This window comes from Phoxinus phoxinus (assembly GCF_949152265.1).
Source record: "Phoxinus phoxinus genome assembly, chromosome: 11".
Taxonomy (NCBI): Eukaryota; Metazoa; Chordata; class Actinopteri; order Cypriniformes; family Leuciscidae; genus Phoxinus; species Phoxinus phoxinus.
Genome location: NC_136886.1, coordinates 13,084,788 through 13,552,326, shown reverse-complemented (window position 1 = coordinate 13,552,326; position 467,539 = coordinate 13,084,788). Strand labels below are relative to the sequence as shown.

Below are 467,539 nucleotides of genomic sequence, written 5' to 3'. Positions count from 1 at the left end.
TAAAGAGGACAAAAATGGATAATTTTTAAACCCATAAAATAACTAATTTTACATTCTGGCATTTATGTGCTGTTGACTTCCGCCTTGTTCACATTCTTGCACATGGGGATTCAAAAGAGACATTTTTTTCCCTTTTTAATTTAGGTAGCCTATGATAGAACTGTTGCAATATTTATTTTGACAACTAATATGCAGTGTTAACTTTTTCAGTTGCAACTTTTTTTTTTTGACAAACTGGTTGGTTGAAGAATTCAATGATTATATAAAATTCACTGAAGGTTGATTAATCATTGAGCTACAGTAGTTATCTGCATGTCTCATTCATGAAGGTGCAACAATGTAGAACAAGCTATTGGGGGTTTTGAGAACCAGAAGCAAGCTAACTGAGCAAGTTGAACTTAGTATGTGCCCCTTTATTAATATGCCTGAGGTGGTGAATAATAATAATAAAAAAGATAAAAATTCACTCAGTATTCCATGATTCCTAATTCACTACTATCTCAATTACAAGTATAAGTATAAATTAACTGTATTCAGTAGTGTAGGCACTAAAACAGTCCAATGCTTATAGTTAAACTCATTTTGAAATTAAAATAATAAAAATTTCTGTACCACCCTCAGTGGCGCCACCAGGGGGTGGCCAGGGGTGGCCGTGGCCACCCCTGGCCGACTCCTGGCCACCCCACTGGCCACCCCACTGGCCAGTATAAATTTTAGTAGCATCAGTTATGCATTTCATCCCTAATGCACAGCCAGGCAGGCAAGCTGATCTAGACTTTCGATCGCACACAGTAGCCCGCACCTCCCCCGCCCCTCCGTACATGCCGCTGTTGCGCGCTCAGACAGCAACAGGTCAGCGCGTGCCCGTCGGTCAACAATTTTAAAAGAAGTTAAGAAAGAAGACGAAGACTACCGGTAAGTAAATAAGTAAAAAATATTCTTTAGTAAAAGAAGACGGGGAATTATGTGTCGTGACTTGCTTTTTAAGTGCCAAATGGTTACAGTATACTGTTACAACAGCTTTTTAATACGTCTTTGACATGTTTTGACAAGAGTTACCTAGCTAACGTCGTTAGCTGGTGCATGTATATGTGTAACAGAGTTTAAATAATGCTGTTAAATTCATGCATTAATTGGGAAAACTCGACATTGGCTGTTGCATCACTCGAATTTGTGTGCGTGATATTGCGGGCGGAGCTACGTCACCACCAGCAGAGTCTTACATCTCTCGCTGCTGGTAAGTCGCATCAATAAGAGTTGCGCCATAAAAACAGAGTTTAGATTGTTTTCAAGTGCAAGGTTGGACTTTATAAACTACACACAAGTTTAATTCATGTGTCTGTTAGTTCCTAGTTTTGTCAGTCGAGTCATATGTGTTATTTGCAATGATGAAATGGAGTGTGTGTATTATTATTAACCTGCTTGTGAACACTGTCCGTTGAATATAACACAATAATAAACCAAAGTAACGTTATATCAGTAGGAGTTTCCTTAAGTCTTTCTGATAGTTTTCTTCAGGCCGGTTTATCCCATACGGAAATGTAATATATGTACATAGCCTAGGTATATGAAATATACATATATGAAATATATCCACAAATAAAAAATATATATACCCATATATATGCCCATATATAAAACCTATTAGAAAATGGAACAATTGACATAAAACCAGCCCATATATTTGATGTATGTATAATAGTGTTTTTTTACATACATGTCACATAGGCCTATATAGTTATCAGTTTTCAAATAGAATTTGTGTAGTATTTGTTTTGTTTTTATGAGCTGGTCAAGAAGAGGTATAATAATAATAAATAATAAATTTTATTTATAAAAGATTCGAAAATGAGATAGAAATTGAAATGAAATGTGGATATGTAGACTTGATCTGTAGACTTGAAATAAATAGTAAATAGTTTGGCATATATAAATTAAACATATCGGTGACATATATGGTCAAAACATACAGTATTATATAAATAATAATCATATACATCATATTAATATATGTCAATATACTCATTTAATATGGCAAATTTATATATGTTAAAAACCTATATCAACATGTATATGTCAACCTATGTCAACATATGTAGAGATATGTGTATATGTGATAGCAATATATTGTCTTATATTTAACATATATGACGGCGTCACTAGCGATATAGGGATATGTCATATATTACATTTCCGTATGGGAATTACTACAACAGTTCTGAAAATTCTGAAATTATGGTTTATAGTTTTGGTGTGCCACCCCAAGATTTTAAGTGGCCCCATCTGGCCACCCCTATGAAAAATTTCTGGAGGCGCCACTGACCACCCTAGACTGGTTGCTGGCCCTTGCCTGGCCACCCCCATGAAAAAATCCTGGCTCCGCCACTGGCTTCACCCAAAGGTTCATATTACTCGAAGCTTCATTCAGCATTGCTTACTAGTGACACCTAGCTACTGTGCAAAGAAATAGCAGACAAATTAAATAATTCTGAACCAATGACCTGAGCAGACTTATGATGTCTGTGTATACCCGAAACCGTTCTGTTTCATTTATTTATTTATTTATTTTCTTCTCACTGTTAATGTCTGTAGTCTTTCATTTGCAATAATAAAAGTACATGAGAAGACATTTATCCATTGCCTGGGTATAAAATAAAATATGTCTTTCTTTGTCTGAATTTACTTGTGCAGAAACAACTGTCACACACACAATTAATTAGTGACAGTATGAACAACAAAAGTGACACTGTTGAGTGCAGTGCTTTTGTTTTGAGGGAGTGTAACTAAATAAACTGCAACATAATAGTCTGGGGTGGGAAAAGTTAATAATTGTTTCTTTTGTGCAGTGAATGGTTACTAGTTTTAGTGCAGTGTTGTGCTTATGGGACAGGGGATGTAGAGGAGCAAACTGCAACACAGTTTGGTGTGGGTGAAGGAATGATTACAATAGATTTTTATTGAGAAATAGAAAAGTGTGTTGGGGTTTAGACGATTCCTCTTCTTGGACAAAACCTCTCCAGCCTTGGAAAATATCCTTTCACAAGGATCAGAGGATTCGGGGGAACATAAAAATGCCAGTGCCCGCTGGTATAAATGAGGAAAGTGATGCTTCTGTTGAGCCCAGACAGGGGAGGATTTCCTCTTTCTTGCTGGCTCCATTACCAGGTCAGTAACAACAAGCAAACGCATCAAAAAGGGCAATCCAAATCAAAAAGCAGTCCAGTCCAGATCCAAAAATCCAATCCAAATAATCTTATTTAATTAATATAACAAGACTATAGCTAATTAATAATAACAATAGGCCTATACTATAACTATTCTAACCTGATATAATGTAATAATATACAGCCCTAGCAGCACATATATGACACAATAATGACAATGAGAGCTAACTCTCTTACTCTCTGACACTACTACACATGTTCCTACTACTGACAACACCCACAAGGTGGCGCGAGTGCCTTTATCTGGAAGCGACACTCAGAAGCATAGACAGCAATGAGTTCACGATTCTTTCTGCATGTCGGGCTGCAGCAGAGAAGTTGTTTTATCAACATTTATTCACGAGATCTTATCATGGTTTATGTATTTATTTTAATGTTATTATTTCGGTCTTATTGCCAGGAAAGCTGGATTGCTTTGCTGTTTATTGATCATGTGCACTTGATCGAATGAAAATCCGATCGAAATTATTTGTAATAGAGCTGACACTTTGAGTTTTTAATGGGTTATGTTATAGCCCTACATGGTTCTTAATGTTTTATAAAATATCTGTAGTGACTGCATGATCATATCATATCACCGTATTATTTACCACCATGCGAGCCACAAATTAAAGCTTGGCGAGCCTCGCAATCAGTAACACTGGTTTGAATGAATGAATGACTCGCTTATTAAGACGGCCACTTGCCGCCACCTATTGGCGGTTTAGTTTCATGTTTAAAAGTAAGTATCATTGCATTTTTTTTCTTGTATATTCAAACATTTATTTAAAACATTAATCTCATAACATTAGGCTATTTATAGCAGTTGCAATTTTGCAGTGTATAGGCTAAATTATTTAATTTGATTGGTAACAGCCCAGTTTTATTATTATAGGCTAACTGAATTTATTGATCAAACATAAGAATTTGACATAACACATGATGTATAGCCTACATTTAATAAGGTACCTTTATAAAGGTAAATAACGCCCTGTAGTAAATATCACAAATATGCAGATTTAAGTATGTAACAGCTGATACACTGAGAATATTGCTTCAGATCAGAATAAATGAAAACATAAATACAATTTAAAATTATATTTATACCCCAAAATCATCACAGAATAAAATATGGTTATTTTACATTCAATATCTGTATGTGAATACTAGACCTACCTGGAAATCGTATGTGTTTATTTAATCGGTTTCATTTAATCTGTTTCATCTTTATTCTATTAAATTTGTTTTGGCCATTGCTTAATTATAACCAGGATATAACTATAACATTTGAACTTTATAGTTGACTATAGTTAAGTCCTTGATTATAGTAGTGTTGCTGTGGTATCGAAAATGTCACTGGTAGGCCTTGTCTGTAGCTTATTTAATTGAATAATGGGTCAAAACTACAAAAATCATTCATTTTATTGTTAAAATACACATTTGGGGGTTCATTTAAAAACAGTCACAAGGCTGACCGAAGTGGTGTACAAGCATAAGCTAAAAATCAAGGGGAAAACAGCTAAGAAACTACATGTACAGATTTAAAACAGAAAACAGTGAAGTCAAATAGACAAAATCAAATAGTAAAACATACAGAGTAGTGACATTAACAAGATTTAAAAGCTAAGAAAAAATGGGTTTTCAGCAGAGATTTAAAAATTGATAGAGAAGGAGCTACTCTAAGTTGTGCCGGTGTTCTGTCGATGTAGCATACTTTGTCAGAACCGGAAGTTGAGTTTTATAGCGGGTTCTGTCAATTTAGCCTACTTTATCAAAAAAGCATAGCAGTGTTTGTGAAGGGCATGCTGTTTTGATAGCCCCTGGTTTAATAAAAATACAGTTTATAAAGGGGTATGCTGTTTTAAAGCCCCTGGTTTAATAAAAATAGAGTTTCTACAGGGGTATGCTGTTTTGATACCCCTGTAGAAACTGTATTTTTATTAAACAAGGGGCTATCAACATAGCATACCCCTTTATTAACTGTATTTTTATTAAACCAGGGGCTATCAAAACAGCATACCCTTCAATTAGGTAATGTGTATATATTATGCGATATGACCTGTCACTTCATGAGTTTTTTTTCTGATCGGCTATAGCCTAGAATAGATGGAAATAGGGGTCCAAGTGACGTGCACCCCCCGGCTTTTTTTATGCCACTTGATTTTTTTATTTATTCCTAAAGTGTCTATTTTCAGAATGCCAGGTACCAAGCTGAAAAAATGTCCAAAAAAGGCTTCATTTTTAACCCTTTGCTGCACCCGACCGGAACCCGAAAAAAAAAAAAAAATAGCCTAGTACAATAACACTTATACAAGTAATATACAAGTGTCATGAACTGCTCGAGGACGCAGACAGTGGTGATCCAAATGCAGGCTTTAATGAGAGGAGAATCCAGAGACAGGTACAAGGAAACAGGCAGGGGTCAAAACCAGGTAAGCAGTCCAATATCAGAAGTACAATGCAGGGAGAAGGCAAACGGGAAAACCAGATACAGGCAGGGAATCCAGGAACCGTGAAACTAGAAAATACAAAGGAACTCGGAAAACGCTGGGTAATGCAGTCAGACATCAACAATACTGAGCACTGGTGCAACGGGCCACTCAGGCTTAAGACAGGTGCGCTAAACAAGATAATAAAACACAGGTGCATAAAATCAACATTAATCAGTCCAGAGTAAAACATAATAATGAGTGAAACAGAGAAGGAGTGCCCCCCAGTGGCTCACGCGGGCACTCCAGCCGCTGATTGTCACAACAAGATTTAAGATTTTAAGATTTACTTGTAGATTTAAAGACAAGGCACTCACATTTAGGGCTGTAAACGATTAATCGCGATTAATTGCATCCAAAATAAAAGTTTGTGTTTACATATGTGTGTGTATTGTGTATAATTATTTTGTATATATACACACACATGCATGTATATTTTTGAGAAATATTTGCATTTATATACTGCCTATATATTTTTCTATAATTTATATTATATATAAATAGAACTATTTTATATATAAATAACACATTTTTCTTAAATATGTACATGCATGTGTGTGTATATATACAAAATAATTATACACAATACACACACATATATCATGTAAACACAAACTTTTATTTTGGATGCAATTAATCGCGATTAATCGTTTACAGCCCTACTCATTGATGAAATCATTTGAATTAAAGCAATGGAACTGCTAATGCTGATTTAATTCTTGGAAATAACAAACAAAAAGTTTTAGGACTTCCTTCAATAAACTTTTACAGAATTGACACATTTCAGTTTAGTATTTTTTCTTATATATATTCAGAAATTAACCTATAGATTGATAAATGCAGACCAAAGACGTCAGCTGGATTTACCCTGACACACTGGCTTATATCCAGTAAATAATTTTAAACTCATTTTAGGTTTAGAGTTAGGTTTTGCATCAGGGTATATGCTGCCCTGCCTAAGTATTTGACTCCATATTAACACATTTATCGCGACAAAAAAAGGAAAGGCACAATTTCATTAAAGTCAATCATTTATAGCCCACATTTGAGATCGCCCATTAGTTATTTTAAACAGGTCTCCATTTTCTAGTTTAAAGAAGCAGGTGCTGACTGATTTTCTGAAAAACTAATTGAGGTCAAAAAACCACATTTAGTGCACGCTTGATGTTTTTATGTTACAAAATGAGGACATAGATATGATTAAGTTGCTTTTTAAACTCTTTCCTGACTTCTTCTCGGCATTATTTTTTTAAATGTGATATTTGATCAATCATCCATCATTATAGGTTATGAATCTTTCTCCCCACTTCAAAAGATCTTAAAGTAGTCTAACAGTGGGCTTTTGAAGATATATGACTCCTGAGATAAAATCATTACATCAGCAATTGTGCAGGTTTTGAAGAAAAAGAGGTTTTGTCGCCAAATCTCTGAGTAACAAAAGTAAATGTATAAAGTTTAACATAAAAATAATTAGTTATCTTAATATTTCTTTCTTTTCTTCCTCCTCACTTTATTTAAGACTTGTGGTCTTTCCTGTGGTTTAGATAGTTTCATACGGATTGTAATTGTGGGTCTGGCACTAACAACATTGTTTTTCTTTTGTTTTTTAATTTTCCACACCTTTAAAGTAAACAACATGCCAGTCGTTCCCATCGTTTATGTGGAGTCTATTATTTTGATTGTGTATTATTATAAACACCTCTGCTTATTTATATACGGTTATTTCGTGCATTCTTTGAATTACTCTGTAGGCCTATCTCAGATTCTCCTTATTTATGTCAGTGGGTTTTCCCCAGAAACACTTTGAAGTTGAAGATGGAAAGAGAAAAAGAGATCAAATAATCTAGGGCAGACAGGAAGGTTGTTCTGTGGTGTTGTTTTCACACGCTAAGCACATGTGAGGGCAACATGGCTTATTCTCCCTTTTTTGGATGTTGAAGTGCCTCATATTTCTGTCTGTAGTACGTCCAAGTATATTTTAGATATCAACAGAGCTAAGTTTGTATGTAAAATACAAGTTTAAAGATAGACATCATAGGTCTTCGTGAGAAGGATTTGCTGAATTAATATGTGTTCTCATTTTTCTAATGGAACTTGACGTTATGTAAAGCTGTCAGCCCTTTTGAGGCAGCTAATATACATTTATGATGGCAACAGCAGAGGAGCCCAAATGGAGAAATCACTGTTCTGAGTGCATTAGGAAAGGTTTGTAAAGGTCTTTTTCTACTATATACCCCTTCTTCTGCCTTTTGATGTATCATATCTTTCTTTCAATTACATATTTTTTCAACAGTATTCTGTAATTTGTGACTTTAAAGGTAAAGTTAATGTAATATCTGCATATTTTAGTCTACGTTTGCTGTACAGTAGAGTCTGACTGTTTGATAGCAGTTAATAAATAAACGGTGCTGACTAAAAAGGTGGTATAATAAGTAGGATGCCTAACTGTTGAAACAGACGCTCGGAGTTTCAGAACAGGCAAAAAATACCACAGATCTAGGTCATTGGCCCTTAAAAGAGCAAGGGAAGTCTGAGAAAACTAGGTTGACATAAAAAAGATTACGCTTGTAACATTAAGTAGCCTATCGCTCATGAGAATGCTGACTGCAAACATATCGCAAGCGTATCATTGGTAACATTCTACTTTGGTGGTTTTTTTTATTTACGCCTTTGATATTTATCATGTGCGCAGATATGACCCCTTTTATGTGACATCTTCATGCAAGGTAACCTCATTTCTTTCTGACAACATGCTGGTTTGTTTCAGAGAAGGCAGGAGAAGAAACTTAAGGACTAGGCATGAAGTGTAGGAAAAAACATTTGATTCAATATTCACTAATAATCACAGAGACCCAGGAAGGCATGACATGGATTTTGTCTGGCAGTTGGTCTTTTTACTCCTCTTCTGCAGGAAATTCTGTGGTGAGTTAAGTTATTGTGATTGTGATGCTGGTTTAAACAAGTTCCATGAACAAGTTTATATATTAATAGTGTTTTCTCTCTCTCTGCTTAGACTTCTACAGTATCAGATGTGTTGGAAAGTTGATAGTAGACTCAGATGTCATCCCCATGGGCTCCAACTTGACTGTGGTTTGCCAATCATCAGACGCTAAGCACTGTGGCAGACTCTTTGCCATAGATTACAACAGACAGACTATTTTCCAAGCAATGAATTGCTCTGTAATAAAAACACAAATAGTCATCCATGAGCCCAAATTTGCACTACTCTGCAAGGTGAAGGAGGGAGACACATGGCACAGTGTTTGCGGCAGAGATCTCCAAGCTGGCTGTAAGTTCATATGTTATTCAGTATTCACACGCTCTGCACTATAGACGCTGACACCTTTATTATTACATTAACATCTCCATTAACTCATTTTATTCAAGTCAAAAAATTTATTGAATCAACCTGACTAAATCTAAATGATTTTTAAGGGTTAAAAAATACTGCACATTTGTTAGCGCCCCCTAAGTTAATAACTGATCGTTGCGAGAAAGTGAATCAATCAAAATAGCTGGACAATTACTTTATTCTGCTGCTGTAAAACCCAAACAATCTCTGTTACTTGAATTCCCTATTATCACTGTAAAACTGCTTTGAAACAATCTATATTGTTAAAAGCGCTATATATAAGAAGGTGACTTGACTTGACTTAAAGATCATGTTTATATAAACATATAAGAAAATATATGAATTGAAGTTCTGTGACATTTCTAATGATTTAAATATGTGTGAAAGTATAATGTAATAATGCTGTTTTGATGCTAATAGTAATTGCCTTATTTGTTTTTCTTTTGTTCAAAATGATAGATAGTTGTGAACATGACAATTAACAGTTTTTGGTTAATAATATCCAGCTATTAATTAATTTTCTGCTTTAGACCCTCCAGGTAAACCGAATATCAGCTGCGTCACATACCAAAATTCGGAGTTTGTTAACTGCTCTCTGACGGTCACAACCAAAACACATATATCCACAACCTTCAGAGTGACATTTCAGTAAGTAGCCTATGTCCTATTTGGACAGTTTGATAACATCAAGGCGGTCTTGTACATTTTATATAGAATGCGACTTTGTCTTTTCTCAAACATATTAAAGATCGAAACAGCCTTTCTTCTGGTTTATCGTTCTTCAATGTCTTTCTCTTTTTGCAAAGCAACAGTACATCTCAGTTTCTCCTGTATAAGATGGACAAGGGCTCTCATTTCTCTATCCCACGATCGCTGTTTGATGAGAACATGAATTACACAGTCCATGTAAGAGGTCAAAATGCATTAGGAGAGTCGCACTATAATTTCACCTTCTCGATTAGGGACATTGGTAAGAGATAAACTACACACACTTACTCATTTCAGAAGCACTTTCTCATTTTGATCATATCATGATCTCTTTTTCTTCTGCTCAGTAAAAGTGTAATAATGTTTTGTGCATAGATTTGTCTAGCCTGAACCATATGTTGATCTTACGACATTGTTTTTGTTCAGTGATTCCAAGCACTCCAGAGATAACACAAGTTGTGTTTGAAAATGGTGTTCTTTCTCCTACAATATACTGGAATGGCTCAGAAGATGTACTGAAACCAAGTATGAGGTTCAGAAGAGCACATAATGACCAGGACTGGGTGAGAGGATTTGTGAAAAATGTGCACTGGTTTAAAGCAAGTTGTCCATTAGGCAAGTTGTCGAGATTTTTGCTCTTGTATTTGATCAGGACCTGGGAAGAGTAACAGAGCTCCAAGCTGGATGCATTTTGATGCAGGAAAATTTAAAGCCGCTGATGCTCTATCAGTTTGAGCTGAGAGTGTGTGTTACTTCAACAAACTGCAGCATGTGGAGTCATCCCTTCAATATAACCAGCCCTGGAATAGGTAATTGCTTAACATTTCTTTTTACATTTCAATAGTCAGATGAAGGTAGTTTGAATGTGTTTTATGGCAAAAAAAATCTGTTTTGATTTTTAAAAAAAAAACTGTTTTAAAATGCTCTAGCACCCTCACACAAACTTGATGTGTGGAGAGTCATCAACAGGACCAGTACAAATGGACTTCAGAATGTCACAGTCTTGTGGAAGGTAACAGCACCACCTACTGGACAGAGAAATCACAACAATATACACGTTCAACAGTTTGGGGTTGATAACGGTTTTATCAAACAAATGCATTTATTTGATAAAAAATATATAAATTTTTTTTTTTTATTCCTGTGATGACAAAGCTGGATTTTCAGAATCATTACTCTAGTCTTCAGCATGATCCTTCAGAAATCATTCTAATATGCCAATTTGCTGCTCAAGAAACATTATTTTCATATAAAAATAGTTGGAAATGATTGTGAAAGCTTATTATTTATACCTTGAAAGTTCAAAAGAACAACATTTATTTAATGCATGCTTCATTTCTTTAAAGAAATATCTTACTGGCCCCAAACTTTTGAATGGTGTAAATTAAGTTACTTATTTAAATTTAGCACCTTAAATATTGCCGTTTTATATATATATTGACCTTATGTACAAAGTATTGTACGTTGTCACATATATTTTCTTAGTGATTAGTGACCTAGAAACCTTAATTCTTATTTATTTTAATTTTTTGAAATTCCTGTTGTTTTTATTTTTTAAATTCCTGAAATTTGGTTTATTTACAGTTTAAATTAGATTGTGAATCCCAGATTTGCAATGACATTTGGACGCCACTTTATATTTTTAACTCAAATAATAATTGACAGATTATTCAGAGCCATTCTCAGAAGTAGCTTTAAAGAAGTAGTAGCGTTCAAGAATCTGTCGAATATGTAACATTGTAATTCTTTGAAGAGCTGAATAGATTGTTGACTTCATTTGTTGACTAATAACAATGACTGTTAAAATATTTTATTATTTCTTTTGACCTCATTTTGAGTTTTTTACTATTGGCTTGACATTACTAGTGATTGATTAGTTGCAAAGCTTCAAATAATTTAATAACCTTCTCTATATTCTTGATTAAACTATTGAGTCTATTGAACTATTGACTTTATTTATTCTTCTATATATTTTTTCTTGGGTCAGCAGCCCATAATGCTTTATTGTACAGGTGTATTGTCCTCCAAGTAATTGTGATGAAAATGATAAAATTTGTGATGAAACATGATAAAAAATATAATGTTGTTCCAAACCCAAATAACTTAGACACCCAGCTAACACAAATATGTTCTAAGAACGTTTTGTGGTAAAACTTTATTGTACAGTGTCCTTGTTACATATGTAACTTCTTACCATAGTAATTACAGTAAGTTATGCAAAATTACATGTAACTAACCCTCAACCAAACCCTAATTCTACCCTAACCCTATAGTAAGTTTATGTTCTTAATTAATATTACTCGGTATTTAAATATATAATTACACTGTAAAAATGACACTTTCAAATAAAGTTTAACATGTTTTGCTAATATTCCTTTTAAGTTATAAAAAATGTATTTCTGAATGTTCTCTTAACGTTTACAATGTCCAGTTTTTTTAATGTTTTAAAAACGTTTTTTCTTGTCTTGATTGTAAATGTTAAGTGAACATTTTATTTTAGCATTTCTCAAATGTTAATTTTGAATGTTCTCTGAACATTCTGAAACAAGTAGTAACAGTTAAAAAAATGTTAGATGAACATCCAACTAATACGTTTCAGAAAAGAAAAAAATTCTATGAACAATGTATAAATTATGTTTTTGTGCTAACTTTTTGAGACCAGATAACTTTTTTTTTGAAAATTTTATTTAGATTTTTTTTTTTCAAATATAACAATAATAACAACGAACACCAGACAAAAACACACATACACAAACAAAAAGGAAAAATGTAGATGGATACAATATTAAATAGTTAGGAAATAAACTCTATCAAATCAAATTATGTGGCACAATTTTTATATAATCCAAAAAGGGTTTCCAAATCTGTATAAAATAATTCACTCCTGCCCCTCATTGAATATGTGATCTTCTCTAAGAACTGACTAAAAAAAAATGATTTGTAATGTCATATAGGAAGAAGAAGAAAACATTATCACAGCCCTTTGCCCTCAACATGAACTCACTTTTGACTATTTATTTCTCCTGCATCTTCCAGCACTATAAACCAGAAAATTACAGTGGAGATTTGTTATATTACAAGTTATCTTATATAGAAGAAGGCAAGATCCATGAACTGAACAGCTCAGCTCATGTCACCCATCAGACACTACAGCTGAGCGTAGCAGAGGTTAACGTCAGTGCTGTGACATCAGCTGGGTCCTCCCCACCCACACCTGTGAGCTTGATATGGACAGGTGAGAAACAGTTGAATTGTTTGTTGAGTTTTGTAGGACACAGACAGTGTAGCAACCTTAACCTCATCTGTGAGGCATCTACGCAATCTTCGTCTCGTCTGAAAGAAAGTCCCACATTTCTCTCTTTGTGTTTGTGTCACAGATAAACCAGCTCCCATGATAACATATTCAGTTCCAGCAGCAGGGGGCAGTGTGCTTCTATCATGGGACATGTCTCTTTACATTGAGGAAGTGGGTGGCATTCTGGGTTTTGTTGTTCAGTGGCAACAAAGCCCAGTGCACTTAGAATGGAGGAGATTAGGAAAAGACTATAATTTTACATTGCTACAAGGTAAGAAATATTTATTTGTCAAAATCCAGTTCTATTGATCTTAAAATCTAAGGGTTAAAATAATAAAAAATGGTTTGAATAACCCAGTAGCCTATACTATGTTATGTAGATTGATGTAGTCAATATAATGATGTCCATTATTTAAGTTTCATTATAAAGTCCTTAAACAATTCTGAACTCTCAGGTATGCAAGCCGGTGTCCTGTATAACATTTCATTATATGCTGAAGAAGCCAGTGGAGTTTCAAATCCTGCATTTGTTCAGGTTTATGCCAGGGAAACGGGTAAGTTCATGTTTACTTTTATATTTGCAGTTTTAAAAAATTACAATTCAAAATAAAAACTTTTTTATTGTAATATATTTAAAAATGTAATTTATTCTTGTGATGGCAAAGGAGAATGTTTAGCATCATTACTCCAGTTTTTCTTCAGTGTCACATCATGATCCTTCAGAAATCATCCTATTATGCTGATTTATTGCTCAAGATTCAATGTTAAAAAAACAGTTTTGTTTAGTTTTTTGGTTAATAGAAAGTTTGAAACAATTTTTTGTTTCGTTGTAAATTTCGATCATTTACTGATGCATCCTTGTTGAACAAAAGTATTAATTTTGTTTCTTTTTTTAAACTGACTAACTTTTGAACGGTAGTGCTACTAGTGCACATAAACATTGTACATAACATGTACATGTTACCAGGGCCGTAGCTAGAGGATCCGGGGCCCCCTGAAAAAATATTGATGTGGGCCCCCCACCACCCTCCACCAATATATTTTCTGCATGCATACTCATATATTGTTGGCGTACTGTACAATATGCATGGAGGCCCACATGTAACTAGGGTTTTCTTGCAAAATAACAAAGCAGATAACAAATAAATGTAAATCAAGATTTTAATGAACATCGGCAAAAGCAAAATAAACAAATATAACATTAAATATAAAAAGAAAATAGGCCTAAATAGAAAAATGAAATTTCTTTCAAAAATGAACATTGAAATAACTAATAAAATTAAAAAGTATCTTAAAATTCTATAAAATTACAACTAATAAAAATTAACAAAAAGCTTGAAGTGGAGTGAAGTGAGGTGTAAAGTCATCAAAGGTTAGGCCTATCAATCAAAAAATTTTAAATAATAAGAAAAACTATTTTTTAAAAAGGAACGGTAAAAGAATGTTTTTATGGGTTGTAACACAGTCTCATCTCAAAACGTCACATACTGACGTGGTTTGACCATACGGCAACATACGACGAAAAGGGTACCCTATAACGTCAATATGAGACGGTTCAGGTTATGGTTAGGTTTAGGTATGCGTTAGGGTACCGTTAGGGGGCGCTGCTGGTGCGCTTATGTCTCCGTCTCATATTGACGTTATGGGGTACCCTTTTCGTCGTATGTTGCCGTATGGTCAAACCACGTAAGTAACAGTCTTAAGAATGTAGTCAAAGTTTTAAAAAAGATTGATCTTATTATGTATTTTAATAGAGATAATATGGAACTGGTAAAATAATATTTAAATAAAGCTCATACATTTATTCATCCAGCAGGTCATATTATGCATAATGCAATGCGTCGTGTCCCGTGTCAAGTTATTTACAATAGTGAAAAGGACAGGGATTTTAATCGCGTAATCATTCAGTCGGTTGTAGTGCCGCTCGCGCCCGTTAATGAAAAGTGAAAGAAGACGGTAGTTTTCTGATTCTCAGCGAAATAACAATACAATACACTAACCTGCGTTAAAGAAGGTTTTAAATGACTGGGATCCAACAACTCTCCTGGCCTCCCTCTCCTTCTTTTCGTGGCGTTTCTGATAACCAGATTTGTATTTTCTTTTTCCCGACATTTTTCCAGTGAGTCAGTTCCACCAGATTAACGTCTTCAGGCAATGCCGCCTCAACTCTGATTGGTTCTCTTCACGAGCTGAGGCGGGGTATTTATTAATAACTAATAAATAGATCGGACTAAACCATTTTTAGGGAGGTAAGAGAAGCAGCTATTTGGAAAAAATATTTAACCAAGTTGCATGTTTTTTTGTGGTTTTCATTTTAAATCTCAGGCATACAACTAATAAATATTATAATTATTCATGCAATAGTGTCCCTATAGTATAACTGCTGGATTTTGTGGGGCCCCCTGGGCAGCGGGGGCCCCTATAATTGTCACCACCTTTCACCCCACCCAGCCAGCAAAAAGTCGTCTATTAGACGTTGAATAGACGTAATTTTTACGGTCTAATTACGGTCCACTGAAGGTTGAAAATGAAAATTGAAAAGACGTCAAATTTGTCCGACTTTTCAACGTTTAAATTTTTTTTATAACTTTGACGGAATATGTAAAACTCTTTAAATTTATTTGAGATAATAATGAACATGGTTTGGTAGTTTGTTTTCTCTGTTGTTTTAGCATGTATAACAGACTTATCCTAGCTGTCTTAGATTATCAGTTGAAAACATTTTAGATGATCAGTTGAAAACACGTAGTCAAACAGTCCGGCCAAAACTACTTAGTTGAAATCACGTCGTAAACCAGTCCAAGGCGGACCGACATATTTTCAACCATATTTCAACGTTGAAAGACGGTAATTGTTTACTGGGCACCAGCGACGGCCCTGCATGTTACACCTCATATAAGTGTGGATGAGGGGTCTATTTTAAAATTGTTTCTTTTTTCATATTTATATTAAAGCCTATAACTAGTAGTTTAATTATATCTGACTCTATTAAGTTATAAATTTGATTAACAATATTACAATTACTTAATTTAGTAATATAAGTAGTATTTCCTAATGTGTTTTTAAAACATTAGGCTAAACAATTCTTGCAAAAGAACAATAAAAACCAAAAAGTTTAGCAGTAATCCCTTCTTTCCCTCGAAATTGCCACAAGAGGGCAGTAACAGATAATTTGCCAAAAGTTAGTCAGTTTATGTGTAGGTGCTAAACGCAAATAGTTAAAGAGTTTATATCAATTGTTTAACATTTTGCTACTCAGTGATTGAAGATGCACTTAATGCACTTCTTCTGTTTTATATTTTAGAGCCTCTATCCGGTCCAGATGTATCAATTACGATTGTAGGGGGAAAGCAGATTTTGATCCAATGGGACGAGCTCGCTCAAGAAAAACAAAAGGGATTTATCACAAACTACACGATTTATTTCCAGAGCCATAGAGACAAGAGACTTATTCAGAACCGTAAGTAAAAACAGTTGTTTGTGAGTGGTGTTAACTTGGGCTGTGGTTTATGTCTGAATGTGGCTGAGGGGAGGAGTCACGTGGTTTGTACACAGAGAATCAGAACTTTTGTTAACACTTTCTCTACATAAAAGCAATGTGTTTTTCTTTTTCTTTTTCAAAACACCTCTCAGGTGTCTTTAACCTCACCCCACAAGTGATGCAGTGCACCTTCATGCATTTAGCACAGTGGAAAGACTCTACCTGTCTTTGGTTTGAGACTCATCACTGTCACACCCACAGCTTGGCAGCAGGGTTTTCCACCATTTACTGAAAAAGTTCACATCCTCTTCCAGTAAACCCACTCCCCTACACTTCTACATTACAGTTCTAAAACAGATGTTCAGAGTGTATTCTGAGCTAATGCTGCAAAACATTTAGTGTAAATAAGTGTACAATTAATTTTGGAAGCATCTAACATGGGGACCACTTTTAAAAGGGTTCGGTTTTATATCTTGTTGTTGTTGTCATTGGTGAATTCTTCTTAAACAATATTCTTTAAAAAAATATATAGCCTAATCATAAACTGATGGTTTTCGCTGGTCTCCCAGCCTGGATGAGCTAGTGTTTAGCCAGCTGATCTACTAGCCTCACCAGCTAAAAAGTGCCCCAAAACCCTTCACCAAGAGACCAGCTGGACCAGGCTGTTTAAGATTTTCTTTCCGAGATATTATTTACTGATATTAAATCATACACTAATGCAACAACATCTGAAGCTGAAGACCAGCTTAGCCAGGCTGGGTGAGAAGCATAAACCAGCAAAAAATCAGCTAAGACCAGCAAACCAGCTTAGACTGGTATACACCAGTCTTTTTCAGCAGGGATATGCACTACTGTTTAAAAATTTGGGGTCGTAACATTATTTTTTTGAACAAAATGCACCAAGGCTGCATTTATTTGATAAAAAATACAGATATAATTAATATTAAATCACTGTTTTATATTTTAATATTTTAAAATGTAATTTATTCCTGTGATGGCAAAGCTGATGTTTCAGCATCATTACTCTAGTCTTCAGTGTCACATGATCCTTCAGAAATCATTCTGATATGCTGATTTGCTGCTCAAGAAACATTATATTTATATTATAAATGTTGAAAATGTTGGGCTGCTTTTTGTGGAAATCATGATGCATTTTTTCAGAATAAATCTTTTTAAAGAATAATAGCTATAACAGTAGTGTAGTTCCACCAGTGCTTATGACCATGGCAGATGACTTTCAGTTTCTACTTTTATAAAAAAACAATAAAAAAAACTTCTGGTGAACAAAATGATTAGAGAGACAATTGTGGTTAACATTATTAGAGAGAAAATTGCGGTTTATGGGCTTTCATCCCTGCTGTTCATCATTGTAGATACATATTCACTAGAGTGAACTTCACTAGAGTGAACCTCTTCCTGTCTTCTATGTCATTTCTGTGCCTTCTACAGCTCGGCTAGATCGAATGAGACCTAGCAGCAGCTATTCTTAACATGTGGCTTTTGGCATGACAGGAAGGAGAGGCAACAGCGGAAAGCATGTGGCTATGTACAAATGTTTCTGTCTCCAACTTAGCTTCTCTAACCAAGCTGTTAAACAGACATCAGTATCTAAAACATGTCTGTTATGATTCTGTGGTGTAACAATGTCAAAAAATGCAGAAGAGACAAAAAAGTACATAACGTCTTTCTCTGTGTGTTAAATATCCCCACCCTGCTGAACAGTTCAATTTCATGTTTCATTCTACAGAGTTACTCTTAGGCCTTTGACCCTGAATCATGAAACTGTTTAAAGAGAAACTGTCAGCTATCTAGTCTTTGGTAAAACAAACTAAGCAGAGAGTGATGCAAATTAATGTTTAATATTATTTTCTGCTGAAAAAAACATCCAGGAAGAAACAGTCATCATCTCCTCATGTTTTGTGTGTGCTCTGCTTGCAGAAAATGTGCCTTACACATTTCCTAGACGCTTGAGTTGGAAGCTGCAGGGTCCACAGGAATGTTTCGATATTCTGGTCTCTGCATGGAATTCTGCGGGTGAAGGGCCCAAAGGAAAGCCTGCCACCTGCTGTTATCCCAGCCAACTATCAAATCAACCCAGTTCAGACAAGACAACAGGTGCATTCTCTAATGAAATAGACGAGAAAGGTAAAGGATCTTTAAAACCAAGCATTGTAGCGTAGCCCAAGTACTTTGGCTAACTTAGCACCTTTGCTAATATTCTGGCAAGGTTCTCTCATTGTTATGAACAGACATTCTTCCAGTAACGTTAATAAAATGTTTGTTAGCTGGGGGATTAACTGTGTGGAGAAACTTTAGTTCACTACAGAATTCTAATTTCCTAATTATTTACTCACCCCCATGTCATTCAAGATGTTCATGTCTTTCTTTCTACAGTGAAAAAGAAATTAAAGTTTTTGAGGAAAACATTCCAGGATTTTTCTCCATATAGCCTAGTGGACTTCAATGGGGTACAACGGTTTGAAGGTCCAAATTGCAGTTTCAATGCAGCTTTAAAGGGCTCTACACCATCCTAGCCGGTGAATAAGGGTCTTATCTAGCGAAACGATCGATCATTTTCAAAAAATAAATAAAAATATATACTTATTAACCACAAATGATCGTCTTGCACTAGCTTTGCGATGTGCCACGCATTACTCATCACGTTGAAAGGTCACACGTGACATAGGCGGAAGTACCGATAGTGCTTACAAAGTGAATGTGCAAAGACTAAGAAAATAAATAAATAAAAGGTAAAACAATGATGACGGATGATTTTGAAGTTGGCTGAGAAAATGAGATTGAGTTTTTTGACCTAAAATACCTTTTTGAACCGGAACACGTACAACCTTTCAACGTGATTACGTAATGCGTGGTGCATCGCAGAGACGAGCATTTGTGATCAAAAAGTACATAAATGTTTTTTTTCTTTTAAATGACGGATCGTTTCGCTAGATAAGACCCTTATTTACCGGCTGGGATCATGTAGAGCCCTTTGAAGTTGCACTGAAACTGCAATTTGGACCTTCAAACCGTTGTACCCCATTGAAGTCCACTATATGGAGAAAAATCCTGGAATGTTTTCCTCTAAAACCTTAATTTCTTTTCGACTGAAGAAAGAAAGACATAAACATCTTGGATGACGGGGGGGTGAATAAATTATCAGGAAATTTTAACTGTGAAGTGAACTAATCCTTTAAATCACATTACCATAGTTTGACCACAATTACAAGCATATATTTACAGAAATGTTCTGTAGAGGTGTTTTTTAAATACAGTATTTGACAAAAAGATGTGAAGAGTGTTGCTATATTGAAATATTAAAATTCTGTCATCATTGTTTACTCATATTCATGGCGTTCCCCAGTACTGCTTTCTTTTGTCTGTGGAACACAACATATTTTGTATTAAGATATTTTGTTTTTGTCTAGTCAAAGTCATTGAGATCCAAATCAACACTGGACCCCATTGACTTTCATTGGATGAACAAAAAACCCTGAGACATTTAAAACAAAAACAAAAAAAACATTGTGTTCCAGCGACGAAACAAAAAGTCATACTATCGCTTTAAGAGAATCAGTATGAGGTTCAGTGCACGTTTTGACTACAATATTACTCATTGTGTATAGGGTATGGGTTAGGGCTGCATACCATGCATACACAAGACACTGAATAATATTCATGCATTTTTCACAAAGTATGCACTTGTAAAGTTATTTTTTTTAATGCAGAATTGTTCCAACAATACCATTTCATGTTAATGTGTACTCCCCAGGTGGAATGATAGCTGGAATTTGCTTGGCTGCTGCTGTTCCTGTAGTGATCCTGGCCAACCTGATGTACCTGAAATGTGTGCGGCAAAGGTGACATGCTGAATTAGGGGGTTTTGATGTTACTAAGATGTTTGCACTTTCATTTGTGCAAGTAGTTTCACAATGTGGTTCATGCTTGCAGTCTTTCATAATGTTACAGTCACAGTCAGTGTGAAGTGGAGAGTTTAGAGCAAATTGTTGTGATAAAACAATGGCCATTTTATTTAAAATAAGCTTAATATAATATATGTTAGGTGAAGTTAGGTGAGTGTTTGTTTGTGTATAACTTCCTTTTATTTCTTAAAAAAATCTTTTTACAGAATGATGAAAATGTGCATGTCCATGGGAGTCTCTTGGATTTTTGAAAATTTACCGAAATTCGATAACAGCAATGCTATAAAACTACTAAAGGTAATTGTTTATTTATACAATGTCATTTTAGATCAATGAGATGTCAATGAGATCTTGTGAGGTGGGTTTGATCAGTATCTCACAAGGCTGGAGGGATTACATTACCGTAATTCAGATAGGTCAGATACATTGTCATCAAATGGGAAAAACGGCATTTTCACACTTCTGAAGCTGTCATCCTTCTCCAATAGAAAAACATACTGAACTTCAGAAGGTCACTGAACCTTAACATAACAGCTAACATAATAGGCATTTATTGTATTGACAAAAACAAAAACACACACACACACACACTCACACTCACACACAAAACAGCATTCACAAATCAACTGGACGACCATAATGAGGAGGTGTCCAGTTTGGTATGGGTACAGAATATCAGTTAAAAAAAAAACATTATGAGGCACAGTAGCAGAAATTACCGGTACATGGTTATGGATGTCCTCAGAATCTGTCAACATTGAATTTTGATTGTACAATATTGTAACATGAGATTGCCGATATTCACATTTAACACAATAACAGGAGTCAAAAGCCTTCTATGGCTAAAGTAAAACAAATATAAAATTCTATAGAGGCCTTATCCATGTTCATGCCTGTATTATAGCTCACTGATGACTATGCAACATGCTGTTTTTAATTAAGTTTAGAAAAGAGTGTAAAAAGCAGACCACACTGTCTAAAACTATCATTGACATTACGCAGTTTTGTAAAGGTAAACATCGAAATACCTCCAACATACTTGATTATACTCAAAGTGCATTACAGTTATGATATGAAAATGCACCTGTTGTTGCAACTATTATTAGACAGTGTCTTCATACTGCATCTCCATACTTACCAATACCTTTTTTTTTGCTCTTAGGATGACAGCTATGGCCCCTGGGGACCTCTTTCTGGAGACAACGATCCTCCCTTAACTCCCATTGAGGAAGTCGATCCGTCTTGGGAGAGGCAAGACTCTTATCCAACTGTTCTACACGTCACAGAAACGTCCACGACGGACCCGATTTGGATTGATTCTCCTTATAAACCTCAGTTATTGACCGCTTCACAGAGAAATGAAGACGTCTCTGAGACTACAGAGGAAGAACTAAAGGAGGAGGACCATTTCCCTTTGTTGGTGTCTCCATCACATAATGACTTCAGTTGGGATTTAACCTGTATTCCCGTGATACATGGGCGTCTTAATAGCTTCTTAGCCATGGATGGAGCACTCGGATCCTTGGGTGTTTTTGAAGGCCTCCTCTCTCCCCCTCAGATAGCTTCCAAGAAGGATGGTAGAGTGGAAGAGAATGAGAGGACTGTGGGAACAGGAGATGTAGGGCAGAGCACTTTCACTAGTCAAACTGTACTACCCATTGACCTGGAGAGCTGCCTCAGACACCCTGTCTTCAATTCCAGCCCATACTCCCCACAAGGGCTTTGCCGTAGTTTTTCAATTCCAGAAGAGGGTTAGACGATCTATTGAACACCATTTTAAGAAATATCTTGCTGGCGAGAGTACTGCTGAACTGAATATCGGCATGGATGTGATTCTGTGGTAAAACACAACCATATTCAAGCACTTGTATGAGACCATCTTGTACATAAGCATTAAGGTTTTTAATGATTTTACAGTGATGATACTCTATTTTCTGTATATTGCATACAAGTATATGTTGTATGTTACTTTTTATTAGTAAGTTCTTCCTCTTGAATACTGTTTTGATACAAATGAAAAGACACACAGCTCTCAAATTGCACCTTTTTTTTTTTGCCTAAATAATCTTTTATATATATATATATATATATATATATATATATATATATATATAAAATATGATATCAATTTGATATCACTTCATATCCATACATATGTCACAAAACATCAAGAAACCTTGGAAAAAGAAGTGCGCTTAACTGTATTGAATATCCACTTGTATTGTACTTTTTTTAACTACTTGCAGATAATATAATATTGAAATAAAAGGCCACTCTAGTGTATTTAAAGAGAGTACACTTTAATGATTGTTTAAAAGTGCACTTGTAATAAAGTTAAAAGGTTGATGTACTTAAAGGGTTAGTTCACTATAAAATTGAATAAATATGTCATTAATTACTTACCCTCGTGTCGTTCCAAACCCTTAAGACTTTTGTTCATCTTCGGAACACAAATGAAGATCTTTTTGAGGAAATCTGAGAGCTTTCTGTCCCTCCATAGACAGCTACGCAACTTTCACTTTGACGCTTCAAAAAGATCCCTTTATATGATAAATAGATTGAATTTAGGCTTTTATTCACATATAAACATTTATCAACTCATACATCAGTTGTGGTAAACAGTAGCTCAAACCCATGTTCGCTTGACGTGCAAGAACCAATGAGGTTCATTATCATGTTACTTAGAACTTTTGAGCTTCCTCAAGAACCAATGAGGTTCATTCTCGTGTGTTACGCAGCACGTTTGAGCTTCCACAAGAACCAATGAGGTTCATTCTCGTGTGTTACGCAGCACGTTCGAGCTTCTTCAAGAACCAATGAGGTTAATTCTTGTGTTACAGCACGTTTGAGCTTCAGCAAGAACCAATGAGGTTAATTCTTGTGTTACAGCACGTTTGAGCTTCAGCAAGAACCAATGAGGGTTGTTTTTGCGCGCCAAGCCGGTTCGTTTGAGCTTCTGTTTATGTCCGCTGATCAATGTTTAAATGTGAATAATAGCCTGAATTGGACTAAACCAACAATCTCTTTATGAACTTTTTGAAGTGTTAAAGTGGTAGTTGCGTAGCTGTCAATGGATTGATATAGCTCTCAGATTTCATCAAAAAGATCTTCATTTGTGTACCGAAAATAGATGAAAATCTTGGAACGACATGAGAGTGAGTAATTAATGACAGAACTTTCATTTTTGGGTGAACTATCACTTTTAAGTCCTACTTAAGTGGGCCAATGAATCACTTTAAAGTTCAGATAATTGCATTAAATATAAATTTACATTTGTAATACAGTTTTATTTAATTGAAATTAACATGCAATTAAGTGTCCAGAAATATTACATTCAGTTCAAAGTTAAGAATATTATTTTACAGTAAATGATTTCCATAATGTTAAAAGTATGCAATAAAGGTTTACTTTTTTAGGGTAATTCAGATGAAAGGTCTTTAGATCAAATATTAACCCTTTAAGAGAAGTGATTTATTCAACAAATCTTTGAAAATGCGAAAGGAATATATAATCATCTAAAGCAATCAAAAGGATGAGCGACTACAGCAAACACAAGACAAGCTGTCTCCAAAAAGTTATGGTGATTAAGTTGTTTTTTAGGCTATGTGACATTCAGCTCACGTTGAGCTCACAAAGAACTGCCGGATTCTCTGTAGGCCCTCTAAATCTACGAAAAAAAAGTTTGCATGATAGGCTATATAGAGGAACTAATGAAATTCTTGCAACACAACTGCAGATGTTTCAACGCTCATTGAGCAGGAGACACACCTTTATATTTCTGTGCTAGTTTACAGGAATCATGTTAAGTTTGTGGTTTATTTACACGTTGTTCTCCAGAGGTGTGATTTATTTACTTGTTTAAAAAGACAAATCGCCATTAATGTCCAGAGGAATTACAAAGCTTTTTAATCAATGGATATTATACCCAATAAATTATTTAAATCTAAAGCATATGCATTATTGTGTTGGAAATGTCACTTATATAATCTTTATCACAATCAGATGGGAGGTAGAATGTTTTAAAAACCTGTTAAGCAGCGTTTGACTTGTAAAACCTTGTTAACCTGATATGCTATTTATACCAGCCAGTGGTTCTCAAGAGGTTAATTTTGGTTCTGTTACACTATAACCATCATGCTTTGCAGAGACATCTGCACCGCAAAGCTGTTTTTAAAACTTCCTGAGAAAGTTATCGTGTCACCCTTAAGAATACAGTTCAACATCTCACACGTGAGGAGACGTGATCGACTCATTCACAGCACATCTCTGTACAAATATTCCCCTATTGTGACACTGTGTGACACCTTTCAATATGATATATGGGGACTTTAAGGGTGGGTGGGCACAATCTTGCCTATTTTGTCCCTTTATGATTATGATCATGCATGTAGTGTGAATTAATGTGAAGCATATGCTGCCATATATTGCGCTTGAGCAGAAAATGCTTGAGATCAGAGACAACAAGGAATATCTTAACCAATCTTCAAATGACTCTTTGTTACAAAATGTCATATTGACAGGTTTCCTATATCAATACTATGTTGAAAACATATAGGCCTATTCATTATGTGAGTATATAAATTATTTTCAGGTATAGCTTATTGTTAGAATGCTGTTCTATACTCTCTCTAAAAAGTATTGAATTATTATTATCATCCATATCAATCTCGACAAGGATATACAAGAAACTGCTTTTTTAATTATTTTAAACAAGTAATAATATAAAATTATTCATAACCTGACCAACGTACTTAAAGGTAAAAGGTTACATTAAAGACATACATTTTATCATTAGACTTTAAATGTTGATGTTAAATTCACTGTTTGTGTAAATCCAGTATTTAATGCAATTACGCAGGATGATAGATACATTAAGAGTAATCCCCTTTCTTTTTCAAAGGGAAAAGTCAAATAAATTACAGTAATAATTATAGTTATTAATAATGCATTACACCCAACACATTTTATTCAACCTCGTTTTGAAGCAAGGGGAGTCCGATGACCTGTTTTGTGTTTTATGTTTATTCTAGATTGCAAGGCTTTGATTTTAAGCGTCACTAGTCATTCCTGTTGTGCAGGAACAAGTCCCCATCATATATGCCCTATAGATATATTAAACTTAAAAAATAAAAAATAAAAATAAAAATGTATATGGAAATCTATCTCCTTTGGTTTTTTAAATTTCGCAATTAAGTGAACATAGGCAAACTACATAGCCTAATTGAACAACTTTATAGATTGGGTATTCTTGTTGGCATGAACAACTGGTTATTTATGAATACATATTCTAGGGGTTTCTTCATTTTTTCTTGAAATGTTTCAACCCAAAATATGTTTTAATTTATAATCCATCTAATAAATAGCCTATTCTAAAAGGTTAAAATAATTTGTTAAATAAAATGTATTTCCAACCTATTAGAATTTAGGAACCATGCTGTTAATTGTCTCACAATTGTGTAAATGAGTTAAAGGCTAATTAAAAAGTTTAAGTGGAGCATCATAAGAAATATAGTTTTTACAGCCCACAAAATGCACTTTATAACAGACCGTTATGTTTACTGTGTCATTATATCCTACTTCAAAATGCAGACATGAATAAAAACATTCCTGACTAATAGTAACCTAATCCTACAGTAGCCTATACAGGAGGTTACTGATGTCACGAGCGCTCATTACTCATTCGAGCTCACGCAAATCAAGCAAGACATCGCGCGCTCTCAGTTCTTCAAGAGGAGAGAGAGAGGAGATGCGCTTGACGGCTCTACTGCCCCATTGAAACCACAATCAGCTCAAATGGCCAGACCGAATTTTTTTGTCAGGGGTAAGTATACAGTCATGTTATATACCACCAAATCTTTAAAAGTATTCTGGTCTTCATCTTTAAAAATTACACGATAATGACGCGACGCGACAAACGCTCTGCCATTAGGCTATAGGCTACTTCTTTTTTATGCACTGCTGAACTGCAGATCTTCGTTTGTTGTAGAAAGAAGTACTTTTCCACACGTCTATATGATTCTAGAGTGAGAATTTCTCAATAAGGAAGTAAAATGGCAAGGCACTGCTTATAATCTCATGAATGGTTGTCCGCAGAGGGTCTTGTGAGTTTGTGATACTCAAGCTCGATGAGCATCGACCGAGCTCGATGTCTTCTGAATGTACGTGTTCGCTCCTCGTCATGTTGTGCTTCATCTTGGCTGCAGGTGCACATGGAGGTATGAGTATGACATAATTATTTTGAATTTAACATTTTCTTCATCTTCGAGCAATTTTATTTTGATTTTTATTCAAACAAAGTTTTATCCGTTATTTAAAAGTCTTGGATACTTTTTTCATGTCATTTATTTTTGCTACTTTTCAAAAAGCATGACAACTTTTAATTGGTATATTGAATGCTATTACAGCCACTGTAAGACTAAACCATTTTATTGCAAAAAATAAATAAAATTATTCATTGTTGTCTCTACCATAAATGCTGTTAAACAAAACGCAGGCTACATAATTTGATGATGTGGTGGAAATGTTCATGACTTTCAGAGGAAATTGGCAGAATTCTGTGGTGATGGATATTACTGTTATATATTTACTGTTGGATATTAGTCCACAGGGCCAAAACTGCCTATAATTAAAAAAAACACCCATACATCATGAAATTATATTTGATTTAAATATCAAAATGTAATATTTAGAAGAGCATCGTTAATAAGAATGTGATGTTTTAAGAATTAAGACATGCTAAATTTGTATTTTATTTTGCTTCTGCATTCAAATTAGTTTTCTTTTCTTTTAGTATTCCTTATTTTTAATTATTCTGTATCTTAGTTTTTAGGAATTGTTCTGCATTACACTAAACCTAATGATGTAAACAAAGTTTAATAATTTAAGAATTAACCACCAATAAACCCATAACTAATCTGAATATTGGCTGGTAAGGAGGAATGTCTGGTTATGACCCTGGTGCAAACATTATCCTTGTTTTTCTGCATCTTACAGGAACTGTGTGCACCGTAAGGTCAAGCACAGGCAAAGAAGTCCTTTTAGGTTCCAATTTCACAATCTCCTGCGTCTTTAAAAAGGAATGCACCAAACTAATGTTTCGGGATGAACAAATTTATAAACAATTCCCCAATTCAAATGAGGTGTCTGTGTATGTCGAGAATTTGACAAAGTTGAGCATCTTCACCTGCAAGTGTATGGAGGACCCAGAGCCATGTGGAATTGACATCACTCCAGGATGTAAGCTTCTAACTTTCTATAACATGTCTTTATTTCAGGGTTCCCACACATAGAAAGTCTAGATGCATTTTCCAAGTTACTCTGAGCTCTGAAATCAGCTAGAAGCTGCTCTTTGTGAATGCGCGATTTTATCTTAATCTCAAAAGTCTGGGAGGTTCATTGGTCCAAAAGTGTATTGTAACCGTTTTACATAATAACACATTACATTACATCACATCGCTTGAAATATGTCCTTTAGAGATGCAAAATAAAAACAGAGAAATTATAGCCAGAGTTTAAATTAATCATTGAAACCAAATTAGTTATAAAAGTGCAGTAATGCATGACTTTTTTTCATGTGCTTCTTTTTCAGACCCTCCAGATATTCCACAAAATCTGACCTGCATTCGAAAAACGAAATTTGGCAATGTCAGTTGCACTTGGACAACAGGAAGGGATACTAAAATCACGACCACATGTCAGTTACGGTTAGTAAAGAGTCAAATAATCTTTTCAAGAAGGATCTTTGAGTATATAGATCATATGACACAACCCAAAGCAGAGACACAAGTAAAAGTCTCATTAATTATGTCACATGATGTTTTACCTGTGCTTTTTCAGGGTTCAAGGTGACCCGTACCTCGGCTATAAGAGTTTTATGAACTCTACGGGATTTTGTTGGTCCACATTCCCCATCAAAAGCTCAAAAATGTCACAGCTTATCGTGTCACTCAATGTCTCTAATAGCCTGGGTTCAAAAACATCGGGACCACACACCTTCACCCTCAGCAATATAGGTAAAGATATTCCCATCATTTCAAATATCAAAACAGTGAAATCGTTAAATTGCATTTAGGATGAGTTATGCTTAATATAGGTGACTGATCTGATAACTTATTCATTTCTGCATAGAAAAATTACTTTTTTTATCCTTAAAAATCATTAAATGACAAGCCGTTTTCTGTCCACAATGAAGGCATGAATGCTACGCGATGCAAAAAATCACAGGCAGTCATTCAGTGTGTGGAGGAGTTTTCTGTTTGCATACTTTATTAAAGGAGAACTCCAGCGCAAAATGAACCTTTGGTCTAATTACACATTGTTACCTAGTCAACCGTTATCTGAGATTTGTTTTCATGATTATCGAATGTAAATAGTTTTATCTCTAAAAACAGTTTAGCCTATAACGCTAGTATAATGCTAGTTATATGGGGCGTAGAGTAATGACAAATAAAAATCGCTTGTTAATACCACTAACAAGGCTCAAAATAGCCCCACACTAACACGGTAGCATAATGAGGGTCCCTACCTTCAAACCGAAGCATTGAGAACTTTGACAGTGTTCAGACAGTTTAATAAGAAGATATTTTATACATACAGTCAACTTCACATATACAAGCAGAAGCCATCTTAGAAAAACAGACTCGATCAGTCGATCAACGAAACGCCGATCTAAATGCGCTGGACCATATGAGATTCTACACAGTTCAGCGCATTTGGATCGGCGTTTCGTTGATCGACTGATCGAGTCTGTTTTTCTAAGATGGCTTCTGCTTGTATATGTGAAGTTGACTGTATGTATAAAATATCTTCTTATTAAACTGTCTGAACACTGTCAAAGTTCTCAATGCTTCGGTTTGAAGGTAGGGACCCTCATTATGCTACCGTGTTAGTGTGGGGCTATTTTGAGCCTTGTTAGTGGTATTAACAAGCGATTTTTATTTGTCATTACTCTACGCCCCATATACTAGCGTTATACTAGCGTTATAGGCTAAACTGTTTTTAGAGATAAAACTATTTACATTCGATAATCATGAAAACAAATCTCAGATAACGGTTGACTAGGTAACAATGTGTAATTAGACCAAAGGTTCATTTTGCGCTGGAGTTCTCCTTTAAAGCAGTGGTTCCCAAGCATTTTGACTCCAATACCCCCTTTGTACACAACAATAAGGCCTGGATGTTTACAAATATTTTTTACTTACAATTTTTACCTGATAAATTATTTGATATATGGTATATAACTTATTCATTTAAATTAAATGGCCATGTTTCTACGATTTTATTTTTTAAGTCTAGATCACACTTTTAAAATGATTCTCCTTTGGATTTTCATCCAACATTTCATCCAAGTTCGGAAATATGGGACTGAGGGGCTGAATTAAAATAAGAAATTAGTTTTTAAAGAAATTTAAGTCATCTTGAGACCCCCTTGTAAGTTTTCTGAGGCCCCCTCGTGGGCCCCGTCCCCCTGGCTGAGAACCACTGTACTAAAGAATGTAAAACTATGGAACAAATATTTGTATTTTCTCAATTTCTGTGAAGCTTCTCCAGACTTTTCATGGTTTTACTTGTGAAATTTGCATCACATAAAATCAGATGTTTCTCAACTTGCACATTTAAAAACCTGTCCATGTCGTAGAAGAAGAAGAAAACCTAAGGATAGACAAACTGTTAGCTATTTATGACTATAAACTCAGATTAACATGGAAGACATTTTTTATTTTTCATTTTACAGTTTTGTGGGTTGGGGGATTCCAAAGAATCAAAATTGGGTCAGTTTTACAAAGTTGGCTGAGTTTTTACACAACCCACTGGTTGACGTCCATATTACAAACGAATGCAGCAAAAGATCTTATCCTGACTTTTATTTAAAAACATAAAGAATTGTTCTGCATTTCAGCTGTAGAGTTCTGTAGACTGAAAAAGATGCATTGATTCTCTGTTTATGTACAGTAAAACCCTCAGTGCCTGAAATCATTCATGTGAACTGCTCCTCCCAATGGTGCCACCTACACACAGACCATCACAGCATGGACTTGGTTGAAGTCCGATACAGAGCGGAGAATGGGAACTGGGAAAATCTCCAGGTAAAACGTCTGATTCTAAAATGTGGGGATTTTCTTGTTCAAAATCTTAGGTTATGATCTAACCGAAGTGGTATTCAGAATCAAGCCACTTCTGCTCTTCTATCTTGGCAAAGCTGATAAAGAAAAATGCAGAGTTGCAAAGAGTCGATTGATGACACAGACAAAACCCACAAAACCTCACAAATTAGTTTGGTCGCTAAACCACAAGCCCTCCTTGATGACTCAAAACTGGAATCTAAAATGTCAAGAAAGTTTTTTTTTTCAATCCTTATCGTTCGGAAACTGAACCGCTGACTGTTGCTCTTCCCACAATGTATATCTTGATGTATCTTTATCAATGAAATGATTTCAGTATTATTAAATACAGTACAGTACAGCCAGTTTGGGAAGAATACAAAACAATTTCCTTATACTCTTGGTTGATTCTAAACCTAAAGATGCTTCCCACAAGTGAAAGTGCTTCTGCCATTTGAGCGCTTAAATGGATTTTTTATCTTTATTCTGAATTATTGTATGAATATATTATGAATATATATATTTCATGAATATATATATTATATATATATATATATATTTTTTTTTTTTTAAGAATACATATATACTGTAGGCTATATATATTGAGGCGAGGTCGAGGGACGTGAGAGGACGCCGCAAGACCACTGGCGTGATTAATTATGAACATTTATGAATATATATATTCATAAAGTTATCCAGAAAAAAATTACGTTTTCCACAAAAAGTATTAAGCAGCACAACTGTTTTAAACTTTAAAACTCCATCTACTTACATTTTTATGGAAAACAGAAGCTCACATTTTTTTATTCTCCTTTTGTGTTTCATGAAAGTAGGTAAAAAAAGTAAATAATGACAAAACTGTTTTGGGATGACCTTTTCCTTTAAATACAATAAATGTCTAAAAAGCATTCAAACATTCTTAGAAAAATTCAAAACTACTGAGTTTTAAAACTAAACTACATCGATCTTCATAATTAAGATATCACAACATCATATTTTTTGGCATATGAATGGGACGAGAAATAACATTCGTGGTATAGATACGCACTTTCATGAGATTGTGCTGCATTATGCTGTCTCCGCAGACTAATGCCAGGAGGAATTTAAACATATCCAAACTGCAGCCAGATGTCATGTACAAGTTCCATATCAGGAGGAAAATAAACCATACAGTAGGTTTTTGGAGTGACTGGAGTAAAGAAAATGAAGCAAAAACCAAAGAGGAAGGTAAGTCATTACATACATTTCTTGTAAAGACCTTCTTCGGTCATGTTTTTGTAATTATTTGATTCGAAGGTAGTAGTTAATTTGTGCAGTATTGTGTAGTTATATCTTTTAAAGTCAACAGAAGGGGATTAAATGAATGTAGATAGTTACGTGTGTTCTGGAAAGAGTGCTTGATGGTGTTAGATAAGTTCACTAACTGACGTATATGATAGTCACACTTCTTTGTCAGCAGACCTCAGGTGTTCAAAATAATAGGGGTAAAATAGATGAAGCAAACCTGAGTGGTGACAGATTAAAGTACATTTTGATAACCTTTCAGTGTTACTGGATGTACAGGAGAAGTGATTACAGAAAAGAGTTTCAATTTTGACGGGAAGTACTGACTTCTGTTTAAACTGTTATTTGTATTTTTTTCTTGTGGAGATTATTTTACAATTTACATGCGCAGTGAAAGAAAAAAGCATGGCGGGATTGTAAACTAACTTTTTTTGTTTGTTTTGTTTATTCTTATTCTTATTCTTATTCTCTCTCTCTCTCTCTCTCTCTCTCTCTCTCTCTCTCTCTCTCTCTCTCTCTCTCTCTCTCTCTCTCTCTCTCTCTCTCTCTCTCTCTCTCTCTCTCTCTCTCTCTCTCTCTCTCTCTCTCTCTCTCTCTCTCTCTCTCTCTCTCTCTCTCTCGTTCTCTCGTTCTCTCGTTCTAGCTCCTGACAAGGAGCTTGACGTCTGGTACCTCCAAGAACCGAACCCCCCACAATCTGAAAACAAGTGTTTCCGCATATTTTGGAAGGTATGTACCCCTCATCTACCAGCAATACAATTTTCTTTTTGTATTTTCTTTTCATGTTTTATTTAGCGGACAGGTCATTACGCAACCCCCTCCCCCTGCACTTTACTTTTCACACAGGCCCTTAAAGGTCAAACCACCACTAAGTGATGGCTTCCTTAGTGTGAATTGCACCTTCCCAAACACATTGTTACTCTGAAACCAAAAGTTAGTCGACTGTCAGTTTCAGTTTACAAAAAGGGTAGAGGCTTAAAGGAAATGATGGATTTGAGAATTCTCTCTTTTAGAGTCATATTTGTGCTATATGTGACTCAGTCACATATACAAAATAAAATAAAAACGTATTTATTTGTTTTAGGAACTGAATATATCAGATGCCAAGGGGAAGATTCTAAAGTATGATATAAGTGTTCTGGAGCAGAACAGGAAGAATAGCTCAAATGCATTTCCTCCCAGCAGAAATAAGAGAATTTGCTGCTTCAACTGTTCAGTGTCAGTGTCTGCAGTTAACTCAAAGGGTCAATCTCCTGGCAAATTTATTGAGCTGCGTTCTCCAGGTAAGCCTTTTTTTTAACAAAGCTAATGTGAGAGAAATAATTGTGGTTTTGTTGGCTCACATTATCAATACTGAGCCAAATAACTGGTTTCACTCAAACTCATGAGTAAAATATGCTAAACATGTGGTCAATATAGCAAAGTTAAGCCATGTTTACTGTGTTCACAGTCCATTTGGGTTTCCTGCGACAGCCACACAAACTATTGAATAATCATAGCGTTGCCCTCTCCTGGCAGCGAGCTGCCATTACAGGCCATATAACTGAGTATGTAGTGCATTGGTATCCAGTTGGAGACATTGAGGGGGTTCAGTGGATTCGAGTGCTGGATACCACAGCTAACATTACAGGCAAGTTTGATTGGATGATTTGAGTTAAGACTAGTCAAAATTAGCTGGTTGGTTTCAAGAGAAATAAAAAAAATTTCTCTCCTTGTACTTTTCTGCTATCTGTCCAGGTCTACAGCCCCGAGAATGCTATCAGGGTGCAGTTACCGCTCTGAGCTCATCTGGTCCCAAAATGGCATCCATCAAAGGCATCTTTACATGGCAGTCAGGTTAGAGGCTTAATGCTTATTTTCCAATCCGGAAATCTTCATCAAAAAGGTTTAAGTCCGTATTCAGGCCCGGCTCCAGGACACACAAACCAGGGGGTGGAAGGTTTGGAGGGGTCTTGGTTGAAATAACAGTGGGAGGTGGGGGGTTGGGGGAGTTGAAATAGAGGTCCAGCGGGTGAGGGGTTATTCCTCTTCGGTCTGGAACACAGGGATGTCCATGGGGTCCCCCTTTTGTGGGGTCAGTAAGACTTTTTTCTGAAAATTAATACTTTTTATTCAGCAAGTATTGCATTAAATACTTGGCAGTAATTACATTTATAATATTACAAAAGATCTGTATTTAAATGCTGTTCTTTTGAACATACTATTCATCGAAAAATCCTGAAAATAATTGGTTGCCACAAAAATAATAAGCAGCAATGTTTTCAACATTGATAATAATCATGTTTCTAAAACAACAAATCAGCATATTCGAATGATTTCTAATGTGCTGCAAAATGGCTTCTTAACATTTAGCTTTGCCACCATATGAATAAATAACATTTTAAAAATATATTAAAATATAAAGCAGTAATTTTAAATTGTAATAATATTTCACAATATTTAGAGGGTTTTTAATTAAATAATTGCAGCCTTGGTTAGCATAAGAGACTTCTTTCAAAACATTAAAAAATACTTCACCATATATATAGTGTGTAGAGATGGATGGATGGATGGATGATATAGAGATACTCTCCTGATTCTAATCACTGTATCTTGTATTTCACAGCTCCAGAACAGGGTCCAGTTCCTCAACTCGACTGGAAGAAGAGTAACAGCATGCAGGTGAAATGGTCTGAAATCCCTCACGAGAAGACACGAGGCTGTTTGAGAAAATACACCGTCTACTTGATGGACAAGTTGAAGGAAGATATTAAGAATTACAGTAAGTAATTACAGTTAACTTACCAGTCTAGATATTTACTGTTGCCTCTCAGATGCTTATTTTTACATTTCTTTTACAAACCAACACACTATAAGACTGCTAATTTCTTGGGATGTTTAGTGCTTTTTAATATGAGCTTTCTAATGCCTAACTTTGATTGTAGATGTGGACTATCCAAAGAGACAGAATATTATTAGTGATCTGTCACCAGGACAGTGTTACAATCTGTGGGTCACTGCCTGGACAGATGCTGGGGAGGGACCCAGAGGAAGTGATCTCCCTTTCTGCACACTATCAGACGGTATGCACTTGTTCATGTTATAGCACTGAAAACATAAGCTAAATAAAAACACTAGACACAGAACACACAACTCGCTTTTGTGAAAAAATATGTCTTTCAGCCATTTTGATAAGTGACCTGTCTCATCCTCTTTCAGCCGAGGAACTACTGTCCCGTGTGATCTTGGCTGGTGGAGCAGTACTTTTGGCCTGTCTAATCATCCTCTGCATCTGTCAGTTCTCCTCTGTGCAGAGAAGGTAAGAAACAGCAGAATGCTTTAAATCCACAGAGAAAAGAGTGTTATTTAAAACACTGCCATGTCTGTTCTGCTCGATAGATTCTTAAGTTGTTGCCAGTGTCTGCGGCCTACATCTATTCCAGATCCAGCAAACAGCAATTGTGCAAAGACGTACACTGATGACCAGGTAAATGTATGGAGATGCCCACTCAGGCTGTATTTTCAAAACTAGTGAGCTAGCTTATTGGAAAGCATTTATGGGCATAGTATTTCACCTAAAAATGAAATTCATGATTCATCATTTACAGGGCTTACCTAAATAAATGCGTCAGCCGTACCCCTTTCAAGTTAATATTTCAATAATTTAACCTATTGCATGTTCATGGTTCTCTCATGTTGGTTAATGGTCGCATGATGTGACCATTACCTGACATCAGAGAACCATGAACGACTTACATGACATGCAAGTAAACAGAACGAGAAACAAAAATTATTCAATATTTTTTTCTATGTAAACAGTGCTTAGTAATCCATCATCTTCGTCAGAACGTTATGATTGGCTGAAAGCAGACTTCTTGAGTCCGCTCACATGCTCATACCAGTAATATGCTTTGTTCACACTTAGCATCAAAATGCTAATTTACTGCTATTGTGGCTTTGGATCCTAACCGTCCCTTAGTTACGGAACAAAAATATATGAAAATATACTGCAAAATATAATGCGATATATTACATAATACATTTCCATAAATGGGAAACTAGTATACTGCAATATATGCATTGACCATTAATGGCTATATTAATACATATATCTATATCTATATCTATATATATATATATATAGATATATATAGATATATATATATATAAATATATATATATATATATATATATAAATTAAGACAAAAATAGCATTACATGTAATATTCACACATTTTTATCCTTTATTGTGTACATATTGCACATACATGTTCCCATGTAATAAATGTGAATGTATGTTCACACATGCACACACACTCACGGAATGAGTTACAACAGATTTCTAGTTCCCAGCAGGCTTTGCTTCTGACTGTTAAAAGAAAAGCAAATGTTAAAATGAAGTGTTATTTGATGTGTTTTGCTCAATATAAAAATAGGGGGGAAATCGGTTGGTGTTTAATGTTCTATAATTTTGGAATTTAAAAGGGTTTCTGGTGTCTGAGTTTTTGGGGCTAACATTGTGCTGAAGAGTAGAGCCTGTGGTGAGGTTGATGATTGGCCAAACACCATTAAGACTATAATTACTGGTACTATATTTTAGTTTGAAAATATGGAACATTTATAGCGTAAATAATAATAAAAAAAGAAAAAATATATTACATTAAATATTTCTCTATATATGTTTATTTATGCTGTATGAGTAATTACATATCTGCAATATATTACACATGCGGCACCATATCTGATCACATATACATTATGATATATTAGTAAATATATTGTCACATATCTTTCAATATATGAAAAGTGTCAATTCCTTATGTATTATTTAATATATTGTAATATATTAAGACAACATATTTGTCTGTATATTTTCAAATATACTGTTATACCATTACATATATTGATCATTCACATATAGGGAAATATATTTTCTTTTCATAAGGGGTCCTGGGTCACTATATGGTTTATGTATAGAAAAGCATTCTCCTTTTGTGTTTCAGGGAAGAATGAAAGCTTTGTAATGACTTAAAGATGAATCCATTGTGATCTAATTTTCCCAAACATATTGCAGTAGTGTGATGTTTAAAAATGGAATTGTTGAATGGTGTGAATCAGAACTACAAATGTAATTCATTAATCAATCCCCATCTGTTCCTCTTCCCCTCTCCACATAGGGTGAAACTAAATTATATCTTCACCCCCAATTTGACTCCAGCTCGAGTGAGGAGCCCGAAAATGTAGAGGTGGAGGAAGTTCCCAACCACAGCTTCACCTGCATCTACATCAAAAGCTTATCTCAGGAGTCCAGCTCCTCTGACGCCACCCAGATCACCAGGACCACAGATTACACCGAGGAATACATCTCCACTCACGGCGCAATAAGTGGAGGAGAGGAGGAAGAGGACGAGGAAGAAGAGGCACGTTTCAACGAATTTGAATTCTTCCCAAGCACTCACAGCCCTTTCCTGGAACCGCTGGTTTTAACTGGAGGAAAGTTGACACTGGATGTAGTGAAAATAGACTGCAGTGAATTTCTGGATTGCACGTGATCTTCCACAGGCGTTCAAATTTGACCTGACTGCGACTGTAATATGGATGCAAAATAACCATGGACATCCCAAAGATGATTTGTCAGTCAAAAGACAAACTTTTATCTTTAAACATCTTACTCTGAATCCCAGCCACGACCGCGAGGAGCTCAAGCTGTAATGGAAGTAGCAAGAGATATTTTCTTCCATATTGTAACATACATCCGAGTGAAACTGATGAAAGAAAAAAGGGGAACTTGGTTCTATCTCTCTGTTGTTGATTGGATGGAGGGAGAGAAGGGGTTTAAACAGACCATATGATTGGATTAGTCTGGTATACGTTACAAGAGAGAAGTTTGACGTTTCACCAGATGATCGAGTGATATTTGAATTGAAAATGTATGTAGAAAAATGGACGAATCGTTCACAATACGATCAATAACATGCATTAAAAAAGCTTGATTATATGGTTGTGTTTGAGGGATGTGGCAATAGGCTTCATGGAACGTGACAGAAGGTTGAAACAAAAGCAAGGTTGACTGCATATTCTTCTCAGCACACATGGCTTGCCTCAGGTACTTGTCTCTGAAATGCAATGATCTAACAGACTGGTATCAGCCTATCAAGAGTAAGGATACATAATAAATGTTAGTTGAAAAGTTTTTTTTAGGAGATATTCTAGACTCATTCTTTCCACCATAACACTCAGCAGCTGTCCAACACTAAACCTTCACTTTAACTGTTTCACAATACAGTCATCAAGAAAATATTGCACAAACATCAATATTGTGGCAGACAGTACTTGTATCTACAACTTATCTACTCTAATGCGAGATGTTTGACCAATCACACAAATACATTTGTCATCATCAGTTTTTCATCAGCTCAACTGAATACTGTTCTAATGTAATGTTTTTAATTGCATGTGAACCTTTAAAGTTAAATCATTGAGGACAAAATAAATATATTTTTTAAAAGCTTGTGTGGTTTCCTGTCATGTCAACTTTAAAATGAAATGGTAAATAGGTTTGTGGAGAGATGGACATGAAAACTTTGGTCTATAGATGGAGTGGACCTTTCACCAGTCAACCATAAAAAAAATCGTTCCTGTGTACTGTGAAACTAAACCTAATAAACTAGATGTCAACATTTTCTAGAGTGGAACCAGAGGTGGACAAAGTACACAACTTCCTTACTTGAGTTAAAGTACATACTACTGGTCAAATATTACTCCGTTACAAGTAAGAGTTGTAAAGACTGATTTTTACTTAAGTAAAAGTACAGAAGTACTCATTTTTAAAAGTAAAGTATAAAAGTAAATGTCAATGCATTGTTTTATTATTGTTGCATGTAAACTTACAATACCTTATGCCTCTGAATCTCTGCCTGCCTACCCTCATATCAATATCACATTTATTTCTAACACAGTTCCAGTAGTGGGATTGAATAAGTCACTCAATAACGTCCACGATGGTTTCGGACACACAAATGGCTGTTCCCAGTTTTTTGGCTTTTAGTATGAATATGTTAGCCTTGTTATCTATAAGCTACTGTAGTGTGCTCCAAAACAATGACAAAATTCACATTTAGAAGACCAAACCCAACGTTGAAAATGAAAATCAGGTTGATGTCAGAATCCAATGTCAGATTGACGTTAATCTCCAACGTTGGACAGACGTTGTATTCGGTTGACGTCAGAAACCAACATCAGTCGAGTTCTGACGTCAACCAGACTTTCATTTCCGACCAAAATGCAACCCCTGCAACCGAAATCATCCCTGACATTACTACTTTCTACTCAAGGACCTTGACAGAAATGTAGTGGAGTAAAAAGTACGATATTTGTCTTTCAAATGTAGTGAAGTTAAAGAAAAAGTTTCCAGAAAAAATATTACTCAAGTAGCCTAAAGTACAGATACTCAAAAAGTGTACTTAAGTACACTACTCAAGTAAATGTACTTTGTTACGGTCCACCGTGGAACTTTGCACATCTCCTCCTCCACAAGCCCAACAATTTAATGCATCATTTCTATGAAACAAGCATGAGCAATAGAAATACTGCTAGTTGCCTAATGCTTTTGCAAAATCAACACTTGCAAGTTAAAACCCACTCAAAAAGAAAATTAACCAAAGAAAGGAATCATTAAACAAGTGTCTGGTTTTTATAGTAACCATTTACAACACGACCTCAGCCATTGACCTCCATGTTAGCTAATGCATTAACTAATATTAACAAATAGTAGTTTCTGTAGTTTTATTGTCATTTCTATGCCCAAATCAATCTGAAACCACTTTAACAAACACTATAGCATCAAAGACCCTATGCAGCTAATAACAGGACCAGTATCAATATTTCTGTCAAAAGAAGTTTAGACCATCATAAGACCAACCTGGATGAGAACCAACGTATCAGACAAGTAGTCAGAATCAACTTCATCTTTGAAGTTAAAGGCCACACAACAACACTGTATGAATCGACCATCTTTTAATTATTGACAGAGGTCTAATAGCAGGGTAGGAATTCACACATCATCATAGCACTCAGCTGTTCCACACTGAACAGGAAGGTGTTTCTTTCAGATCAATTATGCAGTAGAGCTGTTGTAAAAGCAATGGGGCAGAAAGAAAATGTCATTTCTAAAAGGATTTATCCATAACCTGGCTCACATTTTTCAGTAAACAGGAGTGCGGTGTAAACTTGCTTGTATTTATACTAGAACTTTGCGTAATGAGTATGATACTATCCTGAGTCACCAGAATCAATGGTATCAAAAGATACTATTATTTACTTTACAGTGGTCATTCGATAAAAGACACTTTTTGTGGCGAGTGCAACTGGATCGTCTGAATTATATATTGGCAGCAAGGTGTCAGTCATTAATTGTACATTTAATCAAAATGATAGCAGATTCTGTTTTAAGGCCCGCTTCCAGGGAATAGGTGTTTAATAACAATGACCAGAACCAAAATACTCTGTAATTTCCCATAGAAGTGCAGTAACCTTAAGACTAACAGGTAGATCTGATCACTGAAAAGGGCTGCTCTGTTTCGAGGCAGTTGTGTAAAAAGCAAGCAAGCTACGGGACACCTTATGATAAACTGGTGCTTTCTTCACACCTATTTTTGGAAATACATTTTCAAGCAGCAGTACAAAAAGTATCCATGAACAAGGCATAATTGCTGAAGAAGAAAAACAACAACAAAAGAAACACTGTATGAAAACTTCCCTGCTACCTTATTTCTAAATACAAAACCTCAACCAATAATTTGCTTCAGAATAGCAAGAAGTCCGTCCTTTGTTTTGTTTTTTTGTTGTTTTTTTATTTTTTCATCTTTTTTTCTAAAACAGGTAAAATTCAGTCCTCAGGGGTGAATGGCATGGATGAGTCTTCCATCATTTCATCTGCTGAAGGATCCATTAGCATGCAAGCCTCAGACAAGGACCCGTGGAGGAGTGTTCCTCCTGGGCGAGCCGAGTGGCATCTGGTCAGCTTAAGCCAGGGCTGGGAAAGCCTCTGGGTCGTCCACGTTAGGGACAGACACTCCACCAGCCTAAAAAGCAGATACAGGAAAAACAGGCCATTTGCGTCCAAATTCAGGTTATGATTAATCTCTGAGGTCATCTAGCAATACCAGCCATATATGTTACAGCCAGTCATTTGTTTGCCATCAGGCCAGCTTCTTAATGTTTTGCAATCCTAATAAACATCTGTTTTATGTTCCGATTGGTCCTTTAAATCAAGTCACCAACAGATTTCTCATGATCCTTTAGGAATCATTTTAATCTGTTGATTTAGTACTCAAGAAACCTTTGTTGTGCTAAATATCACAGTAAAAACTGATCTTTGTGAAGACCACGATATACTCGTCAGGAATTTTGAACGAACATTTACTTGAAATATATATTTTTAACAAAGTAAATATCTTTCCTGTCACTTTTGGTCAATTTTAATTCATCCTTGCTGAATGAAATAAATTTCTTAAAAAACAAAACACTTTTGAAGGATTCTATATTAAGACCAATATATTAAAGACCAATCTGCAATCATAATCAAATTAGGTGTACATTATAACTAAGGTGATTTCAACATTAATTTATGGATGGATGTGTGAACTTGAACTCCTAAGTGGTACATGCGCACATGCAGATACTCAAATGCATGAAGACTATACCTTGTCTGGCCTGCGTTCACGAGGTGGTCTGGCAGCAGGGGCCCCACGGGCTCCTCTGCCACCTCGGGGTCCCCCCCCACGACCACGCCCTGGGCGGCCTAGGTCCCCAAAGTTAATCTCCAGCTGGGATGTAATGTCATTAGCTGGCCTGCGGAAGTGGTGATCCTCAGCGGAATCATCACCAGAGGCCTGAAGAAAGGAAGTGAACATGTACACTAAATAAAACCGCCTTTTTCCATTAAACTGAGATTATAGTCCAACAAACTATTAGTTTTAAATTTCTTAATTTGGTTAAAAAGGACTAAAGCAACAAAAGACAATTAATGTGATTAAATATCTTTATATCTTTGTGATTAAAATACACAGCCTGAATTACTCATATCCGCAGGTTTCACGCTCACACCAAAAGCATGGGCACCACTGATCTATATAAGTGGCTGGCACACACACAAAGCAGCGAGAGAACAAAATGTAGTTTTTCATGGCTTATTGCGCTTAACCGACAGTTACACACAAAGTTAAATCCAAATGCCCGTCTTGGTTAGTATTCAGGTAAACAGTCCGTTTTAGAACGTAAATAGTAATAATAGACATGTTTTTTTTCTATAGTTGAAAAAGAAAACGCATGCTGTGTAGCAGTATATTGGATCCGTGCAAATGCTCAAGTAACGGCAGCTTCATAAAACGTGCTGCTATCTGTAATGTTAATCAAAGACAAGGAGAAAATCACTTGCTGCTCTTGACTTAATTACCGGTACTTTTGTAACTGTATTGGTAAGCAATTTTACAATGAAGATAATCCAGTGTTATTTTACTATTTAATTCTCCATTTAATTTCTGTAGTATTTCTTACCCAAACACTACTGTTAGACCCGACCTGAAAACTTTAAAGCCATGTTAACTTAATTTGTCTATTTGTTCTATTGTTTTTATGAGTGCAATCGTTTGCAATTTGTTTATTAGTTATTTTATTAATGACTGCTCACTTGTCTTATTTGTAAATTTAGGTCAAAGTTTCAAATAAAGCCACCCTGTGCTGTGTCAGATATTGAAACAAAATTACCCAATCAATTTAAAAAACTCCGATAATAAAAAATTAAAAAATCTATACAGCATCACATATGGCATCGTATCGGAGTTTTAAATTCCAGAAGCCAACACTACACAGTGAAGGGAAAATAATTAGGTTTCTCATCAACACTTCCAGGCTACTTAAAAGCATCATTAAAAAATATTAAATAAATAAAAAGTCAGCGAATGGTTGGTAGCAAAAACTTACATAACTCATGAAACAGAAACAATGGAACAGAAAAGGTTCTAACACTGTCGTTTTACTTACATCCTCAGCCTTGGACTTGTGCAGAACATATCCTTTCTTCCAATCGGTTCCCTCGTTGGCTTTACGAATGTTGAATTCCACTTTGGCTCTCTCTTTGTCCTGTTGGGCTTTATATTCATCCAGAGTCATTTCCTTAGGGCCTTCTTCTTTAACCTCCTCAGCCTCATTCTCCCTGTGAAAACATCACATCAAAATTGAGTTAAAGATTCTGCACCCATTTAGTCCATGAATCTCAATTAATCAAATAAGTAGTACTTTGTTCCTTTAGTAACGGTTTAAGACTGTAAACATATGTTATGCTTTTAAAAAAAGAGACAATGTTCTTAAATCAATACTTATGTTGCATTCCACTTTTTTTTTAATTACAGGCGACAACATATGCTAATAGTGCTGGTAGCAAATACAAAGCAATGACTCTGCAATGTCGTGTTAATTCAGAGCTAAAATGTTCTCTGTGTGTTCTACACACTTGTTCTCAGAGTCAGCAGGTGGATGCTCCTCTCCTTCAGGGGTGTCCTCGGTGACATTTGATTGGTCAAGCTCACTGTAAAGGGAAACAGAAATGTATCCAATTTCACAAATCTAAAATAATGAAGCAAAACACCCTCACTGACCAGTCTGTGAATCAAATTCATCTGCGTTTTCAATCTTGGCAGATAAAGCGTCTGTTGCTCCACTGACCTCAACTCATCCTTAACGGTGCCCCAGTTATGAGATCCACCCCCTCCGCGTTTTTCTTCTCCTTTCAGGCTGCTGAAACAAAAATTAACACTTAGCTTTGAAAAGTCACACACGGGCGTCATTATCATTGGAGCCAATATTCGGATGCAAATAACTTACGATCGGTCGCTGCCGCTGTGTCTGTCAAACTCTCGTTTGCCGCGCGAGTCAAAGCCGTCAGTCCTGCCGACGCCTCTGCCCCGGCCTCCACGTCCTCCTCTGACACCTCCACGTCCCCGGAACGACCTGTCACTGACAGACCTGAGGAGGAGAGATAATGTAGCTGTTAGATTTGTCTTGTTTGCTAAAATGATTACATTTTTTGGATTCTGCTACTCAATGAATGGATCTTTATGCAGAGGAAAAGAATCTAAAACAAGACGTGATGAAACAGAAGTAGAACAACAAAGCTGTTCTTACATATTGTGGTGTACATCCAAATGTAATGGATAAAAAATAAAAAAATTGTTTCATGCACTGGTTGTTGATTAGATGTTGAGATGTGTACAGAAAAGTGGAGGAAGATGAATGAGCACTTGCAGAGGCAGAGTTTAAACATACTAAATGATTAGAGAAGCCTTGCATACATCATTAGTCCGTCATGTTCACCGAAAGACTGAGATGACATTTTGCATAAAGAATTTATGGCAAAAAAAATGAAAAAAAATTTAAACTGTAATTGTTCACAATAAGTTTGATAACATGCATTTTTTTAATTTATGACATGCCGACTTTATCAGAGATAAAAAAAAACATCAACATGAAAACATACATAAAAAAAAAAAAAAAGTATACTTCTGCTGGCAAAATAAATGTTTTCAATACAAAACTTTGTTAAGGATTTACAACACAAAAAGAGTCAATTGACTCACTTCTCCACGGAGAATTCTCCACCCTCAGCAGGTTTTTCATCAGCGGGTTTGTCAAAGCGTCGTTCACGTGGTGGCCTCCTGTCAGGCCGCCTGTCAGCTGGTGGACGACCCTCCCCCTGACCTCCCTGCTGCTGGGGTCCTGGCTGTCCTGGTTGTCCCGGCTGTTCCGGTCGGCGGCCCATTTTTTTCATGCCTTCAAAACAGAAACAACACAGATTCAACCAAACACCAATACCAACAACTATCACAGAAAACAATTAATAAAATGGTCTTCTGCAGGAATAAAGAAGAAGAAAAAACAATTAGACAAAAAGGTGTTCCCTTAATGTGAATCATTTTAGGCAAGGCGAGGCAAAATTGCACTTTACTGTGTACAGGTAAAAACACTTAAAGGATACTTCCCCCAAAAGTTGAATTTGTCATTAACTTATTACCATTAGGTTATTTCAAACCCGTGTTACTCTTCTTTAGAGTAACTCAAAAAAGCATAAAAACATATTTTGTATTTCAAGATTTGATTTTTGTTTTTAAACAACATGAGGTATGAGTAAATGATAAATGCAACTTAATTTATGGCCAATACCAAAACACTCAGAAACAATGTAAATACAAATGATTATGGTATTTCTTTGTATCTTATTTAATTAGGGGAAGTCAGTTTATCAATAGTTATTTTATTACATAAGCATAGCAATAAACTAATAGTGGTCTGTCTCCAAAATAATGGTTAGCGCCTCTTGTAATCGGACTGATCCCACCCTCCACCTACCGAAATAGACGCTCGCGCTCAGCCCCAACAGCTGATCACGCGCCCGCCCGCGCGCGCACCTGTTCACGAGCCCGCTGCCTCCTCATCCAGATCAAACAAGGCCACTGACACCCGGAAAAAATACGTTGACAACCCTACCTTTAAAATTGCCCAGTCTGACGCAAGTTTTAAGCACGTAATGAAGGCAAAAACGGCTTTAGGCAAATAAAAATAGGAGGGTTTTCAATGGGGAGTGTCATGTCTGAGAGGACGGGCTATGTTGCCTCAAACACGAGGTTGGAGCTGCAACGCTCGAACGCTGATTAAAAGCCACGTGACTGTGCATTCAGAGACTGTCAATACATTTTTTTTACTAATGCATGGGAGAGTTATACTTTAGTCTGTTGAGTAAAAAGCACAAATATAGCCGACATTAAACAAAACAGGCTGATGGTTATCATTTAGGCCTGCACTTCATGAAGGATCTAGAAAATAATTACGTTAAGTAGCAACAGGTTCTACTACATGCGTCACTTAGAAATAATGTATAGAGCTCAAATCAATTTTACTGAAAGAGCTGGAAGTTTTTGAGGTGTCGGGCAGTTTCATAAACAATAGAGTTGTGCGCGACCTCATGGGCTTAGTAGTGCCTTTTGCAGACTGCTCACTTGAGAAGAGTGACCAAATAACTACTTTAATACAAGCGATATTTACCATCTTTCTTGAGAGGAACGGGAGCTTGTGTCTCTTCTTTCTTGTCGAGAACCGGGATTTTCCTGTCTTTCTGTGTCTCCTTTTTGAGCTGCTTTGCAGCCTGCGCGGCGGTCTTGGCGGCACCAGGAGCGGTCGCCTCCTTCTTCTTCTTTTCTGCCAGCTTTAACGCCTCAAACGGATCATCTTCATCATCAAATAGCTGGGCGAACCGATTGGTTACGACACAGCCAAAGCCTTCTTGCAGTTGTCCGGGCATGATGGCCCCCTTTCAGCAGGATTCTCCTCCGATTCTACGGGGCTTATGCGAGCGCTTCGCTGCTAGATGCCACAAGATGGCTGGAAAAGACTCATGCTTCTCTTCCGGTGTGAAAGACATCCGGGACTCTGACCGCACAGCAGTATGGGACATGTAGTCTCATAATTTACCCCAGAAAAAAATAATGCATGATTTCTAATTTCAACATTTTTCAATGCCATTAAAATATGTTTCACAAATACATTTTACACAATTAATGTTGTTCCAAAACACTGTGTTATTGTGTTATATAGTGTTTTTATATTGAGTATTTCATGTATTTATTACAGACTATTTGTTTATTTTATTTCTTACTGTCAAAACTTTGTGACAGTAAGGGCCCCTGAGGGACACTGAGGCAGGTCATGGCCCCGCGACGGGAGAACAAGTCTTCTAAACAGAGAACAAGTCTTCTAAACAGTTCAAAATAGTTTTGGACAACTGGAGTAACCCCATCAAAGCAACCATTCAGCTGTCTTTGTGACAAAAAAGTTAATTATTGTCTGGAAAGCTTGAATTCTCTTGCCAGTTTATTTATAGACTATAGACCTAGAATAATGGCTGAATAAAGTTTGAAGAGGTCAGTGATATTTGTTTACCTATTTATGAAGGTCACATCTTCTTCTGTGTGCTTTCATCATTTATTTACTTTTTTTTTTACACAAGTCATGTTTTGGACAACATGAGGGTAAATGATGTAAATGATGACATGGTGAATTACATTCAAACTGGAAGTCCATTAGAAAAGTATTATATTTTCCCCCCCAAAAAAGACAATTGAGGCATTATATCCATTATAACAATTATGTAATTAACAATGTACACAGCTGATGTAAAGAAGAAAAATCAAGGTAGAAATCACTTGACAGAATGCTAGAGCGTCATTTTCAATGAAGTTTGAGATTTTTTAATTGTGTGCATTCACTTTAGCTATAACAAGACAAATAAGAAATCAGCAACTTTTTTTAACTAAAAATGTCCAATCACCATTATTTCCACAATACATTATTTGAAACTCATAGGCTTGGTTTCACAGACAGGAATTAGATTAAGCCTGTATTAAACTTTAGTTCAATTAGGACATTTAAGTAGCTTTTATAAACGTTTTTGTTTCGTGTTTTAGAAAGAAAAGAAAAAACATTACTGATGTGCATCTTGCGTCACAAAACAATGGCACTGATGACATATTTTAAGATACGCCAGTGCAAGTTGCTTTCAGTTAAAACAGCTCAAATATGCATTTTAGTCTGGGACTTTGTCTGTGAAACCGGAGTAAATGGTCATCTCTTCTGGGTTGGCAGTGATGTAGGCTATGTCAAATGTTAGGCATTGTTTGTGGATAAATTCAATACTTTGAGAAGTGTGTTTTTAAAATAACTTTTTTTATTTATTATTGTAATTGGCTCTACAGGACAAAACAAATCCACATCAAATGAGTTAAATGGAAATATGACTTTCTTCTGGTCCCAATTAAATTATTATCAATATAGCCTATATTTGTCAGAATATTGATTACAATCTTTATTGCAAAGTGCGAAACACTGCATGAACTCACTGTCATAAGGCAGAAGCAGCTGTGATGATACACTGGGCTGAAGGCGACTGTGATTCATAGACATTCAGCTAAATTTCCTCTAAGTTTTTTTCCCTTACTGTTTATGTATTTGAAGAAACCATTCTTCCGCGCACAACAAGGATGCCGAATGTGGTGACGGAAGCGATTATTGAGTCTTATGTGCTCATGTTTTTGGTGATGTCAGCGTTTTTTGTGTACTTTTGTGGCATGGTCTGGGCATTCTGCAACCCTAAACTCAGTGGCTTCGCTGAAGAAACAGAGTGCGACACGAGCAGTTTTTCACAAGTCCCTCTGCAACAAATATTTGCAGATCCTGAGGATGTGGAAACACATCCCACGCACTACATTTGACCAACTCCGAATGTCTGTCTGGATCACTCGAGTTACATCGCTTCGTGCTATATTGTGGATTCATATTTTGAATTTTATAGAAAACATCACACAATTTGCTACAGTATCTTAAGTTTATTTACCTGAACATCTGCACGCGTACTGTTACCAGAAAACTCCAGCTTCAACACAGAGGTAAGATTGACGAGCCAGTACTGTCGTATTGTTTGGGATAAAAAAAAAAAATCTCTAAACAAATTTATTGGCAAAACACTGAAAGCTAAGTTGGTTATTCTTTGTTAACACAGGGAAGTGCTTCTCTGATCTTCATCGCCATGGCAACCCATCAATACCTGCAACCCCCATACATTGCTAACTAATCTGGAGAATTACAGAATTCACACAAACTCTTGTACACACACACGCACACCACTGAAAGTACATATACCATTTTTTCTCATGTTTTTCCACACTTGTTCAATACAGAATTTGTTCATTTTTATTTTTTATGCTCATATAAATGCTTTGGCAATACAATGTACAATTTGTCATGCCTATAAAGATCATTTGAATTTGAATTACAATCATTAGTTTCTGATATGTATGTTTATTTAATGCTGTGTAGTTGAATGAGTTGTTACAACTGCACTTCAACTATTACCTTGTTGTGTTTGCTTTATACTTTGAGTGTGAACAGAAAAAAAATAACATTGTACAAGTCTCACTTGCACATATCAGTGTATCAGCTGAGTGAGAAGAACCCATTTTTTGTTTAAAGAGGATTAGATCTCTCAAAGTGAAGTTGAACTGAAATCTCAAGACACATTAAACAGTTAATACTTTGCCAAGCAATTTATTAATCATAAAAATTTACACAGTCACACACACACACAGTTATTAACTGGAAAGAGATGACAGAGACTAGCCATATATATATATATATATATATTATTAAATCAAATCATTTTGGAAGAAGGACCTTTGGGTGACAAATTACAAATGGAATAGATAAAAATACATGTCAGATTTGTGATCCCATTTCTGTCAGAGACTGCTGACTGTTCAAAGTACTCACAATGGTAAAAAAACATTCACCTTGGAATACACTGCAACAAAACTAATGTAAATATCACAATAATTAGCCATTCATAATAAGTAATAAGTAGCTCAAAAAGTAGAGCATAGTGCTAGCAACCCCAAGTTCATGGGTTCGACTCCCAAGGAAAGCAATAACTGATAAAATGTGTGCCTTGAATGTTACTTTGGAATTAATGCAAGTACTTGTTTGTAAATTTACAAGTAAAAAAAAAAAGTGAAGAACATGATAGTTGCAATGCTGGACTAACACAATAATTTCATATAAAGTGTTTCGATCTTCATGAAAAACAAATTAAGGAATTCCTTAAAGATTTCTTTGTGGGGATAGAATGCATGATAGTTTTGACTCCATATTTTACATTAGATTTTTGCTTCGATATCTAGATCCTCGTCTCTCAGTTTCTTACGCACTGTATCCTCAAGTTGCAATAACTTCACATACAGGGCCTCTGAAATAGTTTCATCAATGTCCATCTAAAAAAAAAAAAAAAAAAGACATTATTGTCAAATTATGTAGATATGAGTAATGAATGATATGAACAGGATCAACAGCTGAGATACATAAAAGTTCAACCATTTCTTAGCAGAACCAACCAAATCACAAAGAATATTAACCCTATAGACTAAAATTTCCTATATAAAACTACATTTTAAAATAATTACAATTCTCTGGCTAAAATGGGCATACAAATAGATGAGTGAGGAATCCGCGTGTCAGGTCTGACCTTGCGTGGTTGGGTGTAATTGTTTCCAAGCCCAGAGGTCAAACTGTGGTATTTGGCCATTGGGTCCAGTGACTCAGGTTTCTGCATGAACAGCCAAAACTGTGTAATAAAAAAACAATAGATGAAAACTGAGACCAGGTGAAATGTATGAGGCCAAGTCATTCCTCCAACTGACTTGCAACACTAAGCTTCAAAAACTATTTGTCAAAGTGGTTTCACTTATTTATTTATTTTCCATTCCATGTACTATGAAACATCTATTTTTTCCCAGTCAAAGATTTCAGAAGAAAAAAAATAAAAAACAAAATGAAAATAATTTTTAAAAAAAATGTAGCATACACTCACCGGCCACTTTATTAGGTATACCTTGCTAGTACTGGGTTGGTTGGACCCACTTTTTACCTTCCGAACTGCCTTAATTATTCGTGCCACAGATTCAGCTAGGTGCTGGAAATATTCATCAGAGATTTTAGTCCATATTGAAATGATAGCATCACGCAGTTGCTGCAGATTTGTCGGCTGCACATTGATGATGCGAATCTCCCTTTTCACCACCCAAAAGTGCTCTATTGGATTGAGATCTGGTGACTGTTGAGGCCATGTGAGTAAAGTGAACTGACTGTCATGTTCAAGAAACCAGTTTTAAATGATTTGAGCATTGTGACATGGAGCGGTATCCTGCTGGAAGTAGCCATCAGAAGGTAATAAAGGGAAGGACATGGTCAGCAACCATACTCAGGTAGGCTTTGGTATTTAAACAATGCTCATTTGGTACTAAGAGGTCCAAAGTGTAGCAAGAAAATATCCTCCACACCATTACACCGCCACCAGCCTGAACCATTGACTACAAGGCAGGATGGACCCATGGCTTTTTACACCAAACCCTGACCCAAGCATCTGAATGTTACCGTAGAAATCGAGATTCATCAGAACAGGATCTTCTACTGGGGTGAGCCTGTGTGAATAGTAGCCTCAGTTTCCTGTTCTTAACTGACAGGAGTGGCACCGGCTGTGGTCTTCTGCTGCTGTAGCTCATCTGCTTCAAGGTTTGACGTGTGGTGAGTTCAGAGATGCTCTTCTGCAAACCTCAGTTGTAACGAGTGGTTATGAGTAACTGTTGCCTTTCTATCAGCTCAAACTAGTCTGGCCATTCTCCTATGACATCAACAAAGCATTTTCTCCCACAGAACTACCACTCACTGGATTTTTTTCTCTTTTTCAGACCAATCTTGTAAACCCTAGAGATGGTTGTGCATTAAATGAATCCCAGTAGATCCGCAGTTTCTGAAATACTCAGACCAGCCCGTCATGGCACCAACAAACATGCCACATTCAGTCACTTAAATCACCTTTCTTCCCCATTCTGATGCTCATTTTGAACTTCAGCAGATCTTCTTTCTTGACCATGGTTACATGCCTAAATGCATTGTGTTGCTGCCATGTGATTGGCTGATTAGATGTTTTTGCATTAACGAGCAGTTGAACAGGTGTACCTAATAAAGTGGCTGGTGAGTGTAATGAAATAATTATTCAACTTGATGATGCCTGAACCATTTGGGGTGATGCTAGTACATACCAAAGCCTCCGCTCCATTGTAAGGTGAGAGGGTAAAGGTGTTGGTGAAGACTCTTATCTGATGAGACAGGACAGGACATTAGAACATTATCACAGTGTTAAATTTGTGAGTGACATTCCAATTATCGTGTTGATAAACAAGAAGTAAAGTAAATTGGGGACCTACAAGCCACATTATTGGCATGATGAAGGTCCAGAAGAAAGATGGTAGAATGCCATAGGTGAGGTTAGTCATGACCAGACCAGGACAGATCACTGAGGAATACAAACCCTGAGAACGATTCAGTAGTATTGATTAATAATTCACAAATAATAAAATAATAATGGTATATTATGATACTTTATATAATGTCATGCAAATATTTGGGAGTGTGGTTATCAAGTTGTGCAGGGAACTGGGAACTTACCCGGCTGTTGTAGTGGCGGTTTAGGGCAAAGCTTAGTAGATCAGACGCATATTTCGAGGAGCTGTACGGCTCATGGCCTTTCTGATGCTGCATGTCATCTACACTAAAGGCCGATCGCTGGGCATTACTGGAAGATGTCCAGATCATTAGAGAATTGTGGTCCGTCTGACACAATAAGGGCTCCAGTTCCCTCACCTGTCACAGGAGAAAAAAAAGACAGTTGGATTAGGGAATGTACTGCTTAATTTCTGCATACTAAACAGAATTACAAAAACACTGATTGTTTTTGTCTTCCATTGTATGGCCATACTGGTAATGCTGCCCCAAACTATCACCTTTAGGCGAGCCAAAAGTTGACATGTCTGGACACTCAAAAAGCCACATACTTTGTCTTAAAGGCACACTATGCAAGATTTGTACCTTAATATAACAGCTTTGAAGTAGGGCTGCAACGATTCCTCGATTAATGTTGAGTATTCGATTTAAAAAAATCCTCACTTGCAAATTACTAACCGGCAAAATACCGGAAGTGGCGCATTCCACAGACGAGAATCCACGAACCGCATTATTACATCGTTTTCTAAGGCTACGCGATCTATTTAAAACCATTTACAATCATAATATGGCATAGTGCTATCATGAAATCAATAAGCCTGTGATATGTGCAAAAAATATTTTAAAAATATGCGCTGGGAGGTTTTTTATTCCCCACAGAGAAGACGCTTTAATGCGTGCAGATTGTGTTAAAAGTACCTCAGCTCCGTTGACCGTAAGCGCTGCTCCACACACACACACACACACACACACACACACACACTCACTCAGTCTCTGCATGTGCTGTTAGTTTAGGTTTCCAATAATGTGCATTTGGGAACGCAAAACCTCGGACGCGTGTTTCATAGTTGCACTTCATGTCTTCATTTATATGCGTGTCAGGGTCTCGGGTTTCTCCAACTCCTCTGCGTGCTGTCAGTTTGTGTGGCTTATAACAGTCATCTGCACGCCGTTTCACAAGATTAGTAACGCAACTCATTTATAAATATACGCTAACACAGGAGAATACATAAATATCTTTCTGAAATATCTGCTAATTGTTGTCCATCACGATTTCAAAATAAAAGTTTAACCCTTGCACTGAGTTTGCATGTTTTGACGTGCACGGTGCACATGCTATTTTTCAAGAAATTAGAGCAGCTGTTGCATCCCTATCATACAGAAGAGACAAAATATTAAAGATTAAGTTGACATTTGAATTTAATTTAGTTTGGCCAATATTAAACAAGGATTTGATCATGCCTTAGTAGTGTAACCAGGACGTTTGCGCACTCTGCAGGCATTTATTTTTACGTAATGTACATGTTGTACAGTTATGTTTATATAATTTATTTTACATGGTGTATTTTAACAGCGTAGTTCAATAAAACCCATATGATTAATTTGATACTTTATTTGAACAAATATTTATTGTTATTATATTTAGGTAACACTTTACAATAAGGTTCATTAGTTAATGTATTAACCAACATGAACTAACAATGAACAATACATTTGTAACTGTATTTATACATTTTTGTTAATGTTATTTTCATTGTTTGTTCATGTTAGTTCACAGTACATTAATGTTAACAAATACAACATTTGATTAATGTATCAGTAAATGATGAAATTAATATTAACTAGGATTAATAAATGCTGTAGAAGTATTGTTCATAACTAAGGTAGTTAACTAATGAACCATATTGTAAAGTGTTACCTATTTGTATTTAAAGGCTGTTGTTCACATGGATCTATTTTTATTACCACAATTTTTTATCCGATTACTCGATTAATTGATGGAATAATCAGTAGAATACTCGATTACTAAAAGAATCGATAGCTGCAGCCCTACTTTGAAGTAATTTCAATGGTAAACGAACTCGTAGTAGGGCGAATCTTCCCGATAGCGGCGAGGGGGGAGGAGATGAACTCTGCTGGGAAAACCAGCAATGCAGGTTTGAGAGGTGGCACCCCGCCCAATCTCCAGAGAATCACAACTTGCTTTACGGCACGACGTCACATACATCAACAACATATGAAGCAGCCTCTATGGAAGACACTAGCACGCATTTCAGACGTGAATCATGAAGTAAATCATTTCAGTCGACGAAGAAAACGTGGTCGGAAGAGTCAAGTGAGTTCAGAGACGTCTCTGCGTGAGTGGTATTTACGACAGTAACGTTAATACAAGTACTTCACAGCGACTCTAGGGGCCGCTGTTTGACAAAAGCGGAAACTGCATAGTATGCGTTTAAACAACACAGTGAGGAACAACATCCTGAGAACAAAATGGCTGAAACATGGTTATAAATAAATTATAAATGTCCATTAGAAAGTTCAATTTATTTGAAATCGAAATCTTTAAAAAAAATTATAAATGTACTGTCACTTTAGATTAATTTAATGCACCCTCCTTTCTAAATAAAAGTTTTTTAAAAATCTTACAGACCCAAACTTTTGAATGGTACTGTATATTTTAGTTTTTTTTGTTTATATGTATTTGTTATTTATTTTTATTTTAAATAACCAAAACAAGAATATAAGTGTGAGAGTAAGAGAAGCAGAGGGCAACTTGACTAGAAACACAAAGCCTCATTTGATCCCCCTCGCTCTGTGCCGTCTCAGCAGAAAATCGATATGTCTTGTCTAGCCTTCGAGGACACAGAGTGTCATATCTACTGCAACTTTAATGTCTGAGCCACTTGAGTCACAATAACGCCACTGTAGAGAAGCAAGAGGAGTGAACTCTGCTGCCCTGAATTCTCGCGCTGATGACCAGATGCCTCAGTGCAAATGAATGAGCTCTTCAATTAACATCAGCAACATTTCACAAGGAAGCACAGGGCTGCAATTTGAGGACTCAAAATAACTTTAGCACTAGAGACATTCGGATGAATTATTGATCGGGCAGCTGCCAGGGAACAGGTTGTTGACAAGAGTGAAATGAATGCTGTGGCATCCATGGATGAAATATTGTTCTTGGTGATCTTTTTGAGGCAGATTATTGATTTGATAGTGTTGCACGGAAAATACAGAAATACTGTTCTACCACAGACAAATTATGCTCCCATAGAAATAGTGGTGAAAAAAACATTAGTTTTGTCTCTGTTTGTTATTATGTTCAGTTTATTTTTATGTGTGGTCATTGAAACACACTCGCTAGTTCTTATGCATCAACTTACCAGAAGGAAATGACCAAAAAGATTAGTGGCGAACACCTCCTGCAAACCAATGGGTGTGACCTTATCTTCCTGGGTCAGAATACCCTCCGCCGTGGCAAACATGTGAACCACATTTCTGATGGGTAGATAAAATGAATTATAATCAAAGACTCCTACTATAGTCAACGTAATATACTATAATATAACAGCACACTGTCTATGGCATAAGTATATAATATAACCTGCATACTAACTTTAAAAGGAGTATACAACAAAGTACCAGTACTAAGTACGTAACAATCAATGTTTTAAAATGTGTATTACTGAATCCCTGGCTGATGGATGCATTAACAAGCTATTTTTTTGTTAATTTAGAATTACATGCATAAAAGAAATTTGCATGGTATGCACAGTTTGTACACTGTTTTATATTCTTTTCAAGTGTATTACATCACAATATAACTGTTTTACTGTATTTTTGATCAAATAAATGCAGCCTGATGTTACCGACCCCACACTTTTGAACAGTGGTGTATACATATACCACAGAAAATTTCTAAAATGTTTGTGCCCCAACATTACTTCCCTCAACTCTAAATCTGATATTGTTGTCATATTATTGTGACACATTAATAATAACAGTTTTCTATTTTAATATATTTTAAAATGTAATTTATTCTGCAATGGCAAAGCTGCAGCCATTACTCCAGTCTTCAGTGTCACATGATCCTTCAGAAATCATTCTAATTATGCAGAAGTGACAGTTCTTATTATTAATGTTTAAAACAGTTGTGCTGCTTTATTATTTTTGTGGAAACCATGATGATACATTTTTTCCAGGATTTTCTTTGATGAATAAAGTTCAAAAGAACAGCATTTATCTGAAATAGTAAAAAAAAATTAAAGTCTTTACTTTGACTTTTGATCAATTTACTGAATCCTTGTTGAATAAAAGTATTAATTTCTTTAAAAAAATCTTACTGAGCCCAAACCCTTTGAACGGGAGTGTAAATAGAAAAAAATACTGTACCTAGAAAACAAGCCTTTATAAAAGGCTTTGAGATCTACCCTGGGATTAGGCATGATTCCAGCATTGAGATACAGATAGTCCAATCTGTTGTACCTGTTAAAAAAAAAAAGGTATAAAATATTAAAGTTTTAATATTTTAAATATTAAAATATTTTTTATCCACGTTAATCAAACTGGGGGCTTCAAATGTGCTTCACTGGTCATATAATACCAACTATTGATGGACTAATCTGATTAACTTTGTATGAATTCTTGCAATGGCTCCAATGGGTTTAAAAAGTACTCAAACTTTTCATTACATATAAGAGCATTTTATTTAGTTGGTTTATGGCATGGATACTAGAGTACTGAAAGTTTTTTGCATCGGTCAACAGGGAACAATCTCACAACTTTGGCTAACATTATGGGAAGGTTAATGTTAATAGAATATTTGTTATCCGTCTTTATTAAGTTGATCAAACCATTGGGACAGAGGTCTTCATTCCTGCTCCTGGAGGCCCACGATGCATCAGAGATAGAATCCTTCTCTACTATATAGTATGCGAAAAACAGTATGCCAAAAGGGTAGTATGAAATGTATGTTTTTTTAACGGTTAAGTATATTCAAATGTAGTACCTACTTATACAGTAGGTATGCGATTTTGGATGCACCGCCACTGCCCTGCAAAGTTTATTTCCAACCTACTTCAGCACACCTGCCTGTGATGTTGAAGCAGTCCCGAAGAGCTCGATTAGCTGGTTCAGGTGTGTTTGAATGGTTGGAGCTAAACTCTGCAGGACAGTGGCTGAAGACCTCTGCATTAGCTAAACATTTTTTGTACATCATTCATGGAACATTTTTCAAAACATGAAACAGTTTTTTAAACGTTACTATCTGCTACTTTTTTCAGATAATTCTGATTATAAATTATGAAATAGACAAAACATTCCCCTAATGTTTTCACTAACATTCACATAATCAAGGGGGAAAAAAAGTTACAACATTTAAAGGTATGATTGGTAATTTTCAGAGAGGCCATCAATAGCGAGCTAGCTTTGAAAGCATACGATCCCACCCTCCCTCAAGAGCGCTCTACAAAGCCATGCCTCCTTCAAATTACATGAACGTGCAAAGTAAGGAGTGAACAAAAGCGTCACGAAAGACTGTGTTAAAGTACATGTCTCAACATAACTGTAAGAGCCAAATGCTGCTTTGTATTCAGGTTGTAATTCCTTTTGTCTAACACTGGGTGGCGCATGTCTGTAAATTGGCCTCAGGTATAAAGGTAGCAAATACAATGTTGTTGGCAGGTGTTTGACCCGGAAGGGCAAAGGGTCTTTGACCGCTTGCGCGCAGTGCCTTGTATTGTTACACTGATGAGAACTGCTGTGGGCAACGTGCTGTATTGGAATAAATGGACCACTTTGGATTTCAACGACAACATTTGTCTACATGCGTTTTTTTAGCACAGGGCAATCAAGTGAGCGTAGCACTCGTAACATCTAGCATGTCAGCCAGGCCTTCCCCGGGTTCAGGCACCTCAGTAGTTTGGCATTAAACCGAACTCCTTAAAGGAACCGTATGTAAGAAATGTATTTCAAATAATCATAACATGGCCCTGATATGTCAGTAGAGAAGAAAAAATCATGTTCATTTCAAATACTTATATCACTGACAACAACAGTAGTCCGGCCAGGATATTGTCATTTAAAAGTGAAGTTGCAGCCCTCAACTGATGTTGATGTTGTCATGTTGTGTTTTGCCTGATGAGCCACTCTCCACCTATCTACCAATCACAAAGTCAGTAGTGTTTCGGCATCTGGGTCAAGTCTTGCCATTGGAAGCTCCTTGTAGCAGCCTACGTTGCAGCTGGATCCTGCATCCTATCTGGCAACCTCGAGTCAGGGGGGAGGGGATACACCGCTCTACAGTAATTTGAAAGTGATTGCAGTAGCAGTTTTGGCCACAATCTTACATACGGTTCCTTTAAATAATAACGTTACAATAATAATGAACATAAACAACTTAAAGAGCTCTGACCTTTACCACCTGACTGCTGCAGATTAATTTAGTCCTTAATAGCGTTGTCAAAGAAACGCATACATTCGAGTCCCTAACCGCTCCGAGTATAATTTCACGGGTTTCCATATCATCCAAATTACAGTAGTTATGGTGTGAATGCAGCTTTAGCTTGTTGTTTTGGTTCAGGAGGAACTATGGCTGCTGTTCTGGTGGCTCATAGCATGAAACTCATATAGCAATTTAAAACACGTTTATGACGTGTGAGGTCTGCATGAGCAGGGTGTGCGGATGTAAGGAAATCCATAGGCTTACTGCTAGTACATTCGGACCTATGATTGGAAGAACATTTTATGGTCCAATGCCTTCCACAGACGAGATATACATATAAATACATTTAGACCACTTAACTTAGTGATTCTATCAGGATGTGAAGAGACTTTCAACCAGCATAACAAAAAATGTTTCTGGAACAAATCACCTAAATAGAAATTTCAGTCTGTTCCTCACACAAAACTATAAAATAGCTTCAAAAGACTTGGAATATAGTCATATAGATTACTTTTATGATGCTTTTTAGAGCTTAACAGCCCCTGTCACTATATGCTTAAACTAAAAGAATTCAGTATAAGCATAACAGCATGAAGTCCATCAAAAATGACAGTGTATTTTGGTAAACAGGGACTGGGATGTCTTACTTTTGCTTGAACTCCTCAGCAGCCCTGAGTACTGAGCTCATGTTGCCCACATCTAAGTGCAGCAGAGAAACTTGAGCTCGAGGGTGAGACACTAGAAGAGCCTGTCGGGCAGCTTCAGCTCTCTGCATGTTCCTGCAGGCCAGACAGAGCTGCAGCTGGGCATCCTGGCTTAGTAGACGCTCACACAGGGCAAGGCCAATTCCACTGAACACATGACAGCAAACAGGGTTATATGCAGAACATTACTTACAGAGTAAAGAGATGCATTGTGCAACATGTCAACTACTGGCTATATGAGAACACATACAGAACAATACAATTAATTATTAGGTATTTCTTTCAAAAATGTCTTTTGGTTATTTAAAACATAAAGATAATAGAAAAAGAACCAAAAGTTTTCATCACTATGATAATGACAACAGAATGAAGTTTAAAACTGATGTGAAACTATAAAGAAAACAATTAAATGCACACAGTTTCGTTACCTGTTCGCACCGGTTACCAACACTACTTTCTTCATCCTATCTTTACATTCATACAATATATGATATGCTACCTGTGATATTGTATTGTACTTTCCCTTCGCAACAGTTTCTAGTGTGGTATTTCGCCAGTTTGTGTACGCATGGCACGGATGGAGTTTGCACAGCCGCCATGGTGTGATTGGAGGTCATACTTCTACCGGCCAATCAGCTGTTTCCTTTCTGTGACGGGACATCTACTCTGACCAATCAAGACTTAGCTACTGGCTCTGGCTACTGTCAGACCAGGCTAACCAATCGTCGGAAACCTAAGTAATGTGATGGATAATGATAATGATAATAGATAATGTGATAAAATAAAACTGAAACTCAGTTTTAAAATTAGATTTATTAAAATTAGGGGGGAATATGAACTTTTAAAAAGCAAATAACGAGTACAGACAACGTACAAATTAAGCTGCACACAAACGTCAAATTCACATACAAATACACATTTTATTACTGTGAAAGTATGAAATCTGCTTTTATAATTATAAAATATCTAGACAACATGTTTAGAGATTCATCAATTTATTATATCTTATGTACAATTTTCTAACACATAGGCCTACATGTACAAAAGGTTATTAGTGGAAAAAAAACTGCTATTAAAAGAATACAGCACTTAAACTTAGGGATACGAATAGAGCATCACACGATTAAAGGATAAAAGAAAGAAAATGCAGTATATTTTTCATATTGATAAAAAATAATCCAGTTTCCCCTTAAGTGTGATAAGATATTGTCAATGTAGAGAATATATATAAAAAAGTTTTTCCTCTCCTCACAAAGACGTGTTTTATAAAGTGATAATGTTGAATATTTCCAGGTTTTTGTAAACAAACTCAAAGTCTCAAAAAGGACTATAGCCTACTGTTTTGTGTTTATAGTATGAAAGAAGAAACTTTAATAGACTTGCTGAGAAAACCAGCTGATAAAACATTTAAACAGTGCAGAATTAGAATTTAAAGCATATCTATAATGCAACTTAATCAGTCATGTCAAGAATGTTAAAATTAATCTATACATGTAGATAGAGACTTTCAAATCCACAACACTTATATAATGGCAGATATCTCAACTGACCCCAAAAGGTGCACACATTTTCAATATTATAGTCATATACAATGACCACACAAAAATGATTTACAAGTATACAAGTTAATTACAAAAGTGTCCCATTTGCAGCACTTTTCACATGCAAAAACACATCACAACTTACTGTAAACCATCATAGTGCATCTGTTCAATACAAATCCAGTATTTATCCAACAGTTTATCAATTCAGCACCATCTAGAATATACTCTAAAATAAAAGAAAGACTGCAGCTTTAAAATAAGCTTAATTTCATCTTTGATCAATGAAACTGGTGATAATAAATGTACTTACAGCCCCATTCGGGCCTACTTTGAGAATAGATGAACACACAGGACAAATGTAATGATTTTTTTTACAATTACTATTAAGTCATTTTACTATATCAGATTGTATCCAACTTCATGCAAATATTGTAACAGATTTCTGTAAAAGGATTATGGCTATTTATAGCTCATTATGCTGACATTACTGTTTCTTGATACAAACGTTGTTTTGAGCAAAGAAAAATAATGAAATGGACTTAAATACCGTAATCACCATTTTCACCATAACAAGCAAAACACTTATGTAAAGCAGCACACTTAAATATAAACACATATATAGGTAGTTGCAGGATAACTATACATTTTACATTTACAATTTTAATTTAATCTTTTCTGGTTTTTAATTTTAAATTCTGTGGCAACCAAATAATCTTTCTGTTACTCCACTTGGTTGAAAGTGGTCTTTGCAGTTTACTACAGAGAAACAAAGAAAATATGCAAAATAACAAAATACTTTAGCATTTTCAATAAATGAGATGAACATGTACACAAACGTCAAGTGACATCAAGATAAAAACCAAAGGTGAATCTAAATGTCAATTAATGATTCTTATTTACATTCAAGCTGTCTTCGGCCTCAAAATACTGAAAACAACATTAAATTGGAAATAATAAAAGGCCCATTAGTAGCCAATACCATGTTTTAAAGCCTCTTTCTATTCAGAAAAAGATATTTTATAGATATATCGGTTAGTATAAAGTTATTTGAAGAAAACAAACAGTATGTAAAATCCAATTCTTCTGTGTTAAAGGTGCATAAATTCATTGCTACATTTTCTTTAGCCTAGGTGCTGCTCAGGTATTGTATGCCAACCGCAGGCACTTAGTTAGGGGGCGTATAGTTCAATCATATATATATATATATATATACATACAATATATATACATATATATATATCAGTTTGCCTTTGCACACTCACAGTGAAAATAGCTACAGAAAAAATTATAGATTCTGATCGAACTTCCTATATATGGGAATGTATAAGTGCGTGTTGCGGTGTGTAGTTGACTGGAGTCCTGTGGGCGAACTGAAATGTCTCGGTGAGTGCCAAGGTTGGCACATTAGTGGCCACTACGGCTTGCACTCCAGTAGTGTGTGATGAATCTCCTGGAAAGATGGACGCTCTTTGGTGTTCCTGTGCCAGCAGCTCAACATGAGCTTGTAGACGGGGTCTGGACACATTGGCGGCTGGGGCAGGTATATCTGAGGATAAGAAAATACTCAGAACTATTAGATGTGGTTTAGATTAATAGGATCAGTTTAATCTCATACATCTCTCTATAATACCAATTAAACAGTTAATTCACACAAAATAAAAATGATGTAATAATTTACTCATCCTCATGTCCTTATAAACCTATAAGACTTTGGTTACTCTTCAAAATACAAATTAAGATATTTTTAATGAAACATGAGAGGTTCCTGTTCCTTCACTGAAAGGTCTAGGTAACAAAAATTCGGGCATTCATTGTAAAACAAATCCATATGAAACGAGTGGAATGAATATTATTCATCAATGTTTTTAAAAACAGTGGAGTAACATGACATTTTATAGATGAACATGTTCTAATCCATACTGCTGTACAGTCTGATTTAATGTGTATGTGGAGTATTTTTCAGCTATGCATATATTAATACGTTTAATTGTTGAATGTTTGGTTTTGTATGCAAGCATAGTTTAGTATGCTATTTATTCAGTATATTCCAGTTGAACTATATGAGTAAAAAATAAGGGGGTGTCTTGTTGGGGTTAGACTTGGGCATTAAAATCATGGGATGAAAATGTGCCCCACTCCGGCCCTGGACAGAAACCTCTCATGCTTTATTAAAAATATCCTATTATTTGTTTAAAAGCTAAACCAAAGTCTTATGAGTTTGGAACTAGACCTGTCACAATCACAAATTTTGTTGTGATGATTAATCGTCATACAGATAATTGAAATTCATGATTTAATTCTGTTTTGTTCATGTCACTTACAGTGTAATCCTAATACATTGTTGTTTTACTTGGAATCATCTATAATAATAAAAAAATTAATAAAATAGGCCCATGTGTTTACTTGAATGTTATGAAAATTAATATTTGTTTAACATAATATAGTAATTATTAGGTTTATGGTTTTACTTTCTTGTTTTCCGTGTGCCTTTGTTTCCTATGTTCCCTATGTTCCCGCTTCTTATATGTTGTCATAGTTACCCATTGTGTGATTGATTAGCCCCACCTCTCTCTTGTTTTCTCCCTCAGTCAACTTGTGTGTATATATAGTCCTCTGTTTGAGTTATTCTTTGTCCGTTCTCGTCGCTGTACAGTGTGGTTGTGTTTCTCCTGTGTTTGTTATTTTTTGTTTATTGTTAAAGTTGGCGAAATGAAAGAGGAGGACATTACCACTCAGCCGTAGCCTCCCTAGCCCACATCCACATCCTGCCATCATCATTCCTCGTTTCAGTCTCCTTGATTTATTGTTAATTAAAGTTAACTGCAGTATCTAGATCCTGCCTCAACTCATGTTTGCTGCAACCACCAATGCTGACTGTCATATAATATAATGCATTCTGATTAAAGATTCTTACTTTATAACAGTTTTTTCAATATTATTTGGCAAAATGTGAAAAAAAAACCACACACGATCAGAGGATTAATCAAAAATGCTGCAGGCCTATTTGGAACGACATGAAGATGAGTAAATGATGACAGAATTTACATTTTTGGGTAAACTATCACTTTAAGCATCCTTTTACCTGTCTTCTCTGATCCCGAAAGAACTCCCCTGTGTTTTCAATGACCTGCTCGTCTGAAAGCTGTGAGTAGGGCTGCTCTTTGCAAAAGGTAAGCATCTCCCAAAGTGTCACGCCAAAAGCCCACACATCACTGGATGTGGTGAATTTCCCCTGTAAAGGACAAAAATCATCCCGTGTCAGACTTTTAAAGACATAGAAGCATGAATGAAAAATACAGAAAATACAACACTTATTTCCTTTGTCAAGTTTATGTGTGTGTCTGACCAGAAGAATGCTCTCCCAGGACATCCAGCGGATGGGCAGCACAGCTCTTCCCTGGATACGGTAGTAGTCTCCACTATACAGGTTCCTACTCATTCCGAAGTCTGCAATCTTGATGGTGAAGTTCTTCCCTACAAGGCAGTTGCGGGTGGCCAAGTCCCGATGGACAAAGTTTAGTGAAGATAGATACTTCATGCCTGAAGCGATCTGTGTGGTCATGTGGTGCAGGTTACTATAGCTGAGACAGTAAAAACATTTGAGTCATAACCTGGTTAAGATCACTCCTTAAAATTTAATCTAGCAATGAAAAGTCGCTTGTTGACTCTATTTATGCAATTCCGTACATTTCCTTTGTAATAATGTGTTTATTTTTATTTTAGGTTCAAGTCCAGGTCCACCAGTGTAATTGCACTTCCAATTGCCATTTCTATACTTAAATGTAAATGTTTAAAAAGATTTGGTATCAACCTGACTGTTGGAGCGTTGCTGAGGAGAGCGATCATGCCTTCAGGCTCATGGCGGGACAGGAACTGATTAAGGTCTCCGTTCTCCATGTATTCGGTGATCATACACAGAGGGTCAGAGCTCATACACACTGCCAGCAGCCTGATGATGTTGGGGTCTTTCAATCGTGACATGATCTTTATCTCCTTCAAGAAATCATTCCTGTAAGGTATTTGGGAAAATATGTCAATTTGGAAGGGGTGTGTTTATTTTAGATGTTACAGATGGAGTGATGGATCAATGAAAATTCAAGGACCAGTTAACCCAAAAATGAAAACTATTTTTTCATCCGTGGAACAAAAACAATAAATATTTTCTGTCATAAAACTAATAACAGCACATGGATGTGAAACAACGACAGAATTGTCATTTTTGTGTGTAGTATTTCTTTGTGTAAGCACTATTACGGCTTTTGTATTTTGTTTTTTGCATGCATTTGATGTTCATTAGGATGTAGCGTCAGTGTTTTGCTTTAATTTATGGGAGTCATGATTGTGACATTTGGGCATGCAAACCTAGCGTTTTTATTGGCATCCGCTCGAAGCATCTTAACAGCTACAAGCACTGTTTGGTTTTCAATGACATCGAAGGAGAAGTCCTCATCCATGAAATCTTGCATGCCTTCTGCTTCACACAAATGCACCTGGCAACACAACAGCAAAAACAACCATTTAGTATATTCATATATCATTTAATGATTTTACGATAAAAAATAAATAAAAAACTTTTATTTAGAAAGCACACATAAAAAAAGAAAGTAAAGACATTAATGTTACGAAATATTTCTATTTCAAATAAATGCTGTTCTTTTTAACTTTCTATTAATCAAAGAATCCTGAAAACCTGGAACCCCCCGCCAGAATTCGTAACATTTAAAAACATTTGAACCGTAATGTACCATAAAACACATGATAAAGCATAGAACAGGAAATTCTTTCAAATGAGTATTATCATTCTTTCGTAAATATACAGAACTTGCCTCTCCAAACTGCCCCTCTCCCAGCTTTTCTTTAAAGGTAAGCAGTTTCCGAGGAAATTCCTCCACAGCGACATCTTTCCCTGACAGCAGGTCCATGGTGAGGGCGGGCACAGCGTAGGTGTTTCCCCCAGTCACACCCTGCAGGTTGACTATGTCTGCCTCAGCATAATGTGGAACACCCTCTTGCACGCTCACTGGAGGAGACTTGGAAGCTGTACTTGTTGATGCTGCAGAAAAATACAAACATCCTGTATATGTATATGTGCAATTGCCCTCCTTATATATTCCAAATTTTGCTTCTGGAACTCACCGGTATCCTCGGATGTTTGGGAAAACTCCGGCAGTTTGCGGACCAGACGGGAGGGCTCTTGGTAGTCGGGTCCCAGAGGGAAGATGCGCTCATAGGTGGAGTTGGACTCCTGCTCGCTGGACCCTGAGGAGGGGCTGTTGTTGTTGTTGTTGTTATAGGTGAAGGTCTCACTCTGTATTGACAGACTAGCAGTTAGTTCATCGTCCAGCATCCTCCGAGACACCTGGAATGAAGGATGTTTAGTGAAGAATGCTAAAAAAAAGTCTCAAATATTTACTAGTCTTTTGATGCATTATGCACCTATGAAATCATATTCACAATCAACTTACGCATGCCTTTTTTTTCATTCATATAAACACTGGAAAATAGCATCACTGTTTCAGAGGCCATGCAGTATGACTACGATAACAGTTTGTCATAATCATCATCCTTGTTTATTAAATTAAGGTCTGGTGCAGAATGGAAGTTTTTTATGCAAGATCAAAGTTATAGTGGGAATATTTTGAGACAAAGACATCATTTAAAATCAGAATTGTACACATAATTACACATAATTGGACACTCACACACTACTGCTCAAAAGTTTGGGCTCAGAAAAGTTTTTAAAGTCTTTTGCTCACTAAGGCTGCATTTATTTGATCAAAAATACAGTAAAGCAATGATATTGTGAAATATTATTACTATATACTAATACTAATTTCTATATAGATCTATTTTCTACTTGAATATATTTTAAAATATAAGTTAATAGTGTGATGACAAAGCTAAATTTTAAGCAGCCATTCGGTGTCACACGATCCTTCAGAAATCATTGAAATATGCTGATCAGTGATAAAGAAATATAGAATTTTAATATAATCAATTATGTTTTTTGTGAAAACTGTGGTTCTTTTTTTCTGGATTATTTTGATGAATAGAAAGCTTAAAATCAGCATTTAAACAGCATTTATTTGAAAAATAAATATATTGTGTGTTCATTCAATGACTCTAAACTTTTAAAAGGTAGTGTAGATCATAGAAGTCTATTTAATCACATTTTAAAGCTATGTAAACTTCTAGCAGTCATAAATACATAAAATAATCTACATGGTTTAAATATTACATTTATTTAATTCCATCTCACCTTCTCAAGCATCTTTTGCCACACTTGTCTCCATAGTATGATAACAATAATGGCGACCAAGATGAAGATGATGGCGACCAAGCAGCCAATCAGGATCCGGGTGTTGCTGTCATCTACTTTGTGGGTGGGGTCATCCTCTAAGAAAGAGGAAAAGAGAAAATAACCTGCAAAGTGTCCTTGAGCTATGGAATGGTGCTATATAAATTATAATATAAATTAAATATTATTATTGATGATGAAAAGATGAATGAAGTTCATTCAAATGGCACAGAACTCAGGGACGTGCACAGGAGGGAGGCCCGCTGGCTAGATACCACTGTCCCACTGCCCTCATCGGCTGAGGTGCCCCTCTTGACTGGATGAACCCCCAAATCACCAGGTAAACATGATTTCGACAGAGCGATCTTCCCTCAGTGCCCTTTTTTGGTTTGGGCCAGTGCCTCTAAAAATGTCTGTGCATGTCCCTGATAGAAACTGCTGGTGCTCAATATATGACTCAACATCAGTGGAAATCTGACCTGGTTGATTACTGGTGGGAGTACCGGGCTTCGGGGGAGCCAGAGTTGTGTTGTACATGGCTGTATCTGAAATCAGGGAGTTAAAACAGTCATTTATCCAATGACTAATGATTTTGAACAGGGTCGATGTCTTTGCATGGTCATTTACTAACCTGACTGGAAGGTGATTTCACTGAACATCATCCAGATGTCAGAAAAGTAGTACTGGCACTTAATAGCACTGGCCATGTGATTGTAGAGTGAGACGGTGACGAAGCGGGCACTGGGATTGACATCATCCATCACAGGGCTGAATGATATAGGTGTGGCCTCCCAGTCCGACTCTGAGCGGAAATAACACACCACCTTCTGAAAGGTCTTTACCCTTTGGGAGAACATGTTGTTACAGTGCACCTGAATCAATTAGGATTAAAAGGGAGACAGAATGAATACAAAAGCATTAATATGGGAGTAATTTAGGAAGAGTTGGGTAATTTAAACCTTTAATCTTTACAATAAGCTTAATTATAGTTAAGTTTCAGCAATTACACAGATTGCACCTTTAATAACACCCTCTTATGCTTGCTTTCCTAGAAAATTCATATGGCAGAAGAGGAAAGAATTGGCGGGTTACATGACATACTTAATACCTTCATGGTGGTGAAGTTGCGGGTGCGGTCAAACTCAAACATGATCTCAACATAACCATTGGGAAAGCTCTCGTTGGTCCAGCCGACATAGTCATAACCAGGCCATACGTTGTACACGTGACTGTGTGTGAAGTCATCGAGACCACACATGCCATCCGTCAGTTGCCCAAGTCCTTCTGTCATACTACAGGGGAGAATAAACACAGAATTTATGTTTTTGTGTGTATATATAAGATATTGTGATGTTATTTCCATCAAGAGGTGCATACATTTTTGGTCAGATCTTGAACTGACGATGCAAGAGTCAAGCACTATAAGTCTATTCCAGCACATCCCAAAGACTTTCAATGAATTTAAGACTGGACTTAGAGGTACCAATTCATGTGTGAAAATTATTCTTTATGCTCCCTCCCAACCATTGAGCCTGATGAATATGGCCATGATGTGTCTTCCTACATGGTTGTTTGTTTAAGAAATGAAAAGCTACACACTACATCAATAGGGTTAGAAGAACTATTAACATGCTAGAAACACAATAATCACTGCAATAATAATCCAATCACAGACTCTTAAGCATTTGCCTATTTAAATCCAAAAAGCGACAGCAACACCGATATATATATATATATCGCTTTTTGGATTTAAATAGGCAAATGCTTAAGAGTCTGTGATTGGATTATTATATATATAATACTACTGCTCAAAAGTTTGAGGTCAGTAAGTCATTCAAAAATATTACTTTTTTATTTAACAGGGATGCATTAAATTGATCAAAATTGACAGTGAAGACTTTCACATTCACTTTACAACTTACACACAAAAAATTATATTAGTTTCAAATAAATTCTGCTTTGCCATCGCAGGAATAAATTACATTTGAAAATATATAAAAAGCACAGCTGCACTACTTCCTGAACAAAAAATTAACTGGATTAATCAGTTTGTCCAATAATGGCAGACAGGAAACAAAGGAGCTGGCTAAAGTTCAGGGAGTAGTGCAGCTGTGCATAAAGCCCATTGTGTGCTAAAAATGCAGTTTATATAATTTCACCACTAGAAGGCGGCATTGTATAAGACTTTATCTTAATTTTTCCCAGCATTTGACACTTGTCGCTCTTGTGATAGTTTAATGACTATGAATGTGTGGATTTCTACTTTGCGGTTTTCTGCCAGCTCTGTCATACGCACACAAGAAGGTAAAAAGACTTTGCACTGTGTCATGGAAGGTATTGTTCAGGGAGAAATGAGTCAATTTCTCCTGTGAACATTGTGAAACCACTGTGACACAAGGCACTGTGACAGCAAGGCGTCCTGGGCCTGGAGCCTTGCTGTCGTCATGGCAACCAAGCAATAACAGGCCAGTTGTAGTTAGCCTGTGTAAGTTAACTGATTCGGGATCAAATTTTCCATGTGGCAGCTGGCATCAGGTAAACCGGTCAGTTCAAACCATACTGATACTGAATTAGTCATCAGCGGAGATCAATTGTCATTTAGTTGTAGGTTTAACTTTCTTACATCATATATTGTATGTTAAATCTCCATGTCAAAGCTAACTTTACACTCAAACTTCTCTAAAGGACAATGTGTTTAGGAGTATCCAGTATCTTCCTCATTTATTCTCAAGCTTGTGAAAAGTGTACTGACCTGTAACTCATGGCTCCATCATACACAGAGTCATTGAGATAAATATATTGTCCATTGTAAGTCATCTGCTGGCCAAGTGGAGAATTATATGAAACCAAGCCATCTAGAAACAGCCACAGGAGAACATTGTCAACTCATTTTTCTTTTGTCAGGTGTCCTATATTGGAAACGTTCAAGGAGGTTCTGTGCTATGATTATAATGCTGATTCCTCCCGCTGAAGGACATTAAAGTTGTCATTGCAAAATTATAAAAATCTCATCTGCATTAATAATTGCCATAACAGTATTTAACAAATCACTGCAAAACTAATTTCAGAGAGGGAGAGAGAGAGAGAGAGAGAGAGAGAGAGAGAGAGAGAGAGAGAGAGAGAGAGAGAGATTGTGAAGAACCTCATCAATATCATATACATTCTTAAAAATATAGGTTACACAATTGGGCGTCCACAGTGATACCACAGAAGAACCATTCACCTTTCAGTGAAATTTTTTTTTTCTTGATGTGAAGAACATTTTAGTAATCTAAAGAACATGTGTGACATGTATAAATGTAAATGTGTTAGCTTTGAGGCCATCTGTATGCTATTGTACTCATAAATGTTGCCTAAATTCATTTGAACAGATTTAGTATGTGAAATTTACAGTCGTTCCCTTCCAAAAAAAAATGATGACTTAGGCTATATGTTGCACGACCCAAACTTCCAGTTTGGTTAGGATATACAGCAACACAGGACAGAAAACCGCATCACGCTATTTTATGGGGCTTTAATTAAACTGCGTCCTCAAAAAGTACAGTAAGCGATTCCTGAGAAATCAGACAGAGCACCACAACACACTTGTAGCCAATCAGCAGTAGGGGGCATGTCCACTCATGATGAGAGAGTGAGCAAGAGGGAGATTCATTTTTTGTTCTTCCCCAGACAGCAACATAGCGTCGGCCCAGATCCGGCCCACATCTGGTACATGTGGAATCCAGATCTGGGCCAACACTATGTTGCTGTCTTAGTCCTTGTCGTTCTTTCATAATCTTCGCATTATTTTGCTTCAGCTAATGATAAAGAGACGTCCACTCCACAGAGAGGGGTGTGTTTGTTTGGGTTGTTTTAAATATCAACAGTGTTTCTCAGAAATCGCTTAATACACCTTTAAAGGGATATTTCACCCAAAAATGAACCGTTATGACTTATTTTCTACCGTGAAACAAACAAACAAAAAAATATTTTGAAGAGCATTGGTAGCCAAACAACGCAAGACCCCACTGACTTTCATTGGATGAAAAAGAAAAAAAGTCATGCAGGTTTGAAATGACATGAGGGTGAGTAAACTTTCCCTTTAAACATTAGTTGATTTTTTTTTTTGACTAACCTTTAGACAAAACCAAAATACTTTGAAGCATTTAACTCACTTTAAGTTCAACACTTGTCAGACTTACCCAGCCACTCACAGCCATACAGTTCCACACGCATGCAAACGTTCATTGAGTGATCGATGACAGGCATGAAGCGGACAAAACGTGCAATGATGGGCGGCTCCATGTCCTTCAGCACAATGTCATATGCATTCCTGTTCCCCTCAATAACCTTCACAACAGAAAAACTCACATTTAGATTTTCCAGTGACATACAGTACACATGGCCAAAATGTGGACGAAAGCAAGTTTCTTGTTCAACATTTCATTCAATAATCATGAGCATTAATAGGGAGCTGGTCCTTGCACTTTTGGGACAGCTTTGCTCTCATTCAGACACAAATGTATCAGTGAGGTCAGGCACAGATGTTAGGCGACAGGGCCTGGTTCACAGCTGACGCTCCAATCAATCCCACAAGTGTTTCATTTGGTATAGGTCTCCACACTAGATACAGAAAACCTTTACTTTATGGACTTCACTGAGTACAGTGGTATTGGAACAGGAAAGTTACATCCCATCCTGAAAAGGGGTCTACTGAGATTTCATGTACAGGACGCTTGATTTTACGCACATGTTAGTCAAGTCAAGTCAGTGTGAGTGGTGCACATACTTTTAGCCATGTTGTTTTTGACAGCAACATTGCAATATCTACTGACATATTACATCACATTCAGATGTGACTTATGAGTTATGAATTTTTTAAATAATATAACATTATAATAATATAATATAATACTAGTAATTGCTATTACACCAGTCTTTAGTGTCACACGATCCTTCAGAAATTATTGTAATGTGCTGATCTGGTGCACAAGAAAATGAATATAAAAATCAATGTTAAGAGCAGAGCCATGATTTCTTTTTTACATTGACGAATAGGAAGTTAAAAACAACAGCATTCATATTAAAATATATTAATAAAAGATAGAAATATTAATAATTTATGTTATAATATAATAATTTATTAATAGTAATATGTAATAAGCTGAATAATGCAGAGGACACACTTAGGTCTTTCTTTGTACACTGAGTCACAAGGTTCTTGCAACCTGAGTCCGAAATTCGTGTACGAAATTTTCGCACGTTAAAAAATAAATACGACCTCATGTTATGTCAATCACGTTTGCACACTGCCTGCAAAACTTTCGTCCGACATCATTTTTTGGGGATTTTGACAATTCAGAGCCACCGAATCACGAATACGAAAAAACGAATGAGAAAATTTCGGACTCAGTGTGCAAGGACCTTAAGACTGAACTAAACACTCCGACGACTGCAGCAGATTTTGAAACACCGACCAGTGTATCAGTACGTACCTCTTTGCCCTGCCTGTTGCGCCAGGAGATCCAGCGGCTGCCGTCGCGGCTGTATTTGATCTTGTATGTCTGGGCAAACTCATTACCAATGCCCCCTGCGTGACGTCCCTGAGTGCCCACCAGAGTGATGAAGTGCAGAGAACGGAGGTCAATCTGCAGGAACTCGTTCATATTCTCAGGGTCTCCTGCTATCTCAGGGCACCATGCGCCATCTCCTTCCTCACAGTCCAGCCTGAGACAGACAAATACACTTAAACATCGGTTTCATTTACAGCAATCTCTTTGAGTCTTTCATTGGTCTCAGGACTGCATCATAAATCAGTCTAAAATGGTTCATTTTGGGCAAAGGGGAATGTGTTGGGAACACTTAAAATCAGTGAAACTGCAGAAGCAATATATGGAGGAAGCATAATTACATAATTTTAGTGAGGCTAAGAGGAGGCCACCCACAGTTCCCCAGATGTGGTTTGCTCCCACCAAGATAACCTGCACTAGAACTCATGGAAAACACTGTGTGTGTGTGTGTGTGTGTGTGTGTGTGTGTGTGTGTGTGTGTGTGTGTGTGTGTGTGTGTGTGTTCATACCTGCCATATTTTGCTGCTGTGGAGTCAGACCACTGACTGGAAGCTGAGATGTCTTCATCTAAGATCTGGCCTCTGGACATTCCTAACGGGGACCGACACACACCTGTAAAAATGTAGTTAGTGTTTATTTGCCCATCAACTTTTATATGCAAATACTGTAAAGTCACACCCATCTTGCAGATATGAATCTACACAACTCATAATCATGCAGACAATACTTACTGCAATAAATTTTATATAGCATTTTTTTTATTCCAATTTCCTATGCGTTTCAGTGGCTTCCCCTTATTCGCATACAACATGAACAGTATAGAGAATGATAGTTACTCAAATTTAAAAAAAATTAGCACCCGAATTTTATGAATATTTTTTCATATTACAGATTGGTTCACTCCATGAGAGAAATAGACATAAATGCAAAGGGTTTGGTTGAGATAATGACGTTTTAGTAACAAAATATGTACAGAAAAAGGCTTTTTATTACAATATATCGTCATTATAAATGATAAAAAGATTTTTTTTTTTAAATCACACAATCACATAATACTGCAGATCAAGAAAGGATATAAATCTTAATCTCTCATAATATCTCTCTGAGTGTCAGTGTGAAGATCCGGACATGTAAAAAATTAAGTGTACAAGGACACTCCTATTTCAAGTGGCCCCTCCATCTCAACAAAATAGGCTTTGTGATCCTGCCAGCAATAGCAAGGATAGTGGTGAAGGACTTTTTGTCTCTCTTTTCATTTTTTTTTCTTCTGTCTCTCCTCCAAATGTTTGCTTAAAAGTCAAGATGGGGGAAACCTCAGAGGCTTGGTTTTGGCAATGACAAGCTGATATAATCCAAAACGAGCTGAATCCCCCAACAAAAAGCTCTTCCAGATGTAACAGAACGGCATCCTCCTCCCCCATCACTCTCTCTCTCTCTCTCTCTCTCTCTCTCTCTCTCTCTCTCTCTCTCTCTCTCTCTCTCTCTCTTCTTTAACACACATGCACTCATGCTCAAAAACAGGCATATATTATACTTTAACATGCTAAGACTGGGCAATATAGAGAATACTAACAATGTATTGATTTTTTCAGGGAATATCAAATTAAGCAATATTGCAATAAATGTAATTTTTAATGTATTCAAATGTTTGTTAAATGTTTATTAAAAATATATGTAGGTCATTTCTCATATTTACATATATATATATTATATGTTATATATATACATTTAAATTATATATATTATTTGGAAACATTGACTGATGGTTTAAACTCTCTGATTGAAAATACTTTTTTATTTATTTAAAATAATATTAAAGAAATATATTTGATTATTTGATCATATTATGTTATATTATTTTTTATATTATCTCACACACACACACACACACACACACACACACACACACACACACACACACACACACACACACACACACACACACACACACACACACACACACACAGTTTTTATATATTATAAAACATATATAATAGAAATATATATATTTTTTAATGATCATACATTTAATAATTTTAGCTGTATCACTCAGCTAAAATATGCACACACAAAAAGAGAAAGAGAATGTGCTTTTGTAATTCAGGGCAGAGTTTTCATCATAGCTTTGTGAACGCAGGCAAAGCAGTGTTAGACGATTGACACAAGAGTGCCACATAGATCAAATATCTTTCAAATGCTGTACTGTGTTCGGCTGCAGACTCAGGGCTAGCGATGTGTTAACAGATGATCTCACAAGGTCACAATAAGAAAAGGCATAGAGCAAGGTAGTAAAATAATACGCAAATTAAATATATGAACATAAGACAGTGTATTCTCACTTATGTAATTAACAAAAAGATTCATGGATTAATAAAATAAGATTTGTAAAGAAAGTTTGTTCATACATTCACAACACTGTACGGTTATAGCCTCAGTATCAGATGGAGTAAACATTCAGTCTAAAAATATTCCTCACTTCAGAAAGGTGGAAAAATACTCATGTTGTGTGAAGAAACTGTGGCTTTTGGTCTTTCCTCTCTCTCTTTCTCTCATGGGCCACTCTGGTCTTGCGCAGTAATTCATTGGTCCGAGTGGCGCTTATTTCCCCCTCCTGCCAACCGTTTTTTTTCCATCTTTAATCCTTGTGAATGGCACATTTGTTCCACCATGTTTGCTGTCTAACTGCACGGTCCAAAGCCTTGCGCGCGCGCCCACATACACACACACACACACACACACACACACACACACACACACACACACACACACACACACACACACACACACACACACACACACACACACACACACACACACACACACACACACACAAGCACGCACGTGTATAGTAACACACACACACACACACACACACACAATTTTAATCACATGTAAACTGCTGGAGGAGGTACTTACATTTTTCTTTTCTTTCTTTTTTTTTTACAGTTGAAAAAAGTAAGAGTCTATAACTCAAAGTGGAAAAAAGCAGAGAGTAGGATGGTATAACTACAGTCTTTGGGAATTTTAAACAGAGGAAAGTTGGCAGAGGAGATCTCATAGCTACTGAGTTCAGCAACACACTTTTCCAGAAGTAGGAAAAAATGCGGCTTTATTTCCAGCGGAAATATGAAGGAGCAAAACTGATATTTAAAGAGGTTACAGCATCTCTCTCCTGGAAAGAATGAAAAGCAACAATTTATACAATTTATCTGAAACACTGTCATTAACTTCTGTCACTAACACTAAGGTCAGCTGAATACCAAAACGATCAAACTGTAAATGTGACTTATAAGCTGCAGAAACAAATATCTGAAAAACACACAAAGCCTTGGAGCAAAAAAGAAAAAGTAAGAAATAGAAGCTGTTTCGATATTCTTTCCTGTTGTCAAAATGTCTGGTATGTACAAGCCACAGACTCCAGTCTGATTGTTGAATCCATTGTAAAGAATCAAACTTGCGCTCCTGCTACATTCAATAATAAACTCAAAGCAAGGTCACATCCACACACAGAGCTCACGCGCAGTTCAATGAGGTTTGAGTGATGGACCCTATCCCGTTACATTTCACCACTCCTTTAGCATGGTGTTCTTTCCTTTCTAACCACCAGCCTTCAAAACTGAAGATTTTTTAAGTGTCTGCGATGAAAAGTAATAATATTAGGCTACAATTATGGGATACTATGATATATCGCTAGACAGTGTTTCAAAGCACAGTAATGTAGCCTATTGATCCAAACTGTAAAGCACATCGCAAAAAAACTAAACAAAACAACAACATGCAAATGGTGAGCAGGAGGTACCCTTCATTAATGAATGAATCTAATGAAAATGTCACGTCATGTCAAATAGATATACAAGAGAGATATTTTGCATTGTGACATTTTCATATCAATAAAAGCAAAAAAAGAAGAAGAAAAAATTCCATCATTAGATGGAAATGAATGGTGAGCATAATTATTTCCACCATGTCATTGTACATTTATGATATATTTCAGTGTACAGTATGTACAGTATATATTTCCATTTTTTTGTGCCTATTTTAGGACCATTAGTTATTTTACACAGGAACTCTAATGAACTCTAAGTAAGGAAGGAAGGAAGGAAGGAAGGAAGGAAGGAAGGAAGGAAGGAAGGAAGGAAGGAAGGAAGGAAGGAAGGAAGGAAGGAAGGAAGGAAGGAAGGAAGGAAGGATAGAGGGAATGAATTAATGAATTAATGAATGAATAATAAAAAAATGGAGCAAGAAAATTATACAACATCTGTAATTCATTGCATGCAGGTGTTGTACTTTAGTTTAGTTTTCATTTATGTTTAATTATTTTCAGTGATGATTTTTCTAGGATTATGTCTTAAGTACTTAAATAATTTATGTAAATTATTGAAATATTGTATAGTTTTATTATTTCCCATTGCATTAGAATGAGATTAATTTTTTACTTTAATTGTCATGAAAATAATGTCACAAATTAAAATCTTAATGTTCCCAATAATAAGCATTAATTTCAGTTTCCTCATGCAAAACATAATTTCTCTCCTCATTTCTTTCTTTTGATTCTGGGGTGAAAATGCTTGGCAGGGCTACTCATGACTCCTCCACCCACTTCTCTCTGACACTTTCAAACCGGAAAGAAACAATCCAGAGCGTTCGGTCAGCAACAGAACAGCTGAGTGTAATTCTGTTATTTTTGCATGTACCACAAGGCTTTTAAACAATTTAGACTCCCTTTACATAAACCACACAGAAGGAGTTTTAACAAACCATTTTACATAGGCTATTCCATGTTTACTTTGAAACAAGCCAAACATTACTTTGTAGTTCGACCAAGCAAAGCGACAATTAAACAATCTGGATGGACTGGTATCCTCCTCTACGATACATTAAAGCACAACATGGCTTAAAATAAACCATTGAAGAACATTATGCATTTCTTGCCTTATTGGCATTGGCGTGTGTCAATGTTAGGCTTTAATGTCATGCCTGCCTTAATTAAAAAAAAATATGGAACAGCAACTGACACAAGATCAGAGGAAGGAAGCAATGTTACCTTGGTTAATCAAACTCATCTGCTTCATAAAGGAACACAGCCCAATATAGTACAAGAGCACAGTGTGGTTTTCATCCTGGGGGATCCCAGAAGAAACTGTATCAAGCCATGGTGGTATTAGCTGCTTTCCAGACTTATGCTTTAGTCTCTACTGTACGGCTGCTCGCCATGAGCTGGCTTCTGGTTTCCTTGTAAAATATAATTGAACCTCACATTGACATCACACTTTCCTCCCCACAAACCACCCATGCTAGAAAGAGAAAGCTAGAGTTGAAAGACACAGACAAAGGAGAAGAAGCCATGAGAACCAGAATGGAACCTGGGCATCTTCCAAACCTTATTCAGACCTCAATCTTAGACTGATCGCCACTACAGTACAAGGCTGCTAGTTTCAAAACTAGTCAAAAATAGCACTGCAATTTGTAGCAAACTGACTTTCAGAAAAACTTAACATTCATGGACAATAAAATCGGAGATTCTGACCACATGCTGTTAGTGATACCACAACAACTGATTTCCATAGCGACTTGTCTCATAAATTTTCAGAGTTTAACCCCATAGCAAATTTATGTCACCAAATGTTGTTCAATTCATATAATATTGTAGACTACTAGTTAAGATTTGGGCTTGAGTTCCTTCAAACTCTGAAATTCATGAGTTATCATCATTGTCCTGTTGAGTTAGCCATTCAATTCCAAGTCGTTTTGGATAAAATGATCAGCTGAATGACTTTAAATTGTACAGTTTACAGCTTGAGTCTTTTAATCTAATTTTATACAATGAAAAAACAAAAAAAACATAACTACCTGGATTTACTTGAGACTTGACAGCTCCTGATAGGTAAAGGAGAATAAGGAGCGGAAAGAGCATCTTCCAAAGTTGCTTCATCTCAGGCGGAGATGGGACTATCATTCCTGGAGAATAAGACACACGGTTAGAAAAAACTCATGACTTCATTTCACCATAGATATCCAGGAACTGCTCTAACATGATTTCTCTTAAATAAAACTCAACTAAGAGAGGAATCAGCTTAACCTTATCAACCCTTGAGCAAATTTCATATTTGAAATTTCGAATCACATACTTGAGCACCCTCATATTTATGACGTTGCATACTCGTATGACTTTATTTATACAGTGTAACATAAAAGAAGATATTTTGCAGAATGTCTCAGTGTTTTTTTTTTCCGTACAATGAAAGCCAAAGCCAAAACTTTCTTTAAAATATATCTTCTTGTGTGTTACACCTTTGAAAGAAAGTAATTTGAGTTTGAAACGGCAATAGAGTGCTTTTCAACACATTATGCTGCCTAAATGCTCAATGTCAATGGCTGGTCTTCATCCTTCCTTCAGTTGTTATTCTTTCATTACAAAAAGGCACTGAGCCATGACACAAGTTTAATGGGAAAACAGGTTGTTGTTATTTTGAGGCAATGGTTTTAATTTGGTCAATAAAGATGCAATAATTGCCTGCAGAGCATAATGGAATTTCCATATATTCATTATAATGACACGAGAACAGCAACAACTGTTGGGAAAACTTCACAAGGCATTGTGGCTGGAGTTGATTTTTTTTTTTTACAAAGTCTCTGAGTTCAAAGAGAAAATACTTGCTCTCTGGGTTTACTTCAAGTGCTGCTGACCATCACAACTTTTATGAAGGTCTGCTTTGTACATACAATTTTGAGCAAACACAGACACACAATAAAACTAGCCAGCACATCTTAACATTCATATTTACATAAATTCAGTATGCAGATGCTTCTGTTAATCTGCTTAAATTATGCTATAATTTTTTTTAGAACAAAAACAGAACCCTATTCTTATTTTGTAAAGTGATATGATATTGCAAAGTCCATAATATTGTGACATATGAGATGTATGCTCAGATAGTACTAATAAACATAAGTTCAAAACAAAGTGAATTACCTTTTTGAATAAGTAAATGTGCACTTGTATTTTAAAAGTATTATTAAGAAATTATGAAATGACATATACGTTCTATTTAAGTGCGCAAGAACACTATAGTTCAAGTAATTGCATTTAATATAAATCTTATTTAATAATAACACATTTTCATTTAATAGCAATTACATGCAATTCAGTGTCCAACAACATTACATTCAGTTTTTTTTTAAAGTATTGTTTCCTTAATAAGTACTCTTTGTATGGTAAAGTGTACTTCTTTTTCACAAGGGTTCTTTAATAGTTCACATATATATATTTTACAGGTTGCTCTGTAGATAATCCACAGAGATAGATCCACAATGCAGGAAGACAATTAAAAATATGTGTAACTAACAACAGGAACATAAACTCTACTCATAAAACATAATGTTAACACTGAACAAGGAACTAAGGAAAACTCAAGGCTTAAAAACACAAGGCAAGATAGTCAACAGAACAGTGAACAGGTGCACAGGTGTGTAACTCAAGAAACCATGGAAACAAACAAGAAAATAGAACTCAGGTAAACAGGAACAGTGAAAACACTGCGGTCAGTCGCATGATTGTCTGCTGTAAATAAAATGTCATATGTTTGGATTAATGAGAATAAATTCATATTTAACTATTTAAATCTCCTGTTTAAAAATAGGATGCTAGACACCACACGCTATATTTGAAAAGGTTTTCTGTGTTGAATTATGGATGTCATTTAAAAAATATGGAAAATAACGGAAATAAGTTAATGCAGCCTCTTATTTATACATGAGGTAAACATAAAGCTGCTTGGTTTATATTTTTAATGTATAGGTCCATAATTGTAATACATATTTTAAAATAAAAACATTTATATAACATTGCTTGCACAATAACGGCCCATTTCAAATGTTTACATGCTTCCGTCCCCGTGAGAAACAATTACCGTCCAAATAGGGCTTTAGGGTACGTTTACATGACAACATTGTACTAAAAACAGAAACCTTTTTCCTTTGCGTTTTTCGCGTGCAGCCGACAAAATTGTCGAAACGATCCTAGTTCGCACGGATCCACGAAAACGATTAAAATCACTGTATTATGCATGCCAGGCCAGTAGTTGGCGATATCACTTTGTAAAGAAAAACTACACACCAATACTGAACACGTAATCAAATGTGATTGTGCATGACGTCACTATTTTCACAAATTTCCGTTTTTTGTAGCGAAGACAATATCGGTATCGCTTTCAAAACCTTGCATTTTTCAAAAGCTTATGTTTTCAGGCCCCCAAAACACCAATGTCATTTAAATGAACGGACAAAACGCATAAAAAGTTTTCTGTTTTGAGTTAATGGTAAAACACAAATGAATGTAAACACTTACTTGATCATGCATCATTTCTTTCTTAAATTACATTCTCAGAATTAAACATTGGCCGCAAACATGCTTAAAGCGATCAACCTGAATAATGACACAGAAATTTGATCTGAATGTAACTTTATCGCGTCTTGAGTAGTTTTAAGATAGCTCATTTGCAGTGCATTGGCTGAGCATTCATGTATGCACGTATCTACTTGCAGAGTATGTTTCTGGCCTGACATTGCAAATGTGAAAACTGACCAGGGGATGTGGACTGTCTGACTGTGGGTCAGACGTTACCTCAGAGAGTGTGTTAGTGCCAGTATGAATGACCAAAATGTCACTTCCCCCTTAACTGATCATACAATGAAATATTGCTGGCTGATTATTACACAACATGTATGTTCTCAAACACCAGCGAACAACTGAAATGCTTATGACAAATGATTAGGAGAATGATCAAGTCTCAGGATATATTCTACAAAACATGACTGTTTCCATCATTCAGTCAACTATATTTATTTTTCTAAAGACAGATGCAGCAGACTAAAATGAAGCTTACGTATACTGGAGAAAATTAAATGTACATGCTGGATTGTAAACAAGCGCAGGATTACTCACTGGTTTTGACTGTGCATGACTGTCCTGGTTCTTTGAAAGGTCTCAACACATGATTCATGATGTGATACGTAACACGAAGAGACACAAAGACAATTGTACCATCAATTTACCCTCATTTCATTAGAAACCCACTTGAAACCCATTTGTTTATTTCAAATACACAATATCTAGTAAACGGTACGATCAATGTAATTGAAACAGCAGCATGCATATTTATCAAAGTTATATAAGTTCATCTTAAAGTTTTTAAGGCTGGAACAAAAGTGACTTTGGATCTCTGCTGGATGCCTTAAGAAGCCAAGAAAAGTCTTCATCATCAGCCAAACAAAACGCTCCTCACAGGATTGGAGCAGGAGTGCCCTATATACGAACATGTGTGATCTTCTGCCTCATTTAAGGTTGAGCATTTTTAAGAAGTTTTAAAAGATCGTCAAAGGCCTCATAGACTCAATGTACAAAACACCCTTTAAACATTCACTAAGGTGAGAAGGCATGCTAATCAGAGGAACTCCATAAGGTTATGAACGATTAAGATTAACGTGCCTTTAGTATCATGACTAGGGCAATTATCATTTGCCCTTTATTTAAATTACAAAGTGGCTCCAAAGTATTTGAACATACGTGCCACACCAAGAGTGCCTGAATTTAATTGCATTTCATAAAATATCCTTAAAGGGATAGTTCACCAACAATTTTTAATTAGCCCATGATTTACTCACCCTGAAGTCATCCTAGGTTTATATGACATTCTTCTTTCAGACGAATACAATCGGATTTATATTTAAAAAATTCCTGGCTCGTCCAAGCTTTATAATGGGAGACAATGGGTATATTGTTCTGGAAGTCCATCAAAGCCGACCATCCATGATAAAAATGCTCGAAACGGCTTCTGAAGTGAAGCTATGCGTTCGTGTAAGAAAAATATCAATATTTACATATAAGAATGTCATATACTAGGATGGCTTCAGGGTGAGTAAATCAAGGGCTAAATTTAATTTTTGGGTGAATTACCCCTCTAATTATGATTGGCTAAGCCGCATTCAGAGCCAATGTAAAATACTATATAAACACACACTTGTGTGACCGCAATTCATCAGAATTAAGGCCTGTTTACACAGAGGACAATAACTATAACGATAAAGGTATAGTTCTAAAAAGCCAATCAGAATCCATTCTGCTTTAAGAGCTTGAGCATGAAGTGGCAGGCGACATAACTATTACCTAGTTCTGACATAAAACTCTAGATGGCACAGGAACACTCGGTATTTGTTTGAATGTCGAGCTGCAACTCATTGGCCGCTGATACAACAGCAACCAATCAGCTGTGCTATGTAGATAATGATTTGATCGCTACCAAATGAGTTTACCAAAAAAGACCTATCAGCCTGTTAGCAGTCTGCAGCGTTCTTTCAGAAACCCTCCACCCTCCCCTCCACCTGTATAGATCTGGTACAGGGGGTTACATGCATGTTACATGTGTAGAAGCATGTCTTACATCCTCACAGCAATGTCTGTGAATCTATTGGCAGTAGTAGCCTAATTCTCTGTACTTGCTCTGCAGCAGCGTAGCAGATCTATTCCACCAAGACCAAATACATTAACATTGATATATACATTACCATGCTGATCTCTATTACCATACCAATCTCTCTGAGAGTTGTCATGACAGAATTATAGTTATCTGTATAGTTAGCATTCTTGGTGTGATCGGGCCTTTACTGTGCTAATGCTGTGTGTTGTTGAGTATTTGTGTTGCTTCATAAGCATGATAAATGTTGCATAAGGACCACATTGCTTGGTGGAAGAATTATTATTTGTCAACTAAATTATTGCAGTTTGTTTATTTTATGAAATCTTGCTAGGTATATGTAGGCCCTGCATTGTGCCTAACCACATTTACAATGAGGTCACTAATAAACTACGACTTCTTGGGGGCTTATTGCTTTCACAGAACAAAATATCTAGTGGCCTAAAAAACACACCAACCCCCCCGAAGAACCCTGGTGTAGTTCTTCTACAATAATGAGAAACAACAAACTCACTTCTTCCTTTTTATGGTGTCTCTTATAAATATGCTTTGTCTCCCCAGGGACAACTCTATTTGGTTAACACGTGTGACTCTGCAAACCTCTCTGTGAACTCCCAAGCAGAGGGGATACCACACAGGGTAAAGCGCAGTCATGACCTGGGTTACAAGGACCCTCAATTACTCGCTGCAGTGCATACCGGGGTTACGACGCAGTGGGGAGAGGATTCTTTGGTGTGTTATTCTGCCAGCATTTCCCAAAGTCACTTTCCCAAGTTCAAAACACTTTTAACACTTCGTTAACAATCAACTTCAGAGATATCTTTTAAGATCGTAAGTTAATGCAACTGCAAATACAATTTAATGTCGTATATTATATTGTATTTATTATTAAATAGCATTATGTATCATATGTGTGAATAAAAATTGGTAAAAATAGAAATTGGTGCTGAATTTCAAGTTCTAGTTCAAATTGATTAATAAACGCATGTTCAATCTAGTAAAGCTGGTAAATATTTGATAATGGATGACACAAGGTGTCAGACTTAATAGTCTGTGTACAGTAAATCCCACAATCATTTTTCATTCTCTCAGCAGTGTATGTTGGGAGTTTTTTAATCTCAGAGGCACTTCACATATTTCAGGCAGAGTGTGAACAGAGATGATCTAGGTCACAGTAAGACTGTAGTAAACATATGGAATTACTGGACTGTTGCCTCTGAAGCATTCATATTTGCTCCACACATTTACAGCATAATATATGATTACAGAGCCTGTGGTGTTTGAAATTGGTACCAGCCCTACGAGGCCATTCCTCAAATTTCACGTGTCATGGTGTTCACACAGTGATTCTGCAAGGAGGCAGATGAGAATAATAGAAGGGGACACGGGTAGACAGGGCACAACGGGGGAAGTAACAAGAGAATTGTCTCTTAAACCAGTCGGTGTGTGTACGCTAGTGGTATACTGCATTATGAAGCTGTCATGACCTAATCACATAAATTGAGAAGACAAAGTACCCAACCACTTCAGAATATAGATGCTTTTTAAATTTTCAGACATTGCAGACTGTCAGACAGACTGACACATTATATTTAGCAACTTTTAAAGTTTCTCATTTGTGGCACCCACGTACATTGGAATGTTTCAAATCACTTTAGCAGCGACTCTCAGGAATTGTAAAATAAATCTCCAGCTGTAGCTTTCTAAATCACCTGCCATGCTTCATACTTCATGCTTCAAAGAAGACATTATTACTTAGCCTATACAGTCTGCATTAAAAAGTAAGTAGGGCCTACTTAAATCACACAACTGTTTAGGGTACATTTGGGGTATAATATTTTTTTTTAAAGAAATTAAAAATTAAGTTTATTCCGCAAGGATGCAATAAAATGTTAAAAAAGGAAAGTAAAGTCTATTACATTGTTTAAAAAAAATCTATTTTCAAATTTCTGTTCTTTTCACAGACAAGCCCTGAAAAAAAGAGCAAGCTTTCCACAAGAACATTAAGCAGCACAATTGCTTTCAACATGGATAATAATAATAATACATTTTATTTGTTTGACGCCTTTCTGGGCACTCAAGGTCGCCTATAAGATAGGTTTCTTGAGCACCAACTCAGCATTATGATTAGAAGGATCAGGTGACACTGACTGGAGTAATGGCTGCTGAAAATACAACTTTGCCATCACAGGAATAAATTACATTTAAAATAGAAAAGTGTTGTAACAATAATTAAATTGTAATGGTATTTCCTTGTATTTGTAATCAAATAAATGCAGCCCCGGTGAGCATAAGAGACTTCTTTCAAAAACATTAACAAATCTTACCGACCAAACCTTTGAAGGGTAGGTTAAATACTGTACACTTGTGACGATTTCCCTGAAGAGGTTTGGACCAATAAATGTCTAGCAATGAGTTTCAGCCACTATCATTAGAAAAGGGGAATGGAATCAGGACACAACATTGGGCAGTTTCAAATCTGTGTCTCCCACATGTGCACATATGTCTCTCTGGGAAATCAAATCTGCCACATCAACGTAAAGAAGATCCATCATAATATTTTTCCATATTTTATTTGTTTAAGTATATTAATGCGGGTAAAATTCCACATTACAACATGGAATTTTTGAGAAAAAAACCTTTTGCCATCTTAGATAAAATGATGATTCTACTAACACTCAAATGGAGATCCACTTTCAGTGTATTAAAGGAACCTTTACGTTCTGTTTGATTTAGACTAAGATGCTTGCATTAAAAATAATTAATTCTCCAAGCTTATATTTATTACATTACATTAGCATGGTGCTAGGAAATGACAAGGTCATAGGTCAATTCCAGGGTATGGACTCTGTCTGCCATACGAATAAGTGTAAATGAATAATAGTCAACCTAAATGTCACCTGAAATTTCACTAGTAATGGTGGATAAGGAAAAATTATTTGTAAGTAAAATATCAAAAGCTTGAAAAAGGTTTATGCATTATGCTTCAAATAAATTAAAAGTTGAGTATTTAAATAGTCTCACAAGAACTTTGCATTAGTTTTTAACAAGATATACTCAAAGAACAAATATGAAATAAGAATGAAACATTTCGGTGGGCTAAAGTTTGCAAAGAGCAGCGAGCGTAGCCATTAAATATATTTAAAAAAAATATGATTAAAGGGCCGTTCACACCAAGAACGATAACTATAAATAACTGACGGTAACTATATTTATTCTCTCTTTGTCCACTTAAAAGCTTGAGCTCTTCAAAGCGGAATAGATTCTGATTGGCTGTCGATGTTTTTATTGTTAATCAGCTGGAAAAAATAATTCTAAAAGTAATTCCAATGATATCGTTTCTCTGTGCCGTTATCGTAATAGTTGTGATGTGGACTCTGCTGTTTTTTATATTTAGAACTTTATAGTTATCTTTAATGTTATCGTCCTTGGACTGGCCTTAATTCTGAAGATTATTATGCTCAACTGCTCAGAAAAATATTTCTTATTATATAAGTAGTTAATAGCTTTTTTCATATTTTCAAAGTATAAATAGGAAGCAGTCATATAATTAGTATAAAGAAAAGCTTAAACTAAGAAGGGAATAAATAAATATGTTTTGTCCATTTAACAGAAGTTTTGTGGTGAGAAACACATTTTCCCAAGAGCAACAATCCCAGAGATTCTAACCATAAACAGACTCCCAGTAACACGCTAGAATACCAATTCCAGAAAATCACTCTAAACAAACACCTTTTTATCTGATAACAGTATTTAAAGAGAAACCATCAGTAATTTGAAGGAACTTCAAACATAAACACCTCACAGCACAGAGCGTCAATAGTGCACAAAAAGGCCGTGCCCCTCGCGAGACCTCTTAGTGTAAATATAGTTGGATTTAGCTGATTCCAAACCACAATACTGGCTCTTCAGTGCAACCTGGCAAAACCAGTCAATTACACGTTACACGGCGTCTTCAAGGCACTTTAGTCAACATGATTCACATGCGATAGGTGAAGATCACTTTTAAAGTAAAACGTGGCCTCGCACAGAGCCTGGTTGCCTCATAAACAGCATGAGGCCCATATCAGGAAAAAGGAAATGAAAGTCAAAAATAGTGTCAGTGATTTTGCAATGAGAACACAGTGTGCTCTTTGAATTTAAATGCACAGTGGGGCTCACAGCAAGGTATCGCAACAAGTATCTAAGCAAAAGCTAGTCCATTTTTACAGCAAGTTCTATTTTATTTTACAGGTAAGTGCTCTGAAAACCACAGCAATTAAGAGTAAATCGCATTTTATATGCAAAGCTTTTATCTTTATGCACTTTTTTCTGTGCCACATTGAGGATATTGAGTCATAAATTGTAATAATGTTATAATAATGTAGAGCAAGTCAAGAACTTTTTGGTGGATATAACCGAAAATGAGTATCATATAAATGTAATAACATATATGATGCTTACATTACATTGTCTTTAACATTATTAATATATATAACTATTATAGTATATTAAATATTTTTGTGTCACACGTATGTTTCCCCACAAAAAAATATAAATTTTGAAAAATAATTTACAATATAATAGTTTATGCAGGTTTAATAGTCTCCATAAGCTTTGTTCTGGACATAATTCCTAGATTATCAGTCTTTCATTATTGAATATAGCAGAGAAGCTAATGACAGCTTCACATAGATTGGAGTCATACATTATCTAAAGGCCTCAATTAAATATCATCACACATCAGTGTCAAAATCTGGCTTCAATTTGTGGCCCTGTAAGCGAGAGCTTTCCAAGATCTGGGATCGGCACTTAACCAACCAAATAACCAGAAAATGACAGTGAAGGGCTGTTCAAACGGCACCTATCAAGACGACCATATGCACTTTCGGTTACGCTTTAGAGCCTCACTAACTTTCAGGATTTTAAGCATACAGTATACTGTAAAAATGATGGCAGTGCTCATAATGATGTATTTAAATATTCTGTGGAGTTTAAGCATTCGCGCCACTTCAGGACTGTCACGGCTGGTTGCAGGCAAACAGACAAATATGAAGAGTAGAGTTCCAACAAGAAGTTTAATGGCAAAAGGCAGAGCAAAACGCACTAAACGTAAGCGTGACCGAACACTGAAAGCCTGAAGGAAGTGACTCAAACAAGATAATTAAATGACGTGCACCTGAACAGAATAAACTATAACAGTAACCATAGTGTGTGGAGTGGCGGGAAAATCAAACAAAGGAACGCATGAGATGAATGAAAACAAACTAAAAGTCCATGATAACTGTTTACACAACACTGTTTTCAGGTAAAAACGTAAAAAAAAAGTATGCGTTTTGGTCATTCATTTACATGACAACGGCGTTTTGATTGCCTGAAAACGCGAACTTTAGAAAAAGGTACATTTTTGAAAACGGTATCCGTGTAAACAACAAAACCGCGTATCTGTGAAACCGATGATGTCATGCACATGCGTATAACGTAGTGTTTCATCGCCATAACGGCTTGGCAGCAGAATGCTTTTTCAGTCGTGTGAATGGGGATTGTTTTGACAATGTTGTCGTCTGTAGGCCTATGCAGAAAACTCTCAGTTTTCAGTTTTAAGCATATCGTTGCCGTGTAAACGTACGCTAAGATTAAATTAAATTAAATTTCTAAATACAATCTACTTAAACTGATTAAAAAAATTGTTGAAACTTGTAAAAAAAGTTGAAAGTTGCTTAACTTATTTTGACGAGTTGTCATGCTAACACATGTTAGCATAACTTATTCATCAGATAATTTTTCAGAGTGTAAAATTTTATTTGGCATTCAACGTTAATGGATCTTATTTGCCAGGCTGATATTCACACGCCTGTAAACTTAGGTATGAAGAGACCATGTGTTTTTCATTTGAAACCTCTTTCATTCCTCCCTAAAGCAATGGCCATAGCATTGCAGATATTTTACTTTCATGGAAATACATAAATCCAAATTTAAATGGCAGTTCCAGCAGAATTAGAGCCAGGTGATAGCAAAAACAGATGCAAGTGCAACGACACATGTTACAGAATCATGAGGTTTTGTGATAAGCAAATGTTTTTAATCTAATCTAAAAGCACAGGTGACTGAAAATGTAATCCTGACAAAGGTGTCAAATATTGTACAGTCAGCATAACTGTATAGTGATGCTATTAGCTAATTAAAGAATCAAAGGCCACAAACAGTATAAGACAAAGTCTGCTAATATTAGATGGTGAGAAAATGCTTTGAAAAAAGAAATAGCTATTTGTTATGAAAAAGGTTTTTGAAAGGGTCTTTGTGATACAACAGAGCATTGGGGCTTTGCACAATCATATGCAATTTAAAATGATTTAAAATGAAATAAGCACTCAGCTGTTAAATTTCTTAAGTTAGAGTTGAAGATCACGTTCAGACTTTTAGAGTGCTATTTACCATGTAAAGCTAGCTGGTCCAATGGGTCATAGTTTGAAATGGTGAACTTCAGCTGTGCACCTGCACAAAACACACTGGAATGTAACATACACCCTCTCCTGAGCTTTCAGACTTAAATTACACCTAACAACTCCGCCAGTGGAAAAATCCTTTTCTATTTCCTTTTTGAAAAGCAACAGTCAGTTTATGAAGTGTTGCATGAATCATACAAGGCTCAAAGCAAGCATTGGGCACTCTCTTACTGAAAAGGTCAATGTACATATATTTCCAAAAGAGCAGATTTGCACATATACATTAATGAGGGAACAATTTAACTTGCCATGATCACTCTCATCAAAAACCATAACTGCAACTTTTATATATATCTATATATGTGATAAATATAAATATACATTTAAATATAAATATATATATATGTTTGTTGTCTGTTGACGTAATACAAAATATAAATCAGCTGCTAAATATGGGTGCCATTCCACAAAAGTGTCTTTATAGTGAAAAAAAGGTTCTTAGATTTTTTAAATGTTCTTCACACTAAGAAAAAAGGTAGCACTTTATTTTACAGTCCTGTTCCATGAACATACTATGTACTTATTATAGTAATTGCAATAACTGATTAATAACTAAGTACTAATCCTGAACCTAAACCTAAACCCTGTAGTTACCTTATATTACCCAGTACTTTCTTAAGTACACTCTAAGTAAACGTACTGTAAAATAAAGTGCAACCAAAAAAGAAGGTTATTTTATGTTAAATGTTTTTATTTGGTATTTTAGGAGAAGATAATTTGTAACTCATAAAATAAAATAAAATGCAAACAAACAAAACTTACATCCTAACAAATATGCATGAAAAAAGGTGAAATAAAGGTAATGATAATTAGACAGAAAAATGTAAAAACCAAACAGAAAATACATCCAACCCCCACCCAAAAACTCAACCCCAAAGTGCTATCCAGTGGTAAAAGCAGGCAATGAAGTCATGTTTAACATACTAATCACAAGCCTGCAGAAAGGAAAGGAAATACAGTAAAAGGGGACTAAACTTTTTGAAATAAGTTGAAAGCTTTGTAATATTGGACACATATGGCAATGAGACAGGATAGCATCTAAAATTTGACATTTGTCACATAATGGACACTTCTAGAAATATTTTGTTCAATACACTTGGAATAATGAACCCTATGATGCACTTTAAACTGAATAAGACAACGTCTTGCATTAATGGAACACCTGTGGACAAGTTCAAGTCTTCGTTCCCATATTTCCACCGCAAGTTCCTCTTCCCAGGCAGATTTAATTTTCTCCATAGAAGGAATTTTCACCTGTTCTAAAGCCTTGTATAGAAAGGAGATGGTTCTACCATCTCAATGATGTCTTTCCAAAAACTCATCCACATACATACTGACATTGGTAATGTAAAACTTCACAAAGTCTCTAACTTAAAGGTACCTAGATAAATTATTAGAAGGGATATTATATTTCTCACACAGCTGTTGAAAGGAAGCAAATTTTCCATTCACATACAAATCCCTTTATTTCATAACCCTACATTTTTTTCACATCTCAAATGCACTGTCTAACATAGAAGGGAAAAATGAAGGGTTAGCTGAGATAGAGAGCAAAAACGACAACATACGTCCTTAACGGTTTCCAAATATGAATAGACTTATGAATAACAGGGTTGTGATTATAAAGTGAACTAGCTATACCTGTGGGTGACAAAAGTATTGCATTGACATTCCTCCTGTTCCAACAGCAGCCAAAAATGGTTCTTTTAAGAACTGTTCACTGAAAGGTCCTTCGGGGAACCAACAATTATTCTTCTATGGCATCACTGCAAAAACTCACTTTATTTTTTAAGAGTTTATGTAAGGTATATGGACACTAACAAACACATTATCTCCTGTTATCCAACCGAGATCTTGAATCAATCTAACAGTGAGAAAAGTGAGATAGTTTCTGATTTTACAGTAATACATCGATCTGGGAAGTGGTATCACGAGCTGGGATTTCTAGTACAGTGGGACTAATGCAATTTATTGACTTCCCATGAATTGGACAGGTTAATGCCAATTGAACTAAACTTGTCCCAGTCAGCTACGATAACAAAATGTCTGCCTCTGTTTAGGAACAAAAATAAATACACTGCCAAAAAATTATTTTCTTTCTTAGTATTTTGCCTGGTTTTCCAGTACAAATATCTAAACATTCTCAAATCAAGATTACATTTACTCAAGAACCAAGATGACTTAATATCGTAAGTCTTATTAAGTATGTAAGTACTTGTCAAATGTAAATTTAAAAGGATAGTTCACCCAAAAATTAAGTTGTCAAAACTCTCAAGTTGTTCCAAACCTGTATCTTTGTTCTGCTGAACACAAAGGAATATATTTTGAAGAATGTTTGTAACCAAGCAGTTGTGGGCCACCATTGTAATGGAGTAATTTTTTTTAACTGTTTGGTTACCCATATTCTTCAAAATATCTTCTTTTGTGTTCAGCAGAAGATAGAAACTCATACAGTGTTGAAACAATTTGAGGGTGAGTAAATGATGACAGAATTGTATTTTTTTACTATCCCTGTAAGGTGAACTTCAGCTAATGGGTTCATTGTTCCAAGTAAATAGTCAAATGTAATGTACAAGTATATGACTTAAGAAGTATTATTTATAATAGCTTTGCAATGCAAGCATCATAAAAAAATATGTATTACTATAGGCCTGGCTTAAATACAATATGTAGCAGGGGGTCTCAGATAAAGGGGGTCTTTATCCACTAAGTGGCCTTCATTATAGCCTTTTTGTTATCAGAACAAAACATTACAAATATAGCAAACACAAGCTTTGGTTGCAAACAAAGCTCTAGCGTCTTCGTACATTTAAGAGTGTTTATAAGAGTGTTTATAAACTGACTATTCGTAGTTCAGATAAATCATGTGTTGAGGTCTTGGAAAGGTCATCACTGTGCAATGCCGGTAGTGATTTCATGAACCACGTCCTACGCGAAACAGGTTGATTTGCACAGTGGGAGGATATACAGTGTTCCCAAAAGTGTTTGGACAGTAAATCACACTTAAAAATGTAAAAACAAAGGATATTTTCTCATGATTAACCAAGTTGGCTTCAAAGTCATTTTTAGAGGATGTATTAAAGTCCAAAAGTTGTTTTAGCAAAGTAACCACAAGTGTAATTGATAATTGATAACTGATACTAATGAATAGTATGTTTTATAATTTAAAAGCTCAAAATATCAAAAAAAGCTATTTACACATTGAAGTGTACATACATTTAAGATTAACTCAACTGTCCAATTACGTTTTAGGGGTACTGTGCTTTATTTATACCTCACCTTAACTTAAATAGTTTTAATAATACAAATATTGTATTCTTAATGACAAAAGGGCTACATTTATAACTTTACAAAGCTGTATGAGAAAGAAAGTCCTGAGGGACAACAGGTGAAACTAATACCGTACAATATGTATGCGTTTCAAGCAGAATCAAATACTTAAAGTACACTAATATAAAATTTAATAAGCTAGAACATGTATGATGGCTTGTTAAAAAAGTAAATTCAGAACAGCTGGTTTGCAAAAGTTCACTGGATCAAGTTGCTCTGGTATCCGCTATTTTAGTCTGCCATGCAAACAGTGACTGTCCAATGCAAGTCTCAACACAAAGACAACGGCACAGCACTGATACACATTAAATCATCTTAAAACCATCACAATCAATCAAATACACATTCTCATTAATCAAACAGAGGTAATTACCAAACTTCTTTAAATTGAATAAAAATAAAACAATAAAACAAAACAAAAACAAAGAAAACTTACTGATTGGGTTGCTTTTTCAAACCATTTGTCCAAGGCTTTTCTAATTCCAAGTACTGTATGAGTAATATGAGGATAAAAACTAGGATTTTTCTTTCTCTCCGAAGTTCTCTCAGTTCTCACATTCAGACACAGTAAGCTGATGTAAGACACCGCTGGATGAAGGAAAAAAGAGAGCGAGAGAGAGAGAGCGAGAGAGAGAGAGAGAGAGAGAGAGAGTAAAAAACTAACATTCTGAGGATTCTTGGGAAAATGCCAAAGTCCCAGAATTCTTTCTGCCATGCAGAAGGTTTCAATTAAGTCAGACTCCTGTGACCAATCAGAGAAGATTTTCTTGAATATTCTTTCTTTTTTTAATAGTCCATCAGCATTTACAAAAAACAAAAACAAAAATCAGAAGTGACAAGTGACAAGAACAGTTAGTATTAAGGCTGAATCCCAATTCTCTGTCTTACCCCTTCCCCTTTACACCTTCACCTTAGTTTTGCAAGTTTATGTCATGTTAATGATCAGTTATTTTCCACAGCCATACGTTGGCGCTCACTAATGTTGGTAGGAGGAGGTAATCATTAAAAATGTATTGAAAAGCAGTGAATTCATGTGCGTTTGTTTGCATTTATCTTACAAACTGTTATTATAACAAACCGTATTATAAAAACTAATTTTAAAATGATTTGAGAACTATGGGTATATATGCAGGCTACCTCAGTTAGTTCTGGTTGTAACTCTGGATTTTTTTATCAATTAAGCTTCACATAGTAAGAGTGATTTAAAATACCCTTATCTTTTTTTCAACTATTAAAAAAAAGGGGATTGTTAGGTAGACATTGAATTTCGTTTGCCTTCCCCTTTAAATTTCTCCTCCATCTCTAGTGGAAAATCAATCTGCAAGATAATGAGAAAAGCAGTCCCAACTTTTTTTCTTCACCATTAGCTTTGGCTAGGGACAGGATACTCAATAATAATTTATAGATGGAAAACTGATACAGAACTACTGTTATAAAAGAAAATGTGTGCAATAAGAATTCAAAACTTCTCCACTGATCTAAAGAAACAGTTCTATATACTGACATGGCCTCATATGGTTACCACTAAAAAGCAAACATTTTACCATAATTAAAAGCCTAAAGAATGGCCTCGGAGTTACTTGTCATTATCTAAAGCCAGCTACAGTGCACTAACCTTCTGCATGGGGTGATGTTCTTCCTCAAGGGCACAAAAGTGACAGAATACGAAGAGGATATTCCAAGTCACAGATCGCCAAACCCATCAACATCACAAATGTTGATCCCAATTCCCAAACCATCAACATTTGTGCGAGCGGCCTAGATTTAAATCTGAAAGGCCTTTCATTTTAAAACATCCCCTTGATTCCAACACTGCACATTCATTTGCAAGGACTTCTCCATCTTCCCAGTCTTTGTGAGGTTTATAAACATCTAGGTCAAGGCATATTTCTAATAATTTTCTACCACGCATGATTAGCATAAACAGATACGTTTCAAGATATGTTTTTAATTTCTCTATTGAGCTTTTTTGTATTAGTGTACAAAGAAATAATCCCAGAATTCACGGAGAACCAAATGAAGCGGCACAACCGGATACTTTCATTGCCAATATGCAAATCCAAGAATTCCTACAAAATATTTTCAATATACTCGTCGAATTGGGGGTGGAGAATCATGTTCAAGAGATTCTGAAATATGCGTTTATAGCCTACTAATCACATGCTTCAATCTAAGAAGCATTTGTCTCGGCGAAAGTCAATGCGAAAATTGTAGCAATGTGGACATTTCCATTTTCTCAAATGTAAAATGATACACTATGCAACTCTCCTATTTCCAATGGTTACCGAGAAAAGCAATGAGTATGCAGAAAATAAAGTAAACAAACAAATGAATCTTTCAACATGATAAATTATTTAATACATGGATATGCACAATTAAACTAACATAGATGATGCAGACAATGGCTAATCGGGAAGTGCTAAAGACTGCAAGTGAGATAGAAAGAGTGTAAGAGAGAGGAGGAGGAGTTGGTGTCTCAGTGAGAGCACACTTTCTAAAGCAGAAAGAGACTCCAACCAATCAGAACATCTCCCATAAACCCAGTGCTGGAAAGTCTGACGCAATGTCACATTCTCACTAACTTTTTCTGGATGAAAAACATACCTGCTAAAAACAGACATTCACTTTGTTTTGTGTAGTTTTTCCATGTATCTATATTTAGTAAAATAATTTTAGCGGTGTCCATTCATGCAACCTGCAGTACAGTATATACCAATGTGTATCATTTGATGTAAGGTTGTACATCAATTTATAAATTAAACAGCTAAATTCATGTTCCAATTCAAGAAAAAAAGCACTGCGCATTGATATAAAAATAAGTCTTCGCAAAATAAATAGTTTGATCATAAAATGGTTTGATTGTGATTAGCATTCTGCCCCCGTTCCTTCAATTTATTGTACAAGAATTTCACAGTTTCCTCCACCCTGGTAGAAAGTGAGATGAAGATGATAAAGAGATCAAGAGTCTTCATTTTGGTTTTAAGTGCAGCAGCCAGCTGTATGTTCACAGGCCATTCTTCACAAGTTCATGGACGCCTGTCTCATCGATGACCAGAGTGGACTGGAAAGCTTGCCCGTTCACAAGATGCTCCAACCCCTTTGGAATCATGAGAGATTATTAATTCCTCATTTTTTGAAATAGAAACTATTGGTTAGAAAATATATGGCTTAGAATGTTTTTTTCACCTTGCACCTTAACCATATATATCCGGTAAAGTTACTCTGGGATTATTACTCTTACCTCACCACCATAGGACACAAGAGGAGAGATCTCACATTTGATTGGCAGGTCTGTTCCATCCTTTAGGCTGTGATAGGCAGAGCACCAAAATGAGTTATAGATTTTTATTTTTATTAATGACTATGCCAGATCAAGCATTAATCACATCATATATGATATATAATTATTTTAGATTTGAGACACTTCATATCAATAAAAAAAATATTTTTTTTTAAAAAAAAATTCCCATTACAAATGATTCACCCATTAAAACCAATTTAGACGGCCAGAATCACTTTATGCAAAATGCAACCATTTCTAATGCATTTAAATATTCATAATACAAAATTCAAGAAAACTTGATTATAAGCACCTACACCAGATTATTTGTTATATTGACGAGCAGCCTTGTTCTGTTCAGCATGCCTGATGCCCATTTCCCAACATGCATATTATTCTGCCTGTTAGTAGCTGCCTTTTGGGACAGAGCCAGTTAAAAGATGCCAACCTTTACTACGGCTTGTCTGGGATTGGACATCTTCTCCCACTGAGCTCTAACAGCTACACGGAATCTACTAAGAGCGAAGCCCCATCACCATGCATTACATACGACTGTGAGAATAGTTACTTCTGGCTGACTTCAGGAGTGACTGTCCCTGCTGGTCCATGTCTAGAAATGTTACACAGGAAATATAGTGTGGTTACACTATAACTGCAGATAAATGGGAGTTAAACTGAACACAGGTGGAAAGGAAATGTTTGAAAGAATAAAAGAGCTGACTGGAAACAATCTAGAGGATTCTGAGGATTCTTCAGAAAAACTCATTTTGCGTTCCATGGGGAAAAAATGACACCATAGAGTTTAAGAACAACACAAAGGTGGGTAAATACTGACAGAATTTTCATTCCTGAGTGTTTGTCTCACCTGGGTATCGCAGGTATGCGGGTTCCATTCTCATCCACGAAATGCCCTCCTGCATTTAAGATCCAGCGGTGGTGCAGGGACATGAGAGCGTGACAGGCTGTAGTGGGGTTGTCCTTCCCATCCTGACTGTCTGCATTCTTCAATGGAGAAAACTCATCTTCTCGTAGAACTTCATATACCATAAACTTTCTGTCATACACACAAAAAAGTTGAAATAATTTATAACTAATTGAACATGCCTGAAGCAATATGCATGTCAAATAAAACAATGTTTTTTTTTTTTTTAAAGATAGGCAATTTCCAATCATTTATAGCTTTCACGTGACGTCACACCCTCAGTAATGCCCGTGACCTGCAGGGACTTTCCTCCATAGAGTGGTGCAGGGATGACATCAAAACATGGAAGACTAATTCTTCACTAGTTCCCTTGAGTCGCGCACACGCGCACACATACACACACACCTTATCTATTTACTTATTAGAAACATACATTTAAAAAAAATAAACATAACTGCTTCAAAATTAAAAAATTTAGTATGGGTGTGTGTAATTTATGTTGTAGAACAAAACGTCAAAGTATCATCAAGTTAAGTATATCACTAACAGGCTTTCTTTTTCTCATAAAAAAAAAAAAAAAAAAAAAACTTCATAAAACCCCACAGGAAAATCGAAGGTACCAGTGGCAAATTAGACTTCCGGGTTTTGACGTCATCCCTGAATCACTTTTAAAAAAAGGTTAGTTAAGAAACATATATATATACGGTAATTTGAAAGCGTTTGAAATTTTATTTTGACCATTTTAAACCAGTTCACTAGATATAATTTTAACCGAAAATATGCCATAAATAACACTTATTTTGTATATGATTAGCTTTAATTATAGTCTTTAAGAGATTTTGGAAGCTCTCTGGATCTTCATATCTCATAATAGTGTGAGCCAGAGCAGGGGTGTTGTTAAAAAGAGCCGTTTTGACAGCTACTTTTGTGTTTCAAAGGGCGAAGAAAAAAAAAAACTGTACCATCTACACTGTGCATATATACATATATATTTTTAATATTATATTTATTGTAGTATTTTCAGATTTTCAACACTGTGCACATTGTGTAAACCTTGTAGAATCTATTTGAACTCCGTCAGTTCACTGAAACGTGGGTAAATGAGGACCATTCCACTCAACAGCACACATACTGAAAACAGGAATGAACAAAAAAGTCCTGACACTAACTTGGCAAACTGGAATATGTCGAAGACAAATTTTTCCATCTTAATCCCATTGGGTTTGTCAGGTTTGATTAGCTGCCCTTGTGTGTTCACGTAGGGAATTTTCTTCTGTGCCACATGATGCTGCAACTGTGGCTCGTGAGTCCTAAAAGAAAGATAGAGAGGTATAAAGACAGAGGGATGGACGAGCAGACAGCAACAGACAAAAAAGTGATGTTCTTTCAGTGAAAACTGAATAAAAATGACAATAAGAGAACACGTCTGGCAAAGTCATCTGTGTTTTAAAATACCAGACACTCAAAAACTGCAGATGTTCCTCTTCTGACTCTACCTCATTCTCTGCGTACATTAAAGTCAGATCCATCCTGTCTAGTATTTACAAGATGGCAAAGCTCATTGGAAATAGCTCATAGAAATAGCTGTGCTGTTTAATATGTTACGGAGATCATTGCCTAGCGACAAAATATCATCAATTGGCTCCAAAAGCGGAGATTCAAAGATGAATAATAAAAAATTGGCCAATTTTTTTTATTAAGAATATAAATTAATTAAATTACAGTATAATTAATAGTGTACTCGTATGATGCATGAGGCACTCTCTGAGCACTGACTAACCTCACAATCTCTTTGAGGAATGTGAGGGTGAAGAAGTGATTCGCGATGTTGCCAGCATTGAACACAAGTCGACCATCGGTGCTTCGCTTCTGTGCCGTTGCCAAGGTAATCTCGCTGTACTCCACTACTTGATAAAGCCCATCCACCTTACAGACCACGCCTACCGCCTCTGTTGGATTGGTCTTCTCCACAACCTGCCAATCAGAAGTAAGTGCATGTGTGACCACAGTACGACATAAAGGCACTTCAATTTTTTTCAATGTCAATGTATTCAATACTTTCCTGCACAGGCAATACCTGCAACGTTAGTTTGCCTTCAAAATCATTTAGGTCATGTCCTGTTTTTTAGATCATCTAGCACTCACTTAAAGTGAATCTTTAGAAACACTAACACTTTAGTAACACTAATAATTGAATTACTGTTCAATGTAATATAAATGCACATCCAGTTTTATAATGTTTTGGTGCTTACATTTTTAGTGTTTTTAATTTTTTAATAGTGTACAATTTTATTATCAGCCATAACATGGATATCTAAATAACCTACACTAATGTTCAAAAGATTGGCGTCAGTAAGATTTTCCTTTTTAAAATACCTTCATATTGAACAAAGGTGGCAGTAAAGAATTTTACATTGTAACAAAAATATATATATATTTGAAATAAATGCTGCTCTTTTGAACTTTCTATAAATCAAAGAATCCTGAACAGAAGTATGATGGTTTTTACAAAAACATTAAACGGCTCAACTTATTTTTTAAATGTGATTATAAATAGAAATGTTACTTGAAGACCAAATCTGCATATCAGAATTATTTCTGAAGAATCATGTGATGCTGAGAAATGGCTGCTGAAAATACAGCTTTGCCATCACAGGAATAAATTACACTTAAAAATGAAAGAATTATAATAAATAAATATATATATATTTTTTTCATTTTTTAAGTGTAATTTATATATATATTTATATAACCAATTCTTTAAAAAACAAAACAAAAAGGTAACCTTTACCAACCCCAAACTTTTGAAAGGTAATGTACATTTTAATGTTTTGATGCCTAAATTCACTTAGAGTTTTAATATTGGCCATTTATCATCATCGGCAGTAACACAAATGTATAAATGATCATCCCCCCCCTCCCTATATATGGCAACAGTTAAATCAGTTATGGGAAATACAAAAAGACCAAAAAACTATTTACTGTAACAAACTCTGTAAACTCTTGTTAATGATTACATTTGGTTTAGTTTGCGTTTATAAGCGGTCATAAAGATTTTACCAGGTCAACTGATACCAATTTGTCATAACTTGTCAAATAATAAAAGCCAAGTCTAAAACAGTTTGTTTAAGATGCCTTTTTAACATTTAAATGAATTTAAGTTGAAAAGACAGATTTATCAACACTGAGTTGTCAAGTACTAAACTAGCTGCAGAGTTTGAACAGCCCACACACTCCCTGTGTGCTGTGTTTGCCTGAGGTCTGTGTTAAATTACAGCAGAGGCAAAAGCAGAAAACCCTTTCCATTCATCCGAGTAACAAATTACAAACTTCTCATTTGATGAAGGGTTAGCATTGAGGAGAGGCTTCGAGCTAAAGCCACTTTAAGTGCATGCTTCAGAAATTATGAGGGGTGGGTGGGTCCAGATTTTCTTACCATCGTTCCCCTGTCACGCGGGAACCGTTTAATTACAAGCAGCTTCGGAAAGCTCAGTATTCAAAACCATCTGTTGAGTATTTATGTCTGAACCAAATATCACATGCAAATACTTTCATGAATCACATTTCGTACGCCAATGATTCAGTTTGAGGCGGGATCAAAGGCAGCATTTTGTTCACACTGTGAAATACAAAACCGATTCTTCACTTTCAAATAACAACCAATACAAATATCCAAAGTCAGAGAGAACAGAGAAAAATAATCAAAATCAGAGCAGAATAAATACAAGAAGATATATTTGTTCAGACGTAACAAAACAAGCACTTCCAGACTACATGAAATTCTATGGTCATTATATGACTAACTGGTCACACAAGTAAAACATGGTGAGTTTGATTCTTGTGTTAATGCATTCAGGAACACACCTACTGTCAAGTGTCAATCATTTCATATGTATGAACATATTAATTTCCTGATAATTTAAATGAAAAGTGTACAAAAAATAAAAAGTTAACACTAAACATGTATAATAAAAATGCCTGCTAGCAGGTTCAACTTAGCAATTTGGTGTTCATTGCATCATAATAACCACTACAATACGTCAAAGACTGTGAGGTTACACTGAGAATAATGGCTAAATTAATTGGGATCCTGCATCACCAGGCTGGTTATATAAGAGTTTTAAAGGCAATTAAGCTCCTGACTGGAGACCATTTAAAATGTCCAGAATAACCACTGTTCCTTGTAAAAGTATTTTCCCCTTCTTGCTGTTGTGTACGCAGACTGCAAAAGCACATGTGAACGTGTTACCTGAAACTACATTCTAAGGAACCACACTTCATTGCTATAGGATGTGCGGCTAAGCCCAGGGTCCCATCAACACATTCCTAACGTATAAACATCATTAAACAACAAGGTTAACAATTAGATGAGAATAGTTTGCTACTTTAGAATTCTCTAAAAAATTAATTAAGAATAAAATGAGAATATATCAGTACTGAATAAAATTCTTATGTCCTGTTTTTCACCACTATTTTGTTCAAAAAGCCCTCAAAAATACAAACTGACTGAAAAGTCAAATAAAGATCACTAAACCATACAAAGTCATTCCAATGTGTAAAAAAATTACTACTGTTAAAAAAGGTTTGGGGCCAGTAAGATTTTTTTAGTGTGTGATTTTTGATTTGATTCAAAACGGTAAAAATAGCAATTTTAATATTATTACAAGTTACAAACAGTTTTATTTTTTAATATCTAGTTTTAATAATGGCAAAGCTGAATTTTCAGCACTATTATTCCAGTCTTCAGTGTCACATGATCCTACAGAAATTATTCTAATATGCGTGTTGCACAATGATACTTTCTTTCAAGATTCAAAAGAAAAGCATTTGTTAATAATTATCTTTTGTAATATTATAAATGTTCACAGTCACTTTTGCTCAATTTAACATGTTCTTGCTGAATAAAAGTATTCTCCAAACTGGTAGTGTAAATTCCTGTACATCTTGTTTTTTTTCTAGGCAGCGGCTCCATCTAGTGGACTAGCGAAACATGTTTTGTTTTTAAATGTGACATTGCACTTTTACATTCATTAAAAAAAGAAAACATTAGAAAATAACCAGATTAAGGAATAATAGACCACAAATACAGATTAAAAAAAAGTGCACAAGCTTAATGACAATACACCAAGTACACATTCGTAATAGAACTGTATTTGCATGTTTTCTCCTGCATTATGCATATTATAATAAGCGCAGGTCTAGGTATGTTAAAGACTGACCTTTGCACCACAGTCTGCTCCTTTAAGTGTACAGAAGCCAATGAAAGCAGGGTCGGCCACTTTCACAAGAATGTTGTCTACGCAGTAGACGTGGATGTAGGAGATTCCTCTCGTCTCCATGTCCTTCACAATGTTCTGTGTCCCCAGAGCCCTGTACAGGCCCCCGTTTCCATCTGAATATGGAGATTCAGAGAAAACATACAAGTGCTGAATATTCACAGTAGTTCTAATTATTCTGAGACTAAGCAAGCTGTTTGATCATGATATCACTTGGAAACTGTAAGGATAATTAACCTGTAGTTCCTTTGGGAAATTTCAAATAGGTTTTTAGAAAAGCGTTTTTGATTTTTGAGCAAAACAAGTTCTGTGGTTAAGATTACTTAGAGACTATGACGTTTTGTTCGACAACATGCTGTAAACTATTTACAGTCATACATCGTTTGTGAATTTTAAAATAAAAAAATCAAAGTTGCTCATAGTTGTCAACAAGAAATGCTAATCTTGCTTTTAAAGACTCACCTGGTGCCATTGCCAGTTTGCCTTTTCCCTCTAGAATAATTTTCCCATTAAAGTCTACAGCGGGAAGCATGCCTTGCTGAAAGAAAAACACATTCTCTTCCTTCAGGCCGAAGTAGTTGCGTTGTTTGAAGAAGTTTTTGGTCATGTCCATTGTTCTGCCACTTGTCATAATGTACCTGATGCATCAAAACATTGACCGTGTCATTGCTTAAAGTATGAAAACACTACTGTCCAAAAGTTTGTTTTTGAAAGAAGTCTCTTATGCTCACCAAGGCTGCATGTATTTGATCAAAAACAAAACAGTACAGTAGAAACAGTAATATTGCAAAATAATTACAAACTAACTTTTCAATTTTAAAGTACCCCTATTAGGCAAAAACACTGAATTTACTGTTTATACAATGCAGTGTTTCCGTGACGTCCAAAGCACGTAAATGTAAGAACGTGATTGGCTGTCTGTTGTTAAGCATCTAGCTGTAACATTCGAACACCGCATAATTGCAGTGCAGGGTTAACATGGAAAAACTCCGCTTCTAAGGGTACGTTTACAAGACAACGATGTACTAAAATGGGAAAGTTTTTCCTTCGCAGTTTTCACGTACAGACAACACCATTGTCAAAGCAATCCCCGTTCACATGGATTTGCGGAAACGGCTAAAAACGCTGTACCAAGCCACTGCATTGTTGATTGTAAACTTTGTTGTAAAGAAACACTATGCGCCTATTGACTGAACACGAAACACACGTGCATGACATCACAGTTTTCACAAATTCGCATTTTTGGAGTTTAAACAGAGACGATCAAAATAAAATTTTCAGGCCCCCAAACCTCCATTGTTGTGTAAAACGCATACAAAGCTTTACGGTTTTAGTTGAAAACAGTGTCTTGTAAACGGCCCCTAAATTACAATTGTGAAACGTTCATTTAACCAGGGTTAAAAGCAGTGTTTAGCACGACGATAACCTGGGGTTATGTGCAGTGTGAAAAGCCCTCATGAAAGGTAACATTCATAAAAGCATAATAATCGTCCGGAATGCAGATAATAATCGTCCGGAATGCAGATTCGTCCGGAATGCAGATAATAATCGTCCGGAATGCAGATTCCCTAACTACATTCAAAAGACAACTGAAAACTCATCTCTTCCGTGAGCACTTAACATAAATAAATAATAAAAAAACTCTTCCTTTAATCCTCTCTTGTTTGGCTTATGCTACTCTGAGCAATGCCTGAACTTTGTATTTTGAGCACTTCTTGCGTTATTTTTGCCTCTTCACGATGACTCGCTTCTTGTTAGTCCTCAGCTGTAAGTCGCTTTGGATAAAAGCGTCTGCTAAATGACTAAACGTAAAATGTAAATGTAAATAAGGTCACTTTAATACATTTAAAATGTTATTTATTCATGCGATGGCACAGCTGAATATTCAGCAGCCATTACTCCAGTATTCAGTGTCACATGATCCTTCACAAATCATTTTAATATGTTGATTTGCTGCTCAAGTAATAAATGGTCACAATTGAAAATTGTTGTGCTGTCAATTTTTTTGTAGAAACCATGACATTTTTATGTTCATGATTCTTTGATGAAAAGGATGAACAGCATTTATTTGAAATAGACATTTTTTTGTAAAAATGTAGAAGTTTTTACATCAACATACACACCTGCCAAATGTCCATATATTGTATATAATAATTGCTTTAAAACGCTCATTGTTTCTGCCTAAAATTAAAGCTGCCGTCAGCAACATTTTTTTGATCAAATTCAGTGAAATTGACACTATAATCCGACAGAACAACATAAATAAGGTGGTTTTAGAAAAAAACCCGAGCTTCTAACTCCACCTGGAGCGTGTTATTTTGTTTTGCAAAAATCCACCGTCCCGGATCATCGGGTCTAATCAGCGCAGGGGGTGTGAGATCTGACTGTCAATCACAGGTCATGCACAAATCACAGATCCCCCTCTCTCGCGCAGACGCGGACGTTACAATATCACATACACACGACACGTCTGAAGTTCGCCTGAAGATTGTACGAAGCGTGATGGCAGAGAGAAAATCTAATAACAAGCTTCCAATTCCTCGGTTATTGCTATCTATGGATAGATTAGCCAGGGCAGCCTACCTCCGAGTTTATGGTGTTGATCGATGCTGAAGAGACGGACGCGTTCACAGAAAATCAGGTACGCACTGACGATGGGCGGGTGCTCGTTGGTAGTGGGGGAGGGGCATGAGAGTTGTAAACATTCAAACTTTTGTCTAAGTCCACTCAATCTGCCAGACTTGCCGACGGCAGCTTTAATACATGATGTTAGCTAATTGGATGCTTTTTATTTTCTTGGACTGTACATTTCTGAAATATGGACATCACTAGGACACAGTCACCTTTAATTTTCTGTAAAGCTGCTTTGAAACGATATGTATAGTGAAAAGCACTATAAAAAAAATGCTAACATTTCAGAGCAGAGGTGGAAAGTCCAGGGGTCAGAAAGTAAAAGTCCTGCCATATGTTTATTCCACCCATGAACTCAGTCAGCTGATTTCACTAATTAGTTCTATCTCCTGGCTGAAAAACTGTGCTAATTAGCAAATCCAGGTGATTGGACCAAAATACTGAGGAGGACTTTTACTTTCTGAACCTGGACCTTCCACCTCTGATTTTTTTAGCACCTAATTATCAAGGAGAGCATGGTGAGTACTCTGATTGGAAAATCAAATCTATGACCTTATGGTAATTTTTTTTAAAGTATGATGGGATTAGATTTTTTGGTACATAATCATATGTTATGATTAGATAACATATGGTACATTTTGGATACTAAAATAATGGTAACACTATGGCGTTCTTTAAAGTACATCGGCATAAGACTATGGTGTTCTTTAAATTACATTGGCATAATACTATGGTGATCATACATATTATAGTGATATAGTATTATAAAAATGAGTTGAAGTTAGAGCTGATCATTAGGGCCTCATGTGTATGAGTTGTGTGTCAGAGGTCAATTCTGTTGGGTAGAGACTGGCTCTAAAATTATTTTTCTCGTGAAGTCTGAGCTCATGTCAGCCCAATTTCACACTGACTAAACCATGCACTGGCATTCATAGTGGGGAGGTCACTTTCATTACGGTAAAAGGAGGGAAACTTCCTCAAGATCAAAACAAGTCTGCTAATCCAAGTAATTGGATTCAACAATTGTTAACTCAAATTCCTTTCCAGTGAGATTGAAAATGACAGTTTTTTTTTATTATCCACCGCTTTTACTGTAAGTGCACTGTAACTGAATGAGCTTTAATTGTGTTTAATGATCATCTTACCATGGAATGCAGCACTTCCTTGAGTGCTGTTTTTCAGCGAGCTGTTCCAGTCTTTGGATGTGTTCTGCCTGGATCTGAAAGAGGGTTTTGTGGGAAGGGAGGCCAACGTCATACATGCCTTTTGGATATGAGACACCCAACCGTGTCCCTTGACCTCCAGCCAACAGAAGAACCGCCACTTTGTTCTCTGATATACAGCGCAGGCCTGCGTGGAATTTAGCAAATAGGTGTTAATAAATATTATGTTATACTATTCAAGGTATAAACAAAAATAGGTCATTGTTGCCATTACATGAGTCCTTAATGTAAAATATAATGCATTCATTAGGCTACTTTTACAAAAATAAAATATCCAAACTAAGCAGAGAATAGAGATGGAGGTTGTATAAAATATCTGGCTTCTTAAGCAACAGTTTGCTTTTTAATAATTGCAGATAACAGCGGCGATTATCCAAGACTTTTATGAGGCCCAGTTTATCTCACATAAATTACTTTTATGATTGATATTACTTCCCCCACACACAGCCTTGAACATGATCAAATTTAACTTTCATTTGTGAATTATTCAAAACAAAATGATTGAATTAAATGAAAAAAAAAAAAAAATGAATGGGACAAACACAGAAGGAACAAAGAAGGTTTTGGGTACCAGATAATGTGGTCAGATTTAAGATGATGTAATTCTGAATGAGCTCAACATGACTTCAGCAAAGAAAATACGTCAGATCTAACCAGAACCAGATGTTTTCAACCCCTTTTGGAGCATCTTCCCAAAAATGGAGTACAGGGACAAAACAGTGTTTATTCAAATCTAAGAACTTGTTGTTACAGATTGGCTTGACACTGGAGAGATCTCTCAGGGGTCTTGATTTCTTAGGGGTCCAATTTGGCATTGAAGTGTTTCTGCTCAACAAAGACTAACAAAAGTGACTATGACATTAATGTTATAATAAATGAAACATATCCTGCTTCGATTTTGTAAATGGCCTCCTGTATAAATTTCTGCTGGAAAAAAAAGTTATCTGGTCTCCCAGCCTGACAAAGTTGGTCTGTTTTGCTCAGGTTTGGGGCATTTGTCACCGGGGGTCCGTTCTTCGTACGTCGCTAACTCACTTAGCTGGATTTGATTGTTGGCAATTTGGCATGATCTTGGATTGTTTGGTTCTTCGACGATCATCCTGGACTTGCTGTCATAGCAACAGGTGCGCAATCTTAAACCTGCTCGCGAGCAGGCTTATTTCATGTTAACAGGATTAGATCCCGGCTTTATAAGCGGAGGTGATCCGGGAAGTCCGATAGCGTACTTTTAGAGTGATATAGTTTTTCTCGTGACTCGTGAGTGTCATTTGTATCATTAATTTGTTGAACAACACTATTTAATGTCGGAGTCGGGCTTTAACAACAGCACAAACTGTGTCCATTTCCCTGAGATTCTTTGCGAGTGATACGGTGAACTTGGTGAAAAGTGCTGCCCGTCGTGCCATTCACAAAGTTTACCTCGCGCTCAAGCTTTTTTTTAGGGGTTTTTCCAGACCCAAGGTTGTAAAGCAGATTTTTTTTTTTTTGGCCAATGCTTGCAGGTACATATTTTTTTTTATGAAGATCATGCAATCATGACTTAGCCAATAAGTATGATTTACAGTAGCCTTTGTGTCAGGCTTCACTAACGTGATTCACTAACGAGACTGTACACACGTTCCCATCAAGGCCTCAATGAAGAGGATTTTGTGAACAGTGTAAATGTGCAGGTAAGTTACTATTACAATTCTAAATATATCATATTAGTAATATTATTATATGAAAAAAAAAAGAAAAAAGGAATGGAATCAAAAAGTATGCAGTACTTTACCTATACCATATCAGTCACATAGTCACATGTAGCACATTATTTGAACATGGAAACGGAAAATATAAATATCAAGCACACTGTATTCTGAGCCTAACATAACTATATTTTTTTCATTATGTAGGTGATTACAACATGCTTGGAGACACAGGGGCTATACCTGCAGGCAGTATTTTATGACCCCATTCCCTGACCCACAACCCGGACAATGGAGCTCTACACTGTTAGAAATTTCTTGTAATTTTTACAGGAAATTCCTGGCTAATAGTTGCCGTGAATTTACTGTAAACAGTATACAGGACTGTTATTGTAAAATAATTACAACAAGGTACTGAATTTCCTGTAATTTCACAGGATAGAATACTGTAAATATTACAGCAAAATTTTATATTTACGGCAACTCAGTAGCCAGGAATTTCCTGTAATTTTAGAGATTTCCTGTAAATTCACAGGACAGAATATTGTAAATATTACAATTAAATGTTGTAACTTGGATAAATGTCCTCTTTCAGACTTCTGCAAAGAAAAACAAAACACTTAGTATTTTTTTAAATATTTTTTTATTTTCTCTTAAAACTGACGAGAAAACAAACAATCCATTACTGTACAGTACAGTAAAACTTGAATGCCTCGTTTTTCTCTGCCTTGCTGCCCGTCTGGGGATTTATGCCGCAAAAGGCTCTGAAAACAGGGGAAAAAACACACTTATCAGGTAACATTTAAGACTTGATATGACATGGTCATAACCATGACATGAAACATTAAGGGATCTTTATGAATGAATGAGTGCTTGTGTGTGTGTGTGTGTGTGTGTGTGTGTGTGTGTGTGTGTGTGTGTGTGTGTGTGTGTGTGTGTGTGTGTGTGAGACTGAGAGTCATCGTGGGCTATATGAGTATGTGTGTGTCTGTGGCTTGGCACGATCGATGCAAGGGTCTGCGATGCGAGTGCAAGATTCAAGCAATCACTGTTCAGTAAAACCTTTCAGTAAAATCTGATCACTCAAAATGCGAAGTAGGTAATATGTTTCTGTATTAAGTGGGCCGAGGTGACTTACTGACATCCCTAACTCTAACAAAAAATGTCAATTACAGAAAAGTTATAAACATTGATTAAGATCCCTTAATATATCAAGTCATTGCTTATGGAGGTATATTTGATTCAAATCAACTGAACACCTGTGACAGTGCGATTTGTAGTTGTAGAGAATAGCCACACATGTGTATCAGTAAATTTGAAGTCACAGAGAGAAATTATTTAATGAGTTGCAAACTTGTAGACTTTTTTTTCTCTCCCACAAACACAACACAGTTACACCTTCTCAAATTCTTCATTGCAGGTTCACAAATCCTATTCTACGAATCACAAATTAAGAAACTCGTACGCTCACATTTTTAATACAATCGCTGTAGTGAATATGGTGCAAAACGCATTCACACACCCGCATCAAGAAATGTGAAGTCGTGGAGAAATTTTGCACATCCACAAATCAGTATGTGAACTCATCCAATGAGAGTTGCACACTTGAAGAATATTTCTTGTATGACTTGTATATGTTTCTAGCACAAACACAAGTACATAACTACAGCTGCTTGAATCTGCTGCAACGAATCTCAAACACTGTTACAAAAGGTAAAAATAGTTTCAGCGCGAACTTGATATACAATTGTGCATCATTTAATTTCATAAAAGTATATGAGCTTTATGAAATGATGCACAATTGTATTTTAAGTTCGCGCTGAAACTATATTTACCTTTTTTGAAATAATCCATTAATAAACCTGCTGAGAAACGATCGCGTGAACTAAAATGAGCAGTTAGACATGCGCATGCTCTGGAAACTCATGAATATTAATGTAGGCTCCGCCAAGTGCCTCTACAGATGCACAACACACTTTTGAACCAAATATCATGGTGCAAAATGGAGAGCGCGCAAAACTTGTCACTTGAAAGCGAAAAACAGTGTTTGAGATTCGTTGCAGCAGATTCAAGCAGCTGTAGTTATGTACTTGTGTTTGTGCTAGAAACATACAAGAAATATTCTTCTAGTGTGCAACTCATTGGATGAGTTCACATTCTGATTTGTGGATGTGCAAAATTTCTCCACGACTTCACATTTCTTGATGCGGGTGTGTGAATGCGTTTTGCACCATATTCACTGCAGCAATTGTATTAAAAATGTGAGCGTACGAGTTTCTTAATTTGTGATTTGTAGAATAGGATTTGTGAACCTGCAATGAAGAATTTGAGAAGGTGTAACTGTGTTGTGTTTGTGGGAGAGAAAAAAAAGTCTACAAGTTTGCAACTCATTAAATAATTTCTCTCTATGACTTCAAATTTACTGATACACATGTGTGGCTATTCTCTACAACTACAAATCACACTGTCACAGGCGTTCAGTTGATTTGAATCAAATATACCTCCATAATTGCTATGATCGTTTTCATGACAGTGCCATGTTTAAACTCACCTCTGAATTCAAGTGTGCTTGCGGCTTCTGTTGTGGGCCCCCCATCACACCATGCTCCTTCCATGGACATAATCCACGTCTGCGCCGCGCAGTATCTCTCCTGAAACCCATTAACAATATGATAACTAAAAGCTGCACAACACACTATTGCCACCTAACATGAATTAATTAATGTTCAAGTGGAGAAAGACTCGCACACCTCCACTTGAACATTATTATCTCCTTAAACCCCCGCACCCTCCATCAACAACTCAAATAAAGACATTTTTAAACCGAAAAATTGCTCAAAAATGACGTTCGAATATTCCCTCTAAAAAACAATCAAACATATATTCGAACATTTGGTTGGGCATTTTGTCAATGACGCGCATTACGTCAATAACAGGACAAATTAATACAAAGAGACATAACTACTTGTATAGGTAGTTTATTTAAGTTTAAACCTATTTGACAACGTATTACCTACACTAAAACAAGCAAATCAACTATGGCTAAGACCGCAGAGCATCTCACTCTCGCTCGCTGGCACTCTCTCGCCCTCACCGCTCTCTGTGCATAGCAGCTAACGTTAACGGTTTAAACTAACAACAACAACAATAAACAAATGTTGAATGCTGATCAAGAGTTTTGTGCAAGCAATTTAAGGGCGCGACTCTTGTCCCAAATATAGCAGGCTTCATTCAGTGATTGAAACAAATATTATTAACATTAATTGAAGTTTTACAGTATATAGAACCGACATTGAACGCTCCGAGCGAGCTGTGCTGTGCTAACTTAACGTTAAACATGAAACTTTTCCTTGACGTGAAACGGTAACGTTAAATAATCAAACCAGTGGGAGCCTGCAGTGCATGAAAGTGCTGTATCTAACCTAAGTTACCTTATTCATGCAATATCCCAGGCAGCGCGCCCATTCGGAAAGCAGACAGCCGCGCCTCTGCTAAGTTACCACGGCGTGTTTTTCCACATTCGAATATTAATTTTCATCTTCGAAATTCTGTTTTTAAAACTATTCGAATTTAGAATATTCGTTGACAGCCCTAAATGACAGTCGAGCTAGCTAGCCAATCCATCCAAACAGTGAAAGAACCACGTTGACGTTACTTCAGGCAGATTAAAAATAGCATTCATTTGTGATGAACAAGATAAGTTAACGCTAACGTTAGCAACTACCAGTAACGTAACGTTACATACCTGATTTCAATGGACTGATGGAGGAAGAGACGCGTTAATAACGTTAGCTAACTTATCATAAAAGCACCTATTTCTGCCCATGCCCTATTTCAGCTGTTTTCAGCCTAACGTATAACTTACAGCTGACTTTATGTTAGCTAATCAAAGCAGACAAAACCGTCACCATCCACTCAGATATGCAGAACTAATAACGTTATATGATATAAAAATACATAGGGTAACAGTAACGTGAAGTTAACTTACCTTCGTCCCAGAATGTTTGCTGCTGCTTTTTTCGTCTTCTTGAATGATGGCTTAGTCCCAGAATGTTCGTTTAGAACTAACCGCCTAAAAATTCAAAATTCAGTCCGCGGTGAACCCATGATGCAACGCGGTGGCTGTAAAATCATTGTAAAACTCCGCGTGTACAGTGTAGTTACAATAAAAATACAGGACTGTCCAATAATTTCCCATGATGCATTGCCGTTTACAGTAAAAACACAAATACAATACATTGTTGTAATATTTACTGTAGAAATTACATCAATTGCTAACAGTGTAGCCAGGACAAGGGCACAGTTTTAAATTGAGCATGGGCAACTAAAGGGAAAATTTCAGTGTCTGAAAAGGCTGAGGGTTGCACCTGACAGGGACTGTGACATTATTGTTACATGTGCCGTATTACACATCATTACATATCAGAAAGGAGAGGATCCCTGTGGAGGTGCAGCCTGATGATGACCTCCAGCCTGATGATCTCCAGCCTGATGATGACCTCCACCAGTGCACTTGGACAGACCTAGTAGCAAAGTGGCACGGGACAGAATTGTGGGACACCATTTTTAAAATTCACTAAATGTTTAATAAAAGACAAGACAAATATGCTTAGTTCCTTTTTTATTTCAATTATTCTTTGTAAAGAAAAGCCAGTGATCAAGCCATCTTTTGCCTGCAATAAGAGATATTATGCAAGGTCAGCAATAGTACTCTGTGTGTTCTTTTAGAGAGAGATTTTTACATTATGCAGTGTTCACTTTCATAAAGTAAAGCAATTCAGGCTTTAGACCAGCCATTTGGATAATAGGCCTACTTAATTTAATGCAGCAACAAATTATTTTACAGTGTACTAAGATAATTAAAAGCTCATTTACCAGTAATGAAGCTGTTGCTGCTACTGGTCCCTGCCGTGGGTCTAAGGAAGAGATGCCCTCCACAATAGGGTCAATTCACATTCAACCCAAGGGCCAGCCCTTCTGTCGGGGAGTAAGTGACCACCACCTGTTTTTTATTAATTTTTATAGCCTTTTTCTAGGTTGCTGCACATGAACAACACATGCGCATCATTTAACGGTGTATTTTTAAAAGAGACCAAGAACAGTATAAGTAGCTTAGTAAAGATTACCATTTTCACTTTTACTTGTTCCAATGTTCTAGTGGGTGGTGGCTCTGACATTACAATGAACAAAGTAATTATGAAATTAAATTAAAATACAAAAATGTATATACTGTAACAAGTGATGGAAACATTTAACATGGTCCCCACTATTGAATTTAATTTGTTTGCTACTATTTGCCAGCCCCATCTCCTGGCTTTTACAGACTTTGATGTGTTCCCTAGCGTTTTCATTAAACATTAAAATTCCGCATTAACTTCGACTACTAGCTTTTGCTCTGCTGCGGAGAAAAACTGTGCGTGCTCTTTGGCCACGGTGAGCAGCCAATAGCAGCGTTGCTGATCAATGTTTCTACTATCGATACATATCCCCTTTTAAACCAGCGCATGCACGCGCAATTATCTCAGATGACTCAATCCAGCTATACTAATCATAACCGGCAGGTGTGTTCGAAGAACCCAATTAGCCAGATCATGATTAGGCCGATTATATCATCTTGGATGTCTCGTTACATCTCGGATGTTTTAAGCAACGTACGAAGAACGGACCCCTGGCCAGGTTGACCTGCTAAACCCCAGTTAGGCCAGGTTGAGAGAGCAGTTAAACCCACGTAAACCAGCAAAGGACCTCAGGGCTCTTATATGTTTGAGATGAAGTCCTGTGAAAAATTACAAAATCTGAACTCACCCTCTTCTTCCCATTGTTTAAGACATTCACGATCACGTGTTACACTCCCCAAATGTTCCCGGGGCACCGGTTCCATCCTGGTGTCCACTTTCTCCTGGGAGCTCTGCCCAGATGTCTTCATGGCAGTTTTAAAGAAGCTATTGATCTCCATGAAGTTCATGCTTTCCAGATCGACACTAATCTCAGCTTGATCCTCAGGGTTCAGCTGATCCCAAAACTGGAGGACATGAGACTGCCCGGCTTCAGCGAGTCTCTCAGCCAGTTTGCTGATGTCCATGGTCTCTCTGTTAGATCTGGACGAGTCAGTGGTGGAAGAGAGGCAGAAGAAAAGTGACTGTAGCCGCGTTTCCATTACAGATTTGCGCAAATGTTTTGCGCTTTTATCTAAATATCGATACAAAACTATTGCGAAATGACGGCGTTTCCATTAACCGATGTTATGCGACTAAAACGTCCTTTTTTTCTCTCGCGATAAAGTCATTCTAAAAATCACGGCAGCGGACGTTGGTTTATATAATCTCACAGCCACGGAGCCACCGCATTTGACATTATTATTATTAATGGAAGGAGACGTACGTGTTATCCAAGCATTAATGGCAGGGAAAGACCCTTATATTCCAAACTAAATATAAGGAGTTTCTGGGTGTTTCACCCTCATTTCTGCGCTGAGGTTTTGATTGTGGCATTTCTTTGAAGTTTAGAATCCAGTATTCCTATAGGCTAATTATTGTTTCTTTTATGAATTTAATAAAGAACTCTGTCTCCTATTCCAAACGATCCATGTAGGCTACTTTTGTGTCCATTCGTTTTTTCCTTTTTAAACCCGTAATTGAAAAACGAAAAATAAACGGTTGTCTTTTTAAAACGCAAAGTTGAACACCACAATTTTAATTTAAACTGGCTACACCAACTGCTGCGCAAAAAAGTAAATATCGACGAATTTTCAGATGTTTGTTTAATGACTTTTTTCCCCTTTATTAAACATGTAAAATATTCACAAATTAATATGGAAAACTTGTCGATTTTACTGGTTTTCTAAGGCCAAATTAGAACCTGGAATTGACATTTTCCCGCAGTGCTGAATAAGAAGAGCCATTAATATTATTAAACTATTGTTTTCTAACTCGGCTAAAAACATCTCCATCTCCGCTGTTAAGCAGATGCTCTTTTAGAGAGAAATGCACCTTTCATACGGATTACTTAATCAGAACAAAATGTATTAGCTTTCGATTCGAATTTGTTCGTTTTAAAGTGGACATTTCAAGCTTTAGCCTACATAGGTTATATTTTGTTTCAGTTCTCGCGCTCCAGTTCAGGGAGATCATGAAAACGCGCCTGATTGTTTTATTTTATTTTACAAAAGCACAACATTTTCTTGTTATTGTTTACACAAATAAAAGTAGTTACAAATAATGTATTATTATTTTCTGTATGACCAGAAATTATAGAGTAGGCTATAGGCTATATTAAGTTGTTTCACTGTTAATAGGAAAATGCAAGTGTTCACGCCCGCGCCTCCGTGCCATAGTGCGCGCTCCACACTCCACACATACCCTTAGATATGCGTCAAAATATTGTGTTTATTTGTGATAATCTCAGCTCTGTATTATTATTGTCTAACCCGTATTATGAATGACATTTGACGAATTGCTTTGTTCCTTTTTTGGATAAAAGCGTCATCTAAATATGTAGCCTAGTAAATGTTATAATAATGATGATAATTATTGCGTACATGGACCCCAAACACACCGCGTCTTCTAAGTCAGGTGACTGTAAATGCGCAAAAACTGTTTCCATTGCAGTTTTGCGAAATATTCCTTTTTCGAATTGGCTGAAAAACCTCCTCATGCGAGCGTAAAAACTTTTTTGCGATAAACGAGAGTTTTTGCGAAATTGACGTGTTTCCATTGTGCGTATTTTCAATTCGCAATTTCAATTTGCGCAATTTGAAGGGTAATGGAAACGCGGCTACTGATTATCTAAGGATCTCTATAACTCCAGGCAGATCCACCCGTTTTATTACACCCATAAATTGATAACGACTCTGTCTACTAGGGGTGTGCATTGGCACTGCCCTCACAATTCGATTCGATTACGATTCACCAGGTAACGATTCGATTCAATTCGATTCTACGATGCATTGCGATGCATCAAAATTCTACTGCACACAACAAGGCAAATTTTTCATCAGTCATGAGGCAATACAAGCAGTCATATATTGAACAACAGATTTTATTGGCTGCTGTGTATTATCACTACCATTATCACTGCTGTATCTTTGACATAAATGTCATTAAACAAAATAAAATTGAATGGTACAGGGTATTGTATATGGCATTTCAAACCTGAAAAAGAAAACATAAATCACTGCTTTCTAGGGCTGTAATCTCCCAATTGATTAGTCGATCGATTGTTGGTCGATACGTTCTGGCTTGACCAAAATTCTGATTGGTCGATTTTTTGCCGCGTTCATTTCATCAGTTTTGCCGCGTTCATTTCATTCGGTTTGCGCGTTCATTTCATCAGTTTTGCCGCGTTCATTTCGTCAGGTGGAAAGCACTAATTGCTAATGGGGGTGTTTTCAGAGCACCGCTGTTTCACAGGTAACAGTCTGTCTTCAGAACACCCCCCTTGTTTTCACTTCTTTTGGATTATCCCAACCCACTGGAGGAGAGAGACAGATTGAAGAAAGTAGGCTACTAAGGTTTGCTGAATATTATTTATTTAATTGAGAGACCGTTTAATTAATAGTCAGTCCTCTTCTACCATGTCAACAAAGACATCGGCAGCATTTTTTTTTAGAAGACGGGAACATATTATTGGAGCCCAATGCGCGCACTCGCGCAGTGCCACTGTTTGTATTAGTTTTGAGCCTATGCTTTATTTTTCAGTTATGCACTTTATTTCGTTTTTGCTCTTGATCTGGTTTGTTTAATAAATATCATTTTTTTATTAAAATGGACGTGCCTTTTGTGTTTAAGAGTAGGCTAAAGCTTTAAGTTAATAATAGTCTATTCGTGTCTCAGCCGCGAAGCTGCGCTCCTGTGTTCAGCCTCGTCTTGTTAAGTTTCCCATTAACTTCGTAGAATCGAAATGTGCCCAGATATCCGCTTTTCCAAGCTTTGGGTGCGTTTTTAATTACCCGTCTATCGCGGTCATCTCCCTCCGCCTCAGCCGTCTTGATTGTTGTTGTTGTTATGCCCACGGAAGTAATAAACTTCACAACTTTATTGTCCAACTCAAGGCCAGAAAATAAACAGTGACGTAATCGATTATGGCACTTTGCCGCATCGATGCTGAATCGTGCATATCCCGCATTGCGATGCATCGCCGAATCGATTATTGTTGACACCACTACTGTCTACGTGCTCAATCAAATAAACTCAAGGTAGGCCAAGTCTAAGGTCAGGTGTGATCTTTACCTTTACTCAAAGATCAACATAACCTATCATCCTAGTCAGAGCCATAGAGAGAAATTTCTCTCTATGGCTCTGATCCTAGTTTGATAGATAATCACGTTTGATTAAAGATTGACACAATCCCCTATTCCTGATTTAAGAACACACCTGCTCCAAAAATTCCTATTCCAATTTGCTTAAGGTATCAACATTTGCCATAGTCGTTTATAAAAAGAAACATAACGTTAGTATTCAGATGTAATAGCCTATAAGAATTACCCATATCCGGCCCATTTGTGCCCTCAAACAAATCGATAGACTGGTAAAGTAGTGTTTGATAAAGAGTTGCGAGGATTGCCACTGCCACTTGGACCGCCTCCTTGACAACAGTTAATCTCTCTGCCGAGCCAGGCCTTGCTAAAAATGTTTTATGACAGTAAATTTAACAACATCATAATATTCTTACCTTTGGAGCAGCTGCTGATCATTCAATACTTCCCTCTCACTTCAGTAGTAGGACTAAAGACACGGCTACATCTCCTGAGAGCGCCTCCTTCCTACACTACCCGGGATGAGATCCTCCTCCGAAATCCGTCAGACTGACGTGGCAGGACACACACGGAAACACCAAATAGTCAAATGAAACCCTCTACTTTTCCAAACCCACATTCCATATTCCTGGCTGTGAATAGACAGGCGAGTTGTCATTCATATCATCGTAGCCAATAGTGAGACAGAGATCAGGTCAAGGGTGGGACTTACAACGCAACGGATTTTTTTTTTAAAGTCTTTATTCATTTAATCGATTAATATATTATTTGCCCAAAGTCCCAGATGTAATAATGAGTTGACCTACGTTTTTTATTAGATTTGTCATTTTGAAGGCACATTGTGGAGAGCCAAATTTAACTATTATAAATGAATTATTTATTGAATTTATTAATTTTAATATCATACAAATTTACTACTTTAATTCATATAATTAGGGGGAATTTTTAAATATCGATAACAACAATACTATAAAATCATTCCGAAAGAGAAACAAACAAAGGATTAATAATATTGAAATTGACTACATTGTCCATTAATTTAATAGACTGTATTAAAGAGACAAGCGCTTTACAAAAATCACTATATTATATGGATTTAAATGCTCTACATTTTAAATATAGAATTTAACGTTTCAAATTTAGCATTTGCTCGACCGAAGAAAACACGGCTTTTAATAACAATGTCATCATTTCCGGTATCATGGCCACCAAAACAGTGGCAAGAATTGATCAACTCGGTCCAGAACTGGGTTTCATGGATTCGCTGAATCTCTAAGAGGCCACCTCGGCTTTTCGGGTCTTTAAGATGCGACTACTATGGTGCGGCAGATCCCACCAATTTATGCGTTTGCATTAAAATAGTGTATTTAAGTCCTTGTTCGTAATTCGTTGATAGTTAACGTTACCTCAGCTGTAAACTTTGGCTTTCAGAGAAGCACAATGCAAAGATAATTTTAGGAAAAAGTTTCTGCAAAGGGCAACTAATGAAGCAAACACTACTTATTATGAACCTGATAGTATTTAACTCACATTATCATTGATATTACTTATGGCTAGCAGTTCTGACTCCACTGCAAAAATGTCCAGTCCAAGTGTCAGCACACCGGGGACGACGGTGAGCCCGGGGCCCGTGGATCAGTTGACGAGCCCGGCGTTATTTGAGATTTACGGAAAGAACTGGAACGTGCAGGCTCGTTTGGGTCAGGGCGTCTCGGCCTCGGTGTACCGGGTGAGCTCCGGCAGGGCGAGTTCCGCAGTGAAGGAGTTTCAGGCGGACGCGCAGGGTGGAGATTACGGGTACCTGAAGGAAAGCTCTGTGCTGGAGAAGATTCAGGGACATAAAAATATCGGTAACCACATAACTTACAGGGATCAAGACAAGCTAAAAACTGATTTAAACCAGTGGTTATCAACCAGGAGGGCGGGGGCCACTCTGCAGACTTCCAGGCGGCCCCATCTAGTGATTTTATCATTAGCATGAGTTATTATTAACATAATCTTAATTAAAAAACAAAAATAGAGATGTAAAACCTAAAACTGACATCATATTTTTGAGTTTTTATTACTTATTTTTATATTATTAATTTGATTACAACAGCCGTACGTACCATAAGTACATCAGCATGATCAGCATAGATATGAGGGCCTTTCGAATATTGTCTTGGACAAAGGGTGAAGTGAAGTCAGAAAGGTTGAGAACCACTGGTATAAACAGCTCTATATATCACTATATTGGTATTAAAAATCATGCATAATGACATCATTTTGACTTATGTTCAGTTCTTTGAAGTAAACTACTGTGTGATTTCCCTCCATTACACAAAAGTAAAAACTTTCAAAAATTGTGACATTATTTGGGCCCTTTTAACACCATCATTGTTGCACAAATTGTAGTATTAACCACATTCATCCTGCTCATCCATATCTAAATAATTGTAAGAGCAAAAAGATCAAACAAATATTTAACAGCACATGCATTTTAGTTCGGGACTAGGCTTAAGCCTTGTCTGTGAAACCAGGGGTCAAAGTTTAATTTCCTTGGTTGTGTAATTTTATAGTTAATATGGTCATGACTCATTTATGTATCAATAATTCTGAAGAGGAGCACACTGGCATTTAAAACTTGAATGTAAAATTGTGACATAATTTACTGTAGTGATCATGACTCCTGGATAGGGCTGTACAAAATAAAAGTTTGTGTTTATATAATATATGTGTGTGTGTATATATTTATATTATTTTATTTATATATATTATATGTGTGTGTTTATATATATATTATATTTATTTATTATATATATATGCATACATATGTGTGTTATATATTATATAAACATAAACTTTTTATGTTAGATTTTACAGCCCTACTCCTGGAGATCCAAAAGCTGTTATTTTCCAGCATTAATCCCAAGTTTAACATTGGTATTTTCTCTGTTGTGTCTCTAGTGGCGCTCTATGGAATGTTCACCAATCACAACCCATTCGGCGTGGCCACCCATTGCCTGTTGTTGGAGCTTTTGGACGTGAGTGTGTCAGATTTGCTGGTCAGGGCCAGTAATCAGGGACACTCCATGTGGTTGATTCAGCACTGTGCCCGTGATGTTTTGGAGGCCCTTAGCTTCCTGCACGGAGAAGGCTATGTACATGCTGACCTCAAGCCCCGCAACATTCTCTGGAGCGCTGATGACGAGTGCTTTAAGCTCATTGACTTCGGCCTTAGCTTCAAAGAGGGACACCAGGTGAGGAGTCGAAATGGTTGGCATGAGACACCTCATCATTTGCTGTCAGAATTTATTCACATGCACAAACAAACACTAAAGTTCAAAAGTTTGGGATCTTTAAATATTTCTGCTCACAAAGGCTTTATTCATTACAAATACAGTAAAGCAGTAATATTGTGAAATATTATTACAATTTAAAATACCGGTAATTGTTTATTATTACTGACACAAAAGCCACAATATGTGTCTCATCCAAAATGTTTGTCAAAACCACTCTGGAGATGTTTATTTACTGTAGTTTTAGAATTTCAAACTTTTATATAATATGTATTGTAAAATATAATTAAAAATGTCAAAGCTGAATTTTCTGCAGCCATTACCCCAGTATTCAGTGTCACATGATCTTTCTGATATCATTATAAAATTCTGATTTTGGTGCTCAAGAAAACATGTTGAAAACAGTCTTATATTTTTTGGAAACTGTGATACATTTTTATGTATTTTTATAATTTTTAAAATTTTGAATTTTTTTTTCAGGATTATTTGATTAAAGGTAGGGTAGGCAATTTCAGAGAGGCTAGCAATAGCAATCTAGCTTTGAAAGCATAAGATCCCACTCTCCCTCCAGAGCGTCTCCAAAGCCACGCCTCCTCCAAAACACATGAACAAGCACAGCCAGAGCAGATTCTGCAGTGTCACAAGAGACAGCGTTAAATTACCTCAAAGCACGTAACATTACAATAATACTGACCGTAAACAACTTACAGAGCTCTGACTTGTACCACCTGACTGCTGCACATTCATTTCAGCATTGATAGTGTTGCCATAGAAACACATCAATACGAGTCTGAGGATGAGAATTTCACGGGTTGCCATCTCGTAATTACGGGTACGACATAGCGACCGAATGCAAAGATTAGGCAAATATTTTTTGGTCCAGAAGATAAATGTACATTTTGTAATATTTAGGCCACTTCTATTATTTATTGCTATCAGGGTGTAAAGAGAGTTTCAACCAGTATAACAAGTGGTTATGAAAAACACTGCCTACCCTACCTTTAATAGTAAGCTCTAAAGAACAGTATTGCATTTTTAATTCAATGCAAGCATTTATTTCTTTAAAAAAGAACAAACTTTTGAATGGTAGTTAATGTGTCTTATTTTTAGATATAGGTTTGCTGTGAGCCTTATGGTTTCTTGTCTGTTCCGCACAGGATGTGAAGTACATCCAGACAGATGGATACCGGGCACCTGAAGCCGAGCTGCAGAACTCACTGGCCCAGGCAGGTCTGCAGAGCGACTCTGGCTGCACAACTGCTGTGGACATGTGGAGCCTGGGCATCGTTCTTCTGGAGATGTTCTCAGGAATCAAACTGAAAGAAACTGTGAAGTCTCAGGAATGGAAGGTCAGCAAATACCCCAGCAGCTGTGAATCTGAACTCTACCTTGAATATGATCTTGAATGTTATTTATTTGAATAACAATTTGCTTTCAAAATCTCGGTGTAATGTAATTTGAACGTAATGTTGTTCTTTTGCTAAAATATGATTGTGTTGTGTCTCTACAGGATAACAGTTCTGCAATAGTAGACCATATCTTTTCAAGCAATGCTTTGGTTTACCCGGCTATCCCTGTCTATCATTTGAGGGATCTGATCAAAAGGTAGGAAGTAAACTAAGCAGTGCAGTTGTGTGTTCTTTAGACATGACTAGAGTAAGTAATATGTATATTTACATTCCCAGTATGCTTCACAATGACCCGAAACTCAGAAGCACAGCCGAGGCAGCACTGATCAACCCTTTCTTCAGCATTCCCTTTGGTTTGTATCACTCAGCATCTAAAAGCATTGTCTGCATTGCTTGGTGTTTGTGTGAGTGAGAGATGCTTTGGGTTTCAGCACCTCATATTGAAGATTTGGTTCTTCTGCCTACATCTGTCCTGAGACTTCTAAACGTAATAGATGACAGTCACCTGTATAATGAGGACGAGTATGAAGGTGAGTCTTTGTCTCTACATTTTCTTTACAGCAAATATACGTTTTTTTTTTTTTAGCAGATCTCAGTCACATTTACTTCTTGTTTTTCTTAGATATAATAGAGGACATGAAAGAGGAATGTCAGAAGTATGGCACGGTGGTATCCTTATTGATCCCAAAAGAGAATCCTGGAAAGGGACAGGTGAGGAAATATAAAATAGTCTAGATATTTTCTTTACCTAATAAATTGATTGTCTCTAAAAAATGACACTGGTCACTCTGTGTGTACAATAGTGGCCAAAATTGATGTCCAGAGTGGGTGTTTGTTTTCAAACTCAATATATAAGCTCAATTAATTCATCAAAATATGAGGAAAATATTTGTATTGGTCTAAGAAATCTAATTAGAAATAAGTTATTGATTGAATTTGAAGCAGGAAGATTTACATATTATTACAATAATGATGTTAGCAAAAAAAATTATACAATGTATTTGAAGACTCATCATTCATCTTGTCGTGGCAGGTGTTTGTGGAGTATGCAAATGCTGGAGACTCCAAAGAAGCCCAAAGACTGCTGACAGGCCGAACGTTCGATGGCAAGTTTGTGGTGGCTACGTTTTATCCACTCAGTGCCTATAAGAGAGGCTACTTATACCAAACCGTGCAGTAAGGCTGCACACACACATCTCCACACAAAAAGTGTAAATTACCTTACAAACATGTGACTGCTTTTAAGATCATGTTGTGTGTATTAATCTATTGTGCTACCTTTAATACGTACTTGTGTCACTAAGATCAAAATTGTTGTGAATATAGGCACATTATCTTGGACAAAACAAGGGGAAAAGTTTTAGTGCCTGCTTCCTACTTTTTTACTAAAATATCAAACCACAATAAGACAATTATATTTGCCGTACCGTGTGATAGCTGGTTGCCAGACATTCAATACTTATGCTTCCATACGTTGTCATTTTGATTATTTGATTTTTTTTGCAGTGGTATTGATGCACTGCTTTGGTTTACACTGCCTTCTAAACAACATATCACTTTAGACAGAGACTAGGTTTACATGCTCTTTGAATGTCTACAATTCCAAAATTTGCCTGTTTTCTTGGGAATTTCCAGTAATTATGCACATATTTATAAACTACTGGCGATATACACTGGCCTGCGTGCACTGTGCCGTGGTTAACATTTATGTTCGACTTTGACCATGAAAGCTGTTTAACTGCATTTAAAGCAAAGACGGAAATCCATCAGCATCTGCCGAAAGAGCACAAATACGACAGAGTGGGTAGACTTTTCTTTGCTTATTCAGGGTTGACTGGAATGAGACATGTTTAACACAAAAGCCACAATATGTGTCTCTACCAAAATGTTTGTCAAAATCTCTGGAGATCTTTATTGAACCATATACTGTTGTTTTACAATTTCCATCTTGAATTCCAAAGTATAATATTCGTTGTGTCGACTTCTTGACTTCTTCTGAAACTACTCAAGTCTTAAAATGTGTGATATGGTATATCATACTTGCATAGCACATTTGTGAAGATTCAGGAACAAATGATCTACTGGACTGCCCTAACACATGGATTAGTAATTCTGTTATTGTAATACTATTATTGTAAAACATACAACTGCGTTACCTTACTATCTAATACGCAGTAACACAAATTGTGTAGCACACCTTTTAATATTAGTTCAGAAAGGCTCTTGTTGGCTTCTTGTTAAAGCTGAAATGCCTTCTACAGACATGTTAAAGCCAATTGTATCAGCTATTTGAATAGATTTGACTATACAACAATAGTGAGTGACATTAAAGTCATTATTTAACAAACATTATTTAACGTTTTCCGGTTGTTGTGATAGGTATAGTGTTCCTGGTATCATTGTGCTTTTCAGTCAGTTTGTCTGTGATTGCATGACATGTGGAGTCTTTACTAGTACTTCAGGGCTGACACATGAGCAGTTGTTTGTAAGCGCGTTCTCATTTATGAATATTGTCTTAAGGGTGATTTATTTTTTCTTCTACCGTCCAAACTGCAATACTACGGCATGAGAAAAAAAGAAATATATTTTAATCATGCATTAACAATTCGTTCCCACGACTTACTAATATGTCCGCACGTAGGTTATAATTTGTTCCCTCTTTTTACCAAATTGGTGTTCATTCAACGTGGCCACAATTTAATAAAGCGAGGGAACGAATTCTTAATTTGTGGCCTATATATATATATAGTCTAGACACATAAAATTAACTTCCACAGCTGTAAGCTCTAATATTATAAGTGCACAAGACAGTGTGAGGAAAGAACAGGCTGTTTTTCAATATTCAGATGTTAAACAATTTGAAGTTTAAACTTAAAACATTTTCCAATTTTTTTCTTCTACTAACTTTCTAGATGAGGTGTGGATTAGATGGCATTGTGGCCAGTAGTTTTTGTTTTCGTTCATGTTTTTTTTCTTCTTCTTTTTGATGGCATTGTTTTAGTGTTCATGTAGGAAAAGTGCACTTTGGTTGAACTGATGCATGAGTGTGTGTCATTCCAGATCTGTGCAATTTACTGAAATTCTGACTGACTCTGAGCATTGAAGAAATTGTGAGTGATCTCGATTTTATACACTCTATATCTCTCTCTCGCTGACTCTTTCACTTTAACGGGATGACATTTGAGAGAATAATGGAGATGGCAAGCAAGAGATATTTTAGTATCCTGCTCATATGAATCTGGATTTCTGCCACTGGAAAAAAGTGGCTCTTGTTTACAAAGATTCAGTTACTAAGCATTTGAGCTTGTCTGTGTGGAAACGCTCTTTGGGATATTAATTATATGTGTTACATGTTTGGATAAACTTCCCCAAAAACAAAGAGAGCCAGTATATATGAACTAAATGAAATAGCCATGGCTACTGATTTACAATAAGGAGACTGTTTCCTTGTCTTGCTTTATTCCTCTTCCCGTTTAAGCCAGAGAACCCCTACAGTGAGCAAATAATTGACTTTTAAGACGTTGAATAATTCTTTCTAGTTATTGTTTGTTACTCAGTTACTCAGAAACAAGCATTTATAATACTAATTATGGTACAATGCCAAATTTATATTATGGTGAATCTAAAAAGTTGGTTATGAAACAGATTGGAAGTTATTTTTTTGTATGCGAATACTATGTAGGTCTAATGGAAAATTTCTCGCATGCATCAGACCATTAATGAGAAACCGACTTGTCATTTTAATAGATGTGAAAATATAAGTGTGAAAAGGAAGATTCCAGTTTTACAATCCAGATTGATGTTGATACAAAGTCTTGAATGGATTTCAAAGTCAATTTATAGATCAGTGAATTTGACAGATGCGAGAATAGCAATAGTTCAAGTCTATTTTGTAGTTATGAGCCATCTAAATTTTTTATTCAGCCCGGTGATCCAAAATTAAATTTATGACACCAGGATGAAGGCCTATACTTTTTCCTCCAGCGATATCATCAAAGCTACTCAAATAGAGCCTCGGGGTCCCTTCTAACTCTTTCAGAAAGCACAGAGATTTCTTTCCATAACTAACTACTGCATAGAAGAGATGGGCGTCTGTCAGGGATCATTTCATGCTGCCTTAATTTTTTTGTATGCTGTAATAATGTCACAGTCAGTGAACGCTAGACTGTGAGAAAAGTGCCAAAATTGTTTCGAAGCCGCCTTTTCTCTCCCCCACCAGCAACCCTGGAGAAATACTTAACTCTGCAGGGAAGCCATATGTTGAAATGCATTGTAAATGCCTTTAGATGTGTCCAGAAACGTGTTCCAGTTGGATGCCAGAGATCACATGAACAGTAAAGCACAGTGCTGGCTAGCTTTTGTGTTTGTGTAGTGAGTAATGGACCTCCCAAGAGAAAACACTGCAGGGTGTAACCACAGATAGACATGGGAGTGAAACGCTCTTTGGGTCTTGATAACTCCAGAAAGGTTGGAGAACTAAATGGCCGCTTGAATGGTGAGAGAGATATCGGATTGGATCAGGAATGGAGAAAATGCTCATCTACCTTCATATATATGAAGATGATTTCCTTTGTAACCCTCTCTAAAAATATATTGGATATATATATTGAATCTGCTGCTTTATTGGTTTCTATATTGAAGTCATACATATCACATATATCTCATAGCTTGCACATGACCTTTGACGTAAAAGAGCAAGGCAACTCACCTGACATGTAATGAGGAAGTGTGAACTTGGGCCATAGGTTGACATGAATCATGTATAGATAGATATTAAGATATATGGGTTATAGTTCAGAGAGTGGATATGTGGCTTTGCTAAGGTGAAAAACAATCAAGAAAGATGTATTATGGAGATTGGGCAGCTTTTTTTTGTACTGCATTGGGCTTTGTTGCAGGATCAGAGGTATAGATGACGCCGTGTAAACACAACAGGACTGAGTTTGAGTTTCATGTGGAATCTACTGTTTGTTGTGAAGTCACGGTAAACATGCTTACAATGAAAAGGAGTATAATCGCGTATAGTAACATGGTCGAAAAGTTTGCAAAAAATAGTGTTTACAGTACATTTGTGGTACAATACAGAGGGAAACGTGCAGGGTTTATAGCGTGAACGCAGTAAGGAGAATGATGTGAATTCCGATGAAATGTCTCTGAATGTTTTAAATGCCGATTCCATGTGCAACGCTTCTCTTTAAAATGCGCTTTTCAAATTGAAGCTTTGCCGATGCTTTCTTTGTTACTGAAAATATGGATTTTCAACAGTGAAAATTCCCTCCGAAGCATTTAAAAAAGATATTATTTGATAAATTAATTATGGATGCAATTGCAGATCAGTTAAGTATATAATGAAAGTCTAAAGTCGTCGTAACATGAGATTAATTTCATAACATGAGATTAAAATTAATTGCAGATAAATAATAATAATTATACATCAGAGGTGTGGTGCTGGAGGCCTGTGTTACCATTTTCTTGCTCCATGTTAAGACAATCCTTGTGTATCCTTGTATAACCATCCTCATTTCCCTGGTCTTCTTATGCCTGAGGCAGAGATGTGATTGGGGGAAACTTAACATAAGATAATTATTTGTGAAGCTCTGCCTTAAAGTCCACATAATATGTAGCAGGGAAAACAAACCTAAACTTGAATTTGAACGTTACAAAGTAGAAATAATATCTTGAATTAGCATCGAGTGCAAGGATGAGTGTGTTATGTATTAGGTAGAATGAGTAGAAAGATGCTGTTGATGTTTTTCGTCAAATGTATTTGAGCAGATGATCGTCCGCCAAGGATCACGGGAGACCGTGACGTAAAAGCTCTGGAGGGAATGAATAATTTTCATGTTTCTCACAATAAAATGTTAATATCCGTCTCATGATCTTGTGTGTTTATTTCCTGATTAGTAGATGCTCCAAACTTCATGAAAGAATCAAATCCTTGAAGAAATTGTTACTGGCCACTAGATGGCAGCACTTCCTTTCAGACTGTGAAAAGTGTATTGCATTAAGGTCATTGTTGTGGAATCGGATATCATTACTGAGGCATTAGAAAGTTTGCCTCTGGATTTATGCACATCATACCTGTAAAAAAAAAAGATATATATGAGAAACATATATTAGAGCTGTTCTTTTGAAGGTTTTATTTTTGTGTTTTATTTTTTATTTTTTTATAGACAAAAGTATTGGATTTTAACATCAGACATTGTTGACAATAACATGGAGATTTAGGAATCTACACTGATGTTCAAAAGTTTGTGGTCAGCAAGATTTTAACTTTTTTTAAATAAATACTTATATTTAGCAAGGATGCATCAAATTGAACAAAATTGACTAAATACTTATTCATTAAATAATCCTGAAAAAAAGTATCAGTTTCCACTTCAATATTAAGCGGCAAAACTGTTTTACATTTACATTTACATTTAGTCATTTAGCAGACGCTTTTATCCAAAGCGACTTACAACTGAGGACTACAGCAAGCGAGTCATCGTGAAGAGGCAAAAATAACGCAAGAAGTGCTCAAAATACAAAGTTCAGGCATTGCTCAGAGTAGCATAAGCCAAACAAGGGAGGATAAAAGTCCTTTTATTATTATCAATGTTTTCAACATTGATAATAATTAGAAATGTTACATTTTAAAATAAACAGTTATTTTAAATGTTAATAATATGGTGAGCATAAGATATTTCTTTCAAAGACATTCAAAAATATTAACAAGCTTGAACTTTTAAACGGTAGATTCCAACGACCCCCATCTGTATTGTCGGTTTCCTGCAGTTCTCTATCCCTGCCAGTATAAAGGTTCAGCAATTTACTGCCGTTTAATAAAAGAGGCCCTGGACAGGGCTCTCATTGAGCTAGGCAGTTTCCCAACACTGTCGAATGAATGAATTACAAAAGAGGAGCCGTTTTAATGAGGCGTTATTAATTAGTGCAGGAGAGCTTGCTCACATCCGGGCGAAGTGAAAGATATGTGGTGTGGAAAGCGAATGTTAACCTGTGTTGCAGTCTTTCCCACTTGAATTTGCAAAACACCCATGCATGGCTGCACAATCTTGTTTCAGAGTATGTATGGCAGAATGACAGAGGAATCCAGGATGTTATGGTTCAGGCACACTGCCTTTCTGATACCCAAGCGTTTGTCTTCATACTGAAGATATGCACATGCATCTACACAGCACCTGTGACTTTTTGCACAGTTAGCATGTTCCCTAAAAGCAAACATGCTTACGCCAACATACTGTTCTATCCTCAAGAATTAAAGCCTGTTTCCCGTCAACAAGCTTTGCCTGAAACGTAGAAGGAAAAAAAGCTGTACAACACAAGGCTGTATTTCGCTCAATGGATTTTGGGTTATTTTGAGAGAAGGAATATCCCATTTAAAAATCATAGCATAGTGCAGCATTTCTCAATCCTGCGCCTAGAGTCCAAGCCAATACAGTTTTAGTCGATATTTCTAAAGCTCTTACTTGTGGTTCAAGATTTCAATAAACCCCTTAACCTTTGTATTATCTTCAGCACACACATACCGCATCATTTCTGCCACAGATATAAATGAAACCTCAAATGATGCGGTTTCTTGAGAAAAGTTGAACTATTTGTTTTGCATATTTTTATTTCATTTATTTTGTTAATATAGAAAATATGATAATATATAATGTGGTATATATATATATATATATATATATATACTTTTATGAAACTTTATGGAGATTTTTGGGTCTGTGTACTGTTTTAGTACTTCTGAATAGTTTTGCCTACACATTTAATTATATATATTCACGATTCAAACTCCCACGTGAATTCCTAAATGATAACGATTCGGCTATGTCTATTAAACCTTTGACAAGTACGATCACAGCGGAACTTTTAAATCTGCGTTTGCGCTGCGGCCGACCCAGAGAGAGCAGTTGTCATGTATAGGATACATGTAGGTGGTGACAAGTGATTATTAAATATGCATTTGTCACTTAATCATTAATTCCAGAGATTTGTTCAAAAAAAGCTGATTCATCCATCGATGAAACAAGTGAAGTCTTTATGAGTAAGTCATTGAATCATTCATTCAACAACGTATGCATGCACAGATATGTGACCCTGGATCACAAAACCAGTCACAAGTCGCACGGTATAATTGTGGCAATAGCCAAATAGTCAAAATTATAGATTTTTCTTTTATGCCAAAAATCATTAGGATATTTAGTAAATTTCCTACCGTAAATATATAAAACATTTATTTTTGTGAGTGAATGCAGCACAATCGCGAACATAAATGGACAATTTTAAAGGCGATTTTCTCAATGTTTCGATTTTTTGCTCCCAGATCCCAGATTTTCAAATATCTCGGCCAACTTACAAACATAACAAACCATACGTCAATGGAAAGCTTATGTATTCAGCTTTCAGGTGATGTATAAATCTGCAAAAAAAAAATCACAACCATGTGACTGGTTTTGTCATCCAGGGTCACACATATATATATAGCCTACTGTACATTGAATGAATTCGATGTATGCATGCAATATATATATACACATATACCACTTTTATGAAACTTGATGGTGCTTTTGTGTCTTTTCTTCAGACTAAGTTTTCCATAGTTTTATATTATATTACAAAATGCAGAAAATAAAGAGTACAGAAAAAAATGTGTATTCAAAAATATATTTATACTTGTACAGAAACCTGTACAGAACAAATAAAACAATAGCTTAGTGCTTTTTTTGTAAGCACCACAACATCTATGTCCTATCTTACATCGTAGACCTGGACCCAAGCCTGAATGAAATTTTGGAGCTTCATGCCTTACCACACTTGACTGAACAGCAAAAATGTAAAACATTGCCTTTGGTTATAGTGGGTGGAAGCGTAAGCTGCTGGGACTACAGAGCACAGGTCTGAGGCAGCCAGAAGAGTGGATTTACTTTGCTGCTGTATTACCCTGGCCATTCCTTACTAATGCCAGCTATTTTCATTGTACTGACGATTTTGAATAGGTTAAAAATAGAGCAGACACCCTCTCTCTCTTCCTTCGACTCTTTCACCCTCTCACTCAGACGTAGCCTAACCATGCAAGCCCAGAGGAATGCTATGTTCCCCGTGAGATAAAAACACGAACCTACTGGAGAAAAAGCTCTTTACTAAACATTGCTCCTTATCTGAAACAAACACACACACACACACACACATGTGCTGTACTGTGACGATCAATAAGACAGATAAATGATAACTCAGTGGGTTGAAGCTGAGTCATGCAGTCTCATTGTGTTCTCTTTACCACTCGGAGGTCAGGATATCACTGATGGGAATCTGTGTGAGACCCAAACATCAATGGTTGTTGTGATTACAGGGAAAGATGGCCATACCCACATGGTCAGGAGTCTTATAGCACACTGCATTCAATGACGGCTGATTGTTATCGACGTCGCTGTCTCCAGATCTCAGGTACATTTATCTAACTGTCCATCAGTTCCCAGTCCATTCTTCCCTATTTCTAGTAAGAAGTTCCAGTACGTGATCTGGACTGTGTGTTTTAAGTTTAAAAGGATACCCAATATTGAATATTGTCATTCTGTCATTTACACTCTCTCATGTTGTTACCGCACGACTTTCTTTCTGCAATAGAGCACAAAAACTGAAATTCTGAAGAAATGCATTTGTAATCATTCCATACAAGCCTGAAAAAGACGCAAGAGCTTCATAAAAGTATCATAAAGTGGTCCATATGACTCAAGTCTTCTGAAGCCTTTGACAACGTTGTGTGAGAAATTTAAGTCATTCTTCACTGACATTCCCCTTCAGTGAGCTGCTAACTTCTGCAATTGGGTTATTAATACACTGATTTAAATTATTTCAATGTTTATTACACAAAGCTATTACACTGTAAAAAAAAGTTGCTGCCTTAAAGTCAACTTGGATGTTTATGTCAACTTAAATTACATTAAACGGACTTAAAAAAATTAGTTGAATCTACAACTCATAAAAAAGTTGAAAATTGCTTTAATGAGTTGAAGAGGCAATGTAAAAACATGTTGCCAACTTATTTGACATAATCTTTTACAGTGTATATGGTTTTAGATGACTACAAATATACTGCACAAGTCATATGGACCACTTTTATGATGCATGTGTGTCCTTTTTGAAGTTTCAATCTTGAGTCTTGTATAATATAGTTATTAAATCTAGACTTATAGCGCATGAGTCATATGTCATCATTCAATGACTTGTGGAATTGTGGTTTTCCATAGGCTACTTTTTGGATTTGAAAAGCTCCTCAATTGTATACAAAAAACCATTACCAATAGAATCTCTCCTTAGGCATCGTTTTTCATTGGATGATTCTTGTCGAAACAAACATGCTAAATTAATGCAAGACGGTAATTTTTGATTTTCAAAAATGCCAGAGCTTTTGCTCAGTATGGCCGCAGAAAGGCACAGCAGTGACTGTGTCACCATAGCAACACAATAACAAACCGAACTCTGTTCTTCAGGATTGTGCCTGCAGAGTCTCTTTACACAAACAGTGTTCTGGGTCTTCTCTTGGCAGACAGATGAACGGGAGCTGGAATGTAAACAGGAGGCAGGATTTGTGAATACGCAGCATGTCATCTTTGTTTAGCACCCTGCCGGTGACATGATTATTTTTCTACATTGCACAGTAATAACCCTCATGGTTACATGCTGGACATCTAGCTGAGTATTGTTATTGAATAAAGAGTCATGCAGGCTGAAGACTCTGTAGGGCGTCTGGGGAAATGAGCCGGGGCTACAACAAATACTACAGTGTGATTGGAAGTACTTTGAAATTTCTAGTTTAAAAAAAACAGAAATGTTGAAAAGAATAAGCCAGGGGTGACTAAACTTTTTTAAAGGGGGCCAGATTTGTGTTGTGTTGGACACACCTGGGGGCCGGACAGTGTGGTTTCTAGAATTACATTATGGTAATTAGTCTATAAACTAATTATATTTAGTATAAATACAAATAGGCCTAAATACAGAACTGCTAGCATATAACAAAAATGTCTGTAATTTGGCCTATATTTCATTACTGCTTTAATACATGTCTGCATTAATAATCAAATTAATATCAAACATTTATGCCATACGACGGTTACAGTTAGTGTAATTAATAATGGCAGATGCAAAGTCTTTTAATCTAAATTCAAACCTTTATTTTATTTTATTTCAGTAGGCTATTTTACGATTCACTTTGCAGTTGTAGAAATGATCTGCTCTTTTCCCCATGCAAGGAAACCCTGTTAAATACTGCTTATGTTTAACAATTCATATTATTTATAGTGTTATTGAGCACCTGTATAGATTCTCAAGTTGATTGCTGCTTTTAAAAAAAAATTATATTATTATTTATGACATATTCTAGTAAACGCTGGGTTGTTTCAACCCATGTTTGGGTCAATATGGACAAATACATTTACATTTTTTAAATTACATTTTTAAACCCAACGGTTGGGTTTGTCCATATTTGACCCGAACATGAAACATTTTTAGTGTATTTCAAATTAAACTATTCCTAATTGTGTGTTTTTAGAAACAAGCCCAGATAGCATAATTATTATTCAACGTAACTTTCCCGGATCTGTTACTTGGATGCTGTTCATTAAAAACATCATTCATACATAATGAAGATCCTTTACCTTCAGCATGAAAATGAAAGCCATCTCATCTAGGAAAGACGGATCTTTACATGATGTTTAATCAGCTTTAGATTAGAAAATTGAGCTGTCTGAATACCAAATATTCATTCACTTCAGTGCACGACAGACTCTAGAATTAGAATGTTCATTAAGGGTTTAAGTATGATCAGATATACTCAAATTATTTATCTTAGGGCTCACTTTTAGAAAATTGTGTCTGTTGTACAGTAAATCAGCCTCATAATTCATAATTTCACTGTTCTAGATGCTTGTATATGTTGTATAAAGTGTTTATGAGTGCAAAACTTGAAAGAACAAGAACAAGAAAAACAAAACACTTGTCCCAAAATGTTACTGCAATACACTCACGAACTAATAATGTAATTGATGATATTGATCATGAAATTATTTTGGTAAGGACTCTGAACAGTTTTTTCAATTTTCATATTTCCTTGTGCATTATCTTGAAAACAGTTTACTTTGACTGAGAAGTTTGTTTGAAAAGAGAGAGGGATGCTAGAGAAATTTACATGAACAAATACAGTATTCATTGCTCATGTCTGTGGACATGCATGATATGAAATTAAGTTTCAAGGTTATTATGACATACTACCTGTGTTTTTAGAATGAAATTAATAAGGGAGAAGATTTGAAAACCAGTTTTTGTGTTTTTCTTTAAGCGCAAACTAGTTGCAGATTTCACCTAAAAACAAAAAATATTTCATCATGCACTCAGTCGTGTTGTTTTAAACTTATATGCATTTTATTTTAATCAACAGAACACAAAAAAATAGGTATTCTGAAGAATGTTGGGGTCCAATAAAACCCAGACTTTAAAAAAAAAACTTCTTTTGTGTTCCACAGAAGAATGAAGGTCACACAGCTTTGAAATTAGTGAATAAATGATGAGAATTTTAACTGTCTTATCACAAGCTTGAATTGTGAATTTGGCTAGATCTGGGTGTCCCAAGGTGCAGGTAAAGAGAATGAATGAAATAAGGTAAAGTAATAGTGGAAAGAAAGGGATCTGCGGCAGGTCATAAGCACACTTCATTTAACCTGATTAAACAAATGAGTCTTCAGTGTGTAGAATAAATTAAAATGGTGCTTCTGCATTTGTGTGAGAATATTGGACTGATAAGATCATATTTCTGGATTTAGTTGATCTCTGGTACTGCATTTTGAGCAGGCTACATCTTATTTATGGAAATACTGGGGCATCCAGCCAAAAGTACATTACAATAATCAAGTCTTGAACTTTTCTGCATCTCAAATAGAAAGACATTTTGTAACCATATGTATGAGATGGGGAAATACTGTTATGAATTAGGACCGAAAAGTGGCCTTCGAATGCTAATGACATGCTTGCTAATATCACATGTACAAGGAAAACAACAAAGAGCCTATAATGTGGCAGTTAGTGCCAATCCATACCATCACAATTCTCAAACCATCAAGAAAAAAGAAGTGCTGCTTCAAATGATCTTAAATATGAAATAATACATGACAGATGAAGAATATGCAGAGGTTATCCTCATGTAAATGAAATGACCTTTGTTAACAATATTCATTGATTCATGATTCATGTATACATTCAACTGTTTAAAGTAACACCAAGTAACATTTCCTCTGCGGTCGCCCTACTGGTTGGAAGCTGAATTGTCCATTAGCGCTGTCGTAAATAATTTAGCCTACCGCAGCCTGGCTGTCGCACACGCACGCGCACGCTCGCTGTTGATCTCCAGCACCGGCTTTGGAATCAACAATGGCCACATACAAGGTAGAGTATTGTAATAGTCACCTATTCTGCTTTCATGTACAGATTTTTTGAGGTGATGGTAAACATGCTTTGTGGTATTGTTTTTCCTTCACATGTAAAGAAAAAAAGAATTAACTGTTGTGTCAAATGCCTATGATGTAAGCACGGATTGTTATAAGGACTTTTTCTTTGTTTTTTATTATTTTTTGCCACCGGATAACTTTCAAAAAGGAGAATAGGGAAGTGACGTGGAGGAGGGTACTCTGGAGTGCAATCGGGGAAGCGGTCTGAGTTTAGCGGGCTCTGTGTAAAGGTGGCCTGAGGAATTCAACTGACTTTTTGTGGATTATACGCGGGCTTTTATGGACTACTACAGCATCCCGGCGGCTAAACAGACTGTGGCGAGGTTGCGTGAGTTCATGGAGGAAATGTGTTGACTGCGGCGTCTCGCCACGCTTCGCCCGGTATATTTTTGTTTTGTTTTGTTTTTCCCTTCTCTGCGCGGAGGACATCTAGTTCAGTCCGGACAATTTATGTTTGATTGACTGAGTATTTGATCTGCTGGGACATTGGGTTTCTGGGGTTTAAATGTGCGTGGAATTGAGTTGCAATGTTTGTTTGATGTATATCGGAGCGCGGCCGCGCCTCCAGCGCTGAATAACTCTGTGTTGCCCGACGTGTATAAACCTTATATATCTGTCAATACACGTTGTTGAACCTGAGTATTGTGAACTTTTCGTTAATGTACAATTATTTTAAGTTTATACATGTATGATTGCTTGTTTATTTTGTTGATTTAAGGGGTTTCTTAACCAAAAGTAAGCTGGTTGCTGTCTGTAATTACCCCAGGTATCAGATCCACCCGTTTATGTTTTGCGTGATGTACTTTTCCCTTACTCTTTTAGTGTAAGGTAAATTGTTACAGTATGATGCATGATTTACGCTTACAAAAGCGTCCGAATTTGAGGAAGTGGTGGGGGGAGTGACGTATGCCGTAAAGCACTCGAATTTTGTAGTTCTTTTTGTGCACGGGTTCCGACCCGAAACCCGAAGTTACATAGTGCCAGTAAAAGCGATACAGACCATGTCAGGCTATGGCAGACGTGTCATTTAACTTATTTTAAGTCGATGTACCATCACAAGGGTCTTGGAAATATATTATGAAGGTTGAAAAGATACTTAGTGTTACTTTAAATGATTGTGGGTCACAGATTTCATTTTGAATTAATATTCAACACTATTAAGAATAAATCATTCATTTATTGCAATTATGCTTATCAAAGTAGGCCAACATGAGGTTTTAGGCCACCTTATCAGGAAGGTCATTGTCATGCAAATTCAGAACTAGCATATTAGCACATTAGCATACACAGACGGCAGACTATTGCTTTAAAGTCACCATGAAATCAAAATGGACCATTCTTTTTTTTTATGGAATATTGGAGTGTTTATTATAAATTATTTATCTGTGCCTCAAAATAACTTCTGTCCCTCTTGCAGTGAAATCTCTTCGCTTCTCTGAAAAATGTTTTAGGGTGGGACAGTCTGTCACTCATATGACATCACAGCAATAGCAAACCACAAACATCCAATCAGCTCCTATTGGACAAAATTAAGTCCCGCCCTAATTTTTTTCTTGTTCGAGAAGCCGATATATTTCTGCATCCCAATTCAGAGGCTGGATCTTTCGAAGGCCGCATTCGAAGGTCGATTGCGTCACCGCAAGCGCGACAAAGACTGTCCCAACTCGAAGGCTCCAAATGCGTCATTCGTTTCCCGTGAAATGAAGGATACAGCAGATGGATCCTTCGCGGCCTTGCCTACCCCTGAATTAATTCTGCGAAGGTGACGACAGGATTTTTGAGAGAAATTGCCAAATTACAGTTTTAAACGCAAGTATCTAATGATACGTAAAAAAACAACAACTGTAAAACGGTTCAAATGTTGATTTAGCTTACTAAGATGCGATTATATATAGTTTATACTCTTTATTATGTACAGAAATGGACCATAGTGACCATATTTAGACAGTTTGTGAACCCTGTTTTGTTTTTAGTTTAATATAATTTTCAAAAAAGTCCAGTCCAAACGTCAGTGTCACTCATCAACTGCTGCTGACCTGCATGTTGCAAGATGCAAATGATGCAAGAATTTGGTTCATAATCATGAATCTGATATGTTTGTTAGATGACATCAGTCAAGACATTAGAGTCTTTTCTTTGCATTGCCAAAAGCAAGTGTGGTAAGTGTGCAACAGGAAGCACTCGATTTGGATGGAAGGATGGAAGTGAAGCAATGCTTCCAGAGAACTGCCAGAAGTTCCAGGTGAGTGACGTATTAATGATCTCACCTGATCTGAGAGTTTCACTGTTGAAAAACTTTCTCACACCTTACATAATTTGCTCTTTTAGCCAACATAGCAATTCATTGTTTTCTCATTCACTGGGACCCTGTTGAGTGGTACTGGGAAACTTTGTTACATCTCTGTGTTTGTGTATCCATGAACATGACCATGAGTGTTTATAATAAACTATCTTAAACTGGATACTGGAAAAATAGTAGTAAATTATTAGTAGTAACTTTGTAGTAGTAGTAATATTGTATAAGGGATCATTCAGGCCTGTTTCATATTTTTTTGGGATACAGAAAGTTAAATACTCAAGGGTAAATAGGACTGTAAAAGAGACAAGTCTCTGCAGAGAGATGTACAAGGACACCAAATGAATTCTGACAATGCATTCTTCACCTCCTGCAAGAAATCCAGCACTAAATTAAAGTATCCCTTCTTCCTCCTCCTGCGACATGATACATCCAATCTGAAAAATGTCTCATTTGATCTAAAATCTCAACATCAGCAATTCTTTGTAGAGACATTTTGTCCAAAAGAACTTTATATATAACTGTTCAAAAGTCTGGGGTCGGTAAGGTTTTTGTTTTGTTTTTGAAAGACATCTCTAATACTTGACAAGACTGCATCAAAAAATACAGTTAAAAAGATTTATTCCTGTCATGTTAAATCTGAATTTTCAGCTTCATTACTGCAATCACATGATCCTTCAGAAATCATTCTAATATGCTGGTTTGGTGCTCAAGAAATATTTTGAAAACAGTAGCAGTGCTTCACCTTTTATTTTTGTGAAAACTGTTTTTTTCCCCCCTCAGGATTCTGCAAAATAATGTGTCCTTGCTTGAATAAAATTATTAATTTGTTAAAAAAAAGAACAATCATACTGACCCCAAACTTTTGAACGGTAGTGTATATATCAGAAATATAGTGTAGTATACAAATAAATCAAATGCAATTTAATGCATTTTACCTGAATCATATTTAATTTCATTATGTGAATCACAAACACCAGTAATAATGGCAATGATGAACAGATCAAATTGCACAGAAAAGTTTGGAGCAAAGCAACATATCTGGGCTGATGCAACTGGATCAATTCCACACCAACCCCATAAATATATAATGACAAATAATGAAATTCCAAAACTGATTTCAATACTCCATTGTCATTCATTATTCTATATGCAAAACCTTTTCTTCAGCTTAAAAGCTACCTTCATGCTTAAAGTAGTCAGTCTAAACAGGATGTCTGGCTGGCACTGATCAAAAGGTTATGTTTTAGGAAAAGAAGCCGTAAAACACTGGAATAGACAGTGAAACTAGGATAGAGAGACCTACATGCTCACTGGCCCAAATTCTCTCACTGACACTCTTAAGATAATCCCCCTTTTTGAAATAAAACTTTTAAGTGTTTGTTGAGTTGGGGAACTGGAAAAAAGAGAGAAAAGAAATAGTAGGCCTAAATAGGCAAAATTGTGGTCTAAATAATTGTTTTATTCAACTGTAAATTAAAAAAGTAAAACCAGGAAGTTGACAACTAATAATAAAAAAAGATTTTTTTTTAAGTTCACATGATATTGTGGTGATCTGAAAATGCTCTGCAGTGTCCATGTGCATGAATCTACAAAATAGTTCTCGAGTTGGAAACAGAACCGAAGCTACGGGTGGGGTTGCATTGTGGCCCACCCAATCAGAGAGTCGGTCATTTTACAAATAGATAATTAAATAATATAATAAACAATAATTGATTATTATTTACTCATCACATAATAATATTTTATATTTAGTAAAAATAATGATTATTGCATTGGTCAATTACAGGCAGTTTCCTTGTTTTCCCTCTTCCTATACGCAGGCCATACGCTTGTCAAAATTAAGAGTTAAATATGAATTGATATTAACTTAGATCAACTACAAAATTACACTGCTATTGGGGGACATGCATTAAAATGCAGTAGATCGTATCTATCAGGCCTTTACCATTTTGTCTATTTAAACAGGGAAAAATCTAAGATAAGGTAATTATGGAGTGCCAGAAGGATCTGTATTAGGCCCTCTGGCTTTTTCAATATACATGCTGCCACTTGGTAAGAAAACATGGAATTAGTTTCCCCTGTTATGTCGATGACACTCAGTTATACATTTCATGACGACCAAATAAAATCTCTAAAGTTGCAAGAAATCTCTCCAAGTTGACGGTGTAAAACATCGGATGACCAGTAATGACCGCTCGGATAAGACTGAGGTATTACTTATTGGGCCAAAAACCTGTACACACAATCTCTTAGAATACATTTAGCATCTAGAAGGATTTACTGTTACTTCATCCTCTACAGTTATAGACCTGGGTGTTACAGTATATTAGACAGCAACTTGATCTTCGAAAATCATATTTCATGCGTTACAAAAACAACCTTCTTCCACCTCAGAAACATTGGATGCAGAAAAGCTAGTTCATGCATTGCAAGGTGGATTTAGGGTGATGGCAGCTTCATGGTTAAGAATCAGTTCTGTTAAACAAAAGCTTGCAGGTTTAGTGGCACGTCTCAGAGAAACTGCAATCATCATAGTCCTGCTTTATTGCGGTTACATTTATTACAGACCCTGTAAATAGTCTTGAATGAAAAATAAGTTGCATGAAATCCATTTCCTGAAAATAACGGCATCCCAAAACCCGAAATGTGTCATGAACATACAATTTGTATAATGGGAAATCACTTTAATATCCAGCTTCTCAAAATACATTTCAGTGCACTGAAAACCTTCATATACATGCGTTTTTCCTTCAACATTCTTTTTCCTTCATTCAAACAAACTGTGACAATGCGACCACTTTGATTGAAATTAAAATACATAAATCACAGAAAAATTTGTAATAACATTCCCGCCACGTTAAGTTTCCATCAATAATCTTCTCAACTCTAAACACCATCTAAAAAGCTAAAACAATAAGATAAATATCTTTTTATTTCATTCATTCATCACCTGTTGTTTTGCAACTTATACTCAGAAGTTATAAAGGCATTTCATAAACTACTTTGACTTCATATTTGACGATCCATTAACACAGTACAAGTGGTCCATATTCATTCATCAACTCATCACCTGCAAATGTACACTGAATTATTATCGTAGTGTTCAAACTTTTAAATGCATGATTGCACATAGTATGACAATGGTAGTGTAACCAAAACATGTGGTACGGAAAGACATTCATAAAGCACATAGAGATTAATTAATGCTATATTGGCAAAACATACATGACAAATCAAAACTTTCGTTCAGTCATCTTTCATAATGCATAAAAGCTATTTTATGCCAAGACTTGCAGCTTTGAATTGCAATCGACATCTCAGTACATCCGTACATATATGCAGGCTGACAGTGTATCTCTATAAATAATGGGAGCGTAAATAGCGGCATTGTTAGCAACGGAAAAGCCCGAAATCTCTCCAGAGGAGCCATTGTGTGTGATAAAGAACAGGCCTGAGAGCATGTCACTGGAGTCGGGCTGTCTACACAAACAAGAGGACGAGGATCGAGATTAGTGTCGAGTTATGGCATTCCAGGGAAATTCAGAACCCTTCTGCATACCTTCATGTTGACTGAGCCTCATTACTGACATACCTCAAGCCATCAGCACCTTGACGATTATCGCTAAGGTAGGATCATAGACTCTCTCTCTGTTTATCTAGAGGTCAGTGTCAAAAACAACACGGAAGCAGTACATACTGTACATACGGCTACCGTTAGGTGCATACTGCTTCATGGACTGACCCAAGGCCATGTGATTATGACATTGAGCACAAGGTCAAAGATGTGGTCATAAAACACATCACTAGCATCTATAAAGTCAAGCTTGTAAAATTTGAAACAAAACAAAGACATGAAATTCTGCCCAATTTTAAAACAGTAAAGACAGCTTCAGAGGTATTACAGTAACACTGCAGAAAAAATATATAATTAATGAGTATTTTTGTCTAATTTTCCAGTAAAAAAAAATCCTTCAAAGAAGATAAATGTACATACTTTACTTTTTTTAGAAACAAATTTTACAACACTGCATAAAGACTTATTTTAAAAAATGTACACTAACATTCAAAAGTTTGCAGTTGGTAAATTTTTTTGAAAGAAGTCTTATGCTCACCAAGACTGCATTTACTTGAAATATTAAGTAATAAAAAAAGATAATTATTTTTTAAATGCAATTTAGTCTTGTGATGGCAAAGCTCAATTTTCCAGCATCATTACTTCAGTCTTATGTGTCATTATAGTGAATCTATAAAAATAATTCGAATATTTGGTGCTCAAGAAACATTTATCATTATCAATGTAGCTGCTTAAAATATTTAATACGATTCTTTGATGAACCGAAAGTGGAAAAGAACAGCATTTATATGAAATAGAAATATTTTGTAACATTATAAATATTTTGTTGATACCGTTTATACTTAAATCTGTCAATCTGTCATGTTGCAGAGAGAAATACAAAATACACTAATATTCAAGATATAACGAGAAGTTGTCGTAATATCTTATGCAGTGTTGCTTTTCAAGTAAATTAATTCATCTGTAAATTCTACTAGAATATTTGACTGGAAAAAAGTCAAAAAATACTTTAAAAAACTTTTTTTGCAGTGTAGAATTGACTTTGGTTTCTGTTAATTGATTCATCATGTTTTTTTTTTAAATTACAAGTCCACAAATACTTTAAAATACAATCTTTTAAAGAATCATGCTGCTATGATTACAAAAAAACTGTGATTTTCATCATTTGAATAATTATATCTATGAAATAACTAAATACAATCAGTGGTACTTTGCTATAAAGGCAAAATATAAAATGCAGAATGAAAGCAGTCAAAGTGACTGATTCAAGCCACTCTTTCGTCATTGTGGAAGCCTGTTATTCAAATGACAGCAGGTCAGGGTGGGATTCCTCGTTCTCCAAGTTGAGGGCTCGGTAATCCACAGTGCCGTTCCCCAACAGTTCCTCCTCAGTGACGCTGATGCGGCAGCCCACTTTCCCTGGACACGGGGTGGAAGCCATTCTAGTTTCCGAGTTGGACAGTTTCTTTGGGTCCAGATTGTCTTTGTGAATGAGATCTGGAACAGAAAGCAGCAGCTGTGACTGATCGACAGCCTCAGATTCTTTCTCATCCGCCACCACAGCCGCGGGCTCGTTTTTCAGTTCTAACCCGGGCCTTTTCTCCATCTGGCTGTCGACACGGTCGCCGGGTTCTGAAGGGTTCTCAAGGCCGGACTCTTCAAGGCTCGGTTCAGACCGAAGCTCAGCTTTATCTTTGGCGATCTTGTCAGGCGAGGAGACGAAGGAGGATTCTGGGGAGGCCACCACGGGGTCTGAGGATATCATCATGTCCTGGGTGGTCTTCAGGGCACGCGGGAGACGCTTTTTACCGGTGGGAGGTGGCGGATCAAGCCGAGGGAAGGAGTCAAGGGACATGTGACTGTGTGAGAGAAGAAGAAAAAAGCAAAGACAATGTGATCATGCAAAACAGAATGACAATGAAAGATCAGAGCAAATATGTGGTTTGAATTTCTTCAGTTCGCTTGCATGGTGGTCCAAAATGATACTACTAAAAAAAGATTTGTAAGACTACATCATCTCTCTCTGTAATATAAGAGTACACTTCATTTGAACAAATCTTATTAAAGGTACATTTAATAGCACAGATCAAGCCTACAGGGGTAAGGAGGAAAGCAAGCAGCAAAACGCTCTTACTGTTGAATTCAGAAGATCATTTTTGGCCAGGATAAAAAGATGAGGAGATTTTGCCTTCTTTACTTAGAATACTTTTGGAAAGTTGACAGTTAACATTATACTCCATGTAAAAGTTTTAATTGCAGTTGACTAATTATTTTATAATAATTATACATGACCTTTTTAATAAAATTTATAAAAAAATAGAAGGTAAAAAACAGTGACAAATACATTAATATTTTTTTGTCTGAAAGAAATAATACTGTTCAAGGATGCATTAAATTAATCAAAAGTTACATCAAATAAATGCTGTTCTTTTTAACTTTCTATTCTTCAAAGAATCTTGAAAAATAAAAATATCACAGTTTCCAAAAATATATTAAACAGCACAACTGTTTTCAACATTGATTATAAGAAATGTTTCTGGAGTAACGGCTGCTGATAATTTAGCTTTTGCCTTCACATAAATAATTTACATTTTTAAAAAACTTTTAAATGGTAGAGTATAATATATGTTGATATATTATACAATTATGTTAAAAAAAAGGTCCATGGACAAGAACATTAGATGCAATAATGTCATGGTCTTCTCAAGTCACATGAGATGCTCACAGTCATTTATTCAAATTATTGTCTACATAATAGTGAACTACATAAGTCTCCCATGATAACTGCACAATTCCCTCAATAATGTCACATGCTATGTAATAATAGCCTTTCTAGAGATAATAAGAAGTTGGTTTCTTGTAAATGCATACCGGTAATTTCATTTATTACTTTATGATAGTGGAATTTGCACTTGATCTGTTGAAGATATGAAAGTTTATATTTTTCCCTTTAGCGTATATATCCGTTTAAACATATCATTCATCCCTGTGGCACGAATGGTGAAGGATGGCTAACATAAAAGTAGGCATTTGTTTAAAGCGCTAACTCCAAGTATGAGACCTAGTAATGTCTTTCAATGATTGTCTTAATCATAAATGCATTATTTCCATAAAATTTACAAGCAGATATAATAAAAAAGGCTGGAAGGAATGCGTATATTAGATGTTGCACAACTGGTAAGATTCCAGCCAATTAAACCCTACCCTTGACCAGTCAAAGTTTGCGTGATGCAACACATACACACTGACTCATAGACACATGTACATTCTCTTGAAGGCTGCTGATAATGATGGTGGATACAGTTGCCTGCATGAAAATACTTTTTCTCTCTCTCAGAGATGTCAATCAAATCTCAGCAGTAACCCATGGGGTTCTCATATAATAACAGTGTTCAAAGACATTTCTCCTGTTTTCACATTCACTGCTGAAAGATGTGAACTGCAACAGAAAAATATGATCGGCCATCTGCCACGATGAATAACGGTCTGTAAGGACTGAATGAACTGATCAATATATTAGTGCCATCAATCCATTTAACTAACTAATTAAATCGCAGATTTTTCTGTATTATAAGATTTTTGTTCTCAATTTCTGGAAGAAATTACTAATTATAGCCATTCAACATAACAGTATAATCATTATTAACATTTAATCGGCTTTAAAACATGTAACTTTTAATTTAAGTGAACTTGAAGGATAGGGCTTTGATGCTGCATTAAATATTTGAACATGTTAAACTGAACATATTAATAATCGCAGATACTAAGACGTTATTTTTGTCAGCCATAATATGTACTGTATACAGCATATGTATTATATATATATATATATATATATATATATACATATACCAAGGATGCCAATACTTCTGACCAGGACTGCATATATACAGACTTTATATACGGTACACACTTTGGATGGAATAAATTCATTCAACATTAGTGGATGAAAGTGTACTGGAACCAGATCAACAATCAACCCATGTTTAGAGGAATATTTTGTATACTTCCTTTTTTATTTGACATTTGTTAGACGGGACATTGAAAAGGGAGAATCAGATTGGGACAGCCTTGAATCCGCCTCTGTAGAAGCACTATGGTCATTAAAATGTCACAAAGTGCTACGGCTGACAACTTCCTAGCAATTTTATTCTTAGCATGAAGTCAATTGAATATAATGAGCGTGTTGAGGTCATTGCCGTTTGCAGCTGTGAGTGTGAAATCTTTACCTGTTTTTTGCTGTACTGTGGCCCATCTCAGTCAGGTTGGACCACACTGGCTCCACGTTCTTATTCACCTCTGTGACTCCAATGTCTCCAAAGCTGTTGGGATCTTTTCGGCGGAGCAAGTCGTTTACCTTGGCACCCATGGCTTTGCCCAAGTTCAGGGCGTTTTTTAGGTGCTGGCTGCCACCCGTCCTGGATCCTGCCAGGGCTGACGTGTCTGTGGAGCCCGCTGGACGAAAGTTCAGCTTCGGCTGTTCCGCGGCATTGCAGTTCTCAAACATGCTTTGGTCCACTAAAAAACAAAACAGCAAAAAGGGTTTCAGACAAAGCGAGGCACTGGGGAACTTTACTGAACATTTAAAAGTGAGCTGTGTCTTCAGTAGCTTTTGTACTGACTTAAATGCATGACTGTTTAACACTGAAAGCACAACACTGCTAGACTGTTCATTCAACCAATTTGTTCAACATAAACCCAACATTGCTACATTTAACCTTGTTTAATCCATCAGATTAAATGTAGGGATGCACTTTTTATTATTATTATTATCATCATTTAGAATTATTATTAATTATCTTATGGCTGATAACCGATAAATAATGATTATTCAATTTCTAACCTATTTCACAGATCAATTTAACATAAAACACATAAATTATTCTAAATGCTACAAGTGGATTTAGGCATAACCAAAAAGGCTCATTTTGAGGTTGGCAAAAAATTACAGTGTTATTAAATTATAAATGAGCATTAGGTAATGGCAAATGGAATATAAATGTAAAAACATGCACACTTAAATATCCAATATATCATCAATAGCAACAGATACCAATGTAAAAAAAAAAAAAAACACTAATACATTTCAATGTCATATCAATATATTGTGCATTCTTTTTTCATGCAGTGGTGATTAAGCATTTTATACATAAAATGTTGAACAATGGATAAATTCATGCAAAAAAAGTCACAACATGTCATGTTTCTTACCTCAGAACCATTATTTCATTGTTAGCATTCAAAGTGACAAAGAAAGCATGATTTATTGTTTGCATCTATACAGATATTCTTAAAAAAACCCCAGTATATTAATGCTCAAACATGAAACTACAGTAGTATTTAAACACAACTTTGAACTTTTACATCACAATATAAAAAGAAATGAACATTTACCTTTTACCTAAAAGGTGACCGAAGAGAAGTAGACCGACAGTGATAAAGATGGAAAGATAGAAACAGCAATTTACCAACAAAAGTGGCTCTGACATTGTGTTCCATTTCAAATTCAGCTTCAATTTAGGCCATTCAAAGCAGTTCACAAGAAAAGCTGTATGGCTCTAATCAAATGTGATTTCAAGAAACTCTTGATGTGGCAAAGTTATTTCCAGCTTGTTAAACTCAAACAGTTTCAACACTTGCTCATGGAGGAGTAAGAATTCTTATTAGACAGTCTCTCGTTGACGACAAACACAGGCCACATACGAGACTAGAGAGGCTTTTCCACACAAATATTTGACAAAGGGAAGCTATTTTGATGCTGACAATGTCTTGGCTCTGCAGGCAAGACAAACAGATGAATGAGGGAAGTTTGTGTGCCAAAAACAGCATTGTTGTTGCCATGGTAATCAGGGAAATTTTTTTTACAAAAAAAAAAAAAGCCCCACAACTTGCCATTTGTGACGCGTCTGCCTTTCTTTTCCAGGCACACCACTGGGTAACAATAATTCACAGGATTGATCTTCAAGCGTCATCTGCATTAATTTGACTATGAGGCTTAAACAAGCACAACATGCTGATATGATGAGCTCTGGAGAGAAATGAGCAGGAGAAAAGTAGCCACTTGTCTGTGGTTCCATGTGATTGTATCACTGCACATATTGATCTGCAGTAGTACTCTAATGAAGCCATTCGAAATCCGAGTGACATTATTTATTATGCACTTCAATGGCCAACATCATGTTATTTAATCTGGTAATGTTACAAAACCCAGACTAGTTCAACTATGTTTGTGTAATATCAGCCACAGTGGCCCACATTTCCTTTACTGACAGTCGGGTGCATATTGCACACAAAACTGGAAAAACACATGTGAATATCAAGTGTTAAAAAGTCTGTTTTGTGCCATATCATTAATTTCAGATTGATCTACTCCTAAAAAGCACATAACACAAAGCAATCTGTGCTTGGTCTTGTCCTGAGTGGGTAGTTCTTGGACAGAATAAGTGCAAAGTGGATAAGACTGTATGACGTAAAATCAAAAGTATGGGTCTGTGAGTCTAGATTTTGAGTGAGAAAGATGTTTAGCAAATCATCAGCTTTCAATTTCGAGCGTGACGCAATGATCATCGGATTTGAACGTTCTCCACAGGGCTGGGCATAATCGTGTAGCTCGAGGCAGCAGTATAAATACCTCAGTCAGGCTCCACCAAAGTGGCAAATGCTAGGAGGGTGTCTGACACGCTGCTATTCTGGGCTGGTTTATGAGCTCCTGATGTATCCCAGCACGAAACCTCTGGACCCAAGGGTGTCCAGCCCGCACACAAACACACACACACACACACACACACACACACACACACACACACACACACACACACACACACACACACACACACACACACACACACACACACACACACACACACACACACACACACACACACACACACACACACACACACACACACACACACACACACACACACACACACACACACACACACACACACACACACACACACACACACACTGCATGTGTACAGGGTTACCACTCGTTTTTGACTAATTCATTTCTTTGTTATATCCAGTCGTTTAGTGCATAATGGTTTTTAAAAATCCACTTACAGCAAGGACTGCACTTACAATTTTCAACAGATAAAATATTTTGGTATTTTGTATTAATATTTAAAAAAATTTGGGAAAGACATTCCATTTCATATATGATATCATTGATATTTATTAGTGCTGTCAAAACAATTGATTGTGATTAAATCGCATCTAATGTAAACATTTTTGTTTATATAATATATGCATGTATAATATTATTATATATGAGTGTGTGTGTAGACACCATAGACTGTAAAAAAATATATAACTATGCATATATATATATATATACATACATACATGCATAGTAAACGGAGGCACGCACGCACGCACAACTAAAATATATACACATACATTATAAACAAAAACTTTTAATGTTAGATGCGATTAATCGATTTGACAGCACTAATTCTGAAGACATATTTCTAGGTTTTCCATGACAGAGGGAACCCTGATGATCAATACCCCTTTATTTATGAACTGTACAAAAATAATCAAAAGTGGCCAGATTTTGTATTTCATGATGCACTACATCATGTGGTAAAGAATCAAAAATGAACTGCTGAACAGAGTAAATATATCTAGAGCCCAAGCCAAACACTACCATCTCCAACACTTGGAAAATAACAATGAATAAATAAAGCATTTTAACCCATTATCTCCAACTTGTTTGACCTAGCAGATGTTCAGGTCAGCAGAAGATGGGCCAAACATCAATAATTCATTTGAACCCCCTTTCTAGCATGAATCTTTAAACACGAGGGCAGGGGGATGGGTAAAATAAGTTAGCCCTGGATAACACATGATGAGAGGGTCAAGGTGGAGTAACTCAGAATGCATTTGCTCCATCTGACTCCCCATCCCTGTTATCAGCTCCATCATTAACACAAACGAGGCGGAGCGCTATAATGGCACAGCGGTCCAGAATAAAAGCACCAATCTCAGGACTCCTAAATGAAAAGGGCAGAGAACTCCACAAGTAAACTGCACTGTTAAGACTATCCATTACCTTTATCTCTGTTGAACAGCACTGCTGGCGGACTAGTCTCCTTGGTACTGTAGATATACTGTAGCGCATTTAAGGCTAGAAAGGAAATAAACCTCACAAGAGCAACAAAAAGTGGCACCACCAAAAACCGTAGACGGCATAGAAACCCTTCGTATACCCAGCGTATTGGAAGCCACACCAGCAATTAAAAAAAAAATGCATTGAAAGATGATAAATCTCAAAATATATCAGAACAGTGTTAAAATTAAGGTGAGACCAAAACCGGCACTGAACACATAAAATATAGATGTGAGGATGTTTTTATGGCAATGTTCTGCCACTGGAGAAAAATAAATAAAATAACACTGAACATAATGGGAGACAATGCCCCCATTTTCGTTCGACTTCTCAGATCAATAATTAATCAAAGGCTCTGCCACATCAATGTCAAGCAGGAACATGCAACTATCTGCAAGTTTATCACCGATGAAATGGGGATTTGGAGCAAGTAGACTCGAGACAATGACAGCTTATCCCCTTGATCGACGATCATGTGTCTTTGAATAAATCATTGAAACCAGATTGGACTAAAGGCGCGTAACAGTGCATTCTGTGAAATATAGGCAATTAATTCGTTTTATTTAAAGGGCAGTTTTAATTTCATGGTGTGTCACCCTTCTAGGGCATAAAGGAGTTCAATCAACTGAACTGTATTGGAGTTCACTTTATAACATGAAGGATTTTTTTCCAGTCAAGTGCAGCGACAATCTAAATAGGTCGGTGGCCCGGACTTCGCAATTCACATCTCCTCGAGTACCCTAGTAGGTCTTAAATGTCTAGTTTTGTAATCCTGAAAGGAAATAGAACGAGAGTTTACGGTCTCTACAATAGATGGAGCTGAACACTACAGAGCGAGCAGGTTGGCCCGGGCTTGAGCTTCTAATTCAGAAGCACCCGACTCGAGTTCCCAACAGCTTCTCTCAGAAGCGGCAGCTGTACTAAAATGAGATGTGATATTGTTATGCAATTTCAATTACGCCGCAGGGAGAAGGATCAATCCGACAGCCGCTCGTTTCCCCGAGCGTGCAAAGATGAGACAGCGATGCTCCAGAGCATCCGTTAAATTACACAGCGATTCAGAGGGTGTTCTCTGCACTTGCTGGTTTTGTGAGCACACGTTTTAGTGGTTATTTCTATTTCTTGAAGCAGCTGTGCTTGCATATGGCATCTGAAGTGGTTTCATTTGTGTGCCAGCGATTCTTGGAATCGCAGAAGGATTGAACCTCATCTTAACTAGGAAAGTCAATCAACTGTGATATTCACGATAGATGTAGGCCGACGTGTAACAAAGTGTTCACTTAGAGATGGCTATTAAAGTGATGCCAATGTGTGCAGCCGTTTTCAAAAGCTAAAGAACACCTTGATCCAGTAATTCAACTTGATGCATGTCGCTGAACATTCACTGACAACGACTCTCACACTGAATGAACACAGTCACGCAGTGGCACTGCAAAGCTCTTAAAAATGTCATTGCAAATGGCTTTGAAATGAGTCATATACTTTGAAAAGCTGCAGTAAGCTACGGAAGGGACAAGTGATGGTTTATTATTCATGACGCCAAAGACTGTGGAATGTTTTTTTCTCAAAAAGTAGCAGTGGCTAGGATTCAAGGACAAGATTAATAGCAAATTAATACATTTTAAATAATTAGCAATGATTCCTCAGGCATTAGTATCATATAAAAGATTTTTTTAGTTGAGTATGCTCGTGTAAAAATGTTAATGTTTTGAGCGGTTTTCAAAGAGTTTCTATAGAGTGGTTAGGGCTTTGTGGGCAGTTCTAAGCAAATTACTTTTCAAATCCAAAGAGCCCACCGCCAAGGTTCTAGAAATGCACTTACACAAACTTTAAAGTCACAGTGAGTGCGTTCTTAACCCAATTACGCTTAAGTCGACAATGCATGTTATCTTGTAAACACGTTAACCTGTTTTCCTTTATTGGAGTAAAGCCATAAACGGCTTAAGCATAAACTGATCAACACAGCTAGATTTTTGCACCTTACCCTGATTTCTCCCGGCATGTAAACGCATTAAGCTGCGTTCTGCCGTCTTATTGCAGTGCGCATGTGTGATATGTGACAGGAAAGCATCTTTACTGCGGATTTAAGCACATCCAGACATCCAGCCAGACAGAAGGGTGCTTTCTTGACATAAGAAATTATAAAAAAATGTGCTTTCATCTCATGTAGCCGAATTAGAAGTTCAGTGGAAATGCTGCCTCTGTAACTGCATATAATATACGAGTTCATAAATTTCCTGCTGACATGTTAGAATACTTTATGCTTTAATGCACTACTGGGAAATAACCCGATTTATTAATAAAGTCTTGTAAATGCAGTTTACTTGCGTTGCAGGGCTATTGATTTACATGTAAACCGGGACAACGGGTTATTTCAAGAACTTGATTTTTGGGAATTATCGGCATATTGGTGTGCATGTAAACGTGCTCAATGAAACAGAAGTAGCAACAGATCTTTTCTTTCATATTGTGACATACATTTGAGTGAACAGACTATCAAAAAAAAAGTAGGGTGGGAACTAACAATTGTTCTATCAATAGGTTGTTGATTGAATGGAGGCAAATAATAAAGCAATGAGTTTTTTTCACAAAATGTAATGTTTAAGCTTAAGTCTTATGAAAAATCATACCAGTTTGGTTTTTGCAAAGTTGGACTAACAGACCTAGAAAATTAAAAAGTATTGTAGATCAGTTTAATCCAGACATTAATCAGACTACAATCTGCTGTTATCGCCGTGTGGCCACTCCAAGTGACGGACGACGAGCATTTAAAGGGTTAGTTCACCCAAAATGAGATTCTGTCAGTAATTACTCACCCTCACGTCGTTCTAAACCCGTTAGACCTTTGTTCACCTTCGGAACACAAATTAAAATATTTTTTATTAAATCCGAGAGCTTTCTGACACAGAAGAGAAGGGATTTTTGAATAAAGTCGTTATTTTAGTTTTTGGTGCACAAAAAGTATTATTATCGCATCAACATTAAGGTTGAACCACTGTAGTTACAGACTATTTTAACGATGTCTTAATTACCTTCATGGGCTTTGGAAATGGTAATATAATTGCAGTCTATTATTTCATCAAAAAATATCCTAACTTGTGTTCAGAAGATGAACGAAGGTCTTACGGGTTTGGAACGACATGAGGGTGAGTAATGACAGAATTTTCATTTTTGGGTGAACTACCCCTTTAATACTTCAAATATTTGATTATTTACATACAAATGAAAACTTAAGCTTGGATATGCAAAAAACATGAATAATTGATATTATGAACTACAGACATTATAGTTGTATTCAATTATTTTATCGTTCACCTTGCAAAAAAATCATATGATTGGTGAGAAAAGAAACATCACACTTCTGATCAAAAAGCTGCATGGTTTGAGTTATCAATCATGCCTGGAAAAAAAACGACATGCACGTGGGATGAATTATGCACTAATACTACTTATTTTGACTTGCTCAAATCCCAAACTTGCATTTAACAGTAACCGTAACGCTTGTGCCTCAAGCAAACACCACTAATGCAAATGTACTGTGTCCTTGAAGGAGGAGAAATCAGAAAAAAGAACAACACCAGTCTTCTTGCGTTCAGACAACAACACGTTTCCCTGAGGAGGATTTAGACCACAGCTCACAGCTGGGTCTTGGCCTCCGGACCTGCTGCGAGACAACACGACTGGTCATGAATCCCTCAGAGATGCAGCCAAGAATCTGTGGGAAGATTTTGTTACAAGCCTAAGGGAGATTTAAAGATGGTAAATGCTTAATTTAAGTTTTGTGTAAAGAAAAAAGGTGCATAAATGGAGTAAAATACAGACATTTAAGAGCAACAATTCTTTCAATATCCTGTATGTGTGGGAAGACTTGCTTACCACCCTATTATTACCAAGCTAATCGTGTGCACTTGTCTGGCTCTAAATGACACTGGGCACACAGAGAGAGAGAGAGAAAGGGAGAGATAGAGAGAGAGAGAGAGGGGATGGGAAAATATAAACAGAGAGGTTAAAGAAGCGAGTAGTTTATCAGAGAGGTACAGGTAAGACATTGAAATATCACTTTTTAGAAGCACAGAAGAAACTGAATGCAAGAAAGCAAAACATATGTAAAGCAGTCAGACACGACAAGCTCTTCTGAGTTCAAAAATAATGAATAAAGTATGTGGGTTGTGAAAATTCTGACACTAATTGGGGTTCTTGTTGGTAAAGATCTGACCGGTTTAGACGCCTCGTTACCCTTAGGGTATAATTAGCGTAGCGTCCTCAGTCCACAGTCATTCAATTAAGAGTCTGTTCTGTCGTGCATGCTAAAACAGATGTAGCGGGGTAATTGTCTTCATTCTGAGCACTTCTGATGAAAGGTGGTCTAAGTGGCTGAGCATATCAGTACATACTACATACTTAATACTGCCCAGAAACAAACCTGCAACTGTACAACTGATGTTATAGATACAATATCACAGGCTAATGTATCAAATTTGTTCTAAAGTTCATTTCATAAAGATGTACTGTATCTCTTGTAGTTAAAAACAATGACTTATTTGTGAATATCCAGCAATTGCTTTGTGGACTCTAAAGGAGCGTTAACACGTACAGCGATTCACAACGACAAGGGTTTTCAGAGATGCAACAAAGTTTAGAACGTCATGCAAATGAGTATCAATGTGATGTGCCAGCTACCAATAGGAGTGAAAATGTTCGACATGGTCCGCCTTCTGTGAGCGATTTCACTTTTTTCTATTCCTCTTTTCTAGATTTGTCACTGCCATATTCTGAAAAAATTATATGATCAATAAGTTAGGACAACATATGTTTTTACATTGCTTTAACTCATCACAATAATTTAAGCAATTTTGAACTTTTCAGAAATTTTCAACAAGTTATACAAGATTCAACTTGTTTTTTTTTTATTCAGTTTAATGTAATTTAAGTTGAAATTACTTGAACATCCAAGTTGATTGTACTTAATTGAAGGTAGCAATTTGTTTTTACAGTGTATGAAGGGATATCACATTAAGACTTTAGAATAATGTTAAATTTGTTCATTTATAAATAAAACCATAATTATTATAAATAAACTAATAATAATATTAAATATTACTATATATAAATTAGGGCTGTCAAAATATTAATCGCATCCAAAATAAAAGTTTGTGCTTGCATAATATAGGTGTACTGTGTATAATTATTATGTATAAATACACACACATTCATGTATATATTTAAGAAATATTTGAATTTATATACTGTATATACATTTATATAATTTATATTATATATAAATAACCAATTTTTCTTAAATATATACATGATTGTGTGTGTTTTTATATATATATATATATATATATATATATATATATATATATATATATATATATATATATATACAAATAATTATACACAGTACACACACATATTATGTAAACACAAACTTTTATTTTGGATGCGATTAATCGCGATTAATCTTTTGACAGCCCTAATATATATACTATTCATTGTTAATTGATCGTATGATGTGTTACTAACATGTAAAAAATGATTCATATTATGCACTGCTGCAATTGTACACAGAATGTCAACTTTTAGTAGCAAAAAACACTTTTTTTGTCAAATTAGAATGCATCTTATATTCCCAAGCAATATATCTAACTTGAGATCAAAAGTTATGGTCAGTTGCACAGCCCACCAACAACACTGAAGTGTTCGGAAGTAGGGGCGGCCATTATGACCAACAACACTGCCACTAGAATCGCTGATGTGTGAAAGTCCCATTAGAGGAGATACAAGAATCTGACATCTAACGTGTGTCCCTAAACTTCAAAATGGAGACAACAGCATTTACTATGCTTTGAGACCGTTTCCTCATCAATACATCACATAAAAGGTAACAAACAAAACAGCCACCAAATGGGTAAAAGTCACCTGGTCTCCCAGAATTATCAGCAGTACAAACAGCGGTAGGTGGTTTGACAATTTTGACATTGATTGGCCGTTGAAGCAGAGCATCAAGCAGTGTTTTTCGAAGCCGTGTGCACAAAATCACATTAAACAGCAATTTCGTCCTCCAAGCAGTCAGAGGGGGCATGTTTGTTCAGGACATTGAGCAGACGCAGACTGCTCTCGTCCTGCGGTCCCCAGCTTTCATCACTATCATCTGTGTTTGACTCGTACTCGGAAGCAATTCCCGACTCGCGGAACTTTAGCAGCTCAAGGCTACCCAGAAGCTCGTCCCGTGATGAGGGCGAGACGCCTTGGGATGACGTGTCGGGGCTCTCATCCTGTTGGGGTGGTCCAGGGAGAAAGCGGAAACACTCAAACTTGATCAAGCACTGGTCCCTACCTATTGGGCTGCACAGCGGCAGGGAGAGCGGCGTCCCGTCGTTGAGCGGAGGTAGGATGGCGTCCTCTGGTCTTGGGGTGGTGGGGGTCGCATAGGACTGGGGGCACGTTAGCACGGAAGGTGATTTCAAGGAGACTGTCTTGAGAGCCCACTGTTGAAAGACAGAGAGAGATTGAGGGCATTTTCACACTTGGTTCATTTCAAGGGCCTGAGAGCGCTTCACATGAATTTTAAACTAAAGCTCCAAAAAAAAAAAACTTTAAAGCAAACTGAAAAGTAAAAGAAAAAAGATGGGCAAAAACAATAAATACATAAATACAATAAAACATAAGTAAAATACTGCTGTGCAAAAGTTTGGGGGCAGTAAGCATTCAGCAAGTACACATTAAATTGATCAAAAGTGACAGTAAAAACATTTATATTGTTACAAAAAATATATACATTTTAAATAAATGCTGTCTTTTGAACTTTCTGCTCACCAAAGAATCCTGAGGGGAAATGTATCACGGTTTGCACCATAAAATATATATTTTTAATATAACAGCTCAACTGTTTTCAACTGTGATAAGTCGTTATATGTTACTTGAGCAGCAAATCAGCATATTAGAATAATTTTAGAAGGATCATGTGACACTGAAGACTGAAGTAATGATGCTGAAAATTCAGCTTTACAATCACAGGAATTCATTTTATTTTAAAATATATTAGGAGAGTTATTTTAATAAAATATATTAAAAAAATATTGCTTTAAATATATTTTTTTATTATTAAATAAATTCAGCTTTGGTGAACTTAAAAGATTTCTTTTTAAAAACATTACCGACCCCAAACTTTTGAACTTTTCAAAATAGTCAGTGGTCTGCCTGAACCCTGTCTAGTTCTTAAAGAATCCCTGTATGAATAGGCTGGTGGTTTTAGAGAGTTTACATCAGAGACACATTCTTACACTCCGACAGAATGAGCTAAAACTTATTCGACAATAAGTTGCTGACTGACCAAGTAGATAAGTAATCAATATGGCATTCTTAGGGTTAACATTTTAAATTAACAACTTCAGAGTTGCTAGTAACTTTTCAAAATACTTTTTCAAAGAATGTTCCCCAAATCTGGTGTTCAGTCTTTCCATTTCAGATGTCATCTGCCTTTCCTCATATAAAAAAAAACACTTCAATGTCAGTTCTGCTCCACTTTATTTCCCCATTTACTCCATCAGGTTAATAACGGTGCTCTTACCCCTGCAACGCATCCTCACTTGCCCTCTCTGAATATATCCGATGTGTTTCAGCAGCTCTCCTTCACTCTCTTTGCCTTTAACTCAGACCCTCCCACCCGTTCCCCCCCCTCTCTCTCAATCACATTTAAAGGGTTAGATCAGGATTTTAGACATGAATCTCTATAGCTCCCCCATAAGCAGTGTGGTGCATTGACCATGACTTACCCCCGACAGCGTCCTGTGAGCCGAGCTCCGGTCCAGTTTTGGTCAAGATGAAATTAGTCCGGCAAGTTTGCTGGGGTCACGGCAATAAAGCTTTTTTCTTCTCAAATCAATATGTGTTCAAAAGAGTGATATATTTAAAGCGCAAAACCGCTGCCTATGGAGAGGTCAGACCTCGTAATGGCTTAGCACTATTTTCTTCCCCGTCATGTCACTGCGCGCTGCCGCTACCTACAGCCAGCTGCGAGCCGCGCACGTGTAACTTTGTTTACAACTCGTAAATGTGTGAGGAGAAAGCGCCACATCTTTGTTTGTACAGTCCGGATAGTCACAAGTCCGCACCATTTTGTACAAAGCTTGTACAAACTGATCGCTCTTGGTGAGTAGCTATGTTAGCTCGTTCGTGTAGCTGTTCTGAGCACGTAAACACTGCTGTAAACACTGCCGAACAACTGAAAAAGTGGTGTGCGCCTGCGCAGCTCGCAGCTGGCTGTAGGGTAGCGGCAGCGCGCAGTGACATGACGGGGAAGAAAATAGTGCTAAGCCATTACGAGGTCTGACCTCTCCATAGGCAGCGGTTTTGTGCTTTAAATATATCACTCTTTTGAACACATATTGATTTGAGAAGAAAAAAGCTTTATTGCCGTGACCCCAGCAAACTTGCCGGACTAATTTCATCTTGACCAAAACTGGACCGGAGCTCGGCTCACAGGACGCTGTCGGGGGTAAGTCATGGTCAATGCACCACACTGCTTATGGGGGAGCTATAGAGATTCATGTCTAAAATCCTGATCTAACCCTTTAATGTCACTTGGCTTTTTAACTTCTCTCCCATCATCGCATGCACATTCCCCACAGGGGTTAATTTCAGGCTTATTTTAAAGCAGTTCATTTGAGGACATTCTCATATAGACCAGCAGAACATTGAGATGTGCTGTCTTTAACATTAGCTTGCATGATAAAGAGCTCCCATCCTCGTCTGTCCCAAGCGTCACACTTACACTTGCTCTGAAGTGAAGGTTAGAAGTAAAGAGTGTATATTTTTTATATATGTTGCGATAGTGTGAAGGATTTATTTTACTAGTTTATGTATCAGATTTTTGGCAATAGCCTATATCCTACGCCTATCAATTATTTGCAGGTGTGCTAGGCTAATTGTTTATTGCTAGCATGAAGATAAATAAATGACAACAGAAAAACAATACTGCTCTATTCTACGCATGGATGTATTGTACAGCCTGATTATTAGTGAATTATTGCATGATGACAAAAAAAAAAAAAGACTACATAAATAATTCCATACCAAAATGTGTTAAATTTGAATGCATTTGTTTTCTTTGAATCTATAACAAACTATCTAATAAAGATGTTTTAATGGATGAAGGAGATCATGAAACCGTTTTAATGAAACCGACTCCTGCTTATTCTTTCATTATTATGACACAATTAATTTGTCACAAAACATGTTTTAGAAGTTACTCTCAGGACTGCTGACCACAAGAAATCATACTCACTAGAGCCATTTCCAGCCATCTTGAGCTCCAGCTCCTGAACCTGTTTGACCAGGAGAGAAATATGCTGCAGCAGGTCCTTATTCTGCAACAGCAGCTGGTGAACTCGAGCCTGAGCCTCAATCCTCGCCGCAGCTTCTGCGGAGAGCTGATCCTTCAGCAGATGAACCTGAGGAACACATAAACGATAGTGTACATGCTTAAGTACATCCAATACATGGACAAGGAGAAACTAGAACGTAACAGCAGAGCAACAACACAGAGACCCAGTTTATTCCATGAGTCTTCCTTGCTAAGAACAAAAGACTCAAACTCCCTTTACTTTTCAACTTCAGTAAAACTTCTACTTAAAAGCATTATTCAAATTTAAAGAGTTCAAGGAAACAAAATTAAGTTTTATCGTTGTTATTCTGAGCATTTCAAAGTCCTACTTGAAATTATTCATATACTTAAGGTCGGACATCTCTAAAAGCTCTGTAAATGCATCCTTTCGTGCACATTATGATTTTATGGTAACACTTTACAATAAGGTTCATTAGTTAATGTATTAATTAACATTAACTAACAATGAGCAATACATTTGTTACTGTATTTGTTAATTTTTGTTAACATTAGTTAATAGAAATACAGCTGTTCATTGTTTGTTCATGTTAGTTTGCAGTGCATTAACTAATGTTAACAAGATTTTAATAAAGTATTAGTAAATGTTGAAATTAACATGAACAAAGATGAATAAATGCTGTATACGTGCAGTTCATTATTAGTTCATGTTAACTAATGTAGTTAACGAATGTTAACTAACGAACCTTATTGTAAAGTGTTACCGATTTTATATTGCATATATTTTGAATGTATTTATATCGAACATGAAACATTTATGATAATCTTTGTGAAGTGTTACTATGAAGGTCATTTCATTTACTGTGTGGGTAGCTGCCATTCATGCAAATTATAGAGCGCTTTCATTCAAAAAAGCTTCTTTAACACCACATCATGAAAGACCTTTAAGCTGTTTTTATGTCCCTGACATTACTCTGAAAATACACCTGATGAGCAACAGCAGAAGGACAAACGCCTCTTTTTACATCCACTTTAATCATGACGTCATCATATACTGGAGGTTACAATCCAACACCAGCTTCATTCTCTGGGAGGTTTCACACTTACAGTCCTCTATATAATAATAAAAGCAAGTCAAATAATAAAATTTCAGTCCAGATTAAGGCTGTGAATACCATGTTTACTGGGAATAAAGTGATGCATTTAAATTCATGAGATTAATTATCCAGTTATCTAATCTATAATTAAATCTGTCATATTTTTCTGAGACAAACACAATGGTAAAGGTTTTTGCATAAATAAATAAATTAAATATTATGGCTGTTTGTTTTAATAAATACCCTCAGTATTCATTTTTTACAGCTGTTTGGTTAAGTAATTATTATCTTAAATCAACCTAGATAAAGGAATTATCTGTAATGGTCCCATTCCCATAAATACCAGACACATAAGGGAGTCCATCCATAAATATTGTAATGAAATACTGCTGGGTACGTCCTGCTAATGACAAACGTTGCCAGCTGTAAAGGTATTCAAAGTGATTATGATGCTCTTCGGTGTCCTTCATAAGTCCTACGATTCTACCCAGCGCTAGAAGGGCGAATCCATTTCCGCAGTGTCTTGTCTTGAGCACCGTCTAAGTGTCTGTTTGCTCCTAAAGTCACATCGGCCGGCCACCGAGGGGTCCGGGGTGATTTACGACCCAGCTTAAACCACGTGCCCGCTCGGGCTGCCTGCCCTTAAGAACAATACATTCTCCAGACAAAGCCAATGAGCCGTCAAGATCAGGCCAAGAGGGAGTAGCGCAAAAAATTGAGGAAAAAAATTACCATACTGTAAATGTGGACTGAAAGCTTAGTTCAGGTTGAGCCGTTTGCCATCAGTTCTTGAGTGTACATGCTTGTATGCATGTATGTGTGTGTGTGTGTGTGTGTGTGTGTGTATTTTCTGACAAAGAGTGATTGTCTTTGGGAAAAGAGCTGCCTACCATGACAAAAGATGTTGTTTTCAAAAGGGTATAGGATGTAAATGTATACAAGCCTCATATTTCATACTGTCATAGTTTCATATCTCACTTTGAGTGGGGCACATTCATCAGCCAAGGCGAGTCAGGGTAAATGTTGGAGCCCAAATGTTTTGATGATCATTATTTTCCTTTATGGCATAAAAAAAGCTGTATTTCTTCAGTATTTTATTATTGTCTTAAATTAAACAACAAAAGCAGCAGTGAAGAATTGTTTACCGTCAATGCATTGCCATTGCCATCAGTTATTTTTCCGTTTCGTTTTCAAGTCTACTAATTAAGCAATTAAAAGTTCAGTGTGCAATTACATCGGGAAAATGAAAAGAGTGAGAACAGTAATATATCTGACTGTATGATGGGAACAATCAACAATAATTGCTGTCTTTAACATTAGCGTATAGTGAGAGAAATATTAGCTAGCTGAGGTAAAAAAAAAAAGCAGAGGTTTATGAGGAGTAAATGCAGCAAGTCGAGCCTCTTTCAAACATCAAGAACATGAATTTCAACAGGAATGTTTCATTTTTCAAACAGCATGTGACATTACGGAAACAGAGAGTCCAGTCAGGTCCAAAGTCTAAGGTAAAGTCCAATTAGCCATGTGCTGGAATCAATAGTTCATATCCTGATAACTATCATGTTACGGTATTATCACGTTATAGTATTGCATTTCGAAACAGGTTGAAACGAATTTAATTGTTCTTAAAGGACAAGTTTTAGTTACTCTTTAAACCCCAAATTGGCCTTTTAAAAAGTACCTTTGGTAAAAAAATGTATATAAAATAAATGAACAGTTAAATGGACACTACAGTTATATCAAGCCAAACCCCCCCCCCCCCCCCCCCCAAAAAAAAAAAAAAAAACTCAACCACAACAAACGAAACTAAAAACTAAAACAAAACAACCAAAACCAAGTTTATTTCCAAATTCATGGGTAAGGAGAGTTAAATGTTTGCATGCTATATTCACATACACCACTATTTTTGAAAAAAAAAATGCATGCTTTCTCAAGACAAATTTAATAAGACTAGAATGTCACCAAATGATTCACTTTCACAGACGCAACCTAGAGAGTAAAAAAAAAAAAAAAAAAAAGGTAATTTGTGTGATTCATGTTCTAACAATCCATTTAATGACAGTGGAGACTTTCATGACCATAGTAATTTCAAAACACAAAAGCAATCTTTTTTTCTTCTTCCACTGCACTGCAGTCATAAGGTTTTTATATGACTGTTTATTCCATTGTTGCTGCCCTCAAACTGCACCAAGTAATTACATCAAATATTTCACTGCTGATTTTTCCTCACACACCCCATTGAAAGCTTCAAGAGGTCAGTGGAAATCAAGGTGTGCTGAAATATGAAGAGTATGCAGAGGTCATGTTCTCGCTGTTTTGTTGGACGTGGATGTGCGTAAACTACATAAACCCTTTGTATACATTTATATTATTTTTCTACACAGAAAAACACTCCAGCAACCATAATAAGGCTTCCATTTGAGAGAAAATACATTTGACTCTGGATGCACAACTTGAACTCAATCACTGATTCAAAATACATTTTGCCTGAATTGCAATCATAAAGAATCTGAAATGTACGGACATGATACATAAAACTGATGTTCTGGAGATCTGACGTAGGCATCGTTTTCTGGAAGACTTGACTCATTTTATCTGCACTGAACTGTCTAAAAGGAGAATATTCCTCCAGAATATGATTAAAAGAAACACAAAAACCTTCCTCCGCAAATAACCCGCTCCGCCACAACCACTAATCCTGACTTCAGAAAAGCAAATATCGTTTCATCTGCAGATCATTTTCCCTAAGGATGAGGGCCAATGCAAAACAAAATGGAGAAATAAATTAATAAGCGACGATTGACTTGCGTGTGTCGCTTTGATAGCGTGCTTCAAAGTGTCTCTTCTTCTTCTTCTTCTTCAGTGACTGAAGACATCACAGCAGCCAGAGCAAAGCCAAAGCTTGTTTCTCTTTGAGCGTGTTGTGTTGCAAATCAGGGTCTGCGTTGCAGTGGCTGGCTTTGCTTATCAGAGGTCTGACAGAACAGACTATCCTACACCTCAAAGCGACACAGAGCCATGCTCGTTCAACAAAGACGTGGGTCAGGAGAGCGTGGAACGAAATTCCACCCCTGTGAGCCCGTTTTCAGACCTGTGAAGAGTGAAGTGTCTTCCATACAACAACCCCTCCCCCCCAAAAAAAACTAAACAAAAACACTTTAAGAGAGAGCATACCCTCTCGCTGAGCAATATGCTTATGAAAAACAACCGCTTTCTCTTCTTGCCAAACACTTGGTGCGGTGCACTTGGTGCGCAACTGTGGCTAAACAAGCAAACCGCAGGCTCTCAAAGGATGAATAAATAAACCAGTCTAGTGCCGGAGAGAATTAAAACGCTTAATAAACACAAGACTGCATGTTTTTTATGCACTCCAAGCCATTCACAATCAGTTCTAATGTTGTGGTTCACATTAGAAGTAACAGCCATAAAAAAAAATTAAAAAAAAGCTTTGGCAAGAAAAATACATTCTTCACAGATAAACATAAAGTTGGGTAAACGCACACATTTCACGCCACAATTAAGACTGCCATTAAATAATTTCAAACTTCAAGAATATCTCAAATAAACAGTCTGATAAAGCAGCTCAGTTATCTAAAAACGATCCAGTTGAGGTCAAACATATAAAATTAATCAGTGTAGGAACATTTTAGCCTATTTTCCTGCTCAAACTTTACTGAAGGAGCTGAATTAGATTCCTGCAGAACAGCTGTTGTTTGTATTGTGTTTATCTCTTTGAGCAAACAAAACATTTAGACTCACCTGACCCATAATAAAACAGAATTTGCATAATGCACAATGTGCATTAATAAAACTGTCCTCAAAATAACAATACATGTAAGCTTGTTGGGCTTCTTAACCTCTCAAAAATGAAAATTGAACTCCTAAAAATGAATCCATTAAATACATAAATGAATAGGGGTGTAACGATACCCGCCTCATGTCACGATTCGATACATATCACGATACTGAACTCAACATACGATTTTATTGAGAAACTCCAAAACATATGATAAAAGATTAACCATTTTTTTTACTGTTGATTAAAATACTAAATTTAATATTACATTGTGGGTGGAAATAAATAGGCTTTGAGTTGGTGCTGGTTACCCAATGCATAGGACAATAGTGACACCAGAATAAAAATATTTATGATTCTGAAGCTGAACATATATAATTATTTTAGACGAATATGCTTGCACTCTGTCACTGACTAGATATATTTAAAATAATGTAGGCCACTTTTTACTGGTAACATAAGACATTATCAGGACCCACAAATATTCCCCCATTGCATTATTATACATTATATTCAACATAGTAGTTTAATGTAGTACTGACACTAAAACTTTTTTTTTTTTCTCACAGAGTCATTTTTTATTTATGGTGAACTAATACACAATATATATTGTCACTGTCCATGATACATATTGTTGCATTTTTGTATTGCGATATATTGTGACATGATATTGTTACACCCCTATACATAAATATATACGTTTCTGTCAAATCTACTGTTTAACATTTTACGGTCACCAAGTTAAAAAAACAACAAAAGAAAATAAGATATTAATACTTTTATTCAGCAAGTATGCATTAATCAAAGTTGCCGCCGGAAATAATTGGCTGAAAATTGCAATTTTGTTATTTTTATCAGAAAGTCAAAAACAAATGCAAATATGAGAAAATCATCTTTTCATGCCACAATCTAAATATTATGTTATAGATCTAAATTTAATGCTATAACCATCACTTCACGATTAGTTACTCTCGACAGCTGTAATAGTAAAAAGTTTCGAGAGAGTTCCACATGTAAATGTAAATCAGGGTGGGAATTTATTTATAAATTATGACCATTTTTTTGTCATAGATTTTAAAACAAAAAAGTTCATGACCCCTTTAACTTATTTTCTAACTTATTTTAGAAACTTATTTTCTATCCAATTTTAGTGTTAGTATCAATTAAAGTGTGGTTATTTTATTTTACTGGCTTGTATTTTTTTAATTCAGTATCATTCAAATTATTGAATATCATTTTAAAAGTCTAAGATGAATAACATGAAAGCTAATTTGAAATAATAAATACATTTTCGGTTATGGCCCATCATTTTCATTTCGGTGTATCCTATTTGTAACTAAAATATTTTTTAATTTAAAAAAAAAAAATTCTTTGGAAATTTCTATTTATCAAATAATCCTGAAAAAAGTATCAAGGTTGCCACCAACATATTAAGCTGCACAGCTGTTTTCAACATTGATAATAATACATTTTTCTTGGTCACCAAATCAGCATATTATAATGATTTCTGAAGGATCATGTGACACTGAAGACTGAAGTAATGACTGCTGAAAATTCAGCTTTGCCATGACAGGAGAAATAAATATATTATATATTATTAATTAATTACAAGTTATTTTAAATTGTAATAATATTTCACAATATTATATTTTAACTGTATTTTGATCAAATAAATGCAGACTTTGTGAGCATAAGAGACTATTTCCCAAAACAATATTTAAAAATCATACTAGCAACAAACTTTTGAACTTGTGTATTTACACGGTAATGTGTAAACATTTCTGATACCAAGTGAAAAACGTACACAACAATAACCACAATAGCTCACTAGTGCTGCAGCACACTAAATCCACTACATCTACAAGTCTATAACCTGTCCATTTAAAGTGCAGTGACTGCATCATCTCACCTGGGCCACGGCCACATGTGTCTGCTGCTGCTGCTGGGTGAGCTGTTGCTGGAGCAGCTGGAGCTGGTGGTGCACAGACAGGGGAGTGCTGGCCGGGACCTGACTGCCTGACGGAAGCAGCAACTTAGGGGAAGCCAGCAGGATGTTGGGCTCCTCAGAGAGCTGGAGAAAAAGAGAGAGAACACTTGTTTAGTCAAGATCGGTAATTAATCTACATGTTCACCATACGGAAGCTTTATCTGAGAATAAGGAACAGCATGAAATGTGCAGAAAATGCATTAAAAACAGACAATAGAGAATTGGCAAAGGCCTTTAAAAAAAGGCAAAACAACAAAACAAGCAAGTTTCGAAGTCATTAGTGCATGGCGAACTCCATTTCAGCTCCTGCACTTCATGCCAGTGTTAACTTAAAAACAACTGCGTGTTTGCGATCAGGAAACCAACTGTGGTCAAAGATGCTTCTACTGAGGCTCAGATATTAATTACAGTAGCTCTTGCAGTCGGTGTAGCTGTGCAAACAAACAGAGCTCCGAGGGATGGGAGGCAGTCGACTGTGACAAATTGTTAGTTTTACACTACACGGCCAACTTATTTATACCCCGACAGGGATGAAAATATGGTAATGCCAGCTGTCAGATATTGACCTCCCACGTACAGAATGAGGAACTGGGTATGAAAGCCTTAGCATCAGTGGCCAGATATAAGACGGATTTTGGCTGAGATTGATGTGCTGCGAAGAGCCCTTTGAAATATTCTGGCATTGCCTGGTGCTGAATCACTAAACGAGGGGCTAGACGCACCAAACCAGAGCTCGGTTGTTTGAAAAATCAAACTTGAGCATCTACTATGTACAACTGCTATGGACAGCCTACAGCATGCATTTCAAATGTCATGTTTTTCTTCAAAAGTTAAATATGTTCTTCTATCCCAGTTCGATTTGCAGGGACATTGACACGAATGCTGTCCATAAGCTGATTCTGTCATGCTTCACAACACTGCTTTTTGGAATATTGTCCGAAAACAAACAATTGAAAGTTTTTGGCAGGACTATCGGTTTGTCCCAACAATGTAGAACAGGGCAGGTCAGAAAAGAAAGTATGGGATGTTTATTCTAAATATATGATCACATTTAGAACGACCTAAAACCTTTTAAAAAAAAAGATTTACTCTTGGTGTCATTAGAAACAATTTGTTATGCTATTTTCTTTTTTTAATATACACTACTATTCAAAAGTTTGGTTTTGGTAAGATATTTTAATGTTTTTGAAATAATTATCTTATGCTCACCAAGGCTGCATTTATTTGATCAAAAATACAGTAAACCAGTAATATGGCAAAATATTATTACAATTTCTTGTTTTCTATTTGAATATATCTCACAATGTAATAATAATTAATATTTCTATGATAATATATAAAAATTATATTTCTATGAAGGTAAAGCTAAATTTTCAGCATCAATCACATGATCCTTCAGAAATCATTCTAACATTAGATAATGTTTTAATAGTAGTGTATAACACTATTAGAAACTGACTAAACTAAAGTATTGAGTATTTCCAAGTAACAATACAAAATAATAACATGAATTAATGCAGCCTGGAATGAAGGCACAGCTGGCAAATGCCAAGTCTGTAAAGACTACTATTATCGCATGTAGTCTGTAGGCTTATATGACAATTGTTTGTTTTAACTCGTCATTGAGAATGGTACAAGTAGCTTTTCTAAAATACAAATTGTATGAAATTATTAGTGAACAAAGCCGGTTATTTTTCTTTTGCTGGCTCTAGTGACAGAGAAATTACGCACATCACCTTTTTCAAATGACTCCTTTTCTTTATATTCTCAACCCCCCCCCCCCCCCCAAAAAAAAACATCCAGTATAGGGATTTCTTAAGACTAATCTGATGTCAAACAGGATTGCGTGCAGTATATTGGAAAATCTGTTCATCTCAGCTTCTGATATTTTTCATTTCTCACATGTTGTTCAGGTGGGCTGCATGAGGATTTCCTTCTGCGTGTCTACTGACAGCTGTTTATTTGGGCATTGCTGCAGAATGGCACGTTGTAAACAACACCTGCGCTCACAGACGCCTCAAGAGTGAATCTACTTCAGCCGGAGAGACCGGTGACATCTACTAAATTCATAGCTTGAAAAATCTGCATAGTGCGCCTGGGGAAAATGTTCTGTGAATGATATTACTGCTCATCTTCTGATGTAAACTGAAAAATTGAAGATAAGCATGACTCTGCTGATAAAATATTTGCTACGTTTGTGCTGTGCAAGTTTAAAGTCATCATATCACAGAGCATAACTCATGGATGAAATAATTTATGATGAACAGTGTCTGGACTGAGCACACTCCAAGAAAAACAACTGTGACCACAGGAAGTAGTATGGATTGGCTTAATGAATATTTTCTTAACGAATTAGCACATTCTTAATGAATGATTCATTGATGAATATATTTTACACACTTAAAATCCTACTTCACAGCTCAACAAACGCTGCAGAAACAAATCCTTGATGTTTAGACCTCTAAAAAAGCTGTCAATGATTTGAGACGAGACAAGCTATAGAAATGATGAAATAAAATAGGCCAATGCTTCTTCCATACTCACAAAATGTGTCTTTTTTGCTGTAACTCAGTCAGACATAAATGTAATGTGTGGGGCACATACCCAATAGCTATAAAAAAATTTTTTTTGCATTTAACTACAATTAAGACGACAATGATACTACAAGGATGGTTTAAAACTGATTTTTAGCTTCCTCTGTTGTCAATTGAGTTGTGACCAATTTTAGACAAAATTTTGTACAAAAAAAAGACTTATGAAGTTTTCAAGAAGCACAGCAGTAATGACTTTATGAACTTCTTCACTTGATCATTTTTGGTAACAGATTGATAATATCAGGGAGAAAATTATAACTATGCAACCGTCTACTACAGTATCGCATCAGGGAGTGCATTGTGGTCTCCCTAAGGATATTTTTTATTAATTCATTACTATAGGAGAGGAAGACTTTTCTAAACTCGTTAAATCATCTAAATCGACAACATGTAAATTAGACCCTATACAGACTAAGCTACTGAAAGAGATGCTTCCAGAGGTCATAGATCCTCTTCTAATATCATTAATTAATTTTTGTCATTAGGATACAAACCAAAAAGTTAAGCTGGCTATGATTAAACCGTTTGTTAAAAAAACACAACTTGATCCTACAGAATTAGTCAATTACAGGCCGATCTCGAATCTACCTTTTCTTTCAAAGATACTAGAAAAGGCAGTATCTTCACAACTATGTTCCTTTTTTAGAAAGAAATGATATCTGCAAGGATTTTCAATCAGGATTTAGACCGTACCATAGTACTGAGACAGCTCTCATTAGAGTCACAAATGATTTGCTCTATCATCCGATCGTGTTGTATCTCTCTATTAGTGTTACTGGATCTTAGTGCTGCATTTGACACTATCGACCACAACATTCTTTTAAATCGACTCGAAAATTATTTTGGCATTAGTGGAAATGCATTAGCATGGTTTAAATCATACTTATCTGACCGTTATCAGTTTGTAGCAGTAAATGAAGAGATGTCTTATCGATCACAAGTTCAGTATGATGTACCACAAGGCTCAGTACTAGGGCCGTTGCTGTTCACTCTGTACATGCTATCCTTAGGAGATATCATTAGGAAGCATGGCATTAGTTTTTTACTGTTATGTTGATGATACGCAGCTCTATATTTCTTCACACCCTGACAAAACTTACCAATTCACAAAATTAACGGAATGCATAGCTGATATAAAAAAACTGGATGACTAGCAACTTCCTACTACTTAATTCTGAAAAAAAAACAAAAAAACATTCTAATTATTGGACAAATAACTTCATCACGTAATTATCTAGAATACTGTCTAACACTTGATGGCTGCTCTGTCAAGTCTTCGTTGTCGGTTAGGAACCTGGGTGTGCTCTTTGATACCAACCTTTCATTTGAAAGTCACGTGTCTAGCATCTGTAAAACCGCATTTTTTCATCATTGCATCATATGCTCTAAATTAAAAATTCAGAACAATTAGTTAATGCGTTCATGACATCAAGGCTAGATTATTGTAATGCTCTACTGGGTGGTTGCCCTGAACGCATAATAAAACTACAGCTGGTCCAAAACGCAGCAGCTCGAGTTCTTACCAGAACCAGGAAGTATGACCATATTAGCCCGGTTCTGTCAACACTGCATTAAGAGCTCGCTCAAGTACTGGGGAGCTAAACCGTTTAGTGCTTTGTAAGTGATCAGCAATATTTTAACATTTATACGATGTTTAATAGGGAGCCAATGCAGTGTTGACAGAACCGGGCTAATATGGTCATACTTCCTGGTTCTGTCAACACTGCATTGGCTCCCTATTAAACATCGTATAAATGTTAAAATATTGCTGATCACTTACAAAGCACTAAACGGTTTAGCTCCCCAGTACTTGAGCGAGCTCTTAATGCATTATAGTCCTTCACGTCTATTGCGATTTCAAAATTCCGGCCAGTTGATAATACCTAGAATTTCAAAATCAACTGCTGGCGGTAGATCCTTTTCATATTTAGCACCAAAACTTTGGAACAATCTTCCAAACATTGTCCGGGAAGCAGACACACTCTGTTAGTTTAAATCTAGACTAAAAACACATCTCTTTGGCCTAGCATACACATAACACATTATAGACTTCTAAAATTTAATTTAGGCTGCATAGTTTAGGTCAGCCGGAACCAGGAACACTCCCTGATGTACTTGTTACATCATAAGAAGGATGGCGTCTACGCTAATATTAGTCTCTCTGTTTATCCGAGGTTTATCGCAGTCTGCCGATAGCCGATTGTAATGCTGCTTGAATCATAATCATACACTGTTCGCTCGTTGGCCAGAGGAGAACTGGCCCCCGACTGAGCCTGGTTTCTCCCAAGGTTTTTTTCTTCATTCTGTCACCTGATGGAGTTTTGGTTCCTTGCCACTGTTTGCCTTGGATTTTGGCTTGCTTAGTTGGGGACATTTATAATTCAACAATAATATTGATCTGCCCTAAGATGGACTGGACGATGAAGCAATTTTCTTCTAGAAATAAACGTTGTTGTATTATTTCCATGTTATCACTGTGAAGCCGCTTTGATACAATCTGTATTGTAAATAGCGCTATATAAATAAAGGTGACTTGACTAGTCTTTGGGGGAAAAAAAATGTGATTTTGCGACTTTTTAAAAGAAATTTACCAACAAGAAAATATTCTGGGGGCCATGAAAATTTTGTGAAAATGATCAAAAATGGTGGGGGTGGCTGGGGAACCTTTTTTTTAAAAACGTTTGTGGGGAAAGAGTTAAAATGAAGCAAATGATCTAAAAAAATATTTAACAAGGTTGGCATGAACAAAATGACATAATATTACTGTTTGCTATTCAAAGTCCAACCAAAAGCAGAGATATAATACTTGCAAATGGTCTTCTTCATTGGATTTATTTGCATATTGAATTGAGATTGTCTTCTACATATATTTGAACAATCTAAAGTTGTTAACATTGCAAAGGTGGCACAGAAACAATACACTGCCGACAGAAAACAAGACAGGTCATTATGACAGCAACAAAGTTTATGACGGTTCTAATTTGACATTTCATTTAAAAAGGGCTTAAAGGACAAGTTCGGTATTTTACACTTAAAGCCCTGTTTACAGATCGTATCTGATGAAATAGAACGGTTAAGATTAAAATTTGGACACATGCTCCTGTCCCGAGAATTTTAGTTTTATTTAGCGTTTGTGGACCTATTTTGCCAAACGCGTCACACCCAGATTCTTCCGTTGAGAGCTTGAATAATAGACACCAGTTGGTGGCGATAATGCACCTTTGCCGATTGCAAGCAAACCGCTGGCATTTCATTTAATACACAGAAGAAGCAGAAGAAGAAGCGGCGGAGGAATAACGTACCTCACACAGCACATTCAATACAATCAATGGAGTTGGACAAACACTACGATAAAACCTGTTGGAATGCATCTTTTTCAGCGTTTTTTTTTGGGCCCGTATCAGTGAACACCCCTGACCACTCGGTGAGTTTCACGTCTTTGTAAACGAAAGTTTAATGTGTTTTAGGAAGGAATCTTCCAGTGGCCATAGACAACCATTGTGTGGGGGTGGGGGGGAAGCGAAATAAACCCAAAATTCTCGGGACTGGAGCATGTGTCCAAATTTTAAACTTAACCGTTCTATTTCATCAGATACGATCTGTAAACAGGGCTTTAAGTGTAAAATACCGAACTTGTCCTTTAAGCTTTTGCTGCTAAGCAAGCACCAGCATTTCCTTCTGTATTTGCTAATATAGTTTATCTATGAGGGTTACTGGAATACTTCCATCACTCCACAGGGAATAATTACACTATCATCTGTTCTGAAATCTGTATGTGTGTGTATAACAGAAAATACAATGCAGAACAGACTTTGGTAATAGGTTGAAGAAAACATCTGTTAAAAGGTATCAAGGGAAGTACTGTTCATTTGAGAGCTTTCAATTAACGGCTGCAGAAAAGCCTAATCAGCTTCATCTGTGATTATGTGATGGATGTGTAATCAGCTATTAAAAGTCTGTAGTGCTACTTTAGCGACAAGTGTCATCAGGACCCATGAAGGTTTTGGTCTGGGTCATATACAGAGCTATAGTGGCAGAAAAAAGGGCAATGAGGAGGAATATGGAAATGTATGCTGCAAAAACTCGACTCCCTAAAGAATTGTTTCACAAATCGCCGCACGTTCCCTTGTTTTTGTGTTTTGTATGCCCAGAAGATTCCTTATGATGTCTTTAAAAGCAATACAATGACAACAATCGGTTGTGCTAATTTCTAACATCGTTAAAATGAGAAAAAAGGACATCACTTTTACAAACTAAGCAGAAGAATCTAGCAGTGAGCAAAATAAATAAACAAAAATACAACAATTTATGGTGCACACTGCTATTAGAGCACAAATTATCTCATATTTAATTGGATTGGATTACAAAATGCCTGTGGAATATTTGTGGTGGAAGTTATTAATCAACCTTGAGTATACTGGTAATAATAATAAAAGGTGCTACATCTTACATACAGATCTCTACATTTTCTGCCTTGGATTTTCTACAACAGCCGTCTCCAGTTCAGCCTATTCAATCCTTCAGACCTCAAGGTGGAGAATAACAATATCGTAAGTAATTTTGCTCTAATTTTCTCATTTATGCCCATGTTAAGCCATTATTACGATGGCTGCTGACTATGTTCAACTGTTGTTAAGGAAAGTTTGCACAGACTGTTGATTGAGGGCTAGTATATTGAACTAACTGTAAGAAACTCTTGACTCACACAGGTTTAGACAAGTTAGCAAGATTTTTATTAAATGTCTTCAGTGTCAAATGATCCTTCAGAAATCATTCTAATATTCTGATTTTAGTGCCCAAGAAGCATTTCTTATTATCATCCATGTAGAAAAGTTGTGCTGCTTAATATTTAGCATTTATTTAACCCAAATACCCAAATATTTTGTAGCCATGTAAAAAAAGTGTCCCTTTTAATCTATTTAGTGCATCATTGATGAATAAAGTATTAATATTAAAATAATAAAAAAATATTGGAATTGAATATTTGCGTATAAAGGAATTAGTGGATTTTTAGTGGACACCAAAACTGGTGAAATTGTGAAGAAGTGAGCCAATCAATTTGGAACAGTTGATTTTGAGCCAGCTCTTGCTATTTTTTTGTACAATATGCATCAGACGGCCAGTGAACATACTGTGAGCGGTCCATCTGAGGCTGAGATTATGAAGACACCTCAATAGACATCAGTGGAAAGTTTGCAGCTAACTGTCTAAAAGTGTACATCGACTTCACAAAGCAGATAAGCTGACTGTCAACCTGAGCAGCAATTTCTTGGAAAAATGTTGATTCCTGCTAAACATCAAATCAACTTCTTATCTAGCACGCAAAACTGCGATGAAAATGTGCTGAGATCTCTGATGGTCCAGGATGGATGTTCTGTACTTGAAAGCAAAGCATTTAAAAGTGGATTAGATTTAACAACACACTAATCCACCGCTGCCTGAGAACGTCTGCACATCTTGCATGAGAAAGAAAATATGCTGAATATCACAACGTAAGCCTTTCTCAAGCACACGATTACTATGCTGGTCTTTTTGATAATTAGCGAAACAATCCAGTGCTGCGCATTCATTATACAAGAAACAAACTTAAAGACCTGAATGTAAAGCAGGAGCTTTTTTTTTAAACATTGTTTGATATTCCAGTCAGACACAAGACGACACACTGAAACGCTCAGCAGCACGTGAAATACAACAAGCTTGGGAGCAAACCGCTATAGCTCATGTCTGTAGACTAGACACATTGCCTCTCCTGAACCTGCGCAATATGTCGACCGTTCTGAATGTGAAGTGTTAGTTGTACCCTAGAGGAGAGCACTGAGCCCTAGAGGGTAACCGAGGGTAAAAAAAAGAGCAATGTTCAGATCACAGCTGGGCTGAGTGAGATTTGCTAGCGGCCACACAAATGCCCTCATTGCTTTTCGCTAGGCAGATTGCTGCCTCCTTTTTATTGACTTTTTTTCCTTCTTTTTTCTGAGAAGTCCTTGACAGTGTTAGAGAAGTATAGATAGTGACGTTCTTCAGACAAGAAGCTTTTAGTGATGGCATTGAGAAGCACATTATGAAATGTGATAATATGTTAACATTTGATTGCAAAACTTAATACTTAAAGTAAATGCAAAGACATTTTTGTAACAAAAACAGTTTTAAATAAACCAGGGACGCACATGCTGCCTAATTTTGAAAATAAAATAATAGATTAAAATAAAAAATACATAAAATCACAAATAATATATTCAATAATAACTCTGTTCAATAAATAGTTATAAAAATATGAATTAATTAATAATTTAGTTCGATAAAAGTGGCTCATTCTTTCTCTTGCATTTGATGCCTTTCTCTGCCATTCACTTGGACCTCTGATTGTTCACCAAAAACTCACATCAACCCAACCAACAAGGACATCATTTTTAAACCCATTTGTTTGAACCCCTCTTAAAGGATAGTTCACCCAAAAATAAAAATGTGATCAGTACTTACTTACACTCAAGTTGTTCCAAACCTGTATGAGTTTCTTTCTTCTGTTGAACACAAAAGAAGATATTTTAAAGAATGTCGGTAACCAGACAGTTGACAGTAGCCATTGACTAGGAAAAAAAAAAATACCATGGCAGTCAATTGGTGCCGTCAACTGTCTGGTTACTATACCAACATTATATAAAATATCAAAATGTTTGTAAAAAACATGAGGGTGAGTAAATCATGACAAAATATTCAGTTTTGGGTGAACTATACAGTACTTTTAAACCCAGCTATAAGCAGAAGGACAAAAAAGTTGATGACGTGTAGAAAGGTTTGGACAGCTCTTGTGGGATTAAACATGAAGTATAGTTAAGTGAAATGCAAGCATAAACACTTAACTTAAGTCTGCGCTACTTGACATGAAGAACAAATTCACTTCAACTATAGCCTACAGCAGACTGTCTCAGAGACAAGTGCACAGCACACGTGATATTATATACCGTTGTTGTGATATAAAACTACTCAAAACATGATTTTGGTCCTACTGAAAAAATCAAGAGCGCATCCTTTCAAGCTAAAGGGATCTTGAGGCTTTGTGGCTCCTGAGCTTTCCAAAGTCGAGTAGCCCTGAGGACAGGAACATGACATTGGGGATTGTAATACAATGCTGAAAGATCTTAACTTCAAATACATTCAGGATGTGAGTGAGCACTGTTACCTTTCTCACTGACATGACAGACTCTATACAATAACGTCTGAAAGGATGCAAGGGAAAACAGTGTGCATTGTTATAGCTATGACACTAAAAGTTGCCTGAGGGTACCGGCACACCCTAGACAATAATACAGCTTAAAAAGATCAGACAAAACTTGTGTGTCTATTAAAACAGTCCACATGGACTTCCTCCATTGACATGTCAGGGTTTATAGAGTATAGTACAATGACTAGAGACATCAAACAATCTCAAATAACCTCTTTTGAAAGCAAGGATCCTTTTTTCACTGTGGTGGTTCATTCAGAATCTTGAAAAATATAGGTTAGCATTAAATACTGTGCGCTGGGATGGTTGTCAGACACCATCTGAAGGAGAATCACCAGAGGTGTAAGCTGTTAAATAGTTAACTAACTAGCACTAAAGATGATGAACAGCCACTATAAAGCTGTTGGCTTTTATTGTCTTCCATGCATTCTAAACTAATGTTAAATGTCACTGTAACACATTAGCATACTGATAGAAGTGAATGAACTAATCACGCATTGAATAATCGCGCATCCTTTCGAAACGCGATCTAAATTTATGACGGAATGAATTACAAAGACAAAATGTCTTTGTTATAATGTCTGAAAGATCATTGAGAGTGAAATGCCAAAGCTTTATCAGCATTTAGCCTTCGCATCCGAGCACGGCCGAAGTTACTCTTTTGAAATTCATTTGTAGTTTGCTATTTGTAGTAGGCATCCATTGTGACCTAGCAGGGACGATTCAATATCACTTTAGTATGAATACTGAAAAAGTAGAAAAGTGTTTTTCTTCTTTCTATCTGTCCATCTCTCCTTTTCAATTTCCCTCTTTAGTAAAGGTGCTGGAGAAAAAGGACCGTACTGCTTTTCTGTTTCATTCATGACACTAATACATTGGCATGCCAGAACACATGTTTTTCAAAGTTGAAATACGAACAAACTGCACAACTCTTCTGCACAATGCATATTATTCTATAAGATGTGTGTTAAATGCAACACTTAACACTAGCCTAGCTTAGCACAAAGACTGGAGGTAAACATGTACAAATAACAAGGTCACATGAGACGACATCTAACCGTAATTTAACATCTAACTGCTTTGCCTTCTGAGAATATAGTTCCCAGTATGTATACGGTTAGAAGATGGCTGTGTCTCATGTGACCTTGTTATTTGTACACGCTGTGACTATACAAATCACAACATGTAAATGGGAAAATGTTGGCGTTATTTTGTCACTTATTGGGAGCAGTCTGCTAGCTGGAGCCGTTTACCTCCAGTCTCTGTGCTTTGTGCCTTTAAAATAAATTGTTTTCCAATATACAAGTTGCCGGGAACTGAACCCATGACCTTGGCATTGCAAGCACCTGTGTTATTGTGTGCAAACAACGGCATTGGGTTTCTGTTGCCCAACTGGTAAACAACACAGAGAGCAAATCGCTCAATGAATGAGTTATTTATTTGTAAAAACAACATTTGATTAGAACGGTGAAGGGGGACCTGTAATTAGAACCACAAATCCTTAAATTCCTTAAGACGCTCATCCCTAGTCTAGTTGCCCTTAAGTGTCTAACCACCAGTCTGGTGCAAAGTTTGCAAACAGCAATGCACTGGGGAGGATTTTCTGAAATTGAGCATTAGGGCAAAAAAAGTAAAGCTGCCTCTTACACTGATACATGGGCTGAACTCAGTTCTTCATGAATTACTGAGAAACTGACATTGCTTTGAAACACATTTTGGCTTTTGGGCACCATCTAGCACTTCAGACCTGAGGGCTCTAGAGAGTGCGTCTCCGTGCCACCATTGCCCAAAATCCCATCTCCAGACACGTTTCACATGAACAGCCTGATCTGGATGGACACTACTTCTCCAAAATGAAGAAACAGGGCTATTTTTACACACTTTCGGTCTGTGATGTCCAGCTCCTCGGGGTCTGGCTGGTTTTTAGAGTTATTCTAGCAGCATCCAGGAGATGTGCCCTGTAAGTAAAGGGGACTAATTCCTTGCAGGAACCTGGCTGTTTGCCAGGCACAGATAGTCTGATAAGATCACAGCTACACAGTAGCCTCATTTCTCTAGATTTAATATGTGAAATTCCCACAGTGCCTGCCACAGTGTTTCCAGACTGTGGTACTGAGGTCTGGTATTGAGTAAGATTCAGAACTGTTGAGGAGGAGGACTAATTGCTTTCATTAGTTATTCAGTGACCGTTTTGTGGAGAAATCCTCCAAAGCACACTGCGGTCTCTTATAAAATGGGATGCAACCAGTTGTGCACACCAAGAGTCCCTTGCCCATTCATTATCAAAGCTCAGAGAGGAACACCATAGAAACTCTAAACTTCTCATCTTACTAGAAAGCATCTGCCAATTTCCTAGAAACAATACGGTGGGGTGAAACAGAGATTTGCTGCTCTAATTAACTGGAAAGGAAACAATAAACATGGTAATTTGTTCTACAATGCTTATTAAAGCAAGCAAAAGCAAGCACACACACTTTTGGAAATGTTATTTTGAATTGAGGTAAAGCCGCCATTCCATATTTAATGACTATAATATATAAAGTTTTAATTTAGTTGATGCAACAAAAAAGGGTTGTAAAATTAAATGTAAAAAAACTATGAAAAAAAAAACTAAACCCCTTTCTCTCTAAAAAAGAAAGAAAAAAAAGTAGAATTTTTAATTCTATTTAAATTAAACCGAGTAGCACATATCACTATTTAGGGTGTCATTTATTTCCCTGCCTTCTTCCCATTCTGGTTAGCAATCATAATGTGACACGGCCCAGTTCAAAATGTGGATTAAAAATGCATTTAAAATTATAAGGTCACATTCATCAGTGAAAACACCAGCCCAAAAAAGTCTGTGCGTGTATGAATTTCATTTCAGAAGGGACAAAGAAATACATTATTCTGCTCACTAACCAATATCCATTCGATTCAGACTTGTATTCAGACTTGGGTGAATGACCTCAATATAGACCGAAAGCTTTTCGGCACGCTATTACAAACATTGCCTCATACAGGACTTGCTAATCAATTCTACAAATAAGTCTCCAACCACAAATCAGGGAAAGGTGCTCTTTAAAGCATGCACGGTGATTAGAAAACATTGCTTTTTATACTGAGTGAGAATTGTATAGTCTAATAATTGGCTGGGCTCAGGAAATGTCATAATTTCTCAACTCTGAGCTCATGTTCATAAACGTGAGACACAAAAGGCACATTGAGTCGACAGACTGACTGGGAGAAGCACTAGCACAACTGACTGCAGGCTTCCTGAACAACTCTGACACTTGTACCAGCCCTAAAAACAGCATGAACTCCTACACAACCAGTCCAGTTCCGCTCCACGAGTCCGTGAGGATGGCATGAGTATCCCTGTACTGCAGTGCACAAGAATCTCAAATGATCTGCTTATGTAGGAGTATGACAGCATGCTCTCAAAGGCTTTATTCATGAAGACATTTGCGGAAATGCTAAATTTAAATAGTTTTTCTACAAGCGCCAAGTGTACACGTGTGTGTGATTGTGTTATAAAAATGACATTTCATTGAAAACCAGAGACAATAATTATTCTGCAGTGCCAAACCACCAGGCACTCTTCAGTTATGTGTCAGTGTTTGGGATTGACATTGACAACTGTATATTAGTATATTTAATAATGTCTGAAACCATGATAGTGTAATATCAATGGGTCTCATACAGCACATATCACCCAAACTTGTGATTACATTTATTAGGAGTCACAACCAGATTTTAAAGTAGTCACTTGGCCGATAACTTTTTACATAATGACGTTAAGTGGTAAACAGCAGATATTACAAATCCATATTATAATACTTTTTTTTTGTCTAAAATAAGAAAAGAAAAAGAAAATACTGAAAAAGAAAAATCAATCGATTTACAAGCAATTGCTTTTGATTTAGGCATCAAAACATTGTAAATGTTGAGTAGCCTAGGCTATATGTATAAATTTGCTAAATAGTGCACTTAGTGTTTTTATTAAATTATTTGTTTATATAAAATTAAGTTATTAGATGATAGAAAAGGTATTGGAAATATAAAAATAGAGGAAAGGAGCATGAACAATTAAATATCAAAAATCAACAGAAATATACAATATCAACGGACACAGATAACAAAAACTCAGAATCCATTTACCCTAAAATATTGTTCATCCCTTAAATAAACATATTGAACAAACAGGACAAGCATATTCTTCTTTAGTATGAATGTAGCCATAGTCTCTATATGGAATCAGGACAAGAATGAATTTGTATGATGAAAACCTAAGAAAAATCATACACGATTTGAGTATCTGGAATACAGTCAAAATACAGTTTCTTTTAGTATTTGACTAGGAGCTCATTCCAAAAGTCATGCTCAAGGACTGTTTAAAGGGGCCTTGCTTTTGTTAACCACACTGACCTCACACATTAGACTACCACCACACCGCATGAGTTTGGAATTCATATTGGACTGCAACATTTCCATTTGGGTCAATTGTTTTATATTATTAATCCAAACGAAACAAGGACGCAGTGAACCTCTGAGGCTGGCATGTGAGATTTCTCTTGTGCAGAGTAAAAGTTTCTGACTGGCTTATAAATCATAGAGCAATCATCAGAGACAACCCAAATATTTCTGACATTGTAATTTCCTGAGGAGAGGAATGTCTTATCAGCCTCAGACATGATTCCAGCCTCATCGCCCCAGACACTGATGCAACAAACCCACAAAATTACGCCCGAGCGGAAAGATAAACAGGCTTCACTGAGGTAGAACAAATAAGCTATATGGACAACAGAAAACCAGCATTCAACACAATGAATACTCCTAATGCTATTTTTAGGCTGACTCAAACCCTCAGTCCAACTCTATTAGAATGCTTGTCATTTGGTGAAACTTATCAATGGAGATAAATTCAATCCAGGTCAACCGATACTCCGGTACCTTGTTTGCCACTTTCTTCTCATCAACACTAAACTGTCATTACCATAATAATTCTCTTGAAGAATGTCTCAGCTAGTCAGGGTCACAGTATCATTACATAATCCTTTGCAGCGCAGCTGTTTTCACACTAAAAGATTATGCTAATAGGCTTATAGCTGCATTGGACCCCAGGCTGAACACAGCCGTGAGCATTAAACAAACCTAATCTGCAAAACAATGCGCATTGAACATCATTCCCTCGATTACTAGAGTTGACTGGAAGATACAGTGCAAAGTATGTGTGCGTAAAAGCTGATGTGACAACTAGTTTGAGAGCTTGAGATTATGGAAGATTGTGGTTAATTATTGATTTGAACTGAATAATTAAGTGGGAAAGAGAGCTGGATACCTTTATGTCCTTGGTGACATCTTCCTCTTTCTTGGGCGCATCCAGGTCAGTGACGCCGCGACTGAACTCGTCCATTGTGCTGTCGGGGAGGGGAAGCTCCTCTGCGTCAATGTCCGTCTCATCTAGAGCTGGCTTTTCGGCCCCTGTGAGCTCCCGCTCTTTAGAGAGAGAAACAATTTATCTTGCTAAATATTCATTCCAAAGCTTGAAAGCATGATACAGGGATTAAAGAGAAAGCTCACAGGAAAAAATAATCGAAATTTCTCTCATTACCGGTATTTATTCACCTTCATGGCATGCCACTACACACTTTTAAAGCATGAGCCTTACTTCTGTTAGGTTTATGCCACGTACATTTCTCATTTTTATTTAGTTTAACTTGATGTACTAACAAATGTTTTTTTACTATACAGATATATTTTAAACTATTAAAAATTACAAAAACACTAATAAAAAGTAAAATGAAAACGGAAATTCGACAAATAAAAAATGACAAAATATGAATACAACTTATACTAAAATAACACTTGTTTGAAGGGACCAATGTTTGTTAGTGAGAATATTTGAACTTGCCTATATCCACCACACACAGGTATGTACAGAAACAGATATTCTGACTAAACACTGATGTTTTCCCCATGTAAGCTGTGGATCCCCTGTGGGGGGGATTGTGTTACTGATATGGGACCCCATGCATGTTCCGACCACACCTTCACTCGGTCTGTACAGCAGATCTGTATTTCTGGAAATGAGTAGTTGACATGACATGTCAAGCAGTGACAGCCGTGTCCTGTGGTGTGACATGCTATACTACATCTAAAACTATTTTGAACAACATTCTTGTATAATTATATTTTAAGGATTGAATTTGTATTATATTAATTGAGGGACTAAACTGAATATTTATAAATTGGAAAAATAATTTCTAGTAAATTGCGCTAACAAATTAAATAAATACATGGGTGATCCAATAAATATTTGCATTAATACATAAAAATAACTATGAAATCATTACATAACTTCACTGCCATTAAATTAACATGCAATTTGTAGGGATTATGGCTATTTTAGGGTGACAATTTGACCCAGATCATAAACTGTGTATTGTATTACTGAACATAACACGAGAGTTAAAAAAGGAAATAGAACTGAGGTCGGAGGCATTTACCCCACACTGAACTACATGTAATGAGACACAGTCCCTTACTGATCTTCACTGGCATGCATTTCCACTGGCTAAAAGGTAATTATGGACCAGAAAAAAAATATGATGCATGACAAAACAAAACTACACTGTAAAAAATGTGGCTGCGATTAGTTAAAATTTGTTGAGATAACTTAAATATCCAACTTAACCAAACTAAACTTAAGTTAACTAAACTTAATATTTTAAGTCAAGCTTGAACACATACCTTTTAAAGTTGAAACAATGTTGGATTTTAAGTTGTGCTAAATAATCACAGCAATTTTTTTTTACAGTGTAGATTACTCCTATTATGAACAAAGTTATTTACAATATGACACACATTCCGTTGACAAATCTCAATTATATGTACAGTATATTGCACATCGGCACAAGATAATATATTTTCCCTATCTGTCTAAGATAAAATATTAAGTAATATAATTTTTTTGTGAGTGTATTGCTATGAATTTTATTAATTAAATATAACTAATAACCAAATTTGAAGCCACAAAAAGCAGCTCGTGATGGCATGAAGATTGTACACAACTCAAAGTATTGTAAACTCCAGCCACTTTATTTCCCCCTCTAACATCTACTGTACAATAAAATAAAATAACAAACAAACACGTTTGTTATAAATTATTTGTTGTATCTTAGACAGTTGCCTTAAAAGCTTCTCTTTCTGGGATTAATACACTCAAACAATTTAAAATGTTTTTAAAGCTCGTACGGCTCATAGACCGTAATGCACAATGCTTATTTTTTTCGGCAGGTTTTGTAGTAATTTAAAACAGTTACAGGCTTGTCTGTTCTGAGACCTGTTCTCTTTTTCTCTTGTGCGAGTTAAGGTCTCCCTGTCCTAACACTGGAGCTGTTAAACACAGAGTCCCATACCCATGTGACACCGCAGCGTGTTGGTGCTGGGGAACCCTGTGCAGATTAGAAGCAGTGCGTGGGTGAGCGGGAGCTCATCTGCATTTGAAAGGAAAACCTGTCCAGAGGGAGCTGTGGGAGGATGATCAGCATGAACCCGTGGCCCATGCACCGTGAGATTTGCCCCACAGACACAAGCAATCAGAGGTGCTGTTCCATCCTGCCTATCAAAGATTTCCTCAAACACTGCAGTGGATTGCACCAAAATACCTCCAACAACTGCATGGATTGCTAAATGCAAAGCGTGTCACAGATCAGCAGAAACATCACTCATCCATAATCCTCTCACACCAAGTTCAAGGGGCACAAACAGACAGTTAGAGGGAGTCTGAAGAATAAAAACCTGACACGGAAGAGGACTACACTGAATTCAAGTAAGAAAATGAAAAGAAAAGTGGATACCATTCATTACAGTACCTGTTACTCCAGAATCTGTGCAAGTCTTGTCAGCGTCACCGTCTTCCTGGCCATCTGCGTTTTGCTGGGTGTGCTGAAGGCTAAGTTTATGACAGACCTCAAAAGCCTGACCCACTGTCCGCACTATCCGCATGGCTTGGCTCTACAGAGGAATCATGGAGAGATTAGTATTAATGCACTGAAATCAAAGTTCAACCAAAAGTCACAACCGAAAATGGTAACAGTTATCATACAGAATTTATAATACAAGGATATCCATTATATGTATGCATTATATATATATTATAGCCAGCAAATGTGGAAAACAGGAATGCTGTCTATCAAGACAATCAAAAGACTAGGAATTCAAAACGTTTTCAAATAGAAATGGTCTAAATGTTTGTGCATCAGACAATTCTACATAGTGTGTTCCAAAAGCAATGTGGTAATCATCAAATAAGAGATATGGAAATACATTTAATTTTGAATTTTTGAATTAAAAAAATAATAATTTTCAGTTTTACTTAATGTCACCACTAAACTATGGCAGAATGTGAACAACAGGCACACACATTTGGTAAAATAATAAAATGATCTTAAGCAGATCTATCTCTATCAGATAGTAGTTTCATATTGACCACTATAGCTAAACTATAACTAAAAATCATTCTAAATGAAGAAGAATAGCAGAGTCCATACCACAACTATAACAAAAATGGCACAGAGAAACAAAATAATAGGAATAACTTTCAGAATGTTTTTTTTTTCAGCTGATGACCAATAAAAGGATTGACAGCTAATCAGAACTCATCCTGCTTCAAAGAGCTCGAGTATGTAAAGCGACTGACAACATAACTTAAAATACTTAAAAACAATAACACACATTGGTATGACTGTTGATATTAATACAGTTAATGACATTAATAATGATGTTCTTGGTGTGAACAGGCCTTAAGTCCCCATTCTTATTGCACACTTTATGTAACTTCCTAGTTGTGACAATCTATTAAGTGTTACAATATAATTCAAGGTACATTTAAACACTGGATGAGTCTGCTGACTCAATGAGACCATTCCAAAAAATGGATGGTGGTGAGAAATGGAAAGACAACATTATTCCGACTACAATTTTTGAATCTGCAGAAAGTAAAAGGAGAAATAAAAGCACATTTTATTGAGAGCATTGAGCACACTTGAGCAGTTGATGTACAATTATTACCCACTGAATGGCCTTGTCTGTAATGAACCGTGATGCCGGGGAGAAACGGACCAGACAGGGCTTTCAACTCAATCGAGCGCCTTCTTTCTAAAGAATCTGTTAAATAAAGAATACTACTTTCTCGATTGCCTTTCTCCAAAGCCAAACTTCTGCTCTATAATCAATAGCCATTGTGGAAATCCCACATTTTCATGACGAAAGGAACAATATTGAGTCCATGTGTCTTCTACAGTTTTCCAAGTTTTTAGTATTGTGGCAATGTTATTACACTGTGCTCATTAGTTTGTTTTGTAAGTCTGAACAGTCCTTTAACATAAAATGCTGCGAGAGACATAACAGACACTAACAATGCACAGACTAGTTCCAGTGGAAAAAAGTGATGTTAATTTGCATATACAGTAGGTCTTAACTTTACTGCTTTGCTGAAGTGTAAATAATGTACAAAGTACACTGTTACATTTTTTTTTGTTTATTCTACAGAAAAATTGCTACTGTAAAAACCTGGTAACTGATATACAATATACATATAAGTATATACGCAATTCTACTGTTAAATAATGTCAACTACATGCTTTTTACAAATAAAAACAATTAATTATCATATAATTTATGGTGAAAAACTAACTTCCGGAAGTCTCTGAATGACACATTATACGTCTTTTTTTAAATAATGCAAAAAAAAAAACTTTTGAAAATTTAACAAAACAACCTAATTGATTTGTTAACATTATATCACATGATAAAATACAGTTCTATGTTGTACAATTTACAGGCACCAATAATATGCCATCCCGTAATACCAGAAACATTGTCATTATTTTTAAGTTGAATTTGGCAACCACAGTTGCAGTTGTTTTTACTGAACATTTAACAGCATATTTATTACAGTGCATGAGAAAACAAAATATGTATTTACGGTACATTATACCTTACATATACTTGAAGTCTTTGCAAACTCTTCTCTCGAAGCCCTTATTAGTCAGAGATCCTTACACATTTCTGTGATGTGATATTGTGACAACTTACTCCTAGCATTAATTCCGGTCTATATTTATAGACTGTGTAGGCACCAGTACAGGAGAGAGAGAAAAATGTCCCTCTCTAATTTTTTTTTTTTTTTTTTTTTGATTCTTATGACATAGTAGATTAATTGCCAATATTAAAAATAAATATTTAAACCAGTCAGGCAGAGAAAAACAGATTTAGATTCAAATCCTTCTCAGAAGTGGTGGGCGTCTTTAAACGGTTATTTAGCTTTTATATTCGCCACTGATTCAAATCCAGTGCAGAAGCTTGAAAGGGATCAGAATTCGACAGCTTTAAGAACTAAAAGCAAACCCTGTCAGTATATCATCTACATGCTCCGCTGCTAAATCATTGTTCTGGTCTGCATGCTAGACCGAGTGAGAAGAAAAATATAGCCATTCTGAAAAGTGCACTTCAGTTTCATGGCCAAGGGCTGCTGTTCCTTTTTTTTTGTATGATGTTTTTTTTTTTCATCAACTATATGCCCTGAAGTAAAATACGTGTGCTGAAAAGGGAAGGAACAGACAGTAGCTTTCATTCACTTGGAGCCTCAATGACAGGATTCCAACGTCCATGGAAACCATCAGCACTCAATGTCCTGACTAGGAGACGCCATCAAGAGAGGCCTACCTTTTTCTTTGATTTAAAGACGTTACATCGAAAAACATTGCTCTGTCCATCTCTTGCAATGTAACTGAAGATCTTCAAATCTTGAGAGTCGTGCGATACGTAGAATATCCTGTAAAAAACAAAACAGATATTTAGAAACATTAAATATTGTGTAAGACATCATCAACAACAACAAAAGCTGAGGCGATTACATAAAAGAAAACCTAAATTTTAAGGTAAATCATTTCCCTTATTTACAGTCTTACTTGTGAGGTACTTGGCCAAATTACAAGGACAGTAGATTCAAGTGGAGCAAAAGTAGATAAAGGGAGAAATGTATTAACAGGAACATTTCTAGACGGTCATGACATTTTGACCGTTTTGAATTTTATACTTGCAATAACTTTGTTGAAAAAATAAATAAAATCCTGCTGGTACCTGACTTTTCCTAAATGTCTGTATTTTCATTTAAAATGTTTTTCATATAAATTACACACAAGGCAAAAAAACTCATTAACATATTTACCTATTTCGGCCATAGACGGTCATATTGACCGCACTGAATTTCGCGGTATTCTTTTGTTACATTTCCCGCGGTTGACCTTTATCTCTCTCACTGTCAACAGAAAGGTCAATAGCCTGAGTGTTTGCATATATGCTAATTTCTACAAACAAAAAGTATATTAGATTAAATTTGTTGATCAGAAATAGGCTAATAATACCTGACTACGTTATCTATTTACATAGATATTCTCTATTATAGTTATTAGACTATTTTCTATTTGTTATTATATTAAAATAAAATGTTAAATAATTAAATAAGATACTTTTAGTTGTTATTATCTTGTTCTGAGTTATGTTGAATGGATATGGAAATCTGTTGTGAATATGCGATAGTTACGGTAGGCTATACTAATGATATTATTATTTATAAATGTATAATTAAACTTGTTTAAATGTACAGTTTGGTGTTGTTTTGTTTTTAAAAGATATCCTAATACAATAAATACATTAATCTCTCTGGGTATTTATCATTAAAGATATAGAGTTTGGAATCTAGCGGTCAAAATGACATGTAGGTTCTAGTAGTTATGGAATTCTGGCACAAGCTTTTATTCCTGCATTTGGTTCATTTTTGTTGTTATATTTTGGTTCAATCACACCGCAGTGCTCAGCACTTCTATCAAGAATCCATTAATGTTGTGTGGAAAGGACATTTATGAATGACCTTTGGCAGTGTATTTTGGTAGGGGGATCTAAACAAGAATGTTGTTAGTATAGCAAATAAAGCAGCAACAACATGAATCACAAGCACATTCAATTCTATTGTAGCATTGTGTGAGCGCATTTACCCCAAAGCAAACAGGACTTGTAGCAATGAAAAAGTAGCAATGTAGATCAGAGTGTAAATACTAAATAAACCAAAAGATAAATAATTGACGTCATGCAAATCTGGATCAATTTCCTCCACAAGAGAGCAGAGGACTTTTCTTCAGAGCTTCATAAAAATGACAATGCAGCTGTCACGAGGCATTGAGGAAAAATCCTGAGCAGAAAACTCTGAATGCTTCGCAGATGAATAAAACACATTGATGTCAATTGCAACTCTTTTCAAGCACATCCACAGAGGACCTCAAAAGTAAAACAGCCAAAGAAATTAGACAAATAGCTAGATTGCTATGACACGTTCACCAAGAAAAAGCAAGCTAGTTTGGTCTGTGCCGGCACATTAGATTTTGCTATTTATTGAATAAACATGTACAGACAAGGGAGAAACACTGACACGTAATGGTCTTTATGCTGTACTAACTGTACATATTCTATCCCCTTACACTAACCCTAAATTAACCATCACAGAAAACTTTCTGCATTTTGACAAACCTTATATAGTCAAAATGACCAAAGAATTAGGGCTGGGAATGAAAAAATAAAATAAAATAAAATTTGGAATCATAGGAACCTGCAAAAACATCACACAGATTGGAAGGTCATAGACCGTATCGTACAATATCTGTAAAGCAGCCGGGCAGAAAAAGTGTGTCCACTTCTGTGTGTACATTATAAATACCCTGTCCTGTCTGGTATTTTTAAATATCTGAAATGGATTATGTAAATGATGTATTTTACTGTAATTAAGTACCATTAGCAAAAGAATGCGTTTAGTCTTAAACTTGACACCATATTTAAAACAGTTCTCATCGAGATGATAAAAAAACAGATGTGTGACAAAAACATCCACTGGACACTTGTGTAAATAGTTCTGCAGGCAAAGAATGTGTGAGAGGGGTCTCTAGGTCCCACAAATAAACACACATACAGATGTTTGTTTGTAGCGTTTTGCTTATTACTTAATGAAAAATAAATAGAATATGGAAAATGTATAGTCACTATACTGCAGTACATACATAATGACAAGAGACATTAGAAAGCAAATACTATTTTAATCTCGCCAATGAAGAGCAAGCGCAAATTGACCTTTTGTGATAAAAGCCTGACAGTGTTTTTAAGGCTCACAAATATCCTGTATCGTTGTTGAATTAGCTTGGGAAATATTTATTTATTATCGCATTAGTCTTCATTTGGACCATTGCAGACTTGATACGGATCCAAAACACACACACTACTGAGAATGACAGCATGTTGCATGTCAGAGCTTGCAAATACATGCAGTGACTCTAAAGGGATCGAATAAACCCTGAAAGAGAGATGTACTAGACAACGATTATTTGAACTATATTAACCCAGCGGTCCACTCAGGGATATATTCTGACGCACAGTCCTAGAACAGATGGGAGAAGAGAAACTCCGATCATTAATTGAATTCTCTTTGCTGTTGACACTTCAGGGAAACGTGCTGCATCAGCGATTTGCACAGATGACACATGCTGTTGAAGAGCTTCCGTCCCCCCCACCACTTTAATTTATCAATTCTGAAAGCAAACCGAGGAGCTGGAATATCTGCTGAGTATATGTAACGCACATTACTTCGCTCATCAAAATAGAAAGAGTGATTGTACTACACAATCCTGTAGCCTTATTTAACTGTTGTTCTGCTTCGACATGTTTTAAGAATATAATGAGCATATTATACTAGAGGGTAAAGTGCTGCTTTGCTCATCTCTCAGACGCCAATGTCATTTTTATATTAGAGGCAAGCACACGTATTTAACACAGGCAGAAAAGGCTAGAGTGATGATCCATTAGCATTCAAAATCTCAAAGCATTCAGCCTGATTCTATGAAAAATCAAGTTACAAGTACTAGGCCTATGACTTTTGGGGATACCTGGCTTAGCTAAAAAAAAAATGTTTTTCAAGGTCGCTACAATAAGTCATATTTACGACATTGTACGTTTGCGCATTACTTATTAGTTTTGTTCACTAAGATGGGCATTACTATTATTAACTACATTAAATATTAAACTTATCAAATATACTGATAATTCCTTAAACAGTATTTGAAGGCTGATAATATTGGCCGATAAATCTAAATACAATTTTTTAGATAATTTTTGAGAGCCTAATTACAAAAACAATAGTCTCACCATTAAATCCATGTCCCAAGCACACAATTATAATGATGTTCTCATTATAATTTTGTGTAGCCTATATGACAGACTTGTATGTTGCATTTAACTATATTTCCCTTTTTGAAGTTATTCCAATCATATTTCAAACAATTCAAAAACATCATGGACAAATTTTTTCCCCTCGGAAGTATCTCAGCTGAAGGATATAATACATTATTTATATGCTTTAAAGATATCAACCAAATTTTCTTATCAAGCCGATAACGATAACACTAAAAATGAACATATGGTTGCCGATATTAAACTTTTCCATGTAACTCGTCCTGCACAGTTTATGCTACAGACATGAATGATACCTCAAATTACTGGATGACAAAAACAAAAACAATATATGTGCATTGAAAAGTGGATCAAAGTAATATTTTAAGAACCAGAATATCACAGACTTGGGGTGGGCTGTTTTGGCTTGGGCCAGAATGCAAGCAATGCTATAGAAACCACCCAGAGCACACAGGCAACCATAGAACACCTTGGCAATAAAACAACCAACCATTCACAACACCTTCTAGATACACCATTGCAGTTAGCCACAACAACATCAGAGCAACAACCTAAAAACAACCAAGGTTGCAACCAACCAAAATACCCTAGGAATGCCCTGACAACCAACAACAACAAGCTAACTTTATTTACATATGTGACACGCATGTGTATGTGTAAAACTAGAGCAATTATTCATGTTTTTCCATTCGGCATGTATTGAAGTCATAACTTTGCTTTATAACAATTTCCAAACTCCACTGCCCCTCTGGTGAATTTTTTTATGTGTTTTTTACACAGGAAAGGGCAGTCATGAGGACAGTATGGATGAGCCATGACTTTCTCTGCACTTTACAACAAATGAGACATCTGAATTATTGATGTCTCTTATTATATTCCTGTTAATAACAGCAGGCCAGTTCTCCCTGCTCCTGGTGCCAAGTTTGTGCTCTGGGCGACAATAAAGACGCACAAATGTGACCCTGGACCACAAAACCAGTCACGTGTCAGTTTTTTTTTTTTAAACTGATTTATACATCATCTGAAAGCTGAATTAATAAACTTTCGATTGATGTATGGTTTGTTATGATAGGACAATATTTGGCCGAGATAAAACTATTTGAAAATCTGGAATCTGAGGGTAAAAAAATTAAATAAAAAAAATATCGAAACATTGAGACCTTTAAAGTGGTCCATTTATTTTCGCGATTGTGCTGCATTCACTCACAAAAATAAATGTTTGATATATTTACGGTAGGGAATTTAACATGAACATGATCTTTACTTAATATCCTAAAGATTTTTGGCATAAAAGAAAAATCGATCATTTTGATCTATACAATGTATTGTTGGCTATTGCCACAAATTCACTGTGCTACTTGTGACTGGTTTTGTAGTGGAGGGTCACAAATGTCACCATTGCTCTTCAGAAGGGGGGCAACAGCACACCTTTAGAGCTGACACGGCCCCAGTCCCGTCATCCCAAGAGAGTCCCATACACACATGATTCAGTCTCTTCAGCTTGCAATCACACTGTCAAATGCCTCCTGGGGTTGCTGCTCCTTAACAGGCTTCTGGATAGCAAAATCATTGTAATCACTTAACTACACTCAAATTATATAGTCAAACTCAAGTGTTATCTTCATGTAAATGCTTTAGGATGCCACTGTTTTTCCATCCATTGTACTCAACTAGCTTAAAATGTTTAAAAACCCCTGAAATGCCGAGATTCAAGAGGGCCACTGGACCCCAATCGTTTACGGCTTCATGTCTGCCAGATAAAAATAAATATTGTCCTGACATGTCAGCTGCCTCATCCAATGAGTCAGGGGATTTCATGGGCATGTTGTCAAGTTCAAGCGGCAAATTTCAGTGAAGATGATTAATGTGTTTTGATTAGGCTTTCATGCGGTTTTGCATTTGCTGAGGACACACAGACAAACAGGATTTTTAACTGCACACTGTTACCATCAGCAGCAGTTGCATGAGAAACAACTGCGTTGCTAAAAGGCTTTGCAAAGAACAAACACTTCTAAGCACCTTCTCCTGAAGCTTATTGGCTGCCGCTTTAATTTCCATACAATATTTGCATTTCATTTGCATCATTTCATTTTCACGACCACAAGCTGTGTGTCCTTTTGCCACACGCTGACCTAACACAATTTGTGACTTTAAACTAACAAAACTACATGTCATCCAAATTGATTAATTTATTCAGGGTTTTTTCCAGTTAATAAAGTATCTCTAAGTAAAATTTTACCATGTTCATGCAAATACAAAGTGAATGTTGGGTCTGCCTAATTCCTATGATTGCACAAAATAAGCTCATGAATGTAAAATTGCTCATTTTGTCATGATTGTAGTAGATTATTAGAAAACTAATAGCTCAACATGCAGCGTTGCTTGAATGATTCCTTTATCTACTATGTGGTATGAAAATATTGAACATGAATATTCATGTGGTAATATTCAAAAAGTCCTGTCCAATCCACACCACAAAAATGCGACAGTAAACAAGAGTGACAGTAAAGACCTTTATAATGTTACAAAAGACTGATATCTCAAAAGTGTTTTCAACATGGATGATAATAATAAGAAATGTTTCTTGAGCAGTAAATCAGCATATAAGAATGATTTCTGAAGGATCATGTGACACTGAAGACTGGAGTAATGACGCTCAAAATTCAGCTTAAATTAGAAAAAAAAAAAAAGTTCTTTAAAATCAATATATTTAACAATAATTCTACTGTACTTAATAGAATATTTAAAATGTATTTTTGATCAAATTAATGCAGCCTTGGTGAGTTAGGCCGTTTACACCTGGTATTAAGATGTATTTTGGTCGAACGCATCACAGAAATCGATCGGAAGTAAATGAGGCAGACACATTCCCGGTTACACCTCTCTTGTCTACTTTCAAACACTTCTGTCCTTATTTCTTTAAGGGGAGGGTCTATGTAAATGTATGTGTTTTTTCAGATCTTTCGATCTAATGGACACAATAAGCTTGCAGAATTTAACTTCTGACAGCCGCCAGACCACGTGGAATGGTTTTGCTAAAAAAACGTGCTTGCTACGTTTTTCATCTTCAAACCAAACTTGGGTCTCCAGTCCCGTCTGGCTAGTGCACTTCCAATAATGTTGCGCATTAGGTCAGTAGGCAGAGAGTATGCAGCCTTTTGTGGCTATTCAACTACGTGAGCGTTTGCACTACGAAAGCAATCTGAACGAATGCGTTAGACTACTTCTGGAAGTGGTTGAAAACGAACAAGCTCAAAACGTTTTAGACCTTGTTTACACCTGTATAGCATCGTCCGATTGACCATAAAGTATCTTAATACCAGGTGTAAACAGGGTCTACAAGTTATTTAAAAACATTTAAAGGATCATACTGGCTCCAAACCTTTGAAAGGGAGTGTATTTAGAATAATAAATGTAATTTTATTTAACCACAAACTTAAACCCCACGACACCCTCAAATAACACAAACCTAAGCAAAATCTGGAACTGTGGGGTCCCGTCATGCTTGGATCATTTAGTAATCCTCTGTTATACATTTGTAAATGAAAGAAAGAAAATGGTAGTGACGGAAAAAAAACCCCGCAAGAAATGTAGATATGGAAGAAGCTGTATGCAAGTTATAGGCTTATGTTAAATCAGCATATTGTTGGCATTTGAAAAACTGAGGAATATACCATCTATCCTGAAATCCAATCAACTTTAGAACTAACAAACAATATATTTAAATACATAATGTTTCTTTAAACAATAGCTCACAAATGTACTTCCGGCAAACATCACATTTATTTTCTAACTGTGCTATTTACAAGTCCTGTCAAACAGATGAGAGAATTTAAGCCTTGACTATTCTGACTTGGCTGTTCTACAAAGACATGGGAGAAAGTAAAACAACGAAAGGAAGAAAGACGTTCTTGACAGTGAAGGAGGGAAAGAGGTCTTAAGCTGACACAGCCATTTAAACTTTTCATTAGGAAAGCATAACAATGACTAAAGCCTTTTCAGCACACAACACTAGCTGACTTAAGGTTTTTTTTTTCTCTTTTTTTTTTTCTCTGGGGTGCTTAGCAGTTAGTGCGAGTTCCAACACATTCCCATGTAACGGGAGTTCAGGTCCGACTTGCGTCATTTCCTGAACCCGTTCCCCTCAATTCTTGTCAACATTTCCTGTTCTCTCTCTGCTATCCCTATAACTTGAACATGGGGAAAAGAAAAAGCCCTTTTATTGCATATTTTTTCCTATTAAAACTATTGCCATCATTAATGCAGCTATAATTATGATCATTGAAAAATAATTGTGATGTAGCAACTAATTGTGATGTAGCAACTACATCTCAATATTGTGATGGAAGCAACAGATGTAGTTCTTTATGCAGTATTTAAAACATATATATTAATGAGGCAATTAACTGCATAAGTGTTCATTCTTATAAGCTTGTCTTTTGACAAAAAATCTTTAAATTTAGTCAATATTTCACAAAACAATTTTTATAAAAAAAATGCAAAATTGCAATAGATAAAGATCAGTCAATAATTTTTTTCAAAATGAAATAAACAATAGCTAGCAATAATCTGCAAACTGATGTGCGAAGTTAATATATTGCCATGTCCCTTTTCTCTCATCATATTTTAATCATCAGTATTTCTGACTTATAATACTTTGAGTTTCAATCAGTATTATATTTGTTATTTTAAAATAATAAAATAAGGCAATTTATTCCTTCGACTGAGCAAACCTGTCAACAACCATCTTTGTCAGAAACTCCATTGATGAAAATGACAGCTACATCAATCAATCAAACTAAAACACAGACCAATTATTACAACAAATGGCAACCTGACTGATCCTCTATTGTGGAGCGGGACATAGCATGCAAAATATGGAACTGTCCCGATTTTAATCAAGAGGTCTGTTCACTATAGAGTACAAACACATATAATCACACTTAAATGTCTATTATTTAAGAGTAACAGGTGAGTTTGTACAGTAATAACGTCTGTTTCCTTCAGCAGCTTTGACAGACTCTGAATGGATGTGTCTGGGTACACAGTGACGGGGCAGTAAAGAGAGAAAGGCGAGAAGAATCTCAATCTCAGTGTCGTAAGCTGCCAAGCGGGTCAATAATTAAGAGCCATCCGTCTATTCCTCTGAGCTCCCACTGACACGTCTAATGAGACCTCTCTGGTCTCTCCGCTCTTGGAAATCTGCAAGCACACACAACTGTCTCCTTCCTAAGACAAATGTTGTCACCCCACTTCAAGCATCTCAGTAAAAACAAGCTTGAGTTTGGATATCAATAATTAAAATAAAAAATACCATAAAAAAAAAAGGTTTGTCCCTTTTTTGCTGTAATGAGAACAGCACTTGAGCTCTGCGAACTCTACAAGTTTTTAAAAACTGATGAGCATGATTTGTTAATGTTCCAAATGTATTGTGGTTCATTGTAGGCAAGAACGTCTGACTTTCCGTGCAAAGGAATTCACATGATAAATGAAACAAAGTTGCTTACATACTAGGGCTGTGACGAGACACTTAGCTCACGAGAACAAGACAAGATTTGTGTTTTTTTAAGAAATCCTCAATGACAAAATTCATGACTGGAAAAAGAGTCTGCAGGTGCTTTAGAAATGTTTTAACTAATCATCTTGTAATGAATGTCATTTCAGTTCTACTTTCAGAGTATCCATTGAAAGACAACAATATACAAGCACAGTAAAAGGTTTTGCCACAAACTCAACTGACTGGCTTCTCATGTACGATTTCACATGAGTTTCTTCAGACCTTACTGTACATGAATTATGAGCTTCCAGAACTTCTAATTGAGGCTGTGTGTGACCTTTCCACAAATTGAACAGAAATAAAAAACGTATAATAATTAACAAAAATAAACAGTTTTTTTCTGTCGTATTAATTGCAAATAATAAGTGCAACCATAATCAAAGTACATCAATCACAAAAATCTCAATATTCAAAGTGCATAAAGAGACCAGAGCTAAGAGGCGGTTACAACAACACAGCCCAGCCCATGATAGGTTTGATATTGGGAGACAGGCTATGGCATGTAGCCTCATTTGCGCGCATCAGGGAGCTTGCGTTTTACTTTCGCTTCGGTGTTCGTGCCCGCATGCGCACACACTCGGTGTATAGGGAGCGGTGGTGCTGAGCGTGCATTCTACGTGCAAGAAACACCTACGTGCGAGATAAGATGTTTATCAGGCGCTTAGGCTCTGTTGTCTAACGAATCATCCGCCATGGTCTTTCTTGTCAGTCATCTCGCCTCACTCTGGTCACGTGATCAGTGAACTGTGATTCCTGCAGCTCGTGCTGGAAGTACAGAGCAATTTTTACAATAGTTTACAATTGAAGCGACCGCTATCCAACTGAATTAAATGCGTTTTTTTTCTATAAAAAAAAAAAAAACGAGGCAATGGAGGCAATGTAAATGTAGCAGTGGCGTTTTCTATGCTAATTTCACCTTCACGATGAGTCATGGCGATATCGCGAGACAGCTTTTCACCATGACGAGAAATCATCACATTTTAATAATCGCAATCTCGACACACCCCTAAAACACATCTATACAATACATAAAACGTTAATACTTACTAACTGAATACATACTTGCTGTAATTTTGTTTCCCTCATTTTTTAGTTGCATTCTCAAGCCTCAGACTCTTTACTCACCCTCAAGTTGTTTCAAACCTGTATGAATTTCTTTCTTTTGCTCAACACAAAAGTTAATTTGAAGAATGTCAGTAAAAAAACAGTTGATGGCCTCATTTACTTCCCTAGTATTTTTCTCTCTCCATACTATGGAAGTCAATAAGGCCCATCAACTGTCTGGTCACGCACATTTTTCAAAATGTCGTCTTTCGTCGTTTAAAGGGCCGTGCCCTTTACTGAATTCACCAAAGTGAAGATGATGCCGACAACTGCATACTGTACGAGCCGCCCTGTTAAACTACTTCAAGGTTGGCTAAGGATCAAACTGTGTTGGTTATTGGGAAGTTTTATGTGCATCCCTCTAGGTTAGTCTTAAAACAGCCTAGTTTCACATACATATGTTCTGGAGGTGCATGCTGGGTTCTCAGGGATGCCCTCCACTAAAAAGTTATAGCTTACGACTTTCCAAGCCTCCTGTAATTGAGTTTAACACCAAATAGAGGAAAACATACAACCCTCTGTCTATGCAATAAGTCTTTCTGAGGGCATATCTGCCTCGGCTTCTGCTTTATCTCCAGACATTCAGAGCATTCCGACAGTAATCACCCACAAACAGATGACGTGCTCAGCACACTTCATCAGCCACACACCTCACACACACTCCATGCCCTCCGGTGGCTCATTTAGAAGACCAATGAGGTGGACTTTTTATGTATTCATGGAATATCGGATGCAGTGCTACAAGCTAAATGTGCTGTGCAATGAGGTTTACGCAAATGGCAGCACTGGTACAGCGCAAAAACAAAAAAACGCATCCATCTGGCATTTAAATTGATAGCATTCATGTGACTTTCCACAAGGAAAACACAACAACAACAATTCAGCCCTTTTTTCATGATTAGCCGGCAGGACATTTCCAAAAAGCAACCTTTCTTTGTAAGGAATAATAAATACTATTAAAATAGAGCAATATGGAATGGATCGTATAAGACTTTACATCAAACTGAACTTTTATTAGCAAGAGCATTCCTCAATGTTGCAGTGCTAAAGCCAGGTCACTTGCGTCAATGGTGAGAGAAGCATTGCCTGGCAAAAACTATGCCATCCAGTATCAATTCCAATCAGCCAGTGTGTCAGCATTTTTTCCTGTTGGCCTTCCCTCGTCTACTCTGCTGATGAAAATGTCTGCTGAATAAGTTCAGTTTTAAAGAGCACCAAGGTCATCCCACAAGAGACATCTGCAATTCAAGCCTAATAATGCTGTTCACTACGTTTTTGTGAGAAAGCATACTAGCCACAAAGTTATACTTGCGGTATTTTTGCAGATATTCACACTCTTACACTCAATCAATCAAAATAACGGGTTTACTTCTAAATGCTGCCGTATAGTAAGCCTTTAAAAATATCACCTAATAATGCTTTTAATCTTTCTGTTCAACAGGAATATCTAGACAAATAGAATAATCTAGAATATAGAGAATCACGATTTTTTTTTTTTTTGCTTCAAACAGAGATTGTGATTCTCCCACAATTCTAAACAGACAACTAAACAAAATAACATGTCATTTACTAGAGGTTCTGACAAAATGTTACTTGCTACAGCCTATTTAAAATGATTTAAAAAATAATTAAATTAATGGTTCAATGACTCACTCATACATACCTTGTTTCATTAATGGATGAATCAGCATTTATTAATAAATCTCTGTAATGAATGATTCAATGACAAATACATATTTTAACAGTCATTTGTCACCACCACCTGGTTCCATGGACATCAGTGTTTATATCAGAACTCTAATGTTTATCTCAGTACTTCTGTGATAGAATACAAAACTACGGTAAATGTGTTAATTGCATAAATTGAAAAATGTCGGGTGTTTACACAACAACGATGCACTAAAAATGGCAATGTTTTTCCCTTGCGTTTTTTTTCCGGCCTACAGACAGCAACATTGTCAAAATGATCCCCATTCACACGGATCCGCGAAAACTAAAACCGTTGTATTATGCGTGCCAGGCCAGTAGTCACTTTGTAAAGAAACACTACGCACCTATAGACTGAACATGTAATACGCATGTTAACTAAAAGCTAACTAAACTCTGACATTCATGTCTGTTATTAAACTAATAAAATGGCAATTCACTGAGATCTTAGAGAAAACTGAACACATCATTGCAGCAATCACATATGATTCATTCCTACATATGGAATAATAATTAAAGTGTAAGAAAAACCAGTTACAAAAGGTTACTAGAAAATGTCTACACTTTTCTAGTTAGAGAAAGTTTGAGAAGAGGCAGGGATGACTGAAGGAAATGATCAACTTCTAGACGGAAACAAGTCAGAACTTTAATAAGACACAGACATCTAGACCCTTGTGTCAGTATGGAAAAGATTTCCCTGAAGGGCTTACAATCTTTCTTGCACACTTTACTGATAAAGGGTTGCAGGATTCGGGGGAAAAAAATCTGTGGAAAGTGAACTAAATAAAAGAAAGCTTTTGGGAAATGTACATTGCTGACTCTTCAACAGCTCATGCTGGGTTATGCATCTCTGTACAGAACTCAAACAGAAAGCCACCCACAGTTCCTGCCAGGTTGCAGATACTTTTTTACTTCATGTACACTTGCTGCGAGTAGTACACATTTACATCTGTACATCTTATACTACCAAAACAGGAAATTGGAAGTCAGTCTAGAAAGAGCTGTTAAAAATGATAACACAACAACAGACTGAGGGCCAGAATCAGATTTAGGGAGTTTCCCTTTCAGTTGCAAAATGTATGGCAGGAGAGTATTTAAATGAATCACGCAAGGTGATTTACTAAGTTTTGCGCAAGTCAATTTACTGGTATTTGCGGCATTATTTAACACCCAAAAACCATGTCTTAACCAGACACTAATTTGCACTGCTCTTGGTAGATTGCATTGGTCATTATGGAAATGATCCGCTCAACTTTACACTCCCATCAGCGCTTTTTTGGAATTGTGCTCACGCTAATTTGCCCTATTTAGTAAATCTGACCATAAATGTCACACAAATCGGCCTGTCACAATTATTGATTAATCATCTGATCGTAATTATTCAATCTAATCACAATTAGGTTTATTCAGACTGCATGATATTATATTATATCATATTATATTATAAACAATTGAATACATATTTTAACACAGCATTATAGTTATATATATATATTATATTTTACATAGGCCTATTTTATTAATTTTTTATAATATTTTATAATATTATATACGATTTGAAGTAAACAAGTGACCTGACATAAGTTGTTAATAGCAATTATTTGTATGACAATTAATAATCAGCACAAAATTCATGATTGTGACAGGTAATACATAAACCAACATATTTTCTAAGCTGGTAATAAAGCAAAAAGCCACTCGAGGCTGTGCATTATTTCCCCATGGTTAAAGGGGGCACAGAATCACTGTAACATGACATTGACTGGCTAATTGATCATAATGAACCAATGTTCAATGAATAAGTAATTTAAGAAGAAGAATCAAAATAAATAAATTCTGCCAACTGTGCCAAGTAATTTAGTTAATTAGCTTAAAAAACTGTGTACGGTTGCCAAGTAGTATGGCAACTTGGCACTTTGATACAGAATTCAATTAAAGGTGTACAATCATCGATTTGCATATTCTTTGTATACCTAAGGTGTCACATGATCCTTCAGAAATCATTCAAATATGCTGATTTAGTGCTCAAGAAACATCTCTTATGAGTTGTGTTGCTTAATATTTTTGTGATACATTTTGTGATATTCAGGATTCTTTGAAAGAACAGCATTTATTTGATTAATAAATCGTTTTGTAGCATTAATGTCTTTACTGTCACTTTTGAGCATGTTTCCTTGCTAATTTTTGAATGGTAGTTACTAGTATAGACAAGTGGAAAACACTTTTACATAATAACATCAAACTAAAAATACAAAAGCTGCTACTTCAGCAAAGTAGAAAATGCAAATTAAGGAGAAAACCTATGGAAATAGTTTCTCTTTGAACTAAAGTTACAGTTGCATTGACTGACTAGCGTGATCAAAGGTTTCACTGGTTGTATGTGTAGGAAACAATTTGGGGAATAAAACGGTTATCAGGGTGTGCTCAGAACAACATTAACAGTGATGCCATATGCATGCAGGCCGTGTTACAAAGAAAATAACATTAAATGCACTAGCACACACACAAGAGTGTGACGTGAACCGTTGCTTAATTACTACACTAAAATCAAACTGCCAGTAATCATGGTCTTCCACCCTTTCCCTAGTGACTCACACAAACATTGGGCAAAACGTCTTTATGATACAGTCAGATTTCCTTTTCTGAGCCCTTGTTTACATTGATCAGATCACAAGCACATCTGTAAACTGGGTCCAAACGGATCCAATAATTGAAACCACATAATATACATGTACTGGTAAATAGAAACGCACATATCATAGAATTTGCAGCATTAATGCACAGCCGTCCTGATAAATGTCAGACTTGACCGCTTGCTCACCATTTGAGATGCGTGTCAGTACCTGTCTGTCTGATCAATCACCCATAACAGATGTTAATAACTGGTGAACTCGGAACTGAACAAAAACATTGAAATATTGCTTAATGTGTGTGGGACATTAAGCAATAATAAAGTGAAACTGCATCACCACTAGCACTCATTAAAGGAATAGACGTTCACGTCTTTGTGAAATTCAATTTTAATAGTCTCTGCTTTGTAACGGTCAAGCAGTAGAGGTATGGCTTACACAAGGTTTTCTCCAACACCCACCCAATTACAGTCCACGGCTACAGCATGAGAATGAGAAGCTAATAAAATAGGTATTATGAAGGCATGAGATGGCATTTAGAATGAGTTATTTTAAAATTTCAGTCTGTTTTAGCCGACACTACAGAGAGAGAATATGAGGAATAAGCTACTTTGGTGGTCTACAATCCTGAAACGCTCCCAATGCAGGTCTTAATGGGGTGTGAAAACAGAGGCAGGATTTGTGGCCGAGTGTGTGTTTGAGGACCATTAGGGTTGTTTCATGGGGATAGGGCTGTTTGACAAAGTAAGTGTTAGGGAAATTGGATTACTAGCAAATTCCACAACACAGATGGTTTGATCATTCACCAAGGACATGTACTTGCATACTGTCAACACTCATCAATATACTCATTAACTTTCAAAATTCTAATAATTATATCCAAATAGAATACATTTATTCAGCAATGATTCAATAAATTCATAAATACAAAACACTTCTAATTAAAAAGAAATGCTTTCTGAACTTCCTATTCATCAGGGAATCCTTAATTTTTTTTTTTAAAGATGTTTTTTTACAACAATGAGCAAAACAACGTTTTTTAACATTGATAACAATAATACTTTTTCTAATCAGCGTATTCGAATGATTTCTGAAGGATCATGTGACACTGAGGACTGGAGTAATGATGCTGAACCAGCTTTGTCATCACAGGAATAAATCAAGTTAAAACATCTTGAAATAGAAAACTGTAAAAATGTGTATATTGTAATAATATTTCACAATAATACAGTTTAAATGCATTTTTTAATCATATAAATGGAGCCTTGGAGAGCACATAAGACTTTCATAAACATTTAAAAAAAACGTACTGACCACAACCTTTTGAATGGTAATGCATATAACTGAAAAAAAGAAAAGAAAATAACACCGGTCAGAATGACTTGGAGAAGTAATTACCGGTATGACTTTTTATATTAAAGGAGCATTTCATCCAAATATACAGTAGCATTTCAACTAGACGGGCGATACAGAAGCAAACAATGGTATTAAGTTCGATGTGAATTGGGACCTGAACTATAGAGTTAGTTAAATTGTACATCGAGCAAAATATGAAATCTCCATCAGATGACACTCCCAAGATATGCATACAAGACTCAAATCATATCACATCACATAAAGTCCTTTGATTTCTGCACTGCAGAAAGGTAAGCTGAACGTCACATTTTAATTAAACTCTTTAATTCACCGGGAAATATCAAAACCTGCCATTGGGCAGTCAGCTGTCCATGCAGCCTTGCAGGGTTTGCTATACAAACAGTGAATGTAGTCCCTGTCTTGTTCTGATCAGATAAAAGTCTAATTTATAATTGAGATGGGTGGTCTGATTCACATGCTGGTCTGTTCTTTCAGATGGCAATCAGCCCCTATATGGTTTAGGTGTACATTGCAATGCGGTAGACTCATAAACTTATTGATAAGAGCCTGTAAGTACAAAAACCAGCCACTCATAATTCATCATCCTGAGATTACGCGCTTTTTGCCTAGAACATACTGTAATGTATTCCGCTCTTGCTGGGACTGTGCGAACCATTTCACCAATGATACTGGTGAAGGGAATGTGAGGATATGAATGAATTATCACATCTACACCGCCAAACATCTCCCCAAAACCATATTTTTTACACAATAAGAGAGAGTACGAGTGATCCGCAGTACGAGAGAGATGCATTTGGGAGTAATGTCACATGTAATGCCAATTCTGGAAAACTTGCATAAACATGAAGATGCCAGTATGGTATCCATTATGATCAAGTTAGTTTTAATCACGGAGTCATGTATTATCGGCTACTTGCGGTGGATACTCCAGCACTAATGGAAGTGTATTCATAAAAAGGAAAAAAAAAGAAAAACACTAATGGTTTGTGTGTCCTCAACACGCAAACAAACAGAAACAAACACACACGTGCTCACACACATACCCTTGAGCAAGGACGACCGAGAAAGCTTTTCATATTCTAATGGGGACGCTGCGCTCACATGTTGCCTGGGAGATGAAGCATTCTGGGGCTGTTTCAGCAGTGCTGATGTAGATATTGGCTACTGCTTTGGACCGATCCCAACACTGTGATCCAGGAAAGATGAAGAGTTGATGAACAAAATTATTGCATGCCTTAATATTCAAGACTGATTTTTAACATCTGCTCAGTATTAAGCAGACTTTTTTTTTTTTACTCAAGTGTATAAACTATATGAATGCAGCAGCAAAAGTGTATGATTTTGAAACTGACAAAAAAAAAAATTGTGCAAACAAAATTCAGCTCAGTTTGACTTGTATAAGTTTTATCAGAGAAAAAGTTCAGAATTAGGAAATGCATACTTAAGATTGCTGCATATGTATATACTAAATGACAAAAGTCTGATAAAAAGCATGTTGAATAGGAATTCTTGTGGCTTAAAAAGTATTTGTTTGATTCCTGTGGAACGCATGAGCATGAGAAAATGACTGCAATGCAAGTTGGTTAGGATAAAACATTTGCCAAATGCATAAAAATGTAAACATAACATGTACCAACCAATCAAAAATAAAGACATATTGCAATATCAGTGCTTTCATTTTATGGGAGCTGCAATTTAAAGCTGCAGTCCGGCACTTTTTTGTGTTTAAAAATATAAAAAAATACATTTTTGAAAAAAAACTTAACCAGCCAGTGTTCAAAACGATCTGCTTGCCTTACTTCGATTCAAAACGGTAAGCTTGTAATAATGATTTTAATTCCAGTGGTACTGGTGGATTTCCGCGGGAATTTCGAGCATGTCTTTGCGTCATTACGTCACTTCTGTACACATAGAGAAGGAGTCCCCGGCTAGTCGGCTATATAGCGTGTGTGGATGATGGAGGTGGAGATTTAGCTTAGCACTTGCCTGGTATGGCGGATCCCGAAAGTTTAAAGCGACAATCACCAGTTGTAAAACCCAAAAGACTTCGGACTTCACAGTGGCTACAGAAAAGAAGAGACTGCAACCGAGCCCATGCTAAAACAAGGATAAACATCGGCAGGGCGTGGCGTGAACTCCGTGTTTTGAAGGGGTGCAGAATGTATGTGAATAAATTTTTATTATATTACAGTTTTAAATAAGCATTTGATTACACATACGTGTGTGTTTTTTATTTAAAAGAGAAACAGTTATAAGGATGATTTGTTGGTATGACAATTAGAATTTATACTGCACAGAAATGAAAACTGAACTACAGGTAGCCTAGCCCTAATACACATTAAATGTAGTCACGCAATAATGATGTAGTTAACATTAATAATTTGAGAACAAAATATATTTTTCACGTTTTGACGTGATATTATAAGCAATCGTTAGATAAGCATGATATAGCTGCAATGCTTCCCCCCACCCCCCGAATTTGGTCAGAACAAAAGTTACTTACTTGTTCAGATGACATTTACCGATGAAAATTCTAATGTTGGTTATACTTTTTCAAAAAGTATACTCTGACATTGCTAATGACAGTACAGTATCCACAGCGACGCGGCAGCGACATGTTCTCCTCAATACATTGTGTTCATCCGCGCTGTTTCATGCCGATTTACTACCCACGCACAGTTAATAATTCCGCGAATAACTGCAATTGCAGATTTCGAACAGAGATGGCGACAAAGAGGAAAAACGACGGACTGCAGCTTTAACATTTGCATTTAGTGTAACAGTGTGCCATGACCACTGGTTTTCTTACAATTCCCAGATGTACAAGGAAACATTAAATTCTGACTGAACTAATAAAACTGATAAAAGTGAAATACAATAGATCAGATTAGGATTACGGTTCAAATGTTTGGGTTAAAGGACTACTTTTTGAAAGTAGTCTCTTATTATGCTCCGTAAGGCTGCATTTATTTGATAAAAAAAATACAGTAAAATTGTGAAATATTATAACAATTTAAAATAACAGTTTCTTTCTTCTTTTTAATATATTTCAAAACGCAGTGCATACGTTGAAGGCTGAAGAAAAAATTCAGCTTTGCCATCACGTGTCACACAATACTTTAGAAAATATTCTTAACATATCAATAGAAATATTTTGTAACCTTATAAAATATCAATTAAATTGATCAAAATAACTTTTGATAAATTGAATGCGTCCTGATTAAATGAATTAAAGAAGTCTTATTGACCCAGGACATATACATATGCACGCACGCACGCAGTATTAAAAATTCAAAAAAAATCTGAATATGCTTTTTTTTACTGAATCTTTAAAAGGTGAGCATTTCATGAATTTCTAAATGCCAAAATTGTCTAAAAAGTTTTGAAATGGAAATATTCATGACCTACAATATACAAAGAGCTTAATCTTCATTCCCAAACAAATGCAAAAACTCAATATTCTTTGTGGCTATTAAAAGCTCCTTTCATTAATAGCCCCTACTTCCACAGCCACTTAAAATCATCAATAATTTCTCAAATGGCTCCCGACCCAAAGACAGACTCATGAAAGAATCAGTGCAAAACGATTTCTTTATTCTCTGTACTTCCATGCCTTTTACAGACAAACCAACCCGACCGCATTTCACCGAATGCCCTTGAGTCACACGGATCAACTAAATCCTAGATAAAATACTCCAGGTGGCTGCTATTGTGGATACAAGGAAAAGATTGCATCTCGGCCATCAGATCATGGGCTATGAATCAGCTCGGTTTGTCATCTTTCTACTTTAAGTCTTATAAGACCGTCCTGTGGTTACCACTGGTAGATGTTTTTGTGACAATGCAGTTGTTCCCTGCCAGCTCTAAATCATTCTGATGCTTAGTATCAGGGCGTAAGTGCAAGTAAAGATTAATACTGATGACATAGTGCGGTAGTCCCCTCATTTATCATCAAGTCTGTCAGCGACTGGTAAATTGGGTCCTGCATCCTCCTCAGCAAAGCTTAGAGGAACACAGTAAGTGGGCTGTGTATGAAATGACTAAGGTAACAATGACCTTGCAGTCCCAACATGACAGTCACCACAAGGGTTCCGCTGCTTTCTTTCGACTAATCCAGAGATTTGAACTCTTAACCACAACATCTCATGATCCAGGATTTGGCAGACACAGTCGGCAAACAGCACGCAAACTGATGTGCTCCGCAAAATGCGCTTTGATTCTCCTTTCGAAACTCCAAAATATATCACTGTAAGGCTGCGTTCAATACACTGCAATACAATGAGAAAGTAGTACATTGATTTTTCCAATCTGCAAAACACTCGATGTCCTAATTTGCATAATCAAAAGACTAATCTGGTGTTAATTGAGCCTCCCACTGTCTAATTACTTAAATGAAATGGAGTGCAATTAAATCTCTCAGTCTCATTTATTAAATTGTTCTGGTCAGTAACTGAAGCCTTTTTCACAATCCTAAGAAGCAGAAAGTCACATTCTGCAAGTCGCTCTGACTACGAGTTTCATTTGAGTCTTTATTTGGCTTTCTTTTATTATTATCATCTGAAATGTAGCACATTAACAGTGTGTGACATTTGAGAGCCAGTCACAGCAAGTCTCCTCATGGGGAGAAATACAAAACCACAGACGTTAAGGAGGACGCATCTGACGCATCAAGGACAGTTTGAATGAAATTGAGAATTAGACTGAGAACAAAACATTAGTAACAGCAAAATCGCATTGGCTACATTCACACAGCAGCAAAAAATGAGAAATGTCTGACAGATCTGTACTTCAAATCACCCATTCATTTTTTTTTTTTTTTGATATATTGAGATATATATTATATATAATAATGCAAAAATAACAAAATGCCCATCTCTACTATTAATACGGGCATTACACTCAAGTTAAAGAAGGAGACTGACTTCAGTTACCCATCCATTCAGAGATAATTTGATTATAACAGTCTGTTGTATAAACAATCTGAAAGTCGCTCTTAATCGTAAAACGGTTGTCAATCTTAAACACTGACTGTGCGACACTGCCACTGTGATTGTTAAGGTGATATATTTTGGAGCACGGTTTAGGTGAAAACATGACAATCATTTTATTCACCTTTCCCACTGAAAGCCTCCAATTGAGAGCTGACACAAGGCATGGCTCACTTACTCTCAGGACTCACTGATCCATTGGTCAAGAGCTGGATGCAGTTCAAATAAAAGAGTGAGTTTATGAAGCTCCGCACCTGTATATTGGGTCTTGCATCACCATCATCTTGCTTTCATCCCAGGTCCATTCTTTTTTCTGCAGGAAATCAAAGTGATCATTTCAGTACACCACAAGCCAGGCTTTAATATATGATAACATATCTGAGGCAGAAACTTGCTCTATCAATTTTCTCATTTAAGTTCCAGCTCTAAATTAAACCAAGCGACAAAGCACCTGTGCAAATCAATACTTTAGGTTTAAATGTACAGCACAAGGCAACTTAAGATGGCTGACTCTAGCCATTAACTTTGAGCTAAGCATTTTGTTAAAGGACAAAACCATCCTGAAAAAACAGCTTAAAGCAAAGTGTCTTGCCAAAGGGCGAACAAGTAAAGTAGAACTGTGATGCGTGTTCTCCACTGATCTCAAAAACTCCTAGATCAAACCCTTAGTCTTTCAGCTTAAAGCTGCTTGAAGCTTATAGCCATCATCCCCATCTAAATTATGACATGCAGTTATTGTTACAAAAAAGGAGGTAGAATCTAAGCAATCCACCTGACACTGAATCATGTTAACTCTGGATAGGTTATGTAAAATGTATTTAGTGCAAGTGTTAACTTCCAATATGAACATTTGTACTATACAGCCCAAAAACAATTTATAGCACAATATTTTCATTCTTAAAAAAACAATTATATATCATTGCAAAGACTCTCTATAGACTCTAACATCACATGAAAATACTGATACAGAGTTCCTGGTGCATTTCGTGAGCATCATCCTGCATTAACATTCAGTTAAAAGTACTGCTAACAATATACTTCACATAGCAAAAGTATTTGTCTGTAATAACTGAATTATAGATTTAAATTTGTAGCATTTATTACAGTTACTACATAGACTTCACTATTCTAAAATAAAGCTCAGCTAATTCTATCCTTCTGTCTCCCCAATATGTGATGAGTGTAAAGCTGCCGAGGGTACTCTGGCACATCTTTTTTGGTTCTGTGCACAAATTCAGAGTTTTTGGCTAGACATTTTCCATTTTTTTTGCCAAGGTCTATAACTGTGTTTTACTTCCTGATCCAATGATAGCAATTCTTGGTTGGTCAGACTCACTGGAGTCTCTCAGTCCAAAAGGTACGATTACCTGTTCAATATGGAATGCCTGTAGCTAAGAAAGCTATTCTGCTTTTGTGGAAGAAAAATACTACGTTCCTCTTTTCTGACTGGCTATCCGGACTCACTTCTACGTTACACCTGGAAATAATTAGATACACCATTTCTGGGAATTCTGCAAAATTCGACAAAATGTGGGAATCAGTTTTTACTTTTTTGTCCAGCCACAAGGACTAATGATTTATCTATTATTTATTTCAGATTTGTAACGTTCACTTTTTGTAATTTTTGTGATTATACTTAGTAGGAGAGGTTGGCCTTGTATATCGTCATCCTCCCCTTTTGTTTTATTTTTGTTTCATTTCGCATATGGCACAGATTTTTGTTATATGAAATGTCTCTGTCTGTTTTTGATGATTGCTTACCTTTTTCTTTTTCCGCAGCGCTACCCTCACCCCGTCCACGGACACGATGATGTTCACTTTCTTCTTTTTGATATTCTTCACTTTAAATTCATACTGTAAAGAGTAGAGGAGAGATAGAGATCATTATGGGAAGAAATATCAATACAGAGCAATTAATTGTCCACCCTTCCAGGACACCCAAGGATACTTAGAGGAATTAAACTCAATCTTGGCCTCCGATTAAATAGAAAATAGAGTGGTCTGTCCTCAGCAAACATCAATAACTTCACCTTTTTTTATTGGCGAATATGTCCTTGTAGAGAACGAGCTCAAATGCCATTAACATTTTGACAATTGAAATGCAAGATTGGAACTTTTAAATGAGCCAAGTGCTTATCAACAGCGTGGAAATCAGAAAGAACAGCAAAGCCTTTGAAGTGCATCAGGGTAGAATGGAGTTCTCTAGTAAATGGGTTTCTCTGTGGCTCCTCAGCTCAGAGTTAACTTTGTGATGCACATGCAGCGCTCTTCCACAATTCAGAAAGCATTACCCTGCTTAGAGATGTATGGATGCGGGTGTCGGTACAAACAACTGTGAGCAAACACACTTGCACAAGTAAACAAGTCTCTGCAGGGACAGTAGAGCAGCATGTTCTCATTTTTCATTCCTATTTATGTGCGCAGTATACAAATATACACACAATATTGTTAGACCAAGTTGGTTAAGACCATCAGGAAAGTTTAATTTGTAGTTTAATTACATAATGTCAACATCAAGCCTAACATCCTTCAAAGCTACGGTACATTCACCGTCAAGAAAATATAGCAGAGTAGTCCTCTAGCTACTCTGCATCTTGTTTATTCACTAGGTAATGAGAAGTAAATTAGGAGAAAGTTTGCTTCATATGCGTCTTCCGGCTTTCAGATATGCATATGAAAGAAAAAGTGGATTCTATGACTCATTTTTGGACTGTTTTGACAAACCACAATTTGGACCTAGCCCCTTTCTGCAGTCATGCCTTCCTGTTTGTCTCATTTTAATTGAGTTTCTTTCAGCCACCTGGACCCCATTTTATGTCTCTCAGCAGGTGCTGAGTGGAATTTCATCAAGTATATTGACACACTGGGGTCAAAAAAAAGATACAGACACTGCTGTCTGTGAGAAATGTATTCGAAAGATTAAACCACAATATAAACCCATTTCAGACCCTACCTAATACAAGTTCTGCGATTCAACACTCTTTTGTGTGTACTACTCAATAGTAATGAAAGGTGTACATATCGTACAGCATCATGGGATTTGCTCAGGATGCACATTACAAGCCTGGCAACATTTTACACCAGTGTTAAAATGAGCGAAGTTGGGACCTGTATACTCCAAGTCTAACAATGAGGAGCATTGAGCTTATCTTGAATTCCTCTCTGAGCTGAACCTGCAAGGTCACAGCAAAGTTCAAACAACCAGACCAGAAAACGAACTGTGCTTTCAGCTTGGTTTCAGAGCCAAACCTAAATATTTTACAAGGCAAACTGAGAAAACACTCTAGCGCACGTAATGGGATAAAACATTATTCCTGCACTGAATTACCGATAAACCTTTAGCAAAGATGAGTTGAATGGAATGTGATGAGAGCAAAAGACTAATGTACTAAAAATAAACAAATCCTGAAACTATAGAGATATGCAAAAACAAGCATAGCCCCACCAGTTTAGTCCGATTTATGAACCGGTTATTTTAATAAATTGTTAAAACTCACAAATTATCGGTTTGATGAATCCATCACTGAACAAACTCATTGAATTGGTCAGATCTTTGTTTCGTAACAATTCTGACTCGCTTGCTGAACTGCAAGTTATCATTACTAATTAAAATACAGCAATTTGTTCACATGGCATACATGTTATATAGTTACATACAGCAATTGTGATTACTTTTCAAACATCCACAAAGGAATCATTCAGGCAGGTTTGTAACCCAACCTCTTTTCATTATTTTTATTATCTTTTAAGAACTAATTAAAAAAATGGGTTTACTCACTTACAAATTGGACATCACTACAGCTTGTGAGCAAGTTTTGCTACATCTATAATATAAAAATATCTAACAAAACATTTTAGAGTAAAACTAGGAAGATTTATAATGACTTTCAGGCCTGGAAAATATTACAATTTCCTGTTATTTCCAACTCTTCCAATGACCGTGGGAACATTGATATCGTGCTAATGAAATTAAGTTAATGATTAATAGCAATTAATCACATTTTACAAAAGTTTTTTTTTTGTGTGTGTGTGTGTGTGTGTGTGTGTACACAAACATTAGTGTATATCTGAAACACTGGTCTGGATCTGGGAATGAATAGATCAGACAATAACTCCTTTAATGAATACTGAACTGCAGGTTACATCCAACTCATGGAATCCGCAAAAACAACATCCTGCAATCACTTTATTCTTCCACACATCATATTATTCTTTAGACAAAAAAAATGACTCAAGAACCTGATGTTCATTATGTTATAGCTTTAGCTCTGGACTGCATAACATCTTCCAGCTTGCGACTACTATGAACACTCTTTACAAATAATATGGCAGGCACCATATCTACCAATCCCATTGGATCCCTAAAGTAATGTTGATTCTGCTATAAAAATTAGAGGATAATAACAGCTATTATCTATTATAAACTGCATAGATGGCGAGGACGCTATTGCTCAGCTATAATAAATGCACAAGTAACAGAGCATAAGCCATTCATTTGATCTACAGCAGACAGCACACTTTTAATATGCCAGGCTCGTTTTGCTCATTGCAACAGCATTCGCAATATCGGTCACCTTTGAGAAATGGCATCTTTCAACAGAGTGACATTCACACACTGTTGAGGCTAGATTAGGATTTTAGTAATCCTCCTGGGAGCAGGAGATTCAGTGGGTTAAATCGTTCTATGCCAGCAATCTACAAATCAAATCCTGGGTTACTCATGACAGCTACATGCACATACACAGGCTGGGGCAATGACTTCCTACATTCATTCTATCTTAACATGTAAGATGATTATGGGTTGATTATTGAACCACCCAGAGAGGTAGGATGATCCATCATAATGACATCCTCCATCTTAGAGGACACTTTATTCTGTATTGTCCCAAGACAGACTTGATAGTCTGACCATGGAGGTGGGTAAGAATGAAAATAAGGTTGCATTAACTAATCAATACAATTTGACCATGAAAAAATCAATAATGAATTACATAATCGATTAGTTGGGTTTGCGTTGCACATGCAACCCATCTGGATAAAGTTATTCGGACAACACGGAAGTATGCAACCTGCTTTCATAAATCCATACGTACAACAATTGTTTCATAAATCAATAAGCAATTTCCCCAAGCAATTTTGTATAGTTTTTTATTTAGACAACTTACACATCAGTTTATACAGCTTATGTTTCATGAAAGCGCAAAAATCTAAAGCAGCAGGACAAAATTAATCATATTTTACAGTACGATCAGTTTGATCCCATTCACAAAACAAGTGAATTTATTGAAGTCGATTATTATAATGAATCGTTTAAAACGACTCAAACTCAGGTGTTTCTGCTCTGATGAATCCTTTACTGAATTAACATCGGACTCAGAAATGATTACTTTCAGTTTAAATGTACTAAAGTTCAAGGAAACTTGCTGCCTTTTTTGTAAATAAGGTAAATAATTATCAAATAAAAACATAACTATACTTGTTAGTTGCAGCCATGTTGAATGTCAAGGAGAGGAATTTATGTTTAGAGCTTTGATATCTAACATGTAATAATTTGAACAGATTTTCAAAGATGTTAGAGATGCCTAAACCAAGCTATTGTGTGAGGTAAAGGCTAAATCAGGCAGTGGGCTATATTATAACATTTCCACCAAGGGCATTCTGACAGTTCTTGGAAGAAAAGGATAGAAAGAAATCAATGCGATCTGTACTTTCCAGGGTAAAAGAAGTCACGACATTCTGTCTCATGGCTCTTTTACCACACCTCTTTTGATAGAGTTTTGCATTCTAGACAGCAAGTGAGTCACAGAGCTGTCCGTATCTACAGTCGTCGAGCGGCACAATGGGACAGACAATGTGTCAGCATTAATCATCAGACATGGAAGATCTTGGTGACAATTTCTGCAGCTTATCAAAAAGTAGAGGTGCAAGCGGAGAAAAAGGTCTCCGATCGGACAGTTCTTACAGGGGAGAAGCACATCTGTCTTGCAAGTTTACGCAGACAACAGAAAAAAGAAAAAAAAGAAAATCTGAAATCTATATCCAGACAGACAATATATGACACCAACATTTCACTTTGGCACAGCTGAGGAAAAACTTTGACTTTGTCAACAAGTCTTTTTTCCACGATACCAAAAGACACGGACACGCTCTGAAACAACATTTAGATTCGTTCAGTGTCCATGGCTACACAGGATACTATCAAGAATGACGTTACCATAGCAACCTATAAAGATGTCCTCAAGGCGCCAAGGACAACCAAATTGTTGAAAATAAATTGATGAACTGATACGTTCTGATAAAATGACTGGCAAATTGTTTTGAAATATTATTCCAGAATAACCAACCTTTAGGTCTAGCATTAAGTCCCAGTGAGATACGGGAAACAAAATCAGTTTATTTCGTCTGTATGAAGTTTCATTGCTTTGAAAAAAAAAAAAAATCAATTCTGAAATGTCATAAAAGATTCAATTTCATAATACTCTGAAATGAAGACAATAATGTCTAAGCAAAATGAAAAGCAGAAAGTGATACACTGAATCTCTTTCGAATAATTATATTACATTTCCGTGCCACAAAAAAAAAAAGTTGCTGCCACAATTTTAAGGACGGGTTGTGGTTGCTAAATGGTTTAGGGGGGTTGCTAGGGTATTGTGAATGATTGCTAGGATGGCTGTATACTAGCTCTGCTCAACTAAAAAGAGCCCACCAGTCTCTATGGCCCCGTTTACCCTGGTATTAAGATGTGTTTTGGTCAATCGGATCACATAGATGAGGGAGATATTTCCATTTACACCTGGTGTTTAAATCTCTTTAAGTCTCTTTTGTCCACTTTCAACTAGGGCTGTAGTTAAGACCACTTTTGTCGAGTCCAAGACCAGGACTAGTCGAGTCCAAGTCAAGACCAAGTCCAAAGAGGTTAGAGTCCAAGACAAGAGCGAGTCCAAAAAGGTTCGAGTCCGAGTCAAGACCGAGTCCAGGACAGGAAAAAGATTATGCATGACATTATCAAGACAATAATTTTGGGTTATTATTTGTTGATCTAAAAGCAAAAACAGTGTCACAACACCCAGGACTTTTAAGTATAGACATTCCCCTTGATATCATATAATCTTCTAATCTAAGGAAAACAGAATGATGACATATGGTGATACCTCATAATAGCAGTGTTAGAACTGATATACAAATACCAAACCACTACTATTACCACTGCTAGATACTAGTACTGAGCATTTGAGAAACTAAATGACAATATAGCTTCACTCCAGTAAAATATATCTGTGATCATTTCTTCACGTTAAACCGAACTTTTATTTTGACGGTTTCTGAGCGTGTCTGACGATGAAATGCTGAAGATGGACGTGTACTTGAGTATGTGTAGTACATGAACGTCACTCATTCACAGAGACTCGCTGAACAATCAGACTTTGATAGCAGCCTTTAATATTCATAGTCACAAGTCCAGCAATTTGATATTATGATCGGCAGTGAATAGACGGATCTGTTATTTAAGCTATGCTCCGGTATTGCAGTAGCAAATAGTAGAAAATAAATCACACACGCGCAGGTCATACTGGTCAATGACGGGCACTACAATCTGCGGAGGTTTTTGCGGAAGTCTGCGGGTGCAAATAATAAGTTACTGGGAACATAATAAAGACACCTGGACTCGGTTGAGACCAAAAGCCATATTTGGCAAGACCAGTGGCCGAGACCGAGACAAGTCTGAATACCAGCGAGTCCGAGACCATAGAAAAACGGTCTCGAGTCCGGTACTACAGCCCTGCTTTCAACCAATTCAGTCCCGATTTCTTCGAGAGGAGGGTGTATCGGTGGGAAAATGTATGGGCTTTTCTTTTCTTTTTTTAGATATTTCGATCTAGGCTAATGGACAAAACAAGCTCACCAAACGTGGGTCTTCAACCGACACACTTAAAAATCCCATCTGGCTAGCGCAGTTCCCATAATGTTTGCTTTAGGTCAGTAGACAGAGTAGGCGCACTAGGCGGTCTTTTGTGGCTGTTCGAACAAATTCGCTTTTACACTATAAAAGCAATGTGGTCGAATGCGTTTTCAACACTGGAAGTGGTCGAAAGTGGACAAGCTCAAAAGGTTTTAGAGCCCGTTTACACCTGTATTTATCATCATCTACTTGTGATCTGATTGACCAAAACGCACATTAATACCAGGGGTAAACAGGGCCTATATGACACTCAGGTCCCTATATAAAAATAAATAAACTTAACACTCACACACATACATTTAAAAAAATATTTATATAAAAAAATATTTATATATTTAAACCATGATCTATTTTACAGTCTTCTAAAAAAAATAATAAGGAAACACTAGCTTCTGGCTCATAGCTGCTTTTCCCTAAAAAAAGGGGGGACAATGACAAAATGACTCTGAACATTATAATTAGGCTGGCTGTGAAGAACCTCTCAGTATAAAAAGCCCACTGGGGAATACAGCCTCTTCACATTCAAACTTCTATTTCTCTCTCTCTCTCACCCCTGTCAGAGACCCCTGAAGATGATGCTGAGGCACAACAGAGCCTTGTGACACAGCTGTAACTTACAAGTAATGGCTTGTTTCATTACAGAAGCAATGGCAGGCTGACCTACAAACATAAAACCATTTCTCAAACCTTTGCCAGGCGAAACACACCTCGCTCTCATTTCATCTTGCACATTTCATCACTCTAAGCAAATGCTGTTTAAGAAGTAATCCAAACCAACTACGATGAAACGGTGCCTGAGAGCTACACGCCAAATGTAATCAAAGAAATCAGTTTAGACTTGTTACTGCACTAATATGTAAAAATCCAGAGGGTTATTAAGTATTACAGTAATCTTCATGCACACATTCTGGAATAAACACAAAGCTAGACTTCCATTTAAAGCAGAAAGTGAGAAATTTCTCTCAACACGCATTACCAAATTAAATTGTGCAAGTAATATTCAAACAGCTTTCTCCTACACCATCCCTCATCTCTTATTGGTCAAGCAAACAGATAGTCCCGCCCCAAACTCACACCATTGGCCAAGCCAATGTCGCTGTGTTGAAATGCTCCACATTGTAATGTTTTGAAAGCACCACAGAGCCGAAATTGACAACTAAATATTTGGTCGATACAGGGAGAGAGAGAAAAGAAGAAGAAAATAATGAAATTCATTTTGGCCAGAACACATTTTGGATGGCCGAAATAATGTGTAAAAAACACTTCACTGTGACAAAAAAACAATGCTAAAGTAGCAATACAAGTTGTTGTCGAAGAACTTTACTACGAAGATTTTTAATTTATCTCCAAAGAACATGGCAGCATACAACACATATTCAATTACTGAAACTTTAGGTAAAAAAATCTTTGGGAGCATCACCATTTATAACATTGCATTATAATATTTGTAAAATATTTTCTAGTTTACTTTAACACATTTGATCTCACTGACAATTTAATCTCAGCATTCTTCAAAACATGGCTTTCCGTACCCTCTGGATGATGCATTTGTTACCATTTCTTTCAATATAGCAGTGAGTCAACTGTGGTAAACAGAAAAATTAAAAACAGACAGTATTTGCGTGGATGGGATGTTATTATTGAGAGTAAACAAGTCTCATAATGAGCATGGGTTGAAAGCAAACACTAAATGCCATGCACACAAATATGTTGGCATGAGGGATCTGTCTTTAGTTAAACAAGCCAAAAATGCATAGAAGCATCATATGTGTAAATAAGCTAAACAGGACTTTGTGCAATATCCTGTGCTGGAAAAATAAATCAAAGGGTGGTGTGCTGTAAATGAGGAGTGAATTAAAAAGCTTGACCCTTCAGTCCTTTAATTATAACATTTAAGACTAACATCGCTGAAAACAAAAGGCTGGCAAACCTCTCACGGAACCTGTGTTGGGGAAAAAGTTGAATAGATGTGGCTTAAAAACAGCAAGAGGAAGAACCACAGCCCTCACACCCCTTCCTTTCAAAGGAAAATCAGAGAAACAGTCTCTGACAGGTACGCCGAGATGATATTTAACCGCAGAGCTGTGAATCACCACTTCTCTGAGAAAAACAAGATGAATCTCCCAAGACCACAGGAAACTGAAATGACTGTATAATGAGGTATGACTGAGTCAAGTTCCCCACTAATTCTGAATAAGAAAAAAATATTAATGATGACCCAAGAGTGAGGGTCTTGAAACAAATAGTAGCAAGGCCAATAAATGTGAAACGGTGGAAAGCAAAACTCTGCGCCATACGATTTATTGGCCCTTTATTTATCAGCCAATAATGAATAGGCTATTTAGCTAATTGTGCATATTCATTTAAACAATTTTTACATAGATTTTACTATCTGAAGTTAATGTCTTTAAAACTCAAAGAATTAGTTTTTAGTGCGTTGTTTTAAATGTACTTAAAAAAATATATAGTATAAAAGCAAAAAAGAAATAGATTCTAAAATAAATTCTGCCATAATTTACTCTCTCATGTTTTGTTCATCTTGCAAAATGAATGTCCATTTCACCATTACTTTGACACTTGTATGAACATTAAATCAACACACACATATATGCAGCACATCAAATATGGTAACAAGAGCTCAAACATACTTTCTTGACTCTTTCATAATTGTTTATCAGTTATTGACAACATGAAAATAATTTCCAGCTTTTTATAGGACTGGGTATTGACACAAATTTCACGATTTGATTACGATAAGATTTTGATTTGATTCTGATTTGGATTTGATTAGTTTTTATATAAATTAATAGTGGTAATGTATCATATACAGTACATGGCAAATTTTCTCAAAGAAAAACAATCTCTCAACTAATGCTGTAAACTATTCTTGGGATTTAAGAATCAATATCAATTAAAAATTAAAATCAATTAAAATCAATTTTTAACCTAGCCCTACTTATTAGTAACAGACAGAATTTAAATATCAGTGCATCCCAAAACAAGTCCATCAAATATAACTTTAATTTCAGAAAGCAATGCAGAAAAACAAAGAACCAAATAAATTAATTCAGTTCACATATCACCAAATATCATCAAATATCACCACCAACAACAACAGAATCTAAACAGGCATGAGATGACAACATTCCAATGATAAGCAGAACAGAACATTTCTGTTCACATCACACAGAAAGACTGCACAACTTCTGTTTGCATCTCATACTCACAAAACTCTCAAAATAAATTCGTAAGTGGCGGTCTTAAAATAAGACTCATCTGGATGAAATCCCTCTTATAAATAAAGCCGGACACTTTATTGTTTAAGATCAGGATAACAGCCCTTCATTGCATAGCCAATTAAAAGCTGCTTGGGAACCAGAGGGATTTCTCCTCGTGTGGGAGTCGTAATGCACACCAGATTTTGACCAGGGTTGCGCAGAACAAACACAATCTCGCTCTAGGCATAATCTCTTAAATGCTTTCTGCCTTAAAGTTATGAAATCTCACCATTTTCCTCTGACCTTACTCTCACATCTGCTATCTATATAAACAGAATGGCCATCATCTTTCCTTCTGATGGCCCTCTCAGCTGAATGAGTTTCTCATTTTGAGCTGCTATGAATATATATAGGGTCTTCAATTTCCACTAAAGAGATGAAGTGTTATTTGGGAGACAGAACCGATAAGGTTCTATTGTTATGCATTTTAAAATTGCTATGCAATAAAGCATCACTTCTGTAAAGTGCCCACTTTCAGCTTTATACACCCCATAATCTAGCGACATATTTATTGCCATGTTACTGCCTTCCTGTTTTTATGCTACAATAATGTTCTATCATATTTTAACAAATATATAGGCTACATATATGAATATTAGTTTATTAATTTGAAATACTGGTATTGCGACAATGGCTGTGTGGTCGCTGAGTGGTAAAAGGCAGGATAAATAAATCTATCCTTTGGCATAAATGTTGTGAGCGTCTCCACAGCCATTATTAGTTTGAGTCTGGGATGGCTATTGGCAATCTGCTTGCTGCAATTCATAAAGTTAGCAAGGGCCCTTCAACACTACAGCGCCACATTTCTGTGAAATCAAATCCAACACTTAAAACCACGAAAACCACAGGGATCTGCTGTGGGAATGAAAATGATGACCACAGCATTCCCCGTCATTCTGAGAAACTGCCATTTTTATGATTGAAGCTGACCGGCCTTATTCGCAAGCTTATCTCTAGAGAGATACAGCAAAAGGGTCTCAGAGGAAACCCAATGAAGGCAGGACAAAATCCTTGATGAAATCTTTCTCTCATGTTAAGGGTCCCATATTGTCAAAAGTTTGATTTCCTGGCTTTTTTTCATGATAACAGAGGTCTAGGGGCTATGTAAATACCATATAAGTTTCAAAACAGTCAATCCACACAAAAATGCACACAGCCTGCATAAAGTAGCTGTGCCTTTTCACGAGCCGCTGTGACTTCCGTATAAATGTGATGTCAGAACTACTCAGTCACCGCCTTCAGTCCCACCCGAGCACTGCCCACCGTCCCTCCCTCCTTTTGCCCAACCCCCAGACAACATCGTTGCTGAGCAACAACACCACGGAAACATGTCGAGAAAATGCTGTTCAGTCGATGGATGTAGAGACCTGCACTCCCGCGGGACCCAACGCAACAGAGTGCGGCGCGGGACTAGATTTGATGGCCGAGTGCGGGCGTAAGGTACTTACACACAAGGTACAATATGTGTGTGTGCGGGTTGCGGGAGAATAAAACGATTTTTCGGGACTCCCGCAAAATAGAATATCTAAAAATAAAACATCTAATAACACATAAATCGTTATTCATGTTGCACAAAAGCAACAAGAATAACTACAACTAAATAAAACCGATTTACAGGCCAGAATGAGTTTCTATTTAGAACATGTTTGCAGCGTTGAGCAATGTAGCCAACCACAGACATAGGCTACGTGTTGATTTCTTGAACGCAATGGCCAATGAGATGCATTCAAGATAGAATCCACTCACCGCTCAAAACTGAGTTTTTGTTCAGTGGTGAATGCGGCATGCTGGCAAATCCTCTGATTATAACAAACATTATAATATAAAGTGCACATATAATATAAACACTAACAAAAAGTGTTGACATTTTGAAAGATTTATTGTGCAGTCAGCTTCATTGATAATAACAGAACTGTGTGAGATTGTGAAGAACTGAGATATCAGCTTTTTAGAAATTAAGGGAGTACACTTTGCGCTCTGTCATGCCAAACCATGCACGCAGTAGCCTATGCCTGCCTTTATGTTAAATTAACAGTGGTTTGGGAATGTTTTTGCTTTAATAACAAATAATTTATCACCATCAATACAGGTGTTTTATTTACCGTACCTTACTTGTGAGCATCACCAAGCAACAGCAGGCTACAGCATACATGACCCTAGTCACTTGTGGTTTGCCTGGCCATGCGTCACTCAGAAAACAACAGGCCAATCAGAAGAAAGGCTCATGAATATTAAGTAGAGAGGCCAAAATCAACCTGTTTTTGGCAGAGCTCCTGAGAAAGGAGGTGTAAATATATAATGAGATGGTTTTTTGTACTTATACCACAAATGTATATTCTTAAGGATATCAAAAAAGGTGTACAATATGGGACCTTTAAGGCTTTTGCTTCTAAAATCCAAGTGACACATGGATCAAACAGACAATGACAACAATCAATATGCTGTTACACAAAGAAATACTACAGTTTGTGTTTATCGGTCTTTGTTAGTAGAGTTAACAACTATGTAAATCGCCATGTAATTATGTAAATTGCTGCTGAAAGAGTTTGCTAAAAATAATGTTATTATTCATTTCAAACTCAACAATGGAACAAAGCCAAATATCTAAAAGTCAAATCAAATAACTTTCCCCTATATTCTCCAGACACCGATGTATTAAAGAGTTTTTTGGTCAAAACTTTTATCTAAGGACACTTTGATTTCCCACCACAGCACTCCTGGCTATGTGAGCTGACATCAAATGGTGTAATTTAGAATGGATGGAGAACGATTTCTGATAAAAGTGCCTGGTTAAATATTTTAGTAAAGAGTCTGCGACAGACATCTGTAAAGACGTTTCATTTCTATATGCAATATAAACAGATGAAGAGTATCTAACATTCAGGTGCCATCATCATGTGGCTTGGCAACGAACAAAATAAATTCAAATGACTTTAAGGTAATGAATTGAATATTAAATTTTGCAATTTCACAATGCAAATAGAACTGCTGTGAATGCTATATAGTATTCTTATGAATTACAGCCCGGAATAATTATAAAACACTGAACTAAAAAAAATAAAAAGTGTGCAATGAAGTGGTGACCAGGTGGTGCTTAATTTTCTTTACTTGGGAAAAAATAAATAAGTAGGGGGAAAAAGCTAATGAATATTTATCCCCAAACAATTGAATCTTGGTGCACGCAATCTTCACATTTCAATCTAAGATCTTGGTTAATAGCAGCAGGCCAATAATAGCAGGCTGAAAACCTCATCAGAAACACAGTCAAGATAATTCGTTTGTAATTGAGAAGGAGCCTAACCTCCAATCGCTCCACTCGGATACAGATGTAAGAGAAATAGAAGGATGTAACAAATGAGCCTCCTTCACAAATGACTACAGAAAAGAAAAGGTTCTAAGCTCAGGTGTGTATGCACTTGAATTTGTTTTCTATCAACAGTAAAAGCATCAAAGCTGCATTCATGCCATCATAGAATGTGCAGTAACACGATAAGATGTAAACTTGACTCCAGCAACAGGAAAATTGGAAAATAACCATGTAACATTTTGTAACAGAAACCCACAACTGCATATAATTAGAAACAAAAGACGATTAAAAAGGATAATTTTCCATCATCATTTACTCATCCTTATGTCAGTCCAATCCAAAGACTTTTGTTTATTTTTGGCACACACAAATTATTATTTTTTCAGATGGTGTCTCTTCTGAAGACTTTTTTTTTTGTATTTTTTGATGCATAAAAGTTGTGTCTATGTGGACTGGACAATCAATGGATGATGGAAAATGCTAAGTGAATAATACAAAATATCCACAGAACGAAAGTCTTCTAGGTTTGGAATAACACAAGGGTGCATAAACTTCCATTTTTGTGTGAACTATCCCCTTAGATGTGTATACCAGAAACATCACAAGCTACTTGTGATGCAATGGAAAGGTTATATAAAACAATATTTTAATAAATGTATTCATATGATTTGTACGTAAAATCATTTTATTTCAGACAAGAAAAAAGGAAGAAAAAAAAGAAAGATTGACTTTGAAAGTCAAAGGGACACGCAGCAGTAGTTCTACAAAATAAATATATTCAATTATTAATTTCATCCACTAACTAATATTTTCTTACAAAGGATACAGACTCCACTACTTACCATACAATCAATAAAATGGTTTTAAAATGTTAGCCTAAATTGGACACATTTACATATGAAACGGATTGACTTATCACTATAACATTTAACTATTGGCTCCATATGCGTAATTTGCGGGTGGGAAATGTCCCAACCACTTTTTCACAGGGTTTTTCACACTTTTTTGAAACCTGTTGCTGCACAGATGTACCTATTAAAACAAATGAAAGAATGGTTGTTTGAGTTAAATAAGGCGATCTGGCGCTGAAATGTGTTGTTATTTTGAAATCATGTGTTTATTGCCACTGTTATCAGCAGCGAAAACTTCTCTAGTGGGAATTGTTATTGTACATATCTGATATAACATTATATTAGCAACTCCCCCCACACACACTTTTTAAAACAAAGTTACGCCACTGATTGGCTCACATTATTTCACTTAACTGGACCTTGTTGTATTGACTATAGAACAACAAACTTTTATTGGCAAAACCGCCAAACAAACTCCTTTGAGAGGCTACCAGTGGACAAAGACATTCCCCTGTGGCGTTATACGGTCATCCAGTCCTCCTCGTCTTCCTCTCCCTAAACGGAGCCCTGACACTGCACAACAGACGAAGCATGAAGATATGCAAGCCTTTGAATGGAAGGCATGTAATTGGAGCGCATTTCAATGCCCCCGATGCTGTGAGTGAGTAAATGTATCAAAGAAGTCAGCAGGCAGGATTTACCCTGCTGCAAAACGGATGAAGAAGCTCTCTTGACACTGAGCCCGAGTTAAGAGCCAAGGCTATCTGAATGTTAAATGTATGCACATTTTCTGTAAGGCTCAGTGCTCAGCTCAATTTCCTTCGAAAGGCACTGAAACCTTCATTTATGAAAATACGAGCAAAGCCTTTATACTAAATGAGCACAAGTTAAGTTTCAATAATACCGATACTAAACGTGTGGCTGTAACACGTGAGAAGCTTTAATCGGAAAAGCAAACATTGTAAAATGTAATTCAAGATCAAGAGACTTCACCATGACTGGAATGTAAGAGTATTTGATTTACGGTTGAATAAAGGCACTTTCAGAAGAAAACATTCAGATTAACTGAATAAATGCTCTCCTCGAGTGTTATGATGTGTGTCTGCCTTGAGTTAATCAAAAGAGGCTTGAGCTGTTCTCTGTAACTCCTACTGTTATTCTACAGACTTTTGTGAGGTTTCCATGGTTACTCCCCATTCCCCATTATAATCATCTAGATTTCAATATACCTCCTGAACCTTCACAAAATATCAAACACAGAAACCTTTATAAAGAGGACATATTCTATTTGTATAAGGTTCATAAGAACGCATTTGTGGGCCAATGGTCACTACAGTACATCGCTGGAAAACACAAGAAGTGAACACAGCAAAGTTACAAGAGAACCAGGACTATAATGCAAAAAAGTTGAATCCAGTAAAAAAAAAAAAAAAAAAACTGAAATAGTTTAGTTTAAACTGAAAATAACGGACTACTGCGATGCTCTTCCACCAAGTAAAGAGGACCACAAAGCCATAAATATTTTTTCATAAACAATCTTCTCTATACAGATTTTAAAATTTAAACAGAGTATGAGTCAGCAATGTTGTCTGTCTGCTAAAACTTCCATAACAGTGTTTATACAAATATATAATTTTGACAGATTAATTAAAATTCTAAACATTCTTCAATATTCTGTTCCTGGCTAGTTTACTCTTGACATCTGTAATGTCTATGCTGTGAACTCCATAAAGAACTTACAGTAAGTGACCATCCAATTGAAATCCTTCAGACTGCAAACATTTGATTGCGAATCATACAGAGGCTTATCAGGAGTTAGAAATCAACTGTTAAAAATGGCCAAGTTCAAAAACAGGCTTCTCTTTTCAAGCTATTTTCAAATACACCGTTACAGCACTTCGGACAAAAAGAGTGCGATAATGATAACCAAAACAATAACTGAGAATTGTTACATCTTTGGCCTCATCAAAAATGCATGCAAAACTCAGAAAACTTGCTTAAATTCTGGCTCTCAGAACTAGCTTGTCATTTACCCAATTAATGTTTAAGATTGTCTAGATGTGTTTGAAGTTTTTAATAAAATAACTATCCAGCTTAATCTGCACTGATGGAAAGTTCAAAGACAGCCTAGGCAGAAGCTGAAATCACAGCAAAGAGATTTCATAGTCTGATCACACATGTATTTTTTTTTTTGCAAAGGCCACTGCTTATTTAAGCTTATCTGTTAGCCAGAGAGCAAAAATTGCCCTCAGATACCCCTTTTCCACAGACACTGTTCCAGTGCAGGTTCCTGGCCTGTATCTGAACCATTCCACACATTTCCACTGCAGAAAAGATGGTCTCGTTGAGCAATCTAATGCCATTACACCACAATGCACTTTATATCTAAATATATAAAACTATGCGCGTGAGCGAGTAATTCAATGGTTTCATTTTCAATTATCAATTATCTCCGAAAAGGACAGATAAGACGAGTAGCGGTAGTTTACTGCGAGCTGCCGATTCGCTAAAATCCTTCCCCTGTGAACAGCAAAACAGAAGTGCACTGCCTGTAGAAACACCGGGATACGCAACCGTAAGAAGTCGTGTCTCCCAAGAAACATTTATACCACCATGAGGCGGATATCTAGTTAGAGACCTTAGAGCCCTTGCTTCAATTTGAAAAGTATAATAAACAAGTATAATAGTTACAAACACAACATCAGTGCTTTTCAAAACTAATTGTGTCAAGGGATGTGTTGTACTGATTTTTATCATCAATTCAAGTCAAGTATGAGGAAAAGTGTAAATAATTATAAGTAAATGGGACTATTGGTGCAGAAAGCATATGCCAGTGAGAATATGAAGGCATTAATCATAGCGATGGTTGAAAGCGATAGGTCACATTGTCATTATTCCCAATTAACTTCAGATCAATGGTAAACACCAAGCCCATATCATTGTAATAATGGTGGCCACAGCAGGACATTACACTGGAAAGTTATTGTGGCTCAGAGACATTCATTGGTGCATCTAATTAATTAGCATTCGAGGGACACTAGAAGGCGCATGTAGAAATTTAATCCGCTATTGCCATAATAGAGCCTGCAAAAACTACCTTCTCTGCTCGCTTATGGGAGGAAAATAGTCACCAAAAACACGGCACAAAAAACAGCAATTATACGAATGAGACCAAGTGTAACAGAGGATGATTACATAACTATTTCAGATGCTCACAAAAATAAAAACTCATTTACTCATTCATTCCAATTGCATATTTTTTATTTTTAACAAAAATAGAGATATTAGGCAGAATGTCCAAGCAATGTACAAGTAGATGGTGATTTTAAGGCCAAACTCCAATAAAGACAAAACAAGACCATTAAATCATCATCAAGTAGTCTAAGCAACTTGTGTGCTTTATTCAAAGCCATCAAAGTCATATTATGAACTACTTTCCTGTTTTTTTTTGTTCTGTCAGGAACCTTACTGAAATTAAGAATTTGGGATCAATACGATTTTTTTAAAGAAATTAATACTTTTATTAATACTTACTAATACTTTTAAATCATTCAGCAAGGATGCTTGAAATTAATTAAAAGTGACACAGTAGACTTGTTCTATGCATTGTTACAAAAATGTATAGAACTTTCCATTGTCATCAAAGAATCCTGAAGAAATGTACCACTGTTTTCACAAAAATATTAAGCAGCATAACTGTTGTAAACACTGAAGACAAAATGTGTCCTGAGCAGCAAATCAGCATATTAGAATGATTTCTAAAGAATCATGTGACACTGAAGACTGATCAATGCAGAAAATCCAGCTTTGAAAACACAGGAATAAAATACAAAAATTATATATAAAATAAAAATTGCATGAAGGGGAGTAAATGATGATAATATTTTCATATTTAAGGCTGTGCAAATGACACCAATTACTGGCTAACCACTGGCCCTCAGAGAGTCACAGAACTGAGGAGCTTCTCATTATTAAAATGTATAGGTCGCATTATTTCCTGAACTGGCAGAGGCGCCTGTAATTTCCATGCCGATTGAGACGCTTAAATGCAGACACATGCCCTGAGGGGTCAGCAAGGCTGTCTACCTGCCCAGATGACATGCAATAAGTTCTGGCAGGGCAGTAATCCCTCATTTCAACCAATTACTCTGAGAGGGCAAATTGTTTCAGCTTCGGTGAGCACTCGGTACAGTCTCAGTATATAACTGGGAATAAAGACACTGCCTTTAGACTTTTCTGGAATGCAAGTTATGGATACAGATGAAGAGGTTAAAATAGAAGTGATATAGCTCAATAATTCCAAATGGTAACTATCAACATTATGATCTTTTGTACATCAACCAAACCACTGTCTTTAGTACAGTAAATGGTACTTAAGTCACTATTGTTGGTGGAACTATACACAAGCAAAGCGTGGACCAACTGCGGATCCCCTTCCTTCCTTCCTGACAGGCCTGATGTTTTGGCCAAAGCACTGATATAAACATCCCAGGCCACTGGTGTAGGTACATGTACACACCATCCCTCATCTCAGTGAGGTTGGTCTCATTGTTCTTTAACTTCCTTTCTCCCGTCTCGCTTTCCTGCCATGGCTCACACACACTCCAGTTCTCTGCGAGCGCTGTATGAGCGTATGGTTTGGGGGCTGGGCAGCGTGAATGGATGCTGGTTTCATGCCACCAGTGGTAAATCACAGAGCATCTGCCAATGTCATTACCTGCTCAAACACAAAGGGTGTTCATGCTGCTACTCTGGCTTCAATTGACTTCCAAGTTTATTATTTAGGGCTAATTAAAGTTTTATTTTAGATCAATGTGACATTTTTAAAGGGACAGCTCATAACCAAAATGAATTAGCTTACCCTAATGAAGTTCCAAAACTGTATAGGCTAACTTCTGTGGAAAACAGAATATATTTTGAGGCATTTATTTAATTTTTGGCCTTACGTTGAAAGTTTGGTAACCAATTTTTTTTAAAGAATCTCTTTTCGTGATTCACAGAAGAAAGTCATACCAGTTTGGAATATGGTGAGTAAAATAAAATGTTATATGTTTTGAGAGAACTATCCCTTTAAAATGTAATGTAGACTTAGGTAGCAACAAAAACTGAATGAAGAACAGAAGATAATTTCAAACCAATTTATCTATAATTAATTAATACTTAAAAGTACTTATGACAAGTTTATTTAATGTCTGAAATCATAAGTGGATTCAAGGCTTATCTAGTCCAGGAGCACATGCATATGAACTTATGAATATCAAAAGTTATAAATACAACTTATTACAGTCTTGATAAAGTACTGTTTGAGTGATCTTAAATGTTATCATAAATACATTTTATTATATATTTATTTTACTTTTAATTGAATGAGTTGGACCAGAAAGTACAAGGTGGTACTTGGAATAATATTAAATATATAACAGATTGTTTTTGTTACTAACTACATATATCTATATACTTATATACTTGTGTATCATTCTTATTTTTGACGACTTTACGGAAAACAAAATAGGTGCATCAAAACTGCTGGTGTCTTAAACATGAGATTATGTTTTGGTACTATAACAGATGCTTGTCAACCCTTTCAAGGTTAAATTAAGCAAAAAGCTCATTTTGAATTTCCCCAACGAGCCCACAGCTCCATAAGTCTACTTCAGCATAAACTGCATGTCAATCCCAGCACTGCAACACTCCACATTAACTATAATGGGGATCGTTACTCAGCTGATGAACAACCATCAAATCAATTGCCTTAGTTTAATCATTCCACATTAAAAGCTTCAGTCTACTCATATAAAACCAGGACAATGAGGACATGAATAAAAAATGTCAGGTTGCCATGACAGATATAGGGAGAAATGCAATAAATGAAAGGAAAAGTCCTCCTTTCCATAGCACTGGCTCGTGTGGTCGTGTTTTGTGCGGACACGCAGTCTGTGAGAGCTCTGATTGGCTGTGTGTTGTGTCATGTTTTGTGTGAGCACATGGCTCTGTTTTGTTTGTTTATGTGCTCGGATGTCTATATTGTCTTACCACCCTTCTTGTTACCTGATTATTGGTTTATTTGCCCCACCTGCTCTCCAGTTGTTACCCTCTCCTATTTATTCTCAGTCCTGCTTAAAGGTTAAAGTTTATAGGCTGACTTGAAAAGATGTGTTTTGAGAGTGGTTTTGAACTGTGAAATGGAGACTATGGCACGAATATGAAGGGGGAAGAGAGCTACACAGTTTTGGTGCAGCATGGGAGCAGGCCCTTGCTCCCATTGTAATCCTGCTGATGATGAACGGAGTGAGTGTGGAGGTATGTAGGTCTGTAGTAGTATATATGAGTGCGTGCGTATTACACGCCATAAAGTGAGTATCATATGCACGTGAAAACTTTGTATCATGCACGCAAAAACTATTTTTGGCGTATAAATGGCACGAGAAATAACATTTGTGGTATAGAGTAGACACGCACTTTCATGAGATCGGGCTGAATGTTCCCATGCTGTGTTGCATGTGTGCTTTGCATGTTCCATCCCTGACCAGCTGTTGGTCATGTTTTCCCCCATAGTATAGTTTTTGTTTTATTTTATACTTAATAAAGAAGCCCGTTAAAACTCTGCATTGGAGTCCTCGCCTCATCCTTCCCTTACAAAACCTGACACTAACATGAGCATACTACGTTCAAATTAAGTTATGATTAAAAAAAAAGGTGTATACAATTGTAAACCTCACATTTCAGCCTTTAAAACATTTTTTAAAAAGGTCAAACCTATAAATGATTATAGGTGCTCTGTGAATAATTCTAGATAATTTATCCAAACTGTTTATTTTTAGAACTCAACTCACATTAGCTTATTTTTCATCAACTGGTTAAAAACAGTGCGTAAATAATTCAGTCAGAATGTTAAACTGGAAAACACCATGTGACAGGAATAAAAGGCAAGACAAATCTGAATGTTTTGTATATGAATGCATCAAAAAGCTGAAAAAAGTGTCTTATTTTGGAAATCACTCTCTAAACATGTTCTTTTACTTATTTATTTGCATGACTATCAGTCTACATGCCACGGTTTGAGCCGACACAACAATGTAAGATAGATCATCTGACAGCAACAAAAGGTAAATCCAACATTATTTTTTTGTAGCCCATATGAATAAATCAAAAACTTTATTAACTTGTTTTAATGTGCAAAATAACTTTCTGAACATGATCTTCTTCTGTTTTTTCCCCCTTTGCATGAATTTTCCCAACTAGGCCTATGGTTTAAATAAAATAAAGGATTATCATGCTTTAATGTGAAGAGCATAAATATTTAATTCTGGAAAATCACTGTATATCTGAAAATGTTTTATTTTTCTTTCTCTGAATTTGAATGACTCTCCATCCATTCCACGGTTTGAGCCGTTGCAATAAGCAGACATAGCTAGAGCTGCAGTTATTGGTAATTGATTAGTTTCATACTTGAACATCCTGCCACTTTTATACTTGAACAGTAGTTTTGTAATCACTTTGGATCTTGTCGTTCACTAGAGCGAACAAGAGATCTGTCTATTTATAAAGGTAAGGTAAATCTCTATAAAAAAATGCACTAATACTGCAAACCTTACTGACTTGTTTAAATTCATAAACAAGTTTATGATACTTGCCCATTTTGTCCATCAAGATAATGATCACAGATGAACAACTTTTGAAGCTTAAATGCAGTCGCCAGAAGTAAAAAGCTAAAGATAGGCTATAAAAAAACTGCACCAAGGGTTATGGTGAGGGGCTTTGTGTTGGAAAACAGAGGGCCTTCAAATCAACAGAGGTTAAATAGGCCATAAAAATGTTTTGACACTGAAATCTCACAATTATGGTAATATAACTGCTCATATTTTTTCTATCAATCTAAAAAATGGCAGCTCTAACGTCCTGATGAGGCAACCCATGTCTTCAATCAGAAACCAAAGCTCCATGCTCGAGCTAAAGATTCAAATAAACAAAAGACAGTAAATCACCCCAGGGTGAAGTGGGTTAAACAACACTAGAATGAAAGCTGTAAAGAGAAAGGGAGAGAGAAGCACTAAATCACAGTCTAAAGACATTCACAGTGACTGAACCACTCCAAAAAGAAGAGTCTTCATTGTGCAGGCGGGACATCATTTATGTTGAACGATTTTATGCAAAATGTAAAAACTGAGTTTGAATTTTTTGAGTTTGGAACTCATTTTAGTATTAAAATGGGAAAAAAAAGAGCCACAGATCAATAGTTGTAGTGTTTATTGATGGATTACAGATGCGCCAGGGGCATTAAACTTGAATAAACCGCATCAAATGGAGGTGTTTTCTTGAATCTTTTTAATTTATCAAGTGATTTTTTAGCATCAAGGACATTATTAATCATGCTTGCCCTGGCTTTAAAAAAAGAAGAAGAGAAAATTCAATATGCAACAGAACCGGGTGGCTGGATTTTTCTCAGAGATGCTTAATGACTTTTTTTTACCCTCACAGAAAAAAAAGAAAAAAAAAGAGAAGAAAAATCACAAGGAATGAGTTATACCTCTGAGCCACTGGAGACGTTAATTAAAAAGGAGGATCAAATTAGGCCAGAATATTCATTTGTTACAATGAAAGGTCTCCGAAAAGGAGGTATATTTAAAAGAAAAAGAAAAAAAACATGTGCACACACAAAACATGTTTTTAAGATGAAATTTTGCTCTGTGCTTGATGGGGGTGAAAACCACCCGTATAACAGATCGCAAGGCAAAGACACTCCAAGGAGAAAGGAGGAGAGTTATGAGTCAATTTACTGTTCTCCGTTACTATGGTTAAGAAGGGGACGGGCTCGAGTATCCTATGGCTTTGTTGTTCTGACGCTAGTCAATGTTACACAGAGGATGTTCAGTTCTTGAGGGGATAGAGAGCTTTTCTAAATCTAAAGAGGCTCTTTGGAGACAAAATGAGGCACGTCAACAGAATGGATCCTGGCCAAAAGCCTTTCTTACGGCTGGATGTTGTATGACACTGTCAAATGTCATCCAGTTTAATACAGATGAAAAAAAGTGAATAGTGAGGATATCCATTTTTATCCATTTGATTAAAAGAAAGGAAAATGTGCAAAAACTCACCTGTTGTAACAAAAAAGACCCCCCCCCCCTCCTTATAATTCACCCCATCTACTTTCTAAATGCATATTATAGATTAATGTAAACAATTCATCTGTGACCTTTTTGACCTTGAAATGGACAGACTTCTCTCTTGTGAAGTATGAGGGACATCAAGTGCACATTCATCTGGTTCCACTTTTTGAACCCACATCTAAAAATCCAAGCAATAACCGATAAAAAGAACCAACTCCCCACTCTACTTTTTGTTTTCTTTCTGATAATCCGTTACACTCAAATGTATGTCACAATACTGAACAAAAGATATGTCGCTACTTCTGTTCCATCACGACTTTAAACTCAAACAACAAAGTTACACATGAACCAATGGGTTAGTTTAAACTAAGTGTTAGGTCCAAACGGGTTTGATGAATGGACAGAAAGAGAGAATCAATAAGGAGCATTAGAACACTCTTCCTGACCTTTCTGCTTTCATTCAACATAGCTAAAAGAAAAACAGAAAAAACATCTATTCAGTGACAACTTCAGAGGTTCCCTGTCCCAAATGTTGCCCCTACCCTCTTCCTAACCTCTGTAGAATAGAAATCCGTTGTGAACCATACTTTCATCACATCAAGGGGAAAGGGGATGCACATTCGGATGCAGAGAACGTATTTAATAGAACATAAGGCTATTCATTTTTCAGACAGGGTTCAGTTGGGGCTGGAATCAATCCACCAGTTACAACAGCAGTGAATCACAACCAGGAAATATCACCTAATTTTAGCTTGAATCAATTCCTAAAAAGGAAGAAAATTCCTAAAAATTATATTCAATAACTATAAAGTTAGTTGTCAACATTTCCACTTCCACAGTGTTAGAGGAGAGACCTCGATATTAAGGAATTAATTTCCGACATCACTTAATCAGTCAGTTCATTAAGGTTGCCGTTTTAAAGTGCAGGTCATCAATTTTTTTCCAAAGAGTGAGGTTTGACCATCTTAAAGCTAACAATATATAATGCAATAAATTTTAGACACCGCAGTAAGAGCAAAGTGTGCTGGGCTATGCAAAAGAGTCTAAAAGCTTTTACAAGAGGACTGCAAGACTGTAAATTTCCCCCTTTCCAAATCTGACAGCAAACATCTACTCAATGCTAATCATCTCCACAAAAATAATGCCACGAGCAGGTTCTTGCATACAAGGTGTCTGCTAGCCTAGGTATCTCGTAAATCAGTGAAGCTAGAGTAAACATTAAGGTAGGCCCATAATTTAGTCCACTTGTCACGTAAGGGTTTGTGTCACACATTTGCGTCAAACAAACCACGACTGATGCTTGACACTAAAAAGGCTTGAAGTCAAGGAAGGCTTGAGGCTTAAGTGAATTTGATGCCATATATTGTGATGCTCAATAATATAAAAAAAAGGCTAATTAGGAGAGATCATGGGGAAATAAAGTAAAGCTTAAGAAACTGACAGTGCAATCAACCACGACTACAATACTTAACAGTTGTTCAGACAGTGAATGGAACAAGATCATCTTTTATAGGAGATCTAGACATTCGTTTACACTTTTATATCTATTATTTGGTGTTTAACAAACATTTTTTTGCACCAAATAAAGCATTACAACAGCCTATAAACACTTCAGACTCCAGCTCATTATACTGGGTAAACTGAATCTGGGTGTGGTGAAAATGACCAATGATTATAGGCTTCAAGCTTTTAATTCCCCAACGTTCACCTCTTCCTGCACAAATACAGCATCTGATTTTTTTTTTTTTAACATAACTATTGACTAAAATGTCTGAGGCACCTGATCTCACCTCAATATTTCCACTCCTACATTATCTGATTTCAGTGAAACCAATATATTCACCAGATCTCTTCAACCCAAGTTCCTTTATCAGGGTGATGGCAATTAAGATCAAAGGCAGATTAAACGGAAATTATTTCCGACAGCCATTGAAATGTTCTCCTTTCCTTCATAAACACAGCATCATACGATCATACAAAGTGAAATACTACAGAACAGAAAGCACTAGGCTATACTGAAACATTGAACTACTTTCACATTGATTGAAATGACCAATCTAAAGTTGCAAACTGCAATAATGCATTCTGTAGATGTTTACATGACTCCTTGGAATAATGGAAATGTCCTATGTTGGAACGAATCATATGCCATGGTGTGCATTTTGTTAAAGTAAACAATAGCAACATACAGTGAGCAATAAACAATAGACAGTAACAAAACAGAGAAGCTGCTTGCCAAACTGCTTGCCAAATAAATGACGGTGAATGGGACTTAAAATCAAACAAGTAGGATCCTTTGTCAGCATTATTGCATACAATTTCCCCTCAAAATGCAATGTTTTGTAAGCAAAATATTTATGCATGGTCTGATAAGTAATTATCACTCACAATATTCCACAGTGCAACAACAAAATGCACTAACTATACATTTTAAGTAATCAACAGTTAGCAAAATCCATCCTGTGAAGGAAAGGATTGGCTATGTGCTCACATTTATAGAAAAGTGTTAACATTTATAAGAAATCAATTAGAAACATTTCTCAGAATCAGGGTTGTGTAAGTTACGGTATGCATTGTCTTTATAGGGCAGTCTACTGCAAGCTCAAACAATGCTGTCACTGCTTGAACTTAAAAATACTTAACCACTACAGGATGACTGGTTTTTGTGCAACAATATTCCCCAGCTGTAAAAGCATGTTTGTCATGGTTGTCCCTTAGCCAGTAGACCATTGCAGGGGGTCCAGCGCACTGAAAAGGTTAATAGGATCATTTACACCTGGTGTCTGCTGCCATGCTGGAAACCAGGATGTTGCAAAAACAAACTATGCCTTACAATGGTTTACATTCCAACCACCTCTTATCACACTTCCCTGAAATAAGTTTCACTTTAATAGAGAAATCTGGGCCATAGAATGCAAAGTATACCAGGAAAAGGAAGTATGTTCAGGTAAAACCTCCCTCACAACAATACAGTAGTGGATGTTTGAGAACCTGCCATTAATACAGCTAACTGACAACAACAGGCTGCCTTGAAGATAAGACGTGGGGGTAGGGGAGAAAAACGTATTCATTCAATACTATTTTTACCTCTATTTTTGTAGGTGGTTAAAGAGAATATACAATATTTAATACAGATTTTCATACTTAAGAGCATACTGTCATTAAGTTAATAAATAAATATAGTCAAATAAAGTAAAAAAAGTGTGGGGGTTTCAAAGAGCTACAAACAATAATACATTCATCCTCATCATATATTTTCTTTAAAGTTGAAGATGTTGCAGCCGGGCATTTCAATAAGCAAATTGAGCCTAGTAAAGTGAACTTACAGAGATCACCTACTGAGTGTAAGCAGTGAACCGAACACTGACCCTGAGAGAACAGCTTGTAGACCCCCATTAGTTAGGCTACTAGGCCTACATATTTGTGAAGATTTCAAAGTGGGAAAATGTGTTTAAACACATTTACAACTAAAATAAGGCAAAACGTAAGATTTATGTAGCCTATCAAGTGGGATCTACATAGGAAGCCACTGCATTCTCATCGCCCGTGATTGGTGGGCGCCAAAACTGGCCCTTTAAGTGCTTTACTCAGAAGACCCCCACTTCAAAGAGCCCTTCTCTGTTTACACACATGAAAATCCCAAAACACTGTGGTAGCCAAAGGCGACGTAACTTACAGGACTGGTGTATGTTTATCAAAGCAACTTTGACAGGGCTATCAATATCCCATCCTTTCATTTTGTAGGCAATTTGCTCATTGATCTGTCCTGCTTTTGTATTTTGATTGCTGCTCGAGGCATGCAGACCACCCGTGCGGAATAGAGGCTGAGTCATTTCGTCGTAGCGCTTTATTGGAATACCAAGAAGGCAGTTATACATCTAATGACTGACATTAGTCAACTTTGTAAGCTAACTCGACTTTAGGAAGCATTAAAAGTAAACTGGAACCATAACTCACCCTTATCCGCCTCATGGCCGCAACAATCTCCACACGGCTATTGGGTCGAGCCACATCCAGACTACCGATATACTGGAAATCAAAGCCAACGAGATTAAATCTATTAGATCTCCTGTCGACAAGTTGGGCTTAGTAAAACTAACGTTAACGTTAGATGTGTTATCAGAAGTCACGCGCTATATTAAATTGACAATACGGAATGTAAACAAAGGCAAAACAACTTTAAATATATCCTAGGACTGGAAACAGGATTTGCAACAGGATGTAAATAAAACATGCAGCTGAAAAACATCTCCGTGTCAAAAGAAACTCACCTTTGCTTCAAAATTAATCCCATGTTGGAATGCTTCCTCGTTATGTAAAGGAATCCGCAAATCGTGTCCATCATCGACTAAATTGTATTTTGTTTTGGCTGGCATGGTGACCGTTTTACGTCCTTCTCCAGAGTTGAAAAAAACAAACAGCTCGAGGGGAGTCAGAACTTAGTCTAACTCTTGCGATCCATGCCTTTTTTTAGCCAGAGGTCACTCTTTATTCTCATGCGTGAACGCTTTTGACAGAGCAACTTTTGTAGAAATCACTATCTTCTTCAATCCGACGTCGCCGAAGTGGCTTCCCAATATGTTCGTTTGACCAAATATGAATGATCCGTTCACTTGTTCCCATTCAAGCGGGCAGCCCTAAGCTTTAGCTGGTGTAGTAGTGCCAAAATCCTGCTTCCTGGGCTTGTCCGTTCCCAACAACTTCACGCCAGCGCCATAACCGAGCCCACACATCCTTTTCGAAGGGATTGTTGCGAGGGCAGAGCGCCATTGGTTGAAAGGGGGAATTCCACCTGCTTTCATTGGAACACGGCTTCAGGTTTGGAGGAGGAGAAAAACACCTCGCTTCGCATTCAACACCCAACAATAGTGTTCAAAGGAGAGCAGAGCCTGGCCCCTGGTGGCAGAGTTCGGTAGTCTGTGGATATAGCTCAATGAGACGATTTGGCAATGTTCAAGAGAATTTGAAAATATAAACCCACTTTCACAGACAAGGCAAGCCTATCTCAGACTAAAATGCATGTTTGAAATGTTTTAACTGAACGCAACTTGCACTGGCATATCCTATGTCACTGCCATTGTTTTGTCTCAAAATGCACACCGTTAATGTTTTTTCTCAAGGAACGTTTATAAAAACGACTTAAATGTCCTTATTGAACTAAGGCCTAATCCTGGCTTAATCTAAGCCCTGTCTGTGAAACAAATAACTAAGCAATATCACTAATGTTATTTCTTTTCTGGCGTAATTTCTGAACCCCTTTTAAAGAGTTCAAACTTTAGTATTTCTTCAACTTCGACACTTTCCTTTACATTTCTTCTTTTTGTTATTGATAATCACTTAAAAAATGTTTTTACTTTTTCCCCATTTATTTTTATAGCCTACTTTTTGAATTACTTTTATGTATACTTTTTTTTGCATGCTCCAATACAATAAAAATCCATCATAAAATATACAATGTTTAAAACCATGCTGATCTAAACACAGTGAAATTCACTGAAATGTTTATTTTTTTGAACATCAATTTAAAAAGAAATACACTTAAAATAGTCGTCATTTCACAACAAAATATCTCACCCCAATAAAGTTTTCAAAGGTTCATAGACATACTTGTTTACCACTTAAAGTAAGTGTCAGTGAAGAGAGAATTATTATTATTATTATATATATTTTTTATAATTATTAATATTATTAATAATTAATATTATCATTAAAAAAAAACATTGTACATTGTTTTCACCACAAAGTGCTATTAAACACAATAGGCCTACATTACATCCATCTCACTTACCTTGATGTGTGGGCCTCCCTATTATTACAAATATTTATTTAAATGTTATTTTTTATTAATAAACTTATCATTTCTGTTTATTCCTACTGTACTCTCCCACTACTAAACTTTCTATTGCTTCGATCTAAAGGTGGTCATTACCAGCACCTGTGTTCATTTTAACGCTAAATAAAACATTTTAATCATTGGACATTAGATCACATTATTAAAAAATAAGTTAGAATTAATAGAAAAGTTAGTGGATTGGCAGCAGAAGTTGCCCTTCAGATGGTAACAAATGCATTATGTGCCACATTGGCTCTGTCACCTCTGAACACTGAACAACTGCAAACAGATGGGCAGACATGGCAAAAGAAACTGTAAATAATGTTAATGTTCCAACTTGGGTCCAAAAGCCATCAATTTTATGAAGCCCAAACCACCAGCCTTGAAGAGTCTGGAAAGGTTGCTGTTGAAAATTCTCCTCTTTGTTCTGAATAACCAATACTGCAGTTCTGCTTTCATCAGTTTTTATTGCTAATGGACTGATTTTCACAGATTGTTTGTGGTAAAATAGAATGCATGTAGTCAAGTTACTAATTGATTTTAAAATTAATGTTCTTATATAAGCACAAGTGAGGCCAGAAAAGCTATTTCAATAGAATGAACATAATATTGAATGACATTTAACCAATTGATGATTAGACCAACACATCAATATTGTTGTGGTATTAGGATTGTTCATTGATGCATAAAGTGATCCTTTAGATGCTGTTCTTTAATTAGTATGATTTTGTTATGTTCTTTTATAATAATAATAATAATTTGTTCTTAATATGATGGTTCTCATCTGGTAATTATTGTGAAATAGTTGCTCAACTCTAGTTCACGAATCCTCAGCCAATGTAAGCATTGCAGTTCTAGTTTCCCTTATCCAAAGCAGAGAGGAGAAACGTCTAAGGAAAATGTTGTAGTGCTGGTGTTACAAGGTAAGCGCTGGGGAGATGTGCAGACAGAAACTGACTCATTTCCCGTACAGCATTATCTTTAGCTCTGTTTATTTAATAAAAGACTCACAATGTAAGTTGTTAGGAAGTGACATTCTGGGCTGGCACCTTTTCTGTATCCCCCAGTTGCATGGAAATACAAATATTTGTTTTTGTGAGGTAGTGCATGATGGAAATGATTAAGTTGCTAGCAAATACAAGACTGTGTTAAAATAAATAGAATAGATTAGAACAGAATACATTTCAGAATAAATTTCCTATTTCACCCTCTCCTGGTGGTTATTGGGAAGTACAACTCACTTATGGGTTGAATTGATGTGGGTTGTGCTAATTAACCCCTTAAGCGCAGATTTTTGTAGATGTGAAATAAATTAAAAAAAAATATTATAGAAGTTTGAGTTTATGAAAATGTACAATGTAAAAAAAAATATGATTCATATTTTATATAAAATATATATTTTAAAAACCTGGAGGACTCTAAAAATGCAAAAAATTTAAATTGCAAATTTTAGTTTGGGCGCAGTACCAAACTTTTTCACTAGTTGACATTACTGCCTATATAAGGGCGCCTCCATTTCCATATGTTGTTTGAGTGATCTGGACCATTATTTTTACAATTTTCATACAATTTATGAAGTAGACATCCTATTCAGAAGTAGTATTGGAAGTTTGGCAGATTTTGAAATGAATTCAACCTCTAAGAAACACAAAAAGAACACGTATGTGCATTATAGCTCGCTGCCACATCACAAATGGTGAATCTATTCTTTTTTTCTTTATATTTAAAACATGTTCAGACCTTTGTTTCTAAAATAATTGAATGGGTGCTATCTTTTGAACTCTTGGCATGAAAACAAACTGAGGTTTCTACCATTCTTTCATGATTTTTTTATTTCAAAATAAAGTTCTGAACACGCCTTAGGAGTATGGAAATATTCTTGTTGCAAATTGATAAATTACAGCTCCTCTGTAATTTATTTTGAAAATCAGTCACCAGATATGTAAACTAGAGATTGTAAGCTTTCAAATGATATATAGTTTGTTAAGATTAGTTTAGGTTTAGTATTACTGTTTTAAATATTAAATGGCTATTCCAATATAAGGGGTTAATGAGCACAGTGCAAGGATTTAAATCACATAGCCTACTTCCATACTATTTATTAAAATGATGGTATCCGCTGTAAAAAGCAGTTTAGCTCCTAGATCACTTATAATTTTCCACAGCTAATTTTTTTTCCAGCTAAATATATTTTTCACAGAAGAGATGTATGTCTATCCCTCTCAGCCTCACTTTCATTCCCTTTAAAAATCAAAGATGGCGCTGCTGTGAATGTCAATTGGAGAAAGCATAACGGCTAACTTGGATCACCTGTGCCTTGATAACCAATCACATTACAGCCTTGACATCACTGAATTTTGTTCAGAGTTGTGCAGTCAATCTGTTTACCATAGGCTGTGTCCCAATGCAGAGGCTGCATCCTCCAAAGGAGTCGGACTTCAAAGGCCACGCCTTCAAAGGCCGCAAAGGTCGGACTGAGCGCTGTTAAATGGGACGGTCTAGCCTAAGGAGGATTGTTCTTGTCGCCTAGCAACTGTGACAGCTGCTAGGCGATGCCTAAAAACAAGACAGGGTTCACAAACTGTCAAAATATGTTCACCCTGGTCCATTTAGATACATAATAAATATATAAACTATATAAAATCACATCTTGGTAAGATCAACATTTGAACTGGTTTAAAGTGTTTATTTTTATTTTTTACGTTTCTATCAGACATTTGAGTAAGTTGAAACCCAATTTGGCAATTTCTCAAAAAAATCCTGTCGTCACTGGTGCGCAATTAATTCTGGGGTAGGATGCGAAAGATCTGTTGGATTCTTTGAAGGCTGCATTCGGAGGACGCATTTGAAAGAGCAAATTAAGTGCAAATTTGCACAATTGCCCGTGACTTCTCTTTTAAAACTGTATTTTTTTTCAGTGTAAACTCTTGAAATAGATAAATAGATAAAACAAATGTTTGGGCTGTCGATTCATTAAATAAGAAGACATTTTCCCACAAAAGTAATCAAGCGTCTCCTCCATTGACATCCATTAACAGGCTCTGGTCTCATTCCCTGCGTACCACAGCGTTAGCAGGTGTTACATTTTTTTGTGTGCTTACCATGCAGGCTTGTCTTAAGTGGCTTTGCATCCGAAAAATTAAGGCAGCTGACTTGTTGCCTCGCTGCCTTAGGCAATGACTTTGTAGGCAGCGTTTGCACACGAAGTACCTCACAAAACTGATTTCGAACCGACTTGTGAGGCAGCGTAACTGTTATTGATCTACGGCAAAATAGAGCGAGCTTTGGTGATAAGCAAATATTTAATTACTACAATAGTCATTTCTTGCTAGAAATAATATCAGAAGTGGAAAACGTTGGTAAAAACCTCCATTTACGTACACACAAACTGACCAGCAACCGGAACTTTCAGATGCCATCTTTATTTTTCTAGCTCAACTGTCACAGAATGGAAAGCACAGGATTGTGGGATATCAAAGGCAGCGAAGGATACATCTATGCTGCTTTCAGAAATCCATCAGATGAAGGTATCTCATAAAGCATCCTCAGAAGACAGCATTTTTAAATTTCCGGACTCTGCGGCACTCCAGGACTGGCGTTGCCCATCTCTGTAGTAGGCGGGGGAAAAAAATGTGACAAAAAGAGGTGTGAATCCGCAGTACTCATAAAAGAGCAGGCAAAAAAGAACCCGGATGATGTAATAGGCACACTTACCTTTTCGTACAACTTTGGTTGAGTCTGGACTTGAACTACATGAACTCCTTAATTGTGGCTGAAAATATATGTAATGAATGACATGTAATTTATGTAAAAGATGTAATGATTGGGACAACAATATGCGCTACATTCACAAAACAACTGGGAAAGTTACTGTGCACTTTATGATATCAATGAAAATTGATTCTGTGTAGCCAAGACAGTGGGTGTTTAAAAGGTCAGCAGTTAAGATGCCTCTTGTTGCCTGGATGTTTAAATGCTTAATCTGAAATCATAATAAAGGCTCCCTAGGGATATGGGGCACGGGAGCTGCAGAAACAGCCCAAACACAAGGACTGTAAACACTCTTGCACAAAGAGCAAAGCAGCCGAGGACATATTTGTTTGTTCATGCCTGCTGCCTCCTCAGAAGGTTGTTTTTACAAGGATAAAGTAACATTTTTATATAGGCCACTGATATAATATGTACTGGTTCTGACAACACTAAAACAGTGCCAACCGCATTAATTCTGCTTAAATATAAAAATAAAAACTTACTAATATTAAAATAAATTATAATTCAAGATCTTTAAAACAACATATGAAGTCATTTCTAGCATTAATCCAATACAATAATAAACCACAGAGGGGCAGAGCAGTGCAAGAAAGCAACTGGAAAAGCAAATTCCAAAAAATTAGTCACGCTCAAAGCAAAGGTGGTTGAACAGGTTTTTATAACAGGAATGTCAAACACCACAATAACAGTAATTAATCTATGGTTTGACATATCAAGGCTAATTTCCCTCCGTAATAAACCATATTCAGCCATCAAATTTTGACATGTTGACCTTGATATAAAATGTCATCGCTTTTGGTCACTGTAAAATGAGCAGGCAGAGGGAATACTTTATAAACCGAACTCTGTTTATTAGTCTCATCATACAACTCCTGTATCAGGTAGCCTAGCCTCGTATCCAACACCACCACTCCTGCGCAGGCGCCATATCTCACAAGTACGGTGGCTGCCGGGGCACATTAAACTGCCAGCGAGCATTGGGTGAATGCTCTACATCCCCTTTCTTTAGCTTATAATATCATCAACAACGTATAACCATATTCAATTTGAACATAAGAACTTCAATGTTTAAACTGACTGGAACGTGGACATAATAAACAATGTATCCAAAGAAGGTATTACTTTTTTTTTTTTTTTTTTTTTAGTACAATGTTGTCGTACCGAACATTAAGTGGTCCATTCATAGTCCAATATTCAGTCTTTGTATTTGGGGTTTGGTCTGACTGTACGACCAAAACGTGTTGTGTAGGGGCTCTTACCAACGTGGGCAGGCGAAGTAGCTACGGGTACCTGGACTGGCGGTGGTACAATGTTCGCGGGATCCCGTTGTTCCTCCCCGTAGATGGGAGGCGTTTCACCGGCAGCTGGGTTTAAGGGCTGTAGGTAGACGGAGTCAGGCTGATTTGGAGATCGCTCGGTGACAGGCAGAAGGTGTCTGCGGTTTCTCCTGTAGTCTTTGCCTCCAGACTGGATGATGTAAGACCGCGGCTCCTCACAGATCTTTCCTACTGTGCCCAATCGATCATACCCCCGGGGGGTCTGCATCCGGACCACTTCGCCTTCCAGCAGTGGTTGAAGAGGACGACTGGACTTGTCATAGCTCAGCTTCTGGGAGAGCCTCTTCTTCTGGAGCTGGGCTGTGACTTGTTGGGTGTTGAGCGATGCTGGCTGCAATAACTGTCTGCTGACTGGGAGGGTAGTACGGGTCTGCCTTGACATTAGTCTTTGTGCAGGTGAGCCAAGCTGTGCATCACGAGGGATATTCCTCATGTTTAAAAGGTTGAGGAACACGTCAGTACCATCCCTTTTCGACTTCTCCATCAGTTGCTTGGCACTTTGCACTGCTCTTTCAGCCAAGCCGTTGCACTGTGGGAACTCAGGACTGCTGGTTACATGCCTGAAGTCCCACTGTGCAGCAAAATCTCTGAATTTCTGGCTAGTGTACTGTCTGGCATTATCTGAGATGAGGAGATGTGGGGAGCCATGCACGGAAAAGTGTCTTTTCAGTTTTGTGAGGACTGTTGTAGAAGTGATGTCCTTGAGAAGGTCAATCTCATACCAGTTGGAGTATGAGTCTACAAGCACCTGAAAATGCTTGCCATCCCATTCGAAGATGTCAGTTGCTACTGTAGACCATGGTAGGTCCGGAACTGGGTGTGACTGTAGTGGTTCTCTCTGCTGATGGGGCTTCTGACTGTTGCAAACAGAGCATGAGAGTACTGCTCTGTCAATGTCACTGCTCATAGTAGGCCAGAACACTATGTCCCGGGCTCTGCGTTTGGTGGACTCCGCTCCTGGATGTCCTCTGTGCACGATGACTGTGTACGCTTTCTGCAGTGACTGGGGAACGACAAGTCTGTGACCTTTCATGACGACGCCCTCCTCGATGGTGAGCTCATCTCTGAATGGAAAAAAAGAACTGATGGATGGTGGAGCGTTATGCTGTTTGACGGGCCATCCGTGTTTGATGACAGAGGAGAGGGTTTGCAGTAGTCCGTCTTCTGCTGTGTGCCTCTTCAGTTCATCTAAGCGGCTGGATGAGACTCGGCTGACTGACATGACCTCAAAGTCGTTCAGCTCGTTTACATGTTGAAGTGTGGACGCTCTAGGTGCGCGTGACAGGGTATCGGCCAGGTACATGTGTTTACCTTTTTTGTAGACCAGGTCGATGTTGTATTTTTGGAGCTGCAGCATCATGCGTTGCAGTCGTGCAGGCGCTGAGAAGATGGGCTTTCTGATGATGGTGATCAGAGGTTGATGATCGGTCTCTATGGTGACAGGCTTCCCGTATATATAGTCATTGAAACGCGAACACGCAAACACAACTGCCAGTAGTTCTTTCTCGATTTGGGCATAGCGTGTCTCGGTCTCAGTCATTGTCCTTGATGCGTAGGCTATTGGTCTGCCCCCTTGTAAACATGCTGCTCCCAGTCCGTGTTGGGAAGCGTCACACGTGAGTGTGACTGGTTGGTCAACATCGTAGTATGACAGGACAGGCGGACTGGAGATGCATTTTCTCAATGTGTCGTATGCATCTTGGTGTTGCTTCAGCCAGCACCACGCTGTGTCTTTGCGTGTCAGCTGATTGAGAGGGGCAGTTAACTCACTCAGGTTTGGTACAAACTTTCCCAGGTAATTTACCATGCCTAGAAATCGTTGTAGAGCTGTCACATCTCCGGGAACAGGCATTTCAGTGATTGCAGTGGTCTTATCGGGATCTGCTTTCAGGCCTTCGCTGGTGAACACATGACCGACATAGGTTACCTCTGTCAGCCGGAACTTGCACTTGAGGGGGTTGAGTCTCAGATTGACTTTGCGCGCACGGTCGAGCACTCTCCTTAGGTTTGCATCGTGCTCCGCTTCCGTGCGGCCTCCGACGATTATGTCGTCGACAATGATGGCACAGGGGTACCCCGCGAATATCTGTTCCATTGTGCGCTGGAATACTTCGCTGGCTGAGTTTATTCCGAACGGCATTCTTAGGAACCTGTAGCGTCCAAAAGGTGTGCTAAATGTGGTCAACAGAGATGACTTACTGTCCAGGGATATCTGCCAAAATGAGCTTTTGGCGTCCAGTACTGAAAACAGTGTTGCATTGGCCATTTGTGCTGCAACCTCCTCAACCGTGCGCATCGGATGATGGGGGCGCTTTAAAGCTGTGTTTAGATCTTTGGGGTCTATGCAGATCCTTATGTCCTTTGTATGCTTCTTGTTTGTTGCTACCATAGATGACACCCATTCAGTTGGCTCTGACACTGGAGTGATGACACCCAGGTCTGCCATTCTCTCTAGCTCCGCTTTCACTCTGTCCTGCATGGCTACAGGGATGCGGCGTGTTGGGCGGACGACGGGCTGCACGTCGGGGTCTATTTTCATAGAATATGTCACCGGTAGCTTGCCAAGTTCATCCTTGAATAGATCTGCATACTCTGTGAAGATCTTGTGTGGCATGTTGATATCTGTGTTCACGCTGAGTTGGTGAACATCTTTGCTCAGTGTCACTAGCTTCATGCGTAGGCTTGCTAGTAGGCCTAGTAGTGGCTGGACATTCCTCTCCACAATGTGGAATTGTAGTTTGTATTGCTGACCTGCAAGCTGACATTGTAGGACGACTGAGCCCAAAGTGCTGATCATGTTTCCTCCATATGCGACAAGGTTGGTAATTATTGAGCGGTCAATCGGTTCCCTGCTCTCCACATGTTTAAAAGCATCATAGGATAGAACGTTGCACTGTCCACCTGTGTCGACTTTCATCTCCACAGCTTTGCCATTGATGTGCACAGTGGCGAACGCTACATTTTTCTCATGTACATTTGAGTCTATTGTGTCCACGACAACTGGTGTTATTCCATCAATACAGAATGAGTCATCTTCAACAGTGCTGCCCGTGGCCTGGTTCAGTTCGAGGTGATGGACAGACTCCCTGGAGCTTTGCATCCTAGAGTATCTCTGCACTGACCTGCAGCATTTCTTATAGTGGTTCCATTTTTTACATGCATGGCATTGTTGACCAGAAGCTGGACAACTTTCTCTCTTGGCATCATGGCTGCCACCACAATTATTACAGTTGACAATAGGCTGTTCATTTCTCCCTGTCTGTGCCCTCTGTCGTGGCTCAAATCTCTGCTTCCTCCCACATTTGTACTGCAGACTGTCAACACTAGGAGGAGCATGCGACGATGACAATACCCTGGTGTGATGTTCTGTTTGTTCATAAATTTGACACAGTGAGATAGCTTTAGCTAGAGTTAGCTCACTGTCGCGCAGCATTATTTTTCTTAGATTATCATCAGTTATGCCACAGACCAGTCTGTCACGGATGAGCTCGTCTTGCAGTGTTCCGAAATTACAGCTCTTTGCTTTTATCCTTAGATCTGTGACATATGATTCGAATGGCTCACCTTGGTTTTGGAACCGTGTATTGAACTTGTGTCTCTCCACTATGATGTTTATTCGGGGACTGCAGATCGCCCGGAATTTCCTCTTTAAACATTCGGGGTTCTCTTTTGACTCAGCCGGAGTGATGATGGGTCCCAGTGTGTCGTCAACGTCGGGTCCTCTCACCGCGGGTGCGTAGACGAACGACCTCTCCCTTTCAATTGCCTCCGATCCTGCGAGATTGAGGAGAATGTAGGCTTGTGTGCGGGCCGGCTTGTCAGAGTGTGCCGCCGCGATAAAAATGTCATATTCCTGTTCAAACACTCGCCAATTCTCCGCGATGTTCTCATCAAAGACAAGGGGGTCCGGTCTGCGAAATCCGTCCGACATGACGCACTATATGTCCGTTGGCAGGAAGGATAGCCGGTAGCAACGTTAGAAGCTGGTTACTGTCCTTATTCGACCGGCAAGTATTAGTGCGCTCCGTGATGAATGAACTGCACGATCAAAAGTGTCCGTGTTTACTTCTGACACCATGTAAAATGAGCAGGCAGAGGGAATACTTTATAAACCGAACTCTGTTTATTAGTCTCATCATACAACTCCTGTATCAGGTAGCCTAGCCTCGTATCCAACACCACCACTCCTGCGCAGGCGCCATATCTCACAAGTACGGTGGCTGCCGGGGCACATTAAACTGCCAGCGAGCATTGGGTGAATGCTCTACAGTCACTATAGATAGCTTGGTTTCACTTGAGCAGAGAAGTAATGACATGCTTTATTAACTTGGCCTTAATAAACCAGATGGGTTATTGTTGCCAAGGCCAAAATGTCTAAGCAGTCTTCATGATTTAATGGTGTATTTGGGATATGCATTCTAAACCAAATTTCTGCAGGGAAAGGCTGTGTTTGCATGTTTGGCCACACAGTGTCACTGTTGTTCTGCTGCTAAATTTATTTTACATCTCGAGAGAGCATTTTTGAAGGCTCAACCGAACCATAATGGTTTCATCGAATCTGCATCTGCCTGTCTGAGAAAGTGTTAACAGCAGTATGAATGGACTGTCAGCGATAGCTATGGACTTTTAAGGTAATCAGCACACCTAACTAGTTATTTATTATTGTTGCCGTTTTATTTGATTTTAATATCCGAAAGTTAGTGAGAAGAAGAAAAAAAACTTTTATGTCAACCTGCACATGATGTGATGGATATCGGTTATGCTTATCTCCTTTGTAAGCATGTTGAGTAAAACAGCTCCATTTTAACCTAACAACATATACAAAAGAACTTTACCAGAAACAATGCAATCGGTTTTACTGAATAGCTACAGTTTGTTATAGGCCTACCTATAAGTGCATGGGTGAAAAAGGTAGCAGCTCTTAAAGTCCCCATAAAATCAAAATCGAATTGCTTTTGCCTTTTAGTATGAATATAGCCCAAAGGTTAAATAAGCTAAGCTGCTACAAAACAGAATTCGCATTTAGAAAAAAAGGCATTCAAAACGTAGTCTCTCACTTCCGCCAATATTAAAGGGTAACTAAACACTAAACCAACTTTTTTTAGTTAAGTTAATGATCTGTACGAATGGAGCTTCATAAATGCTGTTCATTGATTCGAGTACTTTTTTTAACATTTGAGTATAAAGTGTTTTAATTTTCAAATATATGGTGTAAAAACGTCTGAGTGCTGCCCTCTTCAGGTTAAACGGAATCTCCTGAAGCAGGGGTACTCTCTGACGTAGGGTACTCTCTGACGCTGCGAGCTCACCACGCCCCTGGCAGCCCCTGGTATAAAAGCATCTGCTTCCGTCAACACCAGAGCGAGTCAGGAGCTGGAAATTGGAATTACGAGTATTGAAAACGATCAGGATAGCGTATTTTAGCATCTAGTTAGCATAGCATTTATAGTTATTTAGATTATTTCGTGTAGCCTAGGTAGTTATTTAGCATAGTTGTTAGTGTTGTTAGAAGCATAGTTAGTTAGCAGCATAGTATTGCATCAGTTAGGATAGTGTAGATTTTTAGCATTAGCTTTATCTGTGTTTAGTACAGTGGTTAGGGTGGTAAGTTACGTAGGTGTAGTGTTGCCGGTAGCAACAGCGCTGCTGGACTGCATAACTTCCCACCAGACTTGGAAATTAGGCGCCAGTGTTTACATGCACTTGTGTGCCAAACGCTGCTCTTCCTGCATGGACTCCACAACCGCCGGCGCGTTTTGCTGGATATTTTTTTTCACATAGCGGCAAAATATGCTTAACGTAAGTCAATAGTAATAATAATCCACTCAGATACTGGACCCATTCTCTCTTGCGCGGCTGCTTCGCTAGCATCGTCGGATGCCGATCGCGATGCGGGAGTTAATGCGATGCGACGTCCGCAGTTTGAGCTCGCGGCTCGAATTGATATGGTTTTAGCTCTGTGTCCACAGACAATTCCTCCACTTCAGGGGAAGGTGGGGGAGAAAAGTCCTCAACTTTAAATGACCGCTCTGTTGCAAAGCTACTTGCGTCACTCTCCATCTTAGCGAGTCTGACAGCAGCTGTCAATCACTGCGTCACTGCGGGTCTGTCAATCACCCGCTCACCCCGCCCTCGGTTCGTCCGTTGGGCTCTGCCCACTTTTCCAGCATTTTTCAAATATTGCCAGTGGGTGGAGTCAGGCTCTGACCAGGGGTTTAGTTACCCTTTAATCAACGATTTTGATGACATCACCCTGCACTTCAGCTTCTCATCAGATTTTCTATTCAATCAAATGCTCTCTAGAATCTGAAGCGTCCCGCCCCTTACATTATAAACTGCTGAATATGTGGCTTAAATTGGTCACTTGTTCACACATTTACTTTATTTTATATATGGTGAATGGCGCATAAAGCGCACAATAGGGGATAGATAGGAAACTATTCAGACAGTGCAAATATGCTTTCCATTGGGGCGAATAAAGTCTGGTTTCGTGTTAATGTCGAACCACCACTGCATGCACACAATCTGCTCCGGTCCAAAACACGATAGCACAGAGCAGATCATATGCGCGAGTCGGCGCAGGCCACAAAACATATTGGACCCATTTGAACTCTACCCAGAATGCTATATTATAGCGATATGGGGGGGATTAGGAGGAGAAACGGTTAAACAGACTCGACATTAGAAACAGCAGGACCATGCATGCAACAACATACAGTAAATTTCAAAACGACACATCTACACAAACGACACTTTTCAAACTACATGTCCTCATGCATGATTATCATCACTGATTTGCTTTAGTAACAGTTTCATATTAAATCTAAAGGGGAATCTCATAATAATTGTGAATCAGCCAATTAGACCGCGGCTGTCATAAGCTGTCAAATGCGGCTTTGATATAAGTGAAACGCTATTTGCCATTTTAAAAAAAGGGGAGGGGCTGCTCGATATGTCCTACCATGTCTTCCTGTCTCAGTGGAAATTACATCACCACATCGAAAAACGCTGCGTGTTTCAAGGAACTTCAGTGGGCCTTTAAGTAGCAATTAAGTGGTTCGTTTCACTTTTTAAACCACTTTAAATGGAGTCACTGATAAAGAAAATTGGGTTTAAACTCTCTAAACAATGACGAACACGTTGTTACAGTGATGTAATGACAGTTTCCACAATATATCAACATTTCTTGGGATGGTGCCCTTATTGCTAAAAGAGTGTAATGTTGTCAAACTGTCTATGTTTGTGGTTCTCCTCTATTTATTTTGAACGTTAATGGTGCAGAAACTCTAGCTGTTTAAGTCATGACAAGTTTAGTAACTTGGATTTCTCTCACACATTCTATCTCTGTTAACCTAAATTACAGCTGTGTTTGTTTGTTTATTGCCCTTATATGTCAAATCTTTGTTCACGTTCACACTTTCTCTGTTTTGTCCCAGAAAGCTAGCTACCAGCACCTGAATTGGCCAGTCTTTTAGGTAATGAAATGTCCTCCTCTGGTGTCACTCATGCACACCAATCTCATGTTTTTACGTAATCCATGACACATCTTTACCGTAACCTTGATTACTTTACTCTGGCCGATGACCTGAGACTATGAATGTCTTTTTGACATATACAGGATGATAGTAGTGCTGCTGGCGTCATCCACCACGGGTTTCACGTTGTAATTGAGCATGTTCCTGTCTGATGTTCCTCTTTCCGCCCAGAGAGCTTTCCCAGCCCCTCTCCCACAGCCAAATCTTGATTATAGGACTGCAGATCCCCCATAGACCTCCACTGTGGGTCAAGAATCCAGTGCTCCATGTGTCCTGTTCCATATGTGACATGTCACACGTACAGTAGCTGCAATGCTCTTTTTATATAACGGATTAAATTAGGACATACACACCCTTGAATAATAGAGTGTTAAAGATGGGCACTTACCGAGGGGAAAAGATTTATACGACAGACTGAAATGCATGCAACACAAATTTGCTTGCATGAGCATGTCATATTTCTGATTTATTTTCACCAGTAACAACTTATTTACTCTACAACTACTAAATATTTGAGCATTTCCATTATACATAGGGCATTTCCATTATACATAGGGTTACCTTTCAACTATGTTTAAACTAAATATTTAATGAAGCCTACAACCAGGAGTAGGCTGGAATAAATTGGCAGACCGATTGGATTACATCTATGTTTTGTGTGACATACTTTAGTCTTTTAGACACACTGTAAATTATGATATTGAAATTTACGCCTGTTTACATTAAAGGATAATTCCGGTATTTAACACCTTGAGTCTATATTGTAGTTTGTTTTGGATGAACAAGAGTGGTGGACAACATTTTTTTGACAATGGTTCCTCTCTCGAGTTTTTGACTATAAAAGAATTGGCCATGGACCCATTTAACATTGGAGTCAATGGCCATGTCCGAAAATGTCATTAAAACAACCTTTAACATTAGTTTTCAAAACTGTGCAACTCACTGAGTGATTAGTGATGTTAGTTGATGTTCCAGAAACAAAAAGTGTTGAAAATATTGAAAGACGTGACCACTGACCAGTGCAATATGAAGTTGAACTCGACTGTGACCGTGAGACATAAACGTCGGTTATCGCCATCAAGTGGTCGGGAGTGTGCTAACGCTTCAGATTCAAATATTGAGCGGAAGTTACACGGTTGTGAAGTGTCTGAAAAAATAGTTCCACTATAGCAAAATAAACGGGTTGGAATCATATATTGCGACGATATATTGTTTATAATCATCAACGAACACCACTAACCACTCGGTGAGTTTAACAGTTTTGTAAACGAACATTATTGGCTGTTTTAATGACATTTTCGGACATGGCCATTGACTCCAATGTTAAATGGGTCCATGGCCAATTCTATTATAGTAAAAAACTCGAGAGAGGAACCATTGTCAAAAAAATGTTGTCCACCACTCTTGTTCATCCAAAACAAACTACAATATAGACTCAAGGTGTTAAATACCGGAATTATCCTTTAAGGGGCTGTTTACACGACACCGTTTTCAACTAAAAACGTAAAACTTTTTATGCGTTTAATTTTTGGGTGCCTGAAACCGCTAAATTCTAAGTTTTTGAAAACGGTATGTGTAAACAACAAAAAACATGAATCTCTAAAGATGATGACGTCATGCACGTGTGTATTACGTGTCCAGTCTATAGTGTTTTATCGCCATCTAATGGCTTGGCTGCAGAATACAGTGTTTTAAGTCGTTTTCGTGGATGCGTGTGAATGGGGATTGTTTTGACAATGCGGAAAACTATAAACTATATAAAGAATATAAGAATCTTGGATACAGATCTTGGATATTTATTTACATATTTAAATACACCATTCATAACATGATTTATAATATATATATATATATATATATATATATATATACACTGTATATACTATACTATAATATCCTATATGTAATTATACTATAATAACTGTAATAGATTGAATTTAGACTGAATTTATTATCGTTGACAGTTACGTGATGCACAAGAAGTTTAAAACCTCCTCAACCATAACCAGATAAACTAAAATTCATGGCTTTTCAGTACTTCTGTTTACAAATTTGTAAACTTTACTTTGTGAACGTCTTATGACTTACTACCTAAAACTAACTTTGTGATTGTTGTCACTCTAATGTATCTCCCACAGAAATTTCAGGACGAGTATAAAAGGGTGTCATTCCCGTCTCGAATAATTCATTATCTGATGCATTTGCTGCCATTTCAATTCACTCTGCTAATAGCAGACGAGATGTGCCCTGAAAGGACCACATTACTATGAAATGGAGGGAGCGACTGCCAGGGGGTCCTGAAAGTTGATGCACTAAAATACATGCCGCAAAACAGAGAGCCTCGGATCATTTCAAACCAATAAATGAATCCACACCTCTGTAACCCGTAGAAATGGACTGATTCATCAAATGGACTGCCTCGTTGTTGAAAAACGATTCCATTATCTTGTCGGTCTTGATTTCACTGAAAAACAGATGTTCGTTCAGGGGAAAACATTAATCACAGACATTTAAACCACATTTTACTCTCCCTCATATACAGTGCAGTGTGTTGATGAGACAATGTGGTGTAGAGAAACACACAGTGGACTTTCAAATCATATGGTTTCGTAACGCTGAGGTTGAAGTTCACTCTGTCAACGGGCCTAATCAGCATCATGCAGTGATGAAGACTGAACCTGTCGTAACCTCAGTCTATCTCAGTGCTTTGAAACGTGCTGAAGATGTTCTGATTTAAGGGAACAATCTCTTTGGTCTGTCAGTACACAAAGCGGATAGCATGCATGGGTTTCAAACACACACAAACATACACACACACACACACACACACACACACACACACACACACACACACACACACACACACACACACACACACACACACACACACACACACACACACACACACGCACACAAACAGTCCAGGTCTCTGCTGAAAGGAGCAATGGGCCCTTGAACGCCATCTGGCCAAATATTCACCTCTTTCTGTGCTGCCTGGCACGTAGCCCCGCACGTTTATTTATGTTCCCGCTAACAGACACGGCCACATTAATTCCTCACACATGCTCCCTCGCATGGGTCAAACACTTTCTCACTCCCTTAGACAGTCGGGGGACAAAGGAGTTTGTTTGTTTGCCATTATTGGAGTGTGTCATGAATCAACTGATGATATGCTTACTGGAAAAGTATACCAGTACACAATCCATTCACGTCAACAGTATTAAAGAACTTACGTTAACAGTTTGACTCAGAATTTCACTCTAAAAAAATCTTTATATCAATATCAACTCAATATTTGAAAGAAAATGAAAATAAATAGAGGTCACCTTCCTGTCACCGTTCATATTACAATCCATTTTCCATTCAGAAACAGGGTTGTAAATGGCCATAAACGTCCCCGTCCTGGGAACCATATAGAGAAAGTTTAATGGCACCTGTTTTACAATATATATTTATCATCTGTCTTGAGTTACGTCATCAGTCTTTGAAATACAACAGATAACCAGAAGTTGAACTTTAGACTCGGAAATGCTCAGATGGGATGCTTTTGTTTTATCAGTTGTATGCTGAAGATGTGTCTGTCTTAAAGGAATAGTGCACTGGAAAAAAACTGTAATTTACTCAGCCTCATGTCATGCCAAATTTTCTTGCATGAAACAGAAGATATTTTTAATAATGTGCTGTTCGTTCTTTTCAAACACTGTAAAAAAAGAAAAGAAAAGTTGAGTACAATTAATTAAATCAACCAACAACTTATAAAAAAAAGTTGAAAGTTGCACATGACGCTCCTCCCACCTGCAAACTTCTATTTACCTTTTTCCGGCTACAACGGGAGTTCCCACGGGACTTCAGCGCGAGACTACATCTAGCCGTCTAAAACACTATTTAGGTGAATTTAAACAATGGCTAAGTTGCTAAATCTTGTTGTCATGTAAGGACCCTGTTCATGTTGGACAGACATTTTAATTGCATTTTGAGGCACAAAAACACTCTTTATGAATATGCCCCCCTAACTGCCGTTTTAGCTGAGTGGGAGCTCATTTTCAAGATTAACTTAAAAATGGCCCGGAGTTCTCCTTAAAAGGGAATGTGAGAGGACGCTCTGATTGGTTTATTTCACGTTACGCCCAAACCACACTTATGAGTAATGAAGCTACTTCAGACCAACCCATTTTAGATTTGCGTCGGACGCAAGAGTCATTTATCCCGCCGGTATAATAGCAACAGCGCCCGGGATCCGCCCACAAAGTTATTGCGTTTCGCGTTTGATACTTGTGTTTCAGATGGTTAAAATAGGGCCCATTCACTGATAATCTTCCTCTCCAATGTGCTGTTAACTTTGGATCATTGAGTTTGTGAATCACTCGAGAAGTGGATTAGATTCTGGAAAGAATCAGATTCAATGAACTGATTCAAAAGATCTAACTCAGAACATGTGTATTGTTTTCTCTCATGAACTGCTCAAGCAATACTTAAATTGCTGTCTTTTCCTCCCACAAAGCTATGGTATGAATTTGAAAGACTTGCACAATTTTTAAGAATGTTATTTTTATGGTGTTTATATGTTATTGTGGAGCTTGACAGTTCCAGCCCTCATTTTTTTTCATTATGTCAAAAGACTGGCCAAGATATTCTTAAAAAAAAAAAAACTTTAGTGTTCCATCGAAGAAAGTCGGTCATATTGGTTTTGAACAATGAGGAATATTGTTTTTTTTTCTACTATTCCTGACATATTCTATTAATAGTTTCTATTTTCATAAAAGCAATGGGGCATGGGTGCTTTTACAATAAAAATGATCCCATAAGAACAGAATCACGTCCTTGTTGTTTTTTTTGTATTTGTGTGTGATCACACAATATGGTATTAACATCTGATAAGTGTAAGAAAAACATCACCGTTTCTTATTAAATTACAACCGTATTCTAAAACTACTTTTGGAACAAAACTGTCCTACTACAGACATGACCAACAAATGTGGCTTGGACACAGCATAAATTCAGAACAATCTGTGATGCCAGTACTTATCAACTTCTGACAAACACGTTTCTTCACTGCAGCTTTTCATAGACTGTTCAGTGAAATTTCTGAACCGACAACGAAAGACTGTTATTACCTTGTCTGGCCATGGCAGCATTGAGCTAGTTCAGTCAGACAGTGATTGAGTGTTGAGCACTGTGTTTTTCTCTCTCTTTATCTGAAGCCGATAAGACTAAACCCCGAATAGCACCTGTCTCTCATTCAAGCAGAAATGTGTACTAAAGGCAGTGCGTAAAAGCAGCGTTGATGGACTAACTCTAGCATAACAAAGTTGGATGTGATATAAGTAAAGGCGGGACGTTAATGTGTTGTCTCAATGTTTCATTGGTTCTAAATGGTTATTTTTAAAAAGCTATAAGCTGCCTATACCTACTTAGAGAATAGCCTTCACAAGGTGCGGTTACATTAGCAGAATTTCAGCCAAATTTAGAAGGCAGAAAAGGTCAGACAATGCTATTATCAGTAGTGTGTGAACACAAACTCACTTTCAAATCAAGCAGCTTTCTGTTGGTCAGTGCAACGAATCTGCGTGACCAACTTGAGCCAGTGCAAAGTCTGCATGCTGGGGAAATCTTTAACACAATAAACACAATACATCAACCCCTAAATCCATGAATGTTTCGCCAATCATTATTACATATTATGTATATCCTTGTCTTTAGCGACCCGGGTCTATATCTAACGGATGGATCTCTACCTGTCGCGATAATGTAAAACTCTCCTGATATTAGAGTAACAATTACAGAATAATACAATTAAGCATATTTTGTTATCTTTTAAAGCTTGAGAGGGTTCAGTTTGAGCAGATGTTTTATACCATCATTACTGTCCTCGTCAGAGCTCATTTCCCATTTCAGCATCTTGCTCATATTCACAATCTCAAACATATTCTCAGAACTATAATTTTCAACATCTTCAAAATCGATATTTTGATCGCTGACAGCTTCTTCACCAGATCCACCATCAAGTGACAGTGGCACTAATATTTGATTGCGTTTTGCTGATGATACTTCATATTCTTTTGTTTTCTGCCTGCGGGAACTATGAAACTCACTTCATCATTGTTTACTAAACATTGCCACCTTGTGGAATAAAGGTGAATTTATAGGTCCATTTATTCAGTCATCAAATATTAAATTATTGTTGTGCAGAAAAAAATATACTTACACTGTTACACACCTCAGGTTGTTAGCGACCCTATAGAATTTTTTTACAAAAAGTGAACGGGAAAACAGGCATGCTTTTATAATTGTATTAATTTTTTCTTGTTAAATTGTTTATGTTCTGTCTAACTTTAAAAAATGAATGAGGACGAGGGTAGTGAATGATTTCCCTGCAGGTCACTAAAGACCAGAGGTATATTAAACTTTTTTATTTATACTGCACTTTTCAGTCTAACAACACTCTAAAAAATGCTGGGTTGTTTCATCCCAATTTTGGGTAAAATATGGACAAAACCCAAACGTTGGGTTAAAAATGTAATTTAAAAAATTTACCCAACGGCTGGGTTTGACCATATTTTACCCAAAATTGGGTTGAAACAACCCAGCATTTTTTAGAGTGAAAATATCGCCACACTGTAAATGATTTATGTTGTTTTCACAGTATTATTGCTGTATTATCAGTGAAAGTTTACTGTAGAAACAGTTTACAGTAAGTTGCTGTCCATTTTATAACTTTTACAGTATTGTTGCTGTATTTCCAGCTTTGTCTTACTGTAGAAACTATTTACAAGAAAGTTGCTGTCAATTTATGCTATTCTTTAAAAAAAAAAAAAAAACAGAGTGGGAAAATAATTACAGTAATCCTTAAATTACTGTTAAATTGATGAGAGTAATAAGATGCATCTAAAATGTATTTTTTCTACTGATATCCCAATGCATTCTGGCATTGCTTTCTACACATTGTAAAGTCATGATGTAATAAATACTCTTACTTGGTCTAAGCTTCTACTGCTTCAACTGAGAATACTCAACAGCTGTTTATGATCACTATTTTTTCATATCACACATTTATGCTATAAGCTTTTAAAAACTCACAGTCATCCCGGCACCAATATTTTAGCAATTCATAAAATATTAATCACTATATGTCCATCTGATTTTTCAATAATATTGCAGAACACCGTTATATTAGCACAGTTTGTTGTTTGCTTTTGGCATCTGATTGAACCCGGAAAATGTGACTTAACACTTAAGACTTAACAAGCAAATACTGTAGATGTGATCCTGACTTAGACTTTAGTTTCAAATTGGCTAAATTATAAATAAGATGACTACCCTTTTGAATGTGTTCATAATCCCTTAAAAATGTTGCCTCTGTAGGCAGCTCACTGGTTTGGAATGGAGCAGGTGAACAAATCTACTTGTTTTAATTTGTTTTTATTTATTTATTCTGCTTAACCTGATTAACCTCAATGTTTTATGGTGAAAAATGACCTGGACAACCTAAGGCCACCATGACTCTATTTACTGTGTAAACGTAGCAGCTGGAACTGATTTGATATGACATTACTCTGAGGTGAACCATTCAGTTTAGTTTCCTCATGATTTGATAGACTGAGAGATAGAGCGACATTAAACACTGTTGAGCCAAGAGCGGTGATCTCACCTCACAAGCTTGATTCTCATCTGGAGTCTGGTTCTTTGATCAATATGCCTGCATCAACTGAAGTATGAACTCAGAAGGTTTTGTAAGGTGATGATGTATAACATATTGAGCTTGCAGGAGTATAGTTCCTCCATGTGAAATGCACCACAGGTTGAATCCCAGCCAAACCATTTGCAATGACTTGAAGCTACAGTACACAACTGTTCGTGAAACTCGAAGCTACACAAAGTGTTCAGTCAGTGGTTCCACACTTAAAGGGGCAGTTCACCCAAAAATGAAAATTCTGTCATGATTTACTACTCACCCTCAAGTTGTTCTAAACCTGTATGAGTTTCTTTTTTCTGTTGAAGCACTCTTCAACAGAACAAAGAAACTCATACAGGTTTCTTTAAGGGTAAGTACATGATGACAGAAATGTTATTTTTGAGTGAACTGCCCCTTTAAAACCCATAAACTCTGGGTTCAGTACGATTTAAGGTCTGTGTCCATTCTGGAATAGTGTTGATTGTCACGGAAATGTACTGGAAATTTATTTTAAAAATGCAAAACTTTAGGTTACAGTGAGGCAGTTACAACGGTAGTGAATTAGGTCAGTTTGCAAACATTAAAATATTAAATGTTTCAAAATTATAGCCTCAAAAACAGTATGTTGACAGAATTTTAGTGTGGGAAAAAAAACACATTTGCTAACCTTTTTTTGTAGCATTATATCCAATTTTACAACGCCACTGCATGTAAAACCCATAAACCCTAAAATGACAATGATTTAAACAGCTTTATAATACACCATATACATAGTATAAGTGCTTTCCCCCCATTCACCATTCACTTTGATTTTCTTATTATTATTATGCTTTTTGTTCTTCTTTTTAATATTTTTTTTTTAATTTTTAGTGTTTGCCATAATGGCTGTTTGATCCTAACATTCCATTAAGGTAACACACATCACTCAATAGAAGTCTAGGGCTATAATCTCTGAAAAGTATGTTTGCTAATCAATAGCACAGCAATTTAGTCAGATTTTTTGGCAGGTAGTTAGAAGGAGATGTCAAAACTCCACCTAATGGTCATATTTCTATGCACCATAAACAATGGGTCTATAATTAGGCATGTGTCTGCATGATGATGAAGTGACAAATACCGGTACACTCTAAAAAATGCTGGGTTATTTTTAAACCCAAATGTTGGGTTGAGCAATTTGACAATGCTGCTGGGTTATTTTCTCCATAATCTGCTGACAATGACCCAGCATTTGTGGTTGTTTTGGAAACGTTGACCCAGCGCTTACCTCCTCGCGCGCTTTTGTCCCTGTCGGTACACGATCCGTTCCACCTGCACGATCCGTTTCACGCATGCGTAGTAGACGCAGTAGAAAACGCGCATGCGCAAATGATAATTCTGTTTTGCGACGATTTGACACTGCACGATGTGTTCCACGCATGCGCATATTTGTACCGTTAAACTTTCATTCACTCACAGCTGTGTGTGTGTGTGTGTGTGTGTGTGAGAGAGAGAGAGAGAGAGTGTGTGTGTGTGTGTGTGTGTGTGTGTGTGTGTGTGTGTGTGTCAGTTTGAAATACTCTATAACGTTTCCCCAGACTTGTTTGTAGTTCTTCATGTAAGTGCAGATAGATCTAGGCAGAAATGCATATTATGGTCCTTATTGTCTTCTGTAAACAACATTGAAGGGATTATTTTCCACATTTAGATTATATAGATATATATTAGCCTATATAGACCCATACTAATACAAAATTACTCAATTTAAAAGTTAACTAATATTAGCAGCTTTTAATAAATAAATAAAAATACAAACCGTCTTTGACAACACTGACCTCAGACCAAAACACTAAATTAAGCCTAATAGCCTAGGCCTACCATACAGCAATGAATCGCAAAGGAGAGTGTGGAGGAAACTGATCATGTATGTTCATGTAACTCCTTTATTGTTTTGGATTGGCAACCACGTAAACACATCTAAATTTTAAACACAATACAACTAACGTTACACAAATATGCCGCAAGTTGTGCCGCCTGGCCGTCAAGTGTTTCATCGCATGCGCGGTACCGATAGTGTAGGAAAACCGTGACGTTTTCTACTACGTAACTACGCGCATGCGTGAAACGGATCGTGCAGGTGGAACGGATCGTGTACCGACACCCCCCCTCACACTGTTCAAATTACAACGTCAACAGGAGGACGAGAGGTCCAAGGCAAGCAGGAGCGAGCGTAAAGGTGAGTAACACTGTTTTATTAAAACTATCCTAACGTTACGTAGTCAAAGAAGTCAGAAAGTCAATAAGAAGTTATGTTGAAATTAACTTTGAATTATTGACGACGCACCCTTATATTATTTAACGTAACACTAATGCTCCAGATTTAGCGTCTGTCGAACTAGCGACCGTTAGTCAGCGGCTAACGCTACGCATAACATTCATCATTTTTACACGGTCTGTCATCAATTATTCCACTTATAACACGGTCACAATGTCTAAATACAGTTGTTGGTGTTTTATCTCCAGAAATTTTGCGGGTTTCTTGTACTGACTCGGCGCTGTTGGATGCAGTGTAACGTCACTGGCTAGTGGCTGCATATGCTAAAGAAGCTGTAAGTTAAGTTACGTCTCTACCTATTATTTATCTGTTTTTGTCAGTCATTTTCGAAAGGTAGCTTTACATAAAATGTTATTATGTTGCAGTATGTTCTCTGTGTTTATGCGTGTGTCAATTCTCATGCTAGCTGTCATTGTTCAGCGGAAGTCAATTCAATGTTGCTTCAGTAACGTTACCGTTCAAAAACTGTGTAAAGATCATAAATTATGAAGTAACTGTTAGTTACTGTAACGTTAGTTCAATTTGGTCTTCAAGCGGCTCTGAAGAAAAGTAGTTCAGTTCTCATCTGATATTGCTAGTGCAATCAAATCAACAATATTGTTGAATGTGCCCTCAACTTAGCAAGCCAGAGGCAACAGTGACAAGGAACCCAAACTCTATCAGGTGACAGAATGGAGAGAGAAAAAAAACATTAGGAGAAACCAGTCTTATGTATTAAATATACAATTTATTATTTTGGGTTGTCATGCAACTTGGTACACAATCATTCAAATAATTATGATGATCATTGAATCGTGCATTTTAAAAAAACTGCCAGGAAGAATAAACATTAACAACATTTATTTATTATTTTACTATCTTGAAACTGCAATCAAATAAGTCAATGGGTGCAATGCTCTCAGGCGATCTTTATACGAATAGACTGATACATTGGAATGAATAAAAAAATATTCTATGAAATATCTACAGGTGATTTTATAAAATATTTTTGAATTATCCACAAAATTAAAATTTCTTCTGTTTACAGTCTTGTGAATTAACTATAGTTAATTAAGCTGTTAAAAAAATAATTTTGTCTATTTATTGAATTTTTTAATTAAGTAATGATTCATTATTTTATTTTATTTTTAACCGCGAGCCAGCACAAAAATAAATTTTAAAAGCAGGTATAAGACTTGTTAGCACTGCCAGCTAGCTTTGTAAAGATATTACTAATCAGATGTTTCCTTCTGTTCTTTTACAGCAATGGACATTTTTGTTCAACAAAAACTTATCAACTGGAATCTTGAGTGCCTCATTGAAAAATTTGCTGGTAAATATTCTCTTTCATAATCATTATGATTAATCATTTTTCACAGTTGCATCCAGTGCCAGCCCTAGCACTTAACCAAGTTTGCTACACCATTCACAATAAGATTGTAAGGCTGGAGAAACTGGTTAGAGAGATAGACTGGTCTGGACAAAGGACCTTGCTGGAAATTACCATCTGACCTACCCCATACAGTTTCACTCCCTCTCACACCAAAGACTCACACAAGAATATATATGTGGTTTAATGTGAATGATTATTATGTTTAGTATCATTTAAAATGTCTCAGAGTGAGTGGTACAAATGTCTCATTTCCAACTAAATTAAACAAAAAGAAATCAGGTTTTGAGAAGTTTAGAGAAACTGGCACACAAAAGAAGGTTGTCTCTGGCAAATGGTCTCCTACCCCCAAAAGGTGTCAACTCTGAATGTAAATTCCCATTGTTAACATATGAAAGAGGTTTTGGCTATTTAATGGAATGCGGCAGAGGAATCAGGGCTTTTCTGTATCTAGACTGGCCCGTGATGGCTGGAAGTGACCGAAACTTCCAGCCTCATGTAATTTGCATCAGGTTGGGTTCGCATCTCTTCTTTTTATTCATGCTTTATATTGATTATCTTTGAATTGATTATACAATTGACCTGATACCTGATTTAATAAATTGTTACATTTGATTATTCAAACTGATTTTGACCTTGTTCATTTAATAGTCTAAAAGTAATAATCAAACATTCGCTCACTTTTAGTGATGCATAGATATTATCAAAACCTTTCATTTATGGAGTCAGATGAAATAACGAGTAAATACATATGAGAAATGTATTGTATTTAACCCAAATTACTTTGAGATGCTGGAAAGACGGAACGCGCAAGAAACCTTCCCGTGTTATTGGAAACCCTCATTGGACCAATACAGCGCGGCTTACAAATTGGTGACCCCGAGACGTGATCTCAGATGAATTTCGCGAGCAAAGTCTTTTCCAGAAAAGTTTTGGGAATCTAAAATCAACACAGAGGTTTGAACATCTTCTCTTTCTTCCGGCGCTGTGGTAAGTCAACTTTTTCTGCCCTTTTTAGAAGTGTTTGAGAAAATGTTTGCATTGTTACAGGTCGGAAGGCTCTTTGTCTAGAAACACGTGTGAGGACGTGATTAGATTAGCAGCGCAGATGAAGAATGAAAACACTTGAATAGATTTTAAAGATCTCCTTGTTTGCCTAAGCAACAAGAAACAAAACCTAAAATTGGAATAACATCTTCCAAATAATGAATAACTCGACGAAGAACCGAAAAAATAAAGCCTAAACGTTTTAAAACCAGCCGCATGTTTTTTGCCATTGTTGCATTGGCTTGTAAACAAACCAGCAACACAAAGAGAATGAGCAAACAACAAAAATAAAAATCTAAGTTTATAAACGATCGAAAAACGCGTTTTATAAATAAAAAGGCAGGTCGATTAATTGTTTATGAAAACCAAAGAAGTTTGGAAAAAATAGGATGACATGATTTACAGGCTAAAAATCAGTTTTAGGCTAAGCTAAATATGTCCATGCTGCTTCCAAACGCTTAACCCTTTGTGCCGCCGGCCCACCATTTTAGGCCCAAAGTCACATTGAAAGCATTAATATCCTATACTAAACCTAAACTAATCTTGACAAACTACATTTGAAAGCTTGAACTTTAACACATATGAGATTAAAAAGCATGCAATAATTCTGTTAATTTTCAAATTGGAAATTGTATGAACACATTATGCTCATAGAACACAATTTAGTCGTTTGTACAACAATGTGCATAGGCTAAATTTAAGTTTATTCTTTAAACACGGGATTGCTTTACTGTAAGTGTACTTGAAACACTTAGGTAAAGGCTGTAGATATCCTCTAGGCCATGTGTCCTGTGTTGAACTGAATTAAACACGTGTGTCTATGCCATGCTATGATGTGATTCGCAATGAATTTGAAAATCAGAAACAGCGAACGCGCATCTTATTAATCCTGAAACAACAAAACTCTCATATTCAAAGTTCCAGAGAACGTTGCGCATTAGGGTTCAGTAACTCTGAATCTTGAACAAAATTTATGCATTGTTACGTTTGAATTCATTCTAAATGACTCTGAGGTTGTTTTTTTCCTAAATATATTATTGGATTCGTATATTTCCACAATTCTGCGACCAGATCAGCAACGGGCTGAGACCTGGCATCATTGCAAGTATACTTGAATGCAGGAGCGGGTTAATTTCCGTTTAGAAATAGCAAAAGCTATTTGATCAATCTAAATTTGGGGTACGCTCATACCTCTGTTCTTAGTTTAATGTTACTTTAGATAATTCTCTACTAAAGTAAATGATTGGATTAAGTTCCTGAGGGGGCATTCAAGAAGGTTATGAAAAAGTATCTTTTATTGTGTACGTGTGAATTACGGCAAATCCTAGATATATAACCAATTACCTCTGATTGATGACCAGGACTGGCGAGTTTGTGTCGAGAGACCTGCGAAAGACCAGGACCTCTAAGTGATATAGTCTCCTAAATCTAAGCGGATAAAATATTATTAAAAGAGTCAAAAGAGAATAATTAAACATTAAAATAATAATTTTACCTACACGTAGTCTTTAAAGAGACTAAAAATGAAAGAATAGGCATTTGAAATCTAAAAAGAGAAACAGCGAACGCGCTTCTCATTAATTCTATAACGAAAAACCCTTTCCATCATTGTGAAATTAAGCAAATATAAATTGGAACATGGATAATAAACATGTCCTGTTTAAACTATGGGCCGAAAAGGTCGAGCCTACACTGTGCAAACTCAGTAGAAAAGGTCTTAACATAGACACTATTGACAATGAAATTTTCACTTGGTGGAAAACAGTGGGTAGTAAGCAGAAGAAATCAAAACATGGTGAGATAATTGAGGCTTTAAACTTCATAAGTTATAAACAGCTACATAAGTCAACCAAATTTCTATCTTCGCTTATGGAGGTTAAATGTGAAGAAGTGCATTCAAAAAATGCGGAGGCACAAATGTCAGAGGCAAAGATTCAAGATCTTCAAACACAGCTAGATAGATTACTATCTGAACAGTTAGCCCTGACTAAAAAGTGTAAAAATCACAAAGACACCATTGCAGATCTTAAGGCTAAGCTAAATGCTAAAAAGTCCAAGTCTCCCATAACGCTCAACAGCGATGGGACAAAAAATGTGCACTTCTTAGATGAGGCAGCCTGCTCTAACAATCGTGTATCTTTTCAGACAGATGAAGCACGTGATCAAATTTTGAAAAGAGTGCCTGTCTCAGCCCTTAAGGTGATACGGCACCCAAACGGCACAGAGTCAAGCATCCGACGTCCTTTAACGGTAACTGAATGTAACTTGTTTAAAGCACAGATCGGACCATTCCCTTTGAAAGGGCCATTCGAACCATGGTGGCGACGCATTGTAAGTCTAAAACATGCATTTCAACTCGAACCAAAAGATATTTGGCAAATTGTAATCAGCTCAATTCCAGATGTTTTGATCTACAAGATACCACAGGTTTTGATGACAGGTACCATTGTGCAGTCAACGTGTCAAAATGAGCCTGAGAGTGAAATCTTTAATAGACTCAAACAATGCCTTCGTGATCTGCGTGGTTGTAGTCCTGTTGGATGGGAACTGATTTTCAATCGGAAACAGAATCCTGAAGAATCGTTTGAGACATATGCAGAAAATATGTTTGAACTTTTTGAGGAGTATGCTGGAATTGAAAATGTTAACCACAACAATGTAACTCTCCTTGATTTACTGCTTACAAATGCAGGTCCGCGTATACAGCAATCGCTCACGTATGGTGCTTCTCCAGCTCAAAATACATTTGAAGGTATAGTTGGCTGGGCAACACGAATTGAGTCACGAAAACAAATGCATTGTGAGGTAGCGGTGTTAGAATGTCATGAAAATCATCCGTCTGCAGGAGAATCCAGGAAGCCACACTGTGGCAAAATGAGCAGATTCTGTAATTCCTGTCACAAAACAGGCCATACAGAGGAAAAGTGTTGGTCCCTGGACAGAGGCAGACCTCCACCCTATTTCAAAAAACGCAGACAACCACACTCTGACAGAAAACAGCACTCTGCAAATAACCAAAGCTCAAAAGCATCTAAAACGCTCACTGAGCTGACAACTTTGATTACTCAAGGTCTTCAGCTATTAGCGTCATTTGCTAGTCGGGTAGCAGCTCAATAGCAAATGGCTTAATAGGTTAACATCTGAATTCTTTTAAATATAGCGATTGTATTATAACTCGAAATATAATATCATCCTTAAAATTGAATTTCATTTGTGGGCTCCCCAGTGCCAAACCGGAGGGGGGTATATCTTTATTTTTGCCTTTACCACTGCAAACACGACTAGAAGTGTGGCACAGGTAACAGCCAAATAAAATTTAATCTGATCAGAGAAGTACATTTACGAGGAGGGTGTGAAATGCTAAACAGCAGATGGGTACCACAGATTCTTGCAGGTCAAAAAAATATCTGCACTAACCGAATGTGTGAATGACACCATAAAACAGGCAACACCGATCCAGGTGAACAAATTTCTGCCCACAGATCTGATTGTAATGAGAGCAACTTACAATGACAATATGAGGGATAAAAACTCAGATGAATCCAGAAGTTTTCCCCAGCAGAACTGGGATCTCTAATGCTCATGACACAAGCAGACTGTGAAGACTGAACTCCAAGAGCAGCCTTGGTGTCACACACTGTGCTGAAACAACAGCAACAATTTAGACCTGGTCAATGAAACTCGGTTTCATGTGAAAACAGGAATTAAAAATTTGAAACCATTGAAAATATCTGAATTAACTGTGGTTCTCTCTGCATTTGTTTCTGTCTCAGGTTTTAACACTGAAATTCCTCGGAGGACGGACGCCAGGACGGACCGGACTCCACCTGCACCAAAAGCAGGACAGCGGGATTGTAGAATATAACCTGAAATTCTGGAGATGGGTGAAAAGACAACTCAAGAGGCCACTCACACATCACAGTAACACACTACTGCATAACTATGGCCTCCCAGTTAGAACTGGATCTAAATTTACAACACAATTGTCAGATTAGATTCCACCCATCTCTTAGGCATGAACACTGAACACACACCTCCATTTACCGCTGAACACTACACATAGGAAGATAAAGATGGCAAAGAGCCCAAAAGTGACACTTCACTAATGATCTATTGTCCATCATCACACTGAACAGATCCAGACAGCTTCACACACATAGGATGGCAAAGCTGATCCCATGATGACAGTACACACTACTAACTCATGGGAAAACACTATAACGTACACATGAATGGCTACAGTCACAAATTGATAATACAAATTCTAAAGCAAAGACAGACCTGCTATTAAAATTCAAAATGTTTAACTGATTGTTATTGGTGTGGTTGGAAAATCATAGGGCCCATGATTTCTCAACAATGCCTCTAATAACAGACACATTATAAAAAACAAACTAGATCTGAAGTGTGAAAGCTTCAATCAATTACAAAAAGTTACAATTCAACCCTGTCCTGTGACTTAGCCAACCACACACACACACACACAGAAACACACACACACACAGAAACACACACACACACACACAAAACCACACATACACACACCCAAGGACACACACACAAACACCAAACTGTTGAATGACTAAACACACAAACACACAAACACTATTACAAGAAATGAACAATCTCCATTCTTGTATTATGCATTGGAAGATTACTGATTACTGAACAAACTATGATTATTATATATGTATTGATTCATGATTTTGATTAGATATTATTACTGTGAATACAAGGTTTGTTGATGCGTACCATCGATTTTATTATTTAGATTACACCGACCTCTTGCTGCATTTCCGTTGAGTAAGTCAGACCAAGAATATTTAAATTCCACTACCATTTAATATCATCACGGGGGTAGTGAAGAATTGGATATTTAAAATGGGACCACCCTACCTGACCTTGAGGAACACTTGAGACCAGATGTACCACTCACATTTGCTGACATGAACATGGTATTTTACATTGAACATGACATGATTTTGCTTTATTGCATTATGCGTTCCTATGCATTTCCCTACGACTGTAAGTTCATATGTGCTCAATTGTGAAGCGGACATTTAAGATGCTTTTCAGGTGTCTCACACAAAGCAGTGTGGATCGAAGGAGAACCCCTTCATCCACTGAGGTCTGCCCAGACCACCGTACCGCTGGAGGTGACAGGGTTGGTCAAGAAGGGTCAGATCATCATTGTGGAGAAGGTGCCAGGGAAGCAGAAGTTTCTCCATGGAGGAATGACACTGAACTGAACAAGTCACAAATATCCAGATTGACTCTATGAACTTTGCTTACATCACAGGATTACAAGAAGAAAAAACTGAACGCATTCATCCACCTGCTGAACTCAAGTTACATACACCTGGTGAGACCAGGTGTTCTGCAGGTGAACACAGCCCGCTGAGCTTCTACAGATGCTAACATTGCAAAGACACTTTTTGAGTTACATCTCAAGGATTACAACAAACGCCTTACTGTGACCCCGTAAGTGTTCATCCGAATGTGACCCACGGGGCCAAGGAGGGACTGTAAGGCTGGAGAAACTGGTTAGAGAGATAGACTGGTCTGGACAAAGGACCTTGCTGGAAATTACCATCTGACCTACCCCATACAGTTTCACTCCCTCTCACACCAAAGACTCACACAAGAATATATATGTGGTTTAATGTGAATGATTATTATGTTTAGTATCATTTAAAATGTCTCAGAGTGAGTGGTACAAATGTCTCATTTCCAACTAAATTAAACAAAAAGAAATCAGGTTTTGAGAAGTTTAGAGAAACTGGCACACAAAAGAAGGTTGTCTCTGGCAAATGGTCTCCTACCCCCAAAAGGTGTCAACTCTGAATGTAAATTCCCATTGTTAACATATGAAAGAGGTTTTGGCTATTTAATGGAATGCGGCAGAGGAATCAGGGCTTTTCTGTATCTAGACTGGCCCGTGATGGCTGGAAGTGACCGAAACTTCCAGCCTCATGTAATTTGCATCAGGTTGGGTTCGCATCTCTTCTTTTTATTCATGCTTTATATTGATTATCTTTGAATTGATTATACAATTGACCTGATACCTGATTTAATAAATTGTTACATTTGATTATTCAAACTGATTTTGACCTTGTTCATTTAATAGTCTAAAAGTAATAATCAAACATTCGCTCACTTTTAGTGATGCATAGATATTATCAAAACCTTTCATTTATGGAGTCAGATGAAATAACGAGTAAATACATATGAGAAATGTATTGTATTTAACCCAAATTACTTTGAGATGCTGGAAAGACGGAACGCGCAAGAAACCTTCCCGTGTTATTGGAAACCCTCATTGGACCAATACAGCGCGGCTTACAAAGATCAAAAACATGAATGGGCAATTAATTTACTTGTCCAAAGTACAAGAACATGGCATTTAAAGGGGTCATGAATTGCCTTTTTTTTATAATGTTCCCTGAGGTCCTTTTATAGTAAGCACAACATTGGAAAACTTAGCAGATATCTATATGTGGGCACAAAGAGGCTATGATCTGTTTCTGTGAAGGCAATCTTGCACGGATGTTCTATTGCGTAATAAACAATCGGAAGTGGAAAATTAGTCATTTTTTTGGCAGCATACTTTCAATAAAAGTTGTTTTATGTTTTTTTTATAGTACAATGACCTCTTGTTTGACAAAATTTTTTATTTCTCAGTTCATGACCCCTTTAAAAGTACTTACCCCTTTCTTGGTTTAAGACAGTGGTTCTCAAATGTCCTGGGACCTCCCATCATTTTGGATGTCTCCCTCATCAGACAAACCCAATTTAAGTCTTGCAGTCTGTACTAATGAGCTGATGACTTAAATCAGGTGTGTTAGATGAGGGAGAGATACAAAATGTGCAGTGATATGGGGTCCCCAGGGCCGGTTTGAGAAGCACTGCTTTAAGGGATAGTTCACCCGAAAGTGAAATTATGTCGTCATTTACTCACCCTCATGTTATTACATGACTTTCTTCTCCTGAACACAAAATAAGATATTTTGAAGAATGTTGGTAACAAAACAGTTAGGCCTAACCGTAGCCATTTACTTTTATAGTACTTTTTTCCTATTATAGAAGTCAGTGGCTACCGTTAACTGTCTGGTTACTGACATTCTTTAAAATATATTTTTGTGTTCTGCAGAAGAAAGAAACTTGTAGAGGTTTGGAACAACATAGGGGCGAGTAAATTTGACATGAGGGCAAGTAAATTTGCATTTTAAGGTGAACTATCCCTTTAATAACACTAAATGTTTTCAGATTACCAGAGTACATATTTAACTGTTACATATTTAAGCTAATTTCAATCATTCTAAGTTGACCTTAGTTAGAAATGCACTTTGCTTAATTTAAAAGCTGATGAACAAACAAGTTCTAATTTGCCATTTATCTCTTCTTAGATTCCAAAGGCATACAAGCACTTAAAATCTTGCCTGTCATTCTTCCCCCGCCTGTGTACAAGATTGGCCACAAAACCTTTCGGCCAACTATTCAAGAGGCAAGAACCTCATTCATTGATGTACAACCTGTAAGTAAAACAACAGAGCAGGCTCATTTCTTTACACCTGTTTGTAGGGCTGCACGATAAATCGTTTTAATCATGATCATGGTTATTGCTGCATGAATCTTACCCGCATTTCATTTTCTCACAACTCTTTTAAGTTAATTTAAGATGTTATTTAACTAATTTAAGACTGCTCTTGAAAACCTAAGACACACTTTTAAAGAATTATCTGTGTCTGATATTGTCATTTCCTCATTTAGTCTGGAACCAACATGGTGCTTTACCTGGAAAGGCAGAGAGAAGCGAAACCCTTTCCCTTTGTCTTGGAGCTTGGAATGGCTGGACAGTTTTTTGTGGTGGTGAATGGGCAAGCTCTGGAACAGTTGACTCTCCTCAAGGCTGTGGATGTTTGTTTCAAGGCATTTTATTGCTTTGACATTCACTATCCGAAACAATGTGCCCCTGTTTGGGAATTTTTGCAGCAGGTAGTTTATGGAATGCCTGGGACAGAAAATTCAAGCATTCGGTTTTTGCGGGCCTCCATTTTTGCTGCAGAGGACTAAATTATAGCCATTCATTTAATTAAGCAATATTATGTACATTTTTCTTTCTTTTTTGTTTTGAATATTTTGAATCTTTAACTTAGTGTCAAAACACTGCCTGGTACACAAAATTCAAGTACCGTTTTCACGTGTGTCCCATTTTGCTGGACAGGACTAATTGATTGCTTATTTAAATGAATTGCAATGTATGTATTTATGTTTTTTTTTTTTATTGTATCTTTTTTGTGAAGAGAATCTTTAGCTAGGCTATTTTAAAGTTTATAAGTATAGAGTTTTTATGTTTTTATTTTATTTTGCTACGCAGGACTAAATTATTGCTTATTTAAATGAATTACAATGTATGTACTTTTTTATTTATCTGTGGTTTTTTATTTGTCATTTTTTGTGTGAAGAGAATCTTTAGCTATTGTATACAGTTTATACGCAAAGGTCTTATGTGCCTCCCATTTTTGCTGCACAGGACTAATTGACTTATTTAAATGAATTGCAATGTACTTATGTTCTTTTTTGTGAAGAGAATCTTTAGCTATTGGCTATTTTACAGTTTAGTTTTTATGTTTTTATTTTGCTACACAGGACTAAAATGATTGCAATGTACATTGTTTGTTTTGAATTTTGAGAATCTCACCATTTTTTGATCTTTTAACATACCAACATTTTAGCACAAATGATTTTTGTGGGCCTCCGAGATGACTAATTGTTGATTAAACATGAATGTATTCATTATTATATTAATTTCCTGGAATAAACACTTTTATTGAATCATAATAAATAGTAGTGTTATTATTGTTATTATTAATATTATTATTATTTAGTAGTATTTTTATTATTATTATTATCTAAAATGAATAGCCTGTAACATGGGGTTGTTTGACCCAGCACTGATTAAAAAACAACCCAGCAAATGGGTTAATGTATAAAACCCAACCTGCTGGGTCAAAATAACCCAGCATGTGTTCTGTCCAATATTTACCCAGCGCTGGGTTGCCAAATAACCCAAATTGGGTTGTTTTTAACCCAGCATTTTTTAGAGTGTATATGCGTTCATTATTATTATTATTATCTCTTTGATTTTCTTCTTATTCTTATGCTTTTTTCTTCTTCTTTTTTTAATTTTTTTTATTGTTACTGTTTGTCATAAAGGCTGTTTGATCCTAACATTCCATTAAGGTAGTAACAATAGACACATCAATCAATAGAAGTCTAGGGCTATAATATCGGAAAAGTATGTTTGCATGTTATCGGCCTGTAATTGCACTCTGAGGCGTGAATGTACCATCTGACGACAATTTTCAGAAATTGCCCTATTTTGTAGTTTTGCTCTTGTACATTATGTACTAGGCATTGATCCAACTTAATCCCTCATGCAAGCTAAAGACACAGTCAGGTGTATGTGACCTTTGCTATTTCCAACATGCTAATCAATAGCACAGCAATTTAGTCAGATTTTTTGGCAGGTAGTTATAAGGAGATGTCAAAACACCATCTAATGGTAATATTTTTATGCACCATAAACAATGGGCCTATAATTGGGCATGTGTCTGCATGACGAAGAAGTGACGAATATATATATATATATATATATATATATATATATATATATATATATATATATAGCCTATATATATATATATATATATATTTATATATATACTGTATATATATGCAATATGCATTCATTATTATTGTTGTTGTTGTTTGTAGTTGTACTAGTATTAGTTTTTTGTGGTTGACTATGAAAATAGTTTCTGTTTCTGTTTACAGACTAATCTTGCAATCTAGTAATCATTTATACAGGATACTGCATTGAATGTGTTATCAGCGAAAAACCTCTGAGGTTTCCAATATCTAAAACTTAATGGAGCTGAACGGCCCACATGCTTTGAGTCACAGCCCCACATGTGGGACCAGGTAACTTATGATAAGAAGAAAAGTGTAGACTAATACAAGGAGAAGGCGACTTTCCCCCTAGAATATGATCTCATATGACCTTGGTTATCACATTCTCAGTCTGCCCTGGTTTAAACTATTGTTCATTCATACGCACCTTATATGGTCTAGCTGATGCAGTTGAATGAACTGGAACTGATAGACTTACTGCATCGTTTTTTCCTGGTTCTGAAGTCACAGGTTTGTCTTTAGGCATTTGACTAACCAGAGCTATTGATAGGATTGGTTCAATACTTTGCATGGATGTGTCAACAACAATTTGAACAGGACAGAGTGAGAAGAGACGTGCTTTTAAGCAAGTTTTGTGGACAAAGTCTGTATGTGAGAAGCAAGATGAAATGTGACTGAATCAATATAGTGTAATCGAAATTATTCAACCCCCATTGCAATTCAGGTTTATTGGCAAAATTAACAGACTTTTGCAATGAACAGATCAAACAAAAAAATATTGAAATAGCTCAACACAACAAATGTTTCAAGTGGTTCCCCCAAATTCAACTTAAAATGCAACTTTTAATGACTTCTGCAGTCTCAAAATTATTCAACCCCTTTATGGCAAGCATCTTTAGTACACCCTTTTGCTGTTATGCAAACGAGACATTAGCTTCTGGCAGCGTTTTTCTGGCAGCAATCTTAGCCAATTCCTCATGAGCAATGGCCTCCAGTTCAGTAATACTCTTGGTTTTGCGTGGTGCGACTGCCGCCTTCAAATTCCACCAGAGATTTTCTATGGGGTTCTATGGCCACTGTAGACTCTTCCAGGACTTCTTCTGCAACCAAGCCTTGGTGGAATTTGTGGTATACCTGGGATCATTGTCCTGTTGGAAGGTCCAATGACGCCCAAGCTTCAGCTTCCTCACTGACGGCATGACATTTTTTAGGATTTCTTTATATTTCAATGAATCCATCTTGCCTTCCATATCTTGTAGGTTTCCAGAGGATGCAAAGCAGCCCAAGAGCACTGTTTCTTTCACTTTGAATGTGCAAACTATGCTTCCAACGGTGTCTCTAGGAACATTTAGCGTCTTCACTCTCTTTTTGTATCCTGTTCCTTGTTTGTGAAGGGCGATGATATCTTCTTTTAACTTTTTGGACCATTCTTTTGACTTAGCCGTATTAATATCATGCAGTCAAACGTGACACTCAACAAACCCCTAGCCAGTTCAAATATTCCATGTGTTCTAGCTCAAACACACCTGGTGCAACTAATGAAGCCCTTGAACACATGTTTTGCAGATTTATGCTGTTGTGAGGGTTTCTATGGTTGAATAATTTTGAGACTGCATAAGTATGTAGAAGTTGAATTTTTGGTTAATTCGGGGAAACCACTTAAAATAATCATTGGTTTGAGCTATTTCAATTACTTTTGTTTGATTTGTTCATTGCAAACAACTGAAAGGCTGTATATACAGTATATATACACACACAGTTGTAATATAAATTATTCAACCCCCATTGCAAATCAAACTATTGTTTCTTAATTACTTCCTGAACTGGTTCATTCAGATAATTGAGAACTTTCTACGTTCACAAAGATATATTTTACAATGTGCGATGTGTAATTAACTCCAAATGTTGACAACATGTTTGGAAATGTTTCTAATATTTCTAAATTGCAGTTAGAATGTCTTTCTTGCAATAAATTATTTGCTATCAGGATTTTAATGCTTCCATCCATTCTAAAAAGAAGTGCATTTCCTTTGTGGAAGGGTATTAGATGATCTTACACTGACCTGCCGCATGATCTGATACCTCTGTAAATCAGGATAATGATAGCCAGTGATTAGCAGTCTGTTCCTGTCTCCATATAATTACAGAATTTGGCCTTTCGCCTTTTCCTTTTGGTCTGAATGTAAATTCGTTTTTTTCCAATGAAGAGATTTGTGTCATGACGTGATCAGCTATAGTTAAAAATAATAATGGGGTCTTGATATAAAGGAAATATTTCTTTAAGGATTTATTGAAATTTATGACTTGGACAGAACAAATGTTCAGTTGCCTTGTGCCACAGCTTTATTCTCAGTTGTAGTGGTCCTAATGTGTAATATTTATTTCTTATCACAGATCCATTTCTTTAGGTCATAGAGGGGTTCAAACAAGTTAAACTGAGCATGGAGACCACAAGTATTTGACAACTTAGAGAATGTTGCTTCTCTGACCTCAAAGGCTGCATGGTGTCGTGGAGGTCAGTCAAAGTGTTTAGGTACATTTTGTGCTGTGATTGTTTGTTCAGACCGCTCTGGTGAATAATGGCAATATTATGACACAAACATGACATTTGGAGAATATAAGATTTGCATTAAAAATGTTTTTAATTTTTAAAAAAAGAAGCGTAGAGAACTTTAAACTATACTTGGGTGAAAAAAATTAAACCATGAAGCTTAGTATATATATATAGCTCTATAAATGACATATGAACCACTGTAAGTTCTACTACTCCTTAAAAAAGAAAAACAGTTTGCCCCCAAACAGTTTTTTTTATTCCATTTAATTCCATGTTTTATTATTTAAATATTTTTGTATTACTTTTATTTTATATTAAATACATTTTCTTATTTTTTATTTCATTTTGTAGTTTTGTTAATGCATTAAAAAAATGAAGTGAAAGTACACCACAAAAAAAAAAAAAATCCATCACATGTTTATTATACATCATAAATTGATTTAGGTTCAACAAAAGGAAAGTTCACATCAAACTCCTTTACTTTCAAAAACTTTGGGAATTACTTTGGTTTTGCATCTGCTTGGTTTCTGCCTCTTGTGATTGGCTGGCTGTTCTGTTGTGAAGGCTGGGGCTGTATAAAAGAAGAGTTGTAGGAGGAGACTGCATTGAGATTTGAGGATCTGCTTTGTGACACACTCTTTTCTGTAGCGTTGGATTTGTACTACGCACCAGCAACATGTGTAAAGGGCTTGCAGACCTCCCAGCGACATGCTTAAAAAGGTATGAATAAGCTCACTGCAAATTATAGGTGATATTCTTTATTATTAGCTCAATATTTCAAGACTTTATATGTTTTTATACTCTGTACTCTCAGGTGGACTAATAGCAACATATGTTGTTTTGATATTTCAATATTTGTTTTAAGTTATGGAAAAAGGAAAAGAGTGTATTATGCTTGTAGTAAATTAGAAGCAGTCATTTGAGATATATTTAAGAGAAAAGAAGCTACTTATAAGTTACTTTTGCTTTCCATAATTTTGTTTTTCACAGTAGAGTTTTTAAAGCCAAAATATTAATTTAATTACATATTTTCTTCAACAGCGCCAAAGACATAAAGCATAAGATTGGCTTTCTGCTTCAAAAGCCAGATCCACCTCAAGAGCAGAAGGCTTTGAAGGAGAAAGAGAAGGAGAAGGCGAAGGTCACAGTGGTGAACAGGTAAGGCTGGAGCAACATGGCTATTATATTATATTATATTATATTATATTATATTATATTATATTATATTATATTATATTGAACATGTTGGTTATTAATTCTTCATCTGATTGTAGAATCTCTCCTGTTGAAACTGAGAAATGGAAAACATCATTTAACAACCTGATCAAAAATAATGGTAAGCTTCCAGATTATTTGGTTATGCAATAAAAAAAATCAGCTCCTGATTAAATCTTAGAAACCAGCATGCGTTAATGATGAACAGGCTGCGGCTTATTAATGGCTTAATAAGAAAGCCTGAGACTTCTGCACTGCCCCTTGTTTATTCGGCCTTGTATTTGCTGTCAAAGAGCCCTTGGCCTCATTAATGTCTCTGTTAACGGAGACTATGTTTATAATCGCTCTGACAGGCCATGACCATATTTTTCTCACGCTCTAGAGCGCGCGTGCTACGTGTCCGCAGACTGCGCTGGTGGCCCCTGAAGAGCTCGAATGTTCTGCTCTGGTGGGCTTCAGGGGTCATCAACCACTAGGGTAGTCCGCAGAGACTCAAAGCCTTGACCTCTTCATTCCAAAACCTCCTCAGCATCCGCTCCCTCTGAATAATGAGATTAGATGCAGATTTGAATGTCTTCAGAATTCTATTAGATTATATTCGATTCTAATCTTATTTCATATTTTCTATTCAGTATATTGAGTCTTAAATTCTTTTCTTTCAGATGGTCGGAGGGCATTCGCTTCCTTTTTACAGTCTGAGTACAGTCAAGAGAACATTGAATTTTGGGTGGCCTGTGAGGATTTCAAGCAGACATCAGTGGACAAGATGAATCTGAAAGCTAAAATGATATTTGAGCAATACGTTGATGCCGATTCCCCCAGTGAGGTGAGAGCACTGCTCGACTGCACTAGGTCTATTCGCTTATCGCATATAACATGTCCTCATAAATCTCCATTCATCTTTTTTTTTTTTTTTTTAGGTGAATTTGGATTCGGCCACCAGAGAGCAGGCTAGGAAGAATCTGGAAAGGTGTGACGCATCATGTTTTGAGGAGGCTCAGAGTAAGATCTTCAGCCTCATGGAAAAGGACTCGTACAGGCGCTTCCTGAAATCTAAACTGTTCCTGGAACTGTCTCAAACACTGACACCCAACAAACCCTGTAGTTTAGAGAAGAAAGGAAAGCAACACATTTCTGACCACAGTCGGTGCCTGCCTAGTTATGCCTAATCTGACCCTAGATGAACAAAGTGTATGACGAACTTTGCCATAATGTGATTTCCATCCATTTTGGCTTTGTAACGCTTGTTCATGTTTATGAATAAAAAATGGTTGGAAGCCAGAGCCAAACTAGACGTCATTAGATGGTTCAGCCATTGCGATCGTAACACATTTGCCTTTTAGTCAAGACACTTGGGGCAGAACTTGTTACGCAAAAAGCTATTTCCCACTTTTAGCTTTGCAGCAATGTTGTGACTTCTTGAGAGTGAAAGTCATCTTCTGAATGGATTTTATGCAGGCAGTGTTTTTACTGAAAACAACAACAAAAAATAACCCACATGTATTCAACCTTAAAATTCCCTGAATTGGCTTTGGGAAAACAATACATGTGTTGTAGTTTACAACTAAGTGACTGTTACAGAAGGGAAAAGACTTGTGTTTAGGATTTTATTTGAGCCACGATGAGAATAGCATCATCAACATCACTAACAATAACCAATTGTATTCTCTTTAACCTTGTAATGTCATGTAATACGAGTATGTATATATGTTAATGTATAAGCTCTCTTAACTTTAAAGGTGATGTAATTTCTTTCTCCTTAAAATGTGAACTTTCCAGCATTTTCTTTTTTTCTATTGGCCATCCATCATAATCCACAAAATGACAAATGAATGTGATAAATGTGCATGTGCAATGTATTACCTGTCATTGCCAATGATTCACGACGCATTCGGTTGTGAAACTGTGTCTCGGCTGTAAGGCAGACTTTACATATTATATCACAAATGCTCCGGTTATCAACGGCCACATGTGAGATGTTTACATATTTGTTTACTGGTTCCATATTTATTTTTGTCATATTTATGAATAAAATAATATCCTAAAATTCAAATGGTCTCCGAAATGATTTAACAGAAAACATCTGCATTTTACATTTTGAAACAAATTGCATTTGAAGATTTAGTCTTAAGATTTTAAACAACAATTTTGAGCATATTGAGGGTTTTTGAGAGAGCAAAGAGCCATTCATATATCTTCAGTAAATAGTCATTTAAATATTAAAGAATTGTTTCTGAAAACCATTTTACAAAGATGCTACAGTCACATAATCTATACAGAATGTTTTTTTTAGTATTTACTTTTTAAGAATTGGCATTTAATTAGGTTGCCATCTGTATCTCATTACTGAGAAGTTTCTCATTACTGAAACATTTCCTCCACCAAATATATTAAAAGTGTCATGTCAATTATCTCTCAAAAGCCCCAATGTAACTTGAGTGTGACGTAATGGAGGATTGGTGGACGTGGATGTTTAGGACATTGAGTGAAAGTGTACAGGAAGTTCAGATATCTCAAAAAATATAAGTTCTCTCATGGGCCTCTTCTCAGATATTCCTAAAAGACTATTTGAAACTGTCACTAAGATTACGTATTAACTAGTAATATTGACACATTCAGAAAGTATTCTATTCAAAGATATGCCAGAAACAATTTGTTCATTATGTCTCCTTCCTAAAGTACACAGATAAAGAAAGGATTCAAAGACAGATGTACAACTCTTCAATTCAATCCACATTGATTTGTATAGCGCGTTTCACAATCGTTTCAAGGCAGCTTTATAGAAAACTCTTAACAGTAAAAGAAAAGGTTACCATGACAAAGTCAACGTGACCTTACATGCAAACACATGGTTGTTATTAGGAGTGTTGTTAAGATGTTGATGAAAAGTTGTGAGAGAACAAACAATGGTCTTTTCTTTAATCCATTCCCTCTGTCTCATCACTTGTTGTTTCATAAACCAATGCAAAGAGTTATTTTTTTTGTAAGAAATCAAAGTGCTCAAAGAGGCTGAGCTGGAGTGGGTTCTTTTCGAGACGACTATGGATGGGAACATTTAGTTCTGATCTCTTTTGAAGTGCAAAGCAGAAAATCTAGGGATGTAAACAAATGATGAGACCTCTTCAAAGATGCATTACATTCAAAGGAAAGCATACACACATTAAGTGATGAGTGAAAATGATTAATATGAAATATTGCTGTACATTTCACACAGATCTGTAGCCTACAAAGAAAATGTTTTTTTTAAAGTTTATGATGATTGAAAACACGATTGATGTAGCAACTGTGAAGAGAAATGATTAAAAAAAGCTTTACTGAAAATAATTTAAAAGGCAGTGAGGATGTCCTTTTAAGCCAATTTCTGGATTATTTTTTTTTTTTATAATATACAAGGTATAAAGACGCCTTGCAGTGAAACTATAAAGTAGCAGCTATAAAAAATTATAGAACAAGGATTGTCATTATATGAAAATACTCTAAACACAGCATTATTTTTTGAGGAAAATATACAAATACTCAAATTGAAAATAACTTCAGCAAATGATATACCATTTTCGGCTTATTTCAAAACACTCTTTATTGTATCAATAAAGCCTTTCTCGCTTTTGGTATCTAAACAACGTATTTACAGCAGCTACAATATTGAAAGCATATGTCATAAACGACTCTATTGTGATTGTAGCAGATAATGAGCCCACTTTACGCATGCTTCAAAACAAGCCTATTCAATCTCACTTAAGGAAAACTATTTATTTATACACAGGCATCTTCCAACTTCATCCCCAGCCAAATGTACAGAGTTTCTAGTGGATTTTTTAACGAGACTGGATCCATTATTTTAAAGGAGTGGTAAAATGCCATTTTCAGAAGATGTAAAATAAATCTCTGACGTCCACAGTGTGTGTGTGAAGTTTTAGCACAAAATACCCCACAGACATGTTTATATAGCACGTTAAAGTTGTCACTTTTTGAGGGTTTGCAAAAACGCACTGTTTTGTGCCTAGAAAATATCTCCCTTTGCTTTGAAATTTGAGCGTTGAAACTTTGCAGATGTTGTTTATGCTCAAACAGCAACATTTCACACTAACTAAAGTTAGAAAAGTGAAATCATTCTTTACCACCCCTTTAAGAGTATATAATCCATCTCCAACTTCAAACTAATTAATTGTGATGGTGCTTGTTTTGGGAAAGACATTACCCCGAGGCGCCTATAGCCTCTTTGCACCCTGCTTTCTGTTCAATTCAATTCAATTAAATTCAGCAAAAAGGAAAGGGCAAGTAGAATTGAGATGATGACTTTGAGTGAAGGGCATTATGGATGTTGCCATTATCATCACAGTCGTAATTTTGCATATCTGATGGGCATTTCAGTTATTTGAGTCCCATAATGTGCACACACACCGTGTTTAAAACAACCTACAAAAAAAAAAAAAAAAAAAAAAAAAAAAATCACTATCTAGCTGTTTTACATCCCCAAAAGAAATGTGTGACTTCTAAGCACCCCTCATGTACACTGGCACGACATGTTTTTCCTTTACCTGCAGTTCCAGAGGAGCAAACGAGCGTCTGGTTGAAGCAGAGAACAGGCTGTTTTTCTCCAGCGATTTATCTCCGTTTTCTCTGTTCTGTGTTCTCTTTGGTGGCAGGATCTTGCTGCAGGACAGAGTCTGCTCATTATGGCTCAGCACAGGCCTGATGTAATTACAGTCTTCTCTGGCGCTTCAGGTGCTGCAGTGCCTGTTTCATCTGTGTTATTGGAGTGGGCAGCTTTTGAAATGGCAGAAACATACACACGGAACAGCATTGTACTTGCTTGAACCCCAAAAAAAGAATTGACCATATTATAATCTGCATCTGAAAAAAATACGTTTAATAAGGAACACTACGGGGCTGAATGAGTTTGCGGGCTTTGAATTATTTAGAGTTGCATTTCAGTGCAAAAACTCCCTCAGTCCAGTTTAACAAGGTGCTGTTTGTGATGGTTTTGTGCTTTCTAACAATATAATGGTTCTCAATCCCAAAAATGTACCATTATAAGAAGCTTTGACATCCACTACGTAAGGGGGCGATTTCGGACATAAACATTGTCATTTTGTGATTCACAACTACTTCATAGAAACTTCTGGTGCATAAAACCATATCAGATTAGGTATTTTTAGGTAACACATAATACAATCCCATTAGTTAGCTTTAGTTAATGCATTAACTAATGACGAGCACTACATTTGTAACACAATTTATTGATATTTGTTTAGGTTAGTTAATACAAATGCAATTGTTGTTAGTTCATGTCAGCTGCATGTCCATTTAATAATATTAACAGATACAACTTTTGATTTGAATAATGCATCAGCAAATATTGAATGAACATAAATGGTTAATATATGCTTTAGAACTGTTTGGTCTTCAACTACTAACATGTAACTGAATCATTTGATACAAGACAATTGTGTGCATACATATTTTTACATTTTACTTATATATATATAACAATTAAAAAAAGCTGTAATTACAGCTGTGACTAATTTATGTAATTACATCTATCTACACCGTTAACCCTTCCATTACTCCTCAACCCACCCTTAAACCCAACCACAAAACCAGTCCATATAACCTTTATATAAGTGTTTTGCAATGCAACATCAACACAATAAGTACACTGTACCTAATATAATTTTTTTATAGTGTCCTTTTTACAATGTTATATGTTCCTATAGTAATTACTAGATTATGCATAATTGCATGCAACCCTAACCCTAAACCAAACCCTAATCCTATTAATTATTAATAATAATACATATTATTAATCAATACTTAAATTACACTATAACACAGACACCGTTAAATAAAGTGTAACCCAATTATTTTTTATAATAAAATTATAATTATAATATAAAGTGACCATATTTTTTCATAGATCATGTTTAGTTAACTAATGTTAACACATGGAACCTTATTGTAAAGTCTTACCACATTGTGCAAATGATATGCATCACGCTCTATCACTATAATAGCATTGTTTGGTATATTTAGGTGTTTGCTAAAAGAAAAAGAAAAAACAACAGCAACTGTTTTACAAGGCAAACTTACCAGTTCAATATTTCAATTTCCTAGAATTTATATCCTCCTATGTAAATCTTGGTAGCCATCAAAAACACTGGACATTCACAGCTGTCTCTTTAATGAGAGTGGTCTGGTTTTACTACGCAAATGACCATGTGAAGTGAGTATTTACAGAGCATTATCTTGCCTTCCATCTGAGCCCTGCACTGTCATTATCTGGTTCCTGGTTTTGTTTTTGTGTATTCGAGCCACACTTGTTTCCATTTGTGTGCATGCACAAATAGCTGGCACGACATTATTGTGCCAAAAGGGCACGATTAGCATCCTGGTCCACGTCTGGTTCGCTATCTTTGTGGGGGCTCTCCATAGACGTAATGGTTTTTGTATTTTACAAACCGTATGTTCTGTTCTCTTACACTAACCCTACCCCTAAACCCATCACAAAAAACGTTCTGCCTTTTTACATTTAATAAAAAAAAACTCATCCTGTATGATTTATAAGCTTGTTTTCTCATGGGAACCTCAATACCCACGAGTCTATGTGCATTCAGTTTGAAGTCCCCCCATTTATTTTAAAGGAATATAGCACAAACACACATTTCAAGCAAAACATTTGACAACAATTACATTTTACATTAATAAATACTGTACAAGCTTATTTAAATCATAAAGCAATATATTATTCAAAATGTAGTCATTTGATGGGCTGACTTTATGCATTATCTTCAAAACTTTGGAGTCAAGTTCTTTATTTTAATTTTATTTTTTTTAAGAAAAAGAAATTATACTTTTATTCAGCAAGGATGCTAAAGTGACCAAAAGTGACAGTAAAGACTGTCCAAGAATCCTGAAAAAAAAAAGAATCACGGTTTCCTCAAAAACATTAAGCAGCACCACTTTTTCAACATTGACAATAATAAGATATGTTTCTTGAGCACCAACTCAGCATATTGGAAGGATTTCTGAAGGATCATGTGACACTGAAGAGAGTAATGACTGTTGAACATTCAGCTTTGTCATCGCCGAAATAAATTGCATTTTAAAATATATTTATCAACTAAAAAACACTGGTTAAACAGCAAAACAGTTGCAGAAATGTAAGTTTAGCTCTAGGAAGAGCTCTTGCATCATTTGTTTGCATATTGCAGTTTCAGATTGGTGTGACATTTACACTAATACAAATACATTCTGACATTTTTGAGTGTAACAAATTTTTAAGCATCCTAGAGTTTCTGAATACGATTTAGGGCCACTGTATGTGCTTTTCTACTTAATTTGATATGCTAATACGCTTTTTTTTAGTCCCTTTAACCCTTTTCAATTGGGCCTAACTTAAGTCATTTAATTTGTAAGGAAAGAATAAATGGATGTGTGCTGTTTAAATCAAAGGAGTTATTGTCTTTGAAAAGAGCAGCACAAATAAAAACAATTTAATAAAGAACGGTTTTGGCTATAGTCTGGACAAAGCTAAATGGAAATGCTCTTTTCTTTGGCATTTAGGATACAACTCAGTAATGGTTGAAGGAATGCTTTTTCACTTCCGCCAATCCTCAAGGGGTTTGACCCCCAGTCACGAATCATACGTCTATTTCTAGGAATGAGAGTGGTAATGAATGTGAACATGTTTGTGTCTGACACTGTTTACTTTGGCAACCTCCCATCGCCCATCTGCTTCATCTCAATTTTCCACCTCTCCCTCTCTCTTTCTATTCTTCACACTGATCCACTCCATCTTATCATGGTTGTGTGAATGAAACGCTCTGTTCGAGAGGCTAAATGAAAAGGCCGAGAGAGCTTTCCACGCAGGAAGCCAGGAAGCAGCTGCATTATTATTCAAATTTGGCATTTTAACAATATTCTCCTGGGAATACAAATATTACTGTAATTCGCATGATTGCGAAATGGAGTACCATTAAGCAACTTTGAGTAATTCCGATGATTCAGGACAAGAGGAAAACAGAGTAAATCCAAAAGCTTAACGTTTAAGTGTCTGAATTACATGGTAAAGAAAAGGACAAATCCAGGCATCATATTATTTTTTTTATAAATAAAAGAAAGGACACACTCTTATCTTGGTACTTTTTAACTTGAATATTAAACAATCAGACAATCAATCTTATAGAAAATAAATTAAAATGAATCGTTGCTGAAATGTACATATGAAAAAATAAATAAATCTTCAGAACTTTAATGTGATTATGGATTTTATATGATCAACAAACATACATGCATATAGTTTTATGCAGATTTCTTGAATAAGCAAGGTACTCTGTAGTCCTTACTGACAATCTTATTAGGCTTGAATTGTATTATTTATTAACCACAAAATTAATCATTTTTAAAATAATTATAAAAACCCTTTTAACTAAAAGAGCTAAAACTGCTCTTAGAATTCTTGCCGAATTAATTTATTTTTTCTTAGTTTATGTTTAGGTGATGATAGCCATATTAAACTAAACCTGTCCTGCAGTGAACTAAAAATTTGCATTGTGGGGCATCAGTAAGGACTTCTGTAAGCACCAACCATGCTCATGTATGAATGAATGTTATTAGGTTTAGTGACACAGGTACACACACAGTATAATAAAGAAACATGCAAGAGTATAAGTGTCTGAGAAACACATTTTAAATAATAATAATTAAAAAACATGCAAAAGGACACTGAATATCACACATATTTTTGATATGCCGTTCAGACTGCAATAAATTGCATACTTCTTACAAATTATGACTGGCTGCACACGCTAAGAGCAAATAATAGATGTTAACTTCAATAACATTTTTGCAGTAATCATTCTAGTATAGGTCTTACAATGTGTGTATATTTATGCTATAGTGATAAATGTTTGCTGTAGAAAGTCGGGGGGAAAATCGCTTGAATGGTTTGGGTTTCCATGACTTAATCTAAACGTGTTCTGCTTTAAAAGTGTCATGGGAATAAACATTTCCTTTAGAATAAAAAAGTATGTGCCCAGTGCTTTATAGAGATTCCCTCCTCCTTGATATAGCCATCTTAGCAACTTTCAATAGCGGTAACCCAAACAACAAGTTCCCAGAGACTGGAGTGCATCTTAACATGTCACACTTTTTTTCTAAGCATTGACTTATAGTGAAGCTTTCAGTAAGTGGGTTTTTTTCCTCCATGTTTTTCTGTGGTTTACCATTTGGGCATTTTAATATTAACACAGACATTTCCAAGAAAAGGCCTACGCTCTCCCGTTCCCATTTCCCAGACTCTTCCCCTTGATGAACTTGCTGCTTAGATACTCAGGTCAGAACGTCCTCATCATATGTACATGAACCACTTCTGCACTTACCCGAAAAGCCATAAATTACAAGTGGGGGTCGGTTTCAGTCTTTATTTAGTCTACAAGGGTCAGAAAAGATGGTGACTCCAATTAATAGGACATGTATAGAAGATTTGAAGAGGCGCTTCAAACCTTTGGCATTTTGCGCTTGCACAAATTTAATGTCTGCTAATGACAAATCACACTTTTATGAGGAGCAATGTATACTGTCTCTTAAACCCTGATCGTTAACTTTTATTGAAGTTCTTGACTTTGACATTCAGAGCACTGGGCAGGAATCACATTGATTTTACACAAATTTATGTTAAGATGTTCTTGTTAGCAACGGGCCGCCTTAGTCAGCTGCAGGGAGACATTGCAACTGTGCCCGGTGTTTTCCACTTACACCAAATAAACAACTGTGGTATCGTTGAATGAGCTTTATAAATGTGCCAAAAAGTGGGTATTAAAGACGTTAAAAGTGTTTTAAGACTGTGAAGGGACCAAAAAGAGAGTCTCCCTGCAGCTGGCCAAGTCAGTTTACTTGAGGAGTTCCTGATACTGCTCAGACCTCAGGAAGCGACCGAAGGAGTCTTTCTCCATCAGGGTGTAGATCCGGCTCTGAGCCAGCTCGAAGGTGGCGGGAGAAAGATCAACCAGGTTCCTCAAAGTCACATCTTTGGTGAAGTGGTCGATGTTCACCTAAAAGCACGATGTTGGTAATAAGGAAGAAGTGTATAAAAGTCAGTCTCAAGATGCAGCAAATTGGACAAATATAATGAGTAAAAAACACATTATGTCAACGTTGGCAGTGACTGAGAACCCCAGGGGGGCTGTGGAGCAGTCAACCTCTCAGAATAGCTAGTGCGAGAAGAACACAAATGGCAATTGAACTGATTCCCTGTGGGTTCACTCTATTTCCCCCTGACTATTATACTGATTTTATTAGTTTCCTTACATAATCTGGTATAGAAAAATGGCTAGAATGTCTTTGACTTATGTTATTTAAAAAAGTTTTGCAAGCAGCATAGTGCACAACTCTTTCCATTTGTTTTGACTATGCCCTACTCATCTATACAGTAGTTTTAAATTTATATACAATATATAAAGTGTTGGATCATAATATTGAATGCACAGAAACAGCTAAAAAAACAATATGTAACAAAAATATTGATGAGGAAACAATGTCAACATTAGCAAAAGTTATGTTAAAATGGCATCATTTCATGCAAGCAGAAGTGCTGGTGAACCAGCAACACCAACACAGTTCTGCATGAAAACAGCACGACCATGCTAGTCCACCAAATAGACTAGCACAATACTAGCTCTAGCCTAGACCAACATGGAATTCATGTTAGTTTATGTTGGTTTTTTCAACAGGGCTGGCTAATACTCTAGTAGAAATCCCCATTTTCATTATCTTTCATCCAGCTTGAGATGCTGAAATCTATTGTGAGATTTATACATTATCGGAAAGCTGAATAAATAAGCTTTCCATTGATGTATGTTTTAGGATAGGACAATATTTGGCCGAGATACAACTATTTGAAAATCTGGAATATTTGGAAAATCTGGTGCAAAAATAATAATAATTCATTTAGCACTATGAGATTTGATGTCAAATGTATAGTGCATTATAAATAAAATTCATGATGATGATAATTCGAAACATTGAGAAAATCGCCTTTAAAGTTATATTTGCGATTGTGCTGCATTCACTCACAAAAATAAATATTTTATATATTTACGATAGGAATTTTACAAAATATCTTTATGGAACATGATCTGTACTTAATATCATAATGATTTTTGCAAAATAGATAATTTTGACCCATACAACGAATTGCTGGCTACTTGGACTGGTTTTGTGATCCAGGGTCACGTATAAGTAACCAACAATCATGAAGTTAAAACAAGGAGCTGTACTTACAAAATGGTAATATTAGAATATATATAAAGTGTTGGATCATAATATTGATGAGGAAACAATGTCAACATTAGCAAAAGTTCACCACCTTTCACCACCTCGCTTTACAGCATTGTACAACAATGTTGTACAACAATGTTGTACAATGCTGTAAAGCGAGGTGGTGAATGGTTTCCGTGCACAACGTGCAGACACGACTAATCGATCATCAGATTTGATTATTTCCAGTATCGATTAATCTATTTAATCGATTAGTTGTTGCAGTTCTAATACGGAGAATACGGAGAACACAGAGTGAGCTGCTGGGGGAGTTGGCAGTGTGTATATAGCACGAGTTCATGCTTTCATGTGTATACTCTTTATACACAAAAGTCATCTTTTCCGTGCATGCTATGCAAATTTTACCAGTTGACGTTGACTTTAATTGGTTGTCTAGCAACAGCATTTCGACAGGACTTTTGGTTGTTTAAAATGAAAAGTAAAATATGTTAGAGTTAGGTTTAATAAGTTATGGGTAGGTTTATATTATGCTAAAGGTTAGGGGTTTATGAAAAGAATGATCAATCTGTATGTATTTAAAATATTATCAGTCGGCTCGTTCCTCGACCATTTTAAATAGGCTATACATAAAGATTGATAATTCCTTTCCTAAATCTGAGCCCAAACCTTTCCATAAACCTACCGATTAAACCTACCCAAGTAACCTACCCAAGTTAAATGTATAAAATCGAACCTCAGAAAGCTTTGGAAAAAAGCTTTGGAAAATGCAATACCAATGAAATGGGTTTGGATCGCCCACAAAGACGCACCTTCCAGATCGCTCTTCCCATACAACTTAAATGAATAGGAAACCTTGGCAGTAAATGTCCAAATCGTTTTCATTATACATTATTAAATTGTCAACAAGGGTTGGCAGGTTTGCTTAACAAAACCAGCCCAATTGCAATTCAAAACCCGCCCAATCACGGCCAAAACTAGCCCAAATTTGGGATATTTCCACTGATTAATCGATTAATCAAAGAAACAATCGACAGATTAATCAATTATCAAAATAATCAATAGTTGCAGCCATATGTATTGAGCTCTAATAACTTTTCTCAGTGTCCTGAAGGTATATTTATTTTAATCAAAGTTCATTTCCCTTAAAAAAAGCTTGTGAATACTTAATTACTTTACAGTTTTTTTATATCTCCTTGGGGACGTTCAGTGGGGAGATTAGGGCCTCAGCGTTTATACAGTGATCTAAACCACTGATATGAAACATATTTTCACAGGAGATGATTAAAGGGTCTGATGGAGAACTGCTTCCTTCTACTGTACCTTTGAAGCACGGTGCTTTTTATCTGAACTGTGATTAGCACATTCAAAATCAGTGACAAAACAAACAAACCTCTTTGGGCCCACCGGTCTGAATGAAGTCCTCATAAATCTTCTTGGCTTTAGTGGCCATTTTAAGGGGGGACTTGGTCTTCTTGAAGCCCTCACAAGCCTCCCAGAACTCAATATTCTCCTCGCTGAACTCAGATCTAAGAAAGCTCTTGAAGGTGGCCAGGCCGTCTATGGAATAAAAAATGTGGAAAAGCTATTAGAGTGAGTACAGCTCTGTGTGTTCTTTTTGTACTAATGTGTTGGTGACACGCTGCCACCGGAGACCCCTGTCCCAACGGCTCTTAACATCCTTATCCAAACATTACCGCTGTGCACGCCTAAGGCACGCAGCCCTTAATGCAATTTCTCTCCAGTTCGTGTTATATAACAGCATGAGGCATACAAGTGCCACATGATTCACCTCTGTGGATTAATCAATGTAATTATACACTATTCAATGCAGATTTATTTTTAGACTTCAAAAAAAGACATGCTCTTATATTTGAATGGAAGAATATATAAAATTTCAATATGGCATAACCATAGGCTAATCTGCGAACAATTTTCTTAAATTAAATGAACAATTTTGCCAGGGCAAATTGTTGCAATTATACTTTGAAACATATCATCAAATAAATGACAAAGATTTGTTTTCCCAGCTATTTGGAACGGAATAATGAAATAATTCAGTCCTTCTGTGCAGACACATGATATTTTGCCTTCTTGTTTCTTTATAGGGTTGCTTGTGTTTTTGTAAAGAACAACAAACATTAGAAAAAAAGAAGAGTTCACTGTACATTTTTTTATGATCAATAATAAGTTATGACATCATGTGTTTTTACATTGCTAATCAAACTGATCAAAATAAGTTAAGCAATTTAATTTAATTAAGTTATACAAGATTCAACTCATTTTTTTAAAGTCAGTTTAGTGTAATTTAAGTTGAATGTTGTTGGTGTCAAAAGTGTGTATTGAAGTTTGATCATTTACTGCTGATAAGAAATACACTTTAAAGCTGCACAACAGAAGCAAATGCATAAACAAAAAAAACAGTGCTCAAAATTGTGTCCTTTACTTACGCAGATTCACTCTGGTAAGCCTATAACAATCATTTATATTTTGGGCAGTCAAGTTTGATTTGGTGTTGGTAAAATGAGAAAATAAGTTCTAGCGTCTATTGCTCAGACTATTGGACTTTCTTCTTGCAATCTTGCATCAGATTCATCTGTGGATTTTTTGTTTGTGTGCCTTTCTAGAAATGTCCCTAGAATAAAGCAAAATCTGAAGAAGAAGAAGAAGGAGAAAAACCTCAAGGGAACATCTTCAATTGTAAAAAACATTTAATAAATAAAGCAATGCAAAAAGTCCAATAGAGGTATAGGGATAGTGTTAGGCTAGAAATTATAATGAACTCATAAACGAAGCCTAGAAGTCTATGGTATGTTCTCATTTAGAAAATGTGTGTAACTCAGAGAGAATCTTCTTTTTATGGTTCTAAACTACTTTTAGGAACATTCTCATCATAGATGTGTAGCTTTTAAAGCTTAATGTGGCCGTTCAAGGACAAGCTGTTTACACATACCGAATCGAGTGCATCAGTGCATCTTTATAGATTTTGGTTCTCAACCGTCAGATATAAACAACGTTTTAAAATGCGTTTTACAGACTACAGACTCAACAGATAAACTAAACCTTCCCATGATTGGTCACGCCTGAAAGAACATTTAAGATGTAAAAAATGCAACCAAATGGCCTTTAAGATAATCATCATACTTACAGCTGTTGGAGAGGACTTTCTCAAGGGACTCGCGCCATTGGGCCGCTTCTTCAGGTGTGGGTCTGAACAAAACAAGCACATTTCGTCACTTTGTTTTTCCTCCCCTTCGTATTTGGCCAACAAGTTGTTTCCATATACAACAAGCTGTTTTGGGTGTTGTTTTAAAGTAGGGCTCAGTCTCGCATTACATGTGGTACAGTACATATATACGTTTATTTTCACGTCTCTTCTTGTCTAAAAGGTCTTAAACAGCTTATACAAGTTTTTTTTATTGAGGTAACTGTGTTTTCTATACACAATGTATTATCATGCTATCTATTCTGCCTGAATAACAATAACAATTCAACCCTATTAACAACACTTGCATAAGGCATTAAAAGGGAGCTGAAGTGTTTATGCTCAATTTGAACACAATTTACATTATAAACAGACTCTTTGCAGCTTTCCATTACAAGATTTACTAACATGGCCTTTCCCAATGTTGTCTCTCTGACGCACTTCCTTGCTCTCTACTATTCACTCTTTTTCTCCATACTTCAAATAGAGCTGGACTGAGCTTTCAAAATGTTCTGTACTTAAAGGTGGAAAGAAATCTCAGGATGATTGCTTGCAAACGTCGAACAATCATCCAGAGGTCATTTTCACCTTTAAGTGCATACAGAACATTTTCCAAAACTCAGTTCAGCGCTGTTTTGAAACTTAAACATAATATATACAGTATGCATGCGAATTAATGGTGACCTCAGTTTAAAGAGGCTCTTTGTATACACAGACTGTATGGTCTATATGAGTGTGCGAGACATGCGAAGAGACACACGCAGATCTGAAGTCTGAAGAGAAAGAGAGAGAGCAAGAGAAAACAATTAGGAGAGGCAAAGGGAGCCAAGAGGAACTCACTTCTGAAGCTTCTCTGGTTTCTTCTCAGGCTTTTCTTGGTAGGGGATAATAAGGTCGATGGAATTCTCTGGCTTCTGAAGCAGAGTTCCCAATTTAGTCTTGATCTCCTTAGCCCTGAAGACAGCACAAACACAAATACGGATGTCCATTAGAGCTTTTAACATACATTTATAAACAATTATGATGTAATATATGAAGACATTTCCTAAACGTACAATACCTGTCAACAGATTATATAATATAAGCCTAACTCATCTATTTTCTTCTCTCAAAGTACACAGAGAATGATAATTGGGTCTATTTAGTCTTTGTTCAATTGCACGCCAGCCACAAAATCCTTTTCTTCACTGCTTATTACTCCCTGACTTGTACAGCTGTAATCAGTCCAGTAAGTGCTACAGTTTGACAGATCACACAATAAAACACCATATGTTCAAGGCGGTCAGTTCAGACCCATTTCACAGTCGCTGTAGAGTTAAGAACAGACGTAATATCCTTTTGTACGGTTTTGGGAAAAAAAAAAAACATATTTCTCCCAGATGACTGCGGATGCAGTGATGTCAAGCAAACTTGCTGATTTGTTCTTGAATCTTTTTGCCACAGACTGATTTATTGCTCAAAATATACTGACGTCAATGCACACATTTCTCTTCTTACAAAGTCTAGATTAGTCACTTTAGATTAGGGTCCAATTCTCACTATTAACTAACCATTAACTACAACTTTTGACTCAATAAACTCATAATCACTGCTTATTAATAGTTACGTTTAGGTATTGGATTGGATTAAGGGTTGTAGAATATGGTCATGAATAAGACATTAATATGTGCTTGAATTACTAATAAACAGCCAAATGCATTTAGTAATATGCATGCTAATAAGCAACTATTTCATAGTGAGAATTGGACCCTAAACTAAAGTGTTACCAACATTTTGATTTTATGGCCCAATTATATAATGTAACATTATAAACCACCACATGTTGCCACCTTAAAACTGTCGTTCAGATGTACAAATAGACTTCTCAGGAGTACTCCAGGCCTCAGGCCAAGCTTTAAGACCAAAGTCAAGAACAGTGATAATGTTTAGACAATGAATGAGCCAATGGCACAAATCAGAATATGGCTCAACAGTTACAATAAATGTCCTCATTGCTATACTTGGAATTATGCTCCAAATCTTGTTATGAGCAGAGAACTAAACAAAGTTGAGTGTGTTCTGGTCTTTGGTAACGTTTGGGAAGCTTGATGTTTTCAAGGACAAAACTAGAAAAAAAAGAAAGTAACAACTGTATGACAAAAAGGAAGGCTATCTAAGTGAAAAATCATGTATATTTTATACTTATAAACAGTATATTAAACATTAAAAATAGGGGTTCAATAAATCAAGTCCTTAAGTTTCTACTTAACTTAAAAAACATACAAGTTTTAACCAGAAAACACATTTGAACTAAAAAAAATAAGTAAAGTCTTCCCATATGCAATAATCAATACGCACTACCTAAACCATTTTTAGCATTACCAGCTGTTCCAGAAAACACAGATATTGCAAAATATCTGCAAAATACACAACCATTAAATCCCAAAGGAGGCTGGTCATTTAAAAGTAATTGAAATATGTAGCTGACATGGAGTGAATTTCAAATGAATCCATGATGCAAAAGATGTTTTACAGATCTTACCTTTCCAGACATGTCTGGGGCAGGGCAGCTAATCCTTTACACATTTTCTGAGCTTTTCACTTGTTTGCAGTGTTAGTCCACCACCATTAGTTGATGTCTCCTCTCTCTTTTAGAAGTTGTCGTTCTGCTCCCCTCTATTATATGGAGAAAGTCTGGCCCAAAGCCAGCAACTCGAGAGCCAATCAAGTCTTGGCTTGCAATTACAATGGGAGCTGAGAGAGCTCTGGAGATAATCAACACAAGAAAGGACATTTTAAACTTGCCAAGCACTGTAACATCAGTACACTTTAGATCTATATCTATGCCTAGCAACACAAAATTAGTTAGGCTATTAATAGAAACATAAAAAGCTGTTTTGTAAAGTGAATTCATAAAACTAATTTCTTAGTTAATTTTTACTTTAAATCACTTTTATTGTGATTAAGCTTGACATCTGTAGTATCAAATACATTGTATTGTTTAAAAAAATATAATCATCTAAGAGAGTCAAACTGTCTTATGTAGGCTATTACTAACTACAAGCTATCTAACCAGGAGTATAACTCCATTTTTGAGATGGAGAAACATACAGAAATTGTAAAGTTATAGACCTGTTATAGACTGAATGGTAACTTCTGGAGGTAAAAATATAAAAATGGTAAATGTATTAAAAAATGACAAAGCACAATATCATAAAAAAACGAGCAATTTACAGTAAACTTTTATACAAATAATCTTCAAATATATGCGTGCATAAACAATACATTGGCAAACTATATTTTACAATTATTTATCAAAAATTTGCTTTCCACTTTTCATGTTTTGTTCTTTAAATGCAATATTTGCATTTCACTTATAAATATATCTAATAAATCAAAAGAAAGAATTGAAAGGCATATTCTTTTTGTGTACTCAAACATTCCGCAAGTATAAAGTATAACAAAAATATTGGTGTTCTTTCTGAGGAATGATAATGGAAAATTTAGACACAGTTGTCTTGTCTGGAGACAGCTAAACAAACCCTCAATTACATGGTTTTTCTAGAACATTCTTTGTACAGTAAAAAAAGATGCAATGAAAATAAGGGTGGTGAAATAATAAAATCAATCCCAATCAAATGCGGCTTGAACATTTTTTTTAAATAATGGAGATACAATATAAAGCTGCTGTTACAACAATGTGATTTATGTAAGATTTAGGCTATGTTAGTTTTAGTTTTGTTGTTTTTCATAAACGCCATCCTCAGTTACCATAAATCATCTGCTTCAAACATGATTTAAATCAGTGTTTAACCAAATTACATAATTGTGTTTGACCAGAAGGCCATCTGAATAGCCAACCCGATCTCACCGTCAACTTAAAAATGAGACCACATAGCAAATTTGCATGCTACAATAAATGTTTCATTAATAAAATATGCTACGAGGCATATTTTATCTGGGTGAATAGCATATGGCCTGCATATGGTGTAACATCCCCACCCAATCTATTTTTACAAAATATAAACAAAGTGTGAGAATAGGAGCGTCACGCTACAGCAATGTTTAAAATGATTCTCTTTGCCCCCAGATATATTTAGTGTGAAATAAATGTCGTTCTGCAAGTATGTTTTACTGAATAATGCAAACGTGGCCGGTGGCAGTTTTCATGGATTGCACGAGCAGTTGGTAGGCGATCGGTTTGTATGCTTAACAGGGCTTGTGATCTTATCATTACAGGCATTGTCAATACCCAGCAAACACATTTACGTTGTGGCAACGTCGGTGGCACGTTGTATTTCTGCTATGGCAACGTCTACGTGCTCGCAACATTGTAAAAACTTAGAATTGTAAGACGCAAAAGGCCTGTAGCAACGTTGTTGCGTGACATTCAGCAACTGGGAGACAACATTCTGACAATTTATATTTTTATGCTAGATTTAGCATTTAGCATGTTCGTTTTTACGGTTAATTTTGAATTAGTCAGATAATGGATAATTATATACATTTTAAATATTGTTTATGGGCCTAACAGTAAATTAATTATAATCAACACCTGCAAGTGTACACTTTGAAAAGAAAAAATGACATAGAAGGTTAGCTAATTAAACTTTATTAAAACTGAGCAGACATGACATGCAAGCATAAATAGCAGAATAATCAAAGAAAAAAAGAAACAGGTGTGCGAGTGGTTACAAACTATTTTTTCTCTCTGTGCGTTTTCAAAAAAGGAAAAAACATTAACGTGTAACAATAAGCGCTTATGTCGCTGTCTGTTCAAGTGTCAATCATCATCAAAGTCATTTTGGTTTCATTGTGGCTTAACTTTTGGCATAAAATTTAAATATTTGTCATACCTGACCAGAAGTTCAACTCTTTTCCTAACGTTAAGATTAAAGGATGAATACTAAAAGAAATATAGCTAGCATACACTAGCTACTGTAGTTTACACAAGATTGCATACTCCATGAATTTATCAACATTATCAACTAATGTTATTCTGTCCCTTCAGTTAGACTGAACAAATAAATGTCACATTAGACAAGGAAGTTGTAGGTTGTGTTTGAATAATTGCGTATCTTATTTAGCCGAGGTAAATTGAATGCAATTCTCTCGTATCCTTGCTCGATGAAGAATAATAAGACAACACAATGAGCCCGACTGTCGACTGAAAGTAAAAGTCTGATTTTCGCGCTTTATAGGCTACCTCAGGAAACTGATTTCGGACAGACTTCTGAGTACAGTTTAATGATCTACAAAATAGAGAGAGCTTTGGTGATAACTACGTTATTATTGAATTACTTCAATAGTTATTCTCGCTAGAAAGGATATCAAAAGTGGAAACAGATAAAAACAAACATTTAAACAACACACAAACTGATGACCAACCGTAACTTTCAGCCATCTTTACTTTTAGCTAAACCGTCACGTAATGGAACTGTCACAGTGGCCGTTTCTCAATATGCGTTCTTGTCTGTACTTGTGTTCTTGTGGACTTGTGAAACGTCATCAGTCGCTGCCCAAGTACTGTCCCAATTCAAAAGTTCACATCTAGCCAAGTCCAGTTCAAATCCCCGGATGTGTTCTTGATCCGCCCTTTTACCGAGGATGCATGTAGAGGTGACTTGTGCAGACTTGAGACAGACAGGTATCCCAGAATGCATCTCGTCCCACCAGCAAGCGTCAATGGCAGAGGAGAAAACCCGCGTAATATCAAAATACTACTGTTATCGTGTCACGAAATGTAATTCTAAGAGTGTTTCAGTCGAGAATGTAGTTGTTTAAAGCTCAAATCTGTGGTTTATTTATAAAGATAGCGCCTATTTGAAAAATGTATCTGACGTTTTCGGAGTTGTGAGATCCAGGCGATCACCGGGCGCTCAGCGCTCAATAACCCCGACTGGACCAGCTTTTCCTCGGCTAGTGCTTCTGATGTTTGCCGCTGGCTCTGGTGTCTCTAGTCTAGTGGTTAAACATGAGATATTATTCGTCTTGTGTATATCTAACGGGCGATCTTTGGTCTCATTAATCTATAATTTGTTCCATGGCAACTCGTTTTGGCTGAGGGCAAAGTGAAGTTTCATAATTTTATATTTTTAGGCTATTTAACTTGAGCTATAGGCTATTTTAAGCTGACTTATGTTTGACTAAATTGTTTGCTTTATTTATTTTTATTTACTTATACTTTTATACTGGATATCAGATCATTAAAACTGACATTTAACAAAAAGAGTCAATTGTGTAATTTTATTTTAGGCTGACAGTTATATATTTTAAAATATATATGATATTTTTTATATTTATTTTATTATACATTCTCTTCACTGTACATGTATAATAAAATAAAATGACACAACCCCGTCTCTGTTTTTTAAATGTCAGTTTTAATGTTCAATAATGTTTCATATTTTAAAATGAAAACAAAAAGAAGCAGGGTTGCGTTTTATATTTCGTGTTGTTATAAATATATGCAGTGAAGATAATCAATGTACACGTTGCCTGAACCACATTTGTGTGGCCATTTAATGTGTTTAAGATTTTTTTTTTTTAATGAAAAGAGGCAGAGTGTTGTTTTATACCATATTTCGTTTTTGTTGCCTAAAATATACATAAAGAGATAACCGGAGTAGCCAGAGCGTGCTGAGTGACGCGATCAAGAACGCCACTGTCCCATTTGCAGAATAACCGGACTTGCGTCCTCTCGTCCTCGGGAGTTCGTTCTCCTAAGTCGAACTTGGCAAGTCTGAACTACCAAGGACGCAAGTCCGAAGTTTGCGTACTTGGTATTGAGAAACGGCCAGTGTTTCTGTGTGAGTCTTGTTGTCACAGTCACATGTCTTCCTTTGTTCTGTTTTCCCGCCACTCCTTGGTTTCCATGGTACCCTCATCAGTTAATCTGTCACACCTGTTTCCTCGTTAGTCTTGTCAGCTGTGTCTTGTTTCCCTGATCTGTTACCTATTGTATTTAAGTCCTGTGTGTTGTCTTGTTCATGGTCTGATCTATGTCATGTTAAATGTGTGTGTACCATCTGTCTGTCTTCTATCATGTACCTGTGTGATTTATATTGTAGAAGTTTGCATTAGAACTTTGGATTATTTTCCTTCTTCTGCCTGCACCACACTGTGACAGGAACACACAGGATTGTGGGATATTAAAGGCAGAGAAGGACACATATGCTGCTTATAAATTGATCAGATGAAGGAGTCTCAGGACGTGAAGCTAACTGGATTCGGACATGCCTTGAAGGCAGCATTTTTAAGCTTTTTGATGCTGTAATGGAGGATGACAGAAAACATTAGGAATCAATCAGAATTAAGCCATCTTCTTCCATATATAATAGTATGTGAGAAGCAACTGATGCAGTAGGTCACATGACAGGGACAACATGGCAAATGTATACTATAGTCGCCTATGTCCGAATTTAATTTATACTACACACAATTTTTCGTACTATATAGAACATACTTTTTTTAATGGCCGCGTGTTAAGTTTCAAACCAAATGTGCCTTCTATACAAGAGAGTCTTGTATTAAATATGTTCAATGTTAATATCAAAACAATGTAAACTTAAAAAAGATAAACGTAAGCAACAATACTTTGTAACATATGTAGTAGCCTATAAGGTCACTGTATGCACTTTCATGGAGTTATTTTGGTTGTTCAGAGCTATCTGACACATCTGCTATAAAATTTGGTCTTTTTTTTTTCTGGTAATCATTGTATTGATCAAATCTCCATATACGGGCTCTCTCTCTGTGCAAAGCCCATATCAAAATCTCAACTTGCTGGGCATCAGGTTCAGATACCATTTATGTACAATGATTGGGCATGTGTACAACAATTGCTCTTGCCTTCAGCAAAATTAAACAGTTTTAACCTAATAGACATGCTTGCCAGACAGGAAGGAAAGCAAAGCTTTTCTGTGATGTGCCAGCAGGAATTTCTGCAAACACTATTATCACCTAATCACAGGTTTTTGTCTCAGTCCAAGCGGGTTGTTTAGACTCACAGCTAATGCTTTGGCAAGTCATTTCCTTCAAAATTACACAACGGAAGGAACTGATGAATTCATATCATTGTTCTAGGAACTGGTGTTCAAAGGTTTTTTGATATGGTTGAGCAAAGTTTCTCTACTGTTTTAATAATCCACAAAGCATTTTACATAATCCCCATACAATTTGTTTTTGTTTTTTTGAGGACTCGAGTATTAACAAAGAAACATGAACCATGGTACTCCAGAATGTACTGAATTCCTTTTAAAGGGTTAAATCAAACTGTAGAATTAAGAAATCAAAATTCTTCCCCAGTGAAAAATATTTTCTTTTAGCTGCAACTTTTGTAATATCAAGACAGACTAATACATTGCAAAATATGCGCTGTTATTTTAGCTCCCAATTCGCCAATGGAATTATTATAATTAACTTGCGGGGTATCATACCATGTCTTCAGCACTTTGGACAATGAAAATGATGCAAATAATGCTAATGTCCAAACAATATGATAAAAAGATGCCACACCAAACTTGGCTTTGAAGCTAATCCATCATGTCTGGTTTTGACCTTCTTCGTTAAAGAGATAGCAGCAAAAGTTTCCACACTGTGGCAGATATTTGCCGGTTATAATGCCATTTTGTAATTTGATTATCATTTGATGAGTCCTGTCATGTCAACTCTCTGAGAGATTAGCGTGGTAATGGTAATAGATATGGCAATGTTAATGTATTTGGTCTTGGTGGAATAGATCTGCTACGCTGCTGCTGCAGAGCAAATACCGAGACTTACTACTGCCAATACATTCACAGACATTGCTGTAAGCATGTAAGACAAGCTGCTGCTGCTGCTGCACATGTAACATACATACAGTGCTATGCATAAGTTTAGACACCCATGCTAAAGTTGACTAAAAAGAGGAATAAAAAATCATCTTTTGGAAATTTAACTTAATGCCTTAATTTAAAAAAATAGGAAAAATCCAACCTTTAAGGACACCAATTTTCTTTGTGATTGAATAATGTATCGTAAATAAATAAATGTTCTTCCTTAAAATACAGGGTGCATAAGTTTGGACACCCCTAAGGTAAATTCCCATAGAGGCAGGCAGATTTTTATTTTTAAAGGCCAGTTACTTCATGGATCCAGGATACTCTGCATCCTGATAAAGTTCCCTTGGCCTTTGGAATTAAAATAGCCCCACATCATCACACAGCCTTCACCATACCTAGAGATTGGCATGGTTTTATTTCAGTTAGCCTAACAGCTGGTTTGATTTGCATTGAGAGATGATCTTATGGAAAGTACTCCATGCCAATCTCCAGGTATGGTGAAGGGTGTGTGATGATGTGGGGATATTTTAATTCCAAAGGCCAAGGGAACTTTATCAGGATGCATAGTATCCTGGATCCATGAAGTAACTGGCCTTTAAAAATAAAAATCTGCCTGCCTCTATGGGAATTTAACATAGGGGTGTCCAAACTTATGCACCCTGTATTTTAAGGAAGAACATTTATTTATTTACGATACATTATTCATTCACAAAGAAAATTGGTGTCCTTAAAGGTTGGATTTTTCCTATTTTTTTTAAATTAAGGCATTAAGTTCAATTTCCAAAAGATGATTTTTTATTCCTCTTTTTAGTCAACTTTAGCATGGGTGTCTAAACTTATGCATAGCACTGTACATCTATACAGGTGGAGCTGGGGAAGGAGGAGGGTTTCTGAAAGCACGCTGCAACGGTAACACTACCGTTACATGTGAAAAGAATGACAATGTTTTAAACTAAATAGGAATGATGCTAAAATGCAAAAGTGGTGCAAGTATTTAGAGAATTCACACCTGTGCCAGTATTATCACGACCACTTTAACAAACAGTAAATGCAAACTAGGTTAGTAGGTATTTAACAATAGTCCACATCCATTATCCTGTCTCAAAAAGGTATAAGCTCATACTCTGTGATACGAATGTCCTCCGACAGGACGCTGCAGAACAAGGCCAAGTAATGAAGCCACATCTATCATGCTGTGCAAGTGCACTGAGTGCACTCGGCCAGCCGAGATTACGGGTGCTGATTGTACCTGGAAAGCATCAGTGTCGAAAACCTTTCAGAGGCAGGTGTCAGATATTGCATGGCTCAGTAACCGACTCTTTCTGGTTCTGTACTGTAAGGCTGCATGTGATCCATGCACATCAGTGCTGGAGAAGAGCTGAAAAAAAGTGGAAAATCTTATGAAAAAGAATCAAACAGGACCTTTTGAAACCATGTTCTGGTTTGTATTCAGGATGGAAAATGGAACATGCATAGACAGAGGGCTTAAAGTGATGTTACACACACACGAACCAGCCAAACAGCTTTGCTGTGATCTTTATGGCAGCTTCCATCATCATAAACTTGACATGGTGCAGGGCACAGGCCTCTGAGAGTTTGTCTTCACACGGCGCACCAGCACAAGTCACTTGAGAGGAAATTAAAATAATGTTCCCACAGCAGCATAAATTGATTACATTAAATCGTTTATTTGCGAAGGCTTTTCCGGAGGACCCTGTCTTAATAAGGGAAGAGTCCTTTGCATAAATTATTTGCTTTGAATTAATCTGTGCCATTACATAACTGCATATTGAGTGGAAAAAGGACAAATAACATGGCCTCAAAGTCTCCCCGTCCCATCCTTAGAAAAACAAATTACTTACAACTGAGAAAAGTTGTGTAAATTACAGAGAATTCGGCCTGGAAGCTAAATATTTATACAAATTTTGGACGTCTTTTACAAAGAAAGAAAAAATTAGGGGCTGCGTGAAGTATTAGCCTTATTTATTTAGAGTAGAGCTTGTCCTGAAATCTATGTATTTTAATTTTGCTATTAAATAATAAATATATATTTTTAAACATTTAAAACGTTTGTATAGTATATCAACTTTTTTGTTAGTTAAGATAAAAATTAGCGTACATTTAAATTTAAGACTTTTGACAATGCAAGTTGATCCAGACATAAGGTCCTGATAAAGTGACTATGCAAGCAAAAGCCTTAAATTTGGATGATAAAGTGATGCCAAGCCAAACTTGACGTTGACGCTAATCCATCATGGAAAATCTGTGCTGTCTGGTTTAGCACTTCTTAGATCATCAAGCGATAGCAAACGGAACAGTCACTGTGGGAACCATAAATATATCCCACCCTACGGACCTTCTTCATCTGCAAACTTTGGCTGAAAGTGAAGGGAAATGGGGAATACGCTACTCTTAGCCAGACATTTATATTTGTATGATGGCATTTTGGTGATCACATATGACCTGTGATTAATGTCTAGAGAAAAATATGCACTTATACTAAACATCCAAGAAACCGTGCATTATTACATACACTTTATTTTGATAGTCCACTTCAGACATTCTACTAACTGTAAGTAACTTTGCAACAACACGTCAACTATTATTAAAGCATTAGTAGATTATTAGGTTATAGGGATAGTAGAATAAATTGACATTATAGTCAGTATAATGTCTGTTGGGGGAGCATCCAAATAAAGTGTTAGCAGATATTAAGCAGACAAACTCTAATGAGAGTTATAGTTGCAAAGTTACTTAGTAGAATAGTGAAGTGGACTATTGAAATAAAATGTTACCCTGTCAGTGTGATTTAATACATTATTTAAATGTGAATTGTGCAAGTTGTCAATGTGGAATTAAAATGAGAAAACTACAGCCTTTAATGTGAGAGAAATGTGCTTGGTTGATGCTTTTCAATTATAATCATGCACCCTAGAGCATAATGACGAGTAATTTCTCCCGCATACGTGAGATTTCACCCTCTACGGCTCCATTTGAAAACACTCAAGCGTTTCATGCTACTATTATAACAATGAAGCATGTCTTTTAAAGCTGTTGTTTTTCAAACAGCATGTGTTCTCAATTATGCTGCCTGAGGCCAAAACAGGTTGAACATTCCTTGTTGTCAAAAAAGTTCCTGGATCAGATCTGAAGAACAGATCGGGATGCTATTTCAGATCAAATGCAAGTGGACGCCTGTGTGGTCACGGGTGTTTTTTTCAGGAAAGAACTGAGGTGAGGTAATAAATACTACGTGCCATAGTTACGGATGGAAATGGCTGTGCAGAATGACTTTTTTTTTAAGTTGCATTCTTATTAAACAGTAATAGAGACGGAACTGCACCCCTTGGGTTTGAAAAACCACCAACATCTTGAATGCATCTGTATTGTGTTTCACATTTTAGGCCCGAATTCCGAAGGCAGAATGAAATAAATTTTTACACAGAGTTGTAGAAGGGAACAGAAGTAGCCTATTTAATTCATTTTTTCCCTGTAATTTTGAAAATCAAACCCTGCATGCTAAAAAGGCCAATGCTAGTCTAGCTGCATGGTGGAAAAGCACCATCATATTGGATGTCCACAATTTTTTATATTTTTTTATATTTAAAATTCCCATGACAGTGAGGACTCCAATGATGAAATGATATAAATGAGAAATGGCAGCTGATGCACAAGGCGGACTGACTGTGAAAGCTCTAATTCACAGGAGACGGAGGCTCCAAAGCCCTGAGGAACAAGGTCAGTGGACAGAACAGTTTTTCCTTTTCGCAGGGGAGCAGCAACAAGCCATTTCCCACGCTTAGACTGCAAATCAACAGGGGGCCGACCCTTAGTTTGATTATAATATATATTAACTGTAAATTAATTTAAAAAGTGATCTGTGCAAGCACCAGGTATAATAATAAAGGGTTTACAGTTACCTTGCCATTAAAATCACACCGCTCAGTATATTCTCAACCAGAATATTATTGATGATGCAGTCAGGCATTCAGGGAGGAACAAATGACTCAGAGTCACAGTGGCTGAGGGTCTTTGTCATACACACAAGTGACTTGATGGGACGAACAGTGCTTGATTCGTAACATCTCCCTGGAATAGCTATTCATTTTTTTTTATCCGCACCAAGGGAATGTGTTTCTCAGCGTGTGTTCACAGTGTCCCTTAATTTCCTGCTCACAAAGGGTCATCTGAGGCTGCATCAAACGAGTGACTGCATTCTTTTGACAGGGTTCATAGTGATTGTCACTGGCATGTTCAATTTTGTTATGTGGTTACTTATATTTCACAGGTATGGAACAGAAACAAGTTATGGTAAATATATAAATATATTTATTTATTTATATGTCATTTACATATAATTAATTTCGATCAATTACTAAAGGTTTCAGGTCTTCAGCAGCTGTTTAATGGGCTTACATCATGTTGTTTTCATGACATGCTGGCTCATGACTGCCCCCTAGCCCTAGCTATTATTAGACTGTTGTGGTTGTCCTCTTTCTTTGCAAGATGCTGCCCTCTGCTGCTGACACACATGATACAAATCTATTAGAATTTCCCTAGAATGTGATGCTACCACGTGGCCTACGTCAAAAAAAAAAAAAAAAAAAAAAAAAAAAATTGGAGAAAGTGGATAATGCCATCTTTGCTTCATGGGTACTACTCAGTGGCTTAAAAATAACGTTTTGCACAATAAAAGATGATATTATATGTCATGTCATTTTATTTTATTGTATTAAATTAAATATGTCTAAATTATAATAAGCATTTCACACTTTTAAGAGCCCTAAAAATAAAATAATATAAAATACATTTAAATTAAATATGAAATTTAAATTAAATATGAATATGCTGTCAATACAGAGAACAACGACAAAAATCGGTGTTGCCTATAATACACCGTGTTATCCTCTTTTTAAAATTTGCACCCGGGTTGACTTCAATGGGGCAAGTTGGTTTAAACCTGCTTTTAGCCTATTAACATCCTTAATGTTTCATTACAAGTGCCCAGCCATGTTAGATGATAACTTCAGAGTGAACACGAGTGAATCTGACTGCAGTAGATGTGAAAGATATGAATAAAAATGATGTTATTTCTGCCAGCGCAAATACCTGTATTTAGTTCCTGTTTTCGGTCGAAGTCCAAAGTAGTCGATTGTCAAGTTCACGCGCGTGATCATATGTAACTAAACCTATGCGCGTGAACTCGACAATCGACTACTTTGGACTTCGACCGAAAACAGGAACTAAATACAGGTATTTGCGCTGGCTGAAATAACATCATTTTTATTCATATCTTTCACATCTACTGCAGTCAGATTCACTCGTGTTCACTCTGAAGTTATCTAACATGGCTGGGCACTTGTAATGAAACATTAAGGATGTTAAGAGGCTAAAAGCAGGTTTAAAACAACTTGCCCCATTGAAGTCAACAGGGTGCAAATTTTAAAAAGAGGATAACACGGTGTATAGGCAACACCGATTTTTGTCGTTGTTCTCTGTATTGACAGCACTCCAAATTTACCAAAAAATTAGCTCAATGTTAAAATTGACCGGAGTTCTCCTTTAAGATGCCTAGTAGTACATTTAATTAAAATATGTATAGGCCTACTATAAGTATAATTCACACATTTTACATTTATTATTAAGAGCCCTCATTATAAATTATAATAAATAAATAAAATTATATAAAACAGAATAAAATGGTTATTATTGTTATTATTATTATCATCATCATTATATGTATTGTTAATAATAATAAATATGGTTTGTGTTGCTTGCCTTGTACACATAATTGTGTATTTATGCAGCGATCATTTATCCAGTGACACAGGAATCCAGTGTTGACGCTGATCTCCCACTAGGCGGCAATGTTGCGTAAATAATTACAAATAGGAAATAAAGCAGGTTGCAATTCCTCTACTCGTAAATAAAGTCAAAATGCATATATTTAAGACAAATGCTATTCAAGTTGGTCATGTGCAATGCACTGGAATGTAATGTTATCTTGATAAATATGCGGGAAAAACTTCATCAAGGTGAAGCATTGTCCGTTGCTGCTGCTAGTGCGTCAGACTCTGACTGTGAGCATTGAGGCTTCACTGCATATGGCTGTACTCTGTAGTGTGACGATGACCTTCGGGCTGCTGTCTGACTCATCACGCGCTCTGTTCTATTCAACATCTATGAAGACGTGGGATAACAAACAACACTAAATTTACTTTGAGGTCTGTCGGATGCACTGTAGTCTGTGAATGGGCCTGTTAACGCTGGCTCTCACCTATGACGAACAAGTTTACGGATTTGATTAAACAACACAGGCGTAGCACTATACAGTCATTCAGAATCAATGTTTGGTTCTTACGTTTGTAGGCTATTCGACTATCACACATTCAATATTGCTTGCAAAAGACAAAAACGATGAAGTAGCCAGGCCAGCCTATAACTGTAAACTGTAAACGTCAATAGGAAATGGCCATGAATGCATTTACCCCGTGCATTATTTATGCAAATCAAAGTAAACAGTTTTAGCCATGAAATGTGTTCTATTTTTTTCTGGCTTGCCTAACAGTATAAGGGTTTCAGAATAAAATAGCCAACTCAAACCTCTGATAAATGAAGTGCACTTATATATTAATTACCATAATAATATACAGTGGCTATCCAGTTATATATTTATTTGTGTGTTGGTTTATATAACGTGTTATTGTGTTATTTTATTGTAATTTCTATACTATTATGGATTTAGTTAATATTTTAAATTAGATTTTATATTTTATATTTTCTGTTTTCATTTATAATTTTAGTTAAAGGTTTAGTAATTTTGTTGTGTTTGTCATTTTTTCTAGTTTTTAAAATATTGTTATATACAATTATAAATTATATATACTATAATTAAGTACTTAATTTTAGTTCATTTTAGTATACTTCTACTATTAAAACAAAAATGACAAAAAATGAATTGGTAACTTGCTGAAACAAAATATAGGGATATCATTTCAGTTAATATTTATTTTATATAATTAAAATAGTAATTATTGATTTTTAGTGTTAGTAATGATAACCCTCATATATATAATATAAATATAATAATTACACTTAAATAAGGAAATGTATTTATTTATTTTCCACATTAGATGTTCTTGTTTTTATTGTGTGTTTGTGGAATGTAAATGGTATACTGATGGTATAGTCTTGTATAGCATTTTAGCCCTTGCAATGTGTCTTTTTATATTCAAAATCACCCTGTTTGAGATCGAATTACTTTGGGAAAGCAAAACTCAAGTACATGTAGCCCCTCGCCCCTCTTTAATCATCAGGACCATCCATCCGATGAGCTTGGGTCTAATGTTGTGTTGAATAGGGTGTATATCTGGATCATCATCTAGCCCCCATTTGGCTGATGAAATGAAAATATTCAGCCATTGTTTCGTTGTAGAATCATATTTCGTTACAAATTGTGATTGCTTTTGTGGATCAATAATAATATTCATGCGATTACTATCTAGGCAATGTAATATAGTTTAATGCATAGTCTAGTGTGGAAGCAACCAAAGACAAGATTTACAAATACTTATCAAACGCCGGCTCTCAGACAACCTTCCTTTATTTCATTACTCCTCTTAGCAAACACAAAGGCTAACAAATCTTTATGGCTGCTCATACAAAGACGTTATCAAATGCATTTCCTCTTTCTGAACTCTCCAGTATTTGATTTTCTAACTGGATGATGAACTTTCTCATTACTGTCAGCAGGAACGATGCGGCTTAATCTTGAGCTGAGAGAATTATGTGGACAGCTTTTTGCAACCAGGCCCAAACAGTTGCCTTGGCAACTGTGTAAACCTACACTTCAGGCTGCTCTTGTGGGCATCGATGGTTAAATATGAAACACAAGCTCAGTCTGGCCAGTCATGTGCATAACAAGCCTGTTTTCCTCTTAGTGAAAGTGAAGCATCTGTGATGCATCTGCACACTGGGGCCTTGCATGTTCACTCTGTACACATTAAATAAAAACAGCCATTTTTGATTTGTACAAACATGCTGAGTCAAAAAAACAAACATGATTTCTTTAGTCAAAATTTTATTCATTTGAATTGAACATTTATGTAACAAAAACATGTATAAAACTAAAATAACTTAAAATAAATAGTTGCACATCAACTTTTAACATTCTTAAGCTGAGCCAGGCAGATTGTCACTTGCTACCCTGATCACCTTTTTTTATTGTAATCTTTTAAAACCATGTTTTTTTTTAAATGATGGTTTTCATTATATTATTTTATTCTTTAAATTAAGATACACCACTGTATCACGGTATACCTTTATTTTGATAGTCCACTTTAGACTGTACTAACCTATCTATAAGTGACTTTGCAACTACATGTCAACTAACTCTCAAAGTATTAGTTGACTATTAGGTGTTAGGATTTGGGATAGTAGAATACTTTACTAAATAAAATAAGTTATAAATAAAAAGTTACTTGGTCCGTCAGTTGGGGGAGCATCAAAATAATAAGCAGATATTAAGCAGACAATCTACTAATACTCTAATGAGAGTTAGTTGACATGTAGTAGCAAAGGTACTTATAATGTCTAGTGGACTTAAAATAAAGTTTTAATGTAATAAAAAAAAGGTATAAATACATAAATGAAGTAAATGGATGCATTAAACAATCAAACACTTTTTCTCCATTCTATAAACATAATTTGCTGACAGTATGCTATATGCATACTTCGGTAGAGTCCATCGGCACATCTTTTGTGCCGTATATGTGCAGATGCAACTCTCTACACCAGTGGCTCTGCTGTTCCCTCTTTTGGACAATATTAAAAGGGGGCTGGGAATGCTGTGATGAACTCTGAATCCATTACATGGTTCTCTTCATCTCATGGCACTCCGACTGCCTCAAGCAGACTTTTTTTAGGATCCGCACCGGTCCCTTACACTTCTTGCCGAGCTTCCATCTTATAGAGCCAAAATGTATATGTTTTTCATTTTGGTTCTTCTTCTTCATGTGTTGGTCTGATCGCAATAGCCTTTTTGGTTTTCTCCTTGGCGCTCTTCACCTTGAGCTGGTTGACTAGATTTCGGTAGGTAGCGGATCTGAGGAATCGTGGGTAACAGTCTTTTTCCATGAGAATATAGATGCGGTACTGGGCCATATCGAAGCAGGATGCTGTGGGGCTTTTCAAGTTGTCTTGAGTGATGTCTCGAGTCTCGTAGTCAATGTTAACCTGAAAGTGAATGAGAAGTGAATTTAAACATCAACTGTCCACAATATATAATGAAAAAAAAAAAAAAAAGATTTTTCAAAAGTTGTAAATGAAACAAAGATTACTGGAGTAAGTTTTACAAGAAAATACTATTTCAGTCTTGATCTGTTGTCATTTCTTTGTCATGGATTGTGAAATTCACTTGCAATTTCTGAATGAAAATGATTTCTACACCAAATTTGTTTTGGTTTAGGAATGATACTGCAGGATATGGTGATTAATTTCATGTCTTTACCTCTCTAGGAGCTTCACTTCCGATAAACTCCTCGTAGATCCTCTTTGCTTTGGATGGCATCTTAGCCGCAGACTTTGTGTTTTTGAAGTCCTCACAGGCCAGGTAGAAAGCAATGTTTTCTTCACTAAACTCAGACACCAGGAAAGATCGGAAGGCATACAATCCATCTGATAGAGGGAGAAAAATGGGGTTAGAGAGAAAGGATCAGTTGTGTAACGTGTCTTATCAGATTAAAGCCCCCCACGCAGACCAGTCACATCTGTGCGCAGCAGTCCCATTTCTATCTTCTAATTTTAAACCATAGCGTAATGGAAACAGTCTTTTTTAATGTTATATTGTTATATGTCACGAGGCTGCTTTTTACTTGATTCCATGATTTTTCTATATCATATTTGTGCCATTTAATCATTATAATTTGCTTTAACTCATTCATTTGAACTATAGTTTCATCTTTAACTATACACAATGTGAACTTACGTTTGCTGGACAGGAGCTTCTCAAAAGACACTTTCCACATCACACATTCTTCCAAGGTCAACCTGCGAAGACACCAGCCAATCAGAAGAAAAACATTAGGGGACTATACACTCTTTATCATGCAAAAAGGAACATGTTATGAAATAAGGCGGAGCCAATGCATTCAATAACTGTGCTTACCTCGGTTTTCTATATCTGCATAGGCTGCTCAAGTCTTGTCTCTGCAGAAATCCACCTACGCATGCCTTTAATCGCTTGGCCCTGATGTAAAAAATAAAATAAAATTTAATACACAGCAGCATATGTACACTTTTGTAATATATATACGATTCTTATAACAGGATTAAAAAAAGAAGACCTCACTGATATTAAAAGAGCAGAGGTTTGTTTAAGCATTCAGATGATTTAGCATGCATAAATTATTAAGACAAAAAGCACACAAAACCTTTAAAAATGGCAATATGAGCATCATACCTTTCCAGGCAAGTGTTCGACAGCCCTGTTATTCCTCTGTACATTGTAAAGCCAGAGAGGAAATAAACATCCATTGCGCAGCGTCTCTAAGAAAAAATTATCAGCAGTGTGTCTGTAGAGAGAGGACAGGGAGCTTATATAGAGCAGGAAGCAGAGCGTCATCTCTCCTCTCAGCCAATCATAATACAGACCTCTCTACACTAATGTACTGTGTACTGTGCATTTGTGTGTATGTGAAAAGTCAGGAAAGTCCACAGTGATGGAAATGTTCACAAGTCTGGTTGATGTAAGTGCTCCAATTTGGGACATTTTAGTGTCCTTTTGCACTGCTCACACGCTGTTCCAGAAATATAATTATTTGAAAAGCATACTGTAAGTAAAAACAATGTCCCCAACTCTGAATCCTTGCAGGGATGTTTGTAAAGTGGTGAGAGAGTAGTGCAGTACGTCACTTACCAGACATGTATTTTCCTGTATATGATATTGATGGTCTCTTATTATGTTCATCATCACATAGACAAAACAGGGAAAGATTATGGACATACAGTTGGCTTAAAAAGTCTTGTCTAAAAAGCTACAAATCTCTTGTTCAGTAGCAACACAGGAAATATTTTATTTTATTTCATCATGCACAGTTGTAAATGATTGCTTGACTAAAGAATACAGTATGGCAACAAAGATATTTTTCATTTTTTAAATGTATTTTGTATTTAAAGTCGACATTCAAATCAAAAATCTAAATTGACCCTTTTTACTTTGTTAGCGCATATTATTAGTCTTGTGGTTAACAATTAATCCGTACAAGTTAATACACAGAGAAAAATAGTTTGTCGTGGTAATCTTTAATCAAAATCTGAAAAGTTACTTCCGGTCTTGTTGGCGTTCCTTTTCTAATGACGTCAGTTTGACGGCTTGGGTTGAAAACGCTTAACCACTCCCCTTAAACCGTTAGTCTGCTATGAGCAGAGATGGAGAGGAGGAGCGCTAAAGTAAAACCCTGCCCTCTGTTCAATATTCCCTTTCACTTGGAAATACGTCACAACACCGGAGAAAAGTAATTTGCAACTTCCGGTTCAGGCAGACTTTAAAGAGACTATGTAGAATTTAGAAAGGCTTTCTATTAGTGACACCGGTGGCCATTGAGTGAACTGCAGCCAGCAATTTAACATACAAGAGACTGAAAATGATTCAAGCCCCATGATATACTAACAGCGAAGTTAACTAAATAAAACACAGTAAAAAGGACAGCAGTGAGAAATGCAGTTAAGAAAGCATCTGATCATAGTAAAGTGATTAATACATGAAAATTCATACATACAGCCCCTTAAATAAAGAGCTCTGAACTACACAACAAACAACTGACAGGGATAATACATTTCCTAGTATTATCTGTGAATCAAATGATACTGATCTCTGCTTCAAGGGTGAACCTCACTGAACATGGGCATGACAGTTACTTGCTTTAAATTGTTCTCAATTTACAAAGGCTTTTCTGTGGCCGTTGTAATGCTTGTTAGACTACAGGTGGGCAAACTTTCTGATTGTATGGCCTTACCATACTTCATTGTACGATATTGCTTGGAATATCAGGCAATATATATACGTTAAAAAAAATGAATACCAGGTTCTGGCATGAAACTATATGCCACAGCTGATTGGTTGCTGTTGCATCAGCATCCAATGAGCTGCTGCTCAACATTTAAATAAATACCGGGGTGTTGCTAGTAGCAGTGTGCATCATGCTTTTAGAAACCCTCCACCTTCCCCAGCTCCACCTGCATAGATCTGCTACGGGGGATTATTTTATGTATGTTACATGTGCAGAAGCAGCAGCTTGTCTTACATGCTTACAGCAATGTCTGTGAATGTATTGGCAGTAGTAAGTCTCGGTACTTGCTCTGTAGCAGCAGCAGCGTATCAGATCTATTCCACCAAGAACAAATATATTAACATTGCCATATCCATTACCATGCCAATCTCTATTACCATACCAATCTCCCAAGAGTTGTCATGACAGAAATATTATTTTTTATCAGCTGGAAGCCAGATCCATAAGTAGCCTACCTTACAGAATATCATGTCCTAAACTGCTATAATATGACATGATACAATCACAATTGGAACATATTTGTTGTTTATAGAGAGTATTTCCTGTTTTCATCAAAAGTCTAATAAAGTTAAACCCCTCACTTCATTGATCCACAATCCGAATCACGACAGCCGTACCTAACTTGATCAAGCTGTGCTCAGACCGAGGAGCATTTGATTAGGTTTAATATCCCAGAATGATATAGTACCTGAGGGAATCCTAACTTGGATCAATAACTTACGATGTCGTCAGACATCAAGGTCTTTCTCTCGCCCAACATGACACTCAGGATATAAAAGACCAAACATCTGGTTAAGTGAGGACAAGGGAACTTCTGCATCAGTTGGCCTTGAGATCTCTGCGTCTGCTTTGATAGAAGGCATTCACTTTCACCCCACTGCCTGGAAGCAATTTTTCAGAGACGTGGAAGACATGCAGAGGGGAAAATAAGCTTGTTGTTCACAGCTTCTTTTTCCTTCTTACAGATAATATGCCTTGCATAAGGGCAATTACACCACCACAAAGAAGTTCCCATGGGTAAAGCAGGATGAAACCCTTTTGCTATACAGCAGGTCTCTTCATAGAGATGGTTGTGGGTGTCCTACTGCTGCACCATGAGAAGAGGAGATGAAGAAGGTGCACTTGAGAGAAAGCACCTTATATGACACAGTCAACCAATCTTACCTCAGGGTGCTGCTAACTTTTTCATGTTAAAGGTGCAGTAAGCGATATCTGAGAATCATTGTTTAACACTGTTGATATTTGAAATCAATCCAAACAAACACTTCTCCCTCCATTGCTCCGCCCCCAAAATGCAGTGCATAAGTGGAAGGAAGAACAAAAAATGAATAGTACACAAGAGTTTATACAAGCGTTTTTCAGACCTTCCCGCTTAGGTCTCTCCAGCACTGGAAGGCTTCTCTAAATATTTACGCAGGACCTAAAGCTCTTTCATGAACCTGATATTCCTGGAAAAAACGGGGAAAAGCCATCTCTCTATCTACAGTCTTTCTGCAAATCTTCTTCTTGCTCAATCTCCTCCCTCATCATGAGTGTATGCACCCCCTAATGCTGATTGGCTACAAGTGTGTTGTGGTGCTCGTTCAACAGCATTTTCTAGAAATTGCTTACTGCACCTTTAGTCGAGAGATAAGTCTTCACATGACACAATGATCAAAGTACATTCATCACATATTTCTTTTTGATTTTGAGACTATTGGATGTCAGGGTGGAACGCACCATCCTCTTTATTTTAACATAAGAGTTACAGAAACACACAAAGTAGGCCATAAAGGCAGCTGCAACCACACGTTTAACCTTTGTAAGCTTTCTTCTTCAGACCGTGACTTCTGTGTCCTCCAAATGACAGAATTATCAGGATAAGAACGTTTCATCCTTGACCAAAGGATACTTTTTTTATTTTTTTATTTTACATATTTTTTATTATTTTCCATCACTCATGATCATATTCTATTCCAAATGATGCTTTATTATTATAGGAGTTTATGTGTGTGGTATTAATCTAATCATTAAAGTATGATATTAGAGCATTCTTTTACAAAAATGTAAAAGGGATTTTCCATTCTAATCAAATAATTTGTCCAGTCCTCAAATCCAGTAATTAAACTTGAAATACAGTATACGTCCAATCTTCCCAGGATTTATTATAAGCCTAATATTTTTGATGACAAGATGATAATAAATGCTTCATTTATGATTATAAGCTAAATGTTCAGTTTATAAAATAGACAAATATTGTATACAAAATGCAAATTGTATTTGCCATTATATTATGACCACTCAGAACCTTGAATAAAAGCCCATTAATATTTCAAGCTCACGTGTTATGCTACGATTCACGTGTTATGCTACGATGTTTCCTAGCAATACGGGGGGAGGGGGGGACAACACACTCACAGTACGGTGCAAATCTCTCGCTCGAGGTTCCTATCAGCAGTAATGCTCCTAGGTGTCATGAATTAGCCCTGAGACTCGGTGAGTGGGGATTTTGTCCGGGAATCCACCTACATTAGCTTATAATGGTAAAGGCCAGGCCTGTGATGATTCCTGGCATTACTGTTTTGAAAACCTTGAGTATTGGTTAACATTCACAAAACACTTACAGTACACGTATACTACTAGAACAGTTTAATAATGAAACCATGTAAGGTCTTACATGCTCAGTTGATCTTAATTTCAAGTATACTACATATGATATTACCAGAAAATGTCAGCTGTTGTCTGACTCCGAGGTACATTTTATGGGTCAGGAAAAGCTCCAGTTCAGATTTTACACCTTACATTTTAATAGTTTGGATAATATAAGATAGCAGGTTATCTTATTTAAAATGTCATATTGATACTAGCCATGGACATTTCATTAACTATTTAACATTAACAGCTCAACAACGAATGAATGTTGGCTCAAAGCAAAAATAACTATTATTTCCCCTTATAGCCTTTAAATAATTATTTTTAATTAATAAATAAATACATAAGTAATGGCACAGGGTTTCATATATAATATATATATATACATATCGAATCCTCAAATAAGGATCACCCTAATTTTTTTTTTTTTTTATAATTAATGAATAGTAACGCTTTACCATCAAGGCTATTGCCAATACTAATACCTTTATATATATATATATATATATATATATATATATATATATATATATATATATATATATATATATATATATATATATATATAAATCCCCCCCCCCCCACAGATTTTGTGAATTCAATTAGTAACTAGCTATTCAACAGAATATTTTAATCATATTTAATATTTAGACATTTAAAATTGCAAATTATAATACTACTGTTTTTTTAGGTCTATCATTAACAACAATTACAGAATATGATCTAAAGCAACTTTTCCTTTTATTAACTAAAGGATGGATTTAGCTTTGCTAAATAAACAAATATTAATACAAATGTAAATATGTTTTTTACAACATCAAATAAAAAAATTGCCGTCATCTGAGGTTATAAAGTATATCCCATTTTAATTGTTTTTATATGTTCTTATTCTTATATAAGTGTACTTGTCACGGGCCTGGGGCCTCATTTATAAAACTGTGCGTAGGATCCTTACTAAAAGTGTACGTGCGCCCAAAAGCCAAAAATGGCGTGCGCAAAAAAATATCCAGACTTATAAAACAGTGCGTATGCCAAAAACTGCGCAGGATTCACTTTAGCCTATTTATGATTAGGACTCATAATGAAGATTTACAGTTTTACTTCATCTGCCGTTATATAGGCTATGCGTCAGTTTCACTAAACGGCCCAACGCGCTCGCTGGCGCGGACATTTAAAGGAACACTCCGACTTTTTGGGACTTTAGCCTATTCACCTTATCCCCCAGAGTTAGATAAATCCATACATACCTTTTTCATCTCCGTGCGTGCTATAAGTCTGTTTGACGCACCCACCGCTAGCCTAGCTTAGCACAAAGACTGGATGTAAATGGTTGCAGCTAGCATACTAATCCAAATAAGTGACAAAATAACGCAAACATTTTCCTATTTACATGTTGTGATTTGTATAGTCACAGAGTGTACATAAAACAAAGTCACATGAGACACAGACATATTTTAACCGTATAAATACTGGGAACTATATTCTCTGAAGGCGAAGCACTGCTACTTGGGCGGAGTGATAACCGCAGCACCTGAGACGCGCCGTGGTGAGGAGCAGAGAGTTCGTTCAGAGCGCGTCTCAGGTGCGCTGCGGTTATCACTCCGCCCTATATTCAGGGGATATAGTTCCCAGTATTTATACGGTTAAAATTGTCTGTGTCTCATGTGACTTTGTTTTTTGTACACTCTGTGACTATACAAATCACAACATGTAAATAGGAAAATGTTTGCGTTATTTTGTCACTTATTTGGATTAGTATGCTAGCTGCAACCATTTACATCCAGTCTTTGTGCTAAGCTAGGCTAGCGGTGGGTGCGTCAAACAGACTTATAGCACGCACAGAGATGAAAAAGGTATGTATGGACTTATCTAACTCTGGGGGATAAGGTGAATAGGCTAAAGTCCCAAAAAGTCGGAGTGTTCCTTTAAGGTGTGGATATTTGCTTCAAGTGATAGGCTTGGTAAATGAAATTATATTTGTATTATATTTCTGTAAATGTATAATTTTATTTCGATTTTCTGTCTAAAAGTGACCAAAAAGACATTTAACTCCAGCTCACCATCGGTGTCGCCAAACTGCTCCGTCTCCAAAACGTTCGTACGCATGGGTCAGAGTTTGCGTGCAGGTGCGCACATTTTCCCGTCAAGTTTGTTTTTATAAATCACAACTTATGCGTCGGAAGTGGCGTACGCCTCTTTCAGGGCCGGTTTTGTGCGTACGCAACGGTTATAAATGAGGCCCCTGGTCTGGAGAAAATGCACTGATATTCAGCTGAGTTTGTCACATCGCTTCACATTTTCTTTCGACAATGCAAGCAGATGCTCATCTGGTGAGAGGCACATCCTGAATTTGCAGAGGTAGATGCGTTCCAACATATATTATTTATCCTGGAACAACATTCCTGTCCGAAAATGTTATCCTAACCATATCCCTACACCTAAAACAAAACCCTACCCATAAGTTATCCCTAATTTCAGAGGGAAATAACACTGATAGAAGATCCTAAACCTGGTTGTAATTCTAAACTTCACATAAATTATAAACGTGTCCTTCAAATCTAATGGGTTGATTGGAATGTTGTTCCAGGATCAAGAAAGATAAAAACAACAAGGATCAACATATTGCCATACTAGGCTGCACGAGAAAGCACACGCCATCACTTCTCTTCATCACCTCCATCAGCATCAACCTATGCATTCAGCTGTAATGATGAGTTTTAGAAAGATCATTTTGCCAATTTGAACGATGAATTCTTAAAGAAAGAGAATTATAGGCTGTAATTAACCTGAGCTCCCACCTGAGGTTCCCCTCCTTCTCCCATGGTAACAGGGTCTTCACATAGCTTTGATAGGTAGGCATGCGCCCGAGGCTCGTGAATATGATCATGATGCCTCAAGGGAGATCTTTGCCGCAGGCCAACAGATGTTCTCTCTGTCTTAAACAGTTCAGGGAGCACTGATCTGAAGGGGTGGAAGATCTAATTATTCCATCTGGGCTATAGCCCTTGGAAGAGACCAAATGAGCCAAGAGCTTCACATCTGTGGGCTGAAGAGCTTTTATGACATTTGCAATATGTCTGCGGTCATGTGTACCTATTCATTGTAGATTATTCTATTATGCCATACTGTAAAAAGTAGCAACATGTAATTGTTACCTTAAAGGTAATTCACCACTGGCAAAATCGACTCTCAATAAAACTTGTCTGCTTATGTGGTAGAAATACAAAAATTATTTTAGTCTATGGTACCTGACTAGAGAAAACTCTCTGTTGTCTGTTGTCTTCCCTTTTTGCCAAATAAGTAGGGAAACGTCAACATCTAATGCACTGGTTATGTTGCCGTCCAAGGCCACTCCCAGTCAGGTCCTATTAAATAGGCTTGACCAGAGTCGAATTCTGCCTTGCTTTAGTAGGAAATACTCCTTAGCAAACTTTTAGGCTGCGTTTAAGTCGGATGTAGGTCATTGCTTACGTTGCACGGGTGCACACTACTAGCGGAACCCTTGCAATGGGTTTGAACACCCTAAGCCATTGATCACTTGTGGGTAAATTAAGTGTGAGCATTGCATGTTGTGACATCACAGTCATGTTGCATTGTGTCTCTATGCCTGAAGTGTACATATGAGAAGCCTCGCTTCCTCTGTCAAATGCTGCATTCATGCCATGCCGCAATGACCATAGTGAGATGACGTAAGATGACAACACGTGACATTCTATTCGGAGCTGTCCTCAGACTGGGAATTATGCATTTCTATGGCAACACTATCAACGACTAAATGAATCTGCATCGGTCAGGTGGTACTGCGGTCACGTGGTACAAGTAAGAGCTCTCAGAAAGTTCCCATCTTACAAGGTGTAATTACGAACTCTACAAGGACGTGAAAACTTTTTACAAGTTGAAATCTCGTAATTACGGTCATTACAGCATGGTGTGAATGCACATACAATCGAGGGGTCGAGGGTCTGTCCAAATAAACTTCCCTTGTCCACTTGATGAAGTTGAAGGCACTTCAAAATGGCGGTGGGGATTTGCAGAGGAGAAGTGCTTAGGGAAAATTGCAAGTGTAGTATGTCTAAAAGTGGAGGCTAATGCACCCGTATAAATTCTGTCAACTTGTATGAGTGCAAGAATAAACAAAGATCCAGCTCATTGTAGGCAGTGGCTAAAGGCTTCAAAGAAACATATATGGAGAGAACAACTATATACGCACTATGTAGCCTACTTAACTGTGGTGTATGAATTTTACAAAGTCTGATAGCCCATCCCCCTAATGCAATTAAAGTTGCAAGAGTTGAGAGCATGAAGTGTCAAACATTCCACACTTCATTTTTTTTTTTCCTGTTAATTAAGTGCATCATCCAGAATTTTCAGTGTAAAAAAAATGCTACAGAACAACATAGAATAGTGCATTGGGACACAAAAAAAACACACACCAACACCGTAATTGAAGTGACATGCTTTACTTGATCTAGTACAATCACTGGAGAACATGTCATTGTAAACCATTAGAACAACTACATCTGAAAGAATAAACTTAAATAAATTAATAATCAACAAAGTATACAAAGATAAACAACACATAATGCCATATACTCTGAAATATTTTTTTTTTCCTCAGAGAAAAAAAATATATTTTGTGTGCGTATGTGTGTATAATTATTTTTAGATTTAGATTTTAAGAGAAAGGATTCAATGAGAGATGCCCACAGGCCATGGCTGCATGCAGTAACACAGCAGGCATGTCTTATGTTGTCTTATCGAAACATATCAGTGTTAATGTGTATACAAGAAGTTAAGAAAAATAAATTATCATACTCTACTCTTACATATAATACCCATGTAGAAACTGATTTACATTTACATGCTTGCCAGCATTCAGAAGAAACATTGACCATTCTATAACAATTGAGAGGGTGAAAATATAGTTCAAATGGGTGGGAAAAGAAGTACATTACAGGGTCATGTTTTACTTAAGATGCACAAACTAGCAAGGAACTAGTTCGTTTTTTTAAAAACCTTTTTTATTTGATTACTCTCATTTTGTAAACACACAGACTATGCTATATATTACAATTAAAGTCTGCTTTATTATCTCAATATCATCTAACCAGGCAAGCAAAATAACATCTTTCATAGACATTAACTTTTAAACAGATTTCCTCTGACAGTATATCTGTGTCCTGTTCAGTAAGTCCTGATAGATCTTTGATCTTATAAACCGAGGAAAGGAGTCTTTCTCCATGAGGCTGTACACTTTAGTTTGGACTTCATTGAGACTGTTGGAAGTTGGCTCCAGAAGCCTCTGTTTGGTTTCCTCTCTGGTCCTGTGGTCTATGTTAACCTTCAGAGATATAAGTTAGAGAGTATTAAATTCTGTACAAATACTCATGATAACAGCATAGAATCAAACAAACCATTTCCCAGCATAGCCAAAGTGGATAGACTATAAATGGTACGGTCATCAAAGTTCACACAAAAACATCTATCACTGTCTCTGATGGTCATGGTTCACGCATCTCCACCGTCACAAATTTTATTCAGTTTGTGCACTGTCTGAGCCAAGAGAGCAGGGTTATTACATTTGGTAGATGCGTCTTGTCTTGAAGGAGCCAAACTGAAGCTATTTGTGTTTTCTGTGACCCGCACAATCAGGATGCTTAAGGACAGTGCTGTGCTTCCCGAATAACAAGCAGTGATTCACAATGTAACTGAAGGTCACGCTGAACAAGAAGATGATCTTCAGGTTTGAAGCCAGGGAAGAACTAAAGTGAGCGTAGGTGGTGCTAAAGAACAAACTCAGAGGGAGGAAAAATCTTTATAGCACAGGTCTCAAACTTGCAAGTGCATTGTATAAGCAATTAAAAAGTGTGTTTATATATATTAAAATTTTCAGCAGCCATTGCAGCCTTCAGTGTCACATGATTCTTCTGAAATAATTAAATTTCCTATAAGTGTTGAAGACAAACGTGTTTACAGTTTGATATTGTGGAATAGAATGTTTGTTTGTTGAATTCTTTGTTGAATTGAATGTTCAAAAGAACAACATATGATACATATACAGTAACATGCCATTTAACATCAATTCTGCCTGCCAGGATAAGACACGAATGCCTGTTACTGTCACGAAACGTGCTGATAACGTGTTCACGTGTTACCATCATTGACAAAGACAGACAAATACAGAGGGAGAACTAAAGGCTTAAAGGGATACTTCACCGATTAGCATTAAGCTTTGTATCAGTAGAAACCCGGTAGTATTTTCGAATGAACGTGCTTCCCTCCCTCATGTCCCCCTGAGACGAGAGATTTCTATATTGTTTGTTTGGAAAAAAACCTCAGATGACGCAAAAATCGCCATTTAGCGTCATCGGAGGCTTTTTTTTTGGCCAAAGGCTAGAGACTACAGCCAGTAGTAGAAGCTAGTTCCGCATGTTTTCAACCCACCCTCAGCCAATCACATGCTGAGAAAGAGTGAAACTGCAATTCATTTCTCGCGAGAGAACCAACACGATTCCCTTCTCTCTTCTGCAGAATATTACGAGATTAAAAACAAATTTACACAGCAAGAAGAAAATAGCTGTCTATGAAAGAGGACAACAAGTAAAAGTTAGTTTATACAGTTGATAATGGTATTGAGAGAATTGAACTTTTAAGCTCACATGTAGTCATTTTATAGCTTTATCTTCTAAAGCGTATTTATATTACCTTTAAATATTTATTCATTTAAACTGTGGATAATAATAACTTATAAACTAAAATTGTACTTTGTACAATTGTACTGTGATCGATTAAGGGTATAATAATTAGCCTATATAAATAATATCTAAATCATACAAAATTATTCTAAATAAGCATTACTACAAGCCTGAAGATTTTGACTTTTAAAATAATTTGCAATGTAGTGACCGTTAATTTGGAGTAGAAACGTGGAGTGACTTTATCGCATCAGACTTTGCTCACAGCTGATTGGTCCAAGTTCAGTTTGCAACCTCTTAGCCGTAGACCAGGTTAGCCTTGGAGCGGAAGTTAGGCTGGGTCCCAAATGACACACTTCATGTGGACTCGGTCTCTTGGCCTTAAATTGTGCGTGCTCGTCTAGTGTACGAGTCCGTAGGGTGTCCCTTTCGGCATTTCAGCGCTCAGAAATGTGCTCGCGAGGGCCGCCTTTGTGCCCTCGATGCGGACTTCGGCGAAGCCCGCACTTTCACACCCTCGCGTGCCCTTGTGGACTTTAGGCCAGTGCCCCTTAGGTCTGCAGTTCCTGACGTCACCAAGTGTGAACTCAAAGGAGGTCCACAAGGCCGGAGTGTGCCAATTGGGATCCAGCTTTACTATGGCGATGAACACTGCTAAAACCCAAACCACTTTCATGGTGCCTAAAACCCAGGATTGGCGCAAACTAAACTGAAACATATCCACCTAAACCGGTTTCATGGTATAGGCCCCTGGAAACATTGCGTATAGTACATACAAATTGGAATGTTTTAATATAGCAATTATGTTATTTAGCAACACCATTAAAAGCTTTAGTGATTCAAACAAATACTGTTTGTTCAGGTGTAGTTGCTATGGTTTTATAGAAGGAGTCAACATACCTCTCTGGGTGCATGAATGTCAATAAATTCCTTGAAGATCTTACTGGCCTTAGACATCATCTTAGCAGGGGATTTGATCTTTTTATAGTCCTCACAAGCCAACCAGAACTCAATATTTTCATCACTGAACTCTGTTTTGAGGAAGGTTCTGAAAGCTGCCAAACCATCTATGAAATAAAGATGAATACGATTACAGATAAACATCTAATTATATTAAAACCAATATATCTTTGTCATGTCTAATATGCCATATATTGGCCATACTGGCTACAGGAAATTCTTCTCAAGGACACCAAGCTGCAGAACTTGATTTCACCAAGGGTCACATCTTCCTAGATCAACATCTTTGTTGATCCTGGAACAACATTCCAATCTACCAATAAGATATGAGGGACAAGTTTACAGTTTATGTCAAGTTTAGGCTTACAAGCAGGGTTAGGTGCGTATATATCAGGGTTATTCACCTAGCATTTAGGGGATAACTTACGGGTGGGTTATCTTTAGGGGTAGGGATTAAATTTTCAGACAGGAATGTTGTCAAGGATCAACAAAATATGTTGACCCAGGAACGCATATAATCAGGACGTGCCACCAAGCTAATTGTTTTCATTCATCAAAAGCAATTTATTTCTTTGTCATATTTGTGATGTGCTTCGAATGTGAGAATACACCAACATTCATCTGTTTCAGATAAAACTGAATTCACTTTTAGCATCACTCACTGCACATTTCACTTTGAAAGGGTTGCGTAATGTGCAAGGTAATATTCTACAGAAATGTCGCCACAGGGATGTTTTTCCAATGAGCCTGGTTGGATTTAACATGTATATTAGTGATTTTATGATCATCATATGTTTTTTTTTTTTTTCGTTACTTATTTTTACCCTATATCCTTTTCGTGTGAGGTTGACTTCTCAGTTAAAGTCCACACAAACAGCAGGGTGGGAAAATGAGACAATGGTGCTTCTCTGGAAATTCAATGAAAGGACAATCAAGAGGCAGTACAGAGGCTAAATGTTCTCCTGCTGGCTAGCGAACAAAATGTTCTCCTTTGTTGCCTCCATTGTTTTTTTTTATAAAGTGATTTTCCGCTGAACATGTATCCTGTTAGACACAGGAAGTCATTTATATCTGAAATGCTTTTTACAGATCACGCTACCTGAAGGGGAGATTTTACACAGCATACCCTGGAAATTAATTGAAAGTGAGTGAAAGACACAGCCATAATGGTCATTGAAATACATAACATCAATATCATCATCATTAGTTTTTGTGCTTATAAACTAAGAGTACCACAACATTTTAACCTCTGTGATAAAATGTGTCAAACAGAACAAAATAAGTCTCTAATTTCTGATTTGTTGGGCTGTATTTAAAGTCATAGGCTACTGCTGATCAAAAGACATTTGAAGAAAAAGCAGAAACAAGCGATAGCATGTGTAAGGAGATGCATAAAATAACGCGATCAACATTAAACAGCAGATCAGAACTGCCTAATGATACTGAATGAAATGTCGACCCAGGATGAGGGATGAGGGATGAGGGGGGGGGGGGGGGGGGGCGAGTATGATTTCACTTTTCTAACTTTAGTTAGTGTGTAATGTTGCTGTTTGAGCATAAACAACATCTGTAAAGTTACAACGCTTAAAGTTCAAAGCAAGGGGAGATATTTGCTTTTAAAGAAATCGTTTTTTAAGGACTGCAACAAACGGCTGGTATGGACTAAACAACATTCCTCACGGGTTAGTGACATCACCAACCCTAAAATTGACATAAACCCCGCACCAGGGAACACGCAGTCCATGTTGAGAAGAGGAAGAGTTGTTGTAGTCGAGCACATTTGTGAGTCCGCTCAAACTGTATCTGTCTTTCACATGCAATATAAAGTCACTCTGTGTGTATCTCACAACAGTTCCTATATGAGTAATTTATAGATTATCATGACAGAATATGCTAATTGAAGATAGTTAACTCCACATCAGCAACATAAATTTATCAACTAACCATTCAGAGACGTCATGTTGCATTCTACGTGTTGTCACTTCTTCTTGAGTCTCTCCATCTTTGTCTGACTCCGTTTAAACATAAAAGGCAGTTTCTGACATTTTAGTGCGTCTGTGTGAGGTAATCGGAAACCCCGCCCTCTGTGTTGGGAGCAGCAGCTAATTTGCATTTAAAGGGCCAGACACAAAACGGTGCTTTTTGCTAACCCTCAAATACCCCTTTTCCACCAACAAGAACCAGGTGCTGGTTCAGAGCTAGAGCTAGAGCCGGTTCGGAGTTGGTTCTACTGACGGTTCTTCTAAGAACCGGTTTGCCTTTCCACAGGCTAGAGAGCCAAAACAGAGCCAGATCTTACGTCACTGTGTATACATCTCATGTTGCCCAGCAACGCTAGCGCGGCAGCGCCAAACAAAAACACACCAGGCTTGTTCGAGATGGTTCGGCTTCTCGCAGACCGATCGCCGCGTGACATTAAAGCACTGCTAAAGCGATCAAAAGCACAAGGAGTCGTATGCTCTCCAAACACTCCCGGAGCTCTGATCGGTCCGCGCCGCTCCGATGCATCTCGAACAAGCCATCAACAATAACGGACGTTGCAATACTATGGATCCTCATGGGATTGCAAAAATACATCGGAATCCAACGCGTTCGTGCAGCTCGCCGTAACTTACATAGACGGATATTATAATCGAGCTGCTATTAGCTCGACTAGCTGCTATTTAAAAATGGCGGTCACAAGTTTCTATTCGTCTTGTTGGTCACGGTAACCCCGCCCCCAGCCCCTGACGCAAGCGGTTCTTACTTGGCTCCGTTCTAGACCCTGCAATGATTTGGTGCTACTTAAGAACCAGTTTTACTGGTTCGGAGCTGGTGCTTTGGCGGTGGAAAAACAAAGAACCGATTTTAAACTAGGCTCTGGCTCCGAACCAGCACCAGCTCTGCCTTGGTGGAAAAGGGGTAAAAAAGTGACAACTTTAACATGGTATGTAAAAATATTGGTGGGGTATTTTGAGCGAAAACTTCACACACACACTCTGTGGACATCAGAGATTTATTTTACATCTTGTGAAAAGGGCATTTTACCAGCCCTTTAAGATAAGCTGTAAAAAAAACACGTGTTTTTTTAAACACACAGAATAATGTAAGTGGACTTTTTTGTTGTTGTAATTGCACCTTTGAACAATTACATAATTGTGGCATCCATTATTGTAATCGCAATTACAAATTCGATTAATTGTGCAGCCCTAATGCACTGAGACAAAAATGTGTTTGCCCACCTATCTTAATGTAGGGGAGACGGTGAATAACCACTATTTAAAAAAACGGTGGCGTGTTCCTTTAATACCTAGCATTGGGGGGTATCTCAGCTTTAGCAAATGGTTTGCTGACTATTGTTTCTAAATACTTTTGACAGATTTTAGAAGTCTTTAGCATGAACAAATGTCCTGTTAACAGCACTGAGAGAGGCTATTTGTGGCATGTCTGGGGTGTCATTGCTGTGAGATTCAGGGAAAGATACACACATACACACACTGTTCTAATTGATGCTGGAATTAAGCCTGAGGAAATAAGGCCTGTCATTTTGTGAGCAATCGACGAGAGAAGTCACAGCCAAATGCGTGACTCACAGGGAAATGGCGCCCTTTACTTAATATGAAAAGCTTCTTACATAACTTGCTGGTGAACTATATCATGGCTGAACTACAGTACATCCCTGTAGAAATGCAACTGACTGAAAAGACAAAACATTTTTTTTGTAAGAATGGTTTGGAGAAGTGTGGCTGGTGTACAGTGTTAAAACACACACACACACGCACACACGCACGCACGCACTGGCCCAACCAGTAGTGGTTCGAAAATTTACTTGTGACCCCACCACAAAAAAAGTAATTGATAAATAAAATAGCCTAGTTGTCTTCGTTGTTTTTGACCCATAACCTTAACAAATAAGGTTGTGACACCAAAAATCACTAGCCTAACTCATATATATTTTAAGTATTGTTAAAGACAAGTAAACTGTCAATAATAAAATAAGAAAAAATAATACAATTACAAACAACAACGCAAATACAATAGAACAAACATACACATAAAATAAACACTGATTTTCAGGTAAGTCTAACAGTAATTTTCACATTTTCAGGTAGAGAAAATGAATAATCAAATGTAAAATAGCACTGCATAGTCTTCACTGTATAAAATAAATATAGATGAGTCCTTATTGAGGCGAGACACTACAGGTGAATAGGGTACAATTAAAATAATAGATATCACCATGAAACTTCCTCAGTTGATTACTTACACAAGTTCATAAAAAAAATGTATTACACGTTTTTGATATTTGTATGTTTAATTATGCAAATTAGGCATTATCTCATTAAATATGTGCAATTTGCATATATATTTTCGGCAGATAGATCTGAACATATGATAAAGCCAGGTGCAAAATTCTTTTTTCATTTTGATTACACACAAGATGAAAAAAGATGTTCAGAGGGATTTCAGGATATATGCTTTCATTAGGAAATCAAAATATACTGTCCATAGCCTTAAAAAAAAATCGATTTTCGTCATATTTTTTTGATTAAAATGTCACATAAATCAGGCCAGGATTGATTTATTAACAAATCCCTCTGAACATATCTTCATAATACTGCTAAGTGTATAACTGGAAAGTTTGGTGTACATAGATGCTATATAGGCTGAGATGTTTCTGGAGAATGACAAAAAACTCATTTTGAGAAAAAGGCATTTAAAAATCATACTTTTTTAGTGGAAACAACTATTTACTGACACAATATCTTATCAAATCATTAGCAACAACAATACAAACCACCTAAATCACATCAAAACTTATAAACACAGCATTTATGGCCTTCAACTGAACAGAAAAACAGTCAAAAACACACATCTAAATGTCAGAGCGCGTCACGTGATACATCTGAACGAATCAGGTTGTCAGAAATTGACATCAGCCAATGAGATTTCGCTTTTAGGGTTAAATGCCCATTATACTTTCACGATTGGTTGCTGATTAAAAGGAAATTACCATATTTGGATCCGACAGCATTGTAAAGGAGAGAGAGCGCATTCCAAACGATGTGTGAGATTAAAGGAAGCAGAGAGAGATCGCGGAGCAGCGCGTTGATTTAGAACGCCAACTTTTGTTGAATTTCGGAGAAATCTACAGACGCAAATAGACAAAGTGTAGTAAATAAAGACCTACATGTGTATTTTGGACTTTTTTTCACCACAAGTCTGAAAGAAGGCATGTTATTGAAGACAAATATCCCAAAATCTCAAAATTGACCAGTGGAAAAAAAACTATGTTTTTGCCTGCCGTGTCTCGCCTTAAAGTTACAAAAGTTTTTCAGTCAAGAGCAGTAAGTGATTTTTTTTTGTCTTTTGTTGTTTAATTAAAATTACAAGACAGCATAGGTTTATTAGGCTGCTGTCACTTTAAGAGATGCACGGATCCAATATACTGTTAAACATGCGTTTTATTTCTCAACTGTTTATGTTCACTTAAGTTAAGACATAAGAGACTATGTTTAGGATACTCGCCGAGACCGGCCTTTTTTGGTGTCATTTTGTGTGAATATGTCCATTCAAGCGTAGGAATGCTTGAAAGAGAGCTCAATTCAGCATTCGCACGCTGTCTGAGAAGCGGCTTTCTGGGCGCACACTTCGAATGCCCCCAATTGAAGAATAATGCAAATAAGCTCAATAATTCAGACCCATAAACTGTATCATGATTAATGTGACTTACACTTATTGGACAGCAGAGCATCAAATGAATCTGCCCATCTGGTCACTTCATCATTGGATAACCTGAGACGGCCAAAGATACATGATCAGGTACAGTTATGAGACAGCTAATGAACTATTTTCCATTTTGTTTCTTGAGGGAACAACATATTACTCACTTCAAGTATCTTATGGACCTCTCCTGAGCGGGAGGGAGGAATTCTGAAAAATCGCTGCATGAGTCTGATTTGTTAGACAGGCACCCTAGTCTAGTTTTCATGGCCCTGAAAAAAAGGGAAGAGGAAAAAAGACAAAAGCAATCTTAAATAACAAGAGATTAACAGCTGTCGATGACATTAGTGTATTCATAAGGGACCGTTGATGATTTATTTTTAGAACATGCCAAATTACTGATAATAATGACAACAGCTCAGGTGTGCATAATAACCTGTCTGATTAGATTGCATTGATGCTCACAGATGCATTATACAACACACCGTTGCAATGTTCACTAATTATCTGGAGATGTGGATTCACCGTATTGTAAACATGAATATTCTTTCAAAACGGGAATCATTGAAATGCAACAGCGCACCTGGCCCTAAAAAAGGCATTATCATGAATTCTGCATGTATATTTACATCATAGAAGAATCAATCAGGGCTGAGAGTGAGAGAGCGACAGAGAGCGAGAGAAAGAGGGATACTCACATGAACTCTTACATAAACTATAAGATAAATGGATACTCACTGAATGTCCTTGCAATGCAATCTCTTCCAGTCAAGCGAGGAGTTGATTTGCCTGTGAAAATGATAAAGATTTACACGTGTGTGTGTATATATATACACTCATCAGTGAGCATATTTTGCTAATCACTATTCCCAAGGCTCACAATTACCAGATGCCACTTTTTCCCTTGATGCAATATAAAACATTTGGACCAACATAAAACTCACGTTATTTAGCTTTTTTTTTGTTATTGCACCTGCAGTTCCAGGCACGTTCAGTTCTTCCAAAGGAACATTTCCAAAAAGTAAATAAATAAAATTTCACTCTCTTACCATTTCAATCCACAAAGCTGATGCCAACCTATTGCTTTCACATGTAGTTATTTTTAATTGGGAACACTGCATTAAATTGACCATTTTTTTTCCTGAAGGATCGTAAATTCCTCCACAGAAAATAGGCATGAGTAATTCCTCTCAACATGCATAAAATAAAAAATAAAAACACGAGAACAGAACTTTTTGTTATTGTACACTTTGATGGAAATCAGAAAAAACACTGGTATGTCTACCACATTATTAAAGAGGGTTTATATTCCAAGGTATATTTTAATCTTTGTGCTTGCATGGTTAGCTTTGGTAGTGTCAGGGTTTGAAACACGGAGAGAGATGACGTAAGTTGTAAACACACTTTTATTGAACCATGCAGTTGCGGACACACAGTGGAATGGTAAGTGAGACAGTCTATGGCAAATATGGAGAGTCTTAGCTGAATGATTGATTCCGTGATGTGTATTCAGGTGTGGATCCAGGAGAGGGAGTTGAAGTGAAGGAGCCTTGATGACTGGACTGAGACGAGACGATGGGATCCGAGGAGGAATGCAGGTAAGCTCGGGTAAGTAGCGGGTTAGCATAGGAGAGTGTTCGCGGTGGGTCTGTGGTCAAGTAATGACGAGATCAGACAACGGAGGTGAGGTGAATGCTGGGTTATAAAGGGAACTGGTGATGAGTCACAGGTGATGGAATCAGTAATCAGGGGAGTGTGAACGGGTGATTGAAGGAGTGGGAGGAGTCAGTGATGATCTGGGAGGTAATGGAGAGTGATGTGAAGGTGGAATCCTGACAGTACCCCCCCCTCCCGAAGCGGCTCTTGACGCCTGTGAAGGATGCTGTCGGCGGCGAGGTCTACCCCGACCTCTGGGTGCTGGTCGATTGGGATGTTCCTCGTGAAACTGGGAAAGGAGAGTGGGATCCATTACGTCGTCGCGCAGCACCCAAGAACGTTCCTCCGGCCCGTAATCCTCCCAGTCAATGAGGTACTCGAGACGGGGACCTCGCCGCCTGGAGTCCAAGATGGAACGGATCCTATAGATGGGCTCATCCTCCACAGGCACCGGAGGAGGAGGAGGTACGTCAATGGCAGGTGTATCTGAAGGAAGAGGAAGGACAGGGTCAACGTACGGTTTTAACAATGACACATGGAAGGATGGTGAGATGCGATACTGCCTTGGGAGTGTAAGTCTGTAGGTGACCTCGTTCAACTGCCTCTCGATGGGGAAAGGTCCAATGAATCGAGGACTCAGCTTACGACATGGCAACTTGAGACGAATGTCCCTGGTGGACAACCACACCTTCTGCCCAGGCTGATAAGAGGGAGTTGGTAGTCTTCGACGATCAGCCTGGGTCTTGTGTCTCCTTATTGCCTGTTGGAGATGAACGTGAGCTGAGTCCCATACCCCCTCGCTCTGCTGGAACCAGAAGTCGACAGCTGGAACCTCAGATAACTCCCCAGACCAGGGGAACAGAGGAGGTTGGTAACCGAGAATGCATTGGAAGGGAGTAAGACCAGTGGTGCTTTGTCGGAGAGAGTTTTGAGCATACTCAGCCCAGGGAAGGTAACGGTTCCAGCTGTCCTGCTACTGGTGGCAGTAGGTCCTTAGGAAGCGACCGATTTCCTGGATCTTGCGCTCAGTCTGGCCATTGGTCTGAGGATGGTATCCGGAAGAGAGACTGACAGTGACCCCGAGGAGCTGAAAGAAGGCACGCCAAACTCTGGAGATGAATTGGGGACCTCTGTCAGAGACGATGTCCTCCGGGATTCCGAAGTTACGAAAGACTCCCTGGAAGAGGGCTTCGGCGGTTTCCAGAGCAGTCGGCAGTCCTGGTAGAGGGATTAATTTACAGCCCTTAGAGAAACGATCAACGACTACAAGTACCGTGGTGAAACCATCAGATGGAGGAAGGTCGGTCATGAAGTCGATACCGATATGGGACCAAGGACGCTGAGGAATCGGAAGGGGCACCAATTTACCCTCTGGCAGTCTCCTCGGGGTGTTGACAATGGCGCAGACTGAACAACCCTTGACGAACCTTGTTACATCCTCGGAGATGGTTGGCCACCAGTACCGTTGACTGAGAAGCGAGAGGGTACGCTTGCTACCCGGATGTCCAGAGCCCGGTACGGAGTGAGCTGAGTCCAGAAGAGGAGTTCTTAGATGTTCCGGTACAAAGATACTCCCTTCTGGACCTCCCGGCGGAGCAGGATGGAGACGGTTTTCTTGGTGGATCTGATTGTCAATGTCCCACACAATCGGACTGAGAAATAAGGCTGGAGGGAGGATAGGCACAGGTTCACTATCTTCGTGAGGGACTTGATGAATTCTGGAAAGAGCATCAGCTCTACAATTCCTGCTGCCTGGACGATATGACACCTTGAAGTCGAATCGAGTGAAGAAGAGGGCCCAACGGGCTTGTCTCGGATTTAGTCTACGAGCTTCTCGTAGATACTCCAGGTTTCGATGATCCGTGATGACCTCAAACGGATGGTTAGCTCCCTCCAGCCAGTGTCTCCATTCCTCCAGGGCTAACTTAATAGCCAGTAGCTCACGATTCCCGATATCGTAGTTTAACTCCGCCGGGGCAAGCTTTTTGGAGAAGAAGGCACATGGATGAAGTACGGAGAGATCCCCCTGCCGCTGAGACAAAACGGCCCCCACTCCTGAGGATGAAGCATCGACTTCCACGATGAATGGTAGATCAGGATTAGGGTGAGTGAGTATTGGAGCAGAAGAGAAGGCTTCCTTGAGCAACTGAAAGGCCTGTAGAGCCGCAGGTGATAAGGACAGAGACTTGGGCCGACCCTTCAGAGCAGTGGTAAGTGGAGAGCTGAGTTGACTGTAATCTTGAATGAAACGTCGATAGAAGTTGGCAAATCCTAGGAAGCGCTGGAGTTCCTTTACAGTAGATGGTAAGGGCCAGTTTAGAATGGTCTCCACCTTCCTCTGGTCCATCTGGATTCCATCTTGGCTGATGATATAACCGAGGAATTGAACAGTAGTGATGTTAAACTCACACTTCTCCAGTTTGAGGAAAAGCTGATGCTCGCGTAGTTTCTGGAGCACTTGAACGACATGATGATGATGTTCAGCCTGGGAAGATGAGTATATAAGTATATCGTCGATGTAGACGATCACGAAGCGATTGAGGAAGGGGCGAAGGATCTCATTCATATACCCCTGGAATACTGCTGGAGCATTTGACAGTCCGAAGGGCATCACCTGATATTCATAGTGACCGGAGGGAGTCACGAAGGCGGTCTTCCATTCATCTCCGTGGCGGATACGGATGAGGTTATAGGCGCTTCGAAGGTCTAACTTGGAGAAGACTTGGGCGCCTCGGAGCTGTTCCAGAGCAGCCGGGACCAGAGGAAGAGGATACCGAAACTTCACTGTCTGAGAGTTAAGCTGACGGTAATCGATGCACGGCCGTAAGCCTCCGTCCTTCTTGGCCACGAAGAAGAAGCTCGAAGCGGCAGGGGAGATAGATGGTCGGATGAACTCTTGCTGTAATGCCTCTTCTACGTACTCCTCCATGGCCTTCTGTTCCGGGATGGACAAAGGATAGATACGACCCTTAGGTAGAGTTGGATCGGGTAGCAAGTCGATTGCGCAGTCCCATGGTCGATGTGGTGGTAATTTGGTGGCCAGCGCCTTACTAAATACGTCCTGGAACGCCCGGTACTCCACTGGAATTTCATACTGACGTTGAGTCTCAGGGCTCTCCACAGAAGTGGAATGCAGTGACACTTCGGAGACATCAGACGAGGATGGAGGGATAATATCCGAAGACACTTCTGAGGAAGGACTCTCTATTTCAGCGGATGACGGAGAAGGGGTAACCTTGGTGATAGTGACTAGACAGGAAGAATGACAGTCCGAACCCCATTGGAGGATTTCACCGGTCTTCCAGTGGAGATGGGGTTGATGTTGTATTAACCACGGGCGTCCCAGGATGATTTCGGCTGTAGACTCCTCCAGCACCATAAAAGAGATCTCCTCAGTGTGTAAGCATCCAATCTGTAGAGTTAACATGGGAGAACTGTAACGGATTCGACCCCTTCCTAGCGGTTTACCTTGGATGGTATGAATAGCGAGATCGTACTCAAGTCGTTTCTTGTTCAGATTCATCTTCTGGAGACATTGGGAGGAGATGAAGTTTCCCGCGGAACCGGAGTCAATGAGGGCTTGTACGGGGAAACAGAATTTAGGGGTTATTAGATGGACTTGAGTTTTGATAAGATGTTCAACGCTAGGAGGATGGTAGATTGAGCTTACCGCAAGGCGCGGAGGTCGAATGGGGCAGCTGTTGAGTAGATGTTTGTCAGAAGCACAATATAGACAGAGATGGGCTTGCATTCTTCGTTGTCGTTCAGAACGGGTTAGTCGAGAAGAATCAATTTCCATAGGAATAGGTGCTGGAGGAGTAAGATGAGCAGGTTGGGACGCCGGGGGCGGAGGAAGTGCAGTGGGTATATTGACGTCACAAGCAGTTAGTAGTTGAGAGACTCTGATAGTTTTCTGAATGAGCGCTTCTATGCCCATGACGTCATCGTAAACCACGACCAGCTGACGGATCTTCGGAGTTAATCCTTGACGATATGCAGTAATTAAAGCGGGTTCGTTCCATCCACTAGCAGCAGCGAGGGTTCTGAATCGAAGGGAATATTCAGTCACCGAAGAACGGCCTTGTTTTAGATGGAACAGCTGATCGTGGATAGAGAGGGAAGCCACGGACTGTCCAAACACATCCCTAAAGTGTTGAATAAAATCCTTGCATACACGAATGGTCGGAGAATTGGAATTCCAAAGAGATTGAGCCCACTGGAGGGCGGAACCGGTGAGTAACGAGATGATGAAAGCCACGCGGGCGGCGTCATTATGGAATTGTTGTTCATTCATAGTGAAATATAAAGATACCTGGAGGAGGAACCCACTGCAATCCTCCGCCTCGCCGGAGTAAGGCGCTGGTTTGGCCATGGGACTGGAAGAGGCAGTGAACGAAGCAGCGGGTGAATGCGGAAGTGGATCCGGGGATGGACTGGTTGAAGCAGACGCTGATGCGGTGGGCACTGGGTGAGGAACAGCGTCTCGTGTATCCGATTGCATGTTGTTGGTCTGATCTTCTGTCAGGGTTTGAAACACGGAGAGAGATGACGTAAGTTGTAAACACACTTTTATTGAACCATGCAGTTGCGGACACACAGTGGAATGGTAAGTGAGACAGTCTATGGCAAATATGGAGAGTCTTAGCTGAATGATTGATTCCGTGATGTGTATTCAGGTGTGGATCCAGGAGAGGGAGTTGAAGTGAAGGAGCCTTGATGACTGGACTGAGACGAGACGATGGGATCCGAGGAGGAATGCAGGTAAGCTCGGGTAAGTAGCGGGTTAGCATAGGAGAGTGTTCGCGGTGGGTCTGTGGTCAAATAATGACGAGATCAGACAACGGAGGTGAGGTGAATGCTGGGTTATAAAGGGAACTGGTGATGAGTCACAGGTGATGGGAATCAGTAATCAGGGGAGTGTGAACGGGTGATTGAAGGAGTGGGAGGAGTCAGTGATGATCTGGGAGGTAATGGAGAGTGATGTGAAGGTGGAATCCTGACAGGTAGTTCTTGACATAAAAGGCATTTTCATTTGTGTCAAGTATCACATTTCTGTTTATTCTTGTTTTGTTGTATTTATTATTTAATATTTAGCTGTTTCTATTGATAAATGGAGTGCAAGTTAAAGTAAAAAATGGCATATAATTTATTATTATTTCTCAACCCTGTTTTTTTTATTTTTTTTATTTGACTAATTACAACTGAAATGTTAAAAAGTTTAGGGATCAAATCTAAAAGCACTAAAGTAAAGTGAATTATTTTACAGTGCTTCCATAACTGAATATCTTTTTCAAGCAAGGGTAACATAAATAAATAACATGAGCCCCCTTGTGTTTTAACCATGTCCCTTCTAGTTCTAAAGCATCACGGAAATTATGAATTTCTAATCTCAGTCTGTCAAACAATCCGGATTCTCTCAAGATGGGAATATTTTAGTGATTCGCCGGATGCTGAGGCGTATTCTTCATTTCCTTGCACTGGATGAGAACACGTGCCATGCTATTTATAAAATGCTCTGACAAATCTATCTAGGCAGGGAGAAGCCAGTTCATGTTCTATGCATTCATGCAGCACAAATGGAGCTACAGGGATTTGGCTAAATAAAAGCTACTCTGATGTTTCACCCTTATAAAATCATCACGAGATGCTCAAATAAATATAAACATAGCTAACATTCTCCTTCCGTTTTTGTGAGTGCTCGGAATTTAATATTCTCAATTTCTCTTTGATGTAGGAATCCGAGTTTCTGTGAAACTCCCAAATGCTGAATTTTAGTCTGTTTAGTTAAGCATCCACTGCTAGAGTTGCAGTTTATAGCAGGGCAGCGTAATCACAATGTTAAACTGAAAGCATAAAATATAGGCTAATATAATATAATATAATATAATATAATATCTACTACACTATTATATAGGCTAATCTAACTGCCACGATCATGCCTTTAGTTTCACTATTTTGTTCAATGTTTCATTTTCACTGTCTTTGTCTGTGTTTTCGTTTGTTACCATGGCTTCTATGCATGCCAGGCCAGTAGTTGGCGATGTCACTTTGTAAGATGCATGCACATGACATCACTGTTTTCACAAATTTGCGTTTTTGTAGTTTACACGGAGACAATAACGGTATTGTTTTCAAGCACTTTGAAACCCGTTTTCAAAAGTTTGCCATTACAGGGCCCCGAAACGCTGCGGTTGTGTAAATGAACGGCCAAAACGCGGTTGAAAACGGTGTCGTGTAAAAGGCCTATGCCCTCAGATTTCTCAGTTTTTAACGGTTAAGTTGTAGTGTTTGTATCTTGTCCATTCTGCGTCACATATATTTTTTTCGGGGGATTATACTACACAACGCTGTGACAATAATGTAATATAATGGTAACAATAAAGTTTGATGGTCCCTTTTGAACATTCTGTTGACTATAAGTAACCTTGTTACTAAGTTCCCTCACAGATAACTGAAAAGCTCTCATGAAAAGTGGCCCACACTCTCATGCTCGGTAGAACACGTGAAGGTCCCTGTAGTGTTCCTGTCTGATGGAGCTCAGTGAGATGTCAGGTTTCCCGCTGAGGCTCCTCTACCCATTATCAATTTGCTATGCCATCTGATCTTCAACTCTCGCTCTTGCTATTTTTAAATTCCAAGCTTTTTGGTCGTCCATGTTAAAAAAAGAATGTTGCTTTTACCAGCCTTAAATTAGTTTTGCTTTCCACGTACTGGAATAAACAAGGTAAATATTTAACCTTTAGAGTGCCTAAGATTTTAAATATTTAACCATCAAAGTTCTCCAGCAATACTTACAGACAACAAATGTTGACTCATGTATAATAAATTGCTTGTGATGTTCCTCATTTGTCAAGTCGCTTAGGATGAAAGCATCTGCTGAATGATTAAATGTAAATGTTGCTGTGATAAAACACTTTAAACTATGGTCTCCCAGCCTGACCATGCTGGTTTCCAAGACCAATTATCTTAATAGTGCTCAAAAAACCATAAAAACAGACCAGGAGGCCACCTAACCACCTTAGGCTGAACTAAGCTGTTTTTTTTAGTTTTTTTTCAGCATGTTGTAATCCACTAAAATAACATTTCTCTTAGGGGTTTGTGGGAGTGAGGGTTTAGCTCCTGTTTTAGAAAGGTGCATCTGTGCCCCAGAGACACTACCTTCGTTTACACCCTGCTTCACACTTTGCCATGACAGTTGCAAGGTAATTCCAGGCTACAGCCCGCCGACGTTTCTTTCCCTTCTATTTTTGTCAATGCCCTTTCCTCTTTGAGGTCCTCACCTATGTAACGTGATGGCTACTGTCTCCTCAAATCACATTCGGTCCAACTGAAGTTAAGGTCACTGTTACTTTATTTAGATATCTTCAAAATAGCATGGCCTGTTTCACTTTTCTATGATAAATCATTTCATGTGATTTGATGTTGGCTGTACATTATGCAGACAAATGAGAATAAGTGCTCCTTATCTGTGTGAGGTCTTATTAAATCTGGGACAGAGAGACATCTGTTTGAAAAAGGTTAGAACATAGTGGCTATTCTGGCAAATGGGACATAATTCAGACAAATTGGATAGAACTGCAATTGTGTGAATGTGGTACTGTAGGAACAATAAGCATTAGCACAGTTACATGAGGAACACTTTTTCTCAAACTCCACTGTCTGGTTTTAATATATTTGTACTCTCTTTGCTTAATAAATGGTGGTACTAAGTCATTAAAAACATTATATAAAACATTATATAATCTGCTTTTTCTACACTTATTTTCAAGGAAAAATTGTGTCCTTTCAACATAGTAAAATGAGAACTGTTGATATAGAATTCAACAAAATATTTAACAAATTAACATGTGGGTGTGGGTGAGGGTGGGGGGTGTTGAAATTTGTCATTGACAATTTAAATGTTTAAATTCTGTGGAAATATTTTTGTGCACGCAGATCAACGCGGGACTACAGATTGTGCATAATCGATTATTAATATACGAAAATAAAGCTAGAAATTCATTAAATAGAATTACTAAAAAAATAATTTATTAAAAAATAAATGTATTAGATTCTTCAACTATTTGAATGCACATTAACTAAAAACATTTTGAGCATTCTATAAATTAAAAATGTTAACTCTTTCCCCGCCATTGATGGAAATTTCTTCTCCACCATTGATGGACATTTCCGGCTTTCCGTGTTTTGACTGTTATATGGTATAGGGGGCGCTATGACGCATCTTCTAAAAAAGATGACTAAATCTCAAAAGACACGTGAAGAAGAAGCAGAAAAAAGCGAAAGCATACATAAGCAGAAGCTTATGTAAAATAACGTCATCATCAACATTAAACAGCATGTAAATCAAAACTATATAATGTTACCGAATGAAATGTCGACCCAGGACGGGGTATAGGCCTGTGAAGGATTGGGAGTGTTGATGGACTCGATCTACTCCAGTATCAGTACGGTATGTACTCAGTAGGAATCTGAACATACTTCACGACCGATTAAAAAAGTATGTTCTATAGTATGAATGTGTTTAGTATAAATGTAATCCAGACATACTACATCCGGCATGTTGTCATTATCATGTGACCTACCAGTGTCAGCACTTTACTTCCATTCATTAATCGTCTCCTGTGGCCTAATGTTATAATAAAGTGTCCATCGTATTTGCACTTCAAAATCTCGCCGGAAGTAGTAGGTCATCCAGGTACGTTTCGCATACTTACAAAAAATAAAAAAATACTATGAATTCAGTCATACTACTCTGTTGGCACACTGTTTTTCGCATACTATATAGTAGGGAAGTATTTGATTTTTGACACAGCACATCGTTCTGAATCTGATCTGCATGTATTCTTTGACAAAAAAGTGTTTTTCTCAGATTTTTGCTCAAAATGTTGCTATTTTATAAAAACTGGTGGCTGGCAACTTAAAAACCCAAATAGGTAACACTTTATAATAACTGCACGCTATTAATCATTAGTTAAGCATTAGTAAATAGTTAATTCATCATTTATAAAGCATTAATATACATTAAAAAGCAGTTTATAAATACAGCTACAAATGCTTTATTCTTGATTTATAAGCATATCTATTTGTAATTTCTAAATGAAGTATAGCATTATTTACAAACCAGTTATTTAAAGCTGCAGTCCGTCGTTTTTCCTCTTTGTCGCCATCTCTGTTAGAAATCTGCAATTGCAGTTATTCGCGGAATTATTAACTGTGCGTGGGTAGTAAATCGGCATGAAACAGTGCGGATGAACACAATGTATTGAGGCTGCCGCGTCGCTACTGTCATCAGCAATCTCAGAGTATACTTTTTGAAAGTGTCAACATTAGAATTTTCATCGGAAAATGTCATCTGAACAAGTAAGTAACATTCACTTTTGTTCTGACCAAATTCGGGGGGTGGGGGGAAGCATTGCAGTAGCTATATCATGCTGATTAAATCTAACGATTGCTTATATCACGTCAAAACGTGAAAAATATATATTTTCTGTAGCCAATCTGAAGTCCGAAGTCTTTGGGTTTTACAACTGGTGAATCTCCAGTTGTCACTGGTGATTGTCGCTTTAAACTTTCGGGTTCCACCATACCAAGTGCTAAGCTAAATCTCCACCTCCATCATCCACACACGCTAGCCGGGACTCCTTCTCTATGTGTACAGAAGTGACAACGCTATCTCACGACCAATTCGTACGAATTTGTACGAGTGATTAAAAGGTGGCTAATTCGTACGAATTTGTACGACCTCACTTGTACGAATTTGTACGATTTGTCTAAACCCACGTGACGGTTGGGTTTAGGGGCGGGGTCAGGGGTAGGTCATTCGTATGAATTCATACGATTTTGGCAAATCGTAAAATATGTACGTTTTAGCAAAAAACTTACAAATTCGTACGAGTGAGGTCGTATGAATTGGTACGAATTAGCCACCTCGTAAAATTCGTACGAATTGCCGTGAGATCGGGTTGGAAGTGACGTAATGACGCAAAGACATGCTCGAAATTCCCGCGGAAATCCACCAGTACCACTGGAATTAAAATCATTATTACAAGCTTACTGTTTTGAATCGAGGTAAGGCAAGCAGATCGTTTTGAACACTGGCTGGTTACGTTTTTTTTCAAAAATGTCTTTTTTGATATTTTTAAACCCAAAAAAGTGCCGGACTGCAGCTTTAAGAGTTGTCAGTGATTCATAAGATCACTTAGAAAGCATTAGTAAATGTAGTAAATGCAGGGAGTTATAAAGCATTTAGTAGTGGTGAGTTAACTTTTTTTGTGAGCTCATCTAAAGTGAGGACTATTCATGCCTTGTAAAGCATTTACAAAGGAGATTTAAAGGCTTGTTTGTCTTCTAAACAGAAAAAAAAGACACAAACACAACACAGTGATACAGAACATAGAAATATTAACAGCCTTTAAATCTCCTTTGTAAATGCTTTACAGTGCATAAATAGTCCTCACTTTAGATGAGCTCAAAAAAAATAGTTAACTGACCACTACTAAATGCTTTATAACTACCTGAATTAACCATGAATTACAGTATAAATACATGTTAATAAAGCATTTACTAACACACTAAGTAACTATTACTATATGTCTGAATAATAAGATGTATGAATGTATATTTAAATAGTTTATTAATCATTTACATACACTTTCTAAGTAATATTATGAACCACTGACAACTTTTAAATAACTGGTTTGTAAATAATGCAGTACTTAATTTAGAAATGATAAATTGATCATTAATAACATGAAAATATCATTATTAAACACATTATAGATATGCTTTTAAATCAAGAATAAAGCATTTTTAACTGTATTTATAAACTGCTTATTATTGTCTATTAATGCTTTATAAATGACGAATTAACTGTTTACTAATGCTTAACTAATGATTAATAGTGTGCAGTTATTATAAAGTGTTACCAAAAAAGAAAAAAAACGCTGGCAGGGAAAGAGTTAATAAATGCATGCCAAGATGTCATTGATGCATGCTATTATAATAACAAGTTAGATTAGTTATCTATACCTCAAGTGTTTCTGCTAAGAAATTTCCCATTGGAATTAATAAACATCACACATAAAGTTACGAGTCTCTTATATAATTGATGTACATTGTGCTTCTGATTTCATTTTAACTACCTGTTCAACATTTCAAAGATTGATTAATGTCTGATGAATGATTCAATGTGAAATGTAAATGATTATAACATCCATGCAGAAAATGGATGCTGTTGCTGAGTCTGTACAGCAGAACGAAACATATCTCCAGTGTGTCTCAAAAAGAGCAGTGGGTGGTGAGTTTTTCAAAGTCTCTCCTCATCTCTGTCACTTCCCCTCGCTGACATTTACAAACCTACAAAGCCCTCACAGGAGAGATGGATTAGCTGCCCAATCCCTTCAACAAACACAGTTTTCATCGTGCATGTCAGAAAAGTAATTGATATTACATAATGTTATTTGCATATACAGTATATCTCAAATAATATGAATGTTCTGTATTTTTTTTTCTGTACGCTGTATATATACAGTATATATAAAAAAAATCCAGCATTCATGGAAACACATTTAAACAACATCCACAAAAGATCACTGGCAACATCATAAGAAAAACCTGCAGTTTCCATCATTTATAAATGTTACAATGTGAAAGCCAAATAGATGATCTGTTTTTCTTAGTTGCACCCAATTCCCTACACAAGAGAAGACATGACAGAAGGACAGATGGTGAGAGCTGTGCACTATGACAAATATCCTAGACACACAAAGCCAGTGAGCAGCAACTTATGCAACAATCGATCAGTGATATGAATATGGAGCCTTTACCTTTACAGTTCACTGCCGTTGATGGCAGCTCTTTGATTCAGGATGGATGCGCTTCTTTATCCGATGGGTTTAGCGTGGCTCTGTTCTTGTGTAGAGATATCTACTGTTGCCCACATGTAGCAATCATCACACAGCGTGTTCATCGGTGTGAAAGCGTGAGGGAGCGATGAGAGAGAGAGAGAGAGAGAGAGAGAGAGAGAGAGGAGAGAGAGAGAGAGAGAGAGAGAGAGAGAGAGAGAGAGAGAGAGAGATGAGACGAGAGGGGAGCAAAATAAGCTGAGGGAGAGGCTTTGTCAACACACTGGTCTCTCTGGAGATTCAAAGGGCATTACTATGCCGTTTTGTTTTGCTCCTTCTCGGCTTTTCAGTGTCATGTTTGTGTTGCGAGGTCTCACGCTGTCAAACTGTTATTCTGCATGGATGTATGTCATAGACAAGAGGGAAATTTGAGGTCTAGCATGCAGGTTTTGGCCGAGGTAATGGGTTCCTTTGAGGAGAGGAACAAGGAGACTAAATCAAGCCGGCGCAGACATCAAAGCTGCCTTTTTATCCCGCACTCACAGTGGCAAATCCTTGCTGGGTTTAAAATGGGGACATGCTGGCCTCATTTGATAGCTCTTATCTGTGTATGGGCTGCAGACTGACTACTTGAGTACCTAGCATTCTCAGTTCTCCACTGGAGACATATTATGTCCTCGAAATAGTGTCGTATCATCTTAGACACTCATGTGAAGACACACAGGCACATGTGAATAATGCACAGCGGACATGCCGCATGAATTGGAGGTTGCTGACGAATTGTTCAAAGCCTTCATTAGAGCTTTTTCAGCTGATGCTATTCACTGGCAGTATAAAAAAAAACGAAAATCAGAATCACTGTTTTAAGTGCAGTTGCCTTAAGGATGGCCCACACTAAAAGATATTTAAAATCTTAGCAGATTTTCAAAATGTGAGAGACCAAAACCATGATGATAAGAAAATTGATAGATTTAACAGTTTTGTTCCTAAAAAATTGCGGGGAAAAAAAAGAAAAAGGTTTGGATGAAGTCGTGTTATGCTTCTGTCTTCCGTCAGCTCGCTTTCTGATTTGGTATTGTTTTGTTTCACGTGACAATCTACAGAGTGTGTGTGCATTTGCCACACAACAAGATTTCTAATCGGAAGTATTAACTGCAGCTGACAATATTCGAGTGACTGTTTTGAAGGCAGTTTAGAGCAAATACAGACGTAGAACTAAGTTACATCCTCCTGGCATTCTCCATGGGGTTGAGGATGTTCCACTTGAAATCTATATTAAAGGGGTGGTTGATTATGATTTCACTTTTTTAACTTTAGTTAGTGTGTAATGTTGCTGTTTGAGTATAATCAACATCTGCAAAGTTACAACGCTCAAAGTTCAAAGCAAAGGGAGATATTTGCTTTTAAAGAAATCATTCCCACCGGTTTAGTGACATCACAAACCCTAAAATTCGCCCCGCCCCCGGGAACACGCAACAAAGAGGGTGAGTCCATGTTGAGAAGAGGTAATCGGAGTTGCTAACACTTGAGCTGTTGTAGCTCCGCCCTTTGTGCCAGGAGCAGCAGCTCATTTGCATTTAAAGGGACACACAAAACGACGCGTTTTTGCTGACCCTCAAAAAGGGACAATTTTAACATGCTATAAACAATCTGTGGGGTATTTTGAGCTAAAAATTCACATACACACTCTGAGGACATTGTACACTTATCATCTTGTAAAAAGGGGCATTATACCACCCCTTTAACTCCACCCTGCCAGTTGCCAGCCACCACAATCATTTTTGATCATTTTCATATGAATGAATTGTATGAATACATTGAATACAATTCAATGAATGAATTGAGTTGTATGAATAATACCCGGATATGCAATATATAAAAAGAAAAACAGAGCCTCTGCTTTCAAACAACAACAAAAAAACCCGTTTTAGCTTAATGGATTATTTTTTATCAACACTCAAATGTGGGTAATTTTCATATAAAAAGCAACATTTTGAGCAAAAAGCTGAGAATTTTGTCAAAGACTAGATCCAGATCAGATTCAGAACGATGATCAAAACACAGATGGAGTAGATCGAGTCCATCAACACCCCCAAAGCTTCACAGTCCTATACCTTGTCCTGGGTCAACATCTCATTTAGTAACATTAGGCATTAGGTTTTAATTTATATGTGTCATGATTAGTGTTTCTCTGTCTTGTCTATTAGTTATCCCAGGTGTCTCTCATTTCCCACGCCCCCTTGTTATCCTGTTTAGCTCGTTTGTCTCTGATTATTTAAGACCTGTGTTTCTGTCCTGTCCTTGTGAGTTCTTGTTTAATGTTTAACTGTTAACGTCGATGTTGGTTGTTCCTGGTCCCGAGCATCGTTGTCCTGTCTAGTTTATAGTGTATAAGTCTGTTAAATAAAGCGTGTGCTGCATCTGGATCCTGCCTCTTCTCTGCTTCAGCCGCTCCGGCGTTACAGAAGAACTCACCACAACGTGATCCAGCAGCCATGCCTTTCTGGAGTCCAGACGTGCAGATTCTCCGTCTCCATCAGGAGAATCGCTCCATAGAGGAGTACGTCGTGGAGTTCATGAAACTGGCGCCTCTCGTTCAAATGAGCACCCAGTACTTGAAGATATTCTTCCACGGGGGATTATCAGAACCACTTCGGTCACAGATGCCCAGACCTGATCATTCCGTGACTCTGATCCAGTATGTCGAGTGGGCTCTTTCTATGAGCGGTCCGTCGTCTCTAGTGGGCTTCGCGGAGGAGGTACGGGTGCTTCACGTGGGCTACATTCAACCGGTGCTTCTCACGTGCTCGGCCAAGCCTACGCCGCGGGAGGTTCCCACCGAGTCCGCGCTTCACGTCTGCCCAGCCGATCCTGCGCTTCACGTCAACCCAGCCGAGACTGCGCTCGACGGACCAGAGCTTTACGTCAGCCTCGACGAACCCAGTGAGTCAAGTACATCCTGTGAGCCGAGTGAATCGAGTGAGCCGAGTGAATCGAGTGAGCCGAGTGAATCGAGTGAATCGAGTGAGCCGAGTGAATCGAGTGAGTCAATTGCCATGTCTATGAATGGATCAAGCCCAGTGAAGCGCCGTCGCAGGAGAAGGACTCGTTGGGCTCGCCAGGCTCCGGAGGGCGTTCCCAGGCGCCTCGCCCTGCCGGCCCCGCCTCTGCGCCTCGCCCTGCCGGCCCCGCATCTGCGCCTCGCCCTGCCGGCCCCGCCTCTGCGCCTCGCCCTGCCGGCCCCGCCTCTGCGCCTCGCCCTGCCGGCCCCGCCTCTGCGCCTCGCCCTGCCGGCCCCGCCTCTGCGCCTCGCCCTGCCGGCCCCGTCTCTGCGCCTCGCCCTGCCGGCCCCGCCTCTGCATCTTGCCTTACCTGCGCCTCTCGGGCTTCGGGAGTCTTTTCCGGTGGCGGTTCCCAGCCTGGAGGTCTTGGATTTCCCCAAGTATTTTTTGGGGGGGGGCAGGAGGTGCCCTGTGAGGGCCATGAAGGCGGCTCCGCCCTGACCGCGGTCACGTCCTGCTCTGCCCTGGCCGCCGTCAAGTCCTGCTCCGCCCTGGCCGCCGTCACGTCCTGCTGTGAGTCAAGTGAGTCAAGTACATCCTGTGAGCCGAGTGAATCGAGTGAGCCGAGTGAATCGAGTGAGCCGAGTGAATCGAGTGAGTCAATTGCCATGTCTATGAATGGATCAAGCCCAGTGAAGCGCCGTCGCAGGAGAAGGAGAAGGACTCGTTGGGCTCGCCAGGCTCCGGAGGGCGTTCCCAGGCGCCTCGCCCTGCCGGCCCCGCCTCTGCGCCTCGCCCTGCCGGCCCCGCCTCTGCATCTTGCCTTACCTGCGCCTCTCGGGCTTCGGGAGCCTTTTCCGGTGGCGGTTCCCAGCCTGGAGGTCTTGGATTTCCCCAAGTATTTTTTTTGGGGGGGGCAGGAGGTGCCCTGTGAGGGCCATGAAGGCGGCTCCGCCCTGACCGCGGTCACGTCCTGCTCCGCCCTGACCGCGGTCACGTCCTGCTCCGCCCTGACCGCGGTCACGTCCTGCTCCGCCCTGGCCGCCGTCACGTCCTGCTCCGCCCTGGCCGCCGTCACGTCCTGCTCCGCCCTGGCCGCCGTCACGTCCTGCTCCGCCCTGGCCGCCGTCACGTCCTGCTCCGCCCTGGCCGCCGTCACGTCCTGCTCCGCCCTGGCCGCCGTCACGTCCTGCTCCGCCCTGGCCGCCGTCACGTCCTGCTCCGCCCTGGCCGCCGTCACGTCCTGCTCCGCCCTGGCCGCCGTCACGTCCTGGTCCGCCCTGGCCGCCGTCACGTCCTGGTCCGCCCTGGCCGCCGTCACGTCCTGCTCCGCCCTGGCCGCTGTCACGTCCTGCTCCGCCCTGGCCGCCGTCACACCTGGCTCCGCCCTGGTCATGTCCTGCTCCGCCCTGGTCTCCCACGCTCCATGGCCCAGGCCCGCCTTGCCTGTGTCCTGGTCCCGTTCCCCTGCACGGGCCTGGCCCTCCGTCCCTCCCCCAGGATCGCTTTCGCTCTGCCCCCCGCCTGGTTCGTGTTTGGAGCGTCTGGAAGCCGCTCCTTTGTGGGGGGGCTATGTCATGATTAGTGTTTCTCTGTCTTGTCTATTAGTTATCCCAGGTGTCTCTCATTTCCCACGCCCCCTTGTTATCCTGTTTAGCTCGTTTGTCTCTGATTATTTAAGACCTGTGTTTCTGTCCTGTCCTTGTGAGTTCTTGTTTAATGTTTAACTGTTAACGTCGATGTTGGTTGTTCCTGGTCCTGAGCATCGTTGTCCTGTCTAGTTTATAGTGTATAAGTCTGTTAAATAAAGCGTGTGCTGCATCTGGATCCTGCCTCTTCTCTGCTTCAGCCGCTCCGGCGTTACAATATGCTGTTTAAAGTTGATGATCGCATTATTTTACATATGCATACTTACATATGCTATTGCTTGTTTCTCCTTCTTTTTTTGCCTGTATTTTGATCTGGAGATTCTGTAATCTTTCAGGAGATGAAACAGTGAAAACACGGAAGCAGGAAAATTCCGTCAGTGGCTGGGAAGCGTTGTCTCATAAATTACGGAAATTTCCGTCAATGGCAGGGAAAGAGTTAATACATATTTTTTTATTTGATAAAATGGCCCCACAAAGTGCATGATGTTGAGAGCCACCCTGTGGATTCTCAAGGACGATGGGCCTTTTGTGAATCAGGTGTTTGATAAACTCTGCATGCATGTTAGAATTAACATCCCTCTCTATAGGGCTGAAGAGATAGCATGCTCACTGGATGACTAATCGTCAAGGAAATGTTCATGACAATGGAGTCCAGTAATTAATTTTTTCTCTCTTTTCCCCCGTCTCTCTTTCCTATTTACATTTATTCATTTCTGTCAATTTGCATGTTGGGTGGATTTTCTTTGTCTTGTGAGTTTGAATAGATGCTTGATATCACATTTATTTATATATATATATATAATCAGTTTACTAAAGTAAAATTTCGGCCGTCACTTAAATTTATGAAGTAGACATCCCATTCAGAAGTAGTGTTGGAAGTTTGGCAGATTTTGAAACGAATTCAACATCTAAGAAACGCAAAACGAACACATATGTGCATTATAGCTCGCTGCCACATCACAAATGGTGAATCTATAAATCCATGATTTTTTTCTTTATATTTAAAACATTTTCAGACCTTTTTTTCTAAAATAATTGAATGGATGCTATCTTTTGAACTCTTGGCATGAAAACAAACTGAGGTTTCTACCATTCTTTCATGATTTTTTCATGTTCATCACTATTTCAAAATAAAGGTCTGAACACGCCTTAGGAGTATGAAAATATTCTTGTTGCAAATTGATAAATTACGGCTCCTCTGTAATTTATTTAGAAAATCAGTCACCGAATATGTAAACTAGATATTGTAAGCTTTCAAATCGTAAATAATTTGTCAAGATTAGTTTAGATTTAGTATAGGATATTACTGTTTAAAAAATGTAATGGCTGTAACGCCGGGCCAATATACGTTTTTTTTTTTTTATGTTGCACGTTTCCTCCCCAAACTCCTCAAATTAATGAACAAGAACTCTAAGAATTATTCAAATCAATCATAAAAAAGAGGCAAGCAGTAAAGATGTGCTTAGTTGCTGGCTGAACTATATTAGGATTAAGCCCACATATACTGTAGCCTACATCTCAGACATTATACAATGTGTACTGCATTACCTATTTAAATATTTTACGGTAAGTGCACGCTGACAGTACAGTGCAACACTTACATCACCCTTATCAAAATTAAATGTTTATTTTTATATACACTAAATTACATTATCATGAGGTTACTGTACATAACAAGCAAACACACGTCCGGGTCCTTCAGTGTCTAATGATTAAGCATTATACAATGTAAAACTGTTTGTTAATTTATATGATTTTTGGGTCATTAACAAGTCAATACTTTTATTCAGCAAGAAGCATTCAATTGATCAAAAGTGACAGTAAATACATTTACATTGTTACAAAAAATTATCTTTCACATGCTGTTCTTATGAACTTTCTATTAATTAAAGAATGTGGTTTTCACATAAATATTAAGCAACACAGCTGTTTTCAACTGTGATAATGAGATTATATGCTACTTGAGCACCAAATCAGCAAATCACAATGATTTCTGAAGGATCATGTGAAACTGAAGACTGGAGTAATGACGCTGAAAATTCAGCTTTGCCATCACAGGAATGAATTGCATTTTAAAATGTATTAAAATAGGAAATAGTTGTCATTTTTATCATTTAGTAATCATTATGGAATAATGAGTCCCTGAACAAAGTCAAACTCAATATCAAAAGTAGCAGTCAGTATGTGGTGTGTCAACCAGCTGCTTTAAATAATACAGTGCATCTCCTCATACAACAGATTTGACAGTTCCTGTTGTGAGATGTTATTGTAACTGTGACTTTAATTGTAATGTAGGCTAATTAATTCATGTGATGGCACAGGTGAATTTTTGACATCATTACTCCAGTCTTCAGTGTCACATGATCCTTCAGAAATAATTCAAATATGCTGATTTGGTGCTCAGGTAACATTATTATTATTATCAATGTTGAAAACTGTTGCCTAACACTGCCTAACATTTTTGAGAGCGCCACTACAACCCGGTCTCACCCCAAAACGTCATATACTGACGGGTCTTGACCACATCCAGGTGGATGCTGCACATTGGTGGTGGTTGAGGAGATTCCCCCCCTACTATGTAAAGCGCTTTGAGTGTCCAGAAAGGCGCTATATAAATGTAATGAATTATTATTATTATTATTATATGTCAACATACGACGAAAAGGGTTCCCCTATAACGTCAATATGAGACGCAGACATAAGCGCACCAGCAGCGCCTCCTAGCGGTACCCTAACACATACCTAAACCCAACCATACCCGAATCGTCACACATGGACGTTATAGGGGTACCCTTTTCGTCGTATGTTGACGTATGGTCAAGACCCGTCAGTATGTGACGTTTTGGGGTGAGACTGTGTTAGCCACTACGCATGCTCGAGAACTGAGAAGTTGACACTCACAATCTTTTGATGGGAAAGTGTGAAAGTTAAGCCATTCGTTTTGTGGCATTGGTCAGGCACTTATACGTTTTCTTGTTGGTTTCTCACGATTCGGACATCCAGGAAATGCACACTTTAGAACCATTTTAAACACTACATCGAGACCGATCAGCGTCATCTTCTCAGTTCTCACGCATGCGTCGTGATGCTCTCGTGAGCTCACGTCAGAGGCCCATACGGGAGAAAATTAATAGTTGAATAAAGTCGTTATTTTTGTGATTTTTTGCACACAAAAAGTATTCTCGTCGCTTGATAAACTTAAGGTTGAGCCACTGTAGTCACTTGGACTATTTTAACAATGTTTTAACTAACTTTTCTGGGCCGGCAGATGCAATTACCTAGCAGCTTATGAATGAGTGAGACAGCTCTCAGATTTCATCAAAAATATCTTAATGTGTTCCGAAGATGAACGGAAGTCTTACGGGGTTGGAACAACATGAGGGTGAATTACTGACAGAATTTTCATATTTGGGTGAAATACCTTTTAACGCAAATATTTAATCAGACAATCACATGGCAGCAACTCAATGCATTTAGCCATGTAAACATGGTCAAGATGATCTGCTAAAGTTCAAACTGAGCATCAGAATGGGAAGTGATTTAAGTGACTTTGAACGTTGCATAGTTGTAGGTGTCAGACAGCTGGTCTGAGTATTTCAGAAAATGCTGATCTACTGGGATTTTCACACACAACCATCTCTAGGGTTTACAGAGAATGGTCCGAAAAAAGAGAAAATATTCAGAGAGCAGCAGTTCTGTGGGCGAAAATGCCTTGTTGTTGATGCCAGAGGTCAGAGGAGAATGGCCAGACTGGTTCGAGCTGAAAGGCAACAGTAACTCAAATAACCACTTGTTACAACCGAGGTTTGCAAGAAGAGCATCTCTGAACGCACAACATGTCAAACCTTGAAGCAGATGGGCTACAGCAGCAGAAAACCACAGCTGGTGCCATTCCAGTCTAGCCTGGGAAAACCCTGACGAACTTCCAGCTAATTTGAGATTTGCTCTGCAAGTCAGTCTGCCCAAGAGCCCATTTCAAGCCCATTTCCAATTTTTCCAAATCGAGGCACCAATCACAAACGTTGAGGTGGGCTTTACACGATGACGATCGGTCTGATTGGTTTAGGTCTATCCAATTGCGCCCAGAGGCATTTGAGCGATGTCCGTTGGTGACGCCCCTTTGGAAATGGGCAGTGAATTAACCTTCCCCAGACCCACTCTCAGTTACAACTGAGAAGGGTCTAGTGTCAACCAGGCTAATTCCAGTCAGTTAAGAACAGGAAACTGAGGCTTCAATTTTGGGCTCACCAAAATTGGACAATAGAAGATTGGAAAAACATTGCCTGGTCTGATGAGTTTCAATTTTTACAACGACATTCAGATGATAGGGTCAGAAACTTGTGCAAACAACATGAAAGCTTGCATCCATCCTCCTTTGTATAAACGGTTAAGGCTGTGACCAGCCTTAGAACCAATTAAATATCGTTTAAACGTTATAGCCTACTTGAGTTTTGTTGCTGACCATGTCCATCACTTTATGAACACAGATACCCATCTTCTGATGGCTACTTCCAGCAGGATAACATATCATGTCTCAAATAATTTTCAAACTAACTTCTTGAAGATGACAATGAGTTCACTATACTCAAATGGTGTCCTTAGTCACCAGATCTCAATGCAATAGAGCACATTTGGGATGTGGTGGAACTGGAGATTCGCATCATGGATGTGTAGCCGACAAATCTGGTGCTATCATGTCGATATGAACCACTAAAATCTCTGAGGAATGTTTCCAGCACCTTGTTGAATCCTTGGCCAGTGAGTGTGTGCACTATACAGTAGGTTATAAAAATAGGTTCATATGATATTTATAGTATGGTATTTATTTAAATCTCTAAAAAAAATGCACTTACATAAATCTGTAAAATCTCTTGTAGAGTGGGTCACTGTGGACAGACAGACAATAAGTGCTGGAGTGATTTTAGTCGGTAGCTTGTAAGTAGGGTAGCACTCAGCCATAAATGTTGTTATCATGGTCAGAGGGAACATCCCAGTTTAATCAGCTTCAAAGGTGGATTTAGTAAGCTTTTAAATCTCTGGAAAAGCCTGATGTGATGAAGGCTGTTAAATGCTCTTTTGAAATGAAAAGATACGACATCATGTAAAACAAAAATACACACAGCAAATGTCTATTTTGATGTCTTTGAATAGGAAGTCACTGCAGATTAATGCAGCTCCGTGCTCGGACTTGATGTGGCACTTTGCAAGATGTTTTTGCACAGTAATTTTGACATGAATAAAAGTATTAATAGGTGAATGAATACATGACCACGTTATAATTAAGAATAAAGAGTTAAAGGTTGACTGGTTAGCTTGTCCCTGCTGGTAGATGCCATGATTACAGTTCCAGCATCTCTGAGAAAAAAAAATAAATAAATCTGAATTGTGAGTTAGGGGGTCATGACTCATGACATGAGAAACCAAATTTGCCTTGATCTTTTGGTATATAAGAGGTCTTTGTACCATTAAAACGTCCTGCAAGTTTCATAGCTTAAGACGTCCTCCCCATTATGAACAAATAATTTATTTAATCAAGCTCTAAATACAGCTCGTTCTGGATCCATGGTAAGAAGTGACGTCACGGTACGAAGTGACGTACCAGCGTTTGCATAATGACCGCCTCCAGCACAAGACAACTACGCTTTAAGCGCAAGGCAACTACGCTCATTTCGTATCACTGTCGCGCCCGCGCGCTGCGTGCTCACAAGTGTTCAGTCGACGGAGAGCGAGTGGGTCTGTGTACAGGGAAATTACGATGCCACGCAGATGTGCTGTTCCTGGCTGTGGACAAACAACATCTTTGAATACGCTGCGAAAGATCCAGTCGTCAGGGGAAAATGGATGCACTTTATTTTTTGCGGACGTCTCAGTCACGGCAGTGTTAGTTTAAGCGTTTGTTCTATACATTTGAAGGATGACTGTTTTGAGAACAAATCCCAGAATGATGCTGCCTTTGCCAGAAAACTGCTGCTCAAAGATAAGTCCGTGCCGACTATTCTGGGCTCAACAACGACGACGCAAACTGTAAGTAATGTATTTAAAACTTTAAACTACTTTTTAAATACGCCGAATCCGCAAATATTCTGGCTGGGGGCGTTAATAATTGATGCATAGGCACTGACGTTAGCCAATCATAACAGTGGGCGTTAACACTGAACTCTTAAAGGGGAAACACCCCCAAAACAGACTGTTTGAATCAGAGGATGAGAAACAGGGTGGGAAAAGGTCATAAATCACTACATTTTAAAAGTTTTTTGTAAAAAAAAACTATAGTAATACTATAATTGCACCTAAGAGAACATAATAATAAAATAAAAAAACCCATGTCATGACCCCTTTAACTCTCAACTAAGATAAATAAAGTCACAATTGTGAGAGATGTGAACTCACAATTGGGAATTACAAAGTCTGGATTGTGAGAAATAGATGCAAAATGGCAAGAAAAAAAATCTAAAAAGGTGCAATTACCTTTTTTATTTTTCCTGTGGCGGACACATGCATCTAATAAAAAATACCAGTGTATTTTAGTTAAATATATATATTTTCCTTCAACAAATAGCCTATACAAGATTATTGGGAATGCTTATAGCATTGTTGTTCCTGAAGAGTTTTAATGGAGAGTTGTCGAACGTTGAGAGCTAAGCACACTCAACCTGCCAAAAATAATTCAGGAGTGATACAGTACATCCAAAACAGATGTGTTTATGTTGAAACTCATTATTATTTCATCAAGAGCGAGTGCAATAATGGCACTCATTGTGTTGAAGGTGAGCTACAAAAGGTGCAGTCTACTCAATGGGCTTATTAACCCAGTTGCCCTCAAACAAATAAAAGATCAGCAGTTGTGTTATTATACAGTGTGCTCCCCTGTTCTCTCTGCTCCACAGTTCTCTCCCAGATATCAGTCTGTTTAAATGCCTACTTTCTCTTTTAACTCTGGGTTGCCCCCTGTGACAAGTACGTATTCCCTCTGTAATTAACCCACTCTTACAGCCATTAGATTCCCCTCTTTTGTCACTTTTCATGGAGTCACTGATTACACGTTGGCAGGAATCCCAAAAGATCACTTGTGAAAGCACAGCGTTCAGGGAAGCTCGTTCATTGTAACGTGATGACTGGAGAGAGGGGACAGTTCTTCACCCACACACTGGAGGTGGAGAGATTATGAAGATGAAAGAATGCCTTTCAGATGCCTCTGCAGGAGACCGCTTTGTACGGCTTTATCTGTCGGACGATTGATTTTTAATGCTCGTTGTTTATGTCCAAATTGGGAATGTCAATCATCCGCCTAAAGTTGATCCTGCACATAAAGATTTTCATAACGGACAACATAATAGAGTGAGAATTTTTATCTCAAAAGGTTATACTTTATTTCGATGGTCAGCTTTTGACATTCTGTTAACTGTAAGTAACTTTGCAATTTCATTGCAACTAACTCTCAGAACATTAGACTGATGGGTGTTAGGGTTCGGGTTAGTAGAATATGTACATGTAGATATAAAGTTACTTATAGTGAGAATGTCTGTTGGGTGAGAATCACAATAAAGTGATAGCAGATATTAAGCAGGCGTTCTACTAAAACTCTAGTGAGAGTTAGTTGCATGTGGTGGCAAAGTTACTTATAATTAGTAGAATGCCTAAAGTGGACCCTCAAAATTTCCAAAAGTGTTGAACACAACAGCATGCGGAACAATAGCAACCGAAAAACACTTTAATCAAATTACTTTTTACAAAAAATCATTACAGGCACAACACCAATAATCTTTTGAAAGTTTGACATACTGTGGTTTGTTAAATGTATATTAACTTGCTTTAATTACCAAAAAAAGTAATATTCAGCTGTGTCTCACATGCTCAACACTGTTACTGCCATGAACCCCCCCCCCCCCCCCCCATTCCATATACTGTAAGTGTGACAGGAAATTACATAATCTGGATCCTTTATAGAGCATAATGTAAAGAAAGCTAAGCTATTTTAATTTTCTCTCTCACATTTTTTTTTCAATCATGTTACCAAAGTTATTGCAACAAAGAGAAGAAATATTGCTATTTCAATTTCACGAATCACAATTTTAAACATCAACTTTGATTCATAAAAAATTAAACAGATTATAATAATATTTAGTTTGACGTCCTGATGTGATATGTATGCACATCTCCTCAGTGATCAAAATAATTTAATAAATTATTAAGAGTCTTAAATTGGATGTGGAAGTGTACCTACTAATGCAAATAGTTATTACGTAACGGTTATTAAGCTCAATAGTTAGTGCAAACAGAATGACTATAACCGTTAAGCTATAAGTAAACACAAGACATTAAACTAAATTATATTTACATAGATGACATAAGAGGAAGTCTTTGTCACAGTGGAAACAGAGATGACAGCATGACGAAGCATAAAGTTAGGCAAGTGTGCAAACTCCATTATTAGACTGAGCTGATAACAGTGTTCTCAAACTTTACAACAAGCAAATTACATCATGGTCATTTTAACTTTTTAAAACCTTATGTATTCATAAGCCTAGTTGTATTTAATTAAAAATGAGGATACTGAGATAGATAGATAGATAGATAGATAGATAGATAGATAGATAGATAGATAGATAGATAGATAGATAGATAGATAGATAGATACATACATATTTTTTGTCATTCTTACATCAGATCTAAGAGATGTAGATTTGCAGGGAGTGTGTTGAAGCTAATGTGCAGAATGAGAGCGCCCGGGCGGTGAATGACGACCCAAAGCTTTTCACCTGATCCAAATGTCTCTAAGGACCTTTTGCTGTAATGAACTGAGCTACTTGCACACCCACAGACAACTTAACTAGCATAGATATTAATGGAGGATTATATGAAAGACATGACTCTTCATAAATCTCCCCCCACTTACCATTTCAAATTTACCATTCATTCATCTACAGAGAATTTTCCATTGAATGAAATTGTGGCAATACTGTCTTGGTAACTATTAGGCTTTATTAAGAAACAGGATGACAACAACAGCATTAGTGTAATAATGAATTAGCATCATTTTCCAGCACAGAACTCCCATCTTCTAGTGTCATGCTTATACAATTATTTTATAAAAGGACTTTTTTTTTTTTGCCCCAAACAATGTGAAAAATAACATTAGCAGTCTTGTGGTTACAGCTGGAAGTAAATCATCACTCATAAGACTGGAAGCTATGGCTATTTTTGTTACACAAATGTGGCTTTTGATGCAAACGTTTGAACTACCCTATATTGTTAGCACCGGTTGCATGGCAAATTATTAATGGCTTGTTACATAAACAGTAGACAAAAGCTTTTTATTTCGAGACTAAATCAATTTTAGATTTGGGTTATTTTTATAGTTTTTGTGGCCTTTAGCTTGATGATAACTTATCGAAAATGTATACAGACCAGCTTCTACGCTCGACTCTTAAAGAATCCACAGCACAAAATTAGGTTACAAATGTATTAATGTAGTTGCTCTGCCCTCTTGTGGGGATAGAGGGACATTACTTCACCTCCTCCCAGTGAAGTCAAAAGCACCAGAAAAATATAAGACCATTTCACGTTTTATTGTCGTTTTTATAAACATATTTTAATAAATGACCATCAAAGTAGAGAACGTCCATGTCAAGTGCCTTAAGAAACAAGTGGGAAATATCCTTCTACAAAAGACTATGTGTTTGTCCTATCCATTTTATTGAAAATAAAACACCCAAGCACAGAGGTATAAAAAGTTCCTTTCAGCATTTGGTTTTAATCACCATAGTCAAAGTAAGAGGTGAAATCACAGCATTTATCATGAACAGTTATCATCTTAATTGTTAACATTACATGTCACACATGCACTAACACTGTTCTGCACAGAAGATAAGCAGAATTGTTGGTCCTGCCTTTATATTTGCTTTGTTTTTTCATCTCATCTGTTCTTCTATTTTTGTTTTTAAGCAGATAAGGCTACAATATACAGACTTGAGCCTAATTTAGGACTGGCTATTTAAATCTCCACTGTCAGTTAGTCACCATGGAATTAAAATAGACAATTCTCTGCAACGCCCTTATTTATAGACAATCTTGTAGCTCATGTATTGTATTTTTCATGTCTCCATGAATAGCTGCGTTTGTGATGCCTGCAGGAATTAATTGTGCTGGTTATGTAGGCTAATATTAACATGATTATAGAAATCATAAAAATCTTATTTCGTTCTTCATTTTTACAGTAAGACGGGTACTATTTAAAACCGTTACACAACTGGAATTATTCGGAATTACACAACTAGAATGCACATGAAATGATACATTCTATCCTTGACCGCTAGGGGTCTCTCTTGATTACTGTTTATCTTCAGTGATTGACCTATAGGCCAACACGTGATCAATCACTAAAAGCACGATCATTTGTGTGTCCTCGTCCAGTGTGAAATATCAGTCTGTGAACCACGATCCTGTGAGTGAAAAAGATTCCCATTTGCACAGAAATTCAAGACATAGGCCTATAGTATTTCCTCCATGCTCTATGCGGCTAATGGAATATAGCCATCGGTCCACAGCAAGGCTTATCTTTCATTGTCTCATCCTATCCCTCTGGATCAATACTAATTGCATGCGGTAAGTAGCACTGACCACACACTGTATGAGGTATGCGTTTAATCAACCCTTATGCCCTAGATGAAAATAATGAGCTATAATAGAGGTGATCTCATATTCAGCACCAGAGGTGAGGTAGGAAGTAGGTCAGAGGACTGAGTTGCTAATGATCTTTCAGTGGGTTTAATATCTTCATGTGAATATGATAATGAAATAAATGAGTCAGCACAGACATATTTGTGGTGATTAATTATGACAGGCCTTGCGGGGTGTGGTGAAGGATTTATATGCTAATATAAATGACAAACAGAAACGCAGAGTCAGCAACAAGTAAACTTCTCAAAATTAAATCGTTGTAGGTGGGTCAATTTAATGCATTAAATTAGTAAAATTCATTATAAAGATAATTCTCTTTCTTAAACTCAATTAATCATGCCCTCCAAATATTGTCCTACTATTTGAGCAAAACTTCCCATAAAGAAAAACACACACACCAGAGACTGTGGCAGAGACGGCCAGCTCGTACATTTTATGATGTAAATGGGAGAAACTGTAACACTCGTTGTTATGACGAATGTAGTCCCGCCACAAACTTAAAGGGACAGTTCACTCAAAAATAAATATTCTGTCATTATTTAAAGGATAGTCACTTTGAAATTAAATTTTGGTATGTTTTAGCTTACCTCAAGGGCATCCAAGATGTAGGTGTCTTTTTTTCCGCAGTATTTTCAATTTTTTATATTTTTAGGTCAAACCGTTGTTGTCTGACATGCAGGTCTATGGTCATTGTCTCAAAGAGCATGCACAAAGCCCAAATTAAAACAATTCCCCATCGTCCATATTAAACAATTCCCAATCGTAAGTACACATTGATAGTACGAACGAGAAAACGAACGGTATTTATATAGTTTTTACCTCTTGTAACACAGCCACTTCCAAGTGATCTGAGGGCGCGAGCGCATCCTGGTGTGTGACGTGTGCGCAGACTGGTGCATAGATGTATACACTAAATGTCGCCTTGGCTACGGCAGTTCATTGGAACGAATGTCTTTAATGCAAAATCTAGTGTATATATATATATGCACCAGTCTGCGTACACGTCACACAGAAGGAAGCGCCCGCGCCCTCAGATCACTTGGACGTGGCTGTGTTACAAGAGGTAAAAACGATATACCGTTCGTTTTCTCACACAAACCGCTCGTTTCGTGTCTTAGTATGTACTTACGATTGGGAATTGTTTAATTTGGACGATGGGGAATTGTTTTAATTTGGACTCTGTGCATGCTCTTTGAGAGAAAAGAAGAAATAACACACCGCATTCTACATTAGATTTCAACCAAGGCAAGCCATGTAATAAGTAGGGGTGCACCGAAATTTCGGTCGCCGAAAATTTCGGCCGAAAATGGCATTATCGGTTTCGGGCCGAAATAAAAAAGCCAGCCGAAAATGTCAACCGAAAATGAATGTCAACCGCGCCCCTCCCATCCGCGCGCAAGCGCTTGGGTTTCACTCACGGTGGAGCTGTTATCACTCGTCACCCACCCCTCCCCTCCGTGCTCAAGCAGGTGTCACTCACGGTCGAGCTGTTTGCACGTGTCTGCAAAGATTGAGCATGTCAGCGGTATGGAAGTATTTTTAAAGTTACAGATGAGGACATCTGAGCGCCGCCGCTCCCACCACGCGCATGAGCTGAGAGGGCACCAAAAAATTGCGTAATGAAAAATCAATAATTATAATGCCGATTTTATTTCAGTATAGAAATCCCAAGTCTCCCGGAAGTTCCGGGAGTCTCCCGCATATTGATAGCGGCTCACTGATGCCCGCGAATTAGTTAAAACCTCCAGAATCTAGAGCGAGCGCGCAGACTGTGGCAGAGAGGGAGAGAGAGCAAGAGACCGCGCGCGTGTGGCTCATGAAGCGTATGTAATATGAAATATATATAATATATAAAATATTCTAGGTTTTGTTATGTAACTGTTAGTGGTAATAAAAGTTTGATGATTATTCTATTGTTTTGTGATTTCTCATTTCAGATTTCATTCAAAATTAAGCAATATAAATAAATATATATTAAAGTTTTTAAAAGAAGCCATTTTCGGTATCGGTTTCGGTTTTCGGCCAAGTGCATCATAAATTTTCGCTATCGGTTTCGGCCCAGAATTTTCATTTCGGTGCACCCCTAGTAATAAGTAAGGGATAATGTAGCGAGACGGTTGTTATAGCGAATACAACCCCGACAGGCTGATCGGGTCTTGAATCACCCTGTATTCGCTAACAACCGCCTCGCTAAACATTATTCCGCTTATTACATGGCTACCTACCAAATAAATCAATAATTTGACACAAAATATTGATTTTAAAAAGGAATTTATTGATTTAAAAACGATCGAATTGCTTCCGTTAAAGAACACCGTGTCCATGGCAACGCTCTGTTTTTCATGGCAACGGTGTGTTATCCTTAGCAGCGCTCTGTTATCAAGTAATAATTACATTAGAATGCATTCTACATTAGAATTTAACCAAGCCATGTAATAAATAAATATGATACATGATATATACATGATACCAGGCATTGTTTTCATGTTTTATTTTTGTAGTATCTTATTGCTAATAGCTGCCTGTGTGTGTCATGAATATGGCTGCAGAGTAACTGACTTGCCCTAAAGGGATTTTGACCTCACCGTGATTAAATTACTGTGCTGTTAGTCTTTAATACTGTAAGTGTTCATGGAGTATTCTTCCACTTTAAAGTTAGTTGACAATAGTTGTTTAGCTGGTAACAAAGAAGACATTTTATTTTATTATACACCATGAACAGGATGTATAAATCAAACTCATTCGGAATGGAAACAATGTGATAGGTTTTATGCAGAGTTTTTCTGATTATATCAGAGTGTGTGGGCAGAGACGGATGAAATCACTCAGAGTGACAAAGTCGGGAATAGAAATTCACACAATCTATTTTCTAAGTGCATTTTAATGATCTTATTTTGAACAATCAATCCATGCATGTTTTACCTTGTACATTTCCAGTGAAATGACAGACTTCTCCCTTGTGATATATGCTGGACGCCACCAATCATTGAGTCCCCTTAAACTCCGCCCCTTTCTTAAAATCGTCTGCAAACTCGAATTCAGATCAGACTACAGGTAATGCGAGTTATGTTTTTAGTAGGGGTGTAACGATACCTTCATTTCACGATTCGATATATATCACGATACTGAACTCACGATACGATATTATTGCGATACTCCCAAGACATATGATAAAAGGTTAACAAAAAATTTACTGTTGATTAAAATGCTAACTTTGATATTACATTGTGGGTTTAAATGAACAGGTTTGGACTTGGTGCTTGTAATTCAAGGACAATGGTGACACCAGAATAAAAATATTCATGATTCTGAAGCTGACCATTGCATTATTATACATTATAATCAACATTATATAGTAGTTTAATGTAGTACTGACACTAAAACTCTGAAAACATGATTTTTTTCTTATACAGTAATTTCTATTTTGGGTGAACTATCCACGATACATATTGTCACTATCCACGATACGTATTGTTGCATTTTTGTATTGCGATATATTGTGGCACGATATATTGTTACACCCCTAGTTTTTAGATTACTTTTTCAAGTAACTAGTAAAGTTATGCATTACTTTTAAATTTACAACAAAATATGAGGTAATTTTTAAACAAGTAATTCAAGTTAGATTGTTTTCTCATTTATTAGACACCTCTCCTGTCCACGTTGAGAGAAATGAAGAGTAAGTGCACAGGCGTTGTGTGCACTGTGTAAACGTGATGCTTATTGTATGTAGTTCTAGACTAAATGTGAGCATGCATTTACTCATCTAAATTGCACAAAAACAAATTCAGTATTCCTCAAAAGGAATAAAAACAGTGTGTGAGGTACGTGAAGTTCACTTTCTCACACAGTCAAACTCAATAATACGCAAATCTGCAGTGAAATGGTTATTGTCATGTTAAATAATACAAATATAAATAATATGTCAAAAAAACAATGTTTTTGCTGCTGACCTTCGATGATCCAATTCAACCATACAAATAAGCAAAAATGACTTTAGATAAACATCACATTTTGTGTTTAAATCCATCCAGAAAGGAAGCAGAGCTGAAAGGTTTATTTGAGCTGTGTCTTTGCATCTCCTTCAGCCTGAGGCTTACAGTATTCATTTCACGTTTGTGTAAAAGGGCCTCTATATTTGCAAAACCTGAACTTTTGTTTAGTTAAAAACAAACAAGCACAGCCCATGCGAGAAAATGTTACACAAAAGTAGCGTAACATGTTACTTTCCATAAAAATAAACGAAATAACGCAAATTGTTAAGTTTTTAGGAAGTAATGCAATATTATTACACTAATTTTAAAAGTAACTTTCCCAACTCTGTTCGCTCCATTACATTGCAACTATAACCATATTGCCTATACACCCGTACAGAGTATCTCACAGGATTTCTCACATTTTTCAGCTTTGAGAAGTTGAGAAAATGACCAGATATGGGCATGTCATCAGAAATCAGCAAATCTCGTTGAAAATAAATGACTTCGGGTCGCTTTGTCACTACTAATCGCTGTGAGAACACTCTTTTTCAGAGAACACTTAAAAAAAGAACGGAGTGAAACCGAAAGAAACATGCTGGTAAATGCGACCATGCATTCTTTGAAATGCTATAGAGCTGTTTTTTGGAAAGTTCCAATTGAAATACAAATTATATGCGCATAAAAAAACTAATTTACTCGTACAAAATGGCAAAGTTGTCCTTATCCAATATCAGCCATAAGAAATGTGTGTGACGTGATTTGTTGTTTACTGCTGTGGCAGACCGATGAAGGCAGGCACAAGTTCAAGTGAAAAATCCCTGGAGGGGTGTTTATTTTGTACAAGAGAATAAAGTAAGGGTGTCCGCTGGTGTTGTTGTGCTGGGAAGTGTCAGGGTTATAGTGACTTCGGGTGCAGCTGTGTGGGGCAAGCAGGCGTCCCAGTTTTCTCGCTTCCTACCAGAGGAAAATCTGATGTGTATGAGATTTAAAGCTCATTTTATTGAGATGCTGCCACAAATTTTGTTCTCACCTTCGATTATGACCGATGGGGCACAGATATCCCTTGCTCATTCGCCTTTCTTGCTCATATGACCAGGAGATTATTGTTGCCCAGGGCAACGATGATAGGCATCGAGCTGGCTTGAAATCACACTGTATAACTGAGACAGGATGGGAATCTTTGAATTGGATGGTACAAAGTGAGTGCTGCCTATATCAATGACCCATGAAATCAGAATTGGGACCATGCGTGACAGATCTGATCTGAAATGGCCTATATGCAGCAAGTGTGCTCCTAAAAGTTGACTGAAGACTTATTTTGGCAGATATAGGCATTTTATCGCCTTTCTCTTCATAGTTCTTAGATGAGCAGGTGGGAGTCTTTCTGGTTTTTAAAGGAATTAAATTACTATTGAGGGATTTAAAGGAATAAAGTTTATAGTTTTAACCACAGTATGTGCTTCAGTTGAGTAGTTTGCAACACTGGAACCTTACTATCAGTCGTTGAATTGTTCTATTTTAAAACAGTTGTCAAATATTAAATGATTAGCTACTTACACCTAACCACATTTGCACATTAAAATTCATACTCTCTTTCTGTGAAAAGTATGGCCCGCCATATTTGATTGGCTGTGTCAATCATTTGGACATATATATATAACTTTCAAAACTTTTAAAGCGACACCAAAGCACTTTTCCTATTCGGTCCGCCTACAGGTTGGAAGCGGAATTGTCCATTACCGCTGTTGTTAAATAATTTAGCCTACCGCAGCCTACCGTCGTATGCACGCTATTTGTTTATTTATTTGGAAATAACAATGTCCACAGACAAGGTAGAGTATGTTGCATGATTTTATAAAAAGTATGATTTATTGCAACATCAGAAACGAATAAAAACAGAATAATAAAAAAATATATATTTTTAGATTGTGTGAAACGGTAAATTTGAAACGGTCTAGCAATAGAAAGATAGGATTACACAAGGATGAAAAATAAAAACGTATTGCCTAACAGTTTAGCATGTAATAGCCATTTGCATTGTCTGTGAAGTCTTGAGCATTTTATTGGAAAAAAGTTGCAGAGACAGTTGACACCTGGCTGTATCTTCCATGTAGGCTACCTCCCGATACATTCCACCCAGAGCCATGTAATATTCAGAGAAAAAAAACAACTAAAGTCAGTTGTTTAAATCAGTTTTGTGTACAATATTTCGAAATTTAGAATAAAAATGTTTAATTAGTTTAGATTAGATCAAATATTTCGTCTTTCTTTAGATATTAAACTCACATACTGTATAAGAACAAGAGGCTTTCCAAGAGTGCTGAACATACCAAGCAATCATTTGTCTTGCAGCTCTACCACAATATGAAACAACCTACAACATTGAGAGACTGCATGGAGGCAAACCTCCAAATTCAATTTTCAAACACTTTAAATCATTGCCCTGCAACATCTCCTCATGACGAGCCGGCACCTTTGCCCTTTTTAGACTCAGTAATCAATAGTGTAGCGGCATTGTGACAACACGCATCTCATCCTGTGCTCTCCGCGGTAGTGCGTGCCGAGAGGGGAACTCTGTCGCCCTACACACCTCGCTATAACCCGTGACACCTCCATCAGACTAGCATTGCTCAAACTCTGACATATGCCAGTCTCCAGGTACATTTTGGAGCCTGAGGTACAAACTGTGACAGCAAGGTGGGAAGGTGAGCAGCACTTTTCGACCCTGGCAAGGCTAAAATAAGGCTTCCCACTGTGAGTGCTTTTGTAATTCACGCGGGGACATTGTCCTTCTCCGGCTTGCTTTTTGTCAGCTTCTGTTGTTGTTGAAAAGTCTTTGCCCTTCTTGAATTGATGATGTGTCACCACAAAAGCCTGTTAGCACAGCCCTGTTACAGTAGACAGGTGGCTTTACGCAGGTGTTAGATTGTGTGAAGACAGCCTGCCTGAATATTCGAGAGTCTCTCACATGAGCATGCAAGCAACACATGAACAAATACATTTGACAGGCAGCCTTGAGAAACAAATGAACAGCTATAAGTGGGTAGAAGAACCTTTTTCAAGAAGTAAATCTTGCAGCTGTTTCTTAAAGGCGTATATGCCACTTACAGAAACCTGTTTAAAAACAGTCATCATTTTTTGCAGTCAGAATATAAAACAGAAAGTTTTTATAAGGGAAGAAAGGGTATGTGACACCCCTCCTCTCCACTTTTATTTGAAATAATAATAAAATAAACTAATCGCCATTATGTTAAATTATTTATGTTAAACAAAGTCACCAAATCTCATCCTAACACATTTTTCAAAGGTTATACTCTTATTAATCTTTTTTAAGATATATATATATATATATATATATTATTTCAATAATCTGTACATTTATATTGGGTATTGTATTAAGTTGTGTGCGTGTGTGTGTTTGTTATTTGTTTTGTCAAAACATAAGTTACACAGAAGAACATGTGATTTATTATTTTACGTTGACCTTTATGTATATTTTATGACCTTTTTCAAAAATTCATTTTACATTTTGCAAAAAAAAGAAGAAGAATCAGAAAGATGCTGATAAAGGTTAGATTTTTCAGTAGTTTTGTGCAATAACAACTAAATTGACAAATGTTTCCATTTATTTATCCACATAACATATTGGATATATTGTATTATAATCCTGTACATGCCAACCACAATTGTATAATAAACCAATAAACAATAAACTAACACAAACACACACACACACACACACACACACACACACACACACACACACACACACACACACACACACACACACACACACACACACACACACACACACACACACACACACACACACACACACACACACACACACACACACACACACACACACACACACACACACACACACACAGAGAGAAATTAAAAGCCCATTATTTAGCTTTTTACTGATATAAATCTCCCTAAAACATATTCTGTTTCATTGGTACAGTCTTTAACAATTCCAAGCCACTTTCACAAGGGGGCACTGTTGACACATTAGCGTTGTTTCCGTTTGAGAGCTGAAACGTGTCCATCAACTACCAATATGCTATAAAATAGCTTAACAAATGATTCATTTGCTAGCGCTTGTTTAAAATCGAATGTTTCTTCAAAGGCTGCTAGTGCCATCTGCTGACTAATTTCACTTCAGTGGCAGAAATGCTCCGCTGATCTGCGCTTAAATTAGAAGAGTAAAAACAGTTTGTTCTTAAGTTACTCTGTCTTGTGCCATAATGACATGGATCTTATTATACTGACAAAATCTTTAAGGATGAAGGGGAGCTTAGTGTGTCCTCAACCTAAAGCAAAGTGAGGAATGTGTGCAAATAACAAATATAAGCAACACCAGCCAGGGATTCCCACAAAGCTCCTTTGATATTTTGTCTGATGTACCACTGGGTCACTTAACATTTGCCATGAGTGGCACTTATCGACAAACACCTGGATTTCTAAAGCTTTGGTTTATTCAGGGTATTTGTCGACCACGAGAGCGCTGTACAAAGGACATGAATGATACGACTCCCTCTGGAACTTTGACTTCATTGTCGTCAATAACAGAGTAGGATAGGGGCTGCGCTGACTAATGTCATGCGAAACAACCAGGCATAAACCTTGAGAGGATTGTTGCTATTGACATGTTTTTCAATATTCAAGACACCGTGGCCTTTTCATTTTGCTTTGCTTGCTTGAAAATAATCGCTAATAATAAAATGAGAAATTATAGTGCCTTGGAGACAACAAAGTGCTTTTTTTCTGTGGCTAGGTCATTTTTTTCGCAATTTTATTGAAGCTTAGTGCTGTATTATTATTATTTATTTTTTTATCACCTGTTAGTATTAAATTAGTTGGCCTTGATTTTCAATGTTCATTTTTCAAAGTAAGCAAGTTACTTCAAAATCTTAATGCTGAGAGAAACATAAATATCTTGGATTTAGCAGTTCTCATGATTATTTTGAGTGTCCGTCTCGGGCAGCATCAAAGTCCTATTTACCCAAAGCAAATGGACAATCATCATGATTGGCTACAGTCCCCAGATATTAGAACTTTATTAATCATCAAATGAATCGTAAAATAGATTTTGCATGGTGATGTTTCTGCCAATTAAAAAAAATATCTATTAAAAGTTGAGCATTAAGCCTCATTATGGATCATTAATATGCAGCGCACGGCCGAGGCCTAATCAATCAAGGTCACTACAGTGATGATGTCCTACTTGGAGCGATGTGGGAATAGATAGCCGCCATTTCATAAGGTTCTCGCAGCTTGTGGAGAAGTGAAACTGATGCTGTAGATCTCCCTCAAATCAGTGTTGTCAGGCAAAGTTCTCATGGTTTCCACACACCGATCTGCTCAAATGATTTAACGCATCCACTGTATTCAAGCTGTATTCCTTAGTGCCCTATGAAATCCATTTAAAATCTTTAGATTTGAGTAATCAAAAAGTATACCTAAACAATTGAATTCATAAAATTATCAATTTAATAATCCAATAATTCAATAGCAATGCCCCATGAAATACTCCCCCAGAAATGCCTAATTTTTTTCTCTGTTTTATGATTTAATAAAAATGTATCAAAAACAGTGGTAATCAAATGAATGCATGCAATTTTTTTATATTAAGTTATTCTTGAATTATCATTTAAAATGTAACAAAATGTAACAAAATCTGTGCATTAAGCGATTTCAATGCATGACGTGGAAGCAAAGAACCACCCGACTCGAAGCAGTGCACATTAATTGTTTAATTCACAGGTAACCGTAGATTATCCCGCTTATACCATGGTCATTTGCAAGCATTGCCAAGTTGAAGCTGTTATTGATGTTTGCAGCAAAATATTTGACTGGGTAAAAATGTTATATTCGTCATTTACGGCTCCGTTAGAATTCTGCCCGCTTTAAATCAGATACAGAGATAAACTAGTGTGGACGATTATTTGAAAGAATGAATTGCATTATTTGAATGAAATATCGAGAGAGAGAATGCATGTGTAAATTACCTGCGTCTGTGTGGCGTCTCTACTGTTAATGAAGCTGCGAGTTTCAGGCCCTGTTTACACGAGAACGCTTGCGGGTGATAACGTAAAAATATTTTATCATATGTGCCTTTCGTTTAGACGGAAAAAACCACCCTCCAGAGTGGTAATCTTAAAAACACTCCACCGTCGCGTTCCCGTCTAAAGGTTAAAAACGCAAATGTATATGCTGCTATATATATGCTAAATATTTTGCCTGACAGGACTCCCAGTCCACGCCCTGTTGTGCCTTTGTGGCTTTGTAATTTAAGGTTGTTTGGAGCAATAACTCCACCTCCTCGTCTGTCCAGTCAAAATTGTCAGCTTTTGCTGTTTGCTTCACCATGTTGTGTTTTGATTTTGCGCTGCTAGGGAGAGAAGTAGAAGGAAGGTTGTACGCAGGCGCGCGGACTTGGTGTTGTTGTGTGGCAGTGCTTCACATTGCCACCTAGCCGCCTGGAGTTCATACTACATTGAATTGTACACACTTTTGCGTCACCATACACGCAGATTTCCCCCCCATTACGCTCGTCTAAACGCAGAATAAAAATGACAACGCAACGTTACTTTTGCGTTTTCTCTTCAGATCGTTTCCGTGTAAACATAGCCTCAGAAACTTAAAAAAACATCTATGTTATCCTGTCAACGCTGATGATTATAATGTGTCAATTCTGTAGCGATGCTAATTTATTAATAAAAGCCACGGGGGAACATTGATAAGTTTCTGTCCTCCTGAATGTTTATGTGTGTGCACAGCGCCATCTCTGTTTTGTGTGCGTGTTTGCTTTACTAAAAGCAGCACATTATTATACAATGGTGATTACCTGGGCATCAAACAATTTTAATGCACACCTTCCAGCCAATCGGAATTGAGTATTCAGACCACGGTATAATTCTGACATACTTTCTATTAGTTAAACTGAACATTTATTTTTACGGGTTTTAGTGATGACCTTTGAGCTTCAGTGTGTTTATCTCAAGAAATATTGAAATGATGTTGAAGTGAACAGCTCTGGAGATGAAGTTGTGAAGTCGGTTTAATATTCACAGACACTAGTCCATATCACAATTTGATTATACGTGCACAGTCATACTTTTGATTTATGTATCTAAAATTTGCCAAATTCAGCGTAATTTTTTATGACTGGATTTCGCATTTTGTGTCTGTATTTTTATTGCGTCCCGGAAATCATAGGGCCCTGACAACGCAACATTTAATGCATTTCATGCAGAACCTAAGTATCTTTAAAATGGTCTCCTGTTTCCACAGGCACGGTCACCTGGTGGACTTTACTAGCTGCAAAAAAATAGCGATAACCCAATACGCAGAAAGCAAAATGCACTTGCTGCTCCAGGCGATACAGCTGCATAACATTAAATTATTATACTAAACAATAATTGAAAGTAGAGACAGGGGAGAAACAATCAAAGAGACCATGAGAATCCTTAGAGACATCCAATTGGCTTTGGAATGCCACATTTATTATCATAATTAAAATAGACCTTTCTGTGAATCGCATAAGGTCAAAATAAGCTCAGGGCGGATAAATTTTGAATAGGAATTCATTTATTAATCATATTTTCTCTCTTTGAGAGGTTTAAATTTGAAGCCCGTGCTTTTTTGACCTTGCTGCCGCATTGAACTCTTTTGCCCCTGTGTTATACATTCTTTCAGGATTTTAGATTAGCTGACTAAATGACACAAATGACTTCACTTCCTCTCTCAGGTCCGCCCTTCTCGTCCACTGTTTTTTTTTTCCGTAACGACCATTCACATTCCGACGAGTCCAGCATTCATGCATTTTACATCACTGCTTGTGGCGGTGCAGCCCTTATAAATATCTGACAAATACTGATGTGCTTCTCTATTTGCTGCTGCCCGAAAAGCGTACAATCCCATTTCATGATGACTGCGCAGTTTTTCGCCTCCTTCTGCTTTCCCTCTGTTTAGTGGTTAGAAAAGCCAGCAATTCCTAATGCCGTCGCTGTATACAGTGCGCAGCAGATTGGCTGTATGTTGATAAATTGCTCTGCCGGATAAGAGGGTAAAGCAGCAATAATTAGTGCTGGACTTCAGGCTCCTTATGTACTGTAGGTTCAGCCAGGTATAGAGTCGAGAGCCTCCCCTCACTGTCTTATCTGTCCGACCAACCGAGGCCAGGGGCAGAGGGGGCTTGTAATAGTGCCACAACATTGGTAGGTGATTGCCTGCTTATTAAGAGGGTACTGGAGTGGAACATAACATTTTCAGTTTCAATTAAGTCTACGAGAGCATATATAATGCATTTTAAGACCTTACTGCGCGAGGAGCCTTTTGAATTCACATGAGGCTGTTGTTGATATGACACTGAAATTAGCTCAGTGCGACTGTTCATCAGAGCTGTCAGTCTGGATTCAGAACACTTAATGTGGTGGCATATACGTCCGCATGGAATGTTGCTTTGCCATTCTTGGAATTTAAAAAAATATGTTCAGGTCCTTTGTTTCTGACCATCAGATGGGAAAAGCAGTTGAATTACAAATAATAGTTGGCATGGATGTGGCTGAAATCAGTCATTTTTATAATTTTTTATTATAATTGTTGTTATTATTTTATTGTACAAAGGGGTTTCATATTGCAAATACATTGTATTATTTATATAATATTATAGTATTTCTTAATACATTTAATTCGATTTTATTATACATACAGTTTACATTTTATTTTAAGTTTTAGTCATTTAAAGCTTACAGTTATCTTCAGTTAGTTGCAAAGACACCATTTCTAGTTGCTGTTTAAGTTTTCAATAGTTTTGAAAGGTTTTTTATTAAATCTTTCATTGAAAAATAGAAACGTAACCTGATAAACCAAATCTAGTTTTATTTTAAATGAAGATTATGGAATGATTAATATCATTAATATCCTAAAACCTGGATCTTATTAATTCATGTTAATTTTTGGTTAAAATTTCTCATCTGAGACTCTTGAGCATACGCTGTAATACGTGGCACATGTTCACTGAATTGGGACATCGCTGCGGGGGAGGACTAGAAAGTGTTTTACAATTAATTATTTGTTTTAGGCAGTCAAAAGTAACCAACAGAATGTTGTGTCTTCCTTGCTTTGCATAATTGCCATTATGTGAACTATGGATCTGAAAAATATGATTATGTTAATTCTGACAATGGACGAAAACAACCTCAAGAGCTAACTCCGCGTGGAATAATAGCTTGGTAATACTTCATTACCGACGTGGAAAGCATTATTTGTGCAACAATAGATTTGACCTCAGGCTTTAAATTGTTTTGGCACTGTTTTTCAGGAGAAATGACTGCAGCAATCCATTTAATGCATTTGCATGTGTAGCAATAAAAGAGAACATGTTAGAGCTTCAGATGTTTCGCATCTGGAAATAAATTCACCGAAACCAGCAACACGTAGAATGTGCTTCTTACATACAAAATGCGTGGGTTCATTCATATCTCACTGTCATTCCCACTGATTTGTGCATTAAACTTGGCTACTCGACATAATTCTTTGTATGTTGCAAGAATTAATATGGAATATGTATACATGTTGTATTTATGCATGCACATTTTATATATATCTGCAAACCTACACATACGCACACACACACACACACACACACGCGCGCGCGCACACGCACACGCACACACACACAGACACGCAGCCATTCACATGTTTGGGGTGAGTACGTTTTTTTTAAATACATTTATATTGGGACATGAAACTGATCAAAAATTATATTTTGTTGTTACACCAAAATTTTTAATTCAATACATGCTTTTTAACTTTAATCAAAGAATCCTAAAAAACTTATCCAGTAAGGTTTCCAGAAAAATATTCAAATCCCATCACTGTTTTCAACATCGATAAAATGTTTTTTTGAGCACCAAATAAGCATATTAGAATGTTTTCTGAAGGATCATGTGACACTGAAGACTGGAATAATGGCTGTTGAAAATTCAGCGTCTCTAAGACACTATGGCAAAACACACACACACACACACATATATATATATATATATATGTTTTTTGCCATAGTGTCTTAGAGATGTTGCTGCAGTTCTTTTGGATTAAGTTTGTCTCTGTTTTTTTCTGTTTCTTCATGTAATCACAGACAGACTCGATGATGTTGAGATCAGATCTCCGTATGGAGCATGTACTGTATACCGGCTGTTGTCAGACTCCTTCTGCATACAAAAATCTCACTGGATCATTACAATTAATGGCAAAATGTATGTTTGGAAATGTAAACTGATATTTCCTACTGACAGACTACAGCAAAAGATACAAATAAGTAACTGGCTTAAAACCAATTTTGGGTGAAAATACTAATGTGCCTCAGACTTTTGCACAGTACTGTATATTGTAATAGATTTTCACAATATCACTGTTTTCACGTATTTATGATCAATTAAATGCAGCCTTGGTGCGCATATGAGTCTTCTTTAAAAAACTTTCATACCACCCCCAAATATTTGAACACAACATTATCTAACAAATATGAATGAATAATAATATATAAATTAATATTTGTTAGATAGTTATGAAGTTTTCTCATTGTTTACGCATTATTAAGTTTTAGATCAGTATTATATTAAAAAAATACCAATATAATTCTAAATTATTACCATATTAACATATAATTATTACTTTTAAATGTGTACATCTAAATATAAATCACTATAGTAATAATTTTTTATTATATTTGTACTAATATAATATAATATAATACTTATCTTAAACTTTCTAATGAGAAAACAATTAAAAAGTACACCTGTTAAAGCTAAAATATGTAAAAAAAGTTTTGCCGCTAGGGGTCGCTAACCTCTTACAATAACTAATGCGTACGTTGATGACGCAAAATTCCAGCGGAATTATGGAACTTGTCAAGCTGATGAATCTAATAATGTTTATGGATGAGTGAATACATTGATGTTTTTAACATGACTGTGGGATAAAGTAGGGGGCGATTGCTAATGAGAGACAGATATCAGCGCCACACGTGAGTTCCGCGGATATAAAGGAATAAGGACCCGCAAGTGCTGAATTAATATTCACACAGGTCAGTTTATTTGACGAATGAAACTTGTAAGGTAATGCAGCGCTGTTTCACTTGGTCTACACTATCACACTAAACTGCATTTGAGTGTGGTGAAAGTTATAATGTTATTATGTGCAAGTTTGTCTGTATCTGTATGAGACTATAGCAGTAAGCCAGATCAACATTAGAATAACATACAGATCATATTCTAACATTTCATCATGTTGAACTATATAACATTGATTAGTCTTATGTACATTTTCTCACCTGTCTAATAAAGTACATGCAAGAGCTCTGTCAAGTCGAAGTTTGTCACGGACGTGGAGCTCTCGGCGTCTCGAAAACGCCACACTGATATTGATCCTCGGTTTAGTTCTCCTTTGTTCCCCAAAGTCTGCTTGCCATGGTCCATAATGTTTGAACGAAACAACAACAACAGCGTGAGCTTGCTGCTAGACGTAACGCAGTTGTCCACGTCTGTCGCCATGGTTACTATTAGGGATAACACGGATATTACGTCATTGACAGACGACAAGTGAAATTCCGTGACGGACCATTATTTAAATTGGAATTTCTCTGAAATTAAAAATCTTTGGGAACTTTTGGGATATTGTAACTACACAACTGCAGGAAATATATCACACTGTGCAAGTGATTTTGGGATAGTTTATTACAAAATTCTTACATATTGTACTTTTAAAGTACACCTGGAAATGATATCATTGGACGTTTCAAGTATTGATTAAATATTTTATTCTTAATAAAAGACCCATTCCACTTTTGAGACCAAGATGATTGATGTCCAAATTTGAGAATGTTGCGTAAGACCATAAAACCTTGGAGCGTGCATAAAATTTTATGGACTTATGTAAGTGCATAATATACTGATTAAATCCAAGGCTCTGCTATCCTCAGCGGTGTCTCGGAGGGGGGAACAAAGAACTGGCCATTGGCAGGCATCAGCCGAAAGATGCCAGCTTCCATCTCTGCCATGTCGCCCTACAATCTAACTAACTTTCAGAGCCTGCTTGACTCGTTTGGCTGCTCCTCTCCCCTTTGATGTCTGTTCTCTTTAGCCAAAACCATTTGCTCCTTTTCTTTCAGAGCTTCCGGCTGTGCCCTCTTCATCCCTCCTTTTTAGTAGCTCCTCTGCTTGCTCGCTTTACCTCATTCAGACACCCCTTTTTCTTTTTGCCCTTCATCAATTCTTCCATTTCTCGATCGCTGCCTCTCTATCACTTTGCTCTGTCTGGCCTTTATTCTATTACTCTCTCTCTCTCTCTCTCTCTCTCTCTCTCTCTCTCTCTCTCTCTCTCTCTCTCTCTCTCTCTCTCTCTCTCTCTCTCTCTCTCTCTCTCTCTCTCTCTCTCTCAAAACCCCCTTTTTCTCCTTTTATTGCATTGCTGAGCCCCCTCCTCACCTGTCCCTCTTTGCCTCAACGCCAAACTAATCCCTCACCTCTCGCTACATCTGAGACTCTTCAAAGCTAGGTCACCGATAGCATGCCTATCGATAGCTGTTGTGTTCTCAACTAGATCAGAAGTCCAAGAGTATCTTTCTTTTGCTAATGCTACCCCAAGGGCAGACGGCTAATCTCTTCGTTCAACCCACTCTGTTCTCGATCTTTTTCAGAACGGTCGATTTCAATAAACATGTAGCGACGTTCGCATTAATTATAGCCTAGCACCATATTGGGCATCAGACTGATTTGGCTGAACCCAGATGGATGCAGTCTGACAATGTTTAGTATCTTCTATAATTACATGCTTTGGCAAGTGTTGGTGATCTTTTTTTTTTTTTTTTTTTCAGAGTGAGAGTGTGATTATCTCGATCTCTCTTCTAGTGAAAGTGTGGCGATTTTTATCATGCTGTTCCCCGTTGTTTGTTAGTCTACACATTCAGACTGTGGACATTGTGTATTCTCCTAAGGGGCCTTATTATCCCTGCTGTTCGCGGAGCTGTATTCATCTTATGTCAATAATTTTGCACTAAGTTTGTAGAAGTGAAACAAATCAAAAGGCCAGCTCCACTACTAGACGACTTATTCATGATTTACATGTATCATTTTGGCCCCTGTAATTGGCGTGTAAGGTTGGCAAGCGACTTGGGAGGGTGAGCGCAATCTGATGTAAGAAGGGGAAAGAGGGGAGCATGGCTTTCCTTTAACCAGAGCAGAGGACAACATTAATCATGAGCCATATCCCAGAACCCTGTGCAAAACATGTAGAATTGCGGGTGAGATAACACAATCATAGATTTAGAAACTATGAGCTATGATACAGTTTATCGAATTGCTGCAAATGCGTCATTTTGCCTTCTCCCTTACGTTCCACCGCCTGCTTTCATTGAATCATACCATCTCTGTGCCTTTGATTTCATTGTCAGAAATGATGGCACGTACTAGAACATCTCTTCTCTCGTGATACTTGCTGAGAGCCTGTGTAGTCGTTTGTCTTCTGTAATGATGACTGAGGGACATCACACGCTATCAGTTGATATGCCAGTCCTAATACTGCAAAGCCATCTCTGAGACAGGGCGATGTCCCAGTGCCTTTTCCCCTCAATGAATACTGCTCACGTCTCTCTTTATCTCAAGCAATGCATGCAGTGAATGGAGGGAATGGTGATGGTGCTTACATAAGCATTATTTGGATGATTACTAATTAACTTTATAATATTATGGGTCATGGGTGAAATTTTAAGATATTTATTTAGACATGCTTAACTGGAGAGATGTTTAAAACTGTATTTTAAGCGGGTGGGTCATTTGAAAGACTAGTACGTCTTCAGTAGGCCTATTTTTTATTATTATTTCTTTTACATAATGTAGCAAATTCACTCAAAAGAGAAATATAAACAATGAATTATAACTCAAAATGAATTACACATTTGTTGGATCAGTTAATAGAAGTAACTTGATGTAGCTAGCTGAATTCATATTACAATCAATTAATCTGTTCGTCCAGCAAACACTCCATATTGATCATTTATCAACTCTTTTAGAAAGGATATTTTTCATGGTCAATGAAAAATAACTCTTTCTTAGCATTTAGCTGTGATCGCATCATTAAAGGGACATTGATTTCCAAGCAGGGACCAGAATCAAACTCACGTGACAGTGCACAAAAGTTTAATTTAACTTAACCGCCAACTCATACAACTAATTTAAACAAACACATACTCACAGTCACGGAAACATGGATAAAATGGAAAGTGAATAAAATGAAATTAAGCTATGGAAAATAGTAATTTAACCATCTGAACAGAACCATCAGTTTCTTATTTCAAAGCACCTTGTTAACAAGGGGTGTGCAGCGTATTCTAAACCTGTTTTTTAGTTAATTGTACGATACGTGCAATGCCTCAGCCGTACAACGAGCGACTGGATGCAGTTTCGGGAGAAAGTCTTGATGGTTCAGTAAGTCGATGGTGTTGAAGTTGCAATCAATTTCTTTCGTGTTGACAGAGGAAATTATGATGAACTTGCGATGTTAGCCTGACTCGGTCATCGAGGTCCTGTCAGCGCTGATGCGCCGACTCCGGGAAAAAAGGTCCTGTGGCGTTCCACATGAACAGCAACCCGAGGCGAGCAGAAGAGAGGGAGAGGAGCTGTGAAGTTGCCCTTTAACTTCTGTAGAGGTCACACCTCCAGGGGACCAGTGAGCTATTAGGGACTTAAACTTTCAGAGGGAGAGTTTACGATCCGTTGCCTTCGAGCATGGTAACTGGATTGGGTGTTGATGAAGAAACTATTAAATATTCTTATAATAATATGTTGTTGTATAGGTATCAACATATGATATACACGATTATTTAGATCATCAAAATACAAATTTGTAGATACCAAAAATGGTATAGGTGATTACATTAACTAGTGGTTATATCATAAAGCATGCATGGTATACAATACAAAATACTGTATACTATATAAGACAGTAATAACAATGTCCTGGAGATATGCATGTTCAATCATAGAAGGTTTGCCTATGAATTAATGGAAAGAAGACCTTATGTATCTTTCCTATGGGGAGATGGAGTGAGTGTTACTCTCCCCACATTCCTTTGGGCAATAAAACAGTTGTATAAGATGATTTTTTATTGCTTGCCATCATAACTAGAGCATGGTCCTCAGTGCAAATTGCCATTTGGGGGTTCAGGGTTTTAACAATCATTTGTTAAATATAACAATTAGCCTAATTGTGTCTGATTTGTCTCAGTCTTAAAATTATAAGTTTTATATCTCTTGTGAAAAAGTACACACTTGCATATTTTTAAAAAGAGTACTTATGGAAATATATACTTTTAAAAGTATGCTTAAGTGTGAACTCAATGTAATGTTTTCAGACTTTTTAAATTCAATGTTAATTGAAATTGAATGAAAATCTATTCAAGTTTACATTGATAATACATAAATGTAGTCATTTTTGACCCACTTAAGAAGAATTTAATTATTTCATATTTTTATAATTTGATTGTCTTTGATTTCATTTTAATTGTCTTATGGGTAAAGTGTATTGCTGAATGTACTGACAAGCATCTAAAATAAGTAAACTAAACCATACTTTAATATCATTTGTAGTTACACAGTTTATTTCAAATATATGGACTTTAAAAGTAATAATGAACAACATACTACAGTTAAAATCATAACTTTTAGTATGTTGTATGTACCGTACTTCTTTAAAGCATGACAAAAATTAAACAATGATTTAAATATGTATTTTAAAGTAAAACTTTAAATTTGACATTATTACAAAGACATTACTTTTTTAAGTGCACTCAAGTGTGTTAAGAAACAGTCATGAAAGTGTGTTAAGAAACAGTCATGAAAGTGTACTCTAAGTACTCTTAAGAGTTTTAATTTGATTAATATGATATTATCTGTATAGTTGTTTAAATATACTTTTCTAAAGATTTGAAGTACCACAATACACATTCAACACATTCCACACTTCTTTTTCAAAAGTCTTCTGAAATGCAAAACAAAATACTAATAAAAGCTGATTTATTTTTCTTGGAGTCGGTCGCCCTGGAGAGGCTGACATGTTGAGTTTGAATGACCAGTTGAATCTCATTCATTTCAAGCTCAAAATACAGCGTGAGACGTGACCCTAAACATGACTGCTAAAGACGTCTGTCTGAATATCATTAGATGTAGCAGTGCTGCTTTAAAGAAGATGAATTTAATGACGCAACTGTAAAACAGCTAAAGCACAGCATGCTAATTAGAGCTAATTATATGAACTATAGCCTGACCTTCTCCCTAAAGAGACATTTTTTATGCAAATGCTTTTCTTTTACTATGCCTTTTGTAAAAGTCCACATGCTGAAATCGCGTAATATTGGAATAAAGCATTGATACCCTGTCTGGAACAGTCCTGCTTTTCTTTTCTGTCTTTTGTCTCCCACAGGAAATGTGATCGGATCAAATTAGCTGACCAGAGGTACTGAATTCAACATTAACCCCCTACCGATTTTATCATTAGGGCAATTACTCAGTTAATTACTAAGGAAGGTGGGGAGTTCCTCTTCATAATGCCATAATCACACTTTGGATCAAAGTTCATTGCCATACTTCAGTTTTAGACCGTGTGGTCTGTGTCAGATTAAAAGAACGTGTTCAGAAGGTATTGTGTTGCTATTTCTGCCATATTCTCTGCTTCCAGGCATTTTTGAAAGAGAAAATGCTGTTATTACAATATGGACATCTAGTTTCTAGTTTTCCACAAACATGCCTTGCCACTTTTTTCTTCTTCTTCCAACTTCATATACGTGTCTTTGTATTTATCACTAGTGGCTCTCTCTGAACAAACACCCGAAACCTGTTCACGGAATGCCGCTTAAGACCGCGCGCCAGCACCGTATTGATTTCTGTTCAGCGCATGAACGGACACAAACACAAATTGTGTTGAAATGCTCGTTATTGGCGCGTATCCTCGCAACCAGGGTCTTAAATGAGTTAAGTTTTAAATGAGAGTAAAGAGTTGTGAGAAAATAGGATTTGTGTCAGATTTGTGTTGTGCGGCAGGTCTTAAAGTGACAGCAGCCTAATAAACCTGCTGTTCTCTGTCATTAATGTAAATCAAAGACCAAAAAAGAGAAAATCACTCACTGCTCTTGACTGAATCACTTGTGTAGCTTTAATAAGCATTCATTTATTTTTAATTTATGATTTATGCAGTGACGACTGTGCAGTGTTTATTAACTGCACAGATAAATTATTCAGTTAGGCTATATTTACCTGTTAGACCTACCTGGAAATCTCAAAGCACTGTTTACACGGCTACATGGGGGAAAATCAACAAAAACAATACCTTTATGTGCATTTTAGCAGGGTAGGTAAAAATCTGGGGCCGTATTCACAAAACCTTTCATCTTACCACTAAGAGTTCTCCACTAAAACCACTAAAAAAACTACTCACAATACAACTACTCACAATACCAACCAATCAGTATTTATCACAATAGTTTTGACAATCCCGTACAGAGATTCCATTCAGTAAATCTTTTTGGTGTGCTTCAAGCTGGAAAAGCAGTCACAGGAAAGGTGAGGAATTGTGGGACTAATTGGGAGTTCTAATACGAATTAATCGTTGCCATATGGCATTTACTTTTACTGAGCAATGACCAAACTTTTATTTGAGTTTGAGTTCAAGACGCTAATGGACAAAAATAGGGGGACAACGAGGCCTGGTGTTGAGGTATAAAACAGGCGCTAATAGGAAGGCTTATGCCCCAGAGGACTGTCTTGGCCTTATTGGCCATCCATTCACAAGACAGCAGCCCATTCTTGCCATGGACAATCAGGCAATTAAAGTTCCATAACCGGTAGCCATTCAAAGCAAACGTTCTTTTACAAGAGCCTTTCAGCAGCCGCAGAGCTCTCTTGCTGACATGCCATCATAACAATGATGAATAGGGCCACACGTTTATAGTAGCACAGCTGTAAACGCTAATGAAGGGGTGTGTTACAAAGACTCTAATGTATAACTTCTCAAGGCCACATAAAATCGAGCAAAATTATCACAAGCATCGGAGAGGAGATTGAATTGAGTAATAAACAGGTTATCATTTAATGAGGAGAAAGAAGAATTAAAACTGAATGTGCTACTGCAAGAAGGGCAGTACTCATGAGAGAAACGTTCAATTAAAGGAGAATGACGTGACTATTGTGGCATTAACAGTACTAATCGATTTTTTTTGCATCGATTTTAGTAGGCTATTTTTTTACTCAACACAATCACAACACGTTTAGAGAGTTTGTATCCAGAACCGAGTATATTCCATCGCATAATACAGTTCAACACGTTTGTTAAGTATATTTAGTTTATACTGTGAATGACTTATATCAGGACCAAAAGCTTTCAAGTCACAAATCATACAGTGGCCCCCAACAGTATTTGGAGACTTTTTTTTAGGTCACTCTTATTATTTTAATTTTATTTTTTGCATTAGCGGGATGTATAAAGTCAGCTGTACTCCATCACATTAACTATGGATATGTTCTGCTAATGTCTGAAAACTTAAAAGTGATCAAATAGTTATTGTTTAATGTTTAATTTAAAAGGTTATATTTGTGATTTGAATTGATATTTTGTTGTATAGTGCATACAGTACATACAGTGTACATACATTTATTTGTTAAAGTGTCCAAAAACACAGCTCAGATGTGGGTACCATATCAGAGCTAACTGTGTTTCATGAGCCCCTTTGCCGGAGTGCCTTCAATGTGAACGCAAACACGTCCCGGGATTGATGCCGGATTGGGGACCTAGTAACATTGCCGTGATCAGTCCCGGAACTCGCCCTGTGTGAACAAAAGCCAGGATCAATGCCATAAGGGGTGTGTCGTAGTGATGACGCACGTGCCATCGCGCGAATCTGTTATTCTTAGAAGAACGTTTGTGTTCGTCATCAACACGAAAAAATGTCTGCAAACTGGAACGAAGCAGAGACCTGGAGCTCCTTACTATCCGCAATGAAGCCGAGATCGTTCGCCAGCTTTGTTGAACGGTACGCAATGCATTGGTGTACATGTTTTCGACGTGTACGTTACACGTCTCATCCTGACGTCACGTGTCTTTTACGGGATCTTACCGGGATGTGTGTGAACGCACTCACAGATCCCGGAAAATCACTGGCAGTGTGAATGAACCGAAATCAAACGATCCCGGGACAAATCCCGGGTCACATTACCCGTGTATTTTCCGGAATCTCTGTGTGAAAGGGGCTATGGTCTGTACAGTTTGAGAAGTTCTCCGGACGTCAGTTTTTTTTTTTTTAACCTTATCTCCACCATAACTTTAACCGTATTTCTCAAATCTAAGTTTGTGATTTCATTAAATGCTATGGAACTGAATCAGTGCTCTGGACCTGAAAATACATGTTTTGGTTGGTCGAGGTAAGAACAGACTGAGTCATCATGCAAAGATTTGTTTTCCTTCATTTTTGACCAACATGCTCTGCTCTATTACTATTCTGCTCTTGTTATTTTTAATGGAGGTTATGCTCTGGCTAGCACAGTCCAATTGAGGAGAGATGGAGTTTGTGATTTCCGTCGTATCTACTGCAGGTGCTGCTGTCCACTGTGAATAAAAGACACATGAGATAGAACAGGCGCATGTGAGGCCTTATCGCAGCTAGCCAAGGGTGCAACAGATAGCTATGCATACAAGCCACAGACCAATCTTTACTGGAAAGATTATTCTTGAGGTGCTTCTCAAAGTCATAATAAAAACAGTATAAGTTTTGTTCAACTAAAACTTTGAAGTTGCAAAATTACTAGACTTTCTATACTTTCTTCATTTATCAATGCCGAGATAATCAGAATGCTGTACTTTGTAGAAAACTTTGTATTTGTTGTCAGTGATAGTAAATTTGTGATAGTAAAGTTGTAAGCATTTGTTTTTAAGATAACTTTAGATTGGCAGACATTTTTATTTTTGGAAGAGTAGTGGATGGCTTTTTCCTTATATAAAAATTAATACAAAAACACAAATTCTGTCATTATTTACTGACCCAAATATGGCATATGAGTTTGTTGTTCCAAACTCATATGCCATTCTTCTTTAATAAAAGCCTTACTTGCGTAGCCTTTTACATACAACAACAACAACAACAACAACATACTGTAGGTTATGGTGGTAAATCCAATGTGACAAAAAATCTGAATGAAATACTTAAGCTGACATAATCTCGTCCTCAGTCATTACCTTCAAAGTAAACATTCAAGAACGATGATACTCACAAACTGTGTGTTTGGAATCCCTTGTGAAAAAGAAGTGCGCTTCATTTTATTAAATGTGTACTTGTGTACTTCATATCTTAAAGGTATATTTAAAAAAAAACCTGTACTTGCAGATATATAATATTAATGATATCAAGTCCACTCAAGGCTAAAAGAGGACACGCATTCGTAATGTCAAATAAAGTTTTACTTTCAAAGAACATTTTAAAACATTATTTTAATCTATTGTCATGCTTTAAAGAAGTGCAATATAATGGATACCATGAAATAAATGTAGGCAGTTCTAGTTTATGGAATATTGCAGTGTTTATTATAAATTATTTATCCATAAATTATTTAAAGTATATTCTGTAAACAGTATGCTAAAGTGTACTTCTTTTTCACAAGGAATGACATGAGGGTGAGTAAATAATGACAGAATTTACTTTTTGTTGTTGTTGAATGAACAATATTTTAAAGCTATTTTATAAACAAGAACAGAGTAAACGTGAACAAGATGGCAGATGAACACCGACACGTTCAAGAGATGTCAGCAGGTCCCTTGTTGTGACTCAGTGGGTTTGCAGATTCTACAAAATAACCTTGCACTGGTCTCTGTAGGACACCTACAAAGGACTCTCCTGGGGAGAGCAGCAAATGTGCAGAATTTTTGCCATTTATGTTTCTGTTGGACAATGAAATGATGTACATGTAGCCTAAACTTTTAATGTTGTAAGCATCAGCAACTGCAATCTGAAAGTCATTGAAATCAAAATCAAAGCTCGTAATGTACTTCCTTTTGTACTTAAAGGTTCTCTAAGCGATCCTGGGTGACGTCACTTCTTGTTGACGTTCGAACTATTGTCAAACAAAACGGAGGCTAGCTAGACCCTCCCTCCTCCTCATCCGCGCACTAACCCCTAAAACCCCACCCCCAAATCCTTCTTGTCGGTTATTGGCTGGAACTCTGTTTGTTATGTTTCGTGGTGCGGGTAGCCCAGTTTGTTTTTGTTGCTGTTTGTGGAGCCTGGGGTGTCTACAGAGACCGCATTTTTTTAGAGTGTGTTCAGGAGACAGACAGCTAGCGGATAGTGAGGAGATATTTGCTGTATGTGACAAAAAAAAAGTTTGGCCTAAAAAATGCGTGACATCGCTTAGAGCACCTTTAAGACATAATTTTGTAATTCAAAAATTGTGTGGATTGACCCCTGAATTGCGTAAAACACCGGTTCCAATCACTCTGTCTTCATTTGAATTGCTAAATTTCACATCGGATTGTTTCTACAAGGTCCACACTGTATCTTTTGAATTTGCTCTTAAATTAAACTATTGTTCAAGCTATAGCGAGCGATTGTGCTAAGAGTTTCAGCCCTTTGCTCCATTTGCTCATATCTCTTTTTTGAGATAGGTGCCAGTCAGTCATTCAAGCTTCATGCACATATTGACTGTCTTTACTAGAGTTGTGCTTGTGCACTGGATCCTCAGCCCTTTTAACGCGCCACTTTTCCTTCAATTGCATCTGCTCCCAGCAATACAGCCTCAATTTTCTGATAAGAAAAACCTGAATTTTGTCAAGAGATACTTTTTTATATAGATCTAAAATAGATAGAGAAGGTTGTAACTCTTATAGAACTGTCTAATGCCTCTTTGTATGAAGAGAAAGGTGCAGTCTGCATCCCCAGATAAAGTGATTGCAAGTGACAGATTTAGAATGGCTATAGGGATGTACTTTTATTTGCCATTGAATCAGAGGCCCAACAGAAGAAGGGCTGGGGCAAGGCCTTTTGACCAAACCTGTGAATCACAGTGAAGGCAACATTAGTTTTGGGGTTAAATCTACAGTAACTGTAATAGAGATTTGAACACTTCTCATATTTAGCCGTTTAATTAATGATGTGATAATATCTTGTGCTTACGTATTATCCACATAGCAGACAATGGAACAGTATAATACTAAAGAACCATAAACTCACTGTACAAAAAAAATCTGTGAAGTTTAGGGTAAAACAATGGCAGCTGTGTTTGACAGAACTTGGAAAAAATGGTATAGCAACATTAAAATTGAAAGTAAAAAACATTATATTTCATTAACTGATACTCTTAATATATGATCATACAGTACTAAAATCTTTTTTGTACCTTTATAATACACTAAAATACACCAGAAAACACAGGTGGTAATGGAAAAGCCACATGATGAATCAGAGTTCATCACATTTTCCACAAGCTGAGGTAAATACTACCATAAAAGCTGCAAACAGTGTCATGTAAAAATATTCAAGTCATGGGAACACACACAACACTAAAATAATGCAATAAACATTAATTTAACATCATAAAATGTAACATTAAACCCTAATGTAACCAATGACAAAATAAATAAATAGAAGAAATGTACTGTTAACCAATCAAATTTTTACCGTAGCATTCAACTTTTACCATTGAAATTGCTGTGGGTTTTTTTTACAGAAGCCTGAACGTGCATGTTTGTCGGGTTTTAAACACAATTTTTTTGTTGATAAATTCTCATCTGTTAACATAGCAGTGTTATATTCATGTCATATATGTTTACATGAGTTGTATTGATTCTTGAGATAACGGACAAACAATGTCCTACACACAAAAGCCCTCTTTATGTTCAAAATAAATATATTTATCAAAATAAAAATACTTCTGAAGGAGATCTGTATACTCATAAATTATTAAAATTAAAGCAATGAATGTTACATTTTTTATTATTTATACTTGGAAAATACACATAATTTAACCTGTCCTCAGCATGAGGTCACAACTTTAAACTGACAAAGTGTTTAAAAATCCAGCAAATTCATAAATGTACATTTAAATAGAAAGGCAGTAATCTGTGACATATCAAATCATACATAAAGTTAATTTTGAATTATATTTTCCATAAAAAAAATGCCTATCAAATTTATGTCCTAATTTTGTGTCCTAAATAACTCAGGATTTTATTTATAATTCGGAATAAATCAACCAATGTCACAGTCATCTTTAACTCAGAGGAACCATTTCCTATGTCCTGCTCATTGTGTATCTCACAGTAAGGACACATAGTCCTAGAAGTTTTATATATTCTTTTTTACATATTTTATACAAACAATGTTGAAGTCTCTGTGTTCACAGCTTTAACATGTCAACTCCATCATCCCAGGGTTTCTGTAAATAGTTGTGGGATAAATCTGGCCATTTTTTATATGTTTGTTAAGGCAGCTACCTACTGTACAACTGAGGAAAAAGACAGAATTGCTCCACTGTACAAACCAAGTTTAAGGTGGGAAAATATTCAATTTTGTCAACTCTGTCAGGTTTTATGTCTGACGGAATTGACTTGTAAGCTGATGGAGTTGACAAGTGCTCGCAAACCTCTTTATATGATATATTTTTTGCATATGTTCTAATGTTATTTATTGATTCATATGATTGATTATTTACATATATATTTGGCCTGATTTACATGCCTTATATACATAACATCTTTATACCTACAGTCACCATGATATCAAAATCGATTATTCTTTTTTTATGAAATATTGCAGTTCTTATTATAAATGATTTATTCGTGCACATTATTTTTTAACAAATATCATTCACATGAGATCACAGCAATACCAAATCCTGATAGAGATAGCAATAGCTTCAAAGAGAGCGAACATGCCAGTTGCCTACTGCTTAAGTCATGCAGGTGCAGGCACAAATAAAATTTGCGTAATTGATGCTGTTTAAAGAAAGGCTACAGATCATTTGGATTCACATTGGGAACATTCATTTTGCTACAACAGGGATAATGCTTACATTACAGTGAACCTAACACATGCTTCTTGTATTCTGTGAGCTACTGGATACCCAAAATGAGATAGTGTACCGCTAAGAGGATTGTATTAAATTGTCTTGTCAATCGGTTCTTGTAACCTCAGTTGGACCTTTGTTTTTGTGAACTCCATCTTTAACACCATCAGATGAAGGTTTCTGTTTATTTTGAGAGAAAAAAAAAAGATTTAACCAGAAAAGCAGGAAAAAATTTAAAGAATGTATTTAATCACTTAGCTCCTTTACTGACTTTACACTGGTTTTGGACAGATCAAATTAAAATAGCATGCTTTTTAATGCGTCTGATTTAAATTAATTAATGAAGTGAATAAATGTACCTTTTTAGAAATTTGTTTTTTTTCAGAATTACCTGTTCCTTACATGGTTCATTAGCTGAGACCTTTGTCTACAGATGTATCAGTTTTTAATAATGTACTATTATGTGTATGAAATGTGCTATATAAATAAACTTGCCTTGCCTTGCCTATTAATAAAAAGTAACAACTTAAACATGTTTTGTCCCCATCTCAAGAATCAGTGATTAATAAAAGACTATCTGTTGTTTGAAGCATTTCCCAAAATCAGTGCTTAAAATAAACAGAAAATTGTGTTTTCTTTTCTGTTGTCCTCAGTTCTCAGCCTCCTTTGACAGTTATGGACTAGTCATGCTACCTCTGTAAATCTGGCTGGAAGCCCCTCCTCAACTCTCAGAGCACCAGAAACACAGTTCTATGCGTCTCCAGAGGTCAGGCTGGGCTTTCAGCCCTGAGTGGGCTTTTCTGTGAATCCTGGGTTACGGCCAGATTTAGTGGATGAAATCCACTTAGACCATTTGAAGGCACCACAGAAAGTCACAGAGGCATCCGTTCTGTATTTTATCTATGCTTGTACGTACACATGCACACTGCGAGCAAATCACTGTGTGCCAGGAGCCATATTGCCCCTTGTACCAATTTGAGGGAGAAGGGGAGGAAAAAAGGAAAATGAAGAAAATCTTGCTTTGGCAGTAGGCTTTGACCCAGAAATGTCAAATTACTTCTCTATACCGTATGCTCAGAATAGGGAAAATTATGCAAGGACAAAATCATGTGGCACGAATGATCAAGCTCAAATGACTCCATTCGGATTCACTGCGTAACCACTAATTTGGGGAACTGACACCAATTTCCAGCAGGCCATGCGTTCCTGCCTGATGCCGCCTCCTCCTCCTTCTTATTTACTTTTAAATGCCAGAGAATCATTGACTTGCTCTGCTTTGTGTGAGAGGAACGGTTTTAATAAGGTCTTTTCTCCTGTTTCACTTGTCCATGGCGTCAAGGAGAATTAAAAACAATTGTGTGGTAAAATGAACAGGTAGTTTTTTCTAAGACGACCGAAGTATTTGGCAGTTGTGGTTTATATCCTCATGAAACTCTTCATATCCAGGCAATTTGACAGCACTTGCAAGGGCAGCGTTGCGAACCTCACTTGGGGATGAGTTCCTCCACGAATGGATGAACAACAGTAACCGTTCCACCTGTTTGTATAGTACGTAATGCACAAATCTTTGGGAAAATTCAACACGGAAGAGAGCAATACTGTGTCCTACTCACTCTGAAGGGCAGAGCACTTGAAGTGAGCACTCTAAAGAGAGCAGGCCATTACTGGCTCTTGTGCAAAAGTATACTTTACTGATACTTAATTTTTATCTGAATGTCATAAAATAAACATTTTTTTTCAAACTTTCGAACCACCCTAAGAGTAGCGTCCCATTTCTGCAGTGGCCTTCGAGAGTTCCAAAATGCCATTTGCAATTCACTCAATTAATCAGATGCTTAATGGCCTGCTGTCTATTCTGTAAACCTTGCCAAACTAAGTTAAGTTCTTTCAAACCCTGTCTTCTTTAAAAGTACAAGTGTGAAATTTAGCTGGCTCATCATCAGCATGTTTAACCATCTGTGAGTATAGTTGTGTATTTGTGCACTTTGAAGTTTTGGTGAACCCTCAAGGGTGTGGGAAGGAGAGAAAGCTGCAACATTTCTGACTTTTCTAATTGGTGCAGTCTGTCCTGATTCCATTTGTTTAGGGATTTACATGGAAGACCAGCTTAGGAGGTTACTGTACGTCTTGGAAACGCTCCCAACTTAAACCTCTTTAATGAGCCTTCCATCCTTTGGACAACACGACTTCTGCAAAGTTTTGATTGGATTGTAGAACGTTATTAAGATTTTCGCCTCATGATAGTAGTAATTTATCCTCTAATATTATTCAAATGAGGGTGGGATGGCAGAATCTCTCATTGGTTGAATGAATGGATCCCGTGGGCATTAGTGCAGTGGAGTGTCCCATGTGGTGCGGCATGCTGAAAATGAAATGAGAGAGGTTTAATATCTCATCCTCACTAGAGACATTAGAATATACTGTACCATGAAGGAACAGCACCACTTTTAACTTCCTGTGAGGGGTATATACTTCATCTGCATGCAGCATGATGATTTCTTCGGAATGAAAGGCTTAGCAGGAAGTCACACTTGAATTCAACTAAAGATCAGACAGTCTGTTTGTGCTCTCTCAACCTTGTGAAATTACAGGACTTCTGGGGTCCTACTGCTTAAAAACATACAGCCAAGAGGTGGCACTCCACGCTTATCTGAGGGTCTCACAGAAACTACAGGGCTGTAACGAACTGTGTCCCTCGCATACCAATTCTGCTCTATAATGGTGAAGCGGCAAGCTGTCCGCAGGTTTCCTATTTGTGCATTAGGGTCCATTTCTTGAACGCACCGCTGAGCACCTGCCGGACCCGCTGTCCTCAAGGCACACCCAAACCCTTGAGCTTTTGACATGAGCGAACATCCAGGTGGGGACCTCACACTTGGCTCCACGCTGTCACGCTGCAGATAATCTATTTAGAGTAAAGGTTAAAGACAAGGACATGACGGGCGGTGGCTAGTATGTCTCCTCATTAGGGGAGTAGCACCAAATCAATCCTTTGTTCTCCCTCCACTCTCTCTCACACACACACACACACGTGCACACATGCACAAAAACTCTCTCACACGGAGCCCGGAGGCTCTCAAGGGGCCTGTACTGTTGATTGCTTATTTTACCTAGGTTCCAGCTGGGGTTGTGCGCCACGCTGGCACAGTGTACGGCAGACTCAATCAGCCACTGCCCCGTGGAAACTCTGCCAATCACTCGGCTGCCTTTGATCCTATCCGGCGCTCATGCCATTCCTCTGCATGCACTGTGCACATGAAAAGATGTTGGCTTTCACATGTCTGCAGGTGCCTATCGCCTACACGCCGTCTCTGTGGCTACGTATTAATGGGACGTGGTGGGGGGAAAAAACAAGGTCAAAGGAAGTAATTGTCCTTATGGCGGTGCTGCGTTCTAAAAGTCTACAGTTATTTACCTCAAGTTTGTCCTACAAACTGGGACCACTACGGACATTTGTAATGCAAGGAAATTGAAATGATGCCTGAACCATGTAAATAGTTGCTTGGAAATTAATTGGGCTTAAGCTTGACGAATCATTATTGTTGAAGAGCAACTGCTCTAGATAATTTAAATTGGCTGCTTATGTATCTCCCCATCGATTTTACTGCACGTCTATCGCAAATCTCAGTACGGCGAATGAGGCACGTAATTGTTCAGCTGGAATCTGAAGCACTTCTCTAAAAATACCTGGTAATAAATTTAGTGAGCACTGATATTGATGGATGAGGGTTGTGTAGAAGTTTGAATGTCGGATGAAAAAGCAAATGGCTCAGTGATTCATTATGTGGAGAGACACCAATATCAATGTCCAAAAACATACTCTCAGTGCATTGAACTTTAAAGTAAAGTAGCATGCTGCTGGGATTGAATGTTGTCTGCGAGCATGAACTGTAACCCTTGTTGGGCTTCAGTCGTAATTATATAAGGCTAACAGAACTACTGATCAGTGATCTAGTAAATGTGATTTACAAATGTACTGCATTACTCCATTGTAATGGATTTTAACACAGCCATTTGATCTTGATGTCCACATCCTCACTCACAAAATAAAATGGATCAGTCAACACATATCATGACTTTCATTTGCTCTACAATTTGGTCCAATAATGAGATGTCGGTGGGAGTTCTTCTTTCTGTTCAATGTTATAATTGGCTGAATGGTGTAGTGATCTGTGAAAATTCTGTGTTAACTGGAAATGTCTAAATTACAAAGTTCTCATTTAGCCTAAATAACACGTGTATTAACAGGGCTGTTGAAATAAAGGGCTAAAAGCTGTCACCCATGTGAATCAAAGTTTTTGATAACCAGCCATGACACAAATGAGTGATTGGACATTTTTGCCTGCTTCTATTTATACAGTCACATTATGGTAGCTCCGCCCACCATGAAATCTGATATAAATCTGCAAATAATCCCACTTTATTTATTTATTTAGTTAGTTACGACCCTAACATATGACTGGTTAGGCCACATTAAAAGCCATTGTAAAGTGAAGTGACACTGACTTTACAGTGCTTTAGTAAATATGTTCCTTTCCTTGGTTTCCATTCTGAGATATTGATTGTACTGATTTATTATACGAATGTGTTGTGATTTTAATTCTTTGTTTAGTGAAAAAAAAAATTACACTTGCTTTACCCCCTGTACTAAGACATCACTGTAAAAAATAAGTATTTTTCCAGACTGAAATGCTGACAATTCCTGAATCTGGTGCTCCATCCCCTATAGAGATATGAGCTATTTCAGTGCTCAAATGAATTGTTTGATGATGAATACATTTGTGAACTGATGACATTTACTGAAGATGTACACATATTGCTCAAAGACAAATGTGTTTAGTATTGAAGATCACTGGTGACTGAGGGAGCAAGATTTTTATTAAACCTCGAGCTGACAGCATATAACTATAAACCCTGAGGCGCACATAGAGGATATTACCAATATTTGTGGTTCGATTACATAAAAAAAAAAAACAGTTTGCATTAGCTATTTGAACCACATTGGGGATTTTTTTTTTTTTTTTTGCCCTGAGGGAAATAGCTTGATATTACGAATAAGCACTTGACCAACCTTAGACACAAAACCCAGTGGTATGGAGATAAAATATGATTCATTCGAGAATTTTTTGGTGAGTGGAGGCTGTTCAAAACATGAATGCTAATGAATGTGTAAATCCTGGTTCCTGAAATTGGCTGACATGGGCGGCCCATCTGGTGCAACTGTGTTCTGAACACACTGTTTGCTAATTAGTGTTTGAAAGTATCTGAAAATAATTTTTGAATTTGAATTGTTGAATGGTAATTAACAGAATTCCATCAGTTCATCCACATGTCAATAATACCTGATTGTGTTTTTTCTGGTTGAAAAGGGTTGGAGGTAGCGCATACTATTTTAGGTTCACTTTCAAGTTAATAAATGTATTTTGTTCTTTGGTGCCATAATGTTCAGTTACAGTGATTTTGGCTACTGGCAAGGATTTATAGAAATACTATGTGGCACATTTTCTTTTGAGGTTGAGAAAACTGCTTTATTTGTCCTTATTATTATGGTTGCGTTCCATTTTACAGTGCTTCTAATTTTTATGGCTTCCGCTTTTAATAAATCTGTCACTATGACGAGAAGCCTTTTTAATAATATCTCTGAAGGTGACAGAAGTGACCCTATAAGAATGAATCATAGCAGCATCATTTTTAGCATCTGGTCATATTGTTTATCACTCCTATAAATTATCCAGGCCTGTAATCTGAGATTAGAATTTGAAACCAAATTATACAAGAAGGAAACTTATATTACCAGTAAAAACTTAATGTAGACTTGAAATGGCTTTGATTCTAAAGAGCCTGTCTCTGTGTCTTTGAAAATTCGACATAACCGAATGTCCTTCGTTTGTGTGATTAATGCATGTAATTTATTTTAGCACATTTTATGGATTATGCATGTTCAGCATGCAGTGTGCAGGCGGGATATTTCTTTGACACTAAGCTTATTAAAGAATATAATTATATCTGTAATGCAGATTTGAAAAGCAGTCACAAAGTGGCATACAAACTACATTTGAAAAGACCTACAGCGTTCAAGGCAGAAATAAGAATTTATTTTCATTGTTCATGCATCTTTGAGTTTCTACTGTAGGTATAGTATATTTTGTATATAAAACAGTGAAAAGCGGTGCAAATTGTAATCGCGGTGAAAATGGTAAAAGATGAGTATCTTCCTTAAATGCCTCATTTATATATAATACACAGTATATGCAGTATACTTGTAGACTGCATGCTAAACTTTTCAGAACCTCTAAGGTGTGCTAAAGTAAATAGCATTAATCACATGAACAAAGAACATGTCAAATACCTCAACAAGCTCCTTACAATCAAAGACAAATATGAGATATAATATTTATTATGAGAGAGAGAGAGAGTGAAGAGAGAGATGTATCATAACATCAAATGTATCTTCTTTCTTTTGACATGTGCTATTCTTTATCACACCCCTGGTTCCTTGCTGTCGCCCACAGTTTCATTGTTTTGAAAAAGCTTTCTGCACCAGCACCATCTCCCCAGTAAGATAATGCTTGTGTAATGGTGCTGAGACATCGTATCAAATTTATCATTCTAATGGCTCGTTATACATCTGCCACATCTGTAATGACAACGAGATAAAAACTGCTGCTTGATTTACCTCACTGACATAGTCCATTGGATTTTAGTTTGGGGAGAATTTGCATAAATTGAACAGCGGCAGGACCACAAGGGTGGAAAAGGGTTGAGGTGTTTAAAAAGTGCAGAATCATAAAACTTGCCCCAGAGGACAACATGGATACAATAACCCCCACAGGATTTACGAGCGTAGCGGAGTCTTTCTCTTACGTACATGGCAATGGAGGACTCTGGGAGGTCCAAAGGGAGAAAGAGGACGTCGGAAAGAAAGAACTAAAAGCATTTATTGTAAGTTGAATGATAACACATGGTAAACCACATCAATGACCTTTGGAATTGTGTGAAATGCTCTTCTCGAAATGTTTTGCTTGAGAGTAATGATGTGAGGCATGAAAAATAAATCTTATTTTCAACCTGGTAACTTGGAAAGGTCAAATGCACAAATTTAGCTTGTTATTTAGCATACCGTGTACATTTGCTATCGCTTTACAGTCCTACAGTCTAGCTTTATGCTATAGACACTGCAAATCAATACGCAGGCCCACACCAAATAGCACTTTTTATCTAGACTAAATTCTCAATCTGATAATGACTTCGGGGCTTTTTCCATGGTCATGTTGAGAGGAATGTATCGAGTCCTTCCCAGCTGCGCGTCAATGGATTTCTTCATGATCGGAGTGAAAACAACTGATCTGATAACTCGTCCGCTAACATTTCCAGATGCTCACTGAAAGCGGCACCGCACAGAGCTATTAATTTAAGAGGGTCATAGAAGTCGAGTACCATTTCTGTGCAGTCCTTTTTTTGGACAGCTGATGGAGAAACAGAACAGATAATACACACATCCTTTTGGCTGAGTCATGCCCTTAATGAGTCTCACTTCTAAAAGTGGTGAAATCCCATAGGCTTACTGTAAACATTCGTTTTGATGACACGACCGAGCCAAGGCTATGGTGATCCAATGAGCAACATAAAGTATCATTAGGAAACAGAACCGTTGCGGTGCCAGCTGTCAAAACAGTGCATGACACAATCCCTCATGGCCTGGTGCACAGTTGAGTGGTTGAGAGAAGTAATGGCTTATGTCAGCTTAAACACTTATTGTGTTGAGCGGAAGACTGCAGTCAGCCTGACTTGGCAGTCTCAGATAGATCCTCTTTCATCCCCGGAAAAAGGCTGGCCAAGAATTAATTTTCTGCCCAAAGCCGACTACTGACTGAAAATGGAGGCCGCGCTGAGGAGCAGTCATGCTTGACATTTAGCATGGTAAACCATTGACCCGCCTCTTGAAAACCTCCCATCATGCAGTCTGAATGTACGAGATGCTCGCAAACCCATAAACTCCATTTTAGAAGACGGCATCCCATTTCTGTTAAATCTCCTTAAAAGTGTGTTCAGGAGTGCTGACTCAGAATAAAGTTTCACACACATAGTGGCGTGATATTCATATGCAAAACTAAATGTTTTCTATACTGACTAAATCAATTAAAGTAAGAACTGGTTAATTAGGACCAGCCAGACCAAACTCTGGTATATTTCTTAGGATGCACAATTAAAAAATAACACAGACCAAATTCAACAGCTTGCAGATAGATATTCTACAAATGAACAGGTTAAAGCATATAGCCTTTTATTGATATAAAAACTTAGGGTCAGACTTTTGATTAGGGTACAATTCTCACTATTAACTAACTATTAACTATGACTTTTGCCTCCATAAACGCCTAATTAATTCTTATTAATAGTGAGTAAGGTAGTTGTTAAGTTTAGGTAATGCAGAATAAGGTATTGATGTGTGCTTTATAAGTACTAATAAACAGCCAATATCCTAGTAATATGCTTGTTAATAAGCAGCTATTAGTTAATAGTGAGAATTGGACCCTAATCTAAAATGTTACAAAACTTTGTACATTGGAATTGAAGATGTAATGGAACACAACATGTAGTATTTTTCTGTATTTGATCATTGTGAGTTTCACTGCAAGTTTGCACATTTTGAATTGTATATGTGCCATTTATCTAAATACTTTTGTGGCTTCTCTCTCTCTCTCTCTCTCTCTCTCTCTCTCTCTCTCTCTCTCTCTCTCTCTCTCTCTCTCTCTCTCTCTCTCTCTCTCTCTCTCTCTCTCTCTCTTTTTTTTTTTTTTTAATTAGAAATGTTTTTGTTCTGGGAAAATTAGCTCTAAATGTTCAGATTGTAAAGTTTTTTGAGTTTTTAGACTTTTCTAAAGTGTCCAGATGAAAAATAAGCCTGCAACTTAGAAATTCAGATCACTAGGCAAAAGGTCAAACTTTTGGTTGTCGCAATAGTTAAACTAATCACAGAGGTACTACAATTCTCTGGCACGGTGAGGTGTCAAACGAACCTCATGAGAGATGAGGCTGAATCTAGTTATTTATTTATCAGTTACTGACTGACTTTTTGTTCCACTTTCAATGATGCAATGCTTCCAACATGTCCGTCTCTATAGCATTCATAGTTCTCATAAAGGGATTTAAACCACTGTTTCTGCATTAACTGTAACAATGTGGCTACAAATAGACAAACACAAAGTTCTTTTTTTTCATTCCTTTCGTAATTGTCTTGAAATCTATTGATGAAAGAAATTAGTTTCAACCTGTCAGTTACATGAAATCACAGCAATATAGCTAACCACAACGATCCAATCAATTCCCGATGGAAAAATCAAGTCTCGCTCTACATTTTTTGTTGTTCGAGAAGCTGTTTCATAAATCTGTCACAACAGGGAAGAAAATACTATTGAAACTCCCATCTCACGCTGAATTTAAAGCAGGTGAATTTATAATGACATGTACAAAAACCAAGATAAATCCTTGATTATTTAGTTGTTGGTTAATTTGTCGACCACCCTAGGCTATTCACTTCATTATTGCAATTCTGATTTCAATATAGTGAGAGAATATGCAGTCCAGATAGGAATGCACAATCCTTTACAGAGTAAAAGAGCAAACATCTGTTATATGTACTCTAGGAGCTCATAAACAAGCAGTCCATCACAGTCAAACTGATTTTTTTTGTCCACCCTAGAAGGGTCATGAACCTGATCCTGGAGCATTTGATCAGCATCCTTACCTCTCCTTGTCATCCTCCACTTTGTCAAAACCAACAGTTGTAACGGCTAGGCTCTTGGCTTTTCAGGCTGACTAGGTGACTGGTGAACCCAGTCTGAAGAGTCCATCTGCCGTCATATAACTCCCGTTCATCTGCAGGCATTTATTCTCAGAGAGACAGTGACAGTTATGCAGGCTGATTTTTGTTCCCCTAGAACCAAATAAATCATGTCCCAACCTTTGACTGGCTGGACTAGCAGAAAGGGCACAACATCACAGCAGGTCACTGTTACAAGTCGAACGCCCTGCTGAACTTTGTCAGTTTGTCAGCTTGGGAACCTCTGCTCCCACTTTGTCACTCAGAAATACTGTTGACATTGTTGTGACAAATTAATTTCTTCTTCCAAACGTTCGGAAACAATAGCTGACTGATATAAATAGAAAGACAATGTGTTCACTCACGCAGTGGAACGAATGAAGTCAAAGCCACAACATTTATTTTTTTCAGTTTTCTATGCATATGCCTGCAGATTCATTCATCACGGTTCTCCATTTAATTTATCGTGCTTTCCTATTTCCCTTGCAGCTGTTTTACAGACACACGAAACGAATTACAATAAACTAATTTAAAATATACAGGTGAGACCGGGGATGGTTGTAACACTTTTTTTGTTTCTCACATTAAATAAATATAGAAGAATATTCATCTCCTGGATAGTTTTGTTGCACTTTCATGACTGCTGTCCTTGATGAGAGATTCACAGGGTCACGTGAATGGGAAGTTATGTTTGTTATGTATTATTAGTTATGTATGATTGCAATAATCTGACAATAAATTAAGCTCAGCCTCAAATCAAATTACCTTTCACATTTCATTTGTCTGCTTATACTGGAAAATAAACAATTGTTAAAAAAGTTATAGCAATAAGTAATGTCTTCTTTGATTATTGCTCATTGATTCTGATTGTTAAATTTGTAAATAAATCTAGTCATGGACTTTTGATCCTGGATTTTTTTCAAGAAAAATACTTTAGAAAGTGGGTACATGAAGTATAATGCTGGTGGGATGGTGAACAAAAACTTAAAACAAGGCTTGGAAAATCAGGTTCTTTCTGAATTTTTTTTTCAGCTGTATTTATAACTGAGAATTTAAAAATTCTGATAGCTTTCCAAACAGCATAAATGAAGCCTACGCAGGGGATTTCTAAAGGAGAACAATACTGCAAGCCATATTATGAGGCCGTTCCAAACAGAAATGCTTAAAAAAATACTTCAAAGGGTTTTTGTATAGGGTTCAATTGATGGACAGTTTGCTCTCAAGATTCTTTGTACCGCAGAACCTCTCAGTCTGAACTGATAGTTATAAATCTGCTCAAAGTTTGCCAAGCGTAACATAAATTAAACCATCTGCACCTGCAAACGTGCTCTGCTTCTGTAAACGAAACCGTGAAATCCCTCGATTGATTCATAAAAGTCTGTTATTATGAACTTTTAAAGACTTTTAGACATCTGTTTTTGTAACTGATTATTGGTGGTATTATACTGTAAATTAGCCTAATTGGTTTTATAATGAAGAATGGGGAAAAGTGCATTAAAGAAGAAAGAAGTGATGTTTTATTAATTAGTATGATCATACATAAGCTTTTCACTTGTCTTATTTTAATAGTAGGAAGCATTCAGAATTAAAAAAGCATTGCATTCTAAAAGTGTTTTTTGGTGAGGCGAAATCATGAAATCATTGGTGAGGAGTTCCTCCTCCTAAGTGCATAAGTAGGATGTAATGTCTAACACCATTACACATTTGTTTCTTTAACCCTTAAATGCATGAACGTTTCACCAATCATTATTACATATTCAGGTCTTTATCTAATCTAACCCGAATCTATATCTAACACGGATGGATCTCTATACTGTCGCGATAATATAAAACTATCTTGATATTAGAGTAACAATCTGAGAAGAATAAAAATAAAGCATATTTTGTTATCTTTTAAAGCTGGAGTTGTGAATGATTTCCCGGGTCACTAAAGACCAGAGGTATGTGTTTAAGGGTTAATCACTTTAACAGACAGGGAAAAAATCTGGCATACAGTATATGGCTTAATAGTCTATCACTCACCCACCTACATACTCCCTGTTAGACCATCTGTTTCCATAGTAACAAAGAACATATCAATTTTGCGGGACTGTATTTAATTTGTATAGGTTTATAAATAACGGACACTATGACCCTTCAATAGAATTTCCAATATATGAAAATGAATCAACAAAGGCCTTTTAAAACTCTGTAAGTACCTGACCTCAGCACAGTACTCTCATTTAAAAATCAATCATTTTTGCCACTTAAAATGAAGGGAAATAAGACACTTAATTCTCGCATTCATACAGAATCCATATGGAACTTGCAAATATAAAAGGAATAGTAAGGAATAAGAGGAATCTTTTTTTGGACAAATATATCATAAGCCATATTCGACTCCAAGAAGCATCAGCTGTGATAAAGTAAGATATTGATATGTTTTGATGTGATTGAAGATGATTAATTAGTAAATATGCCTTTTTCATCTACTTTATGTCTTGTCCTCATAATGAACCATTGCGTGTCCTAGATCAAATCAAAGTATGTGGCCTTTTGCTCCTTCAGTTGAATGAAATCAGTTGAATGAATGATTCGAAGACTCGCTATAGAGACAGTCACTTGTAACCCCCTGGGTTAATGATGTAACCTGTAGAAACAGTCACTGAAAAGAGAACTATCAATGAAATCTTTAACTGTCTTAGTGCACTATAGTACTGTAAGTGAATTACATTTGGCTCTTCAACGGTTGCTACGTAGTTAACACGGTTTTTAGTTTGTAAATATTGATGTAATGTAATTTGATGATTTTTTTGGTAGTACACTGTTTTCACAGTGAGATTTGAGATAATTTGCCAATATACAAAGATAATTTGCCAATGTGATTTTAAATTTGGGCGTCCTAATTTTTTTTTGAATGCATAGTAAGAATACAAATATTGTTTTCAAAGAAAGGTGTACTTTAATTTAGCAAAGATCCATTAAATAGATAAAAAAAAGTTGCAATTGCAATGGGTTTTAAAAATAAACAGGAGATTAACATGCTGCAATGGCATCAGCATTGAAAATGCTGATGTTAAAAGCAAAATTAGCTTTAAAACTCTGCTTGAGTTTTCCTTAAAGACCGTAAAACTTTGCCCTGATATCATCTTGCTATTTATCATCTCAGATACTACATAAAAAATGAAAGACGACTCAAAGTAAGCTACCACATTAATTAAAAAAGTGGTTTATTGTCAAAAGGCAATTGTCCACTTGCCGATGCAAGTTTGTCTCCCCAATTATGAGTTTGAAGCAATGACACTAGGACTGTGAAAAGTCTTATGCAACATCGTAGCATTTGCACAAACCCTCTGCTGCAAGGGTAACACAACAATTAATTTATGCCATTGTTAGTTTGCTCATATATATTTCCCAAACAGTGCTAGTACTGCCTCCGCCTGCCATCTGCTCATCACAATTCCCACATTCCGGCTACTTCATTACGCTTGGACTGAGATTAGCAAGTGACACCATACTGTTCTGCCATGAATAAAACATCAATAACATTCTTGTCCAATAGATTTCCCATGTTCATCTGTGCGGAAATGGAGATCGCCTCATTTCTCTACAAGGGAGTACAGTATGCGTCCTCCTGTACCGCGGCTCAATATTATCACTTCCTTTGAAAAACTGCAGTCCTTTGAGACGATGTGTAGGGTTGCCCTCTCTGTGCTGGAGCTCTGAATAATTCAGTCAGGCCAGGAGGACACCTGCTGTCCCATCAGCACAGCTGGGGCCCTGACTGCTCTCCACAGCTGCCCAGACACATGTCTGCACTAATTGCAGTTTGGGGCAAGAAAGTGGTTTATTCTCCACAAAAGCTCAAGGAAAAAGGATGGACAGGCAGAGAGAAAGATGAAGTGAGGGAGTAAGAGGCATTCTACATCTTCGAATAATCTCCGAGGGGCGATTCCCACTGCTCTTCTGAAGAGAGGGACTTGCTTTGTATTGATCTGAGCGGCTAAATCAATTAATCAGGTCCTCATCTTCTGGACCGACGCAGCTCAGAGAGCAGGATAACCCATAGGCCATGTATGATTTATTTGTGCTTGGGAAAAGAATGAAAGCAAAAACATGCATGACCTTGACTTGATCTTCTCTGTCTCGCAGATCCAAATGGAAATTTGTATCGTGTTAAGTCAGAAGAAACACGCTCTCAGGAGAGCGTTTGACGTTACTATCACGCATTGACGTTCCAAAGGCGTCAACAAACTTTTGTTTGAATGAGTTATTAAAATGAAAAAAAAAACCCTGCTTTTTTTCTTTCCATTTTGGTTTTATTGTTCAGCCTTTAATAAAACACAGCAATGTTCATAGACTTTATCATTGTGCTTGTGAAACTATGCAGATGTATGAATATTTTTATGTCAAACTGAGATCGGAGAAGCAGTTGTCAGGGAAGGAAGTTCTCAAGTGAGTGATTATTTTGGACTGTTCTATGCTGGACTAGGTGGAGAGCTCTTTATTTCTGATGTGTTGTCAGGATACTCCTGATTTTCATCATCGCAGTGTGACAAGTGCTTCCTCAATGTACCACCCTTCAGTCTAAGATGTGCGCCCATCCAGTATTACTGAGAGAGAGAAGTTCTACTTTAAACTGACTTTTTCACTGTCAAAATGCTACACAGAGTATGACATACATACTGTACTGGTGAATATTTATGCTATAGCATATTCTCAAATTGGGGTGAGAATGCATATGCAATCTTAATCTGTTGCAATGACTAAATTAACTGTATCTGTATTCAGATATAGATGAGGCTTAAACCAGAAGTGCATCAAAAGTAAATCAAAAGCTGTTTTAGTTTCCATAAAGCAAATATGCATAAAATGTGTTTATAATACTTTTATTTTATAAAATGTTATTTATTACAACATTTAGGCAAAGGAAGTTTATTTATAGCACATTTCAAGGGTAATTATCATCATAATCATATGCATAAGAAATGAAAACAAGAATAAAGAAATAAGTAAAACCAGAAATCTTTAAAACCTATATGTAAAAAAAATATAGTTTCTCTCTCTCTCTCTCTCTCTCTCTCTCTCTCTCTCTCTCTCTCTCTCTCTCTCTCTCTCTCTCTCTCTCTCTCTCTCTCTCTCTCTCTCTCTCTCTCTCTTCTCTCTCTCTCTCTATATATATATATATATATATATATATATATATATATAAAGCTTTTTTTTAATTCATAAAGTTCACACTTCAGACATATGGGTTTCAAAGACTCACTACTCCATTGTAGTTTTTAATGTGTTCATTGGTAATATCAATTTATCCTTGTGCTTAACTATATAACTTGATAGAAACCTTTATTTGTTTTGAAGTCGTTATTCGTGCCTTTCAGTACATGGCGATTTCCAAACATGTAATTTTTAGTTAGTTTCTTTGCAATTAGGAAGATCACATTGTTAAACATCTCGACATATGGCGGCGGGCCGGGTGCTCCTGGTTGGTTTCTGTCTGAAGTTTCTAGTTAGCATGTTTTATGTTCCCTCATTTCCCTGTTCAGCTCAGTCAGGCCTTCGGTCCTGAGGCCTGCAGGTGTGTATTGTACCAGCCGCAGAGCAGATGTGATTAAAAGGTCTGTGCACATCGGCACCACAGCGCTACATGTAAGAAAGCACCTGACCCTTCCATCCTCTCCTGTTCATGTGACCCAGTTCTAACCTCATTTATGTTGGATCCCTATCCATTTCCTCTTTGCTAGGCCAATTGGGATAGCCATTAAGCTGCATTCATCAAATAATTGCACATAACTTGGGTGGTGTGGAGTTGGTGAGCTGTAAAATGATTTTTATTTTTCAATTAAGGCTCTGTTAGTGGGTGGTTTTTGGTTTGGATTCCTATCACAGCAGATGACTGAATATAAACTCTGCCAATGACGTCGCCAACAACTTGACATGGGAAATCAAAGCAAATCCCAGAGGACCCTTCTATTTCTGAAAACAGGCAAGTTGACGTTCATCTAGACGCCAGCCAACACCAAAACATGCAATTAATATATTAGCCAGGGACGATATACTGCCTCACAAGACTGAGAGGAGGAGAATTAAGGCCTCTCCAAGCGGATAGTGACATATCGTGAGTTTGAGGCACAGGTCTAGCCCAGACTAATGAGGAGTGATTTGGGGGTTAGCCTGAGATATAATTACTGCATCCACCTCTGCTGCTCAATGAGCCTTGGTCCTCTCGGGAACGGCCCATTTCCAGTCGGTAATAGGGAGCGAGGCTGGGGTTGGCTGATCAAATTGTCTGCTCAATGGCAGGTTTTTGCTTTCCTGATTGTCCCAAAAGACTCACAGAGCTTGACCCGTGGATATGTTTTCTCTCGATGTCACCAAATTTTAAAGCCAAAGCTCTCCCCAGGCATGCTGTTTGTGCCCCAGCCTTCTTCCCTACAATGTTTGATTTATGTGAAGCCGTTCAAAGACGAGTCCGTAATGAAGTTCTTGTACGCACAAAAAATGTGGACTCCAAAGAGTCGGTATAAAAATGCATACATACATAACTGGTCCGTCATTGCCTCAGCATGTAGTAACTTGACTAATGTGTTGTGGAAAGAACAAGGGATAACCCAGTTTACCGTGAAACCCACCATCTGGAAGTGTGTCCCTGGTGTTTGTCTCTAACACGGGGGACAGGCGTTTGAATATGTAGGTGCATTCTGCACTTGACCTGATCCTTGCATGAGATATCTGCACGTGTTTCAGAGAGAACAAAACAAGAGTGAAAATAAGCTGGTCAAAATTTCATGAGGACAGTTTTGTGTGACATGTCACTTTGTGCTAAAATGCTAAATGAGTTTTGCTAATTTATAGTCTGGAACTTACCGGAGGCTTTCATCTACATTTTAAGTTCTTAAAGGGACAGTTCATGCAAAAAAATTTATTCCGTAATTTACTCGCCCTCAAGTTCTTCCAAACCTGTATGAGTTTCTTTCTTTGCTGAACACAAAAGAAGATATTTTGAAGAATATCAATAAACAGTTGATGGACCCTATTGACTTCCATTGTATGGGGAAACAAAAAGTATGGAAGTCAATGGAGACAAGAAACTGTTTACCATTATTCTTCAATATATCTTCTTTTGTGTTCAGCAGAAGAAAGACATTCATGCAGGTTTGGAATAACCTGAGGGTGAGTAAATGATGACAGAATTTAGCTTTTTGGGTTAACCATCCCTTTAAATGGGACCAAACTATTCACTGCTTGTCAAGTAATTGAAGTCTATCTGTGAATGACCAGGCGTTCATGAGAAAGCTTGTCACTGGACAAACTGTAGTATCAGGCAGATGGTTTACATTGTTAGATTTAAGATCTTGAACTGATAAACTTCCACTATTGTCCTTGCTTTCACAGGTACAGCACACTCCAATTCTCCCATCGACCTTTGTGAGTTGTCATGACAACATGAGCGGAAGACCTCTGCTTCCATGTCATTGCCTGCAGATCCCCTTGGAATGAAGCACAGCACCAAGGTCCACTGGGTTCTGCTATTACACTACAATTTATTCATCTGTGGACCTTAAAACCAAGGTTGTTTGTCTTTCTTTTGAATAGATTTTGGAGAATTGTGTTCTTGACATTAGTGCTCATCATTCTAAGAAAAATTTAAATAAAAATTTCCTTGTGCCATACTGTTTTAATAAAGGCCCCATATTTAATTCAGTGAGCTTAAATCAATATACTTCAATGTTAAAATGCATATTTGACATTTTTTAAGAAATTGCCTAATGGGTCAGTGGCATGGCACTAATTTTTTGCTCCATCTATTCATTTATAAAAAAAAAAAAAAAAAAAAAAAACACATTAAAGTGCCATTCATACTTCAATATAGATCTTCTTTCAGTGTGATATAGCCAAACATTACAAGAATGAAGTTGAAACCCTAGTAGTTTAAATAATATGTAACATATACAGTAATGCAAATAACATAATAACATATACTTCTCAGCTTACTAATATTTGAAAGTAATGTGGCCCAACAAACGTTTAGAAACATGCAGTTCAAACAAACAAACAAAACATATACATAAATATTATGGACAATCTTATATGACATTTACCCAAAAACAAAAGTCAAACTGTATATCTTTATACTCAGAAAGATGTGTGGTTCTCTCCTCAAGTACATTTCCTCTGAACTGCAGAAAATAGCAATAACTTTGAAATGATTAAAAATACAAATGACTTATAAATGTCAATGTGTCTCTGTCGACACGGTTTTCTCGCTGAGCACCGCAATTATCTGTAACTCTGTAGTTAATTTAAAAAAATTGAGAATGAATCGTGGTATGATTTAAATGTCTGCTGTCCATTTTCATTTTCATAATTTGCTGTCGCTCCAGTCACGAAATCAGGAAAAGGTCATTTGAAATATATTGGAAGAAGATGAAAAGGCTCCGCTCGCATCACATTTGATATCCTTTCTATTTGCACAACACAGCCGAAGATGCCGGTAGCAGTGTGGCGTCTTTGTCTATGGATTACGCTGAGCCCGAAGGTGACACGTAAAGGTGACATAAGGGGGAGAATCTTCATCCAGTGCGGATGGCCGTACCGCCCCGTTGGCTGAGATGAGTATCAGCTGAAAATCTCTACGGTCGAGGAAAGAGCGTGCTCAGAAGCAGCCGTCACCTAACATTCATCATCCACCACATTCAGTCCGGAAGAAATATGCCTTTGGAGCTGCCATCTTTCATGGGAGTCACCGTGTGAAGCCACCATTTGTTTTGTGGACATAAAGTTCCTTTAATTCTGCTGAAAGAGTCACAGAGCTGGGAGGCCTGTGGATAAGTACTTCAGCCAGCAGGGTGATTTGCCATTGGCGTATGTCATAAACCACAAAGTTTACAAGCAACATATGCTGCAGAAACGAATCTCTGGTTCATCAGGTATTCAGGGGTTCGTGCTTACATTAAAACAAACATTGATCTCGTAAGAGGGGGGTACTCGTTCAACCAGCTTTGGAATGCACAGGCGTGATAAATGGCTCTGAGACCAAATATTTGCAGTGGAGCTTCTTCATTTAGGTGCACATATCTTTCAGCAGCATATTCGTTTTAAAGACTGCAATTAAAAAGACAGCTAATTTAAACCATTTGATACATTTCTTGAACTATACTAACCAAACACACACTGAAAAACACAGTCAACATTTTGTGTGAACCTGGTATGAAAATAGAACATACATTTGTTTGTCCTTTAGACTTGAATCTTTTTTTCCCTCCAGTATTTGGAGAAAGGTTCTGCTCTTGTATCAGAGCACTTAAGGCATGTGTGGACATGTGAGGACACGAGCCAGAGAGACAATGAGAGGCTTGGCTGCCTCTACATGGCCTGCTGGAATATTGACAACTCTGAGATAGATTGGTATAATGGTGAAATGATTGATTGGCACCTTGTGGAGGGAAACATGTGCATGTGTTGGAAAGAGAGAGAGAGGGAGAGAGAGAGAGAGAGAGAGGGGAGAAAGACATAGAAAGTGAGATTTAAAGCTGAACCTGAAGACGAAATTTCTGCACCATTAGCGTTACTAAACTGAACTGAAAACATGATGACTGTTTTCAGTCTGGTTTTCCAAACAGTGCCCTTCATTCATTGTTCAGTCAACAGATAGTCCCGTCCGCCACCCACCAGTGGTGAATATTCTCAACTATGTCAATGTAAAGTCTGATGTATACAGTCATTGAGTGTAAAAGGCTATAATACAGCAGGTCCTCTTTAACAAAGTCTTGTTTTTTGGGTCTACTAGAATAGGGTTTCAAGCTTGAATGTTTAAAAAAACATGATCTTTTTTTCACATAATTTTACATTGTTGCAGCACCTCTCTTCCCAGTCTGTTGGTAACTCTGTTTATCTCCTCTCTATCCCCTCCTTATGAAAAGTGCAATGTGCTTTGTTTGGTTGGCTGGATCAGTGTGTTGTGATCATTCAACCGTTTTGAGCAAAATGTCATGCCCTTTACCCTGTTATCCGGGGTTGAAAAAAGAGCATCTCTTGAACATGGCGACAACACGCTACGAACGCAACTCAACCAGCCCTTGCTCCCTTAATTTTGAGTATTCTCTGGCAGGAATGATTTAAATTAGAAATATTGTGATGCGTACGTTTCCGGAAGAAAATACAATCGAGAATACAATTGAGGCGTTTCAGGGAGTTCAGAAACAATGCTTACTGATATAAAGAGTAACTCCCTTTGGAGTAGATTTGTGATTTGTAACTTTGCAGACCTTTTTCATGCTCAAACAGCAACACTACACCCTAAAGAAAGTAGCATCATAATGCATAATGTCCTCTTTAAACATGATAATTCATCTGCAAAAGGACTGGTTTAATGTAACTGAAATGATCATTTAGCCATATTTTGTGACATAACTGCCAGGGAAGTAAAAAAATAAGTAGCATATATCTGATGAGAGAGATATAGGTAGAATAGGATGAAGGCTACATCTTTGATTTGTAGTTTATTTTTATTTTGCTTCATGGCAAATGTTGAAGCATCCCATCACATTAAATCACACTCAAACAAAAATGATTTATGCATTATAAAAGCACACTTTTCTTTACTATCCTGCATAGGCACTGTGTAGTACTTTAATGAATCCTCAGTTTGACCGCAATGTGACCCGAGGTACTTCAAACATTTTCTGATTGGTTATTTGATTGCTTTAGATTGGATGGGCAGCAGGATAGTCCTCAAAATACACCCCCTAACATTAGCATTCAATAATCGTATTCATGCCACTGACAAAATGGTGAACTGACGAAATTTCAATCACTGTGGTTGTCAGATTACCTGTAAAGGTCAGGGGTGGCAGTGACACCATAGAACTGATGAATATATATTCATAAAATGCATGTAAAATGACTTGGTAAGAGTATGAGGGAAAAGCTCCGATATACCTTCAAAAAAGTTCATCTTTATCTTTGAAGCAGATCATACATTTTTGTTCTTTATGTGAAGTGTATCAGCAGGCTGAAAATTTAACAGTAAATCTAAAGCAAGACTACCAAGCCATTTGATACAAAGAGATATAAATATACTCAGCAAACCAAAAGGAAACATTTACTGGAACAGAGGGAAGTTTCCAAAAGCTGACAGAGTTTATATCTTACTCCTCTTGGGACCTCGTTCTCTTGAAGGGGATGTTTTACAGGCATTACAACCAAGCATAGATCTCCTGGGATTCCTGCACAGGCAAATATCACTTTGCCTCATCCACATTTTTCCATTGCGTAAAGAGATGGAAATATGCACAATGCCCTGATTTCCAAATGCACTAGTGAGTGGTCGTACGCAGTGGTGTAGTCTAGTTTTTTGTAGTGAGTATACTGTGACCCCCCCCCCCCCCCCCCCCCCCGCTCTAACCCGTCTCATCACCCCAAAAGCACCACCACACTCACTAATGCATACAGTATGCAACGACATGTAATTGAGAGCATTATGAGACTAAGTGTTATCAACATGTACATTTCTTATAAGCAACACAAGACTTTAACAGCCAATGACATTTACAGCTGAGGAGACTGGACTGATTTTCTACTGTTTAGTGTTAATCACCATTTAACTCAGCCAGTTAAGAGCTACATTTAGCCTTAGATGTTATATGAATAAGGTCCCTGAAGCACAGGTTTTATCAGCTGACAATAATAATAAATAAATAAATAAATAAAAACATTATAGGCACAAATACAAATTTACTTTTAGAAATGGTGCTTTTGAAAGAAAATGGTGTTATTGTTTTGGAAAGTTTACTGTTTAAATTAAAACGTATGAAAACTTTTGTGATATTCCTTTTTAAAATAAGTTTTAATAGATTTCATCATTATTATTATTTTACAGTACATTTTACTGTGCAATTTCTTTCATAATTTCTTTGAGTTTATACCGAACTTTTATTTTGACAGGTTGTCGTAAAGACATTACAGTTTCTGTGTGTGTGTGTATGATACGAATGAATGACGATAGTTTTATCAAATGAAATGGTGAAATTCTCATGAAGTGACTCTCATAGCAGCTCTGTGATGAAGTTCATGTGTCATGTGTAGCCTACATCATGTCCTCATAGCTACAGTGAAGCGCTGACACAAGCACGCGCTTGCTTCAGTGTGTGTGTGTGTGTGTGTGTGTGTGTGTGTGGTAGAGCACACATTGAGCGCTCATTCCCAGAGACGCGTTGAACAACTGCAGTCTCGTTGAGTTTTTAATATTCACGCGATTTGATCTGTGTCCATTGCAAACACAGACGCGGTGAATTTATGAATGAAAGTGTGAAAGTTCTGTCACAAAACGAAGTTGTTACGTATCCTCACGCTTTTTTTAGTGGGTATACGGAAATACTTGGCATTTCCTAGTGGGTATACGGCGTATACCTGCGTATCACGTAGACTACACCACTGGTCGTACGTTACAAACGGAGAACAGAGTGTTTGAAATAAGTAGGCCTCAAACAAAACAAGCGGGTGTTGTCTGAACTAAACTACTGTTCTTAAGAAAATACAGCAACAAAAATGATAGCAATTAAAAAAGCCTTGACATGTCTGTCTTCGTTGGGATTGTTCTGGTTTTATAGAAAATCCAATATGTCAAACTCGTATTCAACAGACACTCATAATGGCTATGTTTGGACCTCCCTTGACCTTAAGTTAAATGGACTACTGTGTACGCTCTGAAGACACAGCTTCTGTGTTTTCCAGATTTTCATTAGAAAAAAAGGCAGAACTACTATTACTCTAACCCTTGAGGAAATAACTCATGCATTCAAGTGCGGCTGTGTAAGACCAAATACGACACCTTGTTTCTTCTGCAACATCTCTATAATAATGCGTTCAGAAAAAAGATTATCCTTTTAAAATGTATATTTATTCTTTTACCTTTTCTTGAAGTCTTTAACACTGTTATAGCTAGAATTAAGATGATCTTTTTTACACACATATGCATATTTTAGACTTCAATATTATTTGAATATTGTAGGCAGGACTCCTATTAATTAGTACTCTACTACACTGCTCCTCCTAGCAGTTTATATCTTCTGTGTCTGCTGCAAATGAGTGACCTGTGCATTTGCGTGTTTGCAGTCACCTCCTGGATCACAGTGTAGCCAGATATGTGTTGTAACTGTGTCTGCTGGCTGTCCTCCTCATCAGCTTCACCTTCCCCTGAAAAACTGCCCTTACATCTGCTAATTACGCACATAAAGAGACTGCACTGAAAACGAACTCATGCAACGTCCAACTCCTCTAACACTTGCACCTGCTGGTGTGTAAAATACAATTCTACTTTATCCACATATTCAACATTTTAAAGGAATTTGTCAGTCATTTTGTCACTTTCTCTTTTCATTTAGATGTGGTTAACTCAAATAATATTTTGGCAAACTAATTTGTTAGTACCAAGACATATGGTAAAAGGTTAACAAAAAATTAACCGTTGATTAAAATGCTAAATTTGGCATTACATTGGGTGTGGAAATGAATAGGCTTGGACTTGGTGCTGGTAACCCAATGCAGCGGACAAAAGTGGCACCAGAATAAAAATGTTCATGATTCTGAAGCTGAAAACAGAATTATTTTAGATTAATATGCTTGCACTCTTTCACTGACTAGATATATTTAAAATAAGTTAGGCCACTTTTTAATGCTAGCATAAGACATTTGGCATTATCAGGCCACAATTAGGCTATTCCCCCATTGCATTATTATATATTATATTCATCATTATATATAGTAGTTTAATGCAGTACTGACACTAAAACACTATAAACTTTATTTATTTCACGCACACTAATTTTAGGTTTGGGTGAACTATAAACAATACATATTTTCACTAGCCACGATACATATTGTTGCATTTTTGTGCTGCAATATATTGTGACACAATATATTGTTACACTAGCCTGGCTACGCCCTCCTACATACTGTACTTCCGCTCAATTTTCATTTTCCTTGAGTACTACGTCTGGGATTGTGGTTTTTATGGCTTTCTCCGGTCAATTTTTTACCGGTCCAATCAGCGAACAGAGGGAGTGGCTGAGTACGATGACGTTGAGGTTGTGCGCTAGTTTGAGTCGTCATACGTCACGACCAAATGTTAGCGATTGGTTGTGGCAGATCTAGAGTGGCTCTGGGCAGATCCAATAGTTTTAAACTTCAACAGAGTACTCGCCTTCAAGGAAGTTAACGCTTGTCAATGGAGAGCGGCCAGACTCTCTGTACAAATGAAATGTATGAGAGTCTGGTAGAACCAGACTATTGTTACACCCCTAGATTTGTTGTTATCTCCTGTTGTACCAAACTCATATCGAACCATGACCCCGAAACCTAGGTATATACCGAACCATCACTTACAGTAGGTGTACCCCTAAGGTTACACCCCTAAAATATATATGTATATATGTATTTTAATAAATATTACTGACCTAACATTTTGAACAGTAAGACACTTCTACCATTTTTATATGATTAAATGTGTGACAATCTTTGTTGTCGAAACCTTAGAAAACCCCCAAAATGTTCAAAAATACTGTATGTGTTTTTACCTGTGTTACGTTGAGCTGTTTTTAAAAATCTGTTATTATTTTATTTTATTTGCTGTATAAATGATGTGATATGATATGATATGATATGATAAATGATAAATGCACTGAGCTGATTCTAAAATTGATCAATGAAATGTTGAAATGTTTTTTTTTATATGAGTGACAGTGACCGCGATCAGCGACTGAGGATGATGTTTCTTTTTATCTCAAGTTTGTCTGTTTAATTGATTCTGAGTGACATATTTGCTTTAAAGAGGCAATTGCCTTTTTAGACTAGTAATGTTGGTAATGAAGGATCGTAGCAGCATCATTCACCATTGGCAAGAAATTGATTACTTCATTCTAACCTGAATTTTGGGATTCTCATTACACAAAAAGAAAAATGAAATGAGACAAGCTGTCAGAAATTTTATTTGACTGTCAACCCTTCCCTGTGGTCCTAATCTCATACAGCACTCTACCAATTACTCCACATCGAGGAAAAGTTCAAATGTTGAAAATGATGATGGCGTCTTAGACTTTTGGAGGTATAAGACTGAATTAACTGTTCAACATTTAATTTTCGCTGCCTATATTCATCAGCGTGTTTATTCATCAGTTCATTGCCCCCCTGTTTTTACGTGTCATACCGTTTCGTTCAGCTATAGATTCATTGACCTGAAGAGGGTATCTTAGATATGTAAACACATATGCCGTTTGTGTACATAAATCAAGTCACTCTAGGAAGAACAATCACAATGTGCAAAGGAAAAATATTCAATACCCTCTATCTGCTTAAAAGCTCATCCAGACGTCTCATTCGTCTTTGAAACAACAGAACTCTCTCAAATACTGTTGCTCTTCCCAGTTGGATAATTGATTGATTTTGGATGTCTTTACTAGGTATAAAAAGTCAACATCAACAAGGTGACCGAACAGTTCTGAGGAGAGAAAATCGATATAGATTTTGGTCACATGATTCATTTATTGAACGGTCTGTCTTTAAAGGCACACTATGCTATTTTTTGCAGCTATAGGGATCGCTTTTACAAAACAAAGGTGTAGCTTGATGACGCCATGATTTCGGCTTGAGAGCAGTGGAGCTTGTATTATGCCGCAGATGACCTCTTCCGCTTCTTCCAGTCATATATGTGAGGTAACAGTTTAGATACATTTGAGTGTGTTGAAAGTTATGTTATAATGCTAATCTGTGAGTTGCTACTATGCGGCTACTTGTTAAATACTGCAGTAAGCTAGATCGATATTAGGTATGGTAAAACATGGTACTCGCGAGAGTTAAACGAGAGTTAAGCAAGAAGACTAACTGTGTTGTTCTATATAACAATGATTCGTTTTCTGTCGATAAATCTATCCAATTACTCAACAGTATCCAGTTGCTCACCTGTCTAATAAAACTCATAATATATTAAAGCATATTTGGTGTTTCCACAGAATAACAGCGGAAATCGAGGGTAACTCGGGTATGATGTCATTGAAAGTCGACAATGACATCTGGATTTAAACATTCTTGGAAACATTTAGAATAATGTACACAAGTCACCAAAATATATAACATTGTTCTAGTGGTTTTTGGACATTTTATTCCAAAAATCTGACATATTGTGCCTTTAATCAAAAGGCTGCATTAATCAAAAACAAAAATGGTTGATATGTGAATCAGACATTATTATAAGATTATTTACAGCATTAGACTCGACATATGTCTTTGTATGCCTGTCCTAAAAGTTAACATAGAGCTTCAGTCAAGACAGTCAAATTAAAGGGAATATTCACCTAGTTAAGTCTCTGTTACAATTTATTAGTTGTTATAGAAATGTATTTATATTGATAAATTATAAATATAAATATAAAATTATAATTATTATGTTTTCTTTAATTTTGATGGAAACCTTTACAATATTTTCAGACAAACTACATTTCCCATTAGCAGCCAGGCAAGAGACGGGGAAGAAAGGAAAGCTCTCAATGCTAGTTTGCTATGATTGTTTTTTTTATCATCTAAATGTTTTACTGTTAAGTGTCCCACAAAGCTAAGATGACACCTTTCTCATTATTTCGCTCCAAACTATTCCATGGTGCCAAATCCCAGGAATTTGGACTTTGTTAGCAGACTTTTACAAGAAGTTTGAAGCTGGCTAGTGGCTATGTGAGTTAAAAACGGCTGAATGCTACAAGTGAATGAGACGGAAGCGGGAAACAATTAGAGCTTCATCTACAAAGCTTTTCACTTGTATAGAAGAAGAGATCAACAAGGACGACGAGGAAAGTCAGAGAGAGGAAAGCTTATCAGAACTGGACAAAGGAAGAGAGGAGGAAATGCAAACAGACAAACTCGAAGACGAGGTAGAAAGCGCACAGGAAGATCAAGACCGTATGGTGTTATGACAAAGACGTGCTACTAGGCTGATTTAGTGCAGCCAAGATTTAACCGCTAGTCAAAATGCACAAAAAAGTGCCAATGCTGAAAGATTGTATAACAGACAGTTAAATTGCCAAAGTTGAGCATTGTCAAATTTGATTGAGAAATAAGTGCTTGGCAATAATTTTAGAACCAATATGAGACTGTCTTTCAATTAAATGAGGCACCGTGTAAGAGGGAAACCTTTACCTATACTTGAAATCCTACTTAACTGGAGCTAAAGCTATGGGGGTAGCAGGGCTTACATTGAGTGATAGTAAATACGATGCTGCAATTACATTGCTTAATGACAGATTTGCTAGGAAGGACCTTGTAGTAAATGACCATATGTCCAAACTACTGAACCTCCTGTAAAGAAATCGTATGGCATTGCAGCATTAAGACAGCTGTATGATGAATGTGAGATACAGATTCGCAGTTTAGAATCAGCGAGCATTCACTCCGACACTTATGTTAGCCTTCTTTGGCAGCAGCTCACAAGACCCAATAGAGTACAACGTGATGCTGTTCAGAAACCATTCAATAAGACAGTGCCAGGCAGTGAATCAAGACCCAAGAGACTGCTCCATCAGCTGCTGCATTGCACTCAGCTTGCTAACCGGTTCCACAGAACTGTGTATTCTATGACGGCGCAATACATAAGTCAGAGTGTTGTCCCGATTATTCAGTAGCTGCACGTAAGAACAAATAAAAAAAATTGGGCAGGGCAAGACACAGCGAAATTCTGTTGATCTAAGGGTGTTACATTTCCACTCTATAGTCATCGCCATCATCAGTCTGTGTGCAAGCAAAGTGAAGTAAAGCCAGAAATGTTTAGCCTGAACATGGACGCTGTTGTTTAATCTGTATCGAGCACAGTAAATATCAAATCAAAGGAACCAAACACAGTGTTGCTGCAGATACGTAGTGAAAGCATGGACTGATGGTCCAGGAGAGAGAAGGATGGGATGGTAGGGCTGTGTATCACCAAGAATCTGACGATATGATAAGTATCACGATACGGGGGTTACACTACAATATATTGCGATATATTGCAAATCTGTAATAAAGGCAATATATTGCGACATTTCTTGTTTTTTTTAGGAAGATCTGATTAAAAATATTGTAAAGAACACACCACCATATGAATAAAACCTGAGGAAAAAACCCAACAACTAAAATTTAATCAAAACAATGGGATCTGCATTTCCTTTTTTATTACAAATGTTTGTGCAAAGGAAAAACAGTAAAGTGCTTGCAGGACTGTATGGGTCGGGATGTTAAGTAAGCTCTTAGATTCAATGTGTTTTCAGAGTACTGTATTTTAGCATGGCTTATTTTGCAATGATAATTCTATCATCTTGTAAGTTGTGTTTGCTAATGCTAACGCTAGCTTCTCCCCTGTCACAGTTCACGTTCTGAGAAAACACTGCAATCTAGCGGTTGATTTAAACTGAACACAAAGTCACTGACACGAATCTTGGATGTCAACAAATAAATATCGATACAGTGTTTTTGAGAATTGATACAGTATCGGTAAACATAATATTGCGATATTCACGTGTATTTAAATTTTCTTAATCCCCTAATAGACGTAGGCAACAATGTTTTGTTCATGAAAAGATGGTTTTAAAGCTACCAGTATTGAGACAAGAGACATTGAACCTCCACATGTTCGGCTCTCCCAATTCTGTGATGACCAAGCGTAACACTGTAAAAATTACCTTGTCTGGGACACACACCAGAAAATTGAGTTTGAAGCTATTGAGACACCACAAGTGTGCTCAGCTGTCATGAAGGTGCCTGATGATAAAATTTCTAAGACTGATGAAGGATAGGGGGATGCAGGTTGTATCTGGGAAGATCAAGAGACTAACCGATTTTCCCTTGGTTCTGGATAGCACCTTTGGCTAGCCCATTCAAGGTACTGTTTCAAACTCAAGCGAGACAGAAACCAGCAGAAGACAATCAGATCTCAAAGCAGTTACACGCATATTGGGAAATTTAATCTCTTGGGATCGTTCATGACATAACACCTAGTGTAGAAGAAACTGAAGCTTTAGAGATCTTTGGACAGTAAGCTTTAAAGATGGACGTTATCTAGATGAGTTGCCATGGAAACATGGCAGAGACATGTCAGGGCTGAAAGACAACTGTAAAGTTGCAATAATATTTGAAGCTCTAAAGAAAAGAGTTAGAACTGATGATCAGTGACAATCAGAACCCATCTTGAATAGTATGAGTCTGAACAGCCAGAAACTGTGGTGGTACTCCGGGAGTCACCATATGTGGATGACCTCCTTGCGAGCTTGCCTGATGTGGATGAAGCCTACTATATCACAGCACAAGCAAAGGCAATCTTATCTGCTACAGGAATGGACCTGCAGAAATGGACAACTAACTCCTCTAACCTGAGCACGAGATGGATAAAATACCAGATTGAGAGCACAGCAGATTCAGAGACAGACAGCATTGCAATGAAAATGTTGGAAGTGATATTGAAGCAAGACCACAATGACTTTGTGTTCGACTTGCGGCAAGTGCTGAATGTTTTGAAGAGAAAATAGAATAGTAAGAGGTGTGTCCTTCAAAGTTTGTCATAAATCTTTGATCCAATATGCTTCCTCCTAACACATATACTATCTCTTTTAGGAAATGCGGAAAGGTCTTAACTGGGATGAGGAACTACCCCCAGACTTATCTCACAAATGGATTCAGTTACGACAAGTTACAGTAGATACACATTGTGGCCATTCCTAGATGGTGTCACATCTTGACAAATCAGCAATGTGAGACAGTCAGGCTCCATGTCTTCTGTGACACAAGTGAAATAGCTTACTGTGCAGTTGGATATCTGCAAGGCAAGGGTGAGAGTGTGGAAATGATTTTAACTCTTGTAGCCTCAAAGTCCAGAGTTGCGCCTCTAAAGAAAATATTACTTCCTCGATTGGAGCTATGGGAGCCTTGATGGGTGCCAGGCTAGGCCAAAATCTATTAAAGGCTATTAAGATAAGAGAAAACCAGCACAGCATGTGGATAGACTCAATGATAGTATTGAATTGGATCCACAATTCAATGGAAATGGAAGCCCTTTGGTTTAGTGAGGCTTTGAATCTCAGTTACTCAGTTTGCCACAGAGTCATGGTCACACTGAGAGGGAAAGCACAATCCAGTGGATCAATTGTGGAAAATAAAGTTCTAGGTCTATGAGAATTTTTTGAGACAACTTCTGCAAGATATTTTGATTTCAAAACTGTTTACAAAACTGTTAAACTCACCGAGTGGTTAGTGGTGTTCGGTGATGATTATAAACAATATATCGTCGCAATATATGATTCCAATCCGTTTATTTTGCTATAGTGGAACTATTTTTTCAGACACTTCACAACCGTGTAACTTCCGCTCAATATTTGAATCTGAAGCGTTAGCACACTCCCGACCACTTGATGGCGATAACCGATGTTTATGTCTCGCGGGACACTCACGGTCACAGTCGAGTTCAACTTCATATTGCACTGGTCAGTGGTCACGTCTTTCAATATGGTTAGAATTTGTGCGGTCAAACTGCGGTAAAGTTCCTAAAAAAATTGTTTATTTCTCTTACTCTCCCGGAGCACAGTTGCTCTGCTCGCTAGCCTTATAAGAAACGGAAGCGAGCAAAAAGACTACATCGACCAAATGTAAACAGCCCCCTTTCCGTTTCCGGTAGCGCATTTGTATTAACGAGCACTCAGTCCTTCAACAGAATTCAATGGGATTTTACAAACTGACGAATAAAACACGACAGAAACTGTATTTCGCAACACTTTTTGTTTCTGGAACATCAACTAACATCACTAATCACTCGGTGAGTTGCACAGTTTTGAAAACTAATGTTAAAGGTTGTTTTAATTACATTTTCAGACATGCCCATTGACTCCAATGTTAAATGGGTCCATGGCCAATTCTTTTATAGTCAAAAACTCGAGAGAGGAACCATTGTCAAAAAAAATTTGTCCACCACTCTTGTTCATCCAAAACAAACTACAATATAGACTCAAGGTGTTAAATACCGGAATTATCCTTTAATAGACAGTTTTAAGTAATATTGGCCCACAGCTGCTTAGCAGAAGTATTTAAGTAAGACAGTAATAACGTGAGTTAGCCGGAGACCTAAACAATATAAAACACAAAACTACTGTACCTATTTTGAACACCTGGTAGAAAATACATCAATAATTATTCATACTTACAGGTTGGGATTCTGAGGAGCAAGCTCAGAATAAACCGGGGACTGACCCATCTTTCAAGAGCAAGCGTTTTGTGAATCCTGTGTTGAACTCAGAGATTTAAGAAGCAGTCGTCAGTAAAATTACATTTGAGGGCTGGTCAAGTTGTTCGCAGGCGGACAACGTTCAACATAGGCAGGCATTATGCAAATTTATTTTCTAGTGATGCAGAACCATAGGATTCAAAACAAACAATTCGTAAATGTGGTTCAGAGTCGAATCTTTCTTTTGGGAGACATTAACTTTATTTATCATGCACTATCGACTTTACAACTTTGCAGAACGTTAACATTCACAAACAGCTATATTACAGACTGCATGAAAGGTAATATTCGAAAAACCATAATAAGGGCAGTTAATGGCAGGAAAAGTGTATTGGGTTAAAATTACTTAAGGAGACATTTGAGAGAGAGATTAATTCACTCAGGGAAGGACAAAGTGTACATAAAGATTCAAAGATCAAAGAACTTAAACCATTCCTTGAGGATCAAGGCCTGATTATTGTGGGAGGAAGGCTGCAGCAATTGGATCTCACCTTTAGAGAGTGGCACCCATGGATGCTACCCACAAAACATAGGTATTATGAACTGTTGATTCAAAACTGAAAACAGATAGGTGGAAGGTGTCCCGTCTGCAAGAGGCTTCAGGCTTAGCCAGCGCAGCAGGCTACAGCCACCTTACAGAGGGACTGTCACGATCCACACTCAAGGAAACAAGGGAGATCCAATAGCAGTAAGTATTTATTGAGAGGGTAATCCGTACTCACAAACAAGTCCAGGCAGGGGTCAAAACCAAAGAAGCAATCCAAACATAAAACAAGAAACAAAACAGGAACAAACCAGAAAACAGGACTCGGAAGTGGCGTGATACATAACGAGGACTCCGTGACAAACACTGAAACTGACAGAGTATATATACACAAGTGCTAAACGAGGTGACGAGAAACAGCTGAACACAATGAACACTCAGTGACAGACAGGATCATGGGAAACGTAGTGAGAATGCTTAGACACCGTGAAAACTGAGGACCTCTAGTGTTTAACCCAGGGAAACACAAACCAGACACTGTGACATAACCCTCCTCCTACGGAGCGGCTACCAGACGCTCCAAGACAAAACAGACAAAACAAGAGTCCAGGCGGAAGGTGAAATGGTGGAGGATCAGGGGGCGGGACGGGGGGCCAGGTCCATGGAGGGGAACAGGAACAAGGGGTGACAACTTAGCCGGCGGCCAGGGCGGAGACGTCAGTCCATCGGGCGGCCAGGGCGGAGACGTCAGTTCATCGGGCGGCCAGGGCGGAGACGGCCCCTCGGGCGGCCAGGGCGGAGACGACCACTCGGGCGGCCACGGCGGAGACCTTCCCTCAGGTGGCCAGGGCGGATCCGGCTGTGCAGGCGGCCGGAACGGGGCAGGTCCCTCGGGCGGCCATTGCGGAGACGACCAGGGCGAAGACGACCACTCGGGCGACAACGGCTCAGGAACAGCAACAGACACCGGCTCAGGAACAGCAACAGACACCGGCTCAGGAACAGCAACAGACACCGGCTCAGGAACAGCAACAGACACCGGCTCAGGAACAGCAACAGACACCGGCTCAGGAACAGCAACAGACACCGGCTCAGGAACAGCAACAGACACCGGCTCAGGAACAGCAACAGACACCGGCTCAGGCTCGGCAGACGTGACGTGAGGCTCAGGCTCGGCAGACAAGACGTGAACAGTCTCTGGAACGGCAGACGTGCTGTGCCTCCTCCACGCATGCAGTACCGCCACCGCATAAAAGAGGGAGACCGCTCTCTTGGCCGTGGCAGGACTGACGGGAACAGCCTCTGGCACAGGAACCGTCTCTGCATCGGCAGACGTGACGTGGACAGTCTCTGGAACGGCAGACGTGACGTGGACAGTCTCTGGAACGGCAGACGTGTCGTGCCTCCTCCACGCATGCAGTACCGCCACCGCATAAAAGAGGAAGACCGCTCTCTTGGCCGTGGCAGGACTGATGGTGGGTGGCTCCGAGACAATCTCAGGGATGACAGCGGGCTGCTCGGAGGGGACGGCCTCCGGGACGACAGCGGGCTGCTCGGAGGGGACGGCCTCCGGGACGACAGCGGGCTGCTCGGAGGGGACGGCCTCCGGGACGACAGCGGGCTGCTCGGAGGGGACGGCCTCCGGGACGACAGCGGGCTGCTCGGAGGGGACGGCCTCCGGGACGACAGCGGGCTGCTCGGAGGGGACGGCCTCCGGGACGACAGCGGGCTGCTCGGAGGGGACGGCCTCCGGGACGACAGCGGGCTGCTCGGAGGGGACGGCCTCCGGGACGACAGCGGGCTGCTCGGAGGGGACGGCCTCCGGGACGACAGCGGGCTGCTCGGAGGGGACGGCCTCCGGGACGACAGCGGGCTGCTCGGAGGGGACGGCCTCCGGGACGACAGCGGGCTGCTCGGGCACGGCCTCCGGGTCCTTGGGGAGGCTGAAGGTCTTCCTCCTCCTCCGCCGTTTCTGACGGAAATGTGCAGGCTCTGGACTGGACGGAAACTGCGGCGAACCAAGCTCTGGGCTCGGCGGAATCAGCGGCGGGTGGAGATTTGGGCTGGGCGGAGTCAGTGGCGGATGGGGCTCTAGGTTGGACATCACCAACCCAGGGTCGAAAAGGGGCCAGAGTGGAGAGTGGTGTAGGGATTCCTCTCGACCACTTCCTCTACTGCGGCCTCCACGGGTCCCGCGAAATTTGACCAACCGGGTCCCCTCAAAAAACTGTCTTCTCTCCCGCTCGGTGGCTGGGGAAAAGACATTGACAAACATACCGCTGGATCTTGAGTAAGACGGAGTCCTTCTGTCACGATCCACACTCAAGGAAACAAGGGAGATCCAATAGCAGTAAGTATTTATTGAGAGGGTAATCCGTACTCACAAACAAGTCCAGGCAGGGGTCAAAACCAAAGAAGCAATCCAAACATAAAACAAGGAACAAACCAGAAAACAGGACTCGGAAGTGGCGTGATACATAACGAGGACTCCGTGACAAACACTGAAACTGACAGGGTATATATACACAAGTGCTAAACGAGGTGACGAGAAACAGCTGAACACAATGAACACTCAGTGACAGACAGGATCATGGGAAACGTAGTGAGAATGCTTAGACACCGTGAAAACTGAGGACCTCTAGTGTTTAACCCAGGGAAACACAAACCAGACACTGTGACAGGGACAGAGTCATTGAATCTCCTCCATTTAAAACCACTTGGGTGGATTTTTCTGGGCCGCTTATGGTGAACACCAGTTATGGTACGAGTAAAAGTACATACTGTAGCACTTTTCATTTGTGCTGTCACTAGGGCCATACATTTGGAACTAGTCTCAAATCAAAGAACGGAGAACTTCCTTTTAGCATTAAAGAGGTTAATAGCAAGGAGGGGATTTTACAAAGTCATATACTCAGATAAAGCAAAGACCTTCAAACGAGAAGATCAAGATCTGAAGGAGCTATGGAACTCAATCAAAGAGCCTAATCTTAGAATTTTATGCACTGAAAGGGGAATAACCTGGAAGTACATAGTCGAGTGAGCAGCCTGGTGGGGTGGGTTCTGAGAACATCTTGTGAGGTCGATAAAGTCATGCCTTAAGAGAATCTTGGGTAAAGCCTCAGTTACCTTTCCGGTCAGTACAGACTTAAATCCCTGTCACCTAAGATCATTGCGTCGAACATTCAGCCAACTGCTCAGATTCGAGAGACCTTGACAAAGCGATGGAAATATGGTCAGAGGTTGTTGAATGAATTTTGGACTCGTTGGCACAGGCATTTGATAAATTTAAGGTCAGCTCACCATTGTGTAAATACCAGTCACTGAAGGTGGGAGATGTCGTCCTCATAGGAGAGGATAAGATGTCATGACAGACATAAAAGACAGGAAAGATTGAGGGTGTTTTCCTAGGGAGTGATGGATTAATATGCGCATGCTTGGTGCACACTTCCCTGGAAACAGTGTTAAGAAGATCAGTGCAGTTATTGTACCTTTTGGAAATTGTTGGCAAGCATAGATCGCTCTCTATGCTTGTTTTGATTCACAGTTGTTTTCTTTATCATCTGACATGATGCCTGTCATATTATTTCACTCTGAACTATTTCAGTCTGTCATCATTTACTCATCCTCATGTCATTTCAAACCTCAATGACTTTCTTCTCTGGAACACAAAATATATTTTGAAAAATGTTTCAACAGTTTTTGTCCATACAATGAGAGTCAATGGGGTCAAAAAAACCATTGGAACATCCACTGATGATTGTATGGACGAAAAAACAGACATGTCAAAAAATCTATTTTGTTTTACACATATTAAAGAAATACTAGCCAGCTGTATTCATTCACCTCAAAGATACAGCTTCAATATCATCTTGTTTTTGCATATGCATTGTTTAGCTCTCTGGAGGCATTCTCTGCTGATATAGGATTTAGTAAATACACATTTGGGAATTTCCACAAACATTTATCTGGTTAGACATTATTGCAAAATATATTCATATGAAACGATAGACATACTGAGCCTATGGGAATCATTTCATAAATTAGGGTTAGGATGAGACCTGATGAATACTGAACTAATTGCTTTGGGACCGATAAATAAATGGTACATTTGCATTTAATTCATCCCTTGTTGACCATCTTGGATGTCAAAGTGGAACCATGTGAATATTTTAAATTGCTTGTAGTTTATGAAATTAGTATCATTGTTTTTCTATTTATGATTATATGAAGTAGCCTCAAAAGTACTTAAGCCACACAATTTACAAATGAGTTTTTGTATTATTATTATTATATAAGAAAATCTACCAAGTAGCATACATTTTAAAGAAATGCAGCATAAACTCACTTTTCAAACAAAACAAAAAACACAAAAAAGTGTATTAGCTTCTAAATGATAAAATAATAAACGTGAAATGGTTGTAAAGTGGAACATGTCAGTTGTTAATGTGACTAAATTTTCTCAGCACAACTGATATTTACTGTATTTGTGCCGAAGATCGTCCAAATATTTTTTCCAACCAGTATATGTACACACATAGACACATAAATATGCATACTGTACACACTGACCCTCATTCCCTTAGGCTGAGTGAAGTTTTCACATGACAAAAGCAATGGAAAGTACTTGCCAGTGAAAAATAGAAATGGTTTAGATCCATTGCTTCCAAGCCATTAAAGGAGGCACGCTGCAATCTCCCGCAATCATCTGTGCTATTTCTCTTGATATTCTGGGTATGCTGGTGACGGGTCACAGGAGAGTAGGTGTGTGATACAGTCTGTAGCTAACTCTCCCGAGACTCCAGAAATCTTCCTTTGATAGTGCTGGCATGGTCTGTGCCATATGATTGCTAGTGTGCTATCAGGGTGACTTGGGTATAAGTCAAATCTCTTTCAGAAATAGCTACATTCCAATTTTGGCTAATTTGGTTGATGTTTGACATCATTTTAAGTTAAGAGTGCATATTACATCTGGATTAATGGCAAATTTGAAACAGGAATTTCCAATCTGGCCAGTATATCACTGCACTTCCTCACATCAGAAAGAAGAACCCTCTGACAAGCACAAAGAAACATGAAAGTGCATATAGATAATATAAGTATGAGGCCAAGTCTTTGTTATTGCACTTTGTACGTTCACACAATTAATTTTTTATGCTCACTGCTCTGACATGAGGATCCTCCTGAATCTCCAGAAATCCGAATTTTGACTTTCTGCCTTGGCTATTTATCTTATTCTACTAACCTGAACCCTAACCCTAAGCTAACAGTTTACTAATACTCTGACATGTAGTTGCAAAGTTACTTATAGTTAGTAGATTGTCTAAAGAGGACCATCCCAAAAAAAGTGTAACTGAAATAAGAAATCATTTAGCCAAAAAAGAAAAGAAAAAGGTATTCATTACAAATACTGGTGATTCTAATTATATATATATATATATATATATATATATATATATATATATATATATATATATATATATATATATATATATATATATATATACCACCATAACTACTAGAATGGCCATACATTCTGACCATTCAAATAGACTGTTCAGAATGTCCTTTTTGTTATGTCATATTTACATTCAAAGCTTCTATTGAGATTTTAGAATTTGAATGTCTGTCGTCATATTTTAGGCCTACATAACACGATCTTTTTGTAATATATTTGTGTAAGAGCTAGACCGCTCCCGAAGGTGCGTGCCTCGCGTTGTGTCCAGCAAGCGAGAGATAAGTTTTTTCACCGCTGTTGTTTTTGAAAGTCTAAATGCCAACAAATATGGATTGAAGCAGAATATTTCGGTAGATAAAAACATGTTGTGAATTTTGGAAATGATTACATTATCTTTTTTCAATACATTTTGACTTTTGAACTTTACAACGCTCTTGGAAATGATCACACGAATCGGAAACAATCCTATGGAGCCACCACTGGAATCAAAATCCATGAATACATGGATCTGTTATGTTAGGATAGGTAAAACATCAGGAGACGAAATTTAAATTCTAATGAATCTGAAAATGTATTAGGATTTTGCACTGTCGCCAATAAATTATAGCCTAATTAGTTTGTTTTATTTCATGAAATATCAATCTTATCAGGAGTAAATTAGCCTATATGCATAAGCTGGCATAATAATAATAATAATAATAGAGGCTATTTCGTCATAACATTGAAGTAAGCTATTGATAAGAGACAGGCTATAGTAACATACCTGGAAGAGTAGCAGATGCAACAAGATCTCCTGCACTGTGTATACAGCCCAATTTCATGTTTTTACTCTTATATGCAAAAGTAATCTTTTACGTGCATCTGGTCTGCTAAATGTACTAAATTTATCATATGCACGCAAAAGTGCGTATCATGCACGGATGCACGTAAAAGGTCATTTCTGCATATAAAGAGCAAGCACGCAAAATGAAAGCATGACCTCGTGCTATAGATACACAGTACCAGGAGATTTGGCTCTCTGAATCACTTTCAGAGTCAGTGTCAGATGAACTGTCAAGAGACCAAGAGACATCACCATCTGAACCTGCTCCTCCATCAGACTCAGCATCATAAGGCTCGGAAGCAAGGCTATAACCTCTACAGTCTCTTTCTTGCTGACATTTTAAAGGTAAAGCTACGTTTAAGCTTGGCAATAGCATATGAAAACAACTAGGAAAAAAAGTTTGTTTGACAACAGTGACGCACATCTTTAAACTAGCAAAAGCTGAAATGATACACGTCTGTAATGTTATGGCCATTGAAGGTAGAAATAGTACTCAGAACTCTTTTGTGTTTTGTAATTTTAATAAAATAACAATGTTCAAATAAAATATGCACACATTTAAGAGAAGTCAAGGGTACTATAGCTACAGTATATGGGTTTTATTTCAACAGTTATTAGATTGCAAAATTGAAAAACGGTAAAAATTACTGCATTGGTTTCTAGTGTTAACAAGATTGATAACTAGGCCTATATATATATTTTTTTTTTGCAATGGTCTGGATGTGCTTAATTTTCATGAAAATGATGTAACATTATGTAACAATGCAATATACTGTATATGTATACATAACAAATTATTTTGGGTGCAAATATGACGAGGGCATGTTCTTGACAGGATTTATGAGATTTACCCGTATATAGGCCTACATTTGAGTTTCTATGTTTTCCTATGAAATCATAAATATTCAAGGACTTCCTTCGAGAAAAAAATCCCGGACATTGTCATGATTAAGACTCGCGTGTTCTTAAACACCTCAGCAGGGCATAAATCCACACTCCCCAAAGTGCTCATTTAAGAGCCTATAAATTTTACATTTTCTCTGTCTAAACCGGTTACCACAGGATTCACGCTGTGTGAGGCAAAACACAAAGCAATATTATCAAGTATTTTTACCCTCTAATTATTCTGCCTGTACCATGCTGGAGACGCGTATACTTCAAACTCACATTTTTACAACAAGTGTGCTGAATGTTACCTATTAACATACACCATAGTCTCTTGAACCGAACCTTCACAAAATGGATACATTTGTCTTCAAGTGCCAATCCTCTATGTATTTATATAGCAAGTGGTAGCCTATAATAAAAGACACATTTTAAGGTATCTGTCACTATATGAGCTCCTTGAGTGAAAACAACCGTACGTGTGATCTTGTTTTCATCAAAAGCCAGCAGGGCAACAAAAGGAGATGAGAGGAGAAAGAGTGCCTTCAGATGTGTCTAGACCACCTGAGGTGACACCGATATCTCTCAACTTGTGCAAATCGCATAATGAACGCAGCTTTTGAAAGGTACGGTGTCTTTCAAATAATTAAATAAATTAAAAAACTCTCACACAACCTCTTCCAAAAGGCAAAAAGCAATCATTTTCACTTGGCGTGCAGTGGCGGTTTCGAAGAGGGGGACAAAAGGTTGAAGGGTCTTGCTTTAGTAACCAATCTGCAGACCCCCACAGGAATATTATGCAAACAGTTCGCCATCCAAACTTACTGTCCGTGCCTTTTGCCATTCCATGGATTTCAAGTGATCTTTAAACTTGTTTTCGTGCATATTCTACCCTTTTTGCCCTTCAAGTGCTGATTGGTTTGGGGAAAGTAGGAGGCAATGGAATGGCCCCTTCTATTTTGTAGTTTTTTTTCCCTAAGTGAATTTAACACATCAGTCTCTAGTGAAACACTATCAAAGAACACAGAACATCAAATCAAAAAGAAGCGGAAGAGGAATATTTCTTGCTGCTAGAACACTCATATGAAGTTGGGGATACAACTGCTAATTTAGGTTCTCCTGACAGGAAAAAGTAAGCGCTCTTCAAAGCAAGCCTGGGAGTCTTTGTCTGCTTTAGCGTCAACATTCCAGCATGTTTCTCTGAGGGAAAAGAAATAATTGGCTACATTGTACGAGGTATATGTGTCAGGTCTGATAAGCGATGCAGCGGTGATGTACATGAAGACATGAAAGAGACATGGAAGAAGACTCTCTTTTGAACCTTCAATGTGTTGATAAAGTATGCATCCATATTTAATGTCTTGATATGAGATATTGCAGAAAATGTGGGTGAATAATCTAGTTTTTCAGACGCCTACACCTGCAACTTTTTCCCCTGGTGGCTGTCCCTGTTTGCGTGAAGTGATTTGTGTGCTTTCCTCTGTTAACGTTTCTATTATGCTAATTAACTGTGGTTTAACACTTCTAAGGAGACTTCAAAGCTCAAGGTACAGAAAGTTCTGACAAAAGAAAGTGGCAGGTTGCAATATTTTAATCCCTATTGGCCACTTTTAAAGAGTCCAAAAGGTTTGTTTTTTTGTACTTTTCCCCCCCTGCAGAAGTCTTTTCTTTCTATTTAATTGGAGGGATGTCAGTGTGAAAACAAAGCATGATTGTAAGCGGTAGCGACATCCTGGGAAAAAAACTGAAGACATGGTAAACAAATAAAAAAAGAAAAGCAATTGAATGTGAATTGTAGCTCTACTTGTAAATCTTGTAATAATGTGTATTTAATACAAACAGAAAATTGGTACAACGATGTCCAGCACACATACTGTGTGTGTCTGTGTGGTTCAGGTACACCCGTTATGAGGACAAAATGTGCCCACAAAGATGCCAAAATTGTGGGGACATTTTTGGTCCCCATGATGAAAACAGCTAATAAATCAAATAGGATAATATATATTTTTTAAATTTAAAAATGCATAATTTTTTCTGTGATGAGTAGGTTTAGGGTTAGGGGGATATAATATAGTTGTACAGAATACAAATCATATCTATGGAATGTCCCCACAAAACATGGAAACGCAATGTGTGTGTGTGTGTGTGTGTGTGTGTGTGTGTGTGTGTGTGTGTGTGTTTACACTTAAACTTTATTATATATATACCAAAAGCAAGTCTCAAAGTAGTAACTTGAAAATCCCTATTAATTATCACATAAATCTTTGGTTATATATATATTTAGCATTGTTAAATTTGTATGCAATAAAGGTTTGATTCGTGAAAATGTTCCACCTGTTTTGACACTTCTGTCAAATATACATAACCTGTATTTTAGTAAAAAATATTCTTGAGAAAACTAATATAATTTGGCAAAGTCCTCTTGAACTGATGTGTGTTAAAAATAAAAAGTGTAGCCCTAAAACTGAACTTAGACAGAGTACTGTATATGTGCTTCTCCCTTTCACAGTAGTGTCGGAGATGATATTCCTCAGATTGTTAATTCAGAATTTAGCAACAGATAATGAGGGTTTTGGGCATGTTTAAGAGCACAGAGCCCTCTTATTTTTATAGTATCCTGACATAGCCTCATACCTACAAACAAAATACCCAGCAAGCTCCTGAGCATGTCACACGGAAAAGGAGGAATGGGCACTTGGTGCTTTCTGCAGTGACAAAGTTTTAATAGGCTAATAAAAATGCTGACTTGAGCACACAAAGAAACTGCGGTGGTTTCGCAGTGCAAAGCTGACTGATGGAAACTGGTCTCGGCCACAGGTTTTATCATCTGATATGTTTCTTCGCCGTATTTATACATTTCCAAGAGATAATGAGGAACAGACTGAACCTACCATGGCCTTACTCCCGCTTTCTTGAAACTGATACAAATGTTGGTTTTGTCATTGAAAGTTAAAGTAAACACTGGTGACTTTTACACTTTGCAGGTTATAATTGTATTTGTTTAGGCGCTATGTTTAGTGTTCTAATTGAAATTTTATATAAAGTGTCACTCATTTTCTCTCGTGACCATGATGCTTTGAAACCTGTGTGAGGAAATAAACACCAGAGAGCTTTCTTCTGTAACGATAAACGGATCTAGCTGCTAATTAAGCTGTTTTCAAACTATTTGATATCCTCAGGAGAGACTGTCAGCTATACATATCACATTAAGTCATTTGCAATACCTCTAGGACATCAGCGTGGCTGTCAGTTTACTTCCACTATAATAACTATAATCACACCATGTGATGCTATATTGTTGAGATCCAGTCTTGCTTTCTGTCTCCTTCCACCATCTTCAGAAAGAAAGATGACAACTTACCCTTTTACAAAAAGAAAGGAATATTCCTTATTTTGGTGCCTTACATCCCTTCTCCAGCAAAACGTGACTTTCTAGCAACACTATGGGCCCTATTTTAATGATCTAAGTGCATGGTCTTAAACGCACGGCACAATTGTAATTAGGGCGTTTCCGAATCCACTTTTGCTAGTTTAACCCTTTCACACGTAAGTTTAAAATATTCTAACTGACCCCCCAGCGTGAGTTTTTTAAGGCGACCGTTATTTAGAACCTGTCACTTTATCGTTTCCATGGTGACGCGTCATTGCTTGTCACGTGACACAGCGCAAACACAACACAGCACTGAATGAATGATGATCTGCTTTTATGTAATTTTCTCTTTTTGAATCAAAATATTCAAAAATATGTTAGATATAGCATGAAACACAGATATTCCGATTGTCAAATATGTGCATGTGGATGTGTTTGGTTGTTTAAACACTTTTATAACGATCGCGTTAGTTGAGCTGTATGCGCGATGGGCGGCGCCATGTTAGTTTGTGCTGGATTTAAAACACGTCAATTCCTCCACTTCTCACGAAATACATGAAAGTAAGTGGCAGGTTAACTGGGAGAAGAATAGGGTAAAATGTAAACCTACTTACACATTGTGTATCTGATATGAATAAAACATGTCGTCTTATTATAATGGAAAGGATTATTATTGGCGCTTCCATAGACATCTATGTGTATTTTACAAACTCAAATTCATTGGTTTGCTAGTACTTATGTGATTTTAAATGCCTGAAACCTAAAATAAACATTATGTGGTTGAAAACACTGAATAGTTGTGATATATGGCAAGCGCAAGCACGTCCATCTCTGACTCAGCGCCAGCCAACGGGCGAAAGTACATTTGAATTTAGCAGTTGATCACGTGATGCACTGACCGTTCTAATCACACCGGTGTGATCGTACGCTCCAGGGACCAGCCAAGACTGATCACACCGGTGTGATCGTACGCTCCAGGGACCAGCCAAGACTGATCACACCGGTGTGATCGTACGTGCGAAAGGGTTAACGGCGGGGTTGGCGCGCCATGTGCATGGTCTAAAAGGCGTATTCCTATTCTCTGAATGAGTAATGGGTGTGTTTAGGGTGTATCATGCAGTCAACCAATCAGAGTGTAATTTCCCATTCCTTTTAAAAGCCAGTTGCGCTCGCGCCATGGCGGATTCGCTATTTACACGGCGGAAATTTGCAAGCGGAAAGACTGAGCGCTTCTCCAGAGAGGAAACGCATCTGCTCATGAGCGTGGTTAAAGCGCGCAAGCATACCATCTACGGGACAAGCCGGATTTCACCATATCTTTAGGTACACAATATTAATCCTTTACATTGTACATTGTAATCCTTTTATTTTTAATATTTGGCATGTTTGTGTGCTGCTGTGCATCCCTGTGTGTGTAATAAGCAGAGTGTACGCGCATTGTGCACCCGCCTACAGGTGCATATTACTAACGCGCTCTTTAAATAACAAAAAAAAAGATTGACTTTAGACCAGGATTTTGTTGGTCAATGACGCAGTCTATTTAAGTTGCCTCAAAATAGCAACGCGCCAGCAATGCGTCTGAACACACCCCGTTTTCAGACCAGCACGCCCATGGGCGCACAGATGGGCGCACATGCATTTGCTATTTAAACAACGTGGCGCAGGGCGTGAAAATTGTATCTGCGTCAGGCTGAAACTAGCAGAAAACACTTGCGTCACGCATTGCGCCGGGTGTATGATAGGACATAATGTTGCATTTTGTTATGTAAAAATGTCTATAATCATAAATTAATTAAAATTTCTTTTTTATATATATAAATTGTATGTAAATATTAAACATGCAACATATTCTAGTAGCCTACTGATAAATGGTGTTACTCTGTCTATAAGCGTGTAAACAAACACGGGATTAAAGTCCAGCCCACGCCACTGTTATCTGTTCATCTAATTGATTATGATTTGTGACAGAAGGCAGTGCCCTTTTAGCAATGTGATTGTGAAGAGTGTTGACACGTTCTGCCATTTCGCTTTTAGAGCTTTAGTGCGTTGCTGCATTCCTCCAGCTTTCAGGCATCAGACAGGAGCCGCTCATTAGGGGGCTCGCCTGACTACTGTCAGCCCGGGAGTCTCTCCCGTGTAGTGGAGCAGCCATCACACCATCACACCCTCCCACCTCCGTCCCCTCATTCCTATCTTTCCTATCTGCACCAGGCTTGTTAAACAGAGCCCCACATTAGTCCGGCTTCTCCCTCCGTAGAGGCTCGCAGGCCTGTCAGCCCCGAGGTTTAGTTAATCACTCAGTGAGATCAGCCCTGCGCTCGGGCCCCGGACGCTAATAGAGCGGCGAGTGAGACTCAAACACAACATGAGGGCCTCGTTAGCACAGCAGGTATTTAAGGAAACACTCCGTTTCAAATGAAAGGATAATTTGTCTTCGTGCAGAACCACGGGGCCCTTTTTGAGGGATGGCTGTGCGTCGTCAGCACCAGTGGCATTGGGAGGCTGTAGGCTGGCGACGTTGACACCATCAATTTGACTTTTAATAAATATTTCCGAAGAACAGCTGTATATTTTATCCCCAAATACACAAGTCATTTTGTAGTGTTGAGGGATTTTTGCTGACTGCTTTTTTTTTTCCATTTTCTTTCCTTTCCTTTTTTTTCAAGGGAGACTCAATAGTGATAAAATATTACTTCTCTCTGCAGTCCAGTGTTGGTCCAAATAATAATGCTAGCCAACAATGGTCAATGCAATTCCAACAGATCCTCATACTAACCCAGTTTTTTTTTTTTAGTAGTGTTGTTATTTGTTGTTATACAGTTGATATTATGACATATCTTCAATTAAAATATGCACAATTAAATATGTATTCATATGCCTGTATATAAGACATAAACTATTTCCCCCCCTTTTTCAATTCTCCAACTAAACTGTCAAAACACAATTTTAAATAGAAGAGTTGATTTAGTATTTTACATTAATGCCACTAAATAATATATACAAAAAATGATATCGAAAAAAATGTATACATTTTTTAAAAAGTGTATTGCCCCAGGTTGGGGCCATCTTACCTCTTTGAATCATTTACATTATAACTAAATTAGCACCCGTTTCTCTTTATGTGTTTTTTTTGCTGACTGCTTTTTTCCTTTTCTTTCTTCCTCTTCTTCTTTTTTTTTTTAAGGTAGAAACTCAATAGTGATAAAATATAACTTCTCCCTGCAGTCCAATGTTGGTCCAAATTATAGTGCCAGCCGACAATGATCAATGCAGTTCAAATAGGTCCTCATAACTAACCCACGTGTTTGCATTGCAAAATCAATACTCTCGCATTCTAAACTGAATGGCAAGAAATAAGTGGGGTATATTCCACCTAAAACATTTTTTCAGCTCTGGAGCCAAAAATCTATTATTCTCCAGTAAAAGATGCAACAAACACACTTATTTTTCTATTAATAAAGCACCAGAAGGCGAACACATATTTAAATGCAACGTGGTCCCCACAGGCAGAACGGTCCCTCAGGTGGGGTCTCCGTAGTCTCGGGTGTTTGTTATTATGCCATATTATTAGAAAGAGCATCACAGAGTTAAAATCTGCCATAATGAACTATTCCCTGACTTCCCTCGTTGCTGCGCGGGCATTAATCCACCAGCTCTGTCACGGCAGCACCGGTCCCTTCTCTCATTAGTGCTGGCAGGTATCAGAATGCAAATAATGAGGAACTGCCCGCCAGTCAAACTACATATATATGAGAGCGAAAGAAGGGGATTGGGAGTCCAGGAAGTGCCAAGAGTGAAAAGCAATCATAAATGAGAAAATGCCCATGAGAGCACTCCTACATGCACTAACTGCAGGGGAAGCACAGTGACAAGCCACGAGCCTTCATTTTCGCTGGCAACGGCGTAGACTTTCCTTTCAGCACAATGTGCCAATCAGCATATAATGTCACTCTCGTCGATGATCGGAATTAGATGGGGACAAAAGACTGGAGAGCGGTTTGTGTCAATAACGTTCGCCGTTCATCCTCAGAATTCCCTTTCATATTGTTTACTGTATGGAGAAACGACGACATGCAATACAAACAATTATTTTTCCACCCTGTTGATTTCGTCTGACACATTCTCTAGGGAGGGAAAAAGGCAATTTTCTGTATTTTCAAGGATGTGTCTGTATAGCATCGGGGTGTCTCTGTGGGACGATTGTGCGTAAAATCACTGCAATTATCGCAGGCGGTACAGCTTAACCGATGCGCAACTATCCTATACTGTATATGCATTATGAATTTGAGGTTTTGCCAAACTTAGTGCAATGATGTGAAGCTTTAAAGGAAATTACAAAGTACCCACTCAAATTAAATGTTTATTGGCTCTGCAGGACATCCATAAAATTGGCATCTAAAAAAGACTGCAAAGTGCAGACTGCGGCCCTGAAATGAATTAGATATAGTACATTTTCGAATTATTAAGAATGTGATGCAGAATATATAAGCTTTATTATTGCAGTACACATAAACCTTAAAGCCACACAGTTAAATACGTCGCAGGGAAGCGACTGATTACAAATGAGGCCTGTGCACAAATCCTTGTGCTCTTAAAAAGTTAATGGCGACAGTCCTGTTTAATTGCCTTCTGTGCACACCGGAGCACAGAAAGCTGACAGGGAAGTGAGAGTTGCACTAATTACTTCTTTAGCACTTTTAGACCCGTGGCCTTAAAAGATAATACACTTTTTAATTTTAAAAAAAGATTCCACAGGGAGATTTCTTACGTGAGCATCTGGAACATCAAGTACAGTAAAGACCAGATTGCTGTACAATTCAATATGAACATTCAATTTACATTAGGACATACAGTAAATGTGTCTCTGCAAAACATGAATCCAATCAAATATTCTTGCGCTATATTCAAATATGTGCTGATGATGCTCTATATGATATTTTTCTTGGAATAATTTTTTCTGAGATATATATTCTGAGAGTTTTTGAGTCAGTTGCTCCATTCATGTGTGTCATTATTGCTCATTCACATTTGTATTGTAGAGTTCCAAAACTTGGCCTTCTGACATTGGGAATAGTAAAACCTATGTCCCATATTGTTTGCATTTCAAACCACCTCTTATTCTTAAGTGCCTTGGAGGACATTGGTCTCTTCATTAAGGGATACCTAAAAGCACTTTCCCAAAAGCCAACTATGGTCGCAAGTTCTAGTTCAACGAGTCGGTGTTTCCAGAAAACATAGTTCTAGCGAACATTCGCAAATAGCATCGCAACGTTGTGTGTTTGGAACGACAGCTCTAGACCTGGGGTTAGAAGCATAGGGTGCTTCACAATTCTTATTTGTGCACTCTCGTTTCCTTTCCTCGCGTCTCAGCTCCACCCCCTGTAGGAAGTGAGGGAAGCCTGCAAGGAAAGAAAATGAGGACGGAGGAATCGAATAAAATCTTTTTTATACATCGGAATACTTGATCACTCGAGCGTCACTTCATAGCGTCATCAGCTGCGCTCAAAGGAAGACCCTTATGTTGTATTAGTTTGGTTATTAAGAAATGCATAAAAAATAATAACAAAGCAAGATACCCTATTGAAATATGTGGTGAGATGTGTGGTTTATATAAACTGCAAAGATAAAGTAGCCTATAAATTAAAATGATTGTGACCGATGTGAAGGGGGAGGATAATTTATACGTGTGTCACGTTTAGTCAATAAAACTCTTCCGCAAAGGATACACCTGTGTATCCTCGCTCATAACTCCTCAGGAAGCCTCCTCGATCCTCGCGGGGCAATTAGAGAATTGAGATGTCCTTCAAGATGGCTGAGCTCGATCGGTTTCCGGGTCATAGGATGGAGGACGGAGGAGCAAGGAGGGATATTGAGAAGCACCCATCGTTTCTTGTTCGCATGACAATAAATCCTTATCTTGATCCAAATAAGCAAGCATCTAGCATTAATTTGATCTCAAACAGATTCGTTAAAAAAAGTTATGACTCCAACACCTGCGTGACATCATTAACCAACGTAGTTCAACGAGTTTGCGACAATATGGTTTCGGGAAACAGTCTTAACTAGTTGATTTGTTCAACGATGCATTGCACTTAAGCAGCGAGTGACGTCGTTATACAGGAAACACACCCCAGTAAAAATGCTGACCAAGTGTATATAAAATCCCCCCATGTAGTCCTGTTATTATGACTCTGTCAGAAAGATCAGCACTTACAAGGCTCTTAGCTTATGCATGTTAAGCAGAGTTTACTTGGCAATCTTTTGTTTTAACTTTTTTAGACAAATTAGATACAGTACATAAATATTGACCCTCCAATATGGGTTGCAGATCAATGTGGAAACTCTTGACTTTCAACATGCCTGAGCAATTTTCTCCAGAGCCTAAATCGCCATCATTAGCCACATCTGAATGCCCTGCTTACAGTTCGTTAAATATGCTGAAACGGTTTCAACACTGGGCCAGATCCATGTCTTTCTTGATCCAAATAGAGCTAATGAGCTTTGATTGAAACTTGGATAATTCCAGCGAGACACGCATTTATTTTTGGCATGTAAAATCATTACTTTTTATGAGGCCCTTTCCACGATTACATACTCTCAGTGTTAATATAACTTTCAGGCAGAATTACTTCTTTATGTGCTCAGATGCTTGTAGTCCATTAATTTAGTTTTATTGCCACTAAATTAGTTTCACTTACCCCCTCAGGCAGCATAATGTAATGTGCATAAATATAATTTATGCCCCTAAACATTTGCACTACAAATATGCGGCTCACACAAATGTCAATTACCTGCCATGTGTAGTCAGCGCACTAGCTCATATAAAATAGATGCACTTTAGACCATTTCAAGTTAGGGGGGTTATTCTTGTTAGAAACGGCCACATACTGCTAGGGCACCTTGTGCTAGATAAGATAAAGTTACAGAGGAAACGATTTTCTTAGAGATTTTATTTTTTTGTGTTACAGTGTCACCTTCACCTAAAAAAAAAAAAAAAACGTTCCTACGCTATTACACTTTCATATTATCTTTTAGTGCAACCATTACATTTATATGGGAGCACACACTCCTTTTGGATAGTCTGGGGTTCAGTAAGGCGGTGGTGTCACTTTGGGAGTTTTTTTTTTTTTTTTGATTGTGCTTGTGTGATGAACTATGAAGAACACTGAATGAGGTTGCAAAAATGGCTCTTCTGGGGAACATTGAGTTTTCAATAGAAGAAGAAAAAACAAACAGTATAGACAGATCACGCGCGGTAGATGTTTGTAGCCTGCGATAGGAATGGTATAATGTAGAGTTGTTGTATTTGTGTTCTCTTTTAAAACAATTATGCTTCCAAAAAGGTATTTTTTGGTATATAATATTGGTAAACAAATGCTTTAATATTGAATGCATATAAATGGTATATAAAACCTAAACGGACACGACCATACATAAGTAAATGAAATCTTAATTCAGTAAGATAAAATGTTTTATATTTTATGTTTATATATTGTGTGTAGTAATAAACAATACTAACATTACACAGTGTGTATGTATGTATATATATATATTTATATATATATGTATGTATGTGTATATATATATATACATACATTATACGTATATTATATAATCTATAACATATAAAAGCTTTTATCAGACTAAATTTAGTGATCATTGTGCCATTGTGAAGGCAGTATTTCTTTCTTTGCATATTGTGAATTTTACACTAATTTGCTTTAGAAGTGATTTAGCAAGACTGACCTTTTGTTCTGACCCCCTTTTAAATGTGCTCATATAAATAGCTCCAATGAAAGTTGCACAAAATTAAAAATAACAATTACAGTTTGTTGGTGTAATGTGCACATGGGGGGGAGAATTTAAAGGGACACTTCACTGGAAAATAAAAATGTATGTCATTCCAAACCAGTATGACTTTCCTTTGTGTAAAAAAAGGTCTACAAAAGGTGAATTCAAAGAACGTCCCGGCTAGTCATTGAAATGTAATGAAAGTGAATGAGAACTTGAGTTGTCAAGCTCCAAAATGACAAAAAAAGAACCATATCGTAAACCATAAAAGTGGTCCATGACTCGTGCACTTTATTCCAAGTCTTCCAACTATAATTTTGTGTGAGGAACAGACTAAAATTTAAGTCGTTATTCACAGATAATCTTCCACCCCGGTGGGCTGTTAACCGTTGTGATCGGATCATTGAGCTTTAGTTCCCATTCATTGTAATTGCACCAGAACATTATTCGAACTTTTTTCTTTTGTGGTACATGGATGAAAGAAAGCAATAAAGGGTTGCAAAGACGTGAGGGTTATTAAATTGGTGACAGAATTGTCATCTGTGGGTGAACTAATCCTTTAAGAACCAATTAAATTACAGAATTGGGAGTCATTGCTTTTTATGAACGTCATACTGAGCAATCAAGAATGCCATTGATTGGATTCCCATTGAAATTAATTAAAGCAAGCCATAGAAATCTGATGATGCCAGCCTTGGGTAGTAAATCATCAGTATGGATGCTGGAAGTAGCATTTATGAAAAATCCATTAATTTCCACAAAGTCAGACAATGTATACAGTATATAAGAATCTAATATATTGCAGAGTTTCAAATGGCAAGATAAATATCTCAGATAATGGGCTTTGATCTCTCAGATGACATGCATTTGTTTAGTGTAAATGTTTCAGACAATTTCAGTATTTGGCTGGGCGGAAGTCATTCTCTTTTATAAGTGTCTACGCAGAAAATAAAGTCTCCCCAGATGTGTCTGATGAGCAACACTTTATGTCCCAGTTGTTTATCACCAATATTTAGTCATCATATCTCAGAACTGTCCCCCATAATTACTTCCTATAATGGTCATTAGCCTGGCCCCTTCTGTTGCCGCTTTAAATGTATATTTTTTGCTGGGTCCTTTCTTCAGATATATCACGGCCTAACCAATCAATAACTCATTTAACTTTTGGTTTATCTATTAGAGTGAAAAAGTTGTCTAACTTTTCTCTTTTGTGGCAGATTCATTATTTGTTCCCTAATGATGTGGCTTACTTCGTCTCAAGGTGATTCAATGAAAAAAACTTGAGGAATAAGTCATCAGTGGCCTCATTTATAAAACGTGCGTATGCACAGATTTGATCTTAGAGTGTGTTTACGCTAAAATCAATGCCAACGTAAAAACAGTCTATGTATATGTCTTTATAAATGAGGTCCCATGTGTTTATGCCAAAAAGCAGCCGAAACTGCTCCAACGGTTTTCCTGACATGCAAGTTGTCAAAGCTTTTCTCGTAGATGAATTGGCTCTCTCAAGGAATCATTTATCAGACACATATTTATATATATATATATATATCCACTATAACTTAAGACAACAAAGTCTCCAAATAAAATCACACAAATTATGTGCAATTCAAGCAATTGGAGATATTTACAGACGGCACATAAAAATGACTTTTATTTAGAGTATTAACAAATTCATGTTCTATACATTTTATGGACATTACCTTTGTAACTTGTCACAAATAATTAATTTTATAAAAATAAATGTACATGAAACAGCATATATAAGTACCTTGCTTATGGTGTGTGATTTTTATTTTTAACCAGATTTCCTCCTACATTCATATTCAAACAAATACCATAAAAAAGTTTGAAGCATCAACAATACCACCTATTGTTGATTAGGATACTGATATTTTTGAGAGTTACAGTGTTGACAGACAGCATAAAAAAGAAAAAAAAATAGAAAGTAAGAATTCAGAATTCTGCCCAGACACAGCGGGAACACCTGATTACACTAACAAGGTTCGGCTAACCATGTGTTTATGGCCTCTGTTTTGCTTAAAGACAATAAGAGTCACTTAAAAAAAATCCTACTGCTCACATTGTTTATTAGGACTGGAGCTGATGCTAAATTCTGCAGTGTACCATGAAACTGAAATGAGGTCATCACATTTTGAGTTATTGTAAATCATCAATGCAGTTAAGAAAAGAAAAGGCAAAAGTTTGGCCATTCTTCTGAAGTGGCCCATTACATCAGTGGTTCAAACAAACACCAGAACTGTGGCATCACCACCAACACTGTATCCCAGCATCTGTCCAATGTTTTCTTCCCCCCCCCCCCCCCCCCCCCCCCCCCCCCCCCCGAAAGTATACCAGGCCATTTACCTACAGTCACAGAAATAGCTACAAATATACTGCTAACTTGCAGTGCCTTATTAGCTACATAGTTTGGTAGTTTCATACTCCATTGAGTTGGGCTGCTTGGCGCTGAAGGCCTGAAGTGCAGTCTGTATTCGGACCACATCAGTGGTAGAAAGTTTGAGGCGGTGGCGTAATAAGCAGGCGAACAGGTCCAGAGGTTGCTGGCCCGGTGGAGAGAGTCGGTTGACCCGGTCTCGGATCTCCAGCAGCTGGAGCAAGGCCGAGTCCTGCGAGCCCTGCGTGTACGGGTAGTCCAGCTGCAGGATCAAGTCCTGAATGGCATCTGGATCAAAGTGCATACTGTATCCGAACACCTGCATACTGTTGATTTTCATGTAGCCCAGGTTACGGGACGAATCCATGTATTCCAATGGTTCGAAATGGGCGCTGCCGTTACCCTGAGCTGATGCTGTTTTGACACGGCTCCTCAGGTAAATGTGTACTGTCTCAAAAAAGGTCTTCCACTTGTTACCTAGAGTCAGGGTCCAGTTATAACAGTCAAGCGGGATGTCTAACTTGGTCCTTTCCCAGTCAGGGTAACTGTTCTGGTCAATGGGCATGATCCAGCTCTCAGAATGACTCCCTCCAAATGGGTTGATGTAGACGGACAGCACGGGTTCCAGGGTGCTGTTTTTAGTAAGGCATATCTGCAGGGAGATCCCTAGGAGCATGTGAATGTGGCTAGACTTGAACTTGTTGCTCTTCAGCGTCAACAACATCCTCTTCCTCCAGCTGGGATCAAACCAGTTGTTGAGTCTGACGTCATTGCTTATGAACATGGCGTGAATACTGATCCGCCCGTCCTTCTTTTGCAGCAGGTAGCGCAGCTCCAGGTCCTGGAGGTCGGTCTCGAAACCGATGTAGTTGTCGGTAGAATCCGGTATGGTATTCCTACAGGTGCCTTGGCTTAGCATGTAGCCTGGATTGCAGCTGGCACAGCGAGAGCGGTTCTCATAGGAGCAGGAGGCGCAGTGAGGACCGTCGCCCACGGAGCACGGGATAACACCCTGGCAGGACGGGTGCTCATAATGACAGGAGCAGGTTCGAGTTTCCTCCATGTAGGAGCCTATCTGATTGTTCTCACTGCAGTACATGATGGAGAGGATATACCTCAGCCAATAGCCGAGAGGCCTATGGTGAATGAAGGGAGGAAGTAAGGAATGTGATAAGTCAGATTGTCTTGAAAGTCATATATTATATTGTATTTCATCTAAAATACAATAAAACAGATCAAGTGGCAATATTAAAGATGTCACAAGAATTAATCAAGGTACTTGATGCATATAGCAAAATAGCTTGCAGCGTAACAGCACATACAGTATGCTTTATATTGAACAAAATAAAACAATGTACGTATGTGTTGTAGTTTCTCACACTATCCAAAAAAAAATTGAGCAAAACATCCAATTTAATATAAATAAATAGTTGCGATTTAAACGCAGCTTGCAAAAAATTGTTTTAATTGGTCAACAATGAAGAAAGAGTAAAACTAAGATGACTTTATTCATAGAAATATACAGACTCATAATAGATTTTTTTCTCATAATAGATTACTTAACCCAAGTAGAACATTTTGAAAGAATCAATACTTAAAAAAACAACACCCGGCACTAAATTATTTCCAAATAATTTCATCCATTTTGTGAGCACGAAAAAATGCCATCCTGCAAAAATTAACATAACATGCATATTCAGACACAGTAATGATTCTCTCTGCCGCCACTGGCAAATGAACTCAGTGGAGTGGACCAGCACGATCTGTCACATGGAGTCAAATTGTAAACATCAGCTAAAATGAACTTGTTTCCCATTTTCCGTTTCACTTTGTTTTCGCAAAAACAACAACAGAGTAAAATACAGCTCATAAAGCATTTATAAAGCCTAATTTAAAAATAGCACATGATGTGTCTATCCATGTACCATGTAGTCTATGAAATATTTGAGCCATATTGAATGTCATTTTTAATGCATTTTAATGTCATGTAAAATCCTCACTAAAAAACACAAATCATGACAAATCGGTAATGTTTAGAGTTCGAATGTTCTTAACTCTGCTCAGAAATGGCTTATAACTCATTATTTCCGAGGCTTGTGTTATATGGCAACTCTTCTTTTCGTAGTGCAAAAATCTATTTCAGCAATTGCCCTCTTGTTAAGCTCTCCTGAGAGATAGCCGAAGATTTTCATTGCCATGAAATTTCCACTTGCGCAGAGAAAAACAGTTTACCCTGGATTAAAACATAAGTGATGGCAACAGAATGTATAAATATTCATGGCACCAGGCTGCCTGAGAGACAGTCAGTATGCAGGTGGTTGGCAATGGAAGAAATCTCAGCAGCCTGTCAGCATATTTTACTGACAGCGAAACGGAAATTCACACCAGAGACAAAACATGCTCATGCACATTTATTCCACGAGAAAACAATTTCATGACAATTTCCATATTTCAAAGAGTAAAAAGCATCTGATGGAAGAACAACAATAGCTAAATAAGTGTTTTTGCTCTTAAGGAAAATTACACCCATTAAGAAATATGTATTTGTCAGGTAGTATAATCTCTCAAAATCAGATTCAGAAAGTTAATGTATCTGACTATTATTTTTAAGCACCGATTCTATTTAAAGCTATACTGGAAGACAAAGTGATATGAAAACAAGCATAAAGCAAATATATGGGAATGCATTTTTTATGAAAAAATAGATCAAGCTGTTGATAAATTCTGCCTGACAAAAGGAATGAAAAAAAAAGAAGTAATTTCAAGGAAGTGTGAAAATCAAATAAATCAAGTGTGAATGATGAAGTGACAAAGAAAACAAAACAGTAAATCAGGAACTCAAAAGCAGTCTAATAAAATGTCTTTTCTATTTGTCTGCTTTATTTTTCTAGCTGCAGCTTGAATCATATGTTATCAAAGAGGAAGGATGCTCTTGAAGATAGATCAAGGCAGATTGCAGAAACATTTCAAACAGATGCAGTTATTGTTCTCATGCCCTAGACTACTTATTCCCAAGATAGGAAACTTTGGAAAGTATTAGTATACTGTATATTTGGACTTGAGATCTGATGTTATTCTCATAAATGGAAATGTTTGTTTTCAACAGTGCTGCAAGATAAAGGCGAGTACAGCACTTTTTGTGTTTACTTCACATTTTTTAACTAACAACTTTATAAATTAGAATCATATTAAAATAATAATGAATTATGCATGCTTAAAAATACCCTAATTAATCATGTAATTATTTACATAATTAATTAGGGCATGTAGCCGGGAAGCAACTCATACGTTGTTGTTGTAGCTAGATTACTTACAAATTGTAGTCTGATTACAAATTACATGACAAAAATGTATTACACATTTAGATAATCTGACCACTTTTAGATTACTTTTTACCTAACTCATTTGTTACATAGATTTGAATAAGATTATTGTGTGCCATATTGACAGGAAAATACAAATAGAAAGACACTATTTTGCATTCTTTGTTATAAACAACGTGATTTGATATGACATTATGTCAGGGTTTTCCAAACTGGGGTTCCCACAATATGAGATGGGAGGAAACTTTTTTTTTCCAAAGCTTTTGTGTTCTCTAGCCAAACTTTTGCGTTCCCCCAAGAAACGTTGCAATCTCTCGCAAAACTTTTGCTTTCTCTCGCAAAGATATTTGCACTCTCTTGCAAACAGATTTGCGTTCTCTCGTAAAATATTTTCAGAGTTCTGACAAACACTTCCTGTTTAATGCTGGCAGTGTTTAACAGTTTTATTTTGAACTTGTATAAAGAAATACGGTCAGTGCTTAGTTCAATAATATTGGCCATATATTTACAGATACGAACTTTCCGGATCAATAACTCGTGAGCTAAACGTTGTTAAAACAAAGATGACACCTCTTTCCAATCATAGTAATGTAAACAAAGAGCCACAACCTAATTTTCCTCAATACGAGCATTATAATATAAATTGATCTCTGAGCAGGTGGCTGAGAGACAAGTCCAAGAATTTGGAATTTCAGTTTAATTTGCGGCAGTTTTTGTGTTGGCTTGCTGAAGAGATACTCGGCTACGCATCTGTGGCGATGGATGTTGCAGTTGTGCCATCATATCTGGCCATAACATGTCATACAGCCTTTAATACGCTCTCGCACGTTTACATGAAGTGACCAGCTGTAAATAGGCCCAAAAATCTAGTACACTGGGAAAATCTGCCATTTCAAATCTTTCCCATAACAGTAACATTCTACATTGATAAACATGATATTTCAGGTAAAACATGTGCTCATAAAAAAAAAAAGAAAAAAGGAAAAAAGTTGGTTCTCATATGCTGCCTTTTTTCATTTCTATTCTATTATTTTATTTTTATACTGACCAAAAACAAATTTACCAATCAATAAGATCTATAAATTGTACAACTTTTGCCATATGCCAAGAAAATATAATGCTAATTTTCCAGTATACTACTGTAGATATTTGGAAGGAAGAAGAGCACAATTGGGAAAATCATTGTCCCTTCCAGGGAATAAATGATGTAGTAGAAGATTTTCAGAGATATCTATATACAAATGTATTGCATGTCACCACAATGCACCCTTTTAGTTTAAGTGATAATATGGGGATATCTGAATAGTATGTCTTTGAGAAGTCTATATGAATATTAATGAACCAAGAATTTCAACTGTGAAGCTGATCATCGCTTTAGGCTTCGCTTTCACCTCATCTGACTCAAGTAGTTTCCACTTGAATTGGCTGCCTGCGTGGTTTGCATAATTCTCATTTCTGTACAGCCCTGACCCTCTACCATCTTTGAACACTCAGTTTCAGACCTCAGTCGTGAACTTTCTCCTTCCACAGCCCTTACCAAAGGCACTGCACTATCATGCCAGTGCAGAGCCCATAAATTACCTGTTTCTCGTGTCTTCCATTAAAACACATCCTGCACTTTAGCCTATAGATGGGAAGATAAAACCTATTCATCCACTAACTCTTGAAATGATTAGATGGGACAGTCTCTATCATTTCAGAAAGGCTGGGACTTCAGCCAAGACACTAGACTTAACACAATTATGCTTGCCACAATTGCCCTCAGATATGGACTGAGTAGTGTGTTAAAGGCATTTCTTAATTAATTAGTTTGGAGGACATGCATTTTAAATCTCCTATTAGTACATCCATTTGGAATCAGTTCCAAAAAAGAAAAAGAAAAAAAAGAATCCAATGCAACATTACAACGTATGTATGTGACAGCGTGACTAATACAGACATTATAGGAGAATTCAGGGTTTGACATTTATATGAACATGCATTTTGATCTTTTGTGGCAAGAATCAACATTCTGTGAAAGAAAGAAAAAAAATTCAATAAGGTCTGTTAACATCAGTTATTGGCACCATCAGGTATTGAGAACAAATAATAAACAATTCCTTTACATACTTTTAATAATAACAATTAATCATGGTTAAAGGGACAGTCCACCCACAAAATTAAATATATAATGATATACCTATATATTTTTAAAACAAATATTGGTTATAAGAACAAACTAATGTTTGTTGAATCGTTTTTTTTATAATTATACAAAAATAGTAATGTTTTTATTTATTTATTATTATTTGTGCGTGTTTGTTTTTTAATGCCATGCCAGCTTCTTTGGCTATTTTCACGTCGAAAACCAAACTTGAGTTAATAAAATTTAAAATAAAAAACGAAATAACATTTTTAAGACCTATTTTTCCTGAAAAATTCTGAAACAAAATTTAGTTTTCTGGTGGTATCACCAGAATAAAACACTTTCTATGAAGACCATGCTTATAATGAAATATAGCCAAATTTGTACTTACAAGTAAGAATTACTATTCAATAAATATATTTATAAAGACTCATTAAGACATATACTGCATTATAAGAACGGTTCTATTTAGTTACATATATGTTATTTTTTATAATTATAAGTCTGCCTTTTCAATGTGCATGCTCATAATCCCTGATGCACTAATACATTTTTTTTTGTATATACATTTTTTTTGTATTTTGTATAATACAACTTTTTGTATTAATGATCTCCGTGTGTTTTCCCCCCCTCATTATTGTATTACAGGAATTGTTGTTCATTAGTTACATTTACAAGGAAACAACTTCAAATGAATAATGAGCATCTTCATGATTTCCTAACATTTGCTTTAGGAAAATTGCATTCTTTGTTTTCATTTTACTTAAAGTATTTATAGAGCATTTATAGAGGTTAGTAACTGTATTATCACTCACAAAGTATTTTAAAGAACACAACACGGCTATTAATAAATATTACTATAACTTTTCTTATAATGCAGTATACTGTAGGTCTAAATGAGTCTTATAAATATATTTATAAAATAGTAATACTTATAATGAAGTATAGCTCCATTTATACTTATTTATAAGCATAATCTTCATAGAAAGTGTTGTAAAAAGATTGTTGCTAATTGTTTGTTCATGATACCCAATTAACTAATGTTAACAAAAGGAACCTTACTGTAAAAGCCTGTTCAACCATGAATCCTTTAAGAAGTAATGACAAACTATTTTTACCTCTCATCACATTACAATCAATTATAAATACGGACATTTCCATTTATAACCCATTAGGAACATGGCACATATCTTACCTCTCCCTGGGCACAGATATTTTTGGTTGAGTCCGACACCTTTTGCTGAGTTTGAAGAGTTTGCCGACAATCCGCTGTGCTTTGCTGAGCAGCTGTTGAGTGCTAGTCTCCAACAGTTGAAAGCGCTGCTGAACGCCAGGGTCCATCTTCCAAAAGTACTGCACAGCAGATGTGTTCAGAGCATAGAACGTTGGTAATCTCCTCACAAAATTTTGGAAGTCCTCTAGAAAGGCAGACAAGTGTTGAGAATAAATTACTGGAATGACTTTGCCTCATGTCAGGGGAAAAGAAATCAGTCATGTTCGATAAAATGAGTCAACAGTGAAACTGGGGGTGGAAGGGGAGCAGGTGGAACGTTATTTTCATTCCTTTGATGAAAATTGAAAATTGTCCTGTGTGATTGAACACTGATAGGCGAGGACAGCAAGGTATTTTCAATGAATTGCTAAGAAACGCTAAGCCATTTCTAAGAAGGACAGGATGATTTTGAAGGAGCACATGTGGTTCAACTTCAACAACAACAACAACAAAAAATAAACATTAAGTTCTGACAGGATGGCAAGTCGTTAAAGCAAAGCAGAATCACCCCGGCCACACAAATGTCTTCAAGCCGAGGGAAGTTCATTTTCGTTTGTGGCAAGAAAAATCGATAGCCGTGTTACGGTGCTCAACGCCCAAATCAATGCTCTACCTAACATCTAACAAGAAATGATCTCAGTGGCTATAATTAACAACACATATCCTCATCATAACCCGACAATTCCAGTCTGTGCAGAATTGGATTTTTCATGCAATCAAACATTAGGTAATTGAAAATATTACAAGTTCCATTTTTAGATATCCATTGATCTGTCCAAGTTTTGTTTTGATTTCGAATTTCATTACAAAACAAAAACTGTGTGGTGTCCCGACCGAATAGAGAAGCGAACTAGTAGATGATCTCGCTCCAGCAGATGATTGTTGTTTATTTATTTGGTTTACAGTCATTAGGCAGTGGTTTTTCACTCCCTGCTGTTGCTGCAGGAGGTAGAGCTCCAACATGGCTGTGATGCACACAAAAACCTGCTCCGTGCTGGCACAGTGCCTAGCTTAGGGACAAGTAAGCCTGCCAAGTCCAAAACGCTGCTTTACCACAATGACAATGACACTAGATCCCAGGAAGCACTTCCCACTATTTCCTTGTCAGCCATCAAATGTAACAAGGTGACAACAATCACTGTCTGTGTCAGGGATATTCACAGATCTAAGTGGCACACCAGAATTAATTTGGTGCTGGCATGCCAAACGCCTCTCTGAATTATGACCAATTAAAAAAAAAATCATAACTATGAAACTTCTAGCGAGACAAAACCATTGCTTGCTTTTGAAACATTTAATGAAACAATTCACCTCAAAGTGATTCTGATTTAATCACCCCCACATGACTGTAAGGATAATTTTTTAAGAATTTTGCTGGTGGTTCTTTTCCATGAAATGACTCCCCATTGGGACTAATGGTTTCAATTAAAAAAGGGAATAAAAGAATCTTAAAAGTAGTCCATTTGACTCTATATGTTATTAAGTTATACAAAAGCATACAAAAGACTGACATTTCAATGATTATTCACTGATAAAAGACTGCTCAGACTGTTTTAAACTGGATCAACCGATTCAAAAAAGAGATTTGTTTACAAACTGCTACTTCTCGCATGAACTTGACAATGTATCGCAATATTTTCAGTGAATACCCATTAGAAACGCTATTGTATAGTTTCAAAAACACTTTTATTATACATTTTAAGGTATGTGTGTGTCCTTTGAATCTTCTGAAGCTGAGCTTCTAAGTCTCCCCACTATCTCCAATGGCATGGAAAAGAGAAATCAGTACAACAAGTCTCTTGTGTTTTACAGAAGAAACGATGACAGAATTTTAGATGAACAATGTATTTGAACTATTCATAATGTTTCTTTAAAGGTAACAAGTAAACTTGAAAACTGCAGAATCTTACCTGACTCTTTAAACTCTTGGTTGGCTTGCGTCCATGATTCTCTGATGAGTTTCAGACTGTCCTGCATAGCCTTCAGGTCTTCACTGGGACAGTTGCACTGGGGATAACCAACACTGCATTTGCACCAGCAGTCGTTATCCCGGCACACAAACTCACCCTCGGAGTGACAGCCAATATAACTGAGAGCTGCCTCCACAAATCGGCTCCTTAGGTATTCTGGCAGAATGGCCTGAAGCCCTAAAATAATGCAAAATTGTTTATAAATACATAAAATGCATACAAAATTAAGGGTTAGTAAGATTTTGTAAACAAATTAATAGCAAGGGCATATTAACTTAATCAAAAGTGACAGTAAAGGCATGCATTATGTTCTAAAAAAAATGTTTCTAGTAATCAAATGATCCTTAAAAATGTTTTATACATGTATGTCAACATTGATTATAATAAGAAATATTACTTGAGCACCAAATAAGCTTATTAGAATGATATCTGAAGGATCATGTGACACTGAAGACTGGAGTAATGATGCTGAAAATTTAGCTTTGCCATCACAAGAATAAATTACATTTTAAAATAGAAAACAGTCATTTAAAAAATCTTACTGACCCCAAAAATGTGAATGGTAGTGTATAGTAAAATAATAAGTAAATCTTTTAAAATAAAATACATTTTCAAGCTAATATCTTGGAAAATTCCTTAAAACCTTTACAGACTAAGTGAAAAAATTTTGTGCTTTTACAACAAAAGATGCTTGAGTAATATTTCTGTGAACACGCTGCTGCGTCTTCCAATAAAATAATAACATTCAAAGAATGATAATATCATTGCAATATCTGGGGTATAGTTAAATAATGAATGCGCTACCTTGTAGATGAATCTTATTCTCAGGACTCTGAACCAAAACGGAACTGACAGAATCGAGGTTGTCATAGTTACTGCATCCAAGAGGGCCTGTCCTTGTTTCGGTCACCTTAAGGGAAGACAAGAGAAAACACATGACAATACTATGAGCAAAACAGAGGCAGAAATGACACTGAGGCCATTAAATATGCAGAGCAGGCAGATGACTGTCCTGTGAAATCAGAGTCGCAGTTTTATCCAGTGCTTCTTTTAAACGCATGTCTAACAATATGCCTTTTTGAGCTTGTAGAAGTCTACACAGGTTTGCTGTTGAATATAAGAACTATACAATGTTGCATAACTATGTTGTAAAAGTGTCCAGAATATCGTAACGATTCTACCAAGGACATGACTGTTATTGAAAAAGCTATCATTTGGACCAAATTCAGTAATGTAGTGAAAGGCAATATTTCACGGTGAACCTAATGTACTTTCACTGTACGTAAATAGTGAAGGTTAATGGACCTGTTGTGGAAGTAAATGGCCGAATGCGACTTGAATTTTACAATCAATTTGGTACATACACTGAAAAAAATAATCCATTGGATTTACTCAATTGAATAGTGGACATTGGTTGCACACAATTCAATTGTGTTCAATCGACACAAACTAGTGTTCTAGTCAACACAATGCTATCACGTTTTACTTAAGAACATAAAACCATTTAGTAAAACATACTAAATATAATTGGATAAATCTAACAGGTGACAGTCTCCCTTTTTTCAGTGTATCAACACAGATATTTCAAATCCATGGCTGCAGTTGTGGTAAAAGCACTATGTATTTTATTGTAAGGTACAGTACTGAAAAGAAATGCAAAGAACTGTTAGAAGAAACTAGTGTACACTGTTGTGAGGCAAATGGATCAATATTCCAGAGCAGACAAATAGGAAGACATAAGAGTAGAACATCACCCACCATATCACTGACATCTCACTGACAAAACTATCAAGATGGTATCTTTGTTCCCATCCAAGATTTGTGTTAAAATGGGTGCACAATCGCAGCTCAATCATTCCTGACAAAAGCTTCACTTTTTTCCCTGACAAAAGTCACTGTATATCAAGGCTCGTCTGACACATAGGAAGAAAACCAACCGCCTGTGGGCAAATATATCTCCCTACCTGTCACTTACAAATTGTTCTCTGTTCTACATTGTCTTCTTTAATATTTCCCCCGGTGAGTGAATAAAAGTCTTCATGTCGTGTTTGTAGATTAATGGTGACCTGAGATTTCCGTCAGGCGAAACTAACTTTTCTTCTTCGTTGTTGGAAGAAAAGTTGCCTTTGTTCGACATCTACTCGAGGGTCACCGGATAAACGGTGAAGCGGATAAATCTAGACAAAGTAAACACCATAGTGAACCCTCCATGCAGAACGCAGTTGTTGTCATGCAAGTGAACCACTGAAAATGACTGAGGACCTGGAAAAGCCAAGGAAGCATTTCTAATGTGTTACACAAGCAGCAAATCCCCATTATCGAGAGCTGCTTTATTTAATTTCCATTCAGAGTGTTGAAATAACATTAAAAGCCAGTGAGAGTAGCGAAAGAGGAATCAGGAGGAAAAGTACAAGTTCAGCAAGCCTACCGCTGGCATTTCCATTCCTCTTATTGACGCGTCCACGCAATTAATTAAAATCCAAGGAGCCTCTACAGGGATCGGCAGATTAATTTCTAACAAAGACAGATGTCCGACTTAAAGGGAAAATTGACCAATTGCAAGTATAAAGATGGGTTTTTCTATGCATAGCAATGAGCCGGTCCGCAACAAGGGCTCGACGGAGCGGAGCATGTGCAGAACTTGGGCTTTCTATAATGAAACGGACAAAAATAGAGAACTGTTGCTGCAGCTAGTGCATCTGAATTGGAAATTCGGGATTTACCTGAGTGTGCACTATGTGCCATCCATTACAGATGCTGAGTACAAACCACGTGGACTGAAAACTGTGTGTTTTTTCAAATGATCTGCAGTGTTTTATTTGTGCTGACTACATCAGAACTTCCAGCATCAGGCTTTAAAAAGATCAGTGACTGGTGTAAGGGTCGTTTTCAGTGTGGCTCAGTATAAGGGTTGTATTAAAGGACATGGGTCAGTTGTGACTTGTAACATTCCCTCTCAATCACTCTGAAGTTCATAAGACTGTCCCCTCTATCTTTATTAAAGAAGACCTGGCGCCCATGATACTTTATGTACCATTCTATAAATAGTTATTGTGTCATTCTTTTGTCTCTTACTGTCATGCTAAGAGACTAAAACACTGCCTAGTTTAGAGTTGGTAATAACAATTATAGAGCATAAGCCTCACTTTAAAGAAAGAAAATCTCTCATTTACATATCCTCATTTGTGTTCCACAGAAGAAAAGTACAGAACGACATGACAGTAAGACTGTAAAAACCCAAAGTGACTAAAATGATTTGCTAAATAAATATTAGCAATCCATTGCATTTCTCCCACAGTAAATAAGTAAAAACAGACAGTAATTCCCACCTGTGATTAATCCAACAAAGACTCCGGAAAATATCAGGATGAGTGGGCCTGCGTAGCCACATATTTGAATAATAATGGGTTTTAAGATGCCGATCCCAGCTTTTTTGATACGCTAGAAATGTCATTAATGTTTCATGAGCATTGGCACTTATTATAATATTGCTTTACACAAAGTTCCGGATAGAATGGGGCTGTATTTAATCAGTGAGCATTAGTCAAAAGGCATTTTCCTATTTGCATCAGGCATGTTTTTACACCGCATTGAAACAATCTTTGAGATATTCAAGCAGCTGTTTTCATAAAAGGCCCTTTCCGGTGGGTTAGTGTACCCCTCGTTTCAATGTGTGCTATGTGGGAAGCTTATCATTGGAGGAAAGTATGCATTAGAATGGAATTATACCCTTCTCTACAGAAAATGGGACTTTATTGAAAGCAGCAGGGAACCCTCAGCTTCAGCTAGTAGCGGTTAATGCTCTCAGCTTCAGCTAGTGAAATCTTAGAACGAAACACAAAGGCATGCTCTCTACCAGAGAGCTTCATCTGCGTGCATTAGCTGGAAATTCTTTTTGATTTTTCAAGCGTTTTTTTTCCTCGCAGTAGGATTCGGAAGTTCTCGTTCTGGTTTATGACAGTTAAGAGGGGGAGACTGGGGGAGGTGTGGAGGTGCTGGCAGAGTTTTCATGCCTCCCAGCTTGTGCTCGGGATGCTTGACTGATGACCCAGGCAAACGTCAAAGCACTACCAGTGGAAAAATGCCCAACTCTTTCTCTGAATCATAATCTTTCATAACGTTTTCCACAGTTCATATACTCTACCACAGAGTTAGTGCGAGTATTCAGAGCATGCAAAAGGTTTTCCATTGCTTAACAGAGAAGAACGTGACTGAGTATACAGGAGAAAGGGGAATATAAATGTTTAAAAAATTATAAATATTGTATTATTGAGTATTAATAAAAATTATGTGTATTTTTTTAACACATTAGTCCACCCCAAAATGAAAATTATGTCATAATTTACTCACCCTCATGTTGTTCCAAACCTGTATTACTTACTTTCTTCTGTGGTACATAAAATTCAATATTTTGAGAAATGTTGGTAACTAGTCAAGTCAAAGCACCTTTATTTATATGGCGCTTTTTACAATAAAGATTGTTTCAAAGCAGCTTGATAGTGATAAACTGGAAAATAATGATTCAGTGACGCAAACAGAATTCAATTTAGCTGTAAAGCAGCTCTAAAAAGACAATAGTAATCATTCATTATTCAATGAAATCAGTTCAATGTTGATTCAGTTTGGTTCAATAACTGTGTAAAGTTCATCAATTATGGAATGAGTTCAACTCAGCTATAAAGCAGCTCTGGAGAAAACAGTGATGTCATTATTCAGCCAGCCCGGTCTCACCCCAAAACGTCACATACTGACGCGTCTTGACCATTCGGCAACATACGACGAAAAAGGTACCCTTTAACGTCCATATGAGACGCAGACATAAGCGCACCAGCAGCGCCCTCTAGCGGTACCCTACCGCATACCTAAACCCAACCATTCCCGAATCGTCACATATGGACGTTAAAGGGTACCTTTTTCGTCGTATGTTGCCGAATGGTCAAGACGCGTCAGTATGTGACGTTTTGGGGTGAGACTGTGTTAATTCAGCTCAGTTCAGTTCTCATCTAATAGTGTCAGTACAGTCAAGTCAATAATATTGCTGAATATTATGTGTCCCCAACTATGCAAGCCAAAGGTGACATTAGCAAAGAACCCAAACTCCATCGGTGACAGAAATGGAGAAAACATTTTTGGTTACCATTGACTTCCATTAAATGGACAAAGATACAATAAAAGCCAAAGGGAAACAAAACTATTTGCCTACCAACTTTCTTCTAAATATATGTTGTGTTCCGCAGACAAAATTAAGTTATACAGGTTTTGAACGACATGTGGGTGAGTAAGTAATAACAGAATATTTATTTCTGGGTGGACTATCCCTTTAACACATATGATATGTACACATGACCATATGATGGTATGATATATAATAATAATAACAATTATTTTTATAATTATTATTAGACAAAATTAACATTTATCAAATCACTAAACACTTACCATTTATCAAATTATTATAACACATATAAAACCAGTCTAGTAGCATTTGGTTACATGTACATATTGTGATTTCACTGACTTAACTTGATTCATCTGTACCATTTATATCTCTAGACAGATTACAGAAAACATTTTTTAGAGGGGGTGATGGTGAAGACATTATTGCACAGGGAGTTGCACAAAAAAGAGACTCACAAAGAAATCATTTATTTCTAATGAGAGGGGCAAACAGTCCCAGAATTTAGAGCAGGCTCAATCCTGCAAAACTGATGCGGATGATGAATACAAGAGGAGCGCGTGTGGTAAGGAGAAACCGAGTCTGTGACATCTGCCAGATGGGGGTATGAACAATCAAAGGATATCGGATTGTTCAAATCACGTTTAATCAGAAAATTGATCATTTTATCGAGTCGAATTCATTAGAAAATCAAAGTTCTAATGAGTCCTTGAACCATTGCCCGATGTCCATCCAAGCCTCTTCAGAGTTATAAATACTGGCCACTTAGCATGATGGCTTGCAAGTATATCACCTTGATTGCAGAAGGCATGTCAGGCACATCATGCAGTCGGACATTAAAATGCGGAGCCCTGACTACTCCAACCATTCTTATCTATCTAAACATGCCCTATTGTTATAAACCTCACCTAACATTCCTCCCTCCAAGTAAATCAAAATGAAATGTTGTGACTGATGTCAACTGGCACTCACTGCATTTCCCGTCCACCGTCGTGTCTGACTGTGGAGGTTAAAGATTCATTTATTATTGGCGGTGCAGAAAATCCTCCTCATAAGTCTCTTATTCATTAGAGCCTGACACCTCACTTATATTCAAAATGGCTGACGAATGAGCTGGGCTCTCAAAGAAATTATTGAAATGGAACAGATAATTTGTCACACTGATGCATAATTCCAGCAGCACCTTCATATTTATTTATTTGCTATATTCCTTCTATACCCATCCCCCAAGAAGATATCACTTCCATTTGAGCAAACCACTCTCTCTCATACATATGTTTGCCACAGAGAGAATCACCAATTTGGTATAGAGAGCCTTTCTATTCACATCCGTCTTCATCCACATGAGGTAAAAATCCATGGGCTGAATTAAAGACTGCTGATCCTGAGAATATTTCACATCAATCACCTAAAATGCCAGGTAAATAAAGGCATCTAAAAGGACCTCCATCTACTTATTTCCATCAAGATAGCGTACAAGCTCTTAAGCTAAGACACGTGCTGTCAGGATGCAATGTGTCTTGTACCCTGTAAATATACCCCCAACCCCCCCACCACGACCACGCTCACGCTATTAACAATTTCAAGACCCAGAAATGTAGTTGAAATAGTCCATGTGGCTACAGTGGTTCAACCTTAATGTTGTAAAGTGACAAGAATACTTTTTGTGCGCAAAATACAAAAATAACGACTTTATTCAGCAATTTCTTCTCTTCCGTGTCAGTCTCTGACGTTGTAAACACGTTGTAAACACGTTGTAAACACGCGCTTGCATCAAGTGAACAGCTAGTGGTTTTTGTATATTTTAATCTAAATATCTTACATATTGTGCCATTAAATAAATAAAATGAATACTTTTATTCAGCAAGGACACATTAAATTGATCAAAAGTGACAGTAAGGATACTTACATTTATAATGTTATAAAACACTCCTATTTCAAATAAATGCATTCTATTCATCAAAGAATCCTAAAATAAAATATCAAAGTCTCTACAAAAATATTAAGCAGCATAACTGTTTTCTAAATTGATAATAATAAGAAATGTCATTCCCTAATAATAATTTTTCACAGCATAGCTGTTTTTACTGTGAATTTGGATCAAATAAACGCAGCTTCGGTGAGCATAAGAGACTTCTTTCAAAAACAAACAAAAAAAGTCGTACTGACTTTTGAATGGTAGTGTACATTTCTTTTCTTTAGTATAAGTATAAAAATGAATGTTAACGAACCATTTAACAAACTGCAATCATTAGGGGGCATTAAAGCCGAATTTAATGCATTCCCATCCTCCCAAGTCAACACAGATTAATATGAAAGATACAGTATACCTACTGAGCCATTCCCTGTTTTCCAGATAACCATTTCAACTCTAACTTCAGTAACATGCATTTACAGCAGAAGTGTGTAGACACGGTGCATCTTGAAGACGGCATTTAACTCATTTAGTATGTGGGTTACTGTTTCAAGCACAATCACTGACCTGACACATATTGCTTGCTACAGATAACTTGCTATGTATTAAATCATGTATGTCTCAAAGAGCTTAAAGCTGAGTGCGTGTAAAAACAGTGGCTTTCAAACTAAATTTAACTCAATCAAATGCTTCTCTGTGCGTATACACATCATTTTGTTCCCACCTGAGTCATTAATACTTTATATCTACACAACCAAAAACACAAGAACAAAAGTAAAGGAAAACTACTGTGCTTTTCTAACATTTAACCCACTTCTTTTGAGCTCCAAATGATGCAGCCGCAAAACAATAGAAACAGCCGAGCTCAAGTCAAACTCCTTTCCAAAAATAAGCACTCAAACGTGGGGTCAGGTCCCCAGGTCTGTGCGCATCTAGGCCACAGGGTTACCTTGATGGCAGTGGAGGCAATCTGGAGGTGGTGCAGTTTTCGCAGAGTGCTCTCTCTGTCTATGAAGTAGGAGGCAGCCAGCTGGTGCAGAGCCTCCAGAGTCACAGCCGTGCCATTTGAGTCAGTCAGGTCAGCCGTCCGGCTTAGCCTCCTCTTGTCCACAAATATAGTCAACGCCTCCTCACCTGCAACGAGGGCAAAGCAACATAAAAGAGTGAGGAACGCTGGGGAAAATGGCTTCATAAAGAATGTTCTTTGTGTGAAGCAAGGGAATTATCGATTCAGCGAATCTCTGGAACACAGACTACAAGAAGGTGGAATAGAAGATGGAAAATGTATTAAAGATTGTTTTTTAAATACATTTTATAAATTAATTATTCCGACACATATACATAATGAGAAAGTTAACTGTCATTAAAAAAACATTAACACTTTACATAATGCTCAACAGATCTTGTTTATGATGAGATGGGTTTATATGAAAGTACCGGTATATCAATTAAAGATAACATTCATGTTTAAGTTTTTAATGGAATATTATTAATACAGCTGTCAATTGATCAAAATGGTTAATTGCAAATAATGTCGTGTAATTATTATGTTCAACAAGTTGTATGGATGTTGCATGTAGAAGAAAATATACATATATAAAGACACCAGAACGTAGATTAATAACAGTATGTCAGTTAAAGATAAAGTTTCATGGTAAAGTTTTTAATTAAATCTTATAAATACGGCTTTCAAGCGATTCAAATATTTAATCGCAAATAACATTGTGTAATTATTGAGTTTGGCATGTTGTGTGGATGATGCATGTTTGAGAAAATATACATATATAATTAAATACACCAGAAAGTAGATTTATGCAACAGATGCCCTTATAATTCATATCTAATTCAACGTTTTTTTTTTAAATACCACACAAATATCAGTGAAAGGTGCCACAGCCATATACTTTCATGTGCTCACATTTGTAGAAATTGGGTTGCCTAAAGAGCAGACAGTTTTCAAGAGTAGATGCATGTAAAATGTCAAATTTAATAAATGTATTAAAAAGTAACGTTAATTTTGTCAGCCCTAGTTATTCATATTTTAATTATTCTCTAAAGAAACTGTCTGAACCATTCAGTAAATGTATCTTAATGCTCTATGTTTATGATTGTTTTAGATTGGCTATTGTAGAATACGTTTTCACATTTTCTATCCCAATTAAACTATAATGATTTAAACTTTAAGCTGATCCAATACTTTCTAGAACACTAGCATCTCTTGCCATTGTGTACCAAGACACATCAAAAGAATCATTCTTTTTTTTTGTTAATGGAAATGATGACATTCTGTAGAAATGAACAGGCATCTTTGTTGAAGTACCTCCGAGTGTAGCTGAAAGCAGGAAGTGTGTGCCATATTTCCTGATGATGTTCTCGGTAATGGCAGCGAGGGTGGGTCTGCGGCCCAACTGTCTGATGGTCTGCATAAACTCTGGATCGAGGGGTAGAGCCACGCCATTGTCCTCTCTCTCCAGAGCCAGGCTGTTCACCCTCCAGCGCCCAAACTCTCTGCAAGGTCACGCACAAAAACACACACATACACCCAATTTGGAAATGTCCTTCATTTGAGCCACAATGGACACAGGAGGGAGAAATCCTGACAATAATTTTTTCAACAGCTGGGAGAGTTTGTTTCAGTATCTGGTTCAGTGTAAGCCACTACAGTTAAGGTTTCTTTGAAATTGGTGTTCTGTATATTCCCCAAATGGAAAAAAAGGCAGTTTAAAGAGAGGTCTGAGAAACCTTCACGCAGCTTGAGTACAACGCATATTCGGTTAAGACCTGCTGAGGAGAAAATGCGATGACTGCATGACCCCCATGCCAGCAATTCAAATCATATTATGCATTCACTTTATTTTTTACCAACCTCAGCTTTAGGAATTGCTCTGGCCTGCTTTAAAAGCTGTTGTCCTCTACATAATGGTGCAATTTGTTTTAGTTTTTTTTTTCCCTGTGACTTTTGCACTGAAGAAGGGCTGACTGGGAGTAATCAGCAACAATGGCACGCTTCTTTCTTTCATGAATAAAAGGCCAAAGGAAAACAGTTGGAATTTCGTTTGACAAAATAAGTTGCCACTATGTCTTTCATTTACAGCAGCATCTGCTCAGCACAATACAATGTTCCTTATATAACGTTCAGTGCTGTAACTAAACTTAAGTGAAATAAAAAAAGTACACATTCAAACAAGGCTGTATGGCTGTACTGAGTTAGGTAGGATAGACTTTAGAATTATCACCATATTAAGAAAATATGAAAAAAAGAAAAAATCTTGCCCAACTAATGAGGTAAGATGACCTTCAACCTCTTGTGCAGCTGTTATCTGATTTTTGGATAATGTGTTTCCTAAGGTTAAACATGAAAGTTTCAGTAATGTAAAATACTAAATCAAAGGTTTTATTTAAAATCAGATACACTTCGTTCAAACTGAATAAAATACAATGCCTGGAAATCACAAAATCAAATAAATAGATCTGAAAGATCCATTTATTTCTTTAACGCTCTGTTCTTCTTCCTATTACTAGGAATAATCTGTTCAGTCTGAATTTGTGGTTACTGTCACAATAGAATAAAAGACTATACATTCAGAATGAATGATTCTCAATACAATAATAAGGTAACACTTTAGTTCAGGGTCCAATTCTCACTATTAACTATAGTTGCTTATTAGCATTCATAATACTAGGATATTGGCTGTTTATTAGTACGTATAAAGCAGATATTAATGCCTTATTTTGCATGACCATATTCTACGTCCCTTATTCCAACCCGATTCCTACCCAATACCTAAACTTAATGGGATAGTTCACCCAAAAATGAAAATGCTACCATCATTTACTCATCTCAAATTTCTGCTGAACACAAAATATATTTTGAAGAATGTCGGTAACCAACCAGTTAATGGACCCCATTGACTTCCATAGTATAAAAAAAAACAGGTTTGGAACAACTTGAAGATGAGTAAACGATGACAGAATTTTCATTTTTGGGTGAACTATCCCTTTTACAACTACCTTAATAAGTAATCAGGAGTTTATTGAGGCAAAAGTCCTTTTTGTCCTATTTCTCTTGCACAAACAAACAAACAACAACAACACAACAATTATTTTCATTCCAATTCAAATCAATTACTGTCTCCACAAATCCTCATCAACAGAAAGTTTTGGATACAAATAAACAAATCAGAAACCTCAAAACTGACTGAAAGACTGAATAAATCACACAAATGTTGTCACAAATGTCACAATTCAGGACAGCATACCCTAGGGGGCATCTTGCCTCATTATACCCTATATATTGTAATAAATGGCTTGCTAAGTGTGCATGTATCTAAATAATAACAGATGACACTTATTGACAGCAGAAAGGAAGAGCAGCAAGGACAATGAGACAAAGAAAGACAAATGTAGGGGGAGAGGGAGAGAAAGAGAAAAAAAACGGAGAGAGAGAGAATGATCGACACTGTGTCAGAACAAAAGTTTTTGATGGACAGTTATGGATGGAGCTGGAGGCTAATCCACCACTGGGCCCACGCTAGAGCCTCACAGCAGGAGAAGGCATTTTGAAGAACTACCTGCCAGGCTTCCCCACAGAGACCCACGGCTACATGGAGTCAACGGTGAGAACACGCTCCAGAGGAAGCAGTCTGAAGCCAAAGGGAGCCTGAGAGTGTCACAGTACAAGCAAATGAGACCAGCTTGTTATGCTGTCGGAAGCAGCGCTATATGTTTGAAACAACCGGGTGACTGTTACATTCAGTCTTCGTTATTAGGAAAGAGTCAGATTTATGCAACTTTTTGCAATATTATGCAATACACTCTATGGTGAGATTTATGGATAGGTTACATTGCATTCAATTAGTAAGCAGTTAGTAATTAGTTTCAAGTAGGCTGCAAAATTAATGGAAAAATTACCTGTACGTAAATTCTGTGATACAGCCTTGCTAAAACACACTTATGGAGACAGGTAGAACAGGGTGAGTAAAAAGCTGTTAACACATAACATGTTATTGAGTTCAAAAAGATTTAGAGCAACGGAATGGAACAGAATACAGGGGGTCTCGAGACCAGTTTTTAAAAGTTTAATCATTTTTGACATGTCACAAGTCATTCATTTCTCACTACACTTTTGAAAAATTAAGTAAGCAAGTAAATACATAAATGGAGAGTAGGAACAAAAACTGTGTCTATCCAGTCAGTATTAATTTGTTTTAATGGAGTTTACAATCTCAAAGTTTCTCACAAGTGCATGCTTAATCGCTTATATTCATAACTGCATGACACAAAATGCAGATATACACTGTTTAATAGTTTGGGGACAGTATGATTTTTTTTTTTAAATAATACTTTTATTTAGATATGATGCTTTAAATGTATCAAAAGTGACACATTTATAATGCAACAACATATTTCGATAAAAAATGCTGTTCTTTTGAGATTTCTATTCATCAAAAAATATATCAAATCATACATTTTTTACATTTACAGATTATTATCAGTTCTTATCAGTTCCAACCTTGCTTTCCCTGGGAAAATATATCATAGTTTCCATAAAAAATATTAAATAGCACAACTGTTTTCATCATTGATTATTTTAACAAAATGTTTCTTGAGCTGCAAATCAGCATATTATGAACTCTGAAAGATCGACCCCAAACTTTTGATTGGTAATATTCTGTAAGTTTGCAATTCATTCATTACAAAGACCTTGTATCATTTGTAAAGTAATGCCATTTACATTTGTTTCAAGTTTCAAGTCTTTTATTGTGCCCTGTGTTGAAAATATATTTGCAGGTACTTTTTCATTTTTAATAACTTTTGCAGCTGTTATTCTGCTGTTGACCCACAAATATACTATAAGTGGTTTAATCATTTAACACACTCACAGTCAGGATGGATGGCATTTGTGTCCAAGACTATCAGTGTCAGGCTGATAACTCAAACAGTCCATAAATCTAGAAACTCACGTAATAAATGCTTGCTGCAGAAACATGTCAAATGGTGTCGGTCTCTGATTGAAAGCTCTGTGTTCTGTCAGCATTCATGGAGGAAGCCAGGTAGATGCACACTTCTTGCAACACACAACCGAAGGGTAAAACAAAAGTGTCGGTACTCCTGAAGGTTGAAATCGTGTTCCGTGGCGGTCAGAGAACCGGCAACATGTGAGAAGTGCCAGTCCGCAAGAAAAAGTGAGGGTACGTACATACTGATTAAAAAATAGAAGTGCCGGTACTGTGTACCGGTGCGTAACGGCCCACCTAGAGCACCGCACATGACTATGGATGGTATTGGCTGATGAACTGCTGATAAAGGGTAATAGCCATGTGTTCTCATGAATAGTATTGAGCGGTAATGCTGACACATGTGTATATAATTTTTTTAATGCTTTTTGACAGAAGTCTCTTATGGCCACCTCTGCATTTATTTGATCAAAAATACTGTAAAAACAAAAACAGTAATAATGTGAAATATTATTCAAATTTAAAATAACTGTTTTCTATTTCAATATTATATTGACAATATTATACATTTTAAAATGTAACTTATTCATGTGATCGCAAAGCTGAATTTTCAGCATCATTACTCCAGTCTTCAGTGTCACATGATCCTTCAGAACTCCAAATATTCAAATATGCTCTTTTGGTGATCAAGACACATTTCTAATGTTGAAAACAGCTGCCGGATATTTTTGTGGAAACCATCACAAGAACAGCATTTATTTGAAATAGACATCTTTGTAACATTATTAATGTCTTTTCTGATACTTTTGGCAGTTTTAATGCATCCTTGCTGAATAAAAGTATTACTTCTTTCACACACACACAAAAAAGAAATACATATATCAGGGGCATGCAGTTAATATAAGCTGTAAATGCTCAGCATAGTGCAAAGTCTGCAAACCCAACCCATGCATGGACTTGCTAATTAATATTAATACTATAAATTACTATAAATTTCCTTGTTTGAGATGTACCATGAAGCTTACATGATAGGTTATACGTAACTGTCCGTTATTTATTTATTTGCCAAACGACGGTAATTTTCTTAAAATCTGTCAGTTATGGATAGTTTCGGGTAAACAGATCCCCAACTTTTCCGAAAAGCTCACTTTGGCAAGCTGTTTCGAACTCCCAAAACAAAATCCAAAAGTTTATTTTGGCCTGATTTTGTTGCGAAATGACGTTGCATCAGTTCATTCTTCGATCTCTTTTTGTATGTAGGGTCCTTAAAGGGTTAGTTCACCCAAAAATGAAAATTCTGTCAGTAATTACTCACCCTCATGTTGTTCCAACCCCTTAAGACTTTCGTTCATCTTCGGAACACATTAAGATATTTTTGATGAAATCTGAGAGCTGTCTCACTCATTCATAAGCTGCTAGGTAATTGCATCTGCCGCCCCAGAAAAGTTAGTAAAGACATTGTTAAAATAGTCCAAGGGACTACAGTGGCTCAACCTTAAGTTTATCAAGCGACGAGAATACTTTTTGTGCGCAAAACCCCCCAAAATAATGACTTTATTAAACTATTCATTTTCTTCCATGTGGACCTCTGACGTGAGTTCACGAGAGCACCACGACGCACGCACAAGAACTGAGAAGATGACGCTCACGATCATTTGATGGGAAAGTGTGAAAGGTAAGCCATTCATTTTGCGGCATTGGTAAGGCACTTTTACGTTTTCTCGTTGGTTTCTCACGATTCGGACATCCAGTGCACACTTTAGAACCATTTTAAACACTACATCGAGACCGATCAGCGTCATCTTCTCAGTTCTCGCTCATGCGTTGTGGCGCTCTCGTGAACTCACGTCAGAAGATGCAATTACCTAGCAGCTTATGAATGAGTGAGACAGCTCTCAGATTTCATCAAAAATATCTCAATTTGTGTTCCGATGATGAACAAAAGTCTAAATAAAGATGAGTAATTACCGACAGAATTTTCATTTTTGGGTGAACTAACCCTTTAAGGCAGATGCGCCGTACAACATATTAGGAATACTTTTAGCTGTGTTGCTATGTGTCATGAGAGGAAGCAAGTGAGTAGCTAACACTGTATAGAGTGAGCGCAAGCGTCTTGCTTATTAAATCCATCCAACGTATCTGCACTGGGCACATTATTTGACATAACGTGCCACCCAGCATATCCAGTTAAGTCACCGCTTGCCACTGATATATATATATATATATATATATATATATATATATATATATATATATATATATATATATATATATATACATACACTGAACTAAATTATACTGACCCCAAACTTCAAACCGGTATATTATAAACTGCTTTCACCTAAAAGTGTCTTCTTGTTTCATGACCCTTTAAAATATGCATGAGATGCTGATAAAACAAGCCAAATTACGTTTTTTATATATATAGTTTTCAATAAAATGCCCTTTATTGCCAACAACCAGCTGTGTTTATATTGTGGTCTTAACTTGATTTTTAATTCAAGACTAACCTGAAGCAAATTGAGAGCTGCGGCTACACCTCATTAGTTGTGTTTATCAAACACTTCTTCATGCTAACATTAATCTGAAGTAAACACGCTCATTAGGGTCTCACTCATTCTACAGCATGAGTCATTTAGGACTTCGAGAAACTTTCCGGACCTAAAATTAGAGCTAATTGGTCAACAAAGGACATTCGCTCTTTATTCAAAGAGTATTTCTTCATACTAAAATATTAAGCCATCAAAGCCCCAGTCATCATCACTCCTGCCAGTTGTGAGATATGACTTAAACTACGCACCTCTGTGCACTTCCATCATTCAACTCCCATAAGGGAAGTCCAACAGCTCATCTCTCTTAGTCGAGCTCTGGCCCTGATAAACTGAACAAGGAAAACAATCTACCATAGCAATGACCGAGCAGCCAGTAGGTGTTTTGTCCTTGATTGTGTTTCCAATGCAAGTGCAAGCATACTCAGGGGATATACATGTCTTGAAACATAAATAATGAGACGATTAGCTAGGGCCTGACGCTACTAGCCTGATATCTCTCTCTCCCTCTCATTCTGTCGATCTCTCTCTCTCTCTCTCCCTCTCTCACTCCCACCCACCTTCTCTCGTTCTCTTATATAGGGTGAATTAGGATTCTGGAAACCCAGTCTCTGCTGTGTACTGTACACTTCTTCCGCTATTACAAGCAATTCTATGATACCTTTAGCATATTCTAACTGGGCTGTCATGTGATAACGCCTTATTTGTTGGAATGTTTTGGGCGTGACAATGGAAGTAAATTGTAAAGGTCAAAACTGCAAACAATGCTCTAGATTACCATAATTCACCCAATGTTGATCTAGGTTGCAAGCTAATTTGATTACTTTTGGAACTACTTCCCTTGGTGATGCAAAAATAAACAAAATAAGTGGCCATATTGTGTCTAAAATGTGAGTCATTCAAAATTAACTTCTTGTTCAAATAACTTTTGTATAAAAGCAATATCACACTAATCATGCTTTTGGATTGAAATTAAATTCTCCTTTACACTCCTAAAAATAAAGGTTCCATAAGAAGGAGTTTTTTACAGTGTTGCCATAGAATAATAATTTGTGTGTACTTATATAACCTTCCAGTGAACAGTTCTTAAAGAACCATTTTTTCTTAGAGTGAAGAACATTTGAATAATCTAAAGAAAGTAGAAAGTCTCCATGGATGTTAAAGGTTCTTCATGGAGCCATTGGCGCCAATAAATAACTGTTATTTTTAAGAGTTTACCTGATAACATAAGGGCAAAGTAAAACCAACAGTAAAGAAGAGGTGTGAAATGAAACCATTTCTTTCCACGAATGAAAAAAATAAAATAAAAAAATTGTCAAGTATGCCATACCGGAACCCCTTCAAGTGTTTAATTTGAAATTCCACACCGGTGAACATCACAGTCTTTGCCCCAGTTTGATTTTCAGGACAACACTGAGATATTCTTTGATAAGAGTGGTTCAAAGTATTTCTACAGAACCCAGCTGTCATTAATGTCCTGTACACAGCACACACACGACTGCATTAAGTTAAATATCCCTCTAAAATAGCACAATGTAGAGCCACTAATTGAGCAATCAATGATCTGAGGCTTTTATGGAGAATGTTCAGACATTATTGTCGTTAGGCTAAACATTTTCCGTCTAAAGCTATTTGGAACGCTGAAGATTCCGGAGGCTAATAGACCTCTAATGCTTCAGGCATTAATAACACTTATGACTTGTACATGTTTAAGAATGTATGATAATTCAATTATATTTATTCATCTTAAACCCTTTCAGAAGCTTTGTTAATTGGAAATCTTGATTTATTCAACATCGTCCTCATTCTAAGCTTTACCTTCTGCTGGAAAAAAAGCAGCAGTCTATGGTTGTACATTTTTTTAATTTTAAGATTTTACAAATCTCCCTTTAAATGAAGATTAATTACATTAATCTTACAAAAAAATGTTAGACCTAACCTTGTGGATTTTACCATTTACCTAAGTCCCTTAATTATCTCGAACAAAAATGATCTTCTTTTGTTTACAGTCCACATATAGCCTTTACAGACTTGTATACTGAAGTAATGACTAACTAATTAAGCAAAAGGTAATTAAGTGGTGCATCAACACAATCACATAAAGGCAGACGTTGTCAGGGTTTCTTTACAGCTCAACTCTCCTGCTATGATGTATAATTAAAATATTTGATTTAAATATCAGGGGCTCGATTAGCATCTGAAACAGAAGGCAAATGGTTTAAACACAACCATACATTGGAAAGTGACAGAATATCTCTGTTGTATTTTTTTTAATGTACGTATTTAACTATTCCTAATGCTTTCAATTCCAGTAAAGGACTGAAAGTACACGTGTTGTCCAATTCTAAAATGAAAAACATCACAGACTCTGCTGACTTCAAGTTGCATTCCGAAGTGCAGGAAAACTTCAGCGAGACAGTGTTTGCGTGGGGAGAATTACTGCTTATCCTCATTGTTGCTCACACAGCTCTGGCTAAGCTGACAATTGCTGTCACCTTGTGCTCGGGGAGCTTCGCTATTAGCATCACCGGGAGGAACAAGCGAGCACGTATGTGCTCCGGCAACCTTTTCCTCTGCCATCGGCTTGTCCGGCCTCACCCACCCACCCATCCTTCCGTGCAGAACCCTCCCATCATGCACTTGTCAAGCAGCATATGTCTGGTGTTTTATGAGATCCCTTTCATGCATCTGACAGGAAGGATAGACACTACTAAGCCTTTACAGTACCCTTGGGCTCTGTTCGACCTTTGGCGAAAGGTAACTGGGGAGAATGAGAATATAACATATGTCACAAATTTACCTTTAATCTATGTCACCGCACACCTATATGTTACCAAAAGTTATGAATTTGTAAAAAGCTAGGTGTGTTTCCGCAAACGCAAACAAACTGCGGATGCTGATGTTGTCTAATTTTGAGGTGAGAATTTTTTGGGTGGGATTTATTGTCGCGACGGATTTTACAACCACGAAGGTGGGACAGCAGCTCAAGTTTTGCCGTTTTATTTACAAAGATTGTGTAACACGGTTTTGAGACAAATATAAAAGCAGCACTGGACTATGAACAAAATATTATTTTATTTTCTCGAAAACAATCATTGTACGTTTTACAAGAACACTATTTAATTATTTATACTTAAAAATGTCATGTATAATCTAAAGTGTTACTTGGCATTTCTTTGTAATTATTTGTGAAATCTACTAGCAATTTTGAGTGAAAATTGTTTCTACTTGTTTTTCCTCACACACACTGCATTTCTGTTTTCAAAGAAAAGATGACAGAATGTCTGACACATGCACACACACACACATTAAGGCTTATAAAACTGTTCCAGTGTCACACATCATTATCTTTTCTCAAATGTCTCATACAAGGCAAAGAGTGTTAAGTGGGCAGGAAGCAGAATTGATTCTTTCTCAAGTTCAGATCAACGCAGATGCAAACTTGTCCCTCTCTGTACTGCCAGTGTGAGAGCAAGGTACTTAAAAGTCATTCGGGCACAAGGGATGTTGGGATAGGAGTCCTGCCTAGCATGCAAAGTAAAACTATGTGCCTAGACACGCGCACCCCAGCGCTCGCACACACATACGCAGACAAAGCTGCGGGTTTCCACCAGCAGGGGGAGATCTGACATTGAGAAAGCACAACTGTACTTTTGTTGACTCCTAGTCTGTGTCTAGCAAAAAAATAAAGCCAGTGGAGCATTCACAGATGCACACGTATGTCGAGGAGAGAGTGTCTGACTAACCCCAATGTTGCCATCTCCATCTGCGCCTGGCAGCGTGGTCCAACGGCCCTGCCAAATGAGCGTGTCAGTCAGGTTCAGTTCAGCCAACTCTTTTCCAGCTTTTCTCTCCTCCCCTTTTGGGCTGTTTATCACTTCATCTAATCCTCAACTCTAACTCAGCACAACTTCCCTCAACACCTCACCTCACACCAGTTGTGACTAATAATCTGGCATTAAAAGTTTTGAACTGCTCTTTAAACTTGAAAACAGCTGTCAGATTGCTTAACGAAAACTCCTCAGTAACTCCTCATGTGCAGAGAATGTTTACCCAACAACATATCTATCTATATTGCTTTATTAACATAGTCTCATTTATATTCCATAGTTGTATCTCCAATAGTGTTTTCCACTAGTCCAAACATGTGGTCATTTGCATGTGGAATGTTCTTTTCTTTCGTATTCCGTGTGAAAGCAAAATGAGCCATTAAAGTTTCTTGTTAACTTTTTATTAAACAGTATGTGTTCAAATAAAATTAAAAAGCACCATATTCGCATATCGTTAATAGGTCCAACACATTCTAAACATCACTGGCAATAAATAATAGAAGTAATAATCCAACTTACCTGTAAATCTTGTATTTGGTCGTGAAGCCCTGTTGATAACGCTCCACAAATTCTGCAAATTCCTGTGAGTGATGAAAAGGCCCTTTATCTGAAAGGAGCCACCCAAATGGACCAGCGGCATCATGGGAGGCTGCCACAGGGGCTAGAACCCAGCAGTGAAGGCTTAGTACAACACACACCCATAGACTCATCAGATACGCCAGTCTAAAATCAGTACACTGGCAGCTCATGCTTCACCCTGCGACTCGACATTCTCTCCGAACTTTCCTTGCCCTCTGAAACAACAAAGACAATACAGTGAATTCAAGTATAACTGTGTTCTGACACCTCTTTTTTAAAAATGTAAAGACATTTAAAGTCCAGGGTTTTCAGCCTGGGGTCCCTAAAGTCTTATAAATCTATATACCGGTATATATAGCCTATATATATATATATATATATATATATATATATATATATATATGTGTGTGTGTGTGTGTGTGTGTGTGTGTGTGTGTGTGTGTGTGTGTGTGTGTATAATAGCCTATAATATATAGGCTTAAGACATAAAGTTTAAATTATTATGACATTTCTAACTATTAACTAATTTTTAACTTTCTTACTATCGTTATTTTAAGCATTAAATAATGTAATAATGGTAGTCACTGTTCCTATTAAAAGCCTTTATAAAATGATACTGAAAAAAATCTAGCTTGTTTAAGATGGAGGTTCCAGGGTCCCTGAATCTGGCCGGGGGGGGGGGGGGGGGGGGGGGGGGGTCCCAGATTGAAAACCATTGACTTAATGTATAAAAATAGCATTAAGCTATATGATACATAGGCATGTAACAATATACATTAGGCTATATTGTAATTTTTTCTGCCATTGTCTATCCAACCTGGGTTTTAGATCCTTCTCATTGATAACGTTAAATCACATGCATTTATTTAATGCAAATAAAATGATTATGTAGAGATCATGCTTGTAATTATAATGAGTATTTTCAATTACTATAATAAAAAATTAGTTAAAATAGTTCATTATAGTTAAACTTGTTTAATTTAATTATTAGGCTAGCTAGTTATAGTAAGTTTAGCCTACCTTTTCCAGTTGTCCGATGTTTCAACCACTGAAGTCAACAACCTCTACAGTTTCATGATTTAAGGCAAATGATTGTAAACGCAAAGCATAGGCAAATTGTTGAGGGTGACCTTTAAAGATTTGACTCAGTTCAACTTGTTTTAAACACCATCGCGATGCGAGAAGAGCCCTGGAATCCCAGCTTCCAACTCTCTGCTTCCACTGTGGAGTATATTTCCAACGTCTTGTGCCGTATAATCCGGGTGAACAGAAGAACAAAACTATCGTGATTAGAAGCGGTCGCTCTGTCTTCAGTCTTCTCTCTCCAAGTAGACAGGTCTCTTATGAATTGGAAGTTACGCTGAAGCAATCCCATAACCATTAACGACTGACGCGATTAAAGTCTACTGTTTCCCCTCGATATAGTAACTTAACCCGGTCCCCAAGAAGCACTATATAAATGCAGACTCCAGTGGTCCACTCTGTGCAACTGCGCGTATGTCGGATGCTCCAACTCGACGGTTCCCATACACACCATGAAAAAAATCCTATTTATTTCAGAGACAAGCCTCCTCCACTCCTCATTGGCTGTTCCTGTGCAAGAGGGGCGGGGTTTCACTGCTGAGAGAATGTCGCTACTTTGTCAGGCTGACAGTGAGTTTGAACATTATGTGCTTGTTATGAAAATAATATTGTGCTTATTTATGAATGGGATATAGTCTACTCGAGCTGCAAGATTTACATTGTATTATTAATTCGACACATCATTACTCACATAGCCTTGCTTAGTCGTAAACTACCCGAACTAGAAAATTGCTTGAATTGAGATGTTACATTGAGGTTTAGCCTACTGCTACAATGATCTGTGACTTTTTGCTCTATAGCATATATATATATAGATATATATATGTGTGTGTGTGTGTGTGTGTGTGTGTGTGTGTGTGAGGGATAGTTAGCTTATGGTCTCACTGTAAACTTTTGATAAGACAATGAAAAAAATGAAGAAGAACCTAGAATATTTCTTAATAAATTGCCAGTTTTTTTATTGGGTGACATGGAAAAAATTTAAACTGGAAACTAATTTACAAACAAATACAATTGTGATATTGCAAAAAAACAAAAAAATAACAACAACATGATTTACATTAAAAAAATGTGGGTTTAATATATTATAAAATAAAACACATATCAAGGGAATAAGAAAATGTGACCCTGGGCCACAAAACCAGTCACATGGGTCAATACATCATCTGAAAGCTTTCCATTGATGTATGGTTTGTTATGATAGGAGAATATTTGGCCGATATACAACTAATCGAAACATGGAGAAAATGGCCTTTAAAGTTGTACATTTATGTTCGTGATTTTGCTGCATCCACTCTGCATCCACTGTTTTATATATTTACCGTAGGAAATGTACAAAATATTTTCATGGAACATGATCTTTTCTTAATGTCCTAATGATTGTTGGCAAAGAAAAATCGATAATATTGACCCATACAATGTATTGTTGGCTATTGCCACAAATATACCCATGCGACTTGTGACTGGTTTTGTGATGAGTCACAAAAATCATGCAATGGTGGCTTGTCTCTTTGAATTAGGCTGTTATGCACAATTATGCACAAATCAACATTTCTAAGATAAATAATTGCACTCAAAACTATGCTCTATCCAGACAGATAAATGTTGTATTATCTCAAACAGTGTCAATGATTATGTTCATAATAAGCAGAAGTTTACCATTAAAAAGACTAT

At 37.2% G+C, this 467,539-nt stretch overlaps 13 protein-coding genes and 1 long non-coding RNA gene across 28 annotated transcripts; 5 read left to right on the top strand and 9 right to left on the bottom strand.

The window, feature by feature from the left end:
• The first annotated feature begins 7,495 nt into the window (after positions 1-7,495).
• il23r (interleukin 23 receptor) lies at positions 7,496-24,390 on the top strand. 4 transcript variants are annotated; one of them, XM_079628017.1, is made up of 16 exons: positions 7,496-7,897; positions 8,460-8,614; positions 8,706-8,981; positions 9,575-9,692; positions 9,857-10,014; positions 10,179-10,315; positions 10,405-10,561; positions 10,682-10,764; positions 12,789-12,987; positions 13,130-13,318; positions 13,503-13,601; positions 16,352-16,507; positions 18,467-18,673; positions 20,301-20,388; positions 20,658-20,748; positions 21,614-24,390. In XM_079628017.1, the coding sequence occupies exons 2-16, from the start codon at positions 8,560-8,562 to the stop codon at positions 22,205-22,207; spliced, it is 2,607 nt and encodes an 868-aa protein (XP_079484143.1). In that variant the 5' UTR covers positions 7,496-7,897; positions 8,460-8,559; the 3' UTR covers positions 22,208-24,390. The 4 variants fall into 4 exon arrangements, with proteins under 4 accessions (XP_079484143.1, XP_079484144.1, XP_079484141.1 ...); XM_079628018.1 differs by having other exon boundaries at positions 9,851-10,014; positions 18,467-18,643; XM_079628015.1 differs by having other exon boundaries at positions 7,497-7,897; positions 9,851-10,014.
• Positions 24,391-26,129: 1,739 nt separating this feature from the next.
• Positions 26,130-38,325, top strand: il12rb2 (interleukin 12 receptor, beta 2a). Its single transcript, XM_079627795.1, has 16 exons — positions 26,130-26,272; positions 26,545-26,666; positions 27,445-27,687; positions 28,040-28,154; positions 28,288-28,463; positions 30,403-30,536; positions 31,637-31,778; positions 32,479-32,564; positions 32,920-33,118; positions 33,286-33,465; positions 33,573-33,671; positions 34,441-34,596; positions 34,760-34,897; positions 35,034-35,133; positions 35,214-35,301; positions 36,992-38,325. Exons 2-16 carry the CDS (start codon positions 26,597-26,599, stop codon positions 37,364-37,366), a joined length of 2,301 nt encoding a protein of 766 aa, XP_079483921.1. The 5' UTR covers positions 26,130-26,272; positions 26,545-26,596; the 3' UTR covers positions 37,367-38,325.
• A 1,488-nt stretch (positions 38,326-39,813) lies between these two features.
• On the bottom strand, positions 39,814-46,311 carry serbp1a (SERPINE1 mRNA binding protein 1a). Of its 2 annotated transcripts, none has more exons than XM_079629656.1 (8): positions 45,912-46,311; positions 44,450-44,642; positions 43,698-43,838; positions 43,539-43,610; positions 43,327-43,401; positions 42,858-43,029; positions 41,519-41,707; positions 39,814-40,897 (listed from the first exon to the last, which is right to left on the bottom strand). In XM_079629656.1, exons 1-8 carry the CDS (start codon positions 46,165-46,167, stop codon positions 40,838-40,840), a joined length of 1,158 nt encoding a protein of 385 aa, XP_079485782.1. In that variant the 5' UTR covers positions 46,168-46,311; the 3' UTR covers positions 39,814-40,837. The 2 variants fall into 2 exon arrangements, with proteins under 2 accessions (XP_079485782.1, XP_079485783.1); XM_079629657.1 differs by having other exon boundaries at positions 43,539-43,607; positions 45,912-46,308.
• Positions 46,312-48,950: 2,639 nt separating this feature from the next.
• Positions 48,951-59,554, bottom strand: hsd17b7 (hydroxysteroid (17-beta) dehydrogenase 7). 2 transcript variants are annotated; one of them, XM_079629094.1, is made up of 9 exons: positions 59,327-59,554; positions 58,842-59,045; positions 56,145-56,237; positions 55,136-55,250; positions 51,918-52,112; positions 51,677-51,781; positions 51,512-51,568; positions 49,936-50,034; positions 48,951-49,684 (listed from the first exon to the last, which is right to left on the bottom strand). In XM_079629094.1, exons 1-9 carry the CDS (start codon positions 59,359-59,361, stop codon positions 49,571-49,573), a joined length of 1,017 nt encoding a protein of 338 aa, XP_079485220.1. In that variant the 5' UTR covers positions 59,362-59,554; the 3' UTR covers positions 48,951-49,570. The 2 variants fall into 2 exon arrangements, with proteins under 2 accessions (XP_079485220.1, XP_079485221.1); XM_079629095.1 differs by having other exon boundaries at positions 49,425-49,684; positions 59,398-59,496.
• A 152-nt stretch (positions 59,555-59,706) lies between these two features.
• ddr2a (discoidin domain receptor tyrosine kinase 2a) lies at positions 59,707-93,164 on the bottom strand. 4 transcript variants are annotated; one of them, XM_079628922.1, is made up of 17 exons: positions 93,013-93,164; positions 78,140-78,247; positions 72,799-72,901; positions 72,215-72,446; positions 70,922-71,069; positions 69,493-69,595; positions 67,849-68,032; positions 67,372-67,612; positions 67,220-67,285; positions 66,702-66,838; positions 65,579-65,801; positions 65,269-65,495; positions 64,805-64,932; positions 64,254-64,451; positions 63,789-64,023; positions 63,525-63,674; positions 59,707-61,988 (listed from the first exon to the last, which is right to left on the bottom strand). In XM_079628922.1, the coding sequence occupies exons 2-17, from the start codon at positions 78,243-78,245 to the stop codon at positions 61,857-61,859; spliced, it is 2,613 nt and encodes an 870-aa protein (XP_079485048.1). In that variant the 5' UTR covers positions 78,246-78,247; positions 93,013-93,164; the 3' UTR covers positions 59,707-61,856. The 4 variants fall into 4 exon arrangements, with proteins under 4 accessions (XP_079485048.1, XP_079485050.1, XP_079485049.1 ...); XM_079628924.1 differs by having other exon boundaries at positions 65,579-65,750; XM_079628923.1 differs by having other exon boundaries at positions 66,702-66,814.
• Positions 93,165-94,630: 1,466 nt separating this feature from the next.
• Positions 94,631-118,494, bottom strand: uap1 (UDP-N-acetylglucosamine pyrophosphorylase 1). Of its 4 annotated transcripts, none has more exons than XM_079627595.1 (11): positions 118,377-118,494; positions 117,263-117,395; positions 113,399-113,691; positions 105,831-106,035; positions 102,517-102,692; positions 101,998-102,170; positions 98,559-98,752; positions 97,948-98,088; positions 96,722-96,910; positions 95,818-95,884; positions 94,754-95,673 (listed from the first exon to the last, which is right to left on the bottom strand). In XM_079627595.1, the coding sequence occupies exons 3-11, from the start codon at positions 113,673-113,675 to the stop codon at positions 95,581-95,583; spliced, it is 1,515 nt and encodes a 504-aa protein (XP_079483721.1). In that variant the 5' UTR covers positions 113,676-113,691; positions 117,263-117,395; positions 118,377-118,494; the 3' UTR covers positions 94,754-95,580. The 4 variants fall into 4 exon arrangements, 3 of the variants coding, with proteins under 3 accessions (XP_079483720.1, XP_079483721.1, XP_079483719.1); XM_079627593.1 differs by lacking the exon at positions 118,377-118,494 and adding an exon at positions 96,425-96,466 and having other exon boundaries at positions 94,906-95,673; positions 117,263-117,425; XR_013799476.1 differs by lacking the exon at positions 118,377-118,494 and adding an exon at positions 96,305-96,466 and having other exon boundaries at positions 94,915-95,673; positions 117,263-117,425.
• Positions 118,062-127,406, top strand: uhmk1 (U2AF homology motif (UHM) kinase 1). The gene is made up of 8 exons (XM_079627596.1): positions 118,062-118,696; positions 119,793-120,085; positions 121,282-121,473; positions 121,635-121,729; positions 121,810-121,886; positions 121,965-122,063; positions 122,156-122,244; positions 122,567-127,406. The coding sequence occupies exons 1-8, from the start codon at positions 118,396-118,398 to the stop codon at positions 122,711-122,713; spliced, it is 1,293 nt and encodes a 430-aa protein (XP_079483722.1). The 5' UTR covers positions 118,062-118,395; the 3' UTR covers positions 122,714-127,406.
• Positions 127,407-139,863: 12,457 nt separating this feature from the next.
• Positions 139,864-236,094, bottom strand: nos1apa (nitric oxide synthase 1 (neuronal) adaptor protein a). The gene is given in 13 exon segments (XM_079627297.1): positions 139,864-142,761; positions 145,132-145,420; positions 155,356-155,440; positions 155,442-155,506; positions 158,305-158,470; positions 165,164-165,325; positions 180,375-180,532; positions 182,911-183,052; positions 185,765-185,873; positions 206,949-207,007; positions 208,456-208,548; positions 235,155-235,226; positions 235,469-236,094. Coding segments are annotated over 13 exon segments (2,067 nt in total). The 5' UTR covers positions 235,574-236,094; the 3' UTR covers positions 139,864-142,199.
• A 23,332-nt stretch (positions 236,095-259,426) lies between these two features.
• Positions 259,427-270,911, top strand: LOC307006847. Its single transcript, XR_013799526.1, has 5 exons — positions 259,427-259,557; positions 259,845-259,930; positions 260,900-260,968; positions 269,479-269,606; positions 269,843-270,911. It is a non-coding gene; the product is annotated as an uncharacterized lncRNA (long non-coding RNA).
• Positions 270,912-274,886: 3,975 nt separating this feature from the next.
• Positions 274,887-277,579, top strand: rgs4 (regulator of G protein signaling 4). The gene is made up of 5 exons (XM_079628266.1): positions 274,887-275,039; positions 275,361-275,477; positions 275,594-275,655; positions 276,197-276,360; positions 276,455-277,579. The coding sequence occupies exons 1-5, from the start codon at positions 274,996-274,998 to the stop codon at positions 276,701-276,703; spliced, it is 636 nt and encodes a 211-aa protein (XP_079484392.1). The 5' UTR covers positions 274,887-274,995; the 3' UTR covers positions 276,704-277,579.
• A 4,572-nt stretch (positions 277,580-282,151) lies between these two features.
• On the bottom strand, positions 282,152-292,757 carry rgs5a (regulator of G protein signaling 5a). Its single transcript, XM_079628315.1, has 5 exons — positions 292,535-292,757; positions 290,854-290,967; positions 289,957-290,018; positions 288,202-288,368; positions 282,152-285,586 (listed from the first exon to the last, which is right to left on the bottom strand). The coding sequence occupies exons 1-5, from the start codon at positions 292,576-292,578 to the stop codon at positions 285,425-285,427; spliced, it is 549 nt and encodes a 182-aa protein (XP_079484441.1). The 5' UTR covers positions 292,579-292,757; the 3' UTR covers positions 282,152-285,424.
• A 14,127-nt stretch (positions 292,758-306,884) lies between these two features.
• On the bottom strand, positions 306,885-309,383 carry rgs16 (regulator of G protein signaling 16). The gene is made up of 5 exons (XM_079628866.1): positions 309,274-309,383; positions 308,980-309,060; positions 308,800-308,861; positions 308,323-308,489; positions 306,885-308,048 (listed from the first exon to the last, which is right to left on the bottom strand). Exons 1-5 carry the CDS (start codon positions 309,345-309,347, stop codon positions 307,806-307,808), a joined length of 627 nt encoding a protein of 208 aa, XP_079484992.1. The 5' UTR covers positions 309,348-309,383; the 3' UTR covers positions 306,885-307,805.
• Positions 309,384-317,950: 8,567 nt separating this feature from the next.
• Positions 317,951-340,664, bottom strand: rgs8 (regulator of G protein signaling 8). 3 transcript variants are annotated; one of them, XM_079628867.1, is made up of 6 exons: positions 340,353-340,664; positions 327,610-327,660; positions 327,039-327,143; positions 326,882-326,943; positions 321,109-321,275; positions 317,951-318,854 (listed from the first exon to the last, which is right to left on the bottom strand). In XM_079628867.1, the coding sequence occupies exons 3-6, from the start codon at positions 327,137-327,139 to the stop codon at positions 318,660-318,662; spliced, it is 525 nt and encodes a 174-aa protein (XP_079484993.1). In that variant the 5' UTR covers positions 327,140-327,143; positions 327,610-327,660; positions 340,353-340,664; the 3' UTR covers positions 317,951-318,659. The 3 variants fall into 3 exon arrangements, with proteins under 3 accessions (XP_079484993.1, XP_079484994.1, XP_079484995.1); XM_079628868.1 differs by lacking the exon at positions 340,353-340,664 and adding an exon at positions 327,921-330,570 and having other exon boundaries at positions 317,954-318,854; XM_079628869.1 differs by lacking the exon at positions 340,353-340,664 and adding an exon at positions 327,816-328,082 and having other exon boundaries at positions 317,954-318,854.
• A 94,655-nt stretch (positions 340,665-435,319) lies between these two features.
• On the bottom strand, positions 435,320-466,330 carry brinp3a.1 (bone morphogenetic protein/retinoic acid inducible neural-specific 3a, tandem duplicate 1). 2 transcript variants are annotated; one of them, XM_079628862.1, is made up of 9 exons: positions 465,803-466,308; positions 464,723-464,997; positions 464,120-464,167; positions 454,188-454,375; positions 452,817-453,001; positions 445,581-445,686; positions 444,717-444,953; positions 442,729-442,951; positions 435,320-437,221 (listed from the first exon to the last, which is right to left on the bottom strand). In XM_079628862.1, exons 2-9 carry the CDS (start codon positions 464,950-464,952, stop codon positions 436,105-436,107), a joined length of 2,334 nt encoding a protein of 777 aa, XP_079484988.1. In that variant the 5' UTR covers positions 464,953-464,997; positions 465,803-466,308; the 3' UTR covers positions 435,320-436,104. The 2 variants fall into 2 exon arrangements, with proteins under 2 accessions (XP_079484988.1, XP_079484989.1); XM_079628863.1 differs by lacking the exon at positions 464,120-464,167 and having other exon boundaries at positions 465,803-466,330.
• Between the last annotated feature and the right edge of the window lie 1,209 nt (positions 466,331-467,539).

What these genes read in the sequence shown, in the direction of transcription:
- il23r (XM_079628015.1), top strand. Translation starts at nt 8,560, where the DNA reads ATGGATTTTGTCTGGCAGTTGGTCTTTTTACTCCTCTTCTGCAGGAAA. An exon ending in CAGAGATCTCCAAGCTGGCT is followed by an intron (nt 8,982 to 9,574) that starts GTAAGTTCATAT and finishes TTTCTGCTTTAG; the next exon opens with ACCCTCCAGGTAAACCGAAT. An exon ending in TATAACCAGCCCTGGAATAG is followed by an intron (nt 10,562 to 10,681) that starts GTAATTGCTTAA and finishes AAAATGCTCTAG; the next exon opens with CACCCTCACACAAACTTGAT.
- il12rb2 (XM_079627795.1), top strand. Translation starts at nt 26,597, where the DNA reads ATGTCTTCTGAATGTACGTGTTCGCTCCTCGTCATGTTGTGCTTCATC. An exon ending in GTTTCCGCATATTTTGGAAG is followed by an intron (nt 32,565 to 32,919) that starts GTATGTACCCCT and finishes TATTTGTTTTAG; the next exon opens with GAACTGAATATATCAGATGC. An exon ending in AGACGTACACTGATGACCAG is followed by an intron (nt 35,302 to 36,991) that starts GTAAATGTATGG and finishes CTCTCCACATAG; the next exon opens with GGTGAAACTAAATTATATCT.
- serbp1a (XM_079629656.1), bottom strand. Translation starts at nt 46,167, where the DNA reads ATGCCCGGACAACTGCAAGAAGGCTTTGGCTGTGTCGTAACCAATCGG. An exon ending in CGTTCCTCTCAAGAAAGATG is followed by an intron (nt 44,643 to 45,911) that starts GTAAATATCGCT and finishes TCTGTTTTGAAG; the next exon opens with GCATGAAAAAAATGGGCCGC. An exon ending in GTGAACGCAGGCCAGACAAG is followed by an intron (nt 40,898 to 41,518) that starts GTATAGTCTTCA and finishes TCTGCTTTTTAG; the next exon opens with GCTGGTGGAGTGTCTGTCCC.
- hsd17b7 (XM_079629094.1), bottom strand. Translation starts at nt 59,361, where the DNA reads ATGAAGAAAGTAGTGTTGGTAACCGGTGCGAACAG. An exon ending in TTTTTGGTCATTTCCTTCTG is followed by an intron (nt 52,113 to 55,135) that starts GTAAGTTGATGC and finishes CTCCTGTGACAG; the next exon opens with GTGAGGGAACTGGAGCCCTT. An exon ending in ATTACACCCAACCACGCAAG is followed by an intron (nt 49,685 to 49,935) that starts GTCAGACCTGAC and finishes TTTTTTTTTTAG; the next exon opens with ATGGACATTGATGAAACTAT.
- ddr2a (XM_079628922.1), bottom strand. Translation starts at nt 78,245, where the DNA reads ATGATAGTCCCATCTCCGCCTGAGATGAAGCAACTTTGGAAGATGCTC. An exon ending in GTATGGCTGTGAGTGGCTGG is followed by an intron (nt 69,596 to 70,921) that starts GTAAGTCTGACA and finishes GGCTGTTTCTAG; the next exon opens with ATGGCTTGGTTTCATATAAT. An exon ending in GAGAGGGGCAGTTTGGAGAG is followed by an intron (nt 64,933 to 65,268) that starts GCAAGTTCTGTA and finishes TTGTGTTGCCAG; the next exon opens with GTGCATTTGTGTGAAGCAGA.
- uap1 (XM_079627593.1), bottom strand. Translation starts at nt 113,675, where the DNA reads ATGGACATCAGCAAACTGGCTGAGAGACTCGCTGAAGCCGGGCAGTCT. An exon ending in GAGCAGACTGTGGTGCAAAG is followed by an intron (nt 98,753 to 101,997) that starts GTCAGTCTTTAA and finishes TCTGATTGGCAG; the next exon opens with GTTGTGGAGAAGACCAATCC. An exon ending in CGCATACCTGCGATACCCAG is followed by an intron (nt 96,467 to 96,721) that starts GTGAGACAAACA and finishes TAACATTTCTAG; the next exon opens with ACATGGACCAGCAGGGACAG.
- uhmk1 (XM_079627596.1), top strand. Translation starts at nt 118,396, where the DNA reads ATGGCTAGCAGTTCTGACTCCACTGCAAAAATGTCCAGTCCAAGTGTC. An exon ending in TTGAGGGATCTGATCAAAAG is followed by an intron (nt 121,730 to 121,809) that starts GTAGGAAGTAAA and finishes TTACATTCCCAG; the next exon opens with TATGCTTCACAATGACCCGA. An exon ending in AGAATCCTGGAAAGGGACAG is followed by an intron (nt 122,245 to 122,566) that starts GTGAGGAAATAT and finishes TTGTCGTGGCAG; the next exon opens with GTGTTTGTGGAGTATGCAAA.
- rgs4 (XM_079628266.1), top strand. Translation starts at nt 274,996, where the DNA reads ATGTGTAAAGGGCTTGCAGACCTCCCAGCGACATGCTTAAAAAG. An exon ending in CCAGCGACATGCTTAAAAAG is followed by an intron (nt 275,040 to 275,360) that starts GTATGAATAAGC and finishes TTTCTTCAACAG; the next exon opens with CGCCAAAGACATAAAGCATA. An exon ending in CAACCTGATCAAAAATAATG is followed by an intron (nt 275,656 to 276,196) that starts GTAAGCTTCCAG and finishes CTTTTCTTTCAG; the next exon opens with ATGGTCGGAGGGCATTCGCT.
- rgs5a (XM_079628315.1), bottom strand. Translation starts at nt 292,578, where the DNA reads ATGTGTAAAGGATTAGCTGCCCTGCCCCAGACATGTCTGGAAAG. An exon ending in AAACCAGAGAAGCTTCAGAA is followed by an intron (nt 290,019 to 290,853) that starts GTGAGTTCCTCT and finishes TGTTTTGTTCAG; the next exon opens with ACCCACACCTGAAGAAGCGG. An exon ending in GAAAGTCCTCTCCAACAGCT is followed by an intron (nt 288,369 to 289,956) that starts GTAAGTATGATG and finishes TTTATTCCATAG; the next exon opens with ACGGCCTGGCCACCTTCAAG.
- rgs16 (XM_079628866.1), bottom strand. Translation starts at nt 309,347, where the DNA reads ATGGATGTTTATTTCCTCTCTGGCTTTACAATGTACAGAGGAATAACA. An exon ending in TCGAACACTTGCCTGGAAAG is followed by an intron (nt 309,061 to 309,273) that starts GTATGATGCTCA and finishes TTTTTACATCAG; the next exon opens with GGCCAAGCGATTAAAGGCAT. An exon ending in TGCAGATATAGAAAACCGAG is followed by an intron (nt 308,862 to 308,979) that starts GTAAGCACAGTT and finishes GTGTCTTCGCAG; the next exon opens with GTTGACCTTGGAAGAATGTG.
- rgs8 (XM_079628867.1), bottom strand. Translation starts at nt 327,139, where the DNA reads ATGAAAACTAGACTAGGGTGCCTGTCTAACAAATCAGACTCATGCAGC. An exon ending in AGGTCCATAAGATACTTGAA is followed by an intron (nt 326,944 to 327,038) that starts GTGAGTAATATG and finishes TGGCCGTCTCAG; the next exon opens with GTTATCCAATGATGAAGTGA. An exon ending in TGCTCTGCTGTCCAATAAGT is followed by an intron (nt 321,276 to 326,881) that starts GTAAGTCACATT and finishes TTTATTTCATAG; the next exon opens with ATGGTTTGGCAGCTTTCAGA.
- brinp3a.1 (XM_079628862.1), bottom strand. Translation starts at nt 464,952, where the DNA reads ATGAGCTGCCAGTGTACTGATTTTAGACTGGCGTATCTGATGAGTCTA. An exon ending in ACCAAATACAAGATTTACAG is followed by an intron (nt 464,168 to 464,722) that starts GTAAGTTGGATT and finishes CTCATTTGGCAG; the next exon opens with GGCCGTTGGACCACGCTGCC. An exon ending in ATATCTGTGCCCAGGGAGAG is followed by an intron (nt 437,222 to 442,728) that starts GTAAGATATGTG and finishes CATTCACCATAG; the next exon opens with GCCTCTCGGCTATTGGCTGA.